General features: G+C 33.7%; 3 protein-coding genes across 4 annotated transcripts; 2 read left to right on the top strand and 1 right to left on the bottom strand.

Annotated features, from left to right (window-relative positions):
* Positions 1-96002: 96002 nt before the first annotated feature.
* LOC140451759 (uncharacterized) lies at positions 96003-96812 on the top strand. Its single transcript, XM_072545608.1, has one exon. It carries the CDS (start codon positions 96003-96005, stop codon positions 96810-96812), a length of 810 nt encoding a protein of 269 aa, XP_072401709.1.
* Positions 96813-111031: 14219 nt separating this feature from the next.
* Positions 111032-564285, bottom strand: Delta (neurogenic locus protein delta). Of its 2 annotated transcripts, XM_072546609.1 has the most exons (9): positions 563964-564285; positions 510973-511081; positions 136921-137050; positions 136334-136627; positions 133072-133129; positions 119373-119618; positions 116437-116497; positions 112267-113763; positions 111032-112085 (listed from the first exon to the last, which is right to left on the bottom strand). In XM_072546609.1, exons 3-9 carry the CDS (start codon positions 136966-136968, stop codon positions 111968-111970), a joined length of 2322 nt encoding a protein of 773 aa, XP_072402710.1. In that variant the 5' UTR covers positions 136969-137050; positions 510973-511081; positions 563964-564285; the 3' UTR covers positions 111032-111967. The 2 variants fall into 2 exon arrangements, with proteins under 2 accessions (XP_072402710.1, XP_072402709.1); XM_072546608.1 differs by lacking the exons at positions 510973-511081; positions 563964-564285 and having other exon boundaries at positions 136921-137508.
* Positions 333384-350196, top strand: LOC140451758 (uncharacterized). Its single transcript, XM_072545607.1, has 3 exons — positions 333384-333768; positions 334109-334800; positions 349729-350196. The coding sequence occupies exons 1-3, from the start codon at positions 333384-333386 to the stop codon at positions 350194-350196; spliced, it is 1545 nt and encodes a 514-aa protein (XP_072401708.1).
* Positions 564286-576716: the final 12431 nt, after the last annotated feature.

Below are 576716 nucleotides of genomic sequence, written 5' to 3'. Positions count from 1 at the left end.
GAGAAACGCATACATCGAAAAAAGAAACGAGAATCAGTAAACGACACATTAGAATGGCTCGAAAGCCATATGAGTCAAGGAAAAACAAGAAAGTTCTATCACCAAATAAACATTATTAGAAAATAATCACCAAATAAATCGAGAATCATCTGTAATGATAAGGATGACAACTTGCTTAGTAACAAAGAGGATATCCTTTAAGATGAGTAAAACACTTTCGAGAGTTGCTGGAAAGGGAATCTACTAATAAAATAGAACTGGAGCATTGAAATAATTTGGAGGAAAAAATTTGGTAGAGGAAGTGAAAATATCTATAAAAAAACTAAAAAACCACAAATCCCTAGGTAGCGATGGGATATAGCAGAGTTATTTAAAGACGGTGCAGAGTAGATCGCCAATAAGATGCAAAAAATAGTTTGTGAAATTTGGCTCGAGGAATGGTGCCTTATGCTTAATATTATGTCCGTTACACAAAAGGGGCAACCAACTAGAATGCAATAATTACCGCGGAATAACTCTCCTAAATACTGCATACAAGATACCGTCAAACATCTTGCATGAGAGATTGAAGCCTTATATCGAAGCGTGAACGTGGACGTTTAACTATTAACCATACCTTCACACTAAGACAAATTCTCGAAAAAGCGCAAGAATTTAATTTTGATATGTACCATCTTCTTTTCGATTTTAAAAAGTTAATCTACGAAACAGAGCAGCATTGGTATATTGCCTTTCCATGCTTTTTGGTGTTCAATATTTACTCACGCGTTCCTTTTTTTGGTACGAATCCTGATTGTTATTCGGCTATCTCTGGAAGTAGATAGTTCTTTATCCGTTCATTGAATATATGTACCAGGATTTTGCTTCTTCTTCTTCTTCAGTACCTTATCCGGTCCGGATGTTGGTGATCATCAAGGCTATCATGGTTTTGTTGACTGCTCTGCGAAACAGCTCCGCTGAGGTCATCCCAAACCATTGTCGGAGATTTTTCAACCACGAGATACGACGGCGTCCCGGTCCTCTTCTGCCAAATACTTTACCCTGCATAACGAGTTGAAGAATTCGATATTTTTTTTCGTTCCGCATCACGTGGCCGAGGTACTCAAGCTTACGTTGTTTAATTAAATTCAGCACTTCTTTTTCTTTTGTCATGCGCTGTAGGACCTTAAACTTGTTGACATGGTCCACATAAGATATTTTTAGTATCCTTCTGTATATCCACATCTCGAAGGCTTCGATTCGTTTTTCAGTTGCTTGTGTCAGTGTCCAGGCCTTAACTCCATATAGTAACACTGGAAGAACGTAGCACCTCACTATCCGCATCTTGGTTCCCAAACTGAGATCACTGCAGCACAGCAAGGATCTCAACTTAATAAATGTAGACCGTGCCATTTCAATTCTGGATCTGATCTCTTGAGCGTAGTCCCATTGTACGTTGAGGGTAGTTCTGAGGTAAGTGAATCTGTCGACTCTCTGGATCTCTTCGCTACCTGCCATTAGTGCCCCGGGATCTAAATTTGTACGGCTGACAACCATGAATTTAGTTTTCTTAATATTAAGGTTCAGTCCGTATGTTACGCTCACAGTTCGCACTCGGTCTAGTAAGGCCTGCAGATCGTTTAGGCTGGTTGCTAGTAACACAGTGTCATCGGCGTAGCGGATATTATTGATGTATTCACTGTTCACTTGGATTCCCATGTGATCCTAGGTTTGTGAGGGCTTCATTAAAAATCTCCTCAGAGTATATATTGAAAAGAGTCGGCGATAGCACACATCCTTGCCTTACTTCTCGCATGATCTTCACTTGGTCGGTCAGCTAGTCTTCGACCTTGACTTGAGCACGCTGGTTCCAGTATAAATTCATGATGATCCGAATGTCCTTCTCATCCAATCCTACTCTTTGTAGTGCGGTGACCATCTTCTGGTGCTGACAACGGTCAAATGCCTTGGCGTAGGATTTTGCTTACTTCTTCTAATGTTTCAGCGATGCTTTCTATGTCAGTTTGTACTTCTCCAATATGGTCTTGAACGGCTTAAAGTTGTGGCTCGGGCCAATTGTTTAACTTTTTTAAATTGCTCATGCCTTTCATGGAGGTTTGCATATTGCTTCAGTATTTAACACAGTTTATTTATATGGTTGATGAACCACAGTCATTATATTGTAATGTTTATCTCCGCTATTACTTAAGTGTTGTTTCCTGTTTGTGTGGTATTTTGTAGCATAACTCTTTTTTTTCCTTCAAATCTAAGGTTTCCCTTGACCTACAATGTTTGTTCTTTTGGATTTTATCCGGTTTGCACTTTGATTCCATTCCATGTTTTGTTTGTGTCTTCTAATATTTGTGGTTTATTCTTGTTTATCAGTTTCATCTGGAATTCTTCCGCATAATTTAACCTTAACTGTTTTGTCTGATGTATTTTTCTAGTTGTGAGTAGTTTGAGCCTGCAGTTGATTTTAAGCAGCTTATGACCTGATTTACAGTATGCTCTAGACATAGCTTTTATGTTTATTACTGAGGTTTTCCATCTTGTTCGAACGAGTATGTAGTCGATTTGATTTTTGTGTTCTTTATTTAGACTAGTCCCAGTTCATAGCCTTCTTGGGTGGTGTTTTTTACCATTACGGCCCGCATTACATACAGGCGAAGAAAAACCGGGACATGGAGAAACGACTTTTATAGTGATAGGAGAAATGAGACATTAAATTATGGAATTAAAACCCATAAGTGAAAAAATATCATACATAAGAGTAAACAGCAAACCGAACACAAGTTGTCCATAATAAATGTGTATGCACCCACAGAAAACAGTGATGACTTGACAAAACAGCAGTTCTATGAAAAACTAGAAGAGAACGCCAAGAAAATCCCTAATCCCAAATAAGCAATCCATGTTTTTTTGAAGAATGTCCTCGTAGTCGCATTTTTATTTATGAAAATGGTTGACTAATTTTTTCCAGAGCTTGGGACTGGCAATAACACTGTAGTTACTGAGTCCATTCTCGAGTTCCAAAGACGGAGTTCTTCTTCTTTATATTTCTGGTATATATCCCTGTTCTCAGTTACTCTGATCTATTCTTGTAATACACGGTGGAATCTTATCTTGAACCACCTGTAATAAGTCTGGAAAGATTATATCTACCAGACAAATATATAAAGATGTTTTAAATTAAAAATTGAGCATCAACTTTTTTTAAATTTTTACCGCTTCCTTAAAAAAATGCACTAAAATATATTGTAGTAGATGTAACAAAGGTCAATATCTTTATTAAAATTTTTAGTAGCTCATAAAATGTGTAGGTTTTCCTTAACTAAAATCTACTCCATATTAATTTAATTTATTATATCAGAATTTCCTTTTTTAACATGTGAATACTAAAGATCTCCTCGAAAAACATTAATCAAGACTCAAATCCTGTAAATGATACAATTCCTTACCACGGTAAAATAAAATAGTCACTCGTTATAATCTCTTAATTGTATAAATTAGTAAAACACTCTCTTGTCTGCTTCATTTTATGATTACATAATTTACATTTAATAAAAAGTCAAATATTTTGAAGCCGATGGTATTTATATAAGAATATTTGATTAAACAGCAATCATTAATTTTTGACCAAATGTTTTTTTCTTGATTTTCTTTACAAAAGTGCAAAAATTTGTTCAGTAATAACGGCTTATATAATTTATTAAGTAGCTCTACTGTTTCTGGTCCCAAGCACAGATGCGAAAGGACGAGGGTGAACGGAAGCGAATGCTGATTTTAAATGTCAAATAATACCCGGAAATGGTTGGTGTTATTAAATATCAGGTAATGCCCTAGTCAACATATGTTATCAAATCCTAACCATGATTCTGCGAAAATGCAGATGAACTTAATAATTAATGAGATGAAAGTGAAATTAAGAATAACTTCTCGAATAACGTATCTAGAACTTAATTATAATAAATTAAGCTCCGAAACCGAAGATCCAGAATTTACCACGTAAATCCAGGTTTTACCCAACTAAAACGAAATTAAAAATCTTCAACACAAATGTAGAAGCTGTATTTACTATATGGCTGTGAAATGTGAAAGATATCAGCACCTATAAGTATATAAATTACAAGTTTTCATCAGTAGAGCGTTACGAAAAATCCTTTGTATATTTTGGCCTAATCTCAAATGAAAATTTATGAAATCAAACTAAACAAAAAAATGTCATTCAGCAAATAAGGCGAATAAAATGGAGATGGCTGGGCCACACATTCCGTAGACTCCCATGTGACAGATAAAATGTGAAAATTCTGGCTTGAAATCAAAGCACTAGCCAGAAATAGAGTTCGCTGGAGACATTTCGTGGAAGCCCTATGTTCCTCTTAGGAATCTCGGGACTACATACACAGGGCGTTTCATTGGGAAACAGAAATACTTAAATGGTGAATAGAGGTCACCGAGATGGTTCTAGATATAACACATAGTGTTTTGTCGATTTTGCTCATAAAAAATGGAAAGTAATTGCTCAAAACTTCGAAAAGTACACAGTACTGGACGAAAGGAAAGAAATAAGAAAATCCTGGCTTGAAATCAAAGCACTAGCGAGAAATAGAGTTCGCTAGAGACACTTCGTGGAAGCTTTATGTTCCTCTTAAGAATCTTAGGACTAAATATACCATTTTGGGTGTTTCATTGGGAAACGGAAATACTTATATGGTAAATAGAGGTTACTGAGATGGTTATAGATATACCAGATATATTGTCTCTAACGATTTTATAAAGGGTGTTTTATTTTGTTCATTTCTTATGAAATCCATAATTTTGGAACCAACTGTATATTATTTTGATATTTAGTACACATATGTCTAACTCAGAACGCAAACGACCTACTTACTAATCACAAGAAAATCCAGGTCCGAATTAACAAAAAAAATTAAAGTAATTGTTGAAGTTATTGAATCAATACTCATTTTGAGACCACTAAATGATGGTTAACTACATTGACTTTCCGTTTTGCACCTGTAGACCAATCCAGCGTGTAGTTTATAAATTCCGGTTCGTAAATTTTTAATAGTTTTTAAAACACCCTTTATAGCTTTAGTAATACAAGTTCAAAAAAGGTAAATTGAAATTTAAGAAACTTAAGATAATAAGTTCAAATATTTCGTAGTAATTTTAGGATAAGTATGAATTATTTGTATGATTTTCCGCATGCTTCTTGTAGTTAATCAGCTCAAGCTGGTATTTTTTAAGAATCTGCATACTTTTTTTAAGGGAAAAGAGGTGGTAAATCTTTTAAAGACCGTACCAGGCCGTGTCCCATTTTAAGGATGACCTGGCGTGTGTTGGATTCAGGGTGGAAGGGACGATCCGCACGCAGTTCCCTTTGGACGTCCTTCCCAGAGGAGTTGTGCTCACAATAGCTCTTTACCTACCAACTTAAGTCCACCCCCTCATCCGAACCACTCATGCGGTAGGTCCTCTCCAGACCGGTGCATCCCATGAATAGCACGTCTTATATCTCTCTTTCTCTAACTTTCACTCTCTCGGTCTTACCTTTGTTGCAGATTTCTCTCTAATATTTCTTTCTTTCTCCAATACTTCGAGGTATTGCCTCTAGGTGCTTGTATTCATCCTTGCCCCTCATTTCTGTCTGCATTATGGTATTTGCACTTACCCTACCTAGATTCCCGCGTAATTCGTTTATATCCTCATCAGAAGACACCTGCAACCTTCAGTATCCTTTCTAGGTAGGCCCTGAAGGAACCGTGCCCTGTTAGAAATGAATACTCTCGTCCAGGCTGTCCTATGCCCATTTGTCCATTATTCCTGCCACACCGTTATGCTGCTATTCTTAGCTACTATTTTCTCCTGCTCATCCTTCCCGTAGGTTTTCGTCCTTTCATTCCAAAATCAGGTGGATGTGTAACACACTGATTAAAATTATATCAGTGAGGACTTGATTTCTTGTATCAAGGAAAAAAGCCATCATCCATCTGCTCTTACATATGGATATCTCCCACTTTATCCTGCTTTTAGCGTCTACCGCAGATTTTTCTTTCCTAAACCCATACTGTCGGTCGAATATGTCACCTTTTTCTATTATTTCCCTCTCCATCCTTGTCTTCACAAGAATCTCAAAGACCTTGCCTAAGGTATTTAACATGCTTATAGGTCTGTACGCCCCAGGTTCCTCTAATTCTTTTTCCCGTTTAGGGATAAGTATGAAATTTGCCATTTTTAGATCTCCTGGAAACTTTTCTCGTCTTAGCAGGTTATTCATAATATCCTGTACCCATTGCACTTTATCCTCTCAATGATGATGTTTATTACCTCCGGTACTATCCTATCAGGCCCAGGTTTGAGCGTTTTGCCAGCTTCCGTTACCTCTTCCCTTGGTATAATAATTAACAATCTGATCCGAGGGCACGCTTATGTCTGTCAATAAAAATAAATGGAGAAATCTGTTTATATTACTTATTAAAACATTAATTTTTTTTATTTAATGAATTAATGCCTTTGGTTAACTTGATCCATTCAGCCACGATAATGTGTTTGACTACTTGAATTTGTTAATGCTGTATTTAGCTACTGCATTTCTTAACAAAATAGTACTTCGCCTAGAGGTAAATTAAAATATATTGTAAACATCAGTATCACTAGAATCAGTAGATAGACAAGAAACCATACTTTTATTCGTTACATTAAGACCCTAACCAACTTAAAGTGAATATTTAGTACCAACAAGAGATTACATAATATAGGGATACTTTTCACGTTAAGGTGCCTTTCTAAGAATAGACAGAGGAAACAAAGCTAGATTTATACATTCACATTACACATATGAGAGATATATAAAATAGAATATTGACTCTGAGAAAAAGGTATTTGTTCTTTTATCAGATTTTCCAATGGATACTTAAAGCAGCATCATTATATGCACCCGAATATCCAATGATTGATATCGTCAGTGTTACCATTACAATCGCAGAGTTCTGTTTCACTTAAATTAAATCTATGAAGATAGGCTTTTATAGTAGCATGATTAACAAGGCATCTAACAAACATAAAATAAAGCGCAGTAGTTAAAACAGGGTGAATTTTTGTATAAATGTTGTTACTTCTATTACAGAAAGCATTCCATTCAATTTCCCAGTTTTCTTTTATTTCTTGTTTACGCAGCGAGACTAAATCACTTCTATAGAGCCAACTACTTTCTAATCCTTTTGAAGCCGCTTCTTTAGCAAAATAATCTGCTTTGGTGTTAGCCAAGATATCAGCATGTTCCTTTACCCAAATGAAAGAGACTGAATTATTTCTTTTAAGTAACTTTAGTTGATTTTCTAAAATTTTAACGATAATACTGTTTTTGTATATATGCTTATGCAAATTATCTAAAGCAGACAACGCAGATTTGAATCCGACAGGATTTCTATTTGTTGATTAGACATGTTCTTCTCAATAGTCCATTCTAGAGCTTGATATATTGCAAACAGTTCTGCCGAATAAATGGAACATTGTTGATTTAATTTAAACATAATGTTCTTGATTGTTTTCGATATATACCGCACAATCAACTCCTAAAGTGAATTTTGACCCATTTGTGAAAATCCTATATGGCTTATTAAATTTGGCAAGTTGTTTCTCAAGTTTAATGGCGTTGTTATCGTCAAAATTTGTGGATAAATGGATTTGTGGATGTGCAAAAAGTTTGGGAATAAAAAATATTGAAATTAGATTGGAAGAAATTAGTTTCAGCTGGGATTTCTAAATAGAAAGAAACATTAGGAAATGCTATAGCTAAAGTTGGAGAATTTTTGTTATGCCACCATTTGTCGACTTTAGAAGTTAGAGACAGATATGTCGCATGTTTTGCAATAGGTAGGTTTGGTTATTACCGTGACATTTAAGGATAAACTTTTCAGCTGAAAAAAGACGTCTTAAATGTAAGGGATGTTCCATAGATTCGACTAATAGATTTTCAGTAGGTGTAGATTTAAGTGCACCTAAAACCAAACGCAGAGCTTTGTACTGTATTCGGTCTAATTTTTTAAGTCTAGTATTTGTAGCAGACCCATATAAAAAGCAACCATAGTCAAGAATTGACCTGGAACATGCCCTATAAAACATTAGATTAACCTTAGGATCAGCGCCCCATTGGTGACGGTTAACTATGTAGCTTTAAAACATGTAGGCTTTTTTCGCATTTAATTAAACAGTTATTAATATGCCTTTCCATGTTAATTTGGTATCAAGTGTGACGACAAGATAAGTATAGTGTTTTTGGGCAGATATACTTACATTATAAATTCCGAATGGAGCCCCCATAGGAAGGAGGAAAAGAGGACGACCCCGAAAATCCTGGAGGAACGAAGTAGACGACGCCATGAGTAAGAGAGGACTAAACGATGGAGAATGGAACAACAGAGAGAGATGGAAACGGTTGAGCGAGGGAAGGCAGTGAATACTGTAGAATCCCTAAATATATATATATATGTATATATATATATATATATATATATATATATATATATATATATATATATATATATATATATATATATATATAAGTAGTCCAAAATTTTTGACTAGTTTGGAAAAAATATATGTAAATACTCTTTTCTTTTGGGTGTGGTAGTCAATAAAAACAGAGCTTTGCTAAGGCGTACTATTTATTCTGAATCCAAGCTTTCGGTGGTTTTTTGCCACCTTTATCAAGGTCTACAAAGAAAATTACTATGTTTTAAACAGTTTGAATGGTGCCAAAAAAAAGGCTATAAAAAGTATAAAAAACTTACCCGAATGTAAGATTCGTGGCAGAAACAACAACGTTAAATAACATGATATACTGAAGTTGCAATTACACTTTAAAAATTACTGTTAAAAAAACACTTTAAAATTTCTAAATACGTTAAAAGTTAAAAACAAAATTAAGGACGACATGTTAAAACAGTCGTCGCTGCAGGCTTGATTTCAGTCACATTTCACGAGCAGAAAGAGAACGTGGGTGGACAATTATTGTTTAAATAGTTCGGAGAAAATACAAAAAACAACTTTGAAATTAACGTCTCACAAGATACTGTTTATGAATTTTGAGTACTACCAACTGTATTACCAACTTAAAAATAAGCGGGAAGTTCAAAATGTTATTCATGACATAAGCAATCGAAAGAAAATAGTATTTAGTAAATAGGTTTAGAAAAAATAATAACTCAAACAAAACAAATCTAAATTAGTAACTGAAGTTTGATCACAAGTATTCAATTAATTCTGAAATATTTAACAAAAGAAAAGAACAAAGAAAACTCTGAGATGCAAAATAGCTCAGTCAAAAGTCAATATAAAATTGTAAATTTTGCTAAGATTCTGGATCTCAGATCTCTTATTAAGATTGTTATTATCACTCTTGCTGATATGTACCATCTCTAAGAAAGTTCTCTTAAATTTATTTTTCTCTCTGGCTAATATTTTTACATTGTTGAAATCTATCTTATGGTCTAGATCGATAGTATGCTCTGCCAAAGCACAAGTAGGTTTGTTTAATCTACAATCACTCTTATGAGAAATAATACGGCTAGACAGATTCCTTCCAGTTTCACCAATGTACTTGGATGGACATTCAGTACATTGAATGCAATAAACAACATCTGTAGTCTCTAGAGTGGTTAGGGGTTGTTTTATTTTGCTATACAGCTGACGTATGGTTTTGATGTTCTTGTTAGCTATTTTGATATTCTTAAAGTCTTTAAAAATCTTAGTGAGTTCAACGGTTAGTTTTGGAATATATGGAAGGGCATAAAAATACACACTTGTTGAAGCTGAATTATTTTGTGCTGAGGGCACTGATTGTGACATAGTAAGTCTGTTGTTTCTATTAACAAAGGGAACATTAAAAATTAATTTATTAATCAGTCTTAGAGGATATGAATTTTCAACAAAAATATTACGTAAGAGGTTGAGATCATGTTGGAGATAATCCGGATGAGATAACCTTTTGACACGTTCTTTCATCGCTAGGACTAAATTAGTTTTCATCCTCGGAGGATGGTGAGAGTGGTAGCTTATGAATCTATTGCTACATATGGGTTTTCTATACCATTGTGTTTTCACAACATTATCCTCACATCTATGCAATCTCATGTCAAGGAAAGGCAAAGATCCCTCCCGCTCCTCCTCGCACGTGAATTGCAAGTGTGGGTTTTGTTGGTTGAACACATTTAACGTAGAATGTATGGAGTCTGCAGGTAGTGCCAAGATTAAGTCATCCACATATCTCTTTATGAACGGTATTTCAAAATTGATTTGTTGCAAACAATCTTCAATCAAGTCATCTAAGACATAATTGCACAGTATTGGTGAAATAGTGGAACCCATTGGAGTACCAAAGACTTGTTTGTAGTAACAGTCATTAAAAATAAACACATTAGAGTCAAAAACAAAAGAAATGAGTTTTTTGATATTATCTAAGTTAAGGGTTGTGTGCATTGATATGTCATCCCAGTGTTTCTCAACGCTAACCAATATTGTGTGTAATGGTAAATTAGTGAACAGAGACACTACATCAAAACTAACGAGCTTATAGTTAATGGGTAATTTTAAGTTATTAATAAAGGAACTGAAACTGAAAGAGTCCTGAATGCAAAACTCATTGTTATTATTGTATGTTTCTGTGAGAATATTAGTTAAAAAACTTGCTATGGGGCCATTAGGTGTACCTATTGAGGACACTATTGGTCTCATAGACAGAGTGGATTTATGAATTTTTGGGAGAGCATAAAATCTAGGAGCAATTGCATTGTAAATTTTCAAAGTTTTACCAACTGATTGGTCTATTTGATTCTCCTTTACCAAATCAGAAACTAGTTTGTTAGCCTTTTGTTGCATAGTACACACGGGATTATTGTTCAACTTTTTATAATATTTAGTGTCGGTGAGTAAGTCTTCACATTTTTGTATATAGTCCCTAGTGTACATTGCTACAGTGATATTGCCTTTGTCGCTCTGGACAATCTTAATCTCAGGGTGATGCTTCAAAAAAGTTTTACATTTGATATAATATTTATTTAAGAAATGGTCTTTTTCATCTTTGTTGAGAAAATTAGTAATTATATTAGTGCATTTGGACCTTAGAATGTCCTTATCGACATTCTCAATTGGTCTTAAAATGTTTTCGATGTCTGCCAACAAAGAGGAAACTTTAAAATCTTTTTTGTTAGGAAGCAAAGCGAACTTAGGGCCTAAAGCCAAGAACTTTTTAACTTCTACAGGAAATTCTAAGTCTGTGAGGTTTTTAAACCAACCCTCCCTGAAATCAATATCCAATATCAACCCCAATATCAATACCCAGAATTATATATCAATCAACCCCAGAACCAATATCAATAAATTTAATAAGGTCAGACAAGATAGTTTTGACAGTATTGATTTCAGGGAGGGTTGGTTTAAAAACCTCACAGACTTAGAATTTCCTGTAGAAGTTAAAAAGTTCTTGGCTTTAGGCCCTAAGTTCGCTTTGCTTCCTAACAAAAAAGATTTTAAAGTTTCCTCTTTGTTGGCAGACATCGAAAACATTTTAAGACCAATTGAGAATGTCGATAAGGACATTCTAAGGTCCAAATGTACTAATATAATTACTAATTTTCTCAACAAAGATGAAAAAGACCATTTCTTAAATAAATATTATATCAAATGTAAAACTTTTTTGAAGCATCACCCTGAGATTAAGATTGTCCAGAGCGACAAAGGCAATGTCACTGTAGCAATGTACACTAGGGACTATATACAAAAATGTGAAGACTTACTCACCGACACTAAATATTATAAAAAGTTGAACAATAATCCCGTGTGTACTATGCAACAAAAGGCTAACAAACTAGTTTCTGATTTGGTAAAGGAGAATCAAATAGATCAATCAGTTGGTAAAACTTTGAAAATTTACAATGCAATTGCTCCTAGATTTTATGCTCTCCCAAAAATTCATAAACCCACTCTGTCTATGAGACCAATAGTGTCCTCAATAGGTACACCTAATGGCCCCATAGCAAGTTTTTTAACTAATACTTACTTACTTACTTAGTCCTAAGCCTTTCTACCGTTAGGTGTAAGGCTGGTGGGGTTAAGATTTGCACTGTTGTCTCCATGCTATCCGGTCTTGTGTTAGATTTCGTGCACTTTCCCATGTCAATCCTTTCTTCTCAACTTCTTTTCTGATTTCGTCTACCCACCTAACTCTTGGTCTTCCTCGTTTGTTTTTCCCTTGCATTCTCGTTTCAAACACTCGTTTTGTTAATCTTTCATTCGACATTCTACACACGTGTCCGAACCATCTTAGTTGCCCCTCTACTATTTTTTCGTTTATTGGTTCTAGTTTTAGGTTTTGTCTGATTGTTTCGTTTCGTATTTTGTCTGTCCTCTTTCTGTTTGCTATTTTCCTCAGGAACCTCATTTCCATAGCATTGACTCGAGATTTTTGTCTCCCAGTCAATGTCCATGACTCGCTATTATACATGATTGTAGGTCTAACTACTGATTTAACGACTGCCGTTTTTACCTTCTCCGGTATTTCTTTTTTTCCCAAAAATGTTGTTTTCATAGTGTTAAATAAGCTTCCTGTTCGTCCCATTCTCTCATTTATTTCCATGTCTTGTTTACCGTTTGATTCAATTATTGCTCCTAGGTATTTAAAATGTTCCACTTGTTCTAGTTGTTTTCCGTTTAATTGTATTGCGTGTGTCTTTCTCTTATTTGAAATTATCATTGTTTTTGTTTTCTCTGTATTTATTTTCATATTTATGTTTGACAGTTCTTCTTCTAGGATTTCAAGGTTGTTCTGAAGGTCTTCTCTGTTTTCTGCTATCAAAACCATGTCGTCTGCGAATAGAAGCTCTGATAGTTGAGTCTGTTTCATTTGCCAGTATCCTAATATTAGTTTTCTCATTCTTCTCTTGGCTTTCTTTATTGCTGTATCCAGTACCACTGAGAACAGCAGTGGGCTCAACACGCATCCCTGTTTGAGGCCTTGACTTGTAGTAAATTCTTCGGATTCCTCGTTGTTGGTTCTCACCGTATTTGTATTATTATTGTACATATCCTTTATTACATCAATTGTTATCCTGTCAACTCCTCTTTCCTTTAATGTCCTCCATACGTCCTTTCTTTGTATTCTGTCAAACGCCTTTTCCAGATCAATAAAGCATATATGTATTTCTCTATTTTTATTGATTACTTTCTCACTTATTTGTCTTATTGTGAATATGTGGTCTTGCGTGCTTCTGTCCTTCCTGAATCCACATTGTGTATCTTCCATAGTTGGTTCTATTTGGGTTTTTATTCTTGTTTCTATTATTCTTGCGAATACCTTCCCAGGAATACTTGATATAGTAATACCTCGGTAATTATTACAGTTTCTCTTGTCGCCCTTTTTGTGTATTGGTAGTATAATGTCTTTCTTCCAGTCCTGTGGTATTTCTACTCTTTTTATGATATCATTCATTAGTTCTTTCATGCTGTCCACTCCCTCTATTCCCATGAATTTTATCATTTCCGGGGTGATATCATCCTTGCCTGGTGCTTTGCCTAATTTAACTCTTTCAATTGCCTTTTCTAGTTCCTCTGTTGTTATGGGTTCTACTTTTTGTTCTTCATTAATTTCTTGTATCTCCACTATGTTGTCTACGTCTGTATGAGTTAGCTCTTTGAAATGTTCTCTCCATCTTTCCATTATTTGGTTTTCTTCTGTTATTACCTTTCCATTCTTGTCTTTTATATTCGGCATCATGTGTTCTTTCTTTTGTCTGAGCTGTTTTAATGCGCCATAGAAGAGTTTTTGGTTTTCTCTATAATTATTTGTCATTTTTAGTCCAAACTTTTCCCATGACCTTTCTTTTTCTGCTTTTACAGCTATTTTAACCTCTTTTCTTTTTTCTTTATATGCCTCATAATCTTCAGGGCGCTTTGTACTTAGATATCTCTTCCATTTTTCTTTTTTGTTCTTTACTTTCCTTCGTATTTCGTCCGTCCACCATTCAGTTCTCCTCATGCTATTATTTGCTATTTTTGTCTTCCCGCAAGTTTCCTCAGCAGCTATGATTAAGCTGGTCTTGAGATTTTCCCACTTTTCCTCTATACTAGCAGTTTTTGCCCTACCTTTCAAAATATTGTGTAATTTTTCTTGGAATATCTGCTTATATCTTTCTTCTTTTAATTTGTAGCTTTTTACTTTTTCATTTACTACCTTTCTCCTCTTTTCTTCATTTTCTTTTGCTGTTCTCATTCTCATTATTACTAGATGATGATCACTGCCAATCTCTGAGCCTCTTTTGACTTTCGTGTCTTGTACTCTTTTCCATTTGTTGCTACTTACCAAAAAGTAATCTATGATTGATTTTTCATTTCTACTTTCTTGTACTCTCGTGTATTTGTGTACTTTTTTATGTTTAAATTTTGTATTTGTTATAACAAGTTTATTCTCCATACATATTTCTATTATTCTTTCGCCATTTTTGTTTAGTATTTCTTCTCCTTCTTTTCCCATGCATTCCTCAATTCCGTTGTTATTATTTCCGACTCTACCGTTTAGATCTCCCATTACAATTATATTTTCTTCCCCATTGTCAATTTGCATTTGGAGCTCCTCGAAAAATTTATCCTTCTCTTCCTTTTTTGCATCTTCATTTACTCCGTAGGCTGTTATTATTGTCCATATTTCCTCGTCTATCAGTTTCATTTTCAGCGATAATATTCTCTGGTTAACATATGTTTCTTCTATAACGTATTGTAGACTATTCGGTGCAATTATTATCCCTACGCCTTCTTTTGCTCTCTCCTTTGCATCAGCTCCTACCCAAAATAACCAATATCCTTTGTGTATCCTCTTAAAACCTCTTCCTTTCATTTTCGTTTCCGTTATTCCTAATATTTCTATTTTTTGTCTGATCATTTCTTCTACAAGTTCTACCTCTTTTCCATTGATGCTTCTTACGTTCCATGTTCCCATTTTTATCTCTCCTTTTTTCTGCGGTATATCTTTCATCTTCTTTCTATTCTCATCCTTGTTTACCTTTGCATCGTGCTTTTTCCTATCGTTATTCCTATTCGTCGCCCTGGTCGTCATTGTCAGATCCTTTCCGTTGCTTTGGTCGTTATCAATGTTCCTCGTGTGGGTGTAGTTTTCTAGTTTTTTGGATGTTTTTCAAGTTCCTTTTTTATTTTGTTCCATCTCCATTCTTCTTGGTTTACTAACACCTTGTTGTAACCAATTTTGACGTCTTTGCCTTTCTCTTTTTCGTTTTTTGCAAAATTTCTTAGGTGTTTCTGCTTTTCTTTCTCTTCTCTGGTCAAGTCATCATTGATGAATACTTTCTCTCCTACGACGTTTTTTAGTTTATATTTTTTTGCCATAATCTCGTGTTTTTCCTCTTCATTTCTTAGTTTTATTACGCATGTATTCTCGCCTATTTTTTTTACTGTTGTAGGTGTAATATCAATTTGAAGATGTTTATTAAAAAGTCCGTTTATTCTTTCTTTTAGGCTGCTTGGTTCATTTGTATCCATTTTTAGACCATTTATTACAATGTTGTTTTTTCTTCTATTTTTTTCGATTATTTCGACTGCTTTTTTCATTTCTTGTAACTCTCTCCTTATTTCTGAATTCTCTTTTCTTATATCCTGATTTTCTTTTTTTAATTGTTCGTTTTCTACTGTCAGTTTTAGTAGAGCTTCGTTTGTTTTGTTTTGTTGGTCTTTAATTTCTCTTATTTCAGTTTTTATTTCTTTCTGTTCTTGCTTCATATCTTTTTGAGTTGTGTTCATTTCTTTCATCATTATTAATAACTGGTCTAATTTCTCAGATTCAGTTGTTTGGCGTTTTGTAGGAGTTCTTGGTGTTTTTTTGCTGTTTACAAAAAAATCTATATTTTCTCCTTTTCTTTTTCTTCCTTCATCTGTAGAGTATTCGTCGCTGTCCATTCTTACAATATTTTCTTTGGCCTTTTCTTGTTATTTCACTGTTTATCTCCTTCCCTGTCCTACACCGCGAAAAGAGTCGTCGACCAGTCAACCCGTCGAATCTCCGACCCTTATCGGTGTTTATATGTGGGTCACTTCTACCGAGTTACTTTTCGTTGTAAGTCCCGTTTTCCGAGTTTTCTTACAGCCGAAAATTAAAACGATATTTATTCACCAACGCCACTTTGCCGTCGATTTTAGTGTGTGGACATCTTTGTTATCTTTTTAACTAATATTCTCACAGAAACATACAATAATAACAATGAGTTTTGCATTCAGGACTCTTTCAGTTTCAGTTCCTTTATTAATAACTTAAAATTACCCATTAACTATAAGCTCGTTAGTTTTGATGTAGTGTCTCTGTTCACTAATTTACCATTACACACAATATTGGTTAGCGTTGAGAAACACTGGGATGACATATCAATGCACACAACCCTTAACTTAGATAATATCAAAAAACTCATTTCTTTTATTTTTGACTCTAATGTGTTTATTTTTAATGACTGTTACTACAAACAAGTCTTTGGTACTCCAATGGGTTCCACTATTTCACCAATACTGTGCAATTATGTCTTAGATGACTTGATTGAAGATTGTTTGCAACAAATCAATTTTGAAATACCGTTCATAAAGAGATATGTGGATGACTTAATCTTGGCACTACCTGCAGACTCCATACATTCTACGTTAAATGTGTTCAACCAACAAAACCCACACTTGCAATTCACGTGCGAGGAGGAGCGGGAGGGATCTTTGCCTTTCCTTGACATGAGATTGCATAGATGTGAGGATAATGTTGTGAAAACACAATGGTATAGAAAACCCATATGTAGCAATAGATTCATAAGCTACCACTCTCACCATCCTCCGAGGATGAAAACTAATTTAGTCCTAGCGATGAAAGAACGTGTCAAAAGGTTATCTCATCCGGATTATCTCCAACATGATCTCAACCTCTTACGTAATATTTTTGTTGAAAATTCATATCCTCTAAGACTGATTAATAAATTAATTTTTAATGTTCCCTTTGTTAATAGAAACAACAGACTTACTATGTCACAATCAGTGCCCTCAGCACAAAATAATTCAGCTTCAACAAGTGTGTATTTTTATGCCCTTCCATATATTCCAAAACTAACCGTTGAACTCACTAAGATTTTTAAAGACTTTAAGAATATCAAAATAGCTAACAAGAACATCAAAACCATACGTCAGCTGTATAGCAAAATAAAACAACCCCTAACCACTCTAGAGACTACAGATGTTGTTTATTGCATTCAATGTACTGAATGTCCATCCACGTACATTGGTGAAACTGGAAGGAATCTGTCTAGCCGTATTATTTCTCATAAGAGTGATTGTAGATTAAACAAACCTACTTGTGCTTTGGCAGAGCATACTATCGATCTAGACCATAAGATAGATTTCAACAATGTAAAAATATTAGCCAGAGAGAAAAATAAATTTAAGAGAACTTTCTTAGAGATGGTACATATCAGCAAGAGTGATAATAACAATCTTAATAAGAGATCTGAGATCCAGAATCTTAGCAAAATTTACAATTTTATATTGACTTTTGACTGAGCTATTTTGCATCTCAGAGTTTTCTTTGTTCTTTTCTTTTGTTAAATATTTCAGTATTAATTGAATACTTGTGATCAAACTTCAGTTACTAATTTGTTAAGATCAGTTAAGATTTGTTTTGTTTGAGTTATTATTTTTTCTAAACCTATTTACTAAATACTATTTTCTTTCGATTGCTTATGTCATGAATAACATTTTGAACTTCCCGCTTATTTTTAAGTTGGTAATACAGTTGGTAGTACTCAAAATTCATAAACAGTATCTTGTGAGACGTTAATTTCAAAGTTGTTTTTTGTTTTCTCTCCGAACTATTTAAACAATAATTGTCCACCCACGTTCTCTTTCTGCTCGTGAAATGTGACTGAAATCAAGCCTGCAGCGACGATTGTTTTAACATGTCGTCCTTAATTTTGTTTTTAACTTTTAACGTATTTAGAAATTTTAAAGTGTTTTTTTAACAGTAATTTTTAAAGTGTAATTGCAACTTCAGTATATCATGTTATTTAACGTTGTTGTTTCTGCCACGAATCTTACATTCGGGTAAGTTTTTTATACTTTTTATAGCCTTTTTTTTGGCACCATTCAAACTGTTTAAAACATAGTAATTTTCTTTGTAGACCTTGATAAAGGTGGCAAAAAACCACCGAAAGCTTGGATTCAGAATAAATAGTACGCCTTAGCAAAGCTCTGTTTTTATTGACTACCACACCCAAAAGAAAAGAGTATTTACATATATATATATATATATATATAAATTCCAATACTGGACAAATTCGGTAAGCGGTGACGAGTAAACAACACCACAGCGGATTTAATTAAAATATTTCTAACTACATATTATTATTATAACTATTAACTATTAAACTATAAGAATATGAGGATTCTTCAACATATTAAGTATTACCCTGTGTTTAATTGTTTTTTTTAATTTTTTCTTCTTCAATTTTTGCTTTTACGCTTTCTTATTCTTTTTTATAGATCTACTGAAACTGTTTCATTTTATATATGTAGCGTGTTTAAGTTAAATATAAATACAATATTTAACTACTAGTGACAGTTGTTAAAATTTTAGTGATATTTAGCAGCATCATAAATCTAATTTTTATAATCGGTTTATTGGCCTCCTTTATATATGGTAGTATTATAGATGAAATGGTTAAATTTTAACCTTACCACTGAAACCGTCCCTGATTACGATATCCTTTAACAAACTCTTTAAGACCTTTTAAGATTATAACACTTTAAATCATTTATCTCATGTCTTTCTGTTCAACCACTGCCGACTACCTCCAAAAGATAAAAAGGACATAATGTACCCTGTTGAACAACAAATACTTTCTCATTATACTACTGAAAGTAAGTGGTTGATCTTAATTTTCAGTTTTTTATTTAAGTTTTGATTGCCTAATTCGTAAGTAGGGCGGTAGTTTTTAAAAAAGAAGCAAAGTATTTTTATCTATAGCCTAATTAATTTTATCATTTCATAATTTAAAGAAATTTGAATTTTGCGGCATCTGGAACACTATATTTATATAAATATTAAAATTCGAAATAACTAAATTTTAAAATGATGAAAAGGTTACTCACAATCTTAAGTAGTTATTTATTGTTGTTGAAATTTTAGGCTACCAGTTTCGAGGCTTGCAATATATGCCCCATCATCAGGTCACAGTACATAGGTATTTATTCTAACAAAATCTATAAGATATCAGGCACAAGAATAGTATGGCGGGAGGAATGGTAACATAACCTCCAAAACATGACATAGTATCATAAGAAAGGAAAAATGATATTTTAACAAATTAAGTTTGTGAATTCAATGTATGTGATGTCCTCCTATTTTAACAATTAAATAATGTACTCCAATAAATACAATTGACAAAAGCAACCATAACTAAATTTATAATTTTAAATTTATAAGGAAAAACTCCTTACTAGATACATATGGCTTAGTCACATACAATATACACATAAATACTCCCATATTTGAGTAAATGAGTCAGTTGATGGTGGTGGTGAGCTACAGAATTCTCCATACTAGTAGAGCTTTCTTGGGTCTGATATCTTGTAGTTTTTGTTAGAACAAAGTCCTATATACTGAGCAAGCAATAAAAGACGCCATTTCAAAATTAAAAAACAACAAAATACTGAGACGGATAATCTCCCTGCCAAATTCTTTAAAAACGGCGGTGACATACTGGTAAAACATATGTATAGGTTAACAAATGAAATCTGGCGTAGGATAAAAACATCTGAACTTTATATAGTGTTGAATCCTGGACCTTGCACGAAGTTATGTGCAGAAGATTGAAAGCATTCGAGATTACTATTTCGGAGGATAGTTAAGATCCCGTGGACTGACCGAGTCATACATGGGGAGATCCTCAGAAGAATGAAGAAGAACTGATAGGTACTTACCACCATCAAATCTTAAAAGCTACAATACTTCGGACACATTATGCGAAATAAATCCAGATATGCCCTCCTACAAGCCATCCTACAAAAAAAAATATTTGGAAAGCAAAGTCCAGGAAGAAGAAGACCATCGTGGTTAAAGAACCTCAGAACCTTGTTACACAAACATATGTGTAGCTTTAACATTCGTATAATGATCGATAACATTGGTCATGGATAGACACATCAAGAAGATGCCCAGTTCACAAGAAGGGAGACATAATGGTATGCGGTAACGATAGATGTAATACCCTTCACAACATGGCATACAAAGTACTATCGAATTTTCCCCTACGCCAAACAAATAGTAGGGTGATATCAGTGTGACTTTTGACCTAATAAATCAACAACTGATCAAATTTTCATAATGTGACAGATTCTTCAGAAAATCTTTGAATTTGACTTTGACACCGACCATATATTCGTAAACTTTAAGGCAGCCTAAGACTCATTGGATAGACAGAAACTGTTTCAGGCTATGAACGCTAGCCCGATAGATATTTTAGAACGATACCTGAAGGTCCTTCCGCTGCAAAAACAGATTAAGACAAGGTGACGAACTATTGTGTCTCCTTTTTAACCTTTTAGCTCCTAACACTAGCAAATTTTATTCCTAGAGAGTCCTAGATTAATAGGAGTGGTACAATATTTAACAAATCTGTACAGGTGAATTGATATGCAGATGACATTGACATAATCGCTAGATCCACAGAGTCCATGACAGAAGATTTTCAGTCAATAAGGGCGTCTACACTGAAAATAGGACTAAAAATAAATCTGGTAATTAGACAACTCGACTAATAATTGACAATCAGGAGTTAAAAGGTGTGGACACCTTCATATACCTCTTTTTTCTTCTTTTATGAGGAGGGTGGTCAAAATATTCGAAACATACCTCGTTCCTAAAAGGCGGGCAGAACCGCTACTTCCTATGTTCAATCTTGCCCCTTCTCGTGCTTACTCCTGAGCACCCTGCTTCCCTTAGTGTCACCTTTCTTCTTGTTGTTTTCATTTCAACGTTCTCTTCATATATCTCTGAACTGCTCTTCACTGGTCTGACGACCTAAGCATCTCTTTCACCTGTTCCGTAACTGTTTTCACCCTCCTTCCTAGGTCTCTCAAGCAGGCTGTTCTTGTCCATCCATCTATCGCAGACCAATAGATTGTGTAAGACAATATCTGATATTTCACAGTACAAGTATTTGTCATTTTCTGTCTTTCGAAATCTGTAAAGGTATGAGCATCTCCGTCAGGAAGTAATCCAAACGCCGATGCCCGACGTCCATCCATCTTCTCAGATTAGGAATCAGCAACTTCGTCAGCTACGCCACCCTTCTCATCTCGTCCCATTCCTCTTGCCATGCCATAATGGACCTCTGCCTTTCCTTTTTTTAAACGTTCTGTTGCTATGTCTGAATATTTATTTTTTCGTATACGCTTCCTCTTTCCTTCACTAGCACATTCATCCTAATACACCCAATGATAACTCCCAGCCCCTCGGCAGAGACTGTTCTGTATGCACATGCCACCCCCAACAGACTCTTCCTATCTGATCGGACCTCGGATGACTTCTGTACGCCTTTGTTAAAACTGCAGTAACCCAGACAGGCGCCGTGTAGAGTACGATCGATTGCACAACGGAATGAAGGACCCTCCTCCTCTCAGTTTTGAGCCCTCCGATGTTGGACATGACCTCTCCAACGCGGCGGATCTCACCACAGCTCTTTGGGGCAAAAGATACTGTAGTACAGCATTTCTAGACATATGTAAAGCATTCGATAAAGTATAGCATGAAGCCTTACTTTACAAAATAAAATAAAACTTACCATATCCCTTCGATGAAATGATTAAATCTTATCTGGATATGCGAAACTTAAAGTTAAAATAAACACAACCCTCTCAAGCTCAAGCGATTTAGCTGCAATCAAATCAACGCTACTAGTTTTTAGTACTACTTTTAGTTGCAACCTATGCTGATGACACGGATTACATACCAGACCTAAAGATGCCTTTACATAGAGGCTTACAAATATGAAAGCGTATGAAAGCAAATGCTATTAAACTTGTTCATGTAACGTTTACTATGAAACGAGATTACTGTCTATTAGTCACACTTAATGGCTTCAGCTTCAACACTCCGACCATGCTAAATACCTAGGGATGCACCTGGACCGCAGATTAACATGGCAGAAGCACATCTTCGCTAAAAGAAAACAATCAGGTCTGAAACTGAAACAGTATTATTGGCTCATAGGAAGAAAATCACAACTTACCTTCGACAACAAACACCACGTATACAAAACTATCATAACACCGATTTGGACATATGGTATCCAACTATGAGGCATCGCCAGCAACTTCAACAAAGACATCATCCAAAGTTACTAAAACAAGATACTACGCATACTACTGAACGCGTTATGGTATGTACCCAACAGCATAACTCATAGGGATCTTAATGTTCCGAGTGTTAAAGAAGTGATCAAAAACTTTAGTGTATCCTCTCTGGAACGAGTGAAATCACACCCAAGCAAACATTCAAGTGATCTAATAAACTTACCAAAAGGTAAGTAAAAGACCAGATAGTTCTGGGTGAAAAGGAGAAAATTGGTATATGGGAAAATTATATCCAGGAGCTCTTCCATGACGAAAGACCCATGAGTGAAGTTTATACAGACGATCAGCTGACTAGCCCTTCAATCACCAAAGAGGAGATAGAAAAGGCAATATTAAATTCAAAAAACAATAAAGCACCTGGACCAGATGAAATCCCGTCAGAAATATTCAAATTCCTGGATGAAAGGGGAATTTCAGCACTACACAAAATATTTAACTTAATTTATGAAACTGGCTGCTATCCTCAACAGTGGTTACGCTCTACCTTTATTCCCTGCCCAAGAAAGTCAATGCAAAAAGATGTGAGGATCACAGACTCATTAGCCTGATGAGTCACACTTTAAAGATATTCTTAAAAATACTACATCAAAGATTATACAAAAAATATGAATGGGACATCAGTGACTCCCAGTTTGGGTTTAGGCAAGGTTTAGGAACACAAGAAGCAATAGTGGCAACACACAGGTGGTGGTCCAAAATTGTTACGATCAGAAGAAGGATGTGTTCCTATGCTTTTTAGATTACCAAAAAGCGTTTGATCGTGTCCAACACCACAAGTTAATGCAGATCCTCAAGAAAGTTGATATAGACCAAAAAGACATAAGATGCATTGAAAACTTGTACTGGCATCAAACGGCACAGTTAAAAATAGACAATTCTATATCCAAACCCATACATATAAGAAGGGGCGTTCGACAGGGATGTGTGCTTTCCCCTCTTTTATTTAACATTTATTCGGAAGCCATATTTCAAGAGTCTTTGGATGATGCAAAGATGGGAATCAAAGTGAATGGAGTATTGATCAACAACATACGATATGCTGATGATGGTGTCCTAATTTGTGACAACATAGTCGATCTTCAACAACTTGTCACTATAATCGGAGAATACAGTAAGCGAATGGGATTAGAGATTAATACCAAAAAAACCAAATTTATGATCATCTCCAGAAACTTGGATGCATTTGAAAACTCCACCATAACACTGAATACTAAGTCCATTGAAAGCGTGAGTAATTTTAAATACCTGGGATCGTGGCTTTTTGAAGACTGGGCATCGGACAGGGAAGTAAAATGTCGCATTGAGCAAGCTCGACAAGCTTTCGTAAAATTCAAGAAGGTACTGACTTGTTCAGAATTCGATCTTCAACTGAGACTAAGGTTTACTAAGTGCTACGTCTGATCAGTGCTGCTATATAGCGTAGAGGGCTGGACACTCAAAACGAGGGATATAAACAGATTAGAAGCTTTCGAAATGTGGCTCTATCGCCGTATCCTAAAAATACCATGGACAGCGAAAATCACAAATATAGATGTCCTTAAAAGAATAAACCAAGAACGCCAACTTTTCGAAACCATCAAGAAAAGGAAAACGGCGTATCTAGGTCACATCATGCGAAATGAAAAATACCAGTTCCTCCAACTTATAATCGAGGGTAAAATTTAAGGCAAGAGAGGAATGCGACGCAAGAAAATGTCCTGGTTCCGAAACATAAGGCAATGGACAGGGATTAACGACAGACAATCTCTGATACATATTGCAAGAAATAGAGAATTAATGGAAAATGTGATCGCTAACATCCATTAGTGGATTTGCATCTGAAGAAGAAGAAGAAGTAAAAGACGCAAGAGGTTCAAATCATCTGACTTACCTACTAGATTCTAGATTCATTTTAAAAGGTTTATTTAATTAAGGCTTATATTAAGGTTAATAAAGGTTTATTTAATTAAGTAAATTGATAGCCATTAGAAACATTTATGTTAAATGTAGACAGATTGTGTAAATAAATTTAAAAAAATGAAAGCATAGATAATAATATGGCTGGGGCACCTGAAAAGAATTTATTTGTTGAAAAAATACAGAGCAACGCGACGTAAAAGAAGAGGGGCGGAGAGCGTGAAGTAAGATTTAAAACACTAAAATTTACAAAATATAAAAACAAAGCACAATTTAGTAGCGGCTTATTCAAAACTTACTGGTTCCAGATTTAACTTAAATAACACACCATGAGTGGGTAATAAATTATATTTTGTGTCTTGATAGATTACTTACTAAATAATGAACCCTCCTATACTTTTTTCGCATTAGCTCCCCCCATGAAGTAGCCAAGCGATAAAAACAATGCAATCATAGGAAGCAACGTGATTATTTAGAGAGTATTGAGCACATAAAGATTAACTAGCGCCCCTCCCTCAGTTACATTGTAGACTGTAATCATACGATGCAATTCAATTTAGACTAATTTTAAACTGGCAAAAGACTTGATTGAGTAATAAATCGTATGCTTAATCCTAAAGCTACTGCACAAAAGAATTTAGGGGAGGCCGGAAAATTGTTAAAAGCGAACGATTGAAATAGTGATTAATTGAAAGTTTATTCGTGCATGTGAAAGAGCTTATTGGACAGCTTTAGAACAAGGCAAAGCGACAAAAGACAATTTACAACCAAAGCAGTCATTATCCGAAAACTTTTGTTTACTAAATGGGTAGATCCTCATTTTTTGTTTATGGTTCGTTTTTAAAACTTACTAAATTAAAACAATCCTTTCTAATTAGGAGCTTATAAAAACAATCGTTGCTAAATGACTATTAATTAGTTGACCTCGAAAATACGAAAATGAATGTAGCAAAATTAAACTTGACATTGTAGATCTATAAGTCACGAAGTAGAAAACCAAAGATGTGTTAATACACCAAAGAAAGCATGATAACATAAAAGTGTTATTTTTCTTATGGTGTGTATCTGTGGTGTTATTCCATTTCCACAAACTTTGTAACTAGGAAGTAGGTCTACTTCCAAGTGGTACTTTGCCATTTATATTTCCTTGTAGAATCAGCGTAAAAGTTTTAACCGTAACTATTGCGCTTTGTTTTTTTTTATTCACAGGATTTAACTTGATAATTCGGTTCACCCAAGCTATGTTCTTAGTTGCCACAAGTTAATGTTCATGATTAGATTGTTTACAGCAAAATTATGAATATAAAGCATTTCAGCAGACAGCCTTTTGTTTTTAATGGTATGTCTCAGTTTCCGCAAATGTGTCTCATCCTAATGGATGTCATTTCTGTTTTTATTATTGTTGTTTAATTTCTGTTGAGTGATCCCATTGGCTAATTAAATTGGTGCCAAGATATATACAGATTTCTGATGACGGGGTTTTGATTGGAAGATAGAGCTCTTGATTTAAGGATTTTGTCGATTTTTTCAGTGACACCTTTGATGCAAGGAAGAAAACCTTTTGTATGATTAGGGGCTATGTCTATGGGTTGAGATTGAGTGGGAGATTGATGCCTTTGGATGCTCCTATTCATGTAATTTTCGTGGTATTCATTTTGGATGAGATCTTGTTTTAAAGTAGAAAGCTCAGCGGGTGTGCTTGCATCATCGCAATTAATTTGTGAAGATGGATGATGAGAGTTGACATGCAAGTAATGATTGATATAGGTGGATTTTCGGTAAATAGAGTGCTGAAAACCTTGGGATTGGTTTTTTATGGTAACGTCAAAAAACCTCAGGAATTAATCAGTTTATATCTCCATCGTGAACTGGATACTAGGACGTATACCATTCAGATGGGTTTGAAAAGATACTAAAGCATCCCTGCCGTGGGGCTAAATGACGAATGTATCTTCAACATATCGTAGCCAACATGTAGGTTTAAGCATTGATTTGAAAAGTGCTCAGAACTCGAAATCTTCCATAAAGGTATTTGCAATTACTGGATATAGTGAGGAGCTCAATGGGGCACCATTTGTTTGTCTGTAGAATTGATATTGGAAGATAAAATAAGTGTTGGATACAATGTTTAAAGAGATAAGTGGTCTTGGTGAATACTGTATTTATTTCTCACTGAAGATGAAGCTTATTATGTTTGCTGCCGATTGTTGTTCTCTACACTCAGTCTAGAATTTTGTACCCCGTATAAGTTGGTGTAGGTCCTCTGCTTGGTATTTAATAAATATAACAGGGTCTCCTCTTGGTTGCCCATACAGTTTTATCTTTTACAATCCAGCGCCCCGCAGTCGCATAATAAATTTTTTACAGTTTCTAGTTCCTTATCACAGAGTCTGCAGTTAAGGTCTCCATTGTAAATGTCTATTTTATTTAGGAATTCTCTTACTGGTGCATGCCCCGTCAGTATTTCTGTTACTGTTCAGTAGCTTTTTTCTGTCCATGTCAAGTAGTTCCTCGGTTCTTTTTTTACATGATTCACCAATGAATATTTCTCCATGTTTGTTTTGGTATTCTCTCCAAATATCGCTCATGACTCTCTTTGATCTAGTCCCCTACAGTCATATGAACTGCAGCCTTGAGTATTTCCAGAGTTACAGCCGGTTTGTTTGATTCTTTGGATCCTCTTCGTTGCCCCCGATGCCCTGATGTACTGGAACCCAGCCAAGTTCAATCTTGTTCCAGTCTCCCAGTTCATTCAGTTTTTTTATGCAGTCCCACACCAGCCTACACGTCACATCCTGACACGCCAGTGCCTTCAGTGCCGCTTGACTCTCAGAATGACATATTTCGTCTATAGGAATGTTTGTAAAGAGTGAAACGATGTCAGAACTTACTAGAATGTCTGACAGTGAGATAGAGTATTGTTTACGAAGTTTGATAACATGAAAAGAATTTTTGACAAAGGATGAAGTATTTTAGGCGAGAGGTTGTAGAGTTCTGGCCAGGTTATGTAGGGCAGTTATATGCACTGACAATCGGACGTAGAGGAATATAGGGTTTGATTATATATATATATATATATATATATATATATATATATATATATATATATATATATATATATATAATCAAAAACCTTTCTACCATATAATGGTTCTTCTTCTTCTTCCTCCTTCATATATGTAGGCTTTAAAGCCTGTTTATTCTTCAATATTAGCCTCCTAAATTGTTTAAATTATCGCACCATCTTTTTCTTGGTCAGCCAATACTTCTTCGTTCATTTGGTGACTTATCTCGTGCTATTCGTACTATTCTATCCTCTGCCATTCTACTAATGTATTCGTTCCACTCCTGTTTCCGTTTTGTCACCCATCCATTTATGTCTTTTATATTGCATGCTCTTCTTATGTTTTTGCTTCTCTCCCTATCCAATAGACTTTTCCCCGATATTCTTCGGAGTATTTTCATCTCTGTGGTTTCTAGTAGTCGTCTCGCTTTAGATGTATCAGGTCTTGTCTCCGCCGTGTATGTTAATATAGGTCTAATTGCTGCTTTATAGATTCTTGTTTTTGTGTCTTGTCTTAGGTGTTTGTTCTTCCAGATTGTCATTAAGAGATCCCGCCGCTTTACTTGCTTTTAAGCTTTGTTGTCGTACTTCTTCTTCAACATCTTCGTAACTAGTTATATCTATTCACAGATATCTAAACCATGCTTCCTGCTTTATTATTATCATATCAATTTCGATCTTACATCGTAGTGGGTATTTAGATGTTGTCATTCATTTGGTTTTCTCTGCTGATATTATCATATTATATTTCTTGGCTGTTGTATTGAAGATAAGTGTTAATCTTTGGAGCTCGTCTTCTGTCTCGGCGATTAATGCAGCGTCGTCTACATAACATATTATTTGGATTTTTTTGTTCTCCATTCTGTAACCATGACCTTTACCTACTGCTTGTATTATTTCGTCCATTATTATATTAAAGAGTCTGAGCCAATGGCATGATTCCAATGAAAATGAAAAAAAAAATCGATAAACTGTCATAAGACTAGTACGGATCTGAATGTTGAACACTAAAAAAAAGAGGAACAAGACCACCTACGGTGTACGGAACTGAGTATTGGGCAGTTACAAAGAAAGGGGAACAAAGAATGCATTTGGTGTAAATAAAAATGGTTGTATAGATTAGTGGAGTGGCAAAAAAGGATGAAATTAAAAATGGATAAATTAGAAGAATGGCATGGGTAGCATCTATTGCTGCTAAAATGAAGGAGCATGGTTTAAGATAGATATAGTATGTTCAAGGTTGAGACACTATTCAAATACAAAGAATTGCTGAGTTATAGGTTCCTGGAAGTACTAGAAAATGAATACCAAGAAAGACCTGGTAGGATACGCTTAACCAGGGCATTTGAGTGAAGAGGATTGATATTGGTATGGTAAGATATGGTAGAGAACATTATAGAGAAATTTAATTAGGAAAGCCAAATCCGCATACGAATATGGATAAAGAACAAAGAGAGAATTATGATAAGAACAACATTGCTTAATGATCTACTTAATTAGATTGTAATGATGGAAAAACACAGATTGTACATAAGTCCTTCTTCTTCTTCTTAAAGTGCTTATCCGTTCCGGATGTTGGCGATCATCACGGCTATCTTTACTTTATTTATTGCAGCGCGGAACAGTTCAGTGGTAGTCGTGTTATACCACTTTCGTAAATTTTGAAGCCAGGAAATGCGTCTTCTTCCCGGTCCTCTCTTACCATTTACTTTCCCTTGGAGAATCAGCTGGAGAAGGCCGTAACGTTCTTGATTTCTCATTACATGTCCTAGATATTCCAACTTTTTAGTTTTGACGGTCATGAGAATTTCACATTCTTTCCCCATTCTACGCAGGACCTCCACATTAGTAACTCTGTCAACCCAGGATATACGTAAGATGCGCCTATAACACCACATTTCGAAAGCTTCGAGCCGATTTATAGATGCAACAGTCAGTGTCCATGCTTCCATTCCGTAGAGCAGAACTGTGAATATGTAGCAGTTCAATAGACGGCATTTTGTTTTTAATGATATGTCTCGACTGTTGAAAATGGTTCTCATTCTAACGAATGCTGCTTTTGCTTTTATTATTCGCTGTTTAATTTCTGTTGAGTGGTCCCATTGGCTATTTAAATTGGTGCCTAGATATGTATATTGCTCGACTCTTTCGATATTCTGTTGGTTGATTGTAAGATGAGCGTTTAGTATTGGTTTTTTACTAATTGTCATAAATTTGGTTTTCTTTATGTTAAGAGCTAGTCCGTATCTGTTGCTGACTTCTGTTATGCGATTTGTTAATATCTGTAAGTCATTCAGATTATCGGCAAAAACTATAGTGTCATCTGCATATCTAATGTTATTCAACCATTCACCGTTTATTAGTATTCCTTTCGCACAACCGTCTAAAGCTTCCTTAAATACCCATTCAGAATAAATGTTGAACAACAATGGAGACAAAATACAACCCTGTCGTACTCCACGTTCTATTGCAATTTCATCAGTTAACTGGTCTTCTATTTTGATTTTGGCCGTTTGATTGTAGTAAATGTTTCTGATAATTCTAAGATCTTTGTTGTCAATTCCAAATTCTTGCATTAGAGTCATTAATTTGTCATGTTTTACTCTGTCAAATGCCTTCTGGTAATCTATAAAGCATACGTATATGTCACAATTCACATCCCTGCATCTCTGAAATAGCACATGTACAGCAAAAAGGGCCTCCCGTGTTCCCAGAGCATCACGAAATCCGAATTGTGTTCTTGTTAGTTGTTCCTCACATTTTGTATATATTCTTTTGTGCATGACCTTTAGAAATGTTTTAAGTAAATGACTCATAAGGCTTATAATTCTATAGTCTTCGCACTTTCTCGCATTGGGTTTTTTTGGAAGATTTATAAAAGTTGACACTAACCACTCTTGGGGAACCACGCCCGTATCATATATACTGTTAAATATATTTGTCAACAGTTTTATGCCATCATAGTCCATAAGTTTTAAGAATTCTGTGTGAAAATTATCAGGGACTACTGCTTTACCATCTTTGGTGCTTTTGATGGCATATTTTACTTCTTCGACTGTAAATGGTGGTCCAGATTCGCAATTGGTGTTTGTTGTAATACCAGTGTTACTTCGTATATCTTCAAAAGTTTTTTCTACGTATTTAATCCAAATATCTCTTTTATGATCTATTTCCAGTACTATGTTTCCCTGATTATCTGTCAGGAATCCAGTGTTCTTGTGTTTATATAAGCCTGCCGCTTCTTTAATCTTTTTATGGAGGTTAAATAAATCATGTTTTTGTTGTAATGACTCTATCTCTGTACACTTCGAGCTAAACCAATTTTCTTTTGCTATTTTAATAGCCCTTTTTATTTCGTTATTTATATTGTTGTAGTAATTCTTATTATCTTAGCGTTTCTTCTGTCTTCCATCATACATAGAATCTCCTCCGTCAGCCATTCCTTTTTATTTGTTCTTTCAGGTTTTAAGTATTTCTCTGTTATTTCTTGACTTACTTTGTGCAAATTTTCTAGTTCTACATCTGTGTTATCTGTTTCTGTACGGGCCCATGGTTTTTCTGTACGAGCCCACGTTTTTTCTTTTAGGCGTTTTTGTACCTTTTCCTTTACTGTTTTATTTTTCAGTTGGTTAATATCGTACTTCATAATTTTTGATCTTTGAACTTTCTTTAAACTAAGGTTCATTTTGGCGATAAGTGGATTGTGGTCCGAATTTATGTCGGATCCCGGGTACGCTTTAACAGATATTATAGAGTTTCTAAATCGTTTGTTAATAAGAATATAGTCTATTTGATTTCGTACTGTGTGATCTGGAGTATCCTGGGGAGATTTCCACGTACATAGTCGTCTTGGAGGAAGATCATAAAAGGTCCATCACATAAGTCCATTTATTTAAATCATGTCCTTAATAGTTTATATTTTTCGATTTAATAGATGGTGAATAGTTGCAACTAGTGATAAATTAACCCACAATAATTATTTTAAGAATTTAATTCTAAATTTCTAAATAGTAATGGGTCATCAATACTGCTTTACCTCCGTAATAGTGGGTAGGTGCAGAATTGTTAAGTAATCCTGCACCTACTAGTAGGTGTAGCATACACTCCTATTAAAAATACTTATGCTCGTATTGTTGGTATTAGAGTATCTCATTTCTGTAAAAGCGAAGGCGGTTTAAAATACAGAAATTATTTAGCGATGGTTTGCCACTAATAGCCAAAACTTAAGCACTCGATTTGTTCATTCATCATTCAGCAGTATATTTTATTTATCCATTTATTTAAGTTTATATGTTTATATGAAAAGGAGGTAATATTTTACCACAGGTTTTAGACTAGAATGTATATAAAAAGGAATAAAAATGTAGCTATTTAAAAAAAAAACTTTTAAAACCGTTCGCCAGTCGAAAATCGACCTGACATTTTTTGTTCATGTATCTAAACCAATAAACTGATTCCCAGAAGATATGAAACTAAAAGATAACTATCAATAAAATGAAGAAGGGACGGCTTGATGACCGATATAGTAATCAGATTCTGAACATCAGGCAAAACGTATAAAACAAAAGTGGTCGATTTCATGTTTGTTCCTTAATTTTCATGTTGCAAGATGTTACTGTTTTAAATATTTCTAATATTTTTACTATACTGCCCACTACTATTACAATGTACATATAGTACGGTCCCGTTAATCCGAACCAAATTGGGGAAACGGGTTGTTCGAATGATCGCGCATCGTTCGGTATGACTTTTTTATTGGGAGAAAAAACCTAGAAAAACACAATGAAAATGACTGAAAATGCTTTATGTATATTAATAAAATATTATATTATACAAATATATATATATATATATATATATATATATATATATATATATATATATATATATATATATATATATATATATATGACCTAGGAGGACAAATTCGTTAAACTTCCCGTGCTCGAATCGGTATCAATAAAGTGTTATGATCATTTCGGACTATCCCAGAAAGGGATTGAGTAAAGCTTTTCGATAGCGCAGTTTTCTGTTCTGGATGACATTCTGGATGACCATTGGTTGAATCATAGCTGTTGTATTGTGTGGTAAGAACATTGCAAAAATTTTACCATCTTCACTAAAAAGTTCATCAGCGGATAGATGACCAGGGCAGTTGTCCAACAGCAACACTGCCTCCTGAGGAAGGTTCACACGTGCGAGATGACGACGAACATCAGGAACGAATTCAGTTTTTAACCAATCCAAGAACAAATCTCTTGTCACCCATGCACTTCTTTGCCCCCGATACCATACGGGAAGATCAGCAGATTTCAATGCACGAGGCTTGTTAGCCGTCCCCACAACAAGCAAACGAAGTTTGTGAGTCCCTGAAGCATTTGCACAAGGCATAAAGGTGATTCTTTCTTTCATAATTTTTTGACCAGGAGTGTTCTTTTCTTAAGATGACACCAATGTGTGTTCTGGTAATATGTACCCACTTTCATTTGCACTGCAAATTTGCAAAGGTTGTGCTAGTCTGAAATAATCTCCTTTTCAGTTTGTAGTGAGTATTTTCTCTCATTTGGCTTAAAAACTTTTTTAAGGTGTGTGGCCTTTTTTTTATTGATGTTTTGTTGTATAATATTTTTTTCTTCATTTTTTGTGAATCTTTTTTTAGGAAATTCTAGTTGATAAGGTTTTGCTCGTCTGAAATAATCTCCTTTTCAGTTTGTAGTGAGTATTTTCTCTCATTTGGCTTAAAAAATTTTTAAGGTGTGTCGCAAATGTTTCGGCTTTTTCTAGTTTTTCTGAGCCATCTTTGCTTAGTTATTTTTTATGTACATATGTATTGTATTGGAACAGTTTTTATTCGTATGTTGGCTCTCTTGTGGATACTTTGTTTAGGTTATCTATTAGTATTTCTTTTTGTAGTTCACAACCTTTCGTATTAATAATTATAGACCTCCACATTAGATGTTTTGAATTTAAGTCCCCGTCACAAATAAATCTAGGTCCAAGTGTATCAAAAAAGGTTTTAAATTCTGGTTGTTTAATTGAATGTTTTGGTGGAATATATTTGAAAAAGTTATAGGCCTTATATCCAATCTACAAATACAGTTGTGGCTTGAATATGTGTTTTTGGTGGCTGGGTTGTCTGGTAATGATTGACGTTATTTCTCATAATGATTGCTGTCCCACCGAGTGCAATTCCATCTAGATATATTTTATAGTTGTAAAATTTTATAAAACTTTTTTTCGTGAAGTTTGTTTCTGAATTCCGTATTATGTCTATTATAAATGCATACAACTCATATTTGTGTTGTGTCAATCCATTAGTTTAGCAATTTGCTCATTTGTTCCATGTCATGTTGTCAATATAACTTTTAATGATTTTTACTGTAAAAAGGGTTAAAGAATTCTTAAAATCACAAACTTAATTTTGTTAAAATTACTTATTAGAATGAAAAAACTGGGTTTTAATCGTAAAACTAACGAATTTGTTTGAGGTTTAATTACTTATATATTAAGAACGAAAAATCTTTTTACAATAAGTGGTCGATTTCATATTTGTACCTTATTTTTTTGCGACTGTTTTAAATATTTCTGATATTTTTACTATACTGTAGAAAATATTAATGAACATAAATACAATATTTTAGAGAAATATTTGTGCGGTAAAAATCAATAATAGAAAACTATTTACTTGCTACTTTAGCTATTGGAATAAAGCTTTGTTGGTGACTCGATAATGGCAAGGGGTTGAACAGGCAGAAGGGGAATCAATCACGCCCTATTCCATAACCTTGCGTAGCACCCCTTTAATTTTTCAAGCTGAAACAATAGCTATAATCGGTGCGACTAGGCCATACAAGAAAAGAGTTTAAAAAGCGCGCAAAATTTTACTTGGATACTTCGTAACGACAGTCTGTACTTACATAAGTATTCCAAAACAATGCAAGCCTATTTTGTTTAAAATGGTACATTCTGTATATTTTTTAATGTGCCATGATTAATTCAACTAAATACGTTTAAAAAAATCAATTACTAAAAACATTATCGGCCGTGATCTATAATTTTTGCGTTCGCGGCTGCTACAGGAAGAAATGATTCCAGACCAGCCTCTATAGTCATAGGTATTAATATATATCATTACAGAATACTGGAAGTTATCTATACTTCCTGATAAAAATACTATCGTTAGAGCAATACATTTGAAACGAGTCATTTCATCATCATCATTGGTGCTACAGCCCTATAAAAGAGCCTCGACCTTCCCAAGTCTATTACGCCAGTCAGTTCTATCCATTGCCAACTGTTGCCAGTTTGCTGCGCCTATTTGTCTACCATCCTCATCTACACCATCCCTCCATCTGAGTTTTGGTCTACCCCTACTTCTACTTCCCACAGGTTGTGACATAAGGATTCTTCTAGGAGGGTTGTTCTGCTGTGATCTTGCCAGATCACAGCAGAATTGCCCATCTTAGTCTTCCTATTTTTATAAAGGATACTACGTCTTTACCACCAAATATATGTTTATATCTGTGATATATCTCGTAGTTGTACCTCCTTCTCCAAACACCATTTTCACAGATGCCACCAAATATTCTTCTCAGGATCCTTCGTTCAAATATAAGCGGGATATTTTCATCTGCCTTGGAAATGGTCCATGTCTCCGACCCATATGTCAACACTGGTTGTATAAGGGTTTTGTATATGGTTATTTTTGTTTTTTGGCTTAAGTTTCTGCTTCTCATATGTCTACTCAGTCCAAAATAGCATTTGTTTGCTACGATTATTCTTCGCTTGATTTCTTCCGTCATGACGTTCTCCTTGGTGATCAGGGAGCCTAAGTATGTGAATTTGTCCACCACTTCAAAGGTAGAATTATCAACCGTGAGTTGGTGGCCGATGTTTCTGGCTCTATTGTTGGGTGTTGATGCCATTATCTTAGTTTTATCTTCATTTACTTGCAGGCCCATATTTTTTGAGACGTTTGACAAGGTAGTATACAGTTCTTCTAGTTTGCGTGTTGTGCGGGCAACTAGATCAACATCATCTGCATATGCCAAAATTTGGGATGATTTATCAAAAATGTTTCCTCTACTGTCTATTTGGGCATCCCTGACCGCCTTTTCCAAAGCTATGTTGAAAAGGAGACACGCCAGCGCATCTCCCTGTTGCAGCCCAACATGCGTTTCAAATGCCTGTGATTGTTCGCCCTGTATTTCGACTTTGCAAACAACTTTACGCATTGTAGCCTTAACCAATCTTATCAGTTTATCGGAGATGTAGAATTCATCCATGGCTTTATACAATTTATTTCTTAGGACACTATCATAGGCCGATTTAAAATCTACGAAAAGATGGTATGTGTCGATATTGAATTCATTGATTTTTTCCAGTATTTGCCTTAACACAAAGATCTGGTCTGTTGTTGATCGACCAGGCCTAAAACCACTTTGATATTCGCCAAGAAGCTCCTCTGAGTATTTACTCAGGCGACCATATAAAATACTCGAAAATATTTTGTATGCTGTATTAAGGAGGGTTATTCCCCTATAGTTTCTACATTCTAATTCATCGCCCTTTTTGTGTAGCGGGCAAACGATCCCAATACACCACTCTTCTGGGATTTGTTCCTCATTCCAGGCTCTGAGTATGATTTTATATATATGATTAGTCAGAGTAGCACCCCCACATTTAATAAGTTCCGCGGGTATACCATCACTTCCTGGAGATTTATTATTTTTTAGGTGTTTTATTGCATCCCGTACTTCCTGAATTGATGGAGGCTCCAATGGTGTATTGTTGTTTGCTCCTGGGGGTGGTTGATTTGGATCTTCTACTTCGATACTAAGCAGTTCTTTATAGTGTTCCACCCACCTTTTCAATACTTCTTCTTTTGTATTGAGTATATGCCCTTCCTTATCCTTACATAGTCCGATCCTTGGTTTAAATTATTTTCTTGCTTTATTTAGATTTTTGCTAAACGAGTCATTTGGACTCGTAAACTTTTCCATACTGTGGCCTGGAAGATTTGTTGTGTGTACTCTACTTTAATAAGTGATTCTTCTTCTTCTAGTGCCGTCTCCACTTAAGAAGGTTGGCTAGAACCATTGCAAATTCGTCTCTATCTTCTGCTTTTCTTAAGAGCGTCTGTGTGTTTAACCCGGTTCAGTCGCGAATGTTTTTCAGCCAGGATATTTGTCGTCTACCAGGACCCCTTTTTTCTTTGATTTACCCTTCATAATCAGCTGCAACAACTCGTACTTATCATTTCTAAGTATGTGCCCCAAATGTGCTGTATTTCGCCATTTAATGGTGGTTAAAAGTTCTCTGTCTCTTCCCATTCTGTGCAACACCATTTCGTTCGTAATACGATCGGTCCATGGTATCTTCAAAATTCTCCTTAAAAGCCACATCTTAAAAGCTTCCAGTTTTCTCATTAAGTCAACATTAACAGTCCAGGCTTCGACACCATAAAGAAGAATAGAGTGGATATAACATTTTACCATCCGATATGGGATTTGCAGATTGAGTCTTTGGTTACTTAGAAATTTCCTCATGTGCAAAAAGGTAGGTATCTCACCAGATTTGTATATGTTGTTAAAGAGTATAGTTATTGCACTTAAATTGTCTTCGTTTATAAGTTTAATCAGCTCGATATGAACTTCATCTGGTCCAGGGACTCTGGGACTCCAGGGATGTTGAACTTCAGATTTTAATATTATTTGAGCTTCCTCGTTATCAATTTGTGTTGGTTCCGTTCTTGTGTCCATAAAAAGATCTTCATATCTTTAGTGCATACTTGTTTTATTTCAATTGGGTTAATAATAGGTTTATTGTTTTTGTCAATTAATCGGTTAGGTGTATTTGTTCGTGATTTTCCAGATAATTCTTTCACTTTTTTATGTAAATTATAATGATCGTGCTTTTTCTGCAATTCTTCCACTTCGATGCATGTTTCCATCATCCACTTTTCCTTAGCCTCTTTTATTTTGTTCCTTATTAATTTATGTTTTTCTCTGTAGTTATTTGGGTTTTTGTTTATATATTTTCTTCTTTGTTCCATGATTTTCAGTATTTCTTGAGTCATCCAGGGTTTTCGGCTTTCTGTTTTCTTTTGTAGAGTTTCTTTCTGTGTTTTTATAACATAATCTTTGATTTTGCTCCACATAATGGCCAGGGACTTTGCCAGATTTTGAGTTGTTTATAGCATGTTGGACTTCAGATTTTAATATTATTGGAGCTTCCTCGTTATCAATTTGTGTTGGTTCCGTTCTTGTGTCCATGAGAAGATCTTCAATCTGAATACCTGATTAACTTCCAAAAAGCAGATTAGGGAAATTTCAAAGTCTACTGAATAGGGAGATAGTTAAGATTGTTCCAGAACCAAGGTATAGTTGCGGTAAAAAATATGGTAAAACGTTCAGATTTGTAGGTTTTGTTAGTTTTGCTTTAAAATATAGTACGGCGGCCGGTTGTTCTCGTAATTAAATATATATTGTTTTACGAACATTCTATATCTGTAAACCATTTTATTACTGCTTTTGCCCTTGCCTAACATCATATTCAGAGAGATCACAAAATATATTTCAAAAAAGCAAAAACCATCGCTCCTATCCGCTCCTTAAAATCGAGAATTATCCGTGAAGCCATCGAAATTGGAAAACGCCCTATCTGCTTAAACACGGGCGATGACGCTAAAAGACTGCTGGCAACATGGCGACCGCTGCTTCAACGACCCGCCCCGCAAGCCGATCCCGCTCAGACTGTTTCCGCGTATACCGTTCCCTCGCATACTGAGTGTATAAAAGTAGCTACATTGAGTAAGACGCGGTTCTTATATATATATATATATATATATATATATATATATATATATATATATATATATATATATATATATAAAGATTTCCGCGGTTAATACAATTAAACCTAGAGCTAAGATTAATTCTTCTTCTTCTTGATGTGCCTATCCGTTACGAATGTTAGCGATCATCATGGCAATCTTTATCTTATCTGCAGCAGCGCGGAAAAGCTGCACAGATGTTGCATTAAACCAGAATCTGAGGTTCTTCTTCTTCCTGGACCTCGTTTTCCAAATATTTTTCTTGGCTAAGATTAATACTATTATAAAAATTAATATTAAACTCACCAGTCTTTCGGGTTGAACCGCGTTGATTCTCATTGTGCCGACCTTTCGACATCCTCTCTGATTTCTTCAGGGCCTTCAAGGCTTCACTTCTACAGTAGTGAAGTGAATATTAATCAGTGTAGTAGTGTCTGGGGGCTCCTGAGACTAAGACCTCGAAAGCCCTGCAGAAGACATCAGAGGGGATGTCGAAAGCTCGGCGCAATGAAAATCAACGCGGTTCAACCCGGAAGACTGGTGAGTTTAATATTAATTTTTATAATAGTAATAATCTTAGCTCTAGGTTTAACATGTAACATATAACATAACCTTTCATATATCAATTGGTATCAGTAGACTGTTATAACGTTATTTCTATATTCCCTATAACTCCTACACGGAAAGCCAGAGAATTGTCCTAGTGATGAATGAATGATAATACTAGTCTTCCTGGGACACATTATGAGAGGAGAAAAACATCAATTACTTTAACTTATAATGCAATAAAAAATAAGTAAAAGAAGATCAATTGGGAGGCAAAGAATTTTCTGGAGAATGGTTCAACAAAACCAAACTACAACCAGACCAGTTGTTTAGGGCAGCAGTGTTGAAAGTACGCACAGTCTAGATTATTGCCAACCTTCAAGACGGAAATTGAATAGAACCTAATTTTATGAAGTTATCTCAAAAATATTCTGTTAAGACTAAACCAAATAGTCTGGAAATAGAATACGAATAAGAATCCGGCAAATAACTAATAAACAATTATAAAATGCCATTAACTTTTTTTATAAAAAAACTCATATACATATGCCAAAATGAAGATATTTTCATCCAATTAAACAAATAAGGTATTTGTTTAATTATTGTACTTATTATTTTCAATTTTTACAATTAAAAACGTAAATAAGTTAATATACTATAAAAAATATAGTGAATCTATAAACATATATGTAGGTAGAGAAAAGAAGGTTAGCATTACTCATCTGGCAACTGTGTTTTCGACCCGACGACAATCAGACAATATATTACACAGAATCCATGGGAACGAACCAAAGTTTTATGACAAAAAGAAACAATTCGAGGAATTTCTTATGGGTTACCCGAATGAGTGATAAGCATTTCATTAAATATTTCAAATGCCGTAGGGTATTAGTATTCATTGTTTCATCACGAGTTCGTGAAATTTTATAGCAAGAAGTTACCGTGGCTTTGAAATTTGTTCATCCAAATTGCAACCGGTAAGTGACTTCAAAATTGGGCTGCTTGTGTAAAATTAGAATATTTAATACCCGTAGAATTTTTTATTGTGTCTCCCAGCCTTTTTTTACACATTTACGATGGATCAATGATACATAAACATATATTTATTTATAATTATCACTAAGGTCTTAAAGATTGCAATTAGAATCTAGGATTTTACATTTAATTTGGTATTGAGGGAGAGAGAGAAGTTTCTATAAATATTTACATTGCAAGTCGACCCAAGCTTTCTTTATTTGCCTTTCACGCCCTGTAAAAGGCCTGAATACAATGAAATTAGGTTTATAGGTTTATTGTTATTAGCAGACATGCCTATGTGCTTTTTAGCTCCAACATAATTTCACCTTTTTCGATCAACTGAGACTTCGAGTATCTTTTTTTCCATTTAAAGTTCAATCCCCAGATTTTCCAAACTCATCTTATTTTAGGAATATTTTGTTTTTCTTGTACCCAAAATTTCATCTTAAGGTGGAATACCAAAAGAAGCACGTTGAACGGATGAAGCATTCTTGGGGATGATTTTGGTTGCCTCAGGGTTTTACCCTTTTCTTCACTTACAAGGCGGTAGACCGTCGATTTTTCAATTCTGATCTTCTTTGAACATATTTTCATCATATAATCTACAAAATGAGGAAGGGAGTGAAATTCCAAATTAAAATATTTCTTAGTGTTACTGTTATATCGTTTATATTAGCCTTATCTGTTTAAAGAGAGTTAAACTTGACTTGAAAACATTATCCTTCTTGATATTTCTGTAAATAAAAGATCTGTTTTTCAAGAAAAATATCATATATCGAATAACAGTTGCCCATTTGATTGCTTTAAAATGTCTAATCATGCAATTTTCATACGAAATGGGGACAATAGCCAGTTTATTTTTTATTCTCCAAATATTTGTACATTATTAAAGAGGCCATTTCGCACATATTCTGACCAGTGTTAATACGAAGTAGTTTATTTTATCATTTTTATCGTAAAATAGGTAGTTTAGTTTTAGTCCTTCAGGTATAGTACATCGATTATGGTCCTCTAGGCTTATTATTATTATTATTGCATTCTCTAGTCTGACCCTTCTTAAAAGGTGTTATAACTTCAAGATTGAACCTTCCATGTAGCTCTTTGTCAGTGGCTTTTCTTCGCCTAATGCAAAGAACCACACATTTGCCAGACTGTCACACTGACATAAAATGTTCACTGCTGTTTCTTCTTCTATAAGGTGACAGAATTTGCAGACAGCTTATAGGTGACAGAATTTGCATAAGTCATTATCGGCCAATTCCATTAGCTTCGATTGCCTATTCAGCTCACAGTGCCCTGCTAGCAGACCTACTATGGCTTTGACTGTTTTCCTATCTTTGCTTATTAAGGAACGTACACATTTGGCGAACGCATGTGGCAGAAGCCTTGCGACCAAACGCCTTCGGTAAATGTGTACGCCCCAACAAACGATAGCAAACGCATGAGTTCACTCATTGGGCGGTACATCAAAAGATAATTGAAGAAGGAATTCTTTTGGCTGTGTTTAGTGTGTATGCTTCTAAGTGAACATCGTCGCTATTTTATTTTGATTTTCTAATTTTCAATAATGAAGTGGACTAATTCTTCTTGTTTGAAACTTATTGGTTTATATCGAGAGCGAGAAGTTTTATGGAATCCAGTGCATCCAGAATCACCAGTAGCTAAATATCGTAGGGTTAACATTAACCTTTCTGTTGACGGTATCGCTTCTCTAAACTTTGTATCTTCTTTCGTGATTTTTGGACCAATTTAATTTACTAACCATTCAAAATCAGTAGACTTTATTCTACAAAAATTTCGAAAAAGCCTGTACTCCATTTCAGCTTTTAGATCATTAAATAAGTCTATCCCTCTATACTGACTTCTGCTTTTGAACAATGATGTTGTCCACCAACGCAGTTTTTCCTCGTTTATTGGGGAGGTCTTTCACTTCTTCGGCTTCCGCCTCACTAATAATAATATACAACACACTTGCACTAACTATATCCTCATCCTATGTCATTTTTACAATTTACATAAACGCCGCGTCACGAATCCCCAAAAATGCCCGCGAAATTGAACGAATGACTGCAAACGAATTCGTTCGCTGTATGTGGACAAAAGACCAAATTTTCCATCGAACGCCGAAAACATCGAATGAATTCGGTCAAAGGGCTTCGGTCACATGCGTTCGCCAGATGGGTACGCGCCTTTAGGTTTGCTGTAAATTTTGGCGAATATCTCTGTAATGAACTGTTTCGCCTAACTTCCTCCACCATTCCAGATATTTGTGAACTACCCACTTTCTTGTAGCCATTCTTGTTACTGCCTTTACAACGCAACAGGAGGGTTCCGGTCCAACGAATGGCATTGATAACTAGTTTGACCATTTCGTCTTCTTTTTCATTGTCCTTATGACCCTTTTACCCCGGTACTCAGGCTATCGTAACCTTGCTATGGTCTCCTAGTTTATTCAAGGCACTCACATAACCCCATACTAGCTTATATTTGAACTCTACAGAAATGAGTGCCTTAAGCGCTGCCTGGCTATCTGTAAAGATGAAAATTTAATGATAGGTTCTTTTCTGCCTTTCTTTCTTTTTATATCTCGTAGCTGGAGCATCGATGGGTTGCCCCATTGCAATATCTGCTTTTAGCTCTTTAAAGCGATTCCAATGCCGCTTTTATGGCTCCCGTAATACATTGGCATGTTAACCTTTGTTAGCAGACTTATTGGTCCCACTTGCTGCGTTTTTGTCCACCATTATTTACAATTTTTACGTTTTCATCGAATGGTTATAACCCCTGCTCTAGTTAATTCTGCTAGATAAAGTGATGGAGCAATTCCGAGTAAGATTAAATAAAGTAAAAAATATGCCTTCCTATTCCGCTTTTTATTTTTAGACTAAGGCCTCATTAGGCACTTCGACGTGGTTATTAAGTTCTATTATGCTATAGAATGTGCGCATTACTCTCAGAGGGTTGTGAGTTCATTAAAAAAAAGCTTAAACTCTCTCAAGGTGGAAATCTTATGACCTGGAAAGTAATTTTTCGACATAATAGTATTAACTAATTTTTACCAACACTGGAAGAATAATCTCTGGGATAAAGAAGAAGATAAATAAATATACTGTTTATCATATCTTATTTTAAGCTTTGAACTATATCCAATCAGTGACTATAGTCCAACAATTTATTAAAGAGGGTGATTCATTCATTCGTAAGGACTTATTTTTTAAAACCGTCAACTGTTGGAAAATTCCAGAATTCCAGAATGCAGAAACATGGGAATTCATCTAAACGACGCAATATTGTACACATTGAGTTTTGCAGACGACCAGATAGGGATAACCCAAGACTATGAAGACCTCGAATATATGACCCGTAAACTTATCAAAGAATACGAACTATGAGGACTAGAAGTAAGAAAACTGAATACATGTGTATTGGGGAAAATGCAAATATTTAGGCATGCAAACAACCAACTAACCTAACTAGACGAAAAAATCAAACAAGAAATAACCAGGGAAGACAAACCATTAGGCAATTAAATAGTGTACTGTGGGACAAAACAATCTCCAAAGAAAACAAACACAAAATCTATAACAGCATTATAAAAAGCATTGTTACATATGGAAGTGAGGTACGGCCACTGAAAGGAAAAAACTTAAAAGCATTAGAAGCAACAGAAATGGACTTCTGGAGAAGAGCGGCTGGAAAATCAAGATTAGACAGAGTTAGCACAATGTTGTGTTAAGCATAATATAACAAAGGACATCAGAATAAATTAACTAAGATGGTATGGACACGTCCAAAAAATGGATGAACACAGAATACCAAAGAAAGTATTGAACTGCACATCGCATGGAAGAAAAAAGCAAGGTAGACCGAGGTTAAGTTGGAGAGAAGGAATCAATAAAGACTTAAGGGAGAGGAGTTAAAAAAAACCTTTGGAACGAGATAAATGGAGACTGGAAATCAGAAGACGACGTAAAACGTTATAAAATGATTGATTGATTTGATCTTGAGACGATATTCTAGAAGTTACCTATTGTTGTTTTGATTGATTGAAAGTTAAAGAGATGTTATTGTTTGTAACGGTATAAGTGATATAAGTGATATGCCATTTTCCCAGAATTCCATTTTCCCAGATAAGGAGGAAATAATATCATCCCGACGTAATTAAATCTATGCTCAATTCGGGATTATCGGGTGGAAAAATGAATTTATTACCTTGACGAGACTTGGGTTAACGTCTGACATAGAGTCGCCAAAATTTGACACGATACAACAGTAACAAATGCACGGCAAGTCTTTTTTGAAGGTTTATTGACAGGATTGCGTCAGCTAAGGACCAGCGTCTAATTGTCGCCCACATTGGTAGAGATACTGGTTTTCTGCAAAATTGTCCCTTAATTTTTATATGGAAAAAATCCGTGGGGGAATCATGAAGACATGAACTCCATGCTTCGAGAAGTGGTTCGAGAACATTCCCCGCGTGTAAATAGTAACTATGTCATAGTAGTTCAGAATCAGCAGCCTTGTTGAACGCATTTCAACGATGATATGGTGATGATAGAAAATTCGTCATGCAGAGCTGACTACGAGAAAAATGTATTTCATTTCCAGAGGATATGATCCAAGCAGAACTAATGACACTGAGCAATGAGCATCGGAGTAGATGATATCGTCAATATGTTGTTGTTTCAATGGCTAGACTTCATGGTATTACTGTTTTGTTTTGAGACTTCCGTCTTACCGTTGTGAGTTGAATCCAGCCCGAGAGAACGTAATGTGCAAGTTGGATGGGAATATGGAATATGTTATTAAACCTGTAATAGTAAGGGTCGGCGCCGTCAGAAGACTCAATGAATTCCCAGGATTTCTACCAATGTGGGCGATAATTAGATGCTGGCCCTTAACTGACGCAATCCTATCAATAAACCTTCAAAAAAGACTTGCCGTGCATTTGTTACTGTGTACGATATATCACAGAATACAAAGTAATTTTAACTGTTGGATTATCTATTCAATTATTTATTATTCTTTCAATCTTCTTCTTCTTAAGGTGCCTGTCCATTCCAAACGTTGGCGATCATTCTGGATGATAACTTTGTTGGTTGCTATACGAAATAGCTGTGTTGAGGACTTTCTATACCATGCTCTCAGGTTAGCAAGCCAGGATATTCTTCATCGTCCTGGGTCCCTTTTTCCCTCAAGTTTGCCTTGCAAAATGCATTGAAGTAGCTCATATCTACCTTCATTTCTCATTATATGTCCCAAGTACTGCAGCTTACGGCTCTTCACGATGTTGACCAAATCCGCAGTTGTGTTCATCTTCCGCAGTACTTCTTTATTGGTGACTTCGTCTGTTCATGGTATCTTTAGGATCCTTCTGTATGACCATAGCTCCAAAGCCTGAAGTTTTGATAGAACTTCAATGTCCACGCCTTCAATGTCCACGTTTCTACTCCGTACAGAAGCACTGAGTACACATAACATTTAAGGAGCCTTATTTTTGTTTCTAGGGTGAGGTCATGGCTCTTGAATATGCTCAATGCTCAATCTTTCAATATTTTTGCTTTATTATAATTAAATTTTAGACCTACCGTTTTCAATACTTCATGTAGCTGTTGTAATATTTGTTTTAATTCTTGAATTTTCTTTAAAAATGGGCGGTTGCTATGCTTAATATATTGATGGTAAAGTGTTGTATGATATATGATTCGGAAACCTTGTGCCCCAGTAAAGGTAATCTGAAAGTTTTTCTATTTACTAACTTCACCATTGCGTTCTAAAAGTTTTGCCACAGGCTTCTTGGTATGCTAGAGCAGGGGTCACCAAATGGCGGTCCGCGGTCCGCAAAATATAGCAATAAAATTATAGTGTAAAATTATAATCAAATCTAAATATATAAATATCTTTACATTTTTAAAATGCATAGTACTAATATTATATAGAAGTACTCGTAATCTAAAGAATATGTTTTGACTAAATGGTTTTCCCAAATTTCAGGAATACCTACCTAAAAATAATCTTTTACCAAACTACAATAGGGAAGCTGTCTGAACACTAAAATTATTTTAATTTGCATATTTATGACGTACCTAGTAACCAGTCTACAATAAAACTGAAATGTTTTTTCCAAACTTTCAGGTAATAGAACCATAATAAAATTAAGTTTTTTTGTATTTCAAATTTTGAAATTCTTATGTAAAAAAATAAATTTCAATATTTCTTTGTCAATAATTTTCAACAATGTTTCAATTTGCATATTTCTGACAGTAACTATTCTGTGGAATTTTATAATAATTCTGTTGTATTTAACATCGATTTAACATCTATGTTATCGAATACCTAAATATCAATGGCAAAACATCGACCATCGAGCCAAGGAGAACAATGTTTATCAATCATCGATGAATATCTCGCATCCCTAGTCTCAGTCTCAGTTTTGCTTGTCGCATCGCAATCTTCAATCAGTCGTCATAATATCGTATTGTTTACATTTTTATTCTTTTTATCGGATTAGATAGAGAATATAAGAAGAAAAGAAAAATTGTCATTGGCATCGTCAATTCAAATCATACCTAGAGGACACTAACGCTCAGTTTGACGATTTGCTTCTTTATAACAAGGTAAGATGGCTAAGCAAAAGTTTAGTGCTTGAAAGATTCTTTGCAATACCTGACAGCATAAAAGAATTTCTGTCCACTATTAATAATGAAGCTGCAGATGACCATTTGGGCTTCCTCTTGTACACAGAAAACGTTGCAACTATTGCATTTTTGTGGATATCTTCACACATCTAAATTTCTTGAATTTCAAATTATAATGCAGGGGAAAACTTGTTTGTGAACTTCTGTCGGATATTAAGAAGTTTATCGAACTTTTTTCTGAATATATTAAGGCAGAACTTTTGCATTTTCTTCTCCTTAAATTGATGTTACCCAGTTCTCACGTTTTATTAATGAACTTGATTTGGAATTTAAAAAACGATTTGCTGATTTCCACAAAATTAAAAATGTGCAACTGTTAATCAACAGTTTTTCACTCAAGCCTAATGGTGTATTGTCCAGCGAAGCAGCAGAATTTTTTAAGAGTAACAAGCCCGTAAGGAGGTTTATACTTAAGTTCCAGAAACGCTTGCCTGTGACAAATTTTGGATTAAATATTTGTGTGACAAAAAATATCCAGAACTAAAATCTTTTGCAATGAAACTGTGTCCTATGTTTGGCTCAACTTATGTGTGCAAGGCCGCTTTTTCATAAATAAACTTTATTAAAAATTGGTACAGATCTCGGTTGACAGATAAACAACTCGGCTCCCTAATGAGAATCAGTTGCACTAACCTCACTACAAATTTCAGACAGGTTGTACAAAATAAAAAGTGTCATTTTTCTCACTAATAGCATCTAATATTTTAATTTTGTAAGGAGTTTTATCTTTATTTTTATACTTATTGTAATCATTAATATGTATTAAATTTAATTAAACTAATGTAAAATTTGTTATGTGCGTTATTTTATATTTCCTTCTTCTCTACATGTTAAATAAGAGTACTTTTCAGCTGAGCGTTTAATTAAAATAGTTTTCAGATTTATAAAGCTTAACACAAGCATTCATCTTGCATTGAAACTAATGTAGAATAGATAACATGTTAGTTACCATTTTGTACCATGTTATATAAATTTCAAACTTCTGAATATTTTCAGTAATAATTGCTGTAACAACATTGCTGTGTTCAAAATGTACTGATAATAATATCAAAACAATACACAATTTATATTTCATTTACTGTACCAGGAAAGTATTTAACTGTACAGTGGCCAAAAAAAAAAACAATGAGATATTAGTTTGCTTTTCCATACTTATATAGTTTTTTATTCGCCGTAAAATGTACGGAACTGCAGTTGTAAAGTAAACAAACGCTATTTAAGGTAAACTGTTACTAACATTTAAATGTTTAAATAGATTTAGATATGTTCCATAAAATTGTTGAACACTATAGTTGCAGAAACAAAACAACCAGAAACAGTAGCATTAAATGATTAAATTAAGTTCTAAGATACAAATATTTTAAATTACGACGCAAAAATTTATTAAACAAAGACGGCAGAAAAAATAATATACTAGTTTTATAATCATCTTTTTCCTTGAGTTTATTTCATACCCCTCCCTAAACGAGGTGGCCTAGTCGCCTGGTTTCAACTACGTTTCTGGGTAACCACCCTCACCCGGTTAAACCACAGCCTAGTTTAGTGTTGAGTGTCCGGACCACGGAAGTGTAGTATGTTTTCGAAACGGACCCTCAGGGAATATAATTGGTGACCCCTGTGCTAGAGAATATGTGGGGAGGTCTACGTCCTTCAGAATCTCCCATCTACGCCTATGTTGATTTGTCCGTGAGGAAATGACTGAAATATTCTTTGCCTATTGCTGTTTTTTTCAAATTCTTAAAATGTGTCGTGTAATACATTTTAAATTTAAATATAAATTTCAATTTACTAATATTAGGTTAATAATTTGTTAAAATTACTTAACTTACTTTTGTGATTCGCTTTTAATAAATTAAGTAATGGTTCTGCACTGCACTTATGTTTGACGTTATTATACATTTCAATTGAAGTTAATTTGAACTGTTTCTTTGTCAACCGATTCTTGTGAATAAAGCTATTTCTATTATATTCTAATTGTCAGTTCTTTTCACTCCGCTTTTCATAACACTTCAACAAAGAATTGTAGAACTTATTTTGTTTTGATTAATTATCTGCCAGCTAAAAGTTAGTAAATGATGGTTTCGCACTTTTTGATGTATTATACTTTCTGCTATAGGGCCCTTGACAGAATACGAAGTATCAGTAGACAGATAACAAAGCTAATCAAATCCTGTGAATAGATTTTCACTGATTGTACTCTAAGTATGCTTTCGTAGTAAACCCAAACTATATTTTACGTCGAAAAATATTGATTTGAGCCCTCTAAACGGAAACTTTGATATTTTTAAAAACTCAATTTAAAATTGTGAGAGATTAGTAATAGGAACTAACGTACATATCGTTTATTCAAAAAAGGGGACTTAAAGAGACACATAGCGAACTAGGTTTTGCATTTAAAAATGACAGGAGATAACATACTGGAATAAGTTGTAGTGGATATTGTTATCACATTATTTTAAAAGAAATAAAGTCAACTTAACATATACAAAATGTGACGAACCTACCTACTAATCTACCGACAGAAATAAAGTACCATATCTGGTAGATTTTGGTGTCACCAAACAAACCACACGAGGCCGTCTTCTTGTTATGAGCTGTCTTCTGACCATTCTCTTGTTTTAATAAAAGTAAGTTCAGAACTTATGTGACTCTGTTCCAGTGCCTAGGATATATAGCCCAGTCTGGTTATGCAAAAATCATCGATTTCACGGCAAAATTTTTCGCAGATATCTGAAGCTTTTAAGACATAGGTGGGGGTTACTAGATGACGAATAGATGAAAAAGTACTCGTATTTTTACCTTTCGTTTTTTTTTAAACAATAATTTATAGTCACAATTTGATTTTTTGTCTATAAGTTTTTTCCCTTATATTTTACATAAACAATATTTATATCATTTTTTTATATCAAGAATATCTTTATTATCCCGTTTTTTATTATATCCTTTTTTAAATTAAAATTGATAAATAATTTACGAAGATATTTGCAAAGAAGCAGTTTTTTTGCACTAATTTATAAATTTTATTAATTTTTTTATTAACAAAATAAAGTGTTATTAATACATTTGATCATCGAGGAATTACCGTCTTTTAAATTTATACGAAATTTCCCCCGATCGGTCAAATAGTTTAAAAGTTATTTAATTTATTTATCTTCTTCTTCTCATTGCGCCGTCTCCTTTCGAAGGTTGGCGATCCAAATGGCAATTGTAGTTTTGGAAACTGCTGCGCGAAAGATCTCTGCGAATGAGCGGTCGAACCATCTCCTCAGGTCTTTCAGCCACGAGTTCTGGCGTCTTCCTACTGATCTTTTGCCCTGTACTTTTCCTTCCAGTATAACTTGAAGTAATTCATATCTTTCGCCTCTCAGCACATGACCCAAGTATTGCATTTTCCTCTCTTTGATTATTCTTTGTAATTCTTTTTGTTTACACATGCGACGAAGTACCTCAACATTAGTAACTCTTTGTACCCATGGAATCCTCAACATTTATTTATCCCTGAGGCTAAATATTTAAACTATTGAACTTGCTCTATTAATGATGCTAGACAAATTTAACAATTTTCATATGATTCTTTAAGTCTTAAACTGTCTTAGAAATTAAGTGAATATTGCGTTTTCATCGAAATTATTTACAAAATAATTGTTTGAAAAAGGGGTATCTTTTTTACTTATAAACAATTGTAATAACTTCTATATTTTTTAAGTTTTTCAAGCTACAGACTTGTACGTACAACCATTGGATAGCTAGTAAAAAACTCTCATTTAAAAAAAACCTATGACCAATAGGAACGAAGATGGGGACTATTTTTTTAAAAATTATATCTCCATTGTTTATAAACATTAAGAAATAAAATTTGCAAAAATTTTGAATGAAAATCTAAACTTTATATTGAAACTTATAGCTACAAAATTCGTCCAAATTTTCGAAACTTACAGCTCTTCGAAACGAAGGTACTTTCGAAAGATCGAAAAAGGCAGCCAAGCAACACACTTGGTCAGAAGTATTGTGTTAGAAGACAAACAGTAACTTTAAAATGATAATCAGAATCATGCATTAAAAAGGCTTCCTGAAAGAAATTCCTTCGAATCTATTTTACTCGAACATGTCAAACAATCCCTATCAAACCAGCAAAAGCGTAAGAAAATCTGTTCTGACGCTGAGATCATAACACACACTGACTATTTAGCAAAAATGAAGATACAACAAGACAAAAAGACCGTAAAATCCAATAAAACGGAAAGGAAAAAGATCAAGAAGGAAACACAATCCGACAGCAGTGATGATGACCAAGCTTTCATTGAGATGAGATCAGATTCCGACGACGATATTGATATATTAAGGGTTCCAACTTCTCCCATCGAAGAAGAGTTACATCGTGAGGCTATGCCTGATGATTTCGTATTAATGAAATTTCCAGTTAAAGGAGGCTCAAATTATATTTATTATGTCGCTAAAATATTTGAGTATTTTGATACTGAAGTTTAAAGTTAGTTGCCATCGAAAATGCATAAAAATGACGGAAAATATCATTTTCTTAACGTACCAGACATATCAGTCGCATTTAAGTTCCAAATTGAATTTGTATTGCCAAAACTATTAAGTTTTTCCCAACTTACAAAAAGGCAACAAGCTTTAATTTCGTTTCCTATTTCTCTAAATCACTATAATGTTCGCTAATAACCATGTTTTTTAAAACTTTTAAAGCATTATATAACAATAAAAGTCTTACCTGTCGGTAACCTAATAGAGTGGATATAAAACTAAATTTTTTAGAAGGCCTTAAACAGAAATGACTGATTTTCTAGGTTCCTCTTACCCCGGTGTACCTTATCTATTATTTTTGAAGCACCCGGTTATACCTTTATTCACTACACTTATAATAGAACCGTTTAAATGCGTTAAAATAAATAAATTTACGAGTAAGATGATACACACTAAGTGACTTAAAATTATTGAATTTCTTATAAATGTTTTAGTCGGCTCTTAGATGCTTCGAATTTAACAATTAATTCCTGCTTCGTGAAAGGCTTCCTGCTAATATATTTCAAGCGGAGCTAACTATAAACATTAGATTTTACATTTATATTGAAACGTGGGAGTAATGCTTAGAGGAAGTTAATAAATAACGTTAGTATCTAGTATTCAACTTTCATTTCTATAATATTGTTGAATATTTAACGCGATTTGCAGCAATAAAGATGAGAGTTCAATTTGTGTAATACCTATCATTTCAAGATAACAATTTTTTCGTAGAGACACTGGAAGAAAATTTAATTGAACTCTATTTGACCTTTTTGGCACATAAAAAAAATTATATCCCAAAGTTTGTAATTCCCAAAGGGCCTGTTTTACTAAGCTATCAGATAGTTTACTAGTTCAATGGCTTTGTCTATGGTTCTAGAAATTTTATACAATTTTTTTACTTTATCCTCCCTTTCTTATTTAAGATTTTCTAGGTAAAACCAATGGTTAAAAAAGTAATGGTAAATCAAACTAGAATAACAGTAACTCAAAACAAGTTCGGGACATGTATAGGTATGTATAATATACATTGTATATATGCCATACACTAATCGGCAAAGAAACCGGTCAGCCCTAAATATTTCAAAAAAGTACTTAATACTTCATTAATTTTATAGAACAAGGGTGTTAAAAATTCTCACAAAAATAGTCATTAAATATATATCTATTCAAAAGATTGTTATTCATGATCATTAGAATATAACAAACCGGCATATCTATATTTCGTGGACCTTAAGAAGGCATTGGACTAGGTTAAATTAAAGGACGTTATCCACTTATTGTACTCAAGAGAGGTACCTCTAGGAATAAACAAAACGATCAAAAATATCTACCAAAACAATACAATAAAAGTAAAAGTAGAAGAAGAACTAACCGACCCTATTGAAGATGGCAATGGGATAAGACAGAGATATTCCCTGAGTCCTCTATTGTTCAACCTGATTATGGATGAAATAAAAAAAAGTAAGAACTAAAAAGGATACCAAATGGGAGAAAAACAACTTAAAATAATCTGCTATGCAGACGACTCAATACTACTCTCTCAAAGTGAAGATGATTTACAACATATTATTATGCTGCACAAATTTAATATAACCGCCAGAAAATTTAACACGTTAATTTCTCCAAAAAAGACAAAATGCATGGTTACAACAGCAAATTTACTAAGATTTAAATTGGAGCTGGAAGGTCAAATAATAGAACAAGTGATGGAGTTTAAATATCTAGGCATCACATTATCTAGCTATGGATAGCTCGGCACAGAAGCAAACAGAGCCGTATGTTTCCTAAATGAAACAAAACAAGACAAAAAGAATGTTAGAAGCAGCAGAGATGAAAATACTTAAAAAAATTGATGGTAGACAATATGGAACAGAGCTAGAAGTACAGATATACGACGTAGATGTAAGGTGGAGAACATTAAGAACTGGGTAAGAAATAGAAAAGTAGAATGGAACGATCATATAAGCCGAATGACAATAAACAGAGTAGTAAAGACGGCAGGAGACCGTTTCCCAATAGGAAGACGATCAGTAGGAAGACCGCGAAAACGATAAAACGACAACTTATTGGAGGCACATTGAAAGACAGATTCATGTCTACATAAAAAGAAGAAGAAGAAAAAATGTTGCTATCCTTATGGTTTAACCTAGGGTATACCCAGTCGCTAATTTAAGAGAAGTACACCAACCCTTTTATTGTGAATGGCTTAAACGGTATCGGTACAGTACACGGGAGAATCCAACATCTGCTGACGTTAGGCAGTCACCTCTTTTCTTTCCCCAAGTCACGTAAAAATACAACATCAAAACACAGGCAAAAAATGCTCATCGTAGCTCGTAGGCTCTCACGTGAAACACAGTCGAGGTTAAAATATCACTTTTGCAGTCCATCGAAAAACTAGCAAAAAGTGCAGACCTAGATGTAAATTGTATTTAAAGTGCCTATAGAAAGTGGCAAGTAGCCGAAACATTTAAGCAATAATTAAGGTTTTTATTTATAACAGACCGACAAATACAGGGATTAAAAAAGTTTCTATTATAATATATATATATATATATATATATATATATATATATATATATATATATATATATATATTGTAATGATGTATTATTTGTGAATGATTTTAATGAGCATTAAGTGTTTTTTAATAATATATATATATATATATATATATATATATATATATATATATATATAGGGTTTTTATCGCAGTTCTCAAAGAATTAGTTTGTAAGCACTTTTTGAAATTATCTTTATTATATCTGTTATGAAACACACATATATACCTAACATAACCAATGTAAAATTTAAAATAAACTATCTTTAAATTGAAATTCTTATGAAACTAATTAAATTATATAGACAATGTAAATTTTAAATAAACTATCTTTAAAATTGAAATTCTTATGAAACTAATTAAATTATATTAACAAAATGTTGTACCTTTCTGTCACTGAATGCCTAAATGAAACTGTTCTCCAAAATAAAGATTTTAATCACCACTCAATGTCTTCGTTCTCAGCCTCGGTTATCTTTCTTTTGTAAACTTGCTTTTTCCAATTATCAGCTTCCACCAATTTAAAATATTTTTCTTCTTAATAGCATTTATATTTATTCTTCTTTTTAATATACCAATATCCAATCACCATATAACTATTATAATTTTAATTTCTTCTAATCTCCATTGACCATATAACCATTATAATTTGATTTCTACTAATCTCCAATCAATATTCTTCTAATATACTTTCCAATACTATCTAATTTTAATACTAAATCATTGATTATTGCATACTTTGTACTTTCTTTCTAATTCTGACTGACTTAATGACTTTATACTGACTTCATACTGACTGCTTACTAACTGTGTCCTCTTTTCTTTATACTGACTTTACTATCTTGAAAATCTCCCCAACTGATTAACTATATACTGACTGCTTACTGACTGACTGGCCTCTTGAACTTACTGAACAACTGATTTCACTAACTGTAACTAACTGTGTCTGTCTTCTTACTAACTAACCGTCTTTTTTCCAAATCACCGAGTATTTATATCTTTTCAATGTTCCAGAATCATCTGGAAAGAAATCATATTCGAATTGTTCTATTTCCTAACTATATGAATGTTCTCGAATAGTCTCTCCTCGCAAACAGGGTTAACTTAGTGTTCTAGAGAATTCTTTACTTTTCTATCGAGAATTTTATTGACATTTAGGCTTTTCAGATCAGAACATAAACTTATATGTAAATTAAACACCCCAAATCAATAAATTACACTACTTCAAATCCACAATTATATGTAAATCAAACATCTCAAATTAACAAATAACCCTATTCTACATTCGCAACCATCACTTAACTGTCACTTTCAGAGTATATTTGGTTGCCTATGCACATGGCTTACTTAAATATATCATAATTATTAAATAAAAAACTTTTTACACTTATTATATGCTAATTTCTTAAGAATACCCTCATATAAATATATTTGATAATATTCTCTAGTATATAACTTTTTAAAATAACCAAATACTTTTTATATCTAATATATCTAATATATAACTTATAAATTATTTTTTTTAAACACTATTTTTCTTTCTCCTATGTTTAATATCGTCTCAATATATATATATATATATATATATATATATATATATATATATATATATATATATATATATATATATATATATATATAATTACATGTAAATGAAATTTTTAGGATTAAATGTTGGTATAGATATTGGAGGGGTTGTTTTTTACTGGTTAGAGCAAACCATTAAAATCTCCGGTAAGTGCCTAACTAATAATGACAAATGGGTCACAGCTGATCTAAAAAGAGAACCAGCTCTGCAAACGAATCCTAAGTCTTATATCCACGAAGCCAAAAATGGCGTAATACCCGGGCAATATATGGCGTATTATGGATGTACTTTATGTAGCAGAACGAGGAGGGTGAAAGGCGGATTGCGGCGCCTTATAATCGGAACACACCAACGAACCTTTACCAACCCGCACTGAGGCAGCATGGTAAGGTACGCCTTACAACCCCTAACATGAAGAACACACTCAAATCATGGCTTTTATTCTCCGTAGGCTCTGAACTCGATAGCTTTCGGGATCCAGCCAGGACTGCAGAGGGTGCTAAGAATCTGCGGAGTCTAAACCGCTGCCCAAATAAAACAACAACGCTTTATATAGCCACATATAAATACCGCTCGCTATCAAATAGATCCAGAACTGGAAAAAGAAACTGAAAATACAAAATGGGAGGTCATAGGAATCAGCGAAGTAAGATGGAAAGATGAAGCTATTGGAATTAGCGTCAGGAAACACATTCTACTCCCGAGGAACATTAACTGGCAGACCAGGAGGTATTGGATTCCTAATCAACAAGAAAGGGAAACAAAGAGTATTATAAATAACTAATATCTCGGATAGAGTAGCAAGCTTAACCTTCAGCTATCAAAGATATAAAATATACAAATTATACAAATATACACCCCAACGATTACTCACACTAACGAAGAAATAGATAAACTCAACAGTAACATAACTAAAGCATTAGATAGCAATAAAGGTCACTTTAAATATTTAGTTGGTGACTTTAGTGCCAAAGTAGGAAAGGGAAACCGCACAGAACAAGTCATGGGAGAGTATGGAGTGGGTAAGAGAAATGGAAGGGCAAAAAAACTGGCATTCTAACCAACAAAATTTCTACAATAAAAGATACCAACTGATAATTTTGCAATTTTGAACACTGGTAGCACTTTTTTTACTTTTAATACATCTGGGAAAATCCCTTCACTAAGATAATTATTAAAATGTATTATTATTTTTTTGTTTAAGAAATAAAAATCCCTACATTGTGAATTTTTCAATCTGTGAGAAACATTCCTTATTTCAGTATCAGTAACAGGTAATAAAAATAAAGAGTGGCAACGAGAGTGTTGTACATTTTTCAAAAAATCTATGGCTACATTTTCATTTGTAGAATTAAAAGAACTTCAAATATGTTTAGCTACTAAAGTAAAGTAATTATTAAAATTTGATGTAATCGCATTTGGACAGACTTTTTTATTTGGAAAAAAAATGAAAGTAAGTAGCAACATACAGGAAATACAATACACAGAACTTTGTAAGACAATAAGGAAAAGTATTAAGGAAGACAAGAAAATACAATGAAAGACTGGTAGAAAATGCAATCGAAAACAGAAAAAATCTAAGAAAACAAGAAATTCATAAATCATTGGGAAGAAGCAAATCGTTACTTTAACAAACGAAAACACCAGAATTACAGAAATTCTACAGCGAATTATACAAAGCTCCTCAAACACTTGAAGAAGCAAACAGTAACCAAGAAGATGTACCAAGTCCTTCCGAAAGAACTACAATCGACAATTACAAAAATGAAAAGCGAAAAAACAGCTGGAATAGATGGCATGACAGTAAAACTGCTTAAATACGCTGCAAAAAAGCCTGGAAAATCTTAGCAGGTATATTTACAAACTGCCTACCAGATCACTGGAATACAGCAAACATAAGCTAGATATTTTGAGTATATTAAAAACTATAGACCTATAAGTCTACTACCAATCATATATAAGATATTCACAAAAATCATTAAAAACAGATTAACAAATGCGTTAGATGCTGCACAGTCAACAAAGTAATGAGTAGAGCTACACAATATAAAATACCGCTAGCATTAACATTCATAGATTTCTAGAAGGTTTTCGATTCTATATATTCCAAGGCAGTAATAGAAGCTTTACCCATATATGCATTGGCAAACTATACATAAAGACTTCAGCAAATATATACAGACAAGCAAAAGTTAAGGTAAAAATTTATGAAAACAATCCAGAATTTCCCACTACCAGAGGCGTCCGACAAGGAGACGCAATATCACCAAAGCTCTTCACTGTAACGCTAGAAAATGTATTTAGCAAAATTAACTGGCAGAACAAAGGCCTATCCATTGATAGAGAATACCTCAGTCATCTAAGATGTACAGACGACATCGTTCTGATTGCTAATAATCTTGCAGAACTACAAGAACTTTTAAGCGGCCTAAATGCAGCTAGAAATGAAGTTGTCCTCGAAATGAGCTTGACAAAAACAAAAACCATGTACAACCAGCTAGTGGATGTCCAAGATGTAATAATAAACAACACTGCACTTGAGACAGTAGACAAGTATGTATGCCTCGAACAATTAATACAAAAATCTGGCTCTTTCCTCCTAGAAATCAACAGAAAAATGAAACTGGTTTGGTCATCTTTTAGTAAAAATGCAGTAATATTTAAATCGAGGATGCCACTCCACCTGAAGAAAAACGCATTCGACTAGTGTATGCGAAATTTTGACACTAAGGAAAGAGATAATAGCGAAACTAAGAATATCATGAGCAGAAATGAAGAACTACTATGTAAGGGGGGCTGCACCATAATCAGTAGACCACGCTGAGAATAATAATGATGGATGATATATAAACATATATGCATATATACATATACGCAAAAATCCTGATGGGGTGTGCAAAATCCTTCAACTTATGTACAGTACATGCAGAGATAGCATAACAAAAGAATAGACGCAGATGCAACGAATAGTTTGCTCGGAAAATCTAGTGAGACTAGACTAATATGGGCAGGACATGTGATACAGATAACGGACAGCCGACTTATCAACAATATATCTTGAGAAGGACCAGATGGTAGAAGAGCTGTAAAACGCCCTAGAAAAAGGTGGAAAAATGTAGTTAGAGAGAATCTGAAGAAAATGGAAGTGAGACAATCTGAAAGAGTATAATATACGAAGACTTGTAACGCCATTGATGATGACTATATGGAATGACACATACTAGGTAATTGCCAAAATTAATTAATTAAACAGTCAAGTTAAAATATTTTTTTGTGTACAAACCGATTATAATCTCTAGAAAGATTAAAAAATTATATTTTTAATATTGTCTGTTGTCAGGTAATAGTGAGTAAAGTATTTAGATAAATATTTTAGTTTATTTCTTCAGAATAAATAGTAAAGAGAACGGGTTATGTGTAACGTACGAAGGCCAATCGAAGCATCCGATCGGTCACACAATAAAATGCCTCCCTGACTCTCTTTAGTCAGCGGAGAATAATTTTCTCACATATTTTTTACTGGCAGGTAAATGTAAGGATACGTTAATAACACTAAAGATGGAGGAGCTTACTAGAGCAGAAGAGAGTCAATTACTTTCAGATAATTAATGTTTTATATTTAATTACGTTTAATTTGCAATGGACGGTATCGAATCGGAGGCTATTGAAAATACAGAGTGATCTACACAAACCAGATATATCCTCTTGATATCACAATAATTAATGGCTTACTGTCGTATTATTTTTAAATTGGGTATCTGCTGTGTTATTTTTAGTCGATCTCACGGTGGAGCCGAACTTGTTGAAATATTTATCTTTCCCTCGAGTAAAGTTATGAATAATATTCATTAACAAATATGCCATTCATTTATGATATGATTAAGCAATGCTATATGTAATAATCGATTTCAAAACGTTTTAGATCGTTGTCTGATACTAAATCACTACTGCCCTTTGTCCATATGCTGGTCTTTTTCTAAGCATGTTACCTTTATATCAAGCCTTGGTTCTTTATATCAAGCCTTTTCCAGGTCTTCTTCTGTTCCCTTCCATGGAACTTGCGTTCCATGCTCTCAGGTTAGCAAGTCAGGATATTCTTCTTCGTCCTAGGGCCCTTTATCCTTCAATTTTACCTTGCAAAATGCATTGAAGTAGCTCGTATCTGCTTTGATTTCTCATTATATGCCCCAAGTACTGCAGCTTACGGCCCTTTACGATGTTGACCAAATCCAGGTAAGACCAAATCCATTTAGACCAATATCTTCAATTATCTGGGAAACGACTTCACGATTTTTATGATTTTGGTGTGTAAGGAAGAGTTTTGTGATTAAAACTGAAGGAAAAATAGTGCCATCACCCGAAACCAGGATGATTATGTATATTTTGCAAATTTTCAAAAATTTACTGAGCGAAATAAGTGATTTTGGAGTATAAAAATGTCGCCATTTAAAATGACTCTAGAATCTATTCAAAAGCACCTACAAATCCTTTTAAAAAACAAAAATAAAAGTCTTTTCTTATACTTACTGTATACTTATGTATATTTTGCAAAATTTCAAAAATTTAATGAGCGAAATAAGTGATTTTGGAGTATAAAAATGTCGCCATTTAAAATGACTCTAGAATCTATTCAAAAGCACCTACAAATCCTTTTAAAAAACAAAAATAAAAGTCTTTTCTTATACTTTTAAAATATTGTATTTGTTTTTCTCTTCATTCTCAATTTACAGGGTGAGTTTTAAGTATGGAACGCCTTAATTATTTCGGTAATGGCTTACACGAATTTTATAGATTTTGGTGCTTAGGGGTCTAGTGATGTGGCAAATATTATGTTGGTATTTACATTGTTGTCAGATTTTCAATTTTTCTGGAAATATAATGAACTTTCTTATTTCAAATGGACTATACTGTATATTTTTTGTCTTTTGAAGTTTTTAAGAAATACTGATTATTTTTTATGTTACGCCATAATTTCGGAGTTATTTCTATATTTGCATTATCTTCGCCGAAGTTAAAATAATACATTTAGATGGCTGTAACAGCTTTAGGTTATTTCCTGTGGGAAATAGCCTAAATCACTTAAAAAACATCGTTTATAAAACAGAACCTGCTAATATTCAAGAATCAAAAGATAAGATTAGCACAGATATAAGAAGATTTGAGCAGTCGGGGATAATGTAACAGACGACGCGATGTAACGTTGCGACAGGCGTTTTATAAGTACGTTGAATTTAATTGGTACTTTTATGAAAACGCATTTATTGTCGCTGATACTTCTTTTTTTTGCAGGCCTGCAGACATACATCGATATGTGAAGACCTAAGTTGTTGCCATGGAACACCTCGACGGTGAATTATTTATCGACGAAATTGAAAAACAAGCGGTTGGACCGCTGGACCACATCCACGAAAATTTGAAAATTGCTAAAAACCCAATCGAAAAGCCTCGAAATTGGATACGAACTAAAAGACGACCATTTAGGAAAAGGCAAATGAATACTGGTTGCTAAAATATTCAAGGACTAAACACGAAAGAAACAGAGGTGTTCAATAATTTCAAAGTACAAAATAGATATCACAGTACTACACAAAACCAAGAACAAGGGCCATGGTTACCAAATAGAAGACGACTATATTCTATTTAATAGCGGACTTGGTAAAAGTAAACGAGCAAAAGCACTAGTAACTATTACAAAACATAAAAAATGGACAAAAAACATTAAAACATGGAGAGCAGTCAATGAAAGAATAATTATTCTAGAAATTACGTACTTCCATCAAGTCATAGTTGTGGTAGATAGAATAATGATTAACGTGTAGATGATAAAAATGAGTTCTTGGAAATTTTAATTTCATTTAACAATCTCCTGAGTAAAGAAACATGGCAAGATGTTTATCGTGCAACTGATGTTGAGAGTAAATATAATGCTTTCATGAAAAAGTACAGTTCTATTTCAATATTAGTTGTCCTATAAGGAAAACCAAACATTACCAAAATAAAAAAACATGTATGTACTTCTTGTATGGGTCATACAAGAAGTAAAATCTTCTTCAGATAGTCTAAAAGATTTGTGTACTTTGGGTAAGGCATATCCTGAGCTAAAAACTCTATTTTGACACAAACAAAAAAATATCAGCACAAAGTTCTGGTTGAGACCTCAAAAGTCTCTAACAAAAACAAAACCACATAGGCTGTTATAAATGAATTTAATGGAAAATAAAAAAATCACAAAAATATCTGTGTAAAAATAGATAATACTAGGATTACAGATTCAAACATAATATCAAACAAGAAAATGGTGAAAATCTAACTGCCATTTTTTGTAACCTTAGTCGTGCTTTTTTGATTGTGTGCAACACGATGGACTGTTCGATAGATTGTACAGATATGGTGTTAGGGAAGTTGCTCATAGTTGGTTTGGATCCTATCTGAAAGACCGACACCAAATAGTTAAAATAAAAAATTATTTCAAAATTTCAAGTCTGGTCCGATTGTTAATAAAAATGGAGTACCACAGGGCTCCATATTGGGCCCCGATATTATTTATTTTGTATATTAATGAACTACCATATGTAATGTCTGATGCATTTATATCAGTTTATGCTGATGAATCAACAATCTATACGGCAATAAAGACATAAATGTTTACAAGATAAAATAACAAATTCACTGAAGACCTTTTCTGATTGGTCCAGTAATCAGTCGCTCCTGTTCAATGTTCACAAAACTATTTTGGTATCATTTGCATCCTGTGCAAGTTCCAGGGAATTACAAGGGAATAAGAAATGAAGCACATGCACTGGTACGACTGGTAACGCTTCTCAAAAGAACTGAAGCATGATTTTTATGGTTTACAAAAAGAAATATGGAGCCTAGGTCAAAGAGCGGAGGTGAAGCAATTAGTAGACTAAATTGATTGACTATCTAAAGAAGTAATATACAAAGGAACAAGAAATGACGCTGGAACTACAAACACCAGAAATTACCATAAACGAAGAGTTCACATAAGCAAGCATGAAGTACCAAAAACACTTAAAAACGAAAAAAATAGAACAGCTGCAGGTAAAGATAGGATACCAAATGATACAACATTAATTAACAAGATTATTCTTCTTCAAGTGCCATCTCCGCGGCGGAGGTCGGCAATCATCATAGCTATTCGAACTTTTGAGACGGCTGCTCTGAAAAGTTCATTTGATGTACATCCGTACCACTCTCTCAGGTTGCGCAGCCATGACATTCTACGCCTCCCTATGCTTCTCTTTCCTTGGATCTTTCCCTGCATGATCAGTTGGAGCAAGGTGTATTTCTCTCCACGTGTAATATGTCCGAGATATTCCAATTTTTTTGTTTTTATTGAATTTAAAATTTCCATTTCTTTGTTCATTCTTCTCAGAACCTCTTTGTTTGTGACGTGTTCTGTCCATGATATTTTCAGAATTCTTCTGTACACCCACAGCTCAAATGATTCCAGTTTTTTCATTGATGTAGTATTCAAGGTCCAAGATTCCATTCCATAAAATAAGGTCGAAAAAACATAGCACCTCGCCAACCTAACTCTTAGTTCCAGTTTTAATTCTCTGGTACATAGAACTCTTCTCATTTTGTTGAAATTTGCTCTAGCCTTTTCTATTCTTATTTTTATCTCCTGATTGTAATCATTTGTGGAGTTAATCATTGTTCCCAGGTATGCATATTTGTCCACTTGTTCGACGTTGGTTTCGTTTATTAGAAGACTCTCGTTATTTCTTTGAGTTTTCGATATTCTCATAAATTTCGTCTTCTTGACATTCATTGTTAGACCATACTCTTTTCCATACTCTGCTATTCTGGTCACCAGTCTCTGAAGATCTTCAATGTTTTCGGCTAAAATCACAGTGTCGTCCGCATATCTAATGTTGTTAATGGGAACTCCATTTACCTTTATTCCAGCTGTTTCACCCTCAAGAGCTTTTTTCAGGACCTCTTCGGAGTAGGCGTTGAAAAGAATTGGCGACAATACGCATCCCTGTCTTACTCCACATCTAATTTCAATTTCTTCTGACAGCTGTTCGTTAACACGTACTTTTGCTCGCTGTTTATAGTATAAACCTGATATGATCCTGAGGTCGTTGTAGTCAATCTTCTTTGATTTCAGGACATTCATTAAATGTTCATGTCGTACTTTATCGAATGCTTTATTATAGTCAATAAAACATGCGTATATATCTTGATTGACGTCCAGGCATCTTTGTATTAGTATATTAAGTGAAAAAAGAGCTTCACGTGTTCCTAGGCCTTTGCGGAAACCAAATTGTGTATTATTAACGTCTATGTCCAGTTTGTGGTATATTCGGTTATGGATGACTTTAAGTAGTAACTTTAGCGTATGAGACATTAAGCTAATGGTGCGGTAATCGCTGCATTCTCTTGCGTTTTTCTTTTTAGGGAGACAAATAAAAATAGATGTCAACCACTCTTTGGGTAATACGCCTGAACTATAAATTTGGTTCAAAAGTGTCACTAAAACATCAGTGTGCTTCTCAGCTAGAATTTTTAGGATTTCTATAGGAAGCATATCAGGTCCAGGGCTTTTCCCGCTCTTCATTGTTTTTAATGCGTGCAATATTTCTTCTTTTGTAATATATGGACCTATTTCTTCTGACGTAAGTTCTATGTGCTCCAGATCTCCTCTTTCATCATCGAACAATTCATCGATATATTCTGACCATCTTTGTATTTTCTCGTCCGTATGTGTTATAGCAGTACCGTGTCTATCCAGAATTGCACAAGTGGAATTATGTTTTCTTAGTCCTGCCAGTTCTTTTACTTTCTTGTGTAGGTTAAACAGATCATATTTATTTTGAAGGTCTTCGATCTCTTTGCATTGCTCTTCAAAGTATTTTTCTTTTGCCTGCTTTATCGTCTTTCTAATCTCGTGGTTTATCTCTCTGTATTTATTGTTATCCTTGTTTTTAAATTGTCTCCGTTGTTCCATCATATTGAGTATCTCGTCATTCATCCATTCCTCTTTTCTCCTTGAGGAAGTCTTTAATATTTCTTTACAGGGTTCCAGTAGACAATCTTTTAGTCGATTCCAGTACTCGTCAATATCGTTGGTGTTTGTGTTCAATTTGTTGCAGTTCACATGCAGTTCATGTTGGAGGCATTCTTTTACTTTAGGTTCTTTAAGTTTTCTTGTGTCTATTGTAGGGATTCTTTGATGTCTTTTAATATTTTTAAGGGTGAGTGTAATTTTGGCTATAAGTGGATTGTGATCTGAGGCCACGTCTGATCCAGGATATGCTTTCACGGCTTTAACAGCATTACGGTATCTTTCATTGATCATAATGTAGTCTATCTGGTTCCTGACTACTTTCTCCGATGTATCTGCGGGCGATCGCCATGTATACAGTCGTCTGTTTGGTAACATAAAAAATGTGTTTGTAATAATAAAGTTCTGCTCTTGACAGAATTGTAACAGACGGTCTCCTCTCTCGTTTCGATTTCCCAGACCATAGTTTCCTATACACTTTCCGCTTTGTCCCTTTCCAATCTTTGCATTGAGATCACCTAGGACTATCGTGATTTCTCTTGTTTTCGTTATTCTAAGTGCCTCTTCGATATCTCGATAAAATAATTCTACTTCTTCTTCGTCGGCATTCGCCGTAGGAGCATAAACTTGTATCAAATTCAGTTTGGCATGAGATGTCACTAACTTCAGTACCATTACTCTTTCTGAGATAGGGAAATAGCATTCCACCGCTCTATTAGATTTTTTATTAACTATTACTGCCACGCCGTGTCTGTGTTGGTTATTCTCGCTACCGGAATAATATATTGTGGCTTCGTCTGTTGAAAAACAACCTGAGTTGGGCCACCTAGCTTCACTGATACCCAGTACATCGATATTTAACCTGTTCATTTCTTGAATAACATTGTGCATTTTACCAGGCTGAAACATGCTCTGAACATTCCATGTTCCTATTCTAGTGTTGGACAGTCTTATTTTTTCATCTGCGTTCTTTTGACAAGGAATTCGCTGATTAACGACCTGAGAGTCCTTGTCTTCTTCTCCCCTGCCGGATCTTGGCTTCCGAGGGCCATGATCAGTAACGCCGTTATTAGTTTCTAAAACCATGATGATTTTTACAAGATTATAAGACATAGTAAAATGCCAGAAAAATGAAAGACAAGTAAGCTAATCCTCTCGTTCAAAAAGGGCGATAGGAAATGACCAGAAAACTACAGAGGTATCAATTTGCTAAATACTACCATGAAACTTACAACTAAAATTTTGCAAGAACGAATAAATCTGGTCATAGTTGACCAATTATCAATTCTTCTTTGACTTAAAATCCTAAATGATACTTACATTCTAAAGCTCAACCCTATTGTTGTATCTAACAACTATGTACCACAGCTAACAGACAACACAGAACTATGTTCTGCTTTTACACTAGTTAACAATTTACACTAACTCAAATGGTTTTCTTTGTTTGAGTATTTTTTCTAACCCAGTATTATCGAGGAGCTGGATCGCCTTGACGTTTACATGACTATGGAATCGTTGTTTGTGACTATCTGCCACCGTCTTGTTAACTTTCTGTTATACCAAGGAGCATCAACGATGTTCCTTAATACTTTATTCGGAATCTCTGGATGACCTCGATATTACTTGAATAGGCACAGCCCCAGACTTGGCAACCATACACCCATACTAATCTCAGTATTTATGTGTATAGCAGTTGTTTGTTCTGTATGGACAATGCTGAATTTCTTCTCATCAGCCAATACACTTCCTTGTAACCGATAGTTAGTTCTTCTACTAGTTCTTCCTTTTTATTTTTAATATGGACTTTCCAGCGAAGTCTTTTATTAAGTGTGTTGCCTAAGTATTTTGCGGAAGATAGATATGGTATTTGGGCATCATTTATTCTAATTGGAATGTTTGGAATTTTTTATTTGTAAAATTAACTTGAATTGATTTAGATTAATTTTTCAAGCAATAAAACACTGAAAACTTTTGTTTTCAACACTTCCACAAATGTTTATTATAATTAATTATCACTACAGCTGTTTCGGCAGAGTGCGATTATTTGTTGACTTGAGCGTTTTTCCTTTTCATTAACCCTTTGAGGGGGTGGAGCACTAGCTTTATTTGTCCTGTAATTTTCTTATTTTCATTTTTTGTATTTTTTGGATACATAACATCCCTAGGTGGTTTGCAGGATGATTTTCACCACAATGGATGTATTTTAGTTCCTTTTTTAGTGGTTGCCAACAATCTTTTGTAAGATGTTTACCGTTGCATTTAACACACCTTGGTTCCTTATTACAATATTTCCAGGTATGACCATACGGCTGGCATCTTTTGCACTGTGGTACCAGCCTTAAACTCCTTAATGGTTGGATTTTAACCCTCAGGCTTAATATGTCAGTTTATCCAAAGATTTTATTAATATCTTTATCTTGATTGAACGTCAGGATAAACATAAAAAGTTTTTTAGTTCTCCACTTTATTTTGTATCAGCTCGAATAGCTTTATTCCCTCTTCTTTGTAGCTCTTTAACCCTTTCATTACCATGTGGACATGTATGTCCCAGCTGATTTCAAAAAATCTGTTGGCATCTGTTTGTCCCCAAAACCCATGTTACTTGACCGCATCCATATTTTTAGACATTCCTTACTCATTACCTAGTAGTATGCAACCAACATGTCACGTCTGTAACCTTTAAATTGATGTTAACTAAACACGTGCATTAACAACTTGTAAATAATACAATTTTAGTAAAGAAGAAGTGGCTGCTCTGTTTTTTTAACCGACTATGTATAATTTAGTTGAAGATTAACACAGTGATATATATTGTTTATTTTTTATATTGTTTTCATCGCCTTTACCATAATTTCTAAACGGGACTCTAGCGTCCCAGTAGTAGTTTATTCCATTCGTATTATTTGGTTGCAGACTTACTATGGCACATAGACGTTTTCTAACGCAAAAAGAGAAGAGAAGAAATTGAAAACCTCTTAAATATGTCTAAAAATGAATATGAGGAAGAACCTTATGCTGTCTTAGAGTCTGATTATGTACCTGGTGACGATTCTGCGTCAGATTCTGATAAACTACTAAAAATACTAAATATTGATAAAGGTTCTCGTCCTGTTGATATTTTTCTAAAATTATTTCCGCGTAGTATATTTAAGCATATTACTTCCTGTACAAACTAAAGAATAGCAGCACTTCCAAAAAACAGGAATATAAAATTAAACACGAACAAAAAAGCAGATATGTACGAAGAAATGATGACAGTGATTGTTTGTACTATGGTTATGTATTATAATAAAGCACCATCTATCTCACACTACTGTTATGTTGCCGTATGTCTCGTAAAAGACATACGGCAACATAACATGAGAGAGGTGACAAGGGTGATAGAGAAAAATAGAAGTCTGAAAGTTCTAAGACACAACATGTCCACAGGAAAAAAGAACATACATAAATTAAGAAATAAACAAGACGACATTGTGACTGATAAGGAAGAAATAGTGAAAACAGTGGAAGACTTCTACAGACAACTCTATGAAACAAATGAATCCGATGAAAGACGCCCCTTACCAAAGATAGAGAATCAAGGCTCAGAATTAATGCCGAACATAACTGTTGACGAAATTAAAAATGCACTGCAATGCGGGTGATGAAGAACAATAAATCCCCAGGTGAAGACAGGGTAATGACCGAAAGCCTAAAACTAGGAGGAAATAAGCTCTTACTGACACTTGCTAAACTGTTCAATAAATGTCTGTGCGAAGCATAACACCGACGCAGTGGAACAACGCGGAAATCATCTTACTTCATAAGAAGGGAGATATCAGCGACCTTAGAAACTACCGCCCCATTAGCTTGTTGTCACAAGTATATAAGCTATTTACAAGAGTTATTACCAACAGGCTAGGAAGTAAGTTGGATTTCTATCAGCCAAGAGAGCAAGCAGGTTTTAGAGCAGGATATGGCACGAATGATCATTTACAAGTAATTAAGAACTTAATAGAAAAGAGTGTTGAATATAACAATCCATTAGTCATGATATTTATTGACTACGAAAAAGCTTTCGACACAATAAGTCATCAAAAGATGTTAAAAGCCTTAACAGAGTGCCGTATAGATCATCGCTATATAAACATGATAAAATACATCTATCAAAATGGGACAGCAAGTGTGAAACTGGCAGATAAAAAGACCAACGTATTTAAAATAAAACGGGGAGTGCGACAGGGAGACACAATTTCGCCAAAATTGTTTACAACATTATTAGAGCATATGTTTAAGAACGCAAATCTGAGTGAAAAAGGAATTAATGTCAATGGAGAAATGCTTAGTCATTTGAGGTTTGCTGACGATATTGTCCTTTTTGCTGACAGAATCGATGATGCAGTATCGCAACTGGAGAAACTATACCTAGCCTCCCTACAAGTAGGATTAAAAATCAACCACACAAAAACACAAATCATGACAAATCTTGTGTTAAGCGAAAAGATTTCAGTAAATGGCATGCATATTGAAGAAACCACCTCATATAAGTACTTAGGACATGAGATACGCATAGGAAGAGATAATCAAACGTGCGAACTAAGCCGTCGCATAGGACTCACTTGGGTGGCATTCGGTAAGCTAAGCTATGTTCTTAAATCAGAACTGCCTATGTGTCTTAAAAGAAAAGTCTTTAATCAGTGCGTGTTGCCACTACTTACATATGGTGCAGAGACATTAACACTAACCAAGAAAGTAAGAAATAAAATTTGTGTTACCCAAAGAGCCATGGAACGATCGATGTTAGGCATTTCTCGTAGGGATCGGATCACGAACAAGGAAATAAGACGGAGAACAGGAGTGACAGATTCCATAGAAAGAATTATGACCCTTAAGTGGAACTGGGCGGGGCACATAGCTAGAATGTCGGATAAAAGATGGACACAGCGAATAATACAGTGGAGACCGAGACCAGAAGCACATCGAAGTAGAGGTCGTCTACCAACAAGATGGTCTAATGACATAAAACGGATCAACAAAAATTGGATGCAAACAGCACAAAATAGAAATACATGGAAAAGACTGAGGGAGACCTATATCCAGCAGTGGATAGATCCGGGTTAAATGATGATCTTACAATACTGGTCACAAAACGAATCACTTTCGAATTCTCACATAAAAAAGCTATTTCAAGAGATCACTGTTTATTCCTGCATTATAAGTCCTACTATAATAATCCTGAAAGAAATGGTAATACATCAAAAACATACTACATTGACGAAGCGGTTTCTTGTTTGCAACAAACTTTTGTAAAGGCGATGACTGAGAGTTCCCATCAGTCCATCGACGAATCAATGACTAAGTTCAAAGGACGATTTGCCCTGAAGCAGTATCACAGGATATATATATATATATATATATATATATATATATATATATATATATATATATATATATATATATACGACTTCAATATTTACTCGGGAAAAGAATCCACAAAAACTACTGGAACTCTAGGAGAACGAGTTATTGAAACTCTACCCAACACCATACGGTCACCAGATATGTGTCTATGCTTTGATAGATCTTTCACTTCGTTCAACCTACTAAACACCCTAAATTTTCCGTGTTTAGGAACCTATATGGCCAATTGGGTAAACGTAGCTAAGTTTGAAAATAAAATGTTAAGGAATGTAATGGACTTTAGTTTCAGCCGAAGGAATTTTAGCGACTAAATGGAAAGATACAAAAGAAGTGATGCTGATGTCCAATTGTCACAGTACAACTGTGGGAATTATCAACAGGAAGCTAAAACATGAGAAAAAGCTGAGTTCACTTGTCCTGAAGCAATTATTTTTTACAATAATTTTATGAGAGGAGTAGACTCCGTCGATCAAAATGTTAGCACGTATGATATGGACCGAAAATCTGTGAAATGGCGAAGAAAAGTTTTTTATAGATAGTTATGTACGCTATTGTAAATTATTGGATTATTTACAAGGATTCGCATAAAAAAATAATACAAAATTTTCACTTTTGAATTTTCTGGTGCCAGTAGCAGAACAGCTAATTGAATTAGGAAGATTGAAATCAAATGTAAAAACACGAATAAGTAACCGTTCTGGAAGAATATCTAAACGACAGAAACAGGATGGAGATAGGTTGGAGACCATTTTGCCACATCAAATACCTACTAAGAGAAGGTGCTTTAGATGTTCACAAAATAAATCAACTCGAACTACGACTATTTGTACAGCCTGCAATGTGCCTCTATGTAAAAATTATTTTTTACCACATCATTCATAAAAAGTAAGTTAGTTTCTGTACTGACGGCATTTATTTATTCCACTACTCAACACTAATGAGACATTCTCTGGGGTAAGAGGAGATAATGAAGTATCCATCTTAATCTTTTGGGTATTCCTTTCCTCTTTTCTTATTCATTTCGTATTATCTGAGCTTGTTTTTGTCCTCTAAATTATACTTTTGCATTACTTTTTCTATTTTGTCATTTTCATCAAATTTTGTTTATGTTCGCATAAACACAAGTATCTGAAAGCTAAGAGCCGCGCCGGACCTGTTACCTAAATTCTTGCAATTCTTTTCATGGTTTCTCTTCGCAAGATATAAAAAATCCAAATAAAAAGTATTTCTTCCCGTGGGATATTGACTGTCTGCCTAATTTTATTTTGCCCAATACACATTTTTGTTCTTCTTTTTAAGGTGATTGTTGATTTCGACTTGACGCTCTACAAATTATTGCGAATATCTGGCCAGTCACTGGTTTAGATTATCATGAGTAATCTTTATTAAGAGGTGTGCTTAAGATAAAAATCTGTAGGATTCTTTGGGAAACGAAGTATGCAATAAAAGGCAAAGGAACAGTTACTTATGTTTAACCAAACAAGAATACAATTTTAAAAATTTGTTTATTTGTTATTCGTTTTTTAGTCAAACCACCAGTGCATATTCGCAGTATCTATTTTTACTTTTCGTATATCGCATTAAAATAATTAGAGGTAGCAATGTGCAGAGCTTTCACTTCACTTTAGAAAATGTTATCTCCAGGATTTTTCGTTAAATGAAGATGAGACTACTCGTAGCAATCGATGGCTCACTATTGGACAATGTCGTGCCTAATCATTTTTGAGTGGGTAGCAGAAAATATTAAATGCAAGTTGGAAAAAGATCTATACATTTTTGGCTTATTCTATACTTTATTTTATCATCATTGTTTCTGCCTCTTTGCTGGGACTGAGATACTACAGGAAGCAGACAAATTTGGCCAGAAAATAAACCAAAAAAGAAAAAATGTATGGTTATGGATAGAAGATATGTAATCACCTAGAAGTAAATATAAAAAGATAGAGCCTACATATTTGAAAATGTGAGAAAGTTTACCTATTTGGAAATCACAATAGAAAAATACGGACATGAATAATGTTAAATAAAAGTCAGAAATTATACGCTTGTTCAATTGAAACCCATCTTTGATCAGGTTAGCCTTGGAAAAATTGTATATTCACTCAACTGACGTTTTGCAATGTTATTTATGTTTATAAACATCACACTGATCAGTTCCTATCATTTGTATTTGACTGCGATTTTAAGTATTGTAACTTATAAATGTTTTTTTTATTTACAAAAAGCCCGCTATAACCTAATAAGGTTATTATCGGAATGGTAACAGTTAATTACACTTTGCTTAGTAACTTAAAGTCTTTTAAAATGAAAGTGATAGTGTTTTTTGAAATTAAAATGTTTTTAAGATTGAACGATTAAAATGTTTTTAATTCTGTGACGATTGAACAGTGTGGGGTAAACCGAACTCATCACAACTTCTTATTTTTGTAAAAACTTGGTATGTCCAAGTCGTAAACTGGAAATAATTATTTGCTTTCGTCTGGATACCTGGATGATTGCCATGGTCCAATCTTATTTTTTATCTCCTGACTCTTTGATGGTGTGGATTTCCATTTATTGTTCCAGTTCTCGAACAGGTTCTTTATGAAATAGCTTTATAGATACATACTTACAGATCCTGGTGATATGGGAATACTGCTATCGTTTATAGCTTTGAGATTTTTGTCTGTTGCTTTATTACCTGCTATTTCAACATGTGATGGGATCCAAAGAAACTTAATGCATATATCTTCAGTATGTAATTTATTTCATTCTTCCTTTATTAGTAAAGCTAATGGATGCTGCGTGTATGTTTTCCGCATTGTGTGTAATGACATATAATCTGTCACGTTAATATTTTGTTCATCTTATTTGCATTTGAGTGCAATATCGCTTGGTAAATTGCATAGAGTATAGAGTTCTCCTGTTCATATAGTTACAGTATCGTGAATTCCATGTTTGAGAATCTCGGTGTTGTTAATTATTGCGACTCCGACTCTATTTTCAATTAGACGCGTCTGTATAGTATACGCGTCTGTATATATATATACATATATATATATATATATATATATATATATATATATATATATATATATATATATATATATATGTATAGTATTATAATTAGATCTCTTAAGTGTTGCATGATAAGATTCGGGTTGGTGCTATTTTTTTGGAATTGTAATAAACTGAACAGATGACATTTGGAGATGAAAATATATTTTTGTACTGAAGGGTGGAAATCTGTGGGAACATGGGAGATTGAACTTTGAGGAGTCATAAGTCATGGATATGTCTGAAATGTTATTTATTGGAATTCTTTTATTTACAATTATGCTAGCATGGGTTCATCTATTTCAGCTTATATGCTATTTCTCGTCGGAATTGTTCTGTACGCTCCGAATATCCTTATCCTTAGGGAGGTTTTACGTAATGTATCGAAACGTAAATGTTCTGTTGGAGAAGATTGTTACAAATTCCGTGGACCGATCACAGGACAAATATTTCAATTTTAAATCAGCAAACGGCTATCCAGCAAAGTCCATCTCCAATAATTAAAATACGTTGGGCATGTTATGAGAGCACACACAGAAAACATGGAAAGACTTATTACCCAAGGAAAAGTAGAAAGCCGAAGATTACGAGGAAGATCTCCAACAAGATGGATCGATCAAATTACAGGCATATGCAAAAGACCTAAGCATGAGTTAAAAGAAATGACCAGAGGCAGAGATCTTTGGAGATGGACAATATACGACATCACGATGACCACTACACTTCCTCCGGTGGGTCAGGATTGAAGAGAGAGAGAGAGAGAGAGAGAGAGAGGGATGTAACTTATCCAAAGATTTTAATGCTGTTAATATCACACCAAAGAGAAACATATTTTGAAGAGGCAGGAAACGCCTATATTGCGTGTTTGAGTAATCGTGATCGACGGCCAACCCCTGCTCTTAGTCACGAATATCGGTACAGAATTAGCTTTTCAGATTGCTAATAAAAACGGTTTCGCTCATAAATTTAACATCCAAAAACAAAAGGCAGGCCAAGACTGGTTTAATGGATTTCTAAGAGATAATGAAGCTATATCACTGCACAAATCAGAAGCTACGCACCAGCTCGCGCTCAAGCTTTTAATCGGCCATAAGTTTAAAAGTTTTATCACTTGCACGGAAGCTTGCTAGAATCTGTTGGCTATATAATTTCCGACGTTTTGTAAAAGCAAGCATTGACGTTACAGTAATTCCAATTTCAGATGGACGTGCAACTCATAAAGACATTGAAACTTTGGAATATGCAAAAGAAAGCGATATTTATGTTATTTGTCTGCCTCTACATTGGACTCATCGTATACATCCTCTTGACGTCTCTCTTTTTGGGCCTTTAAAGACCTAATACAACCAAAAAATTGCTTAATAGCTATAGGCACATCCTGGACGTGTTGTTACGCATCTTCAGATCGCCGGTTTATTTAACAGTGCAAAATGCATGTCACGGATTTAAAAGCACTTGCATATGGCCGCTGAATACTGATATAATTCTGGAATATATATGTACGAGCCAGCTGAAACCACAAACATACCGCTGGAAGACAACGGCAATGAATAGCCTCCTCAGCCTGCAATACTAATGAGCTCTGTCGGGTCTGAACAGGTTTTCTTCACAGCAAGTAGATGATTCAGTTCCTGTGATAAATACGTCTCAGGTTGCTGCGTTACCTCTTCAGCCACGATATGATATATGAAGAAAACAATGCAACTGAAATAACAGCACTTAGGGACTCACAAGCTGAAAATTCATCTCAGGTTCCAATAACCAACTCCGGTCTAGAAGATGTTTTAACTGCTGCTGCTACCAATGAACGTCCATCGTCTTCTGTCCTTGCTGTTCATATTAAGCTGTTTTCTCAGGTGCCAAAAATATGTTTCATTAGTTTCCAAGGGAAACGTAAACCAAAAATTTGAGAGAGCTCGTTGGTGTTGACTTGTACTCCTAATATGCTGTAAATAAAATCTAATAATAAGCCTAGAGCACTCCCAACAAAGAAAAAAGGCAAAGCCACCAAAAAATTATGTGAAGAAAGTGATGAAGAAGAATATTGTTCTAATATTTCTCATGGCGATGAAGAGGACTGTTCGTGCATTTACTGTAAACCTTTATTCAAGATCTAAGTCCGGAGAAGACTGGTTGCGGATTGATTTCAGTTACATATTTTTTGTATTTTTTCTATAGATTTTTGCTACAAATGTTTATTAGTTTCGATAATTTAAGGACCAAAGATAAGTGATATAAGTTATGGACGTGCTGTGAACTACAAATAAAAAGTTAGGATATAAAAACAAAATTATATGTCATTAATACTATTATATTACATTTCCCCTACTCTATTTTTGTCCTACTAAGTTATAAACCTTTTTTCTCAAGAGCTTCCCTCCACCATCCCAGTTTTTGTTCTAAATTCCTTTTAGTAAATAAATAAATTATTTAAACGTTTTCACTCTTCTGTTTCCTTCTCTCACATATACAATGTACAACAAAGGTCAAGATAATTCCCTTGCAGCTCTTGCAATAAGAATTATTAAAAATATTTTACCTGTTTTAATTTAAGGGTGTTGTATTTCACTGTAAGCTTCTTATAAAGTAGGCAGTACTTGTGCCGCCCAGTAATCAGTGATTGTAAACGAAACTAATCCTCCCACACAAGTGCCCAAATCCCATTTATTTTTATTAGTTAGTTATTTTGTTTAAGCAGGATCTTAGAAAAAGGTAGCCAAGTGATTTCTTATAAGTCAGCCATAAACGTCATAAATCACTTAAAGGAATTTTTGATAATGATAGTCCTACAGTGGAATGGCATATTTATATAATTACAGACACAAAAATAAATTAATGATTATTAGAGAAAAAAACTATATATTTTTTATAAAGTATATTTCAAGTAGGAAGGATCCTTGGACAGTTATGATTTCATAATATGATTAAGTCAAGGTTTTATATCATTAGATTGAATTTTATATTTGTTTTCGTTCCTCTTATTTTCGGTTTCTTGTAGCTTTTGATCTTTCGAACGTTTCAAAATACCTTCAAAGTCAATTTATGTTTTAAAAGTGCATTATCTGATAAATCTATGACGCTAATTACGATGTATAGGTTCACTAGTTACCGCAGATAACAATGTCAGTGAAGAAGTTAAGAGAAGAATACATATCACTAATAAAACATATAATGGACTAATTAAACATCTAAGATCTAACAACGTCACAAGAAAAACCAAATGCAAAATACCCTGATAAAACCGGTCCTTGTATATGGATCAGAGACATGGAACTGTCGAAAAGCGATGAGATTCTATTAGGTACGTTTGAACGAAAAATCCTTAGACACATATATAAGGGGGTGAAAGAAAATGACATGTGGCGCAGAAGATATAATTTTGAACTATACACAGCATACAATGAACCAGAGGTCATAACATCCATAAAGATCGGACGTCTGCGCTGGATGGGCCATGTTGAACGGATGTTGGAGACTGAAGCAAAGCACCAAAACATATAATGAGGCAAACACCAGTAGGGAGAAGGTCAAAGGGAATATCCAAACTTAGATACATGGAACAAGTGGAACAAGATCTGAAAACACTTAAAATTACCAACTGGAAAAACAAAGCAAGGAACAGAACAGAATGGCGGAAAATCTTAGAACAAGCCAGGACCCAGAAAGGGTTGTGGAGCTACTGATGATGATGAATCTGTTTGCAGAACTAGACTATTTTGAATTTCTACAACAAAAAAAATAATAAGATTAACTACATCGATACTCAGTTATACTAAAAGTAAAGTTATAATAGAAGGTCATGTCCCAGGTAATTTTAACAACAACAGAAACCTAGTACAAGGTGACCCTTTATCAACTGTACTTTTAAATTTTTTACATAACTAGATTTATAAGAAAATACTGAAATTATTGTCCTTCTAAATTTTAACCAAATGTATTAATTTAAAAATCTAAAAATCTAATAATATACCAGATTTCCAGATGATGAGAACTGAGAAGTTAGACAAAACGAATGGTTTGACGAGGAGTGCCAGGAAGCAACTGATAACAAAAATAGACCATACCTTAAGACAAATCAAGCTAGATGCACTAGAGGAGCAAAGGAGGAATACCGGACTAAAACGGGAAGAAAAAAGATTACGTTCTACAGAAATGTAAACAAAATGAGTAAGGAGTTTAAGCCAACATTAGGGAGCTTTAAGTATGGAGAAGGATATATCCTAAGTGATGCGGCCTCAATCTTGAACCCATGGGTTGAATTTTTCAACGCAAAATTGAACGGACATTATATTGAAGAAGCAGATAACACCGTAACAGATCGAAATGATTTTAATCTATTAAACACAAACGAAAGACCACATATCACTGAAGAGGTTGCCCAAGTCATTAAAAAGCTTAAAAATAATAAAGCACCAGGAACTGACCAAATTTGTAGTGAGCTCTACAAGAATGGTGGCGACGCCCTGCTAGAAGCACTGCATAAACTTTTACTCCTTGTCTGACAAAATGGGACTATGAGTAGTCTCAAGACGTGATATGCCCGTTATATAAAAAGACGATCAGCTCCAGTGTGACAATTACAGAGGTATAACCCTGTTAACAACTGCTTACAAAATTCTACCAAATATTCTCTAAGACAAGCTATAAGTTTACACGGTTAGTATAGTTGGAAAATACCAGGCCGGATTTACTCCAGAAAAACAACAATTCCCCAGATTCATTTAATAAGACAGATCCTCGAGAAAAAATTAGAATTTAACATTGAATCCCGTCACCTATTCGTCTACTTTAAGGCCGCATACAGCCTCAAGAGAACAGTACTATACCTATCAATGCGTGAGTTTGTTATACAAGAAAAACTTGCCAGCGTTAGGATACAGGAAGAATATTCTCCTTGAGATAAAGGATGGACTCAGATAACTGGATGTCCTGGCTTGCCTCCTATTTAACATTGCCTTGGAAAAGGTAGTCCGATATACACGATTTCGTACATACTATGCTAATAAAAGATTGATGACATCGAAATTATTAGACAAAAGAACCAAAATGACTATCTACAGAACTTTGATTAGACCCGTAGTAACCTATGGTTGTAAAACCATGGTAATGACGAAAAAAGAGGTAGCCTAACTCAGGAAATTCGAGGGAAAAATACTGAGAAAAGTTTATGGTCCGGTGTAAGAGGAAGACGGCACATAAAGAATCAGGAGAAACGACTTGGTTAATGAACTGAATGAAAGGTATGACATTGTAAGATTTGTGAAAAATCAAAGGCTGTCATGGCTGGGTTCAGCGACAAGAAGATACGAAAACGACAAAGAAAATGTTACAGTGAAAGCCGGTAGGAAGGCGGAAAAAGGAAAGCTCAGAACGACATGGTTGGATGACGTGGAAGACGACCTGAAAACCATGCATCTAAGACAATGGAGGAGAAGGGCCCAAGAGAGATCTGAATGGAAGGATATAGACAGACAGGTGAAGACCCATCCAGGGTTATGGTGCCAAAAGAAGAAGAAGGTACTAGTTACAATAAATCGATACAAATTGATTGCTATGATTGCTAAAAAGCTAACGAAAGGAACACCTATAGGAAGAAGAAATAATGACCAACCGCGAATTAGGTAGTTGGATAAAGTTGAGACCGACTTAGATATTCTAGAGATCAGAAGATGGTAACACGTTGCCAGAAACGGAACAGAATGGCGACTAATCTTAGAGCAGGCCAGTATCCACAGAGGATTGTCGAGCCAAAGATGTTGATGTTTATTTTCTAATCTCACATTGACCATTATGTAACCTAAGCGACTTCTAATTAATAATCTATATCAACGAGATGTTAACTGTGACGTAATCATATGTCTAGTTGACTTTAAGAAAGCCTTCGAGAAAATACAGCACAGAAGGTTTGCAAACATATTACGGGTCACAAAAATAGATAAGTAAGATGTGAGAAAAACTACAAACTTATACTGACATCAGAAATCCAGAATAAGAGTAGACCAATAAAAATTGAATGAGATGCCCATAAGAAGAGAAGTACGCCTATAAGCAGGTGTACTATCCCACCTACTTTATATGTGCTCAGAAGAGATGTTTAAAGAGGCACTAGAAGACATCAATGAAGGCATATTAATTAACAAAACACTAGCCTGAAAAAGACTTGCCAGTTTTAAGATGTGGTGTTATCGAAGAATGTGGAAAATATCATAGACACAACACATAACAAACAGGGAAACATTAAAACAGATGAAAAAATAAATAATCAACACTATGAAGGAAATAGCATTTGAAATGTGGGTGTTAAGAAGAATCCTGAAGAATCCTGAAGATATCATGGACCGAGCATGTAACAAACAACGAAGTCATGAGAAGAATCAACAAAAGAATGGAAGTATTGGAAACCATCAAGACACGAAAGCTGCAATACCTGGGGCATGTTATGCGTAATGAGAGATACAACCTACTTTAATTGATTATACAAGGGAAAATCCAGGGCAAGAGAAGTGTAGGAAGAAGAAGAATCTCATGGTTGCGTAACAAAAGGGAATGGTACGGATGCACATCAATTGAACTATTCAGAGCAGCAGCATCTAAAATCAGAATAGCCATGATGATTGTCAACCTCCGTCGCGGAGATGGCACGTGAAGAAGAAGAAGATGAAGGAAAGAAAAATGAGCTACTTTGGTCATATACAAAGAAATTGAAAATATGAGTTGATACGATTGGTTATACAAGGGAAAGTGGAAAGAAAAAGAGGACCGGAGAGACGAAGCACGTCCTGGAAGAAAAATTTAAAGCAGTAGAGTGGGAAAACAACAATAGAACTTTTTAGAACTGCTGCAGACAGATTAAAATGGGCCGTGATGATCGCCAATGTCCTTAAAGGATCAGCCACACAAAGAAAAAGAAGAAGATTATCGAAACGTTGTCAGTTAAGCATCATGTTCAGTTTTGAAAACACAAAAAAATCGCAGGATGTTACGGTTAGTAAATATCGGGACTCTACAGAGACTGGTGGAGTTGTGTACATTGTGTTTTATTAAAAACTATTGCAAAAGTTTGATGAATGGTGTATTAGTGTAAACATAATTGTTCATTATCACTGCCCCAAAAATGAGACCGTTTTTCCTTAGTGTTACGCAATCTGTTTAGAACTTAAACGTACGATTCTTTGTTGATTGTCTGATTTTTGGAGAGTATTCATGGTGCACAGCACCTTCATACTCGTAAAAAACAAGTGGAAGCTTACATTTGTTTTGAAATCATAGTTGTAAAGTTAAAACTCAGTTTGAAAAAACTGAGCCAAGCGATCGCTAAGCTCTTTTCGTTGCTCCAAACAGTGCTCATCCTTGTATTTGTCAAATAATGTTTGTTGATTTGCCTACTTCTACTAGACTGTCTGTTGTAGGTGAATACACCTGAATAAAATTAACGAGCCCTGTTTCAGTTTAAAGATAATTCCATGAGATTAACGAACAGCATCCACCCACTGATCTGTTGATTCTATTATTCATCACTGTGGCAACACCATATCTGTGTGTCGGTTCACTGTTGCCCGAATAATATATAACTCCATATTAAATATTGATTTTTTCTTAAACGAACCATTATACTTCCCTAACGCCTAAAATGTCTATATTTAGTGTTTAAGACTCATTTGTTCCTACCAGTGGTTACGTTTCATTCATTTCACCCAGACCGATAATGTTCTTTTGGCTATGGTTTTTGCTCTGCCAACGACACGTTCTGGGCCTATAAATGTTTTTTCGTACCTCACCTGGTAAATAGATCTGCTATTTCATTTCCTTTAACACCAGTACGTCCAGGTATCCAGACTAAACTTACTTTGTTGCTTTTGCCGATCCGAATCAGATTCTGAAGACACCTGACAAATAGGTCCGCTATTTCGTTTCCTTCAACACCAGTACGTCCAGGCATCCAGACTAAATTTACTTTGTTGCTTTTTCCGATCCGAATCAGATTCTGAAGACAGTTCCAAACTAACTTGGAGTCAATCCGATGATTCAATTTCAGTGCCTTTAATGCCACCTAAATAATTTTTTATAGATTTGTCCTGTAGTTCCTTGTGATTAGTTTCTGTGGGCACATTTCTATATCATAGATTTTTGCTTAGAATATAGTAGAGTGATTACCTATACTTTCAGTAAGGCTTATTCTTGGTTTTCCTTCGTATATCCCAGCTCCAACTCCTTCGTCTGTTTTAGAGCATTAATCTGCCATTATGAGATTCGTTTTATTCTACTTCCATTCGTCCCTTCCTTTAAAAGAATACGGTAAACGGCTTTTCGAAATTATATTTAGGTAGCACAGCATCTGATACCATTTCCAGCTGTAGGTGACTCCGTCTCCTTGCTAACTACTACTGTTTTACTAGGATTTAGAGAGAGTTTTCCCTGTCGCAACACCTAGTAAGGATATTTAATGCTCTTTGGAGTGTGCTGAATAGAATATTACCATATTTTCCTTTTACCATAATTACTAAATCATCCGCTTAGGCTTGCACTTAGGAAGCGGAAATGCCTTTTGATGATGCTGCTTCATAAAGAGAATTTGATAGTGCATTATTAAATGAGCTGTTTATATCTAGGAAGGCGGATAAAGCAATCTCTCCATTATTAATACAGTGACTGATTTTCTGAACTACTTGAAAGGATGATCCATCAACAGCCCCTCCTTAATATGTCTATCGAGAATTGTTTCGACTGTTTTCAACAGAAATGATGTAAGACGTATCGGTCTATAGGATTTAAATAGGGCAATGTCTTGTCATCATATTTTGTGTATGTACACTACCCTTACATTTGTGTAAGTTTTAGGTATATCTGGACCTAGTTATCTATTCACTCTAGCCTACTAAAATGATAGATACCTACCCCAGCGACGTGGATACACTAGATGCGAATTACCGACGTTATCGACAGAGGTGACTATGTGTTCTAAGAACCGGGTTAATGAACATGTGTGATACTATGCTCAAGGGTGGTTATAATTTCCAGCTTGCTTTTACAGTTTAAAACTTTTGAATCTGTAACTGGACTTATATTTTTTATATTCTTGCTTTCTAGATAGACTAACTTGGTTTTTTATCGTTCCAAGCTTCTGTTTTTTCCTTCGATATACCTTTTTATTGTGTACATTATCTTTTGCTCTACTCTTTCCGTTGCTTATTTTTTAAAATTAGAAACACACATAGCCAATGTTAGGTTTTTAATAAAGGTTTGTAATATTTCCGTACCCACAGACCATACTAAGAATACTTCTTTGGTATGCAGTAACCCCAATTCGCTAATATTAAACGGCAAATAATCCTGTGATTGCCAAGATTTTATACGCTAAAACGGCAGGTCGTAGGTTGCTAGTTCATGACCTCAACATTCACCTGACAATCATAAAGAACACATAGGCGTTGAAACCAAGATAAAAATAAGGGTTTAAACTGTAAGTTTGGTGAGTATGATAAAATAAATGTAATTATACGATTCATTAAATTCGTAATTAAGATACAAAGCTAGATATAAAAAATAGATAATTATTGTATTCAAAAGTAGTTAAACAATAAATTTTTTATGGTTTTCTTTAATTCAAAGTTGTATGTTGAAAAGGGTTTCTTATCTAGAAACAGAAACGTCAAGAAAAGAGTTTTTTTATTATTTGTGTTTTGTTGCCAACGAGATTTTCGATTTATTGAAACTGAAACTAAAGCTAATATTTTGCATAATGTCATCTACACTTTATTTGGTATCGAGGGAGAGAGAGAGAGAGACAGAGAGAGAGAGAGAGAGAGAAAGAAAGAGAGAAAAAGAGAAAGAGACAGGAGTTATAAAGTTCAATTATGTATGTAAAATGTTAATAAGATTCTATAAACATTCATTATTGCCTTCCTAATATTTTATAATAGAAAATAGGTTTCTACATTTATTTTGTATTTAATTTTTCTATTTCTACTTCGGAAATCGTTCCCAAAATACAAACTAAACAAATAGAAATGGTCCAATTGAGGCGGAAGCTAATCTTGCTGTTTTTAGGTCCTTTCTTACTTCGAAAAGATTTAGTCATCACCAAAAATCAAGGAAATTTCACCGAAATTACTATTACATGGTTCTGATTAATTTTCGTTGTATAAGATATAAAACAGATGAATGATTTCTGTTTCTAGAGAAATTAGAATTTCTCAAGCTAGTTGCGGTTATAGAGCACTGACTTGAAGTGAACGAGCCTTTTTTTGTAGAAAAATATACCACAATTTCTAGGTATGATCGTCCAAGTTCAGCTCAAGGTGGCACCTTAATTCTTTCTACAAATAATGATTTCTCTCCGGTAACAAAATATGACTTTTTGTTAAATGAAGCCTCCTTTGAGTTTTCCTTAGTTTATAATAAGAATCTTAATCTATAAATTATTTCCATTTATAGATCACTTGACTCTTCCACGGAACCAGTTTTTCAGAACCTCCTAAATTTGTTAAATGACCTGCCCAATAAAAGCAGAAAAATTCTATGCGGTGACTTCAATATTCATTACATTCCTGCTTATGCTACCCAACTGTCCATGGTCAATATATTCGAATCGTATGATCTCACAATGCACGTTAATTCTCCTAAAAGAATTATTAAAACAACACCTACCATAATTGATTATATTTTCTCAGATTTCTCACCCCTTGAAGTACACTCTACAATTATTAATGCAGGACAACCTGATCATAAAGCAGCATATACCAAATTTAACAATCTTAAAAAACCCTCCTCGAAAACCGGACGTTTAGGTATGATTTTTTTCGCTCAGAACTTTCGTAAATTCCAAAATTTATGATTGACTTCATAGTGGCACTTTCCTTCTGTGGACGTGGACTATAATTTCAGTGATTTTTTAGATAGGCTTGTCTACATTTTCAATAAGGCAATATATTTTTAATAAGGTACTTTAATTACAATTAAGCCAAAACATCACAAACCCGGGACTACCAAAGGTATCCGCATATCAGCCAAAAATATGCCTTCACTACTGTACATCAAGAAATTTACTACCAACGTCTCTGTCGCTGAATATATCACCAAGTACAGAGAAACGTATCTAAAACTTATCAAAACAGCTAATAAAGCGTACTATCAAAATCGTCTGGGAAGCTCTAAAAGTGTTTCAAAAGAAACTTGCTCCATAATAAACGATCTTTGAAATAAAACAAACACAGCTCAAATATTTTTTCTTCCAAACCCTGAAAATCTAAATAAATACTTCGTTAATGTGAGTAAAAATATAACATTAACTATTTTGCCACAAGATTCCATATCCTATCTCCCCAATTCAAAAACGGTCTCGAATTCATTATTTATAAGACCCGTTGATTAATCTGAACTGATCCAAACAATCAATAGTATCAAAGGCAAATCTTTCTGTAGTACTGATGGACTATCCATAAAAATGTTCCCAAATATGTAGAAGTCCTGGTCTCAATAATTAATGATTCCTTTCATAAAGGTATATTTCACAGAGTGCCTAAAGACAGCCATTATTATTCCTCTTTATAAGGGTGGCGAAAAATCGAATGCCCGCAACTATAACCCTACTGCCTTACTACCGGTACTATCCAAAATAATTAAGAGACTTATAAAAGCCCAACTTATGTCCTTCTCGTTGAAAACAATATTTTATCATAAAATCAATTCGGCTTTTTATCTAATAAATGTACCAGTGATGCTATATTTTCTGTACTACATGAGGTTTACCAAGCAATAAACAATAATCTTTTTACTGTCACTGTTTTTTGTGACTATGCCAAACCTTTTGATTGTGTAAATCAGGACATTTTGATAAAAAACTAAATTTTTACGGAATTCGAGGTATTTCTTGGAATTGGTTCCAATCTTACTTCGGGAATAGGAAACAACTGGTTAGAGCAAATGATACAGACTCTAGTTACAAAAGCATTTTATGTGGAGCATCACAAGGTTCAGTATTGGGTTCTCTATTTTCCTTATCTTTATAAATGACACCATTTATTTAAAAATCGATAGAACAATTTTTCTTTTTGCTGATGATATCAGATAACCTGGACAAACTCTAATATTGCAGCTCTTCATGCACTTATAACTTCTAATCTGCTTAAAATAAAAACCTTCTCCGACTCTAATTTACTCTCTTTTAACATGGACAAGATAGTAGCATTATCCTATAAAGAAAGGAGCTCTTCAACCCTTGCTTTTTAATAACAGCCAAATCAGTATTGTTGATTATGTAAAATTTCTTGGTATTTTTGTAGACAGCAATCTTAAATGGCCCCTTTATATTGATTTGTTAAGTAAGAAACTAGCCTCAGCCTGCTATGCAATAAGATCTGTTTCGATGGAAACCAATTTAGCATTTTCCAAAATAACATATTTTTCTTTATTTCAGTCATCTTCAATATGGTCTTCCTTTTTGGGATTCTAGTACAGCTGCCCAATCTGATGTTATTCTTAGCGGTTTGTGGCGAAATCACGGATATGGAATAGGTTTCTGAGCAACAGAATAGATATATCAGAATTTCCATTAAGAGAAATTCTTCTATGTCTGTACCAGCTCTCCAAAGGAACTTTTGGCATGCTACGGAAGTCACAGTATCGTTGGCTATAGTAAGAAGAAGAATTCTCTCTCTCTATAGAAGAAGAATAGAGTCAGGTTTAAGAACTTGTCGACCAATAAGAGTTCCTAAGCTACAGCCTAGATAGGTTTGGCACTGCCTCCAGTGGGCTCAAGAACACACAGCTTCCTTAACAGTTTACTAATTTTGTGCTTTTTTCAGAAGAGACCAGAATCTGTTTAAATAGTAATAGCTGGCGAATTCGTATTTGGCAAGAGCCAACAATAGCTGCACAACTAGAACATACACGTCTCATACTTCCACTCGCTGGAGGCAGTGGTATGTTTTGGGCAGGTATTATGGCAGGTAGATGCACGGAATTGGGGGTTATTGACGGGACTCTAACAGGACAAAGATATATCACTCAGATTTTAAAACCTCATGTGAGATTACAGCGAGGAGCTATGAGTGAAAATTTTGTATTTATGGATAACGCTCGTTCACATAGGACTCAAGCGGTTAATGACTATCTAGAGATAGAAGGTATTTGTCGTTTGGAGTAGACTGCGATGTCTCCAGACATGAACTCCATTGAACATGCATGGGATGTATTCTTCAGAGCTGTTCATGCCCGAAGAAATCCTCCTAAAACCCATTATGAACTTACAACTGCCTGTAAAGTAGAATGGGATAGTCTGCCACAGGAAATTATTGATCGACTTATTAGCAATATTAGAGCTCGAATCCAGGCTTACATCGATGCCCGTGGTGAAAATTCACGATATTAAAATTTTTAAATACATTTTAATTAGAAATTAATTTTTTTGTTTTTAATTTTTTATTTATTAATAAAAAACAGTCTCTCTTTTAAAACAAAAAATATCTGTCAACGTTATGATATTTTTTTTATAAATGATCCATAACAGTAGTTTTTGAAAATAGTTAATAATAGCGAAAATTTTGGGTGATACATAACTTTTGAAACTATGTGTATTTTAAAATAAACCTACAACTCAAAACTACAGATTTCTATCAAAACTCAACGTCATAACGACAACGGTTCCAATGTAAACCCATCCTTGTCAAGTAAAATATTTCAACATCAGCAGCGATCGACAGAACCAAAATTAGTTATTTAGGACTACGTGTTTTTAATTCCTTGATTCCATGAAGTCTAATGAGGGTAAATTCAGGATCTAAATTTATATGTACAATTTTTGGAAATTATCTTTAAGCTAATGTTTTTTCCATAATGTGGAGTGCATACAAAGTAATAAGAGATAGAACACGACACGTAGATGAATATACATATCTGGGTCAAAATGTCAAGGTAAGCAAAGAAAATCAGACTACCGAAATAAGCAGACGTGTAAAAATGGGATGGGCAGCATTCGGAAGACTCTCATACGTATTTAAAAATAAAAATATACCTCAAAGACTGCGAACCAAAGTATTTAATTCCTGTATCCTACCTGTACTTACATATGGAGCTCAAACCTGGACATTCACTAAAATAAACATGGAGAAGATCAGAAAAACTCAGAGAGCTATGGAACGACATATGCTGGGTATCTCACTCAAAGACCATAAAACCAACGAAAACATTCGTAATAGAACAAAAGTAAAATATGCTGTCGAACTGGCAGCTAAACTGAAATGGAAATGGGCTGGACATAACGAACGTCTTACGGATGGTCGATGGAAAAAAGAAATCGGGAAGTGGCGGCCATATGAAGCCAAAAGACCACGAGGAAGACCGCAAATGTGATGGAGCGACGATATTAAAAGAACTGCAGGGCCAATGTGGAAACGTATTACAAACAACAGAGATGAATGGCGAGAATTAGGAGAGGCCAAAGTAATACATAATATTACCATTTTGTTATAAACTCGATAATTTTAATAATTATAGCGTTGCACCGATATGGCCAATAAAATACATAATTATATTCTCTCTTTGGTTAATTAAACTTAGTAATAAATTCTGAGATTCATTAAACGTAGATTTCATTAGATTATGAATTTATATAGATATTAAACAGTACAATCTTTCCTTATTTGTAGAATATGAGTTTCAAAGGTAGACCAATATAAATAACGGGTTTATGATGGTAACGATAACATATATAATATTAGAAAACGGTTATCAATTTAATACCAATACCAGAATAGAAAACGTTCAAATATATATGAGGACGTAACATATAAACATTGTTCTGTTGTAGCCAAAGTGGTTTATTCTATCTGATTCATACAAAAAAAAAATATTTCCAATGGTAAAAGCATGTTAAAAACCACCTTTACATGCAAAATAACTTATTTCAACTGTACTTGTCTATGCAAACCAGCTTATTTCCAACCAACCAATAGAAGCGCTGCAACTATGAAGATTTTGTATTGGAAGGATTTGTGGCTACTAGTTAGATTGTCAAAGTATAAACAATTATTAACTACTTTATTAATTAAAGGATAATGGATGGTGCAGATGGAAGTGCAAGTGTTGGCGAAGGAAATAAAGGGACTAGAAAGAGAAGAGTTACAGGAGGAAGAAGAACAGTCAGCAAATTATTAGGTACGCAGCTCCCAAAAGAGCCCTATTTTTGTACAGTGTAAGCAGAACAACGTTTCAAGTGCGTGAAAATAAGGCCTAATTACATCAAAGCTTTCAAAGAAGAGTTTTATTAAGTTACAGATGTTCCGCCTCCAAGAACCTTTTAAGACACGTTTCAAAATTCTATTATGAGGGTATGTTTGGGTGCTATGAGATCAACCCCTATACAATCCTAATATGTTGAAGCCGCTGAGCTACCCCTGGAAAATAGAAGAAACTTTTTAAGTGAAAAAAGCCTTCTTCAAATTCTATTAACTAACTCCCAGTTATTTTCAAGTGTCCGTCAACTTAACGAGTCAGATCTTACAAACAAATATTAGGAGAAAAAACCTTCCCCGCCTTTATGCATGGCACTACAGAATAATCCTATTTTTTTCAAGAAATTGCACACGGTTGACAGAAGCTTAGACTACTTCTCTTTATTCCACAGAACTGAGGTTATAATACCTACTTATAGTGAGAACACCATTATGAGTAGCAATCTTCTAAGATCTCTACTGCAGGATTATAGGGAAGCTACAGTAATATACACGGACACATCAAAAACAACAGAAGGGACTGGATGCGCATACTTTTTACCAGCTACAAACGTAGAATTCAAGTATAAACTACCATATGAATTTTCAATCTTTTCAGCGGAATCAATAGCTATACTTGAAGCTCTAAAATATGTTAAAAACACCTACAATAGACATATTTTAATTATGTCAGATTGCCTTTCAGTTTTGCAGAGCATAAAAAACATTGAATTGCCCTCAACATTTAGCAACCCCTACATATTTGAAATAAAAGATCGATTGTATCATTTATCATCGACTGGAGTCAACATAAAAATTTTTTGGGTCAAAGCACATATTGGTCTCAAACATAATGAATATGTAGATCATTTAGCTAAAATGAGTGTAACAACTGGCTCTACGTTGAAATATATGCTTAATACATCAGATGTTACTACGATTTTCAAAAAAAATCAGCAACTTAGATGGAAAGAGCAGTGGAAACATTACTGTTCTACAAACCATAAAAGGTATACCTGTTTACAACCAATTATACCTCAAACAACCTGGTTTCAGAATTTCAAAGCTCCTCGTAAATATATTACTACTATAAATCGAATACGCTTTGGACATGCATGCTACCCATGCCATTTATTTAAAATAAAAGTCATCGATGATGATAGTTGCAAACATTGCGGTAAGCTAGGTGACCTCGATCACATCTTCTTTTAATGTCCTAAATTTATTCAGCATTCAAACTCCCTGTATACAAAATTAACTAAATGCAATACATACGCTCCATATAATATACAGTCCTTGTTAGCAATAGGTTCTGTAACAATATATAATTTAATTATAGAATTTTTGTCAGAAACATGCATAGCTTTATAAATCTGGTACTTGTTCATGAAAACTTTCATAAGCGTGTATAGGGTTAGACTTGTACCCTTTGTTTATATGTAACAATACCTTATCCGTGGTCCAGTATTGTTTGTCTGTTAAAATAAATGTCTTGACGGACCCCTAGACGAGAAGCGAGTGTCCTTGTATTTTCCTTCGACGTGTTCTTCTATTAATTTATTCGTCTATTTTATTTTAGGGATATCGCTGTGCATTTGTCTGAGAGAAATAATCTGTACTTATGTGTATATACTTTCTTAAGGAATATATTATAACCTTTCGAGACTGGCTGAATGACGAAAGTCTATGCCACAAAAAAGTTACAGATGATAAAATGCCAGTCTGATTTATACAAATTAAATCAAAAGATATAGGTATAGGCCAGCAAACAAAAACAAAAAGAAAAAACCTAGACCTGAGCGAAAATATTCAATACAATACTTTTTTCCAACTGTGTTTTGTGCTGAAACTTTAGTATGTTTAAAGTTTTTTGTACTGTTATTGGTGTTAGAGAAACTAGAATAAAAAATATAGCCAAAAAGTGCATTTTGGATTTGCTGCTAAAGAGACAAGAGGAGGTGACACTACTAAAAATAAGAGCTATCTGAAGAAGAAAAGTGTTAGAGAGCTCCTACATAAAAAAGCTCAGAGGAACTTAATCACATTACAGCAGAAAGAAGTCCAAAAGATTACATCTGAGTAGTGAATTTAGTATTATTAAACTAAGTAAAATGTATAATGATCAGTGTGAAAAGGAGCTAAAAGTTAAATACAGCATGTTTAGGATTTTTGTAAATGAGTTTAATATAGATTTTAAGTTACCTGCCTCCGATATTTGCAGTAAGCGCGGCCTTTTCAAAGAACAAATTAAAATTGCACCAGTATAGTCTGCTGAAAAGGCGCAGCTAATGGTTGAAAAGCGGATCCATTTAAGAAGAGCAAAGGGGTTTCCCCAAAAATGGATGTTCCTCATTATGTTAGCCTTTGCTTTGATCTTCAACATATTCAGTCACTACCGTAATGTCCAATTCTGGAAGCTTATTACGCGATGCAAATTGTGTTCTACACTTGGAGGAAAAAGCAGCGTGGAAATATCATCGGCTCTCTAACTATTTGACAGAAGCTGATTTTCAGGGCTGTTCTACTAAGGTGGTTTAGTGATTGTTGTTTCTCAAACTAAAAATAACATTGTCCTGAGAACGTTGATTTATTTTTTGGAAAAACTCATAATTTTAACACAACAGTAATACCATAACATCTACAGTGGTATAGGCAAGGTAAAAGCATTAGGAAAATATTGGTCACTACTTGATACTAAGAAGCTAAGTGAAAACTATAAGGACATCCAATAAATTGGTGAATTGAAGAGATTTGAAATACGCTACCGAACACAAAAAGAAACTGAACACTTCCGAAAAAAGGAAAAAGGAAAGTATTACAAAAATATTGTGTTGGTAAGAGGCTTGAAAAACTACAGATAAGAAGGAGAAGAGTCTTTTGTATCTTTGAGAAAGAAAGGGAAAAAAATCTTACACATCTGAGACTGGAAGAACTCCCACTTCATCATGTGTTAACCAAAGAAAAGACCAAAGATATGGACAAATTTTGAAAAAAATGTTTGGAGAGGAGTGCCCTACTTCTCACCCATGCTTTTGTTGGTGCAAGAGTTTGATTTTTGATAAACCCACTACAGCAGCTGCTGGTGAGGAGCAGGAGCATTTCTTTCAGTTCTAAAATTGACCCGAATACTCTCTTGTCAATTCGCTAGCTAAACTCCCTTCTTAGATCTTCTCCCAAAAAAGAATCTCGATCTCACGTCCTAACCAAAACTCCTATCTCCTTTTGGATACTAAATTCTCCTAGCCTAAGCTTCTCCCGATGGAATGCTAATTTATTGGCACTTACAAATACTGTTAACATTAACTTATCCACTGCTATCAATCAGCATACATGGAATCGCCACTGCTACCACTTTTTTAAACACTTTCGAAAAAAAATTACTTTTTAATTTACACAATTTAATTTTTTTCTACCGTTCAACTTCAGCGGCATACAATCTCTTTTCTGCTTCAGGTGTTAATCTTTTCACGAACAGAAACAGCCTGTCTTTTCTCCGCTTTCAAAATTACGTTAAACGTAACTACTCCTACCATTCTCTCTTTCCAACCAATCATATTTAAAACTTTATGGCGTTGCAATATTATTCTAGATAACCAGTTAAATTTCAATTAGGTATTTCAAATTTTACAATGTCTCTATTGTTACGTTATCAGAACTCTCTAGCTAAAACTCCTTCCTTTGTTATGCTTACAGGAATCAAATGTCCTAAATAGACGTACTCATCTCCTAAGAGGTTGAAACATTCAAATATTTGTAAGGATTAAGTCATAACAGAAGAAATGAAAGTGTAGATATGAAAAGAAGAATTCAAGCAGGAAATAAAGCGTTCTACAGAAATAAAAAAATGTTTAGAGATAAGATGATAAGCAGAACACACAAAAATTAAAATCTACAAAACGACCATAAGAATAATAGTGGTGTATGCTTCAGAGACATTTACATTACCAGCAAGAGAAGAGCAACTATAGGTTTTTGAAAGAAAGATTATGAGAAAAATACTGGAACCAAAGAAGGAAAACCAAGAGGATGCAAAACAATAAATGAATCATGAAATACAAGAACGGATAGGTCAAGAGAACATAGTTAGTGCAATAAAATCACAGAGACTTAGATGGTATGGACACATAATGAGAAGGGAGAAGACCAATACATTAAGAGTTATAACGGAATGGATACCACCAAGTAAAAGAGTCAGAGTCAGATCTAAACTGAGATGAAAACAACAACTGGAAGAAGACTAGAAAAGTATGGAAATTAGAAATGTAGGAAGGACAAGTAAAGACAAAGAATACCGGAGAAAAGTAGTGGAAACAGTGAAGTCATACCATAAAATGTAAAACCAAATCCAGAATTTGATGATTCCCCACGCAAAAAGGATCTTCAAGTGAAAACAGCTTCAGCTTCCTTGGGAGCGTATAGCTTTACAAATTAACTTTACAAACCTTAATTTTAAAGGATTTTTTATGCTTTTTCAGTAAAATTGTATCACTTTTCCATATAATTTATCGGTCTTTATTCTTCACCTTTAGTATTTAAAATCAAATAGCGATCTTACATTGTTTATTTATTGTTTGTAAGTAAAAAATGAAGTTTAGTATTTTGCATATTTTGTTTATTACACATTGTTATTACCAAATTTATCAAAAGCAGTTGTTAGATACCTGTATCAAAGAGTGTCAAGGGATAATCGTTAGTTTCCTGGTCTATTATGACCAAACTCAGAATTAAACAAGAAATAACAAATTGTGTTTATTGAAAATGAAACTGAAGTTTCATTTGTCCAAAGTCTAATTATCATCTATATTTACATATTATACATATTACAATTGTTGTTCGATATAGATACCTACAATGTCTTATAAATACAAATTTCATCTGTTAATTTTTTACATAAAACTTAAATCCTAAGATTTTGACTAAAAACGGACCTGTCACCGTTAACACCTAAAATTCTTTGAAAGTTAAATGTTTTATTAGGGCCTACTTAGAAAAGATTATTGACAGTTAGCTCGAAGATTTCTGTGCGCAAGATGTTGCTTGCAGAAGTTCAATTACTGTTTCGAAATCTCAGAATTGTTATCAGGTATTGAGACGGTACTGTTTGTGAAATAAATTCCTTTGAAAAATGTGTCAAATGTTATACAGACGTGATCTTACGCTGTAGGAACTGATAATAAAAAGAGATGAGTAATATAGTTATGTACTGTTATTTTGTTGAAACTGTTTTTGAGATCATTGGTGGTCACATTCAGAATTAATTACTTTTAAACCCTACGCCGTTTTGTAATAGTTTCTCCATCTAGAAGTTGAATTGAAATATCGATATAGTGTAGATATATTTACTGTCGCATGTTTATTTATATTTTTTATGTCGCGATATTTTTTTTACAGCCTTCTGTCTTATAATCGGCTAGACTTATTTTCCGGGGACATGATTTTCTCTATCTTTTATATATTCGTTTTATATAAAATGTCCTCATCACTGGATATCTTTAACAAGATCTTTTATCTCCAGAGCCGTATTGATGGAATACTACAATAGAATTTTTTCTAACTACTAGTGGTTATATTTTCTTATTTATTTTTGTCTGTCTTCCTAGACAAAAATTAGCAGGAAGGTGAAGCATTCCTAAAAATGAACTAATGCAGGATATGCGGACAGACATAAAAATAAAGTAAAAGAGATGAGTCAGGATATGGCAGAACAAAGGAAAGAGCAAAAGAATCTTAGGGATGAGAACAAAGAACTTAAAGAATGTAATAAAAATCAACCACAGAACTATAAGAAAATTAAGAGAAATGCAGAAAACCATTTATTTGTTAGAAAAAGAAAAAGGAGAGAAAAACATAGTAGCACGACTTAAAAAGGGACTTAGAGGATCCTAAGGAAATAAAAAAGGAAATAACAGAATTCATAGATCGGTACCTGAGCATTTTTTTTCCTTTGGAGTTATATGACAAAATCAACACTGAGATATACAGGATTGGAGCCAAATTCTCCTTGCTGATAAATCGCTGTTCTGTTTGAAGTCTGGCCATGGCCGAGAGAGGGTTCGGAGACGGAGAAATAAAAGATATGCCGAAGCTTGTATGTTCCAGAGAAGAAAGTTTGGCGGTGACGGTGTCATGGTTTGGACTGGAATCTCATTTGCAACTCGAACTGAACTTATTTTCATCAATGGCTCCCTGAATGCTTACCGGTATATAGAGGATATTTTGTTAGAATCACTAGTTCCATTTGGTCCATTTATTAGGGACAATTTCGTCTTTATGCAAGATAATGCACGGCCGCATACTGCAAGAATCGTGACAAACTACTTGGGAGAAGTAGCAATTATTACTCTAGAATGGCCGGCCTATAGTCCTGATCTGAATATCATCGAACATCTTTGGGATGAACTTTATCGTAGGGTTAGAAGTCAACCAGGCTAGCGAGAAAGTCTTGCAGACCTTCAAAACATGCTTCGTAAAGAATATGAACGTATTTCTCAAGTTTTTATTCAAAATTTGTTTCTTTCCCTTCCAAATTTTAGACAATTTTGTGTAAGTCCACTCCAGTAATTTTTATTGTTTTTAATTCATTTCGATATTACACTATTTTTTTTTTGTAGCCTTCTAATTAAATAAATTATGCTAAGGAATCAAGCAGTAATGGCCATTTATTGTTTTAAAAATGAAAGATGTTGAGTATACAATATGAAACAGTGCATAAAACTTCCAATGAATCTGTATTTTTGGAAATTTATAGGGTGGCCACTTTTTTGCCAGTCAGTGTATATTTACGACTAACGGTTTTTGCGGAATGGTGCAAAAAGATAAAAAACATAAGAAAAACAAATTCAAAGAGATTCAGATTTAATCGATATGATATAGAAAAGTGGAAATAAAAAGAAAGTATATCAATAAAGGGCTATTAGCCCAGAAGGACGAAGAGAAACTAGGAATAGAGCAAGTGTGGCAAACTACAAGAGAGGCAATAACTATAGCAAATGATATAATTATTCCACAAAAGAGCCAAATGAAATCAGGGAAGAATTGGTTTGATGAAGAATGCCTTAAAATAGTAAAGAAAATGAAAAGTTTAATGCCATTAGCACTATCAAATAATAATGATGGTATGAACCCGAGTTACAGAGGTCAGAGAAGAATATTAAGAAAGGTATGTAGACGAAAGAAAAAAGAATATAATGATGCCATCTCCTGAAGTAAAATGTTTTGGAAGCAAACTGAGAGAACACCATTAGAGGTTAGAAAAATTAGGGTAGGGTCTTGGAATCTTAGAAACCGAACTTTTTCCTTACTTTCTTCTGTGTCAGTAATTCAAAATTATTACCACTCAGAATCCAAGAAGCAGAATTGGAATTACTAAAACCAACAGAAGCTTTCTTGAAAACTGCAAAAAAGTTACAGACTTACTAGGAGGGGAAAAGTTTAAACGTTTACGGTCTGCGTTTTGTGAATCTTTTGACACTAAATGCTAAACGTGTATTAGATTTATTTTATTTTTCATATTTCAATCTAAAATTAAGTTGTGGAATAACTAGATTAGGGTTGAAACCCTAAATCTCTTTCTTTTTATTTATATACCTACCTTACCGTGATCTAACCAGTATTTGTTTTAAAAAAAATGCTCAAAACGACCCCTGGGCGAGAAAAGTGCGACCCTTGTCCTAATCCCAAAATGCTTAGTATGATTAATCTTCCCAAAAAAAAATTACGTTGAAAAAAATGTTTGCGTAATCATAACAAATTGGTCGGTCAGACTGAGACAATCTTACACTAAATATTTAAAACAAAAAAGCTAGACTTACTAATACTTACTTCGTTTCTGGCTGCATGGACTAATCCTAAAACCAAAACAAAAAAATTACAAATCGAAGAGAAGAAAAAGTGTAGGATGAAGCCACTTGAAACAGTGGAACGAAATTTGATGTGGGAACGGGACACAAATACCCAAAATCTCGATCGAAGAAAACAGTTCGAATGAATATGTAATATATGTCCTGTGGTCTGTGAACTGTGTTTGTCATTTGTCATCTTAGTTTTAGTTAATGTCACATGTAATTGTCATGTTATTCATTCAAACAAAACAATGCTAATTTCTTGTATATTAAAACCTAGTTTATAAAGGTTTTGCATTTCATTACAATTTAATATACAAAGAAATATCAAATATGGATAAGCTACTACGACCAGACAGATTCGATGCAGATCCTAACTCTCCTAGATCGTCTCAAGAATGGATGCATTGGAAAGCTACCTTTGAAAACTTCATTTCCTCTGTGATTGATGTTTCAGAGGAGGAGAAATTCAAACTACTGGTAAATTACGTGAGCAACAATATCTATGAACTCATCTCTGATTGTAGAAAGTATTCTGAAGCCAAAAGTATTCTCGAAGCAGCTTTTGTTAAACCCAAAAATGAAATTTTTGCCAGACATATCCTAATGACAAAAAAACAACAAACTGGTGAAAATATAGGTCAATACGTTCAACATCTTAAAGTGCTTTCCAAAGACTGTAATTTTCTAGCCGTTTCTGCAGACCAAAATAGAGAAGATTATATAAGAGATTCTTTTATTAATGACATTATTTCTAATGACATAAGACAACGTTTACTAGAAAACAACACTATTACTCTGCAATATGCCATAGTGAAAGCCCAGTCTCTGGAGTCAGCTTCAAAACACTCTGAGGCTTATACAACTAATGTACAAATTATTAATGCAATTTCTTCCGAAACTAGAGAGCACACTAATTATACTTCTGCTGCTGTGAAAAGTTGGAAATGTTACTTTTGTGGATCAACTGAAAGGCATCCTCGTAGCCTATGCCCTGCTAGAGACAAAGTTTGTAAGAAATGCTCGAAAGTTGGACATTTTTCCAAGGTATGTAGGCTTCAGATGCCCAATTCAGTATCAGCTGCTGTTTTAGCTACTACTACATCTAGTTCCAATGTTAGAAATCTTGCTGCTGCCCCTTAATGCTTATCTAAAAGTGTTACTGAGATAAAGGTGAATGGAAATACAACTGAAAGTTTAATAGACACAGGTAGTTCTGAATCATATATCAGTAAGAATTATGCATTGTCTATAAACGTGAAAACATTTAGAAGTCATGCAAGCATAATAATGGCTTCAACAGCACTCAGAACGACTATCTCAGGACACTGCTTTGTTAATTTAGAAATAAACAAATATTCCTATAAAAATGTCAAATTATCAATAATTCAAGATTTATGTGCTGATGTAGTTATAGGTCATGACTTGCTTAAACAACATTCTTCTCTAGAAATCACTTTTACTGGCTCAAAAATGCCTTTAGTTATTGATCGTATAGATAACATTTGTAGTTTGGCATACTTAAATATAGAGCCACCCAAATTATTCTCCAATCTATCAAATGATTGCAAACCGAGGGCAACTAAATCAAGAAAATTTTCAACTGAAGATAGTAAATTCATATCTGACGAGATAGAGTATCTGCTATTGAATGGAATCATAAAATAAAGCAACAGGTCTTCCTTCTTGGCTAAGAGAAGCAGCAATACAAAAATCTGAAGCATCAAAATCAAAATAAAAGTTCTTATACACTAAATTCAATCAAACTTTTGGGTTATCAAATAGAAAATCAGACCTTAAAACCTGATCCTGAAAGACTTGAACCATTAAAGAAGTTACCCTTACCAAACGATTTACAATCACTAAAGAGAGCTGTCGGAATGTTTGCACATTATTCCAAATTTATCCCACAATTTTCAGAAAAGATACAAAAACTAGTCACATGCAATACTTTTCCTTTAACAGAACAAGCAGCTGAAGCTTTCCAAATTCTTAAATCTGAAATTATTTCTTCAGCCGTTACTACGATTGATGACAAGATTCCTTTTATCGTTGAATCTGATGCTTCAGATTTTTGTATTGCTGCTTCTCTTAGCCAAGGAGGAAGACCTGTTGCTTTCTTTTCAAAAACCTTATCAAAAAGTGAAAGAAATCATTCATCAGTGGAAAAAGAGGCTTATGCAATAGTGGAAGCTCTTAGAAAATGGAGACATTTCTTGATAGGTAAACATTTTCGACTTATAACTGATCAAAAGTCTGTCTCTTTTATGTTCAATATGCGCCACACTAGTAAGATAAAAAATGAGAAGATTATCAGATGGCGCCTTGAATTATCATGCTACAGTTTTGATATTCAGTACCGACCAGGAGTTGAGAATGTAGTGCCAGATACTTTCTCACGAGTGAGCTGTTCAATAAATCCTCGACCAAGTCTATTTGAACTACATCAATCCTTGTGTCATCCAGGAATCACCAGAATGGTCCATTGAATAAAGACACGTAACTTACCATATACTATTGATGAAGTCCGTGAAATGACCAATCGCTGTCCTATCTGTGCAGAAATAAAACCAAAGTTTTTGAAAACTCAAGGGAGATTAATTAAAGCTACTTCGCCTTTTGAAAGATTGTCTCTGGATTTTAAAGGACCGCTTCCATCTAGATCTCATAACAAATATATCCTAACAATTGTTGACGAATATTCTCGATTCCCCTTTGTATATCCATGTCAAGATGTTCCAGCGAAAACTGTTGTGAAGTGTCTTACAAACTTATTCTCTTTATTTGGAATGCCTAGTTATATCCATTCAGATCAAGGGGGGCATTTATGTCTCAAGAAGTTAAAACATTTCTCCATTCACAAGGAATACCTACAAGCCGAACAACATCTTACAATCCTGAAGGCAATGGCCAGACAGAAAGATATAATGGAATTATATGGAAAAATATTTCTCTTGCTTTAAAATCTAAACATTTAAAAACTGAACAGTGGGAAGAAGTAGTTGAGATAGCTCTTCATTCAATTCGTTCTCTTTTGTGTACATCTACAAACAGTACCCCTCATGAGCGAATGTTTCATCATTCCAGAAAAGCTATAAATGGAGCTGCGCTTCCTTCATGGTTGATAACCCCCGGAAAAGTATTTATGAAAAAAAATGTAAGGCAGTCCAAATATGAACCCCTCGTTGAAGAAGTACAGCTAATTGAAGCAAATCCAAACTATGCTGTTGTTAGACGTGAAGATGGTAAAGAAACAACAGTAGCCTTAAGACAACTTACACCACGAGGAGATGCATCTCTACTGGACTGTGTTAGTGGATCGGAATCTGCGGTTTCTAATGAACAGTTTATCAAAGATCCAACAAGCCCTAGATTGAGTATATGTGAGGAAAATCCAAATATTTCTCCTGTTAACGTTGTGGAAGATCAAGGTAATATTGAAAGTGTTTTAAAGGAAGAAAATAAAGACAGTCTTATTAGAAGGGGTACCAGGGAAAGAAACAGTCCTGCTTACTTTAAAGACTTTGTTCAAAAATAAAGTTGGGGTGAATGTCCTGTGGTCTGTGAACTGTGTTTGTCATTTGTCATCTTAGTTTTAGTTAATGTCACATGTAATTGTCATGTTATTCATTCAAACAAAACAATGCTAATTTCTTGTATATTAAAACCTAGTTTATAAAGGTTTTGCATTTCATTACAATGTATTCCTAGTCGAGTATTATCATTAGATGTTTTCTAAACTGTCTTTGAAGTTTTTGTTCAAAAACAAATACATAATTATTTGTTTACACACATAAAAATAAAAACAAAGAAACAAAGAAACAAAAAATCGTTTATATTGTTTACCCGTAACAGTCATATTTGAAACCCCAAAATAGTGTTTGTAAATTTTGTCTTGGTGATAAACCGTTAAAACCGTTAATAACGACATCGTTTAGAACCATATCCCGGTTTTAGTGACTAAAATCAAAGGGCCCGGCTGAATGCAATATGATCGCCTTATCAATTTTTTACGACATTGCTTATTATACGATATTGTTGACTACGTTTAACTTAATATCTTCGGAGAATGTTATCTATTAGAACGACCAGCGTTGCTATAATATAAACAATTTGAATAGGTAACATTATCTCCTACGGCTATTAAAATCGCAAAAGTTATCAAAACCTTTTGTATGTCTTTTGTACCGCTCAGATACGAGTTATTTTGATTGTTCCTATTAATTACAAAGTCTTATTAAAGAAACAACAGTCCGTTTGTTTCTTATCTGTATACAAGAGGCACCGAAATTTTTAACTTATCGCTAAGAAAAATAAAACTATTCGTGTATTGTATTAAAGCTAGCGAGCGGAAATCAAAACAAGGACATGGCAAAGGAATATGGTGTATCTGACTCGACAATTTTCATCATTTGGAAGCGGAGGAGAAATTTATACCATTTATGACAATTTCTTTAAGATGAAACTAGCCAGAACAACGAAGCATACGAAGATTGAGGAAGCTTTGTTAAAGTGATTTAAATATCAAACGACAAATATTGTGGTAATAAATAGACCAATTCTCCAACAAAAAGCAAACGATTTAGCACTGCGTTGGGGTGAAGAGTGAAGATTTCATATAGTTGAATTCAACGTTTCCGAGCTGAGCACGGTATTATCGGCGCGAAAATGACTGGTGAAGCTGCTAGTGTTGGAGGATAATGGATGAAATAAAAATGACCTACACGAAGGCTATGTACCAGATGACATTTTTAACGCAGTCAAAACCAGACTTTTTTACAATATAATAGCAGACAGGGCTTTAAAGTTCAAAGGAGAGAATTCTTCTGTTCAAGAGAACAAACGAATACCAAGACGGACTAACGAATACGGCCAGAATAAATTATCACTGCTATTCCAACTTTTGACACTATAGTCCGAAAGAGTTCGGTTGAGCTGCATCCAAATGCGTTCTTCTTCTTCCTATGCTGCGCTTTCCTTGAATCTTTCACTGCATTATTAGTTTTAGGAATTCATATCTATCACCACTTGTTATATGACCCAAATATTGTAGTTTTCTTATTTTGATGGAATCCACTATCTACCTGCTGTTCTCTATTCTTCTTAGTACTTCTTCATTGGTTATTCTGTCTGTCCGGGAGATTCTCAGCATTCTTCGATATGTCCACATTTCAAATACTTCCAATTTATTGAGACATTGTTTCTTTAAAGTCCATGTCTCCACACCATACAAAAGAACAGAAAATACCTAACACCTTAGTACTCGTTTTCTAAGATTTAGAATGAGGTCTCTACAACATAATATTTGTTTCATATTATTGAATGCACTTCTAGCCTTTTCTATTCTAACTCTAATTTCTTTGGTATAATCGTTTGTTTTATATATATTGTTTTTATATAACTCGTTCTATCGTCTTATTATTTACGTGTAGATTGATGTATCTAATATTTTTCTTTGATATAACCATGAATTTTGTTTTCTTTATGTTTAGTGACAGACCAAATTCTTCACTCGCTGCAACAACCTTATCTAAAATTCTTTGTAGATCTGTAATATTTTCCGCTATTAGTACTGTATCATCAGCATATCTAATTTCACGTATGGGTAGGGCTCTAATTTCACGTATGGGTAGGCCATTTATTTTTATGCCTGCTACTTCATCTTCTAATGCGTTTTTGAATATTTCCTCTGAGTATGCATTGAACAGGCAGAACACCTCTTTTGATTTCTATTTCATTAGTTTTTAAATTATTTATTCTTATGGCAGCTTCTTGTTCATAATACAGATTATTTATCTTATTCTTATATCCCGTGTGTCGATGTTATTTGTTCTCAGTAGTTTTATTAACGGATTATGTTTCACTGTATCGAATGCCATGTTATAATCTAGGAAGCATTCATTCTTTATTAGTTAGCACATTTACTGCATATAATGCTTCTCTGGTTCCTTGAACATTTCTAAATCCAAACTGAGTTTGTCCAATGTCTTGTTCTACCTTTTTATATGTTCTACGATGAATAATCTTTAGGACATATAATAGGAATATTTAGGAATAATGACGATGACGATTTAGGACGATGAATAAATTTTAATAACATGTATATTGCAGTCGGCGATAAGTTGCAATATTTCTGTCGGTATTTCTTCTGGTCCTACTGCTTTCCCAGTTTTCATTTCTTTAATTGTGTGTTTTACTTCACTTTCTGTTATTTCTGGTCCAGTCTTTTCAACGAAATATTCGTTGTCTATTTTGTCTCATTTGTCGTTAAACAGCTGTTCTATATAGTTTGCCCATACCATCAATTTGTTTTCTATATCCATTACTGTGTCTCCCTTTTCATCAACTAGTATATTTTGTTTGTATTCTGGTCTTCTAGTCAATTTTTTATTTTCCTGTGTAAATTAAAGCTGTCATATTTATTTTGTAGCATTTCTATTTCATCACATTTTTCTTTACATTTAACTTTACATTTTCCATTTCCTATCTATCGGGTTTCACCTATTATAAGTACCTATAAGCACCTATTATATAGTAAAATATTGATGTTAATTCTTTTCATTTCTTGGATTACATTGTGTGTTTTTCCGGATTCAAAAATGCTGGTCACATTCCACGTTCCAATTTTAAATTGACGGTCTGATTTTTTCTTTTTCTGGTAGGAATTTCGCTGGTCTCCTATACCCATGATCAGTACACTTCTGCTTACTCTGTCTTCTCATTTCATGATGATTCGACTAGAGATCTCTTACGATTTTTAATACAGTGGTTTCCCGTTGCCTTCTGTATTCTTATGCCGTTGGCTAATATCTTAGCTCATCCGCCTTTAGAGCCAGTTTCCCAACCCTAGGACAAAGGAGTGCCCTGCCGCTTACCAGCTCATCCACCCGAAGCCGTTGGCCAGTACGTGGGGGGATTGCTTATACCGGCAATCTCCCGGACGTCAGAGCCTCGTTTGTTATCTGGCTGGCATGATGCATCGAATAGTCAGGATCAAGACCATTACACGGGCAGGTGAGGTTTACATTTTAATCGGAGAGGCTAGACGTTGCGCATCACTATCCCTTACATCCCATAAAGGAAGTTTTTAGTTATTGACAAATCTAGAAAACCAAGATATTTTAAAAATAGTGTGCAATTATGGATAACATCAGAAATTTTTGAAAGATGGTTACGAAACTGGGACAGTAAATTAAAAGCAAACGATAAGAAAGTTAAATGATGAAACGGATGCACATGTAAGTCCATTTCAACAAAGAGAGAAATGTTACTCACAATCTATTTATTGAACCTCGAATACTAAACTTTGCTGTTCATCGTCAGCTCTCCGGAAAGGCTACTAAAAATGCTAAAAAGTACAAATTGCATCTATACATGTGCCTGTATATATACAGGGTGGCCAATCCTAGACGCCTCGGTCTGTGTACGGAAAATGATCAAATATCCAAAGCTTTTTTTCAGAGAACTATACAAGGCTATAAACACTACAATTTAAAAATAATGTGAATTATACAGAGTGCTTAAAAAAAGAATGATAAGAATGACGATTTTATAAGGTTTCTCAACTACAGGATGTTTTGATTAATTTCGATTTTTTTAAAAATATAGGGTTTTAGAAAAAATCAAATGTCTACGAATCTAAGAATTAAAGAAGAATTTTGTCTTAATAATAGACTATTTGTCACATCTAAACATCTGTTTGTCATAACAAAATTTTTTGCAGGGTGGTCAAAATATTATATTGTTTTATTATTAAATTCAAGCTGTAATAACGTACTTATTTTAAATCAAACACCCTATATTTTATTAGTCTGTCGTGTGGAAAATTTACTTAGCTTTCAATCTATACTAGAGTTTTCTATACATATCTCTCTTCATTTTTGAAATATTTAAATATTTCCTAATTTGTAAGTTATACCAATTATAATGAAGTATGCCGTGGTACATATCACCAAAAATCGGCGATATCTAGCCTAGATACTGTCAACATTATCATTTCTTCCCATATGATGTTTGATTATTTTAGTTGAATTTGGTCTACATGTGACTTTAAATAATATTCCTATTTTAAATTGCATACCATATTATATACTATACTCTATTCTGGAAGACCTTTTTATGTTTTCTATACGTAAACCCAACGATTAAGTACATTTAAAACCACCACTTTTTTATTTGAATCTTTGAATCTTTAGTCAAAGGTTTTTTAAGAGGCAAAACCGGCTGAAACGTACAAAAATTAGTAATATCCTAATCAAAATACTTAGCGTATAGCTGGACCAAAATATTTGATTCGCATTCACAAACGCCTTTTAAATAGATTCATTTTTTTCGAATCCTGAGAAAACTAACAAATATTTTGGAAAAATTTAAACGCAGAATGAGTGATTGCATTGTTACCGAGGGCCGAAAGTCCCTTAGAATAAACAAAAAGTTTTTTTAAATGAGATATATAAAAAAAATCTTTTTTTTTCACCCCTGTAACTTATTAAAATAAACATTATAGAGTTTTCAGGGACTTTCGGCCCTCAGTAATAATGTACTCTTTCACTCTGCGTTTAAATTTTTCAAAAATACTTATTAGTTTTCTCAGGATTCGAAAAAAATGAAAAGCATTGGCCCGAAATTTTACGCCTTGATTGCAACATAAGGCTATTTTTTATTCACAAAATATTTAATAATATATCTACAAATGAAAAATGCAAGAAACAAATAAAATTCAATAATAAAGAAATAAATTAAAGAAACTGTTGTGACTAAGTGAATTGGTTGAATTTGGCCTACATGTGGCATTGAATCATATTCTCATTTTAAATAGCACACCGGTATTCTGTGCTTTATAATGAAAAACATTTATAGATACATTTATACATTTATAAATTAATACATTTTAAATTGTCTTTCATTGTATATACCTACATGTCACATGTACCCAAAGTCACCGGTTTTCAGTAAATATGTACATATTTTTTACATTTAAAATATTTTTGTTAAGACGATCGTTTCTATGAAATTAGCCATTGAATTTAATTGTATTTACAAAATTGTGACTGACATTCTGTTTGACATTTCTATTCAGTAAGTTAGACAGTACGTGCAAGAAAAAACAGACTGAATGTCTTCCAGAATACGGTATAGAATATATGGTATGTCATTTGAAATAAGAATTTTATTCAAAGTCACATATAGACCAAATCAAACTAAAATAATAAGACATCCTATGTGATGAAATGATAAAATTTAAATGTTTTTGTTTTAACAGTTTTGGCTAGGTATATCAATGCGTTTGGTGATGTTCCACGGCATACTTGATTATAATTGTTAAAGCTTACAAATTAGGAAATCTTTAAATATTTCAGAAAATAAGGAAGGAATAACGTTGTTTTTTGAAAAATGACTTAGAATATAACTACTTGAAATTATGGCCATTAATGAATTCGAAATTATATAGTTATTGCTTATATAGTCGACTTTTAAGCTTACAAAAATTTATAATAACTTTAATATTTTTTATGTCACGCGTGTATAAGTAGGCTCACTGAAAAGATGGTGAAAAAACGCAATCTTAAAAAAGAATCTTCTATGACCAATAGGAACGAAGATGGCGATTTTTTTTTCTTAAAATCATATTTCCATTGTTTATTAATATAACATTAAGAACTAAAAAATGGAACAGATTGTAGATGAAGATCCAGATTTTATGATCCATTTTATAGATAGCATATACAGAGAATGTGTAAAAAGTTATAACCCGTTACGGTGGTCGTAGTCGTAACGTTAAATTCTATGAATTTTTTCGGAAAGAAAATGTTTCCGAGCTCCGTTTTTTTTTTTAGAATGGTACCTACTTCAAATTGAAGCAAGCTGTAAAAATTGCAATATCTCGCCTTCTATGGCACGCATAGTATTGATTTTTTTAAATCTCGAGAAAATAATAAGAACTTATCTACTTTCACCTCCCGGAAAAATAAATAAATCAATTTTTTCCATAAAAAATTGATTCAATTTTACTATTATTTGGTAAGAAATATTTATTTTTTAATCAATGTGTATTATTTATATAAATATATAATATTAATTATAAATTATTAGTCAAAATGTGTTTATTTAAATTAAAATATGAAATTTTTTAAGAAGTTTTACATTCTCTGAATCTCTTTGTATTTTACAGAAAGAATTAGTAATTATTATATATTTGTATAAATAATATACATTAGTCAATAAAATTTAAATACTTATTTCTTACGAAATAATATTAAAATTCAACTTTTTTAAGGAAAAATTGAATCTTCGTACTATTTGATTTTTCAGGGAGGTGAACATAGCACATTCTTATTATTTTATCGAGCTACATAAAAATCAAGATATTGCAAATGTTTTCAGCACGCTACAATTTGAAGTTCCATTCTAAAAAAAAACAGAACTCCGACAATCGGTATTTTACGAGTACTATCACTTTTACTCCTTCTCGTTATATGCCATCTATAAAATAAATCAACAATTTTGATGAAATGTTGAAATTTTTTAATCTATTATAAAATTAAAGTCTCAAAGAATCGATTGCGATCTGCTAAATACCTCTAGAGTTACTTTTTGGGCAAGTACAGTTTTTTAAATAATCACTCTCCGGGATAAACAGGTTAAATACCTTACAACTATTTCGTTGATATATCTGAGATTTAGCCAATTTTAATAACCATAGTTTTAAGTAGTTATATGTCATTATTCAAAAAACAAAGTTATCATTTGCAAATTACTGCAAAAATAAGAGTTTTTAGCAATTATCTCGGTCAATTGATTATTGCTGTACATCTTCCAAGATTTGTCATCATCTAGCTATCCCTCATATTATTTTAGAACCTTCAAAATCCGTTTTAAATTTTACGTGAAATCGATTATTTTTCCACAGATTGACTGGAGTATGCTACGACTAGCAGTTTTTACGACTAAAACCTGAGTAGTCCCTTCGATGTCAATATAACAGACGGCTGTATTTTTTCTAGTTCCCAAGATAAAACCAGCACCCAATTGGGTGGTTGGGACACCCTATATATAAAAATTATGACCTTCGCTCATCAGTAAACTCACCAGTCTTCCGGGTTGAACCGCGTTGATTTTCATTGCGCCGAGCTTTCGACATCCTCTCTGATGTCTTCTTCAGGGCTTTCGAGGTCTCAGTCTCCCGAGCCCCTAGACACTACTGCACTGATCACTATTCACTGCACTACATATATATATACAGGGTGTCCAATTAAGTCGGCATCAGAAGGGAAATTTTTTTATTCTTAGTTTTTGAAAAAATGTTATTCTTTACAAAAAGATGCAGAATGCAGATGGTCGTCATCTGGTTGTCAAAAAGACAAATCACAGAAAAGGCTATCGAGTATAATAAACTAGCATATCCATGTTTTATAGACCTGACAAACGCTTTCGATCGCATCAAAGTCGAAGACGTCTTACACCTACTGTATAAAAGAAATATACCAATCAATATTATACAAACCATCGAAAACATCTACTTACATAATCGAATACAGGCAAAGATAAATGGAAAACTAACATAGTGTATACCAGTAAAAAGTGGAGTCAGACTGGGTGACTCGTTAAGCCCCCTCCTCTTTAATATAATAATGGTCGAAATAATACAAGCAGTACGTAAAGGTCCTGGTTACAGAATGGGGAACAAAGAAATCCAAATATTATGTTATGTAGACGACGCCACATTAATCGCCGAGACAGAAGACGAGCTCCAAAGATTAACACATATCTTCAATACAACAGCCAAGAAATAGAATATGATAATATCAGCAGAAAAAACCAAATGTATGATAACATCTAAATACCCACTAGAATGTAAAATCGAAGTTGATGGGAAAATAATAAAGCAGGAAGCAAGGTTTAGATGTCTGGGAATAGATATAACTAGTTACGGAGATGTTGAAGAAAAAGTACGACAACAAAGCTTAAAAGCAAGTAAAGTGGCGGAATCTCTTAATGACACAATTTGGGAGAACAAACACCTAAGACAAGACACAAAAACAAGAATCTATAAAGCAGCAATTAGACCTATATTAACATACACGGCGGAGACATGACCTGACACATCTAAAACAAGACGACTAATAGAAGCAACAGAGATGAAAATACTCCGACCAATATCAGGGAAAAGTCTATTAGATAGGGAGAGAAGCAAAAATATAAGAAGAGCATGCAATATAGAAGACATAAATGGATGGGTGACAAAACGGAAACAGAAGTGAAACGAACACATTAGTAGAATGGCAGAGGATAGAATAGTACGAATAGCACGAGATAAGTAAGTATTGGCAGACCAAGAAAAAGATGGTGTGATAATTTAGACAATTTATTAGGCTAATGTTGAAGAAGAAACGGGCTTTAAAGCCTACATACAAGAAGAAAGAAGAAGATACACTGGCTCTAAGAAATTAACGCATCATCTACAAAAACACACAAAATTTAATTGTATTCAATTTTTATTGAACGTACCATGTATTTGGAATGTTTTTATTATGTTAGTTGTTTTGTTTTTTGTTTCGACCGGTTTCTAAAAACACAAAACAAAGGTGCTGTAAATTTATTAATGTCGATAAAAGGTTAGTATCATTTTTAAGTCATTGTGTGAACTATTGCTGTTTGTTGCTAAAATTTTGCTATTGTTTTAATCAAAATGCAAGTCTAAGCGTCCAGGACAAGGTCGACATCGAGTAACAACGCCTGTTCAAGACCGTTTTTTACGATTTAGTACCTTAAGACAACGATTTGTAACTACCAGAAGCTTACAATCCCAACCTGAAGATGTTCATAATGTTCGAATCAGCTGTAAAACTGTTCGCCAACGCCTCAAGGAAGGTGATTTGGTAAATCGTATACCTGTCAGAGCGGGTCATACAGACTTGGTGGTAGGTAAAGTTGGAATCGACGTTATGGGACTGTCAGCGAATAGAGAGCGTTATAGAGATTGTTTGTGTCGAATAATACAACGATCGAAAAAGTAACAACATATAAATATTTAGGAACGTGGCTAACCGAAGATGGAGATCAAACAAAAGAAATCAGATCTAGAATAGAAATGGCAAAAAACACGTTCATAAAATTGAAGAACTTACTTTGCAACCGTAACCTTAATCTAGAGATCCGCAAAAGAATGCTACGTTGTTACGTTTTTTCTACTTTACTATACGGCATGGAAGCTTGGACAATAAAACAGTCTGAAATCAAAAAAATAAACTCCTTTGAGATGTGGTGCTACAGAAGAATCCACGGAATATCGTGGACTGAAAAAGTAACTAATATAGAGGTGTTACAAAGAATGTGAAGTCATAAAAACTGTTAAAATTAGAAAGATTCAATATCTGGGTCATATAAGGAGGGGCGAAAAGTACATTTTACTTAGGTTAATTATGCAAGGGAAGATACAAGGGAAGAGAAACCCAGGACGACGCAAAATATCCTGGCTAAGAAATTTGATAGATGATGATTTCCAACCTCCGATAGGAGAAGTAACCTGATGAAGAAGGATGAGAATACTTTAAGACCGTTTATTTTGAGTATGAAACGTCTGTGCCAAGCTGGCATTCGTGTCAAAAAAAACAATTTCAATTTTTAGATATAAGCTATTTTGTTCATTTTTTAAGATTGTGTTAAGTTTATGAATATTGAAGATGATTAGCGACAGCATAACCAAATCTTCTGCTTGTTTTAACACGAAATAAAATGCGTTTTATTTAATTTATATAGTACGTTTTGAAGTGGTACGTTAAATTCTTGGAGCAGTTTATATATACATATATATATATATATATATATATATATATATATATATATATATATATATATATATATATATATGTATACTTATGTACGTATGTTTTAATTTTCAGAAAAAAAATTATAATTTCAGATGTTTCTTTTTAAAAAGGTCCTTTGTTCTCTACCCGGAGATGTCTTCACACAAAGTCCTTTAGAAAAGGTATTACCTATATTTGAAAACCGAATGCCCTTCAGTTACACCTGGACCTTTTGTACGAGATGAAACATATGCCATCTGGGACCGGTACCCATGAAATACCCAACAGTTTCTTACCTGAACTTTCTGTTTGATAAAATTCTTATATAACATTGTCCGTATTTTTCGAAGGATGAGTCTCCATCAAAGTAATTTCTGTTGATCAGTGGCTAATTTACGAACTAATAAGGATATCATGTACTTTTCTGTTTATTAAAATTGTTTTTTGTAAAAAATAGTTTTTTAGGTTTCTATGAAATATTCTTTTGCCTCTATATACAATAACAATAGGTACTTACCTTGAAAGAAGATGGTTCTTATCATCAATACTTCATTAATATGCTTATATGTATATATATATATATATATATATAAAGATAAGTGTTAAGATGATATGATGCATTCTTTGTAGTTAGATATGAAAGTAAAAATTGAAGACCAATGAGGACCCAGTAAATGTCACTTATTAATATTTAGGTATGTTGGAGAGTGATACCAGATGAACCTAAATATAATATAGAAATATAGAAGCTTTTTCTACAGTTATAGGTTATAGCCAACTTTTATAAATGAGGATACACTGAAAGAAATCGTCAAATAGATTTTACTTCAGAAATTTTTTCATTCGACCTTTGATTTTAAAATAATTCAGTTTGTTTATTTTTCGGCAAGCTCGAAAATTTTCTCAGAATATTGACAGAAACAATCCGAGATTACTATGAAAATTTCTTAAAAATCAAGAGCAAAAAGAATCTATTTTATTATATTCTTCATAATAATATGGTTACCAATATCTCAACCCTAGATGAAACCGTCGTTAGCAATGAGTTTACTGAGCAAAGTTGATTTTTTTTAACTTTCTTTTCATTTTTTCCAATTTAGTTTTTTTTAAAGACATGAAAAACTTATCGATTCAATTAATTTAATAGCAAAACATTTAAGGAATAATAAATGCACACATGAGTTTATATGTTCTTTAAATTCTTACCAACATTATAAATTCTCACTATATCATCAGCAGTATCTATATTGATAGACTTTCTAATTAATAGATATTTATTAAGGTCAATCGATATCATTTCATTCTCATTCCAAAGCTATTCTTAGCTGTTTCTTTTTTTTGTAATTTTTTATTAGCTTTAAATTCTTTTATCTTTATCTTATATATATTCTTTCAATAATGTGTGTAACGATAATTTTTTTCCCGTGTATGTTATTTACTACGACATCTAGTTTATTTAAAAAAAAAAGTAAACAACGTAGCTCCGGTAGGTAGCGGAGTATTTTTTAATAGACTTCTAATGCAGGAGGTAAATAAATAATAAAGTAAGAAAAATAGAACAAAAATTTTTATTAAGATAACTTTTAAATAACATGATTCACGTGAGGAACAATACAGCCGCTTCTCTAAAGAAGTATTTATTATGAAACATGAACAAGTTACAAACTATAAATATACATATTATATATTACAAAACGTCTTTATCATAATCAAGTCTTTAACGGTCCAAGAATTTAAGTAGCGAACAAAAAATGTCAATCAATGTTATAGAGAGACACAAAGTCGAGGGTCTATCTATAATATTGAAAAAAGTAAATGACTTAGTTTTTATATAAAGGAACATCGTTTCTTTGTTCAAAATTGTTTACAAAACGATTTTAAGACGAGGGTTTGCGATCGGTATTAATTTTAAAGTATCACTGGCCTATAAAAAAATCATTTATAAATGACTGCAAATTAATAACGATGGCAATACTGAAATGGCTTATAATTATTAAGAAAAGCCTACTTAAGTACAATGGTGACTTAGTTTCCTTCGAATCATCACAATATACTATAACAATAAAAATGTTATGTTAGTTACACAGATACTACTCGACGAATTTCAGTCTTGCTATGCTCAGGAGTCTGTCCCTGAACAATGTCAAAATCTTTGGTTTCTTACCAGGAACATCCACCATTGGTAAATTCTATAAATACAAATAAACAAAGAATCCATTGGGATATTTACAATATAAACACAAAATAATTTACCACTAGTGGCAACGACCCGATTAATTATTGTTTGCGTTATCCAGAGAGGAGTCTTGAGAGTAGCAAAACTTCTTGGACACGAGGCACTAGCTCGAATATATGTACTCATACAATCATAAGTTAGGTTGTCCGTGCTTCCCTCAGAACGTTGGAAAATAATAAATAGACTGTACAACGGACCAAGCCTGATGGAAGCATGGACATAACATGCACACGTCAGTCATTCTTTTAAATTATCTACACCTCCGTTGCGAAAAGTCCAGACGAAATCGCATCTGGAGTATGGAAGTGTTCTTCTATCACATATACGCCATTTGACTCCTTCTCAATCGGCCTCTTCAATATGGAGGGATCACTGTAACAAAGAAATGTCTTATTCAGATAAAGTTTACCAAATAAAAAAATGTCAAAATGGAGAACAAGCAAAGAAGGAAACAAACGAACATAAGGTAGAGAGAGAGAGAGAGAGATAGGAAAAGGAAATTGGAAATAGATAGCTAAGATATAGAAGTGTAATGTATAGTAGAAATATTTACCTAGAGCCACACACAGCCGAAGCGTTTGACATCACAGACAAACGTTTGATGTGCTCGTAGTCAGGTTCATGCAGTTTTGCAGCTAGTAAAGCTGATGCACGAGCACCTGTCTCCGTATTTAACTGCTTCTGGGAACGCGTCCTCTGCAGGGTGTACACAGGGCGTCCATCAATCACTTGGTGTTGAGGTTTAGGGAAACCATCACAGTCATTTATACTGATATTAGAAACACTACAGTCATCTGGCGAGGAAAAGTTTGAACCAATCACATTGTTCGTGCACTTCCCCCAAGAGTTTTTTATCATATGGGGATCAGCAGACATCGCGGCACCACGTTTAGCGAAACTACTGTTTGCGGTATTTTGTTCGTTTTGTAACCGTGCTTCTTCATCAGCGCGAGCTTTTTCGCGTTTTCGTCGTTGTTTCAGACAGATGATAACACCTACGGCCACTAAGACAACTAATGGTACAAATGTTGAGATGGTTGCTATAACTACAACATGTTCAGTCGTAAGGTTTGATTCGGATGAAACTCGAGCACTCGGAGCAGCGCTAGATGATACTTCGTCACATTCGCGTCCCAGAAACCCGATGGGACATTGGCATTCGAAGCCATGGACGCTATTCACACACGTACCCCCATTTCGGCAAGGGTTGTCGAGGCACTCATCAATTTCTTTACTACAGTCTTTTCCTGAGAAACCAGGGGCACATTTACATTTATAGTCATTAATCAGTTGTAAACAAGTTCCGCCGTTGGCACATGGTTTCGTTATGCAATAGTCTACGCGGTTTTGGCACAAGGGTCCTACATATCCAGGTACACAATGGCAGCGAAACTCATTTACTTTATCTATACAGGTTCCACCGTTTTGGCATGGATTTCCATTGCAGTCGTCAATATTGATATTACACAACTCTCCAGAAAATCCAGTGGGACAGATACATTGAAATCCATCGTCAGTCTCAATACAAGTACCGTCATTTTTACAAGGATTCGGTAAACATCTATTAACTTGATAGTCGCAGTCGGTACCACTAAATCCAGGTTTACAGGAACATTGATATCCAGTCTCGGTATTGCTGCAGGTACCACCATTGTTGCATGGTTGTTTGCCGCAATAATTAATGATGGTTTCGCATTGTAGGCCACTGTAGCCAGGTGGACAAGAGCACACATTGTAACCTCCTTTGAGTACACATTTACCTCCATTACTACAAGGGCTTTTCAAACAATCGTCTGCTGGAATTTCACAATCTGTTCCGTTAAATCCCGCGGGACAACTACAGGTATAACTCCCTTGTCCTGTGTTAAAACATGTCCCACCATTACGGCACGGTCTGTGGTTGGTGCAAAAATTTAAATCTTGATTGCAAAATAGCCCACCCCAACCTTCATTGCATAAACAATCCCAAGGTTTAACACAAGTACCATGCATACATCCGGGATATCTTTGACATTGATTGCATAAAGGACCCTCCCATCCTGATTGGCACCTGTAATAAAAAAAAAGAGTAAATTAAAATACCGACACACTGGGAAACGTTCTTAAAACGGTCAATGACAGATTCCGTATAATAAGGTAAATATCACATTATAATCAATGAAGTACGTTCAATGAGAAACAACGAACGACAAAAGAATTATAATGAATCGTATGAATAGAGATGAGACAATTACCTGTCCCACGGGAATTACTCTTGAATGTTTAACTACATTGTCAGGTTGAAGCGATTTATAATTTTTGTAAGCAATGATCTTAAATTTATGAAAATATTTGCACGATGCGAACTAGTTAGATGAGAATTAAGCACGGCAGTACTGTACCGGCTTACTGTGGATCGACGGTACCACCGCATCGGCGGCACAGCAACAGCAAATCGGTTGGTATGTTGAATGTGATGTGCATTTCTTATTCTAAGCATGTGTTTGAAAGAGAGTGTATCGAAGAGCTCATTGAGTTGCAGCTTGAATCGCAGACCGGGCCGCGCGGGGACATCTAGGGGGGATGCAACACGCCCACAGAGCTCTTTCCCACGCTGCCCGTTGGCAAGTATGCAGGTCAAGGAAAGGTTATATACGGGTCGGCGCCCCAATCTGCATAGCCGGACTGCACATATAGATCCTTCCGTTGCAAACTGTGATACAAAAACCGAAAACTACTAACTTCTAATGACGAGCCTTGAGCTGGGACTCTAATTACTGCCTAATTCGACTAAACTTCTGGAAAATTATAGGGCCTGAAATTTAATGAATACAGATTGAATGGGTGGGGATTAAGTAATCACGTACCGGTCGAGAACGTATTCGTACCACGCTACGGATATTTTAATAATAGATCACAAAACCATTTTTCATTCTAAATTATATCTTTCGTTGAATCAGTAAGTAAAAGAAACAGGCTTTTTGCCCACAAACTTAATTAAATTTTGGTTGTTTCACAGATTTTAATGGAAGCTTAATAATTTTTGTAATTGGCAATATTTATATATTATTTTAATTTCTTTATTGTACAGATTCTTACCTGCTTCCAAACAAATACGTCTTTAACCGCCAAATATTTGCAGTTTTTAGTAAAATACGCACAATTTACTACACAGATATTTTTTTCAGAAGAACTAGAGGTACATAATATGATAATTGCAAAAAAGCAAAATTTACTTAAATACTAAAAATCACCGAAAAAAGTGCAGTTTGAAAAAATAGTAAACTATAACTATTAAGCGACTTAATAAAATAGTTTTTAATAAATTGCGAAACTGTCTTTGCATTCAAGATATTTCAAGGCAACTGAAAACACAAGAACGCTTTAATGTTCCCAAGATTGTCATAATTAAAGATAAGTTTGACATTTAAACAAGAACATATAAATAGTCGTTTAAAATGCAGTATTCTAGAAGGATCTTAAGGATATCATGGAGGTAATAAGAATAATGGGAAAGGAGTAAGAATTAATGGCAGCTATAAAAGAACAAATCTTTAATGCTTGGGACATGTAATGAGATGGGAGAAATATAAATTATTAAATGTAGTAATAGGGAAAAATTAAAATGAAGACGAAGTATTCGAAGCAGAAGACTATGATGGCTGAAAAAGTGGTTCCAATGGAGTAAGAACACGAAAGCCTTATTAAAGATTTTTTTATCAAACATTTAATTACGAATAAACAATAATTATAAAATAAACCCTTTATTTGGCGTTTCGGTATCACATAAATAGTCTATTTCATGACTGATGAATCTCTAACAAGATACTTGATAAAAACTGAGATGATACAGAGACACAGTTTCAAAATATTGTCTTAGTTTACTTTAAACTCTATTCTATGAAAAATAAAGAGAAGAAAACTGAAAATATTTGATAGCAATGAAGGAATATAACAATCAATTTTATTTATCTGTGTGATAGAGATATAAACATCTCGATATAGACATGTAAGAACATTATATCGTTAGTAAGTAAGTGAAAAACGATCCTGTTAATACACAAGTTCAAAGAGAAAAACAGAACGGTATAAAGGTATTGATTGAATGACAAAAAAACCGATTAACACTATTAAGAAGAAAATTTTAAAATATAAAACTTTTATAACGTTCATAAAGATAAGGATTTGAAAGCTTTTCCTGTGAAAAATTTTCAACTGTTTAACAGATCTCAAAAATCAAATATTTTAAAAATATTATGCTTCCTAATGTTTCATAAAAGCAGGTCACCTTACCCGATAAAATTCTAGTATTATTTATCTTTACTACAGACAGCGCGGCGACACCGATATTGAATTTCGAAACATTTTAATTCTTTTAATTTATTTGTATTCTTGGATGCTTGTCTTGCTTTCTATAATTAAGATTTCGGTTTACTTACAGATCCACAGATCAATATTTACAATTAATCTTAAAAACATTTGAAATGCAATAAAAATAAAGTGCAATCAATATATAATTTAATATAACGATATAATGTGGATATTTCATAGGATTGATTACATCTGTTAAGTATGTACATATAAATTAATAAATATAAATATAGCCGTATGATTCTGAAGATATTAATAACTTATAAAGTAAATAAATGATATATTTTTTAAATGTAAAATATATATGAATATCTGTCACTGCCGTTTGAATTTCAAAGGAATTGTCTTAAAAAATACTTGTCTAATAACTTACTTGCATTCGTTGGGCTTGGTACAGTGTCCATGTTGTTCGTCACATCCAGGTAAGCATTGTGCTGTAACAAAAAATACAACAATTAAAATGCATTGAATTTCGTCTGTGATGGAATTCCTGGCAAGATAATAAGTTCTGATAATTATTTCTTATTGAGTAGATAATAACGAAATGAACCCTGTATAAGTGAGGTATGCCGTGATCGTGGGAAGCTCTCGACAGTAGCTGAGCGAGCGGCGCTCACGTCTTGTTTTCTCGCGGTCATTGCTGTTTCTTTTTTTTGTGGACAAAATTCGGCGTTTTTTGCCCAGCTCTATTTATATTTTTACAGGGTGTGTACCCCAAGTCCACAACAGGCTTAGCTTCTTTGTCTGAATGATGTTTATTTTAAAATCCAACTCTTCACTCGCTAAAACGTATTTTTAAAATAGCAACGATTTCGAAAACGATGTAGACTTGCTGTATTTTTAATATTACGTGTTTATGTAACATGGCTGGTATTTAAACGAAAGACGCGAATTAAAGAATTCGATGAAAGTTTACAAAAATGTTACATTTCTAATATTTACATCATATTATTCCACACTCTTTATCTTAAACATGTTTTTCTTGTTGCATATTGACACCAAATTGAATATGAGAAAAAAACTTCTGACATATTAACGTGAATTGAATATTAAAGAAAATAAAATACATGTCATTGACGTTGTTTATACGATTTATGAATTCAATAATCCAATAGTAAAGAGACAAAAGAAGATATGACAGAATCCACAACGAAATGTGCTTAAACTGCTAGAGAACCTAGACTTGTTGACTGTATGGAAACAAAAAGGGAATATAAGATTTTAGTACAAAAATATCATAAAAACAACAGATTAACAGTCATATTGGTCCATGTTTGTAATAAATTATTTAACCAAAACATTCATCGTCCTGGATCTCCTGTAATTATCATGCATTGAACTACAATACGGCTATTAAATTACAGTACTGAAAGAATAGGAGTACTTCAAACGGAGGAAAACCGTTGGCTACATTTGAACGAAAACAATTGAGAAAAATCCTCGGAAGAATCTTTGGACCTTATCACGACCCAAATACTAACCAATACCGAATCAGATTAAAGCCGAGGTCAAACAAATATATAGGACTAGCGAAGTAGTCCAATAGGATGGGGAATACCTAAGTGACACACGTTTGGTTTCTGTAACGGGTTTGGAACGAATTTGGGATGAACGTACTTGCTCAAAGATGTCGTGATATATCTGTAGACATGTACTGTTGTTTTATTGACTTCCAAAACGCATTTGATGGTGATAAGCACTCTATATTGATCGAAGTTCTAAGAGACATCAGCTTGGATGGCAGAGACGTTCGCATAATTGCAAATTTGTATTGGAATCAAACAACATCAACATCAGATTTAGTAGACGGTTTCGAATCACAGGCTCTTAATATTAAAAGAGGAGTACGGAGGGATGCCTCTTGTCCTACCTGCATTTCAACATTTACTCCGAAAGAATTTTTAGAAAAGCATTTTCTGAAAAACAAGAAGGAATAATTATTGTGAACGGTGAAGTCATCAATAGTTTCAAATATACGGACGACATAGTACTCTTAGCATCTACTCAAGAAGATCTGCAAACATTACTTAACAGTGTCGTTAATAGCTGTAAGAAAGCAGGCCTGGATCTGAACACACGGAAAACCAAAATACTCGTATTAACTAAATAACAGAATATAAGTCTATATATTTAAAAAAATACCAAACAAGGACAAGGTACATGAAGAAGAAGATGTAGTCCAAGAGAATAAATCCCAACGTCTAAGATGGCCTGACCTTGTCCACAGACTCCCTAATAACCACGTTACCAGTTAATCTGGAAGGAAGCCACAGTAGGGGAAAGGCCCTTAGTTCGTCCACGAATGCGATGGAGAGATAACATCTGGTCAGATTTAAGAACCCACCCCCAGTTGTAGTGCTACGAGAAGAAGTAGAAGAATTGAGAATTGTTGATGATTTGAATACTGTTATAGAATCTTTTAAGCAACGTGTCAAACAGTACAAGTTACAAGAACCTTTCTACGGAATTGTTTTGAAATAATGTGGTTTTATGCTTCATAAATTTTTCATTTCCATATCACTTACCGGACTTTACATCACTGGATGCATTTGTTTGCAGTATTTCGAAACTGTGGGGTTTCCTATATAATCCTGCTCTGAAAATGGAGCAGTTAAAAGAAGAAAAAACAGCTATAAGATAGATGACACAGCATTTATTTTCAAATGTGATGACAAATATACAAGAACGAAACTAGTTGTACGGTCAAGATAATGTAGAACAGTTAAAACATGTTATTCGTAAAGCTTACATAAATATCATTTCTTATTACGTGTTACGTTAAGTGAAAAATATTGAAATTAATAACCATTCTGTACTAGCCACATAAATTACTATCCGTATTTCTCATTTTGTCTGGTGTAGAAAACAAAACATTCATAATGGAAGGAAATTTATGCTCATAAAATAAATCTATGAATCCCAATAGATCGCAAGAAAGAATAAAACTGTCGTGGACCTGCTAGCCTCATTATCACAGCATAATAATTTGTTGAAATATTGAATCGGATCACCCTGTAAAACCCATGTTCATTCAACTGTGGTATTACATTGAATTACGAAAATTGTTTTTGTTTGCTCGGATTATAGGTTATATAATATTAAATAAAGTTTTTCTTGATGCTACTGCAATTGATGCATATAAGATTTTCTTACTTCGCCACAAAAGTGTAGAATTATGTGTTTTTTTAAACCAATATCTTTAAGTTTAATATTCAAATCGTTTTTCTGATTTCTGTTTGTAAATATTTTTAATTTTAAATATAAAAATGACGAAATTTATACTTATTATAAAAGAAATTACAAACTTACCTTTAGTACAATAATCTCCTGTCCATCCTGCTAAACAGACTCGCTCTCCAATAGGAGAACAGCTGTAGTGGCCGAAGTTGTCATCTCTGGGTCGGCACAGATTTTCACAACCTTTTCCATAGTAGTGCGAATCGCAGGTTACCCTGTATTCGAACTTCAAAGTGGAAAATTTTGACATGTGCACATCTTCTGTCCATTCATCGCTAACGTCTAGATATCGTTGTCGTGTCAACCTGCTTATTAGAACTGTAACAAAAAAAACATCGTCTTAATTGAAGTTTAAGGTTGTAAAGTTATAAAGTTGTTCTATATTAAACTTTATTTGATATTGAGAGAGAGAATAATAAATCACTATGAAATAGCCATTTCTTAGGTGTATCTATTAATAGGCGTACGGTATATTATATCAATTTTTTAGGTGTTTTGACTGGAATAATAAAGTACCCAAATAAACTATTTCTTATAAAAAATATTCTCATTTGGCATATAACTGGCAGGATTAGAGCATTAAAATCATCAAAGGGGAAACTGTTATTCGTTATTTGAAATTATTTTTGGAAAACAGGCCGTTTTTCACTACAGACCCCAAGGCAGATGAGGTTTCCAAGGCAATTTACTGTTTCTAATACATAAAGCTAATTTTTAATACAACGGAAATACACGAAATTTTGATCCCTTCCCTGCCACTGTGGTTCGGAGGGCACGTAACGCCATCGGTCCCGGCTACGTAGCTGCAGTACGACCAGTTATACCAACAAACGGATTTCGAAAAAATAAAATCAATCATATGACTCGAAGGCAATAAAAATAAATGTAAAAACCCGTTTCTATTGCATTCTGATTTTTTATAGAGTTAAGATAGCAAATAATGAAACTTTGAGTCGAATTGCAATGTTAATGTTTATAGAAATATTTTGTCCACTTTTGATTTATAAACTGTAGTTTATAAGTCTCTGCTAATACCAAATAAAGTGTAAATACATATTGCTGCAATGCATTATAAATGAATTAAAAGGAAGTGCCGAAACTTAACCTTTCAAATTATTACCAATTATTTCTTAGTTTAAAAATCAAAGCGGCTCTGGGAGGGCTAACTATCGAATTTAAAACAAAATAAAAAATAACAGCGTCTAGCAACTGACCGCGTAAATTGCACGGGCTGAATTCGGGTTGGTAGATTTTTAATTTTCTTAATAGCTCATAATAAGAAACTGAACCGAGACGGAGTTGTTTTAATTTCCCATAGTTTTGTTTTAATAAATATCCAAGTAGGAAAAGATACAGGTAGGCTGGAGCAGACGAAATTGGAAAGTAAATTTGAACGGGTAGAGATAGACGTCTGAGAAACATAATGCAGGTGTATTCTTTAAGCATCCGGCAACAGGCAGCTGTATCCGGTGAAGCTGTATCACCACTATAAGAACACCTTTATTTTTTAATTCGCTTTCTGATTTTATGCTGGTGATGACAAAAGATGTGAAACTAATAAAAACTAATTCTTTTAAATGCTTTGATTTCATTTTTAAATGAACTGAGTTTATTAAGTACTTTATATTGAAATGAGGATAATAACTACTCCGTTTATATACGAGGTGTTTTCAAAAAATAAAATTTACTTAATTGATTGATCTTGCATATGAATTACTGTATCACACTTTTAGATTTATATTAAATACTTTATTATCAATTGATTTATGTAAGTTTCTAGATAAAAAACAGTCCTGAGTTTCCAGATATATCTGTCGTCTGCTTTTTGATTGGATATGTATTTATAAATGTTAATGTCAATATTATTGTTAAATGTCTACCAGTTTTTAAAGAAAGTTTTGCTTTTGTTTTGACATTCAATTATTTTTGATAGCATGTCAATATTCTTATTAGATTTTTTAGGAAAAGCTAGTTTAAAGAGTACAAAATTTAAAAATGGATTATAAAATACGATGGTTATATTATGTATAGTGTAGAGTTATGGACACTTAATTTATCAACAAAATAATTTCCTTTGTATAATAACAAAACTCATCGAGGTGCTAAAAATTAAAAAATAAGGTACAAACAGAGCAAAGACGGAATTATGTACAGAATATTAGAGATTTTATTAGAGAGAAACAATGAACAAAAACAGGGAGATGCACTTTCACCACAACTCTTCCAACTAAGCTCAGGAATACATAATCAGAAGGGTACGAATCGAAATACCGACTAAAGTATTCACCATACATACAGGACATACAAGAAACACCAGATTAAGGATAAAGGAGACTTTCGTAAGGTTCGAGAAGAAAGCAGAGAAGATGGTGCTCCTTATTAATGACAAAACTAAATATATGTATATGAGCCGCAATAACCAAAACAGAGATAAAATCGGACAGAACATCTTGATCGATGACTTTTTTGAGCGTGTCAGAGAATGTACGTATCTTGGAACAAGAGTAACTTAAGACAATAACGGATCACAAGAAATAAATAATAGGACACAAGCAGGTAACAAATGTCTTTATGCCCTTCAAAACCCTATAAAATCGAAACAGCTAACAATACATACAAAGATACAACTATATAAAAGTCATACGTTTCGTAATGATGTATGGTAGCGAAACGTGGCGGTAACACAGGCAAACAAATAGCAACTACGTGTTTGGGAGAGAAAAATCCTATGGAAGATCTTTGGACCTGTGCTTGATAGAGCAGCTAGACCATATAGGAAAAAGAAAAGAAATAACAAAGAGCTAGAATAACTAGCTCCAGACGCCAACATAATAAAAGAAATAAAGTCCAAAATACTCCACTGGGCAGGACACATCAGAAGGCATTCTGAAGAAAGAATAGTAAGGTGGCTATGGGAGAAGACCACGTGGACGACCTTAAAGCTATGAGCGTGGATAATTGGACGGAGATTGCTCAAGACAGAGACGAATGGAGGCATGTTTTCTAGTCGCCTAAAACCCACGGAGTAAGTTAGTAAATAGTAGATGTTTCTAAACAAACATCAACTATCAAAAGATTAGTCAAAACATTTAAACAGATATGTAATAAACAACAATGAACACATCCTCCCCCTTTAAAAAATGAACACATCACTAATAAAAGGAATAAGAAAGCAGTCGGAAGTATGCGCAAATGCAGCCTTTTAATAATATAAATACCTAACAAACAATACAATTCATTCTACAAACTTTTTTAAGAATGAAGTATTTTTCTCGTCGCTTTGGCTTGCATAAAGAGGTAGTATTCTCTCCACTCAGGTGTTATAAAAATCTTTATCTTGTTCAGGGGGTTAAGAAAGGAAGTCGGAGATAATATTCCACAAGTTGGGGAGCTACTAAAAATACAGGATATCCGGTTAAGTGTTCTAAATCGCGAAAGCGTCTAAAGGCCGTATTGTGTAACAAGTTGTTCGTAAACTCTACACCGCCGAAGGTACCTTCTGCATGCACCTACTCCAATTATTAAAGATCCGAGCGAGCTCCCTAAGGGTGGAACCATGTTTATTTTGAACAATTTGATGCGAACTTGCAAGTGCATACTATTTACGAGTTGTAAGCAATTGTTCATGTAAAAAATATTTGTAATAGAATTGTCACATTTCAAAATTTATAATTTTAAGAAGTATAAATATTAGTTTTGGTTCAGCTACTACTTGAATGTTACTTTTGAAATATTACTTCGGGGAAAAAGTATTAAAATAAAGAATATGAAATGAGTACTCTTGTTGATGAGTCTCACATCACTCTGTTTTTATTGTTTAAATAATCACGTCAATATTAATTTGGTCAAAGCCGTCGAAAGACGGAGAAAATAAAACAAAGAATCTATTAAATTTAATACTTACTATACAATTTACTGATTTATTTAAAATTTATTTAAAATATTTAGTTAGTCACAACATTTGCATAATTAAATTGGTATCCAACACACATATTCTAACAAATACACACGGGACAAATCTATATGTATATCATTTGAATACTTGATGTGACTACACGACGAAACTAACATGAAGTGTTAATTTAGGCATCTTGTTTTGAATGAATGGCAAACGAGTGGAAGACAAAGATGCTGTTTATTATATTTTAAGAATCTCAGAATGAGTCTAGACATTTTTTATACACAAAGACTACAAGAGGTGCTGTATGCGAACGATTACGATTCTGCGAATGAAAGATTCATCCTTCGATGTTATTATGTACTCATTAAAAATCATATTATCAAGAAGTATAAATATATTCAACTAATTACAAAAGTTCGCACGTTATATATTAAGACAGTCAAAGGAAGTAACATTATTTCTCTGTAGCCCGGAACATATTACGCATATTCAATACCTACGCTGGTTTTTTATCAGCTCATTCATTAAAATTTATTGTAATTTCTTAGCTCTTCGTTCTCCTACATTTCCGTAACTTTCATTGTATATCTTTTCCAGGGTTGGCATTAATTAAACAGTATTTTATCAGAGACGGAACTATATATATATATATATATATATATATATATATATATATATATATATATATATATATATACATATAAACTTAAGGTTAAAATTATTACAAAAACTGAAATCGAACTCACCTGGCTTCCGGGTTAAACTGAGCTTTCGGCATACTACTTCAGGACTTCCAAGGTCTCAGTCTCCTGAGCCGTCAGATCTCTTCACTACACTACTGAATAGTGTAAAGAGATTCTGGGGGATCAGGAGACTGAGACCTCGGAAGCCTTCAAGTAGGATGTCGAAAGCTCGGTTTAATGCGGGAGCCAGGAGAGTTTGATATCAATTTTGCAATAATTTTAATCTTAGCTTTAGGTTTAATTGTACTAAACGTGAAAACACACACACACAAACACTCACTAGGAAGCATACATTTTTCTCATGAATGTGACACGTGTTTTGTCTTTATTGAGACTCGTGAGGTAATGCCATATCGAAGACAGACTAGGAGAGAGAAAGGATTCTTAAGTACATTTCGCACTTAACAGCTATATGCTATAATACATGATAAATAGAAGCATTTTCAAATAAATTTGCCGTTTTCTGTGTAGTTTAGATACACACAGTGAAGTTTATTTTCTATAGTCCAAAGCAGATGACAGGGATTTCAAACTAATACCTTAAACTTTTTGTTTTACTGACCCTGGCCGATATTTGAACATCTAGACTACCCCCATCGAATTGGCGCATATCTAGAAAATTGGCAAAGTGGACAGAGCAATATGCAGATTCTCGAAAATGCAAAAGAAACGGCCGAGTATTATCTGCAACTGCAGTGTAATTGTTGGACAATGCCATAAATATCGGGAACAGTTCTTTTTAAAACCCGATCAGGACAATAGGCTTTCTAACAAGCCCAGATCTGTTTTAGTAAACACACAAGTAGGATATACACAACAGATCTTTCAGACAGCAGTATGTGACCGTCTACGTGGGCAAACCTCTTGTATAGTACTACCATCTTTCTAAGAGACTCGTCAATATTCAGCTCAACAGGGTGTTATTATTTGAGGTGTGAAATTACATAAACAAGGGAACATTTTATAAAACAGGTAGATCCCTTGTTTATGGAATTTCACACCTCAAATAATAAGCCTTGTTGAGCTGAATATTGACCGAGTCTCTTAGAAAGATGGTAGTACTATAAATACTAGAAATATATAATATCAAATCTTATAGTCCCTTGAATCCGCTACAATATGATTACTATTTATAGCTATTCTAACTCCATTAAACAAAGATTTCTCTGGCATTTACAAGGACTTTTTTGATTCTTTTTGAAGTAAGTCTTTATTCCATAATACTGCATTATCAGTGCTACTCCCAAGTCTTTGGAGTAGCTTTGACTCATAATATTTGTCTTAACTGAAGAAAAATATCACGAGTAACGGTACAAAAGAAAGGTAACATGAAGTAAAGAGAAATTAACATGGGAGCTTTCGAACTTAAATGATTCATATATGTGTAGATAGGGTCCTTTAGGAGCCCTAAGATAGACGCTAAGCTAGTGTGGGAATGTCGACAATAACTCGGCAGACTGGCGAACATAACTGGAGAATTAAAGCTATGAAATAGCCAGAAGAGGATCAGCTCAAAAAAAACATCGGTCCATAGCCGAACGTAGGAGTGCCTAAAAGCACCGTCCACGACCAGAAAAAGCCTGGATTCAAACATAACATAGCTCTCAATGGAAAAGTAGACTTGGTCAAGCACATAACAAAATGTATATTGGACAGACATGCACTAAAAGGGCTAAAGTATTTCTGAAAATAAGCAGAAATAATCTCAGAATCATAATAGGAAACACGCAGATAACATGAAACAGTCATCCATGACTGCGAGGCACTAAATCACAGGCAGTAAATACTTTTGGGGGACTATCAAGTAGTCCAAAATGGTATCAATCCACTGATCATGTACAAGCTGGTACAACGGTCCAGAATTTTGGAATGGATTTAATAAATAAATGGAAGATGAAGAGAAATTTTTCATTTCGCATAGTTTTAGGTAGCTCTTAATAGAATTTATTGAAACTCCCTAATACCAGCCAATGCATTGCAAAAGGCACATCTTTCGGAACCTACAGGTCCAAAACTTGAGATCAAAAATTATATTCGTTATTTACCCAATTAAATGGGATTTTAGCAAAACTTGCACCCATTTGCAATTTTTGTAGCAATTAATGAGTTATCGTTAATAATCATTATTAACTAGATTTTATATTTTTGTTCCAAATCCACTAAACAAAGCTATACAATTCAGCCGTTAAAGAATGCTTATTGTTTAATTTGCTGTATTTATTAATATTTCGGTGTTGCTAAGCACTTTTTAAAAAGGAAGTTACAGTTAATCATGAGTATATAGTCATTTATTTTTATGTTCCTGCATACTGGATTACCTATTTAATTAGAACTAATCATTTACAATATTTAGTTCACACAAAAATGTTACAAAAACAATTTAAAGATGAGATACAAACATATATACAATAAGCAAAGCCTTTATATTAGGAAAATAGATGCATTTCGATAGAAACATTTATGCGCTATTTATAGACGTCTAGGCTATTTATAGACATTTATGGGCAGTAATCTTTTTGTAGGATTTCTAGCTTATTCTTTTATGGTATTTAACAAGCAGAATGTACTTTTGATATTATCTAGCCAGAATTTCCAGCCAAACTGTGATTGTTTTGGTAAAACTCTCTCTGTTCTTTGGTGCTCGTAAGTTGTTCAAAGACTAGCCCGGTTCATTGTCTGATGGACTCCTCTAGGAAAGCGTTTTCTCGCACTGGCACGTCTTCTTTCTTTTTACCGTTTATAATTGATTAAATTTTTCTGGTTTAATAAAAGTATCCATAGCTTACGAGATTCTGGCTTTTGTTTCATATTCAGGATCGAGCTTGTTGTGAATTTACCAGCTTAAGAATTTATAACAACTTGCTTGTAGCATCAAGCAAAACCGTCTGAAGTAGACAGAACATGATAAAAATGATTTTAACAGCACAGCTGATGGGAGTAAGAAGATGGAGCAGATCAAAGCTAAAGTCTGGATGATAGGATGCTGGGACGTTTTGCCCATTGGAAAAGCCAAGTAAAGGACAGAGCAGAATGACGCAGAAAGCTTGAGAAAGTCGAGGTACTTTAATGGCTGCAGCACCGTGATGAGAATGATGACTGGAAGCATTTTCCCATGTATCGTTAGGGGTACGGAATGTTTTGATAACACTTGATGGCCATCTTTTTGGTATTTTTTTCGTTAATCTTTATTCCAAACGTGTGGAACGTTTCATTAAACTGGCTTAAGCCGTGTTTAGCCCGACGTAATCGGGCGTGTTTAATTCAAGGATCGAAATATCATGTAAGACTTGTATGACCTGGAAACCAGTTTTATGTAACAGAAACCAATCGATGCATATTCGCAAGAAGGTTCTGAAATGTTATGTCTGGACTATCTTATTATATGGTTGTGAAACATAGACATTAAAAACCACAATGCTTAAAACATTAGAAGCATTCGAATTGTAGAGCTATCTACGGATTCTAAAAATATCATGGGTTTCGCACACTTCCAATGAAGATGTTCTTAAAATGATGAATTCAGAACGTCTGATCATAAACATCATAAAGAGGAGAAAAACTTCGGCCATATAATTAGAGGACTGGAGGGAAAGAGATGGATTGGTCGAAAGAAACTTTCATGGCTGCGCAATGGTGTGGTAAGACAGTAAAAGAATTATTTCGAGCAGTAGCCGATAGAGAATGATTTCATAAAGTTGTAAATATGATAATGGTCAATTTCTGAATACGGAACGGCACCTAAAGAAGAATCCAACGTCTGAGTAAGCATTGAGAACTGTGTCATCTGCCTATAATATGATGCTTGATATTTGGATGCCATTAACTTTTATTCTCCCAGTGACCTTTTCTTCTGAGCAAAATTACTAAACTTTGTAGTAGTAGTAGGTTAAGACATGTAGTAACAAAATCAAGAGAAAAGAAATGCGTTTGACAAACATTCTTCGACATCGTGGTAAAAAAATAACATTTCCTTTTTTGATGAAAATATTCACTAGATTTTGTACACGATATTTCAGTGTACATTTACGGATTTAATGGCACCGGAGAAAACAACTATGTTGGGAAAATATTGCTATCAGTGAAATTAATTACTTTTGTTGTATAATAAATGAATTTAAATACTCGATTCCTCGATCTGAAATTCCTGTCATTGTTGCGGACAAAATAAATTGTCCATAAAGAAGTAAATATTACCTGTAAAGCTACGAAAATTATTGTGTGTTCAATAAATAACAATATGGCTGTCATTTTTCTAGGGCCTAACCAGTTTACGTATCCAATTGTACACACAAGGTTATTAAATTCCCATATACACTTTGTCACAGAAATAATTGCCGTCCTATGTCAGCTCGGCATTTAAGTTATATATTTCTACCATCTTTTCTCAACCATAGCTCGCCTTTGCATGTATTCCTTCAAATTAACGAATGGCTGTTAATTAAAGAACCAGTCTCGGTTAGGATATTTAATTTAGAGATCTTAGAGACTCCATTGTGAAGTAAAACCGTTAAAAATGCGTTACACCATGGCGGCTTTTTATACGCCATATAAAAACTTCTCCGAAACGAAAAATATATATTTGCCGATAAACTTTGTATACACATTTTTAAATGAATTTAAACAACGTTTAAATACCACAAAGTTAAAGTGAAGTTATCAATAATCGGTCAGAAGATCGCTTGAAATATATTTATCATTTTGTCAACTGGGTGCCTTCAATAGAACGAGGGAACGCTGAACGGTTTTACTGTTACAACACCTGGACAAGTTAGGTACAGACGAAACATAAAATTTGAATGCCTTATTGTTAGACCCTGTATGAATAAATATGGCTTTTTATTAAACCATCTAAAAATCAGTTGCAAAATAGATACGTCGTTTTGTGATTACAACGTTTTAAACGAATTGGAAACTGAACATAAAATTGTTTAGTTATTTTTTGTGATTGTTTATCACAGTATTTTCGTAAAAAATTATAGTTAACAATAAAATAACTACGGAATATCATATACCATTCTTTGTCTAACGAGTATTTTATTTAAACTCTTTAAATGAAAATAAAGGATACGATGAGATAAGAAACAAGGATATTTGATAATAGTGCAATTTGAAAGAAATATTAATAATGTAGAAGAGCCAAATGACATAACTAAGATGACACATAAGGTATAACCTTATTATAAACGAATAATCGTAATAAAGGCAGACAAAGTTAAACATAACATTCTCATGGAATGTCTAAAGCGAAAAGGATTCGACAAAAATGATATAATATTAACCTACTGAGAAATTTCTATTGGAACGAACAAGCTGTTGTAACATTAAATGAAAATAGCATAGATGCACATCAGATAAGTGGAGGTGTGAGACAAGGCTGTGTACTTTCACCATTATTATTTAATATATACTACAAAGAGTTAATTACACAAGTACTTGAAAACTGTACAGAAGGAATCAATATAAATGATGAAAATATAAATAACATTCGTTAGGCCGATGATACAGGCATTATTGCCGAAAGTGAGAAAGACCTGCATCCGCTACGAAACACAATTTGTGATACTGGAGAACAGTTTGGTTTAACGATAAACATAAAGAAAAACTATGATTATCAGTAAGAGGGATAAAGTCATAACAAGGATCCAGCTAAAAAATGAAGATATTGAACAAGTGGACAAAATAAAGTACTGGATTACTAAAGATCTAAATCCGAAATCAGAAATTCGATCAAGAATAGAACAATCAAGAATAGAACAATCAAGAGCAGCCTTTTTGAAGATAAGGAAATTTCTGAGTAATCAAAGACTCAATCTGCAAATCCGATATCAGATGGTAAAATGTCTATTTTTCTTTATGGTGGTGACGCTCGGACTGTTAATATTAACTTAATGAGAAAGCTGGAGGCTTTTGAGATGTGGCTTTTTAGGAGAATTTTGAAAATACCATGGACCGATCATATTACGAACGAAATGGTGTTGCACATAATGGGAAGAGACAGATAACTTTTATCTTAAGGAGAAAGACAGCATATTTGGGGCACATACTTAGAAATGATAGGTATGAGTTATTGTAGCTGATTATGAAGGGTAAAATCGAAGGAAAAATGAGTCGTGGTAGACCACAAATATCCTGGCTGAAAAACATTGGCGACTGGACCAGTTTAAACACAGACGCTTTTAAGAAACGTAGAAGATGGAAACGAATTTGCAATGGTTATATCCAACCTTTATTACTAGATTCGGCACTATAAGAAAAAGAAAGGCAGACAGAGATTGTGTTTAGTCAGCTAGTACTCCCAAAAAAGGAATAAAAGCAAACAAGTGTGTCGAATTATAAGATAACCAAATATAAATACTCATCTATTCTATACAAACCAGAACCAGAACAGGACCAAACATTGGCCAACTAACAGACAGATAATCACAACGTAAACTCGAAAAACAGACGCTATATAATAGATATGCATGTCCCATAATCCGGTATTCTAGCATCTTAAAGCTTTTCGGTAAGGATCACCGACTCGTTAAGTCTAATACTGATCCACTAGCCAGATCACGAATTCCAATTCCAACTGAAGATTTATTTTGGATTTTATGTTGTTGTTGACGAATAGATGATCATCAGAAATATAAATATTAAATATGTATAGGTGCTATAATTATCCTATTAATCTATTTTTTAATATATTAATATTTTTTGACTTAATTTATAATTAATTAACTAAACACTCTAATAACTGGCGAACAATTACTCGAGGAACAAATAAACATTTACGTCTCTAATAAATAATTAAGTTTAGAAAGTTTGTTAAACTCATCTTTGAAGTAATTAACGTAAGGAAGAAAAGATCAATCCTATTTTAAAAGCTCAACTAAATTCAATTACAAACGCTTTTATAAATGTCGTTTATAAAATAAATTCAGTGGTCTGCAAAAGACGGCGTTTTGGTATCGAAGATTAGTTATAAAGGAAAACGTAGTGGAAATATCAGTTGAAGCGGAAGAGCCTTTTAGGTTATCAGGAAGAGGGCTGGTTTTGTTGGTAAGTTAAGAGTTGACAGCTGCTATACATGTGGCTTTTTACACCGTGCTATATGGTTGGATATTTATTTAGTTTTAGTGCATAGTCTGTTTTCGTATATATAACTCGGATATGATATAAAAAGTTCCAGGAATGATTCACACGGCTGATACGTAAGTGAGGTAAATATTACGACGACGGGAAGAAGCAAGCCGTTTCGTAAACAATTTAATACTTCGGAAATAACAAACGTTATCGGAATCACATTATACAAGTAATTCTATGTTTTAAAAATAGATTCATCTTTCCATCAACAATATTTATTACAGAAAGTTTTTATTTTCAGAGAGTGGAAATGGTTTTCCACTCCAATTAATATTCCTTGATTTCCGCGTTTCAATAATTTTCTTTACACTATAATCATGTCTAAAGTATGCTTTTTCATCACAAAACCTGCTAGAAAGTCATCAAACATTAACGATTATTGATCGATCAGTACAAGTGATAAGTTCAACTTATATACACACTATTCACCAGTAACTCTAATGCCAACAACTATTGATTGGATTTAGTAGGGCATTGTTACACATATAACCTCTATCTCAAATTTTTCCTACTCGAAAACGAAAAAGGCTAATGATCTTTTAATCAATTAGAACAATTAGGTACTATAATCGGCACGTAATTAATTAATACAAAGGTATTAGTGTTTTATGTAGTTGATGAATATATAAGTAGAAATTTTTTTATCTCAAAGTATTTTTATCAAGAACTTTAATAATTGAATGAATCAAAAGAATATAAGGAAAAGTTGAAATGTATCTACAGGACAAGAAATAATAAAATCCATATAGGATACGGATAATGACAGGTAATGATGGACAAGAGGAATAATAATGATATATTAAAGTCTAAAAATCACGAAATTTAAAGTAAGACTGTCATATTTTATTATCAATTTATTTTCTTCATTATGCCGGGTAGTTTCATTAACAGATGTACTGAAAATGTCTTCATTGTTATAAAATGAAGTACAGACTGTTAGCAGACAACAGTGATATGTATTTGGGAACATACTGAATAAGTAAAATAAAGATTACGGTTTTCTATTTGTCCATCAAATGTCCATCCATTTTCTACTGTGTTTCTGTGTTTTTATACTTAACACCCATTTCTTTTCCATAATGTCGCTCTAGAGAATTTCGGATAGTCCGTGGCTTCTTCAATACAATTTTATGAAACATCAGAATGTCGTCCATCAAGTAAAAAGAATTTTACTTGATGGACGACAATTTACGTCTTTTAATAAATTGGGAATTTGACAACATACTTCACAGAACTAGTTCATTCTACAATGTCACCAATACTTGCAGCCGGAATTAATACGAGTACATAACAATTTCATGTAAAGATAATGCTCAAGTTTTTGGTCGTTTAGATGGTCCCTGTTTATCTATATATTCTATAATCTATTCACTTAGTTCTTATACAATTAATATACTATTGTATACTATATATTTCAGAATATTTCTAATATTAATTACTGACAGACCAGCTCCGTATTATTGAAAATATTTATTTTAAAATAATATTCCCTATGCAATTTCTACGACTAATAGGAAAAACACCGAATCACTTTTATCATACCTAAAATGTACATCTCTTGAAAAGGCTACTAACATGTGATTGCTTTATTACTCTTTCACATACTTTGGATCAAGAGGATATAGAATCATAAGTGAAGATCAAGGAAAGGTTATATGTAATATGAAAACAAAATATCCTTACTAACAAGTAATGCCAAATAAGGCTTAAGTTTAATATGAGAGCTATGCTATTATTATTATTATTAATAGTGATTGTTCTAAATGGCAAAAGCGGAACAGTTAAAATCGTAAACGATTGCATTTTATATATTTAATTAGGATCCCAGTTTACTTCCACGTTGCTATAACTGAAACAATAACTATCTGAGAAATGAAAACGGGTATATTACAATCACGCAATGCAATTTACAAAGATTGCTACTCAGGCACTCTTTATTAAAAATATAAAATATTATTTTTCCCATTGTGCAATAGTTTTAAAAATGATTTTTTCTACTCACCGGCAGAATGTGATGTTTCATTTCCATGCCATGCCTCCACTATCAACGAGAAGGTCCCCTGTAAAATTGAAGAAGAAACTCTGAATTCTTTTATTTTGAGAGAAAACAACTTTCACTGAAGAAGATGCTAATGGTACATGCAATATTGATGTGATCACCTTTTTACATTCATTTTATAGCTGTTTTATGTGAGTCGAATAATTTCTATCAATATGGTGTTTCTCAGTAAACAACATTAGTGTTTATTATTTGTAATGAAATACAAATTCTACAAAATTAAATTACTAAATCCAGAATCACTGTCTATATCAAGTTAATAATAGTATAATTGATAATTTCAGTCAGAAATCAAATAATTTTTAACTCATATCAAATATAAGACGTCTTTATGTATTTCCTTCAAATAATAATCACAGAAATTACCTGAAAGTACTTTATTGTGGTATATGTAATATGAGATGAAGGATTTTATAGTTACAGAATACACGGGTTTTCACAATGGTTACTAAACACATAAAAGAAATTATAAAATTACGTTTAATAGAGAAATACCTGGAAAACTTTACCTACTACATCATATTATAAAGAAAATATTTTTGCGTTTATTAAAAATGAGTTGCTGTAAATATTTTGTGCCTGTGACACTTTCGAAATATACCAAACAAGTAGGGTACTGGGTTTAGATATATGCTAACTATTTTCATCAAGGTCGGTTATTATAGGCGAGAGTTTTACAATAAGATCAGCATTTGATTTAAATGTCATATGTCTCAAATAAGCCTTTAATTTTATCCAATATCTTATGAATTATTCAAGAATTGTAAAATGAAGCAAGCTTCTAAAACGAAAGAAGAAACGAACAATACATAATGTTTATATTTTACGATTTTTTTGCCAAATGAGTACATATTTAATTATTTCAAATTGATTTTGTAAATAATTTAGGTTTCAATAGATGGAATATCTATCTATGGTCTACATTTATACTTTATCTGGTGGTCTATTAATTCATTCAAGTCTTTTTGTGTCTCCACTTCGTGTAATATTGATTTTTCTAATTTTGTGAATTTAAATTCGTTTGTGATATTCAGAAATAAACATTTCTCAATATATTTTGTTATAAACAATTTTCTCATAAACCTATACAATGTTATTATGTACTACGATGGCATGTTTAAAAAAATTGAAGTTCTTAATTGAAAAATTGTTTGTTTTTATGCAGACATCACAGCAATTGTACTATTTATTTAGGAACTGCCATCTATTTAATAGTCTAGAATAGAGATAGCATTTGAAATGCCATTTGTCAACTACAAAAATGATGCAAAACGTTTTAAAATTATCTGTAATTCTTTTATAATATATATTTTTGATTAATTGCATTTTTTTTTAATAAAATAATATTAATATTGGTAGTAGATAAACACTTTCATTAAATAACCGAGTATTTTGTACTGCCATAATAATGAATTCTCTGCATTGTGTAGCGATCTGTTAAAAACTAAAAATAAAAAACAAGCGAACGGTTGATAGTTTGTTGAATAATGCTGTTTGTTTTGTTTACTAATCTTCCAGACAATCTGAACCGAAATTAGTTTTAGGTTGAAAAATAATACAGGAATGTAGTTTCTGTCCGTTTTAAATATATTTTGCAGAACAACATGTTTGAAAGTTGTACCAGCATCTTTATTTGATACATTAGACCTCCCTCTCACAAACTTTTTATGGTTTGCTGGTATGTATGCAGTAAGGACTGAAGTTTATTTTAGGAGCAAAGGGATATAAATTTTAATTTTGACTTTTTATGATAGTAGCGCTGCTTTTATGTCGTACACTCTGTAGATTGGATAAACAGCAATAAATCTTCGATAACAAAAGAGAAGAAGGCCATGGGAAGATTAAACACAAAGTCTTGAAGACTTAATATAATAAAGTCCAGCAAAAATAAAAATTAAACACGATAAACCGATGCTTTGTAATTAATAGTAAAATCTCGGCGAACGATTTTCACAGAGTGGTTCACGATTTATTCCAGTCTACATCTACTGAGTGAAGAGGTTAAGAAATGAGTCTGCGCAAGAACGGAGGTTGGAGGTTTAATACTAACCGTAGTAATAATAAAACCGGTTAAGTATGCATCTTTCTCTTGATGTTTATACTTAATGCACAGAGAATTGTGGGAAAATACTGTCTTAGTTTTTTACCGCGGATATAACTGACTGAAGAACTAGAGATTTTAAAAATTGTGGCAATTTTGAATTAAGAGATCATATAGCACCCCAATTGTGTTGATATATTAAATAGGAATGCACATGGTTACAAAATCTGAAAGTTGTTACATGAATTATTTAATGATATGCTACAAGTAAAATTATTTTTATAGATTACTAGAAATTATCAAAAAACAGTTACTTAGTTCTCGTATTAAGAGACAATAATATGTAATAGGACATTTTATTAGCACTTTCGATAATAAAACCATTAAACTATGAATGTGGTATTTCTACATGAGGAAGTATCCTCTCTAAAATAATATATCAAACTGTTACGCTTTCCAATTACATCAGGAAAATAGTTCTGCTTAAATTACCCATACTAACGCAACAATTATTTTCATTCTAAATATTTTATCGAACTTTTACTAACAATTAATGAAACAAACGTAGCATATCATATTAATTCAAGAATGTTTTAACAATAAAAAAGTAATATGATACATTGTTATTTAATAAATAAATCTTTAATGGGTACCTAATTAATTTTGGAATTGTGCAGTTTATTTCCCACGGCTGATACCTGCTTCGAGACAGTCCAAGATACTTTAAAATCTCTCCGCGGATAATGTACACTCTCTGCAAGAATTCAGACACTTCGGTACGATCGGGTACAGAACAAGAAGGCATTCCTTATAGCGTATTTTTATTTTCGGCTTTAAGAGCTTAACTTACTTAAGTATTTGTTATTAAGAGATTGATTGATATGTAATGTTAAAAATAGAGGCAGTAAGAAGAAATTAAATTACGCGTTTTCTCTCTTCAAAGTTTAAAGACCGGCCCGCATGACTGTCGAGTAGGGGCAGGTGGTAACATCATGATAGTTAACCAGGTATTCTTGATATTTAACACAATGTACTAAATATTTTTTTTTGAAATTTTACTTCAAAGTAGATTTGATTAAATCATCCGACTCACAATTTCTGATTAAGCTATTGAAAGTAAAAATGTTTCACATCCCATTACCTACATATTAAAAACAAACTTACCGGCCATGTAAATGGGAATGGTAAGGCTATGGGATTAGAAAACCCATTCTGTGGTGTATCCGTAACAGGATTGGGACCTAATTCAGGTGTTATCTTATCACCAAAAGTGCATTTGGATGTTGTGTCAATTTTAACTTGGTATTCCTTCAAACAAACCCTAAATCTAGGTCGGCAAAATCCGTCACATTCTGAATTTGGTCGAGATTTTCCAGTACAACACGTTCCTAAATCATTTTTGCCGGCTTCATTGTCGAAAGAAATCAATCGTAACTCAAAAACTCCTGATGACTGGGCCTAAGGAAGAATAACTTGTATATGTATTTGATTTTACAAAAAGGCCGAGTTAATTTTAATTCAATTTGAAAATGATTAAACTAAAAATTTGTTTGCTTGTTAGTTGGAATTTTTGGAAAGTGCGCGAAGCGAGGCGAAATTATCAAAAATTAGTTAAAAGATACTCTAAATTTCCCGAAGAAGAGTTCGAGACATTGGCTATACGCAAGATTTCACTATCTCGAATTGATAAAACCGCGAAAAAACTTTTTTAAAAAATTTATCGCGTATCTAAAACTACCGGTAACACTTACCTGGTGAAAGGCTAAAAGCCCCAGTAGAGTGAATAATATCCAAGACATGTTGTTGATTCTTGAGTTAAATAAGCTGTCTCCTGAATAGGTGGTATCAGCAGCCTCCTAATGCTGTTACCTCAGGGGTAATCTGCAACACCGCGCCATAGGCTATTATGAAATAAAAATCACTAAAAACACAATTGGACAACGACAATATTCGTCGCCCACACACTTTAAAAAATCCACATAGGCACAGCACATGCAAAAACGTTTGTTAAAATTTAATATTCTTTAAAACACCCCATAACGGCAATGCACAACACAGCACACGTATATCCAGAAATGAGAGTTTCGGTTACACAACTCTCGAGCGGTGAATACAGACTGACTGAGCTTAAACATAAACTTCACGTTGGACGTCGGCTCAACTCAACCGTGTGGTACGGTAGCGTATACTTTATGGAGGGGGCGCTCTAAGGGGTACTATGTAGTGCTTCCGCCAAAGTTCTGTGTTCCACAATACGAATACGAAAAGAACGTGTACTTGTTTAAAACTGCTTAGATTAACTTCTACACTCGCGCGCTCGCTACCCTCGAATGGGCAGCCACCCGGCGTGTCCGCTTTAATATGAGGGACGCGCTAGGCAAAAGCAGCTGCTCAACGGCTGCCATAGGGTAGTACGACCATTTGTAAACCACATACGACATCAAACTACCCCATACGCCATCGCTTATTACTTTTACGAAGCCTTATTTGCCTTTTTGTCAAAATCACACTTTTTACCCGCTCGTCTCGGAGACTCTTCGCTGATTTACTGCACCCTTTCAAACTTTTTATCTTTGCACTTGGCAGGATTACAAACTGCATGAGCATTCGAAAAACCATGTGCTGTTTTGTACAATACCCGGAAGACAAAATAAAAACAAAAAAATATTAGTATGTTAATACTGCAGCATTATATTAATAAAATCTTATTCAGATATATTGTGACAATTGTTATCTATGTTATATACGAGGAAAATGTAAAAATACTTTAAATAGACACCAGATGTTTATTTTTTAATTTTCTTTTCGGATTAAATAGTATATTTTTGGGAATAACACAGTAAATTTAATTAAAATTACATAATATTTTTGACGTTTATACTACCAGTCCGGAAATTGTTTTCAAATAAATATATATAAATATAAAATAATATAACGAATAAATATTGCTTTTATGTTAATTATTGACCATATAATCATAGTATTTACAGGTAATATTATTTTTATATTTAAAATATTTTTTAAAACGATTTCTGGACTGCAAATGGAAACATCAAAAATATGTAAATTGAATTATAATTCATGGGGATTATTCCGAGAAAATAATGGCAATAAATATAACACATACCACAAGAAAATAGTTTAATATTCTTATTAGTAATTTCAATAAACTCATATGCATTAATTAATATTGTTACATTGAATTCCACACTTAATACATGTTATCTCCTTAAAAGACCAATACATTTTTAGTGTAATTTTTTTAAAAGCCGTTGTTTAAATGCCCTTCCGTCTGTTTATTTTTCTCGGAGATTTCTTTCGCGCCACCCTCACTACCTTTTAGCGCCCTTTCTGCTGATGTGCTCATTCTATTATTTGTTAAACCCAGTCGATAGTCATTTACGCTTTAAAGTTTAATTGTAGTTCTGTAACTCTATTTTTCTCTTTTCCTTATTCCTTACCGTTTTTATAATTATTTGCGTAATGTTCTCAATTCTGTTGTCTTGTCCAACATTTATTTAATTTTTGATGTTTGTGTTTATAGCTGTATCTGACGATCTTGATTGAATTGCTATTTTATTTCATATTTTATTTTCGACATATCTGTTAACCTAAATTTTTTTCAAGTTATTGTATATGATATGTGTTTCTGGTGTAATAATGAAAAATTTTCTTTACACATATGTATTACTAGATTATATAATTTTGATATATGATTAATTTATTGTATTAGAATTTGTAGATAATTTCCATTCTCCTCTATAACGACCGCATTATCTGCACATTAAACAATGGTTATCTCCCTGCCAACAATTATATATTAAGTTTTGATGCTTTTTATGGTTCATTCTTCATGATGATTTAAAAAAATAAACGTTGAGTATTTCTTTACATTATGTTTCTTCTTTTGCATTTCTTGTAGACATATATCCAAACACATTAGACGAACTGGTTATAACATCAAATAATTTATTAATAAAACTTTGTAGTGATAGCAGTTTTGAATTTTCTGCGAACAAAATCATCATCATATCTATAAAAAAACAATCAAAACACTCATCACCATCAAGGCCTTTCATTTCTGATGGAATGTTTGCCGCTCTTACTTAGAGCTCCCCGATTCGCTTATTGCGGTGAATCACTGCGCATTCTTCTTGTGCAGTGTTAGAGTTTGTTGTATGACTTGGCTTTCGTTACAAATTTCTTTCACACTACGATCTACAGCTAGCACCTCAGAAAAGTGAGGTGGTAGTTCTCAAAAGTAGCCGGGAAAAGTCCTCTTTTCGCTTTATAGTGGAAAAAGTGGAGGTTGCACCGATTAAATCGGTTAGGTATCTTGGAGTCTGGCTCTCGGAAGAACTGAGGTACGCAGTACACGTCCGAAAGACGGTATACGGCTATTGCCAAACAGTTCCTGCAGACTCTGCCTTGGCAGACTATACTGTTTGTGGGGTACCAGGCGCTCCTGCTCACCTTTTTAACTGCCAGAGATATTAGATGGGAGACCTCGAGGAACGAATGGGTTTCAGGCCGGATGAAAGAAACATGGTAAACATAATGATGAGATGAGATGAGAGAGAGAGAGAATGGAGAAAGGAGCACTGTCTGATTTCTTTGGTAATAAAGAAGAAGGAGCAAGAGGACAGAGGAAAAAATTGAACCAGGGATCTGAAATCTGAGAGCCAAGAAGACCTTTTTTTTTCGTTCTTTTATTTTCTTTTGGTAATAAGCAGTTCTTAATTTTTTTTTCTAATTTATGGTGATAGGTATGGCTAGTTGTATGTTTCCCGTAATATAATATAGTTATTCTTCTTTTAACGTGACAGTTAATATATGGATTTTAGTTTTTTATTGAGTGATAAGATCGCTACTCTGGAACCGTTAGTTGGGGTTTTAGCCGGAACCCGGTTACCGGCACTACCCTGGAGTCTTCTGGCCTAGTGTCATACTAGGACGGCAGATACCAGGGTCTCTTGCTCCGTGACATTAGATATCTGTCAGAACTCAATGGATATCTTCTTAGGCTCTTACTAGAGTCTGGCAATACGGCAATAAAAAAAAAGTATCTTAGAAATGATTATCTATTTACATTAAAGTTTCGATAACGATCTCTGTTTTATGGTTACAAAGAAATAACATGGAGATTAAGTATCAAGTATTTAGGATATATAATATGAAAAAGAGAAACAACTCATGAAGATATAAAAAAATGAGAATACAAAAAACCATGACAAAAAGTATGCTGACCTAAGGATTTAAAAACTGGATAAAAAATGAGAAAACAAGAACAAAATAATAAAAACAGAGAGTAAATTTAAAAGTTGTAGGTAGAGTCATACAAGACATAATTACTATCACAGATAGATTAAGAAACGTGTAGGAACTGAGATCCTCCCATGTGCATCTAACATGCCAGTACAGTGGACTCAAGACGCTGGATAAACAATTATGTTCATGTGTCCATCCCTATGATAATATTGGGGGTTGTTTATTTATTTTGCACTTTAATTTTCTAAGCGAATTAGATCTTTGGTCATCGGTAGTAGAAAGATTATTTAAAATAGAAAACCTAGATAAAAATAATTAAAACGAAACAAAGAAAACCAATAAATACACACAAATTTTGTTCTTTACGAGAAATATAAAAATTAAAGATATATATGTTTATTATGTTGCAAGTTAACAAAAAGTTACAGACTTAAAATCTTAATGCAGAAATTCTTAGAAATTCTGAGGACAAAATAACTATTTATTTAGAAAATAGAATAACAAAACATCCCTAAAATATAAAATTAATGACAGGAAATGGATGTTTTTATTACGTAAAACTAATATTGATTGACAATCTAAGATCTAGCAGGATTCCCACATCACTAAGTAAAATCATAATATATAGTTTTCTATATTCGCGTTGGCAAAAGACGTTAAACTTTGACCTACATATACAAAAAATGAAGCACATAAAAATCATATTACATAATAAAAACGTCTAGGACCTTGAGACAAATATTAATAGTAAAGAACGTAATGTTTTTTGTTAAGTATACAGAACAAATCTGCGATTCGATACAAATCATTACTGGGGCTGTTTCTACAAAATGAGTGACTCATAAAGAAAGACGGTTGGATATCCGGAATTCTGGGAATATGTTAACAGCGCCTCACCCTAATACTGGATCCGTCTGCTCATATCATCAGCGTTTCCGATCAGTTTGTTGTTTTTGTTTATACTCTTATCATTTTTGTTAACGTGGCAACTATCGCGCAAAGACTAGAAGCGCTAAATAGAAGTGGTTAAGGTGAACAGTTGTGTAAAATTACAGCATCCAATGTTGTTGATATCTGCAGTATCGGATTGGAAGAAAAACAAGATAGTTAAATTGGACAAACACTAGCTGGCCACAAAAACAGAAAAAAACAGTTTTTGGATTTCGTAAAAGAAGTCTTCTCATATCTTTTCAGGCATCGGAATTCAATTCAAACCTTAATAATCATGATGAAAAGTTTGATTAATAATGTACAATATAACAAATTTAGACCAGAACAATTCTAAACAGAAGAATATCACGGACAAGTACAATTGGCCTTAATATTAAACGAAACTAGGTACAGCACCTGGCGGGAATATTCTCACCTGCGAATTATAAAAGTGGAAGAAGTAACAAATAATGTAGGCATTAGAGAACTTTCTTAACAGATGTTTTGTACAAAATATGATATCATTTACAACATAAATTTCTAGTTACTCTTATCGACTTTAACTAATTTAAACATCGCAATGAATAAATTAAAAAAGGAACATGCGTAATGGTGAAGTCGTTAAAGCTGTATATACAACTATAAAAAATTATGGAAATTTAGGAAACATTAGTGTTATAAACTAATTTAAATTTTTGTAGTATTTTTCGAATGCATCAACCAATTTGACCATTATATTAATCTTTATTTTAGTTTGGTGTAGTTTCTATAGTTCACGTTTATAACTGTTTCCCCGGTTGTTTAAGTTGTAAATCTTCCCCTAAAATCCTTTACCCAGTAATAGCACCCTTTGAACTACTACTTAATCTACCTTATAGGGAATGCAGAGGGGATATCTGAGCAACATGGTGAAAAATCACTTATCGACAGAGAAAAAACTATTAGTATAAAATTATATATATATTTACATATATATATATATATATATATATATATATATATATATATATATATATATATATATATATATATATATATATATATATATATATATACTTTTAGCCGTATTTTGAGGATTTTTGTAGTACACTGTGTATAAATTTATAAATTTTAATTTGGTATAGTCAGTTTTTTGATCAAATTTTATATTTGACTTATTGTACTGGGTTAATTAAAACGTGGTTTTATTATTCTAACTTTGAAACGTCCTGTGGAATAATTCCGTTTGCGAATTTTCGTAAAACATTATTTTTCGGTTGCAACCATGTCTCCTAATCATTGTATTATTTGTTTCATGTCAATGCCTTGGTTTATTTTTTAGACCCAAATGAATTTGCCACCCACAATTTAGGACTTTTTTAATTATGATTATTTTGAAGTTATTTTGTAATACGCCGAAGTGGCTTTGGTGACTGTTATCATTATGTCATATTGACACTTACATTTTGTTTACCTATGATTGATCATGGTTCTTAGTGTCGAAGATTGTGCGAAAGCCGTTGCTCTGGTTGAAGATGGGCGAAATTATGAATATGTGGCTAGAGTACTACTACAGCTCTACCATCCAAAGAGTAGTGGAACGTTTTATATGAACTGGAACAAACAAGCGTAAAGCAAGAAGTGGCAGGAAGCGCAAAACTACCGCTTTAGATGATCGTTTTATACGAGTCAACGCTTTGCGGGATCGTCATTTAACAGCTGTGCAAACAGAAAATCAGCTTCAAGAGGTTCGAGGCAATAATGTAAGTGTATTTACAGTTCGTCTAAGATTACATGAATTTGGTTTGCAAAGTTACAGACCAGCAACTGGGTCCAAATTTGGTCCAAAAATAGCCAGAGTGGCTAGACTACAATTTTCCAGGGAGCATTTACATTGGAATGTAGGACAATGGAGTAATGTTCCTTTTACGGATGAGTCGAAATACTATCTTCACTCATCAGATGGGAGAGAACGAGTATGGCGTCGAACTGGAGAGAGATTTGCGGAGTGCGCTTTCAGTCCCCGCGTTAGGGGGAGGGGGTTCGGTGATAGTATGGGGTATGGGCAGGAATATCCCGAGAGGCGTACACTGAATTGGTATTTATTGAGGGTTCGTTATAGTATATTGAGGAAATTTTAGCGAATCACTTAGTACCCTTTTCTCAATATATCGGCGATGATCTTCTATTAATGCAAGATAACGCGACCCCACTCTGCAATGTGTGTCATTCAATATTTAGAGGAAGTTGGAAGAGGAAAATGAACCAATCCATATTTTCACATAAAACAAAAAACATAATACTTAGAAGACATGGTTGCAACCGAAAAACAAGGTTTTAGGAAAATCCGCTGACGGAATATATTCCACAGGATGTTTCAAAGTTAGGATAAGAAACCACCTTTCGATTAACCCCGTATAATAAGTCAAATACAAAATTTTATTAAAAAACTCACTATACTAAATTAAAATTTATAAATTTTTACACAGTGTGCTACAAAATCATCAAAATAGGCTAAAAATAAAAAACTGAAATACTTTGAATTTGACTAAAATTTTCTCTATTGCGTTTTTTCGCATCTGAGTATATAATATTAATATAAAAACTATATATATATATATATATATATATATATATATATATATATATATATACATTGCTAAGAACAATTTTAAGTGATACAATTTCCATTGATAAGAAAATAAGAAATAATTCTAATATTGTAAAGCAGAAATACATAAGGCAATAGAATAGACGAATGTATACCTACAAACATATTAAAATATTCAAATATTTCTAAAAAACTGCCAAGAAAAAAAGTAGTCTGCACACATGATATCTTCTTTGACAACATACTAAACTGTATTCTTTGGTGATTCTATAGATTAAGCTTGCCGAAAAGTCGTTTGTTGTAAGTACTTTTTAGGAATTATTATTCCTAAGGATTAGGAATTTTGACATTTCGACCTCCAAGTCAAATGCCATTTTTAAATTAGAAGTTTCGAAAAGCTAAAAAAATTATTTTAATTTTGTTAGGGAAGAAATAAATTTTTTCAAAAACATGCCTTTATACCAGAGATGTGAACCAAATAGACCAGGTCTTGATAGAAAAGCGATCGGAAACAAGCATTTTAGACGTAAAAAGTAAACGAGGTGCATGCTGCTGCTCAGAACACTTACTAGTTCAGGTACACTTCAGATGTAGGATCAGCCGATAGGCAAAACAGAATCAACCAAAAAAGAAATTCTAGATCTGGAAAAACTGAAAAAATCCGAAACTCAAAACAAATTTAAAGAGGAAGCTGACTGAATATGAAGAAAATGAAGAGATATCATTAGAAGACCAGAGGATTGTCGAGCCTATTATGATGATGTTTTGTAAATCTGAACTGTGTAGCTAAGATAAATTAAAAACGCGGTAGAATATAATCAAAGACAGAGTTTCGTACTACGGTCTCACAAACAAGAAGCAGAGAAAAGTAGTGTCCCACCTGAGGTAAGAAGAAGAAGAAAAACATCTGAAAGTTTTTTAAAGTATATCTATTTTATAGTAATATGTGTATAATAATATGTTCTCAAATATTTGCTTGCTTAGCAAATAAACAAAAAATCATGGCACTTGTGTTATCAATTCTTATACTATTAAAATATTTATTAATAATAACCGATATGAAATAAACAAATAAAAGCTATAAAAGTTTCAAAACAATTTAATATTATTACTTTATTTGATCCCTGTGAAAATACCGTGAGAAAAACGATAACAATGTAGATGAACCATTTTTAGTACATTAGATGTATTACATAAATACAGGATTTATTTATAGATAACAGTAGAAATACAAGAGCTTAAACAGAGAGAAAATTAATGAAAAATTTTCAAGAAATGGGGTTACGTTGCCCCTGTCTACGATGTCTTCAAATGTTTAGATTACCTGGTAAGATTAAATGAAATGAGAGATATTTAGGAGACTTAGCCAACAATCACAACAGTTTCAACAATATTCGAAAAGCTAACAATTAAGACGTAAAATAATATCTAATACACTCTTTTGGGCACATTTAGCGAAAAACAACCTTAGGAGGGTTACAGTTTTAGTGTATAGTCAGTATGGAATACAAAAAAAGTCGACACATATGTGACACAAGGTACATCTAACCAAATTCATTACATTTCCATTTCTATGGATAAGAATGACAAAAGACAGAGAAAGCTGGCTGGCCAATTTATAATATCACGTAACCGTTGTTATTAAACATCAAAAAGAGGAAAAACAAACAAATAAATGTGAAGGGGTGAAAAAGTGGGAGAAAATTCTGAATCACTTTTCAAAAGTCACTTGTCAAAATCACCAGGATAAGACAGAATACCGAATAAGCTTCACAGGAATCAGCGAAGTAAGGCAAGATGAAGAGCTATTGGAATTAGCGCCAGGAAACACATTCTACTATCGAGGAACTTCAGCAGTCGGTATTGGATATCTAATCAACAAGAAATGAAAACGAAGAGTAGTAGAAATAACTAGTATCTCGAATAGAGTCGCTAGCTTAAACTTACAACTATCAAAGAGATATAATATACAAATTATACAAATATACGGATCCCTCCGGTACGTACGATACGGTTTGTTATTTTATAACAATCTAAAAGAAAACTCAGATCACTACCAAAGGACAATTGATGAATGATTACATAATCAAATCGACAGCTCTCAATTAATGGAAATTATCCTTGATAGTGTCAAAGAAGTCGGAGGCTCGCAACATCAAAATGAACATAAAAAACTGTCTAATACAATACACAGAACTTTGTGAGACAATAAGAAAAAGTATTAAGGAAGATATAAAAAAATACAATGAAAGACTGGTAGAAAATACAATCGAAAGCAAAAAACTATGAGAAAATAAAAAAAGCATTAATCATCGGGAAGAAGCAAGTCCTTGCTCTAACAAACGAAAACACCAGAATTACAGACAGAAATGAAATAATACAACTCGTGACTAGTGACCTATACAAAGCCCCTGAAACACTTGAAGAAGCAATCAGTAATCAAGAAGATGTACCAGAAGTCCTTCTGGAAGATGTAGAATCGACAATTACAAAAATAAAACAGCGTAACAGTGGAACTGCTTAAATAAGCTGGAAAAAAACCTGGAAAATCTTTATAGGCATAGATAGAACTGCCTAAGATCAAGACGCATACCAGACCACTGGAATACAACAAACATAATTCTAATGCAAAAGAAAGGTAGCAAAGAGGATATCAAAAACTACAGACCTCTAAGTCTACTACCAATCATATACAAGATATTCACAAAGATCATCAACAACAGATTGACAAATGCATTAGATGCTTGCACAGCCAAAAGAGCAAGCTGGCTTTAAAAATGGATTCAGTATCATGGATCATATCCATACTCTTAGAGAACTAATGAGTAGAGCTAGAGAATATGAAATACTGCTAGCATTAACCTTCATAGATTTCGAGAAGGCTTTCGATTCTATATATCCCAAGGCAGTACTAGAAGCTTTGACCAACCAAGGAATTGACAAACAGTACCTAGAGACTTTAACAAATGTATATACAGACAAGCAAACTATAACCAAAATTTATGAAAACACTCCAGAATTTCCCAATACCAGAGGCGTCCGACAAGAAGATGAAATATCACCAAAGCTCTTCACTGCAACTCTAGAAAATATATTCAGCAAAATCAACTGGAAGAACAAAGGCCTATCGGTTGATGGAGAATACTTCAGCTATCTAAGATTTGCAGACGACATCGTTTTGATTGCTAATAATTCTGCATAACTACAAGGACTTACAAGCGACCTAAATGAAACTAGCAATGAAGTTGGCCTAGTAAAGCTAATGGATGTCCATGATGTAATAATAAACAACACTGCACTTGAGACAGTACACGATTATGTACCTATACCTGGGACAATTAATACATAAATCTGGCTCCTTACTCCCAAAAATCAAAATAAAAATGAAACTGGTTTGAGAATCTTTTGGTAGAAATGCAGTTATATTAAAATCGAAGATGCCGCTCCACCTGAATGAAAAAGCATTCGATCAGTGTACACTATCAATCATGACATACGCCTGCGAAACTTGGACATTAAATAAAGAGATAATATCGAAACTCAAAGTCACTCAAAGATCAATGGAGCGATGCATGCTAGGTATAATAAAGGGAGATCGAAACAAAATAGAATGGATTAGACAGAAAACTAATGGGACTGGGACTATGACATTAGGAAACAAGCCGGTACAACATAGCACAGCAAAGCGAATATTAGACAATCGTACGCAGAAATGAAGAAAGACTATTTAAGAGAGTCAGCACCATAATCGGTAGAATACGCTGAGAATGATGATGATGATAATTATATATCTATAAGTATATGTACCTTATATATATATATATATATATATATATATATATATATATATATATATATATATATATATATATATATATATATATATATATATATATATACATAAAGGTACAAAAACTAATTGACAGTTCCTAACACTGACAGAAATAACAAATAAATAAATGAAAGATAAAAATATTAAGAAGTGTGAGACATACATAATGTAGTGGTAGTCATAAAAAAGGAATTCCAAGTGCTGTGATAGCGAGAAACTTCTGACGAGAAGATGGAAAAACAAGTTTTATAAAAGTAGAGACAAAAAGATTTACTAGGTACGGAATGTCGACATCGACAAAATAGTAAATAATTAAAACAATTACTCATTTATGTACGAAATTTTTTAACAAACAAACCTATCGGAACTAAAAAATATTTTCTAATCATAAAATTGTTCAGATGTGGGTGAGGAATTTGCTATATATTTTCCAATAAATACAATGTTTCATGCTTTATTTGAATACTAAAATTCTTTCGTACAGAAATGACTCAGAAACTTAAAATAATAGGTCACATAAAAATAAAGTCAAAAATACTTGGTACACAGTAAAATTATCAATAGTTTTATTCAAATATTTCTTAGTATTTTTTTGCATAATTTCCATAAAAGTTCATAAATGTTTAAATATATTGTTGACTTAAGAATTTAGTCCTGTAAATATTCCCCAGTTGCAATAAACCACCACCTCTAGTCTGAATTTGATATATACTATATGTTTGTTATAATAAATAAAATAGTTCTACTCACGTATACAAATACTCTTAAAACTCAAAAAAGAGTTCGTTTTCCTAATTCTACATGTACAATGGATACGCAATACTCAAATAACCACTTCGTACTCACAAAATTACTTAAAACTAATCACAAAATGACTTAAAACAACTACGAGATGTTCACCCCATAGGCAAGAAAGTGCTACTGACTAATAAACGGCAACTAAAGATTCCGTTGCAATTATGTAATTCGATTCATCATCAACGTTCGGGGTGTCGAATCATAGATTTTTAAAACTTCACCGGATATAAATATTCCGTGTATTAGGAAAAAGAAATAAAAAAGAAGAAGACAATTGATTTATTAAAATAGTTAGACATTTTACAACCAATATAAATATTACAGCCAATTCAGTATCATATTTTAAGCTTTCCAACAACTCATAACAGATTCAAATGCGTCGGTTTTCTGTCTTTGGTCCCTGAAAAGTTAGATATAAAAGATTAAAACAAACATATATTATATACATAAAAAATTCTTACCGCGAGTTGATTTCTGACTCCGTTAAAAGTTGGAAAAGAAATGATTACCGACGACTTAAATTTTATGTAATGAATAATAGGTATGATATAGTCTCTTATCTTTCGTTAACATCAAAACGGGAATTTTAGTACGCATTACCACTGGCGTATCCCCAAGAGGGAAAGAGAAAATCTCTTTGATTGTTAAAAACATAATGACTACGGGAAATTTGGAATTTTAGTACCCATTACCACTGGCGTATCCCCAAGAGGGAAAGAGAAAATCTCTTTGATTGTTAAGAACATAATGACTACTATATGGCCGTTTTTACAAATTTATAAACTATTAAGGACATTGCTTGTTATTCTTAAAACCGTCTCGTACGATAACTCTTGAAGGAAAAATCCTCGAGTCTTGGAACTTAACAAATAGGTTCCTTTTGATGTAAGGACCTTTTGAAATTAATAGGTCTTCTTCTTCTTTCCATATTTTTATATCTTTGTTTTATTAAAGAAAAAGTCCCAAAACGAAAAATGCTAGAGTTGAAACTTAGTGAATATGTACTTGATGTAAACAAAATTAAAATTGAATTTGCGATCAATAGATCTGTTTCTTCTTACCATATGATTTTTCCTTTGCTATTTATTGAAAGAAATGTTGTAAAATCTTGAAACTTGATAGTTTTTTTTTGGTGTTATATTCGAATTCTGTTGTATCTTTAGATACTCAGTTGTATGGGTTTAATTTCTTTTTATTTAGTTCATCTTTTTACAACGATTGCCACTGGGTGCTACTTCGTATCTTAGGACGACTTAGGACATGGAATGGAATGAGGTCTGAACAAGGCATGTCTTTTTTATGAATCTCTATTTAGTTTAGGGATGCAAGATGGCCGAGCCAAGGTCACAAGACGACGTGGTAAAAGACGAAATCCACAGTTTTTTGTCGAACGGCACGTGCATCGCACTGTTGGGGGCATGGGGTGGAGTGACATCGCTTATGATTCAAGGTCACCTCTAATATTCGTCAGAGGGAACGCAATACCTCAACGATACGTAGAAGAATTTCTGGGACCTCATTTCATACCCTACTTTCAGCTCCTAACGATTCATGAGCTCAAGAAAATCATAATCATCATCATCATCAACCTGTATGCGTCCACTGATGGAGATAGGTCTCTCTCAGCTCTTTTTATCCGTCTCTGTCTTGTGCGGCTTGCGTCCAGTTATAGTTGGTGGGCGTCCTCTGCTTCTTATTGCTTCTTGTCTTGGTCTCCACTCGACAATACGTTTTGTCATCGGTTGTCTGATAATCTGGCGACCTGTCCTGCCCAATTCCATTTTAGCGACGAGATTTTTTCGATGACGTCTGTTGTTTTTGTTCTACCACGTATTTCTTCATTTGGAATTCAGAGAGACACCCAACATTTGGCTCCATAGCCCTCTGAGTCAAGCGAATCTTAGTCACTACCTTTTGTGAGTGTTAATGCTTCCGCTCCATAAGTGAGTACAGGTAACACACATTGGTCAAAGATTTTCCTTTTGAGGCATATGGGAGATCCAATTTAAATACATAGTGTAATTTACCAAACGCTGCCCAGGCTAATCCTATGCGACATGGGAGCTCACATGTCTGGTTATCTCTGCCCAACCGAATTTCATGTTCTTTTATAAGCTCTTTTTATAAGTACCGAAGTACTTATACGATGTAGTCTGCACAATATCCCTTCCATCAACAACAATATTTCGATTTAGCAGCAGATTAGTCATTATTTGCGTCTTGTTCATATTAATCTTTAGTCCGACCTCCAAGGAAGCATGATATAATTTTTTCAACATTATTATTGCATCACCCATACGATTGGCTATAAGAACGATGTCATCTGCAAATCTCAAATGACTGAGCTTCTCTCCATTTATGTTGATACCATGCTCATTCAGATGTGCCTTTTTACAAATATGTTCTAAAAGCGCCGTGAATAGCTTTGGAGAGACGGTATCTCCTTGCCGTACTCCTCGCTGTATACAGAATTTATTTGTTTCTTGTTCAGATAGTCTTCTTTTACCTATTACCTCTTTGGTATTTTGGCTTAGTTATTCTTTATGGGTCAGAACGGTCGGACAGAACCACAATGCATTGAACTCACTTTCCGTTTCTTTTAGAGCTTTCATTATACCACCATTTGCTTGATCTACATCTTCTATTTCATCTTGCAAGTCTTGTATATATCTGGTTAGTGTATCTTCATACAGGTTGTTTTCTGGGGGAATCCATTTCTTTTTTCTTGTTTTTAGGATCATCTTTGTTCTTTCCAATTTGACATTTGATAGTATCTTGACTCGGATTAATCTGTGGTCGCTTCCTATTGAAAATTTGTTAAGTACTTCGATGTCTTTGATTATCTCTTTTTTGTTTGTTATGATATAATCTATTTCATTTTTGACACTGTCATTTGGGCTGATCCATGTCCATTTACGCTAAAGCTTTTTATCGAAAAAGGAGTTTATTATGGATAAATTTTTCTGGTGTAAAAAGGTCAGAAATCTTTGCCCTCGTACATTTATTTCGCCATATCCATACTTACCCATTTCTATTTCTGCATCATATGATAATATGTCATACCTCTGGTATATGCCCTAACAAGCAGATAGAGACCTACAGCACTGTCTTGGAGAAGCTTCAGGAGCTTTAACCAACCTTTGTGCCTGAGTCAGTTGATTGATTGAGCCATTGATTTTGAGAAGGCGGAACAGAACGCCAACAGGAGACCTCCATATTTTACGAGTTCCATGTTTATTTGATGTGCTCCGGTTGCTTTTTTATTATTTATTATTATGATTCTTGTTCTTGCATTTTTATATAGTCAATTCCATATGAGGTTTGTTCTTCTAAGTACTCTTCTACACGACTGCTAGTATTACATCTATTGATTATCGTCGACTTATAAGTGTCGACAAATAACTTCCTCAAGACTGTACGGCCTTCTTGTAGGAGGAATCCCTTTTATAATTATTCATAATTCAGGTGATTTATCAAAGAGCCGAGTATCTCGTAGAGATATTAGTGTAGTAGGTTTTAAAAAATAGTATTCAGCAATTTGGTCCTTTGGCGTACTCTAACCCACAACTATTTTATACACTGTGATTTAACATATACAGAAAACAAGGTTCATCTGATGAAAACTACGATCAGGATCTGATCTCTGGTTACATCAATTTTGGAAATATTATTATAAAAATTCAAATTTTGTGTCTTTTAAATCACAGTTTCAGAGGATGTTTATACAAGAAATTTGCAGTTCCCAAGTGTCTGCCTTCCTATAAAACATATTTTTCTTGGCTTTTTTTTATCCACTTCCTTCTACTTTTCGTCCTGCATTTACTTAACTAGCTTCTGTTTAACATTTAAACAAAATTTCTCTAAATTGACACTTCCCAAAATGTAACATATTCACCAATGTAAAATAGCGACTACACCGAAAATAGTTGTTGTTTTAAAAGTATCATTGTCAGATCGTCTACACATTTGAATGCTGAAGTGCACATCGGCTGTTATGGTTTTGAGCTGCCACTTAAAAAAGTAAAATAATACACGTCCGTAGACTATTTTAAAAGTGCTATAAATAGAGTACGCGTCTGTTTTAACCCTCTTTCGTCCCCAATCAACGTTTTTATTTGATTTTTTATTTATTATGTCCTACCTGCGATTTAAATAGATCAAGCAGACAGTCGACCAGACATTAATATGGGACCGTTTTGTGAGCTTTTTAATAAGTTCTCTGGATTAAGGTGATGAATTTAATGTAATAAGCAGTGGTGGACTGAAAAATTTCTATTTATTTTACATAATACAAAATTGATGAGAAATTTTATATCAAAATCTTTTAACTGTTATATTATATGTATATACTTTGCTCTCTGTTGAACGTTAACAGAGCAAGTTTTATCGGCTACTTTCAATGGCGCTACCGCCTCCTGTAATGGAGACGCTTAGAGATTTTGCTCGTCCTCTGACAGTTCTGTGAAAAATTTTTGGGTCTTCTGCTGTGCATGTTATTATCTAAAGCTATTCTTAACATTCTGTTGTCATGCATCTTCACAATATGGCCAGCCCATCGAAAGTTTATAGATCCCAGCGAATTCTGAGATATGTGTTTTTTGAACTGGTGAAGAAGTATTCAGTGAATATATTTAACACAAGGCATACTTATTCCAATAATACTAGCTATTAACAATAAGGATTACGTATAATATACCAGTATACCGGTTGTCCAGATAGTTGGTTGTGTCTAAAAGTTAAATAAATTGTTTTAATGTTTTTTAGACAAAGTTCTTCTTGGAAGTTATCCATAAGGTCGATAGCGAGATAATTTTCACAAGTTTACAACTATGTGGCACTATTGAGATGTCAAAGAAGTTTTTTACGAATGTTTGATTTGATTTGATTCCCAACGTTCTTGACCGTAAATCCAAATGGTCTTTCGTATGGCCTTATATCCTGGCGTAGCCAGGTCACCGGTTAATACACTGCAATGAAAGACCTGATGAACTTGCCAGAAGAGCATCAGCTACTAAATACTTCGGTCCAGAGCCGGCCGTGGTGGTTCCAAAACGTCTGGATCCAAAAAGTCTGGATTAGAAGGCAACATAACTTGTACTAGGAAAACATACCTGGTTAAGTACATGGCAAAATGTATATTGGCTGGCTATATGTTACTAGGAGTGAAGTACTGCGGAAAGTAAGCAGAAATCAGCTTAGTCTTAACAGGCTTCCTTATTGGACATCCGCTACTCAAGACATACCCTCGTACAATCAGATTGTTTCATGGAAACTTAAGCTGCAGATTCTGCAGCAGAGGACCTGAAACAATCAACCGTTTCTTGCATGACTGTGAGTCATTAGATCGCAGGTAACAAACACTTTTCGGAAAGCACCAAGTGACTTTAAAAACATATGGTACTCATTCTCTAGACCTGTATAAGCTGGTACAGAATCCTGGAATGGATATCGTGAGTGAATGAAACATGTACAATAAGTCAACTGACTGTAGTGCGACCGGTTTAAAACAGACAGCTTCCGTGAAAAAAATGGTCTTCTATTTTCTTCTTCTTCTTTATTCCAGGGATTAGGCATTTATTGCTTGTTCTGACATCAAATTTGGCTCCATCTAGTTTTGTAATGCCTTTGTAATGAGAAAAATCTCATTTCACTAGCTTTTATTTAAGAGTCATCTTCTTGGGTCATTACTCAGTTTTTATATCCATATAACAGAGAAAGTATGACTATTTTCTTATTAAATGTTATCATTATATTATTTCGTTTTTTTTTTCTACGTATTTCGTAAATTAGTGATGTACGCGGGACGTCCCGTCCCGCATTTTGTGCCGCATTTTGTCCTGCGGGACCAGACGATTCTGCGGGATGGGATTCAGGACAGAACTGGCGCTTTGTCCCGCATGTCCCTCAAAAATCGCACCTTTAATAATCGGAATGATTTGGTAATTAAAGTTATATAAGTGCATTATGTTTACAACGTAAAAATATTTATAGAAATTAAAAGGTTTTCTGTATTATTAATTCATATGATTGAAACATAATTAATATATTTGAAATAAAAAAGTTTTTTCGACAATTATTTTTTATTTATTGCGATGGACGCCTGATATGCAAAAAATATTTTGGTTTAGGCCCTCCTAATAAACCGCCACCCGACATTACGACGACTCCACCAGACGATGATATTTTTGAATCTAACCGTGAATGTGATAAATTAAAAGAAATAAGGGTTTTCTTTTAGTAAATAAAAATATGTTTTTGATACACATTTCTATTTTAATTTTCTATTTTATAACTATCCTACCTTTTATATGACCTACTTGAATGAGATTTCGCTTCTGAAGTATAAAGGATATTTGTTTTGTTGCAATTTTTGGTATCGTGAATATTAAAATACATTAGTAATTTGGTACTTGGTTTGGTGATTTGTGCATTTCTAAAAGATCCGATTTATCGGAATGGGGCCGTTCCTTGAAACAACAAACAGAATTATATAAAAAATATGAACAAAGAGTCTCAACCTGGAAACAACAAATAAGGAAGTTGGATCTTCTTCTGGGTCCTCTAGTAGGCAGGACGATCTCAGAATTTTGTGGCTGTACAAGAAAAGGGTGCTCCTTGACGACGAAGTGGACATCTCGATATCTAGCAGAAGAACGGGACGTCAGAAACGTGGACGTGTTATGTTGGTGGAAAGACAACTAAAAAAAATTCCTACCAGGGCTCGTTTGGACAGGAATATTCTATCAATTCCAAATAGGTCCTTTGCAGCAAAAAGACTCTTTTCCAGAGCCATCATCATCATCATAATCATCATCATCATCAACAGCTATTTCTTCCATCGTAGGATATAAGCCTCCCTTAGGTGTGTCCATTCGTTTGTCTTTGTTGTTTTTTGCATCAATTCGCGACCAGCCATTCGCTTGACGTTATAAGTCCATCTGGTTGAGGTCTGCCTCTACTTTTCTTGTTTGCTCTTATTTTACATGTATAACTTTTGTTGGTCTTCTTATTTCTTCATTGGACTTGCGATCGCTGAGCTTAATGTTGAGCATTCTCCATTCCATAGCTCTCTGAGTCACTTGGAGTTTGTGGACTATGTTGTTGATAATTACTTATGTTTCAGTTCCATATGTCAGTACAGGTAACACGTACTGATCGAAAGTTTTTGCCTTTAAAGTATTTGGTAAGTTTGATTTAAATACTGTTTGTAATCTGTCGAATGCTGCCCATGCTAAGGAACTTCTATTTAAGTCAGCGTTTAAGTTAAGCTTTGTTAATTCGATTTTTTATCCTAAGTATATATACGACTTAGATATTTAGTTTTTGCTAGATTGATTTTTAGTCCTATTTCTTTTGATCTTGTATCTAGGTCTAAAAGCATTTACTGCAATTCTTCTCTGTGTTTTGCTATTAATGCAACACTATCGGCAAATCTCAAGTGTACATCAATTGTACGTAACGCATATCTCAAAAACGTATTATTATTTAAATAAAGTTTTAATGAATGTTCGGTTAATCAATATATTGTTCAGGTTGCTAGACCTAGTTGTTTGCTGTTGGTCTATATATGTTTCTTCATATCCAATTATTTTACATAATTGATTGGATATCATTGAGTTTCCATGTTTAACTTTTATTTTTCATTTTATTAACCATGTTTGGATCTCATTTAGCAATACCCCATACTAGTATAGAGTCTGCGTAGGATCGTATAGCAATAGTATGTTCATAAAGAACAAGATACATGATTGGACCTAATACTTTGTCCTGTGGTACACTAGCCTCGACATAGTGTTCAAAAAATACTGTATGTTGATGTTTGTTTGATTAGTATTCGTTTCTTAGCTATCATTTGAGAATCGGTTAGTAGCCGAGCGTTAGTAGTTTCTTAATTTTGCATTGAAAGCCAGACTTTATCAAAAGCCTGTCTGAAATGCAGAAATTTCCCTGAATTTACAATTTATTCTTTACACGCAAATTTTCTATAGTTCTTTGATTTATCGCCACTGTACTGTATTTCTTGCAAATTTTATTGTTCTAACTTTTACTTATACGTCTTTAATATCAATATTGATGTTGTATTAGATTAGGTTGATACTATTATGTTGATTGAACTGATTTTAACTTAGATAGTCTGTCGACAATAAAACTAGTTTTTAGAAAAACGAATTTATTAAAATCTTGACATTGACCCTGACCTTAAACAGGCAAATTTTACGGATATCTGGCAAATATTTTTGTAGAAATATATTAATAGCGAAATTGTGTAAGACGAATGAAAATTCTCGTACACAGTTACTATAAACGTCCATTTGAAATCTATACACCCTTAATATTGAGCAAAGCCAACACTGAACTACAAGGTCATTAAAATATTTGACGCCTTCATTTAACATACAGATGCGAATTCTGAGAATATTTTGATAAATTTTTTGTCTAATGCCAATATTTTGAATTCGGAAGGACGTTCGTCGTTAAACCTTGGTGTAGGTTAAGATTGTTAGTAAAAATACACTTTGAACGAAGAGAAAATAATGATAATCGTAATTATTGGAAAACTTTTAAAAAAATATTTTTAACACCTCTTCATAGAAACAAGTTCGTTTCTTGGTAGAAAATAGTTGTAGAGAAATACAGGTATTACATCTGCAATACAAGAATTAAACAAAACAGTATAAAAATTATTTTAATTTTTTTTTTAATTATTAATATTTTATGATTATATTTTACTATTAATACTTGAAATTTTACTTTTATTAATATTAACACAACTTCGTCCAATTGCAATGATGAGAATCTTTCTGGAATTTCAGTCATGTCTTCTTCTTACTCTTCGTCATGAGCCGCATTTAAACATCTCGGACTTTTGTGGGACGTTGTAATGTTTTATTTTTTTTTAATTCGCAGGTAAAGACTAGAAGAAGATAAAAAGGATCTGATATGTCTATTAATATAAAAAATATATCAGGTAAATTTTCTGTACGATCGTGTTTTCTTCAATGCTCATTTCTATATGATTTGTGATGCCTATTCAGAAGCTTCCTCATCAAAACATTCGCACTGGAAATATGCTATTTTCATTTATCTGAGCACCGTGAATAAGAACTTTCTGGATGGATAATGGCATAGGATACCATGAGTAATGAGATACGTAAATTCTAGCCGTGTCGAGGCAGAGTTTGTTAGAAAGAATTCTATTTACCGGAAAGTTATTAAAATGCTTTTTAAATTAAAAACAAAAGTATAGTCTAGTCCAAGACATTCAGAAAAGAGTTTTCGATCTTATGTTGTTCTCATGATTTAAGGCTTGCTCTTATATTCCAATCTCTCTACAATGACATACATATTTTACTAAAATTCTTAAATCGACTTTTTGACACTTCTATCCCACTGTTGGTGAATGTTTTTTAGCCAGGATATTAGGCGTTTACCAGAACCCCATTTTCCGTAGATTTTAACCTTCATATTCAGCTGCATTAACTCACACTTATTATTTCTAATTATGTGCCCCAAATATGCTGTCTTTCTCGTTTTAACGATGGTCAAAAGTTCTCTGTCTCTTTCCATTCTCTGCAACACCCTTTCGTTCGTAATATGATCTCTTTATGGTATTTTTGAAAATTTCCTAAAAAGCCACATGTCGAAACCTTCCAGGTTTCTCATTAAGTCAATAGTCCAAGCTTCTACGCCATAAAGAAGAATAAAGTGGATATAATATTTTACCAATCGATACCGGATTAGATTCAGTCTTTGGTTACTCAGAAATTTCCTCATCTTCAAAAATGTACCTATGTATGTAGGTTTGAATCTACGATGCAGGTGAATCTAAACAAATATTTATCGATAAAACTTTGTTTAGTTTTACGACTGTGGGTTTCAAGATAGATGGGATAATTTGTGAGGAAATACAATTTATGTTCCTTACTTATACCGGCATAGCAGAATACTATAGTTTATTTTTATGAACGAGAGAGTAATTAGCATAATTTTAACTGGTAGCTCCGACCACTCCATGGGCGTGCTCAAGATTAATTGAAAAATTACTTTGAATAATTATAAAAAATAAATGAATTATTTCAGTGTTATAAAGTGTTATGTGTATGTAAACAAAAGTGACCTCTTTTATCACACACTATATTAGAACTGACTGGCCTACATTAAAAAGGGTTTTAAAAAATTCACATTTTTTTTAATTTTTACAAATTACAAAAGAGAAAAAGAGTTTTTAAAACCGTCTAAGGTATGTTAAATAGATGAATAAAAATATTAATATAAAACTTACAGCTACTTGTTACAAATCCAAATCAGATTAAGAAGATGAACTTTAAGAACCAAGATCTATAATAACTGGCTCGATCATTTTATCAGTAATATTGTCCAGCTTCCACATTTTTTCCTCTTCTTTAATAGTGTGATTTACTGCCTTTTTCCAGTTTTCAGGTTTTACATTATTTACGGCCTCCAAAAACAACTGTTTAACATCATGAATTTTAAAAGTGGTATTTTTTCTTGAAACTTCACTCTTTATCTGTGTACTAATCTTTATCTAAGTACTACTTTATCTAAGTACTGTCATTCCACGATTTTTGGCAATTTCATCAATTTCGTATTTTTTAAATTTTTCTTTATGAAGGACACACAACGAATAAAGTTCCTTTCTTATAGATCCGGGATGGTACGTAATATTTTTTGAACTCAGCCAATTCTGCAAGTCTTTTTTTATCCACTTGGTTGTGGGCAGTCCTTCTATAAGTCTGGAGTGATAACTTGCATTAGCCATTACTATTACATAGTTCTTAGGAAGAAGATCTATCATTTGTTCGAACCATTCTTGAAAGACATCAGCGTTCATGTCTTCATGGTAGTCACCGGTACGAGTTGATTCAAAAGTTAATAACCTTCAACAAAACCGTCTGAACTGCCAATGTGTACTATTATCAGCCTGCATCCCTTTTCTGATGGTGGGTTTAAACCAGTAGATAAGTTATTTACAAAAGCGTGCCTTTGACTTGTAACAGTTTCATCCTGCCAAAATTTATTTGGTGTATGACCCTCGTTGATCCATGTTTCATCAAGATAAAATATTTTTCTTTTTTGGTTTCTCATTTCCTTTATGGTTCTTAGAAAATGTCTTCTCCATATGACAATATCGCTTCTTTCTAATAAAATAGACTTTCTGGGATTCTTTTTTCAGCGGAAGCCTATTTCTTTTAAAAGTTTCCATAACGTACTTCGACTCATTTCTGGGTAATCCTTATCATCTCGAACTGAGACAAGAACTTTATCCAATGTTGGAAATTCTTGTCTAAAGAAGAATTCATGCACTTTCCGTCGAAGTCCTTCTTTAAAATGATATTCTATTTGAAATTTTGATTTCTCTGGAGCATTACGTGGCATTTGAAAACTACCACATTTCTCTTCTTTAATAACTCTGTAAATCATAGATTTCCCAACACCAAGTGTACTGCTAACTAACTCAACGGTCTCATCAACACTTTCACATAAACGTTTGTCTGTAAATTATTTAAAACAATTAAATATTAATGTTTTTTCATTAACTGTTAGAGGACCAATTTTTCGGCGTTTACACGGCACTTCCAAATTTTCCATAACACTAGTATACACAATAAACTGCACCTTGCAACTGAAGTACCTACTTTTAGTGAACTGTTAAGAATTTTGAATACGCCACTTGGACCTTCCTATATACAAAATGGAAAAACCCACTATCACATTTTCTGTGGAATAAGTTTAGAAGGTAATTATCTAGTCAATTACTGTCGTAGATTCCTGGAATTAAAGAATTAAATGTTTGATTGTTGAAACCCTTACTTCGTGGAATGCACTCATTTCAGATAAAATAAAACGTTTTATTTTATCTAAAGAATTAAACTTTATTTTGCAAATAGGCAAAGAATTAAACTTTATTTTGCAAATAGATAAAATAAAACGTTTTATTTTATCTAAAGAATTAAACTTTATTTTACAAATAGGTAGGTACTTATTAAACTTTTATTGGTTATATATAACCAATAAAATAAACATCTTACATTTCTTGCAAATTCATTAGTACCTGTTAACCTCCATCACTCCGACACTGGCAACCTTATTTAGGGATTAGTAACCCTCACAGCTATTGTATTCTATTCTGCTCCAACCTTTATACCTGGTGGTCATACTCAATTTAAAATTGTTTTCCTATATACTTCTGTAAACTTGTTGACAAATATCTGTTTTTCATTGAGTCACCCGTATCAACAGTTTAGGGATTTGCATACATAATTTATTGTTTTATTACTCTCTCATACATAAAAATACACTATAAAAGACTTTACTTCTTCGGTTAACTTTTTATTACGTTGTTTTCACTCATCAATAATTGTCAGTCACCTATTATGTACTTAAAATTAAAGTAACCCCTAGAAATAATTAAGTAGATTTATATCGTGAGATCAGGATGGTTTAACTAAAGCATTTCTTTGGTTTTACTTTTTAATACAATGAAATACATACTATTATCAATGGAATAGTTCGGTAGCTGATAAATACCTTCCAACATAAACATTGTTGTTCCTTAAATATGCATGTATAAACATCAAAAATTATATTATATTATCCATCCATCCAAAGACACTAGAACCCAAATCGGACCTTGGTCTCCTTCAGTCTTCTTCTTCTTTCAGTACCCTGTCTTATCGAACATTGACGATCATATTGGCAATAATAACTTTGTTTACGGCGGCTCTAAATAAATTAATCTCCTTCAGTAAACTTCTCCAAATATCTCGATCTATTACTGTTCGTTTCTATGAACATATTCTTAGCAGGTTCTTAATCTTTATTTGAAAATTTGCGAATAGACTTTAAGAATAATAATGCTATGGTATGAACTATTACGAATATTATTTTATAGTTTATATTTAAAAAAGATGATAAACTAAACAAAAACTTCGTTTTTGGTAAAACTAAATCTTGGGACAACCGGCACACAAGACTAAAAATAGAATAATAAAAGCAATATTTTGTTGGTAATCGGCGTTCACTGTTTCCATCTCATAAAATCGAATATAAATATCGTGTTACATATTATAAGGATAATTCACGCCCAAGAAGGGTTATAGAACATCCCACTACACCAAATAACCGTACAGCTTTTCATTCGGTTATGGGAATATAACACAATAAATAATGCGAAAGGAAATGCCAAAAGAACAGCGATTCAAAAAATGAAATCGAATAAAAAATAGCAACCATAACCATATTAATCCATTCTTTACGAGAATAGTTGGTATCGAATATAATATAAAGTGATGGTTGTATGTATCCCGATACTTCTAAAAGAATTTAATAGAACTGACAAGTAGTTCCGGATGTGTCAGGATATCCGCCATTCAGGCAGCCTGGCTGTACCGGAAACGACCTTTAATACCATTAATAGTAGGTCATATATTCCTTCTACTACTCGGTGGGATAAGCAAATATTGGTTGAAGAAACCCAAACACCACTGAATACCAACACATATTCGCACGGCATCGTGTTTGTAGTTCGTATACACGAATAAAAATGTTTTCTTAAAAATTGAAGGACATATATGTAGTATTTTCCATATTATATTTAAATATCAATGTTAAAATAAGACACTAAAACGGTTTTTTAAGATTTAAAATAATATTATTGCTCTTTATCTATTATCGCTATCATCCCGCTGTTCAGAAGATAAAATCAACCCTCCAAAACATCTTTATCACTCCAGTGTCAACACATCTAATCCTGATAACATCCCGAAGCACTGTGTGAAACAACTTCCATCCTCATCAATTACACCCTCAACCTGACGAATATAGTCAACACTTCCCTCAAACTAAGCTACTTTTCCAAATTTTTAGGAGCTAGTTAACACTATCACACTCGTACAATTTAGTGTGGAAAACAACATCATGGATTCCACTTTAGGAAAGGTCACTACACCACAACTGCATTGACCGCAATCTTCACACACTTATGAATTGACTGAGATAAATAAAAAAATGCCTTCAGGTCTTTTTCACGTTCCAAAAACCTTCAATTAAAACTGTTATTCTAAACTATTGAAAAAGCTATAAAAACTCGACTTTTCCATTCCCTTGTTCAATTGATCCATTCGTATCTCTCAGAGGAGCATCAAGATTAAGGTAAACCGCAGGAATTTCTCATAATTACATTCTTGCATCAACATTCTACATGATATACAACAGCGAGTTTCCTAACCCTAGCCGCACCAACACCATGTGGATAGAGGGTACAGGTGATACAGTTCGACAGGTAATTCAAATAAACTATGAACTCATGCTATTCGGACACACAAAGTTTAGCGACTACCATAAGCAACAAGCGAAAGAAATAATAAAATTTAGACTATGTGTCAGCAGAACACTGTACTGAGGACCAGACCTAAAAATAACCCTATACAGGGATGGAAAGGAGCGACCTACTCAATGTTCTATGGGGAAAATTAGGACAGACACAAAAGAAGACATTAGTTCACACCTAAAAAACTTACCTAAATCCGCTGTTCAAGCTCTGGTCAAAAATTTGCTCAGTAATGACCTATCATAAAAGCCACTAAGTTCCAAGAGAGAATTTTGCGTAAATCAAACTACAAACGATACGACTACTCCGCAGAGAAAGTACATTGGCTTTGGAACCTTTTTACCTGGCATGAGAGACTTTCCTCTTTGAGCAGGTATTACCACCTACAAACCGTTCGTGGTCAAAATATATGTGCCTAAAATGACCTAAAAATTTCTTGTTCATCCTTATTCACCCAGTGCCGAACTTTCCAACGAAAACGACGTCATCTTTTATTAAACTCCACTTTTTTTGCACACGGGGCGATTGGATTTCTGTGATTTCTTAATCTCATTGCACAATAATACCTATTCATAGGTTCCTGTAGACGAAAAGTATTTTATTGAAGGTGATTTGAATGGACATATTGGTAGAGAAAGAGCGGGAATAGAAAGCGTTTACGAAGGTTTGGGAATGGGGATAAGAAATGATATAGGAAATAGTGTTATTGACTTTGCAGTGGCATGGGATTTGGTTGTCATTAATACGTTCCTTATGAAGACTAAAGACCAGTATGTTACTTATAGTCGCGGAAAGGGCAATAGATAAAGTAAGATAGATTTAGTGCTATGTAGAAGAAGTCAGCTAAAAGAGGTTACCAACTGTAAAGTGATAAGGTGTGACTGTGTAGCTACTAACACCGACAGCTGATAGTGAATACGGAGATAAAGGTGAGATGAAAAGGAAAGCAAGTAAGACACCAGAGAGAAAAGTGGTAGAAGTTAAAGGATAAGAGTTTGGCAAGAGTCTTTAAGAGTAGAGTGCTGGAAGAGCTTATGGAAAAAGATACGGTAAATGACTTATGGGAAGCCAACAGTAAAGTTGTGGTGCGAGTGAAAGAGTAAGTGCTAGGAAAAACATCTGGTAAAGGGCCTCCTAGAGACAAAAAACTTGGTGGTGGAACGATGAAGTGCAATAGAAGGTCAGAGAGAAGAAAGAAGCTAGAAAGAGGTATGACAGGTCTAAAAGAGAGCAAGATAAGGATATATACAAGGTAGGAAAGAGAGCAGGAAAGCGCGCTGTATTTACTGCTAAGGAAAGAGTGTCTGCATAGCTGCACGAAGAGTTGAAAACACCCGAGGGGATGAAAAGGTTATTCAACATTGCTAAAGCAAGGGACTAATCATCAACGGACTTTATCCACGTGCGGCAGATTAAGAGTACGGATGGAAGAGTGTTAAAAACCGATGTTGAAATAAATCAAAGATTGTATGAGTACTTTATTAATAAACAAAAACTGAACCAATTTACCAATATGTCCTTTCTTTTCCAGTCTTCCTGACTCATCTACAGATCCATTCAACTACCAGTGGTAGAAAAAAATACACATTTACACCACAAGTACTATAAAACTAAAACAATCTAGTAAAATTGGTAAATAATTTTACACAGAATATGAATAAGCTTCTCTGTTGGGTTTTTCGTAAAAAAGATGTGGTCTAATTACATAAGCTACACAATAACACCCCGTATATTTAGTGACTACTTCTTTTGAGAATAAATCACAGTAGAGTAAGATTTTTTTTAGCAGAATAAAAGCATATTTTTACAAAGGCCTTCAATCTTTAGTAGACCTTAGAAGGTTAGACGGTGCTAAGAATCTACGGGTAGCTATAAAAGTTGCTACATGGAACGTGGGAGGTCTCCAAACCTCGGAAACCTAGACGATGTAGTAATCGAGATGAAACGACTTATTGTTAAAATTTTATGTATTAGCGATATCTATTAATATGGAATGGGAAAAACTACAACTAAGAAAGAAATGCTATTAGCTGCTACGGAGTCGTTGTAAATTAGACAAATCTGTCAACCAATCTGTAACTAGCTATTTACCATTATCAGATCGGGTTATGATTTTTAAGCTTAAAGTAATGTTACACTTCTCTAAAATAACTTTTTTCGGAACACAAACAATATTACAATAACTTAATGACAACTATAAACTTCAAAAACTCAATTAAAACTGTTACAAACTGTCAACATCTGTTTTATACATTTTCTGACGTTCCAGACTTCACTAGACATTTTATGATTTTTCGATGACATTTTGAATATTCTAGAATTGTAACACTTATTCTTTTTCCTCAAGACACTTCTTCTATGTAGAAATATGTTTGGGAATAAGATGAACGACGTGATGGACTGATAAATATTTAGCAAATCAAAGAATACGGAATGGTGAATACCGTTTTTACCCAAGCTGACTGTGGACCCAGAAATATCAAGCGAATAATAGCGATAACATTGTCGATTTAATTCGAGTTTGCTTCTAGATATGACTATAAGATCATAAGTAAATACTAGGAACTGGTATTTCCAGTGGGATATGATGTCTAGTTTATTAATTTCTGCTCCTCTTTTCAAAAATTGTATTGAGTAACAGCGATGACAGCACATGTCGCAGATCTTCACTGACTTCAAACTTTTCAGTTTCTTAACCATTTATCATCTTTCGTTCTTATCGTCTAATAAGTCTACTGTAAGTTTAAAAAAAAAACCGCAAATTTCTGCTTAAATTCCCTTAAATTCCTTGCAATAGGAAAATTTGGACTAATGTGCTATAATATTCTAGTCTAAATTCAATCATTCACATCAATTTCAATATCTGTTGTGAGGATAGTTGATTTTTTTATGTACACTGCAAGTACTTTAGATGTTTAGATGTTTTTTCAGTATATTTCTGTGTTTAGTTTCTATTTTATTTATTTGATCTAGATTTTACTTGGGGGTAATTCCGTGGCTTTTTGTTGGTTATTATTGCCCATCATATTCTGCTTTGTCAGCTATTTGTTTGTCAAAGTATTTTTTACCTCAATATATCTCACAACTCACAAAATACCTTCTATTTTTATCATTGTAATAGAGAGATTTTCCTCTTTTTAATTTTTTATTCCTTGTAAATCTTTGTATTTCTATTATAAGTTAGTGCTTAGAAAAAGATGTTAAACAGCATTTTTTTTCTTCTTCTTTTGGCAATACAATCCTTCGGGAGTTTTGGCTTGCTTCAAAATATTCTTCAATTCTGCCCTGTCGGTTACTTTTCTCCACTAGCTGTTTTTTATGTCATTCTTAACATCGTCCAAATATCTTTTACGGAGCCCTCCTCGTGTTCTTCGTCCTTGGGGTCAACTTTATAGCTCGATTATGATATATGTCTGTACTTTGCACTTACTTTAATTTTTTACGTACAATGGGTTGATCCAAATGTCTTTCTTAATATTTTGGGCTCAAAGATTCTCAGTTAATGTTCATCATTGCTTAAGTGAGCCCACATTTCGCATCCATATATGACCACTGGCCTAATAATTGTTTTGTAGATTCTTAGCTTAGACTATTGACTCAGAACTTTGTCTATCCACTCAATCGAATGCCTGTTTGAAATCGATATATAGGTTGTACATTAGTATTTTATATTATTACTTATAAAAGGTAGTTTAAATACGTGAGAAAAATATTTGAAACGCAGACATAAAATCTAATCGATAAGTAAACAATAAACATAAGCAAACTTTATATCTCTATACATATTTTATTCTTTTTTCCTGTGGTGGGAAATATAATCAAAATAAAATTTGTTCTTTCCTACCACATTTCTCTACAATCTGTTTAGTTCAATATATACCTATTATCATATATATATATATATATATATATATATATATATATATATATATATGTATATTAAATTATCAAAATTTCAACAGATTATTTTTCTTTATGTATAAATCCTTCAGAACATATAAATTTTATCTATTGTCCCTTTATTTAGGCACATTCGGCGGTGATAAGATTATTAAAATCTTATCTTCAGTGTGCAGGTCCTGTTTGCATACTTTTCAAGTCTTCTGAAGCTTAAAATTGGTCTCTATAGCCAAAAGCCGTTCACAAAGATGGAAGCCATCAAACAAAAGAAGCGGTTCTTATGCGATTACCTGAGGAATAAATTATTTAGATCCTAATGCATGATACGTTAAACGTTTTTTTGGATATATATATATATATATATATATATATATATATATATATATATATATATATATATATATTGCATATTCCCCAAATATGTTCAATGTGATTGAATTCCACAATGGTAAGGAGACAAGTCTTCTTAATATATTATGTCCAAAACTATGTATGATCTCATCTACTATAAATATTTTTGGGTTTTGAGTTATTTTGGATAGCTGTAGTAATTACGGCTCAAAAGAATCGTGAGGAAATAAAAGATTTTCATTCATTAACCATTCTTTTATTTTATGTACTGTCCAGAAATTTGTTGTTTACTTATTTAAAATTTGCGAATAATATGGGGCATTAACCAGGTCATGCAACGAAATCCAAGTCATACAACAAACTCTGACAGAGTGATTTATCGCAATAAGCGAATCTGCGAGCTCTAATTAAGAGCGGCAAACGTTCCATCAGGACTGAAAGGCATTGATGACAATGAATGCAATTTGCAGAAGTATGGCTAGTATTATTAGCCAATGAAACTGAAAGGAAAATCCTAGAAAACTGTTATAAGACCAGCTATGATGTACGGAACTGAATGTTGGGTAGTTAAAAAAAAAAGAAGACCGACGAATGCTTGTGGCGGAAATGAAAATGCTTAAATGGATAAATGAAGTTACAAAAATTGATACAATTAAGACAGAATATTAGGGAAGTCTAGGGTAGCACGAATTAATACAAAAATGATACATCATAGGTTGAGATGGTTCGGATATGTTCAACGTCGAAACAGTAATCATTCAATACAAGAAGTTACTGATTTGAACGTTCCTTTAAGTTAAGAGGAGGGAATACTTATAAACGGAGAGCGATTGAACAACATAAGATACGCTGATGATACTGTCATTTTTGCAGACAGTCTTGAAGGTCTGCAGACACGTCTCCATGGTGGCAGAAGTAAGTAGCAGGTTTGGGCTTGATTTTAACATCAAAAAAACCAAATACATGGTTATAAGCAAAAATAGGATACCACCTGGTCAATTACTAGTTAACCAACAACCTATTACACAAATCACCAACTTTTGTTATCTGGGTGTAAACTTAAATGAACAGTGGGACCAATCGATGGAAATTAAGATAAGGATCTAGAAGGCAAGATCAGCTTTCGTCAAAATGAAAAAAAATCTTTAACAGCCACGATATAAAATTGGAAATAAAAGTTCGTTTACTAAAATGTTACGTATTCTCCGTTCTTTTATATGGCGTGGAGTCATGGACCTTAACTGAAGCATCACTGAAGACACTCGAAGCATTTGAGATGTGGTGCTATAGACGCATGTTAAGGATTTCCTGGATAGACAGAGTTACCAACGAAGAAGTACTACATAAAATGGGTAAAGAGCGCGAACTAGTCGTAACCATAAAACGTCGCAAACTAGAATACCTGGGCCATATAATGCGCAATGAACAACGATATGACCTACTTCGGACCATCATCATCCAGCCTCAAGAGTCCACTGCTGAACATAGGCCTCTTCCTCATGTTTCCAACCCCGTCTATCTTGCGCCGCTCTCATCCAGTTTTTATTGAGTCTTCTTAAATCGTCAGTCCATCTTGTAGGTGGTCGACCGACGCTTCTCTTGTCTTCCCTTGGCCTCCATTCCAATAACCTCTTTGTCCATCGCCCATCTGTCATTCTGGCTATGTGTCCTGCCCATCTCCATTTTAGTCTGGCTATCTTCTCGATGATGTCAGTCACTCCGGTTCTTCTCCTGATGTCTTCGTTGGTTATTCTGTCTCGCAGAGGTATTCCTAACATGGACCGCTCCATTCTTCTCTGCGTGATTCTCAGTTTGGTAGCTGCTGCTTTTGTTAAGGTAAGTGTGTCTGCTTCGTACGTCAAGACTGGGAGGACGCACTGATCAAATACCTTTCTCTTTAGGCATGTGGGCAGCTCACTTTTAAAAGTTTCTCTCAGTTTTCCAAATGCTGCCCAGTGCATGGGAAAAGAGGTCCAGGACGAAGAAGAATATCCTGGCTGCATAACCTGCGAAAATGGTTTAACTTAACCACTACCGGACTTTTCAGGGCAGCAGTCAACAAAGTCAGAATAGCCATGTTATTGTCCAACATCCGTAACGGATAGGCACCATGAGAAGAAGAAGAAGAACGTTCCTGGAAGAAGTAGGAACGGAAGAACAAAGAAGATCTTTTAAGAGACGCTGAGGCAGGATATTTCGGTAAAGCGGAATGATATTATTATGAACCAAGATAGAAACTGATAAAGAAATATGTATTTAAGGAAGCCGACCATGCATAGCCATAAAGGCAAAGATAATGATGATAATATAAATTGGTGTTGTCCGAGAGGAAATTTCTTGATTTATGTTAATTGGTTGTTCTGTTATTATATTTAAGTATACTTATGGAAGTTAAATGTTATGTCATATTTATTTTAATTAGTTACAATATATTTACATTTGTACTTGCCGTTAATTTAAAGCAGGCTGCCGTTGTACTTCATAATAGATTTGACTCATTTTTCTAGGTTCATTCCCGATAGAAAACATTTTTATGGTCACAATGCTTTAATTTATTGTCTTTTTTTGTAAGCAGTTAAACAGTAAAGACGTTATAGTTACTTCGTTCCACTTAAAATACTTATTAAAAGATAATTAATTTTTAAAGAAAATTCGATAACAGCAATTACGGTTTAGTAAAGAGAAATGTTTTAAATACGTCCACTTTCAAGATACAACGTTTATACACGGTCTTTTGTGTAATTTCTTCAACGAAGAACCTGCTATAAAAGTGACTGCGAATTTTTCAAACAAAAATATGAGTTTAGTCAATAAACTTTATTTGTTCGAAAAGTCCACGAGAAGCTGTGCCAGCCATACATCATGATTTGAATTTCTCTGCAACCGTTCGCGATTATTTTTAGCGATCCAGTTTCCTTGCACATCCCATCGTTCACGCTATTTTTTATTTTTGGATTTCATTCATTGAAATAGAATCCATTATACGCAGAATAATAAAGGCATTAAAATGAAAAATCGTTAAAAATCTATGTTGTTCGACAAATAAATCATCAAGCTGAATAAATCTTTAGCAATTTGCCCCGGTTCTATTCTCAGTACACAAAAAATTCTGTGATACCAAAATACGAAGTATATTATAATGAATTTGGTTAAAATTAGTTGTCACGTTACACTGAAAAAAATAAATTAATAATATGTGGTCCGCTATGAATTATTCACCAGATTCAGGGAATCAATCAATTAGTCAATTTGACAGTGTAGTCTGAAAGAGCATTATTCCCATAATATTTATCCAGCTTTTCTTGTTTCCTTCGCTGTTAACGTGAAACACTATTACAGAGGACTCCTGCGATATTTTGAGCTTTCTGTTTGATTTACTTGTATCCTAGTATAATGTTTTATTGGAAGAATACAAAATAAAAAATATTTGAGCTGCAGTTTCAGTATAAAATTGGGCTTATTAATGGACATGGCGCGATTTGCAATAAAAATTAGCATATTTGGATTGGAAATTCCCGAAAATTTTGGAACCACGTGTTTTTTAACTTCACTTGATAAATTATTTTAAACATTAGACTCTTATTACTTAAACATATTTATTTGTTCATATTTATATATTTACCAGTTATTTTGCGATTTTGAAAAAGCGTTTGACAGAGTACGCCATGATAAGCTAAGAGACATTCTTGAAAGAAAGGATATAGATAATAAAGATCTGCGAATAATTCTCAATCTATATTGGAATCAGAAAGCTAACATCAAAATCGAAAATGAGATATCACAAGCAATAGAAATACGTAGAGGAGTACGACAGGGATGCATTTTGTCACCGCTGCTATTTAATGTTTATAGTGAAAGCATCTGCCAGGAAACCCTTTTGCAAGCAAACGAAGGAATCGTAATCAATGGAGAGGTTGTAAATAATATTCGATACGCAGACGACACTGTACTAGTTGCAAGAACAATAGAAGAATTACAACGATTACTTACAAATATAAATATTGCCTGCAACAATTATGGCATAAGTGTCAATATCAAAAAAACCAAAAACTATAAATTATTTTGTATTAAATCGTACCCCAAAAATATTAATAATATTATTTATTAATTATATTAATATGTAATTAATATTTTTTGTATTTGTAATTAAACGTATCGATTCAAAAACAAAATATGATTGACTCGTTTCAAGAACAAAACATGACTGAAATGTCAAATGGTGGTAGTTCCGATTTCTTTCCTAGATGGCGTCGTTAGTTTACTGGACAAACGGTGTGACTTCGAAACGGTCATCACAGCCTTTATATAGATAGATTGGTATAACATTGAAAATAACATAAACTCATAAAAATCAACTTTTTTGAAAACAACTAATTTCACATCCCAGTTGTTTCTTCTGGAGAAAATTTTTACCATAACTCATTTATCAATATTTGTAGATCAATCTCGTCATTATTTAGAGAAAAATGTATGGAATCTTTATAAAACATCAAATCGGAATTTTCTTGCCAATCAGTTCCATAATATGTTTCCAATAGTTTGGCACCACTCTAGGCTTTCTTTTTGTCATTTACTCTGCCAGCTTCAAATTTGTCAGGATTAATCGATGTGTTTTCTCTTCTTACAAATGCCCTTTGGAACACCAATGGGAGTATTATAGTTGACTTCGTCCTAAACTTTAATAGTATTATCATTTCGCTTCAAAATCCTAAAGCGTTTGCACTGTTAAAATTAGAAGTGTCACGCTCCTGGTGGTTTAATAACTTCTGATACTGTGGTTTTCCAATCAAACGGCGTTTAGATTATAGTTATTTAGTGCCCAATACAATGAAACTCATCGTACGATAAGAGCAAAAATTAAAACCGCAAAGGAAATCTGGATGAAAGAGCGTTGTGAAGAATTAGAATCACTACAAGAAAAGGGGGACAGCTTTGGACTACACAAAAAGGTTAAAGAAATTTCGAATATATACAAGAAACACCACGAGACAAACCTGAAAAATGATCAAGGCGACTGCGTACATACCCAGGAAGAACTAGCCAAAATCTGGACAGATTATGCTTCGTCCCTCTTTGCAGACAACAGACCGAATCTGCCAACTACTAACCTATCTACAGAAACTTTGTCTGGTCCTCCGATTATTCGCGCCGAGGTGGAGTACGCTATAAAAATAGCAAAACTGGGCAAGGTCCCTGGACCGGATGGCATTACTACGGAAGCCCTAAAACTGTTGGATGATGACAACATCGACACTCTGGTAACAATCTGCAATGCCATATATGACACCGGCCACATTCCAACGGATTGGCTTTGTTCAACCTTCATAATGATCCCTAAATCACAAAGAGCGACAAGGTGCAAGGACCACAGACTGATTAGCTTGATGAGTCATTTACTTAAAATATTTCTTCGCATACTCCACACAAGAATGTTCAGAAAACTAGAAGAGCTGAGCGGCGAGACACAATTTGGTTTCAAGAAGGGACTCGGGACGCGCGAAGCATCATTCTGCTTGAATACCCTGGTACAAAACTGTATGGACCAACGAAAAGATATAGTCATCACATTCCTCGACTACGAAAAAGCTTTTGACACCGTAAAACACGATGAAATAATAAAAATGCTACACAATGCTGATATTGATGAGAAATATATAAGAGTTATCCAGAATCTCTATTGGAATCAAAAGGCACGTGTGAGGCTGAACAAATCAACAAACACAGAGGAATTCGAAATTTTACGAGGGGTGCGACAGGGGTGTATTTTGTCTCCTATGCTGTTCAACCTCTATGTGGAGAATGTTTTTGCAGAGGCACTTGAAGGCACTGATTGTGGTATAAAGGTCAACGGGTACCCGATAAATAACATTCGTTACGCTGACGACACCGCAATAATCACAGATAACGAACATGATATGCAGTTGATACTAAATAAAATAAACACCACAGGAAAAACATATGGCCTGAAGATAAATGCTGGAAAAACAAAATGCATGACAATAAGAAAGGGCGCATTTTTCAGAGTACAACTGCACGTAGATAATGCTCCAATCGAGCAAGTGAAAACATTCAAATACTTGGGAATGATGGTGAATGACCAATGGGATCCTCAACAAGAAATAAAATGCCGTACCGAACAAGCAAGACAAGCTTTTCTTAAATTTAAACCGCTACTTTGTAACCGCAATCTTTCCTTCAATCTCCGTTACAGAATGGTTAAGTGCTATGTATGGTCCATATTGTTATACGGCATGGAGACATGGACGTTGAAAATATCTTCCATTAACAAGTTGGAAGCCTTCGAAATGTGGACCTTGCGAAGAATGTTCCGCATACCATGGACAGATAGGGTGAGAAACGAGGAAGTCCTAAGAAGAGCAAATACTGAGAGAGAATTGCTCAGCTTGATCACGGCACGAAAGATTGGATACCTGGGCCACATCCTGAGAGGGGAAAAATACGCAATCCCTCAACTAATTATCCAAGGAAAGATTGAGGGCAAGAGAGGAGTAGGTCGCAAACAAATGTCGTGGCTGCGAAATATAAAGAACTGGACAGGCGTAACTAACACTGGCGAACTTTTGCATGCCGCAAAAGACAGACGTCTGACCTTAAGATAATTCGCCAACGCACTATAGGTGCACGGCACCATAAGAAGAAGAAGTGCCCAGGATTCGTTATAATTTCTGTTTTTTTAATTTTTTCTTCAGAAATATCAAAAACTCTATCTGGCCGCTTAAAACTATGTTAAATAAGTGGGAATATTAGTTCAATTCAGCGAATATTATTGGGCGCCTTTTCATAGAGAAAACTTGCAAGCTTACCGATCACTGTAATATTTTTATTTTGACTTGGACACCCATCTGCACAAATCAAATTTTTGGCAAATCTAAATCGGTCCATCGATAAGCTGAAACTGTGTCAGAGTTAAGTTAGAACCATTTATTATAAGATTATAAGTACCGTTTATAATTGAAAAATTGTAAAAATTATATTGGGCAGAGAAGTAAGCTCTCGGATCAGGTAACTTCGGAAGTTGTTTTGACTATCCATTGAAAATACTTCTCTCTCGCTTCTGTTAGTTTTAAGAATTTTGTAAAATGCTTATGCTTTAAGTTTATGTAACTCCTGTAAAACATTAAGTTCTTTTGTTTGTTCCTCATCTTTTTCCTTTCTTATCTCTTCCTTATATATTAACCAAAGGGAGCATGCGTCTGTGCAAAATATGAACGAAAATAACGTTCCTTAACCATAAGAGAGGTAAAAATCCACTGATGTGATGTAAGGTTTAAAGAGCTTTCTTATATTAAGATCACATGGTAGATAGGTCCTTTTCTTTACTTGACTCCTGCAGTAAAGAGATTCCAGACATTTAAAACTCTTAATAAAATTACTCATAGCTAACTTTTTTGATCATTCTTTTCTAGAACGTGGTCCAAAAATTCAAAAATTGAATAAAGGCCCTTATGCATACAATAATCCATTCACCACCTTGCTTTGGTAATCTATAATTTATTGATACCTGTTTGTGAGAAATTGTGCTACTCACTTCTCTCTCTACTTATCTTCTCCTCTGCGGTGGCTTGTCCTCACAACATTTTAATATAAAAGGCATCTTGTTTAAGTTTTAATGGAACTTATGAACACATCTTGGTTTTTCAGGCAAATTTTTGCCGAATTTCTAAAAACAAAACATGATTAGTTTGAAACATTGAAACATTATCTAACTCTCTATGCTTACCTATTTTTCATAGCAACTACTCATTTGTGTTTAGTACGCTGTATGATTCTTTTCCGGCTACATTCTGGAGTCGTTTTTTCTATAGAGATACCAATATTATCGTTATCCATTACAACAAAACAAAAGGAAATTTACATAAACCTAAATTATGTTTAAACTTGTGTATATACACATAAAGAACAAATTCCCGTATCCAGGCCGTCTTGGTCTACGTCGTTTTCTTCTAGTGGGTGGAATCCGTTTTTCTATCTTTTTGGCATTTATTTTTAGACATTATCTGCAGGAGTCCATACTAGTTTAGTCTTTTGGCTTTAATTGGGTCTATTATGTCTAGATCAATTTCCATTTGTCTCCTAATATCTTCGTTCCTCACCGTATCAAGTCTGGTGAGCCGGCCACATGGTCTCCAGTAGATTGTATGGAGCCTACAATACAATATTTTGTATTATTGTTTTATAAATTATTCTTTTATTTCTTTTATTATTTTATTATTCCACAATAGTACGTGTAGCTGTCTAGCTGCTGATTTTGCTTGGTCAATCCTGGATGGTATTTCTTCGTTACTCCCTGCTTTTGACGTTATTTGGGCTCCCAAGTATTTGAAGGTTTAAGTTGATTTTATAGTTCTTAAGTACTCGGCTTTTGGTATATTAATTATGAGACCCCACTTAATATACGCCTCTGCCAGTTTTCTAAGCATATAGTCTACATCACCCTTGTCTTCAGCTAGAATGGCTTGATCGTCAGCGTAGTATATCATGTACAATCTCTACAATGTTACCAAACCATTCGCTCCTTCAGCACGCAAAACCCACATTCCCTTTTATGAAAGATGCAAATGAATCAAATTTAAAGGTTTAATTAATTTTTTTATAAAAAAATTGATAGTTGGACTAATTCGATGACTGATAATATTTTTCTCCGACATATATTTTAGCGATGACATGGATGACATATGTGATGAGAGAAGACACAAAACTAAAGCTGGAAGTCTCTGAAAGAAAAGTCCTAAGAAAGATATTTGGACCTACTAACGAAAACGGAGTATGGAGATTCAGGTACAACCATGAACTTTACCAACTGTTCAAAGATGCACCGATCTCAAAATTCGTTAAACTTAGGAGACTTCGATAGGCTGGTCGTGTAGTGAGAATGGAGACTAAAAGATTGCCAAAAAGAGCCCTAAATAGTAAAATGCAGGGCGCAAGACCAAAAGGAAGGCCACGGAACAGATGGGAGGATGAAGTGGCAGCGGACGCGCACAATTTGCTAGACGTGAGAACCTGGAGAAGATCGGCGCGGGACGGGCAAGGCTGGAGGCATAGTTTGGAGGAGGCTAACGCTTGATTTAGCATCTGCCTTCGTAACAAAGAAATATAAACTAGCGAAGACTAATGCTATCTTAACAGGAGAACTCTTTGCAATATAAAAAGCCATATGTCGCGTTACAAAAAGCCTTGAAATTAATTTCCTAATAATTACAGACTCACTAAATGCTCTAGAAATCATCTCTAAAATCTATTCTTTCCATACTGTGGCCAAACTCATTAGAAAAAAGAATTGCACAATCTAAATGACAGAAATATTGGTTTCATGTAGGTGCCATCTCATATTGGAATCATGGGAAACGATCTGGCAGATAAATATGCACGAGAAGCCTTAGAGGATACAACTATTGAGATCTATCCAAAAAAAATCGGTTGCCTGTAAAGTCGGTTTTACGGGCGAAGATTTTACGTGACAACGTCTTTTTCTCGGTAGAATATTTATTGATATGAATATTATTAAATTGCACAATAGGAACAAGGAATTGAATGAAAATAAGAATTGCACAAATTTTATAGAAATATATTTTGTTTACTAAAACATTGTACATGTAAACTTAAACTTAACTAATTTCTATTTGAGTAATTTTGTTGAGGATAGGACGATGATAGGAGAAATATGAAATGAAAGGAAGTGTTTCTGCTGTAATGTGTCTTGCGAAAGTCAAGTCGATGGTTGTTCCTTTGACACAAGCACGCACCGATTCAACGCGCCTAATTCACTAGTGCTGCGCGCGCAGCGGACCGATCATGTTTGAGTGGGAGAGAGACGCAAGGCATTCGCCGGTCCGGCGGGCCTCTCTCTCGTTCGGTGACTCATCGTAACAGACGTGAGCGAGCGGGCGTTACACTTTTTCATGAGTGACTCCGAGCCACAACCTAATTTAAGACGTTGTCACGTCAAAACTCCAGCGATAGACCTCAAATCATATTTCCACGACAGAATAATTGACATGGAGTAGTAGATGGTACAATAAACAGGCGAAATTACTTGAGATAAAACCAACCATGATCTGATAGTTCCACCAATCGGTTTTCTCAGGTGATCATCACGCGACTACGACTTGGTTATAGTCGCCTTGCGCATGGATATCTGATGGTACGAGATCCCCAACCTCCCCAACCGAAGTGTTACACTTGCGAGACCCCGCTAACAATAAAACACCTAGTGGAGTGCCCGTTACACACTTACACAGTGCGGAAAGAGGTGAATTCGGAATCCTGGAGAATTTGAAAGAACTATTCTTAAAATGAGGTGCCAAAGTGATTATTCAATATTTAAAAGCAATAAACTCTTTATAAAAAATTTGATTGTTGTACTATTCGATGGATGTTAATATTTTTTTCTCTCGCTAATAGCTATATAGGCTGATGCTTGTTTTTAAATAAAAAAATTGTTCGCAATATCTACCATTTTCCCTTGTAACATTTCTGTTATCGATTTATGAACCTGAAAGCTAGGGATATATGTTGGATTTTAATTGGAAATTGTAGATCCGTAGTTTTCAATTTGAAACTTCTGTTTATTCAGAAATCTCTCAGATTATGTAAAAAGCCCCATTACAATAAGTCCCGATCCATTTTCGACGACGACGGTTGCGTACAATGATCTAGTTTAAATTTTGCAGTGTACACAAACATTTTGGTCTTAATTATCATAATTCAAAACAAAAGCTGTAATTCTAAAAAAACGGGTGATAACTGGTCGTGCTTCATTTAAAGAAATCTAAATTAAGTCTCAACATATTTCTCTATCCGATATTTATGGTCTGACATTCCAAAACAGATGCAGACATTTACATGCACATATATTATCATGTGCCAAACTGATAAAAAACAAACCGATAAATATTTCCCTTCGTTTATGAGTGTTTAAGAGCCACGTGTGTCAATAAAGGCATTTCCAAAATTTATTGTTAGTCTTTCATATATATAAATATATATATATATATATATATATATATATATATATATATATATATATATTATTGTATATGTATTTATGAATGTATATAATGTGTTTTTTCTTTTTTGAATAGAATCCCCTCTTGTCCGTTCCACAGTACTCTTGTTATTTATTGCATTGTTAAATTTTTTTAAACCATCTTTTTAGACATTTGTATTTTTATTCAACTGTTTATTGGTACATTGAGTAAGGATGATTTATTACTTGAATTTAAATAAATCCAAATCATATGTATTTATATATGTAATCAATCATCAACACCTTGTGGCCTTTTTTGCATGAAAAAGATGAACAAAAATAATACAACTAATCTAGCTATTGAGGGAGAGAGCCCTTTCTCACGACTCTTAAGTTAGGTAGTTATATTGACGAGCTAAATGAATATGCCGATCAAACAACAGGGTTTTAAAGGTGCACCACAAATTCAGGATGGTCTTGGTGCGTTTTTTCTACAGTATTCGAAATCAACGTGTAACATCTGCTCACCCACTAGATTTTCTTCGTGGTGCAGGATCGTACTAGCCGTTTTTAAAACTTAGGATAAAACTCAGCAAACTGGGAAGCTTGTTGATCCATTTATCCTAACGAAAATTCTGTCTACGGCAAGTTTAAGGATAGTTTTAATAACTTAATATGATAATATAATAATATAAGTTTACACCATATAACAAAAATGTTTAATATTATTTTTCCATTCTTTCTGTTATGTGTGCGCGTTTCTCTATTTTCGAGTGACAGTATACGAGGTTGTGGTGTCGGGGTTCTGTGTTGGCTAGCCCAACCGATTTTCCTTGTTGCAGTTTTAAAAAATATAGATTGTACTTGTCACAAATAAGCATGTGGAGTGGCGTTTAATAAGAAGGTTGAGAATAGTGTGCTTGTCAGTGTCAATACACACATCCCCCTTGTCCTCACAAATAAGTTCAGAATACATCCTACAACATGCCTTTTGATGAAACTGATGTGCCAAGTTCTGGTAATATTCCAAACATTCCTTCAACTAGTAGTGAAGCTGTACAAATTAATAATCCTACTTAACCTAATAACATTGTAACACGCTCTGGTAGGACAGTAAAGAGATCTTCAAGGTTTAGGGATTATGCTTGTTACAAGGGATAAAGAGAGAGATGTCACAAGTAAATGTTTTTGCTTGTGAAGTAACCTTTAACAAGAAGTTTGAGGACATTGTGCTTGTCAGTGTCATTACACACATCCGCCTTCCTAAGAAACGCCACTTGACATGTGACTGACAGCGGGGTAAGCTAACTTGTAAAATGTTAACACGTTTGCTATATACTTAGTAAATAAAGTACTGAATACTAAAAGCTATCTATACTTATTTATAACAGTACTTTTCCGTTCTTTATTGATAACTCAACAAATACATCATAACCCGGGTCAGGTCGACAGCGTAAACAAAAGACGGTTTCTAAACTCTACTACTAACAACAAATAATTAATAATAAATTAATACATTTTAAAACCAAAAGTTATTTTAAATATTACATCTGTGATCCATAATTGCTGCTGATTCTACAAGGTCGAGTAAAAGGTCTTTCTATTATAAATTCACGTATTGTTAATTTAACATTCAACCGAATCACTTAATATTTTTGGTTAATACGAGGTTTATTTCCAAGCTTCTATTTTAATAATTATCCCCTCGGCGGGTGTGCTATCTGTACTTTATGCCGCCTTTTTACTAATTCCAAGATTTTGTGAAGTATTATTAGTTACATCTATTTGTCCGTCTGGCTATTCTCAAATGACTGCATTTGGTAACTTACGACGCACATAACGCGTAGGTTTATGATTTGTTTAAATGTCAGTGAAACGCTGAAATAATATGTGTTGAATTGACGGCATTCCGTGCTGCAGCGCGCCCGAAGATGTAAGTAAAATTAGCTGTATAATACTTGGTTTTTTTAGTACACATGGTTTTTATTAGAGGTACAAGATCCTAGAGGTAGTTGTAGTAAGGATTAATTATTATAAGATATTGTTGTATTAATTTGTTATATAGTATATTATAGTTATATTTTAGATATATATATATATATATATATATATATATATATATATATATATATATATATATATATATATATATATATATATATAAGCGGGGATCCTACAGCTTCTGCCGCTTCCCGCATTTCGATCGCCATCTTTTTCTATCTCTCCAGGTGTCTTCATCAATGGCTCTATCTTTCATGGTTTCCATAACACCTTGTATCCAAGACTTGGCTGGTCTTCTTCGTTTCCTTCTATTACTTGGATTGTATTCCATAGCTCTTTTTGGCCATCTGTTGTCGTCCATCCTCTGTACGTGTCCATACCATATTAACTGTCTAGTTTCTATTCTTTCAGAAGTTGTATGTACTCTATCTGTTTTTCTTCTAATTTCAGAATTAGGTATACGTTCTACTCTTGATATACGGCAAGCTCTTCTTAGGTAGTCCATTTCAACCGTGTCAACTTTTTTCTTTCCTTTTACTGTCATTTGCCAACATTCTGCTCCATATGTAAGAATGGGCTCTACAATTACTTTGTAGATAGTCATTTTAGTTCTCATAGTAGCTTTGTTGGACCAAAGTATCGAATTCAGAATTTGAACACTCTTCCTGCCTTGTTGCACTCTATAGTCTATATCTCGTTCCGTTGTTCCTTTACTGCAGATCATACTTCCCAAATATTTGTATTCGTAGCACCTTTTCATTTGTCTAATTTCCAAATCCGGGTCTTCGTCTTCATTGCCTATTCGCATATATTCTGTTTTAGACATATTCATACTCATCCCCCATTTTTCGTATTCATCTTTGAGCTTTCTAAGCATATAATCTGCATCTTCTTCACAGCTTGCAATTAGTACTTGATCATCTGCAAAGAACAGCGTTGTCAGATAATGGTTGTTAAGCTTCAACCCCATTCCCGCACATTTTTGTCTCCACTGGTGCAGTGCTTCTTGGATATATATTTTGAATAGGGTGGGGGAAAGACAACATCCTTGACTCAAGCCTTTCGTTACTGTAAATACCCTTGAGAAAGTATTTCCTGTTTTTACAGTGCTTTGAGGACATTTATAGATGTTCAGTATTGCTTTTAGATATGTTTTACTAAGGTCCGTTTTCGTCAAGACACTAAATAAGAGTTTTAAAGGAACTGTATCATAAGCCTTCTTCAGATCTATAAATACCAGATGCGTAGGGAGGTTTCGAGCTGTTCGTTTTTCAATTACTTGTTGAAGAGTAAATGTGTTGTCCACGCACGATCTTCCTGCTCTCTTTTAGAGATAACAATTCTAAAAAATATTTGACGACCTCAGAGTTACAAGAGTTAGCTGATAATTTTTCATATATCGAAGATATAGTGGGCTTTGAACAAAGCAAAATATTGAAAATAAACCCTACCCCCTCTTAACCAACCTTAATATTCAAAAAACCCTGCGTGAGATATTCCACAAGGATCAACCATATATTCATATATAACAAATATTCCACAATGATATTCCAGGGTCAGAAATGAGGAAGTACTCAGAAGAGCGGGCTTACAGGATAGGGAACTTTTTAGTTATGTCAAAAGTAAGAAGACTGCATACTTGGGACACATATTACGAGGAGAAAGATATACTTTTCAGCAACTGATACTCGAAGGGAAGATAGAGGGTAGGAGAGGTCTGGGACGTAAAAAAATGTCGCTGCGCAATATTCGACAATGGGCAGGAATCCACAGCTATGAAATGCTTCGCAATGCTGCTAAAAATAGAATTATTTAATGCTGACTATTTAACATCTCACCTGACAAGACGATGTACGGTGGACGCCTACGCAGAAATGCACGGCACCTTAAGAAGAAGAAGTGACTATAAAGTAAGAGTTAGATAGACGTGGAGCCCAAGGAAGTCCAAAAATATGTAATATGGAAAGAAAATATAAAAATTGCACGATAAATGCAAAGCTTCGTGTCTTGAAATTACAGAAGGGTTTTATCAGTAAATTTCTTTCACGATATAAGAAACGTTAATTCTATTTGTTCTATTTATTCTATATGTCCATTTTCTTATAGCGCATGTTTCATATACCTATCGGTCCAGTAGATGGAGATGTGAGATATAATAAGTGTTACTCTTGCATACCGATGCCAGAGAACACAAAGCTTCTATAATAAAAAACTTTACCGTAAATACAGTGGACTGACGTTTAAATAGTATCTTCTTCTAAGCCTTGTATCGACCATTTTTGGACATAGACCTCTCCCAGTTCCTTCAATCGATCTCGATCCTGAGCAACATACTTCTAATTTGTTCCGGCTGTTCTTGTTATGTAGTCTACCCATATTATCTGTGGTCTTCCTATTGATCCTCTAATTTTGTTAGGTCTCCAATGTTGTATTGTAGCGTTCCAACAATGGTCTGTTTGTCTAGCAGTGTTGCTTTTGTGGCTAGTTTATTCATATTTGCCTTGGGTAGGGTCCAGGTTCGATATCCATATGTCAAGACAGAAAGGACGCATTGGTTGAACACTATGCTCCTCAAGTATTGAGGTATTTTGCAATTCTTTAGTACCTAACTTAGTTTTCCAAATCCTGCCCATGCCAATCTTGCTGTTCTAGTGATGTAATGTTGTTCTTGCTTTGTCAAGTTTCAGAATTTGGCCTAGGTAGATATATTCGTGGGCTTATTCTATCTCACTGCCATTTATAGTTATACTTCTGGGATCGTCTGTGTTGGTCATTGTTTTCATTTTGTATTTATTTTAAGGCCTTTAGGAGCTGTCTGTGAGTCCCCTTATCATAATTTGTAATTCCTCGAATGTACTCGCTGTAATTACTATGCCGTCAGCGAATCTAAGGTGGTTTAACTTGTTGCCATTAACGTTGATACCATATGTTGACAAATTTGTAGTTTTGGATACGTCTTCTAGGGAAAGATTAAAATGCTTTGGAGATATTATTTCGCCTTGTCTAACTCCTCTCTTAATGGGTATATTATTAGTATTAGTTGCCTATATGTCGAATAAATAAATTAAATACCTAGTATATGACTGACATATACTTACCAAGTGCATACTTGGATAAAATTGAAAAAAAATGTCAAGCTTAAACTCACGTTATTGGAAGATTCGTTCAATAAAAAATTATGAAAGCAGGCAGCTTGTCAACTTCAAATCTGGGATGGGAATGCTGACGAAAATTAAATTAAATAAGCAAATAACATTCATTTACGCTCCCATGGATTACGTGACATACAGGAAAATTTTTGAGGAATTAGCAACATCTTAATTTTGGAAGAAATGAATGAATAGTAAGTTGCAAAAGATCCAAACATTGATAAGACTATACTAAAACAATCAAAAATACTTCTAGGGAACTATCCTTGTTCTTTTAATGAAAATTGTGTAAATAATTTATCTAGATGCGAGAAAAATTAGATTTAAGGAATATATAAATAGAAAAATAGCTTGATATTAAATATGTAGTTAATAATAAAGGTCTCATATTTATACATGTTTAATCTACATTACCTATTTGTGTATACCCTTCTTCCTAATGCGGTCCTGTGTGGGCCAATTGGTAATTGTTTGGAGTGAGTTTTTTCAAAATGTAAAAAAGTGATTTATTACCTTGAGTCAGTGATGTTGCACATATTGCATATGGTTCCTAATAGGTTGCAGTATAGATTTTTTTAAATCACAAACAGGATATACAGATTATGGAGGTTGAAATTTCCTTCCGATAAAAAAGTCAAAGCGGTACACTGCGGTGTGGTAGTAGGAGAAGCAGTTGTGGTAAGGTAATAAAAAATGTGCCATAGATGCTTCTAAGCTCAGTCTGTCAGTGTTATGATTTTTGAAGGGTGTTTTTTAATTATGTACTTAGAATCGGAAGAATTGATTTTCATATCCAGATGTTTTCACAAACTAATGCAAGAGGTTTTGTTTTTTTTCACATACTAGATCACTTTTAACACCTGTAGGAAATGTTTGCGTAACTAACATTGATGTACTCTGTTTGAAAAATAATAATAGCAACGTTTAATGGCACAGCTGATAATCCACAATGTAATGTCGCTAGTATTGTATTAGTACTTTTCATGAGCTACAATCCTGCTTCAACTAAGTCAACATACTTCATAAATACTCATTTCTTTTCTTTGTTTATGAGCTTAATTTTTGCTAAGTATATTTTTTTCGATAATATACTTACTTTTAGAGCTCTTAGTTAAAAACCGTCTGAAAACGTGTTTTTTTTTGAAAAATGAACATTTTCACTCGCAAATAGCTCAAAAAGTATTAGTGAAAAAACTCTATAGAATAAAAGATACTTGTAATTAGTCAATTTGTCCATTTCCGGATTTATTCTGAACGTGTTTTTCCTTCCTTAAGGGTGGCTTTAATCCCCCTGTTAAAAGCAACCCTGGGCTCAAGTCCAAAAGCGAAGTAGAGGGTAAGAGGTAGCTAAATCCAAATTTTTAAGCAAATCTGTTGTGACAAGAAAACTCATAATCCAAAACAGTAATTTACTGGCTTACAATTCATTGTTGCGGTTCTTGCAAATTTCATATGAAGGGGTAGAAGGAAAAAGGGGCTAAGTCGCTAGATTTGACTTGGAAAGATTGTGATAGATCTGGCTGAGTACTTCACATTGATATAAAGTGTTGTGGGAAAAATGGGTCTAGTATCTAATTTTAAAATTATCAAAAACAATGCCCTAGCGGGAAGAAGGGTTTAAGTCCGATTATCATGGGGAAGAAGGAGTCAAGTCACTGACTAAAAACGCGATTACTTATTTTAAAACAATGCTCTAGGCCACACACTCACACCGACTCTCGGTATTTTGTTTGATAGAGTTAGTCAAGGTCATACACGTTTATTGTTTACAGTGTAGATTGAGATAGTCTGACCAATAGTATTATTAATTTTAATTAAAAATAAATGACTCTGATGGAGAAGAAAGTGAGAGTGGTGGAGTTTTTGTTCAAAGTTCGTTGAGAAAAAGAAAAGGATTCGGCAGAATGCGAGATGTAGCTAAGAAAATCAGGGTGCAGTGTCACACAAACAACACAAATGAACAGAATTCTTACTTATGTGGCTTAATTTCTATCTTACCAGTACAAAACCGTAGTACTAGGGTTGGCATTCAAACCGTTAAGTTAAAAGGTGTATCATGTAAATATAAAGTTAGATGTGTATTAAAAGGAGTGGCTACCGAATCTGATGTTTGCAGAAAAGCTTTTACTACAATTCATGTAGTTTCAAAGAAAAAAATTTAGTAATTCATAAACTCATTAAAAATGAGTGGCATGTTTCCTAAGGATCAGTGATATAAACATTTCAACAGAAACCATAAGCTATCCAAAGAAAAAGTTTGGCGCATAAAACAACATTTAGAATCATTAAATGGGTGTTGAGCTCATTATTGTCTTAAGAAATCTGAAAAAAAGTATTTACCAGATGACCTCAATGTATCAAAAATGTTCCGACTTTTTAAAGTGGCCAACCCAACACAGCTTTCTGTTGACTCATACAGAACCATTTTCAATACATGTTCAATCAATACAATACAATATTTCCTTCGGGTATCGTAGAACAGACACCTGCAGTTTCTGTGACCAAATGCATGTGATGCAGGAAAATGACTTAAAATTTTTTGTATATAATAAGAGGGTAAAAAGGCAGCGATGATGTTACCCAGATGTTATTCCACTTTTTAAGTACTCATCACAGAGTGTTGAAAATTTGCACACCTTCGCTGTCTCTTGCGGAGGATAAAATAAAAATACAACAGTATTTCATTTTCTTCACTACATGGTGTAGATAGATAGATAGATAGATTTAGAGAGGTGGCCCTTTGGCCTATTCCACTGCGACCTTTTCAGATCTATTGTGGCTTTCTAGTCCTAGATAACATTCTCTAGCCTAACCCTTTTTAAAAAGTCTAATAGCTTCGAGACTGTACCTTCCATGTAGCTATTTGCCGGTGGATTTTCTTCTACTAATGCAAAGAACCGCACATTTGCCAGACTGTCACACTGACGTAGAATGTGATATGCTGTTTCTTCTTCGAAGTGACAGAATCTGCATAGGTCATCATCTGTGCCCTGTTAGAAGACCAACTATGGCTTTGACTGTTTTCCTGCCTTTGCTTATTAGGTCTGCCGTAAATTTTGGCGAATGTTTTGTAATGAACTGTTTCGCCTGTCTTTGTCCTGTTGAATTTTTCCACCATTCCAGAGATTTGTGAGCTACTCACTTCCCCCAGCTGTTCTTGTTACTGTCTTTGCAACGCCGCAGAAGGGTTCCGGTCCAATGAATGGCATTGATGAGCCTTGTTTGGCCATTTCATCTGCTTTTCATTGCCCTTATGACCCTCGTGCCCCGGTACCCAGGCTACCGTAACCTTGCTGCGATCTTCTAGTTTATTTAGGACACACACACAATCCCATACTAGCTTAGAATTGACCTCTACAGAATTGAGTGCCTTAAGCGCTGCCTGACTATCTGTGAAGATGGTAACTGAACGGAACGTGTTTTCCTGCCTTTCTATTTCATCCACGCAGTGATGAATTGCCGTTATGGTAGAATGCTTGCCTGCCGCTACATGGTACATATACAAAAGATGTTTAAATCGGTACAGGTGACTTTTCGCATCAGGGGATATTCATATATGGAAAATAATAAAAACATGACTTTATTAAAGCAAAATTTTAGAACTGAACTGCCTTATGAGTGGGTCCCGCACATAATAATATAAGAGATTGTAGACAAAGACCATCTCTCTTCATCGTTGAAAAAATAGATCACAGGTTTTGCCGGAAGTGGAGTGAACATCTTAATCTTATGTATGTAAAGAAATCATGAATGTGTTGCTTGTGTGAGTCCATTTCAAAAGGTAAAAGAAATAATAAATTAGACTTACTCACAATCAATTTAATTTAACTATCAGACGACCGGTTTCGCTTTCTACAATATGCAAAGCATCTTCAGGTCACGATACAAAGTTAAATAAATGCTGAAAATAATAAACCCATATTAGGGTGTTGTCTAATAAAGGTAAAACAAAGATAGGTGATATAAATTATATAAATTACAGTAATTATGCCAATATTACATGTCTGTGGTTTTTCAAAATGAATAAAATGTTTAAGCAGACAAGGTAAGACCCACAAATTGGTAAAATAGTCTATTAAACTGTAATGAATTAATAAATAAACAAATAAATAAAACAATTAAATAAAACATTACTTACATGCCGGTACTCTATTAATTGATGGTTGAAAGAACATAGTTCAAACTATCTTGTATTGTTAATTGGAGAACTCAAGTCAACTATTGTAATTGTTTAACAGTAAACGGGGAAGTTCTTGAGGAGACAGATTTTATCCAATGAAGTAGAGATAGGTAAATGTAATTGTTTGTTTGATGAAAGTAATGTTCTATACCATTAAGTTCTTTAAAGTTATTTATATTTATTCTGGAGATATATTTATGAAATGTGTGTTATTTATTGAGATTTTTTTTTGAGATTTTTTTTTTTTGAGATTTTTATTTTTTGTGTATTTGTCTCACAACTGTCACCTTCCAAAACAAAAATAAAAATCTCAATAAATAACACACATTTCATAAATATATCTCCAGAATAAATATAAATAACTTTAAATAACTTAATGGTATAGAACATTACTTTCATCAAACAAACAATTACATTTACCTATCTCTACTTCATTGGATAAAATCTGTCTCCTCAAGAACTTCCCCGTTTACTGTTAAACAATTACAATAGTTGACTTGAGTTCTCCAATTAACAATACAAGATAGTTTGAACCATGTTCTTTCAACCATCAATTAATAGAGTACCGGCATGTAAGTAATGTTTTATTTAATTGTTTTATTTATTTGTTTATTTATTAATTCATTACAGTTTAATAGACTATTTTACCAATTTGTGGGTCTTACCTTGTCTGCTTAAACATTTTATTCATTTTGAAAAACCACAGACATGTAATATTGTCATAATTACTGTAATTTATATAATTTATATCACCTATCTTTGTTTTACCTTTATTAGACAACACCCTAATATGGGTTTATTATTTTCAGCATTTATTTAACTTTGTATCGTGACCAGAAGATGCTTTGCATATTGTAGAAAGCGAAACCGGTCGTCTGATAGTTAAATTAAATTGATTGTGAGTAAGTCTAATTTATTATTTCTTTTACCTTTCGTATGTAAAGAAGTTTACCATCAAAATAAGACCATTAAGATAAATTAAGTTTACCCAAAAAACAGAACGACTTATGAACTACAGAAATACTTTTTCTGGAGCTTGGGAAACGACTGTCATTACTTTACCAGAGAGTAGAAGATTTACAATCGAACCAACTTTTCTCCCTGATTGATCTTATGAGGGTAAGTTTTGATTCAACACTATTGGTGGAGAAAAGAAAATTTTTAATATTATTATAGTAAACGCTCTAATAAAACAAAAAAAATAAGTTTTGTCTCACTAACAATAAGTTTAGGGCCTATATTAATAATTTAAAAATTCTGAACTAATCTTTTTAAACAATTGAGCCAACTGCAATTAAATGTCTCATTTTTTTTTTAATTTTAGAACCACCGCATATATCGAGCGAAAAATATAAGGATTTAGAAGAACTGGCAGCATTCTGCTCCAACATTGTTGCTGAAAGATTTTTCTCTAACCTTAAGTTCAGTGACGATCCCGAAACAAAGAAGTACCTTGAAGCATTGGAAAGAATCTTTAAGAAGTTTTGTAAAAATAGATTTATAAAATTCAGATTAAAGGATTGATTTAAACACGATTGTGGTTTTAATATTTTTCCTTTTTTTTTCAAACTTACCATTGGAAACTATGCCAAAACTATTGATCACCCCTTTTTAAGTAAACGAATAGCATAATATGTAATGCCGGCCGATCATGTTCACCCCACGTTATAAATATTTTTCAAAAAATGTAAGCATTCTGAAAAATGTATATTGGGGCGAAATTGATCATTGCAATGTAAATCACAATTTGCTGTTGTACAGATTTATTTTATTCACACAAAAAACAAAAATATGCTAATACCCCCTAAATTAGGTTTCACAAATAAAAGTTATCAATGATATTAAAAAAAACTGAACCAAAGGGTCATATTCATTAAAAACTAATATTTTCTAAAAAATGTAATCGTATGAAACAGGTCATGAAAAGTAAACTTTAATATGCTTAAACCAAAGAATGACAAAGTTGGGCTAGTACTGCAGTGTAGAATTCCAAAAAACATAATTTTAAACATCTTTGAACATATTTATATTAAGTTTAAAGTGATATTCTACATCTCCATTAAATCAACCCGTTTTTTTAAACATACAAGCTGTTTCTGTTGAATTAAGGAATTCAGAAGAGGGCAAAATGGCAATAATTTCACTCACTTGAACCGAAAATTTATCATGCTCAACCAGTTTAAAGGCCTTCTTTACATCGTCCGTAGATTTGTATCCGTCTTTATATAAACGTCTAAGTCCTTTTCATTGGCTTTTTGAATTTTAGCAACATAGCGATAGTATTGCTTCTTCCTTCTTCCTCCCAATACCTCTACTAACAGAAAATCTCCTTTGATGTCATCTTTGGTATAGTCAAAATATTCAACCCCATCATTATTGTCAGCGTCATCGAAGTTGGACGTTTCACTTTCTGTTTCGTTATCACTTGGTGGCTCTTCTTCACCGTCGCTTTCAGTTTCATCAGTTTGCTGAGCTACAATACTTTTTGGTGGCTCGACATTTAGTTTGGTTCGCTTAATATTTTGCCTGAATGGTGCAGCTGAATATCTTATCTCCTTTAGATATGTACCACAAGGTTGTAGATTTGGCCCTCTATTTCTTTATTTTCCTCAGGTAATTTATTAAAAACTTCCTCGGGGGAGAAAATTGCCGATACTCGCGTCGGCATATCCGATCGCTGCCGATGCAGTGGACGCAGTATGAAAAATTAATCCGATGCGTACGATGCGTCCGATGTGGACATATGAACGCTTAGAAGCGACATTGTCAACCGTTTGTTAAGCTTCTTAGATTTCAGGGAAAATTAAAATATTCAGAATCCTTCGCAATCATCTATTTCGCCCCATTTTACGGTACCCCTTTTTCCCTCTTCTTTTTAATAGTAAGTAAAGAAAATGTTTAACAACTTAGGAAAATGAGACCAGAAAATGGTTTTTCAATAGATTTTGGTTTATAATTAACTAGTTCACATTTCTAAACTTTTTAACAATTTACATCAAATTATAATATTACTGTGGTGTTTAAGAAATAACCTTAAAAGTGCTCTTCTGAAAAGTGTCATAATTTTGACTTAGCCCCTTCTTCCCTCTGGCCCTATATGTACTCAGTTTTGAAGTAATAACGGATACTTTTAAGTAGTTATGTTTTAAAAATGTGTGGCGAATTCCTAGACCAATTGAATCGGTGTAAACAAAAACGTTCTAAGTCATTTTTTTTTCATTTTTGACATTTGGATGGAAAATTGTTCTATGAACAGAACTGCATCTTTTGGTGCAAAAACATTTTAAGTCTGTACTCTCCATGCATGTTAAATAGAAAGCTTAAATATATCATTGTAAACTAAAAGATTCTATGTCAGTTACTCAGAATGTTTTTGTAGACATCACTATCAACATCTGTGTATTGTACTGTATTACTGTGTTCTGTGACTCCCTCATAAAATTAAATAACCACATGTTTTTGTGAGGTTAAAGTTGTATTTAGCATCATTTTATTGTATTTTTATTAAAATTGCGATGGATGAAGAACTAAGCAGTACTAGCAACGGGAGAAAAGTAAAAAATGAAAATATTGTAAGTGGAAAAGAAATATCGTGAGAAATGCTAGAGTCAAAGGTGAAATATAATTGATGATTTTTTTACGTAATAAACTAATTACCTGCAACAATGTAAAAACCCATAGACCCAGAAAAGGAGGTGCCAAAGCGAGGGCTGCTCATAATGTTTATTTCACATACGAGGTAATCGTGGGTGAAACCAGAGAAAGCGTATATCTAGAAGCCTTTAAGTCGCTCTATGGCATTAAAATAAGCCGTATTAGAAGGCTTCGCTCAATATTATTAATGGGTAAACTCCCGAAGGATCTTCGTGGGAAAAATTGGGCACCAATGCAATCAGTGGTCATACCAGGTAATTAATAAGACAACGTGTTGAAAGTTATCAACAAGTTAAGTTGAACAAGTCAAGTTATATAAAAAATTAAATTTAAAATTGAGAAGTCCTCATCTTAGTGATGCAGCAAAAAGAAATGTTGCTGCTGAATTGATGATTCACAAGCCTAGATCTAAAAAATTCTACAATAAATTAAAAAAAGAAAATAACCAAGAAACAAAAGCAAAAGAGCCCTATGTGCTAGCATTAGCTTTCGATTATATGCAAAATATTCCGCTGTCCATGATTTCAGTACAGGAAATCTTTTATTTGAGGCAACTAACGGTGAATGTGTTTTGCATTTATTCAACCTACTAAATATAAAAAGACGTGCATTTCTTAGGAAACAAGAGGAAAACGTGTTCCTGTTAAGGATACGATATCTTTTGGAATAAGTTCCTTCATGCACTTAACAACTTATGAAACAGCTAAAGGTGTGACTGTTTGTAGGTCTTTTATTAATGGGTTCATGGAACAAACCTACAAACTTTCTCACGTCGACAATCAATCAATTGAATTTCCCACAATAATTTGGTATCCATACGGTAAAGTACCCTTAAAAAGTGAAGCACCAAGATATTGGTAAGCTGTTACCTTAGATACCTGGTAGTATTAGACAGTTTTATGACGAATTAATGGAGTGGCCAACAACTGATAATCCCAATGCTGGAGAAGATGAACACGACATCCATTAGGAGGAACAATGACATTTTGAAGCATTCAAAAAATAACTGAATATTTGAATTTAAAATGTTCACTTAAAATTGGATTTTTGTATGTTAAATATATTTTTCTTGAACAAATGAAGGTTTTTTGTGTCATCTTAGGAATGTAAACAAAAAAGTACTAAGTCGACAAAATTTAAATATTTATATCATATATAATTATTTTGCACTAGGAAATATCGAACATTACATCTAGAAGTATCAAAAACAGTCCCAAATTTTTTGGTATTTATTTAAATGACTAATACAGATTTATACAGTTTTTTCCAGTTTTCCGCAAAAATTATTTTCATGACTTAGAACGTTTTTGTTGACACCGATTCAATTGATACGAAGAATTGAAATAAAAATTCAACACGTCGATTTCAATTGTTTGACATACTTTGAAATAACGACAAATATGGGTTTGGATTTCAAAAACATCTAAATTTGTGTTTTAAAACAATTTGATCGTTTGCACGTCGACGCATTAAGCACATTATTACCGCAATAAATCAGCCGCAATACTAGTAATAAAAATGTCTATTTAATTAATTTATTTAATTAAAATATCCAAATTACCTACCTATAACGTACGACTTTTGTGCAGTATGCCGCAAAGTTATGGCTTTTTTGATTGTTTTAAAATCAAAATTTCTTCGGACATATGAAAGTTTAATAAACCTTTTAGTGGTCATAATTTAAGAATAAAATATTAATTTATGTGAGAAACTTCGGTGACAACGACGTGAACTGCGTAAAATATTAATGATTTTCAAATCATGTCTGTTATATCTCGTTTTATATTTGAAATCTTATTAGGGTTTATTCGACCACGAAGGCTATAGAGATACAAAGTAAAGGTCTTATGAAAAATTCTAAACTGGGAGAATTGATTTATAACGTAAACGATAAGTTTTTTGTTCGTTATTAAATCCATTCAAGAACATTAATTTTCTACGATTCGATTGGAATATTTTAATTTAGATTTATTTTCATTCTTAACCGAGCAGGCGGAGAAAATAGAATCAATTGATGCAGAATCAACACAAAAAAGAATTGATGACATACAAAATGATAGCAAAAACATAATGTTACTGCTTTGGAAATTGTGATAGAATTGTGAAGAGACAAATAAATATATCATCATCATCAACAATATATATATATATATATATATATATATATATATATATATATATATATATATATATATATATATATATATCATAAAATCCGGGTCACATTTCAATAGTTCTGATGTCGCGGAAAAGTGCACACTTCCCAAAATGAACGGTATCTGTAACTGCCGCTTGCTTTAAATGTCTCATTTGTGCTTCGACTTTCTGTTCAAACGCAACGAACAAACGTTTATTATTGCCACTATTAGTGTTTATTAGTGCCATTATTAGTGTTTATTATTGTTTATTTTTTGCCAAAAATACCCTTGACTGTTGTTGAAACGGCACAAATTGTTGCGCTTGTGAAAGACGGTCGCACTCAACGGCAAGTCGCAAGAACTGTTGGCGTAAGCCTTTCTACGGTTCAACGAGTGCTTCAACGCTTTCAGGAGAAGGGTTTGCTATCCAGACGACATGGCTCTGGACGAAGAAGAATGACCACGGTACGAGATGACTGTTTTCTTGTGTTTCAGGCATTACGAAACCGGACCTCAACTGCGATTATGCATCGAAATCGTCTACAGACAGTACGAAATCGCAATGTTAGCGTTACAACAGTTAGGAGAAGATTTCGTTCTTTTGGACTATCTTCTCGGGTAATGGCTACAGGACCGCCACTTCGCCTGGCACATCGAGTTGCACGACTAGCTTTTGCTCGACAATACGCATATTGGGGAATTAACGATTGGAGCAAAGAGTTATTATCAGATAAATCCCGTTTCTGCCTAACTGGATCTGATGGACGTGTAGAGTTTGGAGGAGAACCGGTGAATGATTTTCACAAGCTTGCATTGCTCCAAGAATGCCATTTGGTGGAGGCTCAGTCATGGCTTGGGGAGGTGTATCTTCCGACTTCCGCACAGAATTACCCTTCATCGAAAATGGGTCCTTAACTGCACGAAGGGACATTACGGAGATTATGGAAGAACATATTATGCATACCATGGCAAGGCTTGGAGAAAACGTCGTTTTATTCAGAACAACGCGCGAACACATGTTGCCACGATCAGTATGCAATACTTGGACGAGGTTGGAATTACGAGGTTACCCTGGCCAGCTAGGTCTCCGGACCTGAATCCCATCGAACATATCTGGGACGATTTGAAAAAACGTATTCAAGCCCTAACCTCTCCTCCTAACAACGCACAGGAGCTTAAGGATCTGTTAGTAAGAGAGTAGAATAACATACCACAACATGTAATCCGGAGAAAAATTGAGAGTATGCCCCGTCGTCTGTAAGAGGTCATTAGAGCAAGTGGAGGCAATACACGATATTAATCATTGAAATTTCACTGACATTTTACCACGTTCTGTATTTTCCATTTTTTTTCGTATGCCTGTTTTATCAACAATTTGGTTTGTTTCCTGCTTTTTCAATCAAAACAATAAAAAACCTTTTTTTTTTCTTTCAAAACAAACATTGATGACAAATAAAAAATACGTTAGGCTAAAAAAAAAGTTATTACTGCACCAGAGGCAAAAATATTCCAAAAACTTAAAATTTTCAAAGTGACCCTGATTTTATGATCGCATATATATATATATATATATATATATATTGTTGATGTTGACAGAAAACGATATTATTACATATATCGTTTTCGTTCATGGCCGCCAAAGCAGGTGGCGCCTCTGCATGCTAACCACTGCTGTGGTGAAATTTTGTGAGACATTCGTTGAACTTTTCAAGTTTGAATTTAAGTATCATCAGGAATATGGAAAACCACCTTGCAAAAATCACAGAATTCACGGACAAATGGAAGATAAAATCAACGCAGAGAAGACACAATTCATCATATTCACACAGGAACGCAAACCACCAGTGCACGAAATAACAGTAGGAGGAAATAGGATCCAAGCAGGAGATGCAGTCAAATACTTAGGAGTACACCTCGACAGAAGACTTAACTTCCGGTTGCATACACAAAAAACCAAGGTAGAAGCCAATGCTGCTACAAAACTAATACTCCCTTATATTTTCAGGACCAGTCCACTAACGAAGGCCAAGAAGAAGGCCAGTTGTACCAGGCCTACGTTAGATCGGTGATATTGTATGCAGTCCCAGTTTGGAGTTCAATTACGGAGACCAACTGGGGGAGACTTGAAGCCACAGAGATATCGTGTTACAGGATCATAGACGAATCGACATGGTAAGACAGAATATCCAATGCAACCATCAAAGAAAGCCTCCAGTACACACCACTGAGGGAGGTGGCTGAGAAAAGGACCAGATACTTCTTCCACCAGGCCACAAGAAGACTCCGGAAGACCAGGGAGATCCTCGAGAAAAACAGGATCCAGAGGATGTACAGACACACCCACAAGCTGATCGACCACCTGATCAGGGTCTAGCCGGATGGTTTCCGAAGAACAGCCAACCAGGGAAGTAGGTACGATGCCACAAAAAGTACCTACAGAAGAAGAAGCCAGGAAGCCACCAGCAGAAGCCCAGGAATCCGAGAGGGAAAACTTCAACATCAGGCGGTGCAAGAGCGGGACGTCGAGAAGAAGAAATGAAATACTAACAGTTTGAAATGCGACATTAGAATGGCAATAAACGTTTTTATTTTTATTTTTTATTTTTTATAAGTTTGAATTTGTATCAGCCCAAGTGTCTGATGAGGCTGGGATAGGCCGAAATGAGTCATAACACTTTATTGATACCGATTCGAGCACGGGAAGTTTAACGAATTTGTCCTCCTAGGCCATATATTTGGCAATTTAAATCAACAAAGCGATAGCAACTTTTGCTAGAAGATTTATTCTTTTACACATGTATATGTCTATGTCTGTATATGTATATGTTTTAACAGCTTGTACACGTCTAGGCATTGAGGTAATTAACCTCTGGATATCAAATTGATCCAATTGGTCCAATATTTCTTGAAGAGCCTTTGTAAGTTCAGCCAAGTTGTTTGGACGGGGTACTCGTGCTCGAAGACGTCTTCCCATTATATCCCATAGATGTTCTATGGGATTGAGATCGGGACTGTAAGCTGGCCAGTTCATACGGACAATTCCCACCTCCTCTATACATTGGTTGACGATTCTAGCACGGTGAGGACGCGCGTTGTCGTCCATAAAAATAAAATTAGGTCCAATGAAAGGAGCAAAAGGTACCACATGCTGATCTAAAATACTTGTTATGTATCTTGCAGCAGTCATAGAACCTCTATCTACAATAACTAAATCAGTATGGGCTTCTGAAATGATACCAGCGCAAACCATAACGGAGCCCCACCGATAACTTATTCTTTCCGCAATATTACATTGAAAATATCGCTCCCCGTGTCTTCTCCAAACTCTTTCTCGGCCGTCTGGTGTCTGGTGACCTTAGACAAAATCTGGACTCATCTGAGAACAATACATTGCTCCAATCTGCATCACTCCAGTTTTCATGTTCTCTTGCAAAAGCAAGGCGAGCTCTGCGATGTTCTATGGATAGTATTGGAGATAGAGCTGGCCTTCTGGATAATAAATTACCTTCTACAAGTCGTCGACGAACTGTCCATCTGCTTACATCCACATTTCTCACTTCGCTCAGACGATTTGCCAGTTCAACTGAAGTTAGATGCCGATTTCTCAAACATGATGAGATCAGAAATCGATCATCTCCTTCGGATGTTACCCTTCTACGACCTGATCCTGGTCTTCTTGTGAAGTTACCGGTGTCGCTAAAACGCCGAACTGCTCTTTGAACCGAAGATCGACTAACACCCAACATTTAAAGCTGCATAATATTGGCTACGACCATCTTGAACTAAAGTCACCATCCTTGCAGCATCTGTCGGAGTTAGAGACATTTAGGAAGAATAATTAAATAAAAATATAACACGTTTTGAAAATAAAATCACTACACTAGTATGGTTGTTGAATTAAAAACAACATTCAATAAATATCTACTTGCTTCAGACCCTTTTTGACAAAAAATTGAAATACCAATTTGTTTTAAGAAATATAAAAAGCAATATTAAAAATATTATTATATTTCTCGTATACGAGGGTATACCTAAATTTACATACGTAATTTAATGTCTCTAAAATTATACAACTTCAAATAAATGAGAAATAAGGAATGGATCGATTTTTTTGCACCTGAGTGTATTTTACAAAGTCAGTCGAAACGTCCGAATGAACCAAATTTGTGTTTTCTTAATTGAAACACCCTGTATATTAAAGCATTTTTGATTATATTTTTTAAAAATATGAAGTTTTTTATAGGATTTTATACATTTAAAGTTAACAATTTTCGAAATATTTACACTTTTAAAATATAAAAGGGAAAATCACAGTGGTTGGCTGTATACCATACTTTAAAAAAACTTACAAAGAAGTAATGTTTTTTGATGTATAATGGTAAAATTTATTATTAAAATTTTTAAAATTTATTCAAAAGGATTACGAATATCTTAAAAACGTTTTCATCCAGTTGCACCATCATCAGTGAAACATCTTGCGATTAGTTGAAACTATGTACAAATTTAGGTATATAAAAACCTTTATATTACATGAAAATCATCGATGTTATAGGATATCACTTTAAGGGAACATACATAAGAAGGACAATTTCGTCCAATGGTTAGAAGCATTCAACTAAGCCTTGAGTTTTTACAAACTCTTCATATTTTTAAAAAATATATTTAAAAATGCTTTAATATATACGGTGTTCTATTAAAAAAAATAAAAATTTGATTCATTTCGTTGTTCTGAAGTGGTCTGAAAGTATTATGATGAAATTTTTTGGATATGTATCAAAAGTATGATTGTCTGTGGGATCACCGAACGGATGACTAATAATAATAATATAAATATGAACAAGAAGATGCTTTGGGTTGTATTGTCAAGGAAATGGATATTCCTGCTATTACAATTGCTGACATTAAAAAAACAAAATCAAGATTATTAGAACGATGTATAAAAAAGAGAAATGTATCAATAGAGCCTGCTGGTGTGTATATTTTTCACCTGAACTTATTTTTAACCAATTATATAATGCTAAAGCTGCTTTAACAATTATGTCCACCTTGGTGATTCCAACCGCTATAGTTCGTTTAAACACTTTGAGTCCAGAAACCAAAATTCCAAATGCATTTTCAACAATGTGACGAGCTCTTATTAAGCGATAGTTTAAGATTTTCTGTTTTCTAGATAAATGAGTATTTCTTCCAAAGGGTTTTAAAATGTAGGGTCTTAAGAGGAAAGCATCGTCAAAGTAACCTATGGTTGTACAATACAACAACAGAAATTACGCTATTTGTGGTTGACATGAAGCCACTGAGTAAAAGAGCACGGAAAAACAAAATTGAACCGCATAAGATGTAAAGATGTGAAAAAAAAAACCAAAACGGGAATTGATAGTGTCAAAAATTTAGAAGAGGGTACTAAATTGGTATGGACACATCAATGGAATGACTCAAGTCAGGATAACAAACAGGTAACGGATTCCAAAAGTATGATAAAACGAAGACCGTGAAAAATCATAGATACAGGAAGAGAAAAAGGAAAAACCAATTAACAGATGAAAAAATTGTCGAAAAAACAGAAAAACTGAAATATACGAATAAAAAAAATAAAGGTAAGAATATGCCTTCGACCCCCTAAAAGATATAATTCCTTTAATCTAGGTATTGCTTTAGAAAAAGTATTGTTTTTCCAGCAACATTCGTCTCATAATCGTGATTTATATGATTTATCAATACAATTACATTTTTATTTTATTGTTTTATATTTCTGCTTAATATTTTACGTAATTTTCACTCTATGTATATATATTTACATAATTATTTAATAAAAAATGGAATGGGATTTAATAAACGCCGTAAATTCGAGATTTGTGAATAAACAATGAACTGGAAGGGTTACTCTAGTCAGTCAACGATGAGTGGCGTGTTTTAGTCGTCAAATTAGAAGCGTTTAGGACAGTTTCGTTTGACTTCCAGTATTTATTAGTGACTTCAGGTAGTAGTAGAGTAATTAAACCAGAATAACGGCGGGAAGAACCTTTGTCACAGTAATCTACGGTACTATGAAGCACCCTGTAAGTTTCATGTTATGGACTTGTATGACCACAACATACATGCAAACAATATTAGGAAGAAATACTGCAAGCCAAACTGCTTTCGTCTATCAGAGATTTGTTTAAAGGGAATCCTCAACAATGAATCTTCCAGCAGGATGTAGCACCCTGTCATACAGCCAAAACTTCTATGGAATAGGTTAGAAACAACGACGTTACTATCCTGCCTTACTTTGGATATAGTCCAGATCTAAATCCAATAGAAAATCTTTGGTCAAGACTGAAAGCGTTAGTATCACACCGAAATCCAAGTATCAAGAGTGAACTGATGGAAGCCATTATTCAAAACTGGTTAGTTATTACACCAGAAGATTTGGGTCATTTTGTGATCTCTATCCCTCGCAGAATCTGTGTTAAAAATTAAAGGGTTACCCCACCAAAATACTAATTTTTTTCGTAATACCCATTGTACCATTTTTTAAATATATCTTATAATATCTAACGGCTGTTGTGTGTGATTTGTTTTTCAATTTTTAGAGGGTTTATCCTCTTAAAACAGACGTTAAATATTAAGTAGAAGCATAAAACGATGCAATAAAATGATAGATAATCGTGTAAATAACATAAATGATGTGTGAAAAAGAGAAATGTTGCTAACAAAATTAAAATTTGTCCAAAATTATGACCACTATTGATGTTTTGGCTTAACTTTTTGCGCAATAAGAATATTCCAATATTTTTGTGCATACATTCCCAAATTTATCTAAACATAAATTCAAGGAAACGCAAATATAATCCAATATTTTTATTGGTCGTGTTTAACTAACCAATGCGATTCTTGCGTAATTCTATTGGTTAATAAATTGTTTGTAAAAAGGGCTTGGTACTGGACCCACTGGAACTACTTTTATGGGATTTTATATATTCAAACAACTTGTGAAATGTGCCTGTAGCTACTGCGGTAACCCGGAGATGTTGCCCTCACCAATTGTGAGACATCTCTTGTTTGTTAAATGGGCTTGGTACGTGTTATTACATTAGATGCATGTTTTGTTACACCGAATGGTGCCTGCCACCTAGGTGTTAAAGATCTTAATTTCATCTTCCATTTTGTAACTATAGTGAAAAGTAAACAAATTATTCAAATTGAATACAGGGAAATCCAAAAAGAGTGAGTTTCGAACTTTCTGCAAAAGAAAAAATCATTTATTACTTTTACAATTTACAATTTTAGTTTGTCATATTTAATTAAAGATATATATATATATATATATATATATATATATATATATATATATATATATATGTAAATATTTATAGATAAATATAGTATATAGTATATAGTATAAATATATATAGAATATAAAAGTTTTTCTATCACTTTGACTTTTATTTTTAAAGAATGCAGAGAGGTTGTGGAGAATTACCGACCTGTGGTTATTTTGTCTTCTATTGCAAAGTTGTTTGAGCTCCTTCAGTGCAAACCGTTGACGTGTTATTGCAATAATATCTTGATTAGCCAACAAGATGGATTCAGGACTGGCAAATCCACCTTGACTACCAGACTATATATCAACAGGACATTATTTTAGCTTTTGAGAAGAAGGTACAGGTGGATACTGCTATATCTGTTTCCTCTGGTGTCCCTCAAGGGTCTCATTTGAGACCTTTACAGTTCAACCTATTCATTAATGATATAGCTTTAATATTTAAGAATGTCAAATGTTTACTCTTTGCTGATGATCTTAAAATTTATCTAGATATAACCAATCTAGTCAATTGTTTTAAACTTCAGGAAGACTTAATTTCATTATTTAGATGGTCCGCTTCTAATGCATTATCGGTGAATTTAAATGAATGTTTCAATATAACCTTTTCTAAGTCTAGATCATGCATTGAGTTTCATTATCAGATACATTCAAATATTTTAATTCATTATCATTATGAGCCGTTTTGAGTTCACTGCTGAACATAGGTCTCCCGTAAATAATTCTTGCATCCGATGTTAAGCAGCTTGAATTCATTGGTGCTGGATGCGCTTGATGTCGTCCGACCACCTTATTGGAGGACGTTCTCGATGACGATAAGCATCGTGTCTAGGTTTCCATTCTAAAATTTTCTTGGTTCATCTTCTATCTTTAACTCTGGCAACATGTCCTGCCCAGTTCCATTTTAGCCTTGTAATTCTTTTAATGGTATCCGTAACACCAGTTTTGCTCCTAACTATTTGATTTAAAACTCTGTCTCTGAGGGATATGCTCAACATTGATCTCTCCATTGCTTTCTCTGCCACTTGGGATTTGTGACAAGGACCTCAAGACATAAACAAGGCAGAAAAGATACAGGAACGAAGATACAACATCAAAAGCCTAGATGAAGAAAGTACCCAAGACTTATTCAAAAATAGATTGGATAGAATCTACACATACTCACCCCTAAGAATATCGACCAGTTATATGAACATATAAAAAAATGTTTACACTAAGCAGCATTTGAAGCAATGGGATACTACATAAAACCCAAGGTAAACAAACCATACTGGCGGGATAACGAAATAGAGGAAGAAATAAAATGTAAAAGACAACTATATCAACAGTATTTAAGCTCCAAATCATTACAAGACAAAATAAAATATAAAGAAAAACAAGCAGAAGTACGAAGGAAAATCTCTAAGAAGAAGAACGAGTCTTGGGAAAGAAACTGCCAACGAATAAATACTTATCTAGGAGGAACCAGAAGCACAGAAAGTTGGAAACTGATAAAAAAATTGAGAAAAGAAAAGAATAAAGAAGTAATACAGAGCATAAAACCGGAAGACTGGGAAGAGTATTTTAAAGGACTTTTGGTAGAGAATAGAGCCGAATTTCAAGAACATAGAAATCAAAACCAAGATAGAATTTCAATAGTCGGCTCGTCAATAAGATTAACAACAGAGGAAATTAAAAATGTGTGTAAACTGCTGAAGAGGAACAAAGCACCCGGGCCAGGGGATATACCCGGAGAATTGTTTAAGTACGGAACGAACAAATTGTACGAATGTCTTCGACAACTATTTCAAGAATGCATAAACACAAGCGAAATCCCTACGGAATGAAAGATGTCATACCTTAGTACTATACATAAAAAGGGTGATAAAAATAATTGTGAAAATTGTCGATCCACTATTGACCACATTTTCTACTTAAACCAGATAATAGAAAAAAAGATGGCACGGAATCAAGAGATTCATATGTAGTTCGTCGACCTACAGAAAGCCTACGACAGCGTTCCACTGAAGAAGCTGTGGCAATCAATGGAAAGCACGAATATTAATATAGAATTAATAAAAGCCGTCAAAGTGCTATACAACCAACCAATAACAAAAATAAAAGCAGGGACACAAATAACAACAGGATTTATAACATCAAAAGGATTAAAGCAAGGATGTTGTCTGTCCCCCACTTTATGGATGTTGTCTGTCCATATTTAAAATATACCTCGAAAGAACTTTAAAAAGACGGAAACAAAAATGCAGGAGAATGGGGATACCGCTCACCAACACTATGGTATATACGCTTAACTTTGCAGACAATCAAGTAATAATGACTATTTAACTGGGAATAAGCCACAATTAAAGGTTAAAATACGTTTATTGACGTTTCAATTTCCACTTCGGAAATCGTTCTCAAAATACAAACATTAGTAAATTAAACAAATTTTGTTTTTGTTACTTAGTGAAAAATTCTTCTATTAATTTAATTTTATCTGACTCATCTATATTGACAATTCAGACATACATGTTACGTTCCAAATTTAAAGTAGAAAGTCCCACCTCTATTTTATCAAAATTTAAATAATTCAGGGCGTGTAAGAGCGGTTGCCTATAATATATTATAAGCAAGGTGGCGAAAATAAAATTAGTAATTTTCAAATAGGGGTAATGTCTGGCAAATTGTGCTGAAGTTAAGGGAACACGTTCTCTTTTTGTGAAGAAACTAATTTAGATCGTTCTTTCTAGAGTTATCTTGGAAGAATTGGAATCATAAAATTGAAATTTTTGAATCTCGGTATTATTCGGTGACCTCCGTGTGTCAAGTTGTCAAGTGTTCGGAAAGACGACGGAAAGAAAGTGATTCCAGGTTTGAGAGTGTTACTGAAAGGTTGGGCTAGATTAAAAACGGCATTTTTGTTTTTTTGCTTTTGCTGCTGTTCCATGTGGGATCTGGACTAGTCCGAACCGTGTGGATATTCAAGGGGATTTGCTGCCTTCGTGGAAGGGTTTTTTTTGGAATATCCACAATTTCGCTAAAAAAAGCGGATCTACAGTACACGTGAATACCGGGAGTCGTATTTAGATCAAGAAATTAGCCTTAATCACGAGTCCAAATAGCCGGCTACGCTTCGGTCCAATTTGGGATATTTCAAACCCCTAATCTGGCTAAGAAGGGTGAGTGTTAGAACATTTCGTTTTTAATTAATTAAAAAGTTGTAGTTATTTTTTTATCCCATCTCTAAAAAGCTATTCACATTTTTATCAGTTTTCATACATTCAAGTTCGGAGACAAGTTTTTTTTTGTATTGCTCCATTATCGCCAAAAGGCAGATAAACAAAGTGTTAAAATCAATATATTTATTTCCAAATAATTATTTTAGACACAGATGGTAATTAATGTTTTCTTGCTTCAGGGTTGGTTGGTTGGTTTGTTTGTTTTTTTTCTGCTTCTTCTTCTTCGTATTTTTCCATCTGGCTGTAATTTTCAACTTTTCAACATTGTCACACAAGTCTATGTACATCGGCAATCGTATGGGATTTTGGATTGAAGACACGCTGAACTATAACTGGAATTCCACGCGGTGAAGTATATGAATATTCGAGGTATGGATCGATAATTAATTTTCAACGGAAGATTTAAGCACCGTCTAATTTGGTTTGCGGAATACAATAGTTTTTTTTTAAAGATTATTTGCTGTTAGTTTTTATTTTCATATTTACAAATACTTTACAGATTTTTTTTAAAGATAATTTGCGGTTTATTTTATTAATTCAATATTTACACATACCTATTTTAATTTTGTAAACTGCGTCTAAGGGGGGGTTATATATTTGAGATTTATTTTTTTTATATTATTTTCTGCGCACGCACTTGAGCTCACGTGGTGTCCTATTTGCGTTAATTATTTTTTTTTGGTTGGTATTGAACCGCACACCCCTTAGCGTCCGGTACTTTTGACACGTCTTACCTTTCATTTTGTTCTGTTAAGTAGAAATAACTTATGAATTTTTGTTAGGCAAGCAGAAGCCGCATTTTTATATTATTTTTTTATTAAGCCTATGGTAAAGTTAAATAATATTGTAATATGTAATATGTATGTATTTATTTTCAACTATCTTGGGAATCTATTTATTAAAATTGACTAAATTCTAATCTGACAATTTCATTTATTTTTTTATTTATTCAGGTTGTATACTGTTACTTAGTATTTTAGTAGTAAACCTATTGGTAAGTTGGTGGTTTATTGAATAGCAACGTAGGGAAGGCTGTGGGCCAATTTACCTGGCGCCCCTGATATAACTTCGGATTTTTTTGTTTTGTGGACCGCACGACCATCTCCACTGTTTTGTCTAGCCGCGAGCCATTCCCAGACTGTCACCGTATAGTACTTTTCTTTCCGGGTGTACGTCTGATTTATATTTGGTACAATTTGTAATTTTTTTATATAGATTCGGTTTTGTACGCCACATATTTTGGCGCCCAACGTGGGGCCCTTAATTAATTAACCTTTTTTTTGTCAACCCCTTGTGTAGATTCCTTTTAATTAGTTAACCTAACGTGTTTGGGCTTTAATTGACTAACTTTGATTTATTTACTTTACCACTGGTTTTGCACTTAGTAGTAGTCTTAGAACTTCGTGTTTAGTGGAAGTGTATGCCAAGAAGTGCTTACTAGTTTTTTTTTTTGTGTGACGTGAAGTTGGAAGAAGCCAAAAATGGAACTTAAAAGAAGATACTTTGAAGTGGTGTTGTGGAACTTAGAAGAATTATGGATATATTAGGACTTTGAAATATTTCTATTTCAGTTGGAGTTCAAATTTATTTTTTTGAGAAGTTGGACTTCGAAATTCTACATTGTGGTTTAACTTACTTATGTTAGGGAATGTAAAATCTTTTTTTTTGAGATTATGTTGTGACTTGTAATTTGTTCTGAAACAATGAAATTTTGAAAATCTTTTGTGAAATTTTATAGATTGAATAAAGCGACTATTACTTTTATTTTGCTTTTGGTTTGCTCCCATTAATAAAGTAAACTGTACCTGTGTGTTAATATTTTTACTTATATCTTGATTTTGTTTGAATATTTGCTCCTTTCGGTTGATACATTTTTTTTTAAATTTTGAACTTTGGCAAGATGGTGCGAAAACTTGTACCCAACTACTTAAGGAAAGAGGAACTGGAATATGAACTCAAAATTCGTGGAGTGTCTACTGGCACTGTTGAGTCTATGAGGTCTAGTCTGTCTGATGCACTTAGTCGTGAGGCAGCAAATGAAAGCTTTAGATATCCTGAGCACCCATTCACCTTTTCACAGGATAAAACTGCAATCGAGACTAAACTTGCGGAGCTGAATACGGCTGTTGGAAAGTTTGCCGGAACTCCTACTTGTGCTGAGTCCTTGAGATTGCGGACACAGATTAACCATGTCTTGGGGAGAATTGATCTTATGGTATTGCCAACAGGTGATGATGCAGACGCAGCCCAGGTTGTTAAGTCAGACTTTCTTGCTGAGATTTTGAAGTTGTCACAGGATTTACATGATAAGCAGCATCCAATCGGATCTGGTTCGGTACCAGTAGCGCTCGATGTGATTTCGGTTTTAAATCAGTCTTTTCAGGCAGGGGTAGGACAAGTTCATGCTTCTTCTCCTGGAGCGATGTCACAAGCTGGTAATAATGTTTTTTCAGGGTCTGTCTCTAGTTTTTCTTCTGGGATGATACTTCCTCATAAATGGGGAATAGAAAAGTTTTCAGGTTCTGCTAGGGGTATGTCTATTTCTGCATTTTTTGAGATGGTGAATGAATTGAGTCTCGCTCGTCATGTACCAGATAGTATACTTTTGGAATCAGGTATAGATTTATTTTCGGATAAAGCCTATCAGTTTTATAAAGATGTTCGTCTACGTGTAGGGAGTTGGGCTGAATTAGTTGAAGAGTTTCGTAGGGAGTACCTGTCAGCTCACCATGGGGAAGCGCTTTTTGAAGAGCTTCGGAGGAGAACTCAGCATTCGTCTGAGACTATTGGAGTTTACTTGGCAATAATGAATAGTTACTTTAATCGCTTGCGTTGTCATGTTCCAGAGGAAGTTAAATTGTCTATAGTTATTAGGAATTTGCATCCGTTCTATCAAGATAGATTACGTGATCCTTTGCCAGCTACCTTGGAGGAACTTCGTGTTCTATGTCGCAGTATGGAGGAAAGACGTGATTGTATTAGGAACTATGTTGAACCGAATAGTAGGAAAATGAATACTTTGGAAAAGGACCTAGCTTATATCAGTGTGGATGCTGAAAGTTTTAGTAGTGTTAGTGAGGGTCCTGTTGCTTCATCCGAATCGGAGTCGGCTAGAGGAAAGTTTAGGACTTTAATCTGTTATCGTTGTAATCAGTCAGGCCATAAGGCAGTAGGGTGTCTAATGAAGAAGGAGGCTGTTCACTGTTTTAAGTGTAAGAAAGAAGGGTTTACAGTCAGAACTTGTCCTTCGTGTAATTCGGGAAACGGAAGGAAGCGCACCTAACTGGTCGAAGAGGTGTTGCCGACGTTGACTCGACCAACCTACGTCCTATTTTAGACTTTATTTTACATCATTCCGAAGGAGATGAACGTCCATATTTGAAAGTTAAAGTCTTAGGAAAGGAAATTTTGGGATTATTGGATTCTGGTGCTTCAAAGACCATTGTAGGAAGAACTGGTTGGAAATTTTTACAAAACTTGGGTTTAGAGTTGGATACTTCGAAGAAGACCGTTTGTAGAGTGGCGAATGGTCAGATGTGTGAATCGTTGGGGGAATGTTTAGTACCTTTCATGGTTAGGGATCGCTTGCGTGTCTTGCCAGTATTAGTTATTTTGGACGTACCGCACATTCTGATTTTAGGATCTGATTTTTGGCGTGTTATGGGTATCGTTCCAGATTTGAGGCATAACGAATGGTATTTTTCGGACGCTCCAGCAATGGTAGGTTCAGTGGATCATCTCCGAGGTCAAACTATTTTGACCGATGCAGAGAAGTCGCAATTGGATGAAGTTATTAATAGAAGTCGTGAACTAATGGGCACTTCTCTTGGTTGTACTGATGTCACTGAGCATGTGATTGTTTGTAAATCTGCACCCATAAAACAACGTTACTATCCTGTATCCCCAGTAATCCAAAGCCATATTGATAAAGAGCTAGAAGATATGTTGGCGAAAGGAGTAGTGGAGCGATCGAATAGTGCTTGGTCGTCCCCGATTCTCTTGGTGAAAAAAAAGGTTCCAGAAGGTGAAGAACCAAAATGGAGGTTCTGCGTAGACTATCGAAAGCTTAATGCCGTAACAGAGAGGGATGGCTACCCATTACCGTACATCTCTAATATTTTAAATAAATTGAAGAACGCGCATTATCTTTCCACCATAGACATTAAGTCGGCGTATTGGCAGGTACCTGTTGCTAAGGCTTCCAGGCCTTATACTGCTTTTACGGTTCCTGGTCGAGGTCTTTTTCAGTTTTGCAGAATGCCTTTTGGATTACATAATGCCCCGGCTACATGGCAGAGGTTGATAGATCGTGTCCTCGGTCCGGAGTTGGAACCCTATGTTTTTACTTACTTGGATGACGTGGTCATCGTGACAAAGTCTATTGAAGAACATGTAAGGATCTTAGAGGAAGTCTTTAGACGCTTGAGAGAAGCTAAGTTAACCGTTAGCTGGGATAAATGTCAATTTTGTAGACCGGAACTAAAGTATTTGGGTCATGTGGTTGATAGGAATGGACTACATGTTGATGGTGATAAGGTCAAGGCTATGCTACGTATCCCAACACCCACATCCGTCAAGGAAGTTCGTAGCATCATAGGCACATTTTCCTGGTATCGAAGATTTATTCCTTCCTTTGCGACACTACTAGCTCCAATTACAGCGATATTGAAGAAAGGAAGAAAATTCAATTGGACCCCGAGTTGTGAAGAATCTTTTCAGAAAATAAAAGAATGTCTAGTTTCTGCTCCGATACTTAATTGTCCTGACTACAATTTGCCTTTTGTTGTCCAATGTGATGCCTCAGGATATGGAGTGGGCGCCGTGTTATTGCAGCCAGGCCCGGATGGTGACGAAGTAATTAGTTTCCTGAGCAGATCACTAACGCGTCAAGAAAGGAATTTTTCCACGACGGAACGGGAATGTTTAGCTGTGTTATGGGCAGTCGAAAAACTGCGTCCTTATTTGGAGGGTGTTCCGTTTACGGTCGTGACTGATCACGCATCCCTCGTATGGCTTCAAAATTTGAAGGATCCTACTGGAAGATTAGCTCGATGGGCGGTAAGATTGCAACAATATGACTTTAAGATTGTGCATCGGAAAGGAAAAGAACATGTTGTCCCCGATTTGTTATCTCGGTCAGTTCCCGTGCTTGATATGGTTGAAGAGGTTGTACCGCTTCCTAGTGGTGATAGTTGGTATGATAAACTTTGTAGAAAAATCGAGTCTAATCCCTTGAAGTATCCTCAGTGGAGAATGTCTGGTGGCAAACTTTATAAATACATCCGTCCCAGTCATGGATTTTTGGTCGAGGAAGCGGACAATTGGAAGGAAGTCGTTCCTAAGGGTCAACGATTGGAAGTGCTGAAGTTGTGTCATGATAGTCCTTTAGCAGGTCATATGGGGATCCTGAAAACTTATAAGCGTATTAACGAGAAGTATTTTTGGCCGAAACTGCGGAGTGATGTGTCTCGTTACGTTGGACGTTGCTCACTGTGTGCCATGCATAAGGTGGAACAAGGTAAGCCCAAAGGCTTTATGACTCCTCAACCTAAAGCTACTCAACCATGGGAGATAGTAGCAACCGATCTTATGGGACCTTTCCCAAGATCAACTCAAGGCTATAAGTTTATCTTAGTGGTAATGGATGTGTTTAGTAAATTTTCTTTGGTATTTCCGTTGCGATCCTCAAAAGCCGTGCATGTCGTTAAGAAAATAGAAGAAGAAGTTTTCCTCGTATTTGGAGTTCCACGTCTGTTACTATGTGATAATGGTGTCCAGTATACTTCGGGTATTTTCAAGAAAATGATGGAAACCTATGGTGTCTCAGTTCGTTATAATGCGTTGTATCATCCACAGTGCAATCCATCTGAACGCTATAACCGAACCCTTAAAACAATGATGGCAACTTATATAGCTGACAACCATAGGAAGTGGGATGAAAATTTGGCCAAACTAGCATGTGCTACGCGCACTGCATACCACGAGTCGACTGGTCAAGATCCCTACTTCATAAATTTCGGTCGGAAGATGGTAGTGGATGGACGAGATTTTTCCCGAAAGGACAAACTCGGAGACCCGGAGGACGAAGTAGCTAAAATGGGATATAATCGATCGCGTGGACTCCAGGAATTATTTGTTGATGTTAGAAAACGTTTAGATAAAGCTTCGGCTAAGTGTGAGAAGACCTATAATCTACGGAGACGTCCAGAGGAATTTCAGCCCCATCAGTCAGTATGGCGGAGAAATTTTGTGTTGTCAGATGCCGCTAAATATTTCACGAAAAAGTTAGCTCCTAGATGGATAGGACCCTACTTCGTGAAGAAGAAAGTTTCCCCCTGGACATATAGTTTAGAGGATGAAAATGGCAAGGATCAAGGTATTTGGAATATTAAGGATTTAAGGATTAGTAACCCGACTGGTGATCCCGATAGGATTTAGGTCGGAGTAGAACGGACTAGCAAAGTTTTGTCTAGTCTAAGTAAATTCTTCTGAAATTGGTTGTATTTATTTTTTTTTGTTGTGTCCGTGAAGGATGACTGAGTGTTGGCTATGATCGGTTCTTAGGATGTATTTGGATGGTCAACCGATTCGTTTTTTTTTTGTGTTAGGTAGCCAATACGAAGTCGTAGGGTTGCGGTAGCCTTAATTTCTTTTGATTTATGGAATTGAATGTCACTTAGGTTTGGTCAGAAATATGTTGTCTTCGATGATATGGCGTTGGGATTTGTTTTGATGTTAGTAAGCCATTCTATTTAATTGGGATTTTTTCGAAGCCACATAATTATGTTTTGGTGAATCTTGTTGGATAATAGCTTAGTTTTGGATGATTCACTAAATTTCGTTGTATACGGATTTAAATTCTGAAAGACCTATCTCATTTTTATTTTAATGAACAATTGGAATTACACTACTGTTTCGGTAGATGTTTCTCGCAGTATCAGTAAGAGTCGAGTGGTGGAGAGTTTCTTATGGACTCATGTTATGCGAGGTATAGTGAAGTACTAGCGATGCCCCAGAGCTGGGAGGTCGCGAATAAGGGCAACATCCAGTAACCGACCAAATCAGTGTTGTCAGATTGACGTTGGAATTTGAAACTATTCTACTTGATCTCATACGATGAGAGATGACTGTTGTGTGGAAGTGGAGTAAGTGTTGTAAGTAAGTTGTTGCTTTGTGCGTGTGGTTTGAGGTTGGTATGTCTTTCGTTGTCCAAGTACTTGCGCATGGTGAAGACGGTGTGGATGATGATTGTGTGGATTGTGTGGACTTCGCTCAGAGTTTAGGTAGTGTGTCGCTAGCGCGAGGGAAAATTTTCTTCGTCTAGTTTTTCCTCGTAAATTTTCCTCTGGGAAAGGGAGGTGTTGTTACGTTCCAAATTTAAAGTAGAAAGTCCCACCTCTATTTTATCAAAATTTAAATAATTCAGGGCGTGTAAGAGCGGTTGCCTATAATATATTATAAGCAAGGTGGCGAAAATAAAATTAGTAATTTTCAAATAGGGGTAATGTCTGGCAAATTGTGCTGAAGTTAAGGGAACACGTTCTCTTTTTGTGAAGAAACTAATTTAGATCGTTCTTTCTAGAGTTATCTTGGAAGAATTGGAATCATAAAATTGAAATTTTTGAATCTCGGTATTATTCGGTGACCTCCGTGTGTCAAGTTGTCAAGTGTTCGGAAAGACGACGGAAAGAAAGTGATTCCAGGTTTGAGAGTGTTACTGAAAGGTTGGGCTAGATTAAAAACGGCATTTTTGTTTTTTTGCTTTTGCTGCTGTTCCATGTGGGATCTGGACTAGTCCGAACCGTGTGGATATTCAAGGGGATTTGCTGCCTTCGTGGAAGGGTTTTTTTTGGAATATCCACAATTTCGCTAAAAAAAGCGGATCTACAGTACACGTGAATACCGGGAGTCGTATTTAGATCAAGAAATTAGCCTTAATCACGAGTCCAAATAGCCGGCTACGCTTCGGTCCAATTTGGGATATTTCAAACCCCTAATCTGGCTAAGAAGGGTGAGTGTTAGAACATTTCGTTTTTAATTAATTAAAAAGTTGTAGTTATTTTTTTATCCCATCTCTAAAAAGCTATTCACATTTTTATCAGTTTTCATACATTCAAGTTCGGAGACAAGTTTTTTTTTGTATTGCTCCATTATCGCCAAAAGGCAGATAAACAAAGTGTTAAAATCAATATATTTATTTCCAAATAATTATTTTAGACACAGATGGTAATTAATGTTTTCTTGCTTCAGGGTTGGTTGGTTGGTTTGTTTGTTTTTTTTCTGCTTCTTCTTCTTCGTATTTTTCCATCTGGCTGTAATTTTCAACTTTTCAACATTGTCACACAAGTCTATGTACATCGGCAATCGTATGGGATTTTGGATTGAAGACACGCTGAACTATAACTGGAATTCCACGCGGTGAAGTATATGAATATTCGAGGTATGGATCGATAATTAATTTTCAACGGAAGATTTAAGCACCGTCTAATTTGGTTTGCGGAATACAATAGTTTTTTTTTAAAGATTATTTGCTGTTAGTTTTTATTTTCATATTTACAAATACTTTACAGATTTTTTTTAAAGATAATTTGCGGTTTATTTTATTAATTCAATATTTACACATACCTATTTTAATTTTGTAAACTGCGTCTAAGGGGGGGTTATATATTTGAGATTTATTTTTTTTATATTATTTTCTGCGCACGCACTTGAGCTCACGTGGTGTCCTATTTGCGTTAATTATTTTTTTTTGGTTGGTATTGAACCGCACACCCCTTAGCGTCCGGTACTTTTGACACGTCTTACCTTTCATTTTGTTCTGTTAAGTAGAAATAACTTATGAATTTTTGTTAGGCAAGCAGAAGCCGCATTTTTATATTATTTTTTTATTAAGCCTATGGTAAAGTTAAATAATATTGTAATATGTAATATGTATGTATTTATTTTCAACTATCTTGGGAATCTATTTATTAAAATTGACTAAATTCTAATCTGACAATTTCATTTATTTTTTTATTTATTCAGGTTGTATACTGTTACTTAGTATTTTAGTAGTAAACCTATTGGTAAGTTGGTGGTTTATTGAATAGCAACGTAGGGAAGGCTGTGGGCCAATTTACCTGGCGCCCCTGATATAACTTCGGATTTTTTTGTTTTGTGGACCGCACGACCATCTCCACTGTTTTGTCTAGCCGCGAGCCATTCCCAGACTGTCACCGTATAGTACTTTTCTTTCCGGGTGTACGTCTGATTTATATTTGGTACAATTTGTAATTTTTTTATATAGATTCGGTTTTGTACGCCACATACATTATACATTTTAAAGTAGACGACTTTAAAATGATATTGCCAATATTGTTGAGTTGCGTTCCTGGGACGACTTTACTTATAAGATAGTTCATTCGATTACATGAAATCAACTTTAACTTGAGAATATCCGTCAGAAAAGATCATAACATGTAATTCGTCTTTAAAAAGACAAATACATGCCATGATGACAGTAAAATTCTCCCGTTAGTGATTCCATAGTAAATTATGAGGGAAAAACCAGGAAAAAAAAAAAAAAAAAAAAAAACCTCATAATACTATCCCGACATGGTAAGTATTTGATCTTGCATTTATTTTACCTTCAATAAATACCAAATTCCGATTTTATATGTTTGTTATTTAAAAAATATAAATTATGTATTCTCTATATGTTACTGACTTACCAATACTGGTATTTTCTTTTTAATTACTTCCTCTTTCAATATGGGTAACCAGATCCTACTACATTCTGCCGAGGAATTCGCGACACAATTGGTCTCATTTAGCATAATTAGAGCCGCTTCTTTGATTTTTCTCTTTTTACCATCCGTTTCTTTTAGGACTATATTTGAATCATTCCATTGAACCCTATGTTCATTATCCCATGCATGTTTACATATTTGAGATCTATCAAATTCTCTATTTTTAATATAGGATTGATGTTCACTTATTCTAACATTTAATGGCCTTGATGTTTCACCTAAATAAAACTGATCGCATTCACAAGGTATTTTATAAATGCAATTCTTTGTCCTTTCTTGTTCATTGTTAGGTTTGGTTTTGGACAAAATAGATCTCAACGTGTTTGTTGTTTTGAATGTTGTTGAAATGTTGAATTTATTTCCTATCCTTTTAAGCTTTTCCGATAATCCTTTTATATATGGTATTGTTATTTTCCTCGTATTATCCCTTGTATATGTTGTAGGATCTCGTTCTAAGTTGTTTTGTTCTATTCGATCTATTGTTGAAAATTCCTTATTTATAAACGATAAAGGATAATCATTTTTTAATAGAACAGATGTTAACAAATGTTTCTCCTCCAAGAACGAATTTTGGTTAGAACAAGTAATTTTGGCTCTATCGTATAAGGATTTAATGATTCCCTTTTTAATATTAATATTGTGATTTGATTTGAAATTTAAATATCTGTTGGTGTGTGTTGGTTTTCTATACACCTGAGTTTCGTATCCAGTATCGTTCTTAGAGATTAAAACATCCAGAAAAGGTAATGTGTTATTATATTCCTTTTCCATGGTAAATGTTATTGTCTCTTCTTTATCGTTTATATCATTTAGGAATGTGTCCAACAACTCTGATCCATGAGGCCATATTGAGAATACATCATCTACATATCTCCACCATACTAAGGGTTTTAAATTTTGTTTAGAAATAATATTTGTTTCAAAATCTTCCATAAATATATCGGCTAATAATGGAGATAAACTAGAGCCCATTGCTAGTCCAAAACTTTGTTTATAGAATTCATTATTTAGTTGAAAATATGTATTATCAGTACATACTGTTATTAACTCCATTATAGCTGATATATTTAGTCTTGTTCTAGTTGCCAATGTATCATCACTCTCTAATTTTGTCTTGACTATATTTAAAGTCTTATCTAATGGCACATTCGTAAATAAACTATTTATGTCAAAACTTACTAAAGTATTATTTGAATTAAATTCAATATTTGATAATTTATTTAAAAAATACGAATTACATGTTATGATCTTTTCTGACGGATATTCTCAAGTTAAAGTTGATTTCATGTAATCGAATGAACTATCTTATAAGTAAAGTCGTCCCAGGAACGCAACTCAACAATATTGGCAATATCATTTTAAAGTCGTCTACTTTAAAATGTATAATGTATGTCTGAATTGTCAATATAGATGAGTCAGATAAAATTAAATTAATAGAAGAATTTTTCACTAAGTAACAAAAACAAAATTTGTTTAATTTACTAATGTTTGTATTTTGAGAACGATTTCCGAAGTGGAAATTGAAACGTCAATAAACGTATTTTAACCTTTAATTGTGGCTTATTCCCAGTTAAATAGTAATTAATTTAAAATGCCACAAGAAAATAGCTTCAGAACAAGTAATAATGGCTCAAGATTATGACGATTTAAACTATATGGCACGAAAATTAATTGAAGAGTATGATATATGGGGTCTAGAAGTAAATAAAAAGAAAACCGAATACCTACCTGTACATTGGAGACAAAAAGATCTCATATTAGACCACGATAAAGCACTGCTGTGACTACAAATATCTAGGTATCACTATTTCACAAGATGGAACATTAGACAAAACCATAAGAGAAATACGTCAAGGAGAAAAGGCATCACAATGTTAAACAGTATTTTATGGGACCAATCCATCAGCAAAGAAAATAAAAAGAGGATATATGAGACTATAGTAAAAAGTATTACTTTGTACAGCTGTGAGGTATGGCCACTGAAAGAAAGAACACTGGCAACGCTGAAAGCGACGGAAATGGTTTTTTGGAGAAGAGCTGCAGGAATATCTAGAAGAGAAAGGATTACCAACGAACGCATTAGAGAAATAATGGGAATCAAACGAACAATCACAGATGACCTTACAAAAATACAACTTATCTGGTTCGGACACATACAAAGAATGGATGAACAACGAATACCAAAAGAAATATTAAAATGGCAACCAGAAGGAAAGAGAAAACGAGGGAGACCTAGAAAAAGTTGGAGCGAAGGAATAAATAAAGAATTGAGAGAGAGGGCCATACAAGAAGGCCTATGGAACAACCGGACTAAGTGGCGATTGGAAGTCGGAAAACGGCGGAGAACGTTATAAACCGACAAGTAGTAGTAGTTAAAAAAATTATGTATAAAGGGGTTTCCCACCAATAAATAAATAAATAAATAAATGTTCAGGAATTTCGTCAAACTCTATAATATGAATACAAATTAAATCTGATCGTTACTAGATATCCATTTTTTCTTTTGAAAGTAACAATAAACTAATATCGAACAACGGAAGTACGTACTTCATAAAGCTGCCTGCCCCTTGAGTTACGGATTAACTGAAAGTATGTCGAACAAATTTGTAGTTCCACGTTTTTGTAAATACACGCAAGGTATATTATATATAATTTTTCAATTGTCCAATTTGCATTTTGCTTCTTTATGGTTTGTATGTCTAGAATATTCATTATTTTTACATATTTTATTGCTGAACAAATATTCAAAATCAAGCAGATACAAAATGTACTATTGTGTTTTATTTGAATACATATTTAAAAATAATAAGGCAGTAAAACTGTATTGCCAGACCGATATAAAAAAAAGATCGATCTCTGTTGTGATGTTCGCCTATAAATCGTTCCCAAATATTGAGAGCTATATGCAATTCAATATTTTGTTGAAAACTCGTTTCTTGTACCTATCGGTGCAATTTTAGTGCTTGGTCGCTGTCAAATGTAAATAAATCATCTGTGATATAATCCGATCGATAGTGGATAACCTACCAATACAGAAATATTTTGATCACTTATAATATATAACTCATAACTAGACTTAGGCAAATATGCAAAAAAGTGAAAAATATACACTAATTTATCCAAAAATATCCATTAAATATGCATTTAGTCTTTTCTTTTATAGTAAATATGCATTTTTTTTTAGAAAATATGCATACTATCAATGGAAACAGATTTAATAATGTTATATTAATTATTGTTTATTTTAACAATTAGAAAACAATATAAATATGTTTAAAAACTAAATAGGTAATTCTTCTCGTAGCACTACAATCCGGGGTGGGTTTTGGCTTACTGCACAACTTGCTTCCATCTTGAACGGTCGTCCATAATAGTTGGGTCAGTGGGTAGCCCCATTGTTCTTAAATCTGACTATATATTGTCTCTCCATCGCATTCGTGGACGTCCTACGGGCCCTCTTCCTGTGAGGGCTTCTTCCCATATCAACTTGGCAAGGCGGTTATTAGGGAGTCTATGGACATGGCCAGCCCATATTAGACGTTGGGATTTAATCTCTTGGACTATATCGCTCGCTCTATACATCTGCTTGACCTCAGCATTTGTTCTCATTCGGTATTGGTTGCCATTAATGTCGTGATAAGGCCCAAAGATTCTTCTGAGGATTTTCCTCAAAACATCTAAGTTTTCTTTCAGTTTCTTTGGTCAGGGTCCATGTCTCACACCCATACATGAGCACCGGTCTAATCACCGTTTTATATATTCTAATCTTTGATGTTCGTGTTAGGCTTTTACTTTATAAAGCTTGACAGGAAAAATCAACTAACTGCACATAGTGTAATTTTAGTTGCTTATACAAGCTGCAATAGTATAGAACCTGGGACAAGGAGAATCAACTAACTCCAAATAGTGCGGTTATGTTTGCTAAACACTTCATTAATTTTAATTGTGTTTGGACGTCGATGCAACGTGGTTAGTTTATAAAATTCTTTAGAATGTATAGCAGAGGAAAGTTATTGTGTAAAATGGTAGAGGGTGCTGAGAAGGCACAAAATCCAGATCGAGGTTAGTATTCATTTTATTTGTTGTTTGTGTAAATATTTTATTATTAAAATAATACGATTATTAACAATACTGTTGTTTTTGTTTAGAACTGGAACAAATTGGTACTTGCTCTAAAGAAATCGCAATCAATGCTGTTCAGGAGGAACCACAATCTATGCCAATATGTAGAACTACAACTCCACTGTCCGGTATAAAACTTATATAGCTTTCAAGTACAATTCGTTAATTTTAGTGTCTATTGTAGATTCATTTAGTGATGATTCCGTCAACGATCCAAAGTGTAATAGTGATTTATCTCTGTCTAAGCCGAACAGCTCTGAAAACAGTAGGAGTCCAATCAAAAAATTAAATAGGTGAAAAGAAACCAATTCTAAAACTTGGAAATGTAATGTTGCCAGGAAAAGACGAAGTCAGGGTTTAGATTATGAAATTAAGAAAAAAAAACGACCAGCTAAGACACCCCAACCAGTTGATTGTCAAAATTGTCGCTTTAAATGTCACGAGGACTTCACAGAAGAAGACAGGAAAGTGATGTGTTTAGCATACTGGAGGAACTGGAGGAGAAAGGAAAACCACCAGTGTCACTGTTAACGTACAAACGAATATTTGGCCAAAATTATAATTATTCATTTTTTAAGCCGAAAAACAGACACTGTAGTGTCATTTACAAAGGAGAGATGACGGCTACTCTGCAAAACAAGCAGATAAAGAAAGATTTCTCCAAGATAATACTTTTTTGTATGCAACATTTGATCTATAATCTGTGTTATAGATACCAAGTTCAGATGTTAGCCCAATGTATTACTCTCGCACATTATGTGTATACAACCTTACCAAATACCAATCATTCGAAGAAGCAAGTTGTTGTTGTTGGACTGAAATAAATGGCAAACTAGGGAGTTCAGAGATAGGAACGTGCCTCTTTAAATACATTAACCAGTTGCCTCCACATGTAACTGAAGGCGGGCACAGTTATATGGAAGCTGATTCGATGCATAGTGCGATAGAAAAAGCGAAAAAGCATGTATCTGTGTATTCAATGAACGATTGGTTAAATATCTTCCGGATAGCCCGATCTACGCGAAAATCAAAAAATTCCAAACCGTACAAAATTACAGAACTAAAGTACACAGATTTTTATAATTTGAAGCACCTTTCAAAAAAATCTTATTAAAAATAGATCTAAAGACGAAACTGGGAAGGTTGTTAATTGGTTACTAATTAAAAGTTTAAAATATTCCAAGCTTGAACCAGGCATAATTCAATACAAGTATAGACATACCGACTCCTACCGCTCAATTCCTCTTTACGAAAAGGGGAGGCCACCAAATCAATCAAAAGATTTACCCAAGCTTTACACAAAACAGCTACCTATTAGTATTCAAAAAAAGAAGGATTTAATGAAATTGTGCAAAAACAACATTATACCAGATGAATTTCAGGATTGGTAAAGGTCTCTTCCCACGTCAAAACTGGTAACAAATGTCATAATTGAACCCGGTGTTGAGGATAGTGGTACCGAAGATGACATGAGTGATCAAAACTCTTAGTGTCTGCACTTATCTCTATGTTTATCTGTTTTTTGATAATATAAATATTCAAGACTTTTTTGTCTTTTATTATAAAAGGTTTTACTCCATAAATATTAATTTATACATTTAAATGTTTCAACCGTTATATTAAATAGGTACATTCAATGACAAGGAAAAACAACTAACACCATCTTGTTCACAGTTTTCATCAATAAAATAATGTTTTTCAAAATATTTTTACATGAATGGCCACACCACGTGTGGATAACATACTTCCAAATCATATCCAGGTACCAGAACTTGACCAACCAGTGTTCCTGATTTTTAAGAGGTATAGAAATCTTTAAATGCGTTTTTCTCAAAACTTTACTTTTGTGAGTTAGTGGATTTTTCCAGAACGCCCACAATATAACAAGGCACTAATAGAAACTTTGACCAACCAAGGCATTGACAAACCGTACATAGAAACTTTAGCAAATATATACAGACAAGCAAAAACTAAGGTAAAAATTTATGAAAACACTCCAGAATTTCCCACTACCAGAGGCGTCCGACAAGAAGACGCAATATCACCAAAGCTCTTCACTGCTACTCTAGAAAATATATTCAGCAAAATGAATTGGTAGAACAAAGGCCTATCTATTGATGGAGAATATCTCAGCCATCTAAGATTTGCAGACGACACCGTTTTGATTGATAATAATCCTGCAGCATTACAAGAACTTATAAGAGACTTAATAAGACTTATTAAGAGACCTTAATGCAGCTAGCAATGAAGTTGGTCTAAAAATGAACTTGACAAAAACAAAACCATGTACAACGATACAACGAGATGTACAAGATGTAATAATAAACAACATTGCACTTGAGGTAGGAGACGAGTATGCATACCTGGGACAATTAATACATAAATCTGGCTCCTTGCACCCAAAAATCAACAGAAGAATGAAACTGGCTTGGGCATCTTTTGGTAGAAATGCAGCTATATTCAAATCAAGAGATAATAGCGAAACTCAAAGTCACTCAGAATTCAATGGAGCGATGCATGCTAGGTATAACGAAGAGAGATCGAAAGAGAACAAAAAGGATCAGATTATCAGAATAGATGTTCCACTAGAATTACACTGTGGTATACAAGAGGCGTCAAGAGACCAAGAAAACGTCCAAATTTAAAATGGGACCATGACATAAAAAAAACAAGTCGGCACAACGAACGTGGCACAGAAAAGCGAATATTGACTATAATATATATCTATCTATACAGGGTGAGTCATGAGGAACTTTACATACTTCTACCATATGTAGAGTCCCTCAGGGAGCATATCATGTGGCCACTAAAAAATGTCAACTCCTCTTCTTTATTAATTAACAGGGTGATTTGTGTAATTGACCATTTATTTCATTTTACTGTCGTGTTTATACGGCTCATTTAATTTTTTAAATTTTTGCATGATACAGTACACTACTATCAAGCATTCGACTGGTATTAGCTAAACTAAAAAATTCCAGGACTGGATTTGGAAAAATGAATTTAGGGATTCGTATTAAATATTACACCCTGTATATATTTTTTTTAAAATGCAATAAGTGATTTTCAAACTACATAAATAGCCAATGAAAACGACATATGCGACAATGTTGTCACACTTTTATTAAATTTTTAGTGAACGATCAAATCTTACCAAAAATAGAACAACCATAATGAAGTATCAAATTATAAGGTAATTAATTTAAACAAATGTTATAAATTTCAAACATTTTAATTGAAATGATAAACTGAGTCACTGCACAACAAAAAACAGTAACTACTAACAATAACGAAGAACAATTTAAAAAAAAAACTAAAAATATGTACATAGTTATGATAAACCCATAAATTAGAACTGGAAAAGATACAATAATGGTAACAAAATAAAAATAATTCAAAATAGATTTTCGAAATGGAACCCTGCAGCCTGTACACATTTTTGTTGCCGAATTGTTAATTGACGTATTGAATTACGGATACTCTGGGGATCGTTTCTAATACATAGTATTACAACAATGTATAATTCTATCAATTAATTGTTGTCGGTTATTAATATTCACTGCGTAAACTAGTTGCTTCAATCGTCCCCAAATATGGTAATCAACGGGATTGAAATCAGGGGATCTTGAAGGCCACGATATAGGACCTGCACGTCCTATCCACCTGTTGCCATAAACATTATTGAGATGTTGTCTCACTGCCAGTAAAAACTGTGGGGGTGCCCCATCATGCTGAAAATACATCCCTCGGATAGCAACGTTCGCGTTGGCAAGCAAATTCGGCAAAATATTTTGTAGAAAGTTCAAATAGACCTGCCCTGTTAAAGGACCATCAAAAAAGTGAGGACCTACTAATTGGTTATTAATGACACCAATCCACACGTTAACCGAAAACCTTAACTGAGAACGACGTTCTCGAATAGCATGGGGATTTTCTTCTGACCACACATGTGAATTTCGTGAATTATTTATCCCGTCTCTGGTAAATTGGGCTTCATCTGTAAATAGTGTCCTGTATAGCGTTGGTCGATTATTGTTAATCCATCTACATAATTCCAACCTATCGATCTCATCTCCAGCATGTAGTCGCTGAACCATTTGAATGTGATATGGGTATAGATTATTTTTTTGTAAGACTCTACTTACTTTTGATTGAGTAACATTGAGTTCTTGACTTACTTGTCTAGTGCTTATTGTAGGGTTCATAGTAACTGCGTCCATAATGTCATCTTCCTGCGCTTCATCTACATGTCGCTCTGTTCTTCCACTAGGAAAAGTGCCATTTTCTCGCAAATAATTAAAAACTGACCCAAATGTTGGATGACTGGGAGTTCGACGATTAGGAAATCTCCTGCGATATTCTCTACTAGCAGCCCTACCATTCCCATTACAGAATCCATAAACAAATATTATGTCTGCATATTCTGTGGTCGAAAACTGATGTGGCATTTTGAACGAAAGTAACAAAAGCTCTACCAAAACTAACACAATGTACTTAACGTAGGTATGACAGAAGAAATATGTATTCTTGCACAAATAAATAACAATTGATAATGACAATAATGACAATGGGTATAAAATATCAAGAAACGTCAAACGGTCAACGCCAACCTTCATTTTAAACTTTTTTAGATTTATTTTTATTTAGTACAGTTGATGCAATGTATTATTATTTGACATAAAATTTTAATCATTTACAATCAACAAAAACTAACACATACAAGAGGTTTGACTTTTTAATCAATTTAATTTATTATTTATCGAAAATAATGCCCCAATACGATCTATGAGTAAAAATTTAAAATTGAAAAACAATTGATTCTATCGTAGAGATAATACAAAGTGACAGTAAAGATGTTAATTTTCTACGTATTAGATTATGTTGTAGGAACTCATTTTAATTAAAATGTTTGAAATTTATAACATTTGTTTAAATTAATACCTTATAATTTGATACTTCATTATGGTTGTTCTATTTTTGGTAAGATTTGATCGTTCACTAAAAATTTAATAAAAGTGCGACAACATTGTCGCATATGTCGTTTTCATTGGCTATTTATGTAGTTTAAAAATCATTTATTGCATTTTAAAAAAAAATTTATACAGGGTGTAATATTTAATACGAATCCCTAAATTAATTTTTCCAAAGCCAGTCCTGGAATTTTTTAGTTTAGCTAATACCAGTCGAATGCTTGATAGTAGTGTACTGTATCATGCAAAAATTAAAAAAATCAAATGAGCCGTATAAACACTACAGTAAAATGAAATAAATGGTCAATTACACAAATCACCCTGTTAATTAATAAAGAAGAGGAGTTGACATTTTTTAGTGGTCACATGATATGCTCCCTGAGGGACTCTACATATGGTAGAAGTATGTAAAGTTCCTCATGACTCACCCTGTATATATATATATATATATATATATATATATATATATATATATATATATATATATATATATACTTTTTCATTTACTTTTTATATTTATAACTCACTTTTTAATGGAGTTTTCAAATTTGTTCAGTTCGTGGAAAAGCCGTTAAAAAGATATTTAAATAAAATTAGCAGTCCAATTTTTAACAAATTACGAGCTCCCTGAAATCTGATTTTTTCTTAATGATGCTTTGTAATATTTCCTTTCCTCAAATAAATGATTGATTATAGTTAATGTCGGCAGTTTGCTCTTTTAAATGGATGGGAGTTAGATTAGGGCCCTTTAGAGTCTGCCAAAACCACTTAATAGTTCAATTTTCTTCTATTTCGATTTAATGCGTCCTACGGTGTATAAATAAGTGTTCGTTTTCTCGGAGTAGTCATTTACTTTACTGCATCAACGTAGACAAAATTACCGGCTTTAGAACCCCCTATACTTATTCAAAATGTTTAACCAGGCAGTATGTTGGAGAATTAATTAAATTTTCTCGAAAGCTACGAAGCAATCGGCTACAGAAGAGGTTTATTTAAATATTATTTTTTTAAATTTATCTAGTTTAACATTGTCACGTTGTTGATGTTAATGTTTATGTCTATTTAATCGATTATAAAAAAATATTTTAATGTGATTTAATAATAAATAATTAAGATCTTTTAAATAACTATACTCAACTTTACTTTACAACTCAACTACAGCCAATTTAATGATAAATTTCTAGAATTAGAATCTTATATCAGTATAATAAATTTTAAATGTTTCCATGTTAAAAGAAATTATTGATTATTTATATGAACATATACAGAGTGTCCATAAACTCTCCTAACAAACGAAGACCGGGGATTCCTCGAATCTCCGATCTACAAAAATCGAGAAAATTTAACCCTATTCACCTAATCCAAAAAAGCTTCCTAAGAGAGCTACAGCTCTTTGAAGATGGCGCCTTGTAATTAGTTTTTTTAAATACCTCCAGAACGTTTCTATTTATAAAAATAAGTAAGATTATTTATCCTCCAGAGTAAAATCGATTCAATCAATTGCGAATTTCTAGTACCGGTCATAGGCGTTCGTTTTCGGTAAATCAACGGTTATTTTAACGCATAACTTTTTTGTCTTTTACATTAAATTTTCAGGTATTTTAGTACTAAAAGGTACTCTTACATTAAGTCTATAGGATACACCATTTTCGAGAAAAAGGAGAAAAGGAGACCAGTTTTCGAGGTTTGTGTTCCAGCCGGTGCTGGCTTCCACCCTCATCTTCTTGTCCCTGGTCGTCATCCCAGATCTGCCTCCAGAGGTTTTAATGTATCCAGTTCCCGACCCCAGACATTGTGCAGAGTGAGATTTAGTGAGTTTCAGGTAACTTTTTCTGTGTTTAAATTTTGAAGTCAAGATATACAATTTTTTAAAAAAATAATAATTGCTTTCATTATTTAAAAAGATAATTTTTTATTTGCCACAGTTTATAGCTCAGTAACATTTGTAAGTTTTGTAGCAATAGAGTTTGTAAACGAATAACACATAATTATGTAAGTTTTTTCTTCATTATTTATTTTGGTATGAATCTCTGTAACTAATAATGTAATTTTTTGTGCCATCTGTATTTTTGTAACTGTTTGTGGTGAGACACAATTCATGTTTAATTTATCTCTCTGAACCATTTTGTTTATTTTAGAAAAGTCTCCTAACCCCTGTTTGTGTTCTTTATTTTAGGAAAGAAGAGCCTTTTTTCCTTTATCCAGCAAGATTAGGATTCTTCGAAGCGGCGTCCTTATTTCAAATAGCTAGAGGTCTTTCTTATTGTTTTCATTTGCCCTTTTGTCTAGGAGATTTATGTAAGTATCCATTTGTTTCAAATTTTTTCGTAGTTGCCCCAATCCGACCCCTTGTCATTCAACTTATCCACGACCCAGCTCTCCAAACAAACCCCGAGTGCCGTTGGTAGGCAAAATATTTTCGTTACAACACAAACGAACAAGGATCAAAGGTAGACAGTTACAAAAGATGCTGGATTTGATGACCATTAGTCTCTATGCATAAATTTGCCCTTTTGCTTAAAGAAAAATTCTTGCAAAAATTCCAAAGTTATTTGTTTCTAAATTCGTTGCAAGCATCTTGTATCCTTAGCCAGAGTTGTACACGATTCTGTATCGGAACGAAATAAACAAATGATTTAATGTATCCCCAAACACAATTATCGCAATGATTCAAATGCAGGGACCTTAGTGGCCAAGCAACTAGACCGTCTCTTCCAATCCAGTGGTCTTCCTAGTTATTATCAAGAAAGTCTCTTACGTTCCTGCTGGGACAGTGAGCCGGACAGCCGTCATATAGAAACTATAAGTTTTGCCGAATATTTAAAGGCACATCATCTAACAAATCATTTAAAAAAGTATTCAGCACCATTTAAACGAGCAGGCAATTCTACAGGTCCAATTAGATAATCGTCAACTACTCCTATTCGGACGATTATGCTAAACCTATGCTGAAGCTTAAATTCTTGAACAACGCGTGGATTGTCACCAACGTACGAATAATCATGTGCATTATGTACATTAAAAATTTTATTTTTTGTAAATGTAGCTTTGTCGCAAAACAAAATGTTTTGGAAAAATCTTCATTTTAGTTTTTCTGATTTTGTAACCATCTAGCGAATTCTTCACGAGCAGGAAAATCTCCTTGTAGCAGTGCTTGTACCTTTGTAAAATGAAAAGGATATAAATTTTCATGTTGTAAGATATTTCTTATGGAAGATTTTGAAATTATGAGATAAATGACAGATATACTTCGAATGCTAATTTCTTCGAATCATTATGTCGCCCTGTTTCATTATTTTTTGGGACCACTGGACCTGTTTCTGTTAATCGTTGATGAAAAGCTGTAAATGTTGAGTGAGTGGGATGCTCACGACTGGGAAATTTTTCAGCGTATCTACCTTGTGCTTCTCGAGCGTTATACCTCATTTCGCCATAAACTAAATAAATATCAGCGAATTCCTCATTAATAAAAACCATTTGTTTTTAATGAAATTATCGTGTTTAAATGCCACAAACTAAAAACCTAATACATATGCTTCGTGAACTGACAACAATTTGACAATAACAACGTAGGATTATGCGTTAAAATACCTGTTCACCTACCCAAAACGGTATTACAAATTCGCAATTGATGGAATCGATTCAACTCTGGAGAAGAAATAATCAAACCAGTTTTTGTTTTTCTAAATAAAAAAGTTCTGGAGGTTTTAAAAATACTAATTACAAGGCGTCTTCGTTAAAAAGCTCTAGCTCCCTTAGGAAACATTTTCGGACACAATACAATTGCGATAAATTATCTTAAAATTATCTATGGAATCTCCGGTCTTCGTTTGTCAGACGAGTTTCTGAGCACCCTGTATTTTTCAACGAAAATTTTTGTTCACTATCTCTGAATAATGATTTTTTACAATAATACAAAAAAAAAAGAAAATTGGTAAAAACATGACAAATTCATGATTATTCATTGCAAAAATGACTGCATAGTTGTTATTTTCGAGCGCTACTCCAGATTGAAACTTCCAAATTGGTCCATTATTACCGGAAAGTTTCAAGCGCTTTCTAATTGAAGTATTCAGTTTCACATTTGAACGTTGCTACCTGATTACTCCTATTACTTTTATGATCGGAGATTTCTTTTTAGAAGGCACTTTTAAATCGGTATTTAACTTAAAACATTATTTTGTTTATATCTGCAATTGTAATTGAAGAGTGAGTTGAAGAGCTGAAGGATTTATTACCGGAGTTTAAATTCTTGATAATGATAAATAAACAAATAATGAATTTAAAAAAATGAGTCCCTAGTTAAATATAGTTCTAGAAGCGGGAGTTACCGTTAATGGAAAATTAATTAACAACTTACGATATACAGACGACACTGTGATCATAGCAACGAGTATAGAAGATCTACCACATCTTATCGAAAGCTTAAGTATGAATAGTGCTGATATGGGAATTACTATAAACGTTAAAAAAACGAAGTATATAAATAAGTAAAATGCTAATTACAAAAAGACCACAAAATATACATCACCTATTGACAATCAATGGTAACGTGACAGAACAAGTAGAAAAATATCAGTACTTGGGAACTTTGATCAATGAAACCAATGATCATACTGCAGAAATATACAGGCGAATAGAGATTGCCAGATCAGCATTTATACGAATGAAGCCACTAACGTGCAAAAATCTAAATTTGGAGATCAGTCTACGTACCATTCGCTGTTATATATTTTCAATATTATTATATGGAGCTGAGACTTGGACATTAAAAAAATGCAATTTAAAAAGAATCAGAACAGAACTAATCACCTCTATACAAACCAGAAAACTGAAACACCTAGATCACGTGATGAGGGAACCAAAATATGAAATTTTGAGACTCATAATACAGGGAAATATTCAAGGAAGAAGATCTGTTGGCCAAAGGCAGAACTCATGGTTGAAGAATCTACGTGATTGGTATCAATGCAGATCGATTGATTTGTTTAGAGCAGCAAATTCAAAAATAAAAATAGCCATTATGATTGCCAACCTCCGTAGGGAGACGACACTCTAAGAAGAAGAATATTTATGTCGGTTAAACTATTGATATGTGGCGAACATATCCATTAATATGCCGCTCTTAATGTTAGTCTATTAAACTATCATTGGTTCTGGAAAAAACATTATTAGTACCTACTACACTTTTTGTTTGCTCACACTAAATCACTAGACACTTTAGGTTTTAACCTATGCACTGTACGCATGTACATCAAATTCTTTGCTAGGTGATTTGGGTGTTCCCGCAATCGGTCCTTCTATTTTTTTATTCGATGTGTAATTTCTTCCTTTACATAAGTTATTTCTGCATCTCGATGTACGGTGTTGTTGGTGATATACCACGGTATATTTAAAATCATCCTTAGTATTTTGGATTGGAACCTATTCTGGATTGGATCTATATTACAATAAGCCGCTGTTCCCTCCCATTTGTCCATACTGGCTTCAAAACCACTTTGTATAGGAGTTATTAATTTTGAGTTGTTAACTGGGATTGTTTTCCTATTAACCAGTATATGTCTCCCACTTTATGACCACGTTGTTTTCTTTTAGAAGATATCTGATTTTTCCCGGTCAGTTTTCTAGCCAGGTGAATCCCAAGGTACTTTATATCATTTTTCTGTGGTATTTAATTGCAATTAATACATACAGGTGAATATGTTTCCCTACGGGATGTAAATGTTACATGTATCGACTTTTGCTCATTCGGTTTAAATCTTCATTCTTTTAACCAATTTTCGACTTCATGTATGTTATTTTGCAGGAGTTCTGAAGCGATGTGTGGATTCTTGTTGGAGCATAAGATCGCCTTATCATCTGCAAATGTAGCTGTTGTTGTGGCAGGTGATGTTGGCAGGTCGCCAGTATAGAGTAAGTACAGGACAGGACATAGTACACATCCCTGTGGGACTCCCGCTGTTATGGGTTAGAGTTCTGTTATTTAATTGCCGTATTTGATTCTAAAACGTTTATTTGTAAGGTATGACTTAAGTAGGGTGTAATAGTTTAGAGGTAAACAACTCCTCAGCATATAGAGCAACACCTGGTGTCATACCTTGTCAAACGCTTGTTCTATGGCCATGAACAGGGCGGAGCAATATCTGGATGCCTCGAGGTTTTTATGAATTCTGTTTACTACTCGATGTACTTGTTGAACGGTAGAATGTTTCTGCCTGAATCCAAATTGGTGAGTTGGAATTATTCCTTTGTCTTCTAGGAGAGGTGTTAGTCTTGTTAGTAAAAGTTTTTCGAACACTTTGAAGAGCACTGGTAGTAGGCTGATGGGCCGGTATGATTTCACACTATCAGGTAGGTTACCTTGTTTTAAAATGGATTTTATTTCAGCAACTTTCCATTGTGGTGGGAAATAGGTCGATATTTTGCAGCAAATGATGAATAGGATATATGAGGAAGAAAGGATACCCACTGCATGGAATAAGATTGATGGCATCATTGTATAAAGATAAAGGGGACATTCAGGACTGTAAGAACTATAGAGGGATAAAGTTAATGTCGCGCACAATGAAAATTTGGAATATAATCATAGAGCGAAGGTTAAAAAGAGAGACATCGATAGAAGAAGAACGGTTTGGGTTTATGCCAGGAAGGAGAACAACGGATGCCTTGTTTAAGAGTTACATTTGATATTTATAGATCTTGAGAAGGCACACGACACAGTTCCTGGAGAGAGCTATGGAGTTATATGAGAGAGGAATGGGTTCTGAGAAGTATGTAAGGCTTGTGAATGTATGAGGGAACGTACACTAAAGTAAGGACTTGTGTCGGTAAATTGGTTTGTGCCAAGGCTGTTTACTGAGTCCTTACCTGTTTAATCTTGTCATGGATGTACTTACAGAGAAAGGAAGGTAGAGGTTCCTTAGTGAATGCTCTTTGCTGATGATATCATGTTAGTAGAGGATAGATTCAAAGAAATATTGAAGGAGAAGTTGGAGAATTGAATAAGGGCTATTAAAGATAGAGATCTTAAGGTTAGCAGGTCGAAAACGGAGTATATGTAGTTGGGAAGATGAGGAATGGTTGGGGACATAGAATTGCTTGGAGAAAAATTAGGACGAGTAGAGAATTTAATTACCTTGGCTCTTACATAAAGAAAAATGGAACATTAAATCGATAAATTGCCCACGGGATACGAGCTGGTTGGTTTAACTGGAAGCCAATGAGTGGGGTACTTTGTGATCGAAAAATCAGGGAAGGGCTGAAAGAAAAGATATACAAGAGTGGCGGTGAAGAGCAGCCTGTAAAGAAGATTCAGGAAAAGAAGATAAGGTAGATGAAATGAAAATCATACGGTGGATGTTAGGTGGATGTTTGAGACTACAGTCTCAGAAAAGATTTAAGAACAAAGACTGCAATGGTTATTGATGTCAGTCATAGAGATGAAAACCTATGTAGGACGGAAGGATAGAGCTGTTAGAAGTTAATGAGAAGAGAGTTAGAGGAAAATCAAGGAAAAGATGAAAGGGATGTGTGAAATAAGAGAGAAAGTTTTAGGTGAAGATGGACGAAAATGAGTGGTGACGAAGAGTAAGGAACAGTGACCCCCGAAAAGCGAAAGGTCTTAATTTGAAACCTAATACAAAATGATTTACATGTATTATTTTATTTAACTGGTCTATTGAACATTGAAAATGTTAATTTATTCATCTATTTCAATATTTATAAAAGAGTAATAAACAGTAACTAAAAATGTTTTTGATCTATCTTTTTTCTTACATTCCTCGAATTTTGTCCATAACTGAATAAAAAAAATGAATTTAATATTTTGCGGAATGTCCACATACTGAATATCCGAGACAAATCTTTTTAATTAAAAAAGAATAAAAGATGTCATTTACAGGAAATAAACTTAAACAATTTTTACAACAAAAACACACATTAAGAAAAATCTGAAGGAATTTATTTAATCGTTTCTAACGGATTAAATTAGGTAATAATTTAGTAGCATAGTCTACGTTTGATTAATTAGAGAGGGTTATAAAAATGTTTATACTATAAACATATAATAACACCAGTTAGTATCTACATTTCGCATACTCATTTTTGTCAAATCAGGACAAATAAGAATATTTTTCACTTTATGACCATAACTGCTTTTTGCCAACAAATTATAAAAATTTTTTCTAGAATCGAGTTAATAATAATTTGGGATAATAAAACCACCGTTAGATAATAAATAGCAATGTTTTTAAACCCATATATATATATATATATATATATATATATATATATATATATATAAAATTAATTCAGAGATTCTCTACTGATCTACTGAATTGAATTGTACATTTTGAACATTTTGTTGTAAAGGATAGTTAGATTAGAAACTATATTACAATAAAATTAAAAAGTTGTTTGAAAGTAGATCAAATATTTACCTACATTTGACAAAGATTGTTTGTCGGTAATGTGTAACAAGGCCCTACACTTCCGGTACACACAAACATCAGGAACACGAACGTGACCACTTGACAACACATATAAGCATCTCACCAATTAACCGAATTTACCACCTGATATCCGATTTCCAAAAGACAAGATACCATATAAAAATAACCGCAGAAACATGATCTGAGCCAAAGCTGCTGGTGGACCAGGCACGTGCTTGGCACGTGCTCATGGACCAGAAAATAAAACTCGGGTGGACACAGGTTACAGCAGCTGTTCTCTTATTTTAAAGTAGGTAATGCTCTTAATATAGGATTTCCTTGTGAGGAAACTTACTTCCTGTAGAATCGTGTCCCTTAAAGTATTGCTGAATCAACAGGCAAAACGGAAACTTAGAAGAAGCAGTGGTTTTTGTACACCAGCTGGGCGATATTTGTGATTATATACACAATATACAGGGTATTATTTAGTTCGCAACAAAGCGCAAAAGGATAATTGCATCTACGTAAACGAAAACAAAGTATTTAAAATATTTTTACCAATCAAACGTTGTAAACTATTTTTTTTTTTGGAATTTCCACACAAATTTAATAACCAAGGAATTTCAATATTTTAATTTTCATTTACAAAAAGTTTGAGTAAGAGACTTTTAACCAAATAAAGTAAGCGATAATGTTGTTTTAGTTCGCAAAATTTACTCTTCCAACACGTTTACTGCTATTTACAACCAAGGGACGCAATTATTTTATTTTAAGTTTTTTTTTTTGAAAATCATCTTATCGGCATTTTTACGTATTTAAATCTGATTAACTGACCAGTGAACGAGCTTTTCGAAAATTAAAAACTTATCTATGGTGTTCTCTTATTCATCATCATCTTCATTGGTGCTACTGCCTTAATTGATCCTCGACTTTCCTCAGCGTATTTCTTCATTCAATCGCATTCTTTGAAACTTGGTGCCAGTTTGCCACACCGATTTTTTTGGCATCCTTATCCACGCCATCCGTTCATCTCAACCTTGGTCTTCCTCGTCATCTAGTTTCCTCGAGTTTCATCAATAGAGTACATCTTGCAGAGTAACTCTCATTTGTTCTGGCCAGATATCCTGTCCACTGTAGACTTCTAATTTTATTGCTGTAGCTACATATTTGGCTTCGGCTTTCATTGTATTTATTATATAGCTCGAAATTATATCGACGATGCCAACTTCTATTATCATTTTTTGGACCCCATGTCTCAGATCCATATATATTAGAAGTCGAAGTATTAATGTTCTGTATTCTATTTTCTTTGTATTTCTTATTTAACAATAGCTGCTAAGGTGCTTGGTATTGTACCTTGGTTCTTAAGTTCTGCATTTTTATAACTTTCTCCAGTACAATCTTAAAAAGAAGGCATGTCAGCGCATTCCCCTGTCGTAGTCTCTGTTGGTTGTGAACTCTTCAGAATAACTCTTGTGATGTTTACCTTACCAGTTTAACAGAAATTCTGAAGTGCATTACTTTATATAAATTGTTTTGTGATATGCTATCATACGCTGCTTTGATATCTACGAACAGATGGAAGTCGATATAAAATTTCCTGGTTTTTTCATGAATCTGTCAATATGTTTTTTAATATCTATTGTGTCCTACTTTTCGTGCATTTTCAGTGATTAGAGAAGATTACGCAGTCCTATTCCTCATAGGAATTTTAGTATATCTAAATGTAACGTGCTTTGGAGATTCTTTGGGTGAAACAGTTTAATAAGATTTTATGTATAGAAGTTTCATCCTCTACCTTACAGAATCTCCATTCTGAACTAAAAGTTTATTTAATTTCCCCTAGAATTTCCATACGGCTTTGTGAGTTGATCATATACCTATGTACTTTCAGCGATTTGTTACTTTTTTCTTCTCTGAAAGCCATCTGTTATAAACCGGTCATATTGCAGCCAATTAGCTTATTCTAATAAAAATTTTTGTGTCCTGATCTTCAAAATTATAAAATCGCCGACATCCTTTAACTATTAAATATAAATGTGCACTTTTTAAACATAAATTTAATCGTAAAGGATGATTCACTCAAGTCTAGCATAGTCCATCATTTTTATTTTTATATTTTTAAACAGCCCTTAACAATCTGATCCAAACGAACTATATTCTGTAGTATCTATTATGAATATACAGAGTGAAATTTTAAAATTATACAATGTGGAAACCACTTATGGAATAAAATTTTTTGTGTCCTAATTTTAGAAAATGAAAAAAAAAGCTGGGACCAGTAAACTTTTAAATTAAAATGTGCACTTTTTAAATATAAATTTATTTCTATAGATCATCCAGGCCCAGGGTGATCGCCTGGATCTACACTGCTGTCATTAGGCCAATGCTTACTTACGGAGCTATTGCTTAGGTACCAAAAGTGCTACAGACAACAGCGATCAACTAGCTTAACCATATTAAGCGGATGGCTTGCCTAAATATAACTCATTATAATATTTAATGCCAAAATATATTGCCATCACCCCTCTAAACATATATGTCACAGAGGTGGCGCTAGTGACAATGATGCGACTACGCTCAGAGCGTGCAAACCTTGATTTAGGAATGGGACAATTGCAGGGAGTGCTAAAAGCACTACCTCTGCTACAGACAGACTTCGACTAAATTAAACCTAAGTTTGTTTGTGACAAACCCTACAAAATCTAAACAAGAAAGAAGGATGTGAAATATACTCCAGATCACTGAACCTTAAGCTTCGGGTGGTAATAACATGACCCTGAGGTGGGTAAAACGACACAATAGGAATAAAGGCAACCGAATTGCTAACCAACTAACTAAGAAGACGGCAGACCTAAGAATCTTACTACCTGTGGATCTTTTTGGTTGGTCAACTACAACAATCGCGGAAATTTTCAAATATCACTCCCATACCCAAAGCATAAAAAGATGGGAAGAACGGAAGGATGTAGACTTACCAAGGTAATACTTAGTAACCTAAAAAAGTCAGCATCAAAGAAGTACTTGGGAATGACTAGGAAAAGCCTACGATTGACAGTTAGTTTGTTAACTGGTCATTGTCCACTAGCAAACATCTCCACACACTGGGGATAGTAGAAACACCTCTATGCAGGAAGTGTGAATAAGAAGACAAAACTGTAGAGCATGCCCTATGTGAATGTCCCGAGTTATCGTCAATACGAGAGTAGGCGTTCGGAGGGCTCTGGCCTACACCTGCCCACATAAGGGAGTCACCTCCTGGTGACTCGTCCACCTTACAAAAATGGGAGGATGGACAACAAGCTAAGGACGACAGCTCCCTGGAAGTATGTACAATGGGTTAATTGTAGCCCAAGTTCTGTGGGACTTGACTTGTCCTCCATACTCAACAAATATAGATACCAATGGTATTTTTAATAATTTGTTCTTAGACGATAAGTGTTGTAATACTGGATTTGGAATAGCTAGCTAACCTTTTTGCATCTTATTTTTCTTATGTTTACACTAATGAATACTTGAATGTTGGTAACATTTCTGATTCTGATCATTTAGATTCTGATAAGATCCCTTCTCTTTTTCTCATAAGGTGTGTTTATACTTTGAGTTAACCTATTTGCATATTTTTTAATCAGTCATTTGTAACTGGAATTTTTTCAAACACATGAAAAAATAGTTTTGTCACACCAGTACATAAATCCGCCGACAATTCTAATGTTAAAAACCACCGTCCTATCAGGAAGCTAAGTGTGAACTACTTGTGACAAAATTTCTTTCTTGGCATTGTAAGAATATTATCATTGATGAGCAGCATGGTTTTATCACTGGTAAGTCCACAGTAACTAATCTCTTCTTATTTATATAATTCAATAGAGAGTGGCAGTCAAGTGGATGCTATTTATACTGACTTCAATAAAGCATTTGATAGGATAAATCATACTGCTAATATCGAGAGATTAGATAGAATGAATTTTCCAATATGGCTTACCTTATGTTTATCAAGTTACCTTAGTAACAGAAGTCAGTACCTTAGTAACAGAAAATCCTATTCCATCTCATTCTGGTGTTTCTCAAGGATCTCATCTTGGACCTTTGATTTTCAAGCTGTTTATAAGCGTCATCGGTTTTGATTTTTAGTTTTGCAATTTTTTATTATTTGCCGATGATCCTAAGTTATATGGAAGAGTAAACCAGTGTTAAGGACTGGATGGAAAATTTCTTTGATATAAAGGTATCTATTAATCACCATTATAATTAAATTACTAGCAAAGCTCTTCAAATGCTTGTTTTGTTTTGCGCAATTCAAGGAATCTATCCAATAATTCGTGAAAGATAGTCTCCATTGCATTTCTACGGTTTATTGCATACAAATTGAACAGGCCTTTGAGTACTTACTCTTATGGAGATATCCTAATGCAGCTTAAAATTTATACTCTGGAAAATCGCAGGATAATATCAGATACAATACTTCTTTTTAAGCTGTTATCTGGCTACATTTGTTGCCCTGCCCTACTTGAGCTGTTCTCCTTTAAAATACCTAATAGGGCTACCAGACATACTTGTTTGACGTTCCATATCACAGCGCCAACTATAGTTTTTACAGTCCAGTGGTACCGACTTGCCAATAGATTCAGTGATGTGGGTGTAGGTTTTACTGAACTATCTTTGCCCGTTTTTAAGCGTAGCATTGATCTAACTTTAAATGATTTGTAGAGTCCATATTTTTGTTTTAAATATATTTATTTGTATCATATAGTTATTTATATGTTGTAAAAAAACAAATAAAAGAAATACTTGTAATAATAACATACATAAAAATTAATGAATGGAAATTTTTCCATATCGATTTTACTTATAAAAAGTAAATAAACAACTAGTTATACTAAACAATAAAATTGTGCCGTAACAGGATAAATATTAGTTTAAACTGGAACAGTGAACCTAGTCACATCAGTGAAGTACGCAAAATGAATTTTTAATTTCTAAGGTGAATGATAATAGCCAAATAGTATCTACCCCAAAAAATGTAGGAAATATGTGGAAAAAATACATCGAAGATCTGTTTGATGACGAGAGAACAGAACCACAAATGAATATAGTACATGACACAATACTTTATATATTAACATCGGAAGTTACAAAAACAATCAATATGGCAAAGCCACGAAAGGCCTCAAGTCCAGATGAGATATACAGATTGAACGAATTTAAAACGGAACATACGAAATCAATGTATTTCGGCTCAACTCCGCTCTAGGTGGTTGGCCAACAAAAGGTTGTCAAATAATTATATTATAAAAATCCAATACTTCAGCGGGCTGCTGGATTCTGAATTCATTCAAGAACAAGTCAAAACTCCACCCAAATAGGTTGCCTCGAATCACTGTGAAAACTAGACTCCACAAGCAGTTATTATGCTGTCAAACCACTTATCGCTTCCTTATAGTCCAAGAGATAGAGCCGAAATTTTGAACTGATCAGTAATATGACATTTCTCTATTGGAATATATTCATTGTAACTGGGTTAAGACTTTGCCTTACAGGCGGACGCCCCTCGTGGTACAGGGGGTGGCTATACAGGGATGAAGTTGTAATTTTTTTCAGAAAAATTAACGATCGATAATATGGCTGAAAATTTGCCCAGAGTAAGATCTTGGTATAACCAGACGAAATCTCAAAGGGCGGACGCGAGAGTGGATACATAAGGGCTGGCGGACAGGGGTGAAATTGCAATTTTTTGGGGAAAAATTAACGATAAGTAATATGTCCGCCATTTTCATGGCTCATTATTTAGCCCCTAAAAACTCTAAATCCAAAAGGGCGGACAGCTGAGTTGGTACAGAGAGCCATAAAACGGGGTCAAATGTACCACTTGCCTGCGTATTTTAGGTCTCGGTAACAATTTTCAAACTGATTTTATTATGATATTTTTATACCGATTGATTTAAAAATTTGTATGCTCACTTCTGTTACTATTCTGAGAAGCGTCAAGTAGAGTTTTCCTCAAATTTTTTTTTTCAAAAGTTTTTGAGGTAAAATCTAATTTATAGAATCCTTTCGATTTTCTGTAAGTTATACCATGATTTTTTTCCAAAAATTTTCAAACGATTTTTTCGATAAGAAAAAAAAATTAGAAAAACTTTTCTAAAACATTTGATAAAACTCTACGTCATCGTCTGAATCTTTTATAGAATATTTTGTAGTTTTAAAATGATATTATGATAATGTTTTTTTTCAAACTAAAGTCATATTTACTTTACAAATCACATTTTTTTCTTAAATATAAATATTTTACGAATTAATTTTTAATTGAATAAATGTTTGATATTTGATATTTTATTAAATTAAAGTAATTTTATAATGTTAACTATTAAATATTTTTGGTATAACAAATAGTAATTTTACTTATTTTTTATTACAATAAAAAGGTTTTTAAATTTATATTGCATAAATAATGGTTGTTCAGATATAAGAAAAATTTGATTTATTATTACATTAATAATCAAATACAAAATATATTATTTCTATTTATCAATAGGTAAAATTCAATTTGTAGAATTCCTTTAACATTTTACAAATAATTATTAATAAAAATCAATTTAATAGTGGAATTATCAATTTTTTAAGTTTTGAAATTTACTTTGTACTTAGATATTTTCAATATTTTTTTTAACTTTCAAATTGATTGAATTTTTTTTTCATTAGTTAATTATAATTTTACAAATTCTGTTTGGACATTAATTTTGCATCATTATTATTTTAAAATATTAAAATAATAATGATGCGCGTTCCATTTAGATCAGTAATTCTAGACGCATGCGCTAAATGTAATAAGTATCAAGATGCTTTTATCCAACTTGGTGAAACTGACTTCGATTGTAATGAAGTTTTTGAAACCTTAGAAACTTTCATATGTCACTTATATGGAACAGGACTGATGAGAACAATTCCAAAAAGAAAAGTAAACGATGTCAGATTTTCACTATTTAACCGGCAGTATAAGTTGCATGATATGAACGAGCCTTTTAAAAAAAAAACTAAAAAATTTCGATGCTTCAAGCTTACCACCATGTCAAGATGAATTACACCAACATCTACTGCGAGCCCATTATATTTCAAATATTTGGACAAATGCTCATAAAAAAGTACCAACAGAATTGATTGTTGAAGAACATGGTTGGGAGTTTGAAGATGAAACATATAAATTCAAATGGTTTAGTGGACCTCAGATGCCAGAATCAATTCGAGAAGTAGTGATTGAAAATGAAGCAGATAATGAATGTGATATTATTGAAAGTGAAAGTAACGAAGATGATGAATGTGATAACATCAGTGAGAGTGGGAAAAATGTCGAAATTTTTAAAGTTTTTCTAAATCTTTTTTTCTTATCGGAAAAATTGTTTGAAAATTTTTGGAAAAATTCATGGTATAACTGACAGAAAATTCGAAAAGGATTCTATAAATTAGATTTTACCTCAAAAAATTACGAAAATTTTCATTTACGGAATTTTTTTGGAAAATTTTGAGGAAAACTCTACTTGACGCTTTTCAGAATAGTAACAGAAGTGAGCATACAAATTTTCAAATCAATCGATATAAAAATATAATAAAATCAGTTTGAAAATTGTTACCGAGACCAAGTTGCAAGTGGTACATTTGACCCCGTCTTATGGCTCTCTGTACCAACCCAGCTGTCCGCTCTTTAGAGTTTTTAGGGGCTAAATAATGAGCCATGAGCAAAAAATTGCAATTTCATCCCTGTCCGCCACCCCTTATGTATCCACTCTCGCGTCCGCCCTTTGGGATTTCGTCTAGTTATACCAAGATCTTACTCTGGGCAAATTTTCAGCCATATTATCGATCGTTAATTTTTCCGAAAAAAATTACAACTTCATCCCTGTATAGTCACCCCCTGTACCACGAGGGGCGTCCGCCTGTCAGGCAAAGTCTTAACCCAGTTACAATGAATAAATTCCAATAGAGAAGTGTCATATTACTGATCAGTTCAAAATTTCGGCTCTATCTCTCCGACTATTAGGCAAGCTCCTCTTTCCTTTAAAGGAGACAGATAGTTGAACGATATTTTATACAATGTCTATCACCGGGTATGGATTTATTTTTGTCCAAGTTTTATATCGGTCCACTATTTCAAATGCAGTTCAAACAGACATATATTAAATTGTATGTTCCGTTTTAAATTCGTTCAATCTGTATGTAGAGATGATAAAACTCAATGAAGAAAATCTTCAGTCCTTAACACTACTATTTAACAAAATATGTACCACTGGAATCTTCCCAGAAGACTGGCTTAGATTAATTAGCCTGATGAGCCATTTTCTGAAAATTTTACTCAAAATTATACATCAACGTATATACAGAGAATGCGAAAGAAATCTGAGCGACAATCAATTTGGATTTCGTATGGGGCTTGGTACGAGGGAGGCATTATTTGGCCTCTAGATATTACTACGAACATGTCGAGATCAACTAAAAGACGTGTTTCTTTGTTTTATCGACTACTAAAAAGCATTTGATCGAGTAAAACACACAGAACTCATAGAAACCCTAACACAGCATGGTATAGACCATAACACGGTGGCCCTTATTAAAACCCTACATTGTGATCAAATGGCGTCGATTAAAATAGACAATCGTATGACAGCAGAAATGTCAATAAAAAGAGGAGTTCGCCAGCTCTGTGTATTTTCTTCACTATTGTTTAAGATAGTAGGCGCAAAATTTCGGGCCAATGCTTTTTAAATGCATTCATTTTTTTCGAATCCTAAAAAAACTAATAAGTATTTTTTAAAAATTTAAACGCAGAATACAAGAATACATTATTATTGAGGGCCGAAAGTCCCTGAAAACTTCTATAATGTTTATTTTAATAAGTTACAGGGGTGAAAAAAAAAGAGAAAATTTAGTGTGATTTTTAATATTAAATATCTCATTCAAAAATTTTTTTTGTTTATTCTGTATATAATCTGTAATTGTTCTGAAGCTATTTTCTTGTGGCATTTTAAATTAATTTATATTTAAATGGGAATAAGCCACAATTAAAGGTTAAAATACGTTTATTGACTTTTCAATTTCCACTTCGGAAATCGTTCTCAAAATACAAACATTAGTCAATATTATTATTATTAGTTTGTAAGTACTTTTTTAAATTATCTTTATTATATCTATTATGAAACACACATATATATCTAACCTAGCCAATGTAAATTTAAAATAAACTATCTTTAAATTGAAATTCTTATGAAACTAATTAAATTCTATAGACAATGTAAAATTTAAACAAACTATCTTCAAAATTGAAATTGTTATGACACTAACTAAATTATATTAACAAAATTTTGTACCTTTCTGTCACTGAATGCCTAAATGAACTGTTTTCCACTATATGGATTCTAATCACCACTCAATGTCTTCGTGCTTCGGTTATCCTTGTTTTTGTGAAATTACTTTTTCCAATTATCAGCTTCCACCAATTTAAAATATATTTCTTCTTAAGCATTTATAAACCACCAAGCAAACCAGCAAACAGCATTTATATGTATTCTTCTTTTCAATATACCAATATCCAATCACCAAATATATTATATAATTTTATATTTATCTTCTTTTCAATATACCAATATCCAATCACCATATAATTATCATAAGTTGATTTATACTAATCTCCAATCATAATATAATTTTTAATTTCTTCCAATATCCAACCAATATTCTTCTAATATACTTTCCAATATTATCAAATTTTAATACTAAATCACCGATTATTACATACTTTATACTTTCTTCCTAATTCTGACTAAACTGTAACTGATCTGAATTCTTCTTACTAACTGAATGAACTCTAACTAACTTTCATACTAAACTGGCCTCATAGTAACTGTAACTCATAACTGATGCCTTGAATCCAAATCACCGAGTATTTATACCTTTTCAATGTTCCAGAATCATCTCGCAAGAAACCCTGTTCGATTTGTTCCATTAAACACATGTCTGAATTTTCTGGAACAATCCATTTCGCACACAAGGCCATCTTCAGTGATCTAGAGAATTCCTTTCTTTTCTATCGAGAATTCTGTTGACATTTAGGCTTTTCAGATCAGAATATACACTTAAATTAGTAACTAACACTCTAATTTAATAAACTACACATTTTAAACAACATATTATTATAACCCCACTTTATATTCCTAATTATTATTTAAAATGTCACTAATGTTTGTATTTTGAGAACGATTTCCGAAGTGGAAATTGAAACGTCAATAAACGTATTTTAACCTTTAATTGTGGCTTATTCCCATTTAAATATAAATTAATAATCTGTAATATTAATATGTAAACAACTTAAGATACGCAGACGACACCGTCATTATTGCGGACAGTGCTGAGGTTTTGCAACGACTTTTGAATGCCATAACCAGAGAGGGAGATAGCTTGGGGCTGAATATAAACACAAATAAAACAAAACTAATGCCCGTTACACGTACACTAAATGCCGACATTAATATTCGTATCTACAACAAACAGATAGAACCCATACAAAAATTCCACTATCTTGGTTGCTGGATACCAACCGATCTTGACTACGAAGTTGAAATACGTGACCATATAGAGTATGCTAGATCCGCTTTTCAAAGAATGAAAAAATTCCTTATAAACTCTACCTTATCGTTGGATATCCGATACTAATTTGTAAAAACACTCATTTATTCCATATTGCTATATGGAGTGGAAACATGGACTCTCGGAATCACAAGTATGAGACGTGTAGAAGCCTTTGAGATGTGGTTTTTTCGAAAGATGCTGAAGATCTCTTGGACAGAGCACGTGACCAAAACGAGGTGCTGAGAAGAATGGGGACTGAGGGAGAACTCCTAAATATTGTAAAAACCAGAAAATCGAGTTATCTAGGATATATTTACAGAGGAGAAAAATACAACTTCCTACGACTGATAATGGAAGGGAAAGTGGAAGGAAGAAGAGGTCCAGGAAGAAGAAAATGCTCCTGGCTAAAAAATGTAAGAGACTGGACAGGCATGGACACACATTCGATACTAAGAACAGCTCAAGATAGAAAGCAATTTGCTATAGTTATAGCCAACCTTTAGTAATCGAGAGGGCGAAGAAGGTGAACTATTGGGATGTAGCACAAAAATGTACTAGATTAGGTTAGATACAAATTGTTGGTTAATCGTAGGACTCGATGCATTGTTTTCTTGTAATAAAAGAAAATATGTTTATAGGGACTGTAGTTTCACAATTGAATGACGAATCCCCCACAAAAATACTTAAAGTATTTCAAATTACTTTGTAAACACCGTGTATTGATTCATCAAATCCTCCTTAAAAAATAATTTTCAGGTACTACTTTCGCAAAAGCAAGTATGTAATTATGTGACCATCTAAATAACCTGTATAGAACGTTTACCGTTTAGGTATATGATTTTAAAAATAGCTTCAGGAAATGTTCCAATATACACATAATATAAAACAGAAGGGGATCGTCCTAATAAAAATCAAAACAAAATATGGATAATACTTTCGTGATGTGTCGTGATGTTCCTAATGGTAATATAAGGACGTAATTTATAAACGACAATCGATACTGTCTGATTTTTGACCTAAAAACTTGTTTACTTGAATTCCATTGAAATACCGATAGGTTCTCGTATTCAGATTTGATTTCTTTGTTTTGAAAGAGATTACAGATCTTGTTTAATAAAAATATTTTATTTACTTTCACTCTTATGATATAGTACTTAGCTTTAATAAAGTCATTAAAAAGTAAAAACACCAATAGTACTTAATCATCATTTTTGTATTCTGTAAATGATCTCTAATTTTTTTTGTGTGTTGGCCTTGGTTTGGAACCTTTATTCACGTAATTACATATAAATTTTCATTCATACAGGATTGTACAGGGAGGAAGTATTTGGTGGTACATTTAGTTTACTTTTAATAAACACCAAATTCTGATTTTATATGTTTGTTATTTAAAAAATATAAATGATAGTGGTATTTTTCTTTTAATATCTTCCTCTTTTAATATGGGTAACCAGATCCTACTACATTCTGCCGAGGAATTTGCGACACAATTGGTCTCATTTAGCATAATTAGAGCCGCTTTTTTGATTTTTCTCTTTTTAACATCCGAATCGGAAATTGAAACGTCAATAAACTTACTTTAACCTTTAATTGTGACTTATTCCCATTTAAATAGTAATTAATTTTAGTAACTGTTGAAAATTTTTTATTATAATACGTTGTTGTTAATTGTGACATCTTGCAAGCTCTCATTAGTTCATCATGATTAGAGTGAAACAGCGCTTGCACGCAGGAAAACTTAAAGTGTATAGGCAGAAATCCAAGTGAGATAATTCTCCCTACTTGCTAGATAATTGATCTACGAGCTCATTGTAGAGACGCCAGGTGCAATGTAAGAACACCTTGTAAAATTAGGCAACTTGTCAACACTAGGTATCAAACGTGGCCTCTCCCTTAGACCAGGAAATTTACTTCAAAAGTACTGAAAGAAAAACCAAAAGAATTCTCACAGAACGCGGCATCCCTCAGAAATCAGAACAGACTGATTAAGAGAAGTTCTCATGCCCGGTATATCACGTCCCAATAATTAATAAAGAAGGAATAGAGGCAGCTATGCCATTAATACTAGATTTGTTTATTAAACATGACACACACTTACTCCATCGTATCCATGGGACGCGTGACAGATGAGGAAAAGTATTGCCTAAGCGATGATCCAGAAAGCTAGCCGCCTCTGGGGATCATAGCCTTGGCAGAATTTTTTCATAACTCGTGGGAATCAAATGGACACAGAAAAATATTGTTTCATTCTGCTGACTCACGACGACATTATCTCGTCCATTTTACGTGCAATTGTACTTTATAACCTGTGGCGGCAGTATGTCCAAGATACTGGCCTTCTAATGCATCTTTTAAGGTGCTTCGCACTAAAATACCCGCAGGTTTTTGTGAGATTGCTAAACAAACTGCTTGAACAACAGCAGTTTCCAACAATAAGGTTGTCCTTATACCGAAAGGTAGAGGTGAAGAGGAAGAGGTACGATTTCGGCCAATTTGCCTTCTTAGTTCGATAGCTAAATTGTACGAACAGCTTATAAAAAGGCCGCCTTGAGCGAGAGCGAGAAGAAAAGCATGCGCTGAGCGACCGCCAATATGGTTTTTGGGGCCAAAAGGTCCGCCATAGATGCGGTCACAGAAGTAACCTCTTTAGTCACGCAGGATACAAAGAGATGGGTCGCTCTTATCCTGCTAGACGTCAAGAATGCCTTTAATACGGCATCATGGGAAAAAATCATGTCCAGGCTGAGAGAATTGGGCGTTAGTGAGTACTTGGTCAACGTAATTGACAGATACTTTATTGACAAGTCCATAAGAGAAAAAGATACCAGCATCAGTTTGTCGCAGGGTGTTCCGCAAGGTTCAGTATTATGTCCCATCCTGTGGAATGTCCTGTACGACGGAGTGTTGAGGCTACAGATGCCAAGTGGATGCACTCTTGTAGCTTATGCCGATGATCTCGCACTGGTTGCGAAGGCGAGTCAGAAAACGGACATGGCTAATGCAGCTAACACAGCCCTGCGTCGCATTAGTAGGTGGATCAGAGAGAACGATCTACAGCTAGCCCCTCAGAAAACTGAGGTTTTAGCTCTCAAAGGGACCCGGGAAAAATCCTCTCTTCGCTTTATAGTGGAAGGTGTGAAGGTTGCACCGGTATAATCAATTAAGTATCTGGGAGTCTGGTCGTCGGAAGGTCTAAGGTTCGGAGTACACATCCAAAAGACAGTAGAGAAGGCAAACCGAAATCTGGAGGCGTTGATACGGCTGATGACAAACATTGGAGGCCCAGGAAGCACCAAAAGAAAGGTGCTAAATGGAGTTTTCCAGTAGGTGGTAACTTACGCTGCCCCTGTGAGGCTCTATATGTCATTGGAGCGGTGATACCGATCGTTTTGTTGTGTAAAGAGCGAGCGAGGATGTATGCGAGGAGGATGAATGTAAATATAGATGAGAATTAGAGAGAAAGAACGATAGTAGAGTGGCAGAGAGAATGGGCGAATGATAGTGGAAAGGCAAGGTGGACGAAGGAGCTTATTCCCGATCTGAGACCGTGGTGGGAATGTAAGTTCGGGAAACTAGACTACTTCCTGACGCAGTTTCTGACCGGACATGGTAGTTTTGGCACCTTCCCAAATAGAATAGGCAAATCTGCCTCGGCAGACTGTACTGTTTGTGGGGTATCGGACGCCAGGGTGTCTTGTTCCGTGACATAGATGTCCAAAAAAGATTTCCCCCACCGTTGCCTGTCAGAATTCAATGGATACCTTCTTAGGCTCTTACTGGAATATGGCAAAACGGCAATTAAAAAAAAAGGTGCTTCGGAGGGCACGTAAAGCAGTCAGTGTCCCTGGGCTAGTGCGTCGACACTAGTTACTTAAAACAGGGTCCAAGATGCAATTGAGCTGGAACAATCCGAAAAGATCTACCCGGAAAAAATGCCATACGATATTATTATTACTCTAGGACCTCTTAAGAGTCGATTAAGATCGGCAACAGGAATCTCCCATCATTTAAGAGATCTCGGCAAAATTGAAGTCTCCTAATAAGATAAGATTATCAAGGTTTAAAGAAAGTCATTTAATTTTTTCGAATCGATAGGTGGATTACGTCAGTGACTTTTAAATAAATGCAGATCCCTCCCCTTTAAGATTGCTACTATCAAAACTGTAAAAAAGAGTATTCAACTGATTTTGAAGATGCTTTTGTTTAGAAATCGATGTAATAAAACTAAACAAAATAAAAAATAGAAAAACATTTAATGTTTTACTGATGCCATGATATTTAATATTTGTAAAATTGTACAATTGAAAGTATAAAATTATATTATGCACTTTATTTCTTAAAAATCAATAAATCAAACACATTTCTTTCTAGTAGGTACGTTTAATTTGCATTTAAAATTAATCGTGGGAATATTCAGCGTCTTAGCGGAATTACTATCATTTTTATGGTAGCATACAATGTTACTTAAAACTTTAAAGAATGCAAATGAGACATAACGTTACTGTGTGGTATTAAGCATAGTAATTTTGCAGGCATTATGTATGTCTTAAACCCTGATTGATCGCCGACATTGTCAAAAGATTCATAAATTCTTTTATTACCAATTTTTCTTTAACGTTTATAGCGGAAGCTTGCAAATAGTCGTAAAAAAATGTGTTTAATCAACAGTTTAGTTGTTTGAAAAGTATTTGTGTAAAATCATTTTCGAAATAGAAATAATCTTACATCATCAGTGCCGCCACATAAAATGTTCTCAAGTTTTTTTTTACCAATAAATTCAAGGACGAAATTTCAGCAGCTTCTCTCACTTTTATGGAGTTACAGGACGGAACAATTCCATTTCAGTTTTATATAAAAAAAATCTTTTAGTGTTAGTTTTGAGTTTTATTAAAACATTTTGTCGAAGTTGAGGCCACCAACCTGTTCCGGTAAAAAAAAAACATCAAGCACGCTCATAAAACCGATCACAAAAATCGAAACTGGCGCACTCTGGGAAGCTAGGAAAAAAGGAAAAGGAACACAAAAATATCACACTTTCCTACAGCGGAACGGACAAAGAACATTGTGCAAACTTTTGACTGGGCATTTTACTGCACGAAAAATTTTGGAATCGACATAAAAGATATCGAGTATTAAGAAACAGAATCCTAAAAAATATCTAAATTATGAAAAATCCTCCGTATTATGGAGACATAATGGATACAGACAGACAGAAAAGATATCCATAAAGGAACATGGAAAATACCAGGAACTAACGAAGCCAATCAAATTGACCATATACTCATCTCAAAAAGATGGGCAACAGACATAACTAATATCAGAACGTATCGCGGGGCGAACTCTGACTCAGATCACTATCTTGTAGGGGCAAAATTACGGCAGAAAATAGCGACAGTAGCAAAAGGGAAAAATATTCAAATCAAAAAATGGAATGTCGAAGGATTCAAAACCGCAACAAAGAGACAAGATTACAGAAATGCTCTCCAAATAAAACTCAACCGAACTAGAGAGGAAGATACTGTAGAGGAGGAATGGAGACAATTAAAAACAATTATAACGGAGTCAGCAGAGGAAACTGTCGGAAAAGCCAAAAGGCAAAGAAATGCGGAATGGTATGATGATGAATGCAGAACTGCAGTAGAGGAAAAAAGGCAAGCTAGGCTTAACCAACTTCAAAGAAACACAAGAAATAGCAGTGAGATTTATAACGACAAAAAAATACAAGCGACTAGAATATGCAGCAGAAAGAAAAGAGAGGCTATGAAAAAACAAGTACAAGAAATCTTAAAGCATAACAACAGACGCGAAAGCAGAAAATTCTATAAATGCATAAAAGAAAGCACACAGTCATTTAGACCAAAACTAACGATATGCAAAGACAAGGACGGAGAACTACTAACAGAGAAGCAAAAAATTATAATGAGATGGAAACAATATTTCGAAGAAAATCTAAATGCAGACAACGAAAATGAGCAGAACGTTATGAAGAAGTAGTTCAGATAATAAATAAACTAAAAAACAATAAAGCACCAGGAACGGACGGAATTTCGGCAGAATTATTAAAGCATGGAGGATCCGAACTCTGGGGAAGAATTCATTACCTAATAACATTAATATGGACGAAGGAGCAAATGCCAGAGGAATGGACAGTTGGCCTCATACAGCCAATATATAAAAAAAGAGATAAGAGGGAATGCCAGAATTATAGGTCAATTACATTGCTAAATGTAATATACAAAATTCTTTCTGGTATAATCTACAATAGATTATTAGAATACTCCGAAAATATAATTGGTGATTATCAAAATGGATTCAGACCAAATAGAGCCACTACAGATAACATATTCATACTAAGAACGATACAAGAAAAAGCTTATGAATACGACATAGACCTATATAATATTTATATATAGACTTTAAACAAGCTTTTGATAGTGTGAAAAGAGACAGAATGCTGGAAGACCTTTGTAATCTAGGTATACCTAAGAAATACATCAGCCTCATAAAAATGACGTTGCAGGGTTCAAAAGCCGCAGTCAGAGTAGATGGAGAACTGACTCCCCTGTTTAACATCAACATGGGAGTAAGACAGGGAGATGCCCTATCAACCATGCTATTTAACCTAGTTCTTGAGGCAGTCATCAGAAAAACCAATATAACCGGCCATATAAACTCCAAATCAGTACAAATTACTGCATATGCAGACGATGTAGCCATCATTAGTAGGAATAAGCCACGACTAATGGAAGTGTTCAAACAAATAGATCCTGAAGCAAGAAAAAGAGGTCTCAAAATAAACGAAGCAAAAACGAAGTATATGACAGTTAAAAGAATAACCGACAATGAAAATAATATCACAATAGACAACTATTCTATCGAACGAGTGGATGCCTTTACATATCTCGGCACAGAAATCAATCAGAAGAACTCCGTAAGTAGCTAAATTAATGCACGTATTTCCAGATGAGGGTCGTACATACTATGCTAATAAAAGATTGACGACATCGAAATTATTAGACAAAAGAACCAAAATGACTATCTACAGAACACTGATTAGACCCGTAGTAACCTATGGATGTGAAACTTGGGTAATGACGAAAAAAGATGAAGCCCAACTCAGGACATTCGAGAGAAAAATATTGAGGAAAGTATATGGCCCGGTACAAGAGGAAAATGGCACATGGAGAATCAGGAGAAACGACGAGGTTAATGAGTTAAATGAAGGTTATGACATTGTAAGATTTGTGAAAAGTCAAAGACTATCATGGCTGGGACATGTGTAGAGACAAAACGATGCAAAAACAACAAAGAAAATGTTACAATGGAAGCCCATAGGAAGGCGAAAAAAAGGAAGGCCCAGAACGAGATGGTTGGATGACGTGGAAGGCGACCTAAAAACAATGAACATAAGACAATGGAGAAGAAGGGCACAAGAGAGATCTGAATGGAAGGACATAGCCAGACAGGCAAAGACCCATCCAGGGTTATGATGCCAAAAGAAGAAGAATGGATACAGACATTAGCAAACTAGGAGGTGAAACGGAAGATTGTTATAATAGTTTGCAACATACAATAGACAGAATTCAAATAAATGAAAAAATTATCATTTTCAAAGATCTTAAGGCAAGAGTCTTTCTCTCTTGTCCTTTCCCCATTACTGAGGATCGTGATTTCTTTCAATATTTCTAACAATTTTTCTATATTAGTCTCTATCTTCCGCTGCTCTGAGAGATTCGCAGAATGAGTTTCCAGCTGAATTCTTAATTTGGTCAGACCATCTAGTTGGTGATCGTCCTCTTGATCTTCTCCCCGGAACGTTTCCAGAAACAATTAATCTCTCCAAACTATCGTCACCTCTGCGAACCACGTGAGCGAAACATTGCAGAGTACGTTGCAGACATATTGTGGACAGCCTTTTTTAATCTCGAGTTGGTTTAGAATAGAAACATGAGTTGTTCAAGGTATGCGCAACATTTTTCTCCAGCACCACATCTCAAAGGCATCAATTTTTTGGCACTCGCATCCGGAAGAGTCCAAGGCTCTACCCCGTATAGAAATATTTAGAATACAAGGGCATTCACTAGTCTCATCTTGATATTTTGAGAGGTAGATCTGTCGTTCCACACTTTAGTTAGGCGACTCATCGCATATTTTGCCAGACTAATACGCCTCCGAACTTTTGCTTCACAGTTACCATCGTTAGTTATAGTAGACCCGAGATAGACAAAACTGTCCACTATCTGGTATTTCTGTACCATGTTGTGGAATCTGTCGACTACCATTTTTTGTCTTAGCTTAATTGATTTTCAGACCAACTTTATTGCTTTCGTACTCAACTCTTCTCAGGAGATTAAACATTTCTTGCTGGTTTGCTGCTATAAGTGTAGTGTCATTAGCAAATCTTAAATTGCAAATTTTTCTACCAGCCACTGTTACTCCACCGACCCATACATCTAAAGCTATCAATCCCCATGACTTATGTTTACCATAAATGTTGAATAAGTCAGGTGACAACACGCATCCTTGTCTAACACATCTCTCGGTCTTAAATTGGTTTGAGAACTTCTGATCTAGTCGTACTGTTGCTATATTGGACTGGTATAGATTTTTATTAAGTGTCACCAGGTGCATTGTGTGCCCATTTTTATTAAAATGGACCACAGATTAATCCAGCTTACACAATCAAATGCCTTTTGGCAGTCAACGAAGCTTATAATCATAGTTAGTTAAAATTTTCTAAACTTTTTACCGAGTTGTCTCAGATTCAGGATTTGTTCCCGTGTACTTTTACCTTTTGCAAACCCCGCTTGTTCCTGAGGTATTTGGTAATGTAAATAGGTTTAAAAATCCAAAACAAGTCTTAATGTGGACCCCTCAAGGTAGAAAAAAAAGAGTAAGACCCCGCCTTAATTAGAGAGAAGGCATCAATAGAGAAATGAAAGACAGAGACATAGAAAAAGACTTATGGATGAATCGAGAGGAGTGGCAACTGGGTATCGGAAGACGTAGGAGAACGTTTTAAACCGATCTATACATAATAGATTTTTAATCTGTTTTTGATGATATGCAACAAGATTTTACTAGCATGTGTTACTAGTGACAGTGTGCGGTAGTTTTCACATCTGGTAGTAGTTCCTTTTTTGTGTAGCGGGATATAAATTGAGGTACACCAATCAGATGGCCATTTGCCTGAATTCCAAACAGTGACAGAGATATAATGGATGATATGTAATCCTTTGTTACCTAGTAACTGTAGTATTTCACCTGGTATTGAATCAATGCCTGGGGATTTATTTCTCTTTAGCGATTTAATTGCATTTTTGAATTCAGCGAGTAAGACAGAAGGTTCTCTAGGGTAGTCAGAGGGCCACTGATTTTCTGCTGGTACCTCGTTATTTTTATATAGCTTGCCACAGTATTTTCGCCATGTTTCCGATATTTCGTTAGTATCGGTCTTTAGATTACCTTCCTTATCTATTACTGACCATAATGTGATATGTTTTACAGTTGATGGCCAATGACTTCCATCTTGATCTTATTAGGATGTAGTCTATTCGATTTCTTGTTCGACCATCTAGGCTGTGCCATGTGTATAATCTCTGTGGATGATGTTGGTAGAACGTGTTTGTAATTGTAAGATGTTGTTCTTTACAGAACTCTACTAGACGGTCGCCATTCCCATTTCTCTGTCCCAATCCATTTTTGTCCATCACTCCTTCAATATTTTCATTAAATGACCCTACTTTGGCATTAACGTCTCCTAAAATTATGATTAGTTGACGATTCGGAATAGCGCAAACAATCTCGTTTAGGCGACCATAGAACCTCTTGATGTCTTCTTCTTGTGCAGCTGTTATAGGAGCGTATAATATATCTGGACAAGGTGTTGGGTATTGGTGGATATTCTTATTTTAATAGATACTAAGCTGGCATTAACAGTATTATTTCCAATTACGCAGTCGTTCAGTTTAGAAGGTACAATTATTGCGACTCCACTTGTACTTGTGTTATCTGGGCCCGAAAAAAAGGAAAAATAGGAAATAAATATTAATCATCTTTCTTTATACCGCTAGTGTGCCTTTGGGATTACAGTAGTTTAGTCTGCTCTCTCTCTTGGGTCTACAGTATACAGTATACTACGCTTTAACTGCCTATTATTACCCCTAGTTTTTCCCAAGGTTTCCCCATTTTATTCAGACTGAGTCGACCTGAGGGCTGTAGATATTTTAAAAATATCTAGGTAGATGTTTTCGCTGGCACTGGGAGTCTTATGCATGAAAATCAGATGATCTACTGACTGAACTATTCGGCTAATAAGTGTAGGAATTTAAAAATAATAAAAAAGTATAGACAATATTAAACGAAGGCATAATAGATACAATATAGAACGAAGCGATTTAACGAAGACACCATAAATCGTAACGGAGGACTCATTAAATAGTGCGCTCGTAATATTTTAAGAATAAACAACATCTTTTTCCTACAAAGAAAGAGAACCCACATAAATTCTTAGATAAGAAGCATCATCATTGTTATTGGTACTACAGTCGTATAGTAGAGGTGTTAACGGTGTCAGTTTACTTCGCCTGTTTCCTAACATCGTCTACACCATTCTTCCATCTAAATTTTGGCTGATTTTTCCGTCTACTTTCCACAGACTGTGACATAAGAATTCGTCTAGGAGAGTTGTTTTGCTGTGACCTTGTTAGATGTCCCGCCCATCTTAGAATTCCTATTTTTATAAGAGATACCACGTCTTTATCACCAGATATCTGTTTGTTTTTGTCGTACTTATAATAGTTGTACCTCCACCTCCAAATACCGTCTTCACAGATGCCACCGAATATTCCTCCCGGGATCCTTCCTTCAAATTTGAACAGAAGGTGTTTATGTACCCTGAAGATGGTCCATGTTTCCGATTTGTTGGGATTTGTTATTTTTTAGGTATTGTATTGCATCCTACACTTCTTGAATTGAAGGAGATTCTATTGGTGTTTTGTTTATTGCTCCTAAAGGTGGTGAATTTGGATCTTCTAGTTGGGTGGAAAATAGTTCTTTATAGTGTTCCATCCACCTATCCAATACGTCTTCTTTGGTATTCAACTATATTTCTTAAAACTTTATTCTGGAATCATAGAATAATCTGGATATTACTTGAATTGGCACAGTCCCAGAGTTGGCAACCATACGTTCATATTGGTCTCAGTATTTGTTTGTATAGTTGTTCGTTAGTTATGGACAGTGCTGAATTTCTTTGCATCAGATATTGGCCTTTATGAAGAGACTTAATTTGGTAATTTCCCTGGTTTTGGTATCAATATAACCTCAGCTATTTTCCATTCTTCTTCCCAATGTCCTCCTTCTAATGTCTCCCATCCCTAAGGACATTGGCGATCATCATGACCCATTTGACTCTATCTGCAGCCGTTCTGAAAAGTTCTATTGACGTTTTTCCACTCCATTGTCTCAGATTCTTCAGCCAGGACGTGCGTCTTCTCCCCGGTCCTCTATTGCCTTCCACCTTCCCTTGTATGACCAGCCGCATCAATTCGTATTTCTCGTTGCTTAGTATGTGACCAAAGTAGCTCATTTTTCTTTTCCATAAATTTGAGAAATATCTCAATCTAAATGCAGCATTGATTATGTTCTATTATGGTCTATTTTACTATGACTTTATGAAGCAGGTTTTTTAGTAATTCTCCAGTAACTATTTCAATGTATTTTCTAAATACATGGCAAATCTCTATGCATTTTGCTTATTGTTTCTAGCCCAGCTATCGTCTTTCAGTTTTACCGGTGAAGAATGGGTAACTGGTCTTTTTAGCCTTTTTTTTGCTTTCAATAGAGATTACTTAGTGCTGTTATCATCCGTCAACTCTATCAGGTAAGAACGGATTGACTAATTGTTTATTTTTTGAATTTCTCTTTTAAATTTTTGACTAGGATTGAGTTTGACACATACTGTAGTTGCTTGTATGTGTTCTGTTTCATATTTTAGCTCCTCATAATGGTGAATGTTATCTTTTATTATTATTGCGCTGTCTTTTTTTGCTGCATTGTCAGGACGTATAGTGTGGTATACCCTGTATCCTTTAAATTTTATGGAAGATTGTTTAGAACTTCTTCTGTAGCTAGGATTGCTTGCAGCTCATTTTGAAGTTGTAACAGTCTATTGGAATTTCATTCCATAATTCGCAGTTACTTAACCATTTCTAATTTTCGGTATAGTTTCTTTACCGCTATGTTCCAGTCTGTAGCTAGGATTGCTTGCAGCTCATTTTGAGGTTGTAGCAGTCCATTGGAATTCCATTTCGTGATTCGCAGGTACTTAGTCATTTCTAATTTTCGGTATAGCTTCTTTGCGCTATGTTCCAGTCTGGTCACTCTTACAACTATTTGAGTTTTTTTATCATCTACCTTGATCATTTTCAATGTATTTTCGGTTTCCAATTCTTGTTGCGATTGTTTTAATTATTGAATATATTACTACATATATGTTTTATTTTCAGTGAATTTTGGTTTTTCCTTCTCCTTAAGCCTTTGTGAAGGTTTTGGAGCTCTAGCTTTATTTGTCCTCTGATTTCTTAACTTGTGTATTTTTTTGGCTACGTAACATCCCGGTAGTTTGCAGGATGATTTTCACCACAATGGATGTATTTTGGTTCCTCTTTTAGTGGTTTCCCACAATCTTTTGTAAGGTGCTTACCAATGCACTTCTTGGTGCAACATCTTGGTTCCTTATTACAATATTTCCAGGTATAACCATAAATCTAGCATCTTTTGCACTGTGGTATCAGCTTTAAACTCAGTGGTCATAACTTTTGTATTATTTAGGATTTTGAAATATTATTAGTAGTTGCGGTTTTTTTAGAAGTTTAACATTGTAGCGAGATATTTTAGACATGTTTCCTACTTAGCATTTGAGATTCCAGCTCAAATATTTGTGCCAATATCCATTAGGTTGAAAAACTGTCTGACATGTTCTTAGTGGTTACACATCTAACTGTTCAGTTCCTATTCAAATTAATGCTATTGTGGATACCATGGTTATCAATGCGGGGTAGATATATTTCGTCCTTTCGTATTTTTGTATAAATTTGTCTGTCTTAATGTCATTTCTAGAAAAACTGTGGTATGTGTTTTCCAATTCATCCTAGAATCGCCTTCCTTATGCTTTGTTGGGGCTTGTAAGTTAAAAAGGCTAATAATATTAAAGAGCCGGAAATTTAAGCAGCTTAATCGTGAACTTATTGGTGTAGCATCTATAACCAAGTGCTTAACTTTATTATTGTCTATAAAGGGTATCCCAAATTCACGCGTCATTCTGTGGTAACTATAATATGTCATAATTTCTTTTTTGGATTATGCGGTGGCTTATCCATGGCTTTTCTTGTATGCTATTTGATGCGGATTTAAGGCATTGGATACTCGCCTTCACCCATCCCATCATGAGTAAGATAAGAGGAACAGAAAGAGACTATTAAGCAGGATTCAAAGACATGAAACGCGACATGTATGTGGCGCAAAAAAAAGTTTGGAAAATCCCAAAAGTCGAAAAAACCCATTAATGGATGTAAAGAGAAATCGTGGATAGCCTATATAAATTTAAAAAAGTTCCAGTATCTGATGATATATCAAATGAACTCTTAAAATAAGAGATCTCTGTGAAGTACAGTCGCCACCAAATTATTATAGAATTAATTATCTGCATATCATTCTAGTCGTTTCTATTTGATGAGATTACTAACAAAAGCAGGTAGCAGTAGCATTGTGTTCATCTGTTACTGGACTATTTGTTTATGATAGACAGCTCTGGAAACAAATGACTTTGCAATAAGCTTAAGATAACGTTTTCTGCAATAATTTGTTGGCAACTATTGTGCGATAGGGAATACAGAAAAGACGGGATTGGAACCAGCATCTTATACGAACGGATAGTGAGTAACTATCTATAGTAAGGATTTTATATGGCCATAAATGAAAGGCTCTTTAACTGACCCACTCATAGATATGGGTAGTCTAAAAAACCGCCCAAATCCGAAAAAGGATTAAAATCCAGAAGAAAACTGAAATTCCTGTATACCATACCATACCATATCATACCATACCAAGTTTTATTTAAAAATCATTTATAAAAGTATATAATTAAAAAGACCCTTTCGGGCTACATCACAGAACATGTTCGGACTAATAAGTCCATCATTAGTGCATTTACCAGGTGTACATGAGTCAACCCACTACATATATGGGTAAAATCCTTAAAATTTTACAAAATTTGTTACATTTTTGTTAAAAGGATGCTGTGATGTTGGTTTTTAGCAAACATTCTGCATGGAAACGTAAGAACCGTAACCTCAATGGGGGTTGCTGCTGAACTTGAGACAATGTCTCTGTATGGACTCTAGATGGATAAAAAATAACTTTTTTGATTATATAAAGGATTTTTAAATAAAATTTTTGGAAAAGGTAAGTATTATGAAATACATTAGTCTGTGGCGCTACATTTCCATCGTTATTTTACTAGAATGCGAGTATCAAGAATAGTAATACCTTCAATATCAAATATTAAAATAAACGTTCAGTGGTAATCGCTATTAGCAAATTACACATAAAGCTCATGATGTAAATATAAGTGGAAGTGACTCTTTGGCAAGACATGACAGTGATATTACCGATAGCGATGATTCCGTAAAACATTTTTTGATCATTTTCTTCACATTTTTTATATATTTTGTTAAGTTTAGTCGTATATCAGGTCTTGATCGTTTAAAAAGGCCATGCACTTATCCATATTGAACTCTTTACTCTAATTATAACTAATTTTAGAGCAAATGTGAATACAATGTACTTTTAGTTCGATACCGAAAAATATAGCAACTATCATTGAATCCTCCTTTTTGTGACAGGTGAAAAAGAGGTATGTACATCTTGAAAACTTCCACGAACCTGGCAGATGCATCTCTACTGTAGGGCATCCGCTGCCAGGACCAGACTTTATAAATTAAGCCCGAATTTAACACGTAAGGTTAAACTTTTCAAGGAATAATAAATGTTTATCATTACGGTGAAATCGTATAGTATTTTATAAAGATGTGTTTTAAGTATATATTCAATAACTGTATACTGTATGTAAATAGTATTCAGTATCGTGTGAACATAAATTTGACTGTAAAAAAGCTGAGTATATCAGTAATACAAGTACAAGACGCACTTTTATCACTCGGGATGTTTGAGTATGCAAAATAGTTAACATTTCCCTAAATCTAAGACGAATTTAGCTGCAATCAAATATACATTTACTGGGTTGAATATCCGTTCACATTTGTGCTTCTATTTTGATATGACTTTAATTTATATTTAAATGGGAATAAGCCACAATTAAAGGTTAAAATACGTTTATTGACGTTTCAATTTCCACTTCGGAAATCGTTCTCAAAATACAAACATTAGTAAATTAAACAAATTTTGTTTTTTGTTACTTAGTGAAAAATTCTTCTAATAATTTAATTTTATCTGACTCATCTATATTGACAATTCAGACATACCTTATACATTTTAAAGTAGACGACTTTAAAATGATATTGCCAATATTGTTGAGTTGCGTTCCTGGGACGACTTTACTTATAAGATAGTTCATTCGATTACATGAAATCAACTTTAACTTGAGAATATCCGTCAGAAAAAGATCATAACATGTAATTCGTCTTTAAAAAGACAAATACATGCCATGATGACAGTAAAATTCTCCTGTTAGTGATTCCATAGTAAATTATGAGGGAAAAACCAGGAAAAAAACCTCATAATACTATCCCGACATGGTAAGTATTTGATCGTGCATTTAGTTTACCTTCAATAAACACCAAATTCCAATTTTATATGTTTGTTATTTAAAAAACATAAATGATGTATTCTCTATATGTTACTGACTTACCAATGCTGGTATTTTCCTTTTAATAACTTCCTCTTTCAATATGGGTAACCAGATCCTACTACATTCTGCCGAGGAATTCGCGACACAATTGGTCTCATTTAGCATAATTAGAGCCGCTTCTTTGATTTTTCTCTTTTTACCATCCGTTTCTTTTAGGACTATATTTGAATCATTCCATTGAACCCTATGTTCTTTATCCCATGCGTGTTTACAGATTTGAGATCTATTAAATTCTCTATTTTTAATATAGGATTGATGTTCACTTATTCTAACATTTAATGGTCTTGATGTTTCACCCAAATAAAACTGATCGCATTCACAAGGTATTTTATAAATGCAATTTTTGTCCTTTCTTGTTCATTGTTAGGTTTGGTTTTGGACAAGATAGATCTCAACGTGTTTGTTGTTTTGAATGTTGTTGAAATGTTGAATTTATTTCCTATCCTTTTAAGCTTTTCCGATAATCCTTTTATGTATGGTATTGTTATTTTCCTCGTATTATTCCTTACATATGCTGTAGGATCTCGTTCTAAGTTGTTTTGTTCTATTCGATCGATTGTTGAAAATTCCTTATTTATAAACGACAAAGGATAATCATTTTTTAATAAAACAGATGTTAACAAATGTTTTTCCTCCAAGAACGAATTTTCGTTAGAACAACTAATTTTGGCTCTATCGTATAAGGATTTAATAATTCCCTTTTTAATATTAATATTGTGATTTGATTTGAAATTTAAATATCTGATGGTGTGTGTTGGTTTTCTATACACCTGAGTTTCGTATCCAGTATCGTTCTTAGAGATTAAAACATCCAGAAAAGGTAATGTGTTATTATATTCCTTTTCCATGGTAAATGTTATTGTCTCTTCTTTATCGTTTATATCATTTAGGAATGTGTTTAACAACTCTGATCCATGAGGCCATATTGAGAATACATCATCTACATACCTCCACCATACTGAGGGTTTTAAATTTTGTTTAGAAATATTATTTGTTTCAAAATCTTCCATAAATATATCCGCTAATAATGGAGATAAACTAGAGCCCATTGCTAGTCCAAAACTTTGTTTATAGAATTCATTATTTAGTTGAAAGTATGTATTATCAGTACATAATGTTATCAACTCCATTATAGCTGATATATTTAGTCTTAAATTATAATATATAATTTATATATTATATATTATATATTATAATCTGATATAATTAGACATAATAAGCTCAGTGGAAAAAATATCTCAATGTTAAGACTAAATATATCAGCTATAATGGAGTTGATAACATTATGTACTGATAATACATACTTTCAACTAAATAATGAATTCTATAAACAAAGTTTTGGACTAGCAATGGGCTCTAGTTTATCTCCATTATTAGCGGATATATTTATGGAAGATTTTGAAACAAATATTATTTCTAAACAAAATTTAAAACCCTCAGTATGGTGGAGGTATGTAGATGATGTATTCTCAATATGGCCTCATGGATCAGAGTTGTTAAACACATTCCTAAATGATATAAACGATAAAGAAGAGACAATAACATTTACCATGGAAAAGGAATATAATAACACATTACCTTTTCTGGATGTTTTAATCTCTAAGAACGATACTGGATACGAAACTCAGGTGTATAGAAAACCAACACACACCAACAGATATTTAAATTTCAAATCAAATCACAATATTAATATTAAAAAGGGAATTATTAAATCCTTATACGATAGAGCCAAAATTACTTGTTCTAACGAAAATTCGTTCTTGGAGGAAAAACATTTGTTAACATATGTTTTATTAAAAAATGATTATCCTTTGTCGTTTATAAATAAGGAATTTTCAACAATCGATCGAATAGAACAAAACAACTTAGAACGAGATCCTACAGCATATGTAAGGAATAATACGAGGAAAATAACAATACCATACATAAAAGGATTATCGGAAAAGCTTAAAAGGATAGGAAATAATTTCAACATTTCAACAACATTCAAAACAACAAACACGTTGAGATCTATCTTGTCCAAAACCAAACCTAACAATGAACAAGAAAGGACAAAAATTGCATTTATAAAATACCTTGTGAATGCGATCAGTTTTATTTAGGTGAAACATCAAGACCATTAAATGTTAGAATAAGTGAACATCAATCCTATATTAAAAATAGAGAATTTAATAGATCTCAAATCTGTAAACACGTATGGGATAAAGAACATAGGGTTCAATGGAATGATTCAAATATAGTCCTAAAAGAAACGGATGGTAAAAAGAGAAAAATCAAAGAAGCGGCTCTAATTATGCTAAATGAGACCAATTGTGTCGCGAATTCCTCGGCAGAATGTAGTAGGATCTGGTTACCCATATTGAAAGAGGAAGTTATTAAAAGGAAAATACCAGCATTGGTAAGTCAGTAACATATAGAGAATACATCATTTATGTTTTTTAAATAACAAACATATAAAATTGGAATTTGGTGTTTATTGAAGGTAAACTAAATGCACGATCAAATACTTACCATGTCGGGATAGTATTATGAGGTTTTTTTCCTGGTTTTTCCCTCATAATTTACCATGGAATCACTAACAGGAGAATTTTACTGTCATCATGGCATGTATTTGTCTTTTTAAAGACGAATTACATGTTATGATCTTTTTCTGACGGATATTCTCAAGTTAAAGTTGATTTCATGTAATCGAATGAACTATCTTATAAGTAAAGTCGTCCCAGGAACGCAACTCAACAATATTGGCAATATCATTTTAAAGTCGTCTACTTTAAAATGTATAAGGTATGTCTGAATTGTCAATATAGATGAGTCAGATAAAATTAAATTATTAGAAGAATTTTTCACTAAGTAACAAAAAACAAAATTTGTTTAATTTACTAATGTTTGTATTTTGACAACGATTTCCGAAGTGGAAATTGAAACGTCAATAAACGTATTTTAACCTTTAATTGTGGCTTATTCCCATTTAAATATAAATTAATTTAAAATGCCACAAGAAAATAGCTTCAGAACAATATTTTGATATGACGTTAAAGTTATCTCCTATTTGTTTATACATCTTGAAAAGTTAGCTATTTGTGAGAATGTTGAAGCTTTTTGTTCCTAATGGTATAACCAAAACCCATTACTCTTCATTAAAGTTAGACACCAAATTCCATGATTATTAGGGTTTCACGTGGAATAGGCACTTTTCCCATCCCGCGTCCCACCCTTTTCCATCTGTCCCGTCCCGCGTGGCCCTTATTTTTTTTAACTTTCTATTAATTTACAATTTGTCTATACATCGATATTTAATCTAGGATGCATTGAAAAACCAATGAATTTTTGACAGCAAACGTTTAATCGCTAATTGAGATTGATAAAATAAAAGAAATGACACCTCTGTTAACACACAATACAGAACCTTTATCATTATCGTTTTCATTTAATGAATGTACAAAGAGCGGATTGTATGGATGATATAAATCGTTATTTTTTTAATGGAATCAAATTTTCTTAACAACCTTTGTCGATATTGTTAAAAATAAAGATACTTACTTTACTCTTTATAAAATTTTTTTGACAAACTGCGTATACGACAGAAATAAGTTAATATCTGGAGATTGTATTTTAGGGTTTAGGACCTGCAGAACTTTATAAACAATATGGGCTAACAATATTGAACTCCAGTTTTCCACCACAAAAGCTATACATTTTTCACGAAAATCAAAGCCACAACATCTCCCAAACCTATTTTAATACAATTCTCCAAATGAATATTCAAAAGACATAAAATTCCTATGAATGCAACTGGACTCAAAATTAATCTAGATAAGTCACAATCACTAAGACCGTCCCGTGTCCCGAGCCTCAGAAAAATCGCTGTCCCGTCCCGTAACAAAAATCACTGTCCCGTAACGTCCCCCGGAACAAAATGCAGGACAAAGTGTGGAACGACTGTGGATGGTTCTTAAAACAGGAATTCCTTTCAGGTATTTTGCACGAGACATCCACATAACGAGTCCGTAGGTTCCCTAGATAAGGGCATACCATTGGTATTGTATATAAAATCTAATTATTATCTCAGGATTAAGCAAGATCCAACAGTACCAACACGTGGTTGGACCATTTTTTATGTTTGATAAACTTTGTATAGTAAGCGGTCCCAGTCCGCTAATTTTCCTTCCGCTTGTGGATTTCTCCAGCTGATTTAAGACTAGACATCAAAGAGAATAATACCAAAGGAAAAACAATAGCAAGACCAGACCAAAATGGAATCAATATAAACGAAAAAAATCAGATAATAAATATTGTTGAAGAATACTATTTACAATAGGGGGACGACGGAATATCAAAAGGGATAATTATACCTAGATAATAATATGGAGGTCTACTTACTACTAACTACTTTGGAGGCAGTCGAAATCCTAAGTGCTTCTTTGAGGGTGCCTTTCCAATCTCTTGGCAAAATGCGCAGGTACTTTTACTACACAAGGAAGGAGACAAACACAAACTCTAAAATTATAGACCAATAAGCCTGTTACCACATCCGTACAAACTACTTACAAAAATAATTACCAAGAGACAATCAAAAGTCCGATAGCTACCACATTTTTAAGTCATCTAGGATTTGGCGATGACATAAGTACTCGTAAGCAACCATACAGAGGAACTGCTCTGCATGCTAAAGAAACGTAAACAAGAATTTTAAAAATGAATTTATATAAAACAAAACTGATGACCAATCAAAATATCACGATATACTTAGATGGAAGTGAGATCTAAACTGCAGAAGAGTATGTATACCTAGGTCACATGATCAAACGACAGAGATTACTCGAAGAATACGAATAACTTGGGCAGCAGTGGGAAGACTCAATATTGTACTGAAAAACGAAAAGATACCAATAAATTTAAAGAAAAGGGTATTCAACAGCTGTATTCTACCAGTTATGACCTATGGAATGGAGACCGAGACACTTACAGAGTTATCAGCCAATAGATTTAGAACAACACAAAGGGTTATCGAACGAGCTTTGTTAGGAATTTCTCTGAGAGAACATATACGAAATAAGGACGTGCAAAGCACGACAGAGGTGGAAGATGTAATTGGAAGAATTGCACAAAAGAAATAGAGCTTGATAAGACACGTGGCACAACAGAACAACCAAAAATAAACGAGAAACATGGAGACCACGAGAACACAGTTATAGCAAAGGAAGACCACAAAAACGATGGCTAGACGACATCAAAGTAAATGTGGGAAGAAACTGGCATCAAATAGTACAAAACAGAGAGAAGTGGAGTATTCATGGGGAGGCCTTGTCCTGGAGTAGATGCAAACAGGCTGTAGAAGATATATATAGTTTATAGTATAAGTCAAGCTGCGTTCTTTAAGAGGATAATGGTAAAATTGATTCACAACAGGTGTGAAGAATATCTAAGAGAAAAATTTTAGGATTAACTTTAATGATGATAGAGGGATATCTAGACTTTTAAAACAGATTATACACATCCTTTAAAAAATTATCGTGATATAGCCACCATTATCCACGTATATTCCAACCATACAAGGTGCATTATAATGAAAAACGGTAACACCAATCATATAAATTACAATAAAATGATCAAGTCGCCGAAAACGAGTTCGCCAGATGCACATTTTTTCTTTCCCACTTTCAAATGTCAAATGATGATCATTTGACACCTTTTTAATTTATTTTCTATTCACTGCCCATTCCCAACCTATTTACGATTTAAAATTTACTACTAGTCCATATCTGTCACTATCCTCGAGTATTTTCGTTAAAATCTATTCCTTTATTATTTTTTATTATATTTGACAACAGACCTACTTAAAAAGATTTCTTTATCTGCAACTTGCCGGGTAAACAGTGATAATAGAAAAAATCATCAATATTCTCGCTTGAATAGAGGCTATGAAGTGTGCCTCGAGTTTACCTTACATCCTTCCAGCTGCGTCGAGAAAAAATCAATTGAAATTTGTTTTTTTCAAGTCATCCCCACATCTTCTAAAGAAAGTTCTCCGGCAGAGATTTAAATATTTGTTTATATGAAATATCTTCAGTAGGTAGAAATAGTACTAATATATATATATATATATATATATATATATATATATATATATATATATATATATATATATATATATATATATATATATATATTTTAGAGCCGAGTATTTTATGTGGAAAAAAAATTGTGTCGTCTGGAGATAATTATTATTTTCTGATTCTGTGAAAGTCGACTACACTATAGGTGTATGATGAATTTCGGTTGATTGCGGACAAATTAAAATTTTTTTTAATTTAAAAAAACATTTTTACTAGTTTTTGATGCGAGGAATCCATTTTTGATATTTATTTTTACCTAAAACACGCACCAGTTGGCGCTACAGTGCAATTTCTGTTATTTTAGGGCTATTTGGTGATTAAAACAGTGTTAATATTATTATTTCAGTTGATATTATTTTAAAAGCACTGATTTTGTGTTATAAACGATTTAAAATTAATTAGTTTATTATAAAATTTAAAAAAATTAATAATTTTATTAATTAAATTAATTTAAAAAAATAAACTAAATATTTTTTTAAGTACTTATATATACTAATGTATTATTAAATATAGTTATTATTATTAAACTATATTATTTTTATTATTTTTACTGTACCTGAAATTTTTCACATTCATTTAATTTTTTTTTGCAATCCTGTTGAGGCTCGCGGGTCTTTTGGTACAGATATCTTTTAGTGCGTCGTAAAAATGCCGTAGTGGCAATTCATTAAAGCGAAGAAGACATATCAACCAGTGCAAAGGTTTCTGTAGACGTGTTTTCATCTTTCTTATTACAACATTATCAACACCATTCTTGGTGTTTTCTCCATCAGAACCAATACCAATTAAATCTGTTAACAATAAATGTTTGTACTTTATTTCAACAGTTTCACCTTTTAAGTATATATAATCAACCCAGTGTGTTTATTACCATTCTTGGATGCTATTTTTCTTCTACTTTTTCATGTGTAAGGGAGTCGTCTTTTCTACCATCATAGGAAAATGCTATCACCGTCGAATCATCATATCGTCTTCTGGATATAATTACTCTGGCTTTCATTTTTTCTCTCGCTACTTTAAATCTATCGATTATTAAAGGTTGTCATCTATTATTCTTCAACTTAATATCTTTAAAAACTGCTGTATTGAGTATAATTGCCACGTTTACTTCCCTTCTGCGCTGGTACCGAAGCAGATTGCATATCAATATCACCTTCTGATTCTGCTGGATTTGGTTCGTATGAGATGTCTTCTGGAGTTGTCGCAGTGGTTTCGATTGTAGTAGTAAGTATTTCCAATACAAATTCATTGTATTCCAGAATACAAAGTTGTTGTTTCAATAACGCCAGCTATCACTCAAAATTAATGGAAAAGTTACCGACGGTCTCATGGAAAAAATAGATATAATTGACTGGCTTCAACGCAAAACAATACCGTATGATCAGACTATGCTTAAAATGGAATTATTACGAATTGCAAGGCAACATAAATAGTACTATAAAAAATAGGTCATTGACGAAATGGCAAAAACAAAAGGAGTAACGGTATTATGTTTGCCACCGTATCATTGTCAACTAAATCATCGTATGAAATAGGATAATGGTTTGGAGCGGACAAATTGGATGATTAAGTGGCCAACACAAAATTTTGCTAAAAATTGCTAAAATTGACAGAGATACGATTATGATATAGGGAAAATTTAAAAATATCTGGGTTCCACCGAAAAAGGTGGCCTGGAAGATATTGAAGGAGTAGAATATGAATAAAAAGGAATAAAACAAGATAATGAAATAAATGGTATGCGATCAATCTAATATAATAGAGACTGGAAATATCATGGGAATTTTTAATATAAATGATGTAATATACAAGTACCATGAATAAATCAAAATCTACATTCAACCTTTTTTGTTGTTTAGATGCATTGACGTGAAAAAGTTTCTTTATTAAGGGAAAATGGAGGAAAAATGTACTGGCGGGGAGGATAAAAAATTATGCGTTGATCAAGTTTTGATGTTTTTAAAATTTTTCTTGTTTATCAATAAAAAAAAAATTGTAAACAAAAATCAAACGCGAAGAAGCTTTCTTTTATGATCTAAAAATATTGTTACGATAGATAATGACGTGTCAAACATGTTTTTCTAATAAGTATTTTTTAGTAGGCAATATCCAAGGGACCCCTACGCTAAAAGACCAAGTTGCTGCCGATATGTTGGCCTTCGAAGAAAAGATATGGAAAGAGAGGGAAAGGAAGATGGAGGAAACAGGGACGGCAGAGAGAGGAAACAATCCACTTACATTTCGTCTCGTCTTCTTTTCTCTTTACTGTAATTGGATTGTTTCCTCTCTCTGTCGTCCCTGTTTCCTCCATCTTCCTTTCCATCTCTTTCCATATCTTTTCTTCGAAGACCAACATATCGGCAGCAACTTGGTTTTTTAACGAAGAAAAGATATGGAAAGAGATGGAAAGGAAGATGGAGGAAACAGGGACGGCAGAGAGAGGAAACAATCCAATTACAGTAGTGACAAAAGAAGACGAGACGAAATGTAAGTGGATTGTTTCTTCTCTCTGCCGTCCCTGTTTCCTGTATAGCAATAGCTATAAAAAATCAAACAATTTGGACAGGACAGTTTTAGACTGACATCTGAGCCGAGATGAATGTGTGCAGGCAATTACTTTAGCTGATGTAGGATTAAGTTATCGTGAAAATGGCTTGAAGTTAAGAGTATCTCGTACTACAATATCACGAGTCATTCAACGTTTTCGAGAAGTAAACGACCATACGAGACGATGTGTACAAGGAACAGGAAGACTCACAACTAACAACACCACGCCAAGATCAGTTTATCAGGCTTCGTGCTATAAGAGAACCTTTTTGTCACAATGAGATATTTACAAATACAAGTGATAGGTGTTCATAATATTCATATTAGTAGAAACACTATTATACAAAGACATCTCTCTGAACAAGATCTGCATGTAAAGATACCAGTCAGAGCACTAGCTTTAAACGTTAATCATCGTAGTAGTAGATTAAGGTGCATTTAACGCAAAGCAAAAACAAACGAACAAACGAAGGAACGAATTCGTAGGTGTTTGTTGTCTACAAAGTAAGACCATTTACATTGTAGCGAACGTTCGCATTCGTTGATGATCCGTTAGCAATATCGGATAGAGTTGAAGATCATCATTATCGCTGCTACGAAAAGTACGAAGAGAGTGTGGTGTTTAAATTTGTTACAAAAGAGAAAAAAGAGGAGATGATACCTTGGTAATTGATTTAACGACTGACAATTTAGTTCAAGGTAAAAATTTCTGTAGAATATCTATGTATAATCTTGAAATGATATATATGGCAAACCACGTAGACTTATAGATTGTGTCGAATAAATTTTACGAACGAATTCGTTCGTTCGTTTGTGTTCGCTTTGATTTAAATGCACCTTTACAATTTGCCAGAGAACACCTTGACTGGAATATTGATGACTGGGATCACGTGTTGTTAACTGATGCATCGAGGTATTGCTTATACAGCTCAGATAGACGTCTGAGGGTTATTCAACGGCCAAGAGAACTCTACGCACAGTGCAACATACGACCTATTACTTTATTCAATGGAGGATCTGTAATGGTTTGCGGAGGGCGAACGGACGTTGTTGCTTTAAGAATAGATTCCTTCCCAAGTGAAAGGTATATTATAGACATTTTGTCTAACCATGTAGTTCCATTTGATCCTTACATAGGAAATAATTTTCTTTTAATGCATGATAATGCTCGACCATATATTGCACGTGTGGTCCGTGATTTTTCGGACGAGGTTAGAATACAAACCATGAACTGGCCACCCTACAGCCCTGATCTAAATCTCATAGAGAATTTGTGGGATATTATTAATCGCCAACTCAGGAGCAGACAACCACCACATGCCTCTCTTGACGACATAGAAGTTATGGTGAGAGAAGTTTGACATGCAATTGATCATGATCAAATACGCCGCTTGATTTTAAGTATGTAGCTCCTCGCTGTGAAGAAGTAATTCGATGTAGAGGTGGAAATACTCGTTATTAAGTGTTTTTGGGAGAGGCTTTAAATTTATTGCAAAATACAATGAAAAAACACAACTTTATTTTTCACCACGTATCCGGGTACAACGTTATATTTTTTAGAAAACAATATTACAGTGATTAATTAGAAATATACCTATAATGTGAGAAAAAAATCATCAAAATCCAATCCAAGTGTACGTCAGTTTTTTGAAATGTTTGTTTTTTACAGTTACTCCCGATGAAGCTCGGGAAATGGCGAAATATTGAGCTTTAGAAAATACAAAGATTTTTATTTAATATAGACCACATACCCGATATTTCTAACATACTTATAAATTGTTTTTTGATCGAAATAATCGCGTTAAATATATATATATATATATATATATATATATATATATATATATATATATATATATATATATATATATATATATATATAAATATATGTATATATATGTATATAATTACTATACAATTACTAATTACTATACAATTGCAGGACTATTCAAAATGCTCCAAAACTGTGAATAATATATCATCGGATCATCGGAGAAGATAAAAACTGGAGTGATGTTGAATTGCGTAAAATTTTGATTATTTTTTTATGAATTGACGATTTTTTGATGGAAATACATGTTCAATGATAATTTAATACATAGCAAGAGAACCCTGTTTTTTAAAATATTTACAGAATATCGTCAAACCTAACTTTGTGTTGTCTATACATTTTTTGTTTTAAATCATGAATGTGTTGCTTGTGTGAGTCCATTTCAAAAGGTAAAAGAAATAATAAGTTAGACTTACTCACAATCAATTTAATTTAACTAATCGGACGACCGGTTTCGCTTTCTATAATATGCAAAGCATCTTCAGGTCACGATACAAAGTTAAAATGCTGAAAATAATAATCCCATATTAGGGTGTTGTCTAATAAAGATAAAAACATAGGTAGGTGATATAAATTATATAAATTACAGTAATTATGCCAATATTACATGTCTGTGGTTTTATAAATGAATAAAATGTTTAAGCAGACAAGGTAAGACCCACAAATTGGTAACATAGTCTATTAAACTGTAATGAATTATTAAATAAACCAATAAATAAACATTACTTACATGCCGGTACTCTATTAATTGATGGTTGAAAGAACATGGTTCAAACTATCTTGGATTGTTGATTAGAGAACTCAGGTCAACTATTGTAATTGTTTAACAGTAAACGGGGAAGTTCTTGAGGAGACAGATTTTATCCAATGAAGTAGAGATAGGTGGAATGTATTGTTTGTTTTATGAAAGTAATGTTCTATACCATTAATTTCTTTAAAGTTATTTAAGTTTATTCTGGAGATATATTTATGAAATGTGTGTTATTTATTGAGAAACATAAAATCTCAATAAATAACACACATTTCATAAATATATCTCCAGAATAAACTTAAATAACTTTAAAGAAATTAATGGTATAGAACATTACTTTCATAAAACAAACAATACATTCCACCTATCTCTACTTCATTGGATAAAATCTGTCTCCTCAAGAACTTCCCCGTTTACTGTTAAACAATTACAATAGTTGACCTGAGTTCTCCAATCAACAATCCAAGATAGTTTGAACCATGTTCTTTCAACCATCAATTAATAGAGTACCGGCATGTAAGTAATGTTTATTTATTGGTTTATTTATTAATTCATTACAGTTTAATAGACTATGTTACCAATTTGTGGGTCTTACCTTGTCTGCTTAAACATTTTATTCATTTATAAAACCACAGACATGTAATATTGGCATAATTACTGTAATTTATATAATTTATATCACCTACCTATGTTTTTATCTTTATTAGACAACACCCTAATATGGGATTATTATTTTCAGCATTTTAACTTTGTATCGTGACCTGAAGATGCTTTGCATATTATAGAAAGCGAAACCGGTCGTCCGATTAGTTAAATTAAATTGATTGTGAGTAAGTCTAACTTATTATTTCTTTTACCTTTTTTATTTTTTGTTTTATTTATTATTTATCCATTAATTTTTAACAATATTAATTTTAAAGAAAAATTTAATAACAATTGTTATTATTATATATTAATTAGTATTTAATATTAATAGGTATTTCTTTTTTATCTATATATATATATATATATATATATATATATATATATATATATATATATATATATTGATTTTCCACGTATTAGTATAATTAATTTAAAAACCGATATGGTAAGTGGTAAGTATTGGCATTTATTACCACAGAATGCTTAGGTCAATAACAATTTGAGGTAGTCAATCATTAATTTTAACAACAGACTTTAAACTGTTCAGTTTTTCACTAAAAAGTAGTGATATAATGCAGCTAAGGTATTTTATTAAGTATATTCGGTGGGCCAATGCTAAAAATCTGGCAGGACATATGTGATTTTAAATATGCTAGTAATTATAGCCGGGGCCCTACGTCAGCTTGGCTTCCAAGAACAAGATAAACCGATTGGATTTTTCTTAAGTAGTGAAGCAAAATTTCACATATGTCGTTTAATTTTGGAAGCAGCAACCACCTGGCTCGTGCCAAGAACACGTGGTTACCGGCCTGTATCATTAAGGGTGCAACAGCCAGTGACGTGCCTACCTGTAAGGGATATCGGTAACTCGACGGTGGTGTTTTGCTTGGATGGTTTTTAGCGAGAAAAAGGCGCACCTTGTGTTTTATTACTTACACCAAAATAAAAAGTTTCATGACACGAAATTTAAATAATACATTTTTATATGAATAAACTACATTTAATATTAACAGAATGAAGTTACGTTTACATAAATTGTACATTTTACATTACATAAAATCATAATACTGAGAGTAAACTTTCGGAAGTTTGTACCAAAACTGGATAACTAAACAACAATTTTTTTGACTGGCAATCCAATTAATTTTTCAGAAAAATTCGACAATCAAACATCGAAAACCCATATAGCACAATGATTTTGCTGGCTTTAGATAGAAAAGAGATTTACGGCTGTTTGTTTTCATTCGTCAGGACACTGAGAATTCAAATACACCTAATTTGTCTTAGGTTTATAATCTACTGTTTATTAATATGCTCTGATCGACTCCTGGCAAACTATATCAATTTTAATAAAATTATTATCTGGCTGTGTGTAAAGTATATTTCACGAATTTGCAACAGTTTTGGATTATCGCTAGACACTTGACGGCTAATGGTTCACTCTAATGTACAGCATAAAAAGTGTGAAAGTAAACTGCTCTAGTAATGAAAATATAAAACAAGTAATTTCTAAATTGAATTAAAAAAATCCTTTACAGTATTAATAAGAAGTTATTTACAGTAAATCCTTTTAATATAATTCATGTGCACTGTACGTTTTACGCTGAAATGTTTATTTGCCTAACAGTTTTATCTTTTTTACTTAACATTAAAGACAGTTACATGTAACAATGTTGTAATGTTATAAACATCACATGTTTGTTATTCTTCTCTTAATAATTATTTATTTCAATTTCTTTTAATTTTATTTATGTATTCACTTGTCCCATTTTACTATTTTTATTCTAAAAATAGTTGGCGCTCAACTCTTCAATCAACTTTTTCGTTACTAAATATTCTGTCTAAATTTCAATTTTAATTTTTACTAAATATTCTAATTCCTTTATTCAGACTCTATTATGTTCTATAAGATAGAACGTATATAAATTTCTATGCCTCACTTAAATAGACAAAGTGTATCTGCCAGTTGGCAACTATGCTCTGTCAAATCACTTTAATGCAGAAGTAGGGATAACTCAATAGAAAGGGAGAGTAGTTTTTATAATGTATTTTGCTTATTTAAGCAGAATTTTTAGTCGAAAATTCATTTATGTTATTAAATCTTTCTCTGTGGTACTTACATTTCTAGTTAATTAATTTGTTTTATATCTGTCTTTTTATAATTTGACTTTAATTCTTTATACATACATTATTTATAATAATCATGGATATATTATAAAGGATTAGAAGATCCAGAACCAGGACCTTTCAAACAACAGTTAAATACAATCGACTTACCCCTTTACAAATTGAAACACTATACAAAAGACGTAGTCCTTGTAGCAGACAATCACAAGATGCAAAAATTAATAAACATATGGATATAAGAGATAGAGAAAAAAATCAAATATTCAAAATGTCCTCCATTTACTTCCATAAATTTTTGACATATCTTTATAAAATTTATTCTTACGAAAAAAATATTCGGATTCAATCTTCTAATCACGTTAGCAGCATCCACTATCCTTTGTCAAAACTCATCTTGTGTATTGATCACTGGTCCTGAATAAACAAGATGTTTCATATATCCCCAAAAGAAAAAGTCTAAGGAATTTAAATCTCAGCTGCGGGGAGGCCACGGATGTTCACTTCCTCAGTCAATCCATCGGTGAGGAAAAACATTATTTAAATAATTTTGTACTTCATGGAGATAATGAGGTGGAGCACCGTCATGCAAAAACCACATATTTAATCTGATGTTTAAAGGAACAAGTTAATGAATATCGTTTCGAAGAAAATTCAGATAGTCTTGTGTGTTAAGTATCTCTGGAAGTTCAAAAGGGCCAACGAAATTATCACAAACTATCCCAAACCAAACAATGATTTTAAACTCGTGTTGAAAGTACCGAGACAATTGACATATGACATATGACAATTTTTTCGATTTATTACACCCCTTCTGGTGAATGTTGCCTCGTCTGTAAAAAAAATTGCCGAGACAACGTTGCATTTGGATTTTCATCGGCCCAAATATGGCAATTTTTTCGATTTATTACACCCCTTCTGGTGAATGTTGCTTCGTCTGTAAAAAGAATTTGTGAAATAAAATCTGGATCCTGTCCTTATTTATTTAAAAGAGTTTCACAAAAATTTATTCTGGGCAAAAAATCACGTGGTAGGTGATTCTGAACTGGGATCTAATGAAATGGATGGAGTTGTTGTTAGTGCAAAATACTGAACGTAGTAAATAAACTCGACTAAAAATGGTCCAACATTGTCAGCTACTCGAGGGACTTCAATTCCTGGAGTTTCTTCCACATTGTTCAAAACGTCTGGTTGAACAGTCTGTACTCTTGGTCGACCATTTCGATTCTGGGGTCGAAAACTACCCGATTGTCGTAACCTTTGAAATAATCTGGAAATTAATTTTCTATTGGATTGCCATCGATTGGGATATGTGTCAGCATAATATCTAGCTGCAGCACGTTCATTAAAATTTAGTTGGCCATAAACTGCCACCATATAGGTCATTTCACTATTTGAAAACAAGTTATGACGTGGTATTTTACAATTTAAATTTTACGCAACACAAAAGCACAACTTGGAATGCGAAGGTGGTATTAAAAACTTATCTAACTATTGAAAATCACAGCTACAATGATATAAATATGACTGCTTGTACCGGGTGGTCCAATAAGCCGATCTCTCGGCTATATATCAGAAACTATTCATGTTATAACTTTAGGAGAAAAAATTCCTTAGTAAAAGTGGCCAAGAGAAATCGCTGGAAATAACTTTCAAGTTTCTGGGTTAACCGCTAGGGGGCGTAACCTGTGAAGAAAAATTTGAAAACCAGTTTTTTGGGAAATATGCCCAATTATACCAAGTGTTAAATAAGTAAACTAGAAAGAGGACTAAAAAAGTCAGAAGGATGAAACACAACAAAAAAATCAGACACCCTAGCGGGTAAAAGGAGTTAAAAGAAGAAGAAGAGGAAGTTATTTACTGCTATTTCGATAAATCTTTGACCATCATTGTTATTGTACATTAAATCTTCTCTAATCACAAAGCCCGTTCCAAATGTGGACGAAGCGAAGGTAAAAAACATACATTTCACTTTACAAATGACTTTTTTATAGACACATTATTTTAATAAAAACCTATTAAAGCCTGTACACATTTAGCACTGAAATAATATTTTGATACTGCCTCATTTACAAATATTTTAATTTTTGTTAATAGTATGCATTATTGAAATTAGGGGCCGTTATGACCCAGCGTTTGTGGTTGCGGTTTAAAAATTACGGTAGTATTAATCTATTACACTCATATACTCTTTGGGAAATATCGTTTTAAATTAAGAACACTGATTTACAGAATAAATAAATCATGACATGACTAACAATTCTAATTTGGCGTATTAAGTATAACAAAAAAGTGGAGTGACAGTTGAGTAATTTGTAACTCATATAATATGTGAACAAAATGATTACAAAATGAATATTTCCTCTTTTGTCAATGTTAATTACAGATTTGTAGTAGTAAAAATAAAGAATGAACAAGAAACGTTTTTGCAATTAATTTTGAACATATAATATAATAGTGCGACATGGGAAATGTGACAATCTTAATGTAGATTAATATTGTAAAAGTTCTTTTGTGTTTGGATTTTTAGAATTTCGTTTTAGGAAAAGTGGAATATGTAACTGCTTCACAGACAATATAAATTCTATAGAATTATCTTTTTTAATGTCTCTTCCTATACAGGTTGTCACAAAAATTCGGTGACAAACAATTATTTAAAATATTGTCATCATTAACCTAATACCTAAAGACGACTGGAACAATTACTTACTGACAATAATGTAGCCGCTTTCACTATACCAAATATTCCAAAGAGATTATCCTAATGTATATTTGCTAAGAAATCATTTACTGATCAATATTGGAAGATTACTGATTACTTTCTGGACTAATTTGTTTATTGTATAATAATATAAAAGCTGTAGAATTACAAGATATCATCAGTCTATATTTTAACATAAATTACGCTACTCCTCTTATTAATCGTATTACTTGAAGAGTGACTTCAGTTTTAGGCTTTTTAGTTGACTTTAAAGAATAAGATGACCATGGTTGAATAGTATTATGGGATTTTCTTAACAGTATAGTTAACTATTAGCAGTTATAGTGGACTCGTCAACAGCAACTGTCAGAGTACGAAATGAGCTCACTGATAACTTTTCAATAGTCAAAGGATTAAAACAAGGAGACTGGCTTTCACCGAGACTATTCAACCTGACTCTTGAATATGTGATAAGACAGCTGAATATAGGAAGAGGTAATTTCCTAACAAATAAATCAATACAGATTGCCGCCTATGCCGATGGCATTAGCATCATGTCTCGCAGAACAGAAGAGGCAACAGAAATTTATTGACAATTAAAACAGGAACAGAGGAGACTGGACTAGAAATAAATATTCATAAGACAAAAAAACTAACACCGGCAAAAGCTAGGGGAAACACGGATGGAATAGAAAAACCAGAAATTCAAAGAAGAATAGTACAGGGAAACAAAACTTACTTTTCACTTGCCCATATGTTCCGCTCCAAAAACACACACTAGAGATCGAAAATGAGGGTCTACAAAACTATTATCAGACCAATAATATGTTATGCATGCGAGACATGGGTGATCTTAGAAAACACAAAACGAAAGCTGGAAGTCTTTGAAAGAAAAGTCCTAAGAAAGATATTTGGACCTATTAACGAAAATGGATATGAAAATCCAGGTACAATCATGAACTTTACCAACTGTTGAAAGAGGCACCGATCTCAGAATTCGTTAAACTTCAGGGACTTTAGGTTTGTCATGTAATGAGAATGGAGACTGAAAGATTGCCAAAAATAGCACTAGATAGTAAAATGCAGGGCGCAAGACCAAAAGGAAGGCCATGGAAAAGGTAAGAGGATAAAGTGGCAGCAGATGGGCAAAATTTACTAGACGTGAAAACCTGGAGAAGATCAGCGCGGGATTGGCAAAGTTGGAGGTATAGTTTGGAGAAACCAATGCTCGAATTGGATTGTAGCGCCATTAAAGAGAGATAGTATTTGCCGAGCTATTTTGTATTCACACTGGCTCAGTTATTTTGCACTTTGGATCTTTCCATACTACATTTTCTGAGTTGATAAATTTTTTTAAAAATGTTTGATGCATGTAGATAATTTTAAATGGGTCTTTAACTCTAGCTTTTGAAATTGAAGTTTTTTGTAGGGTTCATGAGAGCAAAGTCTTTATTCCAGGGCAGAAAACTGTGTCCGCTAGTTAGAAACTTTTGCTCACTTTGGGTGAAGTCTTTTTCTAACGGTAATGGTAGAAGTAATGTTATGACTTTCCAATTGTTATTTTGGCCAACACATCTATCTAACCAAATAACAAGTTTTCTTTCTTTGCCTGGATAAAGACGATTGAAATTTCCAGTAACATAAAGTAGCAATGCTGATGCTATCTTAGTGGACCCTCGATGTGCTATTATTTCGTTCCACAGCATAATTGTAGCAGTATTACTCCTTATGGTGAAAGGAAGATCAAACCATGGTTCACCAAACGACATTAAAACTGTAGCCTATGAACAACGAAAAGCGTATATCCAATATTAAAGTAATAAGACACCCACGAATTATCAGCACTATGTAACCACACGGAATAATATCAACTCTCAAATAAGAAATATAAAGAGGGAACACTGCTCTAAATTCACAAAAGAAATGGAACGTGATTTATACGGTGCACAATGAAAAGTGTGGAAGATGCTGAAGGGAAGGAAAAAAGCGTATAACGAGTATAACAACAAAACGAGTATAACAACATATACAGTATACAACTAACAAGTAAACATCTAACTATCGAACTATTACGTTGCTTGACACCAGTTTCAATTATTGACTAAGATACTTACTGAGAAAATAATTGAAAAATATCAAATATGCAAAGAGCAACAAGGATTTTGGTGTAACAAATCAACTGTAGATGCCATGTTTATAATAAAACAAATAGGAGAGAAAGCAGTGGAATTTAATACACCTGCATTCATGTGTTTTATCGACCTCACTAAAGCCTTCGACTGCATTAGACTGCTAGATGTGATTGAACTTTTACACAGAGGGACTATAAAAGCCACTATAACACAGACAATAAAGGATATTAACTAACATGGGCAACAGAGCAATAAAGATTCCACGCTACGCAGATAACGCAGTAATAATATCAAATAATGAAGATGACCTACAACAAATAATCCACGCTTTGGAAGCTAACCAGAAACGTTACACCTGAAAATAGCAGCACTAAAAACAAAGCCTTTCGTTATTGCTACGGAGCCAGTGAGAAGTAAAATTGTAGAGAGAAAACAGAGATGAAAACACTGAGGACAACACTAGGTAAAACTTTAAGAGACAGAATCCCTAATACACAAATCAGAAATATGTGTAAAGTACATGATATCATCAAAAAGACGAGAATGGAACCAACACATTAACATAATGGGAAGAGTGAGACTTGCCTGAATGGTAAGAGATGGGAAACCAGAAGGTAAAAGACCACAAGGCAGACCCCCTAAAAGATGGAGAGATAGTTGGCAGTCAACATCGCAAATAGTGCTAAAGCAGACCGGAAACAACAGGCCTTAAGGCCTAACATACGAAGAAGAAGAAAAGGAATTTCAGTATCTTGTCTTAATGTTTTGTAACCTGCTGCCGCGCACATATGATGACTTTTACACTCGATTTCGACTTTCTTCCTTTCACATCTATCGCTAGTACAAGAAAGTTTGCTAGTACAAAACACAAGTTGAATTTGCTTTTTAAAATCTCGTAGGAGGTTCGTAGAGAGATTTTCGTATCAAGATACATTTTTAAAAACAATCTGTACATTTTAGAGATGCTTAAATCAGCTGAAAGGCAATTTTTGGGATAAGCATTTTTACTATAATGATTTTCTTGCTGCGGAAATGACCTTATGTTTGCATATTTTCTCTGCATCTGTTAGGCTGAGTTTTTTGCGACGATTAGTATGTTTGCCACGTTGATCATTTAGATTTACGCCTGCTTTTATTTTATCAACAAGAACTAGAGTCGTCTAGGTGATATTGAAAGTATTTAACATACCATTGCTTTACATACTTTTAAGTTTTCTACTATATAGTTCACCGTACACTGACGACGAGATGTTGCTTCTCCAACCCTTCCTCTTTTTGGCTGTTGCAACGAAATAGATAGAAAAAAAATTGATTGGCCATCGTAACTCAGTTGTCTAAACGTTTTAAAAAGTTTTGCGGGATTGTCTACTAGTAATTCAACAGAACATCTTGTAATGAACTGCTTACATTTACAAATACGAACCTAAAGAATATATTGTTTTAAAACATGAAACTAGTTTAGATTACTTTAACCCACTTTATCTGGGCAACTTAGAGCTTTTTTGGGTACTTTTCTAGACGAAACGTACTCATCACTAGCATCTTTGCGAGGCTTTCTAAGATTCTGCTTCCACTTATCAATGTTTAGCTTTCGTGTTTTCCCTGTGTTAATTTGGATAATCACCGACTTGGTTATACTAAGATCCATTTTAGCTCGAAATGACAAATATTCCTCACAGTCAGCACTACAATATTTTGCGGATTGAGAACGTTGTTCCATGGAAAACCCACATATGAAACTATTAGCGGTTACAACGTTGTTCCAGCACAGCATTCAATTATTATTATGAATGTTCATAGCGATGTCGAAATAAAAATGGTCCTAACTCGTTAAATACCCTGTATAGTATCAGTGAAATTTCATATTGTAAAAACAGACATTATGAGAGGAATCTAAATAAGAGGATATACAGGATGTCCTATTTAAAAAATTGTATGTTTGATTTTTCACGTAATTATTAATCATCCTGTAGAATTCGGCATATTCTCCAACCCATACATGTTTTTTAAATAACTTTTTTAGATTTTATGTACCATAATGAAATTATAGACGAATGTTGCACTAAAAATTCACCCTGTATAAACTTATTTAAACATAAAACAATTGTAGAAAAAAATTTAATCAAAGCAGATGTAAAAATAAATTAAGAATACATGTAAAGATACCCTAGAAGAAATACTATGAAAGCTTATTAAACAAATAGTTTTGCCAGAAAACCAGTGGAACAAGCTCAAGCAGTAATAACTATGGTATCTAAAATAACAAACGAGGAAGCTGCTCAACCACTACATAAATAAAGGTAAAGGAATCACACCAAATGATATCCCTATACGAATCAACAGTAACTTGAACCACCTGGTTTCAGATACTGTTTGTTTAATACAATTCTGAAAGGGAGAGCAATGTTATGCAAATGTTCAAGTATGTAGCTTCTTAATACCTGCTTATAAAAACAAAGGGGATGTTAAACAATGCACAAGAAATCTGACCACAAAACTACCTCACAACAGGATGAAAATACAGAAAAGATTAGTCAGTACATGGTAAAGGAAAAACAGATTTTATTTTTAATTATGTAATTGGTAATATACTGTTTATATAACCTGTATATAAAGTTGGTTACATTTTTAATGGGAAATAAACACAATATTAAAAGTACATAGATAACAGAAGAAACTAGTTTTAGAACCATATACAGTTATACAATTATACCCGGTTTGAAAATGATTGATAGCAAAGTTCTATAGGCAAACTATTGACAGGTATGTATGATGGTAATTGGACATATAAGAATAGATGTAGACTGAAGTGCCGAAAGTAGCAGAGGCCGTAGGAGCCGTAAGTAGTAAGATATAGTAATCGCCAGGTATTATAGACCCCCAGGCTACGCATTAATAGGATTTCCAAATGTTGCCTTAAAACCGTAGTAGGGTGATATATTTAACATACTGTTCGGATGTGTTAATACTGTTCGGATTCTTCTTAGTTCAGGCGAGACTAGCGATGCACTTTGTCCCGCGGGAAGGGACAGGACAGCGATTTTGGTTGCGGGACAGGACACGGGACGGAACTGGCGGTTTGTCCCGCAAAAAATGCATTTGTATTATTATGGGAATGATTTAATAATTAAAGTTTTACAGGTATTTGCATTATTTTTGCGACATTAAAATATTTATAGAAATTAAACAGTTTAATTAAATTAAATAGTTTAATTAAAACAAAAAATTGTTTTTTTGGTTAAAGTCCTTTTAATAAACTGTAACATGACATTACGACGACATCACCAGATAATGATACCTTTGAATCTAACCGTGAACGTGGTAAATAAAAAGAACTATCGTTCCCTTACTTTCAATTACAACTAACTACAAAAATGAATAGAGGTAAAACAGCTACTGTAGTAGATGGCATAACAGTGGAACTGCTTAAATACGCTGGCAAAAAAACCCGAAAAATCTTGCAGGCATATTTACGAACTGCCCAAGATCAAGATGCATACCAGACCACTGGAATACAGCAGACATAATTCTAATTCATAAAAAAGGTAGCAAAGTGGATATTAAAAACAACAGACCTATAACCCTACTATCAATAATATACAAGATATTCACAAAGATCAACAACAGATTAACAAATGTATTAGATGCTACACAACCAAGAGAGCAAGCTGGCTTCAGAAGTGGATTCAGTACCCTGGATATTATCCCTATGTTTCGAGAAATAATAAGTAGAGTTAAAGAATATGAAATACCGCTAGCATTAACCTTTATAGATTTCGAGAAGGCTTTTGATTCTATATATCCCAAAGCAAATCTTACATAAAAAATTTAGCAAATAAAAACAGACAAGCAAAAGCTAAGGTAAAAATTTATAAAGACACTTCGGAATTTCCCACTGCCAGCGGTGTCCGACAAGGAGACACAATATTACCAAAGCTCTTCACTGCAACTAGAAAATATATTCAACATAATGAACTGGCAAAACAAAGGCCTATCCGAAGGAGAATACCTCAGCCATCTAAGATTTGCAGACGATATCGTTTTGATCGCTAATAATCCTGCAGAAGTACAAGAACTTATAAGCGACCTAAATGCACTAGCAATGAAGTTGCCTTGAAAGTAACTTGACAAAAACAAAAACCGTGTACAACGAGCTAGTGGATGTTCAAAATGTAATAATAAACAACACTTCACTCGAGACAGTAGACGAGTATGTATATCTGGGACAGTTAATACATAAATCTGGCTCCTTACTCCGAGAAATCAACAGAAGAATGAAACTGTCATAAGCATATTTTAGTAAAAAAGTAGTTATATTCACATCCAGGATGCCACCCGACCTTAAGAAAATAGCATTCGATCAGTGTATACTACCAATCATGACATACGGCTGCGAAACTTGGACAATAAAGAAAGAGGTAATAGCGAAACTCAAAGTCACTCAAAGGTCAATGGAGCGATGCATGCTACGTATAATAATAGAGATCGAAAAAGAGTAGATAAGACAAAAAACTGAGGTCACTGATGTAATCCACAGAATTAAATCTTTAAAATGGCAGTGGGCGGGACATTTAGCGAGAAGAGCTGAGAATAAATGGTATACTAAAATTACACTGTGGTATCCAAAAGGCATCAAGATACCAAGAAGACGTCCAAATTTAAGATAAGACTATCTAAGAGAGGCTGCATCATAATGGGCAGAATACGCTGAGAATGTTGATATATATATATATATATATATATATATATATATATATATATATATATATATATATATATATATATATATATGGAAAAGAATAGGGAACCCTAGAATGGAGAAGAATCAGAAGAAAGTATCTAATTGCCCTCTCTTTAGCATGCCATGCTATTTTATTTTCTTTTTTATGTTAAAAAAAAAAAAAAAATAACAGCAAGGATCACGAACAAGGAAGTTCTAGAAAAAATGAAGAAGGAACCAGAGATTGTGTTTACGATCAAACGCATAAAATTGAAATATTTGGGACACGTTATGAGAAATCAGCACCGTTACTCCCTACTGCAGTCTATATTGCAAGGTAAAGTCAAAGGTAAGCGGGGACCCGGTAGAAGGAGAATATCATGGCTGCGGAATTTAAGAACATGGTTTAAGAAAACCTCAACGGAGCTGTTTCGAGCCGCACCGAGTAAGGTCATGATTGCCAATATGATTTCCAACATCCGAAACGGATAGGAACCAGAAGAAGAAGAAGATGTCAAAATTTTGTGCTGGCAATATAAATATTTGGCGTCATAGCTATATTATCTATATGTTTTTTTATGTATTGTTTCGCTTTCTGCTACTTCTCTGCCATTTTCCTGTTTCCCAACCTTAGAGTTGAAGTCACCTACTATCATCACATGTCATTTGTGGGTATGTTTTCAGAGGCCTCTTTGAGATATTAATAAAAGGCTTACTAATCTTTGTCACTTGCGTCTTCTGTTGGAGCGTCTTCTTGCGTCTTCTACTGATTCTATGTCAAAAGTAAAATGTGCTCAAATTATCAGGACTTGTTTGAAATACATTTTAAAAAATATTAAAAGACACAGACAGACGTCCTAAATCATTTATTGGAAACACCTCTCTCTTTCATGGTATTATTTTAAGAAATTAGATTCATTATCTCTGTTTTTCTAATCTTTGAATGTTAAAAACATATTTTGTAATACACTTCTACCTCACTTCTATTAATTATACGTAATAATTCAGTATAAAACAAAATTCATTCGCCAAAACATAAAAAAAGCTTTATACATTAGATTACCGATTATTTATTAAGCTTAACTTTACATAATAATGACACCTAAGGATATATTACCTAAAATTAAAGTTTCAGGTGCATCTGTGGCCATTTATATTAATTAAATACGCCATTTTTAAAATTTAGATAATTAAGAAAGCTGTAATGAAAACAGTTCTGAGTTCACACCTGTCCCAATTGGGTTGACTCCATTATCCGAAAAAAAAAATATTATATACATTCCATAAGTATATAAATATTGAACTATAGAAGGAAATATTTTCTTATTATAAAAAGAAAAACAGAAACTGACTGATATAGAAAATAAAGAGAACTAATTGTGCACAATTGATGAATTTATAAACGAAGAGAATAAAATATCAAAAAATGTAAAAATATAAATATGTGAAGTATCAGAAACAATAGAAGATGACAAAGAATAATAGAGGAATATCATAACCACTCGATGTTTGGAGGTCACGTGGGTACTAATAGGCTAGTAAAGAAACTAAAGGCGAGATTTAACTGGTAAAATATGGAAAAAGACGTAAAGATATAAATTAAATATTGTCATAAATGTGAAACTAACAAATTAAAAAGACTGCATGTAGAGGAAACACTGAAAAGGTGGGTGGAACACTATAAAGAACTACTTACTATCGAAGTAGAAGATCCAAATCAACCACCCACAGGAGCAAGCAACAATACACCATTGGAGCCTCCATCAATTCAAGAAGTACGGGATGTAATAAAACACCTTAAAATAATAAATCTTCAGGAAGTGGTGGTATACCCGCGGAACTTGTTAAATGTGGATGTGCTACTCTGACTAATCATATATATAAAATCATACTGAGAGCCTAGAATGAGGAACAAATCCCGGAAGAGTTGTGTATTGGGATCGTTTGCCCGCTACACAAAAAGGGTGATCAATTGGAACGTAGAAACTAGACGGGAATAACCCTCCTTAATAGAGCATACAAAATATTTTCGAGTATTTTATATGGTCGCCTGAGTGCATATTCAGAGGAGCTTCTTGGCGAATATCAAAGTGGTTTTAGGCCTAGTCGATCAACAACAGACCAGATCTTTGTGCTAAGGCAAATACTGGAAAAAACCAATGAATTCAATATCGACACATACCATCTTTTCGTAGATTTTAAATCGGCCTGTGATAGTGTCCTAAGAAATAAATTGTATGAAGCCATAGATGAATTCCACATCCCCGATAAACTGATAAGATTGGTTAAGGTTACAATGCATATAGTTGTTTGCAAAGTCGAAATACAGAGAGAACAATCACAGGCATTTGAAACGCATGTTGGGCTGCGACAGGGAGATGCGCTGGAACGTCTCCTTTTCATAGCTCTGAAGTCAGGAAAAAGAGGTCAGGGGTGCCCAAATAGACAACAGAAGAAACATTTTTAATAAATCATTCCAAATTTTGGCATATGCAGATGATGTTGACCTAGTTGCCCGCACAACACGCAAGCTAGAAGAAATGTATACCACCTTGTGAAATACCTCAAAAAATATGGACCTGCAAGTAAATGAGGAGAAAACTAAGATAATGGCATCAACACCCAACAATAGAGCCAGAACCATCGGTCACCAATTCACGGTTGATAACTCTACCTTTGAAGTGGTGGACAAGTTCACATACTTAGGCTCCCTGAAGCGAAGAATAAACCTAGCAAACAAATGCTATTTTGGACTGAGTAGACATATGAGAAGCAGAAACTTAAGCCAAAAAACAAAAATAACCATATACTGTCATCGAATGCCATAGTATGTGGACTAGTACGCATTTCGATGCGCATCGCCCCGCCTCGAATTTTTCCATGGGCTCTTGACCTGGAAATCCCTATTTATCGCTCGAACAGCGCATATAAATATTGGCGATTTTCAGGTCAGCCAGGTCAGTCCCTCACGGGCTCTCCGAGAGCTTAGTGCTCTCGGTGCTCTGCTTCCTACATTTATTTTCCATACTCTGTGGCTGAGAATTGTTTCAACTTAACTTCGTGTCATGTAAGAAATATCTTGCCTTTTTCAAGGCAAGACACCGAAGATAAATATTTTAAAGTCCATAACCCGAAAATGGACTTAAGTAGAGGAGCTCTCGACAGTATATTCGAAGCCCTCTACAGAGCACCCGGGGATAACAGAAGGTGGTTAGACCCTTAATTATTCCCCCGAGGTGACAATACAAAACCCTTATACAGCCAGTGTTGACATATGGGTCGGAGACATGGACCATTTCCAGATGAAAACCTCCTGCTTATATTTGAACGAAGGATCCTGAGAGGAATATTCGGTGGCATCTGCGAAAATGGTATTTGGAGAAGGAGGTACAACTACGAGATATATCACAGATATAAACATATATTTGGTGGTAAAGACGTAGTATTCCTTATAAAAATAAGAAGACTAAGATGGGCAGGACATCTGGCAAGATCACAACAGAACAATCCTCCTAGAAGAATCCTTATGTCACAATCTGTGGGAAGTAGAATTAGGGGTAGGCCAAAACTCAGATAAAGGGATGGTGTAGATGAGGATGGTAGAAAAATAGGCGCAGCAAACTAGCAACAGTTGGCAGTGGATGGAACTGACTGGCGTAATAGACTTGGAAAGGTCGAGGCTCTTTTATAGGGATGTAGCACCAATGATGATGATGATGACATGTCGAGGAATTTGAGATATCGAATACTTCTTCGAAACCATGGGACATAGTGTTCATTGACACGATAGGTCGATTCCCTAAAGGCAATGAAGGCAATCGATATTGTATCACAATGCTTTGTGAACTGACAAAATACGCAGTAAGTATGCCAGTGTGTAATAAAGAAGCCGAGACAATATCTCGTTGAATTTTTGATCATTTTACATCAACAAATAGACTCATGAATCAGATTAGAACAGATGACGACACAGAATCCAAAAATGAAATAATGAATCAGTTAACGAAAATGCTAAAGATTCCACACAATTTTTCAATGGCATACAATTCTTAGTCGATAGGAAATTGTGAAAAACTACATAGGATAATAAATGAATACGAGATCATTCATAGACGAGGACAAAGAAAATTGAGACTAGTGTTACAGAAAGTTCACATATTGCTACAACACCACCCCTAATGCGTAATCGTATTTATACACCTTTTGAATTGTCGTATGGTCTGAAAGTAAATTTACTGAAAGATCTAACACAAGAAATTCAACCATGTTACAATATAGATGCTTACCATGATGAGCTCCTATATAAATTACAATTTGCACACGACAGAGCAAAAACATTCTTATTAAAGCACAAAAAGGGAAGACAAGACGCAAACCAGTTAAAAGCGACACCTCAACATTTTAAAATAATACTAATAACACTAATACTAAGAGCACAGTTATCAATCTATCAAAGATACGTTGAACGCAACAGAGAAAGTCTGCCAAGTACCACCAACACATGAAAAGGAAAAATATAGAGTACTATGCAAAAAGGAAATGGAGAAAATCACATTGTTAAAAGCAAACATTAGTAAAGAGAACTCAAAGCTATCAAAGCTCTAAAAGAAGATGAGTTCATAAAAATATTACCAGCTGATAAGTGCAACGCAACTGTAATTATGGACAAAAGCAAATACCAGAAGAAAATATATAAACACTGCACAAATTTAAGGAATACCTGACCGACTACCAAAGAAGAACATTAACACTACAACAGGACACCACACTTATATGGAGTTCCAAAAATTCACAAAGACAATATACCCCTCAGACCGATTTTCAGCAGCATGGGCTCTGAATACATCAGCTATCATGGAGCTACTAACACTTTGCGCAGGTTATTTTTAACTAGATAAAGACTTCTATAAGCAAAATTTTGGATAAGCCATGGGCTCATCCCTATTTCCATTACTAGCAGATATATTCATGGAGGATTTCTAAATTGACATAGTACACAAACAAGACAAACTCATAGTATGGTGGAGAAGCATTAAATACATCTCTGATGGATATCAATAATAAAAAAGAATCAATAAATTCACCATGGAGCAGGAAAACCCTTTTCTGGATGTGATAATCACAAAAGAAGACACAGGGTAGGCCACAAAAGTCTGCAGAAAACCAACGCACACCAACCAACTACCTAAACAATATTTAAATTACCACTCCAACCACAACGTAAACGTAAAAAAGGAATTATCAAATCCCTACATGATAGAGCCCGAAGCACCAGCTCTATTGAAAATACATTTTAGAAAGAAACCTGCTAACAAAGGGTTTTGACTAAAAATGACTACCCATTGTCATTTATAAACAAGGAATTCCCCAAAATTGAAAGAAAATAACAAAACGCCACAAGCAATCCAAAAACACTCACAAGAAGTGACACAAAGGTGATAACAATACAATATGTAAAGGACTTATCAGAAAAACTCAAGGGGGTAGAAAACACGTACAACATCACAACAACTTTCAAAACAACCAACCCACTAAGGTCTATCGTGTCCAAAACCAAATCCAACAACACGCAAGAAAGATGAAAAACTGCATCTATAAAATACCCCGTGAATGCAATCATTTCTACGTGGGAGAAACCGCAAGACCACTAAGTGTCAGGATACAACGGTGAAACAACAAGCATAAACCACAATGTAATAATGCATTAATTATCATGAAAGAAACAGACATGAAAACGAGAAGTCAAAGAAGCAGCCCTCATCCTACTCAACGATGAAAAATGTGTAGCAAACACATCAGCAGAATATAGCAGGTTTTGGTTACCAATATTAAAAGAAGAAGTCAACAACATTAATATACCAATAATAGCGGAGTAACAGAAGGTCAAAAAACATCCTCTACAATCTTACACACAACACACGATACACATAAACACAAAATCAATTTTTACTCAATTTACGCACTCAACCACAATTACGAACAATTTTTTCACAAACTTATAAAACAAAACACCCAATAACAGTCAGAATTTAATATTCCTAGCGATATTCCTAAAAAAACCACCCTCAAATTTGTTACAGCGATTATATACGTTTTGCCTATAAGATCGACGTCCAGCGTGTAAATTTTGTAATGACGTAGCCAATAACACAAACTTTGATTAAACATTTTTCAAAATTTGTATAATAATATTTTCTGAAAATGATTTCCAGAGTGGAAATCGAAACGTCAAACATTTGTTAATTAAACTTTTTCATTACAACCAATAATTGTGACTTAATCCCATACAAACAAAATTAAATTGTATGTATATTGTGTATAGAAATCTCACTAATAAGATTATCCTAGCGATGATGATTTTCAACCTTCATTAGGACAACGAGCCTAAAGAAGAATTAATGGAAGAAAAATTTACTTGCTGGGGCACTACTGAATAGGACGGTTCGTATCTATATGTTTAGTAGTACATATTTAGACAACCAACTCGAGCAGTTTTGGCCAAGGTCGTCAAAACCATTTTAGTTAAACACCTTGTTTTATTTTCTCCCCTAAAACTAATTTATAAACTCTGCATTTCTAGTATTCTTAGTTTTTTTTAAATTTATTTACATCTGCTTATCTGAAAATAATATCGAATTAGAACATGTGTGGGAGACAAAACGTACAAAGATATAGGGTGGGTACATAGTACCTTCCAGGTGAACTATTTTTTGACCTATTTCTATATAGCTTTTTTATATACGGTTTATATATTTGATATTGTAAACTACCTAGGTAGACATGCGGTAAATTATTATCATATTACCACGTACTCTTTTGTTAATTGAACAGCATAATTCCATCCAATAATAATTACAGATGATGACAAAGTAAAATTTATGTTACCACCTTTGTAAAAAAATGTATTTGCTAAAAACAAAAAAAAATTCGAGAAAATCTGTCAATGTATGTAAGCTTTGATATGAATAGTTTCTTTACAACTGTGCCATTAGATAAAACTTTAAAATACTAAATACCAAATTAGAGAATACCAATACATTGACAATACATCGACGCTTCATGTCAATTACCATTTTTGCTCACGTGATATTTTTAAACAGCTGAATCCGTATAAAGCCCCAGTATATATGATCTAATAGATGCTACTGTACTTAAAAATCTTCTTTGAAGAGTACTCGTACTTAGCCGTCAATATTTTAACAGCGTACTTCATCTTTGTTATCTCCCAGTCCAATGGAAATACTCGCAAATCTTTCTGATCGCTAAACCAGGAAACCAACCTGAAAAATGATCTTTTACTGACCGATAAGTTTACAAACGATGTTAAAAAAATGACAAGGCTTTAACAAAACAACAGGAACGATGCAGTTAAGACAATTTAACCCCGTCAAACCAATTCGGATTTCAATAAAACATTAATTATGACTTTATATGGATGAAATATTGACGTTGAAATCGCACAAAAAAGTTAAAAGACGTCACGAGCTTAAAATTAGACAATTGAGTTGGCTGAGAAATAAACCATTGTAGCTATCCAGTGATAACACTGGATTTCACGTAAAAGTTGTATACCTACATGCTTTTGGAGGTTCTAAAAGGTATATTAGATATAGCTTATGACAAAGCTTTAAAGAGGTACGGCGGATTTGGATTTTTTTAACAATCATAAAAGTTCCCCTATCTTACCATAAACCCTAAGTTTTCCCGATACATATACTCTAGCCCCCTCTAAAGCCATTACATCAAAAATTATTCAAAAATCAAGCTAAAAATCCAAACCCCAAGCACCTGAAAATTAAATAATAAGCAACTCGCTCTACCATTCAAAATATGTTGAATGTTGAAGTATCTCCCTTGAAGAAATGCAACTAATTGATTTTCTTGAGAACACTTTAGCAATAAAGTTCCTAATCTTATCATATACGACATACAAAGTTATCTGTGATAGCCAATCGATTTCTAACACTTTCGCTCTTCACTTTGAAGAAAAATTTTAAAATAAGAATTTCTATCTTGCGTCCAACTCCTCTGTTGTCCCTTCTCTCATAAATAATTCTATTGACCCTCTTGACATTACACACGTCAATGAACCTTCTACCTTCTATGACCTAAAATTAGCCTTATCTTCCTGTAGAAGCAATGCAAGAGGTCCTGATAACATCCCATACATTTCTTAAAAAAGCTCTCCGATATCTCCCTTTTTAAACTACTGGATTTTTATAATTTTTTTGGAATTTCCAGCAATTTCCAGTGAGATGGTGTTATTCTACTATTATTCCAAACCATTCCAAAAAAGATCAACCGTCCCCATTACCAAAGTCTTATCATATTTCTCTTGCTAACACTACCTGCCAACTTCTTGAAAAAATGATTAATAAAACACTCCTGTGGTTTTTGGAAAAGTACAATCAAATTCCAAATTTTCAATCCGGGTTTCGATGTAATCATCCCGCTCGGGACAATCTTGCCCTTCTACAAACCCACATTGCGATAACATTCAACGGCCGGCAAGAAATAGTCGCAGCTGTTTTTGACATTGAAAGTGCTTATGACACAATTTCTAGAAAATCCATATTAAATAAACTACGTCATTGCAATCATAATGGAAACATTTTTCACTTCATAGAAAAGTTCCTGCAACCCAGTTCCTTTAAAGTATCTGTAAACCAAAGGTCCTCTAGTACCTGTATTCAGAGTTACGTATTACCACAAGGATCTCTCATTAGCCTTACCCTTTTTATTCTTGCTATAAATGTTCAATAATTATTATTTATTGCCATGGGAAAAACATTAATACTTCCTGCCAACTCCTACGGTATTCAGTCGATCTCCTTCAAAACAAACTGCAAGGCCTGTAATTATCCTTATACTCTATAATCACCAAAAAAATCTAAAATTATTAAATTGAGCAGAAAAGCTACCTCCTCCGCTCCTCTAATTTCAATCAAAAACGAACTTCAAATGGAACTTCAAATTGAGGCAGGCTGGAAAAATTTGTAATATCTCGCCTTTTATAGTAAGCAGATTATTCATTTTTTTTAACTGGGGCAGCTCGAGAAAATAATAAGGACTGGTCTACTTTGACCTCTCTCTGGAAAAATCGAAAAATCCCGAAAAAGTGGATAAATTAATTTTTCCATAAAAAAGTTATTAAATTTTACTATTATTTCGCAAGACGTATTTAAATTTTAATAATTATATGTATACTGTTCATATAAAAATATGATATTAATTATAAATTAATAGTCAAAATGTGTTTATTTAAATTAAAATATGAAACGACTTATTTTTTAATAAGTGTTTACACTCTCTAAATAATTTGTTTTACAATAAATTGCCAAACGTATCTTTTTGTACATTACAAGAAGAATTTATATTTATATAATATACCTACATTAATTAATAAAATCTAAATATTTCTTACGAAATAATGGTAAAATTCAACTTTTTTATGGAAAATTTAAACTAATTGATTTTTCCGGGATTTTCCGATGTTTTCGATAGTAAAAATAACACAGTTCTTATTATTTTATCAAGCTACCGTAATTAAAAAATATAAGCTTGTACGTGCTATAGAAAACAATATATTGCAAATTTTTCCAGCACTCTTCAATTTGAAGTTCTATGCTAAAAAACGAAGCTCGGATAGGCGGTATTTTACGAGTACCATCACTTTAACGGATTATACCTTTTTACTCCTTCTCGGTATATGCCAACTATAAAATGGATCATAAAATTTAGAACGTCGCTTATAATCTGTTAAATTTTTAGCTCTTAATGTCAATAAACAATGGAAATATGATTTTAAGAAAAAATTGCCATCTTGGTTCTTATTGGTCATAAAAGGTTATTTTTTTAAAGATAGTGTTTTTTTACAATATTTTCAGTGAGCCTAACTACAAGCACGTGACTTAAAAATAATAAAGTTATTATAAATGTTTATATGACGAAGAAAAATATGAATTTTACGAAAAACTGGAAGAAATAATACAGAACTGCCCTAGAAATGATATAAAAATGAAATAGTACTTGGAGATTTCAACGCCAATATAGAAAAAGAAAACGATTACCTAACTACCATTGGAAAATATAGCCTCCATAACGAGTCGAACAACAATGGAACACGATTAATACACCATGCGGCCTCAATGAATATGGTGATAACCAGCACATGCTTTGAACGTAAAAATATACACAAAGGCACTTGGGTTAGCCCAGATGGTAACACAATCAATCAAATTGGCCATGTTGTTGTGGACGCAAGACATTACAGCGAAGTTATGAATGTACGTACCAGATGTGGAGCAAACATTGACTCCGATCACTACCTGGTCCAGGCTAAACTAAGGGCACGAATCTCTAACGCAAAAAAAGGTAAAGGAAGCAAAGAAGATAAATTCGAGGTGGACAGACTACGAAACCCTGAGATAGTTAGAAAATTTGAACACAAACTTAAAGAAAAACTAGAAGACCAAATGAGTAGTACAGTTGAAAACATAGATAATTACTGGAATCAGTGCGAAAATATCCTGAAAGAAGTAGGAAGGTCCTGCAACAACAGTTTTAAGAAAGAAGAAACAAGAAAGGAAGGGGACAGAATGGTATGATGCGGAATGCGCACAGGCAACTCAAAAAAAAGAATCAGGCATATGGGAATCTCCAAAACAGAAGGACAAGACAAAATCAAGAGGAGTACAAACAGATGAGACAAGCAGAGAAAAAGATACTAAAACAAAAGAAAAAACGACATTTAGAAAACCAGCTACAGGAACTAGAAAGGCTCAATTCACAAAGCGAAGCGCGAAAATTTTATAAAAATGTGAACCACAACAGAAAAGAATTTAAACCTAAAATAACCATAATAAAAAGTAAGGAAGCCGAAATTATCAATGGGCCGGATCAAATAGTGGAGAGATGAGCGGAGAATTTAGCTGAGAAATTAAATATAAGCAACCGAAAAGTGACTGACATAAATGACCACAGTGGAGACGTAGACGATGAGAGGGAGAAAAATAATATACCAACAGAAGAAGAAGTTGTCAAGGCAATAAAAAGGTTAAAAAACAACAAATCCCCTGGAGAAGATGGTATACCCCCTGAGCTGTTCAAGTATGGGGCAAACGCGCTAAAAAATATATATTAAAACTTGTTACATCCATTTGGAGAGAAGGAAAACTCCCAGACAGTTGGAATGTAGGTATTATAATACCTATTCACAAGAAAGGGGATCCACTAATATGTGACAACTATCGAGGCATTACCCTCTTAAATATGGCTTACAAAGTAATGGCTTATATACTTTATGATCGTCTACTAGTATATACTGAGGAAAAAATAGGCAAATACCAATGAAGATTCCGAAAAGAAAGGTCAACAATTGATCAGATTTTCCTTCTCAGACAAACCTTAGAAAAGACATATGAATATGGAATCGATACCCACCACCTCTTCATAGATTTTAAAAGTACTTATGACAGTGTAGACAGAAGCGCACTTTATAATGCCATGGCCGAACTAGATATTCCGTCGCATCTAATAACATTGGTAAAGGCAACTCTTTCGAAAGTTGAGTGCAAAGTCAAGGTACAAAACAGAGTGTCAAGGCCTGACACATACTGCATTAGGCCAGGGAGATAGTCTATCGTGCCTATTGTTTAACATCGCGCTAGAAAAAGCCATAGAGAAATCGGACATAACAACCAGAGGTACGATCATGAGACCTGATACAGGCTTTTGAAACATTAGAAAAAGCCGCGAAGACAATGGGACTGCTGGTCAACGTATACAAAACAAAATACATGAAGGTCACGAACAGAACACAAATAGCGGCACCACAAGATCTGGTGACAGAAGCACACATATTCGAAAGGGTCTCGGAGTTTATATATCTTGGAACACAACTAAATAACAGCAACCTAGTAAGCGTAGAAATTTAAAAGCGTAGACTAAAGCAGTTCTTAACATCACAGATAATTAGCAGAAAAACCAAGATAATAATATATGAAACTCTTATTAAACCTGCCCTGACATACGTGTCAGAGACATGGACTATGGTAAAAAGCGACGAAGAACTGTTAGGCCGCTTTGAAAGAAGAATACTTAGGCACATATACGGAGAAATACAAGAAAGCGGGATATGGCGCAGGCGCTACAAATTTTGAGTTGTATTAATGCTATGAAAAATGCAACATCGTCCGATCTATTAAAATTAATAGACTAAGGTAGCTAGGACACCTTGAAAGAATGGACACTGGAGACCCCCAAAGACAGATATTATATCAAGAGCCAGTAGGAACCAGGAAGAGAGGCAGGCCAAGATCTAGATTTAAAACTTAAGTCGAAGATGACTTGAGGAATCTTCTTCTTCTTCTTCTAATGGCGCTACAACCCTTTGTGAGTCTTGGCCTGCTTAACAATGTTCTTCCATTCTGCCCTGTCCGATACTTTTCTTCGCCACTGCCTGATGTTCATGGTTTTAAGATTCCACTCTACGTCGTCTATCCATCTTTTACGGGGCCTTCCTCTTGTTCTGTTTCCTTGGGGCTTCCATCTCTGGACTACTTTTACAGCTCGATTATCTGGCATTCTTTCATGGTGACCAAGCCAGTTTAGTCTTTGTAACTTTACAAATCTGACAATATCTGCGCTCTGCATTAGTTCATCCAGCTTGTGGTTCATTTTAATTCTCCACGAACCATTGCTGCATTGGGTTGGTCCAAATATCTTACTTACTATTTTGCGCTCAAATATTCTCAGTTGATTTTCCATCAGTGGTTGAGAGGGTCCACGTTTCACATCCATATGTGACCACTGGTCTAATTACTGTTTTGTAGATTCTAAGCTTAGACTCACGATTCAGTTTTACTTTTCATTAAGTCTTTGTATGCATAAAAGCACTTATTACCGCTAAGAATCCGTGCTTGTATTTCTTTACTGATGTTGTTGTTGTCATTTGTTATTGAGCCTAGGTAGGGAAAAGTGGAGGCATATTTGTAGGTATGGTTGTCTACCTTCAGATTCTCATGTTCATTCGATTTTGTGCACTCCATATATTTTGATTTACTTTCATTTATATATAGACCAAACATAGCAGTTTCTCGTTTCAGTTCTATAACTTTTTCGCTTAATACCCTTTTGTTGCGGCTTATTATGGCAACATAATCCGCATATGCGCATATTTGCATTGATCTTGTATTAAACTTAAGGAATCTAGGGGTCAGAAATTGGAAAACCAGGGCTAAAGACAGGGGAGAATGGAGACTAATTCTTGAACAGGCCAAGACCCAGGGTTTGAGCCAAAGATGATGATAATAAATGTTTATAAGCTAAAAAGTCGGACCTTTTCTAAACAGTTTTTTTAATATCAATTTTGATAGAATGTTGAAATATATTTAATATATCTTAAAATCAAGACCTCAAAGAATCGATTGCGATCTGCTAAATACCTCTAGAATCACTTTTTTGCAAGCGCAGTTGTTTCAATAATCGTTCTCCGAGATACACAAATTGAGTAAGTGAGTAACTTACAACTATTTGTTCGATCTAACTGAGATTTATCATACTTTATTAACTCATTAATTGCCATAACTTCAAGTAGTTATATTAGATGTCATCGCAAAAAACACTTATTAAGATTAATAAATTACTGCAAAAATAAGGGTTTTTTGCAATTATCTCGGTCAATAGTTTGTGTATTTTAATTCAGAAATTCGCGAATTAAACAGCTTTTTACTGTGAACCTGTGGACTTTTTACTGTAAACCATTGATATACTGAGTAAAGCCCTTTCTCCTAAATCATATTTATTAATTATTCTGCCTATGTATTGAGTAGCTTTTAATTTATATTTAAATGGGAATAAGCCACAATTAAAGGTTAAAATACGTTTATTGACGTTTCCACTTCGGAAATCGTTCTCAAAATATAAACGATTTCCGAAGTGGAAATTGAAACGTCAATAAACGTATTTTAACCTTTAATTGTGGCTTATTCCCATTTAAATATAAATTAATTTAAAATGCCACAAGAAAATAGCTTCAGAGTAGCTTTTAAATTGCAATAAATACATAAAAAAAGTTAGTTGTGATAGCGAATTTCGATTAAATCGTAAATTATTTTTACCTATTATTTTTTGTTTCAATGAAAATGTTACGATCTTAGCTTCAACTGTCATAATAAAATTTATATCAGTATTTTTAAGCTTTCCCAGCGACAATGGTCTAGACATCCATAAATAATACTGATTTTATAACAAGACCCGTCGGATTTCAGTTCACACAGGCTGCCTTAACTTTTTAAAATGCATTCATATGCGTGGTGCAGGTGCCGATCTTCAATAAAAAAGAGGTAGAAAGGAATAATTTTAGATTTAACAGGTGCCGGTTCACTACTGATATTTAAAAGATCTTGTTAAACTGATTTATCCTCCATTGCATGAAACTGTTATATTAAATCGATATCAAAGCTATAATTTTGCTGTATGTATATGTAACTCTACTAGTATATCGTTTACTTTTTTATCTCGTCTGAATAATCCATAAAATGACATAAACAATTACACTTTTCTTTTTTTTTAATTACCAATATATCTCTAGTTGCTGTGCCACTACTTCCGGTAATGTTTTTAAGCCCCATTTTCTTTAATTCTTTAATTTTCATGATGTGCAACATCGTGAGATCGTATGAGAACAGCGTTGCAAAAACAGTGAAAGATCATGAAAAATCACGAGACACTGACACTATAATAATTGAGACACATTGAAAAACGGGCATATACCTATATAAACGAAAAAGAAAAAGAAGATGTTGTTGGTGATATAACTAAAGTAGAAGTTACTTTTACTAATTTAAATTTTAACAAGATTTAACAATTAAATGACAATGTAGAATTTTTTATTTTAATTATTTTTTCTAAGGTATCACCAATGGTGTCATGTTGTGTAAATATCATTTTAATGCTCAAGGAGAGAATTCATTTATCAAAATTCAATTAAAAGTAATAGTTTACCGGTAAACCTCCATAAAATCACAAGGTTATACTGTCATTGAATATGCATCATCTGTCATCATTCGTTTGGGAAGAATTACATTATGTAAGATTGATTACATTCCTCAGCTTGATGAATCAACGGTACATTACGTACGTATTGACAAATGAGAGTAACAGATCTCTGAGAGAAAACGTGCATTTTGATTAGATGGTAATAAGACATTAATATATACGAATTTGTTAATATCTTTAGAAAAGGTGAATAGATAAACAGCCAACACAAACTTTCCTTTATAAAACAAATTTTATAAGTCACAACGTTTCCCACTCAGTGTTTCAAAATAAATGATACTTCTGAATATCAGTCAACATACACTTCATTTGGTATTGGATGAGAGAGAGGGAGGGAGAATGAAAGAGTTATTATTTTCATATTAGCTCCAAATATGTAAGCAACACGCGTACAAAGTGGACAAAATATTCTAATTTTTATTTCTTTTATTAAAGTTTTTATCATGTAGTTAGTTAATTCGCAGGAATTTTTGGGTTTTACAAGATAATCATATTGATGGATAATAAGATGTGCGTTTATTAATGGTCAAACGACAACTTCTTAAACTAAATTATTTTATACTGTGTATAATAATCTTTGTCTGCGTATATTAAATAACATAAACACACTTCACTTTCTGCAAGCTCGCGGTTTGACGATTAAATCATCGTGCACTCCATAGACGCCACAACCGTAAAGGCTACAGTTTTTTACAGTCTTCTATAGGAGGAGCCAGCAGAAGATGCAGGTTTCTTCCTGGGGTGTCCTTATTTTCTTGTAGGCACTACAGGCGTTGGAGTTTCAATATCATTGACGGGAGCGTCTGTAATGGCAGATACCCCGAACTCCACTCTACAAAGCTCGTATCTTACAGACGATACCGTATAGACAAGGGTTCAATTATCAAATGTCCTTAGTATTTTACTTTTTCTCGAGCAAACACGCACTTTTTCCGATTTGCCCGAAGATTAAACTGATTTAATCTATCGACCACTGAGTTAAGATCGTTTAAATGTTCATCAACCGTTCATTAAAGAGCTGGACAGTACGATAAGTTCGTATAGACAACTTAAAATCACTAACTTACTAAGACCATCGCAAAAATGGTCCAGATCAAAAATCATTGGGGATCCTTTGAGTCCAAAAGCCATCTGTAAGTACCGGTAAGTCCCGAACGTTGTCACAAATGCAGTTTTCTCATGGTAAGCTTCTGCGCCGTTGACTTTATGATATCCCGATCGTAAGTCTATGGTAGACATATAAAATGTTCGCTTAGCGACGTGCAACAAATAGTCCATACGCAGTAACGGATAAGAGTCACTAGTAGTTATAGCGTTTAAAAGTTGATAATCCACGCAAAGTCGGGTACCGTCTTTTTCTTTTGGCATTAATACAAACGACGCTGCTCATGCACTTTCACATTCTTCGATGATGCCTTCTTTCAGAAGTTTTAGCTCAGTTCTAAGCAGTTCTCTCTGTGCTGGTGACATTCGGTCTGGTGGCAGTGCAATTGGTGCGCAATTTCCAGTGTTAATGCGATGATCTACATATGTTGTAGACGCTTCCCATTCTAAAGGCCTACTTTCTAAAAAATCATCGCGTTGAGCTCGTTGATAATCAGCAATCATCGTTCCTTCATCTTGTCTTCAATTTTCACAACAATGAATAATAATAGGTTCTATACATTTGGTTTCAAACAGAAATTGCTGTCGTGCGGTTTCATTTACAAAATACCATTTCTTATTACGCATATCTAAAGCTATTTTTGCATTGGTCAAAAAATCAATACCAAGAAAAGTTTTGTTAGGTGCATTAGGAAAAAAGGCAAAATGGAAGGCTGTAGAGGTGTAGGAAGAAAACAGGTTTTTTGGTTAAAAAACATTCGTTAATGGACTCAAATATCAAATGTAGGACAATTATTTCATGTGACAGAAGATCGCGAAGCCTTCGCAATAGTGATCGCCAACGTCAGATAATTCTGATATGGTACGTGAAGAAGCAAAATAAACTTAGTAGGCATCATTTTATCCCTTATTTTAACAGCAGCTAACGTTGGCAACACTCGTTCGTTTCTATTAACACCATCATCAAATTTTACAGAAATTTGCTCCGACTTAAAAGTTTGACCTTTATTCTTCAAAAGGTTATATAAAGTTGTTATACTTTCTTTAGCACCTGTATCAATAATTAAACCTTGGCCCTCATGGACTAATTTGTTAATGCGTAAAACTGGTGTAGGTGGCGGTAAAATAAATGTTTTTACGGAGGAAACATCAAACGAGGATGCTTCCGTATTGTTATACATTAGACAGTTTGCTCTGACGAAACCTAGTTTATCACAACCGTATTAAGTTAAAGGATTCTTACGCTATTGTGCGGGGATTTTGAATTAGTTGTTCAAACGGTAGCACTAACCGTACGCAAAGAACCTAAAATTACTTTCGAAGTTGTAGGTGCGGCTTGATCTTTAGACTGTTGAGCAAGTATTTTGCGACAATATTCCATAGAATAACCGGAAACACGACAATAACTACAACGCAACCGTTTTTAATACGATTCACGATTGTGAGAGGCTTTCGCTAACTAAAACTAAAACTAGGTTGGTCAAAGACATCTTCATCTTTCCGTGATTTATAAGCAAATCATCAAAAGTTGCAACTGATTCTCGAGAAATCTTTTCTCTAATACTTTCGTACAATAATCCGTACACTGTCTAATTAAACTGATTCCGTAAGACTATCTGGTTCTAATTATGCAATTATGGCTCTACATTTACAGGCAAAAACATCAACTGTTGTTTTGGTATTTTGTTCCTCAGTAAATAGTTTGCGATAAACACAATATGCCGGTTTTTTCGGACCAAACGTAATTCTTAAAAGTTTAATAAGTTTATCCCATGTAAAAATAGTATCTTTATTGCCTTGATACCATTTTGCAGCAAAATCATCAAAAAAGCATTGCGATTCCTCTAAACGCGTTTTCGTCCGATCTTAACGCGCAATCTTTATAAATTTCTCTAATAAAAGCGTTTAACTCGGAGTCCTTTTTACCATCACAACGCAAAGGGCATTTCAGAAGATAACTTTGACTTTGCAAGAACTGTGAAGCAGGAGCATTTTGTACATACCCTCTCTACCGAACAAGATTTATTGACCAAATTACAGGAATATGCAAAAGACCTATGCATGTGTTAAAAGAAATGACCAGATTTATATTTGTACCATTCAAGTTTAGAGAACCTACTCCTTTTTTAAATTCCTCGTGATATCTATACTATATATTTTAGGGTAATTGTGTTAGTATTGAAACTGATCTTCTGTCAGAAGATACAAAAATGAAGAAAGGAAAACTAAAACATAATTACAAAATAACATACCCAAAAGAGCGGCGCCAAGACAAACAAAAATCAAAGTCGAAGGACTAAATACGGAATCCACGGAATATTTATACAGGAAAAGAATATCAGAAAAAATCGCTGGGAATGAAATATTAGAAAACGATAACATCGAGGAAAGCTGGGATAAACTTAAAAATAACATAATTAACGCAGCAACAGAATCACTTGGAGAAAGGAAAGTAACGAACACTAACATATCAAAAAATAAAACACCATGGTTTAGAGAGGTAGTGAAGACAAAATGTGAAGAAAAGTAGAAAGCCTTTTTACCATACAGAAAACAACAAACACAACACGCATATAACCACTATAAACGAATCAGAAATGAAACGAATACCATATATCAGAATGTCGAATTAATTCGACAAATAACAAGGGAACACTGGTAGAGCTTCTCAAAACAGATGAAATACGACTTCTACGGAACATAAAAATAAATATGGAGATTGATCAGAGGACAAAGAAAAGGAATGAACGAACTAATAAAAACGAAACACATTCAAAAGGAAACATGGGTAGACTACTTTCGATCCCTATTTGCTAAAGGTGTCGATAGTGAACCACCAGCACCAGAGGTGACGACAAACGAAGAAATAAATATTGAGGAGGAAGAGGTAAAGGAAGCATTATGGAAATTAAAAAATAGAAAATCATCAGAAGAGGACAGAATAACGAACGAACTCGTAAAGTACGGAGGACCAGATCTAACCAAATAACTATTAAAACTAATTTAAAAAATAACAGAACAAAACAAAATTCCTCAAGAATGGAGATCAAGCATCCTAATACCTCTCTTCAAAAAGGGAGACAAATCGAACCCGGAAAATTACAGAGGAATTAATTTATTAAATACAACACTAAAACGACTCATAATGCAAGGAAAGATAGATGGCAGAATAAGCATCGGAAGAAGACGAATTTCATGGCTCAAGAACCTGAGAGAATGGTTTGGATGCAGCTCAAAACAAATTTTTAGAGTTACTGCCTCAAAAATTGAAATAGCTATGATGATTGCCAACCTCCGTAGCGGAGACGGTACCTAAAGAAGAAGAACACTAAAATTAACAACCAAAGTGATAAAAAATAAACTTAATGAAATTATAATACTAGCAGAAGAACAACAAGGTTTCAGGTCAGGAAGATCATGCATCGACGCTATATTTATAATGAGGCAAGTGCAAGAGAAATCATTAGAATACAACAAACCGGCATATCTATGTTTCGTGGACCTTAAAAAGGCATTTGACCGAATCAAATTAAAGGATGTTATCCACTTATTGTACGCAAGAGAGGAGATTGTACCTCTAGGAATAATCAAAATGATCAAAAATATCTACCAAAACAACACAATTAAAGTAAAAGTGGAAGAAGAACTAACCGACCCTATTGAAGCTGGCAATGGGATAAGACAAGGAGATTCCCTGAGTCCTCTATTGTTCAGGATGAAATAATAAAAAAAAGAAAGAACTAAAAAAGGATACTAAATGGAAGTAGATCGTGAAGACGATTTACAACGTATTCTGCACCAATTTAATAAAACCGCCATAAAATTTAACATGTTAATTTTCCCAAAAAAGACAAAATGCATGGTGACAACAGCAAATTTACTAAGATCTAAATTCGAGCTGAAAGGTCAGATAATAGAACAAGTGATGGAGTTTAAATATGTAGGCATCACATTATCTAGCTACGAAAAACTCAAAACTGAAGTTGAAGATCAAGTGAATAGAGCAAACAGAGCCGCAGGCTGTCTGAATGAAACAATATGGAGAAATAAAAATATCGGGAAAGAAATGAAAGGCAGAATTTACAAAACAGTCACAAGACCAATAATGACATACGCAAAAAGGATGTTAGAAACAGCAGAGATGAAAATACTTCGAAAAATTGATGGCAAAGCACTATGGGACAGAGCTAGAAGTACAGACATACGACGTATATGCAAGGTGGAAAACATCAAAAACTGGGTAAGAAATAGTAGAGTAGAATAGTAAAGACGGCAAGAGACGGTTCCCCAATAAAAAGAAAATCAGTAGGAAGACCACGAAAACGGTGAAACGACAACTTACTGGAGGCACATTGAAAAACAGACAGAGTCATATCGATATAAAAGATGAAGAATTACAAAATAACTAAACTGGAGTAAACAATAATAAATAATCCTCACAGTCACAAATTTGGCATTTTTTCCAACTAATACCTACTTAAATTTCCACCTCCTCTGCTTAGTGTCAATAAACCCACAATATGTTTTATGTCATTATATTTTTTAGTATTTTATAATAACCGTAACCAAGATTAATTAGTCGTAGAGTGTACGGTTTTATTATATAAGAAAACAATTGCTAACAAAATTTGTATATCATGATAAAGCACAATCCGCTATAGAATAAAAGTATATGAGCTGTAACGTCCAATTTAAAAAGAATTCTTGTTAATTAGTGATATAAATTAATTATGCAGGTTTCTGTAAAAAATATGTTTTTGTTTATTAAGATAATAATTAAGAAAAACATTACTGTTTGGAAATGTTCAGTAAATTTGGTAAAATTAAATTAACAAGAAACCGGTTTCAAATTAATTCAGTGTTTCCGCTCTTAAGTTATAATAATTATAACATTTTATGATTTTATTGTTGATATTTATACTTATTCCAATCATGAAAATGCTTTTGACATTACACACAATTGATGGAAATCAATTGGAGGAGAAAGTATTTTAAAAGATTGACACCGGTTTGTAATTTTCCTCACGTCATTCAAGTTTTTATTTCTATTGCTTTTTTATACTAACTACCATTCTATTTCTATCTAACATAACCCTAGGCCTGTTACGCCGTCTCTTGTACACCGTTTGCTGCAGTCAATTGACTTCATCGCAATTGTAGATCTTCCATTAACTATTATACAATTTTGAAGGATTTCGCCAACCTTCGGACCTTCGCCAACAACCGGTATATATACTTACTGTGCTAAAGTTTCGTCTGTGAGACCCTGGTTTGGACAATGAGAACAATTTGAGAACTATGTATATTTGTATTTATAGATTTGAAAGATATACTAACTTCTGAGGCCTCTCTTTTTCATATTGCCTCAATTTTATTTCCTGGAGTTGGGACGAAATAGTACGGTGACCAGTGTATAGTCTTTTTAACGGATGTGATCTGATATTTCTGTTATTGGTAGATTTAGGTTTAGATTTAAAAAGGTTACAAGAAAGAATAGTAACAAAAAATGTGATATGAGAAGACTAAAAGATAAGGAAACAAAGGAGACAGTCGCACGGATTCCTTCAGAAAAGCTAAGTCATGAAGCAAACATATTATGATCCAGAAAAATCACTCCAGAATATATGTGAAACCTTTAACAAGATCAGAGAAGAACGTCTATTAGAAAATAAAGAGAAGAGAAAAAGTTGGATGAATGACAATATACTGCAACTCATGGAAGAAAGAAGAAAATCTAAGAATAGCACAAGAATGTGCAAAAATATTCAGTGACAAATAAAAACCGAAATATGTAATGATTATTTTAATCTACTATTTTTGTTTTTTCTTTCTGTTCTCTAGGGATCAGTTAAAACACACCATTAAAAGATTTTTTGTCACCAATAAAAGTTTTACTATCAATAAATAAATTTTAAAATGTATTTTGTTCATTATTTTATATGTTATATTTTATATGTGTGTTATTAATGTTTAGTGTCATAGCTTTATATAAATAATCTCGACGACTAGTAAGTTGCACTGACAATTTGTCATATATTGTAAATATTTACACATTCTTCTAATTACAGTGTCTTGAAGAAGGAATAAAAACAATTCCGAAAGCTAGACCAAAAGTCAAAAGAGTGTTTCTGTAACATCCCGGCCAAACTTTCTGACTGCAGCCCTAATAAACTGTGTTATTTTCAATATTATCCAGTATGTCTTGTATATATATATATATATATATATATATATATATATATATATATATATATATATATATATATATATATTCATATAGTGATGTTAAATAATATTACCTGGCCTATTACCGATTTCCATTCTGCTCATCTCATATGAATGAAACTGAATCATTACCAGCTGGTAGTATACAAACAATGTCCAGCAATTAATCTATATTAGACAAAGCAATATGTAGCGTGAGAACTATTTGTAAGAGCCCAATAGGATTAAACTTTGATTTAAAAACCGGTTGGTCAGCTAAGAATTTAAATAAGATGTTTAGCGGTCGCTGTCGGTGAGAAGCATAAAATTGGGGGATGAACAGATCTAAGACCAGTTTTATTAAAAATAAGAGTGCAAGACTAAAGCATTTTAATTAAGGGTACGTTAAGGTATGATAGGGTACTTAAAAAAATAGTTAATGTACTTAAACACAAGACAAATCAAAACTATTAAGAAAAATTGATTATTAAAAATAAATTGTTTTAAATAACATTTTATTTAAAACAAGTGTGAGTGAGAGGACATATATATTATTATCAAGGGCGTTAATTCAAATTCTTGATATTTTCGGCAAAGTTGACAGAGCCGACACACTCTTGGATTTAGCGTCATCGAAGACAAATCAAAACTATTAAGAAAAATTGATTATTAAAAATATATATATAATAACGGATTTATTACGGCTGTCGCCGCTTCTCCGCCCCCAATTTCCATCTTTTTCTGTCATATGCAGTTGCCTCTTCTAAGTCTCTTGCCGCCATTGCTTCATCAATATCGTTACGCCAACTTCTCCGTGGTCGTCCCCTCTTTCTTCTTTCAGGAGGGATCCATTCCAGTACTCTCCTAGGCCATCTGTACTCTGGCATTCTTTTAACATTCTTTTAATTGTTTTAAATAACATTTTATTTAAAACAAGTGTGAGTGAGAGGACATATATATTATTATCAAGGGCGTTAATTCAAATTCTTGATATTTTCGGCAAAGTTGACAGAGCCGACACACTCTTGGATTTAGCGTCATAATTAAATTTAATATTGCAAGAATTAGGTAAGGGAACGATTAACCCTTAAGCAAGCGCACCTACATACTGAAAATTGTCACACGAAACTCTGTATGTTCTCAATTTTTAATTTATTCAATCATAAAAAATAAATAAAATTCATTATTTGGTATTATTTGTTAAACATTTCTACTTATTGGATAGACGAATGGATCCAGTAATCTTCAGTCATATTTTTAACCACACAAACATACACATAAAAATCCTTCTACTTACACTTCTAAATTTAAATATTTTTCGGATACAATTTTTTTGTGAGCACGCAACTTCGGATACGAGTTTTATCGCAAAAATGACATATGCCTGAGGATTTACGGAGTTTCCTTCTGTGACACATATAACATCGCTTCCTTATTGCTGTTTTCAGGCTCCATGAATTTATAGAATACTTTATATTAGGTAAGGTCTAGATTATGCACCTGATATCTCTTTGTCAGAATGTTAAAAATGAGACGATATTTTTGAAACTCCAATAAAAGTTTTTTTAGAAACCTCCTTCTGCCGATTTTCTGGCTGTTTTTGTATTCTACGTCGTAAAAATCTGATGTACTGTGTTAACTCATTTTGTTTTAAAGGTTTTTCAGCTTCCAATGTGTTGTCGCCTTCTAAGTAGATAGTGAAAAGTACCAGCACCACCTTTTTTTTCCTAGGTATTTACGAAATCATTGTCTCATCTTGTTGGTATCCATAAAGTCATTAATTGTCTACTTAGTCCCTGCCATACTTTCTTGTACTTTTTTGTGTCAATTTGGGCTATCAAAACCGGCAGCCCCATAGAATTTGTCTGTTGAAATTGGCTTCATACAGTCTGATGTTAGCTACAGGTTTTGTTTAGGATAAAAACAACTTTTTTTACCTAGATTGACCTTGACCACACCAAGTAGGTGTCCTCTGCTGTAGAGTTCATGGGCAGTGGTTCTTAAGATGTCCAGACTGACCGGCTACTTGTTATTAACGAATGATGAGGTTTCTGAGAATATTGTTTCTGGATGCCACTTTCTGACGTGTTATCTCACACTTCCAGTGATATCTGTATGTCAGCGACCTGTCAGGCGTAACACCCAGGTAGGTATTGGTTTCTCCGTGTTTTCCAGAATGACAGCATCCCATCGGACTTAAAATCTCCTGTTTGCTAGCCGTGTGCGGAGATGAAAGGTTCCCTTACTTGGGTCTTGACTTGGTTCGGTTTAAGTGAGTTGTTTAGGTAGTAGTCCAGTACGGTGTCGAGACCTCTTCTAGTTTGTATTTCACTTCCTCAAAGAAAGAGATATTAAGAAACAGGTGTCAAGATTGCTTACATGCAGGCATTTCTTTCTCTCAGTATGTCTTCGGTTTTAGCTCTACCTGATTAGTTCTCAACAAAGATCAAACATGTCATGTCATAGTGTAAACCAAGACGAAAATCAGCCTTCTCATGAACAAATCAATGTTGTTTACCCCATTCTTTGTGCAGAATTTAACATTTGTTAGATAGGGCACACTGGGAGTTCACTTAAGGATAGACTAACTTCACATCGTAGTAATGATAACCTTCTTGCCCCGTCTGTACAAGGGACGGATTACATCTAAACACAGGATTAACGTTGAAGAGGTTAAAATTATTTGCAATGAAAAAAAAATTATACTTAGACAGTTTTTGGAAATGTGTTTGTACTTATCTTACTTGACCAGAGTTAACTTCACACCGTAGTAATGATAACATTCTTGCCCCGTCTGTACAAGGGACGGATTACATCTAAACACAGGATTAACTTTGAAGAGGTTAAAATTATTTGCAATGAAAAGAATTACACTTAAAGACAGTTTTTGGAAATGTGTTTGTACTTATCTTACTGCCCTCAATAAAAAAACTGACATTAGTACCTCGAGTCAAATTTGCAACCATTTTTTAGTTTTATTTTCTTAAAGTTAGATATAACGTCACTCGAAGGAAGATCTGAACTTTTTATTATAAATATCTATTAAACAGGTTGTAATACAGCTCTTATTCTTCTCCTTTCTTTTTATAAGCAATTCTGCTTGTTCATTGGAGGATTAATGGATTAATGGAAGGTTGTCAATCCATCTTTTGCGTGGTCGTCCGATATTTATTCTGCCGATTGGTGACTTATCTTTGGCTATTTTGACGACATGGGTCGTGTGGTTATTCCATATCATATAGGAGCCGATATCAAGTCAGACCATAACCCACTGATTTGCAAAATGAGGGTCAGGCTAAAGAAGATTCGAAGTGGTGTCAACGCAAAATACGACATCAGTCTATTCAAAGACCAACTCACAGAACAAAGCAGAAGCTTGAAAAATTGCATAGAGTTTCACAAGATATAAAAGAAAAATTCCTCAAACCACCAAAAATTAAAAAAAAAATCGTGGATGACAAATGAAATTCTAGATATGATGGAAGAGAGGCGAAGTTCTCCGCACAGCTGAGAGAAATGTGCGGAAATACAGCTATTACAACAGAAACACGATTAATTCAATATACACAACAAAGTTAAAGAAGCTGCAGGCTTATACAAGCCTAGAAGAGTTTAATGTTTGGCAGAAAACCAAGGTAATCCACTACTAAGTGTGGAAGAGAGACTAGAGAATTGGAAGAAATATGTGGAAGTAACATTTGCAGATGAAAGGCAGATTGCCATTTAAGATATAGAATGCCAAACAGGACCCCCGATTAATATTCAAGAAGTCACGGCCACTATTAGAAAAACTAAGATGGGAAAGCTGTAGGGCCTGACAAATTTTATAAAGAATTCCTGAAACTTATGGACGAACAAGGAAAAGTGGAATTACGTATAATTTATGTATATTACAACCAAACTGCCAACATTAAAGTGAATGACCAGTTGACAAAGACAATCTCCATAGATAGAGGAGTGAGACAAGGATGCATTCTGTCTGCAGTGCTATTTAACATGTACTCGGAGCGCATCTTCGAGCAAGCACTGGGACAACTACAGGAAGGCGTCTTAGTTAACGGAGTGCGTCTAAACAACATTAGATACGCTGATGACGCAGTAGTTTTTACAGATAGCCTAGATGGTTTACAAGCAATTATGTCGGGCATATCAAATATAAGTCGAAAATATGTACGATATATGTATACGAACAAAACAAAGTAGATGATAGTTATTAAGCGCGAAATATTAAATACACTTCTTTTGGTAAACCAACAGCCATTTGATAGGGTAAACAGCTACACATATCTTGGTACTAATTTAACAGTTAATGGGACCACTCTACTGAAATAAAGCAACGCATAGGGAAAGCAAGATCAGCGTTCGTAAAGATGAAGACTCTTTCCAGAAGTCACGATTTACCACTTAGTACCAAAATCTCTATCATCAGATGCTATGTATTTTCTGCATTATTGAGTAGAGGCATAGTCGCTCTCTGAAGCTTCTTTAGGAAAGTTTAAGGCCTTCTAGATGTGGTGTCACAGGTGTATCTTACGAATTTCATGGGTGGATCGTGTGACTAATATTGAGGTCTTACGTAGAATGTGCAAGGAGTGCGAGATCACTATTCTCCGTTCATAAATTGTTGAGAGCACGAAATGTGCCTCAAACTCATAAAACGGTCGTAAACTATAGGCGTTCCTGAGGTGTTTATTCATTAAATAATAATATAATATTTTTTAATACTGTTATATATATAATATTAATAATATTTTAATACTAATATATTTAGCAAAAAAACAATTAAAACTTTCACGGCTAATGTTATGTAATTATATTATATTAATAAAAATAAGAATTTAACCATTAACAATTTTGTAAATGAGAATACCTTATCTCTTTGGATTTTTGAATACTAATCTTCGCGTTTAATCACCTTACTAGAAAACCTGGAATTCATATCCGAAGGTACTATTCGTTGCAAGATAATTAGGATGGAATTCCCCAGATTTTTAATAATATAATGGGTATGCTTTGGCCACGTGCCTCGTTTGTTCAGTTTATATTCGAAACTTAACTTAAAAGGGTGAAGTTATTACGAACGAAAACAATTTTTTTGTTTAGTACGTTTTTGATCGCATGTAATTTACGGCTCGTCGGTGTGTCCGCGTCTACGGCAGTAATTAGCGTCTCGAATATTTCTTTTGCGAATTATATGCAGTGCGTGAGTGATTTTTTATTCCATAAACCTAAGGAACATACGTACCTTTCGCTCGTGCTCGTTTTGTTCGATTGTTTGTGATGGCTTCATCATCAACATCATCAAGTTTTACACCGGTACTGTTGCGTACAGTCAGTAAGTCTGTCTATTCACCAAGAGAGAAGACTATTGTCCTGAATGTTCACGATGCTCTGATTTCTCAGAATCCCACAAACACTGTTAGTAACATAGTCGAAAGTTGTGCCAACATGACTGGCGTATTAGAGTCAACTATATATAGGTTCCTATCAGAAAGAAAAAAACACGGTATAGCTAACCCAAACACAAACGAACACTTAAAGAGAGGGAAAAAGCCTATTGAAATTGATGAATTTGCCAAAAATGGTATTCGAAGGAAAATTCATGGATTTTTTTTTTCAAAAAAGAAATATCAAACCTAAACAAAATTTTATAAGAAGTTAGAGACGACCCGGATTTGCCTCATATCGGACAAACTAAATTGTGGCAAGTTTTAAAAGAATTAAATTTCCGGTGGGAGAAATCAGACCGAAAATCACTTTTGATTGACCGGGAGGAGATAATATGTTGAAGAAGAAATTATCTAAGATCCATACGAAAATTCCGGGCTGAAGGAAGGCCCATCTTCTACCAGGATGAAAGGTGGGTAAACTCAGGTCATAGTCTAAAAAAAATTTGGTCAGATAAAAATATATTAAGCTCCAGGCAAGCCTTTATGGAAGGTTGGTCTACTGGTATCTCCCCACCTTCTGGTAAAGGCAGTAGATTAATAATTTCTCACATTGGCAGTGAAAAAGGATTTGTTAAGCATGGTTTGTTGGAATTTCAGTCCAAAAGCACGAAAGACTATCACGAGGAGATGACAGCTGATGTTTTCGAAGAGTATTTTGAGCAGATGATTGAACACATACCACCAAATTCAATTATAGTATTAGATAATGCACCTTATCATTCACGACTAGTAGAAAGACTTCCAACGACTGCGTTGAAGAAACAGGATATTCTTGACTGGCTGCAGAATAAGTATCTGCCTTACGAAGATGGAATGGTAAAAGCAGAACTTCTAAAAATTGCCCGGCAACACAAATCTAAGTTCAAGGAATACGTAGTTGACAAAATGGCGGAAAGGCGAAACATTACAGTCCTTAGACTTCCACCCTACCACTGCGAAATAAATCCAATTGAACTCATTTGGGCACAAATAAAAAGTTATGTGGCTAGAAAAAATACGTTATATAAAATACAAGCTGTACGTGAATTGTTATATGAGTCTTTACAACATATTACAGAACAAAACTGGAAAGATGCAGTAAGGCATGTAATAGAAGAAGAATAAAAAATGTGGGATCTTGATAACATAATTGATGCGACCGTAGAGACACAACCGCTAATTATTAACCCTCAAGATGACTCGGATTCCGAAGTTGATCCTATTTATTTTGAATTTAAATAGTTTTCTAATCGTAATTATATAAGGTAAGTAATAATAGTTGTAATCGTAAGGTATTAAAGGGGAAAGACGCAAAGTGTCGCCTGTCAAAATGTTCAATGTGTTTTAAATGTATCCATTTTTTTTTCAAATCCTGAGACAACTAAACAGCATTTTTGAAAAATTTAAAGGCAGAATGAAATATTAATTAGAATAAATAAAAAGTTTCTTTTGCATGCAATATTTTCAATTAAAAATTATACTATATTTTCTCTTTTATTTTCACCCCTGTTACATAACATATTAAAATAAACATTGTAGAAGTTTTCAGGGACTTTCTGCCCTCAGTAATAATGTAATCTTTCATTCTGCGTTTAAATTTTTCAAAAATATTTATTAGTTTTTTACGGATTCGAAAATAATGGATACATTTAAAACACATTGGAAAGCCAGGCGACATTTGGCGCCTTTTTCCTTAATTAAATAAATGTATCTTTTACAAATAGCAAGAAACTTTTTATGTTTGAATAAAATAAATAAGTTTTATTAAAAAATACAATTTACATAAGTACAATTTAAAAAATATATTTATTTAGTTCAAATAAATGTTTCAATCATATACTTTACGACACTGGTCGTTCATCTCTAACCATTCAAAATACCCTCGTAATAGGATTATAAGGTATTGTATTCCTTCAGATACAAGGTGGGTTAGTCGAAAACGTCTTAAACCATCAGTTTTAGGTTGGTTTTTACTATTATATCGTATTACCTATCCTCTCTGTATTTCAGTTTTCTAATTAGGGTTAAACTTGTAGTGAGCTATCAACAAATTGTGAACCGGCTATAACACAATCAAAGAGCGCAAATTAGAATATCTTGGTCACGTCATGAGAAATAAACACATATATGGCTTATTGCATATTCTTCAGGGCAAGGTATTTGGAAAGACGGGACCAGGGAGAAGAAGAATATCTTGGCTTCAAAACCTAAGGAAGTGGTTTAATACGTTTACAACTGAACTATTCCGAATAGCTGCAAGTAAAGTTAGGAAAGCTATGCTGATCGCCAACATTCGGATATATATATATATATATATATATATATATATATATATATATATATATATATATATATATATATATATAAATTTATAATGTCTTGGAAAAACAATAAACAGTGACGTTTAAATTGCGGAGTCTTAGTACCCTAGTACAATTAAATTGTACTAGGCCATTAGCATTGTAATTGTCATTAAGTTTTTTATAAAATAGTAATAATCGAAAAGATTGTCAATGATTTCCATAGGTGCCAGTGGTATTTAAAAAAATTAATATTTATATATCTTAACATAGTGGCAACGATAATAAGTGCTCAATATCGCATGACACGATGATTCGATGGATGTCTTGATGTGTACCATCAGCCGCAGTGACAGGTGTGTTGAACGCAAATAGCACAAAACTTCACCTGTCCCATATTAACAGGTATCGAGAAATATCACTGTACAAGGTGGACGCGTTTATGCTTCACCATTCTCTCATTACTTTTTAAAGCCCCTATGTGTTGGTTTTTGGAAGTTAACTCCATGCGACTTTTGTTGAATTTACGAATTCATTTACTAATTGTCGAAATAGAAGGAAAGAAAAATTGAAGAGTATATTTTAGCAGAAAAAATTATCAATAATACAATTTCAATCAGTTTAAGTATAACATTTCAAATTAGTTAATGGACCTCAACACTTAAAAAAACCTCCCAGAAAGAATATCAAAAAAAAACCGTAAATACGTATAAAATGGCATTTGAATAAAATAAAACTTGCAAAAAAGCTTAATAAAACGGAAAATATTAATCCTTCCCTGAAAATATCATCTAATTTATCCGTAATCTTTATCCGTTAATCAACTTGCACAGACTAATTGCAGAGGGGTTCTTCTCAGAGCGTACCTTTTAAATTTGGGTAGAAATTGGATTGACTAGAGTAACTCGTCTTCCACCTGGTCCTTAAATCATGCTTTGTGCCTGCCTCTTCTCCTGACTTCAACCGGTCTTTGGTGAACCTAGCAAAGGTAGGTTCAGTATAAAGTTGGTCTTCTATTTGTAGTTCCTATCTGATTTGGATGCTGGCAACCATCATAGGAATATGTACTTTGCCCACTGCTGCTATGAAAAGATGTGCAGTTGTTGCATTGAACTTCGTACGTATATTTTTCAACCAGAAATTGTAAGGTCCAGCAGAGATAATCTAGCGATATTTAACAATAGTCTACATATTAAACACAACTAGAAGATGACCAAGTACAAAGATCTTAAGATACAAATACGAAATCAATGAAAGATGAACAGTACACAGACGATACTTATTATCATCTCTAGTACTAGCGTCATTCCGAAAAACCTTTTCCTATGTGGCACGTCATTCATTCTGACTACATAGCCTACCCAGTTCCATTTCATGCTATGGGCTCTATAACATCTTGACATATTGCTACTCAATTATCTGACCTAAAGGCACGCCGATGATACAATTAACAATTAATGTAGAAACCCATTTTTATTATACCCTTAAACTTCTTTAAAATAACTTTATTCAACACTAACTTGTTTACAATACTTACGCAACTTTAACTGAATGACAACTATAAACTTCAAAATATTAATTAAAACTGTTCCAAACTGTCAGTAACATCTGTTTATAATATATTCTTCTTCTTCTTTTTTTTTGGCTTTCGATTGCATAATCAATTACCCTTCTTCTTCTTCTTCTACTTTTTGGCTTTTATTCTTCTGAATAATCAGCCAGTACATTTGTTTTGTTAATTTTTGGGCCACTGTCGTGAGTCTGAGAATATATCTCATGCCCTATTATCAATTATCATTGACATATAGACATTTTTTCTACATATCTACATTTTATTTATGTTTTCTATTTTCTTATAGTTGGTTTAAATGTTAATATTGGATAGGTTATTATGGATAATAGATTAAGGTTATAATTTTATTTGGTTGATCTGTAGGAATCTGATAAGAATTTTGATAATTTTAGGGTTAATCTCGCATAGAAGCATTGGTATGTTAATTGGGGTTTTAATATTAATTTTGATAAGCTCCTGATAGACATCATAATCTTTTATTTTGTTTATTGGGCATTCCCAAAATATGTGTTCTAGTGTATCCATTTGCCCACATTCACAGTATGGGTTATCGCGAATGTTGATTTTATATAAATGTACTCCTGTCAGGCAATGACCACTCCTCATTCTAATAATGGTAGTAATATGCCGCCTATCTATGTATGGGATTGTGTCAAACCATGGTTTATTAGGAAAAAAATTTTGTATGTTGTTATACCACTTGCCTTTATATTGAAAAGAATTTAACCAATTATTTTGATGCATAGAACATATTTTATTTTTTAATAATGGCATGATATCCAAGTTACTTAATCGAGTTTTAGCAGGAATATTTAATTCAGCCCCAATCTTTGCCAGTTTGTCAGCTATTTCATTTCCCTTGATATCATTATGTCCAGGAATCCAACATAATCTAATATCTTTCCCATATTTATTTAAATAGTATAGTTTCTTTTTAACTTGCAAGACTCTGTAATCCTTTGTTGCAATTATCATATTGTTATTAATGTTGTCTATAGCGCTCTTTGAGTTCCTAAATATTATAGCTTTATCAAAACTTTTTTCCTCACAAATCATTAGACCCTTTTGAATAGCTATTATTTCTGCTGTACAGATATTAATAAGTGAAGGAATTTTTTCAGAAAAGAAATAATTTATACTAGGTATGTGTATTCCTATACCCGTTTTGGCTTCCTCAAAGTTTTGATTTTTTTGTTTTTTTGAAGCATCTGTAAATATTTGTATGTAATTATAGTAATACGAATTTACAAAATTGTAATATTCCCAAAGGTTATGGGAACTATTTTTTTTTAATAATGTTTTTATAATTGGTACATTATAAGTGTAGATATCATATTCATTTGAGTAGCAGGCTGGTATGTCACTTGTGTTCATTGATGGTAAAAACTTTTTAACTTCTGTTAGAGCGTCAATCAAATATGTTGGATTTTTTCCCTTCCAATATCCTTGTTGATAACCATGATAGTTTTTTAAGTCTAGAAGCATATTTAATAATGAGGAAGTTGTGCTAATCTTTGCTATGTATTTCGTGGCAATCCATTTAAATCTATGGTGTAGATCGATAGTTGCACTTTCTGCTAAAATGACATTAGTGGGAGTAGATTTCATCATCCCATGTGTTGTTCTCAAAGCTTGGAATTGTATTCGGTTTAATTTCATAAAATTTTGTTGAGAGAAGTTATTAATTATACTAGCGCCATAATCTAATTGTGATTGTATCAAGCCATTATATATTAATTTTAGTGTTCTTGGGTCTGATCCCCACCATACTCTACAAAGAGCACGTATTATATTAATGCCCTTTTGGGCTTTATTAATCATGTTATCTATTTGGTCTGACCAATTTAGATTGTGCTTAAATATTATACCTAAATATTTTTTCGACAGAACATTAGGGATTATATAGTCATTAATTTTTATATCTGGTGGATTACTAATAGGACGGTTCATTTTAAACCACAAAGTCTCGCATTTTGATGAGGATAGTTTAAGATTATGTGTATCAAACCATTTGGATAATTCATATAGGATAAAGTTTACCTGATTTGATATATGGTTAAAATTACTACCTTTTGTTAAGATAATTAGATCATCTGCATATGACAGAAGTACACAATTTTCAGGTATTATTGTCTATATAATATTTTTAAGATAAATATTGAATAATATTGGGCTTAAAGGTGAGCCTTGTATTAGACCTTGTGTAGTATGCGATGGTTCAACCATTTCGTGATAATGATTTTTAACATATAGAGTCCTATTGTTTAAGAATTGAAATATAAGGTTATTGATGTCTACTGGAATATGAAGATTATTAAGAAGTCTGTATAGTATGTAAATATTCACATGATCGAAAGCTGCTTTAATATCTAAGAAAGTAGCATTTACATATTGGTTTTGTGAGAAAGCCAATTGAACATAAGTATTTAAATAATTTAAATTATCGTTAACTCCCATACCTTTTCTAAATCCTACTTGAAATTGGCTAAATGTTTTTTGATTTTCCACGATCCAATCCAGCCTATTTTTAATCATTGATTCCAGTAGTTTTACTACACATGATGAAAGTCCCAGAGCTCTATAATTTTCTGCTCTTAAATTATAATTTTGAATTTTGTTGTTCTTAGGAATACTTATAATAATCTGAGTTTTCCACTCATTGGGAATCAGTTCACCTTCTTTAACCTTGTTGTATAAATTTAGTAGCCATATTAGCCCTATTTCCGGTAAATGTTTTAACATATTAAAGTTAATATTATCAAGGCCTGGTGATGTGTTTTTCTTTAAAAATAGACTATTTTTTAATTCCGTGAGATTGAATTCACTAGACAAGTGATCAATGGTCTGTAATTCGAAATCCGGTTCAATATTAGTTACTGAAAGGTTAGTTAATATTTCATAACTTATTTTTTTTTTATTGGGAAGTTTATTGTTTGACGGTTGAGAGAATGCATTTTTAAATTTTCTTATAGTTTGCCAAATAGAGCTCATGTCTACGTTTCTATTAATACTCCCAGAATATTCCATAAACTTTTGCTTCTTTATTGTTTTTAGAAGTCGTTTTGATTTAGCAATTATGTGTTTTGCATTGATATAATTATTAAGATTAAAATTATTTTTAAATTCCTTTAACGCTTCTTTTCTTTTATTTATTATTTCAGTGCATTCCTGGTCCCACCAAGGTACTCTTTTTTGATATTGCAGTTTTCTTATGCCTCTGCCTTGTTTATTTGGGATAGCAATTTCTACTGCTTGGTTAATTATACTTGTGAAGTGGTCATAGGATTGATTTTCTATATTTAAATGTTCTTCTATGTATTTACTATACTTGTTCCAATCAATTTCTCTAATGTTGTTTCTAAAATTTAAGTTTTTATTGGTTGTAATGCTTTTTCCTTCACTATAGTTAATTTTCATTAGAATAATTGTAGGAAAATGATCGCTACTACCACAATCTTTCAAGACATTCCATGTACATTGTATTGCTAGAGTCAGATTATCATTGTATTGCTAGAGAATCAATTACCCAGTAGGTACATGTAAGGTTATGCTTGTCTTGCTCTAGGCAATGCACAACCAGGGATAAATTTCTGTTTACTTCTAATTGACAGCTGGGTGATACTTGAATGATACGTAAATTTTTGTATGTTAAGATATTAAAGTATTTTCTAAATTTTTTATTTTTTTTTCTTATTTTGACAAGTTTATAGATCTATTTGAAAGATATTGATAAATTAATTAATTATTTTTATAACTTTGTCAGAGGGTTTGTGTAGAGTACTATGTAAAGATATTGGACTCTCTATTCCTGCTTTTAATAGTTCTAAATACAGATCCATATTTTTGTGTTTGTTTATGGGACATTCAAAGAAGGTATGGATCACTGTTCCAATGGTTCCACATTCACATATCGGTCTTTCTGTTTTACCTATTTTGTAGAGATAGCAAGGAGTTTTACAATGTCCACTACGTAAACGATTAATATTTGTTATAGTATTCTTGCCCATATACCCACATTTGGCCTACCATGGTTTTATGGGGAAATCACACTGCAATCTAAAATAATCTGGATCTTTATCTTTAATTTGAGAATTCATTGTAAAATTGTGTTAAAATGTCTTTTTTTGTAACACAAAAGATATATGTACTAATATTTTTTATATCATATGGTACTCTTAATTCTCTCCCAATATTCGCCCACCTATCTGCTATTTCATTACCTTTAATCCCCTGATGTCTAGGTACCCATTCTATTCATATTGAGAATCCCATATTATTAGCTTCTACCAATAGTTTTTTGGTTATTATGGTTACATAATTTATTTGATCCCATTTGAGACGAGAAATTTTAGATAAAGCACTTTTTGAATCCACAAAGATAACTGCTTTCATGATCTCCTTCTCAATGCACACAGAGATAGCTTTATATATAGCTATCACTTCAGTTGTACAGATTTGTGTGTAATTATGGAGTCTTGATGAAAATTTATAATTATTGCGTGGTATATAAATTCCAAAGTCTGCGTAGCGCAAGCGGTAGGATGCTTGACTCGCAAGCCGGTGGTCCGGGGTTCGAATCCCACCGCCGGCAAGAACATCTAGACATTTTAAAAATGTCTATAGGCCCCAGGTCGACTCAGCCTGAATAAAAATGAGTACCTTGGGTAAAACCAGGGGTAATAATAGACGGTTGAAGCGTAGCACTGGCCATGTTACCTTCCTTGTATACCGTAGGCCCTAGATATAGCAGACTAACCTGCTATACTCCCAAAGCCGCGACAGCGGTATAAAACGGGAGACTATTATTATTATATAAATTCCAAATCCGGATTGGTTAGTTTGTGGGTCGATAAATCCATCTGTATATACTTAAGTATGATTACTATATATTCCACCATATTTAACTGAAAACATTTCATTAGATTCAATTTCGTATTTTTCATACTCTAGACTTTCAATTATAATAGGATATAAAAGAATTTTTCCTTCTACTTCATATATGGAATTAATTTTATATCGGTTTATATTTTTTGATTTTTTGAGTATGTCTGAATATGCTAATGAGTAGTCTGGTATAGCTTTATTCTTCCAAAATTCGTTATTTGCATTTATAGCTTCATTTAACTTATTCAAACTTCTTATTACTATGGTTTTTTTTCAGACATTTGTTTCAATATGTATTTATGAGCCAATATTTCCCTTCTAACTTTTAGTGTGGATACTGAACATTCCACTTGTAATATTAAAATTGGTGTAGAACGTAGACAACCTGGTATAATCCTTAAGGCCACATTTTGTACTTGTTCCAACTTCGTCATCAAGCTTTTACTGTAAGGCTTTAAAAGATTGGCTGCATAATCTAAATGAGATCTTACTATCCCTTTGTATAAGCTTAAAAGAATGTTTGGATCAGCTCCCCATTTTCTACCACAAATTGCTCTCATAATAATAATTTCTTTAGTTGCTTTAGCTATCATATCATTTATTTAAATTGTCATATTCAAGTTACGGTATATATTTTTTATGTATTTTCTGTTTATATATTTTTTTACGTTCCACACATCACTAGACATTTCAAGAATTTTCGATGACATCTCGAAAATTCTGGACTTCTTCATTACTTCTTCTTTTTCATGAAGGGACTTTTTCTATATGAACTAAATCTCAAGGAAATGTAACAAGACTAGTATATTTTACACGGTGAATGAGGTAAATGAAGACAGCCTGGTTTCATTGCAATGTTAATGTGTATAAGTAGAAGTTTATTTAAATATTTGGTCCAATTTGTTAATATCTTGCAGATTTTATAACTCTCTTTCAATGCCAAATAAACTTTAGATCATCCGCAAATTTCAAACATCGATCCGCAGACAAGGAAACAGTAGACTAAGACAATATTACCTTTGCAATCATTAGTCTTTTTAAATGACCCCTTTATATTTAATTTTCTACACATTTCTTATTTCAAGATGTTGGTATTAAGGTAGGAACTTATAAGTGGTACGATTACTCATTTTAAGTTATTTAAATTTTTTTTGTGGAATGTGACATTAAAAATCCTTTACTTCACTGTACGTATCGGTTGTTTCTCTTCACATAATATTTATGTTACGTAATTTATCATTCTTATGCAAAAACCTATTGTTGTAATAAGTTTGTTGTTTACGTACTATTTAGTATATACCTTCACTTTGCTGAGGAATTTGTTTCAATTATTAAATGAATTACCGGATGATATCCGAATGGTAACACTTTGTGATAGCACGGAATTTTTTAATTGGTTGCCTTTCATTCATATTTCATGATATATTTGCAATAGAAAAATCAATACCATAAGGATTTCAGTATATTTATAAAGTTTAAGATACAATACGTTGTTTAAAGTGTGTTTAAAAACAATTAAAATTTAAAACACTTTAAAAAAATGTTTTAATATTCGTTACGGATGTTGGACATTGACATAACTATTTTAATTTTGTTGACTGCTATCCTAAAAAGTTCGGTAATGATCAAGTTAAACCATTTTCGTAGGTTATGAAGCCCGGATATTCTTCTTCTTCCTTGACCTCTTTTTCCAAGCATCCTACCTTGAAGTATGGTCCGAAGTAAATCTTATCGCTACTCATTACGCATTATATGGCCCAAGTTTTCCAGTTTGTGACGTTTTATGGTTATAACGGGTAACGGATAGTTGTCTTTTACAGTTCCCAGTAAAGGACAGAATTTTTCAGGGCTTGGCAACCCTGCCCCTACGCCAGCTACTGTTTCTCTCCTAACCCCCTTCCCCTTAGGAGAAAACAGGTCTCAATCATATACTCCATCTAATCCTCATGTATTTTTCCCTTCCCACACCTCGACCAAAAGGTGGTTAAATCTTCCTGACGAAGAGCAGCAGCGACCGACAGTACCAAGATAAGGCACATAGGAAATGATCCTGAACCGGATTTTCACACGCGGAGCTGTATCAGCTGAATGGTTGTGACACTGCGATGCAATAGGGTTGGGAAATCCATTGCATTATCATTCCCAAGAAAGTTATGCCACAGTTGTGCGAAATTTGCCACCGACCACGAGAATGTCAGTAATCAGGCATCGTGGTGTGGAAATTCAGCTACTGGTCCACAGAAATTAAAACTCCACAGAAAATTAATTAATGTCGGTACATGGAACGTACAAGGGCTAAAGACAATCACAGGTAAGCTGTCAATTATTAAAAGAGAGCTGGCAAGGTATAAATTGAAATCTCTGGACTAGCTGAAACGCATTGGTTAGGAGAGGACAATTTTAGAACACAAAATGGCAATTATGTTTACTTCTCTGGCAGTGAGAACCAGAACTATACAGATGTTGCCATTCTAGTCTCACAAAGATTACAAAAATCTGTCGTCGAATTTAAAGCTGTGAATGACAGGATAGTTCTCCTTAAACTGGAAGGCAAACCACATAAACTCAATATCTTTGTATATTTTAAGTTATAAGTATACAACCAACCAGTGCAGCAGGCGACATAAAAGTCAAGGAATTCTACAAAAAATTACAACAATTACCAACATTCCAAATAAAGTGCTAACCTTAATATGCGGTGACTTTAACGCAAATGTCGTAGCACTACGCAGAATACCGACCTAAAGAATGTACTGGAAAAGTTTGGCATACGTCAGAGAAACGAAAGAGGAAACCGCTTAATCGAGTTTGCTATCGCAAATAAATCGTCTATTATGAATACTCGATTTAAACACCGTTTACGCGGACTTTATACTGGAAAAGTCCTGGAGATAGGTCTAGAAATCAAATTGACTTCATATCAGTAATATTCGCTAGAGATCATCAATAGAAACAGTCAGAAGCGATATGTGGATCAGATCATACTCTTCTCATAGCTAAAGTAAAGCTCAAACTTAAAACGCTAACCACACAGAGAGTGACAAAGAGGATAGAACTAAGAAAGAAGGACTACCTTCTCCAAGACGTGCAAACGAGTTTGCCCTCTATTCGTAAGGATACATCACAAAAAATATGGAAGACTATTAAACACTATGTAACAACACCAATTAATCGCCCAAAGGTAAATAATCCAATTAAAATACTTTGGACATATTATGAGAGCAGATACAGAAAAACTGGAAAGACGAAGATCACGAGGAAGATCCCCAAGAAAAGAGAGATGGTTGTTACTAATTCGCTCTCTTCACCCAGTCTGTGTAGAACTTCCTCGTTGGAAACTTTGTCTATCCAGGAAATCATCAACTTGCGTGTTTAGCACCATATTTCAAACGCTTCGAGTCTCGTCACTGATGTTTCAGTTAAGGTCTAAGACTCTACTTCAAATAGAAGAACAAAGAATACGTAGAATTTTCAAACATCAGAAAGCTGATCTTTTCTTCTTGATCCTTTTTTAATTTCCGTTGGTTCTTCACACTGCTCATCAAAATTTGCATCTAAGTAACAAAAGTTGGTGATTTGTGATATATGTAGGTTGTTGGTTAACTAATAATTGTCCCGGTATTATCCTATTTTTGCCGAGATAACGAGGATGTCCTCGATTACGATAAGCACCGTGTCTAGGTCTCCATTCTAAAATTTTCTTGGTTCATCTTCTATCTCTGACTCTGGCAATAGTCTTGCCAAATTCAACATTATAATTCTTTTAATTTTGCCCGTAACACCAGTTTTTCTCCTAACTATTTAATTTAAAACTCTCTATTTCATCTCTCAGGTATATATTCAACATGGATCTCTCCATTGCACTCTGTGCCACTTGTATCTTGTTAATTACTCTTCTGGTAAGAGTCAATGTTTCTGCTCCATACGTTAGAACTGGAAGTATACATTGATCAAGTACCTTTCTTTTCAAGCACATAAGAATATCTGATCTAAAGACTTACCTGAGTTTTCCGTAAGCTGCCCATGTTAGTTCTATTCTCCTATTTGACTCTGTTGTTTGATTGTCTCTTTCTGATTTAATCTCGTGACCCAAATACTTGTCGGTATACACTTGTTTAATTTGCTTTCCATTAGTTAAAATGTCTTTGTCCAATACAAGGTTGGTGATGTATTATGTTTTGGAAAAGTTAATTTTAAGACCAACTCGTGTACAAGAACTCTGAAGGTCTTGAAGAAGTTGTCAGACATGATCTACCCGGTCTGCATTAAGGACTATGTCGTCTGCAAACCTCAAGTTGTTCAAAAACTCCCTATTTATGTTGACCCCAATATTTTCTCACTTTGTTTCTCATAGCACTCTGTAATAAAGTGGTGAATGATCTAGGAGGAATGGTGTCTCCTTGCCTAATATGTTTATTCAAAAGAAATGTGTTTGTGTCGCCAAAGTATATTCTCAGTACAACTGTTGCGCTATTAATATATATATATATATATATATATATATATATATATATATTCCGAAGAAGAATTGTGTACCTATGATCAATACTGCACTCTGTAAGAGCTCATAACAAGGTACAATGCTAGACTGAGTCAAAGGCTTTCTCAAAGTCTACGAATATTAATATCAATGGCTTATTGTATTCTATAACTTTCTCCATCAAGTATTTTATTACTTTTAGGTGGTCATTCATTTCAAAGCCACTCCTAAATCCGACTTGCTCTAATGGTTGGTATTAGAGGAAGTATTTTTAGTTCTTTCGTTATATAAATACAATCACCGAAACTCCATCGAAAAACAAAACGATGACAGCTTAATTTCTACCATACCTGTATCCCAATTACAGGAACTCATATAAATGAGGATCAGCATGTATAATCTCTGATCCGGTAAGTTGACAGTTTTAATAAGTCTGGTCTCTCTTTACTGTCCGGTCCGTCGAAACAAAAAAAATATTAGACATTATTTTTATTTCAAGGGCAGCACAGGTGTCTTATAATGCCACAGTTCAGTAAAAATAAACAGTGGAGACTTACTAACCGTCTCCGTCTCGCATAATAATTCTACGTTTTTGTCTTCAAAATCATTACGGGAATTATTATTATAACCATTTGTCCTGTTAAATTAGGCTTCGTATTTGAAAAACTCAGCGCAACTAAGTTTTTGTGCACATTTTTTCATCCTCGCTTTAGTTATTGTATTAATAAAGTACGTAGTTAGTTTGGAAAATATTATTTCGCCTTAGTTGTGGAAATTTTCACATTATAAACTACATTTCACGAATTTGGGACTGTTTTGGATTATCGGTAGACACTCGACAGCCAAAAGCTTTCATCCCTAATCCAAACCACGCATTATTGTTTTTTTTTTCACATCTATTCCTTAGGTAATAAATATATTTCAACGTGTAGAAGAAAAATAATCATCAATAGATCAGTAGAGTATTTTTATTAATCATCAATAATACTTTTTATCTAACTGGATCATCTAGAAACTTTTGCAAGAACTATTAAATTTATATTTTCTGATTTATAAAAGTATACGATTTTTACTTCTTACCAGTGATCTTCTTTGACTGGACATTCTTCAATAAGTTAATTTTGACCACTGTCCATTATATGCACTTGAGGCTCGTGTCAGATCCTTTGTTTGTCTTATTTTGGATGTAGAAAACGTAATTTCTAACAAGCATATAAAAAATCAATAAACAATAGCTTGTTTTGATCGATTTCAAATTATATTTGAAAAACAATAGAGTTTGGTAATGTGTCTTTGATGAAACACTTCTATTCATGTAACCAGGACCGGACTGATATTTTTTATTTCATACAGCAACACTGTTTCTCACGAACACTACACAAGATATGTCACAAGTGAGTACTTTAAGCTTTACATATTTTACGAACAGAAGCATAAACTGGTTAATCTAATATTATTAATAATTTAGAATGGCCACAACATTAGGCGTTTAGAAGCAATGACAGAAAAACTTCCGCTCAAAATATTTTAAACAGTTTTTAATCAACTTAATACCATATTAATACCATAATATGCTAAAAAGAAATTAGATCAGAAACTGGAAAAGTACAGATAGGTTTTCAGAGGTAGACAAAATATTAGAACAAAAACGGAATATCTATTCCGTTGTGTATTATTTCGAATGCGTATTATAGAATCCGCGTTGATAATGAATGTGGTCTGATTCCGGTTTCAAATTTTCATAGTTTTCTGTAGATTCAGTCACAAGTCTGTGTAGATGTAAGAACAAATACAGCACTTTATTCAGACAACACAGCAATCTACACATCAGGAAAAGAGGACACAAGTATAGTCCAGATGTTAGAAAACCACTTGAAGAGGATCTCAGAATTCACGGACAAATGGAAAATCAAGATAAATGCGGAGAAGACACAATTCATCATCTTTACACAGCAGCTCGTCCCACCAGTAGTCGACCTAACGATGAGATGAAACATCATCCACTCGGAATTATCAGTCAAGTACCTAAGAGTCTGCCTCGACAGGAAACTAAACTTCACGTAACACGTCTAAGAAACCAAGGTAAAAGCAAATATAGCTCCCTATAAAGGAAAAAATAAAGTCCCCTAACGAAGGCCAATTATTACTTGATAGGGTGAATAGCATAGGTAAAAAATATGGCCTCAAAATCAACATTTTGAAAACGAAATATATGGCCATTAGCAGAAACCCTCCAGAAAACCCGATAATATGCATAGGTGACGATCGCATAAAACGCGTGAAAACTTTTAAATACCTTGGCACCACAATCAATGACCAATTGGATCCACAACAAGAGATAAAAACCCGAATACCAATGGCAAGACAAGCTTTTGTGAAATTCAGACCGCTTCTATGTAACCAAAACCTACATTTCGAAATACGCTACAGAATGGTCAAGTGCTACATATGGTCCATCTTGCTTTATGGCATGGAAACGTGGACTTTGAAAAAAACATCTATCAACAAATTTGAAGCATTTGAAATGTGGTCATTAAGAAGAATGATGCGCATACCTTGGGTGGATAGAGTTCGAAACGATGACGTCCTTAAGAGAGCCGGCGTGGAAAGAGAACTCTTTAAATTAATTAAAAAACACAAGATTGGTTACCTTGGGCACATATTGAGAGGAGCAAAATATGAAATACCTCAGTTAATCCTACAAGGGAAGATCGAAGGTAGGAGAGGAGCCGGCCGCAAACAATTATCCTGGTTAAGAAATATTAAAGAATGGACAGGAATACACAATACAGGCGAGCTGTGTCACGCCGCCAAGAACAGAATTCTAGTAATGAGATAGTCGCCTACGCACTTTGGTGTATGGCATGTAAAGAAGAAGAAGAAGAAGGAAGGCCAAGAAGATTCAATTATACCAGGTCTACGTTAGGTCGGTGATGTTATATGCAGTTCCAGTATGGAGTTCAACGGCAGAAACCAACTGGAAGAAACTAGAGAGGACTGAGACGTCTTGTTATCGACTAATCGACCGTGCATCTTGGGATTACAAATGCAACCATCCAGGAAAGGCTCGAGTACACACTACTGAGGGAGGTGGCTGAGGACAAGATACTTCTTCCACCAAGCCACACGAAGATTCCCAAAAACAAGAGACATCCTCGATAGAAATCGAATCCAGAGGATGTATAGCGTCGACCAAAGATAATAGGTACGATTCCGGAAAGCAAGTATCTACAGAAAAAGATGCCAAGGAGTCCAAGACAGAAAAATCCAAGCGGGACGTCAAGAAAGAACGCTATGATATCTTAAGTTGAAATATCTTAGGTGTGAAATGTTAATTATATTAATGTCAATAAACGTTTTTATTTTTATTTTTATTTTACGTCACTAATGCTATTTGTCGATTGAATTGCCAAATATCGCATTCATATATAAGTAAGCCTTTAACAAAGGAATCATTAATGCTTGCTTTATTTTATTTCTCATATTTTTTACCAAATAGCTGAATTTAACAGTTATGTATGCTTTGGAATATATGGCAGTGGATCTGCACAATATCCAAAATAATTAATACCGAATTTTTCAGATTAATCAGATTTTCTTACTCTTTTAATAAAAAATAACATAAATAATATTCCTATCATTAAGTATAGTACTTTCGTTTTGAATGCAAGAAGGAGATAATGAAACCTTTAATAGAAGAATACGTTCATCTTAGACGTACGATCAAACTGTTAACGCTGTTGCTGATATCATGCGCCAATCGGACGAGTTTCCGTAACCGGAATATCATTCCCTGTCCAATTTCCACTGTCAGTGCCTCATCTACTGTGCGAACTCGTCTGATTACACATCTCAGTTTTGTTGTTTCGATACCGTAACAGTAAGAGAACCATAAGTACTGTACTGTATTTTTATCCCTGCGCTGTACAATATGGCTTCAAAACAAAAACACAGTTCGTGCACCTTAAAGGAAAAACTTTAGGTAATGAAATGTTTGTACAATGGCGAGAGTGCGTCTAAATTAGCATTTGAGTATGGAGTTGGGAACTCCACGATCACTGGTTGGAAAGGAAATCGATCAAAAATACAACAGTTTTGCACTTCAACTTTAATTAAGTGTATAGAATTTCGACAAACTGCCAAAACTACTCCACTAGACTAGTCCCTTTGCTTGAGCAAGCTTTGCTTTTGTGGTTTTGTCAAGTGAGGGAAAATGGAACCCCAATTAATGGACCCTTTATTAAGGAAAAAGCTTTAGATTTAAATAAGCTAATGAATGGTGACGAAACGTTCGCTGCTAGTACAGGTTTGCTGGATCGTTTTAAGAAGCATCACGGCATACGCCACCTGACCATTACTGGAGAAATGTTGTCGTCTGATGTGGCTCCTGTATTTGAATATGTAGGTAAATTTGTTGATATGATTGATGCAGAAAACTACTCACCTCAGCATATAATGCTGACGAATCGGGCTTTAACTTCAAGCAAAAGGCTGGCTGCTAAGGAAACCCTAACCGCTCCAGGTTTTAAAATCAGCAAAGAAGGCGTAACCGTTTTAACATATTGCAATGCTGCAGGCACTCACAAAATACCTCTTATGGTTATTGGGAAGTCGACTAAACTAATGGCATTTAAAAACAATAATGTCAATTCTCTACCTGCGTACTACAGGAATTTCAAAAAAGCTTGGATTAACGCACATCTTGGTAAACAATGGTTTGAAAACCAATTCGTGCTTGGCTTCTCATCGACAATGCAGCGTCTCATCGGTCAGATGTAAAATTAGTTTGTGCAGATATAAAAGCTGTTTTCCTATCACCAAACGTTACCACGCTGGTACAACCAATGGATCAGCACGTGTTGCAGGATGTGAAACTATTATACAGAAAGCAGATGTTAAGGCGACTAATCAACTAATTAGTAATGAAAATAAATTACTGCGACTATTAGAAAACCTCAAAAAAATAAATATAAAAGACATCATTTATTGGGTAGCAGGGGCTCAGAAATCTGTGAATAAGAAAGTTATAAATAACTCCTGGAAAAAGATTTGGCCAAGCATTACTTGCGAAGAAATGCCAGATCTAAAGGCCGAAAAGACGAATTTGTTAAGGGACCTTGTGCAAAATATTCCTCGTTGTGAAGAAGCGATGACAATGATGTAAAAGAATGGATACGAGCTAATGATGATGGCCACGAGATATATGATAATCAGCCAATCATTGAAATGGTTACAGAAGAACCTTCAAAAGCCTCTGATGAAAGTGATGGGGAAGAAGATGTAAACAGCAAATAGCGAGTAACCCACACAGACGATGCGACTGCGTTTGATCTAGCGATACGCTACGTAGAGCAACACCCCTCCGCCCCGTCAGTGGATACTATGTTTTTGGTACGCTGGCGTAATTTAGCTTCGAGTGAGAGGAATTCTTCAATAGAGCAAAGAGATTTAACTGCTTAAAAAAAAAGGAAAATTTTAAAGATTTATTACAGTTAAATACATGAAATAATATTTTATTGTCATTTTTAGATATAAAGTAGTGTTTCTTAGAGTACCTGCATATTTATTTTCACCAAATCTATTGCCAAATCCAGTTTCAGATTAAGCAGATTTTCGGATTAGCGGTAATCTACTGTATTTCATCATAAGATATTCGTTGTTTAAGATGGGTTTGAGGATGTTTTTACCTATATTCAGTTTATCTACATTACCAGTGTATAACCGAGAATTAAAAGTTGTATAATCCTATCCTGCAAGTGCCTATGTAATTGTTTTCTAAGACACGGCTCTCCGATTTTTTATTTAGTATCTATTGTTTGATTTACTGATTCGAGTGAAAGTCGAGGGTGGTAGCTGTGGTGTTTCAAAAACAACACAATTGAGCTGTTTTTAAATAAAACTTCACTTTAATTGTTCTGTAACATTTAGATGTAGACACGCTTACCATTTTTGTGATATTAGAATACAATAGAAAGTCATAAAGCCGTAAAAAAATTACAGATTAGAAAGAATAGGTTTAAAGATCGTAAATCAGCTGAGAAAAACGTTGTTACAAGTGGTGTATTAGGGGAAAACATGCAATTGTTTATTCTGATTTGAAAGTATCATACTCCCTCTATCCGGTCGTATTTCTAGCGCCCTATTTTTATAAAACACAACGTTTTTTCAAACGACATAAATATAAATCGAATCCAAAAGTAAAAAGATAGATAAATCTTAAAAATTTCTCAATGTGCTAGTTAATTTACATATGATTAGAATGTTTTATTCATTTCCTATCCGTAAGTTTTTCTGATAATCCCTTGCGTATGTTATTTGTTTTTTATGTTGTATAGCTCTATTTTCTCTATTCGTAAAATTACTTATTTATATTTTTTTTTCTTTTCCAAGGGTGGAAATTTCTAAAAACTGTACCAGATTAACCCATGTCTAGGGATTGCTGGCGTGTGTTGGATTTAGGGTAGAGGAGTACATCCGAGCCCATTTCCCCAAAAGAAGGAGGTACTGCAAACGGATGCCCTTCTGTTATCCTACCTACCAACTAAAACCACTCTGTTAACTGTCGCGCGTACCATACTCTGAAAGTGGGATGGCCGCTGTAAGGTTGACGACACTTTCGGAGCACTCACTTCTCTTATCTAGATCTTATCTCTGTCGTTGATCCGGCTGGTGTTTCTGTTCTTCTTCTTTCTTCTTATGACTGTTCGAATGTAATTGTGTACACTATTTCATCCCTCCTCACTTCCCGTCATCTTCACGATCATTTCTCTCACAGTCACGGGGTTCATATCTATTTCGCTATATATTCTGTTTCTCTTCACTGTCCATCTACTACAGTCCAGCACTGTGTGAGTAACAGTGTCGGAGTATTCGCAGTATAGGCATTTATCTGTATCTGTCTTTCTGAACCTATGAGAATACGTCCTAAAACATCCACGTCCTTGAGCATTTGCGCCAGGAAGTAATCCAGTCGCCTGTGACTACACTCCACCCAGTCCCTTAGGCTCGAAATCAGCATTTTAGTCCACTTGGCAACATCTTCCCTGGTGTTTCACTCTTTTTGCCATCTTGTTATTAATCTTTCTCTTTCTCCTTTTTTATGGCTGTTGTCAAATGCTCTCTTCTCTCATAAAAATGTCTCCTTTCTACTGCTAACACATGCAGAGGAATGCAACCCGTGATAGTCCACAAGGCCACCACAAATACAGTCCTGTAGGTGCATGCTATTTGCAACACTCGTTCTGTCCAGTTGTATCACAAGCCCCTTGTAGGTCGGTATCTCTAGCGCCCCACTTCAGACTGGTGGCGTATAAAGGATTATTGACTGCACAACACCGTGTAGGGCCCTCCTCCTTTCTGATTTGGATCCCCCAATGTTGGGCATCACCCTCTTCAGTGCAGCAGTACTCTTCCCTGACTTCTGGGCTATCACCGTACATGCTCCTCCCATCCGTCATATTGGTGTAGCATCACTCCCAGATATTTGAGGCAATTCTCTGATGTTAGCTGTACCCCTGCACATTTCTTTTCCGTTTACCCTTCAGAATGATGGCTTCGATCTTCTCTGCCGCGAGTTCCAGTTCTTTCACGACGTTGCCCGTATGCCTTACCCGAAATCGGAGATCTGGCTCGTCCCGCGGTACTACCAATGCAGCGAGATTATCTACAAAGGCGAAGGGGGTTATACCTTCTCCGTATTGCAGTTTACGACCCCGTCATACGCCGTCAATTGTGCTCTTCCCCTTGCAGAATCCGAATTGTCTCGGGAATAGGATAGATAAATATATACTTATTTATAACTGACAAACGATAATAGTTTTTAGTAAAATAAATGTTGAAAAATGTTTCCACTCTAAAAAACATTTTTATTAAAGCAAGTTTGGCTCTATAGTATAATTATCCTATTTTTATTTTATGTGTCCTTCGATAATTAGTCTACAAGTACATTGGATCTTCAATCAACCTACCGTTCTAGTCCAAAGAGGGAAAGAAGGAGGTGCAATTTTTATAAAGAACGTTTAAATTTCTATTAAATTTCATCTTTCTATTAAATATTCAAAGACATATGGCCCAATTACCACATCTCTTTCTTTTAGAAGACGATTTTAATACACATTTTTTATTATATGGATCACAAACTAAAATTTCTAAGTAAAAAAGCGAAACTAAAACAAAATCGGAGAGGACCACAAAAAATCAAGTGGTGAATATTAAAAGATGAGAAAGAAGGCCTATTCAGGGCAAAAATAGAAAAAAAGTGTTGGATTATGAAAGGTAGTTCCAATACAATTTGGAGGAAGATGGCTAGTATCACTAGAGATACTGCTATTAAAATACTTGAATAAATGTCAGGAAAAAAGTTTGAGAATAAAGAGATCTGGTGGTGGTCAAAAGAAGTTCAAAAAATAATAAAAGAGAAGAGAAAATTATATCAAAATTGGCAAGAAAAAAAAGTGACAAAGATCTTCAAAACTATGCAGTCGCCAAAAGGGAAGCGAAAGTAGCAGTACCAAAAGCTAAAGCAGAAGCATTTACAAATCCCTACGATCAACTTGATATCAGGGAAGAAGACACAAAGATATATAAAATAGCAAAACACAGACCAAAGAAAGCAAAATATTTTAATCACATTACAGTGGAATATACAAATAGCGATTAACGGTAGCTTTTGTCTTTCAAATCTGGAAAAGTTTAGAAAGCTAATTTATGCAGATTCTATTGTTGGGTAGACCGAAAGCAAGAAAAACATAAATTTGATGGATTTTTCAAGGCGTAGAAAGTAAGAATTCTGTTTGTTTGTTTGAAATACTAAAAGATCATTGGTTAAAAATTTAGAAGGAAAGGAGAATTTGTATGCTTGACGGTTGTTTTGAAGCAGATGAAAAAAGGGAATCGTTTGCTGTCTGTGACAGGACCAACATTTAATCCTGACCAATTGCATGCCGGTGGTTTTGAACGGTGGAAAAATAAAATTTGTGGGAAGTAAAAGTAATTGGTTCAAAAGTGTTTAAGTGGTAGCAGCGGCTGTTCTATGAATTCTGATTACGAAAAATGCAGAAGTAAATATTTGTAAGTACAAATAAATTATTACTTGCATCGGAACAAGCTTAGGCTAGCAGAATTTGGTATCGAATGTAGATTCCGTATTGTGAGCAGATCCAAGGAGGGATTTTGACTAACGAGTTTGACAATTACCGGGGCGATTTTAGAATTGGAATTAATTGAAAGTGAATCGGTTTTATAAAATTTGGAGAACAATATTACAGAGCTAAAAAGTTTTTGAAACGGAACAGAAAATAGTTAAATTTTTTCATAATTTCTGTAAAGTAAGTAGTACTCGTATATGATATGAAGTAAAGCGAATTTAATTTGGCTGCGCAGCTTTCGTTGTCAGGATAGGAATTGATTGATATTTATGATTGAGTGGTTTATAAGTGTAAATAAATTTTTCAAGGGATTTTATCATAATATTTAATTGTATTAAATACTTTGGCATTTTTTTTTTTCTTTGTTCTCTTGTTTTGTTTATTGAACACTAGAAAAAGACAACGCACACGGCACATAAGAACCCTGAGATAAAATTTGCACGTCAAAAAATGAAAATACTCCTTCAATTTTTTAAAAGGAATCGTTTCGTGCAGTCTTTCTGCACTTTTTAGTATAGATCTAAAATAATGTCAAAGTACGAATCAAGAACATTAGTAGAACAGTTCATTTGTAAAAAGTTAAGTGATAATTATTTGCAACACCGGTACGTGAATATATTATATTAGTTCAATTACTAATACGTGATAAACCAGTTAATGGTTATTATTCGTAATATAACCTAAGGGAACATCTTATATTCCAGTTTGTTATCTTTTCTAATTACTGATTAGGTCCGTACTTTGTATTTCCTAACATATTTCTCGTACAAAAATGTCAACTTCAGGACATGTACCAGTTCATTAGAAGATAATTTGAAGGAGATTTATTTTGATACAGATGGTGATGTGATTTATCAAAATAAGTGCTTACAACAGACTTTAACACTGGTATATGAGAAGACAGAAATAATTGATCAATCTCGGTTATTAATTGAGTTAATCCAGAAATTTAGTGATATAAATATATCTAAAGTTCAAAAGAAGGACTATATACTTTAGGTATGTAGTTGTATTCTGGTTAATTAAGCATTTCGCAAAGAAAATTTATTATTAACAGTAAAAAATGACTTTCCTATTGATATAATAATTGATTTAATTGTGACAGACCTGCCAATTTATATATATATATATATATATATATATATATATATATATATATATATATATATATATATACCTAATTATAATAATATTATAATTAGGTAATTACATATGTATCAAAGGGAAGAATAAATTAAATTCTTGACCAAATACCTATAATCATATACTTTAACATTAGAAGAAAAGAAACCTTGTAAATATTGTGATAAAAAAGGATTACCTGAACGGTTTCATCCAGAAGTAATATGCCATTTAAAACAAAAAAATCAAATAATATTAAATATGTTGATAATATTGAAAAACTAGATTTGGTGCCATTGATCAAATTAAAAGTATTCTTAAATAATACAGAAGTTTGTGGAATTTATGAGCCAGGCTCAAATGTTACTCTTCTGAATTCAAAGGTGCCAGAAAGGGTAAGATTAGATATTCATGAAGATAGGAATAAGAAAATCCCACAGAGCTTTCTGAAGTTAGAACATTTATTATCAGATCAGAGAAATAAAATAGAATTATTTTGCAAAACATAAATTTGACAATGGGTTGGTTGAAAATTCAAAGGAGGTACCCAATTGGAGATCCGGTATTCAACCCGGGTGGAAAGTTGGGTCAGGGACTGACGAGAGCGGGTGAAATGGTCCTCCGAAAAGTGGATTGTGCTATGGGCTGGCGTTCCGTACATGTTAAAATTTGGAGTCACGAAACAGAAACTATTTCCTCGGAACAGGACGGATAGGAAATATAAACGACACTCGCAATAAAATAAGGACATTTGCATAGGAACGTGGAATATGTTAAGTTAACACAGATGTGGGATAGCGACAAGAGCCATTAGACTACTACAAAAATATAAGATGGATATAACAGCAATACAGGAAATAAATTGGACAGCTACAGGAATTCGGAAAATGGAAGATACTATAGTCTTTTGGTCGGGTAGTGAGAATAGACATGAATACGGATATGGCTTTGTTATTGCAAAAATACTAAAATCAGCAGTGATAGATTTCAAGCCAATAAACGAACGAATCTGCTATATTAGACTCAAGGGTAAGTGGTTCAATCTCACAATATTCTCAATATATGCCCCAACAGAAGATGCCGAAGAAGATAGGAAGGATGAATTTTATGAACTATTAGACCAAAAGTATAAAGCTGCTCCAAAACACGACGTTAAAATAGTGATGGGAGATTGCAACGCTAAATCAGATAAGGAAGATTATTTAAGAAAAGTAATTGGTAAGCATAGCTTGCACGACACAACAAATGATAATGGACACCGACTAACACAATTCGCAATATCTAATAACATGATCGTTAAATACACCTAATTCGAGAGAAAGGACATTTACAAGGTCACAAGGGCTTCAAATGATAAAAGAACACGAAATCAAATAGATCATGTCCTCATTGACGCAAGACACTCTAGTAGCTTTATTAATTCGCGAAGTATGAGAGGAGCTGACAGCGACAGCGATCAGTTTCTGTTGAAATCTAAGTTAAGAACGCGATTATCAATACAGAAACTGGCACAACAAGAAAAAAGTGAAATATAGAACATAGAAGCTGGATTATCAAGTGGCAGTAAGCAACAGATTCCAATTGCTGGGAGAGGAAGAGCATAATGTAGAGTTAAAACAAGCATGGCAGCAAGTGGCATCAGTTATAGAACAAGCAGCCAAGGAAACCATTGGAAAAAAGAGGACTAGCCCAAAACGGAAATGGTTTGATAAAGCATGCAAGCAAATTCTGGAAATAAAAATGAAAAAAAGATTGAAAATGCTACAAGGTTTCACAGATGAGAACAAAGCAGATTTAAACAGAACAAGAGCACAAACAAGGCGACTATTCAGAACTAAAAAGAGGAGCTACCTAGAAGAGCAAATCCGGGAAATGGACAGAAGTGGCGAGAGGAATCAAATAAGGAAATTCTTTAGTGAATTGCCGTCAGTCAGAAAAGGTGCAAGTGTTGGAGTAACACAGCCTAAGAGAAATGAAGCAGGTGAACTTATAATGATAGAAACGGAAATCGTCGAACGATGGAAGAAATACGTTCGGAATTTACTAAATATTGAAAGTGAGACGGAGGAAGCAGATATTACGTTTCATTCTGCAGATATCGAAATACCAGCACCAACACTTGAGGAAGTAAAGAATGCGATCGCGTCTCTAAAAGACCATAAAGCACCAGAAAATGATGACATAAATGGAGAGTTGTTAAAAAAAGGAGGAAACCTTTTACACCAAAAATTGTATGACATCATTCTGAGAGTATGGCAACAACAGAAAATGCCTAAAGAATGGAATGGAAGCATTATAATTCCCATATATAAGAAAGGAAACAAAGAACAATTCCGAAACTATAGAGGCATATCGCTTATTAGCACATCATATAAAGTACTATCAATTATCTTGCTAAAGAGACTCACACCATATTCGGAAGATATTTTAGGTGACTACCAATGCGGCTTTCGTGCTGGAAGGTCTACTATAGATCAGATATTTACCATCCGACAAATATTAGAGAAAAACTGGGAATTCAACCGCGATGTGCACCAAATTTTCATAGATTTCCAGCAAGCATATGATGCCATAAAAAGAAGCAAATTGTGGATAGCAATGTTAGAAATGGGAATACCAAGAAAATTGGTTGTATTCTTACACACTTCTGTAAGAATACACATAAGTGTATTCTTACTCACTTGAGCAAAGGCTCCATCTCCATTGAGTAGGGTGTAGTTTATTGTTGGCGCCTGCCAACCTACAGAAGCTGTATAAGACCCATCAGATAAGTACCTTAAAATTTTTTATTCTCTCGGTGAAACTGGTAGTTGTACAATTAAATTTGCACTTACAAATCACCTAAAAATAAAAAATATATAAAGTAAGACAGGGTGCAACATGATAGGTCATGTTGCCTTCTGTGTTGGCAACGGTTTTGCTGCTATGTCTTTACGTTTTCTGGTTTTATATGCTTTGGCAGCCTCCCTAAGTTGTGTTTGTTCCTTGTCAAAGCTGCCAGTACCATTACTTCTTCAGGTTTTCACTTCACTCAATGTAACAAACTGTACCCTTTAATCACAACAAAATTAATAATAATAAATTTGACAGTCTGGCACATAATTCTTTTGTAAAGCAACAGGCAAGGCACATGCCACTGGCGCCATACAGTCCCTATACAAAGTTTAGTATTAGGAATGGCACCTGGCGCCTTTGTTAGGACGTAGAGCGTGGCACATACATATGCAACCTTTCTATGGTAATAACTCAAAATCAAAAGTTTTGGCACATGGCACCTTTGAAACTTCCACTCTTCATTGGCTCTTAAAAAGATACAGGATATAAAAATAGATTATGCATTGATTTTTGTAAATAATTCAAATTAATTATTTCTGAACTGCAACCTTTGCTGTTAGCCAAACAAAAAAGAATGCTAGATTTATAACTGTTTTAGACATAAATTCTGCTTTTTGGTGCATTCCAGTTCGAATAAAAGATAAATATAAGACAACCTACGTTACACAAAATGGTCATTGGCAATGGAAATGCTTACCTTTTGGACTTAAAACATCCCCAAAAATATTTCAAAGAATTTTAAATAATATTATCAGAAAACATCATTTAAACTGATTTTTTATAAACTTCATAGATGACATTTAGATCATAGAGAAAGACTTATGGAAGCAATTCTTGAAGAGGTATTCAGACTAAAACTTTGGTAAAATATTTAGGACATATTGTGAAAAACAATTCTGTTCGTCCATTATATGACAATTTAATATCAATTAGAGATTTTCCAGCACCAGACACGAAAAAAAAAATATGACACTTTTAGGGAAAGTAAATTTTTACCACAAATAAAAGATTTAGCTAGGATATAATAGCCATAAGTAGACATTGTAAAGACTACGATCGTCAATCGATATTTCAAAAGTACTCAACTAGTGAATTCAGAGGTTTAATCGGTCATTCAGGTTGGCAAATAAAAAAAAAAGAAGTCGACTACTTCATTAGTTTAATGGAAGACGTTTCGCTTTATATTTCTTCATCAGTTCTAACTCAATATGTAGTTTATTATCGATGGTATATATGTACTGTAAAATTTACTCAACATTTAAACCTAACTTAACAAAAAAAAACAAAAAACACACAAACTCTGCAGTATATACATATATATATATATATATATATATATATATATATATATATATATATATATATATATATATATATATATCTATATCAATGTGTGCAAATGTAAATGTGTGCGTGCCTGGCTACGGTAGGTCATTTTGTCTGATGAATACGGTTTTTTTGTTTAAAAGTACAACACAAACTGGTCTAAAAATAGTTATTTGTGCCTCTTTCATTTGACGTAAATAAAAGTTTTAGACTTGGTATGTTTTGGGTAACTATATTTTTAAGGAAACCGTATATTTAAGTTATTGCAAAAGTTATTATATGTAATTTATGTTGAATGAGCCATTGTCGTGCTGAGACAAAAATGTTAAAAATAAGTATACTTAAAAAGGGACTTAGTTCTTTCGTGAGATTACCTTATTGGGCATGTCATATGGCACGTACAGATTGCTAGAATGGTTTAGTTTCTAAATAAAGTGTATTTATTTAGTGGTTTTTCGTGTTAAAATAAATGTGAAAAAGCTATTATATGAACAGCGATTTATTCTTTAAAAACTGTATTTTTTTAAAATGCTCTTATCCTTCCCATTTTTATTCCTATAACATATTTACATAAATATCAAAAATATTTAAAATGCGCATCTGTATGTTTACTATAATTGGAAGATTAAACAATTTATATGTCCTCAAGCTATGGTTGTGAAATACTGGTTTATCTTCAATAAAAAAAACCGTCTCTGCCAGATGTACACTATTCAAATGCGAATCAAAAAACGAATAGATCTTCCTGCGGCTATAAACTAAACGGATCCTACAAGAAGTGCAGTGAGCGTTAACTCCACCAGTCCTATCATTAGCAGACGAAAATTAGACAGGTAATAATGCATTGGCCTTGAAAAAATCTTGGGTACCACCTTTTTTATGATACCAGGAGTAAGATAGGTTTTTTAATATTTCGTCTACTCTTTTATTAGTAGGAAGTCCATAATGGAACTTTCCATCCCATAACTAAACGCCTTTAAACTAATTATTACGTATAAATCACCAACACTTTTACGTGATAAATACATCTTCAATTAATTAACGCATTCAGAAAAATAACCAAAAATTTCTTCTTCTTATTTATGTTCTTGACCATTCACCCAGTTAACTTTGCGGGAAATACTTTTGTCCTGCCTCGAAAATAAGTGTTTTTAGTTATTTACTTACATCTATTCTCCATTTGTTTCTTTAAAATTATTTTTTAGATATAGTCTAAGTAATACTTTTATTGAATTCTTCTCAGGTCAAAATATTAGTAAAATTTCTTTCTCGCTCGGTGGCAGCTTCCAAGCCTTGCACACACAAGAATTGGTACTAACGGATTATGGAATTATGACATGTGTTATAACTTAATATTGAAGGTATAAATATGGTTACATTCACTCCCTTGACTACAATAATTACAAAGTCGTCAGCGTACTGTATGTACATGTACAACTTTACTATTTTTTGGCAACTTGTATTTTGAATTAGTATATAGATTAAATAGCATCGAAATTAGTGGTGATCCTTGTGGTAGTTCATAGCTACTGTTTTTTGGGCCATGTACTAAGCTAGAATCTCCGACAAACAGTTCTCTGCATTTTAAAAAAGTATGTATGAGGTTAGCTAAATCATGTGATATATAATGTAGAATACAGTTTGTCAATATTCACATTGTCGTAATATGCTGACAGGTATTTGAGAATATTCCTATTGTACACTCATTATTACTAAATGCTTTTTGGATTTCAGTTGTCAGGAAGGAAAGACATTCTTCTTCTTCTTCTTTTTATATAGACATGACTCTGTCTGTTTTTCAATGTGCCTCCAGTAAGTTGTCGTTCCATCGTTTTCGTGGTCTTCCTACTGATCGTCTTCCTATTGGGGAACCGTCTCTTGCCGTCTTTACTATTTATTATCATTCGACTATGATCGTTCTTATACTCTTCTATTTCTTACCTCAGTCCTTGTTGTTCTCCACCTTGCATCTACGCCGTATATCTGTACTTCTAGCTCTGTCACATAAGCATAGAACGTCTCTGTCATCATCCACCCATTATCGGATCTTCCAATGCCCCAATCAGGATCTTTGACGGTCTGAATTCGCTTGTAAGGATAAACGATCATAGGTGGACAAATAATTCCGGAAGCAGAAAACGAAAACATGACAGTAATGCTTTCCTTAGATGATCCCTTTTCCACAGAATAAACATTTTTCGCACCTTTTCTAGCAAAATCTTTGCCAGTGTCTGGGCAAATCTGAAAACGAATTCGTCGTCATTGTAAATTCTTGAAGGGTCATTAATGATTAAATTTTTGGAAACAAGATAATTGTTTATATCTTTGAACCATTTTCGAATATCTGCTTCTGAAACACAAGCGCTTGCAGCACTTACTGTTTCACTTGTTTGCTGCACAGTTGTTGGATGTCTTTTTAGGAAAGCTTATAATATAAAGTGCTATTTTAGTCACCTCTATTTTACAAATATCCTTTTTTAATGGATTACCTTGAACCAACTCTCACCAGGTCTGTGGTTTTTAAAAGGATTAGGCCGTGAATTTTCAGTGAAAAATGGTTTTGAGCACTATTTAAAATATCCTCTCGTTTCCTAGGGAATCCTTTTGTTACCAGATCTTCTATCCACCTGCAAAAATGAAACCAATCATTTAACACAGTTGATTAAATATTTTATCTTATCTATATATACATCGGTTTAGAACGTCTTTCGACGTTGTCCGATACCTAAACACCATCTCTTCCTATCTTCGCAGTCGTTTGTTGTTAAATTTCTTTCGCTCATGGACTTGTTTACGCCGTGTTGCCATTCTAATCTGGGTCTTCCTCTTTTCCGTCGACCTATCGGTTGCCATTCTATTACTTTTTTGGGGAGTCTTGATGCTGGCATCCGTTGAACATGCCCATACCACCTTAATTGTTTCTTCTCTATATCTTGAGTTATATTTCCTTCTATTCCCATACGTTGTTTTATTACATCATTTCTGATTCGGTCTCGTCTGGAAATACCTAAAGATCTTCTCATTGCATCCATCTCTACTGCTTCTATTCGCTTTTTGTTCTTTTCACTAATTCTCCATGTTTCAGCGTCGTAAAGAAGAGTAGTTTTAATCATGGTCTCATATATATTAAATTTCCTTCCTTTTGTTATCTCTTTACTCCACAGTATACCATTGAGACATCCTAAGACTTTCTTTGCTTGAGTGAATCGTTTTTCTATTTCCCGTGTATCAGTTCCTGTATTGTCAAAGGAAACGCCCAAGTAGTCATAGCTCTGACAGCAGGAAATATGTTGTCCGTTTTCGAGGTCTATGTTATCTGACTCGTTTCCAATACAAAGATATTTGGTTTTTGTTGTATTTACATTCATTCCCCAGTCGTTATATTCTTCTATCAGTTTTCTTAGCATGTACTGCATGTCTTCCCTGTCGGTCGCTAGCACTACCTGGTCATCAGCAAACTGGAGTGTATATATACATTCATTGCTAAGCTCTATACCCATCCTATGTACCTTTCTTTTCTATCTTTCCAATGCCGCTGCAACATATATCTTGAATAAGGTTGGTGAGATACAGCATCCCTGTCGCAAGCCTTTTGTAACCAGGAATTCTTCCGTTAGATATTTTCCTTTTTTTATCTGTGCCTTTGAGTCTCTATATAGTTCTTGTACAGCATTTATCAATGTGTGGTTGATGTTAGATCTTTTCAACGTTGTCCATAGTTTTGTTAAGGGGATGTTGTCATATGCTTTTTGCAGGTCTACAAAAGTAATATGAGTTTCTAGATTCTTAGCCGATCTTTTTTCTATTATTTGTTTAAGACAAAATACGTTATCGGTGCACGATCTTCCTGCACGGAACCCGCTTTGTTCTTCCTCTTCATCGTGCTTATATTCTTCCTCGATCATATTTCTCAAAATTCGTCCATACCGTCTGCTCAGGGTGCTGGTTACCGATATGCCTCTATAATTATTACAATTTCTTTTGTCCCCCTTTTTGTGTATTGAGGACATGTATGCCGTTCTCCATTGTTCTGGTACTGGGTGTCCATTTAGACACTGATTGATCACATAAGTTAATATTTTAAATAGTTTATGAGTTCCATTCTTAAGCATTTCAGCATAGATTCCCTCAGGTCCAGCGGATTTACCATTCTTTAGGGTCATTACAGCCTTCCTTACTGTTTCGATGTCTACCCTCGCTTCCTCTCCTTGTATATGTACTGACTGTGTTGGGGAGTTCGCTAGGTATTCTTGTCTTGTCTCTGTCAGCAAGCTTTCATAGTGATCTTTCCATTGTCTTGGTTTTATGGTGTGTATGTGTGCTTTGTCTTTTCCTGTATTTTTTACTGATTGTATAAAATTCCATACCTCTGTACATTGCTTCCCTCCGATGTATGTATTGATTTCTTGACATTTCTAATCCCATTTTTTATTCTTTTCTTGTTTTATCATTTTTCGTAGTTGTCTATCGGCTTCTTTGTAAGCTTGATGGTCTTCAGTATTTTTTGTATTTAGCCATTTTAGATGCTGTTCTTTTTTCTCTTTTACCATATATTCGATTTCTTCGTTCCACCTTCGATAAGACTATTGAAGTTGTACTTCGGAGTATCTACTGTCTGCAAGTCTTGCTTGTCTTCTAGGTTTTGGTCTCCGTGTATTATCTTAAGTGGGAACAAAATTTTCGCTCTTACTAAGTAGTGATCGGATCCACATGTTATTCCTCGGAGAACTCTTACATCATTCCACTGCAATACAGATTTTTGTTTACTAATAATATAATCGATGACTGATTTTAGATTGCGTGTTTGTTGAATCCAGGTATATCTATGTATGTCCTTATGTTTGTAGAATCCATTGCTAATTTTTAACTCATAGCTCTCACATAAGTGTATAAGTCTACCGCCATTATCATTAGTTGCCATTTCTTCAAAAGGTCCTACTACTCTACTGTTTTTCTGATATCCCGTTCTACTATTGAAGTCCCCAAGCATAATTATTTCTCTGTTTTTTCCTATGTTGTTAAGTATATCCTCGATTTTTTGAAAGAAATCTTCTTTCACGTTGATTGTTGCATCATCAGAGGGGGCATTTCATCTTCTCTAACTTAGTTAATTTACCTTTCAAGATCAAACTCTTCTATTTCCGAAAGAATTAGATTTGGACCGCATGTGTCTTTACGACCAGGATTTTTGATTTTAAATTCCAGAGTCGATTTAGGTACACCGTATTTTTTGCCGCATTTCTATATGACATATTATTATTCTTGAATTCATTTACGGCAGCTTCCATCGATTCCGCATTATATTCATTTTTCTTGGGCATGATTGCAAAATAAACACATAAAAAAACTGTGTAAATAACTGTTTCAGTTATAGGACAGATTGTGGACCAGTTATTGGACAGGCGTCCAATAACTGGCTACACTGTGAATATTTACACCAAAATGGAAGTGACGGAAACAGATAAGATGCACGAATATTTCACACAAAAACTGTATAACCTTTGCAAAATGCAGTTATTGGACAGATGTCCAACAACTGAAAATACTCAGATATTAGTTTTAGTTATTGGACACCCATCTAACACATAACCTAGACTTAAATATAGTGATTTAAACCTTAAAAAACTTACTTTTACTGTACCACTAACTTGTATACTTATGCGGGGCACAGTGGTAAAATTTCACTACTAATAATAGCACTAAAACCGTCTTTTTGGTGCATAACCAAAGAATCTCGCATTTGGCGGCAAAACAGAGACTTTAGTCAAATATTCTTTATGTCAATATTAATACTAATAGTACAATGGGCATATCTCAACAAAACTTAGCTCAATAATGAATATAGAATTCTTGTTTTCAGTTAGAATAATTGGGATGTCCAATAACTCGCAGTGTCCCAATAACTGATATGTTTACCCTACCTCATTAATTTTTTCTTTTGAGGTATTTGAATATATGTCACATTCAGGACAACAACTTTAATATTGGTTGTACAATATTGAATTAAAATTACGTTACTTGCAAAAAGAAAAAACATTTGAAGCTTTTAACTAAAAATAAAAAATGACGTCTCTTATGACAGTTATAAAAATTAATAATGACAAGACTCACTGTCACTGTCAAAGTAGTATTTTGACAGTGGCATAACAAACTATTAAAACCTAAATAATATATACATATATATATATATATATATATATATATATATATATATATATATATATATATATATATATATATATATATATACACTGCGCTTAAAATTGCAAATGTACTAGATTCTCTCATTTCAGGAAGTTTGCAGTGGTTTTATGAAAGTAACTTCCATAAAAATATCAAGTTCCATTAAATTTGTTTGATGTTGTTGATAATATAATAATTTAATGCGACCGTATTTGTGAAGTGCAGCTTGCACGACCGTCGACCGTACGCATATAATTGCGTATTTTTAAAGTTTAAAAACCCAGTCAGCACTCATTACCTGCATTTACTGCGTTTATTCAGAACAATGTGGTTTATTTCTGTTTGTATCCCGAGTTACTCTGCAACCTGAGTGGCTTTACTGCATGTACGAATATATGCCTTCTACAGGCGGGATACGGGCAGTCATACTTTACTTACAGGACAGTGCTTTGGAATTCAGAGCCGGAAGCAAGGAAAGAAATTTTTTTAGACATTTATAATAAAAAGAAAATATCTTGAAATCCATATTTTATTAAAATAAAATTTACAGTATGCTCCAAAACCTTTCTATCAATAATAATCATAGTCCAAATATCAATCTACTTTGATAGATGTTCATATACATTTTATAAACTACATATTTATATATATATATATATATATATATATATATATATATATATATATGTTTTGGATGGGTTGGACTCTGTTGGAGTTTGACTCCAACACATCCAAAACATATTTATATATTTTTTCCAAACGAGTCACAAGTACTTCTTTTTTCTTATATATATATATATATATATATATATATATATATATATATATATATATATATAAATATCAACAAGTTTCTTACAAAAACTCGAAAAGTGGTCTCGCCATACTGGTTTTCAATTCTCGGTTACAAAAACCGTAGGTATGGTATTCTCAAAAAAGAACTTCTCAAATAACCCCAATCTCAAGTTTTTCAATACATCGATATTCTTCAAATCATGTGTAAAATTCTAAGGTATGTGGTTTGATAATCAACTTTCTTGGAAAGAACATATTAGGCAATTAGTATTGACTTGTAATAAGAAACTTAATCTAATGAGAAAACTGTCAAATAGATATTGGGGCTCTGGTCTCTCTACCTTACTTACAATCTACAGAACTCTAATTAGATCAAAAATTCATTATGAGTCAATCGCTTACGCCTCTGTTTCCCCCATATTGTTAAAACAGCTAGACTCTATCTACAACACAGCACTTAGACTCTCTCTTGGCGCATTTCGAACATCACCGGTGGAAAGTTTATATTCTGAAAGTGGGGAGCCTTCATTATATCAACGCCGAATTTCCTTAACACTATCACACGCAACGTCAATAGCCTCAAATGTAAACAAACCTCTATTTAATAATACGTTCACTAATAAATATATAAATCTCTTTACAATAGTACCAAACATAAGCCTTACTATGAGCGAGTACGGTGTTACCTGAGATGTCTTAATATCGAATTCCCAAATACTTTTCCAATCATATTAATAGTCACGCAGAGATTAAGAATAATCTAGATCTAATTCTCCGTCAGCAATACGAACATTGTTATAAAATCTTTACAGATACATCTAAGTGTGATAAAGGAGTAGGTACTGCATTCGTTACCCCAAGCGATACATATCAATTTCGTCTTTCAAACTTCTTTTCGATTTTCTCCGCTGAGCTCTATGCAATGCTTAAAGCTATCATGCATATAAATTCGAAATATATTCGAAACTCTGTTATCTTAAGTGACTCACTAAGCGCCCTTCAAACCCTTAAACAGATCTATCCTAAAGGTCCCCTTGTTGAGAAACTGATAAAACTAGAACTGATGCAGGCTCAAGGAAATTCTAGGAGTATCAGATTTATATGGATTCCATCCCACATTGACATTGCAGACAACGAAAGTACGGACCAGTGCGCGAGTGAAATTGCTAAATTAAGTGATATAAAAGATTTTATAAAAAATCGAGTTTTGTGCAAGTGGAAAAATGAATGGTAATCTTCTTAAATGAAGCAAATTAAAAATGACGTTACAGCTTGGGAACCCTCAACCAGGAACAGAAGAGAACAATTTATGATAACGAGATTACGAATTGGAGACACGAAATTTACTCATTTATATTAATTGTCCAAAAGTGATCCACTTATATGTAAAACATGTAATGTACATGTTACCGTTAACCATTTATTAATTGAATGCCATAGTTTTGCCAATTTTCGTGTTAAATTTGACATACCTAACAGTATAAGTAATTTATTAGGCACTAATTTTTCAGCTAATAATATTGTAAATTTCTTAAAATCTATGGGAATATTTTATAAACTCTAATTTTGTAATTTTGTAGCCGCCGCTAATAAACATTATAGGTTTTAAATTTATTTATATTGTTTTCTATTTATTAAAATAAACATTAATTAACATACCATTATTAAATATATGTTTCCATTGACAGTATGCATATTTAAAAAAAAAAGTTATTTAATGCATATTTTTGGGTAAATTAGTGCATATTTATGCGCATATTTTTCACTTTTTTTTTGGATATTTGCCGAAGTTTAACGATAACTAACTTATTGTTTGCCATATAGTACCCTGCCTCTGCTAGTGCAAGAAGCAGCATAAAACACTATAAATATTTAAATAAAACATAAAAGAGGTATTGGTATATAAAGGGTATTAAATACCAGAAGATTCGATTAGATAAAAATATAAAGTTATTTGTAAATGATGTGCGAGTTCTACCCTGTTGACCCACACAATTATATACAACCATTCAACAATACATTGCATTTGACCTTTATATTCTTAAAAAAATCGATGGCTCCATACTCCATGCGGGTTCATCCACATTTTTAATATTTGTGTTTATATCGATATTTATATTTAAATTATATCTCTTACGTGATCCTCTTATCAAAATCAAACACGAGTTTTGTAAGGTATTTTCGTGATTGTGCCGCAGCTGGAAGAACAGATGTATGCAAAGGCAGATGGACTTTAGATGGTAACATCCTTACTTTTATCCGTATTGGTTTACTATATACCTTCCGATAAACAGTCTTAAAAAGTTTTTTAGAATCGGCATGGTCGGCCTTAGGCTGGCTCTCTCTTCCTGATATGGAGCAAAATTATTCAAGCAGCGCCATCCATCCCTATTTACAATATTAACTTAACTTTTTCTTACTCCAAGGGTTGTTTTATTATTTTTTGTGTTGGAATATAAAATAATAGTCGTAAATTTAAAACTACTGAAGAAATGTTTTTGAAAACTGATTACATTATTTTAGAAATTAATCCATTCTAATAAGGTAAAATTTATATTATCTAATTTATCAAAGTGGATTAGTCCTAATTTTATTGCATTTTTAAAACTATTGGAGTGTTTCAGCCTGATAAACTCACTTCTCCATTTTCTACAAGCCATTACTCGCTTCAATTCTTGATTATAATATGTTTTATTCTACTTCGTAGTCTTCCTGTTTTATGATCACAATTACCACAATTCCTTTCAATGATACATATTATTTTTGCCGAAAAAAACTATAAAGGACTATATCTTTACCTTGGTATCAATAGAACAAGTCAATATGCTAATATAAATTAAATAAAATTATTTGGTCTTTTTAGTACAACTAGTTAAATGAACTTTTAATTTGGTAAAAACAGTTTATGTCAACTTATACTGTTTATATACTTTGAGTTTGTGAACTATTCTTGGCTCTAATAGTATATGTCGACATGTAGATGATTATAGTGACGAAGATGAAATCTATATACCGGATAGTGCATATAGCAGTGCTGTTGAAGAAAAAATAGAATCTGTTCCCAATTCTAGGCCTGAAAATACAGAGAGGAGATCAAAATCAGGTAATACCAGTATTGATTTCAACATTGAAGGAGTTTATTCACGAAACAAAAAGAGCGGAACGTAAAAGAAATCGAAACTTTTGAAAAGCTTATGTAACAGCAAAGAATAAGGTAAAACTTGCAAGCTGCTGAAAAAACTTGAAGCCTGTAGAAATAAATAAAATAACAAAATTTCAGAAGATATACAAAAAAAGCTATTCGACGAATATTGGTCTATGGGTGTTCGCAACAAACGTGTTGCATATATTGTTAGTCTTATAGACTCTGAACCACCTAAAACCACTACAAAAATGACTTTAGATCCGGATTAAGAAAAAGTTCGAAAAGTGACTCATGTTTTTCATTTAAAGGTGAAAGTTTGTAAAAAATGCTTTATGAACACATTTGATAAGACAAATATGTTTATTACACTGGCTCTTTCAAACAGGGATTCAATTACTTCAGGAAGAATAACTAATGACCAGCGAGGTCTTGATCCTTATGCTAACAAGCATAATGAAGGAACTATTAATGCAGGGAAGTTCCACATAAATTCTTTTCCCCTATATGAATCCCATTATACTCAACGAGAAAGTAGTAGATTGTATTTGCAATGCCATCTTAATCTTCAGAAAATGTACAAATTATACTGTGAAGAAAATAGACATTTCTATGAAAGAGAGTTCAATAAAATGAACATTTCATTTAAAAAACCTAAAGTAGATACGTGCCATAAATGTGATGTGCTGAAGCTGACTAATAAAATAAAGTTACTGAAAGAGAAGATGATAAACCTAAAATAAAAGACGAGATAAGTATTCATCACACTGCTGCAGACAGTGCATATATTATGAAGAGCAACGATACAGAAAAAGCAAAACGTGATAGTACTTTTAGATGCCTCACTTTTGACTTGCAGCAGTGTCTCCCAACTCCATACGTAAATTCTTCTGTTGCCTTTTACAAAAGACAATTATGGACATATAACCTAACTTTTCATGAGAATGAAAAAGGAAGTGTAGCATGTTACATGAGGCACGAAGGTGAAGGAGCGAGGGGAGGTAACAATATAGCTACATGTATTTATAAAGAATTATTATCACTACCACCACATCTTTCCAAAGTAGTAACCCTGTACTTGGATACATGCGGTGGTTAGAATAAAAATTCACATGTTGCTATGATGTTTTTAGTAGCAATGCAAAATAACGCTAATTTAGAAGTTATTGACCATAAATTCATGGTGAGTGGACACAGTTATATGAAGTGCGATATTGATCATGGATTGATCGAAAAGCAAAAAAAAAGGTTAAGTGTTCCAATTAGCCATCCGCACGACTGGTATCAGCTTGAGATACCAGATAAAAGATACAAGAGGAAATCCTTTCAATTGGTTTGATTTGAAATGGTTTCGTTATACAAGAGAAAAGGGAATTATTCTTTATAAAACATCACTTGATGAAAAAGATTCATTTTTGACGCTAAGTGTACTACGTAGAGGACAAACTAATGCTAGGTTGGTACCCAGCAATTTGTCTAAAAGCACTTTTGCTATATCAACGCAGAAAAAAAAGGTCATTTTGGATCTTCTTCCTCTGATTAGTCTAGTATTTCGCGATTTTTATAAAATTTTAAAGACAACTGATGCTGCTGATGTGATTCCAGATGATAAAGATTCATCTGATGCAGAGTAATACTTTTCTCCATTAAGGGACGTAGCCATTGGTCTGCCGAAACCGTATTAACATTATTCCTACACACATTCCGACAGCTTAAAGACCAGTGAAAGTTGACCAATTTTAACTCACAATATCTCATTTTTGTTGTAATATTGTTTAACTTTTTGATGAAATAATTTACAAAATCGCAGAAGATAAGTTTGATTGTGTAGGTAAAGAAGAACTTACAAAATTTTATGATTTTCAATTAAATTTTCAAAATTTAACCATATAAGGAAAAAAATTGGCGTTGGTAAATTACAATATACCTACTGGGTAGATTCGAAAATACAGCCTTTAAAAAACAGCCAGTTTTTCGAAAATCGCATTTTTTATCATTTGTAAACTTTTTCCTGACAATCTCAAATTGCATAAAAATTTAAGTGTAGGTGTAGGACATGCAAAGTTTATATTTCAGCAAAAGTGTGCTGCCACTTTGATCAACTGAAAAGCCAAATATATATGTCCGTGTATGAATCGTTATCATTAGAATTTTATAATGCGTTATTTCTGCATAACCTTGCTTCCTCAGATACTTAGGTAGATACAAATTGAAACACAAAACAGCCAGCAAATGTCTGCTTATTTTGCATTTTTGTCTCTGTAGCCGTAGCTACAAAAGGTGCCATCTACTTTGATAGTCATGAATGAAATACAATTTAATGAAACCGTTTTCTATCCTTTTGAGCTGACTGAAAATTGCAAAGTTTAAATTTCAGCAAAAGCGTGCTGTCGCGTTTTTTGGTTTTAGACGAAACAATTGCATTAATGGAAGACGCAGTGCTTAACGATCTGTGTTGGAATTTCCGAGATTCACCAGTAAGTCTCTGCTGTTAGAATTGGTGGAAATAAAAACGTTTTGATGAGAACATGAACACCAAAATCGAATTTTAACCCTCGGTTAGTGTTCTGGGGTATACCATACCCCAGATAATCCTTTTATTTCTATAAAATCGAAAGTAGATGAAATAGCACCTAGTAGCTGTAGTTTATACATGTTTTCTCACGATGACATTGCTATCAGATGCACATACAATTTCAGTTTGAATTAGGAGTTGGTCAAAGACGGTTGGGGTGTGTGATACCCCGGTACACTACTGTTGTAACTTTTAGTTATTTTGTGTTCTAGAGGTAAATTTACATGGTATTTTTGATATTTTTTCGAGATGTACTATAATTTTTATTTTTCTTTCAGCGATACGGAATTATAGAATACTTATGTCTTACGAATAAGAGCAGGAAAGGTTACAACGTTTATGGGCGGAGTTTGGCAGTATTTCTGACGATAATAAATCGTTCATTGATAGTAAATCTGAGAAAGCACAAACCGCATTAGAAAGTCAAGAGACCATCATATTGGAAGAAGGGGCTCAAGGAGAGACAGCACACAAATGGGAGGATTCTGAAGAAGTGGAAGCTGAAGATGAAAGTAAATTTTCAAGTGGTTCAGAAAGTGGTAGTGAGAATAATTGTAAGAGATACTTTTTAGATAAAGACAAATCAAAGTGGTTCAAGCTTCCAAAAAACAAACAAGTGAAAACAAGGTCGGACAATCTAATTACATATTTACCTAGTGTTAAAGGAATAGCACGAGAAAAGCAGAGTGTTCTTGATTGTTGGTTGTTATTCTTTACAGAAAGAAAATATGACACTGTTGACTATACAAATGTAAAATTAGCGACGAAAGCCCCACGGTACGATGCATGACATTAGTATTTAGTCAAAGAGACTGACAAAATAGAAATCAAAGCTGTTATAGGCCTGCTCTATTTGAACAGGACTTTACAAGTCAAACCTACAAAATATTTCAGATCTTTGGAATACTGATGGCTGCGGTATTGATCTCAGGCGAACAACAATGTCACAACAAAGATATTCCATTTTGTTGCAATGTTTGCGATTCGACAATGTACAAAATAGAGTAGAACGGAAACAGATCGACAAATTGCCACCAATTAGAGGTATATTTGATCAACTCGTTGTCAACTGTATGACACACTATATAAAAAGTCAACATCTTACAACAGACGAAAAACTAGAATCGTTCAGGAGACGTGTGTCATTTCTTTAATACATACCGAATAAGCCAGCAAAGTATAGCGCTAGAAATGCCAAAACTACTACTGTCTAAACATGGAATTTTACGTCGGCACACAGCTAGAAGGACCTTTCCGATAAAGTATCAATCCGCAAAACATAGTTGAATGTTTGATTGGGCCAGTTTCTGGTACCAAACGTAATATTACTTTCGATAACTGGTTTACCAGTTATCCGCTCATAATCAATCTACTTCAGACTCATCATCTTACTTCGGTTGGGACAGTTAGGAAGAACAAAATGCAAATTCCAACAGCATTTCTGAACACACGAGGAAGAGAAATTCGCAGTTCAAAATTTGCCTTCAAAGAAGATATAACGGCTGTCTCATATGTGCCAAAAAAGTCAAAAAATGTAATCTTCTTTTCTACATTGTATCATGATGATACTATAATTGAAGAAACTGGTAAAAAGAAATTACCTGACATTATCGACTTTTACAATTCAACCAAAGGCGGCGTAGACACATTGGATAAGCTATCTGCTAATTACAGAATATCAAGAAATAGTCGTCGTTGGACTTTGACACTATTTTTTTCGTTTTTGAATACAACTAGAGTGAATGCTCAAGTTATATATAAAACAGACACAAAAAGCGATAAACTAAAAAGACGAATTTTTTTGAAAGAACTGGATGTGCTGCTGATTTCTGAGATTCGAAACCAACGAAAACAAAACCCTTCCTTGCGTCGACCACTACGTGATAATCAGCAACCATAGGTACATCAGTTGGAACCTAGGCAACGTAGGACAAGCAGTAGATGTTCTGTTTGTCCAAGAAATAAAGATATGAAGACTTTTTACATATGCATGCGATGTGATGATACTCCAATTTGTTTGGAACACGCAATAATGACGTGTTCAAATTGCGTCAATTTTGAGGAGTCGTAACTTTTTTATTTTTCAATGTATTTTGGCGAACATTTTTTTCTTTAGTTTGTAGAATCTTAGGCTATAAGTTTGTTTAGACTTGTGTGATCAATAAAATTTTTCATAATATCTGAGTGTATTATTGTTCACTCGTTTTTTTGACTAGCATAATTGCAATATGTTAGATAAATGATGTTTACCATTTAAACATAAGACTTTTACAGTACCATATTTAATTTATTTGAATTATAAATAAGTAAAAAACCAAGATTACCCATTTTAAATGATTAAATTTAAAAATTTTAACTTCCTGCGTTAGTTTAGTTTGGGGTATGACATACCCCGGAACACCTCTCGTGCTAATTTATCTAGGCACACTAACGCAGGGTTAAGAACGAACTCAAACGTAAAAAAATGCACAAACGATTTGGCCGTCTGTATGGTATGTTAGCAATACGCGTTGGCCGTCTTTAGGCAGCTTAATATCCAAATGGTAATGTTTGAAAATTATGTACATACCGTTTTTAATAGTTAAAATATGTCAGAACAAATTAAAGATCTGCCGATCAATTGTTGCTCTTTGGTATATTCTCAATATTTCCTTTATTTCCTCTTCCAATCTGTTTTTCATTGTGTCTCGATAGTTTTCAATGTTTGTTCCAATGGCAATTCTTTATGAGTGGTCTAAATTGGTGGGAATAGAGAAATATATTCTGATTTCTCAATTGTTACTGATTTCCTAATAAATTTATACTCTGCATAGTTTTCAGAGTGTTTGTTTAAAATATAGAAACAACCTTTAAATTAAATAATTGTAAATGTTGTTTTTACATAATATAGCGGTGTTAAGACTACAAGAATGTAAAGGTTGACTTACGATTGCGGTTTTATAATGTTTAATTACTAAACTCGTTTAACTCTTTGACATTAAAATAATTACCTGTTTACATTTTTAGAACACATTTGTCATAGACGTACTTAAATGCGGAAATTAATAGGCTAAAATATTACTGTTTTTTAATTGATTTTTACATTTTTAAAATACAGCTTGATACTCTTATACTCTCATTTCTTAGAGTTTGTTTGCATGTATCAGTACGATAGCTCATCCGACTGGCGGACTCACTTTAGTGTGAGTAGTTAAAATATGGTCCCACCAGAGTATATTTGTGGTATATACTCTGACTCCCACCAGACATGTTGTTGTTGTATAGCATCAGTTGTATAGCATCACAAGTCAAGAGTCGGTGGGAAAAACGATATTAGTCTATTTTGCAAAATCAGATGAAGAACAGCTAAAAAACGAAATAGAAAACTTTTTAAATAAAGAATTGGGGATAATGATATAAGAATAAACAAAGCAAAAAAAAATAAATACTGTGATGTGTGTCATTGAATTTAATAAATTCGAAGAGAAATCAAAAGTATTGAAAGCCAAAGGTAAATTAACAAGATGTGAACAACACTCAGTATACATAAAATGTTACTTTATACTAAAGAGATGAAAATACAACGAAAACTTAGGAACATAGCAGCAAACGAAACAGTCATGGATTCATAGACATAGATTCAAGACACAAGATGGAAATGAAACCAAAAACAAACGTAATAAAAAAAAATTACAAATAATACAGTACCAGCTAGTTTAAAAAACTAGTAGAAGAAAATACGTGGACTGATCGAGAAAGGGAAAACGCGCAGAATAAGGACATGAGTGAATATAAAGATGGTAATACAAACAAAAAAAACCACATTTAAAACGCCACACAATGGCAAACAAGGAGAAGGCTATTTTAAAAATGGCAACATGAATCGGAAGAGGGATACACGGTACAGAAATAGAACTGGAGAAAGAAATAGAAGATTGAAGTACTAGCTATAACAGAAACAAAAAAAGAGGAGGAACCACGATATTGAAAAACGGAAACCTACCAATTTATATTATACGTTTTATGATATTGTAACTGTTTATTGACTACTAACAGTAGCCGGAAAATCGAAGAGCTCTAGAAAACACTTGGTGTGGTGGTAGCAGACGAAGTTAACAGTATGAGAACTAGTCTACTCCTAGAACCTCCTGTCTTGATGATATTAAAAAGCATCACTGTCTACACAAGGTGGCTCTGGGTACACCGGTGGTGCATAATAATGTGATATTTGAAGTGTGTAAGAAGCAAAAGAGAATAATTTATCCAAAGCCAATTACATCACTACTTGAAACATTCGGTCGTTGAGCATGCTATCTATTAGACGTGCTATTGGTTTACAGGGGATTGCACGGAGAATTTTGTGTATAAGGCCCTCTCTCCATACTGTATCGTAAGCTGCCGAGAGATCAACAAATGCCGCTGAAGTTTTAAGTCTTCTTTGGAAACCCGCTTCGATGTAGGTGGTGAGTGACATTACCTGGTCCGCGCAGCTTCGTTCTGGCCAAAAACCCGCTTGTTTGACTGGGATCACCTGGAACAGTTCTGTACTGATTCTATTATATGCAATATTCAAACCATTCTTCAAAAATATTTGCATCCATATTTCCATGGTAATCACCCGTATTCTTTGTGGACGAAAAAATTAAACTAGCGTCAGGATAAAACCCTCATCATTTCCAGCATCAAGTATAATGTAGCGTTTACCATTACCATAACATTTCGTGGTGCCGTCTTGCCAGGATGATTTTGACATATTTCCTTTAGCGAAAATCCAAGTTTCATCTAAAAATACAACTTTCCTCGGACTATCAGACGTTTTATTGTTAATGTATTTTCTTAAAAAATGCCAACGTTTTGAAACAACATTAGAGAGTTTACACAATAGTCTATTATTTGTCTTTTTATATCGAAGATCTAAATGTTTCAGCACTCTCCACAAACTTGTTAAGCTAATATCACACAGTTCCTTGTCTTTTATTTTTTGTAACACAGCACTAATTGTTACATGTTCTTTGGCTTTATACATATTATATATCATATTTTTAATTGCAAGTTTAATTGACTGGTACAAATTTTAAGTTTTTGGATGTCGACGATTTCTCTTGCTTACTTTATTTATTTTATCCTCACTCATGTTATTAATTCTTCGGAATGTCCTCTCTGAGATATCGCAAGCATCGCATGTGCGTTTCAATGAACCCATATTAGTTTTTTCCAAATTGAAATAACTTTCGACTTTCAGAACTAAACGCCGTTATTCTGGAGATAACACTCTACGTTTCGATTGTATTTTATTTTCTTCCAAATTACTTATTTTACTTTAAAGTACTGCTGCACTACACTACTATAAAAAAATAGGTACTTATATACAACTACTACGCCCTAAAAAGGACGAGGGTTGTACAACAGATGAAGCAATAGAACACAAATTATCTAACAGCCAATCCTAAACAAGCATAAACACTGCATTGATTGTGATTGCAAAAACCGTTCGCATGTTTTAAATAAGATTTTTGCTGATTATGTATTTTGCTAAATTATTAAATAACACCAATACAACCCACGACCATCAATTAATTTTTAACGATAAACAGAAGTGTAAAATGATAACAGTGTCGTTAACAGAAAGATATTTTTAAATAGCATGACTAATTTTTCAATTATTGTGTGGATTTAAGAAATACATTACTAAACAATTTTTTAACGTATGTATAAAGGAGATTAAAATTATTATGACACATGGTACTACTTATTTTTTAAATAATATGTTCTTGTAAAGGCATAACTTTGATTATTGGGTAAACCTACATTACACGATACGTCAGAAGAAATTAAAAAAAATTAACATGTAATAAATTCACTATTTAAATAAATATTCCGTACTCGAACTATTGCAATAAAATATTAAAATCAATAAACGATAACTTGTTGAGCAGTGCTGATTGAAACAACAGAGCAGTAAAATGTTATTCATAAAGGTAGTGTAAAATATATCGCCGCTTATCTGGTCCGCTAGTAATAAAGTTACGAGCATTTAATTGCAAAGCGGTCTTCTTAGGTGGAAAATACTTTAATTGTTTAATTCTTTGTCGCCGGTCGATGATATTACGTTAAGGATAATTTGCTGTGTCATAAAAACTGCGCTATCAATAATTTTCAAACGGAATATAGATCAAACATCATGTATGTAAGTAATGTGGAATAAATATACCAATTAATTACCCGGTATAGTTAAGTAATATGCTAAGAATAAAATAATGAATGTTTTGAATATTTTTCGGTTATACAATTTTTCTTCAGCAGAACCGATTCTGCCAAGAAGTGACAGCTGCAATGTCGTAGATGGCCTTATGATGGTCCACGTCGAAATATCTTAAAAAATGTTAAGCCTTTCTACCATTTTTGTGTGCGGTATTTTTTTAATTGTAAGGTGAAAGCGAATGATGTTTATAATGAAGAAATATTTGATGTCACTTGCTTTAAGTAAGTTGTACAACATGACCATATTTTGAGGAGGTGTATGAAAGTTACCGATAATATATAGGCAGATGAACAGCTGAATATCATTATATACCGAGCAGATTGTGAGACTTATTTATTATACTGCATTAAAAACATATATTTGTTTATTTATGTTTCACTGTTCCTTTTAAATATAAATATTCAAGAAATCAATAATGAATATATTTAAATATCGTGAGAAGATTTTTTAATTTGAACATAATCGGATTTGTAGGAAATTAAAACTTTTAGTGTGTATTGACCACTGTTTTACATATTATTATTTAGCATAACACATAATAAATTATTTTTGTGTCATGTAGTTTCGCCCAACGTTTTGCTGAAGTTACAAGAAGATTATTCAAAATGTAATGCAAAATGTATATCACTAGTCACCTGTTGCTGTACAATTGAGTACTATAATTATTTTGTGTATGTTGCCAACACGTTTTCTTTTTGTTGATGACTGATGACTTACTTGTCACTTATCACCAGTCTCTGTACACTTGTACTTGTAAAACAATAAAACTTATTTTTTTTTAATTAAGTATACCTAATAATGGTGTCATTATTATTAACCTGCGTAAACATCACCTAATCGCAATCGCTTGGCTCGCTGGCCTTACTTAATCTAATCAAACCTTACATGGTCAGCTAAAGCCGCTTGCTTTCCTAGTTCACATAACCTAACGTAAAGCCGCGTTGCATTTGTAGTAAACCACGCACGTGCGCCACGCTTTCGTAGGCTACGCGAAGAGTAAATTATTTTGACGAATCGAAATAATTGAAGGGCTTGGAAGGTGAAGGTGTTATGTTACATTTGCTTGAAAATTGGGATATCTATGTGGATGAAGGCGTTATCTGTTATTATTTCTCATAGCACTCTCTCCCATTCACTTCTAGCCATAACTTAGTATTTATTCAGCTGGTGAAGGGGTTATGATACACTAATATGCAGAATGTTTGGAGGGAGAAGGTGCCATGTGTCTTCAGCATGCACATAACACCTTCATCCACTTAGTCACTGTGCTTTGTTGACGTTGTAAAATAAAGTGCAAGATGAGAAGAAGTAAACAAATATTAGAATTGGCTCTTAAATAGGCAAAAGAAGACAGTTATGAAGATAAGCTTGATGAAATAACTAACCTAAAATAATATACTACAGTAAATTACCATTACAAATAAATTAAAATATTGTTTCTCTCACATCATTTTCGACGATCCATCAAGTGATGAATATGTACCGGACTCAGATATCGTTAGTGATAGTGAGGATAATGGTGATGATGATTATACAAGATGTGCTCGCATTTCCTCTTCTAGAAGGTTTCTTTCTTGTCGAGATAAAACTAATTTTATATAATCTCCTTCAACAAGTACAAATTCTACAGCAAAAATACATGCACAGTCTGATGTGGAAAGTGATGTGGTAAACCTACAAATTCCCATTTCAATTGCAAACAGCAGGTGTGTTGAGGATAGAGTGGTGAGTAGCCCTATTAATAGTGACCAGGCTCATTTAGATGTAGAACCACAAGTAAAAAAACAAAAATTGTCTAGGAAACGACAGAAAAACAAACAACAATGGAAAAGAAATGTGGCTGCTAAAGCAAGAGAATGTGGAGAAAGTTACTTATCTCGTAAAGGATACAAGAGTATCAATTTTTAATGACTTCTACAAACATGATATTAACGGGAAAAATGTAATTCTTTCTAAATCAATTTCCATAAGTGAACCTCAGCGAAAACATAAGGGTGCAAACAGACATAAAACTGCATCTTTTAAGTACACTATTACAGTAAATGAAACTCATGTGCCAATTTGTAAATCAGCCCTAATGTCATTGTACCAAATAGGCAGAAAGAAAGTATTTCTTATCCAAAACCAGATAAAAAAAGGTTTGTCAGAGCCGAGTGTTAGACAAACGGGGCAAGTATAAGAACAGGCCTATTAAACTTGATCCAGATGTAAAAAAATATGTTATGGAACATATTGCTTCGTTTCCTGCTGAGTTGTCTCACTATTCTAGAGCCAACAATCCAAACAAAAAATAATTATCACCGTTGTTGTCCGTACCTAAAATGTACAAACTTTACATTGAATAATGCAGACTAGACCAAGTTTCAGACGAATTCTTAGTAAAAGAGTCCATGTACAGATTTATTTATGATTACGAGTTCAATTTATCCATTGGATAACCTAAGAGTGATACATGTAGTACATGTGATAGTGGACAATGTTCAGAAGAACATATTGATTTTTATAAATCTGTATTTGAGGCTCAAAAAGCTGACAGGGAAAGTGCCAATGTGTTGAACGATATTGCATATTTCACTATGGACCTGCAAGAGACTATGCCATTGCCTAGTTTGTCCACATCAAAAAGCTTTTTATAAAAGACAGATGTGGTTTTACAATCTCGGCCTGCATATAATTTCAAAAAATGTAGACAGGAGTATATTTTTTACCTGGACAAAAAACGTAGCAAATCGTGGCAGTACAGAAGTTGCAAGTTCACTATTGAGTGCGATTGAAAGTGATAGAACACTTCAAGAAAAAAATCATCTGCAAGTGTGGTCCGTTTCTTTTGTCGGACAAAATAAGAATTTCCAGATTAGTTTTGTCTGTACCAGTAAATGATTTTGAAAGGGTACTTCAAAACTATACACCATAAATTTCCAGAGGTGGGCCACTCTTACCTAGACTCAGATCGTGACTTTGGTCGCATCGAAGAGTATCTACGGAAACAGCCTAATTTATTCTTACCAGATGAGTATCGACAAATAATACTGCAAACAACCAAAGGAAACCATGTTATAAATATGGAACCCCATTTTAGGAATATTGAGGAATTAGCTACATCTCTAAAACTAGTAAACCGGAAAAAGGATCTTCTTGTAGAGACTGTTCAATTTAGAGATGGCATCAAATGGATAAGGGTAGATGACTTTGGTAGTTATCTGTTTAAATATAGCTACGACCCCAATATGCCGTTCAAGAAAGTGGATATTCGACGTTATAGGTCTACCAATAAGACAAATAAAACTATGTGTGTTATATCCCCAAACTTTGTAGTTCCAAGAATAAACAAGAAGATTGGCAGTTTGTCTGCAGAAAGAAAAGAAGACATCAAGCAGTTATTGCCATATGTACCCCTTGAACACAGATGGTATTACGAAGCAACTTTGCAGGGCAATTAAAAATGGTAGCGTCCTACATGTTTGTATACCATTTTTGCATTGGCTAACAGAATGTTATTTTGATTTATTTTAAGTAAAATATAGCTCTAATTTGTAACTTTGGCTTGTCTTCTTATCTACACATAGCACCACGTACTTGTTTTCATGTACCCTACATCCTAATAGGTTGGTGGACAAAGGTGCTATGTACATATTTTAATTTTTTTTAAAGGGTGAAATGTATGTTTTTCAAAAAAAAATTGCTCGCAAGAACTTTTGTTATCCAAAAGATTCTAGATTCAAAATTTGAGTTTTTTTAACATGTTCTTGTAAAAATGCAACCAAAAAAACTTTAACCTGGATTATCTCATTTTCAATTATTTGTAACATAGCACCTTGACCTTCCAAGCCCTTCAATTATCATCGTAAGAAGACCAAACTTATGTCGTATGATGTGTGTTTATAATAAGTATTGAGTTTCCTTTCATATCATTATTTCGTTTATTACTAGATATTTGGACACTCTATGAATACTGTTTTGCAGTTAAGAAAACTGCAAAGAAAAAAAGCACTGTTTGGTTGCATTCTAATAATAAACTCTATAAAGAGCAATCTTGCTGCAATGTTTTCCCCAAATTTTAAAAAATATCAGGAAGTATCTCCAATTTGTACGCCCGCTAAAAAAAAGGCTACCACGTGGTAGATCCATGTTTTGTACCTAAGAAACTACTTTTTTTATCTGTGGTCCACAAAGCGAAGAAAATATGACGCTGTCATTGTAATTTTATTAATAAAATTAATTTAGACAAGAATGACTTTTGGTTTAACTAAACCCATTTCAATTAACTTGGAGGCAGCGAAATTTGTACCAAATTAACCAAAGTGACAATATTAATTATAATCGCCAAAGTTCATATTCCTTTTTGAATTTTAAACTAAGTACAAACTTGATAAATTATTAAAAAATGTAAACAAAAGCCTCATTACATATTTACAATAAATTATAAAAATTAGACAAATCGTAACCGAAATAAAGGTGTCACAAGTTCTCGAGATTCGTGTAAAGTTGATCATGTTGGAGATTGGCCACTTTTATAATAGGCGACTCATATGTTCATTGAACACGCATGCTTGCATACCTATTTGAAACCTACCAAAGTCTCTCTTTTTAATCTAAACGTAGTCTTTCCTTCTTTCTGATTTATTATTGGGCTTGGTTTTTAGTGAAATAAGATTGTCTAAGCAAAAAGAAAAGAATAAAGTATCTAAATATTATTTAAAGTATCTTTTAGACGTATTCAAGCATAGATAATGCTTTCCTTTCCTTTACGTTTAAATACTTTTTAGCTTTCCCTATTACATAATAAAATTACTAATAACTAATTGAAAACTGGCAATTTCTGAGACACCAAAGGAAACATTCCTAAGGAAGAGGATTGCTAAAGAGGGTGGTAATTAAAGGTATTGAGTTATTACACCCTCCATAACCAATCTTATATTAAATATTGTCTACAATGTCACCGCATTATTGATCCTTAATTATATAGCCGACTTTTGTTGTACTTTTTATACAAAATTGAACTACATGTCCCATTTAATATAATTGTAAGCTCAGTTATAATAATAGTCTATTTACCATTACTCTGAAAGGATACTTGTTGATACCGGTAACTCAGGTAAACATACGAATTTTTCGATAGAATTCGAGACAAAGAAGCTTTTGATGGACTGACAGATAAATATAAAGCACGGTATATTATATACAATGTCGGTATCGACAGCTGCAGCACACACGTTTTTATCTTAACATAGTGGCACGAGCCATAACAACACGCACTCGCGCTATTTTCTATGCGCCGACGCATATCCTAGGGATCAACAGGTCGCCCTTTTCCTAGATAGCAGAGGCAGATTAAAATATATTAAGCAAACGCAAAAAAAGTTTGAAATCGACTAGTCACTATATTTTGTTCACATATTTATCGTTCGGCTAACACTGATATAATATATATATATATATATATATATATATATATATATATATATATATATATATATGTATATATATATATATATATATATATATATATATATATATATATATATATATATATATTAAATGACATACCATATTAAGTAACATACCAAAAAACACCTAGATTTGCTACCAATGATTAAATTAAAAGTATTCCTAAATAATAGATGAAGGCGACAATAAAGTTAAGATTAGATATTCATGAAGACAGGAATATGTTTAAACGATAAATGGCAGAACAAATTTTACAGGAAAATTAGTTGCAAAAATGAAAATTATTAAAATTGAGAAAAAAGGTTTTTGTAGTTAATGATGATTATTTCGAGTATGATATTCGACTTAAAATGAGAGAGGAGAAACCTTGGTTAACTTCCTACAAGCCCACAAATACTATGCAATGAACACATTCTATAAGAAAAAACCTCAAAGAAAGTGGACGTGGCTATCCCCGGACGGAAAACTCGGAGCGAAATAGATTACATACTGTGTAACAAAACAGATATCATACAGGACGTAACAGTAATAAATACGGCGTCAGTAAGTAGCGATCACCTAATGGTTAGAGCCAAATTAGAGATAAAACATAATAAAAATAGAAATAATTTTAGAAAAACTTGGATCTTAGACACAGATAAACTAAAATCTAATACAGAACAATATAAAAGCAAGTTAAAACCTGCAAAAGTATTAAATCTAGATAAACTTAGCTTAAATGAAATCAATGAAGTCATAACAAAAGAACTATTAAATGCATGCTCAGAAGTAGAAAATAAGAGAATCCCTATTAACGGAAGATTACTTGAACCATCTTAGATACTCAGATGATGAAGTACTAATAGTGGAATGCATTGAATACGATGATTGAGGAGCTACACACAGAATTTCTAAAAAAAAGAACTGAAAATGAATTTCAGCAAAACTAAACTAATGTCAAACAAAGATGACAAACCTATGATAAACATCCAAGAGACAGGGATAGAACACGTAGATGAATATACATATCTGGGTCAAAATGTCAAGGTAAGCAAAGAAAATCAGACTACCGAAATAAGCAGACCTGTAAAAATGGAATGGGCAGCATTCGGAAGACGTACGTACTCATACGTACTTAAAAATAAAAATATACCTCAAAGACTGCGAACTAAAGTGATTAATTCCTGTATTCTCCATCCTGTACATGGAGAAGATCAGAAAAACTCAGAGAGCTATGGAACGACAGATGCTGGGTATCTCACTCAAAGACCAATGAAGACTGAAGACTGTTATATACCAATGAAGACATTCGTAATAGAACAAAAGTAAAAGATGCTGTCGAACAGGCAGCTAAACTGAAATGGAAATGGGCTGGATATAACGAACGTCTTAAGTATGGCCGATGGAATAAAGAAATCGGGAATTGGCAGCCATATGAAGCCAAAAGACCACGAGGAAGACCGCAAATGCACTGGAGCGAGCGACGATATTAAAAGAACTGCAAGGCCAATGTGGAAACGTCTTACAAAGAACAGAGATGAATGGTGAGAATTAGGAGAGGCGTATATTCGACAATCCGAATAGAGAGAAAGGCTTTAAAAAAATTATGCTTGGATTAGATTATATTTTGAATTTTCAAATAAAACAAGATTTTGATTTAGAAGTTTCTCAAGAATAAAGATTGGATGCAAATATTGAAGAAAAGATTGAAAAATTTAATAATAATATTAATATTACTCAATAAACTTTAATCAGAGAATTCTCACAGAGCTTTTTGAAGCAAAATTAGTACATTTATTGCCAGATCAGAGAAATAAAATAGAAATATTACTAAATAAATATGAAAATATTTTTGCGAAACATAAATTTGACATTGGGCAGGTTTAAAATAATGAAGCACACATTAAACTTTTAGAACATAAATTTGTTGCAAAGAAGCCTTATACTGGGTGTTTCAAAAAGGTATGTCATAAATTAAATCGCGCATTTCGGGGACAAAAATAAATTGATTGAATCCAAGTTACTTGACATTTTGTAATAAAAATGCGCACGTTACTTTCTTGTTCTGAAAGCATTTTTCATAAAAAAGAAACAACAAAATCTAAGCGCACAGAAAAATTTTAACGGGGGTGTGCAGCCCTAAATCCCCCCAAACTTTTGAGTAAGTTCAAATCAAATGAATTTTGTGGCATCATTAGTTTAACACATTATTTTTAAAATTTTTTTGCTTTCTATCATTTTTTTCAAAAAACAGTTTTTATTGAGTTACGGCCCTTTTCATTAACCTTTAAAAAATTACGTGCAGCTAAATAAATGGCTTAAATGAATTAACAAGTACAAAAAATATCTATAACCTCTATAAATATGATATTACAATAAATGTTCAAAATGACCCCCATTTCTTCAATACATTCGGTATCGTTTTAATAAGGAAAACCGAATGCGCTGAAAAATCATATTTTTCTGGCGAAATTGATTTGCAGCTTCAATTATTCTAACCCTCAATTGTTGTTCGTCCTCTATTGTTACAGAATACACTTTCTCTTTCATAAACCCCCAAAAGCAAAAGTCCATGGGGTTAAGACCTGGACTTCTGGGTGGCCAAGAAATAGGTACCTCACGACCCCTTCCAATCCACCGACCAGGATACTGCCTGCGAGGTATTCCCGGACTTCATCACTGTAATGCGGTGAAGCGTCATCTTGTAGAAACCACATATTTTGCATTATTGTAATATTCACTTCTTCCTATCCATCCTATCCATCTCTATCCATCATTGGACGACCACTATTGCCAGCAACTTGCGGTTGGAATGTACCCGTTTCCCGTAAACGACGATCAATGGTCAGAAATAATCGTCTATCGCGTATCGGGTGTATTTCGATTGGGGTATTTTACTGGATAACGCCTTGCGGTTGCTGCACTTTTTCCTTCACATTCACCTACGATATTCCCGATAGTTTATTGAAATCATAATTTAATCTGATCGAACTTACCCAAAGTTAAATGCATATTTGCCATTTCCTGAAATGTGTAGGCCATTGTAATATCAAAATTTTTAATATTAATCTTATTCACACAATAAATGATAGCTTAAAATTATTGACTATTATTGATGGAACTGTTTGTAATTGTATCCGTAGAAACTAATTGTAATTTTATGGCCAACTAGGAAAAAACTAAAAATAATGTGTTAAAGTAATGATGCCACAAAATTCATTTGATTTGAACGTACTCAAAAGTTTGGGGGGATTTAGGGCTGCACACCCCCTTAAAAATTTTTCTCTGCGCTTAGATTTTGTTGTTTCTTTTATATGAAAAATGCTTTCAGAACAAGAAAGTATTACAAAAAATGTCAAGTAATTTAGGAGATAATGCAAAAAAACAATTTTTATTTTGTAACTTCAAAGGGTTGTAACTTTTTTGTGTACACTTTTGTACTAAGGTAAGTTGGATTCAATCAATTTATTTTTGTCCCCAGAATGCATGATTTAATTTATGACATACCTGTTTGAAACACCCTGTATATGCTCAATAGAGGACCAAAGAGAAATAGAATTTCAAATAGGAAAATTGTTAAAAGTAAATTTAATAGAGGAATCATCTTCGCCCTTTTGCTGCCTTGGTTACATTGGCTCTATAAGTCATTATAAACCCGCCTATAAGTATAGGTGTAATATGGTGCACGGTGTCATATTTCTAGAATAAGTAGGAAGGTAAGCCTAAAAATCACATGGTGGGAAAGATTTACAGGAGTCTTTTAAAATGTGGATTTTTTGCCACTAAAGCATTTTGTTGAACAATTTTGTATTTTTATAGCGTATAGCTGTGAATATTATTTAAATAAAACTATAAACACTTTATGAATTTTTAGTGAGAAAGAGAAGTTAATAACGATGATAGTTATCGCCAATCTCCATTGATGGGCATGTTCTAAAAGAAGAAGAAATGACGCTCTAAGATATTTTACTTTTCCTGATGATGTAGTTTGATTGGTTTTTTAGTCTATTTATTAATTTCTACCGATATCCCAAACCAAATATGATTTTAAATATATAACTAGATAAAACCAATCAGGGCTAGTAGATATGATTTTTGTTCAATTAAAAATCTTAACAAAGGTTTTTTCACTTCATTAGTCAAAATTATAATGAACAATTGCCGTAGGACATTGATTTTTAAGAGGACAGGTGTCAAGCAATGCTTTACACCTGGTATATGGCCGGCTGGCATGCATCAAGCTTGATATGCAGTGGCGGGCAACTTGGAATTTTGTTGCCAGTAGTACTTTTCAGAAAACAGAATAGGGTTGCACTGACCACATCTCTCTTCATCTCTACTTTGTTGAAAAACATTATTTGCATGAAAGTAGTCATACGTTACAGAACATTAAAACATTTCTTTCATGGTAATTTTTTAATTGCTTTTATACGTATACAGTGTAACACTTTAAGTTATATTTTTTTTTAGAATATTTTTAGTTTAACAGTTATTTTATTAAAAAAACAATCGTGCAAATAATTTTGATAAATGAACAAAAATAGTTTTACGGCAAAATCTCTATTATTGTCAATATTAATATATAAGCAATATCTCGTAAGCCCCAAATTACTTACAATCTTCAACTATTATCTATGCAAGATAAAATTTAGTGATAAAATCTTGAAAAGTGCGTAACATCTGAGACTATTTAAATTCAGCAACTATCCTATATTTGTCCACTGCTGAACGTAGACCTCCCGTAAAAATTCTTGCATCGAGCTTCTTGCATCCAATTTGTTTAAGTTAATGATAAATTATTAAAATAATACTGAATTTTGGACTAGTGTGAATGCAAAATCAAGACTTCCTCAAAATATTCAGATTAAAAATAATGACAATGATATCAAAAAAATAAGAAATATGTAAACAAGGCGATCCCTCTCTTCAACACAGAGATATAAGGAACAGTCAAGGCAATTGGTATCGAAGGAACTATAGCCAGGTAAAGCCAGGAAAAGATTTCTAGAGATTAATCAAAGAAAATCAAGATATTAGATTTTATATTATATATAGATAAGAGATTTTTGGACATGGGTTTCGTTCCGTATTTTTTGGGTATATTTTGCGTAAGAAGACAAAGAAGAGCAACATAAAAGTAAGAAAGCTCCAGACACGTGCATAAAAAAAAATAAGTACAATATTAATGGACATGAAAGAGATTAAGAAATTGCTGAGCCAGGTGAGGCAAGAAATTAAAGAAAATATCCTGGAAAACAAAACAGAAATTAAAGATGAAATCAAGGATATGAAAAACAAACTGGAAGATATAAAGCAGAAACTTAAGCAAAGCAAAGTAGAAACATGAAATTTAAAAAGAGAAGTAGAAAAGGAAGAACAAAAATGGGAGAAAGAAAACGAAGGACTCAAAAATAACATTAGCACTCATGAAAAATACATTAGAGATGATCGATAAAGAAAAAATACGCAGTAAATTAATCATATAAGGAATTGAGGAAGACATAGAACATGAAGAGAGACTAAGACTAAGACTAAGTGTGTTTAAAATAGGATACAAGAAATGTGTAATAGAAAGAAAAAACTGGAAAGAAAAACAGAAAATACTGCAAAAAAAGGTAAACTCAGATATCCAAGAGTGGGTAGAGATGCAGCGCTGATGTCCACGGAAGCAAAGATACAAAAAGAAATCAAAGACATAGCAAAACAAGAGAGAAGAAAAGAAGCAAAAGTAAAAAAATAGATACCAGAAATTAGAAATAGACGACAAGGTGCTGAAATGAAATGAAAAAGAAAATAAACTCACAGAAATTGATAATGCTCCAAAAAACTAGAAAAAACGAATGGGTGGATGCAAAGGAAACATACAATGTAAACGAATAGAAAAATGAGTCAAGGTATGTACAGAACAATAAGAAAAATACAAAAAAAAGAAAGAGAATTAAGAGAATGACAAAAAACTGGAACATGGAACTCAAGGACGCCACACTAGCCACACAGTTAAAACAATACACGATAAATATTGCAGAAATTCAGGAAACCAGTTGCGGGACAAAAAAAAATCGAAAAGAAAAATTATACAGTATGGTATACAGGCGAAGAAAAACAGGAATATGGAGAAATGGTCTTTATCGTGATAAGGGAAATGAGACATAAAGTTGTGGAATTTAAACCCATAAGTGAAAGAATATCATCATCATCATCATTAACTAGCCTCTAACGTTCACTGCTGAACATAGGCCTCTCGCATGCTTTTCCACGTAGTCCGATTTTGCGCCATCTGAATCTAATTTGTAGTCACTCTTTTAATGTCATCTGTCCATCTCGTTGGGGATTGACCTCTATTTCTCTAAGAATATCATACATAAGAGTAAACAACAAAGCGAACAAGTTGTCCATAATAAATGTCTATGCACCATCAAGTGATGACTTGACAAAACAACAGTTCTATGAAACACTAAAAGAAAATGCCGAAAAAATCACGGAAGAAGATATACTAGTCATTATAGAAGATTACAACGCCCAAATAGGCAAAAAAATTGCTTCAGAAAAGTTGCAGGTGAAAACTCAATACATAACACAACAAACAATAATGGAGAAAGACTATGTAATTTAGCAGCAGCATTAAACATGGACGTAGCACGAGATATGAACATGAAAACATACACAAAATATTATGGATGAGACAAGGAACTCTGGAGGGAAATCAAATAGACCATGTAATGATTAAAAAGACACACAAAAATGACGTTAGATCTCATAGAGTGGTCAACATCGATTCGGACTATATGCTAGTGATTGCAAAATGTAAAATAAAAACAAGGGAGAATGAAAGACGAAAAGCATAGAGAAAATGGGACGTAGACAAATTAAAAGACAAAGAAGTAAAAAGAATATTTGTAAAAAAAGTAAATGCAGAGATGCAGTTCAAAGAACAACAAATGAAGGAACAGAAGAAAAAAATCAAACAAAGAATAAACAAAGCAGCAAAGAAAGTGTTTGGCAAAATGCAAAATGAAACAAGAAATAATTGGTTTGCCGATGAGTTCAAATTAGGAGTGGAAGAAAGGAATAAAACAAGATTGAAATGGTTAAGCACAAGCAAAGAAGTGGAACGGGAAAAATACAAAGATCAAAGGTAAAGGACAAAGAAATTATTTAAATCTAAAAAAAAAATTAAAGAGAACAAGAATATATGAACGAGATAGAAACAGAAAGTAAAAGACACAACTAAAAACCATTGTACAAATACATAAAACTAATAGTAACCGAAAACGGACAGCTAATATAGCTATAGAAGCAGAAAAGTGGCAGAAGTATTTCGAAGAAATATATCAAGAACCTAATAGAGGAGAAACAATAATGAATACGGAACAAGATCAAAGAGAAGAAGAATTGACCTATGCAGAAGTGAAAGATAAAATATATATATATATATATATATATATATATATATATATATATATATATATATATATATATATATATATATATATCGGTTTCAAAACGTCTTGCGTCGTTGTCCGATGCCTAATTTCCACGAATTTCTATCATTCCATTGTTCTTCGGTCAAGTCTCGGGAGCTCATTGCCTTTGTTATTCCCTCTTTCCATGTTCTTTTTGGTCTTCCTCGTTTCTTGCGATTTGGTGGTATCCATTTCATGGCGATTTTTGGTAGTCTTGTTTCTGGCATTCTTTGAACATGGCCATACCATATAAGTTGTTTCCTTTCTATGTCTGTTGCCAGTGATCCATTTACCCCCATTCGATTCCTTATTTCATCGTTTCTAATTCTGTCTGCCCTAGATATTCGAAGTGATCGTCTAAATACATCCATTTCTGTTGCTTCGAGTAATAAGATGATGATGATGATGATGATGATAAAAGATAAAATATGCACAAAATAAAATACGGTGGAGAGGCACTATACAGAAAGATCTATGAACTAATACAGAATATATTCTCTTCGTCTTATTTTTGGGATTGACGTGACACGCCATGGTACTAAATTTATGGTTCGTCCAATATATAGAGCTATATAAAAAAAATCGTAGTTGGATAACCAAGTCACCATGCTGAATGACGTGACAATTATGGTTTGATATTTTCAATATAAAGTTGTTCATGGTAAAATTGCTGTAAATACCATATTTATATAGCTCAAACTCATCTGTTTCAATTATTTATCCATTTTCTTGCCCATTTCTCCTATGCTTAAATAAACTGTGTATTCATATTTCCCTTGAAGGGTAAGTTCATCCGTATCAAAATAATACAATAAAAGAAACAAATCAGATTTATGAACGGTTTCGGTTCTCACGATTATATCTATTTTAGTACGACATATGTTCATTAACATACAAAACTTTCCAACGTAGGTCTTTACTAAATCAATTTCTACGTGACCACGGACATAGCGAGTGGATTTATACTTTGTGCCGGACATGTTTAGATTTAGATTAAGTCTGTTTAAAAACAACTTCTGTATGGTCGGTAATCTGTACATGTTACACTTCGCATCCGTATATTAATATATTTTATGCGGCTGTCAATACATGACCAAGAGACTTTAATGCAGTGGTCGCCAACCATTTCAATATGTTGAGGTACTTTGATAATTTTTATAACAAAAAACATTGCGAAACTCTGTCCTAAGCCAATCTAGTTGAAATAATACCTTCGCCATAGTAGTAGTGGATGTATTTTTTATTTAGACCAGTAAATTGGTATTAATTTAGAGTTATTACCATCTTATTACTCAAAAACATATGCAAACAGTAACATACAATATGAGACAAGCGTATGGAACGCTTGAATTATATGAGAAGTGACAAAATATCGCTGTTCCGGGAGTATATTGACACAACTGTAAAATTAAAAAAAAAATACTTTATTGTATTGGAGGGATCAAAACTGCATTTTCTACATATTTGTAAATCGTTATAATTGTGCTTATAAATTTCGCCATGACGGAGGATTTTGTAAGTACAATTATGACGATTTAGAAATATATAGAAAATGCAGTTTTGATCCCTTCAATACAATAAAGGCATTCTTCAAAATTTTACAATTGCGTCAGTATACTTCCGGGACAGCGATATGATCCCTGCGTTGTCAGATTTAACGTTTTCCGATAATATAGGAAGCTACTATTATTCTGTAGGCTTCTCTGAATTGAAGACAAGATACAAAATAAATGATCTATCTATAAAACAGTAATTAGACCTGTAATAACACACACGCAGACCAGACCTAACACATCCAAAACGAAACTACTACTAGAAACGATATAGATGAGAATACTCAGAAAATATCAGGAAAAAGCCTAACGGATAGAGAAGGAAGCGATAACATAATAAAGGTATATACTGCGGTATATACTACGAGTTATACAAGAAACACCATGAGACTCGCTTAAAGAATGATCAAGGAAGCTACGTTTATACCCAGGAAGAACTAGCTAAAATCTGGGCAAACTATGCTTCGTCCCTCTTTGCGGATAATAGACCGAATCTGCCACTACTAACTTACCCATGGAAAATTTATCCGGCCCTCCCATTATTCGCGCCGAGGTGGAGTACGCTATAAAAGTAACAAAACAGGCAAGGCCCCTGGACCGGACGGAATTACTACGGAAGCCATAAAACTGTTCCCTCCCTCCTAAGCGTTATTCCAAATCACCAATTACACAGAATTACCAACATAATTAAAAAATCTGTTGAAACAAGAAAGATTTAAATCTGTTGAGTAGATCCGTATATCCGTAGATCCGAGTATCCGTAATTGTAGTAGTTTGAAGATGCATTTTCATTTTTTGAACGCGTAGATTTGTGGATTCCCCCTCCACTCGCCGCTATTAGTCTTATTTTGAACCATTTTTTTTAACAATTCACAGAGGATCCTGTTGTAGTGCAATGTTTGTACAACTTTTTGTATTCTTTTCTTCCAAATGTCGAAAATTGCGTTCTTTAATTATTATAAACAAACTAGCTGTGAATTTAAAAAAAACTAACTTTGTGTCCCAAATTATCGTAGAATAACTTTTTTTAAATTCATGTAAAAATATAACTTATTAAACTTCATTAACTATAATATAACTTAATTCGTGAATAACTTTTCGAATATAAAAAAAATTTTATCTTCGAGCAGTAGTTTAAAAGTTATTGTAAATATTTATAAATCAAAAATAACCGTAATTTTACAAAAGGGTCTTACGTTGTAAAAATCATTTTTTGTGTATATTAATAGTTTAAATCTTAAACTTTCATTTGGTATGCGTAGAATTACTGTATCTTCATTATTTTCTAAATAATATGACTCAAAAAAAGTATCTGGGATAAACAAATAAAATAACTATTAAACTAATTAATGGATCGATCTGAAATTTTGGGGGTTTGTTAAGGACCACAATACTCAACTTTGGGTGGAATAACAAATGCTTAGGTTGATTTTTATCAACCATTATATTTTCCACAAATCTAAATGACAGACGAGAAAAAGAAAATGGCCCCGGGCACCCCTTAAATGGGGAGAGGGTGCGAAGAATCCCCCCGTCAACTACCCAAGAAAGTGGACAGAGAATACAAATAGACGACCGAATAGTACGCATCGCCACCTGGAACGTACGCTGCTTATTTATGTCCTTGAAACTGGCAAACACTGAAGCCGAGATGGTAAGACTGAAAATAGACATCTTGGAGATGAGTGAAGTAAGATGGCCTGGATCAGGAATATAAAAAATAAAACATGAATACTTATACTATTCAGGTGGAACCGACCCAGAACATCAATATGGAACTGCTATATTGGTGTCGAACAAAATTGCTCACTCAGTCACAAACTCCATCCCTCTAAATGATTGGGAACACGAGAGGCTCTTTTTGCTTTAAATGTGTTAACGCAACGATGCGGAGACATGAATGTAAATGTATATGCATGTTTTATTGACTATCGAAAAGCATTTGACTGCGTTAACCATCAAAAGATGATCGAAATTCTGAGAACAACTGGAGTTGACGAACAAGACTTGCGAATTATCTCAGAACTATACTGGCACCAAATCCGACGAGGAGTGAGACAGGGTTGCGTCTTATCACCGCTACTGTTTAATTTGTATTCGGAGTCTATATTCAGAGAAGCATTAGACGAGGTCCAAGGTGGAATTAAGATTAACGGAATCAGCATACACATCAGATATGCTGATGATACCGTCTTAATAGCAAGCAACGCACAAGAACTACAAAATATAATAAATATGGTAGTTCACTACAGCGAAATGTTCGGTTTACATCTAAACGTTTCCAAAACTAAAACTTTAGTATTTTCAAAGACATAAACAGGCAATAAACGTACATGTGTATGCCAAGGGTCAAATAGTAGAACAGGTAAATTCAAGGTAATCCAAGAAAAGAAATCCTATCAAGAATCGAACAAGCAAGGAAAGCATTAATGAGCATGAAAACATTTTTTACAAGATCAGACCTTAGTCTGCAGCTTAGAATCCGAATGATCAGATGTTACGTTTTTTCTGTCTTACTGTATGGCTGTGAAAGTTGGACAATAGACTCTGAAATAGAATAAAGAATAGATGCCTTTGAGATGTATATATACAGACGAATGTTAAGAATTCCATGGGTACAAAGAGTTATTAATATTTATATTAATAACCCACCAGACGAAGGTACTTCGTCGCATGTGTAAACAAAAAGAATTACTAAGAATAATCAAAGAGAGGAAAATGCAATACTTGGGTCATATGTTGAGAGGCGAAAGATACGAATTACTTCAAGGTATACTGAAAGGAAAAGTACAGGGCAAAAGATCGGTAGGAAGACGCCAGAACCCGTGGCTGAAAGACCTGAGGAGATGGTTCGACCGCTCATCCGCAGAAATCTTTCGCGCAGCAGTTTCCAAAACTACAATTGCCATTTGGATCGCCAACCTTCGAAAGGAGACGGCGCCATGAGAAGAAGAATGTTGATTTTTACAATAGGTATAAACAATTACTATTTAAATGGGAATAAGCCACAATTAAAGGTTAAAATAGGTTTATTGGCGTTTCAATTTCCACTTCGGAAATCGTTCTTTTGAGAACGATTTCCGAAGTGGAAATTGAAAAGTCAATAAACTTATTTTAACCTTTAATTGTGGCTTATTCCCATTTAAATAGTAATTAATTTAAAATGCCACAAGAAAATAGCTTCAGAACAATATTAGGTATAAACAAATAACGATTTTGTCTTATTTTACAGTTTTTGAAGCAACAAATTAATTTTACAACTTTTAAAAATCGCCATTTTACAGCTTTTTTATGTTTTAAAAGATAAACTTTTGTAATTTTACCTCAAGTATTAAGCTTTTCAATGACATGCAAAAAATCGAAAAAATGGCATTTTTACACTCACTTGTTTATAATTAAAAAAGATGCCAAAATGTATGGGGAAAACATATACGTTTTCTTTATATAGGCCTATAATAACTAAAAAAAATGTCAGATATCTGGATTAGTCCCAGTCCCTGCTGTGATTTGTGATATATGTTAACTTTAGTGCATAGTTGTTAAATAAAATAAGAGGACACCATAGGGTTAAGCTCTCTAAACTAAAGTATCCTTTATTAATTAAGTCAAAGAAGAATTGATAATTGGTCAAGTATGACCAGATTTCAATGGCATAAGCACACCTCAGATGTTTAATAAAAAAAATATTTAACGTCTTAAAACTTTTGCTTATATTTTTCTAGCTCTTATCAATGACAATAATTTCCTTTATACGTCGGATATATTACTCGTACGTGCACCAGTAATTTGTACATACCGCTTTGTTCTTTGTTAAAAGACAGGTTTGACAACGTGGCCATATCCTATAGCGGATTTCAAGTGCGGCAAAGTGTTTAGTATTTGTTTACACCTGAAGCCGCGTATTGTGTTTAGACAGTCAAAGGTTCCGATTTGATTTTGTCGGCAGTCCCTGCTGATCAAAACATAAAAAATAATAATTTTATTGTTAGTAAACTCGACTGTATGGCAGTCAAAACTTATCCAGGTGCCGACTAATATTCAATTTCAGATATTACATACACAACATGAAAATATATATTTGAGGCGTATGCAAAGTATCAAATATGGACATTATAAATTAACGAAAGTACGACGGGGATAAAAATAGAATTATGGAAATAATAAATACGTGAGAATATCGAAATTTTCTTTGGTCTGATTGTGACTTGTGACCAGTGATTTATAGCTTTTTTACAACTTCGCAAGTCTGAGGTCTATGGTGTGGTAGACAAAATATGTTTATATACCAATATGTTTATATACCAATATATTTAATTTAAGTTTGACATGTTCAGTTTGCGCAGGTGTTGTTTGTTTTGCCAGATGTATGTGAAATTGAACGTACATACTACTATTTTTCAATCTGTTTTCCAATATGCAATGAATATACAAATATATAACTGCCTATATGATTCCACGAATCCCATTAGTGGCACCATCACTTGGAGACTTTAATATATCACAATAATACACCTGCTAAAAAAATGTTAGTATATACACGTACACGTCCACAATGGATAATATATTGCTGGATTCTTAAAAAGAACAAAAAATCAAATGAAGCGGAGAAAGGAAAACAAACTATATTATTTTTATTCTATGAAACTGAACGATATTTTAAAAACATTTTTCTTGTTGTTTTCTCGTTTGACTCTCGGAAGAGTGCGATACTATTTCTAGGATTTCTATTCTTCCCTCTCTTAGACTACTAGAGATACTTGGTATAGGTCATGGCTCTGATAAATAAATCCTTTGACTGTATCCACCGTGTATATCCATATACAATAAAGCTAAAACTTGGGGTAGGGGTGAATATAGACGCTTTTGCAGATGATCTAGTCATCGTAATGAAAGATAATACGAATTAGGGATAATAGAAAAGATTAACAAGGTTCTGAATAAAGTATCGATACTATCGATACTGTCTTTTCGATATCGAGTATTCGAATATCGATATCGTTCCATTCGATAACAGATTTGTGTCTGGTTCCATTAACGTGATCTATGTAAAATCTTACGTAAGTTTTGCTTAGTTAAAATTTGTGTTCCGCCATACAAGTCTTTACTTAACCAAGAAAAAACTTAAGTTATCAAAGATTTGCACAATCTTTGCAAAATTATCAACTCGTTATTAATGAAAAAACAACAAAAAAAGAAAAACATTTGTATCATTTTTGATGCTGTCTTTAATGCCATTTCAATATTTATTGTAAATGGTGATTGTTCTTATGTATTTTGCAAATTTATTCTGTTGCTAGTTTAAAATAAATATAATAGTTTAAAATTTAGGGATAGTTTTAAAAACTAAGGTACCTATCATAGTAGTTTTATTTTGTCAGTTAAACGAATATGGACAAATTTAACAAAAGAGTAAACTTTTCTGTCCAAGAAAAGGAGGAACTGATTGTCTTGGTGTCCAAATACAAGGACATCATTGAAAATAAAGAAAAACCAATGTTGTGTCTACCAGAGATAAAGATAATGTGTGGGAAAAATTGAAGTTGTAATTTAATTCAAATGGTCCAAAAACTTTTAGAACAAAAGGCCAATTAACAGGTTAAATATTATGAGAGGCCAACACGGACTCACACATAAAAGTTATATATGGGCTACGTGATGCGGACGTGGACTCACGCGCTATGTCGTCAGAAAATGCTGTGTACATTTACATATACACGGGGACATTTCGAGCCTGGCCAGATGGTCTAGAAAGCATACTTAGCCTGTGCTTCTGAGATTTCAACGAGGATTCCCATGGCTCATAATATTTATAAGTAACAATTGCGTAATTGTATATATTTTTTTGTTATATATTCATAGTAAGAAATGATGAGATGAAATGATACGAAATTCATATAATAACAATGGAATTGAGGAATGCATGGGAAAAGAAGGAGAGGAAATACTAAACAAAAATGGTGAAAGAATAATAGAAATATGTATGGAGAATAAACTTGTTATAACAAATACAAAATTTAAACATAAAAAAATACACAAATACACGAGAGTACAAGAAAGCAGAAATGAAAAATCAATCATAGATGACTTTTTGGTAAGTAGCAACAAATGGAAAAGACTACAAGACACAAAAGTGAAAAGAGGCTTAGAGATTGGCAATGATCATCATCTAGTTATAATGAGAATGAGAACAGCAAAAGAAAAGGAAGAAAAGAGGAGAAAGGTAGTAAATGAAAAAGTAAAAAGCTACAAATTAAAAGAAGAAAGATTTAAGAAGATATTCCAATAAAAATTAGACAATATTTTGAAAGGTAAGGCAAAAACTGCACGTATAGAAAAAAAGTGGGAAAATCTCAAGACCAACTTAATCATAGCTGCTGAGGAAACTTATGGGAAGACAAAAATAATAAATAATAGCATGAGGAGAACTGAATGGTGGACGGAAGAAATACGAAGGAAAGTAAAGAACAAAAAAGAAAAATGGAAGAGATATCTAAGTACAAAGCGCTCTGAAGATTATGAGGCATATAAAGAAAAAAAGAAAAGAGGTTAAAATAGCTGTGAAAGCAGAAAAAGAAAGGTCATGGGAGAAGTTTGGACTAAAAATTACAAATAATTATAGAGAAAATCAAAAACTCTTCTATGGCGCATCAAAACAGCTCAGACAAAAGAGCTCAGAACACATGATGCGGAATATAAAAGACAAGAATGGAAAGGTAATAACAGAAGAAAACTAAATAATGGAAAGATGGAGAGAACATTTCAAAGATCATACAGACGTAGACAATATAGTGGAGATACAAGAAATAAATGAAGAACAAAAAGTAGAACCCATAACAACAGAGGAACTAGAAAAGGCAATTGAAAGAGTTAAATTAGGCAAAGCACCAGGCAAGGATCATATCACCCCGGAAATGATAAAATTCATGGGAATAGAGGGAGTGGACAGCATGAAAGAACTAATGAATGATATCATAAAGAGAGCAGAAATACCACAGGACTGGAAGAACGACATTATACTACCAATACACAAAAAAGGCGACAAGAGAAACTGTAATAATTACCGAGGTATTACTATATCAAGTATTCCTGGGAAGGTATTCGCAAGAATAATAGAAACAAGAATAAAAAGCCAAATAGAACCAACTATGGAAGATACACAATGTGGATTCAGGAAGGACAGAAGCACGCAAGACCACATATTCACGATAAGATAAGTAAGTGAGAAAGTAATCAATAAAAATAGAGAAATACATATATGCTTTATTGATCTGGAAAAGGCGTTTGACAGAATACAAAGAAAGGACGTATGGAGGACATTAAAAGAAAGAGGAGTTGACAGGATAACAATTGATGTAATAAAGGATATGTACAATAATACAAATACGGTGAGAACCAACAACGAGGAATCCGAAGAATTTACTACAAGTCAAGGCGTCAAACAGGGATGCGTGTTAAGTCCACTGCTGTTCTCAGTGGTACTGGATGAAGCAATAAAGAAAGCCAAGAAAAGAATGAGAAAACTAACATTAGGATACTGGCAAATGAAACAGACTCAACTATCAGAGCTTCTATTTGCAGACGACATGGTTTTGATAGCAGAAAACAGAAAAGACTTACAGAACAACCTTAGAAGAAGAAGAAGAAATCCTAGAAGAAGAACTGTTAAACATAAATATGAAAATAAATACAGAGAAAACAAAAACAATGATAATTTCAAATAAGAGAAAGACACACGCAATACAATTAAACGGAAAACAACTAGAACAAGTGGAACATTTTAAATACCTAGGAGTAATAATTGAATCAAACGGTAAACAAGACATGGAAATAAATAAGAGAATGGGACAAACAGGAAGCTTATTTAACACTATGAAAACAACATTTTTGGGGAAAAAAGAAATACCGGAGAAGGTAAAAACGACAGTCGTTAAATCAGTAGTTAGACCTACAATCATGTATAATAGCGAGTCATGGACATTGACTGGGAGACAAAAATCTCCAGTCAATGCTATGGAAATGAGGTTTCTAAAGAAAATAGCAAACAGAAAGAGGACAGACAAAATACGTAACGAAACAATCAGACAAAACCTAAAACTAGAACCAATAAACGAAAAAATAGTAGAGGGGCAACTAAGATGGTTCGGGCACTGCTTGAAACGAAAGTGCAAGGGAAAAACAAACGAGGAAGATCAAGAGTTAGGTGGGTAGACGAAATCAGAAAAGAAGTTGAGAAGAAAGGATTGACATGGGAAAGTGCACGAAATCTCACACAAGACCGGAAAGCATGGAGACAACAGTGCAAAACTTAACTCCACCAGCCTTACACCTAACGGTAGAAAGGCTTAGGACTAAGTGAGTAAGTAAGTAAGTAAGAACACATTTTAGGCAAAATAAGCTTTATTTTTATAAAACAAAACGTAATATCATTATATCAAAATTGCATCGAAAGCAGTAATTTAATTTTTTGTCACGTAATGTATGACAAAAACACAGGAAATATAATTTTTTACACCCATCGCATGTCAATGAGGTATTGGTTGCTTTCCTCTGTGCTACTTGCCTTCCTTCCTCTTCTACCATTTTTGCTTAACACGTAATAGAAATACTATAAAAACATGATCGGCCAATGAAGACATTAAAATTTTCAATATGGTGGCACTTAACCTGTTAACGGAGTATTGGGCTAACCTAAAACAATTGGAAAGGCACGCAGCAGCGACTCAAAAAATAAATAGATCGAAAACGGAAGGAGGGCGTTCCAGTCACAGAATAAACCAGATAAAACTGTAGTAAAGAGATCGTAAACTGCAAAACACAACCTGAATTACACAACCATATGATGATGAAGAAAATCAAACAGAAAATCAAACAAATGATTGTGCTCATACAGAGTTAAGTACCCAGTTTAGTGCCAGTGGTATGTCAACGGTTTATTAGACCAATGGTTGACAACATTTTAAACTGCAAGGAGTTAACGAAGATTTGCAAAGGTAAGCAACATTCTAACAATAGATCTGCAAATGTGATGCCGCTTGAGTCACTCCATTTCATAACTGCAATATTCATTTACTTCAAAAATTTACAATTAAACTAAAAATATGCATATACACTTGCCTTGCCATCAAAAAAAAGGTTGCAAAAAATAGAGCGTAGCGTCTGTGGCCATTTTTAAAATTACAGTCGGGAGAAATTGCAAATGGATTTAGGGTAACGGGAATCTATCCATTTGACAGTAACATATTTAACGCGTAAAAAACGTGTAACATGACATCGCTAAACGTCATTGTACCCAAAAATTAAGCGGATTTTGGGAAGCTCCGATGCTGAAACCAACAAATCTTTTCCCAAAAGAGTAGTTGGTTCTCTGCAAGGGAAGCTGATGCAACCACTACCTACCTGCTTCAAATTTATGGACAAAGAGTCCATAGAACCATCAAAGTTATGCTCCAGGGAGACTTTTCCAAGATTTGTGTCACTTTTAAAATATCCCCTACACCAATCTTAAAAAAAAACATCCGCTCGTAGACGAAAAGGTTCCAAATGACAAATATTTACCTCCTCTCCTACAAAACTGACTTAGAAGATTCTCTCGCTAAAACTGCAAGTAAAAGGCTTAATAACGTAAAAAAAGTACTTGAAAATTCAGTAAATGAGGGTTCAACATTGCCGAAAAAAGAAAAACCCAGAAGAAATCAAAAACATCCGAAACCAGCAGTGAAGGCAGTTCCATAGCATCTGAACAATTTTTCCCAGTTGACGATGATGTTGACCTTGAGAAAGTTGGACAAGACACAATAGACGACCAAGATGCAGAATGAATATTTTGTGAGGGGCGATTTCTAGAATTGAGAAACAGATTCCAGGTGTTGGAAACGAAAGAAAATGAAAGAGAAAATATAGACCAGAAATGGCATTCCATTAAAACGATCATTACAGAAGCAGCAGAGAAGTGTATAGGTCGGAAGAGAAAAGCAAAAAGAAATAAATGGTTTGATGAAGAATGCGAGGATACCTTAAAAGAAGCAAACAAAAGAAGAATCGACTACCTAGCAAACCCGACGGATGAAAAGCGTGAACAATACAATAGAGAGAGAGCCTTAGCCGGAAGAACAGTAAGGAGAAAAAAGAGACAACATTTACAACAACAAATTGAAAAAGTAGAACGTGAACACAGAAGCAAGCAAAATAGAAAATTCTACAAAGAAGTAAGACAACATAAGAAAGGTGCATATATAAGAACACCGAACTTTGTGAGAGATAAAAATGAGCAAATGATTACAGCTGAAAATAAAATAATCGAAAGATGGGCTGAATACTTTGAAAGTCTTCTAAATGTCCAGGTAGACGCGGATGGAAATAAAGCAAATTGTGAGTACCAAACGGCCGAGATGGAAGTACCCCCGCCAAGCCTGGAAGAAATTATCACGGCGATAGAAACCCTAAAAAATGACAAATCCCTGGGACTAGACAATATTGATACAGAACTGATTAAAAAAGGAGGGCATGAACTTAGAACTAAAATACACCAATTAATGAAAGAAGCCTGGGAACAAGAAATAATGCCAAAAGAATGGAGTGGCTGTATTATATGCCAATACATAAAAAAGGTAGAAAGGATACATGTGGCAACTACAGGGGAATCTCACTAATCGGTACTACATATAAGATATTAGCTTCAGTTGTACTAAAACGATTACTGCCATATACAGAGGAAATTATTGGCGATTACGAATGCGGCTTTAGGCCTGGAAGATCAACAATCGACCAAATATTTACTATCAGACAAATGCTAGAAAAGTATTGGGAATATAATAAAGAAGTGCACCAGATCTTCATAGATTTCAAACAAGCATATGATTCCATAGATCGCTTAAAACTGTGGAATGCAATGATGGAGTTAGGCGTACCAAAGAAGCTGACCATGATTGCGCGAATGTGTGTCAACAATTCCTTTGCACAAATTAAAATAGGAGGCAAAACTTCAAAGGCTTTCGGCATAAGCACCGGACTCAGACAGGGAGACCCGCTGTCCCCATTAATATTTAACCTAGCATTGGAATATGCAATGCGAAAAATCTATACCAGAGTCAAACCGGACATAACTGCCAGAGGAGCAAAGATTATTCTCGCATTTGCAGATGATGTAGATGCAGTAGCACAGACAACACTGGAAGTTAAGGATATAGTATCGAACTTTGAAGAAGCAACACTAAGCGTAGGCCTGAAAATAAACGAAGAAAAAACTAAATACATGGTTGTATCAAAAAAGGAACAACAGCGAATAAGATAAAACATTACCATAAACGATCATAATTTTGAGGTGGTCAAAGAATTCAAATACCTAGGAGCAACAATTACCAGTGAAAACACAGGAGAACGGGAGGTTGAAATACGAATACTGGGGGGAATAAATCATTCTTTGCCATTCAACATCTAATGAGGTCAAAGCTTCTCTCAAGGCGTGCCGAAATCCAAATGTACAAAACCATAATACGACCAGCAGTGACATATGGAAGTGAAACATGGACATTGAGAAAGAAAGAAATCAATAAGCTATTAGTATGGGAACGCAAAATCCTGCGAATTATATATGGTCCTTGCAGGGACAGCGTGACAAATGAATGGAGGAGCAGATACAACAATGAAATAGAGACTCTCTTCGGGAAAGGAAACATCGTAAGATACATAAAAGCCAATATATTAAGATGGGCAGGCCACGTGGTACGGAGTAATGACGACAGACTGATTAGCAATGTGTTTTGGGAAAGACCAGATGGTAGAAGATCGACAGGAAGGCCTAGAAAAAGGTGGAAAGACGCAGTCAGGGAAGACCTGGAGAAGATGGAAGTAAGGCCATGGGAAATAATAGCACAGGATCGGAATCAATGGAAGGCAATAGTAAACGCGGCAAAAACTCACGAAGAGTTGTAAAAGCCAATGATGATGATGATTTCAAGCAGACAAAATGGGAGAGTTTTGGATTCAATGCCTTAGGTGTAACTTGTGGGCACAAGAACAATACTTAGGAGCTGATAAAGACGCTTACGTTGGCGGTTTTTGCAAATAATTTACTTTTTCTGTTACTAAACTATGTTCTTTTTGGTTAAATAAAAAATTTTGTGCGATTTTTCTTAGGGATCCATATTTCCAATACACCGAGGAATTTTGAAATTTGCACCAAATTTACAGTATATTTGATATATGTTTTTTCGAAAGCTTTTTTGAAATAAATAACTGTATTATTTTCAGTATTATTAATAAATATTGAATTTAAGTATAACTGTAATTTAACATAACTATCATGAAAGAGAAAACATTTTTTGGAAAAAAAAAAAACAAAATAGGGGGCTATATTAAGACCTTCTCCTCTACCTACCATTATCTTATTCTGACAATATAGAAACTTTTTTGTCAACGAAGATCGACAACACGAGCTTTATGTCTATGAAACAGGCTTTATGAATTTGTAAATCCCGAACACGATTTCCTATGTTTATCCACAACGTTCAGATATATTAATTCATTATTAACCCGGTTATTGCCAGATATATTAATTCACCATTAATCAAGCGTTTTCTGTTATTTTTATTTTATTTGTTTTTTTTTTTTTGGCGATGTCTCGGTTTTTACAGAAATTAACAACGTGTAAAAACGTATCCCAGAATTTATCTTCACATGTAAAATGTCCCATATAATGTAGTTTCCTCGTTTTAATTGCCAATGTAATCATTATATTTATTCAAATATGCTTCAAATAAACAGTGTATAAAAACGGTGTCTGAGAAAGATTCCCATATAGCTATTGTCTTCGGAGGAAGTGGGAATTTTTTTTGCACCATTAATAAAAATTAACTTTCAGAAATCAAACACAAGTGTCGATAGCATAGGGATGTAGGAGGTTCCGATTTCCTCAATTCACAGCCAAATAAAAAATTAATAATCAGATTCGAGGTATCATCACCACACAACTGTCAGAGAAATAAAAGACCTGGCCCCCAAGTAACTTCCCTAAAATATTATTAACTACTTGACGGAGCTTCCGGTTTCTGCATGTGTAGCGTATTAAAAAGTTATGATTTTTTTAAAGAGCAAAAAAATAATTATATAGTACGGCGAAATTGTTTACTGTATTTTAATTTTCAGTTATTTTCTGTAAAATAGAAAAATTGACATGTTTGCATGCTTTAAAATATTTTGTATTTGCACTCTCAAAAGATTTTCTAGATTTTCCTTTTACCCTTCTTAATATTGTTCTGAAGCTATTTTCTTGTGGCATTTTAAAGTAATTACCATTTAAATGGGAATAAGCCACAATTAAAGGTTAAAGTACGTTTATTGACCTTTCAATTTCCACTTCGGAAATCGTTCTCAAAATACAAACATTACTTTAACCTTTAATTGTGGCTTATTCCCATTTAAATAGTAATCATCCTTCTTAATATTTATAAGTTGCAGATGATCATTATTTTTGCTTTTATATTTATGTCGGGTCGCTTCGATAACTACATTTCTGCAAAGATTTTTACCTTACATCATTTGAATGTTAACTTTCGTCACAGAGATATCTAATTAAACTACACCAAGTATTTTTTGGTCTTACTTTGGTCCTTTTCTCCTTCCAGGAATTTGGCACACTGCTTTTAATCATATTGGATAACTATCTTTAGTAAATTATCATTTATTAAGCAAAGTGCATTTATTAAAAACCAGTATCGAAAATTAGTTAGGGAATCAGCTAATTTGCAATTTTTGCAGCAGCTCTATTAGACAAATCTGTCAGATCGGCAGCTTAGAAGTCTGAGAAAGCTCAAGTCTTTTTTTCCTGTAGACTGTATTATTTTTCTTTCACTTAACAACACAATGCGGCAACAAAAATTCTTCGTCATTTAAGTCATCTGAACTTTCGCTGTTATCACTATTTGTCTTTGTTGTTTCTCTTTTATATAATTTCCGTTGAGGGTAAGTTTACAAATGGACAAAGATCACTTGGACCAGCTATAGTCTCTTCTAAGGATGCCCTGGAATGAATAGATTGCCTTTGAGTCTCATACAGTTTTCTTTTATTTTTTTTCTTAAAATATTTGTAGCTTGCCTGTCAGTTTGAATCGAAATCGAACGGCTGTAGGGATACCAAAATAACAGTTATATTGTTTTATTGATTCCGATTCAAATGTGAAAAGTTTGACTAATTTGTGCTCCAATGCCATAATATATGGCTTTTATTTTATTCTGTTTATTATTGAACACTGGTTAAAGATATAGGTATTTCTGAACTCAAATAAGAACCCTAAGATATAATAAAACTCGAATTAATAATTTGGCATCTCTAATTAAAATTATCCAGATATATAAATTAAGAAACTCAATAAATATATATATATATACTCTTTTATTTGTTCCCTACCTCTATAACCTAGCAGTGGACATCCCTATTTCAGCGCAACGCCAGCGTTTTGAAAAGTCAGGACCATCTGCCTCGACTTTTTTTATCGGTCCTTTACCCTGTTTTATTATTTCGAATATAATGAATAGATAGTACTAATAGATTTGTAAACTCTCCCTTACGAAACTCATGCACCCTTCGTAAAAATGAATATCAGGGATGGAGTCAGTCACAAGATTTTGTTCGCAATAAAGTTGTGTAACATCATTATTGGTATTTACACAAATTAAAAGTTAGTTTTTAAGCAAATATGACAATGTTTTTTAAAATTTTTTGTAAAATTGTCAATATCACATAATATATATAGGGTGTCTCAAAATGGACGCTCATTTTCTCCGAATATGAGATATCAGCGGAATAAAACAAATTAAATCATAGAAATAAAAATTTTGTTTTTTGTCATTGGTTACTGAGTTATTAATAAAAAAACACAAGCTAACATTTTACCCTTAAACTTTATTAAAAATTAAGTAAGCTTAAAAAAAGACAGGCATATGTTGCAATGATAATGTTAAAAATTTATTAGTTTTGTCAACTTCTGTCATTATTAGTTATATATACAGGGTGTCCCATCTTATACGCCTCGGTCACTGTTCTGAAAACGACTTAATAACCAAAGCTATTTTCTTCACACAAACATATATGGCTATTAACACTACAATTTCAAACTAAAGTAAATTATACAAGATGAAACAGCTGGAATAAAGGTAAATGGAGTTCCCATTAACAACATTAGATATGCGGACGACACTGTAAACTTAGCCGAAAATATTGAAGATCTTCAGAGACGGGTGACCAGAATAGCGGAGTATGGAAAAGAGTACGGTCTAACAATGAACGTCAAGAAGACGAAATTTATCAGAATATTGAAAACTCAAAGAAATAACGAGAATCTTCTAATAAACGAAACCAACGTAGTACAAGTGGACAAATATGCATATCTGGGAACAATGATTAACTCCACAAATTATTACGTTTAGGAGATCAAAATCAGAATAGAAAATGCTAGAGCAAATTTCAACAAAATGAGAAGAGTGTTATGTACAAGGGATTTAAAATTGGAAGTAAGAGTTAGGTTGGCGAGGTGTTATGTTTTTTCGACTTTGTTTTATGGAATGGAATCTTGGACCTTAAATTCGACATCAATGAAAAAACTGGAATCATTCGAGCTGTGGGTGTATAGAAGAATTCTGAAAATATCGTGGACAGAACACGTCACAAACAAAGAGGTTCTGAGAAGGATGAATAAAGAAATAGAAATTTTAAATACAATTAAAACAAGAAAATTGGAATATCTCTGACATATTACACGTGGAGAGAAATACTGGCTGGGCAACCTGAGAGAGTGGTACGGATGATTGCCGACCTCCGCCGCGGAGATGACACTTGAAAAAGAAGATACTTACTTACTTACTAGCCAACGGCCACCCTTGGCATGTTAGCCATTTGGTGGCGCGCTGACCAGTATAGACGAGCCGTTTCTCGTAGGCGATCTTCATCCTCCTCGGGTGGGTCTGTTTTCAGGGCTGGGCACTCTGGAAGGTGAGCAGCATCCATCTGGGGCTGATCACATAGTGGACAGTTGTCATTTTCGCGGACGTCGATGCGATGTAGATGGGAGGCCAGGTAGTCATGCCCCGTAGTTGTTCTGAACACGGCTACACTAATGGGTCTCGGCAAGTTGCGAGGGATTGGTGACTCTATTAGGTGGGCCCAAGATTTTCCAGTACCGGCTTGTATTTGCTGCTCTTTTATCTTCGTTTGATTCCTCTTCTAATGGTGGACTTTGCTGATGTGTACGATTGGATGCTAGGGGGCTGTGGAAGAGTAGTGCCTTCTTTTGCAAGTTCATCCGCCGCTTCATTTCCTTCAACACCAACATGACTAGGGATCCATTGTAGAGTAATCAGCCACCCTTTTTCCATCAAGTTCGATAGTTGGACGCGGCAAGATATTGTTTTGGCATAGTCGGTGTATCGATTTGTCGACAGGGCGAGGATTGCGGCTTGGCAGTCGATGAAAAAGGCAACTTTTTGGGGGTGTTGGAAATTCTCAAGATTTTTTGCAGCTTCGTGTATAGCAGCAATTTCGCCGTCGTAGTTGGTGAGAGGGGCACCCACAGCTATAGAGCCTTTGAAGAACGTTGAGACGTATCCTGCTCCTGTTCTTCCCGAGTCCGGCATCGAGGATCCATCGCAGTATATGTGGATCCACTCATGTGCTGGGTACTTGGTGTGTATCGTCTCTAGGGCGGCTTTCCTTAGGGCAATGTCTGACGATAAGTGCTTCGGGTCGTTATGGTTTTCAAGCAGTAATTCTGTGTTTGGTAGACAGCGGGCCAGTGTGGTTTGCGCTGGGAAGGGGGCGGCTTCCGACAGGACAATGTGGTATTTTTCCATGATTTGGTTTGCTACTGTAAGCGAAATGGCTTGTGTTTTAAGACGTGAGGCTGCTTGTCTATATTCGTCCCATTTTTGTGGAAGTATTCTCGTCTTTGCCTTTCACAGAAGGTTAACGCGTGTTGCTCTCTGCGGCATTGTATTGGTTCAATACCGGTCTAGGCTTCCATTGATGTAATCGGTGTTGATTTTGGAGCACCGGTGATGACGCGAAGGGCAGTGTTCTGTGCGACTTCAAGCTTGGAGGTGGTGTTTGTACTCGCAGTTATTGTAGCTTCACTCCCATATTCTAATATCGGCCGGACATAGGTTTTGTATGTTGCTACCAGGACATCTTGCGTAGCGCCCCACTAAGTTGCTGTGAGACGTTTGAGCAGTCGACATCTCTTTGTGGCTTTCTCTGCAATGTTGTCGATTTGAGGTTTCCACGTCATTTTCTTATCTATGTACACCCCCAAGTATTTTGTTACGTCCTGTCTTTCCAGATCAACTCCTTTATACGTCAGCTTGACAGCAGTCTGTTTTGTTGAAAGGCTAAGTACTTGATATACGGTTTTGGTTGTACTGACTGTTAGGCAGTTTTTATCCGCCCATTTTTCTAGATTTTTCAGAGCCTGGTTCATTACTTCCTCGAGCGCTCTCAGACTGCTACTTGATGCCCATATTAGGAGGTCATCAGCATACAGGAGAGCTTCCACACCAGGTGTCTTTCTAATCATTTCGAGCACATCGTTTATCATTAAATTGAACAATTGACAGCTGATGACAGCTCCTTGTGGCAGCCCTTGTCTTTGCAGTCTGAATTTGGAACAGTGGTTGTGAAATTTGACTCTCTGATACCTTTCCCCGAGAAAGGATTTTATCCAATTGAATAGTTTGCCGTCAACGCCGGACTTCGCTATCTTGTGTAACAGCAAACCTCTCCATACTGTGTCGTATGCAGCTTTGAGGTCTACTAGCACTGCTACTGTTGACATCTTACGGTGGAAAGCATCCTTAACTTTTTGGGCAAAATCGACTACATGGTCCATGGTGTTCCTGTGTTTCCTGAAGCCAGCTTGAGCGTCGTCAATCAGTTCAAGATGGGTTAAGGCTCGGTTTAGTCTGCCCAGAACCATTTTTTCGGCTACTTTGCATAAGGAGCTTGTGAGGGATATTGGCCGGTAGCTATCAGTCAGGCTCGGGTCTTTTCCTTTCTTTAAGGTGGGTATGACCTCACTCTTCCTTCACTGACTTGGGACTCTTGAATTCCATGTTAGGTTAATTAAATTCAGAATGATGCCTTTGGCTGCGGCTCCCAGATATTTAAGCATTTCTGGGTACAACTCGTCAATCCCTGCTGCCTTTTTCGTTTTTGTGTCAGAGAGAGCCGCTTCCAGCTCCAACATCGAGAAATCTTCTGAACAAGAAGATACAGGGTGCTCCAAAATAAAGATATATTAAAGTTATATTTTTTCTTACAGAACGCCCTATATTTGATGACATTTTTGAATTTTCCATAAAAAATAAGCTATACTTTTATAAGGATTTCCTATACCTACTAAATACAGGATGTTTCGATTTATTTTGATTTTTCTAAAAATATAAGGTTTTACAAAAAAATAACATGTCTACGAATCTAAGAATTGGGGACAAAATTTGTCTTGGGCCTTAATAATAGACTATTTGCCATATTTAAACAGATGTTTATTGTAACACAATTTTTTACAGATTGGTCAAAATATTAGATTGTTCTATTATCAAATTCATGCTGTAAAACGTACTTATTTTTTAAAAATCTCTTATATTTTATTAGTCTGTGGTATGGAAAATGTACTTAGCTTCCAATCTATATTAAGGTCTTCTATACCTATCTCTCTTCATTTTTAAAATATTCAAAGATTTCCTAATTTCCAAGCTTTAACAATTTTAATCAAGTATGCCGTGGTAGGTACATATCACCAAAAATAGGTGATATATCTAGCCTAGATACTGTTAACAATAACATTTATATATTATCATTTCATCGCATAGGATGTTTTATTATTTTAATTGAATTTGGCCTACATGTCACATTGAATAATATTCTCATTCTAAATATACCATATATTCTATACCGTATTCTGGAAGACAGTTATGTGTTCTATACGTAAACCCAACGATTAGTAAATTTAAAACCATCACTTTTTGTCCCTTTAATCGAAGTTTTTTCAAGAGGCAAAATAGGATGAAACTAACAAAAATCTCAAATAATATCTCAATCAAAATACTTAGTGTATAGATGGATTAAAATACTTTATTCGCATTCACAAATTTTTCACTTTTTAATGTTAGGTAAATGTTTAATTGCAAAATCATTTTTATTTACAAAATATTTAATAAAAAAAGTGGCTAATAATTCAAAGTGACCAAGTGAATTAGTTGAATTTGGCCTACATGTAACATTGAATAATATTCTTATTTTAAATATCACACCTGGTATTCCATACTTTTTAATGAAATACATTTAAATTATCTTTCATTGCATATAAATCTTCCCTATACCCAAATTCACCGGGTATTCAGTAACTACATATTTTTTACAGTAAACATATTTTTGTTAAAACGATCGTTTTCATGAAAGTAGCCATTGAATTTAATTGTATTTACAAATGATAATGCTCGCTTAACCAATGAGGGTATTGATGTATTTCCATGACCAACACAGTCTTAGACCCCAATCCTCATGAACATGTATGGAACATGCTTCAACAACGAATTTCCTTTAGAGAGCTCCCCAACGGAAAAAAACTGAAATTTTTTCCGTTCTACATTTTAAATATTTTCTCCTTAAGATACTACACATACATCGATGTACAGAAAATAGTCTGCCTACCACCACTGCCCTGGCATAATGAAGCTGATAATTTACTAACTTCGAATCATTTTCTTTGTATGGCTATGTAAGTGTGCTTGCAATACACTCTAACTAAGTAGTGGATAACTTAGCATTATTATTAGCATATTGGCTAATTGCCATTATTATCAGTATTATATATATCGTCTAAAATAACAGCTGATCTGGTAGATAAAAAGGGGGTTGAGATTGATTGGGTATACCGCTTATTGAAAGCCAAGTGTACTCTGTTCAACAGTTCATTATATTTGGCCAATTTTCATTGGCATCATCAGATGAGAGTCGATTGAGGTTAACGGCACTTTGATTTTGAATAACATCAAGTAAAATGCTTTATGGACGCAATGTGAATTGCAGCTAAATTCGACATGTAACATTTAGTTTAAAAAGGTTGTGTAATTTACTTAACACAACATGGTATAGACCATAACATGGTGGCCCTTATTAAAAACCTATATTGGGATCAAATGGCGTCGATTAAAATAGACAATTGTATGATAGCAGAAATGTCAATAACAAGAGGAGTTCGCCAGGGCTGTGTACTTTCTCTACTATTGCGACTCTGGAAGAAGGCCCCCATCCGATTGAAGGTGGATCTAGCTTTTCCGATGCGTGCTGTAATTTCCTGGTTTTTGGTCCATTCTTCATTTATTATGGTGCCGAGGTAGTTGTAGTGCGTCACTCTCTCTACAGGGGATTGGTTGACGTAGAGTTGACCTTCTGTTATTATTTTCTTTCTTTTCTTGCTCTACAGGTAAAGTGGAGATAACATTAGTAAAGTGGAGATAATGTCAGTGTCACGTTTTACGTTTTGGTAAGTTATATATATATATATATATATATATATATATATATATATATATATATACATATTTTACAATAATTGTTTGTTTTTAATCTTGTACATTTTAGAATCTTGACAAAGGCAAGGGTTTCCTGCCGAAACGTTGATTTCTACGGAAAATAAAATCTAGTTCCATATTTAATATAATTTATTGAACCTAAACCCAAGAAAAACTAATTTTATATTATATATATGTATATGTTATGTATATATATATATATACATAACATATACATACATATATACATAACAAATACTTAATTTTTTAACTAATTTAAATTTAAGGAAAAAGAGAAGAGTACAAATAACAGCAGCCTTTTTTACGACACGTAAATTAGAAGTTTAATCGTAGATTTAATCTATTATGACTTGGGAAATATCCTTATAATTAAATACCTTACCGTTTAACACGTTGCCTTGGGCAGGTAGATACAATATTCTACCATGTTTACTTTATTTTTCTATATAGTCCAGGCAACACCTATTTGTTACTGCAAAAATGGCCCATGCAAAGATACCAATGTTGTGTGGGTTTCTTGAATTTAAAAATGTATAATTTTAAAGAAATTATTATTGTTTGGATCTACAGGACATTCTGCTCTTTTGTTTCCATATACAGATGTGAACTCTAATAAAGGAATAATCTTTCTACTTGGAATAATCAATTACAACTAGAAAAGTTTATAGCACATTTGAAAATGATCGATAGCACAAATTTTATTGCACGTGAGATAAAACCCAATATAACATCATTAAACAGGGACGTAGATTTTTTAAAATAAAATATTCAGCGAAAATGTTTGGGTTTTATAATAAAAAACGATATTAATAAATGAACTTGTGTAATAAAACTGTCACAAACGTCTATTTTTATTTACTCCTGTGAAATTGAAGTGATATTTAACCGTGCCAATGAAAACTTTAGTGTTAAATGTACTTGATGCTCTTGTACATAAACATTTTACAAGTACTGTTGGGAGTATAGTTTCTAAGTGTTCAGATATGACCGGAGTTGGAGAAACAACTGTTTATAGATTTTTAAAGCAACGAAAAAGTGGAACTATTACAGAAGCACCTAAAACGTCAACAGGGAGAAAACCCATTCATATATAGGAGACTGTGAAACAATCGATTCGAAGAAAAGTTCATTCATTTTACTTACAAAAAGAGATTTCTACTTTGGATAAACTTTTATTAGACATTAATGAAGACGAATCTTTGTCAAATATTAAAACGGATAAGCTGTGGAAAACTTTACGTGAATTAGGATTCGTTTATGAGAATAACAATAGAAAATCTGCGCTCATTAAAAAAGCAGAAATTGTTTGTTGGAGGAGGCAATATTTAAGGGAAATTCGAAAATTAGGGAGAGAAGGCAAAAATATTTTTTATTTAGATGAAACATGGAGAAATGAAGGGCATTTTGTAAAATAAGTTTGGCAAGATAAACTGGTTACAAATGCTCGTCAGGCATTTATAGAAGTTTTGTCTACGGGCTTAAAATCTCCAAATGGTAAAGGTCGCCGTTTAATTATCACACATATTGGAGGCGATAAAGGATTTGTTGATGGAGGCTTGCTAGATTTTATTTCAAATTCTTCGAACAACTACCATTAATACATTTCTGCTGATGTTTTTGAGGAATATTTCAGTAATGATAGATTTATTACCGAACAATTCTGGAAGGTTACCTATCACTAAATGGAGAAAGCAAGAACTCTTGGGTTGGCTAATAACCAAAGAAATAGTACTGCCTGTAGAAGGTTGACTCAACAAAGAGTTAGTACAGCTATGCAAAACAATATTTACCAAAATTTAAGAAGTATAGTGTAGATGAAATAGCAAAAGAACATGGAGTTAAAGTATTATGATTACCAACTTGTCACTATATACTTAACCACATAGAGGGATCACCCATCTTGGCTCAAAAGAAGGGATATGTCGCGAGAAATAGTGCAACATTTAAACTACAAGATGTTCGTCAACTATTATCTGACTCCATATCTAAAATTTCAGCTGACTATTGGCAAAAAGCTGTAAGATGTGTCGTAGCGGGGGAAGAATCTTTCTGGAAACTCGATATGTTAATAGAGGAAACAATAGAACCAATTAATATTTCTGTGAGAAATAAAGAAACTGATGATGATGATGATGATGCCTCCTTATCCGAAGAAGGCAACTTATGTAGTTAGGTATAAAATTATGTGTTTATATTACTAATTAAAGTTTATATGACGCTAGTTCCCGAAATATATTTATTATTTAATTGTAAGCAAATATCATAAACCAATATTTAGTATTTTTATAAAACTTAATGTGGGTACGTATTATTGACATTTTAGTTTTTTTATATTAAAGTAGTTTTATGTTATCCGTCACTAAGGCATTCAGTTATTGTTTAATTCCTTAGGGTTTGCTCATTTGCATTTTATGATGTATTGTATTTGAGGTTTGTCGGAATGGCCATATTTCAAAATGTACTTTACAATAAGAGGACTATCAGGAAGAAAAAGCAAACTATGAAAGAAAACGAAAATAAGATTAATAAATAGTATAATTCTTCCTATACTAACATATAGATCTCTCGCATGGGAACACATATGCAATAAAATAAAAAAGAAAATACAAGGGACACACAACAGCAACCAACGTACCGAGATACACCCGAACGTAATTCTTAGGGGTGAACATGTCACACAGGCTGGGTTTAATTAAATTGCTTGCTTGCTTGCAAATGTACTTTAACTTTTCTAACTACCTTGCTCGATTTTGTACCACCCCTTTAAAATACTTCTACTAAACATTGCTAGATGCTAGAACCATCCTGTCTGTAATTTTGCCTTAAAAGTAAGCTTTTAAAGGAAGAATGTCTTGGTTACTGTCTTTAAAGAACCCAAATCTGCTCAAATCTATGCTCCCACTTAGCTTGATTTATGATACCTCTTCTCCAACCGAAGATCTTGCTCCAGTTATTCAGGCATCTCCAAGTAGCCTTCGCTCTTTCCTACTTTTCCCTAAAAATTAATGCCCAAAATTTGAACAAATTATCCGATCACCTTTCTACGATGTAAAAGAATCTCTGATGACGCCATTATACCAAGTAGTACCCAAAATGAATTAAAGTACCAAGAAACCAAAAACAGTAGTTAGGAGTCTAGTCCACAACTAAACAGGCAAAAAATTGTTGTAATTAAAGCAAAGTAAGAAAAAATAACCTTACAATTATATTTTATTAATATGTAATTATATTATAAAGAAGGTTCCTAACCTGAAGTAATTGTAGTGTTGCGCTGTGCCATCTGAACCATGAGATCACTGATATTCATGACAAATACTTGACAATAATTTCAAATATTTTGACTCATACGTGAATGCTGTTTATTATAGACACCACACACACATACAGAAACTGCATCACTAAACCGTTAAAAATTAGATTTAGATTATGCATTAAAATGTAGCTTTGGCAATATGGGCAAATAACGAAAAGATCAGAGGGATTGGGAAAGATATTTATCGAAGGAAAAGTCAGCGACAGATTCCTTTTTTTTTGACTAATCGTAAAAGCTTTCGCGAGTAAATATCAAAGCTATTAAATTATAAATCACAAATATCTGAATTGCCAGTTTTACAGAATCTTAGTCAGACAAGATTTAAATTTGTTCAGGTCTTGCTCGGTCTATGATGCGTAGAAACTTTTCATAACAAATTGTTTATTGTACGTAAGAATGCAAGAAAACAAATAATTAAAACATTTGTATATTCCCAGAACTCTAATTACATTAAATAATTTACGGGTCACTACAAGTCAACGAGCATCTCAGGTAAGGTCAAAAACCTAACTATGACAAGAAATTAAAAGATATATTTCAAGCAGTAGTTAAGAAATGATTTAGATTTCAAACCTTTTATAGGTAAAAATTTTTTTCAATTTAAACTTTTTAATATTTTAATGTGAAATATTATCGACATTTTCGTCGCGGGAAAACTCAATTATACTATGATATACTATGTAGTGATCTATTGATAAATCTTTAAAGTATCATCATATGCTCCAATGCTTCAGTAAGTAATTGTACAAGATTTTTTTAAAACAATAAAACATTTTCTTTTTCTTCTATCTTCTTATTAGGCGATTCTGCCTGTTTCTCGATTTAAAAAAAAAAGAAATTAGGACAGCATTGAAATAGCACTTGCATCATTCATTAAACTTAAAAAGTTTCTTTGTTGTCGGGATATAAGGTTAGAACTACGCCTGAGAATGCTTCGATGTTACGTATTCTCTACTCTTCTTTATGGCTTGGAAGCGTGGACACTAAAACAAGTCCATCTGAATAAGTTGGCCGCCTTTGAATTTTAGTGCTACAGAAGAATCCTACGATTATCATGGATTCAAAGAATGTCAAACTTGGAAGTAACTAGAAGGATAGGAAATGAGGCGGAAATAATATTAACTATCAAAAGACGAAAACTTGAGTACTTAGGACATGTGATGAGAGGGCAAAAATACGCATTATTACAACTTATTATGCAAGGCAAAATCCGAGGAAAACGAAATGTGGGAAGACGAAGAATATCCTGTTAAGAACTTAAGGGAATGGTTTGAATGCAGAAGTACAGAACTTTTTAGAGCGGCAGTCAACAGAGTCCGCATAGCCATGATGATTTCCAACCTTCGATAGAAGATGGAACTTAAAGAAGAAAGAAGCCTGTTTCTCTTTTCTTGGATTATGCATTTATGTTATATTGTCACCCAACTTTTTCCATGGTCTTTTTCTACCCGACGTCGATTTGTCCCTTGCTATCTTGACCACCCTATCGTCTGTTATTCTGGTTATACGATTGCTCTAGAGCTACTGTTTCTTTGCCAATTTTTGCATTCAAGTCGCCTAATAGAATGTTGATGTGGGGTTTCTTGAGGCTTTTTGTGATGTCTGTTATTCCTGCATAAAATTCTTCTACTTCATTCTCTTCCTTGTCTGCTGTGGGTGCCTGTACGTGTATTAGATTGAGTACAGTGTTTTACCTTTAAGTTATAGTGGCGCTATCCTTTCGGAGTAAGGGGTAAAGTTTTCTAGAGATTTATCAATGTTGTTGTGTATGATAAATGCAACACCATATTGTTAAGAACAATTATTTTCTCCTTCAGAGTAGATAACATGGTCATCAATTTCTAGTCTTCCTGTACCGGTTCATTTTGCTCAATCCTAATATTTTAATAGTATTTCTGCTCATTTTTTGAATTACATTCTGGACCTTTGCTGCTCTTACATAGTAGGCTTCGAATATTTCTTTGAATTATATTGCGACTCGGCGAAAAGACAGTAAATATGAATACGAAATTCCACAACCAAAATCCATAGCTCTGTAAGGAAGTAAAAGAAAAATACAAAGAAAAGAACAAAGCATATCTGCAATACATGAATAATAAGATACTAAGTTCATATAAAAACTATAAGAGAATTCGTAATGAGATACATAGGCTTATTAGAATAACTAAAAACAACCACTGGGAATGCTTTTCAAAAGATCTGGAACATTACTTCTAAGATTTACAAAAGGAAATGTGGAGATTTATAAAAGGACAGAAAGAAAAAATGGGAAAAAATAGTAGAAGATAATGGCATAGACATAACCTCATCACGGCAAGCAAAATCAACAATGGCCCTGAGTTCCAGCACTTCTTAAATGAAGCAGGGGTGCGAATAATGTTTTTTATTAAATAAATTAAATTAATTTCCTTCTTTTGCTGCGTTAAGAATATTTGTTTTATGTTTAACCAGTTCTTCTCTACTCCATCATCTTTCACTTCGGAGATTCGGTTGTTGTTTATTACTTCTGCTAGTCTCCTTTCGTGTAAGTATTTTGTTGAGTCGTTTTGTAGGTTTTCAACTGGTCATTTTATGTTTTTGCGAGGTTTAAACTCACTTTGATCTTGAGGTGTACAAGAAGTGCCAAAAATTCCAAAAAGAGGGCAGAAATGGTCGCTTATCTTTAGACGTCTTCTTCTTTCCCGCAGGAGAAGTGATCGACAGAGGGTAGATGAAGCAGTGTGAAAAAAGTATTGAATGGCTATAAGAGGCCATCCTGTATGCTGAGTGCAAATATGATCGCTTATCTTTTGATCTCTTCTTCTTTTCCACACAATAGTACAGGGTGGGACAAATGAGTAACGGTCAATGGCCAGAGGTTAGATGTAGAAGTGTAAGAAGTGATCGACATTGACCAGAGGATATACTGCTCTATATTTCTTTTCGTTTATGCAGGGTAATAAAAATTTGTAAGTATTGTATGGCCAAATTTGTCGAGTCTAGCCTAACCTTATACATATAGTTATAAATAAAACAACACCAAAACGGTTTCAACTGTTTTATTTTAAAATTGTTTGGAGGATATCTTGTAATAGATAAAGATAAAGAAATTTTGTTATACTCAGTCAGTACTCGAGACGTTTCTCGAGGATTATCAGCTAGCTAAAAACCACTTTTATGGAAGATTATCGACTTTTGTCAACTTGAAGGAAAATAAATTAGCAATAGAGTTTTTTTTGTTAAATCGGTTTTGTTACATTAATCTACAAACCGATTTACTGTGGACAAAAGTAAGATATTTTTTGTAACGTAAGGTTCTGTTGTTATCTGTTCATCGCAGTTAGCCGAAATTGTTTTCAAACTCCAAGATGGAGACGGCATCTGAAGAAGAAGAGAAGTCGACTTAAATCAAGAAAAAGATTTATGACAACTGTTAGCACAAAATCCCTGAAATTGCTTCCCTTGCACCACAATGACTATACAGATTGGAGAACTTGGCGGACGAAACCGGATACGAAACAGCATTGCTCTTCTGAAACATATTCTGATTAAATATATTATAAAGACTCAAAACGACGCTATCTATGAATGTGGAGAAATACAAAATATGGTAAATAGCAGATTCGGACTCGAAAAACTAAACTAAATATAGATGGCACTACGGAAAGCCTGTAGACGAAAAGTATGTTTTTGATTTAAATGGACATTTTGGTACAGAAAGAGCGGGAATAGAAAGAGTTCATGGAGATTTGGGGATGGGAATAAGTAGTTATGAAGGAACTAGTGTGATTGACTTTGCAGTAGCATGGGATTTGGCTGTCATTAATACGTAATTTATGAAGATTGAATACCAGTATGTTACCTACAAATGCAGTTTCAGGAGCGGTAGGCTTAAAAATGAACTACAGCAAAACAAAAATACTGAGCCGAGACCAGACAAATATAACAATACAAAATCATACCATAGAAAATGTTATGTATATCTAGGTCATGTTATCAAACTAGGAAAACCAAATCAAGATGCTGAAATTAAAAAAAGAACACAACTGGCATGGGGCGCTTTCGGCAAATTAGCATATATCTTGAAAAACACCTCCATTCCTGTAAACTTAAAGAAAAAGGTGTATAACACATGCATACTACCAGTTTGTACTTACGGCTTGGAGACAGTAGCCCTTACCAAAAAATCTGCTAAAAAATTTAGAAACAACGCAAAAAGCAATGGAACGAATCATGCTTGGAATATCACTAAGAGACAAGATTAGAAACACCGAGATAAGACGTAGAACGAAGATTAGGGATATTGTGGAAGAAATTGCAAAAATGAAATGGCGCTGGGCAGGTCACGTAGCCCGATATAATGACAACAGGTGGACACGGAGAATTCTAGAATGGAGACCAAGGACGACAATAAGAAGCATGGGAAGACATCAAAAAAGATGGGTAGATGACATAAGAACAGTGGCAGGCAAACAGTGGATTAGATTGGCGCAAGATAGAGAAAGATAAAAGCAATTGGGAGAGACCTACATTCAGGAGTGGATGGAAAATGGTTGACAAAGAAGAAGAAGAAGACCTACAGAAGCGGTGGAAGGAAAAGTCAGATAGATTTTGGTCTGTATAGAAGAAGTCAGCTAAAAGAGGTTACGAACTGTAAAGTGATAAAAGGTGAGTGTGTAACCAGTCAATACCGACCGCTCATAGTGAATACGGAGATAAAGGTGAGGCGGAAAGGAAAACAAGTAGAATACCAGAAAGTAAAGTAGTAGAAGTTGACTGGTGGGAAGCCAACAGTAAAATTGTGGTGCTAGTGGGAGAGGAAGTGCTAGGAAAAACATCTGATAAACGACATCCTAGAGACGAAAAAACTTGGTGGTGGAACGGTGAGGTGCAACAGAAGGTTAGAGACAAGAAAAAGACTTGAAAAAGGTATGACAGGTCAAAAAGAAAGGAAGATAAGGATATGTACAAGGTAACAAAGAGGGAAGCACAGCGCGCTGTAGCTACTGCTAAGAAAAGATTGTCTGCACAGTTGTATGAAGAGTTGGAAACACATGACGGGATGAAAAGCATTGCTAAAGCAAGGGACAAGTCATCAAAGTACTTGACCCACGTGCGGCAGATTAAGAGTGCGGATGGAAGAGTATCAAGAAACGATGTTGAAATAAAGCTCAAAGATGGTATGAGTACTTTAGTAAGTTGCTAAATAAAGAACACCAGAGAAGAGACAGAGGATGCGGGATCTCAAATAAGAATATAATGCCAGGGATAGGAGAGATGAAGTTGTCGAGGACGAAAAACGATAAGGCAGTAAGACCTGATGGAATACCTGTGGAGGTTTAGAAGGCTCTAGAAGAGGAAGGGGTTGATATTCTGTGGCAAATGATAAGTAGGATATAATATGAGGAAGAAAGGATGCCCAATGCATGGAGAGAGAGAGTGTGATAGTACTATTGTATAAAGCTAAAGGGGACATTCAGGACTGTAAGAACTATAGAGGGATAAAGTTAATGTCATACACAATGAAAATTTGGAAGAGAATACAGCGAGAAGAAAAGAGATTTGATATTTATAGATCTTAAGAAGGTGTACGTCATAGTTCCTAGACATGAGCTATGGAGATGTATGAGAGAGAAATGGGTTCCTGAGAAGTACGTAAGGCACGTTAAGGATATGTATGAAGAAGCGTACACCAAAGTAAGGACTACTGTCGGATTCACCAAAAGTTTTCCAGTGACGGTTCCAGTCAAGGCTCTTTACTGAGTCCTTACCTGTTTATTCTTGTTATGGATGTAGTGACCGAGAAAGTAAGAGAGGAGACTTCTTGGTCAATGCTCTTTGCTGATGATATCGTGTTAGTAGAGCATAACAAAGAAATGTTGGAGGAGAAGTTGAAGAAGGGCTATTGTAGAGGAAGGATTTAAAATTAGCAGGTCTAAAACGAAGTATATGTGGTTGTGAGAAAGAGGAATGGTTGAAGACGTATAATTGATTGGAGAAATGCTAGGACGAGTAGAAGAATTTAAATACATTGGCTTCTACATAACAAAAAATAGGACATTAGATCGAGAAATTGCCCACAGGATACAAGCTGGTTGGTTTAACTGGAAGCGAATGTGCTGTGTACTTTGTAATAGAAAAATCGGGGTAAGGTTGAAACGAAAGATATTCAAGAGTGTGGTGAGACCTGTGTTGGTATACGGCGATGAAGTGTGGCCTGTAAAGAATATTCAGGAAAAGAACTTGCAAGTAGCTGAAATGAAAATGTTATGGTGGATTTTGGGTAAGACTAGAAGGGACAAGATCAGAAACGACTTGATTAGGAAAAGAGCTGGGGTGACTACAGTCTCAAAAAAGATTCAAAAACAAAGACTGCAATAGTTTGATCATATCAGACGTAGAGATGAAAAATATATGGGACGAAGGATAGAGCTGTTAGAAGTTGAAGGAAAAAGAGGTAGAGGAAAACCCAGGAGAAGATAGACGGACTGTGAGGCAGAAGACTTGAGAGGGAAAGGTTTAGGTGAAGAAGACCCGAAGGACAGAAATGAGTGGCGACAAAGTGTAAGGAACAGCGACCCCTGTAAAAGGAAAAGCTAAGGAAGAAGAAAAAGAAGTTCACTTATTCTAATTTCTAATGGTCTTGATGTTTCATCTAAATAAAAATGTTCGCATTCACAAGATATTTTATGAATACAATTCTTTGTTCTTTCTTGGTCATTGTTAGGCGTAGTTTTAGATAAAATAGATCTTAATGTATGTATTATTTTAAACGTTGTTGAAATGTTGAATTTATTTCATATCTTTTTAAGTCTTTCCGATAATTATTTTATGTATGGTATTGTTATTTTCTTTCCTCGTATTATTTCTTGGGAATGTTATAGGATCCCGTTCTAAGTTGTTGTTTTACAATTCGGTCTATTCTTGAAAATTTCTTATTTATAAACGATAAAGGATAATCCTTTTTTAATAAAACTTTTAGTTTCTTAACAAAAATCGTTGTTCAGGAACGCAACTCAAAAATATTGGCAATATCATATTACAGTCATCTACTTTAATATGTATAATATATGTCTAAATTGTCAATATGAAGAAGTCAGATAAAATTAAACTATTCGAAGAATTTTTTACCAAACAATAAAAGCAAAATGTGTTTAATTAATTAATTTTTTCTATTTTGAGAACGATTTCCGAATCGGAAATCGAAACGTCAAATAACTTAATTTTAAAGTAAAATTGTGGCGTATTCCCAAAAAAAATAGTAAATTGTAAATATCTAAGCTCCAATCTAATAGAAGAAATTACATAAGGTAGCGAAACGCCACTGTTGAAACTTCCTTACAGTTGGATGATTTGGAAAACATCCGGTTTCCAAAAGAACGAACAGACCAACTACTTTAACTCATATATAAATGATGATATGAGCGAACAGCAGAGAATTATTCAAAAAGAAATTAGAGCTAAAGCTAAGGAAGAAAAGAGTAAAGGGAATACAGTCCAAATGGGGTTTCAAAAACTTATTATAAATGGAGAAGTATGGACGTGGAACAGGGAGATGAAGGCTCTCAACAAATCCAGGAAGAAATAGCAGACCATCAGCCCAATAGAACTGATCAACATGGAATAACAAACAAGGCGAGAATAAGGTTTAACGATATAATTGAATTGAACAAAAAAGAAAACTGTAACAAAGAAAATTTAATACAAGATCAAGGTGCACATAGACTACAAACGTACATAAAAATGGCTACGTGGAACGTCAGAAGCCTCAATGGAAAAGAGAAAGAATTAATAGATGAATTTGACAAAGCACAATTAGATTTTTTTGGCAATCACGGAAACTAAGAAGAAAGGTCAAGGAATGGATGAATTGGATAAAGAACATGTATTTTTGTACAGTGGAGTCAGTACCGATAGTAGAGCGGCAGAAGGTGTAGGATGCCTAATGAGAGAAAGCTATATGTCATATGTTAAAAATATATATGCAGGGGGAAGATACAAGAAACGATAATGGAAGAAGGATGATAGACTTTTGCATGGAGAATAATTTGATTATCACCAACACATTTTTTGAACACAAGGATATACACAAGTTCACGAGAGAAGTCAGGAGCAGAAATGAAAAATCAATTCTAGATTATGTTCTCATTAATAGAGAATTTAGGAAAGAGGTCACTGATGTCAGAGTTAAAAGAGGACCGGAAATCTATAGTGACCACTATATGGTAATGGCAAAGATAAGATTACCTCAAAAAACCCCTAAAACCACTAAACAAAGAACGAAAAATAATAAAGTGAACGAGAATATTAAAAACTATAAACTAAATGACCAAAAAGTCGCGGCCATGTTTAAAAGTAAAATAGAAGAAAAACTAGCCAAATTAACGAATGCACATAGTACTGACAACTTACAGGAAACTTGGAAACAATTTAAAGAAACCATCGTGACGACAGCAAAAGAAACGTGTGGAATAAACCATGTAAACAGAAATAAGAAGCAAACACGATGGTGGGACGATGAATTAAAAGCCCAAATAAAATATAAAAAACAGAAATGGAAAATATACTTAAACAAGAAAACAGAAAATAGTTACGAAGAATATAAACGACAAAGAAAGGTGGTGAAAGAAATGGTACTAAAGAAGAAGAAGAAAGCCTGGGATGAGTTTGGAATGAAGATGGAGGCAGATACTCGTGGTAACCAAAAATTGTTTTACAAGGCACTAAAGAAGCTAAGAAAAGGTAAAGAAGCAACGATGAAACAGGTGAAACGTAAAGACGGCACACTGATTATTAGACCAAATGAGATTATGGAAAGATGGAGACAATACTTCAGCGAACTCCTAACACCAAGACAACCGAAAGAGGAAACTGTAATGATAGAAGTAGAAGGAGAACATAGACGAGAAAATGATATTCAAATAGAAGAAGTCAAAGAAGCAATTAATAATACAAAGAGAGGTAAATCAGCTGGTCATGACAAAATCACTGCTGAAATGTTAAAGACAATGGGACCGAAAGGAGTTGAATTTTTAACCAAAATTATGAACATGGCTTGGAACCGACGTACAGTCCCCGAAGATTGGGGAATTGGCATAATACTACCAATCTTTAAGAAAGGAGACCCAAGTTCTTGTGAAAATTATAGAGGAATTAATCTACTCAGTATCGTCTCCAAAATATATGAAAGCATCCTAGAAAAGAAATTAAGACACATCGTTGAACCACATCTGGATGAAGTACAAAGTGGGTTTAGGAAGGGACACAGTACGCAAGACCATATATTTACGTTGAAACAAATAATTGAGAAAGCTAGAATAAAGAACACAGAAATATATATGGCATTTCTAGATATTGAGAAAGCATTTGACAGAGTGTCCCAGGAAGCAGTTTGGAAAAGTCTGCAAAATAGAAATATTGACCATCAACTAACAGGTGCTATCAAAAGTCTGTATCAAAATAACAAGAGTTATGTGCGTAAGGATAACTTGGAATCAGAGATGTTTGCAATAAACGAGGGTCTAAGACAAGGAGGTGTTATGAGCCCCACACTGTTCATATTGATTATTGACGACATAATTAAGGAAACAAAAGCAAGTATACACAAAGTACATATCGGATATAGTAAACTACGACCGGTTGGTATAGCTGAGTGTGCATTCACAGATGATCTCATGTAATGCGCTGCCAACGAGAGAGACCTCGAGAAAAATATAGATAGATGGAATAATGAGCTGGCAATTAGAAACATGAAGATTAATGTTAAGAAAACCAAGGTGATGCTAATAGCGAAAACTAACCGAAATGTTAACATAGAAATTAACCAACAACTCATAGAACAAGTAGATGCATTCAAATACCTAGGGGTTACAATAGACAGAGAAGGTACCATGCAGAATGAAATAACAGAAAGAATAAGTAGTGCTTCAAAAGTGTACTATAATCTTAGTAGAGCATTCATAGGTAAACCTGAAATCAGCAGAAGAACCAAAATGACAGTTTATAAGACAGTATTCCGACCAATCTTGATATATGGAAGCGAGAGCTGGGTTTTAACAAAGCAATTAAAAAGCAAGATACAAGCCATTGATATGAAATATCTAAGGCGAGTCAAAGGAATAACACGACGAGACAAAATAAGAAATGAAGATGTTAGAGAAGAACTGGGCATAGAATCTATACTACACGCTATTGAAACACAACAAATAAAATGGTTTGGTCATCAGTGCCGAATGAGCGACAACCGACCCGTTAAGCAAGTCTGGAAGGCTAAAGTGAAAAAGTTTAAAACCAGAGGCAGACCACGGAAAACCTGGGATGACAAAGTAGGGCAGATTTTGAAAAGTAGGGGAATGGAATGGTCAGAAGCTCAAAATAAGGCAAAAAACAAGAAAGAATGGACAAAATTCGTGCACAGAATAGAATAGAAAAAAAAAAAAATTCTGTATTTTCATTGGATTTGAGATGTAATGTATATCTGTACTCGTATTTGTATTTACCTCACACCTTCGGGTAGAGAGGTGTTCGATTATATATATATATATATATATTTTGAGAACGATTTCCGAAGTGGAAATCGAAACGTCAAATAATTTTAAAGTAAAATTGTCGCTTATTCCCAAAAAATAGTAAATTGTAAATATCTAAGCTCCAATCTAATAGAAGAAATTACATAAGGTACCGAAACGCCACTGTTGAAACTTCCTTACAGTTGGATGATTTGGAAAACATCCGGTTTCCAAAAGAACGAACAGACCAACTACTTTAACTCAGTCAAATTAATTTGTTATTCTTATATCTAAGTATATACGCAAAATAACTTTTCATATGTCACGTAATACTACTAAAATTATATATATAATACTTCAAGTGAATTTAATTGGGTAATGGTTCAGTGCGTTGGAAAAAACGTCAAGAAAGAAACAAGCAACAGGTGATAAAACGAATCCCAGAAAGTACAGTTTTCTTTCGTGAAAGAAAGTTTATGTATACCCTGTATATTTTCAACATGGTAGCCTTACGCCATTTTATTTCGCAACAGATTCAAAACCAGAGACCACTCATCTTACAGAATCTCCTTACAAAGAAAAAACAAATTCATTTAACAAACAATGTTCAAGGCTGTCGTCCCACAGGTATACCACTTAGTACTCGTAATGTAAATGTTTGGGTATGTTACCAGCCAGTCAAAGCTCTTCCCAATAATGAACTAACTGCATTTGTACAAATATGTGAGTGTGATATTTACTCTTCTAATTAACTTTTTGTTTGAATTGTTTCCTATGAATACTTACTTGTAACAAAACGACAGCGCATTTCCCATCCCGAGAACTAAATAGACAAAATGAATATTTGTTGAAATTATTAGGAGTTACGAGATTTTAAGTGCTTTCCAATTCCACACACTGGAATATACCGTTCATATCTTTTTCAATTGTTTATTTCATTTATTAATACCTACGACTGTTTTAATATTTAAATTGATGTTACAAAAGATTGCAAACATAACCAAAAAGGTAACAAGATTTCTACTAATATTAATCACTCATAAAAATAATGTTGCGAAGAAAAATATCTACTAATAAATCTCTAGAAACGATCTTAACCCATTATAGACCAGCGTTTCATTTGTAGATCACTAAAAAATTTATTTCTTTAACCCTTAAAATGTGTTTAACTATAAAAAAAATTCATAGATGATTTAGCCTGTAGTAAACTGAATTATATTTTTTGTTGTATTATATTTCCAATATCCTTTCAATAAAAAAATTATAATCGTTGGACAAATTTTTTGCCTTCGTTTAGATTTACAACATTTTTGTTGAAAATTTCTGTTTATAAATTAGGTAAACCATTTAAAATAACTTGTAGGGAGTCTTCAAGTGAGTACTCACCTTTCAAAAGACAAAAATAGGATTTGTCTTAACTTAAAAACATTTTAAGAGCACAATTAAAACTAAAACCTAGTAGGTAAGTCAGATGGTTTAAATCTCTTGAGTCTTTTACTTTCTTCTGGTAGGTTAATAAGATCGCTTTGCTTAGCTACTGTGTTTGGGTGTGATTTTACTCGTACCCGAGAGGGTACACTAAACGGCGCGTCCACTAGTATGCTTGTATGAACTTCTGGCTAATCAATAGTGATTGGCCATATTCCTGATTCTATCATTTAGTATTAAAGTACATAAAAACTTCAATTAAATAATGAGACGTGTTTACCATTTTATTGCTGCATGACAAGAGAGAGATATTACAATATGACAGCCGTAACATCAATCCTAATAGGCTTACCAACCCTTTCACTACACAAGTACCTAAATTTAACAAAATAAAATTTATGTCTAAGCAATGCTTAGTAACTTGTTTTGGTACTTTTGGATGATGTCTATGTTGTAGTTGCTGGTTGTGCCCCATAATTGAATGCCATAAGTCCAAATGGGTGATAATTTTGTATAGGAGATGTTTGTTTTCGAGGGTGAGTTGTGATTTTTTTCCCTATGAGCCAATAATACTATTTCAATTTCAGACCTAATTGTTTGGTAATAGCGAAAATGTGCTTCTGACATGTTAATCTGTGGTCCATATGTAGCTCTAGGTATTTAGCGTGGTCTGAAAATGTTCAATAAAGTTCAATTATAAAGTTTTATAAGACAATGGCCTAACAACACGTCTGTATCGTTGCAAGACGTAAGTAATAAAATAGAAAGACATCAAGAATCCAGGCAAGTAGCGCCACGGGATGTATAAAATTAGACCAGATAAGAAACACTGAAAGAACTTGGCATATTTTCAAAAAAAGAAAAAATCGACCACTACCGTAACAACGTATACCATATAGACAAAATAAGTGAAGACCACATAAGAAAAACAGCAAAAAGATACCACCCACGAGAAAGGCCCTGCATAGGACGACTCCGGAAAAGATGGTCAGTTAGGCCGAAAAAGATCATAAGGCTTAATCCGTGAAGAAAACGACTACGACGACGATGTTGTTCCTATTATATATCTTTTGAGTTATATTAAAATTACGTCATACGGATATTATATTTTAGACTAACAGATTTTAAATAATTAAAGAGGAGCTATCTTATAAGGTGCAATCTCATATGAAAGCAGATTTCTATTACTATATTCTGACAGAAAGACGATTTCTTGAACTAAAATACTAGATGAATGCTCAATGAATTCACAACGTTCTAGACCCAGTTCCAGCAAAAAAACTCAATTTTTCCACATATATGACAGATATCTAGAGCATTGTTCACTACCAGTTCTTTTGTGACTTCCAAGTTACCGTTCTTCCCTGACCAATTAGATCTTTTGATTTTTAACACATTGAACGTATAAAGAAAATATAGATAGAAGATAAAAGAAGAATGCATTTACGTTGCCTAAGACACCTTATCCGAAGCATGCCTAGGAGAGTCAAAAAATTCATCAACTTAAGATGGGCCTTGGCTCATTGGTATTTACAAGCAAAGGGTAAGAAAGTTGTTGACACACTGATCATTCGATACACTAGATAATTCTTTTTAATTTATTGCAATAAAAATTACAGCATCAAAAAAGAAAACCCCATGGTTTAGAAAAAAAAGTGAAGACAAAATGTGAAGAAAAGAAGAAAGCCTTTTTACAATGCAGAACACAACAAACACAGCAGGCACACAACCACTATAAACGAATCAGAACTGAAACGAATACTTTATTCAGACAAATAAGAAGGGAACACTGGCAGGGCTTCCCAAAACAAATGAAACACGACTTCTACGGAACACAAAAAGAAATATGGAGAATGATTAGAGGACGAATAAAAAAGGGATGAACGATCTAAAAAAAAACGAAACACATTTATAAGGAAACATGGGCAGACTACTTTCGATTTATATATATATATATATATATATATATATATATATATATATATATATATATATATATATATATATATATATATATATATATATATATAACGAGTTTATTACAGCTGCCGCCGTTTCTCGCAACCTAGTTTCCAACGCTTGCGATCGTTCCAGTCATCTACTTGTAGACCCCAATCGTCCATTGCACCTTTTACTTCTTGTCTCCACGATCTTCTTGGTCTTCCCTTTTTCCTGCGGTTGGTGAGGATCCACTGTAACATTCTCTTTGGCCATCGTTGATCATTCATCCTTTCTACATGGCCATACCATTTCAGCCTTTTGCATTCTATAGTTTCCAGGACGTCAATGTCTATGCCCATACGCTCTCTGATTTCAGTATTCCTTACTCTATCTCTTCTAGTGAGTTGGCAACATCTTCTCCAATAATTCATTTCCATTGCTTTTATTTTGGATGCGTCATTTTTATTTATTACCCAAAGCTCTGAACCATATGTAGCAATGCTTTCTATGATACTTTTGTATATCCTAATTTTTGTGTTTCGGGTGATGTGGTTATTCCAAAGTATCCTATTCAGTTGACGTATTGCTGAATTTCCTTGACCAATTCTAGTAGCTATTTCTTTTGTATTCCGACCATTGTTTGTAATGTTTACACCGAGATATTTATAGCTATCAGTATTTTGAATTTGTTTGCTTCCTAGTTCTAAGTGCTTTCCTTCACCTCCCACTACTACGTACCCTGTTTTTGATGGATTAATTGATAAGCCCCACTTAGTATATTCTTCATCTATTTTTCGTAACATGTAGTGGATATCATCTTGATCTTCTGCAAGTATTCCTTGGTCATCAGCAAAATGCAAACTGTACAGTGTATGGTCTCCAATTTTAACACCCATACATTAATGTAAATCGGTGGAATATTCTTGTCTTCTAGCACCTGCCATAGTTTGGCTAATGGGACACTGTCATACGCTCATTGAAGATCAATAAATACCATTGTATCTCCATATTATGTTCCAAACGCTTTTCTATTGTTTGTTTTAGGCAGAACACATTGTCTATACAGGAACGACCAGTACTAAAGCCACTCTGATCTTCAGCGTCTTCCCAGCAATCTTCAATTCTGCTTTTAATTATCTTCCCGTAGACTCTACAGATTGAGTTAGTTACACTAAGCCCTCGGTAGTTCTTACAATCTTTTCTGTCGCCTTTATTTTTGTATAGATTGCTGATATATGCAGTTTTCCATTCTGGGGGTAGCTCTTCTCCTCTCAAGAATAAATTAAAAGCTACTTTCGATTTATATTTGTTAAAGGTGACGATAATGAGCAATCAATACCAGAACTGACAACAAATGAAGAAATAGATGTTGAGGAGGACGAAGTAAAGGAAGCATTGAGGACATTAAAAAACAGAAAATCACCAGGGGAGGACATAATACCGAATCTGCTCCTTAAGTACCTAAGACCAGATCTGACCAAACAACTATTAAAACTAATGGAAAAAATAATAGAAAACAACAGAATACCACAAGAATGAAGATCAAGCATTCTAATATCTCTCTTCAAAAAGGGAAACAAATCGGACCCGAAAAATTCCAGACGAATTAATGTATTAAACACAATACTAAAATTAACAACCAAAGTAATAACAAATAAACTGAATGAAATTATAACACTAGCAGAAGAACAAGTTTTTAGGTCGGGAAGATCAAGCACCGACACTATTTATAATGAGACAAGTGCAACAAAAATCATTAGAATGCAAAAAATTGGATATTTGTTTCGTGGACTTTAAGAAGGGATTTGACAGGGTTAAATTAAAGGAAGTTATCCACTTATTGTACACAAGAAAGATACCTCTAGGAATAGTCCAAACGATCGAAAATATCTACCAGAACAACACAATAAAAATAAAAGTAGAAAAAAAAACTAACTGACCCAATTGAAGCTGGAAATGAAGATTCGCTGAGTCCTCTATTGTTCATATTGTTCTGAAGCTATTTTCTTGTGGCATTTTAAAGTAATTACTATTTAAATGGGAATAAGCCATAATGAAAGGTTAAAGTAAGTTTATTAACGTTTCAATTTGCACTTCGGAAATCGTTATCAAAATACAAACATTAGTAAATTCTAATTTATAAGTAGATATAAGATAAAAGTAAATGATGCAAGGTGGAGAATATCAAGGACTGGGTAAGAAATAGAAGAGTAGGATGGAACGATCATATAGGCCGAATAGAGTAGTAAAGACTGCGAGCAGCGGGTTCCTCAATAGGAAGACTATCAGTAGGAAGACCACGAAAACGGTGGAACGATAATTTACTTTAGGTACATAGAAAAACGGACAGAGGTTTGTCTACGTAAAAAGAAGAAAAATTAGACGCCTGCGGTGGGCAGGACATCTAGTCAGAACAAATAAAAACGACGTATTTTATGGACGCAGCCCGAGGAAATTAGACGAACAGGTATGCTAAGGTTGGGATTGAGTGACGGTAAAGATAATGATGCCTGGAAGATCGGTGTTGTTAACTGGCATCAAGCTGCACAAAATAGGACCGAATGGATGAATCAGCTTAGAAAGATAGAGTCTCAACTCGAGCCGTAGCACCGATGATAATGATGATGAGATAATCCCTTGTATTTACCAAAATTATAGTGTTACAGCTTTAAAATGAATAAACTTATTATTGAGAGATACGGAATGATATTGTTTTCTGCATTTTTTGAGTATCTTTTAAGTTTGTGTTACATTATTGTTTCCTTTATCGCTGGCATTTCGTATTTTTTTAATAGCAACGTAGGCTGAATGATATATCTAGACATTACGTAAGAATAATAATAAAAAATATTACATAATATTTTTTACTTCCCCCGCCCAGAAAATCGTAATTTTGCGTTTTTTCAGTTTTAAATTGTTTATAACTCGAAAACGATCAAGTTTACAGAAAAATTACAAGAGACCTTGTAACGAGATTTGTTGAGATAATAATAATAATTTATAATAATTGAGACCTATTTGGTTCAGGATAATCCAACAAATTTAATAAAAATTTGCCGAGCCGAAAAAGTTGATTGTTTCAATTTGTTTAAAAAAATTTTAACAACTTTTCGCCTGAGCGACCTCTTGAACGTTATTTGGGGTATCTCATGAAAGTGATGCAAAAAAATCTCATGTGAATATTTTTTCGAACAAACCCGATCTTTTCGCCTTGTTTGAAAGGATTAGTTGAATCAAAACGTTTTCGGTTTGTAAACAATTAAAAAATAGTGTATATTTGTTAATGATTTATCACTCTCTCTCCTCCTCTCGATATCAAATAAAGTTTATAATCACTCCACAATTTCATAATAAATGACTTTAATTAAGTGTCCTAAAGAAAATACCTGTTTGCAAGTTGAAATACCCTGTACCGATATATTATTTATACAATTTTCCTATATTATTTTTTGGCCTCGTTGATGTTCACACAGATTTTACTTCAATTTGCGGCTGCACTCGGGAATATTAGTCAACCACAAAATTTGTTGGTCAGGCCTTTTGTTCGCAAAATAATTTTGCGAAATGAGCTGTCAGCTACATTTATGCGGAAGGCTATTGTACATTACGAACATGCAGTTATACATTTCGACAAAACGATTCAGGAGCTCATATTGCGATTACTGCTCGGCATTGGCAATTTCTGGCCAGACAACGGGACTTTAGAGTTTTCAACATCGATCAGAATTTAAAGAGCCGATTATTAGTGTTCGTGACATTGAATCCGACGATTCATAAGATATTTTGTGTCAAGTCTCGACTGAGATTCCAGTTTAGTGGTATTTTCAAATAGGCCAGTTCTTCAGTCGATTTTAAAACGGTAATGCACAATCATTTAAAGTTGAGTTCTTACAACAAATTCATTAATAACATTTTAATTTAACTTAAATTTATACATTATTGATTTATTGATTTTCCTGATAGTTATTGTAATATTTTAAATGTATATTTCAAAACATTAAGCAAACGTCAATTACGCGAAAGTTTCGTCGCACATATGTTTAAAACTCAATTTTAGAGTCCTTGGTTAACTAAAACTTAGTAAGGGGACACTAGAGCAGTGTTTCTCAACCTGTGGTCCGCATACCCCTGGGGGTCCGCGAGCATGTGTTAGAGGGGGTCCGTGGTCTTAACTATGGACATTTGAAATAATAAATAAATACAAGTCTCGTAATGTTTACGCTCGCAAGCGTGATCCACCCGAGACTGACCGAGAGACGACGACCGAGATGACCGAGTGAAGTAAGTAAAGTAAGTGAACCTTTCCCCCTGCCACACCGCCTACGCTCTTGCCCATTCTTGTCGCAACTTACTTTTGGTTTATTATTCGTGTGTTTTGTGTTAAGATTTAATTACGCTTATTCGTATTGTGACAATGAAACGCTGGTTAAAGACAAATGATTCCGCTTTAGATGAAGAAAATACAAGACCATCGACTTTAAAGGTTAATAAACATCGTAAGTTTTGCGACGAATACTTGGCTTTCGGTTTTACACCTATTAATTTAAACGATGAAGAAAGACCTTAGCGTATTATAAACCTGGCCAGACTTCGACGTCATTTAGAAACAAAACATCAAGACCTTAGTGAAAAATCTCAATCATTTTTCAAATTTTTAAAATCAAAGCCTCAAAATTAGAACGAAGCAAAAAACAATAATTAAGACTGCTTCTTCTTCTTCAGCCTTAAGTAATCCAACTTTGGACATAGGCCTTCCCAAATCAATCCAGTGTTTTCTATTTTGCGCCACTTGCTTCCAGTTATGTTCTCCGATCTTCTTAAGATCATCAGCCCATCTAATTTGTGGTCTTCCTCTGCTTCTCTTTCCTAACTATAGTCTCCATTGCTGTATTTCGTGGTTCCATCTTTTATCCTTTAGTTGGGCATTGTGTCCTGCGAAGCTCCATTTTAATTTGGCAGCATGTTCTCCTGCGTCTTTTACTTTGGTTTTGCTTCTAATCCATTTGTTTGTTTTTTTGTTTATAAGTGTCACCCCGAGTATTGATCTTTTCATCGCTCTTTGTGCTTTTACTATTTTATCCATATTAGACTTGGTGAGTGTCCACGTCTGTGAACCATACGTTAGTATAGAGAGGATACACTGATCGTAAATTCTGGTTTTCAAATATTGTTCTATTTTAGTGCTTTTCAAGATCCAACTCAGTTTTCCAAATCCTGACCATGCTAACTTTATTCTTCTTGTAATTTCGGCAGTTTGTTTTTCTTTGTTAACTTTCATTATCTGTCCCAAGTAGATGTATTCGCTTACTGTTTCTAAATTTATGTCGTTCAACGTTATTTCTCTAATATTCGGTGTATTTGTCATTATTTTTGTTTTTTCCTACTTTTTCCGAAGCTTGAAATAGTTGCGTCATCATGGTCTGTAGTTCTTCGAAACTTGTAGCGAATATTACAATGTCATCAGCGTATCTCAAATGACTCACTTTTCTTCCATTAACATTTATTCCTTTATCTTCCCAGTTAATGTCTTTGAACACGTCTTCCGGTCCAAGTGTGAATAGCTTTGGTGAGATAACATCTTCCTGGCGAACTCCTCTGTTGATTGGTATAGCTTTGGTTTTCGCATCTATTTGTATTTTTATTGTAGCTTTCTTGTAAATATTATGTATGAGCATTATGTATCGGGAGTCTATCCTGCAGTTGTTCATAGCTCTCTTTATTGCCCAAAGTTCTATGGAGTCGAATGCCTTTTCATAATCAACGAAGCCAATGTATAAGTTCAAGTGATATTCATTGTTTTTCTCTATTGGTGTTGTGACTGTAAGAAGATGATTCGCTGTACTGTGACCCTTTCAGAATCCTGCCTGCTCACTAGTTGCAAAAAGTGATAAGCCTCACACCATTGCTAAAAAATTAATACGACCGTGCACTAAAATTATAGTTTCCCTTATGTTGGGAGAAAAAGCTTCAAAATAATAATTGGACATTAAATCGTTATCCAACATTACAGTGAAGAATAAAATTGTTGGTAGGTCAGGAATCGTTAAAGGGGAATTAATTGTGAATATTAACGTGAGCAGATTTCATGCTTTGCAATTAGATGAGAGCAGATATATTAGCAATGACACCAATTTGCTTGCAATACAACGACGACATAATTAAGGATTTTCTGTTCTGTAGGCCTCTTCTTTTGCATACTACAACTGAAGCAATATTTGAAGTATTGAACGACTTTATGTCCACTCATGAAATACCGTAGGATAAATGTGTGGCAATTAGCACGGATGGTTCTCGGGCTATGACCGGTAAACGAACAGAACTTCAGGTGCACGTGAAAAATATGAATCCATCTATTATCTGATATCATTGTTGCATTCATAGAGAAGCATTAGCTACTAAAGTTATGCCTGATAAATTAAAAACAGTGTCGGACGATATAGCGCGGGCTGCGAATTTTATTAAAATTCCCATTTTTTCGGTATGATTTGTGAATACATGGGAAGCATTTACAATCAGTTGTTATTACATGCTGACTTGCGTTGGTTGTCTCGTGGCAAAGTCGGGTGGCATGTTTTTGAGATGAGAGAAGAATTTAGCTGGCAGCGGAAATAAATATTCTGATAATTTCAATAACTTAGAATGGCTTACAATGGTGGCATATTTGGCTGATATCTTCAGTACCCTTAACGAGTTAACCTTATGTCTACAAGTAAGAGGTAACAACATCTTCCAAGTTGAAGATGTAATAGAAACTGTAATAAAAAAACTTGACCTACAAGTAGAAGAAGAAATGATTAAACACTCCGAGGTTTACGGTCTTCTTTTCGGGATTATTTTCCAGAACCCGACAGAAATTAAAACTGGATAGCTGGCCCTAAATGGCTAAAACGTCATTTCAAAGAATTTTTCTTATCAAGTTTTTGGGTGAATTTAAAAACAGTTTATAAAGAAATATCAGAAGAAGCAATGAAATATTTACTACTTTTCTCATCCATATACCTCTGTGAAAACGGATTTTCTGTTCTTGTATATCTCAAAAACAAATACAGAAACGAACTACAATAATTCCAATTATTGTAATCTGATTTGAGATTACAACTAAGTAAAAACATCAACCCACATATAACCAATTTAGTAGCTGCACCAACCTTCACATTAATACAATATTTTTAATGTTCATAAAACTGTTTTTTTTTTCAGTAGATACTTAAATAAAATTTTCTAAATTTATTCGCTCTTTATTAAGGGGTACTTAAAATTATGTTTGGTTTTCTGGGGGTCCTCGAACGGGAAAAAGGTTAAGAAACGCTGCACGAATATGAGCCGAAAATACGCAGTTGCTCAATCGACTTCAAAATCATCATAATTAGCGTATTCAATTGTTCTATTATATTTGATACTCTAATTCGATACAGCCTCATACATTTTTGGTTTGTTTAACTGCACATTTCAAGAGATAGTTTCCAGATACAATTATTATATCATTCCGCTAATATTTAGAAATCAGAACATTTTTTATCTTTCTATAGCACCAATTGCAACACAGAGGAAGAAGAAAAATAACAAATGCAAAAATAAATATTAATAAATACAGTGTTGCAAAAATAATTATAGTTTGTACTTGATATAGAAGTGTTGAATGTTATGTGTATACTCCTCAAGTAAGTTTAAATGAGACTGCTAACAACGCTTTATATGCTAATTAAAAAGACTAAGCACCGAGTCCTGAAGTAACCTAGTTTCACATGAAATTTATTAGTCTCTCCCACACCTGCCCTAACACTAGTTGTTACTACTTCATACATGTATCCCAGAATCTTTACATTACTCCTCGAGAATTCCTTTCTTATTCAACGCCCACCAATATATTTCCCTCTGTTCCTAAAGTTTATTTTCATCCTATTACAAGGGATATACGCAAACTGCAGCACAGGGGTGTCAAACTGAAAAGCTTACCTGATATCTCTTACTAAGACTACTTTCAAAATTGACCCAAGGTATAAAGTAAGCGTTATTAATAGAGTTTCGAACAGGAGCTTTATTTCCATTCATAACAGAAAATAATTGCTCCCAGTAATAAGTACTTCCAATTATAGAAATAATTTCATGTGCGAATTTTCGAATATTTTCAAATCTTACCGGTAAATATTTATTAAATTCACGCACACCCACTTCAATAAATTTTGTCTTCAAATTTGAGTGGCACTGAATCTCAATCCCTTCCATTTGCATATTACTGGATACTAGGTCTATATTTACTGAGAAAATCGTAGAAAACAAACAAAATTTTTCTTCTAAATAATTAAAATCTTTAAACCTTGTTTCAAATTCTGTTATAAGATTTGAAATTTTTTCTGTGTATGTTTGATCGATGCAGTATCATCTAAACTAGACTTATTCTTATTGCACGTTGAAAAGTGCGTTAAATATTCATTTTTCAGTTGATTTTTACTATTAATTTAAAAATATATCTTGCAACCATATTTGATCGGAAAACAAGCTTATATCTTGATTGTTAGTTTGTAAAAACTTAAATCCTTCTTCTTTTAAATCCTAGAATTGATATATCCCCAACGTACCTTGATATAGTCGGATAAACCTGAATATGTACTATCTAATTCACTGAATTGTCGTCGATTTAAGCCTCGGGAGCTTATACAATTTATATCTTTTTTATATATGACAAAACACTCTCCATTTTGATAATCTTCGTTCATAGTTCTTCTTGATGTGTAATGTCATGCATATGATGAATTTTTAAACCATGAATTTCACTAAGTTTTTGTTGTAGTAATGTTATGAAGCCGTTGCTTTTTACGGTCATGGGAGGAGCGCTATCTGTAACTATAGAATTTAATTTTGACAGAGGTTGATTTTATTTTTGCAGAAGTTCAAAATCACTATTAAATATATCTTGTCCTGTAGTAATTCCATGCATCAGTATTAGCTCCAATGATTCCTTAAAAATGGTTAAATTCTTTTCGCAAGTACGAAGAAATACAGCTAATTGAATTATGCCACCAATATCCGTACTATCATCACAAGCGATGGAAAATTTTTCAAAACTAGATGATTTTGCTATGATCTGATCACTAAAATTGACGGTCAAGTCGGTAATTCTTTCCGAAACTTTATTTCGAGATAAAGATATTGTTTGAAAAGCCTCCGAATAATCAGGATAAATAATTTCTGCAGCATTAATTAGACATTTCTTGATGAAATCACCTTCACTAAAAGGCTTCGAGTGTTTAGCTAATAACTCTAACAAGACATAACTTGCATGTACTGCCTTTTCATTTTATTGCAATACTTAAATAAATATTGACTGTCGTTTTTTTATACCGAACTTAAGCTCTTTCAACTCCTCCTGTCTCTAAACCCTTTTTGGCAATGACATTTAATATTCTTTAATTTTGGTACATTAATGGAATTATTGCAAACCAAAAATGTTATTACCATTTACTTCACAACAAAAATACTCCAATTTCCATCTTATCTTGGAATATTCGATGTTCGTCGGCGATTTGTCGGTTAGTTTTACTACCACTTAGCTTCAATATAGACATACGTACTGAATACAAAGTGCTGAAAAAAATAAGCGATGCAAGTGTCTACAAAAAATAATAAAACATTTTAATTACAATATCAAAGTTTTATCTTGAATATTAGCTTACCAAGCAGATACTAACTGCACAAATCAATAGGCGTAAAATAAATTATGCAATAATCATAACCACTTAAGATAACATATCACGCATACAATTTAAAATAATTCATTTAATTTATAAATAAAACATATTATAACTGTATATATGCTGGTTTCGTTTCTAGGGCCATTTCTATTTGATTTTTACTTAACGTCGGAAATATTAACTGGACCTCAAAAATGTTCATCTTAGGCCGCATGCGGCACGGGAGTCACGAGTGTGACACTTTTGACTGTAGCAGATTTTCGATATTATTTCCAATTACAGTATCGTCAGTATATTCAATATCTTTAATTAACGTAGGTTTTTTAGTTAACTTATATTGCGTTTATATTTTATATATATTTTTTTTAAATAACAAAACAAAATATCCAGAAGGAAACTAAATTCCTGTAGCTGGCTGTATACCATGTATTACAAAAAAATTATTTAAAAATTCCTTTATAAAAGGTATATAAAACAAAATATGATTAGGCGAATAAAACCGTAGGCTTTTTAGTCAATATCCCAACCATACACACAATCTAATTAACCTTTAACTGAGGAAGTGGGGTCATATTCATGCATTGCTTCAACCCCACCAGTACCTTCCTAAAATTAGATCTTATACTTACTACTGACTTACTACTAGATAGACAGTGTGTAACAATAATGGCTGGTTTTTCGCATCCTAGAGATAGTTTAAAACCAACCGATTCGGATTTTGAGGAGATATCGAGTAAAGAACTTAGGAACAGTCGTGCTGAGGATAGTGAAAGTGAAAATGTTCCAGATGATGACTGGATTCTCAGCAATCATGAAAGTAACTCTGAGCAATCTGTTGAAGAAGAAGGTGGCCAGAGTTTATTTGTTGATAATACAAATTTGAACGAAGATGAAGCGAGTGATGTTGAACCAACTGAAGATTTTTCAGAGACTTATTCAGTCATAATATTTTCGTGGAAAAAAATCTTTACAAATGAGCTAAAAAATCTCCAGCTGCTAATGTTAGAACACGAGCTCATAATCTTGTTATGCATTTACCGGGAGCATATAATAAGGCGAGGACTCTAGTAAATGCAGATGGTCCCTTAGAGATATTATTTTTAGATACACTTATTGCAAAAATTATGACATATACCAACCAACAGCTACATTATACAGAAATAAATGAAAAGATCCGAACGGACCTGAATTAGCTGATGTCGATAAAATAGAATTTAAGGCATTCTTAGGTTTTTTATGTTTAAGTAGTAGTAAAAAACTTGACCACGAATCCCTATTTTTCCCACTTTCAATAGATGGTTTTGGACGTGCAATTTTTCGGAGTACTATGAGTGAGAGAAAAGATCTTTTACTTTACTTTTATACTACTTAAAACTTCCAGACAACAGAGAAAACAAGAAAATTCTGCTGCAACTATTGATGAAATATTCGTAGAAGTTATCCAAAACTCTTAGAGAATGTACACCATTAAACGTAGTGCTTATATTGATGAAATGTTAGTCAGCTTTAGAGGTCGGTGTGAATTTAATATATACATGCCGAATAAGCCGAACAAGTATGGCTTGAAAATTATGTGCCTTACTGACGTGCAAACCAACTATCTTTATAATGCTTACTTATACTGTGGAAAAATAGCGATGAGCGAGATCTATCCGAATCTGACAAAAAATTAGTGTACCTACAGAGTCTGCGATTCGCTCTCTGCAAACCAATAGAACAAAGGTTTTCCTCTATAGAGTTATGTACCGAATTGAAGAAAAGAGGTTTGACATTTGTTGGAAATTTAAAAAAATCAAAAAGAGAAATTTCTAACGAGTTCCTACCAAACCGAAAAAGAGATGTTGAATCCTCTATTTTTGGATTCACCAAAGATATTAAATTGGTGTCTTATGTTTTAAAAAAGAGAAAAGCAGTTATTCTTGTATCTCTACAACACAATGATAACATATGCCATAACACTACAGGTAAACCAGATATACTGTTTTACAATTCTAGCAAGAGTGAAGTGGATACATTGGACCAAAAGTATTCTAACTATTCGTCAAATAAAAGAACCCATCCGATGGCCATTTTTTATACACTGTTAGACATAACTGCATCAAATAGCTATGTTATCTATAAATCTAGTAATCCATCAACTAAAATTTTCCGCTTTAATTTTATAAAAATGTTGGGGACAAATTAGTAAAGCTTCGCCAATTCTGACGACTAAATAATCCAAGGATCAACCCTGAGTTACTAGGAACAATTAGAACAATTTCTGACGTTCAAGAACCACTCCCTCTAAAGCTTGATCCAATTAATAACAACCAAATTAAACGCAAAAGGTGCTATTTATATTCTAGAAGTAAAGACAATAAAATATTAATTTGCTGCAATTCATGTAAAAAACCAGTTCGTGGTAAATGTTCAAAAAATACATGTAACGAATGCGCTCGTGAATCACTTGCCATGTTTTAAATAACACTTTATATTGCACTTTTTGATTGTAAAGTATGTTGTTTGCACAGAGGTTTTTTCATTGCCGAGTTGTTTTTGATTTGTTTAAATATTTTTACAATATTGTTCTTTCCTTGGGATCAAAGGGACCCCAAGTCCCTTACATTGTAGAAATATTTCACCTCCCCAGTTAAGGGGTTAATGCTAATTATGTTACAAAATATGTCGCCACCTACAAAGGGCTTACAAAAATGATATCGATATAGCTGTCGATATATGATGCAAATGGAGAAATATCAAGACTTGCAGAACTCTTCTGATAATGTTTGATAATTAATAAATATTTCACCTTCCTATTATTGTGAAGAAAAAGTACAGCATATCAAAAAAATTACAAACTACTGGCCTAATTTGTATATTACATTTTTTACCGAAACCGTTACTGAGTGAAGTGAACTAATAGCATTTGCGATGGGAACTGCGTGAGGGAAAATCGGGCCCGATAGAACTTTCTATTTAAGCTTTCGTGAAGTATTCAGCTTCTATTGTTTCGGTTTTTTCTACAAAAAAATGTTTGCTCGATAACATTTATTAACGCGAAAACTGCGAATATTTTTCATTTATTCGATATTAATTAAAAGATAAAAATATAATCAATAATTATTAATTTTTATATTTCAGTGATTTTCTCGAACAAGATAGGGTCAATTTTAAATAGTCATTTTTCTTTATAGCAAGTCTGAAATGTAATACAATAGAATTACTATCTAGCTTTCGTTTTAATTATAAATACTTGGCTTTGGTCACAGACAATTTTTGTTTCTTTGAGTCCAATCTTCTTTTTCTTCTTCTTCTTCCTCATTCTACGGTCTAAGCACAGGCGTGTTTAGGATCTTTTCGTGTGGGGACACACGCCATATGTAAGCTCCTCCTATAGTTTGGTAATCGTCGTTTTGCTTATTATTTTTTTTATTAAGTCATTGACTTGATAATTGGTATTTTTATTTTCATAAGAATAATTAACGTTGTCACTCTATGTTACTTTTCTTTTGAGTAATATTTTAAAAGTTTATTGTGAAGTTAAAGAGTATGAATAAAACTTAAAAATCCGTGTAAAATAAGTTTACAAAAATGTTAATCTTTTATTTTATTAATAAGTATCAAACATGAGAATAAAACAAAATCATAGTCCTAAATAATAAAGCTGTAATGACATTCTTCTGTTGAAATGCACCACTTTATTTAAATGCATCTACAACTAAATCATTATCTCAATTAGCAGTAAGTTCTTCAATTATTAATACAGGACTATCTGATCATGAAGCAGTATATACCAAGTTAAACACTCTCGACAACACTCCTCGAAAACTCGACGTTTAGGTAGCATTTTTTCCGCTCAGAACTTTGGTAAATTCCAAAATTTATGCTTGACTTCTGGTTAGCACTTTCCTTCTGTGGACGAGGACTATAATTAGAGTGATTTTTTAGATGAAGTTGTCTGTATTTTCAATAAAGCATTAGCTTTAATTACAATTAAGTGAAAACATTACAAACCCTGGACTACCAAAAGTATCCACATATCAACCAATAATATGCGTTCACTACTGTACATCATGACATTTACTACCAACGTCTTTATCAATGAATATATCACCAAGTCCAAGTACAGAGAAATCTATCTAAAACTTATCAAAACATCTAAAAACGTACTATCAAAATTGTTTGGGAAGCTCTAAAAGTGTTGCAAAACAAACTTGGTCCATAATAAACGATCTTCAAAATAAAACTAACACAGCTCAAACATTTTTCGTTCCAAACTCTCAAAATCTAAATGAATACTTCGTTAACGTGAGTAAAAATATAACATCAACTATTTTTCCACAACAAGATCCCATTTCCTATCTCCCCAACTCAAAATAGGTCTCGAATTCATTATTTATAAGACCATTTGATACATCTGAACTGATCCAAACAATCAATCAAAAGCAAATCTTCCTGAAGTACTGATGAACTATCCATAAAATTTTTCTCAAATATCCCAAAAAATGTGTTGGAAGTTCTGATCTCACTAATTAATGATTCCTTTAAAACAGGTATATTTCCAGAGTGCCTATCGACGACAGCCATCATTATTCCTCTTCATATAAGGGTGGTGAAAAATCGAACGCCTGCCACGGTAGAACTATTGCCTAACTACCGGTACTATCCAAAGTTATTGAGAGACTTCTCGTTAAAAACAACGTTTTATCACAATATCAGTTCGGCTTTTTATCTAATAAATTTACTAGTGGTGCTATGTTTTCTGTACTACATGGTGAAACTGACTCTAGTCAAAAAAGCATTTTATATGGAGTACCACAAGGTTCAGTATTGGGTCCTCGACTTTTCCTTATCTTTATAAATGACATCACTAATTTAAAAATCGATGGAATTTTTTTTCTTTTTGCTGACGATACCAGTATCACCTGGAGAAACTCTAATATTGCAACTCATCATGCAACTATACCTTCTGATTTACTTAAAACAGAGGCCTGGTTCGACTCTAGTTTACTCTCTTTTAACGTGGATAAGACGGTAGCATTATCCTATAAAAAAATCTCTTCAACCCTTGCTTCTTAATAACAGCCAAATCAGTATCGTAGATTGTGTAAACTTTCTTGGTATTTTTGTAGACAGCAACCTTAAATGGTCCCTTCATATCGATTTATTAAGTAAGAAACTAGCATCAGCCTGCTATGCGATAAGATCTGTTTCGAATTAAATCAATTTAGCAACTTTTAAAATAACATATTTTTTATGTTCGAGTCTCTCATCTTCAATATGATCTTCAAATTACAAAAAAGAGCAATAATACCTTATATCTTTGGCCTCAAAAGAAAAACACATTGCAGAAGCTACTTCAAAAATCACGGGATTTTAACGCTTTCCTCTTTATATATCGTAGAAACTGTTTTCTTAATTCGTGAACACCTACATATTTTTCCAGCAAGACCTAATCATGACTACTCCACCAGAAATTCAACATTTGATTCATTTTGAAGACCACGTGTTTATTTTATTATCTTTAATTTTGTGATATTGACGATTTACGTAATTTCAGTAAATTTTAATTATTATTGTTATTTTATGACTTTTTGTAAGCTTTGTCCATAAAATTCTACAATTTTCAGTGACAATAAAGCATATTTCTATTATATTCTATTCTTGCGCTATGAATAAGATTTACCAATGGGTCTTATTTTGTGTTTACAATGCTTAACTTGGAGAAGCATCGTACACAAGTATAGATTCAGTGCAATGCAAGAATCAATTGTTTAAAATTATTAAAGGTTGTTGTGGAGACACTTTGCATACATTGCATACATATTGGTGAAGACATGCTGTTACCGGAGAAGGGATGTCTTTATTTGCTTTATCGGTTACCAAAAGTCTTTTGAAAATGTAAAACATGGTGTGCTAATATAGGCATTAAGGGACATAGTCCTATGAACCGCATATTTCCCACTTCTTTAGAAAGTTCCAAAAGTTATTTTAATTTCCGAACTAGGTAAACTACCAGAAGAAGTTAAATCATATCGACCCATTAGCTTGCTGCCAATGTCAAAATCTTAGAGAAGCTCATACTGTCAAAAATACAACTACTCCTATCAGTTCGTGAACTAACCTGCTCACCAGTGTGGGTTCAGACACCAACACGTAACCACAGAACAGGTTGATCATATATACAGAACTTTGAATCGAGCATTGGAAGCCAAAATATACTAATATACTGCTCTGCGGCCTTCCTACATATTTCGCAAGCTTTTAATAAAGTTTGCCAATCCTTCTATACAAATTAATAAAAAAAGGTTCCCCTCACTTATTTCCTAATTCTAAAATCCTAAGTGCATGTATTTGTACGTCACTATTCCCAGTTTAATCCGTTGTTCCCTAGGGCTGTGGTATAATACCTTGGGGAAGGTATTATACGTATTGTACCCAGCGAACTTACCAACAAACAATCATACCACGACAGTCACCTACGCAGACGACACAGCCATGATGTCAGTACATCAGGATCCAAGAACAGCTTTCCAACTCCTGCAGAGTAGTCTCAAAAAAATGTAAATTTGACTAAAGCCATGGCATTTTCATAAAAACGAATTAAACTCGGTTTATAATACTCTTACAAACGGCAAAGGTTATTATCCGCCAGTATTTTTCAACTGTCATCAGCTACAAATCAGCTATTGTCAAATACCTTGGAATGCACCTTGACCAAAAATTAAACTACAAGACACACATTTTCATTAAGCGCAAACAACTTGGTCTCAAATTACACAATCTATATTGGCTGATTGGCCACAAATCATCACTTTCGTTAAATATTAAAGTACTTGTCTATAAAGCAATCCAAAACCCTATCTAGAGTTACGGAATATAACTTTCTGTAACTGCATTAAAGTCTTTTAATAAAATCCTTTATAAAAAGGTATATAAAAACCCAGTCGGGCTATGTTAAATAGACAAAACGTTTTTTAACATAGCCCGACTGGGTTTTTATATACCTTTTTATAAAGGATTTTATTAAAATTTTTTTAATATATGGTATACAGCCAACTACAGGAACTTAGTTTCCTTGTGGGCATTAAAGTCTAATCTTGAAATTTTGTAGAGATTCCAGTCAAAAATTCTTCGGATTATTACAAATGACCCATGGCCCCATGTAAAAACTAATATTATCAGATACGACCTTCAAATACCAACGGTAAAAAAAGAAATTAGTAATTTCGCTCGAAAATATGAAAACAGATTAATAGAGCATTTCAACATAGTATAATATAGCGAAAAACCTGATGAGACAACCAGTTAGGTGCAAGCTTAGACGTTAGACGGAACACCTCCAGTGATCTACCAGCAAGAGTTTAAATAATGTGCCCTAGTTCCCAGAGAAAAACAATTTTATAGTTATGTAAAATATATATAAAGAAAATGTTTAAAGAATTATTTCCTCCAAGACATCTACTTCAGTAATCAAAACATTTACTTGTTGTAATCTTTACAGTTTGCAAATAAAGTGAGAAGTCAAAAAAAAAAATTTTTTCTTTTTAAGTAGGTGCTTATAATTTTCAGGTCCTTCTTAATAATTGTCAACGCTATTAATCCTAACCCGTTGTCATTACTTACTTCGTTTTTCGTCGCAGTCGCTGTAATATTTCTGTATATTATATCCTCTTTCCCAATTTTAGCATTGACGTGCCCCATAACCATTACGATTTCTTTACTTGGCGTTTTCTAATATGTTTACTGATGAATAAAGTATGGTACCAAAATATACAGTGTGTCCGTAAAGTATGAAATAAATTCGATATTTCGAATAAGAATGTTCTGTATTATTGCTTAGAATTAATTTTAAGTAGAAATGAATTTGAGTGTAAAGCAAAGAATTGAAATACTCATGATGATTGGGTATGGAGACAAATCGCGAACTCAGATGGAAGTATGTAATTTATTTAATGATAAATATCCAGAAATACCCATCACGGAGTCAACAGTAAGTAAGATTGAAAAGAAATTTCGAGAATCTGGTACGGTTAAAAATGCACGCAAATCAGGTCGTCCCTCTGTAAATTATGTTACATTAGATGTTCTACTTGCTTATGAAGAGAATGTGCACACTTCTGTTCGTAAGGTTAGTAGTGATCTCGATGTTTGCAAAACAACGGTACACAAAGTACGTAAAAGTAAGTAAAGTAAGTAAAATGCACAGTTGTACAGAGGATGATCCAGATAAAAGAATGCAATTTTGCGAAATAATGATGGATAAAAGCCACCGAAACCCTCTCTTGGTTCAAAATATTATTTTTTCTGATGAGGCTACATTCAAATTCAATGGCGAGGTCAACCGTCAGAATTGTAGATACTGGGCAAAAGAAAACTCCAACTGGATGCGGGAACATCATACACAATACCCGCAAAAGGTAAACGTATGGGCTGGCATTGTAAGAAATAAAATCATTGGACCCTACTATTTCGAAGGTAATTTAAACGGGCCAGCATACCTTCAGTTTTTAAGTGGGTATCTCGGACCTACTTTAGTTAATTTATTCCCCAGTACAATTAATCTTGGAGGTTTTGCTAAAAGCTTATGGTTTCAACAGGATGGTGCGCCTCCGCATTATGCTTAAGATGTTCGAAGGTATCTAAACAAAATTTTTCCGAACAGATGGATTGGAAGACGTGGACATATTGAATGGCCAGCGAGGTCGCCAGACCTCAATCCTTTGGATTATTTTATGTGGGGTGATTTAAAGAATGTTGTTTATAAAACGAAACCTGCAAATATTGGAGACTTAAAAACAAGAATTCGTAAAGAAATAAACAATATTTCTCAAGAAAGCATAAACAAGGTTCTACAAGAATTTGTACAACGTTTGGGTTACTGTCAAATACAACAAGGGCTACCATTCGATCATTTAAGATTAAGTCATGTATTAATTATTGGATTACATTCAAGTTATTTATTATAATTTATTTATAATTGATTAATATTATAAATCAATAAAAATTAATTTTCTAAGCACATATCTTTCAAATTATATCCGTTAGACCCCCAGTATTATACTTTTTTGGAATCAGCTCATTTTTATCGATCTAAAAATGTCCTAAAATACAGGGTGTTACGTTTAAAAAAAGAGCCGACGATGACGTCATCACTGTAATGTGTATCACCTTGTATAATAAAATGTTATTGTAAAATGTAGAACATTAAATTTAAAAATCGACGTGTTTTAGATTTTTTTAAAACGGCTTTTCATTTAGGAAATATCGAATTTATTCCATACTTTACGGACACACTGTATATGTTCACACACGGACCCATTCAATAATCGTTTACATAAATTATCTAAAATATAAAAGAATCGAACCGAAACAAAAATTGTCTTGTACAGACTGTTACATCTATACAAAAATATTTCCTGTTTTACTTAATTATGTTAATAAATGCATAAAACTCATTTTCTAGATCAATATTTCTAACATAAGTTATAGATTTAAGATATACTTTTTATAATCTCATAAATTATACGGTTTCCCTCCGTTATCGAAATATCAGTAATTTCTGTTTATATAAAATAGTCACGATAACTTCATTCTAAAACTAACTATGTTTGCTATATGTAAAATTACACTCACTTTTCATTTCCAATAAACAGGTTATAGAGCTTGGAATAAATACAGGAATGTTCAGTATCCTTAATCCTTTGGATTATATGATATTAATTTTTGGTCGGTAAAGGATAATAGATGATAAGGTCAAATAAATAAATATTAGACATACAATCAGTTGATTATACCTTGGACGACCACGGTTTCGAACACTTTTAATCGTCAGGTCTCCAAAAAGGTTACTTAACTCATTATAACCTGGTTTTACATATATGTAACGTTTGTAGACCCGTACAAAATTCTCTTGTGCTACCTTAGTTAGGCTATTAGCAGGTAGATGATGTGATAGGTCAGTTGTCAAAAGCTAGTTCTGTCGTTAGAAGTATTTAGTAATTTATTTTTGGTGCACATGCCTGATTTGATGGAAACTAGATTACGATTTGAGTAGGTATTACAAAACAAATTTCTTTTTAACTTATGCAACATTATATCTGTATTTGTTTAACTAAAAGTTCTGTTTACATGTTAGGTTAGGTATTTTCCAAAACGAATGTTAATAGACTTTTGTTACAAATTTTTTTATTACAAATATGTAAAGCTAGGTTTTTATGATGCCAAAAAAATATTTACAGTATAGATTGATGATTTTATTTTTATTTGCCGTTATACACGGTTAAAACAGATATGAAAAAGAAAATTATAGTTGTTTATTAACAATTTTGATTCCATTTTTTGTTTTAATTTCAGAAGAAATTTGGCCCCTCAGGAAGCGTTTGAAATGGCATACATTGATTATGCAGAGGAAATATTCATAGAACCACCGAAAGGTCATGTTTTGACAAACGAAGATTCTGCAAACGAGGATACTGGAAGAACAGTGGATAAATTAATTATCAGGCCTGCAATTGAGAGCATAAGTCGAAATTAAATTCCCACATGGAACAAGAATTTTTTCCCACTCTACTTTAGATAAACCAACTGTATATCTGATGAGAATGTAACCGTGGAGCAAGTAACTAATGATAATGAGCAAACATTAACATTGTTACTGCCAGATAAATCAAAACTCAAAGATAGTATAAAAATAAGACTGAGATGGGGATTTTATAGATAATCACGCCATACCTTTTCCACCGCCACATTAAGAAAAATATCGTGAAATATCTTGTGTGGATATGTTTGAACAATTTATTGGTAATGATATAATTAATCTACTATAAATTGAATCAACCAAATATGGTTAAACATTGCTTATTACTGGATTGGGATTAGGTCTAAAAAATGGTGGTCGAGCATATATATATGGCTGTTATATACAACAACTCTTGGATTTTGTACAGAAAGCATCACAACATATCCCAGTTAGAGTTTCGCATAACTATAACACAGGCGTACTTACAAATGTACAAAATCATTCTAAAGGAGGTGGAAGGCCGTCCATTTCAAGGTCCAGTATTTATTTGAATAGAATTTCAGACGAACTTCGCTATGATGGGATGAACCATCTTCTAACTACCATTGCTAAAAATAAGAGCTTAGAAAAAGGAGACATTGTGCTGAAGAAGATTATTCTTTTAGTTCGAGAACAATGTGCAACAAATGTGATATTGGCATTTGTAACATAATATTCCATACAAACTGTCATTAAGGTCTACATAAGATCCTGGAGTTACATATATGTAACATCTTTTGTTGTTGTGGTAAAAAAAGATTTTTTAAAGTACTATTTTTTCATATATTTCTACCTCTAATTAATCCAAAAATATAAATAAATACTTTATTACTACGCTCACACTGCGCACAGAACCAATCACAAGAAGCGCTACAAGATATTTAAACTCAGCGTGCAGCGACCGAGAAATCAGTTCGCCTGGAACATCAAGAAGAAGCAGAACTAATCTGACTTGACAATGGCAAGTGTGACCTTGCCGAAACGTCGCCAAAACAATGATTTTTCTAAAAATCAAAACTATTTAACGCGGAGTCAAACCCGGAAAACAACTGTTCAACAACTCTTTCGGTCGGTCCATTCATCCTCATTTACGGCTATATCTCTCATTATTCCCCTTGATTTCTTTTTTCTATTCTAATCTTGGTTTTCCTCTCTTTCTTTTATTCCATAGAACATAGTTTAAGGCCTCTTTTGGCTATCGTTCGTCCTCCATTCGCATTACATGCCCGTAGCATACATAAAAGTTATTTGAATTCTATTGTATCTACAGTATTATAAATCCTTCCTGTTTTTCTTCTTATTTCTTCATTTGGGACATGATCAAGTCTGGATATCGGACACGCTTTTCCTAAATAGTACATAATTTCTACCACTTCCAGTTGTTTCTTCTCTTTCATCGTTATCAGCCAATATTTAGATCCGTACGTCATAATTGGATCTACAATCGACTTGTAGATTGTTACTTTTGTTCGTAAAATAATTTTAGGAGACCAAAGTAATGAAGTTACTGTTGGTACCACATTTCGGCCCTATTGTATTTTCTGCTGAATGTCCCGTTTTGTTTTTCCTTACTTGGCTATTACTGTACCTAGGTTTTTAAATTGTTCTAAAGATTAAATTGTTTGTAAAAATACTTATTCCCGTTTTTCGCTCTGCATTTTTTCTCAGTTCATGCTTCCTTTCATGCTTCCTTAATATAAATTTTAAATAGAGTTGGAGATAAAGAACATTATTGCTCTAAGCATTTTGACACGAAATGCGTCTGAAATTTTATCCTTCATTTTAACGACACCTTTTGCATTTATGTACATGTTCACTATAGCGTTGATGTATGTCTTAATGAGGCCTGTCTTCGTCAGTATTTCGAACAATATTTTTAAGAGTACTGTATCATACGCCTTTTCTAAGTCAACGAACATTAAATGAGTCAGTAAATTTCTGGCTGTTCTTTTCCTTATAATTAGTTGAAGTACAAATATATTGTCTACACAAGATCTGCCAGCACGGAATCCACTCTGATCTTCTATATCTTGTTAATCTTAAATAACTTTTAGTTTTGGTTTGGTAATTTTTTGGGCAAGTGGAAGGAAAAAGCATCCCCAATTAATTTACATAGTTTAAATTTCCATATATTATACAAGAAAATATAATTATTTTTCTATCATTTAGAGAGTCTGTGGTGAAATGCAGCTTTTGTGGCACTCAAAACTACCTTGTAGGTTTGTTGTATCCTTAAAATTGTTTTGTATATTTGTTTTGATGCCTCGATTTGTCTCAAAGTTATAGATCATTAAATAATATTGGATTTTCTTTTTATATCACTTTTATAGTTTTTTTAAGATTTTACTGATCTCTTCTAGTTTATTTGTAACCTCGGGGGAACAATTATGGGTCTAACCACCTTCTGATATCCCCGGGTGCTCTGTAGACTCAGAGGGCTTCGAATACACTGTCGAGAGCTCCTCTACTTAAGTCCATTTTCGGGTTATGGACCATGGAAAATATTTATCTTCGGTGTCTTGCCTTGAAAAAGGCAAGATATTTCTTACATGACAATTTCTTCGTCGAAATAAAAATACCAAGTTAAGTTGAAACAATTCTCAGCCACAGAGTATGGAAAATAAATGCAGAAAGCAGAGCCCCGAGAGCACTAAGCTCTCGGAGAGCCCGTGAGGGACTGACCAGGCTGACCTGAAAATCGCCAATATTTATATGCGCTGTTCGAGCGATAAATAGGGATTTCCAGGTCAAGAGCCAATGGGAAAATTCGAGGCGGGGCGATACGCATCGAAATTCATACTAGTCCACAGACTATGGCATTCGATGACATATTATCACTATTCCCGATAGTCCTCCAACCAGATTTCTTTGATCATTTTTGCAGAATGTATCTTTTTATTAGTAGGATAATAAAAAGTAGGCACAATATGTTGCCAAGACTATCCAAAGAAGAGTTTATTATGTCGAAATATTGAGAAAAGGAACTGCAACAAAGCCCTAACAATAATAAGGAAAACAGCAGAATGGAAAGTAGTTTTATCACTTAAAATGCTGTGGACTAATAAACATAATTACGCATAGAAAAATAAATCTAATTCTCGATTTAAAAAGAAAGTTTCAAAGGGCAGCGGTAATGTAAAGATATCTTTGAAATCTATATTAGTATTCTGAACACCTCTTCGACCACCCAATGGTCTCAGGTGGTAGGTAGGCGATTGTTTCCAAATTATATGATGGGCTAAATAAAAGAAGTACGCCGTGGGTTGTGTTCTTTTAGTTAACAGTTTTCTTACTCGGAATACTGATTATTTTAACAAACTTTAAGCATTTATATAGGGTGTCATTCAGTGCCAGTGGTCAGTGGTATAATGTTCAATATTAATTAAACAAATATACAGTAAATAATTTGAATTGCGAATAAAACGAATATATCAGGCGGCCGTACTCTGGTCAGTTCATCACTACAAATGGTATGATTTATTTTTCTGGTAATAATGAAGCCCACCGCAGGCATTGACTTGACTCAAACAGACACGATCGAGCTCAATTTCATATAAGTATATGCCTCTACAGCTGACAAGCCTGGTGAAAAGATCGAACTGTTCTACGGAAATATTTACTAGAGTATATTTCACGAATTTGCAACTATTTTGGATTATAGCTAGACACTCGACAAACAATGGTACACTCTACACTACTAGCATGAGTAGTACGAAAGTATATATAGAAACCTACCCAGGCGCTGATATTCAATCTGACCACAGTCCTTTAGTGGGCGTGTATAGAACCAAGTTAAAGAAAATACGCGGAAAAACTGTAAAAAAACATGACATGAGAACACTGAAATGTAATGAAGTAAAAGAAATAGTCAGCAAAACAATAAATGGAAAATTCAAAGAAATCGATAATATAACGCAAAGCACAGAAGAGAAGATAGAATCCCTTAGATAAACGATAGACGACAAAAAATGAAGAACGAAGAAGGTAAGAATAAGACATGGATGACGACAGAGATTCTGCAGCTGATGGAAGAACGAAAAACAAGAACAATAACTCTGTGTATAAAATATTACAACGATATATACAGAGAAAGATCAGAGAAGCCAAACAGAAAGATCTGGAGAAAAAATGCCAAGAAATTGAAATTCTACAAAGTAAGTACGACGACTTCAACGTACATAAAAAGGTAAGAGAAATTACAGGCAAATGTAAAAACAAAAGAGTAAGTAAACTTGTTAATAACAACGGAGAGGTAATCGTGGACAAAGAGAGTATTGATAATACCTGGAAAAATTACATACGAAATTTATTTCTTGATGAGAGGGAGAACCAGTCCACCATACGAACGGAAACAGGACCACCTATACTAGTGGCAGAAATAAAAGCAGTCATAATATCACTAAAAGAAGGGAGAGCTCCAGGACCAGACAAAGTACAGTCTGAATTTCCTAAACTTCTTGATGATGAATCTTTAAGAATACTATGTAAAATCTTCAATAATATCTATGCCACAGGCAATATTCCAAAAGATTGGCTAGTTTCAGAATTTATTACGTAACCAAGGAAACAGGGAGCGAAAAAGTGCTGAGAATATAGGCTAATAAGTTTAATGAGCCATACACTAAAACTTTTTCCTAAAATTATACATAGCAGAATATACAAGCTATGCGAAGAGAGAATACAAGATACTCAGTTTAAATTCATGAAAGGCGTAGGTATGAGAGATGCACTGTTTAGTCTTTGTATTATTCCAAAGATGCAGAGATATGACTTGCGATATCTACCTGTAGACTACTCTGTAGACTACCAAAAAGCATTTGACACAGTTCAACACGGAAAAATGATGGATGTTGTAACAAAAGTCCAAATACATGATAAAGACGGCGTAAAATACAAAATGTATACTGGAACCAATCAGCCACAATAAGAACAAATCTTGGAGATGAACCGACGGAAGCTATTCAGATTCTGCGAGGCGTTAGACAAGGATGTATGCTTTCACCTATATTATTCAACGTATATTCAGAGGAAATATTTAGTGAAGCCTTGGAAAATTGCGAATATGGAATCCTTTTGAATGGAGAACGCCTAAACAATATCCGCTATACAGATGACACTGTTATTGTTGCAGACAGTTTAAACAGTTTACAGCAACTAATAAACAAAGTAAATGAAGTAAGTGAAAGATTTTGACTACAAGTAAACATACCAAAAACTAAATTTATGGTCATAAGCAAAAATAAAATTAGAGACGTCCAACTTCTTATCAAGAATACACCAGTGGACCGAGTAAAACAGTTTACCTATCTTAGAACAATAGTAAACGAACAATGGGATCACTCACAAGAAGTAAAATGTAGAATAGAGAAGGCTAGGAGTGCATTCAACAACATGACCAAACTCTTTAAAAGCCACAACTTTAATCCGAATATAAAAGTAAGACTCCTACGATGTTACTATATAGAAGACTCCTATCTTCTTGATATTATACTACGGAGTTGAATCCTGGACACTCACTGAAGCGATGGAGAAAAAACTTGAAGTCTTCGAGATGTGGCTATACAGAAGAATTCTAAGGATATCATGGAAGTACTAGATAACCAACGAGACTGTACTACGAAGATTGGGGAAAGAGAAGTGATGTATACGATTAAAAGGAGAAAGTTGGAATATCTCGGACACATAATGTGAAACGGCACTAAATACAGATTATACAGTTTACTGAAAATAATCCTTCGAGGCAAAGTATTTGGAAAGCGAGGAATTGGGAGAAGAAGATCATGGTTAAAAAAACCTGAGGAAATGGTTCTCCACAACAACAACTAATCTATTTAAAGCATCAGTTAATAAAATAATTATAGCCAGAATGATCGCCAATATTCGAAACGAAGAGGCACCAAAAGAAGAAGAATATATATATATATATATATATATATATATATATATATATATATGTACTTTCTAAAGGCTCTATGTAGGATTTGTCAATGCCTTAGTTGGTCAAAGCTTCTATCACTGCCTTGGGATATATAGAATCAAAAGCCTTTTCAAAATCTATGAAGGTTAATGCTAGCGTTATTTCATATTGTTTAGCTCTACTCATTAGTTCTCGAAGCGTACGTATATGATCTAGGGTACTGAATCCACTTCTGAAGCCAGTTTGCTCTCTTGGCTGTGCAGCATCTAATGCATTTGTTAATATATTGTTGATGATCTTTGTGAATATCTTGTAAATGATTGGTAGTAGACCTATAGGTCTGTAGTTTTTGATACCTTCGTTGCTATCTTCTTTATGAATGAGAATTATCTTTGCTGTATTCCAGAGATCTAGTATGCATCTTGATCTTAGGCAGTTTGTAAATATGCCTGCCAAGATTTTCCAGATGTATTTGCCAGCGTATTTAAGCAGTTCCACTATTACGCCATATATTCTAGCTGCTTTACCGCATTTCATTTTTGTAATGGTCGATTTTACTTCTTCTGGAATGACTTTTAGTCACGAGTTGTATCATTTCATTTCTGTCTGTATTTCTAGTGGTGTTTTCATTTCTTAGAGCAACAATTTGCTTTTTCCCAATGATTATTGCTTTTTTTCTTAGTTTTTCCTGTTTTCGATTGGATTTTCTCTCAGTTTTTCATTGTATTTTCTTATGCCTTCCTTAATACGTTTCCTTATTGACGTCCTTATTGTCGTCAAAATTTTGTGTACTGTATTCTCCGTATGTTGCTACTTACTTTCATTTCTCTTCCTTGTTTTAGTATTATTTTTATTTTATTAGACAGTTTTCTATGTTCATTTTGTTATTGTGGGCCTCCGATTTCTTTGGCACTATCAAGGATGATTTCCATTAATTGAGAGCTGTCGATTTGGTCATGTAATCTTTCATCAATTGTCCTTTGGTATTAATCTGAGTTTTCTTTTAGATTGTTAATATTTATACCAGTTACTGTTGTTTTTATGATTAATTTTTTTCGTTCCAGTTTTAGATCTAGAACAATTTTTGCTCTGATTAGTCTATGTTTTCTGCCTGTTTGAAAATTATTTATTACACCGACATCTTTTATTGTAGCAATCTTGTTGGTTAGAATGAAGTCCATATCGCTTTTAGTGATTCCATTTGGTGCTACCCAAGTCCATTTTCTGTTCGATTTTTTCTTAAAGAATGTATTTGCAATAGGCATGTTTTGGTAGTGTGCAAACTGAACCAGTCTTTCTCCTCTTTCAGTTCTCTCACCGACTCCATACTTTCCCATGACTTTTTCTTTGCTGTTTCTCTTTTCTACTTTGCCATTAAAGTCACCAATTAAATACTTGAAGTATCTTTTATTGTTATTTAATGCTTCAGTTACGTTACTGTAGTCTCTTACATCCAAAACTTGAGAATGATATCGGAACTTTCTGTTCGACAAAATATAATCTATCATAGATCTTTGTCTTAAAAAAACCGAACCAGAATTAAATGGCTACGTAAAAAGACCTAGAGCTATAGGAAAGAATATAAAATGACTCACAAAGGTGCAAATTTCATACAAGAGAAAGAATAACGACTAGCTAGATAAAAAAAACTAGGAAAAATAAAGTAAGACAGACTTTTTTGCTCTAAAAAGTGCATTATACTTTTCATATTCCTTTCTTAATTTTAGCTGCAGTTGGTTCTAGGTTACAGCTATTATTATTTGTAGCTGTAGTTGAAGTAATATTAAATTCCTTATCTGATTCACTAGATTTTTTACTATTTTTGTTAGTGAAATTAATGATTGTCTCAAAACAATCAAAACATCGTATTTACGTCTACATCTGACATTGACAGTCTTAGAATACGTGGCAATTTTGGTGTTTCGTTGAGCTTTCAGAATATTTATTCTATCACTTTTTATAGACTGGAAATAGGTACAAAATATAAGGAAACAAGTTTCTGAATAAATATTCCGCATCAAAAGTGTGGAATTTTAATTTATATTATTAGAAATTATTTTGGAATTATTACATTCACCAACAATCGTGGATAAAATTATTTTATTTAGTTTTTTTTTTCTGTAGTTGCCCTGATAAAATGCCTCAACTAAAAGCAGACCAAAATATCCCAAGGCTTTATAAATAATGCCACCCATACAATATTGATTACATTTTAATAATATGATGATGGTACTTATACCATGATACAACCGATATAAATACCACAAAAAATACGGAATAACAATTATCCATATTTCTGTCACAGGTGATAGGCAATAGACAGTGGAATGCATATGTGAATGTCGACTAGTTTTGTATATAGGGAGTGACTATTGGCACGAACTGCAAAACACGCTTTGTCCTCTGCTACAAATATGTAAATACCAAAGCGTATGGCTTTGTAGGAATCTACACTGCAAAAATCCCGTTTAAACTTATAAATAAAATACTGAAAATACTTTTCACAAAATTTATTGTGAAACTATTAACAAACCGACGACAACTGTTTTGGTGTCGACTCACCTTTCTCATACGAAGGTGAGGCGACACCAATATAAAATAATTCTACGAAAAGGATTTTCGAATGATTAAAAACGTATGAAATAGGCATAAAATATACTCAATATAGTCTAGGAGCCAGAGGGTGTAGAGTATGCACTTTTAATGTCCCCACGGTACTTTGACGTTTCTTTTTTGGTACTTAGGTTCGATTTTTCGAGGGTACCAGGCTGAAAACCCGCCATATAATTTGTTATTGACAATTAAATTGTTTAAATGATTGTATATCTTGTTTGATTGTATAACTTTGATCCGCTTGTTAGAACCGGAGTTAGAACAAATTTCGTCACGAAAATGCCAATTTTTCATAGTATAACTCATCTTTTTACGTGCGAATAACTTTCAAACCCCACTACGATCTAAGCTAATTGAGGCGTCCCACACTAAAACTCACCCTGTAGATTGCGAATAAGGGCAAAAATAAAAGTATTATTTTAAAAGTATAAAAAAGACCTTCATTTTTGTCTTTTAAAAAGATTTATAAGTGCTTTTGAACAGCCGCTACAGTGATTTTAAGTCGCGATATTTTTACGCTTTTTGTTCCACGTTCCACCCCATGCTAAAATGGCATATCTAAGACGTGACTCTATCAAAAATAGTATACTATCTTTAAGTAAGACAAATTAAGGAAATTGCTGAGATATCTAAATCTGTATAGTAACATTCTTAGAGTTTTGCATACCATATCAATATGTATATCCCACTTCAAGTGACAATCAATATAAACGCCTAAATATTTTATGTATTTTTTTCTATTCATTTTAATGTGCGCGTTATTAAAGCTTAGATTTAATCCAAAGAAGTCGGGTAAATTATTTTTGTATATTAAACATGGTATGAAATAAGATTTGTGTCATTTCTGGATAATCTTACCCTAATCCTTTGTAATCTCGGCGACATTATGTCCGCAATGCCTTTATGCATTAATGCCTCCAAAGGCTTATGGTCAGAATCAATTTGCACTTTCCTTCCGTAGATAAAATTGTGAAATTTATTGCATGCATATAGGATTGCCAAGAACTCCTTTTCAATTTGACTCATATTTGACTCTGCTGTCGTTAGCGCCCTATATGCAAATGCTACCGGTCTGTTATTCTGTAAGAGACAGCACCCCAAGCCATTACTACTACTGTCAGTCTGTATCACGGTTGGTAACTTCTCATTGAAATTGGCAAGCACACTACTTGACATAATTACTTCTTTTATATTATTTAGTGCATCAGAATGTTTATGTGTCCATAACCATGCATTCCTTTTTTAGAGTTCTCTTAAGGGCGTGGAAATCTCTGACAAGTTTGGAATGAATGCCCTTAAATAATTTACCATTTCCAAAATTTGTTGTAATTCCTTTTTATTTTCCGGATCCTTCAATCTTCTTATCGGTTCTTCTTTTTTGTTGTCAGCTCTCATCCCATCTTTATCAAAGATATGACTCAAGTATCTAACACTTTCAACGCAATATTGTATTTTGTTTGGGTTAAATTTCACATTCAGTTCTCTAGCCCTATCTAACACCTTATTTAGTGTATTATTATGCTCTTCTATTGACTCACCACAAATTAATAGATCATCGAAGTAGACTATACAACCTGGAATATCTGCAAAATTTTCAGAATTTAATTTCTGGAAGTATTCAGGTGCTATGTTAAGACCAAATGGCAGGCGGCAAAATTTATATGTGCCAAATATAGTGCCAAAAGCATATAAATTACTGGATTGCTCATCCAGTTCTACTTGGTAAAAACCCTCCTTAAAATCTAGAACTGTAAAAAATTACTTACCCTGTAACATTGAACGAATCTCATCAACAGTAGGTATTATACAAAATTCCCGTTCCAATGCCTTGTTCATATAAAAAAAAATATCTTGGCAATCCTTTATGCATTAATGCCTCCAAAGGCTTATGGTCAGAATCAATTTGCACTTTCCTTCCGTAGATAAAATTGTGAAATTTATTGCATGCATATAGGATTGCCAAGAACTCCTTTTCAATTTGACTCATATTTGACTTTGCTGTCGTTAGCGCCCTATATGCAAATGCTACCGGTCTGTTATTCTGTAAGAGACAGCACCCCAAGCCATTACTACTACTGTCAGTCTGTATCACGGTTGGTAACTTCTCATTGAAATTGGCAAGCACACTACTTGACATAATTACTTCTTTTATATTATTTAGTGCATCAGAATGTCTATATGTCCATACCCATGCATTCCTTTTTTTTAAGAGTTCTCTTAAGGGCGTGGAAATATCTGACAAGTTTGGAATGAATGCGCTTAAATAATTTACCATTCCCAAAATTTGTTGTAATTCCTTTTTATTTTCCGGATCCTTCAATCTTCTTATCGCTTCTACTTTTTTGTTGTCAGCTCTCATCCCATCTTTATCAAAGATATGACCCAAGTATCTAACACTTTCAACGCAATATTGTATTTTGTTTAGGTCAAATTTCACATTCAGTTCTCAAGCCCTATCTAACACCTTATTTAGTGTATTATTATGCTCTTCTATTGACTCACCACAAATTAATAGATCATCGAAGTAGACTATACAACCTGGAATATCTGCAAAATTTTCAGAATTTAATCTAGATATGACAATTTGTCAGTATTAACTGTCAGCAATTTCCTTTTTAGCCATTCTAGAACCTTTGTAGCCTGTTTCTGCTAAAGTGTTAAGTTTATTCCAAGAATCACTAGTGTAAAGTATGACAGTATCGTTAGCAAAACAAATAATCTGTCCATGTATTTTCATTGCTGCTAGATCATTTATATATATATATTAAAAACAGTAAAGGACCTAAAACAGTATCTTGAGGCACACCATACTCAATGATTTTTGCAGCACTTGTTATTATTTTGACAATTTGCGTTGTATTTTTTAAATAATAACTTTGAAATAGTAAGTACCCACGGTATACCTATTATTCCAAGATTATCCAAAGCACCTAATAACTGCTGATGACTAACAGTGTCAAATGCCTTAGATATATCCAAAAATATCGCTAAAGTAGGAGACCCATTATCCAGCATCTTATATAGTGGAATATCTCTTCTAAAACTAAATTGGTTTGGATACGGCAGGTTAAACTTTGTAAGATTGATTTACTCGTTCGGCTAAGGCCTTTTCAAAGATTTTTGCAAGGCTGGTAATAAGTGATATAGGACGATAAATTTGCACCAATTTTGTATCACCTTTTTTAAATATAGATATAATTACAGCTTTCTTAAAATGGTCAGGACATGTATCATGTTCAAATATTTTAATTATGGATTAACAACATAATTAGAAATTATCGTTAACGGATCTGCGGAAATGCCAGGAGATCTATGCCAGGAGATTTTTTGTTTTTGGGGAATGAATAACACTCTGAACTTCTGATTTCATTACGGGTTTAGAAAAAACATACTATGACAATGTAATTTTTGGAGGAACATGAGAAGTGGATATTTTAATATGTTTAGCAAGCATACACCCTACATTAGAAAAATAATCATTAAAAATATTGCTAATATTCTGACTGTCAGTGATTACCTCATTATTTTGATTTAAATGGAATTAATCTCACTTTTTGTGCTATTATTATCCAATTTTTTAATAGTATTATACAGACCTTTAGAACTGTTTTTATATTTTGTAATTTCAGTATGAAAATAATTTTTTTTACCTCAATAATTAGCTTATTTAATTGATTATTGCAAATTGTGTATTCTTTTTTAATGTTAGGTCATCTGAGTTGGGGATAAATTTTCTGTAAAGTTCATTTTTTTATTAACCGATTTTACTAAGCCGTCTGTCATCCAGATACTTCGCTTAACCTCACATTGTTTTTCTTTATTTCTTTGGTATTTTTATTGATTAATGAAATGAGGTTGTCGGTAAAATTATTTACGAAATCATTAGAGCCAGTCATATCAGAACATTGATCCCAATTTTGAAAACTAAGATCTCTTTGTAAATCATCATAATTAATTATTTACCTCAACTTAGTTTTGCATTCAATTTTGTTTTTTTTTAAGAAAATCTTACAAATGTTGCTTTTTGATCAATCACGAAAAGATCCAGAACAGCTGATAAAGCATTATGATTGATACAAAACTTACTTTTTACAAAAATGTGGTCTATACAACTACGAGAATCGCCCTGAACTCTAGTATTTTTATTTATTATTGATAAAAAATTATGTTCACTCAATATACTTAAATGCTCAGAAGACACTAATCTTATAAAACTTTAATTTTTAATCAACATACCTAAAGACTAACTAAAATTGTAATTTACTTTGATTGTATATGTCCTCACTGAAACACTCAATTTGTAATTTTATACTTTAGGTATATTTTACAGTTATTGTATTCCTTAGTTTTCGTCAGTTGTTCTCCAGTGAATTAGAGATGTAACAAAGATTACAGCGACAACTTGAAAAAATGTAATAAGTCATGTAATCGAGGTAAAAAACTAATAGATAAAATATTTTCCAATAGTTGTGCCACATGTTACACCAGAATAATTTGCGTACACTAACCATAAAAAGTTTCATCATTAAAACATACTGCATGTGCCGGTGATCAATTATACAACTGCCATCTGTCCTGACCTATAATTCTGTTCTATTTTCTGTTCTTCCAACAAGTGTAACATGCACCTTTTACATTTATACATCAAATGTAGTACGTTGTGAAAACTATCCACCCTACATATCACTTTCTATTCAAGTTATATTCAGAGATTTTTTACTTAATAGTAAAAGATGGTTTGTTTTGACATACTACCCCCCAAGTCACGTACCAACATATGTTATCTAAGTGTTTCAAGCGTATGACATAAATATTTTCCTCGGCGGCGTGTGTAAATAGAAACGTGGTATTATCGCACTTTTCCTCCGAATATTGGGGCCCTGGTGTGAACTCAAGAGATAATACACAACATACCATATGCCAAGAAACTTAACATTATAATATTAACAGGAAGCCTTTGGCAAGATCGCATCTTAATATGGTTTAAATATTAATATATATATATATATATATATATATATATATATATATATATATATATATATACATCCTACTATCATTTTCGCATCGATACATTATGCTTTTACCATCAATTTAGCATCGTCTTGCAAAGTAGCATCTGTATATCGACGCTACTTTACAAGACCTTAATAACTGTTTTCCCGTACTTGTTACAAGAATTTTAACCATCTCATTGATTAGAGTCTTGATACAGTGTTGGTATTTTAAAATATCCGCTTTCTCTTTTTATCCCTTACTGAGTTATATAAGTTTATTCCAGAAAATGTTTGAGTCTAAAATGATGGTACAGTGAAAATATTATATATATTTAGTTCAGGGTTTTACCGTTTACTCGCTGCCATTATATACATGAAAATGTATATCCCACTTTCATTATCAATCATTTTAGCATCAGAAATTTGGCATCGTTGTTGAATATAATATTACCCACGACGAAATAGTAAATTTAAGAATATATATATATATTTTTTTCATCTACAAATCATTCTGGCATCATGTTTGGTAAAAAGAAACGGGTTATGATATATTGCAACTACCTATTGTATCTTCGCTCCAATTCGTCCAGTCGCGACGTACAGCACCTCAAATGATAGGATTTAACCAATAAAATACAATAAGACAGAAAAATCAAATATAGCAGCATGTCAAAAAGGCCTTAATTATATATCTTCGTTTCTATAAGTCCAATCGTGACGTACAGTATCTTAAATGACAGGATTTAACCAATTTAAAACAATGAAATAAAAAAATTAAATACAGCAACATGTCCAAAGGGCCGTAGTCACGTATCTTCGGTCCTATTAGTCCAATCGTGACGTATAGTACCTCTAATGATAGGATTTAACATAAATAATACAATGGGATAGAAAAATCAAATGCAGAACAATGTCAAAAGGGCCTTAGTTGTGTATCTTTAGTTCTATTAGTCCAATCATGACGTGCAGTACCTCAAATGAAAGGATTTGACAAATAAAATACAATGAGGTATAAAAATTTAATAGAGTAGCATGTCAAAATGGCCTTAGTTATGTATCTTCGGTCCTATTAGTCCAATCGTGACGTACGATACCTCAAATGATAGCACTTAACCAATAGAATACAATTACATAGAAATCAAATACAGTATCACGTCAAAAGGGCCTTAGTTACGTATCTTTGTTTTTAGTGGCCCAATCGTGACGTACAGTACCTCAAATGATAGGATTTAACCAATCGAATACAATAAGATAGAAGAATAAAATACATCAGCTTGTCAAAAGGGCCTTAGTTATGTATCTGCGGTCCTATTAGTCCAATCATGACGTTTCGTACCTTAAATGATAGAATTTAACTAATATAATACAATGAGATATAAAAATTAAATAGAGTAGCTTGGCAAAAGGGCCTTAGTTATGTATCTTCGATCCTATTAGTCCAATCGTGACGTAAAGTACCTCAAATGGTACCATTTAACTAATAGAATACTACGACGTACAAATCAAATACATCAACACTAAAAGGACTATAGGTATATATCTTTGCTCCTATATATGTTATGTCAAAAGAGGCTTAGTTGCGTAAACGAATTAACGCACAGAAGTGTGTGGCATATTACGTGACAGGATTATTAGCGAATACCATACGATTACGTCATACATCTCTTTGCATACGTCCACTTTTAGTTAACTACTTAGTATGTATTCAGTACTTTGCTTTACGGTTGTTGAGGCATTAACTCTTAAACAGAAGAATGTTAAAAATCTTGAAAGCTTTGAGGTGCTACCGCCGTATACTAAAAATAAGTCGGGTGGATAAAATTACAAATGAAGAGGTAATACGCAGAATAAATAACGATCCAGAAGTTATACTGAATATAAAAAAGAGAAAACTTGAATAGTTTGGCCACCTGATGAGAGGACAAAAGTACACATTCCTACAAAATATAATGCATGGAAAAATCCAAGGACGCAGAAATCCAGGCCGTAGAAGAATGTCCTGGATGAGAAATTTAAGAGAGTGGTTTGGCTGTACCACTAACGAATTATTCAAAACAGCAGTAAATAAAATTAGAATCGCCCTAATGATATCCAATCTGCGATAGCAGAGGCACTCAAAGAAGAAGATATGATAAACTCGAAAAATCTCCAACGTTCACTGTTAGACATATGCCTCCCGTTCAGTATACACATTTACTGCTCCTTGACGCTGTGACGAGAATGAGATAGGATTTAACAAATAGAATGACAGAAAACTAAAAAAGACAATGTGTCAAACGTGGAATGCGTCGCAGAACGTGAAATATTAGCGTAAAATTATATGATGCCATAGACGGTTCTTTAATACCCAGCAAACTCGCTTTGTAAAGTTACATAGCAGGGATCTGTGCGAGAAAAAGTCGATCATTCGTTTTATAACCCAAAGGGGACCATAAAATATTCAACGTTAAAATTTGACATAATGTAACGGTATGACAAATCTTTTTTCTCCCGCATGTGCTTGCCTGTGTACCTATACAAGGGGAGTCGTGCATAACCTTTAAGTTGATCGTAATACATGCAATAAAACATAAATGCACATAAAACTGCAACAACAAGTATGTTGACGACTTGGGTTAGTATATACAGTGCATTCCGTACGTTTTTTAAACATGGTTAGGAAATTGTTGACTGGAGGCTATTAAAGAAGTTCTTAAAATAATTGCGGATCACCGCCTTTTCTGTAAATGGAGTGAATATTGTTATCGATTTAATTTTTTTCTTCAGTTGAATAATTCCTGCTGGTATTTGGTCTAAGCTTACTTCTTTTTCTCATTTAAACTGTTTCATAGCTAATTTTACTTCCTCTTTATAGTGCCCTGTTCACCTGTTTTGGTAATTTCGGACTATTTCATCTCTTATAACATAAAACAGTTGTTTCAGATATCTTTATCGCGTTTCCTTTTTTTTATGGATGAATATGCTGCCGTTTTCATCTCCTACTATTTCATATGGAGCTACACGATTAACAATTCCAAATCAAGCAAAGACAAATAACACTCCGAATTATATTATACAACTAATAGTCGAAAAATAAAGAGCAAGAGGTAGATAATCAGACAATTAAGATGAGCGCTACATGATGTACGCAATGCCACATTTGAACACTACATTAGTACATTGTCTAAAGAAGATCATTCACTATGGATAGCAACAAAACACTTAAAGAGACCTGATCAATACAACCCACCAATTAAGAAAGATGACGTTAGTTGAGGGAGATCAGACCAGGAAAAAATGTCAACATTTTCAGAATACCAGATAATAATAATCAAGCACTGAAAACTTTAGTTTTTAACTGTACGCTCGTGAATGACTTATTATTTTTTAAATAACACTTAATATTGCACTTTTTTATTGTATTTTTTTCATCTTTCAAGATAATTCTTATAGGAATATATTTATTTATAACATACGGTCTTATGGGAACAAGAGTTGCAGTAAAAGATTTTTCTAAATATAGAATGTAAACCATATTTCTAATATATTTGTGAAAAAGAACCAGTTTATAATATTCCGGACGACGTAATAAAACCCTATTTTAGACTATTGGTCGATTAATTGAAATCATTGTTCAAGAAACGAATTATTCATGTGCAGATGTTTTACTATAAAAACATGTACAACCAAAATCTCGATTAAAAAAATTGCAACCAGTTACTCACGATGAAACTTAACCACATTATTGATTTTACAAGTAATAAAATGGGTCGACAAAAGACCAGTTTTAATCCTTACAACATTTAAACATAATAGTTATATCTTGGTTTAATCAGATGAAAAGAAAAATTATACACAAGTACTAAAACCACAAACTATTCTCGATTATAACTTGGTGAAAAAGAGTGTTGATTTTAGTGATTAAGTGGCTTCTTACCAAAGCCCAATACGCAAAATTCTGAAGTGGTACCGGAAAGTGGCAGTGGAATTAATATTTAATACCGCATTTAATACCGCAGTAGTAAATGCTTAGTTGCTAAATAATAGAACGTAAAAAAGCGACAACCTATCCTTGAGTTCAGACTGGAGTTCGCGAAGGCATTTGCAAATAAAGAAATGTTGTAACCCTCACGAACAGTTACACCCAAAAATACCATCTCAGACAAAGCGATGTAGATAATACAAAGAGAAGAAAGTGTACAAGATGTAACAAAATTTTAAGAAGAAGCATGACTAGTAGAAAGGACGATAGAAAAGTTAAAAAAGTTAAAACATACTCTGAAGAATGTGATGGCAAAACTGGAATATGTCTAGTGTGCTTCAATGGAGTACATTAAAAAACAATTTTACTTATACAGAAACTATTATTGAGTAAAAACGTATTATACCTCAAGTGGCCTTATAGTATTGGAAGTCGTAAGTTGATAGTTTTAGTAGAACATTTTAATTGTTAAGTACCTCCGTAAAAGTGAGTTATAGTATTTATAAAAAGATGGATGTAAATAATATGCCTTCGACATCTAAAAAAGCTAAATGTGAATATAAACGTAGATTGACCACTGCTGAATTACAATCATTGTTAGAAGCATCTGGCGAGGACGATGTAGATTAAATGAATGGTGGAAGTGACTCTGATTGACTCTGACGAAATATTTGCACAAAGTCGGTCAGAAAAATCGAGGATTGCGTTTTGGAAAGAAACAACACAAACAGAATTTAAGACTTTTCTCGGACTTATGTTCCATATGGGGACAATTAAGATGAACCGTCTGAATGACTACTAAAAAAGTATGGGTAACTTCTATAATAGTGTTGACTTGACTAGATAATTGCTCATAGCCCATATTAAGAAATAAGCGAATAGATAATTCTCACTTGTCAAAGAAACTGAAAAAACGTGAAGTGGTCTAAAAACTAAAAAGTCCCCTATTCAAACTGGTTTTTAATAAAAAATTTAATAATATGTTAAAGTTTTTTTAATATACCCTAAAACTAAAAGCGAAAAGAATCGATTGCAAGTTACAAAATACTTGTAGAGTCATACTGTTTGGACAAGTACAGTTGTTTAAATAATCGCTTTCTGTCATAAACAAATTGAATAAATTGTAAAATATTTTTTGATCTGCTTGATATTTAGCACACTTTAATAACTCATCAATTGCCATAATTGCCTGTCGTTAGGCCAAAAACAAAGTTATTAACATTATTTATAAATTACTACAAACATAATATCATAGAGTTTACGGTTTTTTGGAATTATATCAATTATTTATGTATTTAAATTTGGTATTTCTCTACATAAAAAACTTTTTATGGTCTACAACTATTATTTGAATTATTTTTCTTTAGAATGTATACAAAACGTTTTATAAGCAAAAAATTATTTTTTTTGCCTTTTAAGATTGTTTAAAAAAACAAAGCAAAATCAACTGTACGTCTTTACGAATTTTTCGTCAGCTACCCCTCATACTATTTAGAATTTAAATTTCTGTATAAGATTTTTTTAAATTATTTAGTCAAATATTATTTTTTTATGTGATTAAGCCACAATTATTGGTCGTTATTGAGATGAAAATTACATTTTTAATTAACTAATATTTAACGTTTTGATTTCCACTATTATTTTACAATAGCTTTGTTTATTGTACTAATTATGTAAACATGTGTATACACATTTTGTACAGAAAAACGTTGTTTGAGAACGATTTCCGAAATGGAAATCAAAATTTCAAACATTATCACAATCACAACCAATAATAAAGGCCTTAATCCCATAAAACCATAATATTTATCTCAAACTATTCATCGATAGCTTCGACTAAACAGGTTGTAAATTAAAATTTATGTAAAATATTCCCCTACACGATTCTCTGGGCAAAAATATCTAGGTTAAATAAATATAACATCTAAACGAAGAAAAAAACCTGTTGAGACTGCAACTTGTGAGCAGGTAGTTTCAATGTCGTCATTCGAACTTGACCCAAACAACCGATCGATATTTAGGTATCTAAAATATTATTTTAAGGATTAATACTGGCAACATCTACTGGCTCTAAAATGATGCCAAATACAGTGATTTTACCGCTCGATGTTAAAACGTAGGTTTGATGTAAAAATTAAATATATAAAAAAAATCGGAATATTAAAAAACCGACAACAGTGCCAAGCCTACAAAGGTACCCTAAACGAACATACACAATTTATAAATAAAAAATGATAGCAATTCTTGGTGATGCTAAATTACTGCAACGTGAAAAGAGTTCTAAAGGATAGTGGGATGTATATATATATATATATATATATTATTATGATATTTAAATTTAATCTGAATTTAAATGCAGTTACTAATTTTATAAAATTCAATATATTTGACAAAACAAACAATAAAATTAATAAACGTAACAAGAAGAATATAATATGTTCTTCTTATGGTGCCTATCCGTTACGGATGTTGGACACTAACATGGCTATTCTAACTTTGTTGACTGCTGCCCTGAAAAGGGCAGCAATCCATATAATATGTGAACACGCCTTAAACTACCAAGTGACAGTTCGACAGTTAAGTTCACATAAATAAAAAGAAGAAGTAAACAGTGTGGTCATGGCAATATAATGAATTGTATTTAATTTTACCACTTAGTAGGCTTTGGTTTGTAACTACGTATTTTTTGAGTCAGTGCTTATTTTTGTGAATTACACTTTCACATTAAAATAACAGTGTATTATTAAAAACAACTCTCAAACTTGTGAGACTGTTGTTTTGTGAATTTAAGTACATAAGAGTAACTTACACTGACCAGATTCAAGAGTATGTGTACTCTTTGCAAGTGCCATAGTAATTTTTTAAAGACTGTGTTAACATTTCAGATGAAAATGCAATAAAAGATTTGCCAATGTTATTGGATCATCATTCAGCAACTTGGTGGCAAGGTATTCAATCCACAATCATTAGTTGGGAGGATGTTTTAAAGGCACCATATAAAATTTGTAAAGAATTGTTTTCGCGTAAGCAAGGTGAGAGAGAACCAACAGATATTTTCATTAATTCTTGTCGTGCTCTCATTGCTAGGTTGCCAAAACTACCTGAGCTACACACCAAATTGATATGGTATATGCATAACTCAATCGTAGAATTAGAAATAGACTTCACGGAGATCAAATTAAATATTTTACTGATCTTATAGAGAAAGCAAGAGCAATCGAAATACTTTTGAAAATAAACGTAAAGATAAAGTTAATACATTGGTTGGACATAAACCTCTGGAAATGATGAGAGCAAATCTAGCAGATCAAGAACGAAATATCAGTTTTACAATAGTTTTTTACATATTCAAGATAATCGTCGTTCATTCGCCGCAACCCAACAAAGAAGTCATTCCAGCTCTTCTCAAGTTTCAAATGGTTCTAGAGTTACATGCTATGGATGCGGAGCACCTGATTATATAAGGTCCAAATGTCTTACTTGTCGCAGTTCGAGCAATAAGCCCACTTCTCCAAATTCAGCTACTATCACTCAGACTCTAAAGTCTAAATGTGCTTTACACAGATGTTTGTCCAGTATCCCTCATGTCTAGACCTTTGATCGAAGTTAATATTGTTGGAAGGCATGGGTTAGTATATATCGATTCTGGTGGTACAATTGCAGGAAATATTTTATTCAAACATTTTTGTTCAATAAATTTATCCTTCGGGGAGACTGAATTAGATATGACTTTAACAGACGAACATGTACGCCACGTACAAGCTAAAATTTTTAAAGCTAATGTAGAACTACGAGGAAGGACAATTCCCACTGCTATCCTTGCAATACCTGAACATGAAAATAGTAAAAGGATGATCCCTTACAAACTTTTGATTTTGTTAACAAATAGATCCAAGATACCTCTTGTACAATTTTGTAGACAGAACTATAGCTTAGGTCTACTGATGGTAAAAACTTAATTCCTAATAATGAAAGACTTTAATTGGAGCAGTTAATTCATACACATTCTACTGTTTTTAAAAAGAGTAAAGAACAAACCCCATATGCAGAATAAAGTATTCAGTGTAACAGATGATAATCCAATTTTTCAGCCTCCTTATCGTCTTACACCTGTTCAGAAAGAAATTCTGCGTTATTTACTAGATGACCTTCTAGAAGATGGAATAAATTCCAGAAGAAGGTGAGTCCCCTTATGCATTCCCAGTGGTATTAGTTTCAAAACCTGGTGGAAATATGAGACGTTGTGTTGATTATAGGGGTTTGAACAGTATTACTGTTCCTATTCAATATCCATTACCTACTAAGGCTGTTTTCATTCTTCTTCAGCATTAAGTAATCCAACTTTGGACATAAGCCTTCCCCAAATCAATGCAGTGTTTTCTATTTCGCGCCACTTGCTTCCAGTTGTGTTCTCCAATCTTCTGTTGTTCTTCTGCTGTTTTCATTACCACATTAGGTTTAAAAAATGGATATCACCAGATACCAGTTAAAAAGAAAGACAGAGATAAAAGATCGTTTATCACTCCTTTTGGTACATATAGGTATAATGCTATACCCTTTGGATTAAGGACAGCACCAGCTACATTTAAACGGCTTATTCAACATTTCAAATCAGGCTTGTCACATATCTCGATGCTACATTTCAACGGCTTATTGAACATTTCAAGTCAGGTTTACCACATATCTCGATGCTTGTTTATTTGGATGACTTCATAATAAAAGCTCCTAATTTTGAAAGATGATTTCATCCCCTGCCCATACAAGATAGCTGCAATTAAGGACATGCGTGCTCCTTAAAATGTAAAACAGGTTGTTAGCTTCCTACAAATCTGCTCTTGGTTCCCAAGATGTGTGCCAAATTTTGCAGAAATATTAAGACATTTAATCCAACTTACTCACAAGAGATCTATTTAAGAATGGGGTTCCTCCTAAGAAAATGCCCCTCATGAAAATACCGAATTAAACGGCTGTTGGCTCACTCCCCTATACTGTGTCAAGCTGACCTTACGAAGCCATTTATCCTTAGGACTGACGCTAATTCATATGCATTAGGAGTAGCTTTACTCTAGGGGAAGGATCCCGAAGAAAGACCAATAGAATATGCAAGTTGTTTACTGACTGATTTTTAGAAGATTTCACATAGAACAGAACGTAAGGCTCTAGCAGTAGTATGGGCTTTTTTAAAATTTCGTGGATACATAGAGTCATCCCCTGTCATTGATAAGAGTGATTACCATCCCTTACGCTGGCTTATGTCATTAAAGTCTCCAGCAGGAAGACTTGCTAGATGAGCTTTGTCGTTACAACCATATGACATAAAAATTAAATATGTATTTATGTCGTATGTAGATTTGATCCATAGATTAAGATTAGTGTTCTCTTCTAGGTAGGATTGAAAATATGCCCAGTTGGTGTGGCATGGCAATCTACACTACGAATTGAACGCAAACCAACACATACCACAAATGTTCCAGTATATAGGCCCAGTATTTCTTCCCAACAATTTAAATGGTGATAATTATTTGCAGTTCTTGGCAAACGATTTACAAGAGTATTTGGAAGAAGTGAATATTGCAATAAGGAAAAATATGTGGTTTCTACAAGATGGCGCTCCACCGCATTACAGTAATGAAGTCCGGGAATACCGTTACATCCAGTATCCTGGTCGGTGGATTGGAAGGGGTCGTGACGCACCTATTTCTTGGTCACCCAGAAGTCTAGGTCTTAACCCCATGGACTTTTGCTTTTGGGGGTTTATGCAAGAGAAAGTGTATTCTGTAACAATAGAGGACGAACAACAATAATTGAGGGTTAGAATAATTGAAGCTGCAAATCAATTTCGTCAGAAAAGTATGATTTTTCAGCGCATTCGGTTTTCCTTATTAAAACGATACCGAACGTGTATTGAAGAAAATGGGGCTCATTTTGAACATTTATTGTAATATCATATTTATAGAGGTTATAGACATTTTTTGTACTTGGTAATTCATTTAAGGCATTTATTTAGTTGCACGTAATTTTTTAAAGGTTAATGAAAAGCACCGTAAAAAGTGATAGGAGGCAAAAAAGTTTTAAAAATAATGTGTTAAACTAATGGTGCCACAAAATTCATTTGATTTGAACGTACTCAAAAGTTTGGGGGGATTTAGGGCTGCACACCCTCCTCAAAATATTTCTGTGCGCTTAGATTTTGTTGTTTCTTTTGTATGAAAAATGCTTTCAGAACAAGAAAGTAACGTGTCCATTTTTATTACAAAATGTCAAGTAGTTTAGGAGATAATGCAAAAAAAACAATTTTTATTTTGTAACTTCAAAGGACTGTAACTTTTTTTGTGTACACTTTTGTTCTAAGGTAAGTTGGATTCAATCAATTTATTTTTGTCCCCGGAATGCGTGATTTAATGTATGACATACCTTTTTGAAACATCCTGTATGAATAAACAATGGGAGCAGGCACTTTTTAATGGTTATTGGAGATAAAAAGTATTCATATAATTATAAATGGAATTTAAACGATTGTAATTTGTATATTTTCAAATACCTAGAATTTGGCATATTTTAAAAACAGTCGACACTGCTTCTTTTATTGTATTCCTCGTTGGTTACGTAATCCTGAAACACATAGAACAATATCTGTTGAAGAGTCTTTACAAATGCTGTTCTGGTACAACAATGCATCCCTTGAGAGTGAATGTAATAGGAAGGAGTCTATTGAGTGCTAAGCTTTTGAACTATCTGTGGTATATGCACCCCACAAAACGATATTTGTGTTTACTGTGATAACAGTGAGTTGAGCCCTACATGTGAACAAATATTTTTAATGCCGTCAATTTCACTGTTTGTCTGTTGAAATTTTTTAATCGTACCTATACCTTCGTTAACGTCCAAAGAAAATATAGTGTTATGTTTGATAACCAATAAAAACAAAATATTGATCAAACGTTAAGAAACATATTAAACACTTTTAATTTTGTATTAAAACTTTCGTGATTGAAAATGTAATATAAAAAATGGCCACAGATTGTAGACCGAGTGTATTTTCCACCAAGGTATGTCTAGCCAGCTGCTCAGGAAAAGTAAAACATAAAAAAGTAACCATAAAAAATCACCCCCGTTTCAATTTATTAAAGAAGGTAGCTCATCCTGTATTTTAACCATATTTTATAAATAACAAATCATAGAAAGGTATCTTGCATTTGACACACATGTTAAAAAATCGCAGTGGAGCAGATATGCTCCTTCAAAGCACATCAGGGGCAGAACATTCAGGGTACAAACTGGATTTATATACGAAATTTTTATTTAATCGTATTCACTATTTTCATGTTGCACATCACGCAAAAAATGAAAAATATTCTTCGGCTTCTCTTGACCCGAAAACCATTTGTGCCTTTAGGCCTGCTTAAATATATTCCTTTGTACTGCACTGTACATCTTTTTTTATTCTCACACAGAAGTATATATTATATTTTTAATGCATTAGTTCACTGCAGATAACAGTATTGTGCCTCTATAATTTGCGAAGACTTCTTTAATATAAGAAGTATAGTTCCTAATTTCCAATCTTCTAGAATACCTACAAGTGTCCATATGCAGCGAGTAGATCCATAAATATACTTTTAAAATGCATATGCACCGTTTTCTATTAGTTTTTCTACTAAACTACCTGCGTAAAGAGCTTTCTTATTATTTAGACGCTTTATGACATATGTGGATTCTTCGATTGTCAATTCTGCTTTATTATTTCGTACTCCAACTCTTGTTCCCTTTATTTTTTTAGTGTCAAGAACAAACTCTTGAGTTTGTTGTTTGGTTTCATTGTAGAATTTCTTGGTCTGTTCCCTGTTGCCATCTTCTGTTGTTTTAAATATTATTTGTTATTTGTTGTTTGTTTTGGTTAATAATCAAGCGATTCTTCGTTTTTTTTTCTATATTTTTTCCTAGTGGTGCTTTTGTAGTATCTATATTCTATATCTATATTGTCCTTGGTACAATAGAAATGAATATATCTGACCTAGTCGTTGAAATTGTTAGTAAAGAAATCAGAAAATTGGTATTGATTTATAAAAAAAGGTTCCATAATTATACTAATTCTAAGGTTCTTCAGGTACTCTATAATACGAACTTAACAAAAAGGTTAAAAAGATCTTTGACCTAGGGTATTTCCCTCTTAAAGTGCAACTCTTTATGTTCCATATAAAATGAGGAACACTATTTATTGTACATCTTTTATTTACTCATAATCCCCATTCCAGAATTTTGGAAACGTGTATGAGCTTGTACAGTTCTAGTGGATTTTCGAATCTATATGCTTTTAGAGTCCCCTGGTAGGCTCACAGTCATGCAAAATATGGTTAACTGTTTCTGGTTCGCTGCTACAGAGTATGCCGTTTAAAAATCCATAAAACAGCCCCGTTATATATAGATATCCCTTGATTGGTGCATGTCCAGTAAGATTAGTAAGAAAGCCTATTTTCTAGCTGCGTGTATGATTGTGAACTGTTTTATGCAGTACTTTAATTATATTAGTACATATCCGTCAATAATACATTTTACCATGTGTTTTTTCTGGACCAGGTATTTTTTTCCAGTGAGAATTATGTTGTGATCGGATCACGGAAGGTGCGTTTTGGCACTCCTACTGCCGGCGATGAAGTATTTTATAGCTGATCCTTTGTTAAATTAACCAGTTCCTTCGGTGCTTCCTTAATGATATGGAATCCATACCAGTGTAACACTATTATGTTTCACCAGTTTATCGAGTTCTTCTCGACATTCCCACGTTGACCTAGACTCTACCTTAGGACTCCCATCAGCCTCATAGCCACTTGACTACCTGTACATATACTGATCCACTTAAGTTCGAATGCCCTCATTATACATAATGCTACAATGAAAGATTACATAAAGGTCGGCTTGTAATAAAGAGATATTCTTCAAGTTAAATAGAAGTATTTACATTTCCCCCAATACTGTTTATTCTTAGCTTTAGATGCTCTTGTGTAACAGCTATAAACCTACAGCCTTGGTTATGTGCTTCCTCTGTGCTATCTTTCGGGCAGATGTCTGTCTGGAAAGGTACTTTAGGCCTGCGTCTGGGTACCATGGTCTGAAGTCATTATCCATACATTGCTGAGTTTCTCGAAGTCTGTATTATCTCGTGTTGAAAGGTTAATCTTTGTAGGTGGGTTAATCTTTTCTTAATAACCTGCTTTAGAGAAAATATGCTGTCCATACAGGATCTGTCAGCATGAAAGCCATTTTGTTCTTCTACCTCTGTCATCTATTATTTAATTTTATTTTTTATTATTTTTCCATAGAGCCTTGAGAGTGAATTTATGACAGTTACCTGAAGTTGTGAGTAATGTACGCTCCAAGATCTTCCTGCTACTAAATCTATTATATTTGCTACTTTTCTGTTTGTTCTCAGGGTTTTTACCATTTACCATGCTACACTTGATCTGGTTGACTATACATTTGTTGAGCTCTTTGTATTTACTTTCCCAGGAAATATTTTTTGCTTTAGTTACTTAATTTTTTACTTCTCTGTTTGATATTGCATATGTTCGTCTATCATCTGGGTCATTTGTTTGCAGCCACTTTTGATATGCTTGTTTCTTGGTGTGTACTGCATTAGCGATGTTATTTGTCCACCACAACGAGGTATCCTTTGGATCCTGCCGAGCGCTTCATAAGCTGCTTCATTGATGTTTTTATTATCTCTTGGTAGGTATTTTGGGCTGAAGAGTAGATTAGGTTTGCCAATTTTTCGCTAAGTACTATTGTATTTAAGTGGATTCGTTTCCAGTGGTTTTCATTGCGCTGGTAGGATGTCATTTAGGTGTAGTGGTTAATATTATTGGTTACATTTTGATCTTACCATACTATCTTACCATGTCTGTTTCTCGTTTTGTGATAACATAATCTATAATTGACTTAGTGTTTCTCGTTGTTTGATCCAGGTATACTTATGTATGTTTTTATGTTGGTAGAATTCGTTTAGGATTTTCAGTTAGTGCTGTTCGTAGAATTCGATTAACTGTTTCCCCATTTTCATTTGTTTTGATATATGAAATAAAAGAAAAAAATCAGCCATTACTTTTAGAATGATACGCAAATCATTTACAATATACAAATATGAACAATAAATATAAAAATGTTCCATCCTGTTTAAAATATATCGGATACCAGCCACTGCTAAGGGCTAAAAAATTAAGACAAGGGTCTCAAAAACGATGTCATAATGCTTACCGGATCTGAGGTAGGGAGTTTTTTAAAAACATATGGAGTTTCACACGTGCTACACCCACTCTTAAACATAATTAAGGTATAGTTCATTAGTTAGAGCTTAGAAACTTCAAGACAAATGAAAAATTTTGTAGTTATTCTGATATTCTAGCAAATAAATTAGGAAAGATTCTCAGAATAGATAAATTAACTAATTACAGATTTTATAAAAATTACTCTATAAAAAAATAATATATTATTACAAAACAATATTAAAAGTAAAAAAATAACGAGCATATGCAGTACAGACACAAAAAATTTTAATAATACTGAAATTGGAAATTAATACAATGCAAATCAAATTCGTAAAAGCAATTATTCCTTCATTCACTTTTAAAAGAGCCTACCACCATGATGTCAAACTAAAGTATTAATATTTAAATTTAAATAATCGTGTCTTACATCCTGGCTTTGTAGATAAAAAGTATCAATTTTGTTCCGCTGAAATTTACACCCATCAGCCACTACAAAGAAATCTAAGAGTCATTCCAAGGTCAACTCGTGATATTAAATGTTTACCTATATACCCAAAGCAATGAGGGTACTTATTATAAAATGCTCGTAAACTGTTGCCTTTGTCTCGTACAAGTTCTCTTTAATAATAATTACGTGATCGAAAATATTTATTGCAACCAGTTTGCCAGCTGCATCTTCATAGCAAAAAAGTAACCAACAAGAATATCGTTTGTTGTGGTTTGAAGTTGCCTTACGAAAAAAATTAAAAGACTCCATAGATTTGGTTATATAAATCTGAATAAATACATTTAAAAAATTGAATAATTTCGGAACTAGGGTGACAGCGAGTATACATAGCCTATCAAATAAGAGTACAAAAAACGTTTTACTTTTTTAAGTGTAGTGTTGGAGCATTGGAGGTCAAAAAATCACATAGAACCAGATGCAATTTATCCAGGTTTTCGAAAGACATAGTATGTACTACCTTGACAGAAGAGTCAAGTCAATAGTTTTAGATTATCGCTAGATACTAGACAATGTTCTTGTTGAGGATATCATTGTACATGAAGATATTAATATGAGTTCATATATAAACAATAAAAATAATAATCAATTAAATGAATTATCTGGTCCCGATACACTCGATGAAAACTTGGAATCGGACAAAAACTCGTATTATAATAAACGTTTATTAAATCAACTAACACACAGATTTGAACTTAGCGATTTGAGACTGTTCCAAATTTTTGTTGAACATTTATAATTAAATATTCTGCTCAGCTAAGAAAAAGTGCCGTGAGTCCAAAAATATTGAATATTGAGACATATATGGTTTGCTACATTTTCAACCATGCAGAATTTAATGGGCTACTCAAAATTGCCGTATCTCCAACAGTGATTGAGATATAAAAGAATTTTTTGCAGTATGTGCATTAAAAGTTTCAAAATAGTGAGCAAGACTGCCGTAAGTATGATAGACTAACCAAGAATGCAGTAACTACTTTACACATACTGCGTTTGTGCTTAGTACACTGGACTTAATGCAGTCTTGCTGAGTGGTTGTTTAAACAGCTGATGTACATACAATTTTATGTATGTAAATTGTAAATTGTAAGGTTATGTTTATAGCACACGAGTTTGCTAATAATTTGCTGTGTTCCAGTAGCGCACCTAGAATTTGCTTCTGGGGGGGGTTTTGGTTGGTCACCAAAATTTTTTTTATGGTGTTACCTCCATTTTGAGTCCTTAAAATGTGTAAGTAACAGTGTCGGAATAGGGTCCTGGGGGGGGGGGGTTTCAACCCCCAAAACCCCCCCTCGGTGCGCCACTGCTGTGTTCAGGTTAGGTTATAATAAGTCAATATTTGTTTTGGCGCAGTGGTTAATAAAGTATATAAATTACTTTTGGTTAATTTTTGTTTTGAAACATGAGTGCTTTAAAATTTAATACTGTATTGTTCACTAATGTTTGTATTTTGAGAACGATTTCCGAAGTGGAAATTGAAATGTCAATAAACGTAATTTAACCTTTAATTGTGGCTTATTCCTATTTAAATAGTAATTAATTTAATACTGTGTCAACTCGTTCTGAACTTAGTGCAAACTTAGCTCTAAAAAGCACCAAGACTGTCACAAGAGTTAAACAAGATGAGAAATTATAGCTAATTTTACCTACAAAATGTCCTTTCAGTGATTTATTAGAAGCTAATGAAGGACCTCAACCATCCAGCTCCACTGTAACGTTGGTAGATAATGTTGGAGATGTGAGATTACCTGACAATATAATTCAACAGGTAACAGACAACCATATACAAGTTTATCACCTTAGTGCAATTACACTCATATCACGTCCACTGGAAGAATTTGATGTTGGTAAATATGTTTATTTAGAATCACATACTAACCTCCAAGTTATGTACCTGAAGTATCTGAGAATCTATTCACAAATGTAGTCCAACCAAACAATGATAATACAAACTTGGAGGTTTGCCAGCTGGTAGTGTTGATTTTCTGTCAACTGCAAGTGAAAATAGTAAACAAACTAATTTATATTATAATGACAATGCAGACCAACATATTGACAATATCGACATAGAAAATCAATTAACCCCTGTCACAAAGAAAAGAAAAGATTTGAAACCATCCTGAAAGAAAGGAAAAAACTTAAAGATAAAGAAATAAAATATCATGCAGTAAAACACATACCGTGTGAAAACGCTGTTGCTTTTTGCAAAAAAAAGTGTAGACAGAAAATTACTGGAGAAAGAAGAGAGTTTATAAACAAAAAGTTTTAGGGAATGGCGTGGTCTGAACGTAGGCATTTCATTTTGACATGATGTGATAATGACAAGAGGTTTTTAATAGTTTTTTCCTCGCCACATTAGGCTTTAAGGAAAATAATGACAGGTTTGTGCATTACACACTCACAAATACTCCTAAAGGTGCATTAACTCCACCTAGTAATAAGAGAGGAAGACAGTAATCAAAAAATAAAGGACCCCATCACATAATCATCGAACACATCGAATGATTTCGTCCCATGATTTCCCATTACAGACGAGAGCATGCTCCAAATATGCGGTACCTTCCAGGGGATGTTAATGTAGCACTTATGCGCAGCGATTCATCAAAAAATTTCCCGAGGTTAAAGGTAAAGTATCATATATTTATACAGGCGAATCGTTAAGGAACAACATATATCATTCGTACAACTAGGACACGAGGAGTGCGAAAAATGCAAGCAGTATACTTTTCATGTCCACAAAGAAAATCTTGATATATCCGAAGAAAACGTCGGATAACTCTGATATGGCATGTGAAGAAGAAGAAGTCAACTGCATAAAGATGTAGAAACCCATGGAATGACTGCATTACATATTCCAAGTAAAACATCATGACTACTAGCAAATTTAAAGATGATATGCCATGTAATAAAGGATTAGGTATAAGTCCAAAATAGGAAGAGGCGAAGTAAGCGACGTAGTTGGCAAATATTGTTTGGGAACAGCAAGTGAAGGAGGTGATTACCAGATCATTCAGTTTTTTCAGGAGAAAAACAAAATTATAACTAATACTTGTGTTAAGTTACCATCAAGAATGTTCTACACTTATAACTCACTTAAGGGCAAACCAGAACATATCGTTCGACATCAAATAGATTTTATAACAATAAACAAACGATTCTATAATGCCATAATAGCCGCCAAAACATATCCTGAAGCTAAAATAACTTCTGATGTCTTGTTTCTTGATAAATATATAAAGAAACAAGAGATCAGAAGTTATATCAGCTTCCAGTTATATATTTATATGCTATTTAATATTATTAAATGTCTCTATTATATTCTTCTAGTCCACTTGTAGCCCAATTACGAGTCCGACTTTAAACCCTAATCGACAAACAAAGGATTAGATATGAATCAACTTAATAATCTAGTTAGTTATAATTTGATATATTTCATTTTTTAAACGTGTTACATAAATTGGTTGACAGCTTAAATGTATTCATATACTGATACCATAAAAATTTTGACCACAACAAATCAAATATCCCTTTGTTTCGCCCGTATTCCGTAATTGCCGACCCACGCGTCTCTGACTCTTTTTACGAGCAAAGCAAAATTTTAAGTATGTAATTTGAGTTTAGTACTAATTCTCACAGTTACAGTACCTTTGTGTTATAATTAGTTTTTACACAGCTTAATGAGTTTTAATTGTGCTTTCACGTGTAAAATCGGTAAGTATATTTGCCGAGAATTGCACTCGACTGAGCACGTGTGCCAGGGTACGCAAAAAGACAGATGTAACACACTAGGCCGCTCGCGCCGAAATGTCTCTGTTGGCGTTTTATGACACATTAATAAAATACCATTTGGAATATAACACATATTGAAATAACGCCACATGTAGAAAGAGTCGCCAGTGTTTGGTTTATGCAGATAACGTGATTCTGATTGGAAGAAAAATAAATGGAAGAAATAATAAAAGAGTTTATAAATAAATTATAAGAATTATTGTTTGAGATGCAACTGAAGATTTATCTCAGTAAATTCATTTGAAATATCAAAAAACAATAATTTTACATGATTAAAAGAATGAAATTAGTATTAATAAAATAAATTAATAAGACGAAAAATATAAGTACTGTTATTAGAAGCAGAGGGGGAAACACGCGATATTAGTTTACGTTGTTTCTTTCTGTTTTTAAAGTATTATTAACTGCTGTTATTTTTTATTGTCAATTAGTATTGTTTCAGTTAAAACACATGTTATAGAATAAAACCATCTACTTTCTTTGTTTTTAAAAATGTCAGGCAGGGAAATTAAATAACAAAACATTGTTTCGATCCAAATACCCTTGCACCTTGTCCTTCCTACAGGGTGTCTCAAACTTAACATAAAAAAACGTTTTTTTTTCTTCACCCGGTATGAGCCCAAAAAAGAAGTTTGAATAAACCTTTGTCCAACCTTATAAATACCAAAGACAAAGTGTAAAATAAAAAAAAAATGCGGAATCCGTTAATAATCCGTTCACGAAAAAATCCACTTTTAAAATGAGCATAATTTTCGGTCAACTTTGAACAATCAACAATAGACAATAAGCATCGTTTCGCTGAAAATGCAGATGCGTGGGCAATTATGATGTCACACGTAGCAATATAAAAAAAGACAGATACTCTTTGCAAAAGTTACCTGCCAGTTAGAAAGAATGATTAAATCATTCATTCTTTTTCTCATCGCCCTTCAGACAACATACCTAAAATCACTTTTAAGTGTAGTCGTGCATAGTTTGAAGTCACAATAAAGATCTGTTGATTTGTTATTTTACATCTGGTGCTTATCAATTCAGTAGCAGTTTTCCCAATCGCAGAACAAATTTTTCAACCCATCTTATGTGTGTGTGATTAGAATTAAGTTTTTCGCACAATAGTTATTCTAGTATTTTTTACAAACTCATTTGCCCTTACTTCAATGGGTTGTTCATTAATTTAAGGAAACCCTTAATGAGTCATAAATCTATTGATTTAAAAATATTCGCTGAGAACAAGCAACGGGACAATACTCCTAGCAAGATTTCTACGAACTTCTGGAAAAGGATATAATGAGATACATATGACGAAGCAAAGTTTTTAACAATTTTTTAAATGAGAATCATTTGTATATTCTTTGTGTAAAGGATAGCCACTAGAAGGAACTACAGTCCAAATTTATCCTTGGCCTCCTGTAAATTCTGCCTCCAATATAGGCAGTCCCGCGTATTTAAGTCTTTGCTTTTAGTCTTCTGTCGGAGACGCCACTTCCGGTCCCACAAGCTTTTCCACAATTGTGGCTTGACCCCATTGGATTTGAGGAGACTTACCCTTTTGTCCTTACTACCTTAAAGTTTCTTGATTTGCCTCTTATTTGTGTGTAACTCGGCCAGCGAGCCAATGACCTTAATCATAGCACTCTGCCCAGAGTTGTGTGTGCCTGTCAATCAGCTACCGATTTGGCAAAATAAGTTTTGCTTTCTTGCGAGCTGGTTGCTCGGAGGGTCTGGCCACTGAGCACGAATCTCTCGGTAGGCTCACTCGATGCTCAGGAATCGCGATACTCTGTAGCCATTCATTCATATGCATTCATTTATCACTATCGGTTCAGTCTTATTTGTAACTTCTTTCCTACTATGTGGCTATTCCATGTCGGATTTTTTCTCTCCTTACTCTGCAGCTTGGTGTCCTGTGGGTTAATGTGTGGGCCATTTATGTTTTGTGGCTAAGGTCCGGTTATAGTTTGTCATGTGTCTTAATTTTATCACACTCTCTTATAATGATTATAATAAATATAATGAATAATAATGAATATTACAGATGATTCTCAACTAATTCTACCGATTATGGTGCAGCCTCTTTTACATAGTCGTTCTTCATTTCTGTCCACGATTGTCTAATATTCGTGTCGCGTAATTTCTCTGTCATGTTGTACCGGCTTATTTCCTTATGTCATAAACCCATCTTAAATTTGGACGTCTTCTTGGTCTCTTGACGCCTCTTGCATATCACAGTGTAATTCTAGTGAACTATCTATTGTCAGTTCTTCTCGCTAAAATGCCCTGCCCACTGCTATTTTAACGATTTAATTCTGTGGATTACATCAGCGAACTTGGTTTTCTGTCTGATCCATTCTATTCTTTTTCAATCTTTCTGTGTTATACCTAGCATGCATCGCTTGGTCAACAATGACATAGCATGCATTGCTATGTCATGGTTGGTAGTATACACTTATCGAATGCTTTTTTTCAGGTAGAGTGGCGTCCTGGATTTGAATATATCTGCATTTTTACCAAAAGATGCCCAAGCCAGTTTCATTCTTCTGTTGATTTCTGGGAGTAAGGAGCCAGATTGTTTATTATTATATCTTGGACATCCACTAGCTCGTTGTACATGGTTTTTGTTTTTATCAGAAAGATGTCATCTGCAAATCTTAAATGGCTGAGGTATTCTCCATCAATGGATAAACCTTTGTTCTACCAGTTTATTTTGCTGAATATATTTTCTAGAGTTGCAGTGAAGAGCTTTGGCCATATTGCGTCTTCTTGTCGGACGCCTCTGGTAGTGGGAAATGCTGGAGTGTTTTCATAAATTTTTACATTAACTTTTGCTTGTCTTTATATATTTGCTAAATTCTCTATGTACTGTTTGTCAATGCCTTGGTTGGTCAAAGCTTTTATTACTGCCTTAATGATACATACAATCGAAAGCCTTTTCGAAATCTATCTCATTAGTTCTCAAAGCGTATGGATATGATCCAGGATACTGAATCCACTTTCTTGGTTGTGCAGCATCTAATGCATTTGCTAATCTGTTGTTGATGATCTTTGTGAATATCTTGTATACGATTGATAGTAGACTTATAGGTCTGTAGTTTTTGATATACTCTTTGCTACCTTTCTTATGAATGAACCAGTCTTTCTCCCTTTTTATTTCTTTAACCGACTACATACTTTCCCATGACTTGTTCCTTACCATTTCTCTTTCCCACTTTGGCATTAAAGTCACCAAATAAATACTTGAAATAACTTTTATTATTATTTATTACTTCAGTTATATTACTGTAGAGTTCTTCTATTTCTTCGTCAGTGTGAGTAATCGTTGGGGCGTATATTTGTATAATTTGTATATTGTATGTCTTTGTATGTCTATTTGTACTACTCTTCGTTTCCATTTTTTGTTCATTAGGAATCCAATACCGCCTGTTCTGTCCGTTGATGCTCCTCGGTAGTAGAATGTGTTTTCTGCCGTTAATTCCGATAGCTCTTCAGCTTTCCATCTTACTTCGCTGATTCGTATGACGTTCCATTTTATATGTTTAGTATTTTTCCAGTTCTACAAGTCTGGATGGATTTGACAGTGAGCGGCACTTATATGTCGCTATATATATTGCACTTATATGTTTTATTTGGGCAGCGGTTTAGACTTCGCACATTCTTAGCACCCTCTGCCGTCTTGGCTTGATCCCAAAAGCTACCCAGTTCAGGCCATTTGACCTTACGGAGAATTAGGGCCATGATTTCAGTATATTTTTCATCTTAGGGGTGAAACCCTTTTTTCAGCATCCTCCTTCTGCTTTAGGAGCCAGACAATAGGCTCAAAGACAATAGATTGTCTTTTTTGGCCATCGTACGTCGTTTACTTTTATATAAATGTTAGACTCTAGTAGCTCCTATTGGCGAACCACAGTAACACAGTTGGCTACTTTTATTTATTTATTTTTCCAAACAACAATTGGAATAAAGAATATCTGTAATGATTTCTTCAGCACTACAAGAACATCTAAAAAAAGTCCTGAACCAGAATAAATTTCGCTCTCCAGATTTTTGACCAACCCTTTATTAGTATGGATGTGATATTGGTATTAGGAAACATTACTAGACTTCTCTATAGCAGAAGGTCTAAATATTTCCTAAAAAATTTTACCAGCTATATTTTCAGCAAAATAAAATAAAAAAAAATAACCACAATTTAGAATCAAATATTGCAAGTCCTGTGAACAAGTCAAAACTGGTTCATTTTATCCTGGTTAGATTTTGTTGGAATTTAAGTAGCTTAGTAAATCAAAGAGTTCGTAATACATCTCCGCACAGAACAAGATACAACTTGTTTTCTTTACGTGACTTATTCAATAACCTTCCGATAAATTCAAAAATTTAAATGTCACAAATTTTCTAATAAGTGTTAATCCCTTTAGATAACAGTTATATACGACTTCTTATATAGATATACCTTTCATTCTTCAAAGAATGGGCGAAAGAAACGTTAAAAATTGATATATGTATATTTAAAATATACATTTTTATGTAGTTTCTTTAACACTAAAACAAAATAAAAAGAAATAAAAGCATGGGTGATGTCACCTGTTAGATTATTTATCAGCTACTCAGTGTGAGTCAGGGAAGTAAAAAAGAACATTTGATATTATTGATGAAGAGCCACAAAAGTGTCACTTAGTGCGATTTTTTTAATTGTCTACCACATTTTGTACTCTCCCGCAATGAGCCATTATATAAAACTTATAGACCAGTAATACGTTGGAATTTTAACACTCTAGCCTCTATTATTATATTTTCGACTGATAATACATAAGAACGATGTGTTTTATCAGTCGATACTAAGTTACTTAATTAATTATATATTTAAAATTGTGTGTGTAGAGGAGTTTGGCTTCGGTCTTGGTTCATTAGTCACAGAGCGTGACTAATGAATGAATGAATGACTATGAATAATAATATAGTATTGTAGTATTGTAGACTGCCAACCTAAGTTGAATTCTCAGTAAAATTAAGAAAAAAGTACCCTGAAACTATTTTTCACACTATTAAATAACTGAAAATGTTTCTAAAGAGATTAGAATGTAGAGATGGTCTGTAAATAATATAAATATACAGGTTTTAAATGTTTATTTTTGTTGTCCTCAGAAATTAAATTAACAAGTCATAGACTGATTGGTAGAAATATCTACTTCAAGTGGAGAAGTGCTAAACTTCTCGATGAATCATCTCCTAAAGAAAACAAGCTAATCTGGACGAAACGTCGTGAAGGACACGGCTCTTTTAGAAAAATGTTGTAAAATATATATATATATATATATATATATATATATATATATATATATATATATGTATATATATATATACTTGTTTGCAATTGACAGCTCATTATAAATGCAAATCTTCAAATAGAGATTAAGGGTTATTTTCAAGGTCATAAACCGTTGCCGTAAGGATGTAGTTGAATCTAATAAGGTTTTACAAGTTATGCATTACAAGTTATGCATTAATTTATTAAAAATTAATTAAAACAAGAAAATTGGAATATCTCGGACATATTACACGTGGAGAGAAATACACCTTGCTCCAACTGATTATGCAGGGAAAGATCCAAGGAAAGAGAAGCATAGGGAGACGTAGAATATCGTGGCTGAGCAACCTGAGAGAGTGGTACGGATGTACATCAAATGAACTTTTCAGAGCAGCCGTCTCAAAAGTCCGAATAGCTATGATGATTGCCGACCTCCGCCGCCGCGGAGATGGCACTTGAAGAAGAAAATTAATTTGTTTAGTTGCCTATACTTTAAAAATAGACCCCATGAAATTAAAAACTCTTAAAACTAATAATAATATATTGACAGATAATGACCTGTATTTTCTTTTCTCTCTTAAATTTGTTTACGAAGCAACTTCACACTTTTAATAGTAGTACTATTTTTGGATTTATAAGACATATCTACACTATTACATTCATACAATACTTTGTCTCATTAGGGGATAGTCCTTTATTAATTCCTCTTTTCTCTTTCTCCTCTCAACACGTGACCCAAGTATTGTATTTTTCTCTCTTTGATTATGCTGAGTAATTCTTTTTGTTTACTGATGAGCCGAAGTATAGTAACTTTTTGTATCCATGGAATTCTCAGCATCCGTCTGTATACCTACATTTCTAAGACATCTATTCTTTTTTCTATTTCAGAGTCCATTGTCCAACTTTCACAGCCATACAGCAAAACAGAGAAAACGTAACATCTGATCATTCGAATTCTGAACTCTTAACTAAGGTCTGGACTACGGTAAAATACATTGTACCAGGTACTATAAATGACTAGAACTGACTGGCGTAATAGACTGGGGAAGGTCGAGGCTCTTTTATAGGGCTGTAGCACCAATGATGATGATGATGAGGTACTATAAAAATATGTCATTGACGAAATTGCAAAAACAAAAGGAATAACGGTATTACGTTTGTCACCTTATCATTATCAACTAAATCCTACCATAGAATTAATGTGGGCTCAAGTAAAAGGTGAAGTGGCCATACAAAATACAACTATTAAATTAAATAATGCCAAACAACTTTTATTCAATTCCATAAAAAAACACAACGAAAGATACCTTAAACACTGTAGTAAACCACATAAAAAAGAGGAAGAAAGATTGTGGACTGTTGATAATATCATTGAAGAACTTTGTCAATCAATAATCATTCCAATCGAACTGGACAAGGAATCTGACACAGAAGAAGAGGAAGAGATGGAACTCCATAACTTATAAGTAAATCAGTAAGTTTTTAATTGATACACACTTCCAGCAACTATAAATATCCAGAAATTAAAGGACCTTCAAAAGAAGAAAAGAGGAAAATCCAAAATTGAGCTCATAGCAAATACAAAATGTCGAAATACACGAAATAAAAGCAGCAATACTACTCAGAACACACATTAGTTCAGCTAAACAATTGAAATTTTGAGATAAAGAACTATTGAAGCAGCTAAAAATACTATTGGGTAAATGTTTTGAAGAACGAATAATACAAGATATTTTGTAAAAATGCGGTAATCGTGCTAATACACAAAAAGGAAATAAAGGGGGCTAAACACTACAGACCAATAAGTCTCCTATGGCAAATATAAACCCTTATTAAGATCATAACCAACATAGCAAATAAATTTAAAATGTACCAGATCAAATAGGTTTCCGAAAAAATTATATTAAATTACATGAAATGCTTAGAAAAATCGCTGAGAAGATAATAAAATATACCATGGAACTACATCTATGTTTTACTGATTACAGCAAGGCGTTTCACTCACTAGAATTCTGGTTAATAATCGAATCACTCCAAAACTACAGAGGAGCCTACAGATATACACAACTTATGAAAAAAACATCTACATTCATGGTACCAGTATAATGAGAGATACATTTCTTCTTCAAGTATCATACGCCTCCAGCATGTAAATGTTTATGTGCAATTTATGGTTCCTCACTAGCAAATGTAAAAATTTGACCTGAATTTAGAATTGCGCACCAAACTTCTAGCAGCCGCGTATGTTGGTTTCTCCCTAGGTCCCTTTTTAATGCTTTATGCTTTGTAAGAGTTGATGTTCGGTTCCAGCTCTTGTTAACACGTCACCGTTTGTCACATGATCAACCCAGGAGATACGCAGTAGTTTACGCAGTGTCCTCAATATGTTACTCTACTGCACAGAACTTTATAAAGACAAACAAACCTAGAAGCAGATATCCTAAGGTATGAAGTTGATGAAACCATATAACGCCTTAAAAGAAACAAATCACCTAGTTGCGTGTAAACTTGGTCTCAAATTAATGTGGAAACTGTGCAATCAAATATGTACAATGGACAAATGACTCAGTGATTGACGTACTGTGCTATTTACTCCAATTCATAAGAAACGTGCATGCAGACATACCTGAATAGACAAATGTCATAAGAACAAACTGGGTTCGTTAAGGGTAAAGGCACAAGAGAGCATATTCTCAATATACGACAGCTCATTGAAAAAGCTCGAGAATTCAAAATTTCTATGATCATCTGCTTTCTGGATTACCAGAAGCCATTTGACTGAGAAAACTGGAAAGTTTTTTGGTTCATTTGTATGTCAAGGGACAAATAATAGAACAGGTAACATCCATGAAATATTTGGGAGCAAATATCAGCAGCCAGTGTAATCAAAAAAAAAATCTAATGGCTCAGGCATCATGGCTGAGAGACATGAGAAGATAATTTGACCGCTCAACCTCAGAAATCTTTTAGGCAGCAGTTGCCAAAGCTACAATTGCTATTTGGATCGCCAACCTCGAGAGGATGGCGATCCTAGGAAGTCCAACCCCTTTTAAAAACAGTAAGTGAGTCAATCAAGGACGTAATCTATCTACAAGTCTCTTCAACTTTTATAGGGAATATAAATGAGAAAAGTACTTGGCAAATAGAACGGCGGTATCTCTATCGTAGTCAAAAGGATTTTAAACCTTAGATATAGAAATGATACAACTCTAATAACTGCATCCGAAGGATAAATATCAAGTGTGCTACAGCTAGTGAAAACCGAAAGCAATAGATGTGGTCTCAAAATCAATAAACAAAAAACAAAAATTATGATAGTCAATTATTCAAACTGACTTCAAATAACAGCAGCCTTGGACCAGTTTGAAATGGTTAACGAGTTCTCTTATCTAGGATCCTGCATTAGTAACGCAGACTCTTGTGAAACCGAAATATGGAGGAGAATAGGAATGGTCAAAAATGCTGTTAGTCGATTACCAAAACTATGGAAAGATTGCTCTTTGTCGAAGGACCCAAAAATGAGAAACATGGACAATGAAATCGGACCAAAGCAAATGAATTGACACCTTCAATGTGTGGTGCTGCAGGAGAATGCTTTCGATCTCAAGGACAGAGCACATAACAAATCACTCAATCAATCCTTTAAGAGCTTGATATTTCGGGTCTCCTTTATTTGTTTCGTAGTTGTCTTAAAGGCGGACCTCTTGCAAGAAGAAGTAATGATAATTTTGAGAGACTTATCATTTAAGGAAAGGTTAAAAGTGACAGAGGTAGAGTCGCAGAGAAGCTGATGAAAAGAGTTAGTTGCTCGTATAGTAGACCCTCCGTAATGAGGAAACGAAGAGAGAAAGGCCATGCAAAGTGTTAGTTAAGCTTATAAGAATCTCCTTCTCTCCTTTTACTTATGAAAGATTTAAGAAAGCTGTTGATCTATGAAAAAACTAGCTATCTTCATACAATTTAATACAGAGACGATATAATAAAAATAAATAATATTATTAGCAAAAAAATTATAAAATTACTATAATCAACAACATTTGTATAAACGTAATTATAATAATTAATAAAGCTTAAAAATGTGATTAATATTACTGGTCTATTAGTAGTGTAGGAGATATTTAAACATATGGTTGTACAGCCTGTCGTTATGTTCATTTTTTTGGAACAAAAATTATGAAATTTTACTCAGACACCATTACGAAAGCTTTGTTTGTTTTTTTATGTATTAAAACTATTCAAGTTCAAATTTGTTTTGGTCTTGTCACTGCGATCCAAGTGGTGAGAATTTTGGTGTTTTATAGAAAGAAACAATATGGATGTAATCAGTGATGTAAAAGGGTGGTTGCTTACAGTAGAATAATTTTATTATTATTTAGAAAATACAACCGCATCGACCATAATGGTTATTAGCGGCGGCTTCAGAATACAAAATTAAATTTTATAAAATATTCCGTTGGATGTTAAAAAAATTACAATATTATTCGCTGACAAATTAGTGCCCAATGAATTACTTATATTATTAGGTATGCTAAATGCGACACCATAATTAATTAGCAAATAAAGGGCATAAAATTAAAAAATTGTTAACAGTAACTTGCACATTACATGTTTTACTTATAGGTAGATCACTTTTAGCGAATAAATATGAATTATATGATTTTTTTTAATCTTTTCCTTTATAGTAAGATTTGTGTGTCCAATTCTTAACCGAGTAATCACCAACTGTTCTGTTCTGTTCTTAGTTGAGGGTTCCCAAGCTGTAACGTCATTTTTAATTTGCTTCAGTGACTTTTCAGAAGATTGCCATTCGTTTTTCCATTTGCAGAAAGCTCGATTCTTAATATATGCTTTTTACTCACGGTATTTCAATCCTCGGCTTTTTCTATATTGGCACATACATCAATTTCACTTGCGCACTGGTCAGTTCTTTTGTTGCTTGCTGAATGTCAATGTGGGGTGGTATCTATATAAATCTGATACGTCTAGAGTTTTCTTGATTCTGCATGAGTTCAAGGAGTTTTGTAAATTTCTCAAGAGGACCTTTGGGATAGATCTGTTTAAGGATTTGAAGGTTGCTTAGTAAGTCACTTAAGATAACTGAATTAGAATTGGAATTAATATGTAGGATTGCCTTTACCACTGCATAGAACTCAGCGAAGAAAATCGTGAAGTAGGTTGGGAGACGAAATAGATATGTATCGCTTGGGGTAACAATTGTAGCGCCTACTCCTCTGTCTAACCAACGAGACCGTATTACGAAGAGTGGGCAAAGAAAGAGAGGTGATGTATACCATTAAAAGGAGAAAGTTGGAATATCTCGGACATATAATGAGAAACAGCACTAAATACAGATTACTGAAGGTAATCCTACAGGGTAAAGTATTCGGAAAGCGAGGAATTGGGAGAAGGAGAATATCATGGTTGAAGAACCTGAGGAAATGGTTCTCCACAACAACAACGAATCTATTTAAAGCATCAGTCAATAAAATAATTATAGCCAGAATGATTGCCAATATTCGGAACGAATAGGCACTGAAAGAAGAAGAAGACTCCTCTGTCACACTTGGATGCATCTGTAAAGAATTTGTAACAATGGTCGTAATTGTGACAATTAAATCTAGATGATGCTTATTGGTATATTTGTTAAATTGGTTTAGGCCAGTATTTATATGTGGAGTATTAATTATTCAAGGGGGAAGTTTAAATATTTATCTGAAGAATATCTTGGAATTCAATGTCGGGACATATTTCAGGCAACACCGTACTCGCTCGTAGTAATGTTTGTGTTTGATACTATTGGTAAAGAGATAGTTTTATAAGTGAGTGTGTTATTAAATAGAGGTTTGTTTATATTTGAAGCTATTGACGTTGCATGTAATAGTGTTAAGGAAATTCAGCGATGATGGAATGAAAACTCCCCACTTTCACAATACAAATTTTCTACAGGTGATGTTCGAAATGCTTCAAGATATAGTCTAAGTGCTGTGTTGTGTATAAACTCTAGCTGTGTTAGCAATACGGAGGATGTAGAGGTGTAAGCAATTGATCCATAATCAACTGTTGATCTTATTAAAGTTCTGTAGATTGTTAACAGGGTAGAGCAATCAAAGCCCCAGCATCTATTTGACAATGTTCTCATTAGATTAAGTTTCTTATTACATGTCAATACTAACTTATTAATGTATTCTTTCCAAGTAAGCTGTTAATGTGTAAGGAGAGCGATGAGATAGAGAGACAGACTAATATCTTTGCCTTTCACATAAACAACCAAGCCATCTGCATATAAACGTGCTTTTAAAGGTTTTATGAGCTTTCAGAATAGTGTAGAGCTAATATTGAAATTGCACGGTCAACTTGAATAACTTTTCTGTAATCGCAATATCAATATAACGCTCCGAGTAAGAATGCTTCGATGTTATATTTTCTTCACTCTGTTTGTATGGGGTTGAGACCTATACACTGAAACAATCCAACATAAAAACCTGGAAGCATTCGAAATGTGATGTTGCCGAGGTATTCTGAAAATATCATGGATGGGTCGCAAAACAAACGCACAAGTTCACGAACAGCTAAGAAAACAATGCAAAGTTTTCAATTCCATAAAAATTAGGAAGTTGAAGGAATATAATGAGGGGCAAAACCAAAGGCAAAAGAAGCGTAGGAAGATATAAAATCTCATCGTTACGCAATCTCCGTGAATGTCTGAAGAAAAAGGGCTAATAAATAAGCCTTGGCTTCTCTACGAAAGGCTGCAAGTTTACACAGTGGGCATAGTTGGTAAATATCAAGCTGGATTCACTCCAGAAAAATCAACAATTGACCAGATTCATTCAATCAAAATTCAAGACAGATTCTCGAGAAAACATTAGAATTCAATATTGAAACCCATCACCTATTCGTCGACTTCAAGGCCGCATACGACAGTGTCAAGAGAACAGTGCTATACCAATCAATGCATGAGTTTGGTATAACAGAGAAACTTATCCGACTAACGAGAATGACAATGTCTAACTTAGAAGCCACCCTTAGAATACAGGGAGAGAATTCTAGATCCTTTGAGATAAAGGATGGACTCACACAAGGGGATGCTCTGGCTTGCCTCCTATTAATTATTGCCTTAGAAAAGGCAGTCCGAGATACACGAATTAGGGACGGCGGTACTATTTACAATAGATCGATACAAGTCTTAGCATATGCTGATGACATTGACATAATAGGGCGTAGTAAGCGAGATGTTGAGCAATATCTCCTAGAATTGGAAACGGCGGCGAAACAGGTCGGTCTAGTCATCAACGAAGACAAAACCAAGTACATGTTGGTTACAAAGGATCCGATAGCAAATGAGGAACGAGAAACAGTCTTTGGAAGTCATACCTTTGGACGTGTTGACAACTTCACATAATTTGGGTCGCTATTGACTGCTACCAATAAAACAAGCGAAGAAATCAAAAGACGAATAAATCTTAAAAATAGGGCATACTATGGACTCCAAAAGCATTTACACTCTAGAAACATTCAAAGAAGAACTAAAATTATTATATACAAAACATTGCTGAGGCCGGTCCTCACATATGGAGCTGAAACATTGACTCTAACGCAGAAAGATGAAAGACTTTTGGGAATATTTGAGCGTAAAATACTCCGTAAAATATTTCGAGCTATAAATGACCAAGGGCAGTGGCGCAGAAGATATAATTTTGAATTGTATCAGCTCTTTGATGAGCCAGATGTCATAACGTTCATTAAAACACAGCGACTTAGATGGGCTGGACACATAATACGAATGCCAGAAAATACGATTGCTAAAAAGCTAACCATAGGAACACCTGTAGGAAGAAGAAGCAAAGGCCGTAAAGGCCAAATTAGGTGGTTAGATGGAGTCGAAACCGACTTACGGATATTAAAAATCAGAAGATGGTAACATGTTGCCAGAAACCGAACAGAATGGCGACGAATCTTAGAGCAGGCCAAGATCCACAGAGGATTGTCGAGCCAAATATGATGATGATGAAGTAAGCCTTGGGTGGTTCCATTTTCTTCCTTCAATTTTTCGGAATGGTAGTTACCTCTTATACAAAACGACCTATTTTCTAGAAAGTTCTTAATAAAATAAAGGCAATTTCTACAAATATTCCATGACTAACTTTTTTAAGATGTATCTCCAACATGTATAGAATGCTTTTCTTAAGTCAAAAAAATATTGTAATATGATACTGTTTTGTTGCCAGCGATTCGTGAATATCACTTTCCAGGTCTAATATGTTGTTTAACCTAAATGGGTTTTGTCGAAAACCATTTTCTTCATTTATAAGTAAATTTGAATTTTCTAGATGCCAAATCAGCCTTGATTTGATAATTTTTTTCTAGTAGCTTGCCCATTGCACGTTAGGCTAATTGATCTATAGTAATCAGGGTCTAGACGAGATTTTTGACTTTTTCGAAATAGGATAATGATAGATTTTGACCAAAAAGATGACTACTAGTGTCGTTGCCAGATGAAATTAAATAATTGAAGCATGTATTTTTTAGCAGACGTAATTAGGTGTTTTAAGAAACCAGTTAGGATATCCTCAGGCCCAGGACTTGTTTCTTTTAGATCGTTAAGAGAATTGTTTAGTTCATTTAACATAAGAGGAGCACTTAATGGAATGTTGTAGTTTTCAAGAGGAGGGGAGTTAGACCTTCCGACCCATAGTTTGTTTTCCAGAAATACATGGTCGAAAATTTCATTGGAAGACATTTTTTTGTAGTTTTTAGCTCATGTGTTAATAATTTCAAGATGTGAAAATTTGATTACCTATTTTGAGACTGGATATTAAGAGTAATATTGGGTCCAAGCGGATTTTTTTTGCTTGATTTATTAAACGTTAATATAGTTTTAATTTTTTTGTAATTTATTTAATTTTCGAGCGTTTTATACTTTTTAAATCTATTAAAAGCTGTTCTGCTGGCATGTACGGCTTCTTACACTTCGAATTTTACTAAAGCACAGACACATCATTTTTGATGGGCTTTGTTTTGTCGATGAAGAGCTTCGTACTCTGTAGGATAGCACTATCAAAAGAACCTGAAGAATCATTTATATTATCGTTTATTACGAGATTTTCCAAAGCCTTATCTATATAATTTTCAAAATCGATCTACTAAGCAGAATTTATATTCCGTTTGGACAAGAAAGATATGAGAGATGTTCAATGATAATAGGATGATGGTCACTAGCATTAGTATAGTCGAGAACATTCCAAGGGGAGCTAGATCTGGATCGCACAAACTTAAATCTATCATGGAGGATTCTATACTGCAGATGTTAAATATTGTAGGTGACCCAACATTTGGGACATTTAATTTAAGATCGTACATTACATTTTCTAGAAGTTTTCCTCGACGATAGGTATGCTTAGAAATCCAAATAAATTTATGATTATTAAAATCTACGATGATATAATATATAATATATATATATATATATATATATATATATATATATATAATATTAATAATGTTTATTTACTTCCCAATATACAATATACAACAATGTTACAATATGATAGTTCAATATAATACAATTACAAATTAATTCTAAGTTAAATATTTTGTACAAACAAATAGTTGTTAGCAAATAAACAAAGAAGAAATTCCCTGATGAACCAGAGGTTGTGCTCAGGGATTACATTCATTTACACTATTCAATATTTGTTCTACAGTACTATTAGGTTGATAATACAAAAAATTGTTACAAAGTATACTGTATAGTATTAGTTATATGATGAATTTAATTAAAGAAGATCGCATCCAAAATTTCAGATCCACTGTTCTTGAGAAATTTTGTAAAAATGGATTTAATCATGTTAAATGAGTTGATTTTTCTTATGTAAGTTTTAATCTCGGGTAAATAATTAAATATTCTAGGAATGAAGTAAGAGAAATTGTGTTTTCCAATTGATTTATAAGCACTAGTAATTTGGACATAGTCATGAACATTTCTTCTAGTGCTGTAAGTATGATCTATTGATTTTAAAACATGTTTATTTTTGTATGTAAGCAAAATAATTTTTAACAAATATAACTGTCTAATACTAAAAATATCTGCTTTCTGATAAAGAAGTTCTGAAGAATATAAGCGAGATTTTTTTAGCATTATTTTCAAAAATCTCCTTTGTAATATTTCGAGTTTATTTAAATGAGAAGCATATGTTCCACCCCATGCTAATATATATATATATATATATATATATATATATATATATATATATATATATCCTTATTCAGCAAAATACAGAACACTGGTATCTATGAAAAATAAAAATATAAACCAAAACACCTTAAATATGGCCAACTAGTATTTGTGTCATCTCATAAGATCGAGAAGGTATATTTTACCTGTGTGTCAGGACCGGCTCTATCATGCGAGTAAAGCAATGGTTGATAAAATATCACAGATGATAATCGGATATTATAATAAAATAATATATATAAAGTATGGTATCGTTAATATAACAACTGTTTTTGCTCCTTCATTTAATTTTATTTTATTTTATAAACTTATTTCACTTTGTTTTTGTGCAACCTGAAATACGTAAACAAATGTGAAACAAACAGTAAATACAGAATCAAATAGAAAAGGTATCAAGAGATGGTAACAAAAAAAATCAAAAGGGCTGCACAGATTTTATTAAATGAGAAAAATTATCAATACCACTTATAAAATAAGCAGAACAGGCCGTTTAAAGTTATAGTGAAAAAAATACATTACTCTTGTTCAGAAAATGATATTGTTGCTAATATACAAAACAGGGGTACAAAGTGATAAATGCTGTCAACAAACTTAAATGGCGAACTAAACAGCCATAAGACACGTTCATAGTAACTTTTAGGCAAGATGAAGATGTCAATAAGATTTATGGGATTAAGAGTGGAGATCCAGCCAGTTAAGAGTTCCAAATTAGTGCCACAATGTAAGAGATGCCAAGCATATGGGCATACTTGGAAATACTGTGCCAGAGAACCAAGATATATTAAATGCACAAAAAAGCAGTTAACTAAAGATTGTGACAAGCCAAAAAACGCAGAACCAAATGTGTCCATTGTGGTGATAAGCAGGCTGACAACTACAGTGGGTTTGTTGTCGCAGAAGATATGCAGAAAATAAAAACAGAAATACAAAAAGTTCAACCTACCAAATCCTCCAGAAAGAAGAGTAACTAAAAATAAAGAAAATGCTACTGGTCGGAAACAAACACGGAGAGCTACTGTAAATAAGAAATATAGCGATACATTAAAAACCAACAATGCAAACCTACAAATGGAAAATCAGATTGAGAAAGAATCAGATTTGACTCTACAGCTCATACTAGATGAACTATAAAATTGAATGAAAGAGTTACTCACCTGGAACATAGCGCTAAGGGTGCTATTCTCAAAATCGGAAATGGCTAGTGAAATCAAAATTAAGGAATGAATTGCCCATGAATTGCTACAACATCAACAAAACTACAGGCGATCCTTGACATCGAGACAAATGATATCTGCTTCATATCTGAGACACAGTTTACAAACCAATCATACATAAAATTTAAAGGATATAAAGTGTACCACACATACCCTGATAATGCAGCTAAAAGGGGTAGTGCAATTGGGATTAAAAATAATATACTTCACCGTGAAGAGTTAGAGTATAAAACTGCACATCTACAAGTGACTACGGTATGTAAGAACTAAAAACTGTGATATCAATGTAAGTTCAATATATTGTTCGCCTAGGCGTTCCATTAAAAAAGAACAATATAACGAGTTCTTGAATAACTTAGGAGAGAGATATATACAGTAGGAGGAGACTTTAATGCAAAGAATATTCATTGGAACTCTAGACTAACTACCACTATAGGAAAGGAGCTTCTATTAACTATCAACGAACATAGATGCGAATCAATATCTACTGGCCGTCCAACCTATTGGCATACAGATAGAAAAAAAAACTTTTGACCTAATAAATTTCTTCGTAATTAAAAATATTTCAGTTAGTTACTTAGACATTGATGATGGTTGGGACATGAACTCGGATCATTCACCCATAGTATTAACTCTAAGCGATACGATTATTAAAAAAGATAATATTCCAACATTAACTAATAAACTAACGGATTGGGAAAGTTTCAAATTCTGTCTTGAAGAGAAAATCAACCTGGCAGTGCCGCTAAAAAACTTCGAGCAGCTAGATGAAGAAGTTGAACTGTGCTTGATATCCAGCAAGCAGCATGGGAAAACACTCCCGTGCTGAAATTTAAGGTAAAGAGAAATAATTATCCAAAGGAAATAAGAAAACTAATAACCGATAAAAGGAAACTAAGAAGAATATGGCAACAAACTAGGTCTCCTCATGATAAAACCAGATTAAACAATGCGAGTCAAGAATTGATCCGACACCCTATTAGGGTAAAAGGAAGGGGAGAAAGAAAGAGTCAAGAATTGAAAAGAGAAATCCAACAACTACAGAATGAACTAATTACTTCATACTACAAATATTTAACGGTTGATAATAGAACTGATTATTCTTAAAGGAAAGCTACAAAAAAACTAAAAAGGCCAATTATCCACTCCCCTCCCATTAGATTAGAGGACGGTAATTGGGCCAGGAGCAATGAAGAAAAAGCAGACAGATTTGCTAAACATTTTGAAAACACATTCAAACCCAATGAAAGCCAAGAAGATGAGCAAATTTGGGAAGAACCAGTTCAAGTACAGAAAGTCATAAAACCATCTCCTAAAGAAGTAATGACTGAAATAAAAGAATATGTTAACTCAAAAAAAAGGTATGGTTTAATCACAGGTACTAAAATACCTACCTCGTAAAGCTAATGTGAAACTTACTAATCTTATTAATTCTGCCTTTAGTATAATGTTCTACTATGTTTCTTGATGTTGCTCAAGCCTACGATAAAGTGTGGCATGAAGGTTTGATATATAAGCCAAATACATTTATGCCAAAGTAATATTCGCAAATGTTACAGTCTTATAATATCTGAAAGACACTTTAGAATTAAACAAGAAAACATCTATGCAGACAAAGAGAAATTAGAGCAGGAGCTCCGCAAGATAGCGTATTGGGGCCAGTCCTTTATTTGCTATACACGTGTGACATACCTGTGTTGTAACACAATACCATTGCCACCTTTGCTGATGATACTGCCATTTTATCGGTAGGGATACTATCGAAGAGGCAATAAACAAACTACAAATAGCAGTTAACAAAATACATTCCTGGACAAAAAATGGAAAATTAGTCTGAACGAAAATAAATCTGTCCACCGTAACTTTACCAATAAAAAGATACAAATATACCAGTTATAATTAATAATAACCAAGCACAATAAATGCAAATATGGCAAAATGCCTAGGTATAACATTAGTAACACAACTACGCTGGAATGTTTATGTTAAGAAAAAAATGGAAGAACTTGGCATAGATTAAAATTGCTTGTTGGTTATTTATGACCAGATTGTAATTATAAATAAACAAAAAAAATTGTCAAAAATTATATTTTGAGAACGGTTTCCGATAGCAAGACCGAAACGTTTAGTGTAATAGTATTAAAATAATAATTTTGGTTTATTCCCAAGACATACTAATAACAAAAAAAAAAATAGATTTTTTAGACTATTTTTTTCTATTAACTTCTTTATACATTTTAATTGGTTCTAATTGAGTGTACCATATATTCTTATTTGTTATTCTTTTTTAAAATAAGCATAGTTAAATCGGTATAAACTTATTTAATGTTTAGAGATTTTAATGCTACTTTCCAAATTTTTAAAAAAGTGTTTATGTTATCGTGTAGAACCGGACCTGGCAAAGGTAGGATGGAAGGTGCGATAATGCCCCGCGAGAAAAAGATAGAGGTATCAGGTACTTGGTAAATTCGAAGTAGTACCATCTGCACAACAGATGCAGTCCTGATTTGGTTCCTCAAGTCGTCAGATGTTGACCCGTTACTTCTTTTTGCTTAAAATCAACCTCAACCCCTTTCCTGTATCTCTATTCATTTTATATATTACCAAATCATGTCCGATGGGGCAGATGTTTTTTCACTACGATTTTTTACTTACCATGTGTTTTTATCAGCTGCGGTCTTTTATTTAAAAAATCTAATCATATGATATTAGTACTCGTAAAATTAAATGTAAACGGAAGTCTAATGACATTTTATTTTGGTTTTAGATGGCATTGTTCTTATAGGTATTAAGCTTCGATAGAGCCATGGAAAAAAAATCGTAATCAGAGTAGGTTGTGGAATTTTACAAATCATAAATATCAGTACATAAAATGTATTATTTCATTATCCATATAAAGATTATATTGTCAACATTTTAGCATTACTAAGTACTTAAGCTATACAAAGCCAATACAAATATTAAAAAATTGTAAATAAATGAAGTTAAGTATAATTTTTTCTGTGACAGTCACAAAACACCAAACCACGTCATTTATATTGCAAAAGATTACTCTAATTTATATTATTAAAAAAAGCCCAGTAAAACAACGCTAAAGTCTATTTGTTTGCAACTGGCAGCTCAATATAAATGAAAATCTTTAAATAGATGTTAAGGGTTACCGTCAAGGCCATAAACCATTGCCGTACGGATGTAGTTGAAACCAATAAGTTTTTTTTTGAAAAATTACGAATTATGCATTTATTTAGTTACATATACTTTCAAAAAAGACCCTACGAAATTAAAAACTATTAACACTAATAATAAGTTGTAAGATAATTACCTGTATTTTCTTCAGTGGCGGATCCAGAAATTTTTGACGGGGGGGGGGGGGGTCTTGAGGGTAATTTTGATATACGATTTAGATTTTTGCACCTTTACGATTGATATGAGTTTGCCCAATTATTTAAACTAGGTATTTTAAAGAAAATTAATTTAAACCCACCTATCCTATGGCTACAAAATCAAGAACAAACCAAGGATAAATAAGTATAAACTAAAGTTAAGTAATTTAAATACAATAACTCAATGTACGTGTAAACATTAATGAATGTATTAAACATTCCTAATAAACTCTAACTTATCGTTCATCATCATCATCATCAATGGCGCTACAACTCTTCGTGAGTCTTTGCCGCGTTTACTATTGCCTTCCATGTTTGTCGGTCCTGTGCCAGTAATTTCCATTGTCGCACTCCCATTTTCTCTAGATCTTCTTTGACTGCATCTTTCCACCTTTTTCTAGGCCGCCCTACAGACCTTCTTTCCTCTGGCCTTTCCCAGAACACATTGTTAATAAGGCGATTGTCGTCACTGCGTATCACATGCCCTGCCGATCTGAGTCTATTGGCCTTTATATATCTGACTAGATTTTCTTTTCCGAATTTTACAACACAGCAATTTATTTATTTCTCTTTTTGTTAGCGTCCATGTTTCGCTTCCACATGCGACTGCTGGTCGTATTATGGTCTTATATATCCGGATTTGAGTGTCTAGTGAAACAAGTTTTGACTTTATTAGATGTTGCATTGCAAAGAAAGATCTGTTTCCTGCCATTATTCTCGTTTCAACTTCTCGCTCTAATTTGTTGTCATTTGTGATTGTTGTTCCTAGATATTTAAATTCTTTAACCACTTCGAAGTTGTGATCATTTATAGTAATGTTTTGCCTTATTCGCCGTCGTTCTTGTTTTGAGACGACCATGTATTTTGTTTTGTCTTCATTTATTTTTAGACCGATGTTTAATGCAGCTTCTTCAAAGCTCGAGAAAATATCCTTAATTTCTAATGTTGATTGTGCTACTGCGTCTACGTCATCGGCAAAGGCGAGTATGATTTTTGCTCCCCGAGTAGTTATGTCTGGTTTGATTTTTGGATATATTTTTCGCATGACATATTCTAAGGTCAGGTTAAACAACAATGGGGACAACGGATCTCCTTGTCTCAGTCCAGAATTTACGCAGAAAGCATTTGATATTTTCCCCCTATTCTAACTTGTGCAAAATAGTTACTTACACACATTTGTGTTACCGCAGCTAGTTTCTTGGGTACGCCGAGCTCGACCATTGCCTTCCATAATGTTGCACGATTAATTGAATCATAAGCCTGTTTGAAGTCTATAAAAATCTGATGCACGTCGTGATTATATTCCCAATACTTTTCAAGCATTTGTCTTATTGTAAATATTTGATCTATAGTCGATCTGCCAGGCCTGAAACCACACTGGTAGTCACCAACTATTTCTTCGGCGTATGGTACCAATCTTTTTAATAATATCGAAGCCAATATTTTATATGTAGTGTTGATTAGTGAGATTCCTCTGTAATTCATGCATGATTCCTTTTTTCATTTCTTATGTATTGGTACAATAATTCTACCACACCATTCTTTCGGCATTATTATCTTGTTGCCAGGCCATTTCTAGTAATTGATGTATTTTACTTATGAGTTCATGACCGCCTGTTTTAATTAGCTCGGCATCAATATTGTCCAGACCAGGGTATTTATCGTGTTTAAGCGTTTTTATGGCATGCGTAATTTCTTCCATGCTTGGTGGGGGTATTTCTAATTCGACCGTTTGATACTCAGGTTCTCCGTAGTTTCCACCATTTTCATTGTTTTCATCAGTGAAATTTTGGATATTCAGGAGCTCTTCAAAATATTCAGCCCATCTTTCTATTATTTTGTTTTCGGCAGCCAGCATTTCTCCTTTTTTATCTCTTACGAAGTTGGGTTTGCTTATGTACGAGCCTCTCTTATGTTGTCTTACTTCTCTGTAGAAATTATTATTTTGATTTCGTCTGTGTTCTCCTTCTACTTTTTCAATTTGTTGCTGCAGATGTTGTCTCTTTTTTTGTCTAAGTGTTCTTCTAGCTGCGGCTCTCTCTCTCTCTCTGTGAAATCGTATATCTTTTTCTTCTTTCTGATCAACTTATCGTTGGATATCAATTTGTAAAAACATTCATTTATTCCTTATTGCTGCACTGATTGGAAACATGGACTTTCGGAATTACAAGTGTGAGAAGTATTGAAGCCTTTGAAATGTGTGTGTTTTTCGAAGGAGGCTGAAGATTTTGTGAACAAAGCACGTGACCAACAACGAGGTGCTGAGAAGAATGAGGACTGAGAGAGAACTCCTAAATATTGTATACAATAGAAAAACGAGTTATCTAGGGCATATTTACAGAGGAGAATAATATAACTTTCTACGACTCGTAATTAAAGGGAAAAAGAGGCCCAGGAAGAAAAAAATGCTCCTGGTTAAAGAATGTAAGAGACTGGACAGGCATGGACACTCATTCGGCACTAAGAACAGCTCAAGATAGAGAGCAATTTGCTGCAGTTATAGCCACCCTTCCATAATGAAGAAGGAATCTTAAGAAAAAGTGTAAACAGCATTTTGTTTAAATTATTTTATTAAACAAAAAACATAATATAATTTAAGAATACTTATTTTTATGATTAGGCATATTTGGCTATATGTAAGTGAAATAATTTTTTACTCGGTATTGAAATTTCTCTCACGAATTGTCAGCAACAGCCAGCAACGAGTGGTAAATAAAAGTTCAGTGATTAAAAATAGAAGGAGATTTAGTATGGGCCAAAACAACCGCTCCGTCCCAGTAACAGGTCGAAAGGTCAGACAGCTAAATTTAACCCGAAGAGAGATGGACCCTATAGAATCACACGAGTGGTATCGGATGTGAGTTACAAGCTTTGTGGAGTGGACATCCCTACTGCTCTTGGTGTGTTCCACGTATCCGCTCTTACACACGTTAACCTTAATTATGTTAAAGCTCCCACGCCTGTAGTGTCAAGATGAAAACGAGGACACCCTAGGAAGAAACCTGCATCTTCTGGTGGCCCCTCCTCTAATGAGTTCGATTCCGGGGGGAGGCTGTACTAAATCATAATCCCTATGATGACGCATGATCTAGCGCAATGTCCGTCAGCAGAAGTCAAGTGGTCTAATATGTTTATGTGATCCAAGAAGTATTTCGTTATATATACAAACTTAGATCAAATACATACGGTATTCATTTTGTTAGTTAGTTTTTAAGAGAGAGTTGAGTTTTAACCTTCAACAAAGAAACACACATATGTATCCATGCTTATAAATTTCTTGTAACAAAATCCCTCAAAATCCCTGAGAAAAAGTAAATTCATGTTATAATAGGTACTTATTTAAGAAATACGTCTTTATAAATTTATAAACCAGTCACGTATGCCGTATAATATATTTACGTCATTGATCAAAACTGTACGAAAACTATGGCGGCTGATGATAAGGCCTATTTTGCTATTGAGGTTCCCGAGATAATAAAAAAAACGAGGTCACTAACCTAAAAAATAAAATGCTCTTGGAACACAATTGTCCTTTGCGAATTATGATGTATCAATGGTCTAGTTTAGAGGTATTATTCTCTCTTTGGTACGCGAGGTCCCGGATTCAAATCCATTAATTTCTTTATTTTATTTATGGAAAATTTTAATAGTAATATTAAAAATAACACAATGGAAATAATACAATTAATATTAAAACGTATGATAACGAGCATTATTTAAAATTGCATCTTTTAAAGATGGTTCTTTACGGTGTAGCTGTCCTTTAAATACCACATTTTATGAAACCCTATAGTAGCTTGCAGTTACGTAAATGTAGGAAACTGATATACACCACAGAAATTTTTATCTCTAAACCAACACACCTCTCGCCGGATAATCCAAAACATCTATTAGGTGTATTAAATATTCGTTAGAACACATTTTTTGTTTTATCTTAAGTTATCTTAAAAATTGAATAAGATGCTTGCGTATTCTTCGGCATTCTCCTCATAAATCATGAGTGCCTCTCACATTTCTGTGTATACCATTTTCAATGAATAGTAGCCTACACAGACATGAATTGATGGCAGTCAGTGGAACAGTAACACTGATTTCCATTTCTTTGCACAACAATTAACGTTGGCGGATAGAAGCTAATTTGAAATTGCCGTGCCTAGCCGCACATTGTTGTAATCAGTGCCGGTTCAAAATTTTTCTTTCTCCAGGCCTTCCTATATCAATTATCTAGTGATTAAAACTAGCAATATCTTCTTAAATACTAGTTTAACAATTTATATAAAATTTAAGCTCAATAGGTACGTACCCTTAACTTACACTAATAACGCACGATAAGTCATAAAAATGGCGGTTAAAAACAGTTAATATAGTTTAGGATATCAGAAGTAGATCGAAAACAGTAAAGTCAGTGGATATATCTGTTAAATCACAAGAAAAATTAGAAAACTATTATATTCACAAATGAAATAACCCACATTTCCTTTTTGAATCCAAAAGCCTTCTTATAAAGTTAAAAATAAACTTATAACCTTTATATTACATGTGATGTTGGGTCTTGTTGTGCTTAAAGTATAACCAAAATTTCAAAGCAATCGGTCACCTTATTGAAAAGTTATTTTATTTGTTTATCCTAAATTAAATTTTTTTGTAACAATATAAGTTAGAAAATGAGAAAGTTACAGTAATTCCAAGGATAGTTTATAAGAGAAAAAGGACAGTTCTATCAACAACATTAAAAAAAATAAAGACAAAGATTTTAAATATTGTAAAATAATTTTGCAAAAACATTTTTTAACTTCTTGGTAGCAATTCTTTACCTCCTTGTTTATGTAGACTTCTTCTATGTTTTTCAATTACTTTTCTAGTTGTTCTCTTTTCTTTTTTCTGCAAATTCTTTTCACTTCTCTTCTTCTTGCAATATAGTTTTCGATCGCATTTTGGCTATTTTCTTTATCTCTTTGTAGTTTTACCCTGTTTCTTCTTGCCAAAGCATTACTACATTCTTCATCGAACCAGTCTTGCCGTCTTTTTATATGCTCTCTTCCTATATACTTTTCCGCTGCTTCCGACATGGTTGTCTGTATTCTCTGCCACTCTTCTTCTATATCCTGTTTGACTGGATTCTCCAGCTTTTTATTTATTTCTTCCTCTAGTATGTTTACAACCCGCTTCTCTTGAAGGCGCTCTAATTGGTAATTTAATCTATCTCTAACAGGTTTTGGAATTATTGGTAGTTCTTGTTTTAGTTTTGTTATTATTAGTGTATGGTCACTGATGGTATCTGCCCCTCTCTAACTCCCGCAATGGATTATTGCCTTATCATTTTTGCTTTCAATGAGGACATGATCTATCTGATTTTTTATTTTTTCATCGGGAGAAGTCCAAGTTACCTTATGAATGTCTTTGTAATCAAAACTTGTGCTAGCTATCTTCATTTTGTTCTCTGTAGCAAATGCTATAAACCTTTTCCCGTTTTCATTTGATTTCTTATGTAAACTTCGTCCCCCTGTTATTCTTCTATATATTTCTTCTTTTCCGACTTTCGCATTCATGTCACCAATCATTATCTTTATATCGTATTTCTGTATATTCCCTATTAGGGTGCTTAGTTTTTTGTAGAACTCTGTTCCTTATCTCTTATAGCCTATATCTTATATCTCTTATAGCCCTTATCTCTTGCCCTACTGCTCCACCATAGGCCGATCAGACACCAGCATATTCTAGTCTAAGCCGCAGATTCATTTAGAATTTTAAACTGCTGCGTTAGCCTTTTTGTTTTTTGTACACCGAGCTGGGGATCGAACTCACATCCACTGAACCACTCGTAGTGAAGCGAATGAGAACCGGCCGCCCAGCCCGCTTGGCTATCTGACCGATCCTATTTCTATTATTCCATTTCCTAGTTGTTTCGTTTCTTGCAGAGCAAGGATCTCTATTGTATATTTTTCCATAATTTGGTCTAAGGTTTTTAAAGGTCCCTGCTCATAAGTACGTCTCACATTCCAAGTCCGAATTTTTATTATGTCCTTGGATTGTTGCCTTTCTTTTGTGTTTATTTTTCCGCTTTCCATGGTCGTATTCCTTTGCCTTGCCGTTTCAGTATCATATCTCCCCAGTTGTTTTTCTTCTACTAGTTTTTTGGCAATTTTTATTTGGTATTTTCTTTTAGCTGTTGTTTTTCTTCATCCCATATCATCCCATTCTTTGACATTCACCAACAACTTTTTATAGCCTATTTTTGCTTTATGTTTTCCTTTACTTTTTTTTCCTTTGCTATTTTAACTATTTCTCTCTGTATTGCTTTTTTTTTTGATGTCAGATCATTATTTATGTAGATGCGATCTTTATGGTACTGCAACTTACTTTTCCTATTTAGTATCTCAATTTTATCCGTGAAAGTTTCTGTTTCTATGGCATTACGTATAATATATTCACTTTAATATTGTCAATTGAATACCTAGTTCTAACAATTAAGATTGCAAGATCCACATTGTTGCCGGAGACAATAAACACAAAGTACAATGGAAAGTTGCATCAATAACCATGAAAGAGACAGACATTAAAAAAAGAAAAATCAAAGAAGCAGCCCTCATCCTAGTAAATGAAGAAAAAGATGTAGCAAACCCAACAGTAGAATGTAGCAGGCTTTGATTGACAATACTGAAAGAAGAAGTCAACAAAAAGAATATACCAATAATAGCGGATTAAGAAATTCTGAAACACATCGCATTCAATCATATACAATGCATATGCAACACACAACGGAGATACACAATACACGAACACTCTCACAAATAGAAACGCTTATAGCACATATTAGTATTGCATAACACTTAGAATAATCAGAATTTGCGGTTCCATATGGCATAAAATCCACAGTCATATCGAAATCGAAACGTCAACTTTTTTTAGTTAAAAATGTAATTACTGTTACAATCAAATTGTAGTTTAATTCCATATAAACGCAATATTTATATTCGATACTTGAATTGTGAATTTGTCCTTATGCCAGACGATTTTTTTTTGTTTCCGAGACATAAGTCAAGTCTCCCACAGGATAACGAATAAAATCCATTTCCAATTGCCTACATTTGTTTTTGCATGCAATTTTCCGTCGGCGACACGATATTATGTTATTGTGTATGCATGACAACACTATAATAGCTCCACCAGTGCCGATATTCCCGTGACTTTTTATAGATCAGGAAAAATTATATACAAAATATGTCAGAGCTATATTTTTACTTTTTATATTCTTTGTACTGCAATTTTAATATGTCACTACCCATCAGGAGGCCGATACGTCAATTAAAAAGATTGCTTCTTCTTCTTTTTTTTCTACATTCCAGGGATTGGGTATTTTTTCCTTCCCCGATATCAATCCCTCGGCTTAAAATAGCAAAATCCATCATATTGATAAGCACATGGAATGGGAGAAACCTTTATGATTCCTGAACATTTAAAAATCTTGTTTAGGAGACTAAACAATAGCTCAGGAATATGCAGACTCAAAGATGGACAAAGAAGTGAGGTAGGAATTTTTAGGTTGACAGTTTGTTAGCAACAAGAGATATAGGAACTTCGTCAGTAGAGCTACAAGATACCGTGGAGCAGATGTCCAGAGTCAGACTAAAACGGATGGAGAAAAAATATCGGTACAAGAATTTTAGGTACTATTTTATTATAAACAATTACATGAAAGAAATCAGAAATGAGAATATGTTAAGAAAACATGGAAATTCTTTCGTAAAAATATGACCAAGATACTTGTTAAACATAGCGTAACAAATAGATTTATTAAAACAACAATGGATAATGGGAGAAATTATTAGACCTTATGGATAAAAGAAACAATACAAAGACAGAGCAGAAGAATATAGAAGGACACTAAGAGAAATAAAACAAAAAATACAAGCGGCGAAAGTAATTGAAAAATGGAGTTGTTGATAACATAGTAAGAAAACTTAATATTCTAGTAGATAATACAAAAAATACAAGATAATACAGGGCTGAAGTCTATTTTTATACTACATCTAAGTAAAAGCCGACAAAAATGCTACGAATACAGATTAATTAGTCTAATGAGCTACACATTGAAACATTTTTTTCGCATAATCTATGGAAGAATAAGAAATCAATGCGAAAGAGATCTAGATGAATCCCAGTTTCATTTTAGGAATGCGCTTGGTACTCGTGGAGTACTTTTGCCTTAAATATACTTCTCCAAAAGTGCTGCAACCAATGTTAAAGATATTTATTTAGCTCTCATCGATTATGAAAAATCTTTTGATACGATACAGCATAAGACGCTTTTAAACTTATTAAAAGCCAAGGGCATTGATGGTAGAGATCTGCCTATCATGGAAACTTGGAAGCAGAAAGCAGTCATACCCACTAGAAGTTTTAAACGGGATTTGCAAGATAAAGAGTTTGGAGTAAAAATCAATCTTCTCATGGCGCCGTCTCCTTTCGAAGATTGACGAGCCAAATGGCAATTGTAGTTTTGGAAACTGCTGCGAGAAAGATTTCTGCGGATGAGCGGTCGAACCATCTCCTCAAGTCTTTCAGTCACGAGTTCTGGCGTCTTCTTACTGATCTTTTGCCCTGTACTTTTCCTTCCAGTATAACTTGAAGTAATTCAACACATGACCCAAGTATTGCATTTTCTTCTCTTTGATTATTGTTCTTAGTAATTCTTTTTGTTTACACATGCGACGAAGTACCTCAACATTAGTAACTCTTTGTACCCATGGAATTCTCAGCAATGGAGAACTGATTATTACTATTCCATATGATCACGACACTGTAATCTTGTGCGACAGTATACAGGGCTTACGTGAGTTGCTGGATTGCGTAAATTTTCGGAAAAAATGTTTCCCTATTTTTGGCAATTTGACTCAGTACGGCATTCATACAAAAAGTTTCGGATCAGCATATAGATTTTTTTTGCAACGTCGTAATTTCGGCTGGAACAGGGGTGAGAAATCTAAGGTGCAACCCTTAATTTGAACCCACATGCTTTAAATAGACGGTGTAGTTTCTAAAGTTGTTATTACATATTGTAGTATTGATTTATATGTAATTCATGTTGGGTCAAATCTTGGGACTCAGTAAAAATGTCCCATGGGCTTGTAGTCTATTTCGTTTGAGGGATGTGTTCGTTCTCTATGCTATATCAAATATTCTGCAACATTGAGAGTCCATTTTCTAGAGCAAACCTACGATCTATATATGTATTTTAAGCAAAAAATCAACTTATCTCATGTTTTGGATATACAACCTAACAGCCTCAGGGGAGTATATCAATATATTGTTTATTCGTTTTGCCCCCTCTTTAGAAATTGCCCAGGTTTCCTATACCAACAACGATAGATGCAACAATCACTGGTTTATTATCAAACCATTTCGTGATAACCACTCCGTCTTTACTTATAACTGTATCACAAGTACCTATTCCGTTTTTTTGGCCTTCTTCTTCATATTTTTATCGGTTTTTAGTGGAGGTTTCTACAGTCACAGTCTAAAAAGTCAATTTATTGGCATGTTTTCACTGACCAGACTCATTGGCGTTGAATTATTCCAGTAAACTCGTGGAAACTTTAATTTCCCGCTATAATATGAATTCCAATATTTTTTTTGATTTCTTCAATATTAGTTAGCCTTACAAAACTCTGTTAAACCCTAAAAAGTTTGTTTTTTCTGCCATTTGTTCATACACAGATTTGTTCCAATCAATACTTCTAGTCAGGTTATCTTTCAACCATGTGATATCTGTTTTTTTCAGAAAATATTGTATAACAGTGCCAGCTGTGAGAGAACTGCTAGAAATGGTCTTACATTAATTAGGTCAGGTGCTCAGGTCAAACACATTTGAATCGGAAATGTTGGGCTCATCAATTTCTTCTTGTCCGGATTTATCACTACTTCCTTGAATAGGTTTTTATTAATAATTATAACTTCTAGAAAACAAACATACTATCTGGTAGGTTATCTAGCTCATACCATACATCGTTATCGCCGGACAAATATCCAATGAGTAGTCATCGTCATTTTCCAGATAGGCTAAGATTTTCTCCTCAGTAAGCACCTTGTTACTTTTTGACACCTCTATCAGCTTCTCAAATTTTTAAAAATAGTCTAATATGAAATATGCCCAGATGATGATGGCAAAGTAAATTAGAAATAAATCAAAACTAGACTAAACTGAAATCGAAACATTTTACTCTCACAATTTCTGTCATGAAGTATGTTTGTCCCTCCTTAAGGGCGTCGATCCCCATCTACTTCTGTTTGCGGCAAGTCCGATGGAGATGTTATTGATAACAGAATTGGTCAAATTGTCAAAGTCAAATCAAAGTGTCTTGGTAGAACAGAGTTCAATGGTTACGCTAGATAATTTTACTGGACAATGGATCTCTGAAACAGATGTTCCAGAAATACCATAATTTGAGTCTGTTTTACAGTCAAATGTTCAATTCACCCATAACAGCCAAGATATATATATATATATATATATATATATATATATATATATATATATATATATATATTGGTCAAGTGATTCTTTTTATAATAATCCTGTTATCTCCAAAGCTTTTACAATAACCGGGTTCAAGAAATTAATAGAAAATATCTATCTAAATGACAATTTAGCAGCTGCAGAGAGAGGTTCACCTAACTTGACATACTAGTGTATTTATTCCCAAGAAGCCAATTAAACATGGTTATAAAATTTGGGCAAAGTGTGATACTGTTACTAGGTATCTGTACCAGTTTATTATCTACATTGGAAAAACTGAAGGCATTGAAAATTATGGCTTGGGATACAAGGTTGTAACTCAAGTATGTCAAGATATACCACATAAATCTTTATATGCTTTTGATAACTTTTTTACAAGTTGCAAATTGTTGGAAGATTTATATGCTAAACAGCTGTGTGCTATAGGTATAGTCAGACCTAATCGCAAAGGTTTACCCGATTTCATGAGGAAAAAGCAAAATAAAAATGAAAAACTTCGAAAGAATTTATTCTATTGTTTGAGCAGTGGCCCTATAACAACAATAAAGTGGTTGGATACCAAAGAAGTCACGGTTATTACAACTACCAATCAACCACATGAAGTAACCATGATAAAACGTACACAAAGAGATGGCACAAAGAAAGATATAATGTGCCCATTGCAGATTATACACTAACACGTTCGCGACGACGCAGAATTCCGAGATTTTACCTTTCATATCAATATATTTTTTATATGTTAAAATCCATATTTTTCTATTTAAAAGCTATTGTTTATAAGTACCACCCGTGGTACACGCTGGCTGTAGTGAACATTCTTCAAGAAAAAACGTCGTGTACCACCGGTGGACACAATGTGTAGTCGTGGGTGTCGTAGTATTTTGTTGCATTTGGACGTGGATTTGATTTTGGACATTCCTACGATATTTGCATGGAATTACTTGAGGGGCTTCTGTATGAAGGAAGGACACTATATATTGATAATTATTATACTAGTGTAAATTTATGTAAAAAGCTCCTTCAGTGTAAAACATATATTTGCGGAACCCTTAGATCTAAGAGAAAAAAAGTCCCAAAAATGTATGTCAAAAAAATTAAAGAAAGGGCAAATATATAGAAAACTAAATGATGATGGCATAAGAGTTGCTAAATGGATGGACAAATGTCTTGTATTAATGATTAGTACAGTTCCCAGCCATACAGTAAACCTCCAACCGACAGGAAAAAAATAGACAAGGTAAAGACATTCTAAAACCACCTGCGGTTATTGCATATAATAAGGCAAAGAAAGGTGTGAACTTGTCAGATCAAATGTCTTTATATTATATCCCGTTAAGGAAAAGCATTAAGTGGTACAAAAAAGTGTTCTTCGAAATTTGTCTTGGTACATGCATAGTAAATACATGGCTTATTTTCAATAATTATGGTTATAATCCTAAAAGATGTAATATGTTATCTATTCGCGAAAAAAATATTGAAGGACTATTACAAAGTGCAGTTACAGAAAGTCCTCGTGAACCAGATATTGTTCCAGTGAAAAAACCAAACTTATCTTTGGTGAAGTATAAGTTACAAAAATATGTAGTGAGGTAGTGCTAGGTAAACAAGAAGACGCTGCTTTTAATGTTATAAGAAAATTCAGGACACACAAGGATCAAAAGCAGCCCATCCAAAAACAAAAAGAGTGTGTATATATTGCGATACATGTGAGGATAGACCAACTATGTGCCTTCCTTGCTTTAATGAGATTCACAAACCCACCTAGTTTTGTAGAATGTTAAAATTATTTCTTAAGTGTTGTACTTCGGTCCGGAACAATTTGGCTTTCGAAACGGTATGGGAACTCGAGAAGCTTTGTTCAGTTTCATTGTTCTCATGCAAAAGTGTCGGGATCAACAAAAAGATGTCTACTTGTGCTTTATAGATTATGAAAAGGCTTTTGACAAAGTCAAACACGATCAGCTAATAGAATGCTTGCAAAAAAAGAACCTGGATCCAAACGACATTAATACAATACGTGAACTCTACTGGAACCAAAACGCCTCTGTCAGAACTGAAATGGGTGATACTGAAACCATAAACATCCAAAGAGGAGTTAGACAAGGTTGTATACTATCACCATTATTATTCAACTTGTACTCAGAGGACATCTTTGCACATGCCCTAGATGAAGCACAAGAAGGAATAAAAGTCAATGGAAAAATCGTGAACAATATCAGGTATGCCGATGATACAGTACTGATTGCTGACAGTGAAGAAGAACTACAAATTCTGTTAACCAAAGTAGTGCGAGAAGGAGAACTATGCGGCCTTAAGGTGAATGTAAAAAAAACCAAAACAATGGTAATTTCAAAAAACACATACCAGTTATAAACATACTAGTCAACGACAATCTAGTTGAACAAGTGAAAAAGTTTAAGTATCTAGGGTGTTGGATACATGAAACCTTAGACCAAGAACAAGAGGTTGAATGTAGAATAGAACAGGCAAGAAACACCTTCTTAAAGATGCGACAGTTACTCACTACCCGTAATCTTGATTTGTCAATACGATACCGCATGATAAAGTGTTATGTATATAGTGTACTATTACACGGCGTGGAAGCTTGGACGTTAACAGTCAGCTCGTTACGACGTTTAGAGAGCTTTGAGATGTGGGTATTTCGTCGTATGCTGAAAATTCCATGGACCGACCGCGTTAGAAATGAAGAAGTTTTAAGGCGTATGAATAGAGAACGTGAACTCACAGAAATTGTCAAGAAGCGTAAAACGTCTTATCTTGGACACATATTTAGACACGGCAGGTATAACTTCCTTCAGCTTATTATAGAAGCGAAAATAGAAGGCAGACGCGGCCCGGATAGACGACAAATGACCTGGCTGCGCAACATCAAAGATTGGACAGGATTAAACTTTCAAAGTTTAATAAGGATAGCCCAAAATAGGGAAGACTTTGCAGAGGTCATCGCCAACCTTCGCTAAGAAGACGGCACCTAAAGAAGAAAAGAAGTGTTGTACAATATCTATGTTTTAATTTAAATAAACCATTTTTATTGCATTTTTTTGGCCTTTATTTGTGATCATATAAATTATGATATGCCAAAACGACGGCAAACCCATATATTCAAAACTACACTTGAAATATGCACGTAATATAAACAACATATCTATTAACTGCAAGGTTTTAGAGAGTTAAGAAATAGGAAGGTATCGTGTACCACCGGTGGCCACAAGTGGCTGAACGAAAAGTTAGACATCAACCACCGGTTATACACATCGTTGCGAACGTGCTAAGTATGGGAGGTGTTGATCACTTTGACCACTTTCATATAGGGCATCATATCCCGTAAGTACTTCCTCTTCTTCTCGTAGCACTACAACCCGGGGTGGGTTTTGGCTGACTGCACAACTTGCTTAAATCTTGAACGGTCATCCATAATAGTTGGGTCAGTGGGTAGCCCCATTGTTCTTAGATCTGGCCATATATTGTCTCTCCATCGCATTCGTGGACGTCCTAAGGGCCTTCTGTGGGGGCTTCCTCCCATGTAAACTTGGCAAGGCGGTTATTAGAGAGTCTATGGACATGGCCAGATCTTAGACGTTGGGATTTAATCTCTTGGACTATATCGCTCGCTCTATACATCTGCTTGACCTCAGCATTTGTTCTCATCCGGTATTGCTTACTATTAATGTAGTGATAAGGCCCAAATATTCTTCTAAGGATTTTCCTCTCAAAAAAAAAGTAAGTACGAAGTCTAGAAAATCGTGGATGAGATTATTCTTCTTTCTTTTAGATGCAAGTGGGATTAATACATATATCATGTACACAAGAATTCATGTTAAAAAAATACTTCCTACAAGGATTTTAGGCTTCGCCTTGGAAGAGCTCTCATAGGTGACTTTACAGTAGAGGCATCTTGACCTGTGATATCTAAAAATAAAAAAACAGAAAACTTTGGTGTTCCAGGCGAAATTCGGCTGAGAAATATGGGACCACATTTACCAGATGATCAAAAAAATTATACAAGATGCAGATTTTGACTAACAAAAAAAGAAGAAAAACGAACTCACATTATACGTAGTAATTGTCAAGTAGCTTTATGAAAACAACATGAAAATAGTTCCCACCACTTTTTTTTATTATTTTTTCAAATTATTTTTTATTTCAACAAAAATATGTTTTATTTACCTCCTTTAAATACCAAACGTATAAAAAACAAACAAAGTAATTCTCCTTATATCCCATGTCTTATTAAGGGGTAAATAAAAAAGATGGTACCGGGTTTCTCATTATATTTTGACCCCAACTTATTTTCCTTAATTTCGGGAATACAAAAAAAGTATCAAATAAAAGTTGTACTATTTTATCTGTACCGACCAACAATGCACCAACAGACCAAATTTTGTATACAGGAAGTGCCCAATAAATTTATCTTCAATATTTCAAATGGGACACCCTGTATTTTTTTATAGTTTTGAGTAGCCCTGCACTTCCTGATTACCAATGTATAACATTGTGTAGCATTAGTTTTGTTCTGTAATAGCATATGGTACTACAAAAGGGTAACCATAGGTGGCTATGCAACTGACATTTTCAAAATGAAACAATTATTAATTTATTATAAACTATCAGTCCTCATACCGAAATGGGTTATACTGCAGATGAAAAAGTAGATATATTCTCAATTTATGTAAAAAATAATAAAAACAAGCAAGCGGTAAGAAGAGAATATAGGCTGATTCATCCAGATCGACAGACTCCTTCTGCAAATACATTTTTATATAATTATCGTCATGTCATAAATGAAAAAATGTTTGAACGGAAGAAACGTACTATCGTAGGAAATGATGATAAAGATCTTAATACTTTGCTTTACTTTAAAGGTAAAAATTAAATACTTAAATAATAGATTAAATCCATAATAACATTTTTATTTTAGAAAATTCCGAAACTATTCTAAACAATGCTACTAATGCATTAGAGAAAAGCCGTTCGACGATACATAGAGTTTTAAAAAAGCACAACTATAAGCCGTACAAAATATTACCGGTACAACTTACCGATGTTCATAAGAGAAAGCGTTTACAGTTCTGTCAAGACATGCTTACAAATTTGAACAATGATCCTAATTATTTTTATAACATTTTATGGACAGATGAATCAAATTTTTCAACTTCAGGCATTTTTAATAGAAGAAATAGGTATTCGTGGGAACAGAAAAATAATAGAAAAATAAAAATTAAGCAAATAAAAAAGTCAAGAAGAAAATCAATATATGTGTGGTGCTGAATATTTCAAAACAAAATAGTTGGACCATTGTTTTATGATTATAAATTAACTGGGGAATCATATTTGGATACAGTCATTACAGAAGTGGATAAGTTATTAAATCAAAATTATACACAAAATCAATTAAATAGCATGATATTGCAACAAGATGGAGCACCGCCACATAATGTCGTAGCCGTTCAAGAACATTTAAATAATCAATTTAATGTTTGAATCGGCAATAAGGGTACCATTACATGGCCACTAAATAGTCCCTACTTAACACCATGTGATAGTTTTTTATGGGGGTTTTTAAAAGAAAAAGTGTATTTTGATTCAAATACAAATATTAACACTATTACTGCAAAAGTTCGCGCGGAAATTGAAAATTTAAATGGTCATGATAACACAATATCTGACGCATTAGAAAATTTGAGACGAAGATATTACTTGTGCATTGATAACAATGGAGGGCAGTTTGGGCATCTATTGTAATCTTAAATGTAGTATTGTATCTTAAATGTAGTATTGTATCTTAAATGTAGTATTGTATCTTAAATGTAGTATTGTATCTTAAATGTAGTATTGTAAGTCATTAATTTTGTTGACTTTCCAAATATATTTTTTTCTTATTTTAGTGTAGTATAGTAGTACCATACGCTATTATAGAACAAAACTAATGCTACACTATAATATATATTTGTAATCAGAAAATGCAGAGCTACTCAAAACTATAAAAAAATACAGGGTGTCCCATTTGAAATATTGAAGATGTATTTTATTGGGCACTCCCTGTATAAAAAATTTGGTCTGTTGCCACATTGTTGGTCGGTATAGATAAAATAATACAACTTTTATTTAAAACTTGTTTTGTATTCCCAAAATTAAGGAAAATAAGTGGGGGGTCAAAATATAATGAGAAATTTAAATAGTATTTTTCAAAATTGAATAAAGTAATTTTATTATTTATTAATTATTTATATTTTAAAGCAATTATATTATTGATATATGATACAGATTGTACAATTGATAGTAAATTTAACTATTATATAAACTAAATAATATGTTTAAAAATAATAATTGTATTTATATGAAATTATTTTAAAACGAGTGTCCTGTATTCCTGTATAGTTAATAATCATTTCTAAATCGAATATAATATTTTTGACTTTGCTACGCTTATATCTAGTCCAATATGATTAATTTAAGGATATTAATTCTTAATCTGAATAGAAGAAGTCAGCGGAATATTTTAATGCGTAAAAAGGTCTTTCATTATGAGTAAAGTTTCCAATCCGTGTGAGAACCGAAAAGTTTTCAAAGTCCATACAAACCTAAAATAGTTTGGTCCTATTATATTTCCACAAGGGTAATTTTAAACCCTTTCTACCTTCTGGTGCATTTTTTGTTCATCCGGACATGTGAAACACAATGAAAAAGTAAGATCCTAATATTTCAGAGGCGTCAATAAATAATTTATGTAAGAGGAAATTATTTTCTTAACTAACTTTCCGACTTTCTTAAATGGTCAAAGACAATAAATATTGGAAGGGTATTTATTACATTTCCTTATATGCTTTATAGCGTTCTTTATGTGTACGCCATTACATCATAGTAAATAAACACACATACTGTTTTGATCAGTGGCGGAGCTGAATCTATTTATTACACTTTATTTGGTATTGAGGGAGAGTCATAAATCACTGTTAAGCGGACATTTCTTAGGTGTACGTGTTAACATATCATGTACTCTAACTACAGAGGTAAATGAAACCTTTAGTCATGATTATGTCATGAATAAAGTGGCGAAATCAAATATTTCTTTAAAAAAATGTTCAACTGAAATGTGTAATATAAGATAATACAAAAAGGCACTCATCTAGGGATACACAAATTTTTAGTGGACCTATTCTTAAATAAACAATCAAAACGTCAAACTCATTATTTTGCTCATAATTTGAAAACTTGTCTATTTAGAGATGTGACATCAACAGCCAACTTTTGAGAGAAAATATATACAAAATGAGATATGCTCAATTAAAATCGGATAATAAACAAAAAAGTTATTGCAAAATTAACAATAAAATCGCTGTTTTTAAATATTGTTAATAACTTTTTTATTATTTATTAAAATTTGTTTAGGTGCAGATGAAGATGTTTTGAAATTTCTAAGGCTGATCCAGGTAATTTGACTGAATGGATCTCAATAATCAGGAGCTTATTTTCTTTATAACGACGTATACTAATAACCTATGAAAAAATTACATTTATGTACACAAAATGATTTAATAATAAATATCACTTTTTAAGCTCATAAACATTTACAACTCCTAAAAAAGCTCGTTAAAAAATACAACTTTTAAGAATAGCTTAACAGCTATTACCAGCCAAGATAGCACCTTCTTTTTAAATCACTGTTACGTTAATTAACAACATTAAGGGTTGAAATTAACCAACGTTTTATAAGAAAGGTTGTTAACAAAACTTTTAGCAAACAAATTTATTGAGAATAGTTTAAACATGGGCGTTATACATATGTTATGTTGGTATATATTATATTATGTGGTTTCGACATCGTATTATGTATATATAGCGGTCGCGGAACTCTGCGCGGCGTGAAATTAACAATTAAAAACAATGGCATGCTATAAAATTATTATTAAAAACTCTTCAGAATTTTGTAAAATAGAAAAAGAAAATTTTCGCGCTTTTTAAGACCTTAAATTATTTATTAACTAGAAAACGATCCATTAAAAAAAAGTTACTAAAATATTTTTGCTCAGAATTCGCCAGTTAACCTAGAAAAACGGTCAAAAAAATTTTACAAAAAAATTGCTTAAACGATTTTTACCATTATTTTCTCTTTGCAACATGCACTTTTGTTATAAGAGGATTATTTCAAATAAGATTATGAATTTAAACTTTAAGTAGTTACAATTTCATATAATATATTATATTTGGTATTGAACATTGTTATTGAATAGTTATTGAAAACGACAACTTGCTGCATAATCTTTGGATGAGTGATAATGCCCACTTTCACCTAAGTGGATACGTAAAATTTCCGCTATTAGTCCTCCAATAATCTGCAGGAATTACACGACGGACCCCTATATTTAGAAAAGGTAACGTTGTGACGTGCAATTTTTTCGTAAGGGATCATCGGACCTTATTTTTTTTGAGGACGAGGATGAGCAGGCAGTAAAAGTATACTCTGTTCACTACATGCATATGTTAAATAATTTTTTTCTTCCGGCAATCAAGAATTACAGAAATGATCAGACGACCTTTCAAAATGATGGTGCAACATGTCACACATCACGAATGTCAATGGATTTACTAAGAAGATCCCCAGTCGTACGGGGATATTTTCTTGGCATCTCGTAGTCCATGCCTCTCTCTATGCGACAACTTTCTTTGGGGGTATCTAAATTCGAAAGTCTTTTAAAGTAACCCCCAAGAGCTATAGAGGCTTTGAAAGAACGAATACGCCAAGAAGTGAAAGTAGTACCTCAAGAAATGTTACTCAATGTCGTAAACAGCTTTGTACCACGGCTGCAAGAATGTGTCCGACAAAATGGAGGTCACCTTTCCAATATCATCTTTAAAAACTGAATATTTCTTCATTTACACATTAATTTCCATTCGTATAGTATACGTTTTTTATTAAATTTAATAAGATTATATGGAAAAATTGTTTATAAATAACAATTTAATATTGTTTATAAATAATATTTATTTAATGTAATTATATTTTAAATAAATAAATAAAAAATGAACAATAAAAAGCGACTTAGGAAAAGGTTTGTACAATTGTACATCCCATAGTTATTAACTTTTTTTCGAATGCTCTATTTTGAAAGCGTGTTGGATTTTTTGGAGAGCGCGGCTGGCCCTTCATTGGGCTGCCCCCACTTATTTTCTCCCCCCACGCAAAATACTCTTTGTTTACAACACTCGTGTTTAAAAATTCTAGATAGTTTTATTTGCTAAAAAATTTATTAAAAACTTTGACTTTTCTCATAAAAGATTGGTTCATTTCAGCCCTTAATATTGTTAAATAACGTAACAGAGATTTAAAAAAAAGGGGCTATAATGGCTCCTAAAGGTTGTACGACCTCTTTTTTTCTAGAAGTTGTGTTTTTTAACCAGCTTTTCGAATATTTTTGCCATTTAATTTGAACTAAATTCTACGGAGTTATTGTAAATGTTTATAAGCTTAAAAAGTACTATTTACTATTATATTATTTTGTATACATAATTGTAATTTTTTAAACCTTTTCTCCATAGGTTATTAGTATACATCTTAACAAAGAAAATAAGCCCTGGTTTATTGAGATCCATTCAGTACAATTATCTGGACTGATCTGGTCCATCTTTTGCACAAAATTCAAACACCATACGACTCTCAAGTTCAGGAACATATAAACAAATTTTAATAAAAAATAAAAAATTTCTTAACAATAATTAAAAACTGCGATTTTATTATTCATTTTGCAATCACTTTTTTGTTTATTAACCGATTTTAATTTAGCATATCTCTTTTTGTGTATCTTTTTCTTCTAAAAAAGTTATATGTTGACGTTAAGTCTCTAAATAGATAGTTTTTAAGTTATGAGTAAAATAATGAGTTTGACGTTTTGATTGTTTATTTAAAAATAGTTCCATTAAAACATGGATGAATATTTTTGTATTTTCTCATACTGTATTTCAACCGTCAAACCCGCCTATACAGTTGAGTCGAGTAAAAATCTAACTTAATTGGCATATTACGGGAATACGGCCGGTAACAAAGAAGTAAATATATTATGTCTAAATACTGACAAAATATAGAAATAATTTATAAATATGATTTAAATAAACATATTGTGCTGGCATTTTTCTCGTACTGTAGCCAATTGGCTTATCGTACATTGTTTATGTTGTTGTAGTGTGTGCTTTGAGTGAGTAATTGCCTTGTTACTAAGTAAAGTCGGCTATATTGTCTTTACAAAGAGTCGCTTAATATATCCGAACGACTGCAATATCTCGGGTGAGAACCGATTGAACAAAGAAGAATTTTTTTTATTTCAGCCAGAGAACTAAGACGCATGATTTTTACGCTCAGTAAGTTGACTCTCTTACGACTGCGCCACCAAGACAGTACTATTGTGGTGATAATCTCCAATATTTATTTCCATGCATATTTTAGAGATATATTGCTAATTAATTATTTGACCCAAAAACACATCTATCGCTACCAATAATAATAAATATAGAAACATATTTATATTGTATTCGGATCTTTTACAGGGTGAGGAAGGAAAATAGAGAAGCTTTAGGTTGAATTCCAATGTCAATGTTTATATAAATTTATTAAGTATTTTACATAAGTATAGTGTCTACTTTTCAAGCGTTTTGCATACTCAATTAAAGTTTACAACTTTCCCTCAATACCAAATAAAGTGTAGTTTCTTTTGTTTATATCCTAATGAAACAAAACACTTTCTTGAACTCACTCTTTCTATTCAAATAATGTTTTTTTAATTGTGGTTTTCACAGATCAAGAGATTTGATAAAAATCCATAATTTACGAAAAATTAATATAGATACTTTAAAATGTCTCAATCATTTTTTTTTTAATTATTTTTGAAGGTTTTGGCTTTCGTTATATAATTATTTCTACCTCTTAGTTCCGTCAATGTGAATGAAAATAAGTATGGGAAACATTTGGGGGAGTATACCTATGGCCGAGTGTACTTAAAGTGCAGGTAAATTTTCGAATAATAAATGTAGGTGTAGAGATTCGTTCAAGGCAGCATCTGTTGCTTCGGTTCCCAGGGATATGAGACATGTGTTTTGCAGATTTTTTAAGGAAATTTTTGACGGGGCAGGTGTTCTATTCGGCGTACATTTGTGCGAATGCTGGTATTCTTATCGCAAAAAAATAAACAATTGTCATGCAAGAGAAATGACTGAGGTGAAGCAGTCCGGTTCGATTATCATTTGATGTTTAGATAATTCCCGCCCCCTTAACTTCGTAAGTGGCGTGATTATTTTAGCCACGTGGGTCTGTGCGTGGCATGCACTAGTATTCGCTAGCGGATATATACGTCACACATTAAATAAACAAAAGTTTTAGAAAAGAGAAAAATAAATAAAAAGTAGTAAAAAATTAAGACATATATTATACACTTTAAAGGTGCATAAAAGTTTAACTGCGCCTGTGAAAAAGAGACAGAAAACAGGTTGTATTGAAGAAGTTTTGCTATTAATATTCAAAAAGAAGGATATAAAATAATTCAGACAGTGACAATAATAGATCAGATGGTGGCAAAAAGAAGGAAAAACATGAACCAGAAGAAATATTTGGCAGAAGTAACAAATACACCAAACATAAACACATAATGATATAAAAAACAAATAACCAGAATGAAATTATCGAATTATTAGGGCAGCTAGTACATAACAACAAAAGGAAAATGAGGAGCTTGAGGATATAAAAAATGTGATGGGAAATATAGTAAAGAAAATGAAGGAGATCAGGAAGGAAAATAGTGAATATAAACTACAATGAATGAGTTAATACAAGAAAACGGAAATCTGCAAAAGAAAATGGCGATCATGAAACAAAAAATTGAGAAAATAGAATTAACTGTTATGTCATTAATAGACTTAGGCATAGATGCAAAAAAAAAGTGAAAAATATGCGCATAAATATGCACTAATTTTCCCAAAACTATGCAATAAATATGCATTTTTTAGAACATATGCATTAAATATGCATTTTTTGAAAAAATATGCATACTGTCAATGGAAACATATATTTAATAATGGTATATTAATTAATGTTTATTTTAATAATTAGAAAAAAACATAAATGAATTTAAAAACTAAGCAGGTTATTGCAATGTACTAATTAATTGCAATGAAAACTATTCCTTAGAATTATGGAAACAGTAAATGATCAAATGTTTTTCACAATTTTCCAATAAAAACTTATGGTTTCTATCTGTGTACATATATTTGTAAATTGAGAAACTTCTTTCCATATATCAACGGATATAATGGAAGCATATTTTCAATTCAAAAAAATATTTGCTTCTAAATCTATTTCTTCGCAAAAATTGCCAACAAGAACGTCAGCTACCTCAGTAAGTTTCTAAAAACCATTGTTTTTTTGAATTATTGTTTCAAATTTTTGAAAAATATCTGTTTCAGTGTCACCTTTACGCCGGCTCCACACATGGGGGCCAACGTTGGCCCCAACAGCGTTCGTCCAATGTGTGTACCGACAAAACTAAGTTGGGGCCAATGTTGGCGCCAACGTTTTTATGACTTGGTCCAACATTGGGAGTTTTCCGTGGACTGTCGGTTTTTGCGTACACATCAAGGGATTGGCGCCAATACTGGTGATGCCGACCACACATTGGCGCTACAGCAGTGTTCCAATCGGCATATAATTATGCTATTTGCACATAATTTAGTTGGTGACTGCATAAAATTAGTTACCCGATTTTGCACAATCTAGCAAAGCAAAAGAAAATAAACCAATGACAAACGACAGTTTATAAAAAGAGTCCTCGTCTTCTCTTTTCTTTTAAAATACTTGTGCTGCCATTTTACACAGCATTCTTTTTAGAAAATATAAATTACTTTATCGAAGAAAATTTTCATTCCATGACGGCATTAAAAAACAAATTTACAACATGTTAAAATTGATATTCGGCCACCTGAGCCACTTCCGTTGAGTTGTTTAGGATGAACACTCCGATTCACGTCGGTAATCTATCAGAACGAGGTTTATGCTCAAAAGGCCATTTCTTAGATAAACAAATAATATTCATATCTGTTTTTTTCAGTCAGGCATCAAAAAAATGTACTTATCTAAATATCTTACAAAAGTATATGCTTTTAATTTTGAAATATAGATCATTTTGTTCATGTAACTTTTAAAATATGTATCGGCTGTGGATTAACGTCATGTTTGATGCAGAATATAGCCAAAATAAAAGGCTAAGAAATTTGGGAATTGAGTTAATAAAAGAATAAATGGGATTCGGAGACTCGACATCAGGTTTACGCTCATATATTCAGTCTGCAGTTGCCAAATACGGCATCTCTAAAGATCTAGTAGCTTTAAGTTACGCTGTAGACAAAATGACGTAAAATTCGCCTTTTTTGTAGCAAAATATAATCATATGCACAATACTATCGCCTAATACGATATCGCCTCAATACTCAACCCAATGTGTGCATGCCTCACCGAACGTGGGAACACAGTTGACCCAACGTTGGCTCCAGTTGGATCCCATGTGTGGAGCCGGCCTTAAGATTTTGACATGCGGATCTAATTTCTTTTATTACGGCTATGCTTTCTACCAAGGACAACTTTGATGATTCTAATTGAGTAATAGTTTTTTAAGCAAACTAAAATTTGATTTAATGAATGAATGTTGCTGCTGAAGAACGTCGTTTTTAAAAATTTGTTTGGCATCTTGCAGATATTGAGAACTTTCATCCGTTAAAGCGTCAATTATCTTTTTTAAATCTACGAAATAGTCTGAATAGAAAAGAGCGACTTCCAGCCATGTTCCACATCCTGTTAGAACGGGTTCTGGTGAAAATGGAATATTTGGAATCATTTCTTTATAAAGTTGAAATCTTATACGAGATTTGAAAAACATATTTAAGTTTATAAAAGGAAACTTTTTTCTAATTTCTCCCGCAACTCTGTTCATTCCATGTGCTAAACAAGTAACATGTATTAAGTTGGTATAAAATATTTCGGCAGCATCGGATAAAAAAAGCAATAATTTATGGCTAAGGACAGCTGCAAGAAGAAAAAATTTTGATTTCTTCTTTTACAAAACGTGATATTGTAGTTGAGTTAGTTTTTTCTAATTGCTTGCATGATATTAAATAGGATTTTGGTAATATCTGATAGCTTAGAATACCAATCATTAAATGAGCAATATATATTCCTGACGAATCGATGGGTTCTTCAACACACACGTAGAAGTAATTGTCACTAATATTATCTATTACTGACGAGTACGAGTTGGCATGGTTTCTCTTTAGAGTCCTTTCACTTGGAATATTCAATTTACATTATTTTTTTTTAAGAAATTAAGTTTTCATTGGATTATTTTGAAGGCTGTATATTTGAAGACAATAATGCACGGCATAAGTCTTCATTAAAAGTAACTTATTCGTTTCCGTCTTTCGAACTTAACCGAAAAGACTTGACCGAAATCAAAGCTTGATATTTTTCTCCAGATTTATTTTTGTCTTTTTTGGCTAAATGTGACGCAGTTCTGACATGTTGATCTATCTGAAATTTCTTTTCTCATGCAACGTGTAACAGTTTTTTTAATATAAATTACTAAAGTTAGAACCGATTTCTTTATATCCTTACTAAAGGCATCGATAGAAGAAATTCCATTCAAGTAACTGCACGATTATTGTATGGCAGTCACTGATATTTTAGCAATAGTTAAGATATTGATTTTATAATAAAATATACATAAATAAGCATTATTCTCCGTTCATAAATTGTTGAGAGCACGAAATGTGCCTCAAACTCATAAAACGGTCGTAAACCATAGGCGTTCCTGAGGTATTTATTCATTAAATAATAATATAATATTTTTTGATACTGTTATATATATAATATTAATAATATTTTAATACTAATATATTTAGCAAAAAAACAATTAAAACTTTCACGGCTAATGTTATGTAATTATATTATATTAAATTAACAATTTTGTAAATAAGAATACCTTATCTCTTTGGATATTTCAATACTAATCTTCGCGTTTAATCACTTTACTAGAAAACCTGGAATTCATATCCGAAGGTACTATTCGTTGCAAGATAATTAGGATGGAATTCCCCAGATTTTTAATAATATAATGGGTATGCTTTGGCCACATGCCTCGTTTGTTCAGTTTATATTCGAAACTTAACTTAAAAGGGTGAAGTTATTACGAACAAAAACAATTTTTTTGTTTAGTACGTTTTTGATCGCATGTAATTTACGGCTCGTCGGTGTGTCCGCGTCTACAGCAGTAATTAGCGTCTCGAATATTTCTTTTGCGAATTATATGCAGTGTGTGAGTGATTTTTTATTCCATATACCTACGAACATATACGTACCTTTCGCTCGTGCTCGTTTTGTTGGATTGTTTGTGATGGCTTCATCATCAACATCATCAAGTTTTACAACGGTACTGTTGCGTACAGTCAGTAAGTCTGTCTATTCACCAAGAGAGAAGACTATTGTCCTGAATGTTCACGATGCTCTGGTTTCTCAGAATCCCACAAACACTGTTCGCAACATAGTCGAAAGTTGTTTCAACATGGCTGGCGTAGGAGAGTCAACTATATATAGGTTCCTATCAGAAAGAAAAAAACACGGTATAGCTAACCCAAACACAAACATACACTTAAAGAGAGGGAAAAAGCCTATTGAAATTGATGAATTTGCCAAAAATGGTATTCGAAGGAAAATTCATGGATTTTTTTTCAAAAAAGAAATACCAAACCTAAACAAAATTTTACAAGAAGTTAGAGACGACCCGGATCTGCCTCATATCGGACGAACTAAATTGTGGCAAGTTTTAAAAGAATTAAATTTCCGGTGGGAGAAATCAGTCCAAAAATCACTTTTAATTGACCGGGAGGAGATAATATGTTGGAGAAGAAATTATCTAAGATCCATACGAAAATTCCGGGCTGAAGGAAGGCCCATCTTCTACCAGGATAAAACGTGGGTAAACTCAGGTCATACTCTAAAAAAAATTTGATCAGATAAAAATATATTAAGCTCCAGGCAAGCCTTTATGGAAGGTTAGTCTACTGGTATCTCCCCACCTTCTGGTAAAGGCAGTAGATTAATAATTTCTCACATTGGCAGTGAAAAAGGATTTGTTAAGCATGGTTTGTTGGAATTTCAGTCCAAAAGCACAAAAGACTATCACGAGGAGATGACAGCTGATGTTTTCGAAGAGTATTTTGAGCAGATGATTGAACACATATCACCAAATTCAATTATAGTATTAGATAATGCACCTTATCATTCACGACTAGTAGAAAGACTTCCAACGACTGCGTGGAAGAAACAGGATATTCTTGACGTAAAACCAGAACTTCTAAAAATTGCCCGGCAACACAAATCTAAGTTCAAGGAATACGTAGTTGACAAAATGGCGGAAAGGCGAAACATTACAGTCCTTAGACTTCCACCCGACCACTGCGAAGTAAATCCAATTGAACTCATTTGGGCACAAATGAAAAGTTATGTGGCTAGAAAAAATACGTTATATAAAATACAAGCTGTACGTGAATTGTTATACGAGTCTTTACAACATATTACAGAACAAAACTGGAAAGATGCAGTAAGGCATGTAATAGAAGAAGAACAAAAAATGTGGGATCTTGATAACATAATTGATGCGACCGTAGAGACACAACCGCTAATTATTAACCCTCAAGATGACTGGGATTCCGAAGTTGATCCTATTTATTTTGAATTTGAATAGTTTTCTAATCGTAATTATATAAGGTTAAGTAATAATAGTCGTAATCGTAAGGTATTAAAGGGGAAAGGCGCAAAATGTCGCCTGTCAAAATGTTCAATGTGTTTTAAATGTATCCATTTTTTTTTTCAAATCCTGAGAAAACTAAACAGCATTTTTGAAAAATTTAAAGGCAGAATGAAATATTTTTTAGAATAAATAAAAAGTTTCTTTTGCATGCAATATTTTCAATTAAAAATTATACTATATTTTCTCTTTTATTTTCACCCCTGTTACATAACATATTAAAATAAACATTGTAGAAGTTTTCAGGGACTTTCTGCCCTGAGTAATAATGTAATCTTTCATTCTGCGTTTAAATTTTTCAAAAATATTTATTAGTTTTCTCCGGATTCGAAAATAATGGATACATTTAAAACACATTGGAAATTTTGCCAGGCGACATTTGGCGCCTTTTTCCTTAATTAAATAAATGTATCTTTTACAAATGGCAAGAAACTTTTTATTTTTGAAAAAATAAATAAGTTTTATTAAAAAATACAATTTACATAAGTACAATTTAAAAAATATATTTATTTAGTTCAAATAAATGTTTCAATCATATACTTTACGATACTGGTCGTTCATCTCTAACCATTCAAAATACCCCCGTAATAGGATTATAAGGTATTGTATTTCTTCAGATATAAGGTGGGTTAGTCGAAGACGTCTTAAACCGTCAGTTTTAGGTTGGTTTTTACTATTATATCGTATTACCTATCGTCTCTGTATTTCAGTTTTCTAATTAGGGTTAAACTTGTAGTGAGCTATCAACAAATTGTGAACCGACTGAAGTATTATATTAAAATTTAATTATATTATTTCCGTTTTATTAACGTTAATTTATACAATCATTAAAATATTTTAAATAACATATCAAATATAGAAAACTATTAAGTATTTAGTACTTAAAGTTTCGCTTATTCCCATTATTTGTATATCCCTTTTTTTATTTCTTCTATAGCCTTTATTTTCTTGCCGGTCAGAGATGTCACATTCCATATCGTTATGTCTGTATGATTTGTCTCGTTATGATTTCATTCCATCTCATTACTTCCTTATTACCGTTTTCTGCTTCTCCATTACTAGTGTTATCCTTGATTTCATGCTCCCTGGTTTTTGTATTATCATTATATCCGTTATTTGTTTTATTACCGTAAAATTAAACATTTATTATCATTGTCCAGCTTATTTAGAAATTCTTCTTTCTCTATTCGTTGCACGACCTCTCCTTGGTTCCTGTTATGCGCTTTTGGTAGTTTTTTGAACTCGCTATTTCTACTACTTTTTCTTCTTTACGGCACCATGCCCATTCTTTACCGTTTACTGTGGTTTTATTGTATCCTATTTTGACTATTTTTCCATTTTCCCTCATTTCTCTTACTTTCTTTCTCTTACTTTCATTTTCTCTCTCTCTCTCTCATATTTTGTGAGATCCTCTGTAACCCGTATTTTCTCTGACTTCAGATTCTTGAGTTTGTATTTGTTTCTTAAGACCATTGTTTCTTCTTCTTCTTTTTCTTCTTCTTTTGAAATCTAGATGATTTCCTAACATATTATTTATTCCCTCTTTCAATGTTTTTGTTTCTTCAGAGTCTATTTTTAATCCACTAATAATTATATTCTTTTTTCTTTTTTCGTTATCCAATCTTTCCAATAAGTATTTAATTATTCTGTTATCTTTTTTTTTATCGGTTTTGGTTTTTTTCTCGTTTCAGTTTTTGTTTCTCTTTTGTGCATTGCTCATTCTTCGTTTCTATTTCTAGTTTTATGTTTTTTATTTCTTCATTATTTTGTTTTATTTCTTCTTTAGCTTCCATGATATCTTGTCTGATCTCCTTATTTTTTTCCTTCATTTCTGTTTTCAACTCTTTTATTTCCGTTTTAATCTCCTTATTCATGTCTGCTAGTAATTTATTTATTTCTTTCATTTATTGATTTTTTATGCTATCCTTTGGAGGTGTTCTTATCGTAGCTCTGCTTCTTTTACAAGCAATAAACAAAGTTTTCATCACCAAACATAAACTAAGTAGCTTCTGCTCAATTATATTGTTACGAACATGCATTCTACGTGGCCCATATAACGGTTGCAGCCCGGGACGAGGATGATCTGTCCTTCTAGAAACGACGGGAACTGTCGATCGCTGGAGAGTTCGACCCGACAAGCAAACGAATTAGAGGTGGACTACGCCAGAATATTCTAGTACATAATAACTTTTATATATAAGTATACCTTCTATGAGTTAAGTTAGTTGATAAGATATTTTGGTGCTGTAAACTTATAAATAAATATATTTATATAAATTCGAACCGCTCGTTTTATTTAAAAATGTTACAATATATACAAGCAAGATATCAACAACAATTTGTCGCTCACAATTGTGTTCCGCTTCAAAAACACATACTGGAGGTCGAAAATCGGTGAGATTTTTTCTGAGGCATAGTTTGGAGGAGGCCAAGGCTCGATTTGGTCTCACATAAACACATAAAAACACATGTGGAAACACAAAAAGAGATGAATGAATAGCACCAGCTTTTAAAACAAACAACAAGGTAAGCAAATATATTAAGAACAACAAGAGCCAGAAGAAAAAGCACTTAGACAGTGGTTTATACAAACTTGCATGTGGTAACTGGCAAAATTTACGTCGGTCAAACTGGTATAACCTTTAACAAATGTATATCAGAACACAAAAGTTTTCAGTAATAGAAAAACAGATTCCACGTACCCACTTCACCTTCTACATCATAATCATTTATTTAATGATGAATTTCAAATTCTCCATATTTAAAATAAAGGCTTTAAGCTATCTTTGTTAGAATCTATGGAAATTAATAATTTAAAAAATACAGGTATAATTTTGAATGGCCAACTTAAGACAAACAGCTCGCCCCTCCCCAACTTATTCAGTTAAAGCCTATAAAGTGTAGACACAGTAAAAAATAGATCACTTAAGAAAGGTACTTTGCCGAAACAGCTGTAGTGATAATAAATTATAATAAATTTTGTGGAAGTTTTGAAAACAAAAGTTTTCAGTGTTTTATTGTTAGATAAAATGAACTTCCCTCAAGTAACGGTCGAATCGTTGACTTATGAAAAAATATTACCTACTGTATCATTGGTACCTAGCCATAAACACGCCAATAAATAAAATTTAACTATTGTATAAATAGGTATAAATATTATATATAAATACTTTCTAGTTTACTTGTATAATAAAGGGTAGATCTTTCAGTAACCAATTAAAGTTACATTTGAAGATATATATCTATTGATTTTTTCGGGGAGACCTGTGCTGTGCTGTGCCATACTGAATATTTTAGAATGTGTTGTGACATGCAATTAATTTTGGTAAATATTAATAAGATTGAGACATACCTCGCCCTAAATATTTCCGATGAAGCCAGTTGAGTTTTATCCAACCGAAGTATCCTTAAAATATTTATGGTATATCTTCTGGACGTCATTGTTGCAATTTTTGTTACTCCTGGAACAAAACGTTTGTTGATTAAAATTAGGTTATAATAACAACTAAATATTAAAATACTTCTCAACAATAGTATCTATATAAGGGAACCCATAAGGTACTTTTAAAATATGTATTATATACACTATCAGAGTAAAACTGTTATACAGGATGGTCCTTAACACGTTCAGCTCCGTCTCTTTTTTTAAGGGAAAACAGTGGGCCACTGAGATGTATTTATGTAAACTAATTAATTTTTAAGGTACACTTTAAAAAGTCATTTATAATAAATATGGGTACAAAAAAAATTAATTTGGTCACAAAAAAAACTCACCGCGTGAGTTGTTTTATTTGATCCCCATGTAATGTTAAAGCCATTAAAATCTCCCGTGATTACTCGAGGTGGGGGAATTTGTTGAAGAAGATTAAGTAATTCAGGTTTAGTTAGAGTTTCATCTGATGGAACATAAATTCTACAAATATTGAACTTTAGTGGGGCCAGTACTGTTACTGTGACTATTTCGATATTAGTTATGAAGTTTATATTTTGGACAGGTATATTTAAATTTATATATACAGCTACTCCTCCACTGGAGTTGTGATTGGGTCGGTTGGTACAAAAAGCAGTGTAACCTTTCAGGGTTGTGCGTTGAGTTATTTGGTCAAATTTTTTTTTATGAGCTTTTCAGTGAGCCTACTTACAAGCGTGTGACATAAACAATATCAAAGCTATTCTAAATGTTTATAAGCAAAAACTTTATAACAAATTGAATAACATAAACTATTTGATTGATCTGGCTGAAATTTAGCACACTTCAGTAACTCGTTAATTTCCCCAATTTTAAGCAGTTATATTGCAGTAAAAAATAAAGGTATTAAAATCTGACAGAATGTGTGCAATTAGAATTAAAGGAAAAGAGAACATGATATCGTTGATAAATATACATGCTCCAATAGAAGAAAAAGAAGAAGAAGTGAAAGATGAATTCTATGAAGAATTAGAGTCATTGTGTGAAGAAATGCCCAGACAAGACACTAAAATTATTATAGGCGACGCCAATGCAAAGGTCGGAAGAGAAGATATATATAAAAACATAACAGGGGGTGAAAGTAAACATTTGAATACAAATGATAATGGACAGAGATTAATCACATTCGCAATTGAAAACAGGATGAAGATAATGAGTACCCATTTTAGAAGAAAAAAAAATATATAAAGGAACGTGGAAAATTCCGGGGTCAAATGGAACTAATCAAATAGACCACATCTTAATACAAGAGAAGTTTGCGAATTTAATAACAAATGTGAAAACGTGCAGAGGGGCTGACGTAGACTCAGATCATTTTTTGGTTAGAATTAATATGAGAGAAGCAATAATTAAAAAGCATAAACGGAAAAAGAAAGTGCAACAAGAAACCTACGCCAAACAAGATAGTACTACTGTGAGTAACATACAACAAAAGTTCTTGAAAATGACAAACACTATAAAGGAAGCTACGTCGAAAAACATACCAAGAACAAAAAGATTTAGAAAAAACCACTGGTTCAATGACGAATGCAGAACAGATTTAAAAAAAAGCTCAGATTTGAGATTAAAAAGTTTACGTTCGCAAAAACAAGACGACCTAGAAAGGTCGTACAACGAAAAAAAGTAAAGAGAATCCTAAGGGAGCGGAAACGAAAGTATATGGAGAATAAAATTAAGCGCATTGAAGAAAATTACAAGAAAAATGAAATAAATTTTTTTTATAAAGAAGTAAAATACATTAAAACTGGGTACCAGGGAAGAACGATGAATGTACAAGATAAGCAAGGAAACCTAATAGTGGATGAAGACCAAATATGTGAAAGATGGAAAGAATATTTCGAAGAGATACTAAATGACGAAGTGACTACTGAAGAAAATTGTTATGTTCCTAGACCTCAAATAGTAATAGAAGAAATACCAAAGCCCACAAGAGAAGAAATTGAAGAAATAATAAAAGATATGAAAAACCAAAAAAGTCTCGGGGAGAGGAATATATGTACTTAGGTACTCTTATTGATCAGACATGTAAGGAAGAAACTGAAATCAACCTGAGACTGACCAAGAGCAACAGGTGTGCTGGAGCCATGAGCAAAATAATTAAGGCCAAAGATATATCTCGTAATACAAAAATAAGAGTATACAAAACTATAATTAGACCCACAATGCTATACGCTGCCGAGACATGGACTATGAACAAAACCGTACAGAACACATTGGAAGCATGGGAAAGAAAGATACTTCGCAGAATATTTGGTAGAAAAGTAGTAGAGGGAGAATGGAGAAGACGAACTAATGCAGAAGTGTATCAGTTGTAAGCTAACCCTACAATAACAAAAGTGGTGAAAAAACGTAGACTAGAATGGCTCGGCCATCTAGAAAGAATGCAAGGTAATAGACTAGTCAAGAATATTGCTTGGAGAGTACCTGAGGGCAAAAAAAGAGAGGAAGACCAAGAAAGAAATGGAGAGATGTAGTGATGGAAGATGTCAGAGAGATGGGAATCAGAGATTGGAAGCTGTTAGCTAAGAATAGAAAACGATGGAAATTATCCATCCAGCAATGGGCCTAAAAGGCCTGTTAACGCTGTACATACATACATTAAAATTTATAAATTACTGCAAAAATAAGGATTTTTGAAATTATCTCGGTCAATTGTTCATCCATTTTAATTTCGAAACCCGCAAATTAAAGAACTTTTTAAGATCTACGACATTTTTTTATATACTCTCAGTAAATGACTACTTATCAAAAAAAAACATTCCCATTTCTTCTGAATATCTCAAGATAGACTTGTCATTTGCACTTCAGCTGGCTGTAGCCCTCTTTTAAACATTGTCTCTTTTATCTGCTGAGACATTTTTAAAATAACTGTAGTTTTATAAATGACACTCGATTATGTAGCTCTAAAATCCGGTAAATGAGAGTAAATATTTTAACGGCACAGGCAGTGCTTAGCACCCAAAACGATTATCGACAAGAGTTACAAAATAATCCAGTTAAAATAGACAAAAAATGTTCTAACCACGGAAAAATTTGTATGGAGCTTAAAATTATAGACGTTAGATATACCATTACACATTATTTGCCTTTTTTAGAATTCCGAGGAGAATTCCGAAGCTATTTTATATTATTGTTGCGAGATTAAATAAAACGAGCGGTTCTAATTTATGTAAATATATTTATTTCTTAGTTTACAATAAGATAGTATCTTAACAACTAAACTTAGCTAATGTTGAAGCTACTTATATATTACAACTTATTATGTACTAGAATATTTTGGAATAGTCCACCTCTATTCTTCTCGTTGAAAGCGCATCGAAGACGGGCGCTATTGAAGTGCCAACACTTGAATACTCTAAATTTATCCTTCTAAGAATTGTGACACGTACTACGCATCGGAGATGGGCTATTTCGTTACTAGGATGGTGGAATCTACAGAACTCTCCAGCTCTGCATGAACCCCTCAAGAAGAAATAACAGTCTACTGACTTCGAAGGACACGACCTCATCGGGTTAATGCAACACACAGTAATTCGTACGCCGGTTTCTCGGAAGATCCCTTCAAGCATGCTTCTGATAATCTTCCAATGCAGATTATCTAGTGTATGGCCTATCTTGGGTAAGGCCAAATTCTTGATGTCATAATTGCACACGATTTCCTTCAAATTAGTTAGAGCACGCCATATATCCTCGTAGCTTGCCCTGTCTGTATACGACTTCCTGGTCACCATATACAGCAAAGATCGAGAACAATCTTCTAATCTCAGTACTCTTCCAACTTTAGGCTGCTGATTTTTTAACTCGTCGAAACGACCGAACTTCTTATAAAATACGGATGAGATTTCTTTAGTCATCTCAAGATCTTGGGCAACACAGTGGACTAGAGAGACGTTATGCGGAACACTAAAAAGATCCTGCTTAACTTCTGTGGTCACACCGAATCTAACAGTCTTTCTCTCTGTGTAATTTGACATATATTCATTAAAGCTTAGTCCCTGTCATCTTTGATCTTATGTTTAAAGGTTCGTGCTTCTTCTGTTTCATTTGAGCCAACATAAGGTGCAAGACGATTTATGTGAACTACTTTTGGTTTACCTTTCGGCAACTTCTTAATTCGGTATATTTCGTCATTTATTCTCTTTTTAATTTCATACGGACCTTCCCATTGTCTTTACAATTTAGCACTATGCAATTCCATTGACGAACATTGACAGACATAACGAACGTCTTACGGATGGCCGATGGAATAAAGAAATCGGGAATTGGCGGTCATATGAAGCCAAAAGACCACGAGGAAGACCGCAAATGCGATGGAGCTACGATATTAAAAGGACTGCAGGGCTAATGTGGAAACGTCTTACAAACAATAGAGATGAATGGCGAGAATTAGGAGAGGCCAACCGAATAGAGAAAAGGGCTTAAAAAAAATTCCATTGGCTCCAGTAACATTTGACTTCTGGACTACATGCACTAATGTCTTGCCAAGAAGGTCTTTCACTTCGACACATCCAATCCAATACTCTTTTTATACATGGATCATCTGCTTGAGCGTCTTGTAGCTGGTAAGGCTGCCATTGATCACTAATGACGGTGGTTCGTATCACGGGGCAAAGTCGTTCTTCTAATTTAAGACAGTGATTACAATTTGCACTGCACGGCCGTCTTGACTGAGTATCAGCATTTTAATGACTTTTTCCAGCCCAGCGTTCGATCTGTTCTAGCTTTCTGAGTCTTGTATAATTTTCTTGCAATTTGCGTCGAATGTGACCTTCATCATTACCATTCCAACATCTGGATTCGCGTCTCTTCGGCATCGTGTTACGAACTACTTTCCATACGATTTCCTCCAGACGTTTATCGTTTTGTTCGTCACTCTCTTTAGAGTTTCGTACTCCATAGCTCCGTTAAGCTTGACTAGCTGTTTCGTGTTCCAAGGCAATGGCGAGCTCTTCATCTAAAACTTTCGGTCTTGCTATTCGTAAAGCTTTCTGTAGTTTACTGTCTCTCAACCCATTGATGAAGGCATCTACAGCAACTTATTCCAATATGTTGTCTGGTACCTCCGGATAAGCCAACAGCGTTATACGAGCACGTTAAATTCTACTTCTTAGTTGCGCCTTCTAGACCTGTTATAGATGGGCATCTCCGTAACGTTTGTCTAGTCGAGTGGACAAGATCTGGTAACATTTTTCTTGACCCTTAGGAATCGATCTTAGGATATCTGCAGCATTACCTCGTAAAGCAGCAGTCAAGGAAATAGCCTTTTTTTGTTCTGTCCAATGATTGGCTGTCGCAATAGCTTCAAATTGTCTAAGATATATGGACCTAGAAGACTTCAAATGGTGGCAATTTGAATCTCATATGATGTGTCGTTTCGTCTCTAGGTGATTCTTCTTTCACTACCGGATCTAAAACTACTGCATTAACTGGTGGTAGCACTTTCGTATTAGTTATCATCCTCTCTTTGTAGCTATTTGATCTTCTCTTCTAAGTCGTTTACATTTTTCTGTATCTTATCGAATGTTCTAGAAACTTCTTCGAATTTCTGGTCATTTTGTCTAGCTGCTTCTTTAATAATTTGAGCAGTTTCTTCAATCATTTGCGAGACATTTTTAAATTTCTACATTCTTCAGTCGTTCTTGGAGGATCTTCTTGGACCCGCTGCAGTCTTAATCGCGTTCTTCTAGTTGCTCACTTAACTGTTTTACTGAAAGTTGTACTAGCAGCATCTTTGATCAGGCACACAAGTGCCAACACTTGAATATTCTAGATTTATCCTTCTAAGAATTGTGACACCTACTACTCATCGGAGAGGGGCTATTTCCTTACGTTATTTAATACAATTATTGCATTCCAGAGCTCCAAAATATTAACAAATTTTAATCACAAATATCTTGTTGATTTAACGCCCAACTTTTATAATTTTTGGAAAAGTAGAAGAATCATAATACCAGATTGATTCACATGATTCAAATTTTCGAATAAGGCCATATTTACACAACTTATACAAGGAGAAACAAAATTATGTTTCCATCAATTAGACTTGATACACCTTGTGGTGAAATACATATTTTGGATGTCGCTAAAAATTATTCTGTATGCAAGTTTAGTTAATTTGCTCTATATTATTTTTTCATTCATTTTGATATCTCAGTTTGCTTCAAAGTTATGAATTATTGAATAGAGCATTGCGTACTTTTGTATGTTTTTTAATTTGGACAACAATGATGGAACAATAATTACTGAAGCTGCTGAAGCTATCCAAGAAATTCCACGAAATAGCGTTTGAATATACTTTTAGAGTAAGTTATTCCACGCTTTGTTAGTAGCTGGTCTTTCACGACTTCTTACATTATACTTAGATAGTTCCAAATACGCTCAATAGGATTTCTATCCGGAGAACATGCTGACCAATTTAGTTTCTCTATTCTAACTAAAATTAAGTATTATGTAATATCCCTGGCTTGGTGTGGCCTTACATTACCTTCCATGAGATTAAAGTGTGAGTGTGAAGAATCAGAGTAGGCCTAAATATCATTAATGTAGTTTCGTGCTATCAGTGCTATTTGTCAAATCTACTTTAATTCTGCTTTTTCCAAGATTTATTTACCTTTAATAATAAAATTTATAGACAACCAAAAGGTTTAGCAATAGGAAATCCACTATTTCCCTACTCAGAGATCTTTTTCTCAATTCTCTTGAAAATACTTTTGTCCATTCCCAACTACAAATAATCTTATGGTACAGATATGTGGACGATATTTTACCCTGTACAGAAGGCCCACCTTCAGAACCAAGTAACATTTTGTCACTAATTAATAATTTATATCCTGCAATTAAGTTTACCTTAGAGCTACACAACAACATTATCAACATGTCCCAACAAAATTAGAATAAAGAAATTTCAATTATTAAACAAACAGCGACCAACAACTGGTTTTCCTTCAATAACCATTCTTACAGAAAATGTAGAAGACCTTCAAACCCTGTTAAACTGGATAACTGAAACAAATTATGGATAGATAAATTTGAACGTGTCAGTCATATAAAATATCTAGGCAGCTTGTTAAACACCAATGCAGACTCTGATAAAGAAAGAATAACACGGATTGAAATATCATGTAAGGCATGTAAGTTTATGACATGGAAACCAGTTCTGTGTAATAGAAATCTGTCATTAAATCTTCGTAAAATAGTTTAGAAGCATTATGTTTGGTCGATGTTATTTTATGGTCGCCGTTTTCGTCTTAAGAGTTTCCTATTTACTTTACCGAGACAATATTTGAGTTTTTTGGTAGTTTTCGTTTTTCTAGTGTTAGAAAATCGGTCCAACAACTAAACCCTTAACCTGGAAAACCAGAATATTCTGTTAGGGTTATTTCCATTAGCCGAGATTTAACGCGCAAAAAACTTGCCTTTCATCCACTGTCATCTGTTGCATAATGAACGCTCCTTGTATGCCATAAACCCAGTGGTTACGCAACACACTGTGTCTTCGATGACGTGAAGACAAGACAATTTTGTAGGACACTATTGCCTCCAAGGCCCTTATTAACCTCTAACAGTGTAATAAAATGTTTTTTTACTGCGCATATTACAATGTTCTCGCGTAAAAAAGCTAATACTGTAACTGTATTGTTTTATTGCTCCATGCATTTTTAAAAAAGTTATATATTTATACCTAAATTTTTTTTAAAGAATATTTATACCTAGATAATTAAGTTTAATAAATGTGCATGCTCCTTCAGAGAATAAAGACCAGCATGTAAAATAAGAATTCTATAGTAAGATTGAACTTATATATAATCAAATTTCAAAACATGATATTAAAATTGTAATAGGTGATTTAATTCCCAATGAAGAGATGTACCGAAAAACTACGGAAGGTGAAAGCAAACATGACGAAAGTAACGAGAATGGGAGGTTGTTGATAGCCTTTGCGCAAGAGAACAACTTGAGAATTATAAGTACTTACTTCGATCACAAGAAAATCCACAAAGAAACATGGATCGCTCCAGATGGTAAAACACGCAACCAAATCGACCACGTCCTAGTGGAAAGCAAGCACGCGAAATTAGTAACAGATGTTAGAAGTTATAGAGGGACAGACGCAAATTTCGATCACAAACTAATGATCATGAAATCAAGAGAAATTATCCTAGAGGTCAGAAAACAGATAATATCGTATAAAAAATATGATGTAGTCAAACTAAGGAACAAAAACACTTCAAAGCGAAAATCAAGGTGACCTCGATGTCCTCGATAATAGAAGAAGCAGGAAGCAGCTCAAAAGCGGTTAGATCAAGTATCAAGTAAAGAAAGGAAAGATAAAGAATGGTTTGATGCCGATTGCAAGAAAAGCCTTAAGAAACGAAACGAGGCAAGACTAAAATATATGGAGAAATCAAGTGACGAAAATAGAAATGAATATGAAGCAAAGAAAAGACACACGAAAAAAGTGTGTAGGAAGAAGAATAGGGGACATATGGATAAAGCTTCAAGGCAGTGAAGAACATTTCATTAATAAAAATGTGAGAAACTTCTACCAGTAGGCGCAAAGGAGCAGTGAAAAAGGTACAAGAAAACAGAATAACTACAAGAGTAAAGAAGGGCATCTAATGGGAGCTAAGGAGGGGAAGCTAGATAGATGTCCTGAGAATTTCAAAGAGCTGCTTAATGAAGAAACCGATGGAAATGATAAGAAGCAAGTGGTAATGGTAGAGGAAGTCAACAAAAACAATAAAAGTGCAGGTAGCAATAGCATTCCAGCAGAACTAATCAAAATCTGGAAGATAGAGGCATTGCCGGACGTATGGAGAGAGCCAATATTATGTTCCGTTCATAGGAAGGGGGATAAAGCAGTGTGCGAAAACCACAGGGGTATTACTTTTCGGGATGTAACATATAAGATAATCGTCAGAGTCATAAGAAGTAGACTGAAAAGGTACTTAAACGAGCAGGTTGGTGAATACTAGGGAGGATTTAAAAAGGACAGATCCACAATAAATCAAATATTCGTGTTAAAAATTATTCAAAGTAGTACGTATGAGCAACAGTTAAAACTAAACCTCTTCTTTATAGATTTCAAACAAGCTTACGATTCTGTGATAAGAAGGCGTCTGTACCATGCCCTGAGTACTTGGATTTCAAAAAAAGATGATCAGACTAGTAAAAATGACCTAAATGAAGACCGACAATAGAGTAAAGTTAGAAGGAAACCTAACAAGAAAATTTGAAATAAGAAGTGGACCAAAGCATGGAGATTCGCTGTCCACAATACTCTTCAATTTCTCGCTGGAGGCAATAATAAGAGAGAGTGGAATATGAACGAATGGTATCATTTATGACAACAGAAGCCAGCTCCTGGCCTTTGCGGACGATGTAGTGTTAATGGTAAGAACTATAGGAAAACTACTAACTAGGAGGATTTTCAAACTATTTGAAGCGAAGGCTAAACAGTATGGACTGATTATTAATGAGCAAAAAACAAAGTTTATGGAAATGGGGCACACCATATATAAAGATTTCACCACAATTTCATTCGATTTACTTAAAAATCCAAATTAATAATTCTCTACATTATGTAAATCAAACGACACAACTGAAGACTACCACAAACAACGAGGGCATTGCTTCAAAAAGGTGTGACGGAGTTTGAGTATCTAGGAGGAACCCTAACAAGTAAAGGGGAAGAAACCAAGAATTTGAAAAGAGGATTTCGAGAGTAAGGAAGAAGGTCGGAACTCTACATAAACTACTAAGCGCAAAAAACATCTTCAGAGAGGCAAAATTGAGAATATACCGAACAGTGATCCAACCCACAGTCCTGTACGGTAGAGAAACATGAGTTATGAACAAAAATCAAGAAAATATGCTGAACATCTGGGAACGAAGTGTTTTAAGAAAGATATTCGGGGAGTAAAAGACTATGAAGACGTTTGGAGGAGACAAGCAAATGCAGAGATCTTAGACCTGTACGGGAAACCAGAAATTAGGCAGATCGTCAGGACAAAGACACTTAGATGGTTAGGCCATCTTGCGAGAATGGCAGACAGGAGGTGGCCAAAGGACTCGGTGTTGAGAGAGGAGGAAAGAAGAGAAGAAAACAACCACAAAAAAGTGGTGGCTAGAAGCGTGTAAAATTGGAAAAATGAAGAAAAACAGTGGAAAAATTCAAAGCCATAGACTTCTAGGGCCTGTTGAGCTGTATATATATATATATATATATATATATATATATATATATATATATATATATATATACATATATTATCTATATATGGATTTGTTTCGTGATGCATATTATAATAGCAATAAAAGGTAAATTCCATTTGTGAGGATGTGTAAAGGAGCGTCAATATTTCTACAGAATCAATTAACTCTATACGGATTACTAATAAATATTATATTTACAATATAAATATTCCTTTACGCCTTTTAAAATAGCTGGTATATTTTGTAGTAGTATTGATTTAAAAATAAACTATGAGCTTGACATTTTTTATATATTAAACTGTGTGATGAACATATGGTACTTGTACTGGAGGTTTTAAAAAATAAATAATCTTATCAGTTGGAATTCGTGCAGTAAAATATCTATTTTGACTAGACTAAAACGACACCCTAAAAAGAAAAATTGCCGGAACTGTTTTTTCTTTGTCAGACAGAACCGTGAACGCTATGATGTTTAATGTGCTGTGATAACTGATAACTGAAAAATAGGACTTTTAGGAAAATACTAAAAGTGTGATTTTCGTTATTTAAGTTTTTTGTGGGGTGTAAACGCTTCTAAAGAACGCGTTCTTTATGTTTCAAATAAAATTTATTTAATGGCTGCCTTATACCGTATTTATTTTAGGCCTTCAATTTTTGATTGATCTATGAATTTTTTATTCCTTTAGTTGAATTGTAAATATATTATAATATCTCTTTTTGTAGCCTTTATTAAATATATATATATATATATATATATATATATATATATATATATATATATATATATATATATATATATATATATTGTTATGGATCAGTTTATCGATCAAAAATAGAATAAAGAGTTTTTTTTTATTATTTTAATATATAGCGGGCATATAAGTTAAAATACAACCCTGTACTTATTTGTAATCGTTAGCATAAGAAAAGACATTGTTTCCGTGACGGACTAGTTTTTCCTTGAAGGACTAAGTGAATAGTGAAAGGACAATGGAATTCGTGTAATTATATATTTAAGGAATAAACTTTGTAATTGTATTTTGCGGTGGACATTTTTCGAAAGTAAATAAGAATTAGATTTAGATATGAGATAACAAGAATTTGGAAGCTTATTTCGGTTGAAAAAGGCAAAATTGTTAATGGTTTCTGAAAAGTAATTTGAGTGAAATTAGTTTATTTGTTTTAAATATTATGTTGGAAATTTTCTGAATCGAAAATTAGTGGGAAAGATGAATGCTTATGATTGGTTAAAAAGGAATGATGGGGGATGAGAGAGTTTGAGAAGGTTGTCTGGGGAGATTGAAAAGATTATTATGTTACCGGCAGACCAGAAGAGAAGACGTGTTGTTTTTGTGTAGTCAATCGGAGTAAGAGTGTTTTTCGTTCGTTAGTGAAAAAGGTGGAAGCTGAGAGCAGATCAAAAACGAGAAGATTAATACCTTTTTTGAGTCTGCATAGTCCACGAGATCTAATTGAGAAAGAAAGGAGAATTTGTGAATAAAGAGTACCGGTCAAAAGAGGCTTGGGCTTGTGTTTTCGGAGGAGTAGTTTGCTGGTATGCGGTTTGGATCGATGCTGGGAACGGGAAAGATTTGATGGTAGCCGGACATAATCAATCAAGGAAGGAACTGTGGTTTGATCGAGAGGAGACATCATTGGTGTAAAAAAAATAAAGGTCAGTCAAATAATTTGAATGAAAGAAAACTTTAAGACATTCTAAAGATAAAATCAAATATAAGCATACGAACTAAGATTCCAAGTTTTAAAGAGTTATTTTTTTGTGAATAAATTATATTTTTTATATGGTAAATTTTTTAGTAGATATTATTATAAAACAGATCAATAGATAGTTTATTAATTAAAATTAAATTTAGAGTATAGGAATTTGTTGGGAAAGATAATTGCCCACAAAAAGTTATTTATTAACATTCACCGTATTGCTTATTAAAAATAAATAATAATTTGTGTGCATATTTATGTTGTTTTAATGTAGTTCCGTTTCCTGTTCTATCCCGATTATGAGCAACTAGAAGATACTGAACCCACTAGAAGAGATATATAAAGTAAACTGATTAAAGTAAAATTAAAAAGGCACCCTGAGAATTTTTAATAGTAATTGAATTGTATGACTCTGCATAAATTAGTGAACTAATTAATTAAATAATTGGATTAATTAAATTAGTCTTAATCAATAATAAAACATCATAAAGCAGATCACAACAATATATATATATATATATATATATATATATATATATATATATATATATATATATATATATTTATATACAGTGCTTTAAAAAAAAACTATCCACCTTAAATAACTTTTGAACTTCTAATTTGTACGAAAAGCGCAAAAAGACGTCAATTAATATTTAACATACAGATAATGATCTCAAGACAGTTCTCACCAACAAAATTTCGACAGTGTAAGCTATTTAAAAGACATCAAGTTCTTCAATTTTATTTAATGTAATATTGCGATCAGTAGGAAGACCACGAAAACGATGGAACGACATCAAAGTCATGTCTACTTAAAAAGAAGAAGAAGACTATGTGTAGTACCTTCAAAAACTAAGAAACAAAAAACTTTACTTTTTATTAAAGTTTTATCAAAAGTTTTCGATATTTGGATATTCATTTTAAGCGGTTAATGGTCAATGACATTTTGTTATAACTTGTAACAGAGCATTTTGATACTTGTGCAATTTGATCTCTGAAATATTTACACTTTGCAAGAAAGAATCGAAATTGTAGATTTGTACTAAAAAATAATAATTGTGCAAGAGCTGCTGATAGAACTTTTAATTAAACACACCGGCAGGGACTCTTAAATAAAGAAGCAAACCAAGTAGCCGTTTAAGAGCAAGTTAACTTAGAGGCTGAACAATCACAGTCACTGTCAGCAATAAGCAGAGCAATGGGTGTTTCACCTTCTATAGCCTTCCGAATCCTTCATAAATTTAAGTTCCATCCATATAAAATTAAATAGGTACAAAAGTTAAATGAAGCAGATTTTGATCGTCGTCTCGAGTTTTGCGAATTAATGACACAATGGATCATTAACAATCCACAATTGTTAAGCGATATTTGCTTTTCGGATGAATGCTCATTTTAATTAAATGGCTTGGTGAACAGACATAATTTACGATACTGGGCTAAGAGTGATCCACATATTGTGCGTGAATTTCACACCGAGCATCCTCAAAGGTTAAACGTATGGTGTGGTTTCCTGGTGATCACATTATCGGACCTTTCTTTATCACTGGAAACTTAAATGGTGCATCGTATCTCGAGTTACTTGGTTGAGTACTCTTGAGTACTTAAGGCAATTGGTTGATCGTATTAGAACAATAGTAGAAATTGATGATACACTTTCTGAAGATCCTCTACACTTTGCTCTGCCCGTGCAAAAATTTTTAAACCAAACTTTTCCCGCTCATTGGATAGCTAGAAGAGAACGGATTGACCACCTAGTTTACCAGATCTATCACTCCTAGACTTCTTTTTATGGGGGTATTTAAAACAAATGTATGCTACTTAAGCAGAATCTCTGGATGATTTACGACAAATAATAGAGGATGAATGTCGACAATTAAATACAGACATGCTAAGCAATGTCAGAGAAGAATTTCAAAATAATTTTTACTATTGTATGAAAGTGAATGGCAGTCATTTTAAAGTGTTATTGTGAACACTTTTAGTAGTGAAATTATTGTATTAAAATTATTAAAAATTTTTTTTTCAATCCAGTTTTCTTGCTTTTTTTATTTATTTTTCTCATAAACTAATAACTTATACTTATACTAACTTAACTAATAACTTATACTTAAGCATTATGTGTTATACATTTTTGAAATTATTGCAAAGCGGATAATCCAAATATCAAATAAAAAAGGTGGAAGTAATCTACAAAATAATTAAGGAATGATACGGGGTGTGAGAGGGTGGTTTTTTCAGCAAGCGTAAATATGACATAATGTCTTCCCCATCAAATGTTAACTGACGTATTTTAGCACTTGTCCCAAAAATTAGAAGTTCAAAGTTATTTAAGGGTAGTTTTCTCTAAAAAGGACTGTATATATACATACAGAGCCGCAGACCTTTGGTGATCTTGACTAGAGTCTTCCACTTTTTCCGGTCCCTCACTTGTGCTCCTCCGTCCTTTGTTCGCATTTCTTCTATGTTAGTCCGGCCGGCATCAAACCACTTTCTTCGTGGTCTCCCTCTTATTTTCTTCCCTTGCTCTCCTGCTTGCAAACACTTGGGACATTTATTTCTTTTGGAATTCGTAAAACATGTCCCAACATTCTCACTCTCTGTGCCGTGATTTTCTAGCTCTGGTTTGTTCTTCTGTGCCACTACTCGTTAGCCTCCTTTATACCACCAAAAAAATTTCTCAAGATTCTCCTCTCCCAAATATCTAACTTTTTTTCTTCTCTCTGATTTATTGTCTAAGTTTCACATGCATACAACACCGTTGGTCTCACTATTGTTTCATAAGTTGGAATCTTGACTGATCTGGAGCCCTTTAATTGGCTTCAAAAGTGCGTTTAATGATGCTGCTTTGCTACCTACCTTTCAACAACCGTTTATCTATTTCTCTCTCTCTCCTCCTCCTCTACTTGTACCTGTTACTCAAATCTACTCAAATTCTGTTGCCTTCTTAAATTTATAATCCGCCTCGTTCGTTCTTAGACTGATCCATTTACTTTCTTCTGCATTTTCGCCTCTTATTTTCATATACTTTGTTTTATCTTCTCTAGCTAGCTTCTTCAAATTCTGTGAAGATTTCCTAATTATCTTTTCTAGTACTAGGTTGAATATGTCTGTAGAAGGGAGTCTCCTTGTTTTATAGTACATTTGAAAATTATTGATAGCACAAATTTTATAGCAAAGGTCTAAATAGAGGGTTAATCAATGCATAAAAAACGTAATAATTGATACATTCTTATCTGAATTTTCACTCGACTATAATATGACCACATCGACAAACCTCAAACACAATACATCATAAAATGCAAATGAGCAAACCCTAAGGGAATACGCAATAACTTAAAACCTCGGTGACAAAGAACATAAAATTACTTAATATTAATATAAGAAAACTAAAATGTCAATATCAAGTACCCACATTCATTTTTATAAAAATACTAAATATTGGTTTATGACATTTGCTTACAATTTAATAATAAATATATTTCGAATATATAGCGTCATATAAACTTAGTCATAATCATTAGTAATATAAATATATAATTACATACCTAAATACATAAGTTGTCTTCGTCCGATAAGAAAGCATCATCATCACCATCAGTTTCTTTGTTTTCCACAGAAATAATAATTGGATCTATTATTTCCTCTGTTAACATATCGAGTTTCCAGAACGTTTCTCTGATTTGACACGTCAGCGTAGAGCGTTCCTCTGATTTTTATAGGTTTTTGCCAATTGTCAGATAAAAGTTTTGATATGGAGTCACATAATAGTTGACGAACATTTTGAAGTTTAAATATTGTATTTTTTTCGCGACATATTCCTTTATTTGAGCCCAAATTAATTATATGGGGTTAAGTTGACAGTGATAAGGTGGTAATCGCAACACTATAACTGGATGTTCTTTTGCTATTTCATCTACACTATACTTCTTATATTTTGGTGAATATTGTTTGCATAGCTGCAATAACTCTTTTGGATAAACCTTCTGCTGGCACTACTATTTCTTTGGTTATTAGCCAATCCAAGAGTTCTTGCTTTCTCCATTTAGTGTTAGGTAACGGTTCCTTTAATCTTGAATGGTAACTGGCATGATCCATGACTATTACAGAATTGGTCGGTAATAAATCTATCATTTGACTGAAATATTCCACAAAAACATCATCAGTCATTTCTTCATGGTAGTCGTTCGTAGAATTTGAAATAAAATCTAGCAAACTTCCATCCACAAATCTTTTATCTTCTCCAATATGAGTGATAATTAAAAGCGAACTTTACCATTTGGAAATTTTAAGCCCGTAGACAAATCTTCTATAAATACCTGACGAGCATTTGTAACCAGTTTATCTTGCCCTTAACGTTTTTACAAAATGCCCTTCATATATCCATGTTTCATGTAAATAAAAAATATTTTTGCCTTCTCTCCTCAATTTTCGAATTTCCCTTAAATGTTGCCTCTTCCAACAAATAATGTTTTCTATCTCTATGAGCGCAGATTTTTTATTGTTCATATCATAAACGAATCATTAATGTCTACTTAAAGTTTATCTAAAGTAGGAACCTTTTTTTATAAATAAAATAAATGAACTTGTCTTCGAATCGATTGTTTCACAGTATCGTCTATATGAATGGGTTTTCTCCCTGTTGTCGTTTTACGTGCTTCTGTAAGCGGCAGATATTTATTCTTGTTTCATCGACTTCGAGAAGGCATTCGACAGGGTCCGACATGAAAAACTAATAGAAGTACTGAGAAACAAAGATATAGACAGACGAGACTTACGAATCATTATCAATCTGTATTGGAATCAAAAGGCCAATATAAAGATAGAAGAACAAAAGTCCGAAAATGTAGATATAAAGAGAGGAGTAAGACAGGGCTGTGTTCTGTCACCATTACTGTTTAACGTGTACAGTGAAGCCATATTCCAGGAAGCGATAGCGGATCTGGGTGATGGAATCTCTGTAAACGGAAGAATAGTAAATAACATAAGATTCGCTGATGACACCGTTATAATGGCAGACACCCTGGAATCGCTACAAGAATTGGTAAATAGAATTAACGATTATTGCATTAGATACGGACTAAAAATAAATAAGAGAAAAACTAAATTTATGATTGTCTCAAAAACGCAACATGGAAATGAAAGATTAATGATAGAGCAAACCCAAATAGAAAAAGTAGAGACATACAAATATCTGGGAACCTGGGTTGATGACAAAAATGACCAAAGCAGAGAAATCAAAGTCCGAATTGAAACTGCAAGGCAAGCATTTGTGAAAATGAAGACATTGCTTACCAACAGAGACCTTCAGTTGCCTCTCAAATTGAGGGCTCTAAGATGTTACATATTTTCTATCTTACTATACGAAATGGAAGCTTGGACATTGAAGAAACAACACATAAGAAAAATAGAAGCGTTCGAAATGTGGTGTTACAGAAGAATATTAAAAATTCAGTGGGTTCAAAGGATTACCAATGCTGATGTACTACGACGTCTAAATAAGGAGTTAGAAATTATGAACAGCATAAAAAGAAGAAAACTAGAGTATTTGGGTCACATAACCAGAGGAGAAAAATATGAGCTGCTGAGAATTATTATGCAAGGAAGGATCCAAGGAAGAAGAAGTATAGGAAGAAGACGCATCTCCTGGCTGAGGAACCTTAGAGAATGGTTTAACTGTAGTTCACTACAACTTTTCAGAGCAGCAGCCAACAAAGTGACCATAGCCGTTATGATATCCAACCTCCGATAGGAGATGGAACTTTAAGAAGAAGTAAGCGGCAGAACGTCTGCTTGGAAATTTTAATCCTTTCTAAGAAAGTTGAGGGCTTATAAATTGACCCTCTCCTTTTTGAAAATATTAATATTTTTGTAAATATTTTGTACCTGTAGAGATTACGTACTTATATCATTTGTTGATTAAAATAATTACAAAATTTAAGACAAGAATTGAAATACATTGGTATGTTTAAAAATTTTAGGTAATACCAAAACATTTTCGGAACAATGCTGAATATTTTATTTAAGAAAATCATCGTCACTGTTTTAGGATGTTATATTGTGTTTTATCTCATGTGCGATAAAATTTGTACTATCAATCACTTGTACTTATAAAGAGGGACACAAACGAATAAATGACAGATGCACATATGCACATTGGACTTGAAGAAAGAAGATTTATTTCGTCATTTATTCTGAAATCTACCTACTTGTGTACTTAAAATGATATTAATAGTAAATTTACCAAATCTCTCTCAATATAAAATAATCAATTGCATGTTACTCAGTATAAAAAACCCAGATCAATACAAGCTTATTATTAAATAACCTTTCCTCTCCTATCATCATTTGCTGTCTGTCATTATTTTTGCACATGCTACTGTAGTGGATGATTTTCTAAATCCTCACTTTCAGCAACTTTATGTGTAAGCCATATGTTTAACGTGTAAACAACCTTTTATTCACTAATTAACAATTTAACAGTTATATAAAGAATTGGTTCCCATAATTATGAATATAATAAAAGTCCAAATTAAATATAAACAAAACTTCTTTTTGTTATTGATACCAAGATAACCAGTTCAGCCGGAAACTGATATTGCAATAATTAGTTGATTATAGCAAAGGAAGTCAGAGCCGGTTTGCAGATTTTCTTCTCTAAGAACACTTTTAGGCGATGAGCAGCTGGTAATCCAAGTATTATTTATTGTTTTTATTGGAAATTACCCACAATTTCAGCTGACAATACGTTTATTTAGATTTATCTAGATTTCTACTTTGAAAATCGTTCTCAAACTACAAATTATTTGTTTAATTTGTATTTTGGGAGAAAAACAAAATTTATAAATATCTTTTTAACTTTAATAACAGCATAACTAATAAACCAAGTATAAAACTTATACTCAGAATAAATCAGGTATAGGCAAATTCACTACCAATAAACATGGAATAACTTAGATATAGGTTATACTTAATATAAGAATTTATTCCAGGATTATACTGACCCACACTCTTGTTTAAGTCTAGTATAACCTATTTTATGAATGTCATAGTCATCAGTGACAAGAATATATTTTTTTTTGTATTGTTTTGTGAGTAGCTATATAATAAAAAAATATGTTTAAGAGGTGTTGCGGCTGTCGAGGAAGTTGATAATTTAATTAACATGATGGAAAGTACACGAAAAAGAAAAACTTTTAAAGAACGAATAAATCCCTTTTCAAAATACATTGATAGAGAATTTAGAATAAGATATCGCTTTTCTAAAGATGGCGTAAGGTTTTTAAAATACTCAAACTCAACAAATAAGATAACAAAAAATAAAGATATATTTTTGGTGTCAGTTGTCATTGTCAGTTTCAAAGAAAAATCAAAATTGACATATTTCACTCAATATGCCGTTGTTCTATGTATTTGTGCAAAAGATTGCGACATTGCCAAACTATTATTTCGGAATAAATTGGGAATAGTTATAACTAACATATACCGAGTTTATTTGTAACAAATTATTTTAGTATTATATTTACCTTATACTTAGGATAACTATTCTAGGTATAAATACTGAATAATGTTAGAATACGAGTGTTTTATTAGTAAGATAGTAAAATTATAATGTGATTTATGAATTATTAGCTAAATCTATCCATAAAGTGTGGTGAATAACATTAAGTGTTGGTTGTGATGAAAGAAAATATCTTCAATTATAATATCCTCTGTCCTGAAAGTAAGGGTAATACATCTTGACCTTTATTGTTTTTACCTTTTCCTGGGTTAGGTTATATGGACATTTTTGCAAATAAATTAATACTCATTGTATTATACTGTCATTTAAGGTCCGGCAGCATGGACTCCCCCCTCCCCCCCGCCCCATTCCTGCCGTATCCTCATCATGCTTCTAATTCTTGTTTTCTTCAACTAATTTTTACTAGCATACGTTTTTACTTTTGATTTGATATTTAGATATATGTTTCTAAAATCAGAGTATATTTCTTATTTTTTATAAAAAAAATTAATAAAAACTCCACAAAAACATAAAATCTATAGTTCTTTTTTAATATCGACAATACTAAACATGCTAGGTATGTACAACCTCAGTTACAACCTTATTAGAGGATGTTCCCTTGGGAATTAGGCCAAACATGTGGTTTCAAAATGATGGAGCACCAACGCATCGTACAATAAACGTTACGCGTGTGCTAAATAATAATTAAAGCGACAGTTGGATCGGATACGGTACTGTATAATGGCCCAAAATATATCCAAGACTAACTTCACTGGACTATTTTTTGGGGTACATCAAGAATATTATTCTATATAATATATAATATTTGAGAAAAGAAAACAAGAAACGCAATAATCATCGTTAAGAAGCAAATCGTTGTTTTAACAAACAAAAACATCAGCATTACAGACAGAAATGAAATAATACAATTCTTGTGGTGACTAAATTCTACAGCGAACTATAAAAAGCCCCTAAAGCAGCTAGATTAGATGACCTAGTAGTGGAACTGCTTAAATACGCTGACAAAAAAACCTAGAAAATCTTAGCAAGCATATTTACGAACTGTCTAAGATCAAGATGCATACCAGACAACTGAAATACAGCAAACATAATTTTTTAATCATAGGAAAGGTGGCAAAGGGGATATCAAAAACTACAGGCCTATAAGTTTACTACAAGTATATACAAGATATTCACAAAGATTATCAACAACAGATTAACAAATGTATTAGATGCTGCACATCTAAGAGAGCAAGCTGGCTTCAGAAGTGGGTTGAGTACGCTGGATCATATCCATACGCTTTGAGAATTAATGAGTAGAATTAAGGAATATGAAATACTGCTAGCATTAACTTTCAGAGATTTCGAGAATGCTTTCGATTCTATTTATCCCAAGGCAATAATAGAAGCTTTGACCAACCAAGGCATTGAAAAATCACACATATGGACTTTCGTAAAAATTTATGAAAACACTCAAGAGCTTCCTACTACCAGAGACGTCCAACAAGCAGACGCAATATCACCAAAGATCTTCGTTGCAAATCTAGAAAATAAATCCGCAAAATGAACTTGCAGAGCAAAGGCCTATCCATTGATGGAGAATATCTCAGCCATCTAAGATTTGTAGACGACATCGTTCTGATTTCTAATAATCCTGCAGAACTACAAGAAATCATAAGCGACCTAAATGCAGCTAGCAATGAAGTTGGCCTAAAAATGAACTTGACAAAAACAAAAACCATGTAAAACAAGCTAGTGGATATCCAAGATGTAATAATAAACAACACTGCACTTGAGACAGTAGACCAGTATGTATACCTGGGACAATTAATACATAAACCTGGCTCTTTACTCCTAGAAATCAACAGAAGAATAAAAATTGGGCATCTTTTGGTAAAAATGCAGGGATATTAAAATCCAGGATGCTACTCCTCCTGAAGAAAAAAAAACGGGTGTGGCAGTCCAGTGGGACTGCCGGTAGAAGTTATACTTCTATACACGAGTTCGCCGTTAAAAATTTATATGGAAGTCAATCTGCACAATCATTACATATGTAATGCTATAGGTAAGATAGAGCAGAAAGAGAAACAGAATTAGGTATATATGTACATGGTGCATCGTTTGCTGTATATAAGCAACATTTGACCTGTAATAGGAGTATAGTATAAAGTATAGAGTATAAAGGAAAAGGAAATGGAAATCATGAATACGATTAAGATAAGAAAGTTACAGTATCTCGACCACGTTATGAGAGGGGATAAATATGTGTTGCTACAAACCATAATGCAGGGAAAAATACAGGGAAAACCAAGTATTGGAAGAAGACGCATCTCCTGGCTCAACAATCTGAGAAAATGGTATAATTGCAGTTCCGTCGACTTGTTCAGAGCTGTAATCTCAAAAGTGAAAATAGCTGTGATGATTACCAACCTCCTTAGAGGAGACGGTACCTACAGAAGAAGGAGTATAGTAAATGAGGGATTGAATCAATATTTTAATGAAAATGTATATTTTTATTTTCATATATGTCTGAAAGGAGTTGAATGCAAAAAAATTGTTTTACACATACTCTGCAGTAAAATTCATTGTTTATTTTGTTATTAATATAAAAATACAATGCAAATTAAAATGCAATATTCATAAGTATTTAAAAATGACAATATCCATAACTTACTTACGCAGATGTTTAATTTACCATGATAATAATATTAATAAAATAAAAATATTGTTTCGTCACTGTCAATTTGTCTGACATTGACAGATACAAAATTTAATTCTTGCTTGTTGTGTATATAAGTACACATTTGAACTTTCTTGAGATATTTACAAGTTTTAATTTATAATTTAACATGCCTAACGAGGCTCAAGACAAATCTGAACAGAATGGAAAAATAATAATAATATTAATAAATATTAAATATATTTACAAAAGGAACATGTTTATTCTCGAGAGAGAAAGAGAGAGAAAATATATCTTCTGTCTCTCTCTTACATATATCTTACATATGTAATGATTTTGCCGATTCACTCCCATACAAATTTTCAACGTCGAACGCGCGTATAGAAGTATAACTTCAAAAAACATTCGATCGGTGTATACTACCAATCATGACATACGGATGCGAAACTTGGACACTAAAGAAAGAGTGAAATTCAAAGTCACTCAAAGGTCAATGGAGCGATGCATGCTAGGCATTACAAAGAGAGATCGCAAAAGTATAGAATGGATCAAGAAGACGTCCAAATTTAAAATGGGACCATGACATAAGGAATATATATATATATATATATATATATATATATATATATATATATATATATATATATACATCATCCAACGTTCACGTTCTGAATCTTGCTGTAACATTTGATTTGTTGCTTTTATTTCTTTTAGATTCTGTGAACAAGTCGCAGCCATTACATGCACTCTTCTAACCTTTTATGAATCCTGCAATAACAATACAAGTTAACAAGGACCGAATTACCGAATTTCTAGAAATATGTGACAAATATCTAAGTATACTTTTATTTCAATGCATTTTAGACAACACCAACGTAGCTACTATATATAATCTTTATTAGCTTGGCAGAAAGCTAGAACATTAGTGTAATAAAATCTCATATGTAACACAAAATTAATGTGATTGTTAAGATTTGAAAAGTAAGAGAGTAGTGGTAGGAGAGTTGCACTCTACCGTGTGTCTCGGTCTCGGTTAGTGGACTTGGCAGCGTCTTCATGAGTAAAGGCTTCCGGTCAGCCGGTGCCGGTGGCGGAACTGCGCTTCGTGATTCCTACTTGCTCTATCTTCTACTCTCTAGTGGACAGAACACATACACAGGGAGTGGCCAACTGCACTTACTTGGTACATTTCCTTAAGTATGTCAACGCCATAAATATATGGTAAACACTTATCTTAAATGGAGAATATCCTAATTGTTATCCCGTTTATATTAAAAAAGTTAATTGATGACATCTATTAAAAATTGTAATAAAACTTTTGTTGTATCACGTTTGTACAGTAGTGTTACGAGCTTTTGAGTCTTTTATCTTGCTCGATATAAAGTCAAGTACGGCTAATATTTTTCATGCAGGTTTCGATAACACAATGATATATAGCAAGAGTATTTATAAAAAATCTAAACAAGATTTTCACTTCTTTCACATCTAAATTTGCTATTACTTTCGTATTTCGCAACCTATCGCTTCTTGTGATCCCTTCAATAGATCGTAAAAAGCTTATTTCGGTAGATTTAATTTTTCTTTTTTTTGTTAGTAGACTCTCTTCCATCAATTATTGAGCATGTCATTACTTTCTGATAAACTTTAGATTTTACTTTCTCAAATATATCTGTCACTTTTTCCAGAGAAAGTTGTTCGTAAAGTATTGAGTAGTTTTACCCCTTTCTCAATTTTCTGGTTTATTTGTTCGTCACTCTTTCCATTTTATTTAATAATTGTAGCTAACGTTGTTCTAATTGTTGGCATTCTATGTTAGTTATATGTTTTTTTTAAGTTATCATTATCCTTGATTTGTTTTTTTCGGTGTTTATTTTTTTTTATTCTTTTGTGTATATTTTTCTTATAATTTTTTCTCCAATTCAGCTACTAGAATCATATCGTCAGCGAATAGTAGTTTTTCTTTCTTCAACAATTCATTTTCTTATCTTACCTTTCTTATTCTTATCTTATTATCTTGTCGAGTCTCTTTTTGTTCGTTCTTCATTTCTTTAGTTTCTGTTTTAGGTTCTTTAATCACCTGTATTATAAGATCCCGTTTCTCATCTTTTATGCCAGCTTTGTTTGGTGATCGCGCTATTTTTTACTTTTTAGAAAGATATATTATTACCTACTTATTTTTTTTTATAATCATCTTAGGTACATCATTGCTTGTTATGGTTACTTACGCCTTATTCAAAATAAAGCTGTAGACGGCTATAGCTGTCATCAATGGTTGACCTAACACACGACACTGGCACAAGATTTACTTCACTTGTTCAATACTACATAAATTTGGGGTTCTTGTACGAAATAAATAATTTAAAGCCTGACAAATAAAGAGATTTTGAATTATTGTAGTAACTTAGGTGTAGTACTCAATATGAAGAGAGAGCAAATATATAGAATCCGAAGAACTAAAACTTTTAACTCCTAATATATTACTCCATTTAAAACAACAATTTAGCCTTCTTAAATCGTCAGCTCATCGTGAAGGTAGTCGACAGAGGCTTCCCTTGTTTTCTCTTGATTTCTATTCCAATAACCTGTTTGTTCGTCGCCCATCTGTCACTCTAGCTATGTGTCCTGCTCATCTCCATTTTAGTCTGGCTTTCCTTTCGATAACGTCAGTCACTTTTGTTCTTCTCCTGATTTCTTCATTTTTTATTTTTTCTCGCAAAGTTATTCCTAACATGGATCGCTCCATTCTTTTCTGTGTGACTCTCAGTTTGGTAGCGGAGGCTTTTGTTAAGGTAAGATAAGGTTGATTATCCCTGCCAATCATAATTTCATGTTCTAGGTATTAATATTTATATACGAGTTCGATTTTTTGCCCACCAATACTGATGTTCTGGTTAGGTACCTTTGTCATTATTTTTGTTTTCGAAATATTTATATTTAAACCTACATTTTGTGTACCCACAACGAGTTCATGTATCAACTCTCTTGCCATTTCTAGATTTTCAGCTATTATGACTATATCATCGGCGAAACAAAAGTTGTTTAGATATTCTCCATATATTTTTATTCCCTTTGTCAGCCAATCCAAATTTCAGTATCATATTAAAAAGTTTAGGTGACATTTAATAGAATCATAATAGCGTTGTTCTTTGACCTAAACTAGACTTTAGATTTAGATTTAGATTTTAGATTTTGTTATATCGGGCATTAAATCTGATCCTTGGTTTAATACCTCAGTTGTTACTGTAATTGGAGGTTGCATGTTGTTATCTTTTTCTTATGATCTACATAGCTCTGTGCAAGTCTTTGTATATTGTTATAATTTTATCTATGTTGGTAGTTTCTTCTTCAACTCTGTTTCTTAGTTTGTTAATTTTTATTTTTTTCTTTTTGCGAGGTCTTTCTCAAAACTTCTTATGTCTTTTATTATGGCCTTTGTGATCATCTTATTTATTTTATTTAGCGCTTTTTTGCTTATACTGTTATCTCTTTTCATCGGTCTCCTTAGTTCTATAAGGGTTTTCGTAGAAAGGCTTAGTATATCATCCTTTTTGTTGAACAATATTTAGTGTTGTAGCCTGTTGTATTGTGTTGAATATTTGTTTCTTTAATATATTGATGTCTGACCAAAGGGCTCTATTTTTGTAAATTTTAGGTAACTCAAGTTTTCAAAATAAACAGTTTAGCTCAAATCAGTATGCTTTTCAATATTCTCCCTCCGCAGACTTATAATATATTTCCCTATTATGAGTATATCATAGGTTTGATTTAATGCTAGAATACCTGCATTTGGTAGATTTCGGGAAGGGATTTTAAAAGAAAAAGGCCTCGATGATGCGACTTTACCTATGTCTAGATTAGTCCACGCTACGCCACTGTGTGGAAAAAAATTACTATCGCAAGTATAGCACATCTGACAAAAATATAATTATATAAAATAGGAAAAAGAGGAGAAATACATTAAAAAAAAACAAAGAAGCTCTAAGTTTTAAGCAAAGCATAGATATAAACGAATGTTTAAACTGAAACACTTCTGATTAATTTAAAATAAATTCCCGTGGAAGTACCACAAGTAATTCAGTTTTTAGATTAATAACCTCAAACGAATGACAACTTCACACCACATTTTTTTTGTTTTATTGGCTGACTTTTACTTTACGCATATTGATCTTCCTATTTAGGAAATATTCAGGATTACTTTTAATGGTTAGTGCAATTATCCACGCCTTTACTTTTATTGACCTAAGAAATGCATTGGTGGAACTAAAAAAGTCTTTATGATTTTTATAACTTAAAGGGGAACTAAGTTTTTGTTCTTATTAGATTTGGGGTGTTGTTATGTTTTTACGTAACGGTGTCTAAGCAAATATCAAGAACCGGATGACATAATGCATTTTTAATTTAAATTTAAAATTTGATTGCACGTTTATTATGCTCAATGTATTAGTAACTACATATCGGTATATGGAGTTGAGGGGAGATGAACAAGATATAGGGAAGTCATCTAACCCAAGTAAAGATTATACTTTTAAAAAAGTCGAAATTTTCACGTTTTCTCTCTCTCTCTCTCTCTCTCTTAGCCGTTGTGATCCAGAAATTGACAACTGTTCTTCACGACTATCCACTTGTTTTTAATATACCTATACGTTTCTTATCCAATTTAGCGACCATATTATCCTATCTTCTGCGAGATCGTGTAAACATGTCTTTTGATGTTTAATTTTTGACCATTCCAGTTGGTTCAGTGAGAAAGCACTTTAATTAGTTGCTGTAACAGCTGCCAGGGAATCAGATTCTGCATTACCAGTTATTCCGGCATGTGAAGGTACCCAAATAAACACTTTTATACTGTGATTGTAGGTTAAACAGTTCTTTTTTGATCATAAGAAGTAAAATGTGGGTTGTATAAATTGTTTTTGATTCCAAGTATTGCAGACGTTAGGTCTGCAATTATAACAAATTTTTTTGCAGGAAGTTCCTAAATGTTTTAGTGTCTGGTAAATGGCTGTAAGTTTTCCAGTAAAGAGACAAAAATCTGTTGGAATTTGAAGAGAGCGAACTTCACGATATAGGCAGCGGTATGTCCCTCCTCACCCATGAATGCATCAGTGAAAAAAAGATAAGAATATGGGTATTTGGATATTAAATTTTTAAAAGCTTGCTGAATAAAAAAGGGATGCGTAGTTTGTTTGGAGAGCTCTGTTAGGAAAGTATCAATTTGTGATGTTAGTTTAAAAATCTAGTGTGCAGAATTTCGATAAACAGACATGGTGAGAGCAACTGTTCTGAACTAAACCATTGTGTTTTATTATTTCAGAGAAAGGAAGCTTGTCACTTTTGACGACTCTGTAAATATTGTAAGAGCTGTCTGCTTTTATTGAGAGCTTCTCGTGCTCGAATCGGTATGAATAGAGTGTTGTGACTCATTTCAGCATCCCTGCTTCATCAGACCCTCGGGCTGATACAAATTCAAACTCGTAAAGTCCAACGAATGGGTCCTGAAAGTTTACCACAGCAGTAGTTAGAGTACAGTGGTGCCATCTACTTTGGTGGCCATGAACAAAAACGATTTAATAATATCGTTTTCTGTTCTCTGGACTATACGAAATGTCATCATCATCATCACGTAGTGCTATAACCCTGGGTGGATCTTGGCTGACTGTACAATTTTTTTCCAATTTGTTCGGTCTTCCATCAACCTAGAGTCAAATGGAATGTTCATTTTCCGGAGATCTGCTTGGATGTTGTTTCTACATCGCATTCTGGGACGTCCGAGTGGTCTTTAGCCTGTGGGAATCTCCTCCCATACCAGTTTTACAAGTCTCTCGTTATGTAGTCTGTGCACGTGGCCTGTCCATCTTAGTCGCTGTGATTTAATTTCTTGGACAATATCGGCGTCATTGTAGAGTGCTTTTAATTAGATATTGGTTCTGATATTATACTGGTTTGTGGTGATGTCATGGTGAGGTCCGAAAATTTTTCTAAGTATTTTTCGTTCAAACTGTCTGAGCTTTTCGTCGTTTGCTTTGGTCATGGTCCACGTTTCGCATCTGTATGTTATTACAGGTCTGAAGATGGATTTAGAGATTTTGATCTTTGAACTTCTTGTAAGATTTTTTGATTTTCCAGTGAACTTATCCAGTGCGAATAGACAGCGGTTTGCAGATTGGATTCTGTCTTTTATTTCTTCAGTAACATCGTTGTCAGCTGTGATTACGGCCCCCAGATACTTAAAACGTTGTACTCTTTCGAAATTGAAGGTGTTGACCGTCACATTTTGTCCTATTCTGGCTCTTCGTGTAGTTCTATTTATACACATATATTTCGTCTTTTCCTCATTAATCTTTAGCCCTACCTCACTTGTTACTCCTTCCACCTTGTTGAAGATGTCTTTCGTGGATAGGAATGTTTAAAAGATTAAATCTTTTAGCAAAAGCTGCCATCGCGTTGTTGAATTGAATGGCCAAATATATGGCCTAGGAGGAGAAATTCGTTAAAATATATTGATGATATACCTAGCACATCTGATCATGATGCCAGTAAACGTCGCAGACTTGAAAATTAGTGCGTCGAAGATGAATCAGCACAGGAACCAAATTAAGAGCTACAAGATGTTGCAATTTTGCAATTCCAGGTTTTGAGATCGTACCCCGGCGTCAGAAGAAGAAAGACCTGATATTAAGGATAACCCGGCTATAGTTGTACAAGAACCTGACACTAGAATTGCAACCGATTTGCGTAATTTGTCTGTTTCAGTTTGGGGTGACCCCGTTGGAAATCATTTAGAATTTGGCCAAACTTACAGAAGTTATATACATTCTGAGTGGCAAGCAATATTACAATGTCTTAAGCCAATAGATTATTATTTAGCTTTTGTAGACATTCACATCCCGGATGTTATGAATGATCAAATAATCTGTATGCAACTAAGTTCCTTATGAAAAACGAGAATATTTTCAAAAAAAAAGAGTTACTCAGGTTACCAGCTGAAGTCCGTTTGAAGAGGTTTACTCTCCGGACGCTGGAACTCACTTAAGGCATGGGTGTATGTTACCTAAAGTAAAATTTAATTAAATATTAAACATCAAATATTAATAACAACATTATGTACAATCTTTGTTAACCTTATGTATTTTAAAGGGTTTTTACCCTAATATTTTGGTGGCTCAAGCATGTTTACCTGCATTTTTAACCTGATGATGGAATTATTATTCCGAAAACGTTCGTGTTATTTGATGTAGCCCTTTTAAGGGTTTTTTAAATATACCCATTTACAAAGATTTAACCTCTTTTTTGTGATACGTGGTATACAGCCAGTTGCAGGAATTATTTTCCTTGTGGATTTCCAAAAAGTTCGTGCCCAGGAGACAACCATTAGAAAGAAAATTGCACAATTTCTAGGTTTACGCTACATGAAAATAGTACGAATAAATTTCATTCGGGATTATTGGTCGACGAAGTGGATGTTCAAAAATAATGTTGCTCCTAATATTATGAGCCGTATCCAATTTGAGATTCTTCTGAAAATGTGGTACTTCTCAGATACCTCTAAGTGCCCAGAAGGAGACTGACTGTATAAAATGCAACCACTTATAGACAAAATCATAAGCAACTATCAAAAAATATTTACATCAGGGAAGACATTTTGCATCGATGATACCATGGTACCGTTTCAGGGACGTTTATTGTTCAGGCAGTAGAATCCACAAAAGTGCCATAAATATATGGATTTACTTAAAACAGAATGGATATACTTAAAACCTAGGTGTATACGCAGGCCAAAAAGAAGCAAGGTAAATTAACAGCAACTACCAGTGTAGTACTAAAATTGTCGCGAGGTATATTATGGTCTGGTAGAATTTCTGTGACTGATATACAAGCCTTCAATTAGCGCACATACTTTTGGATAACAACAAACATTGTCTCGGAACTTTGCAAAATAATCGCAAGGGTAATCCAGCAGAAGTAATAAATAAAAAGCTTGAAAAGATGAAGTAATTGCCAGAGAAAATGAAAGAGGAATATGTGTCCTCAAGTGGCATGACAAAAAAGAGGATTTGGTTGGAGTTGGACACCTACCACAACGCAGAAATGGTCCAACTTTAACGCCAGGAAAATAATATTCAAAAATCGAAAGCGGTAATTGATTATAATTCGGGTAAAAGTTCCATTGATTTATCCGATCAGATGTCGAGTTACAGTAAATAGGACGCTGCGACGAACTATCCGTTAATACAAGAAAATAGCTAAAGAAATTTTATTAGGTAGGTACTTCGATTGTTAATGCCCATTTCCTCTACAATGAGAGACAGACCAACATTCTAGAAATGATTTTTGGTATGCAGTTACTGAAGAATTGTTAAAATTTAAAGACGGCCACTTTTATGTACGTATAGGTCCTGCAAAAGTAAACCTCAATGCTCAGCGCTAAAAATGTATACTAACCGCCTCCCCCCTGACTTCTAGACTAAGAATATTATAATATTTTGTGGTTTTAAATACAGAATATTCAGATTTGAGACAAGCTCTAGTTATCATGGCATTTTTTCCTAGTTTTTGAAAGTAATACAATAATTCAAATAATTTTGTCGAACCTTCTGATATTTCCTCATTTTTCCTTATATTTTTCATTCGATTTTACGTGTATATTACATGTTTGATTAATATATCGTTAAGCTAGATTACATCATTTTCGATAGTACATTGCCATTGAAATAGGGTAAAAAGAGTATTAAGAAATTTAATACTCTCGATAAACTTAATGAGGGCTGTTAAACATCCTATTGTGTGAAGAGGCTTTCCCTTATTAGTTAAATATCACGTATAGACTGAAGTAGATAACGGCTTTCAAACGGATTGAAGTAGTTAACCATTTTTTGTCGAAGTTTTGTAATTATACGAACAAAAGATTTTAACTCCCACTTTATTTCAGTTACATCCCTATTGTTTTAATATGTATTTCAAATGAACATCGGCTTTTTACTTAACAATATAAAAAAAATCTACTTGCTAAAAATACCTACTATTACAATCTACTGAACTAATCAAGGGAAAGTATTCTTTAACACGTTCAGCCCCGGTGTTATATTTTTTTTCTTGTCCATTGGTCAGCATTTTATTGACGTGACAACGTCTTAAATTAGGTTGTGGCTCGGAGTCATTCATGAAAAAGTGTAACGCCCGCTCACGTCTGTTACAGTGAGTCACCGAACGAGAGAGAGGCCCGCCGGACCGGCGAATGCCTTGCGTCTCTCTCCCACTCAAACATGATCGGTCCGCTGCGCGCGCAGCACTAGAGAATTAGGCGCGTTGAATCGGTGCGTGCTTCCGTGCTTGTGTCTCTGTCTTTCTCGAGCGTTCTTGGCGTTCAAGACACATTACAGCAGAAACACTTCCTTTCATTTCATATTTCTCCTATCATCGTCCTATCCTCAACAAAATCACTCAAATAGAAATTAGTTCAATTTAAGTTTACATGTACAATGTTTTAGTAAACAAAATATATTTCTATAGTTAAAATTTGTGCAATTCTTATTTTCATTCAATTCCTTGTTCCTATTGTGCAATTTAATAATATTCATATCAATAAATATTCTACCGAGAAAAAGACGTTGTCACGTAAAATCTTCGCCCGTAAAACCGACTTTACAGGCAACCGATTTTTTTTTGTTAATAAGATGGGAGTCGTGGATGCCTTTCCGCATTTCTGATTCATTTTCAAAAAAAAATATTTGACAATCGAGTTATTGCACAACATTTTTGAGGCATTACATTGATGCCTAGCCGTCCACGAACTATAAATTTGTTTGTCTGGACAGCGTGGCATTTACGTGATGCCTCAAACTTGTTCATTCTGGTATGAAGCGACGGAAGTATTTGACGTTATATTCTGAGTCATTCTTTGTTCGGTTCTCTTTGCGTACGCTGCGTACTCATACTCATTGTATGAGTGTACTATAAAATATTAGATTACACGAATTATTTCGATGGATTCCTACGAAAAAGAACAGAAAAGACTTGTAAGTTTATACGAAGAGCTTATGTCTGATGAAGACGTAGGAGTGGACGACCCTTATGCAAATTCTGGATCATCAGATGATTATATACCCAGTGACACAGAAACCTCGGATTCTTCCGAAGAAATTCCTAGGAAACTGAGAAAATTACATGGCATCAGTGAAGTACCGGACGAACGCAATCTTGCAGTGCCAGGGCCTAGCGGTATACCAAAAATAGCGTTAGGGGCAGATGAAAATGAGGTAAGTTTTACTAAACTTTTATGTTATACAACAGACAATAGAAACTGTAATTTCTGCATTTGCTATTGTCGCAGAAGAAGATAAAGGGGAGAGTTCAGATTTATTATAGAGCGAAGTTGACACTTCCAAGTTGAAAAATTTTCCGCAGACTATTCAGAATTCTGGGATAAGACTGGAATATTACAACAATTTTACTGAAACTCCTTATTTCTTTTACAAACTATTTGTGACATAACGATCGATTATATAGTTGATCAAACGAATTTATACGCAGATCAACAGATAAATGGCCGACCTGTTGTAGCCAAATCTAAATGTAAACGTTGGATATCAACTACAAGAAAAGAAATGGAAATATTCTTTGGGGTAACTATATGGATATGATTGCTAAAAGCACCACGATTACGCGACTATTGGAGCAGAAATTACTTATTTGTTATCAATATAAGACACAAAATGTCTAGAAATCGTTTTGAGCAAATACTTTTAAATATTCAAAACACTTCAACAATAATGAAACAGCACCACAACCAAACTCACCGGATTTTGATCGGCTTCACAAAATATCTCCGTTGGTTCAAAAACTTATTTCTAGATTTCATCAAATTGTTACTCCAGGAGAAAATGTCTGTATTGACGAGAGGATGGTACCTTATCGTGGTCGCTTGAAATTCAAGCAATATATCAAAAATAAAAAACACAAATTTGGTATTAAATTATATAAGCTTTGCTTCGAAAACGGCTACACTTATGACCTCAAAATTTACTGTGGAAAAAATAGTCAGGGTGGTCAAAATGCCTCTTTATCTGTTGTTCTATCACTTATAGAAGGGTTGTTAGATAGTGGTTGTACTCTCTTCACAGATAATTATTATACGAGCGTCACCCTTGCTCATACACTGCTCAGTCGTACAACTCACCTTGTAGGCACTGTTCGGTCAAACAGAAAAATGAATTATTCCGAGGTTGTCAAGAAAAAACTAAAAAAAAATGAAAAAATTGCCCTACAAAGTAATTCCGGAGTTATAATGTTAAAATGGTTTGACAAAAGGGATGTCTTGATGATTAGTACAAAGCATGGGGATGAAATATTGAAACGTCTACACAAAGGCAAAGAAATTGAAAAGCCCAAAATGATTGTTGATTACAATGATTCAAAATCCTTTATTGATCTCTCAGATCAGAAAAAAGCGTATTCACATTGCTTGAGACGAGGGAATAAATGGTACAGGAAATTAGCCACAGAATTATTGTTTGATAGTACCTTGGTGAATGCTCATATTGTATAGACACAGGTTACACAAACTAAATTGACTATAACAGAGTTCAAAACAGAAGTCGCTATAGAACTACTGGGTAAAATGTCCGCTATTGAAACTAATATCAACGATAACACCGATGTCAGTCATGAGCTTGTAGAAGGAAGAAAAAACAGATGTGTGGTTTGCTACGTCAGAATGAAGAATGAATTGGGGCGGAAGGAAGCTCAAAACAAGTGTTCTCGTTCTAAATTTTTGTGCAACCAATGCAAAAAACATTATTGTATTTCTTGTTTTTTCTCAACACATAATGCTGTTTTAAAATAATAAGGTGTTATATTATTATAATTATTTTTGCACATTCTGAAGTTTTATAATTTCCATATCTTTCGTAAAAACCGTCTCACATCCGATCAGGAAATATTATTTTGCTCCTTGGACCACCCTGTCCAACTTACAATGTAATTTATATAGCTGTGGGGGCACAGTTGATGCCACGGTGTCCCGAATACAAAACTGTAGTGTGGCATTAGAGTGATGCCTCACTGTCTTAAGCGTACTATTTAGTGAGGCATCATATTGATGCCACCCGGGGCTGAACGTGTTAACCTAATTTACTAAAACAATTGAGCCTATCCCTTAGTGCTCTCATTTGTTGTCAATAATGACATATGCGGCAGAAACAAAACCTGACACAGAGAGGACAAAAAGGATGTTAGAAACAGCAGAGATGAAAACACTTGGTAAGACACTATGGGACAGAGCTAGAAGTACAGATATACGACGTAGGTGCAAGGTGGAGAACATCAAAAACTGGGTAAGAAATAGAAGAGTAGTATAAGAACGAGGAAGACGATCAGTATGAAGACCACGAAAACGATGGAACGACAACTTACTGGAGGCTCATTGAAAAACAGACAGAGTCATGTTTATATAAAAAGAAGAAGAAGAAGAAGCATTTGTTGCCTGTCTGGCAGTAAACTTGGCTCCATCTTCTCCAGGGACGCCCTATATTTTATCTTCCTTTCGATTTGTAATTTAGTATTTATTTAGTTAGTCTATTTTCATTTATTCTATTGATAGGTCGTTTCCATCTTGTTCTTGTATCAAAGGTTGAATTTTTGGTGGAGAAGTCATGATTAGGTCTTGCTGGAAAAACATGTAGATGTTTACGAATTAAGCAAACAGTTTCTAAAATATATAAAGAGGAAAGAGTTAAAATCCCGTGATGTTTGAAGTATCTTCTGCAATGTGTTAATCTACTGAGGCCAAAAAGATACCGTATTTTATTTTTTTGTAATTTAAAAATAACATCAGGTTGGGCAGCTGTACTAGAACCCCAAAAAGGAAGACCATATTGAAGATGAGACTCGAACCAAGAAAAATATGTTATTTTGGAAGATGCTAAATTCATTTCCTTCGAAACAGATCTTATTGCATATCAGGCTGAGGGTAGTTGCTTACCTAATAAATCGATAAGAAGGGGCCATTTCAGGTTGCTGTCTATAAAAATACCTAGAAATTTTACAGAGTCAACCATACTGATCTGGCTGTTACTATGATTACTCGCCACAAAATCATACAATGATTTTGTGGCGAGAGTCAGTATCATTTCCTTTAACTAGTTGTTTGCTATTTCTCAAGTAAGACGATTTTGATAGTACATTTTTTTAGCTGTTTTGATAAGTTTTAAATAGATTCCTCTGTACTTATAGATATATTCAGTGACAAAGACGTTGTTAGTAAATTTCTTGATGTACGGTAGTGAATGCATATTCTTGGCTGATATGCGTATACCTTTGGTAGTCCAGGGTTTGTGATCTTTTGACTTAATTGTAATTAAAGAAAATACCTTATTATAAATTAAATACCTTATGTCTGCCTAACAGACAAGCATATCTAAAAAATTACTGAAATTATAGTCCACAACCACAGAGGGAAAGTGCCTCCCAGAAGTCAAGCACAAATTTTGGAACGTTGGGTTTTCGAGGATGGTCTGTTAAGAGTGTTAAACTTCTTCATGCTTTTGCATTGTCTCAGAGAAATCTGAGACAATATAGTCAATTATGGTAGATGTTGCTTTAGTAATTCTTGTAGAAGAATTAACGTGCATTGTAAAACCATACGATTTGAATATATTGACCAAGGATAATTGGGTAGCACAAGCAACAGCGTAATTATTATTCAAGTCACCGCATAGAATTTTTCTGCTTTTATTGGGCAGGTCGTCTAACAAATTTAGCAGGTTCTGAAAAAATAGTCCCGTGGAAGAATCATGTGATCTATAAATGCAAAGAATATATAGATTAAGATTCTTGTTATAAACCAATGAAAACTCAAAGAGGGATTTATTCAATAGAAAGGCATATTTTGTTATAGGAAAGAAATCATTATTTGTAGAAAGAATTAGGGTGCCACCATGAGCTGAACTTGGACGATCATACCTACCAATTATGGTATATTTTTCTACAAAAAAGGCTCGTTAGCTTCAAGCCAATGCTCGGTAACCGCAACTATCGGGGGAAATCCTAATTCATCTATGCTTAAGAAAAATCATTCATCTGTGCTTAAGAAATTATTCATTCACTTTGCTTAAGAAATCTTGGACATTTTCTTTTATTACATTTTGGTCTTCTGTATCTATTTCTACTCCATGTAGTATTATATTATTTCGTCTTTTGTCCTTTTTCATTCTATCTATTTTCTTTTATAGAAACTTAAGACTAGAAATTTTTTTTTCACTTTTAAAGCGTTTTGTATACATAATGAAGTTAATTTATAACGCTCTCTTTCTATCTCACTCAATCACAAATGAAGTATAATATTCCTCATTTAATTGCTTGTTTTTTTTTAATTTACGATGTATTTATTTTTCTCTGTTATCTGTCAATAAGAAAGTTAACCAGTTAAGAGTCCAACGTAAATTGGACCCAATACAGATTGAGAGTACTTTAAAGAAAAATTAAGTAAAAGAGTTAACTTGGAAATTCTGCTAAAAACAAGGGAAGGCTTAGATAGAGTAGTCGTCAACTTTACAAAAAGTGTACAGCCCTGCATGGGTAGCCACCCCCTAACAATTCACTACATCCATAAAATATAAAACACATCTAATTGTTAAACAACAAATCGCAACATAACGTAAATCAAGGAAAAGACAACAACAGGCAAACAACATATGCAACTTATGCTGGTGACATTGTTATTAGGGCATCAAATACCAGGACTGAAGCTGCATCTAGATGCTTATTACGTTTACTACGTTTATTACGTGCATCTAACGTTTACTATGAAACGAGATAACTGTCCACCAGTAACACTTAATGGACTTCAGCTTCAGCACTCCGACTACGCTGAATATCTAAATACCCAGAGATGTATCTGGACCACAGATTGACATGGCAGAACGACCTCCTACTATACGAGTTAGGTATTACGAGATTAGGGTTAGTATTCCCTAGGGTAGAGTGTTAAAGAAGTGATCAAAATGTTCGGGAAGTATTCTATCGCGAACGAATAAAATCACACCCAAACAAACTAGCAAGTAATCTAATAAACTTGCTAGAAGAAAGTAAAAGACTCAAGAGGTTCAAACCTTCTGACTTACTACTAGGTTTTAGTTTTAATTAGGCTGTTAGAATGTTATTTTAATGTTTAAATGTTAAAACATTTTAAAAGGTTGATCTAGTTTATAAATTAAGTAAACTGAGGGTCGTCAGAAACACTTATTGTCAATGTAGACAGATTGTGTAAATAAATGTTCAAAACAAATAGTTTATTCTCGTTTCATAACAAAACAACTTAACAATAGTCTGCATACTTTGTAGCATCACAGCGTTAACATCTACACAAATATCTAGTTCTCAATATCCTCTTCGTCACTCGCCTAATAAATCCAGATTCACACCTAAAGAATTTACTCGAATAGTTAAAAATAACCCTTTATTTTTGTCGTGTGTCAACATTCTCCTGAATAATAGTAATAAATTTGGATTTATCACACGGAAATATGTTTTGGCAGAAGACATGAACTTGATGTAATTTTAACACATATACGAGTGACCCAGAAATCTAAGGGAGTGTATACAGATGGACAAAAAAGTCCCAGACATAATAATTTTTTATTTACAAACCAATTAATTTGTATTTATCTAACGTTTCGAAAAACAATTAGCTGTTTACGTTATATCGACATTTAATATTCGATATAGGCATTGTAAACAAAGTTTATAGCTTTACCTTTACACTTACGAAGGCAACAATTGCCACTAAATTATGCAACTCGTGTATCATCAAATCATCAAAATCCCATGCATTCAAATATCTTAAAACCTAAATGTATCAGTAATTACAAAAATAAACCTATGAATACACTCCCTTTTCATGAAAGAATCAAATTCAGTGGTTACGACTGTGAGCAGTTTAGTGCCATCATAAATCCAACCCAAAACTTTCCCTCTTGGTCAACTAGTCCACCAATTGTAAATACATCTCTTACTCGCTATCCCAACAGTAATACATCAATCATACCATGAAATAGTATCCCTATATCCAAATTCTGAACATATCTACACTGATGCATCAAAAACTCAATCAGGGCTAGCAGCGGCTTACATACATGGAGCAGACCATTTTAAAATACGACTCCCTCCGAGTTGTAGCATATTTACTGGAGAAGCACTGGTTATTTTAGAGGCACTGAAAGTTTGCAGAAGAAAATCCGCACCTCATTATATTATAATATCTGACTCATTAAGTCCACTAAAAGCTTTACAGCAATTGTATCCATCAAATGAAATTATAATGCTAATAAAAAATGAACTCATACTACTATCAACAAAAAACAGAAATAACTTTTTTATGGGTGCCATCACACGTGGGAATCAAGGGAAACGACCAGTGGACCAACTTGCGAATGAAGCTGCACTAGATGAAAGCATCCCTGTATCACACATGCTAACAAGAAACGACCATAAAACCTCAATTAAAAAACATATTACCAACTTATGGCAGTGTAACTGGAATTCCACATCCAACAAATTAAAAGACGGTATAGAAACTGTCGGCACCACCTTACCACTCCCACTCAAACGTTGTGAACAAGTGATAATAACTCGACTACGATTAGGACATACTACACCAACCCATATTCACTTAATAAATAAAGAAGCCATCCCTTTCTGCCACAACTGCAAGACACAAATCACTTTGAAACATATTCTGTTAGAATGCAAAACATACACCCAAGAAAGAAGAAAAAATAACCTCTCTACCAACATGAAGGATCCACTAAGCTGCCAGTTCAACCAAGTGCTGAAATATTTGAAAGACATTAAATTTTACAGTATTTAATAGAATATATTTAAGTTATATATACATTGTAAGAAATTGAATACTTGTAATTTGTGTTTGTACCCCCTGCTAATAACTCTTAGTAGTTGATGCAGAGTCATTTTTGTTTAAATAAAAAAAAAGTTTATAGCCTCGAAATTATATTGCAAAATTACAGAATTTGTTGAAATACACATTTAAGTTTAAATACAAATCAACTCTTCCTTAATTAGAAAAAAACTTATGCAGGTACATCGTTGTTAACACATTTGCCCTTTTCTATTTTGTGATTTCTCAGGTTTTCCAGATTCGTATGGATTCAGTGGATTTCCTACATGGGGTTACATAGGTCTTGTATTTTCAGAAAATCAATTTATTTATGAAAGTATAGTGCTTCAAGAGTATTCATACCAAATTTGAAGTAAATTCGAGCAATATTACCGGAGTTATAGAGATTTGAATACCGCGCGGTCGGTTCGTGCGCTCTCAGTTTCAAAATTTCAAAAACGTTTTTCTCCAAACTTTGTTTTTCCGTGCGGTAGGCAGGATTTCTCGAGAACTAATCTACCGATTTTGCTGAAACTTTGCACAGTTCATATCTATACTACTGTTTCATATTTGAACGAAGGGATTTTCAATCGGTGAATTCGTTCTTGTTTTATACGAAAATAATGTTTTAAAAACGATAAGAATCGAAAAAATGCTAAAAAATATGAGACGAAAATTCATTCAAACTTATTTTAACCCATTAGCGCCTAACGGTACCATATGGGCTAGTTAGAAGGAGGTTTTTAAAACGTGAAGAATTTTTTGTAGTGGGGACTCCGAAGCGGTTTGAGTGGTCAGACACGTTTAGTACATGTCGATACATACCTAGGAGAGTTTGTGCGAACCAGTGGTAAAAGGTTTCGTTTGTTTTGGATATTTAAATACATGTGATAGTAATATTCGTGAAAATATAGACATCAAATTTGTGTAAGTATTATTTAACTCTGAAAATATTATCTAGTTAATTGCATTTATACGTATATTATCAATAACATGTGAAGGAATGTTAGTATGTAAAAACTGTTTTTGTCTAAATTATTATGGCTATAACATTTGCCTCTAAACATAGGTGTGCCCATATGGGCTCGTTAGGCGTTAATGCCATTTAAGAATAATGTGTTTTATTTTAGGGGAATTACGCTTCAAGAAGCTCTAGATATAGCTTATGATGAAGGAAATGCCGTAGATATATATATTGAGCCTCCTGATAGTAACATCTTAACTGATGAAGACTCTGCAGGTGAAGATGAGAGTGGTTTAGCAGACAATTTGTCGGCAGGACAACTGAGTGCTCCAGCTGAGATTGTATTTGCGAACAAAGACAGACTGGGACTCAACCTTGATAATATTGATATTTTATCTGCATCAACTCATGTACATGTTCCAAATAAGGACAGTTATTCACTGAATATAGCCATCAAACCAGCAGTCACCAATTTTGTTGAAGGAGATTTGCAAACCGGTAGTCGTACATTTCCACCAGGGGACTACTCTAAATACCAATCGTTGAGCTGTTCAGAGATATTTGAATGTTTTTTCTCCGACGATTTGCTTCAAATAATTTTACATGAAACGGTAAACTATGCTTTATTTCAAAATTGTCCTAATCCTTAATCTGACCATAGAAGAATTAAAAGTTTTTATTGGTATTCTGATCCTCAGTGGAATTAATGTTTTGCCATCGAAAAGAAGTTATTGGGAAAACTCAGATGATATGAAAAATATTATGATATCAGAAGCCATGCGCCGTGATAGATTCTTGCAAATATGCAGATTTATTCATTTTGCTGATAATAACAATGTAAACACCTCTGATAAAATGTACAAGCTTCGGCTAATTACAGACCACTTAAAATCAAGTTTTCTTAAACACTTTATACCTGAACCAAATCTTTCCTACGATGAATCGATGATTCGGTATTTTGGTCGCCATGGATGTAAACAATTCATACGTGGCAAACCAGTAAGATTTGGATACAAAGTTTGGTCGTTGAATACTCCGAATGGTTACTTGGTGAATTTTGAAGTATACCAAGGAAAAAATCCCAGATCAAATTCTAATTATGAATCAATTTTTGGAAAACCAACGGCTCCTCTTCTGCAAATGATTGAGGAACTAAAGGAAAAAGGAAACTTTCCGTACAATTTTTTTTTCGATAACTTGTTTACAAATCCAAATTTATTATGTACTCTAAAAGCTAATGGTTATACTGGAACCAGCACTATAAGGGAAAACCGCTTGCCAAAGGACTGCCCTCTTCCTTCAAAAAAGGAGGTTGAAAAACAAAGAAGAGGATACTTTTCATACATTTTAGACAGGGAAACGGGAATAGTGTATGTTAGATAGATGGACAATAATGTTGTCACCCTTGCTAGTACGAGTTATGGTATTGAGCCAGTGAAGGCAGTAGACAGGTTTAACAGAAAAGAAAAGAAAATACTTCCCATACCAAGGCCTAATCTTATAGCGGAATACAATAAAAATATGGGTGGAACTGACCAAATGGACAACAACATATCTTGGTAAGTTTGTCTCTTTGTCTGTCTTTAGAATATAAATTTTTATCTGATTGTAGTTATCGCATTGGTATTAGATCAAAGAAATGGTACTGGCCCATATTTACTTATCTAATTGATGCTGCATTACAGAATGCATGGATTTTGTACAGAAAAAGTGGCCGAAAAATTAGTCAACTAGATTTTAGACGAAGTATTTACCAGGTAAATAAACAGGTAGAAGGAAGCTATTCAGTAGTACTCTTGTGTTTCTTTTCTTTATTTCAGACGTATTTAACAAGATACAGGGTACAACCGAAAGCTACTGGACGAGCACCGAAAGCAGCAGCGAGTGATTTTCGAGTTAGCAATGATATTAGATATGATGGAATGCATCATTACATTATTACAGTCCCCGAAGGTAAAAGGCGAAGATGTGGGGGTGACAATTGCAATAGTAGGGGACGAACAATGTGCTGCAAATGCAATATTGGACTTTGTATAGATTGTTTTCGAATGTTTCATAATCAATAGTTAATTTTTATAAAAATAATTTTTTTTTGTGTATAATATAGGTTGCGCCTAACGAGCCCATATGGGAACAGCTATTTTAAAGCATCTTGTTGATCCTAATAAAAAAATATGGTCAAAAGTATGTTGTAGGGTCTTATTTTAGTCATTATTATTGTAAATTTCTAAAATTTTAAGAATTTTTTTTTCTCGGCGTTAATGGGTTAAACCTTTAAACTTTATTTTTTGTTTCAATCACAAAACAATACTATAAAGATGAACTCTTCTAAGTTTCAGCGAAATCAATCGATTCCTTCTCGAGAAATCTTGCCTACCGCAAAAACAAAGTTTTTTTTAAACTGAGAGCGCTCGTACCGACCGCGCGGTATTCAAATCTCTATGACTCGAATAATATTGCTCGAATTTACATCAAATTTTGTGTGCTCTTGAATTACTATACTTTTATATAAAATAAAAAAATCAATAGATTTTTTGAAACTACAAGCCCTATGCAACCCATTAATGCCCGAGATAGTAATATTATTATTTGTTTAGAAATAAGTGATGTACCGACAGATTGGCTGAATACACTTATAATACTGATATTTACAAAGGGAAATAAATATAAATTAGAAAACTATTGATTCATTAGCCTGTTATTAGTCTTAAGCTGTTGGTAAAGATAATTCATCATCATCATTCCATTCCATCCGATCTTGAGCACCTTGAATCCAGTTGTTTGAAATGTTTTTGGCCAGTACAAAGTTGGTTATGTATTGTGTTTTGGAAAACTTAATTATAAGTCCAACCCGTGGATAAGAGCTCTGAAGTTCTTAAAGAAGTTGACAGGCATGATCTACCAGGTCTGCAATAAGCAGACCTGGTAGAGTAAGTCTGCAAACCTCAAATTGTTCAGAAACTTCCCATTTATGTTGACTCCAATATTTTCCCTATTATTGTTTCTCATAGCACTCTGTAATAAAGCCGTGAATAGTTTAGGAGAGATCATGTCTCCTTGTCTAATACAATGTGAAATGTGTTTGTGTCGTCATAGTACATTCTCACTGCAGCTTTGCGCTATAATATATATTTCGAAGAAGAGTTGTATGCCTATGATCAATACTGTATTCTGTAAGAGCCTCCAACATGGAGCTATTTTGGATTGAGTCAAATGCTTTCTCAAAGTCTACAAACGTTAATATCAATGGCTTGATATATTCTATAACTTTCTCTATAAAGGATTTTATTCCTTGTAGATGGTCATTCATTCCAAAGCCACTTCTAAATCCGGCTTGCTCTAGTGATTGGTGAAAATCTAACTTAGGTCCCAGTCTGTTAGTAATTATTCTCATAAAGAGCTTATATGTATAAACGAAATAACAAGGTGATAGGTCTGTAGTTTCCAATTTCTGTTACAACTCATTTTTTTTGCAATATTACAATAATGTCACTATTCCATTTTAGGCAGGTTTAACCTTCTTCTTTTTCTTCAGCTTTTCCCTTTTCAGGGGTCGTTGTTCGTTACTCTTCGTCGCCACTCATTTCTGTCAATCGGGTCATGTTCACTTAAACCTTTCTCTCTCAAATTCTCTGCCACACAGTCCTTCCATCTTCTCCTCGGTTTTCCTCTCCTCATTTTACATCAACTTTTAACAGCTCTATCCTTCGTCCCACATAGTTTTCATCTCTAAGTCTAACATGCCAAAAGAGGCAGGCATTATAAAGAGTTTTTAAAGATTTTATGACGCATTTGCCTCAGCATTTCACTTACAATGCCAACTTCTCCAGGTGTTTTGTTGTTCTTTATACCTTTTAACGCTGATTTAATTTCCTCTTCGGTTGTGTCTGGAAATTCTTCTGATCCTTAATTTTGTATTGCTGGGATTTCGTCTATATAATGTGAACATCTCGACTATATAATGTTCTGTAGTTCTCTTCGATGATTTTCAGGATTTCTTATTGTCCATGTATGACATGTCCTTATTTATTTTTAACTTCTTAATATTCCCCGTTCCTGTATTCAACTTTCGTTATAGAATTTTCAGGTTTTTGTTTTGTTCTATGGTATTAGCTGTTTCTCTAGTGTTAAAGTTCCTTATGTCTTTCCTAACTTTCCAATGCTTTAAGCAACAATAGAATTAATGACCGATATTCTAAAATCATTAAGTATATCTACGAAAAAGCAACATCGCAAGTAAAAACAGAAGAAAAAACAGAAAAAATAAATCTAAAAAGAGGCATTAGACAAGGTGATTATATCTCACCCAAGCTTTTCATTTTAGCCCTAGAAGATATGGGTCGAACGTTAGAATAGGATAATAAAATAAAGGAGGGACGATAGACGGCGAAAAACTGAACCCCCTGAGATTTGCTGATGATGTTCCGTTAATAGCAAAAGACAGAGAAGAATTGCAGGAAATGCTATTAGACGTAAATACAAAATCAAAAGAAGTAGGACTAAAAATAAATGCAGCAAAAACTAAATGTCTAACAAATGAACCTCTAGATATAACTGAGGATATATCTCGACAATAATAATATAGAAAAAATGGAATCGTATGTATATGTAGGTCAAAAAATCAAACTGTCAAAGCTGAACGTAAAGACTGGTTTAAATAGAAGATGTTCCTTAGCATGGGCAGCATTTGGAAGATTACTAACAGTCTTTAAATCAAACTTGCCAAATACTTTAAAGGAAAAAAACTTTCGCCAGTATTTATTGCCGGTCCTTACATATGGAATTGAAACATGGTCTTTTAACAACAACATAGTCCACAAACTTCAAGTGACTCAAACAGCTATGGAACGGAAAATGCTTAACATTACGCTTAGCGATCGAATATCTAATGCAGAAATACGAAGAAGATCAATAGTAGCAGATGTAATCCAAAAGACTGCTATGCTAAAATGGAACTGGGCAAGACACATGGGAAGAATGAAGGAAACCATTGGACAAAACGAATTGTTGAATGGCGACCAAGAGCAAATAAGAGAGTAGAGGCAGACCTCAAACCAGACCGACTGATGACATCAAATGAACGGCTGGTCACAAATGGATGCAAAAAAAACGAACAAAAATGAATAGACCTGTCTAAGGGAAGCTTACATCCGACGATGGATGGAATAGCTGTTGATGATGATAATGATTATAGCATTATTCCCAAATCGAGCATTGAAGTCTCTCATTAGTAAGATGCTATCATTTTCCAGATGTTATCGAGGGTACTTTGCAGTTCGGCAAACCTCCTGTATATGTTCATACAGTATTGCCCAAAATAAACAGTACTGAAACTAAAACATAGATATTTCTTTGTGGGCGCTGTCATATTCAAATTAACTAGTATAGACCTGTCAAGTAATCCTTAAACCATTAATTCTTAAGGCCTAATTGTTAAAAATGGTGTTAAGTACAGAAGAGAAAGTGTTTCTTGTGGAGCATTATTTTCGCTCATACGAATCGGCCGACGTAATAGTGCAAGTCTGCAATACGTGTGTGATCAACCCACACAACGGTTTAATAAACGTTCTCCAAATAATGCTGTAATTTTGAAGGTTGTTTGAAGTTTAGAAATACGGGTAATGTATTGTGCCAACGAAAAGGAAACTCAGGGCGTCCCAGGACAGTTAACAACAACGATAACCATGAACGTGTTTTAGAGCGAATCTTGGAAAATCCGAAAGCCAGCCAGACAAGAACAGCGTTGCATCTTGGCTTAAAACGAATTTCCTTGCAAAGAATCCTGAAGGAGCTGTGTGCATTTTCGTATATTATTCAGGTACATCAACAATTACATCTCAGGGATTATCACAGTAGAGTGGAATATTGTACCAGAATTCTTGCATTACAGTATGAAAATCATTTCCAAAGACATTTTCCAAACAAATTCATTTCACGATTTATTGACTTCCCCTAGAATGTGCAGTCTCCAGACTTAACATCTCCAGACGCATACATTTGGGGCATGGTTAAAACTGCCGTTTTTAAACGGGCACCACAAACCATCAATGAGTTAAAGGATGCCGTTAGAGCCTTCTTCGCTGACTTGAGACAACCTTTATTCCATAACATTACGAGAAATCTGGAATATCGGTATGAAGTCCGTCTCGAGAGAGGAGGAGCTCATTTAGAACATGTTATAAGTGTCAATAATATATATTTTTTAAAACAATTAAATAATTACAAGTTCAGTACTGTTTATTTTGGGCTATACTGTATTAGTTCATCTTCCTACTTATTATATCATCCAAAAACTGTCCAAGATCTTAAAGTGTTTTTTTGATCATATATACTGTTTTACTACCTTGTTGATCGTCAATAAACAACTTCATCGCCTAGTTAATTTAGGAATGATTCAAGTATCTCATTGCTATATTGTGTGTATTGAAAAATCGTATTTTTGGTGCGCTCTCTGTATTTTTATAAAATAGTTTCTGTGTCTTTACAAATTATATATTTGTATACCTAATATCAGAGCTAGCCTTGTATCAGCTATTGCATTGAATAGCCAAATATTACACAATTGTTTACAAAATGCCTAATCACTCTAGACAAAAGAATTATTTTCTTAAGTATGTTCTTATTAATAGATCACATAGTCTGGCCGAGAAATATTTTAAACCACGCTCACAAACCTTCAAACAGGTAAAAATAGTTGAAATGTTTTGATATAACAATTTGAGAAATTACATTATGACGGTAAAACTCAAAGTACATGATATTATATTCGTATTATTTTTCTTACTAATTTGACTTTAACAATCAGGTAAACTATTTTTGTTTCGAAAATATTATCTTGGTCCACAAAGTGTATATTTTGAAAAAAGATCGGTCTTCGTTTAGTTATCTGAACATCCAGCTATAATATGACCAGCCAATCGAAGTCTCTGAAGTTGAACGAATTCTGAGATCAGTGCCTTTTTGAGCAGTTGGTAGAGCTCATCATTGTACCTGGATCTCCATACTCCATTTTCATTAATAAGTCCAAATATCTTCTTTATGAATTTTCTTTCAAACACTTTCAGCTTTCTTTTTGTATTTTCTGTAACTACCCATTTCTCGCATCCATAACATACTAATGGTCTGATAATAGTTTTATAGAGCTGAATTCTTTTTAAACTTCTTCTTTTTCTGTTCCATCCGTGATAAATGCATCTCCTAGATATTGGAAACTGTCTACTGTTTTAATATCGTCCTTTAATTCAACTGTGCCTTGGCTAATTTATATATATATATATATATATATATATATATATATATATATATATATATATATATATATATATATATTACATTATGACTGTAAAACTAAAAGTACATGATATTATATTCGTATTATTTTTCTTACTAATTCAACTTTAACAATCAGGTAAACTATTTTTGTTTCGAAAATATTATCTTGGTCCACAAAGTGTATATTTTGAAAAAAGCTCGGTCTTCGTTTAGTTATCTCAACATTCTGCTATAATATGACGTCGAGTTTTAAATTCTCAACGCGGTTCTTCCCGAGAACTCAGTAATTTTCATATATATATATATATATATATATATATATATATATATATATATATATATATATATACATTAAACCTAGAGATAAGATTAATACTATTACAAGAATTAATTGAATCGGAATTGCAAACATAAATGCAATGAAATAGAAAAATCCTATTTTGGATTCTACGATTTGTTTGGCCTATATTATGATCGCGGGCAGTCTGCACAAGGAATTTCATAAACTCTGTGTTGTTTCATTTGGAATGTTGTCTTTGATTGATCGGACAAGAGATGAAAGTCTTGGTTGGTGGGTAATATTGTCTTTATTAGATATAGGATATAAGAATAGGACAGGCAAGAAATTCTTTCAACAAACTGAAAAAAGTACTCTGCAGCAGGGACATTTAAATTACTTTAAAGATAAGACTTCTGAGATGCTACGTGTTCTCCGTATTATTTTATGGGTTGGAGGCTTGGACATTAAAGAAAGATGTTTCATACAGATTAGAAGCCTTCGAGTTATGGGCCTACAGAAGGATATTAAGAATAAGTTGGGTGGATACCCTTAAAGTCAGAAAACTGCAATATCTGGGACATGTCATGAGGGGCGAGCGTTATAACTTGTTGCAATTAATAATGCAAGGAAGAATACAGGATAGAAGGAGTCACGGAAGAAGACGCATCTCCCGGTCAAAAAGTTTGAGAGCTTGGTTTAACTACACTTCTGCTGACCTCTTTAGAGCAGCGGTATCGAAAGTGCGAATTGTCATGATGGTTGCCAACCTTCTTAGAGGAGATAGCACATGAAGAAGAAGAAATGGTCTTGCTGGCTACTCTATTTAATTTTCAGAATGTTTAGAGTTTCTTCTATAGGAATATTTGTAAAAAGTGAAACGATATCGAAACTTACTACAATGTCTGATGGTGAGATAGGGTATTGTTTAAGAAGTACGATGAAATGAAAAAAATTGTTGACGAAAGATGAAGCATTTTCGGCGAGAGGTTGTAGAGTTTTGGCCAATGGTTGTGTAGGGCAGTTGTATGCACTAACAATGAGACTTAGAGGAATATCGGGTTTGTGAATTTTGGGTAGGCCATATATTCAAGGTGTTCTGGAAGACTTTTCGCAAGGAATTAGAGATTGTTTTATGTCAACAGGAAGAGAGGTTTTATTGATAATCGCTTTTGTTGTTTTCTCTACATAGGTTGTTGGATTATTAGGAGTTGGTCTGTAGTCTGGAGTATTAATGACATTTTAGAGTTTATTAATGTAAAAAGAAGTGTTTAGTATGACTATGGCATTGCCTATATCGGCGGGAAAAATGACTAGATTTAGATTTAAAAGAAGTTCTTTCTGGAATTTTCTCCTGGATTGGCTAATGTTCGGAGTAGGAGGCTTTGAGTTTCTAAGAACTCTAGCGATGTCTTGACTAGTTATTTCACCATCTTTGGAAGGTAAACTGGAGATATCTTCTTCAGTTTGACAGATGATTGTCTCAATTGGAATGTGACTTGGGGTAACAGAGGTGATAATCGACGCGGCTTAACCCGGAAGACTGTTGAGTTTAATATTAATTCTTGTAATAGTATTAATCTTAGCTCTAGGTTTAATTGTACTAACTGCGGAAATCTTTCGGAATCTTGGGATATTTAGAAATAATGAAAGAAGAAAGAATATCAAAAATACAAAAATATTAATAAAAACAGAGATGGGTGACAAAAGAAGAGTCGGTCGACCAAGAAAGAGATGGTTAGATGAAGCAAAAGAGAACCTTAAAGAGAAATGTTTTGAAGAAGAGAAGAGAAGAGAAAGGTGAGAAATTGGAGAGGAAAACTAAGGACCGTAAAGAATGGACAACGATTTTCAAGCTATGGGCCTAAAAGGCCACTGTTAACATTATATACATATATATATATATATATATATATATATATATATATATATATATATATATATATATATATATATTAAATGTTGGTATAGGCATCGGAGGGGCTGTTCTTCTGTTGCTAAGAGCAAACTACTAAAATCTCCGGTAAATGCCTTACTGATAGTGACGAATGGGTCACAGCTGATCTAAAAAGTCAGTCAGCTCTGCCAACGGGTCCTACCTCCTACGTACACGAAGACATAAGTCGCGTAGTCCCTGATCAACATATAATACACTGAGGCAGCATTGTAAGGTACGCCTCACAACCCTTAACATGAAAGATGAAAGACACACTAAAATCGTTACCGTCAATTTCCGTAGGCGTAAATGGCCTACGGTAGCTTTCGGGATCAGGCCAGGAAGGCTAAAAATCTGCGAAGTCTAAACCTCTAACCAAATAAAACAGCGCTTTATATAGCGATATATAACTGCCGCTCACTATCAAACTAATCCGAAATTGTAGAACTGGAAAAAGAAACTGAAAATATAAAATGGGACGTCATAAGAATCAGCAAAGTACGACGGAAAGATGAAGAGCTATTGTAATTAGCGCCAGGAAACATATTCTATTACCGTGGAACATCAACAGGCAGAACAGGTGGTTTTGGATTGGAAACCGAAATTGAAATGGAAACGTACTAGAATACAAGAGTACTAGAAATAATTAGTATCTCGGATAGAGTAGCTAGCTTAACCTTGAAATTTCAAAAAAATACAATGCACAAATCGTACAACTTAATACAATACAATATACAAATATATCAAAGACCACAGATGAGATGGGTTGATGATATTAAAAGAAGAGCCGGAACAAATGGGAAATATGTTGCTTAGGATAGAGACCGTTGGAAGGAGTTGGGAGAGGCCTATGTCCAAACATGGACGACAGAAGGCTAAGAAGAAGAAGAAGAAGACAACTATACGCCCCAACGATTATCCACACTGACCAAGAAATGGAGGAACTCTACAGTAACATACCTAACTGATGCATTCAATAACAATAAAAGTCACTTTAAGAATTTAATTGGTGACTAATGCCAAAGTAAAAAAGAGAAATGGGAAGGAACAAGTTATGGAAAAGTATGGAACCGGCAAGAGAAATGAAAGATAAGAAAGGCTGGTTCAGTTTTTACACTGCCAAAAGATGCCTATTGCAACTACATTCTTCAAGAAAAACTCAAACAAAAAATTGACTTGGTACCACCAAATGGAACCACTAAGAACAAAGTTGACTTTATTCTAACCAACAAGATTGCTACAATCAAAGATGTCAGTGTAATCAATAAATTTTAAACAGGCAGCAACCATAGACTAATCAGAGCAAAAATTGTTCTAGATCTAAAACTAGAAGGAATAAAAATTAATGACAAAACAATACGGAATTTTGTAAACAATACGGAAAAATATTAAGGAATTACAATGAAAGACTGGTAGAAAATGCAATCGAAAATAGAAAAAACTTGGAAAAAAATGGAAAAGCATTAATCATTGGGAAAAAGCAAGTCGTGGCTCTAACAAACGAAAACAACAGAATTATAGATAGAAATGAAATAATACAACTCGTGACTAAATTCTACAGAGAACTGTAGAAAGCCCCTGAAACACTTGAAGAATCAACTAGTAACCAAGATATACCAGAAGTCCTTGTGGGAGAAGTAGAATCGACAATTACAAAAATGAAAAGCCGTAAAACAGCTGGAATAGATGGCATAACAGTGGAACTGCTTAAATACGCTATCAAATAACCTAAAAATCTTAGCAGGTATATTTACGAACTGTCTGAGATCAAGATGCATACCAGACCACTGGAATACAAAAAACATAATTCTCATTCATAAGAAAGGTAGCAAAGAGGATGTCAAAAACTACAGACCTATAAGTCTACTACCAATCATATACAAGATATTCACAAAAGTCATTAACAACAGATTAACAAACGAATTAGATGCTGCAGAGCCAAGAAAGCAAGCTGGCTTCAGAAGTGAATACCCTGGATACCCTGGATTATATCCATACGCTTCGAGAACTAATGAGTAGAGCTAAATAATATGAAATATCGCTAGCTTTAACCTTCATATATTTCGAGAAGGCTTTTGATTCTATATATCCCAAGGTAGTAATAGAAGCTTTGCAGAACCAAGGCATTGACAAACATAGAGATTTTAGCAAATATATACAGAAAAGCAAAAGCTAAGATAAACATTTATGAAAACACTCCAGAATTTCCCACTACCAGAGGATTCCGACAAGAAGACGCAATATTCCCAAAGCTTTTCATGCCAACCCTAGAAAACATATTTAGCAAAATGAACTGACAGAATAAAGCCCTATGCAGACGACATCGGTCTGATCGCTAATAATCCTGCAGAACTACAAGAAGTTATAACCGATCTAAATGTATCTATCAATGAAGTTGGCCTAGAAGTGACCTTGACAAAAACAAAAACTATGTACACCAAGCTAGTGTATGTCCAAGATGTAATAATAAACAATACTACACTTGAGACAGTAGGGGAGTATATATACCTGGGACAATTAATACATAAATCTAGGCCCTTACCCCCAGAATTCAACAGAAGAATGAAACTGGCTTGGGCATCCTTTGATAAAAATGCAGTTATATTCAAATCCAGGATGCCACTTCACCAGAAAGGAAAAAAGTATTCGATCAGTGTATACTACCAATCATGATATACGGCTGCGAAACTTGGACACTAAAGGAAAGATTAAAGCGAAACTCAAATTACTCAAAGGTCAATGGAGCGATGCATGCTAGGCATAATAAAGAGAAATCGCAAAAGAGTAGAATGGATCAGACAGAAAACCGATCTTTAGAATGTCAGTTGCCGGGACATTTAGCGAGAAGAACTGATAACAGATTGTCCATTAGAATTACACTGTGGTATCCAAGAGGCGTCATGAAGCCAAAACGACGTCCAAACTTAAGATGGGACTATGACACAAGGAAATTAGGCAGGTAAGCACAGAAAAGCAGAAAAACGACTATGTAAGGGAGGCTAAAACGACTATGTAATCAGTAGAATACGCTGAGAGCTGAGAATGATAATGATGGACATATATATATATATATATATATATATATATATATATATATATATATATATATATATATATATATATATATATATATATATATATATATATTAATATAACTAAAACAATTAAAATATTTACTTGTCAACCCCCACTATACTATAAAGATCCCGTACAATGATCAAATTTTAGATAAACAAAGTAATTAATGTAAAAACAAAAAAAAGGATGATTTTATAATGAATTATAATTAGATGAAGATACATTGTGATGAAGAAACTCAAAAATATATTTTTGTTAGTATAGTGTCACTAATATGTCAAATTTATTTATATTTAGTAAGCTGTTTTCTGGATTATAAGAAAATAGTTCAAAATACTTGCCATAACAAGAAATCCATAAGTTTCAAAGAAATTATTGCACAAAAATAAACACTTTCACCTTTCAAATTAGAACAATACGTAAATAAAATACGAAAATCACTGAATGAAACTCGTCTTCCACCCTGTACCAATTCATTTACAACCGATTGCTCTCCTCACTGTCATCATTAAAGTCAAAGTAAACAACACCAAATTAACGAATGCCTTCCAATAATTGATTGAACCGGACATGAGAAAAGTAACTGCCTTCGGTTTTACAAAAATACTGATATTGGAAACTAATGTAACTGGTAGTTTCTAGAGAACATGGAGTTAAAAGCACTCATTCTCTACGATTTATATTTAGCGAATTGGATGCTACAAGTTCCGACCTCTTCTAAGGAAGATATAAATATCTTGCGCAGTAATTTATACGTTATTTGTTTGGATTTATCAAAATTTGATTAAAACGGTGCACTATACCTTTACATTTAAAAAAAATGTAAAAGTATATTAAGGGGATTTTTAAAAAGTCTATTCTTAGAAGCCATTCATATATTTAGAAATTGTCAGCGGGCTATAGTGGTACATGTTCGAAGTTTGTTTACTATATTTTTTCATAAATGAGTCTTTGAAGGCTTGCAACACTTTTACCACGTTGGGTTTGTTGTGTAGACCATTTTTTTGGTTAAGCATTTGTAAGTATTTTATATACTACCAACATATCTCAATAATACGAAACGGTGGACGGTTAGTAGGCAGTAACTCCAAATCCATTGAATTCTGGCAGGCTGCGAGGGGGGGGAATCTTTTTTAGACATCTAATGTCACGAAGCAATACACCCTGGCATCTTCCGGCCGAGTATGACACTAGGCTAGAAGACCCCATCGTAGTGTCAGATCACCGTTCCAGAGTAGTGATCTTACCGCTTAATAACAAAACCAAAATCCATATATTAACCATCACCCTAAAAGAACAATAACTATATTTTATTCAGGAAAAACTTAAAAGGAAAAACAAAAACCATACCTATCACCGTAAATCAGAAAAAAAATGTTTAAGAACTGTCTATTACCAAAAGAATGAAAGGCCATAAACTAATTTGATACTTACCGGATTTGACTATCGAGAAAAAGAAACAATATTTGAGATTCCTGGTTTAATTTCCTCCTCTATCGTCCTACTAATTCTTCTTTATCAACCCAGAGATCAGACAGTGCACTTCTCTCCATTCTCTCTCTCATGTCATCATTATGTTTACCATGTTTCTTTCATCCAGCCTGAAACTCATTCGCCTCTCGAAGTCTCCCCTCTAATTTCCCCATTTCTGGCTGTTAAAAAGGTGGGCGAGAGCGGAAATACAGTCCGCCGAGGCAGATTTGCCTATCCTATTTGAAAGTGTCAAAACTACCATGTCCAGTCAGAAACTGCGTCAGGAAGTAGTCCAGTTTCCTGAATTTACATTCCCACCACGGCATCAGATCGAGAATAAGCTCCTTCGTCCACCTTGCCTTTCCGCTATCATTAGCCCATTCCCTCTGCCACTTATCTATCGTTCTCTCTCTCTTCCTCATCTATATTTCATCCATCCTCCTCGCTTATACCCTCGCCTGCTTTTTACACAACAAAACGATCGGTATCACCGCTCCAATTAAATACATACTATAAAGTTAAGAGAGGATTTGTCCCGGCTACCCTTGGGAACTACCACCTCAGTTTTCTGTTCTCAAAGTAGTCGTATCCACCTACTAATACGACGCAGAGCTGTGTTAGCCGCATTAGTCATGTCCATTTTTTGACTTGATTTTGCAACCAGTGCAAGATCGTCGGCATAATCTACAAGAGTGCATCCCCTTGGCATCTATAGCCTCAGCACCCCGTCGTACAGAATATTCTACAGGGTGGGACCTAGTACCAAACCCTGCGGAATACTCTGCAACAACCTGATGCACGTATCTTCCTTACGGACCTGTCAGTAAAGTATCTGTCAACCACGTTGACCAAGTACTCAATAACGCCCAATTTTCTTAGCCTGTACATGATTTTTCCCATAATGTCGTGTTAAAGGCATTCTTGACGTCTAGCAGGATGAAGTCACTTCTATGACCGCATGTACGGTGGATCTTTTGGCCCTAGAAGCATATTGGCGGTCGCTCAGCGCATGCTTTTCTTCCAGCTTCTCGGTCAAGGCGGCCTTTCACAAGCTGTTGTACAATTTAGCTACCGAACTAAGAAGGCAAATTGGCTCAAAGCGCACCTCTTTCTCGTCCGCCCCACCTGTCGGGATAAGAACAACGTTGGCGTCTTTCAACTGAGTTAAAAACTGCTGTTGTTCAAGCAGTTCGTTTAGCAATTTTGGAAAAACCTACGGGTATCTTAGTGCGGTCAGCCGTACTGTATCCGGCAAGACTTAGTCTATGCCAGATGCCTTTCGGATCTTTATCCGTCCAACAGCCTCGCCGATTACCATCTCAGTAAGGGGTTCTGCTTCTACAAAACCAGTAACCCTTTCATGTCTATGCTAAACAAAGAGCTCCCGTATTTAACATTTCTCCTCCTTGGGCAGGAGATAGGGTGTCTTTTTCCCCTTCAATTCGGTACACACAATCTTGAAGTCCGTCCCCAGATATCCCTTTCGAGATCCTAAAGCAAGTTACTCTACCTTTTTCTCTTAGATCTTCTTATCTCATTCCCGATATTTATCATATCTAGAGGCACAAATCTATACTCAAACAGCATTCATGCACGTCAACATAAATCGAAGACGTAAAAATTGTGTTGTGATGGAAGAAACACAATATATAAAAATAGATACGAAACAAAATATCAGGATAAACACAAAGAGGCATAGAGAAAAAAGGAAACGTGGCTACTTGACAGATGCATAGAAGTAGGTCTTAAAATAACATATTCAAAATTAAAGTATCCTGAGGAAAAACAAAGAACACTGTATGGAACGAACGAATATATAAAATAATCGTATAGCAGATTCACCTAAAATTGAAATTAAGAAGCATTAAGAAATATGAAAAATAGCAGAGCCCAGGAGAAGCTGACATTGTAATTGAAATTATTTTTGAAGCGAAACTTCTATACTGGCTGTATTACTTGTTCTTTACAGTAATATGCTGAGGTGAACGTCACGGAACTAGCACCCCAAGATGGCGTCGTCACGGGTAGCGTCAAGAAATAGCGGTTCTTTACATCGATTCACTACTCTCGATCATTCGTTTCTAGTCGTCATACATTTACTCTAAGCAGGTTTAAATTAAAAACTGCATGAACAATAACTAATAGAATATAGACAAAAAATGAAAAGTAAAAAAATTAAAAGAATATCTAAACTATCTGTCACTAAAAGATTCGATCCGTAACGATTGTCAAAATTTAAAAGTCATAAATGTCATCCGATTAATAAGAACATTGAATCCTCTGTTTAAATTTTTATGATATTTTTAGTTTTAAAATAATTTCATATAAATACAGTTATTATTTTTAAATATATTACAGTGGTGTTAAAAAGTCCTGCATTACCTAAACGCCTTATAGTTTTTGAGGTTTAACACAAGTTTTTTGTATATTTTCGCTAATTCATTTTAAGTTTGTGCTTGTAATTAGCATTATCGGTATGCTTACTAATGTTTTTTTAATTACTAGCTCAAAATTCTACAGAAAAGATTAAAATAATCTGATTAAAGGAATTTCCCATAATCCGAGAAAATTATGAGGTGATTATTAAGTCGTTAAAGTACTATTAAATTAAATCTTAATGACAAATTTGCCACATATTTTGACTATATAAACACTGTAGTTACCCTAACACATTTATTCGCTCTTTGATTTTTGATAAAAAGGTCAAAATGTCATCCCAGACCAAACAAACTAAATATCGGACGAAAAGCGTTTGAAATTATTTTTCACCATAAAAACGACAAATCTAATAGCGAAATAGCATCCGCAGTAAACTGTAATCAATATACAGTAATTAGAGTCATTAAGAAGTATGCTGAACAAGGAAAAATCGACGACAGACCGCGTAGTGGCCGACCAAAGAAAACTTCTGTTCGGAATGACGCTGCGTTAAGAAGAACAAGTCTGGCAGACAGAAGCCTTAATTCCACCCAATTGACGAAGCTGTGGTCTGAACCTACAGGTGTAAGCGTGTGCACTTTCACTGTGAGAAAAAGACTGCTTAGTTTTGGACTCAGAGGATGTAAGGCACGGAAGAAACCACTGCTTTCAGAAAAGCAAAGATTGCACCGTTTGAAATGGGCCAAGGAACATCGAATCTGGACAGCAGAGCAGTGGCAGAGTGTACTGTTTAGTGATGAATCCACTTTCAATATTAATAATCATGCTGGAAATGCCTACGTCAGAAGATTTCTTGGTGAAAAATTTTCTCCAAAATGTGTTCTTCCCACAATTAAACATCCAACCTCCGTTATGATATGGGGTTGCATGTCCGCTCGAGGAGTTGGTCGCCTACACTTTGTCTCTGCGATGATGAATGCTACCAAATACATTAAGGTACTACAGAATAAGATGCTACGTAGTGGAAAAAACCTGTTTGGCAAAGAAATATTTATTTTTCAGGATGATAATGCTCCTTGCCATAGAGCAAAATTGGATAAAGCTTGGATGGAGAGTAATGAAATTGATAGGATGGACTGGCCAGCGCAATCCCCGGACCTCAATCCCATCGAGAATTTGTGGCAAAGGATATCAAACATCATTTCTAAAAGCAAACCCACAAATAAAACGAAATTAATCGAATCTTTAATCCACGCTTGGCATCATTGTATTTCCGTGGAGGAAATGCAAAAATTAATAAATTCTATGCCCAAAAGATGTGAACTAGTTATTAAAAACAAGGGCTGGCCAATTAAATATTAAAATTAGTTTAAATTACTTCAATGTGATGTACAATATCGTCTTGATATAAATAGCCTAATTTTTGTAATATTGAATAAAAAATTTTCCGAACTACATTTTTTTTATTAATCAAAAGTTTTGCTGTGTTTCCATTTTATAATATTGTGGTTAAGTGCTTGTTTGATGTAGATAGTAAATGGTTAAAAAATATTTAAGGTAAATGACTTAAACTTCTATTTTCATGTATTTGGTAAGGCGATGCAGAACTTTTTAACACCACTATAATTAGTTTATATGATAATTAAATTTACTATCAAATGATATTTTTTTATATTTAATAATTAATGTAATATTTGGTCTAAATTTGACAGGTATGTCAGAAGTAAACAACGTATGCCTTGTTAATACGTTAGCATTTGGCGTTAAGAGCAAACAATAATTTATTGAATTTGTTTAAAATATAATAAATAAATAAATCATAAAATTACTTTATTTACTTTTAAAAATATTATATAAATTTTAAAATTACAGAAAACGTAGTATGAAGCTTCGCGCTAGTCTACAGTACCACCTACTGTTCCACTTTTTTTTTAATGGAATTTTGTTTTGACATGTGTGGGGCTCCTGTATGTCGGGAGCCCCGTGTAGTTGATACGGCTGATACGACGGTAGCTACGTTCCTGTCATTTTCCTTTCCAATGGCTTCCTCTGTTTTTAGGTGTCTTTGAGTTTCCATATCGTTTATTAATTTGTTATTGCTTGTATAGCTTTCGTTTTTGACGCTAGTCTCAATAAATCGTCTCAATTTTATAAAGTTAAAGCTTAGTTTTCTTATAAAGAAAAGAGATACCTTTTTTATTTTATGTTTTCATTTTGTTATTAATCACCCTCATTACGTTTTATTTTTGAACTGTTGTGAATATAATGACAATATCAATAATAAAGGCGATACTAATAATATCCCACAAAGTACTGTACTATTATTTTAATTCGTTAGTGTAAAGACGGCAGGAGTGGTTTGTTACTAATTGATTTTTAAGTACTTCCCTTTTATTTTTAGATTTGATTTGACACACGTTGCAAAAAAGGTACAACCTTATGATTCACCAAGAATTTATTGGATGTGAGCATTTTGAAGGTTTGGCCTGTCAGTACATTTCTTGTTTTTTGTAGCAGATGTATTTATAAAGCAATAAATTCTTAGACAGGAGTAAAAAATTATTTTTAACTATATATACCTTACCTCTATAATTATAATGAAATTTGGGCACACCTTTTACCCTTTCTCTTTATCTAAAATTAATGTTTTAACTTTAAACTTATGCCCAGATTGCCAAAAAGATGTAGATTTATACCACATCTTTTTTTGATATTCAAAATACACTTTCAAACAAATAACCTAGAAAATTTAATAGAATGTGATATATTTCCACTCTACAATTATTGTTATCTACTTTTACTTAATATGAAACAAACATATAACTGTCGAATGGAATTTATTTGTAAAAGTAAAATCAACCTGTAAACATTGTTGATAATTCTTCACATTTGTATTTACCTCCGATCCGCGACCTTATCTCCCTCCTCCTCATTACTTGAGCCCTTGTCAGGACGTGGTGACACTCTAAATATTATTAGGTTGTTGTCTCTATTGGCTGCGATCTTGTGCCATATGGAAGGATTCACGTAGGGATTTTCATACCAGAGTGTTCATTTTGTCTGTCCAATGTGTTGGAGATGTTCCTTTTGGTCGTCGGCCTTTCACCTTTCCTCCTTCTACCAATAGTTCTATGCTCCTCGTTCTTCTAGCTATGTGGCCGAAGTAAATTATGTATGCTCGGTTTACTTTTTTTAATATATATACAAGCTATACGCTCACGAAGAAGCTGAAGATGTTTTCACTTGAAGATCCTTTTTGTGTGGGGTATCATCCCATTCTGGGTTTGGTTTTACAGTTTTTGTTGTGACTTCGTTATTTCCACTACTTTTTTTCCATTTTTCTCTCTCTTTGATTGTCCTTTCTATATTTTTAATTTCTATAAAATCCACAAGGAAAATAAATTCCTGCAGCTGGCTGTATACCATGTATCACAAAAAGGGGTTTAAATCTTTGTATGTAGGTATATTTAATGTTAAACACCATTTTATGGGACCAATCCATCAGCAAAGAAAATAAAAAGAGGATATATGAGACTATAGTAAAAAGTATCACTTTATACAGCTGTGAGGTATGGCCACTGAAAGAAAGAACACTGTCAACGCTGAAAGCGACGGAAATGGATTTTTGGAGAAGAGCCGCAGGAAGATCTAGAAGAGAAAGGATTACCAACGAACGCATTAGAGAAATAATGGGAATCAAACGAACAATCACAGATGACCTAACAACAAAACAACTTATCTGGTTCGGACACTTACAAAGAATGGACGAACAACGAATGCCAAAAGAAATACTAAAGTGGCAACCAGAAGGAAAGAGAAAACGAGGTAGACCGAGAAAAAGTTGGAGCGAAGGAATAAATAAAGAACTGAGAGAGAGGGCCATAGAAGAAGATCTATGGAACAACCGGTCTAAGTGGCGATTGGAAGTTATTGGAACGTTATAAACCGACAAGTAGTAGTATGTAGGTATATTTAAAAAGCCCTTAGAAGGGCTACATCAAAAAACACAAACGTTTTCGGAATAATAATTCCATAATCACGTTAAAAGCAGGTTAACATGATGAGCCACCATAAATCTAATATAATATTAAACATCATTCATTTTTAACAACATGTACATTTTTTGGTAACTTTAATTTTTGTAAAGGGTTTTACCCTAATATTTTGGTGGCTCAGGCATGTTAACCTGCTTTTAACCTGATGATAGAATTATTATTCCGAAAACGTTTGTGTTTTTTGATGTAGTCCTTCTAAGGGCTTTTTAAATATACCTACATACAAAGATTTAAATTTCTATACTTTTTAAGTCTTCTTCCACTTGTTGTCTCCATCTCAGTTTGGGTCTGCCTCTGCTTCTTTTACCTGGTGGTATCCATTCCGTTATAACTCTTAACGGATTGCTCTTTTCTCTTCTCATTATGTGCCTATACCATCTAATTCTTTGTACTTTTATTGCTCTGAGTTCTCTTGACCCATCCATTCTTGTATTTCGTAATTTATCCATTGTTTTGTATCCTCCTCGTTTTCCCTCTTTGGTCTCAGTATTTTTCTGATAATCTTCCTCTCAAAATCTTTCAATTGCTCTTCTTCTCTTGCTGTTATTATGAATGTTTCTGCAGCATATACTACTATTGGTCTTTTGACCGTTTTGTAGATTTTCATTTTTGTGTTTCGGCTTATATTCTTATCTCTAAACATTTTTTTATTCCTATAAAACGCTGTATCTCCCGCTTGAATTCTTATTTTCATATCTACACTTCCATTTCTTCTGTTGACTAGTACTTTCCAAATATTTGAATGTTTCAACCTCTTCGAAACTGTGTGCATCTATTGTTAGTTCTGTCATTTGTGTCTTTTTTTCTTGCTTACGTTCATGTATTTTGTTTAGTTTTCATTTATTTCCAGTCCTATCAGTTTGGCTTCGTTTTCTATTTCTTGGACGGTTTTCTTTAATACCCTTTTATCTGTTGGTACTATGATTATATCGTCCGCATATCCTATTATTTGTAGTGCATTCTTGTTTATAGTTACTGCGTTTGACAGCTTTTTTAATATCTTATCTAGTGATACAATAATAGTACCGTTGAGAGCGCTTCTTGTTTTCCTCCATTTTTTATTTTTATTACTTCTGTTCTTTCTTCGGTGTCTATTATTGCTTGGGAATCTCGCATTGTCATTTCTATCATTCTTATAATTTTATTTAATACATTACTCTCTTGTGAGTCTTGGATCATTTTTCTTCTGTTTAGTTTGTCAAACGCCTGCTTAAAGTCTAGGAAAATATATGTGTTTCTCCGACATACTCGTATGTTTTCTCTAGCACTTGTTTTAGCGTATGTGTAGCTTCTATCGTGGATCTTCATTTTCTGAAACAGTACTGGTAATCTCCTATGATTTGTTCTGTATATATTGTTAGTCTGTCTCTAATTATACCAGTCATTACTTTTATTTAACATTCAGTAATTTAATTGCTCGGTAGTTTTTGCATATTCTATAGTCTCTTTGGTTGGGGATTGTCACTATAATTTCCTACTTCCATTCTTTGGACATTATTTCTTTGCTCCATATATTCTGTATTAGTTCATAAATCTATCTGTATAGTGCCTCCCCACCGTATTTTAGAATTTATAATCTGCACATATTCCGTCTTCTCCCGCTATGGTTCGGTCTTTCCATATTTTAATCTTGATTTGTGAGGAGCAATCGCCATTGTTGTTTGATATGCAGCCCTGTCTAGTTCCTTCCTTATTTTTGAACGCATCTGAAGAGATTCCGTGTATTTTAACTTTGGCTGAGTTTTTATCATACAGATTTCTTATTAGATTAATTATAGTTTATTTTTATGAACGAGAGAGTAATTAGCATAATTTTAACTGGTAGCTCCGACCACTCCATGGGCGTGCTCAAGATTAATTGAAAAATTACTTTGAATAATTGTAAAAAATAAATGAATTATTTCAGTGTTATAAAGTGTTATGTGTATGTAAACAAAAGTGACCTCTTTTATCACACACTATATTAGAACTGACTGGCCTACATTAAAAAGGGTTTTAAAAAATTCACATTTTTTTTAATTTTTAAAAATTACAAAAGAGAAAGAGTTTTTAAAACCGTCTAAGGTATGTTAAATAGATGAATAAAAATATTAATATAAAACTTACAGCTACTTGTTACAAATCCAAATCAGATTCAGAAGATGAACTTTCAGAACCAAGATTTATAATAACTGGCTCGATCATTTTATCAGTAATATTGTCCAGCTTCCACATTTTTTCCTCTTCTTTAATAGTGTGATTTACTGCCTTTTCCCAGTTTTCAGGTTTTACATTATTTGCGGCCTCCAAAAACAACTGTTTAACATCATGAATTTTAAAAGTGGTATTTTTTCTTGAAACTTCACTCTTTATCTGTGCCCATACCAGTTCAATTGGGTTTAATTCACAATGATATGGTGGGGATCTAAGTACTGTCATTCCACGATTTTTGGCAATTTCATTAATTTCGTATTTTTTAAATTTTTCTTTATGAAGGGCACACAACGAATAAAGTTCCTTTCTTATAGATCCGGGATGGTACGTAATATTTTTTGAACTCAGCCAATTCTGCAAGTCTTTTGTTAACCACTTGGTTGTGGGCAGTCCTTCTATAAGTCTGGAGTGATAACTTGCATTATCCATTACTATTACACAGTTCTTAGGAAGAAGATCTATCATTTGTTCGAACCATTCTTGAAAGACATCAGCGTTCATGTCTTCATGGTAGTCACCGGTACGAGTTGATTCAAAAGTTAATAAACCACCTTCAACAAAACCGTCTGAACTGCCGATGTGTACGATTATCAGCCTGCGTCCCTTTCCTGATGGTGGGTTTAAACCAGTAGATAAGTTATTTACAAAAGCGTGCCTTTGACTTGTAACAGTTTCATCCTGCCAAAATTTATTTGATGTATGACCCTCGTTGATCCATGTTTCATCAAGATAAAATATTTTTCTTTTTTGGTTTCTCATTTCCTTTATGGTTCTTAGAAAATGTCTTCTCCATATGACAATATCGCTTCTTTCTAATAAAATAGACTTTCTGGGATTCTTTTTCCAGCGGAAGCCTATTTCTTTTAAAAGTTTCCATAACGTACTTCGACTCATTTCTGGGTAATCCTTATCATCTCGAACTGAGACAAGAACTTTATCCAATGTTGGAAATTCTTGTCTAAAGAAGAATTCATGCACTTTCCGTCGAAGTCCTTCTTTAAAATGATATTCTATTTGAAATTTTGGTTTCCCTGGAGCATTACGTGGCATTTGAAAACTACCACATTTCTCTTCTTTAATAACTCTGTAAATCATAGATTTCCCAACACCAAGTGTACTGCTAACTAACTCAACGGTCTCATCAACACTTTCACATAAACGTTTGTCTGTAAATGATTTAAAACAATTAAATATTAATGTTTTTTCATTAACTGTTAGAGGACCAATTTTTCGGCGTTTACACGGCACTTCCAAATTTTCCATAACACTAGTATACACAATAAACTGCACCTTGCAACTGAAGTACCTACTTTTAGTGAACTGTTAAAAATTTTGAATACGCCACTTGGACCTTCCTATATACAAAATGGAAAAACCCACTATCACATTTGCTGTGGAATAAGTTTAGAAGGTAATTATCTAGTCAATTACTGTCGTAGATTCCTGGAATTAAAGAATTAAATGTTTGATTGTTGAAACCCTTACTTCGTGGAATGCACTCATTTCAGATAAAATAAAACGTTTTATTTTATCTAAAGAATTAAACTTTATTTTGCAAATAGGCAAAGAATTAAACTTTATTTTGCAAATAGATAAAATAAAACGTTTTATTTTATCTAAAGAATTAAACTTTATTTTGCAAATAGGTACTTATTAAACTTTTATTGGTTATATATAACCAATAAAATAAACATCTTACATTTCTTGCAAATTCATTAGTACCTGTTAACCTCCATCACTCCGACACTGGCAACCTTATTTAGGGATTAGTATCCCTCACAACTATTGTATTCTATTCTGCTCCAACCTTTATACCTGGTGGTCATACTCAATTTAAAATTGTTTTCCTATATACTTCTGTAAACTTGTTGACAAATATCTGTTTTTCATTGAGTCACCCGTATCAACAGTTTAGGGATTTGCATACATAATTTATTGTTTTATTACTCTCTCATACATAAAAATACACTATAGGTGGTTAGGTACTCTCATATTTCCATTATATTCTATAGGGGTATGCAGACCTTGTGTCTAATTGAAATGTATTCAAGAGTCTTTAGACGAAAAGCGAGTGTCCATGTCTCATCTCTTGTTACTATTATGGTACCTAACATTTATTTTCTTTTCTTTCTTACTGTTTTGTTTTTGTTTCTTGTTTTACTTTTAGATTTATAATAGAATTGTTGTGTTGCGTAGAATTGGCTGAGTGGCGGTAGCCAATGCCAAAAAAATCCATGTAATTAAAGATTTATCACAGAGAGGTCAATTTTTATTTTCAATTATATTTTTTCTGATGTTACAATAAAATGTACTGCGTACTGGGTCAACCACCTTTTGGTAATGACGTCACCGGAATAATTTTTAAATGGAATGCCCCGTATATTTTTATAGTACTAAAAAGATAACTTGTAGTATTTTAAGGCATTAATATGTTTACTGTTTAAGTATAAATAAATGCTCAAAATGTCCTCCAACCTACAAAAAGTACCTGACAATTCTTCTTAGAGTGGCACCTCTCTAGCTTGGCCATCATAATGGCAATAGCATAACAACTGGCAATAGCAAAGCCTATTTTGGAACTCATTTAACACATTTCTAATTGTATCTGATTGAATTGAACATTCTGCTTTGATTCTGTACTTCAACTCTTCCTAATAATCTGGTTTTACAACATACACTTAACTTTTAATATAGCCCCACAGAAAACAGTCTGGGCGTTAGATCAGATGATCTCGCCATTATATCGGTCTCCTCCTCTCTTCGTCCGATCCACCGATTAATAAACAAATTAATTAAATCTTGAAGCACATATTGAATCATGCGGTGGAGTTCCTTCTTGTTGGAACCATAAATGACTGTTAGATATGTCTAGGTTATTATAATTTGGTAAAATTATTACAACAGCCGTACAAAGTTCACACAAAGGGATTTTTGTAAAAATCTAAATATAGTGGCCCTGTTAAATTATAATCGAAAAAATAGGACCCTAAAATT

This window comes from Diabrotica undecimpunctata, chromosome 10 (genome assembly GCF_040954645.1).
Source record: "Diabrotica undecimpunctata isolate CICGRU chromosome 10, icDiaUnde3, whole genome shotgun sequence".
Lineage (NCBI taxonomy): Eukaryota > Metazoa > Arthropoda > Insecta > Coleoptera > Chrysomelidae > Diabrotica > Diabrotica undecimpunctata.
The sequence above is the reverse complement of the archived record's forward strand: the minus strand, read 5'-3'. Positions and strand labels throughout refer to the sequence as shown.

What these genes read in the sequence shown, in the direction of transcription:
- LOC140451759 (XM_072545608.1), top strand. Translation starts at nt 96,003, where the DNA reads ATGGATAAGCTACTACGACCAGACAGATTCGATGCAGATCCTAACTCT.
- Delta (XM_072546609.1), bottom strand. Translation starts at nt 136,968, where the DNA reads ATGTCTTGGATATTATTCACTCTACTGGGGCTTTTAGCCTTTCACCAG. An exon ending in AGGAGATTATTGTACTAAAG is followed by an intron (nt 116,498 to 119,372) that starts GTAAGTTTGTAA and finishes TTTTTGTTACAG; the next exon opens with CACAATGCTTACCTGGATGT. An exon ending in ACCAAGCCCAACGAATGCAA is followed by an intron (nt 113,764 to 116,436) that starts GTAAGTTATTAG and finishes TTTTTATTACAG; the next exon opens with GTGCCAATCAGGATGGGAGG.
- LOC140451758 (XM_072545607.1), top strand. Translation starts at nt 333,384, where the DNA reads ATGGATATAACAGCAATACAGGAAATAAATTGGACAGCTACAGGAATT. An exon ending in TTATTTAAGAAAAGTAATTG is followed by an intron (nt 333,769 to 334,108) that starts GTAAGCATAGCT and finishes TGGATTATCAAG; the next exon opens with TGGCAGTAAGCAACAGATTC. An exon ending in TGTATGACATCATTCTGAGA is followed by an intron (nt 334,801 to 349,728) that starts GTATGGCAACAA and finishes GAATAAGAGCAG; the next exon opens with GAAAGGTTACAACGTTTATG.